Source organism: Euleptes europaea, chromosome 8 (genome assembly GCF_029931775.1).
Source record: "Euleptes europaea isolate rEulEur1 chromosome 8, rEulEur1.hap1, whole genome shotgun sequence".
In the NCBI taxonomy this organism is placed as follows: domain Eukaryota; kingdom Metazoa; phylum Chordata; class Lepidosauria; order Squamata; family Sphaerodactylidae; genus Euleptes; species Euleptes europaea.
Genome location: NC_079319.1, coordinates 79,263,472 through 79,840,187, shown reverse-complemented (window position 1 = coordinate 79,840,187; position 576,716 = coordinate 79,263,472). Strand labels below are relative to the sequence as shown.

At 42.9% G+C, this 576,716-nt stretch overlaps 2 protein-coding genes across 2 annotated transcripts; one reads left to right on the top strand and one right to left on the bottom strand.

Moving 5' to 3' along the window:
- The first annotated feature begins 158,757 nt into the window (after positions 1 to 158,757).
- Positions 158,758 to 394,521, top strand: JARID2 (jumonji and AT-rich interaction domain containing 2). Its single transcript, XM_056854075.1, has 18 exons — positions 158,758 to 158,872; positions 278,101 to 278,236; positions 305,656 to 305,797; positions 338,524 to 338,693; positions 349,610 to 349,786; positions 352,539 to 352,768; positions 362,037 to 363,066; positions 370,183 to 370,679; positions 376,166 to 376,258; positions 377,578 to 377,696; positions 378,679 to 378,749; positions 380,345 to 380,459; positions 384,657 to 384,762; positions 386,305 to 386,487; positions 389,018 to 389,148; positions 390,662 to 390,842; positions 393,041 to 393,148; positions 394,294 to 394,521. The coding sequence occupies exons 1-18, from the start codon at positions 158,828 to 158,830 to the stop codon at positions 394,468 to 394,470; spliced, it is 3,711 nt and encodes a 1,236-aa protein (XP_056710053.1). The 5' UTR covers positions 158,758 to 158,827; the 3' UTR covers positions 394,471 to 394,521.
- A 3,105-nt stretch (positions 394,522 to 397,626) lies between these two features.
- DTNBP1 (dystrobrevin binding protein 1) lies at positions 397,627 to 464,844 on the bottom strand. The gene is made up of 10 exons (XM_056854363.1): positions 464,775 to 464,844; positions 460,665 to 460,715; positions 460,177 to 460,227; positions 453,975 to 454,035; positions 452,028 to 452,160; positions 447,778 to 447,910; positions 439,719 to 439,741; positions 400,031 to 400,186; positions 399,192 to 399,335; positions 397,627 to 397,914 (listed from the first exon to the last, which is right to left on the bottom strand). The coding sequence occupies exons 1-10, from the start codon at positions 464,828 to 464,830 to the stop codon at positions 397,667 to 397,669; spliced, it is 1,056 nt and encodes a 351-aa protein (XP_056710341.1). The 5' UTR covers positions 464,831 to 464,844; the 3' UTR covers positions 397,627 to 397,666.
- Between the last annotated feature and the right edge of the window lie 111,872 nt (positions 464,845 to 576,716).

Here is a 576,716-nt window from a genome sequence, read left to right as displayed (position 1 = left end):
CTTCGCCAATGGACTTCAAAGGGTGTAGCTCTGCTTAGGAGCCTACACTGAGAGCGATGCAGTAGGAATATACTCTTGAGGAGCTACTAAGAAAGTATGCACTGGATATTCTGGACCTTGTGGATCAAGTAACTGAAGAAGCTCATAGAGCAAATGGAGCTTAATTTTTATCCGGAAAGCGCATCTTCTTGATCTGCCTCTTGCCATGGGTCGTTGAAGATTGTTGGACTATTACACTTTCCTGACCTACTTGGCACTCTGTGCCAGAGAAAGAAGAAAAGTTACATGGTTATTTAAAATTACAGACTCATCCACTTACCTGTTGAACTCTCGGGTTCACTGTTACCTCCATTGGGGGTTGGGTTTTATGCTATTGTGAATGTTATATGGAATGAATACTTTATATTCTATGTTATGTAGTCATGTTTGAGAGAAATGTTTGTGAATATAGCATATAATATTATAAGAGCCTAGTGTTGTTGTTTTTTATTACATATACCGGTAAGGTTTGTACAACGCTGATTCTTTTTTTCCCCTTTTTTCAGGTCTGCTTAGGATGGCATCATAAGACATCTAGTGCACCTGTTTGAACAATTTCTGTACTAATAAAGTTCACAGTATGAAATACTGCTGTGAGATGTTATGCACTGGATAATGAGTTTCTGAACATTTCTATGAATATCATTTCTTTAAAATTTCAACCCCACAGCAAGCAAAAACATTCAGACTGAGCCAGCAGTCTGTTTGCACAGTGACTACTATGAAGTACCAATGTAACCTGTCTTGGGCAGGTATCTTATAAATAGTATCAGGCACAAGTACAAATATAAGTGATGCATTACCACACTGCACACTTAAATCAGAAACCAATGCAGAATTAAGCCCACTACAATCCATTTATTTTAATGGGGCAAAACAGACTGAAGCTTTAAAGTTGCTAACAGTCAATGAAATAGCATTATAATCTAAGATTATAGTCAGGTTGCTGGAAAACATTACTCCACAGCAACAAAAGAGTATACAGATATAGTGGGCTGTATCCTGCCAGCTTTCTTGTTCGATTTTACCCAATTCCTCTCATCACAGCCCCTGTCCCATATGGCTTTTGTCCACACCAGTTACTTAATCCCAAACATAGCCTTTCTGGTGGTCAAAGGCACCAAATACACCATGCTCCAGCTGAGATGCCAAATTGGAGTATGACCTCTATGTGGAAACAACCTATATATCCAGTAGAAGGAGAGTTATGAAATCTTTTATTTAGCACTATTTAAAACAGTGGTCTTTCTTTAATCGTGATTCAGAATGCTCACATTAACCTAGAAATTTAAAACCACCAGACTGTCAAATGAAAACTGGAGTTATCACAGATATAGGTCAACCTCACTCTCATTAATGCACACAGAACTGTCTAGTTTAATTTGCCAAATACTGTAAAGTACATTTTTATGCACTACTTTAGAAATATACTAGAAATTTTACATACCTATGTACTGGATGCATCCAGCTTCTTAACTCAGTCTCACCTAATACAGCTCCTTACCACAGCCCCTGTCCCACATAGTCACTACATGCCCAGCACAGGGCATGTAGTCCCATGATGCCCAGCACAGGGTTTTTGGCAGTCAAAGGGGACCTCTCTCCCTTTGTCACCAGTGAAAAAGTTGGTTGGATCCAACCCTATATCTAGAATTTTACATAAACTAAGTCCTCCTGTTTAAACAGAGGTGTTTGAAACTATGTAGTATCTTCTTGATCTTAAGTAGTACATTAAAGCTTTTATGTTCACATGTAATAATTTTAGTATTAATCACAGTACGATATAAAAGATCAATAGACTGAGGTCACTATCTTGTGCACTATTAGCTGGGAGCAACTGCTATTGAACTCAATGGGATATACTCTTGAGTAGGCTTAAGACTGCTCCTTAATTCTCTTACCGTCACAAAAACTAAAGTCTACGTCTAATGAAACGATAGCTACTGAAGCCAAAATGTAATTTGAACTAGTAGTCCCATTAAATTTATTGCCTATCTCTGATTTTTGTTGCTTTTAATTAGAAATGCATTACACTGTTCCTTGGGAAATATTACTGTGTCCACCCATTGTGACTTCCAAGCCAATCCCAGAAACAAAATGTTGTTTTAAAATTATTTGTTAAGGTTATTATTATATCACCTATTTAGGAGTAAATCTGCTTGAGTAAACATGTGCAAGATTGGGCTGCCCAAAGAATATTTTGCCTTTTTCAATTATCAGCTCATAGCATCAAAGAATCATAAAATCATAGAGTTAGAAGGGATCACCAGGGTCATCTTGCAGACAACTTCATACTCCAGAAAGCGGACAGGGAAACAAGGGGATCTGCTATCTTAGGCTTGATTCTCACCAACAAAGAAAACAAGCTTAAACTGATGCTGGGTAGAATCCCATGGTCAGAAATACTTAAGGAGAAGGGAGTTAAAGAAGGGTGGGAGTTTCTTAAAAATGAAATACTGAAGGTACAATCACAAACCATTCCTATGAGAAGGAAAAATGGGAGGAGCCTAAAGAGGCCAGGGTGGCTCCAAAAACAGCTTTTAAAGAGTTACTGAAATCAAAATAAACTATGTCTACAGTATTTCCCTGATCCAGCAAGATAGTAACTTTCTCAAAAAAGGGGATAAGATTAGTCTGACATGACTTCTTCTTTAGAAACCTATGCTGGCTCGTAGTAATCAGATGCACGGGTTCCCGCCTTTTCGGGAGCCTTTGTTGCTGCCCCGGGGAAGGAGGAATGGCTGCAGGCAAAGGGGTGGGGGATCAGGGCCAGCCAACCGACGCGTGCGTGCGGAGCCTGGCCCGCTCTGCCCGGTTACAGCCCCCTCATTGGTCAGATCTGGGAGGATCTTGACCAATGAGGGCGGAGGGCGGGAGCTGGGTGGAGGCGTGGCTAGCCCCCCCCCAGTGTATATAAAGGGGGAAGGGGCCCACCCACAGCTCACTCCGTTTTCTTGCGAACCCACCCTCCCTCCCTATAAGTTTAATTTATTCACTGTCACAACTTGGGGCGGTTTGGCATGGGGATGTGTCACGTTGGGGGAAGCGAATGGTAATGGGGTCGCTTCCCAGGTTTTGGGAACCCCAGTTATGGGGTTTTGGGAGAGGCTTCAGGGACATGTCCTGATGGCAGGGCAGGTTGTCCGCCTCTTCCCATGAGGTGGGGGATAACACCTAGTGGCGTTCGTCCTGGTGTCATCCTGGTACTGCCATCCCAGTTGCCCACAGCGGCGGCGCTGTGGGCAGATGCTATTATGGCCGTGATGGCACGGCCTGGGAACCTGACACATCACACATGTTGCGCCACAAGGGTCGCAGCTGTTGCCAATTCAAGTTGTGGCCCAATTTATTCCAACTTATTCCAATTCTTATTAGTTAAATGTTAATAATGTTAAATATTAATAATTTTGTTGTTTAATAATGTTTGTTGTAATAAAACTGTTAACTTTAAAGTGTGTCTGTTACTGAGCATCGGCGTTCCTTTTAATTAACCCTGGGTCAGCAACCATCCTTTCTAAATGCTCATGGACTGACTATTTGATGATTTGTTTGAAAACTTTTCCAGGTATAGATGTCAAGCGAATGGATCGGTAGTTACCCAGATCCTTTTTTTCCCCTTCTTGAAGATGGGGACAACATTTGCCCACCACCAATCTTCTGGCATCTCACCTCTTCTACAAGAATTCTCAAAAATAATGGACAGAGGCTCAGAAATTACATCTGATGGTTCTTGGATGCAATACATCTGGCGCTGAGGACTTTGTTTCATTTAAAGAATCCCGAGGGGTTACCGCACTTTGTATTCCCAGCGATGTATTAAGAGTTTGAAAATGTAAAAAACATCGCTTTAAGGTTTTTTTTTGGATACCACGGCTTATAAATGGTTGGAAGACGTCTTCACAGCTGAAGGGGCCAAACAAAGTGCAAACAGTATGTTTTATAACGTTTTCAAACTCTTAATACATTGGTGGGAAAACATAGAAAGTGCGAACAGTATTTTTTATAACATTTTCAAACTCTTAATACATCGCTCGGAATACAAGTGCGGTAACCCCCTAGGTGTTTGTGCGCTATCCCAATGCCAATCCTACGCTGCAACTCCCTTCCCTCATTATGTGTTCTGTTTAAGCCATGTCGAGCACCGTTTCCCTCACAAGAGAAGACCGAGGAAAAGTAGGAATTGGGCAGTTCTGCCCTCTCTTCATCTCCAGTTACAATTTCACTTTCCTGTCCCCGCAATCGACGTATCCTGTCCTTGTCCTTATTCTTACTCTGAACATAGGAAAAGAACCCTTTTTTGTTGTATTTAGCATCTCTCTCTAGCGCTCATACTAAGCTTTAGCTTGCCTCTCTTTCCAAGCACTGGTTATTTGTTTGTATTCCTCTTGGTTATAAGGCCCTCCTTCCACTTCCTAAATGAGTCTTTTTTATTTCTCAGATCTTTAAAAAGCTGTTTATGGAGCCACCTTGGCCTCTTTAGGCTCCTCCCATTTTTCCTTTTCATAGGAATGGTTGGTGATTGAGCCTTCAGTACTTCATTTTTAAGAAACTCCCACCCCTCTTGAACTCCCTTCTCCTTAAGTATTTCTGACCATGGGATTCTACCCGGTATAAATTTAAGTTTGTTAAAATTTGCTCTCCTAAAGTCCAACCTATGTGTCTGAATATGTACATGTTTTCCTTTCCCCAAGATTGTAAATTCCAAGATGACATGGTCACTACTATCCAGGGTGCCTACTACTTTAACCTCATCAACTAGTTCTTCCCTGTCCACTTTCTGGAATATGAAGTTATCAGCAAAACAAGTCAGGAATTTATTGGACCTTGCATTTTTAGTACAGTTGGACTTCCAACAGATATCTGGGTAATTTATATCTCCCATGACCACCGTGTCCCGTCTCTTTGAGGACTTTGTAATCTGGTCCAAGAACGTCTCATGCAAGTCCTCTGCCTGGTTTCGTGGTTGATAGCAGACCCCCACCATAATATCACTATTATTTCTTACTCCTTTTATTTTTACCCATAGACTCTCGACTGAACTTCCATGATCAGATTCATGATTTTCTTCACAAGTATACATCCTTGACATATAATGCTACTCCTCCTCCTTCCTTATCTGTCTATCCACTTTAAACAAGTTGTACTCCTCAATCCTAATATTCCAAGTAACATCGCACCAAGTTTCAGTAATGCCTATAAATCAAAATCCCCTTCCTGTATTAGGGCTTCAAGTTCCTCCTGCTTGTTTCCCATACTCTGTGCATTAGTATACAGACATTGGAATCCATGGTTTATGTGCCCTGAGATTTTCGTTTCTGTACTTACATTTCCTCACATATGTGCCACTCCCCACAATTTTTTATTGTTCTCATCTCCAGTTACTGTCATCATACTAGGCTTTAAGTTTTTGTCTCACTCCCCCATAGGATTTAGTTTAAAGCACTCCTTATCAGGTTTGCAAGGCTCTCGCCAAACACATTTTCTCCTACCCCATTGAGGTGCACTGCAAACCATCTCCTGATAAAATTAATTAATATAATTATTGTTACCCTCAGGTAAGAATACAAACATGCCACAAACATTGCATTTCACGCCTCAGCTCCCTCACTAGCCACACTGCTGCGATCCATTGCTGAGATGGTTCGGTTTCTTTCCTGCACTCCTCCTCCTCTTCCACTTTCCCAGCCCCACTCAGAGCCCAGCTAACTGTGGTCTGCTCATTTGATTACCTGTTTCTTAATGAAACATAGCAGAGATTGCTAAAAGGCAAACTAATTCACGGGCTCCCAAATGAACATAGTAATGGGTTATTCATCGATCATCATCAACTCCCAACACCCCCACACCTGCTGTGGAAAAGCTCACACACCCCCAAAGGCCTAGGGGGCCGCCACTTCTCACTGGTGGCCAAGACCACAAAGAAAAACTAGACCAAGGCTCCACGTGGGAGGCAGAATGAGAGGAAATTATAAATCTGTAGAAAATGAATTCAGTATTGAGACTGCCAAACATGTTAAATACATTAAGTTATCTTGAGGTAAATGTCTGCAAGTTTGTGTTTCAGGATGTGCATTGGGGAAGGAAGGAAGCGACAGGATTCTGGGCAGTTCCTGGCAATCTTGGGCATGCCAAAGCAACCCAGACTATGAATCAGTTAACAGAATGCAAAAATAAAGAATTAATTGCAGCTTTCAGAGAAGAGTGTGTCACATGCAAACAGCCATATGAGTTATCAGTACAGGGGCAGTAATTTTTTGGGGGTTTGGATCATAAATGAAGAAAGGAAAGAAAGAAGTGCCCAGTTGCTTCTCGTCAGCTACGATTTTAGGATCCAGCAATGAAACTGCTGTATGCTTGACTTCATTACTGAGCATGAGAGACAGTAAGGTCTGGTTCTTCCTGACTTTCCTGTGATGCAGCATTCCCTGGAGTGGTGTTAGTGTGACGTGGGGTTATCGTACAGAAACAGCACAGAGCAGCAAGCAGTGGTTCTGCAACTTCAGCAGCTGGAAATTGCCGCCAGCTGTTGCTTACTGTACCCTAAGCAAGAGAAAAAGAGTGTCCAGCTTGCTTGTGTGGCCTACTCCTCAGGCATATGAGCAGATAGCAAATAATCCAGAACAAGATACTGAGCACCCATCCTGTTCATTTGGGGGGGCTTCCTCCCCCCCCTTGAAACAGTACATAATGCACACATGTGCTCTACCATTTACCCGAATTGCACCCGACAGCTCAAGGGGGCAGGGGAGAAGGACTCAGAAATAAACTCATTAAAAGGAGGCTCTCAGCATAATCTGTGCAAAAGGGAGAATGCCTAAACATGTTTGTGCCCACTCTACCAGTCTACACTGCTGAGAAACAAGGCTGTGAAATACAGACCCACCTTCGGCAGAGGCGATCCCCTTGTTCAAACATGCCTCCTCCCAGTCACAGCTTGGCCAAATCTACTTCATGAACCTTTCAGACCTTTTCAGTGTCAGCTTGGGGACACTGGTAGCTGAAAAGTGCCACGCCAATTGTCCAATCCTTCCCCACAGCAAAAGCTTTGAGAGCCTCCCCAGAGTACCCTCATTTTATAATACTTATGGGATTAAGAAATTCCAGACACATTTCCCCTCAGGGCAGGTCCCCTTTCAATTTGGCACAGAGAGTTAGCAGCTGCAGTACTGCTCTACTTGAAGGAGAGGGTTAACCCTCTCCCTACCATGAACTGAAAAATATTGACAGGCAATAGGATTTCCTCTGTTAAGCACCCCTATGGAGCAGACTGGCCATTAATTAGATCTGAGGGGGGAAAGAACAAGGTGCAAGGTAGAGCAGTTTATGAGACCTTTTAGATCTTTGGGATCTAAAAGGTCTCATAAACTGCTCAACCTTGCACCTTGTTCTTTTTTTCTCCTACCTACTGTCTCAGCCTTATTTTCTTCCTCATTAATTAGAACTTGTCAGCCAGAATGCCACTGGATAGCCACCTGGTAATACTTCATAGCCACCTGGGGTTACAAAGGTAAATGTTTTAGAATTTGCAGGGGCAAGCTTATGCACCAATGGACCTGCATATCTGCTTTCCACAAGTTAAAAGAAGCGAACCTGCAACTCTTTGCCTTAGAGATCCTGAGTTGGGTGGAAATGCGGCATAGAAATGTTTTAAATAAACATATGCTGGAACCTATGCATTCTGGCTAAGAAGCAGGGATCCACTTCTGCTTCTACTAGTTCTGCACCAAGCAGTCCCAATCCTGCTCCTGGACAAAAATGCTCTCTGACACACCATAATCACATCATGTATTGCTACAGAAGAGATACTTAACTTTGATTCTTGATCCAAATTGAAGACATGCTCACCATGGCAACTTCTCCCCTCTGCAAGGTTAAAGCAAGGAAGAAACCACTGTTAGCGAAACAAATATGTGAGATTCAACCCATGATACCAGGAATGCAAATGACAAAAACATCAGTTTATAAAGAGATCATGGGTCAAATAACAGGTATTGGTAGAGGTCGGTGAATTTCATGATCAGCAAAAACAGCCTAAATTTGGAGGGGCTGTGGTTCAGTAGTACAGCATCTGCTGGGCATGCAGAAGGTCCCAGGTTCAATCCTGGCATCTCCAGTTAAAGGGACTAGGCAAGTAGGTGATGTGAAAGACCTCTGCCTGAGACTGTAGAGAGCCACTGGCGGTCTGAGTAGACAATACTGACCTTGATGGACCAAGGGTCTGATTCAGTATAAGGCAGCTTCATGTATTCATGTAAACGTTTGCAAGTCATAATTACTACACTTGCACTTCTCTGATTTTGAAAATTAGGTTGCACATTTATATAGAAGATAAAAGAATATATAAGATGATCTTACATTAACCTTTTGGTGACACATTCAATTTAGCTCTGAAGTACAAATTACTTCATCAAGGAGACACCCACAGAACATGAATACGAAAGAGGCAAATTAGAAAATGTTCCTTGTACATTCTGAACTCAATAGCCAACTAGGGAGGTGAGTGAATATTAATAGCTCACTTCCATTCCATTGTGGGAGTTCTGATCTATTTGGATCTCTCTCTCTGTGATTGGTTTAATTGGGGGGGGCTGTCTCTAGCAGTCAGATGTTATTTCGTATATTTCTGGAGTAAAAAAAAAAATCTCCTCACTTGGAAGTTGTGCTGTGGAAGAAGGAAAGCTTTAAACGAAAACGTTTGTGTTAAAATCCAAGGTACTTTCTTTGGCTACCCTATGATTTCAGGAACAAGTGCCTGAAGCTAGCCACGAAAATGTTTTGTAGCAAAACAAGGAATCTTGTGATGTTGTAAAGACCAACACGTTCATTGTAATACAAGCTTTTGTGGGCGACGGTCCACTTCCTCTGATGCGTGATTTTAAGGCTGCTTCCACTGGGGGCTCAGTCCCATGACGCCTGAACCTTCCAGGATCCTTTGTATCAAATCCAGCTCATTATTTTCTTCTTCCTTGAGCCATTAGTAAGGGTTTAGGTATGGTCTAGAAGCAGAAATTTGCTGCTTTAATGCACCACTGACTTAGATCTATAGCCAGCTCGCCCTTCTCAACTTCCTAATAGCTAACTGGGATAGCTCGCAGTCAATCCAGCCTACACATGTTTTCTGAGGAAATCTGGGAAGAAGCAGCAGATGCTCTCTCAAAAGGGAGGCTTAGTGACTGAGCTTCCTCCTCAACAGCAGATGGTTGAAGAGAAAGAGAGCCAGGGTGGTGTGGTGGTTAGCATGTGAGACTAGGACAGGTAGGGTTGCCAACCTCCAGGTAATAGCTAGAGATCTCCTGCTATTACAACTGATCTCCAGCTGACAGAGATCAGTTCCACCTGACGAAAATGACCGCTTTGGCAATTGGATTCTATGGCACTGAAGTCCCTCCCCTCCCCAAACCCTCCCCTCCTCAGGTTCCACCCCAAAATTCTCCTGCCGGTGATAAAGAGGGACCTGGCAACCCTAAGGACTGGGGAGACCTGGATTCAAATTCCCATTCTGCCCAGCAGTTCACAGGATGACCTTGGGCCTGTCACTCTCCCTTTCTACCTAAGCTTCCTCACATTATTGTTATGATGAAGCAGACAGCCAAATATGCTGCTCTGAGCTTCTTCAAGAGTGGGACAAAAATATGATAAATATGCATATTTTGCATATCTTGTGCTGTGCCTTGTGCAAACCAACCTGCAACTTATGCAATGCTTTGAGGAGGCACTTGCAAAATAAAAGAAGTTTTGTCATGAACTTAGCAAAGCAGAGCTGCTACAATTGTTGTCCTTCTACCTAAATGCTTTTGCTAACATCACATCTTGCTGGATATTTCCCGACTGAAAAACAGTAGAAAACAACCATTGCTGTATGTTACAGCTCAAGGTGAAATACGTTATCATGTTGGGTAAGCTGTAATATCCACATAGTGAACATAATACACAGGTAAGCCTCAGTTGCAATTGAGTGATAAGACCCTGGTAGTGCAATTGTAATCCTTTTTCCTTTTATCCCTTAGAAGCTCCTTGATCAGTTGATCTTGAGCAGCATATATCTAGTGTTGGAGGGATATAAGGACCGAAACAAATCTTGCCACTGACAATGTAGCCTTGGGGTCCCTATCGCTTAGTAAAAAAGGCATTATGTCAGTCACAGAGGCATTGGATTTGTATATTAAAAGGGGGGAAATATAGTGCGATCGAAGTTCCTCGTCAAAGCGGCCTTCCAAAAGGGCATGGGCTCATGAGTCAATAGAGCCAGAAGAGCAAGGGCAGATCCTGTCTGAGTATGGTATATTCAGAATTCTGCCCTGCATTACCATAGAAGGGTTAGCATTCAATCTAGCCAAGCAAAAAGCTCTACAGAGAGAAATTGTAATCAGAGTTACACCCTACTATGCCTGCTGACTTCAATAGACTTAGAAGGGTGTAACTCTGCTCACGATGACGCTTTGAGTAAGGGATATGTTCTGTGAATCAGACCTTTAGTGGCAAGGAGGGAAAAAATAATGATAGTGAATGACATGGTGGACTGAGGACCAAGAAACTAGTGGCAGCATGAACTGGTGATGAGAAGGCATATATATCTGCACTGTAAGATACCTGACAGAGACTGCCTAGAAACTATACGTGAACAACTTGTCACTGCTATGAAGAAAGAGTGAACACGCAAAGCTGCTTTTTACTGAGTCAGATGATTGGTCTATCAAGATTGGTACTGGCCATTTCCACACCATTCACTTGCATCAAATTATCCTCACGGTCGATCCAAGAGGTTTGGCACTGCATTCTACATTTCTGTCCACATGTTGCCTCTTCATTTCCACCCAAGAATGTTTCATCCTGTCTGCTCCTTCCTGAAAAAACAACGATGTGTTCTCCCAGGGGAGCGCAATGTCATTCATGATTCTGGACAGAAGATTCCCTTTGCCTCGCTATGCAGGTTCGGGTCTTACGGGGACAGTTAACATGCACTTTGGCTGCGCTCCTGGAGGCTGTGGTTTTCAACTCCAGATTTGCTCCTTTCGGCTGCAGCTCCCCCCCCCCCTTTGCTATAACTGAAACAGGAGCTGTGTGTGTGTGTGAAAAGAGGAATAACCATTCGCTGCAGAAGCAGCAGCTGCTCGGACGAAAAGAAAACCCGATCGCCTCCCCCCCCAAAAAAAATCGGCGCCACTCAGAATATCGGGGGTGGGAGGCGGAAAGAAGCGCAGCTGTTTACAGCCACAGCTTCCCCTCCCCACACCCTTTTCCCCTCCCCTCTTGCAGGGGCCACCTAATCTAGACCCCAAGCAGCTTCCTTTGAATTAAGTCCTCCTTGCAGACCATAACTAAAAAATAACAACCAAAAGCCAAAGAGCAGCATTTCCTGCATAGTGCAACTCAGTGCAACTCCCATGACCTCATGGCTCAGTTACAGAAAATAAAGTATAAAAAGGAGAACCGTGACCGTGTGCAAATCGGGAGAGGGGGGGGTGCAACACTCCTATGTTCCTTCACTAGTAAAAATGCAAATAAATAAATAAATAGATTTTTAAAAGCACAGGAAACAGTAAGTGAAAGGAGAGTGGAGCAGAGGGGATGGGGAAAGGGGAGGGAAATGGGCAATGCAGTGGGAGTGTTCAGTGGAGAGGGTGGAGAAATGAACAGCATCTCCCTCTAGGGAAGTCGTCCTAGAAACAGCGAAAAGGAAAACATCCTCTTAACATTAAACAATTGCAAAACGTTTCCAGTGCCAAACAGAGGGAAAATAGTGCGGTCATGAGGAAATGAAACATTTCATTAAACATTGTAAAAACTCAGTGCAGAAGCAACCATTGTCTACTCAGACTGGCAGCAGCTGTCCAGAGTCTCATGTTGAGGTCTTTCACATCACCCTACTACCTGATCTTTTACATTCGAGATGCCAGGGATTGAACTTGCTCCACCACTGACCCACGGCCCCTTCCCAAAGCAAACATAGTGAAACAGAAACCACAGAAAGCAAATTTGGTGAAAGCAAATAAAAAGAAGGAGCAGTAAGTAAAAAGAAAAGGTAGCACTACAAGACTAATATGGGGTGGGGAGTGATAATCCCAAGAGATATTTCTAACCCCAACCCAAAAATCTTCCTTTCAAGGCTAATTGCAGAAAATGTCACAGGTCACACGAAAGCTATCCAGTTGTTTATCTGAGTAGTGACATGTACTCACTGAGTACACACTGAGTAGTTACATGTACTGCAGTCTAGGGCCACCAAAATTAATACTGTCTCTTTATGCCAGACTCATGTGCTGTGATAAATTTCTAGATATGAGAAATTGCTCGCTATAGCCATTCATCCATAAGTGGATAGAAAACAACTGGAGGCCACATCTAAATGTGGATTGATCAGATTCATAGGTCTTTTATCTTTAGACCTGGCAACCTGCCAGGAAAGACCCACACAATCAGACCCTCCTATGAGGTCCAGTCCTTCAGGCACAGCACTCAATTTCCTGGGATATACCTACAATAATGTGGCATCCAAACTGTGGATACATCTAAAGGGTATGTGTCTGCTAACACCCTTGTGGTACTTGCTTTCCACTAGCATCTCTGGGTACACCAAGAAGGCTGTAGCAAAGAGCCAAGTGCATCTCTCTAGGACTTTGAAGAATGTATGGAACAAGGTAAAAGAGCAGTCAAACACCAAACTTCCCAGTAGCAGTTCGAATTCATCAGGTACTGGATGGCAACCACTATGGCTTCTCTACAGCAATAGGCTTATGCATGGTGATGCTCCATTGCAGTATCAGCACTTTTAAGGTCAATATAATTTCCAAAAACACTTGGCAGTTCATCTGGAAATTATAAAGCCACTGCTCATAGCTCCAGACTCCAACATTAAATTCTCCCACCAGTCCTTTCTCCTAGGGTACGCCCAATAACGACAAGCTTGCCAGCTAGAGCAAACCAATGTAATCTGTCTCATAAGAACCTAAGAAAAGCCATGCAGGATCAGACCAAGGCCCATCAAGTCCAGCGGTCTGTTCACACAGTGGCCAACCGGGTGCTTTGTCCATCGCTTTGTCCACCATTCCCAAAATCAGAATCCAAATGGAGACTTTCTGGTCTCGAAATGGCTGTACATTCAAACTCAGTAGGGCAGGAAGAACTCTGTCCAATCATGTAATCACAGGGGGGAGGAGAGGGGATGTCCTTTAGTGTTACGTCTCTATATCACTATTGCACATGTGTAAAAAAAAAATTAAAAGTGGGTTGGTGCTGTGATGTCACCAGTGACTCCACCAGTGATGACAGCATCCTTGCTGGATATTCCTCATTATTTTGGTATGTCTAGAAAAATTAAACTGATTCCACACCCCAAACAATGCAGACAGAGAGTAGACGTGAGGAACTGTCATGGCCCAGCCGATTCTGATGCTTGAGGATCGACTGCTAAGAAAAGGAGTAACAGGTTCTAAATGCGGAAAAGTTCATGTTGTCCCAAAATTCTGGGATGTTGGTGTGTATGTCCCACACACACAATTTTTCCTGCTACATCCTTTCCCCTTTAGTCTATGCATTCTTCATAAAATAGGGAGAGGAGCCCCAGCCAGGAATTTTTTTGAAAACACAGCCCAAGATTACAAACCAGTGACTAAATGTAATTTTCATATATGTCAGCAAATTGGTTGAGCCAGCCCTGCATTTCCACCCTCCCGATGAGTGTAAGGAGTGGAAATATGTGAGATCTCACACATCTATACTTCAATTTAGTTGTTTTTAAAGTAGTTCATATTAAATGCCATTGGCTGAGGATGTGTTCCTATGTAGCCAAAGCCTACATAAGCAAACAACTGCATCAGCTCAGTGGGATTTTTGTTACTTTTCCTAAATAGTAGTGATTCAAAACCAAGAAGAGGAAATCCAGCTATTCAAACAAAAACAGAGCATATATAGTTCATCCTTCTGGGTTTTGTAATGCAGCTTGAATTGGCCCATCTTTGCTCAGTTCAGTTCCTTCAGGGACACTGCATCAGTTATGCTTGTGTTGCAGCAAAATTATCCGATCATGAAAAAACTCTTAAAAATTCAGTAACAACTTTAAATGAAAAAATATGCCATTTTGTACTTAGACTGGCTCGAGAAAATGCTGCCCCATTCATAATGAAAACCCATTAATAGTAACAACCTTGTTGGAAAATTGAGGCTGCAGCAAATTGGATTACTGTGGTCCCCTGTTACCAGACGACTTGAAGAGACAAGAACATTCCCTAACCAATTTAGCCTGTAAAGGCAGATTAAGATGAAGACTTAATGGTGAAACTGTGTCTATGAAGAAACTTCCACAGATGCTTATTGTACTCTTTCATTAGTTCTTTTATTTCCCTGCCAAAAAGCCACTCTGTAGCAGTGCTTGAGATGTTCGTTATTGCAGAATTTCTATTTAGGTGAGAAGTTTTTTTTTCCCCCCCTTCTTTACTTTCTTTTGGGAAACTAGTAATTAGTTCAGTGATGTTAAAAAGCATTGCTGCTAATTAAATCCTGCAAACACTGACGTGGACCTTTTAAGTCCCAGGAATACAAAAATGACCTGAAACACAAGGAATCCATCTGTCAGTCTGTTACTGATGAGTGGGGATTTTAAGAATTATTCATTAGTGGTGTTGAACTGACAGTCCTGGGAACACAAGCCAAGCTTCTGCTCACTCATTCTCTTCTTTATGCGTGTGTGTGTGTGGGGGGGGGGTGTTACTTTATTTGGGGTTTGTTACTTTATTCTGGTTTTAACTGGAATTTTAAAAACTATTCTAAATGATATTATTAATTTGGTGTTAATTATTATTTTGAGAATTGTGCCTTCTCACAGGGACCTGTGTTTTGTGAGTAGCATCAGTATCACTGCGTAAGGATTTTCTGTTCCCCGTCCATGGTAGTCCATTTCATTTTCACCTCACTTTTTTCTGAAGAACGCGGAAAAGCTTCCATGGTTCTCCCATCCTTCATTTCCTCCTCACGACGGCCAAACTACACATTACAATTCCAAAATTCACCTGCAGCCACACAGCCGTTGTGGCGAATGGGATTGTGTGAGGCGCCCCTCCTGGCGTACTGGGTCCCATGCCCTCCGCCGTTACCCTGCGAGCTGCCCAGGCACTTCTTCAGCCTCAGGTCCTTCCTCCCAAAGAGGATTCCAGCTCTAGGTAGCTAGCCGCTGCCAGATCGCCCCAGGGGCAACCCCCATGCAACACACCCTCTCTTCAGCCTCCACGCTCATGGGCGTGGAGAAGCCTTGGATCTGTCGCCACCCCTTCCCCTCCGAACCCCACCCTCAAACCCATATAGAGATGCCTCTCTCAGCCGGCGTCCGTCACATGGACCCGCTGCCACCCAGTTTCTTCCTCCCCCCTGCGCAGCTGCTCGTCGGCTCTACATCTGGCCACGCTCTTCAGCCCCGCTTGGGTGTCACCGCTGCCAGGCACCAAGCCCAGGCTCAGCTCGGCAGGCCCTTGCCGCCTGACCTCCTGCATCTCTCCCACCGCCCCAGGGCTTGGAACTTCTCACCACAGGGCCGGTGGGGAGAGGAGCGGCCCCAGGTGTTTCTGTGGTGGTGTGTTGCCCCGCCCGTCACCTCCACCTGCCTCCTCGGCTTCCTCCTTCCCAGTAAGTGCCAGGGTCGGAAGTCCTGAGGCTGCGGGTGACAACCGCAACCCAGGACAGATTGTGTAAGTTCACAGGGGCCCAATTCTGTTCAGTATCATGACACGAGGTAGGGTTGCCACTTTGGAAGGTGAATCCGATGGCATTATACCACATTGAAGTCCCTCCCCCAAACCCCACCCTTCTCAGGCTCCACCCCAAAATCTCCAGGTATTTCCCAACCCAGAGCTGGCAACCCTAATATGAGGGCAGGAGGAGCTCCTGCCTTCCTCCTTGAGCCATTTTCCTGAGCCTAGGAAACAGGTAGGAGGTGTTATTTACCCCAAGGCAATTTCAGCTCAGCAAAACAGCACAAGACGGAAGGCAGAAGCCATTCCTGCCCCAAGCCATAGGCCTGAGCTGCATTGGGCCCCTAATGTTAATATATTTATCTATCTACATCACTGGTTCCCAACCAGGGGTCCATGGACCCCCAGGGGTCCGCGAGAACTAAATTAAGGTCCTCGAAACAAAGTTACAAACCCATAATAAATTAATATTTTCAATTAAAAGTTTTCTATTATAAAAATATATTCAAATATTATTCTAAGTTTAATGTTTAACTAACAGTTATGATTAAAGTTTATTTTCAAATTCTCTGAATTTTTATTTTGAACCTTGGGGTCCCTGCACCGAACTTGCCCTTCTTCCCTTCTGTATCCCATTTATTATTAAAAATCAATAAAAAATATTTATATATAAAAAAACCCATGGATGTTTACAATCCTGTTCTCTGCAGGTACTGTATGGCTGCGGGGAAAGCAAGTCAGGCCCATGGAAATCAGAACCCAGCTCCTCCGAAATCATTACTTTCCTATTGTCCCTCAGCATGCTTCTTAACACAGGGATGGATCTGAGTCAGTGGTTCTCTGGTCCTAGTCAAACATCCTAACTACTACAGTGCATTGGCAACCTACAGCATTAAAACAGCACCACACCATAAAATAAGCCAGAGGCCAAGGACAAATAGAAGTTCCCTTCACCAATAACCCAGAGGAATAAAAATGTCTTCATCTGTCACTTAAAGCCAGGGAGTTCCAGAGACAGAAAGCCACCACAGAAAACATCCAAGCAGTCACCAAAGTTTAAAGGCTGAGGACGCGCAGAGCACAAAGCTGAGTGGGTTCATACAGGTCCTTCAACTGCCCTGGACTGCCGACTGTTTATAGTTTTAAAGGTTTTTATTACCTAGAATGAGCGCTTTGGAGAAAAACTGCAAAATCCTTTCACTACTCATGAGAGGTTTCCCCAAAATTTGTCCTAGTCAGATATACTGCCGCTGCATTCTGGGCCAAATGGCTAGATATTGCCCCCTCCCTTGTCTCTTTGATTGACTGAACATCCTGTGCTTTAATATTTGTTGTACTGCAGATATTTATTGTTCACTGGTTTTATGGTTTATGGATTGTCATGTATCGCAACATTTAATAAGGCAATTTGAGAATCATGTTACAAGGCGGTATAGGATACATCAACAATTGTGCTCATGAAATTAGTAGAGAACGTATTTCACCCTATTGTCTTCTAGCAATATGATAACATGAAAATATCAGGAACTTTGCACAGAACAAAAAATCCCAAAATCTGAATTGATGTGACCAGTTAAAACTAGTTTTTATGGCACTGTAGACATAAACCAAGTTCTTCATCATTATTGTAACAATCTGAATTACACAAAACATATAATTACTCAGTCAGGTAAATACATTCTACCACAAATTTCTACCTATTGTTTGTATGAATGCTCATTGGTATATTGTTAGGTACTCACTGACACATTGTGAATTTAAAATAGGGCCAGTCTCCATATCTCTTTAATCCCTATTTTTGTTGATGGATATTACGTAAGTGTGGTGATCATGACCTGTGACATTAATCGTTGTGAAAACTGTTCTCTATTTTTAACTGGATGCAGGCCAACGGTTGACGTCTTGCAAATCAGTGATTACCAGTCACTGAGGCTAACATGTAAAATATTACTTATCTGGCATGGAAAACAAAGGGTGACCTACAAATAAAAGTTATTACCTATATTCCTTTAGAAATTGCTTATACCAAAATACTATGGAACAAGATTTTAGTTAAGGCTATTTTTTTCATCTTCAGTGGTATGCAGAATATACTCTACATCCATACTGTAAAAAACACAACCCCAGAGGCAAGTCGGGTAAATATTTCACACAGAAAAATGTCCCAAGCTGCATGCTCTTAGAATTTCATATGGGGAGGGGCCATGGCTCAGTGTTAGAGCATTTGCTTTGCATGCAGAAGGTCCCAGGTTCAATCCCCGATATCTTCAGTTAAAGGGACTAGACAAGTGTGTGTGTGTGTAAGTGCCGCCAAGTCGCTTCCGACTCATGGCGACCCTATGAATGAAAGTCCTCCAAAATGTCCTATCTTTGACAGCCTTGCTAAGATCTTGCAAATTGAAGGCTGTGGCTTCCTTTATTGAGTCAATCCATCTCTTGTTGGGTCTTCCTCTTTTCCTGCTGCCCTCAACTTTTCCTAGCATGACTGTCTTTTCCAGTGACAAGTAGGTGATGTGAAAGACCTCAGCATGAGACCCTGGAGGGCAGCTGCCAGTCTGAATAGACAATACTGACTTTGATGGACCCAGGGTCTGTTTCAGTAGAAGGCAACTTCATATTTTTTTTTTTAATGTCAATTGGTAGGTATGTCAGCAGACACACAGCAATCTGATAGACTAAAATATTAGATGGCGGGGGAAAACCTATCTAGACATAGGTCAGTCTGCCTGGCTCTCCCCTCCTCCATTTCCTCACCACAACAGCCCAATAAAGTAGATTGGGCTGAAAGAGTATGACAGACCAAATCAACCCAGCAACCTTCATAACTAAGTGAGGATTTGAACTTTGGGTCTCTGCCATCTTAGTCTAATGCTCAAACCAGCGTACACACCAATTCGTTTTTCAACATTTTGATCCCAAATATGTTCATTTATTAAGTATGATTAGGGTTGCCAGCTCCGGGTTGGGAAATACCTGGAAACTTTGGGAATGGAACCTGAGGAGGGCAGGGTTTGGGGAGGGGAGGGACTTCAGTGGAGTATTATGCCAGAGTCCACCTTACAAAGCAGCCATTTTCTACAGGATAACTGATCTCTATGGGTGGGAGGTCAGCTATAATCCCAGGAGATCTCCAGTCACCACCTGGAGGTTGGCAACCCTAAGTATGACATAGTTCAGAAAACCGATTTAATTTAATTTGTGTACTAAGAATACTCTCTAGCTCCCGTAATTTTATAAATGCTCTCTTTTAAATGAAGGAAAATAAGTGTCCAGACCAGGGTGAATGATGAGACGCTGGCTTTCAGTGGAACCTTTGTGAGCCCTGAGAAAGCAGAATGAATCTCTGTGATGTGTTTCAACACGTGTTGCCTTAATCCTGGCTGAAGAACAGCTCTGCATCTGCCAGCAGAGTCAGACTGCAAGAGCAGGCGTTCTCTTATCTTTGCCAAAAACGCAAACTCATTTCTCTCCATGTGACAGCCTGAAGAGAGATGCAAGCTTCCAGCCAGCTTCGTGATGCTAGGGAATAACAAGCTTGCTTGTTTATGGTGAAGCAGCAGGTGTTGTCTGTGGGAGTCCTTCTTTAGCCATATTGCTCCGATTTAATTTTGGAGGGGAGAGCAGTGTCCTCTTCTCACCCTTATATAGAAAGTGAGAATGTAACCATGTTTACTCACCGAGAGGATTCATTCTGCTCTGAGGAAGGGCATCTTGCAGTGTTGGGTTATTTCCATCCATTGTCAGGAAAGGCAGGATCTAATCTTTCACTTCCTGTCTCCTGGGTGGAAATGACCTTGGTTTCCAGTTTTCTAACTGAGCTAAGTACATTGACAGGAATAGTGTAAAAAACCAACAGATATGAAAAGTGACAGTAACATGCTGTAAGAAGCAGGAAAAGTGATAGAACCATAAGTAAGGCATAACACCTTGCTCGTAACTTGTTGTAAGAAAAAACAGAAACTTAGTAACAGGCTTATCCCATTCAGGCTTAATGACCTTGGCACAAAATATTTGGGCAATGGTATCTTTTTTGAGACTGCCCCCAAATTAGGGAAGTACTCCTTGGCTCTCCTCCGTCCCAACTTAGGTTTGGGCTCCTCTGAGGGTTCAGGATCATTGGACAGATCTACAGCGATCAGAGCCTTTGAGAGAAGAGCCTGGTAGTCCTCTGGGGAGAAAAACCTAGGCTGCTGAGTTACAGTCCCTTTCATCCCTTTGGTCTGCCTCAGAGTCTGAGTCAGGTTGTTTCTAAGATTGTGAAAAAACAGTTTTCATGGCTGCTTTGGTGAGACATGACTGAGCCGTGGATTGAGGGGGAAGACTCTGACTGCAACAGGGCTCCTCTGAGAGGGGTGACTGGGAAGGAGCAGGAAACCCCCCATAGTAAGCCATATGGTTGCCTGGGAACGGGAAGGGAAAAGGAGGCTGCCACGATTGTAAGGCAGATCTGATCATCAGGGAGACTTCCTCGTGAGTAGGGGCCCTTATGCCACTGCCTTCTGTCGAAGGGGGGGGGACATTACCCTCCAAAGACTTCTCAGGGGGGATGGTAGGAGCAGCAGGCACCACTGATTTGGGGCACTTGGAAACAGCTCCGGAGGCTTTAAAGGTCTTCTTGTCGTTTTCAGCTTTTTCGTGCCTTTTTTAAGACGCGGCTGCAGCCGGTGTTTCTTAGTCGCATCTGCCTGCTCTTGGTCTGCTGGCTCCTTCCACTCCAAAAGAATGCAGTAGCAGCTACCAGAGGGATCTGCTGCAGTTTGCTGTGTCTGGGGATGCAAGGACAGATTGTGGTCCCCTTCCAACATTAAACCCCCCTCCTCTAATCTCCCGCTGTTGGCAATGGCCATTTTAGGCAGCTGGGTCTTCTCTGCGGTTAGCAGAGAATAGCAGAAAAAGAGCGGGGGGAAATAAAAGGCACCTAAAGGAAGAAGCTTTTTAGAGATATAAGTTGTTGGATAATAGTTTAGGATTAGAGTAAGAATAGGACAGAAAAGTTAGAATAATAGCAAGACATCTAGAAAAAACCCTATCTAAGCGTAGCAGCTCTGCTGCAAGACTGCTTTCCCCGACAAAGGCAGGAGGAAAACTGGAAACCAAGGTCATTTCCACCCAGGAGACAGGAAGTGAAAGATTAGATCCTGCCTCCCCTGGCAATGGATGGAAATAACCCAACGTTGCAAGATGCCCGATCCTCAGGGCAAGAATGTGTATTCTTTCACCCCCACTCCCTTCCCATCCCCAGTGTAATTTCTGCCTCCTCACAGTCCAAAGCAGCCTTAGCCAGACATGTGTGAGGGCTCAGGGATAATAACGATCAGACATGTGAGGAGTTACCGTGCTAGATATATTGCCATTACAGTCCGCATACTCAAAATATGACTGTTAATGTAGAGAGGTGGAACAATGAGTATGAGCTATAGCAAATGGAAACAAATATGTACATATGCTGGCATCTTATAAATATCCCAGATAAGAACACAATCTAGGAATAATAACAAGTAAGCTGAAGTCACTGCTACAGAATATATTGTGGAAGAATCTGGGGATTTCCTTAAAGCAGCAAAGCCATCTGTCTTTGTGGTTGCAGCAACCTCAAATAGGAAGGATTTTTTTTTTAATTTTCTGAGGCAGCGTTCAAAATGAATTCACTTCAAGATTGTCATGGCCTTCAGCTTGGGCTCCCTGTTCAGAGGTTCTACCAGTTTGTACACAAGTGAGGCAGCAATTCTCCAGCAACTCGCAGGAAGCGGGCCACTACAACACTCTAACCTGCCCTAGGGAATTTTAAGATAATATCAGAACCCATGGGACAGGGCTTGTTTTATTTTAATGAAAAAAATTCCGTGCCACCTCTCCAAAGAACCTGCTCAAGGCAGCACTACATACTGGGGGAGCGGGTGGTCTGTCTCTCTTTTGGGTTCTGGGTCCCAAAGGCAGAGTACCATAAGTAGTTTTGCTAGGCCTATTTGTAGACCAGTTTTCTGTATGTGTAGGACATCCTGCATAATACAGCTCTTCAGGAACATTATCATATATTCCTATATCTGGGTTAGGAGAGAAAGATTTTTGGGTTTAGGGATGAGAAAACAGTTGAAGAAGAAGAAGAGTTGGTTTTTATATGCCGACTTTCTCTACCACTTAAGGGAGACTCAAAGCGGCTTACAATCACCTTCCCTTCCCCTCCCCACAACAGACACCCTGTGAGGTAGGTGAGGCTGAGAGAGCTCAAACAGAGCAGTAACTCTGCCGCTCATGTGGAGGAGTGGGGAATCAAACACGGTTCTCCAGATCAGAGTCCATCCCAGTTGGGATTACATTTTTATTTTATTTTTTTATTTTTACCCTGCCCTTTCATGGCACAAGCCATATCTCATATCTAGAGTTAGGGTAGCCATCATGTTTCTGACAGTCACAGTGATCATATTTTAAGGAACATACACTGAGGCAGGACTGCCAGATCTCCCACTCTAGCTAGAGACTTTCCACCCAGCAAGCTCAGTCCCTGGCTGCCATTTGGTACAGCAGTGGGGGGAAATAGGCATTGCAACACCACAACATCACTTCTGGCATGGACCCAGAAGTTATGTCATTGCATTGGTACGATACCTGTTTGCAGGTCTCCGCTGCTAAATCTCCCACTGGCTGCCAGTACTGGGCTGGCAACTGTACACCAAGACCAGACAGAACATGGGATCCTGACGTGCAGCAATTCCTTACACACATGAGATCAACTGGATGTAGTTGATTCTGGATGTAAAAGATTCTGATGAACAGGGTATTAAAAAGCAGTTCTCATATTCTGCTAGGCTTCCAAGTGAATAGGACAACGTGCCGCGATAGGCAGACTTATCTCAGTCTGATCTGTGTCTAATCCATTTACAGCAGCCTAATTATACAGCTGGCTGCAGTCCAAGTTATAATTTCAAAACCCGTTTCCTGTCTGGAATGTTGGCACAAGTTACATATGCTCAGATCATGCCATAGGAATTGTAATACACTTGTTCTTGTGCAAATACATGAACATCATGATAGCACTGGATTCTGTTCTCATGTCATGTTGATCTCAAACATAGTGGGGATAAAAAGCAAGAGATCGACTGCCCTCAAACTAGCATTTGCATGAAGTCTCAGGAACCTTGGAAGGCAACACAGAAGTAAGCGCATAGCTACAGAGCACTATTCCACTAAACCCTGCTGAAGGCTAAACTTCACCTCTGTTAAATCATGCAGGAGGATACCCCAGGTGTAAATTTGGCATTTTACAACTTGAACACAAAAGGGAAACTATTCTGAATAGCACCAGTGCTTTTCTTTTTCATGGATGTTTAGAGTACTGTTTTCTTCCACCTCAGCATAAATAGTCTTGGAGTGGAATCCAGATGCAAAAAGGCACATCTTTAATACTGATGAGGCATCCATTTCAGTAAATTCACATGGGAGCAAATTAGGAATAATTCTGCTGCCAGTGCAGATACTTCACCCATTTGTAAAACTAAGCTTGAGCATCCGGGAATGTGGTTGCTAAAAGACGTAGGTAAACTGTAATTAATAACAGACTCACATGAGTAAATTTTGCCAGCTTCGTCCCTGAGATTACACAAATGTGGAATGATAAAGTAGTAGGCACAATCCACCAGGAATTCATTCTGCATCAGCCCTACTGTAAGCACATGCAACATTAACAAATGGCATGATCTTCAGGGCACTTGCAGCCACAACTCTTGAAAAACATTTTTTAAGCATAGTTGCAGTCCTGATGCAACAGGATCTTATTGTACTGATCCAACAGGATATTATTGTAGAGGACCTTATTGTACTTGGTTTTAAGTGAGCAAAGCATGACCCTTGGAAGCAAACTCCTAGAGATTTGGGGATGGAGCCTGGGGAAGACAGGGACCTCAGTGGGGTATAATGCCATGCCATAGAGTCCACCCTCCAAAGCATCCATTTTCTCCAGGGGAGCTGATCTCTGTAGTCTGCAGATGAGCTGTAATTCCGGGGGGTCCCCAGGTCCCACCTGGAGGCTGGCATCCCTATCCTTCATGCATTTACACTAGTTTGCCCGTGTTCCCTGCAGCCCCACAGTAGCTAAGGGGAACTGCTTCTTTTTAAAAAGGAGAGGCCTAACAAGCTCAGAACAGTGCCATGGAGGGAAAAGGCTCCTGCCTCTCCCAAAACCAGTCTTCTTATGTGAAAACCACGATGGGCGGAGTTATTTCACTGATTTTGCTGTTCCATGTGCACAGATATATCACGTGGAGCAGCAAAATTAACACACCCACATGCAAATGAGATTTTCACATGGAAAAACTATTGGGGGGAAGGTAGGAGCCCTTCCTCCCCCTGTGATGCAGTTCCAAGCCTATTTGGGCTCTCCTATTTTTTATATTTTTTTTAAGAAGCAGTTCCCCATAGCTGCTGTGTGTCTGCAGGAAACACAGGCAAACTAGTATAAACTAGTGAAGAAATGTATTGTATAGCTTGCCTCTAAGGAAGTGTGCTTAAATAGCTAAACAGGCAAAACTCAGCATGATCTAGTGCAGAGCTGCAGAAATGGAGAAAGCTTCCTTTATTGCATTTCTGTCTGCTCAAGGAACCTGTTTGAAAATCTGCAATCCTAGTGTCTCTTTTCTGTCATCGTCATAGAAGAAGCAAGGAGTTCAGTTTAATCAGGCTTTCGTTGATGGAAAAGCATAGGGCATTAGAAGCAAGATCTAATCTTCCTGTATATAGACAAGAAGGTTTGTAATTCTTTCTCTCCTCTGCCTCCCTTGTACTTCCTACACCACCACCACCCCCGGCACCTTTTCTTCCTATGAAATTAATCCATATCACAAGCAGGCAGCTGTATTCTGCAGCAGCCAACTTTTACTGGTAATTTGAAAGTTTCCACTCAGGGACATCCTTGGCTCTGAAATACTGGCTGATGCAAATATTAGCACATTCCCTAAAGAAGCAGCCTACAGTTGATTAAGGAAACCTCACAAGAATCCTGACATCACTAAGCAAAATGCTTGCATCCCTTTCTCAGATAAAGGGGCAAGCAAAGGTGTAGATTCAACTAAAGAAATTGGGGACAACTCCCCAGAAACTGTCTAATAAGGACTAAATACACTACAGGAACCCCTAATGTTGAAAGGAGATGCAAGTTGGTTGAAGATTAAAAATAAATACAAACAGAAAGAGAAATCATCTTGCCCAAGTCCTTGAGGGGTTAGAGAATCATAGAGGGGGAGATCTGGGGGTGGGATGGGATTTCAAAATTGTTCCTCCTGCAATTTTTAGTGGGCTTCCATCTCTACAACACGTACTAATCTTGTATAGATTTCCTATGAATTAAGTAAGACTGATTGGTTTCAATGCAACTTAGCGATAAATCAATGCCCTCAAAGAACTGTTTGATTAAAATCACCATGAAATGGTAGAATCACTATGAATAGCTGAATCACTGGACTTAGGTCATTGAGCTGTCACTCACACACTACTTGGCAGTTTGTAACCAAATAGTAGAATTTTGAGGTTCTAAATAGACATGACAGCAGCAGATTGGTTTGTTTAAACTTGGTTGCCTCATGGTAGTGGAATACGGTTTACGAATGGGAAAGAGTTGTGTGGTTACATGTAATCGGAACCCTCTCTGCTTCCACCAGTGTCTTTTGCACAGTCTCTTCCTCCAAGCATTTTTCTTTCAGCCAAAATAAGGTCTGGTGTCAAAACCTGCCAGACCAGAAAAGTATCTGAGGGGAACAGATGGCATTCACACACACTTCTTTCTATTAAAGTAGATCCCACCCTCCTCTGCTGCCTATATGACTTGGGCAGACCCAGGTTTAACCCTTTCTGCTGTCCCATCTACTTTGGACCTAATCCTTTATCGATCCAAAATAATGCGAGTGAATGATCTCCATCTATACAGGGCAGTTATAGCTACAACCTCTGGACAGTACATTCTTTCAAAAATAGTACAGTGACAGATTTGAAATTTTAAAATAACACCCATACACCCACACACAAACCAACTAATCAAAATTCAGTCCACGATTAACACTTAGGGTTTGCAGGATAATAATGTGGAATTAAAACAGACTGGTCAGGCCTAGGCCTTATTAAAACGTTGGTCAGCCTGTTTGAAAGTTTGGTCAACAAAGAATGTGCAAGTAGATAAAAAGTACGATGCAATGAAGTAACAGCACAGGGCAGAGTTTGTAAGAAATCACAAGGGACAGTCACACAAAGGTTGCTTGCTATAACGCTGAGGTCTAGAGTTATCTTGCTGAAACAAAAAAGAGCCATTTTGTTAACCTCTGCAAAACCATGATGCTCTAAGAGTCATATAATATGGCCAAAAAGAGGAAGTATTTCTTGTTTGTACAAGGGTATAAAAATGAAATGTGTTTTCAGGAGTCTTCCCTGATGCTCTTTGAGTGACAGCACTTGACTCCTAACAGCTGTTAGCTTCAATAAAGATTCTCTTTCTCCAGATTCCAAGTCCAAATTGTTCTATTGCAGGTTTATTCCCCATCAATAGCCAACAATCTAGGACCATGACAATACAAACATCTCCGGAAGCTTAATGATAAGTGTCAAGAAACTGGCCTTTCTCCAGCTATTTCTTCGCCTTTCAAAATATTTGTTTCAGGCCCTCTTGGGGAAACTAGTGTCATAATGACTTGCAGCTCAGAGAGAAAGATCAAGGATAGGATGGACACAGGAGCAAATGAGATCAACAGATGATCTCTGTAGACAGTTGGATTGGGGCGGGTCTGTGCTGCTGGTATTACTCGATCTCTCAGCAGCATTTACTGTGGTTGACCATGAGTTGTTGGCCAACCGCCTCACCGGCTGCCATGGCCCAGCCTGGCCTTAGTGCCAACGAGGACTCCAAGGAGGAGGAGGCCTGTGGAAGCAGACTACAGCCGACACCAGACACCCAGTCTGAAGAACAAGTACAGGCATTCCCAGAGACACAGCAGCCTGCGAGCTAGGAGGCAAAGCCAGAAGTACAAACGCAGGCAATCTCAGATACACAGCAGCCTTCTAGCTCAGAAGTACCCCCTGACCTCAGGGCAGCGGATCAGCCTCCGAGCCCCAAGTCCTCAACACCCCTGGAAGCACGCAGGAAGTCTCAAGATGTTTTTGCTCATTTATTCTCAAGTCACTAGAATGGTTTTACTAATGTTACAAGAGCAGTAACAAAGCAATTGCTTTTGCTCTTGTAACTTATAAGCCAAAGGCAGCAGAAAGAACAATGCAACTAATTGTCAGTTACAAGGAAGGACAAAGGCACAAGGTGTCTGGCTTTTTATGGCCACATCATTCTTCATGTGCTATTTGAGGCAGCCCTTGTAAAGTGTAGCCCTGGGTCTGTTTTACCATCTGTCCATCCAACTTCTAGCCAGAGATCCCAACTAGTCATTCGTGAATGGAAAATTCCGCAAGGATCACTTGCTCTAAACAAACACAGCAGAAAGAAAAAAGCCATGTAAAGAGGGCTGCTATTTAGACAGCACCTGCTATCAGTGCACAACCCTTATTGTTTAAAACAAGACAAACACAATAGCCTGGATAGTAAATCAGACATCCTGTGGAATTAAACGATTCATCAGAGAAATTCCCCATTAAGTGTCCTACTTTCCAAAAGACATCTTCCGTCCAAATCACCACGGAGAATGTAAATAAAACGGAATCGCTCTTACTCTTTCACCCTCTAAACCTTGTCAAAATGCCTGTCAAGAGTTTCATCTCTATCCTGTCATTTGTGTCATATGACTGATCCTCATTTATGCCTTTGGACCAGCCCCTAATCTACTTCACAGAGTACTCATGAGGATACAGTGAGGTGGATTTTAAACGCAGCCATGATTTTCTTGGAGGAAAGGCCGCTTAAGTAATATAAATAATATCTCTCTACACAAACAAAAAAAAATCTTCCAAAAATGTACAGAGGAAGTAAATCCCAATTTGACTGTGGGAACAAAGGTGAGCAGGAGAACATCCAACCACAAACAAACATGGGTGTATATTTTCCTCTCTTCTCACCAATTTTTCTCTCTCTTTTTTTTTCACATTTGCACACATTAGAACACAGATGTTGTTTTGACAAAAGCATTACAATCAAGTCAATTCACCCATTTATCTGTCATCAACTGCAAGATAATCAAGCCATGTTAGTCTGTTGCACCAAAACCAAAGGTTTTAAAGTTTAATGTTTAGTGAACTTTAAAGTTCACTAAACAAATTTAGTGAAACATACAGTCAACTTCCACTGGCCCAATTAAAATGTACAAAAATCCAAGATATCCATGCATATGCATGTGTGAGTTTCCTATTTCGAAATATTGGGACATCAGGTGGTAGCACGTTCTGCCTGTGACGCTATGCCTATTCGATCCTGTAAAGCCAGTTCACACATGACTTTTGGTATTTTAAAGGTAAACAGCTTTCCTTGGGGACATGCTTGCATGGGAAAACGTATCATGTGAAACAGAAAGATCATGCATATGGCTCAGAAGTTTTTACAGATGCCACAGTCATGGGCATAGCTCTATCCTTGACCACTTAGTACATACACTATATCATCTATGAAAATACATGCCTAGCGATAGTCAGGACTGTACAAATACTGGGGGGGGGAACCTTTCATGAATCAGCTAATAAGTGTACCTTTGTGGGCCACTTTAATAGGCGAGATTCTTGATGCTATTCTGCATAGGTTTCTAAGAAAGTTACTGGGTGCTCCTTCCTGTGCGACAGGGATTGCTGTTAGAGCCAAGTTGGGGATTCATTCCCTGGAGGCAAAAGCGTGGGTTTTAATTTTCAGCTATCGATTAAACAGCAGTTCCCAGACTTTTTGAGTCATGGAGCACTTTTCAGGAATCTGTCACGGAGCACTAATTTTCACCTAGCACCTATATACTAAACCGAATTATGGTAGCATTTTTCTTTCCAATCTCTTCACGGAGCACTAGGAGATGTTTTGCAGAGCATCAAGTGCTCCATGGAGCACAGTTTGGGAACCGCTGGATTAAAATTTCTCTTTGCTCTTCCTGAGGGTAGCCTTCTAAGTTTCTTATCCAAGGATTCATATCTGAATCCCTGGTTTGGGTATGTAGATGCTAAACTTCAGAGGCTAGGATCGAAAATACCCTTTTGTCAACTATGCCTTTTTCTACAGCCTGGTCTCTGGTGAAAAAAAGATTGTTCCGGTGGGACCTAAACAGCACTGTTCCCTGTACCCACTGTGTGTGCTCTCCTGCTTCTTTTGGGTTTACGTATTCAAATTCTCGTTGTCCGTATATTGATTTCTTAACCATCCCTGTTTACAGAAGAGCTTTCTTTTTAGCACGGTTACCCATAGCCGTTTTGAGTGGGCATTAGTCTAAAAAGCCCTACTCTGAGCATCTATGTGGATGTGGATCTGGTTCTATCGAAACCATGGAGCATGTCTTATTTTTTTGTAAATGATATAAGCACTTAAGAACACAGCAGATCAATCCATTAATTCCTGATATACACATGTCTGTAGCTAATAAGCTACGATTTCTGCTGGGTGTTTGTGATCCAGCTATCACAGTTCTACTAGTGGAATTTCTTTTGGGTTTATTTGAATTTAGGAGAGTTGAGAATAATTTAAAGAACATACATACAATTGAATAAATTATATAAAATAAAATTTAAAAATTCTGCCCAGCAGTACAGTGTGGTTAGCTCACAACCTATTGGCTAGGAGCTGTACCATTAAAGGAAGGAAATAAGTGTGAAACACAGAAAAAACCCAGACCGCTTAGTTTCAATGTGTAATTACTAGCTCTATGGTATGTCCAGATGACTCTCATTTTAAAGGATTATCCCTGATTTGAGAACATTACAATTCCACAGAATACAACAGATGTTCCCATACATTTCAGTTCTAATATTTTCTTTATTCCTGAGAGCTTGATCAGGCAACATTCTTTCTGTTACTCTGCAAAAATAAGCCAGGCAACTCAAGGATAAATGTTCTCTTGCTATTGGGAGCCAAGTCTGGAGGAAAAGCAAGTATGATGAGTAAATACAGTTGTAAAGAACATTGTCACCATGTGGGGAAGACCAGCTACTGTCTTGCCCCTCTTTTCCTTCTCACTGCCACCACCCTGGGTAAATTTCAGCCCCTCTCTCTCATGGGATCGCCTGAGGTCAATGCCACAGGGGAGTATTACTTCAGCATGCCAAGTAGCCAAGGCATGTTTTTAAGACTCTCTTAATTAAACAACCTTATTTCAACAAAGCACAAACTCAGGGTACTACAAGACAGATCTAGGTACACTAACCAAGTTACTAACTAGGTACTTACAATCCATGGCATATCTGCAAATTCCTTTAGCATCATTCTCATCAGTTGTCCTTCATGACCAGCACACGTAGGCGAGTCAGCCTCAAAAAGACCACCCAATAGCTCCACCAACGAATTCCCAAACAAACTAAGCCCCCTCCCAATGTGGACTCCCAGGGCCTTAGTAAATCCAGGTGCCAGGTCCTGGGGCTCAAGTCTGCCAGAACATGGACACTCCATCAAGAGGTGTTAACACATCAAAGCATGTTGTCTCTGTCAGTTATAAAGGATATTCTCTATCCAGAGAACAGCATCTTTCCCACTTCTTCCAGTCACAGAGATGCCAGTGTGCCCTTCCATCATCACAATGGTCATAGCATCTCTTGCCCCTTTGCCCCATCTACAACAAGAGTAAATACTACCATTCATGAGCCATGTGTCAATGTACAGTTACAACAAAATTACAGAGGTCTGACTTTGAGCCAGTCATTATCTCAAACCCTACCCTGAGCCCCACATGTACCAATACATTGAAACTGGATCCAGACAAGATGGAGGTGCTGTTGGTAGGAAATCTGCTGGACCATGGGCAGGGTATTTAGCTGATACTGGATGGAGCTGCATTCCTACCTTAAAGTGCAGGTTTGCAGACTTGGCGTGCAGTTAGACCCCACACTGCATATCAACATATAAGTGGCATCCATAGCTAGAAGCATCTTCTAGCAACCTCTGTTGGTTTTCTGGTTGCAGACCCTTCCTGGAAAACGATTATCCATGCTTCAGTAACATCCAGGCTAAACTACTCTAATGCACAGCATGTGAACCTGCCTCTGGAGAATCTTTGAAAAGTTCAACTGGCGCAGAATATGGAGAGACCAATTGCTAACTGGAATTTGCCACTCGTCCCTAGCACCAGCTGCCCTGCGTCTGCCTCTGTGGGAGTGGGAGTGGACTGTGGCATCTTGGGGAAGTCCAGGGCCAGCCCTGGTCCCAGTCAGATCTTTTAAAACTGTTTTTACAGTCTGCTTCTAGACTGAGCTCCGTTTTACAAGGATCGTTTTAGACTGCTCAGTATTCTATGCTGGGGCGGGGTATTTAATTTCTGGAGGTTTAATAGTTTGTTTTTATGCTATTATAATGTTTTATTTAATGCCACTTTGAGCAAGTCTCAGGAGAGGCAGCGTGTACATTTTTTTAAAAATATATATATTTAAAAAAAATGCCTTTAGAAACTAGCTAGAAGATTTTTTTCTGAGGAGGCCACCAACCTTATGAATTCCGCCCCAAGGGGTGTTCACCTGATAGGCATCTTGCAAAGTTTGTCCCTCATTTCCTGATTTTATGTTAACTATGCTGGCCAACTGAATTATATTTTAAATGATTGTGTTGTTGTACTGATTTAGCAATTATGACTTGTTATTGACATTTTAGCAATTTCTTGCAATGTTGCTGTTGATGCCCACAATGGTAGCACACATTTGTTTCAAATAAATCAATAATATTTTCTCAGTTTGCACTAACCACTGATAGCTAACTTTTCTGGACATAGAATTGGGGCTTGTTCATGTAGAATACACAACTTCAATCTTATGTATCTACAGACACTACAAAGGCTCTGGGATACACCTGGGGAGTACAATTCTTTCGTGCTTATTGCATCATCTCCTGTTGTATATACTTTCGTGTTGTTCAAGATAGTTCTACTACTAATCTATTAATACGTTAGGACAGGTTGCCCCAAAGTTCCCCATTAGGATTCTGTTAATGCCAGAAAGGGAAAGACACGTAAGATACTAGAATGATGCAACACTGAGAACTATTGTACAGAGTGTTGGCTCAAATCCTCTGAGACATACAATTATACCCACAGAGCTTAGGGGCATTGGAAAGATGACTCCTTAGAGCTCTGCCCTCAGATGAAAAGCAAAGCACAAGCTCAGCCTCCTCTCCATTGTCTACAAAGCCCTGAAAAGGCTGAGGTTCTTTGTTGCTCATCATCACCGTCACTTCACAGGCAGGCATCCAAACACATAAAACGATGCCCATTATAGCATCTCTTCGGTGCTAATTGGAAAAAGATGCACAGCCACTTCCTTAAATGTGTGGAATAAATCTCAAAATTTTACACTTCTTTTTTCCCATAGCTGAAACAGTTTTTAGCAGCAGGCATTTACAGCCGCAACCGAGACTCGCTCTTACCAATCTTGCTTAGTTGAGCACCTCCATCACATATGAACAAGGCTGCCATCCATCAGTCAACAAATCTGTTTTGCTTGCAGTCTTAATTCCTGAGGCTGGTATGAATGCCTATAAAAATGCACATCCGTAATCAGATAGTTAAGCACAACCATCCAGATTTCTCAGGTAACTGGTGCTGAAATTTAAGAGGATTTATGTAATTAAAAATTTTCAAATCTCGATTCTTTCTCAATTCAGTTGCAAAGGCTTCAACTGATATTTGTGGACACAATTCAGATTTAGGACAGTGAGTGCCAGATTAACAAGACACTGAAAATTTGTTCTGAAATTGTTTTCTAAGAGGAGGAGTAATTTTTTTCTTTAATTTTTTGCAAAATGCTTCTTTGTTCAGGTTACATTCACAATTTTGAAAACAAACATGTTAAATGTGTTTCTGTTTTAAAAAATTTAAGAACCCATATGATTGCTAACAACTCTTACGTTGGGAAAGGTTTGTGCCCAGTCTCAAATAGGGGAATTGAAACCTAGCTCTCTATAGAACCATCTTGCAAAGGGGGAAAATTGTCTTACTAACACCAACCACACCCACCAAATATCTTATCCTTGGTTTTAAGAGACTCAGAGGAAGACCTGTTTCTCAGATTCTAAATGTATCAGTGTAGGAATAATAAGCATAATAACCACCTTCATTATTTTATACCACTCCATTTTGAAACTCATCTTTGCTTCCACATTTGTTCTAGGGTGGAGCCCATATCTCGAGACCCCCTGACCCAATGTTTACAAAACTTGGCGGGTATCTTAAGAAGGCTCATCTGAAGCTCCACTGAAAGTTTGGGGTCTGTACCCCAAAAAATGCGCCCCCTGCAACCATGGAAAGAAAAAAGGGGGGAGCCCATATCTCAGGACCCCCTGACCCAATGTTTACAAAACTTGGCGGGTCTCTTAAGAAGGCTTGTCTGAATCTCTGCTGAAAGTTTGGGGTCTGTAACCCAAAAAACACACCCCCTGCAGCCACAGAAAGGAGCGAATGTGCACAAGCACCCCCCCACACACACACACACACGAGGATTTCCCTCTCTCTCTCTCCCCGGCCGGGCCACACATCAGCTGATTCCTCCAGTACTCAATCCTGACTGATTGGCCAGAAGAAGACCCAGCTTGGCCACCAATTGGCCAGGGGAGGAGAATGCTGCTTACTGACGGTTATGCTGCTTACTGAAGCCCCAAATTGGCCGAATTTATTCGTGAACTCCCAAACTCGCTGAATTCGGCTCCCCCGGTTGCCCTCCCCCGGTTGCCCTCCCCCGGTTGCCCTCCATTTTGCCCTCCCGAACTAAAAACCACCGAATCAGGGGAAATTCGGCTGTTTTTCAGTTCGGGCCGAACCGAATCAACAGCCCTACAATTTATCCCCAGTTCCCTTTTTGGCGAATCCTTATAGCATTATTTGGCAACCTCCTCAGTTATATCAGAAGTATCTTTCAATATATGATGTTCTTTAGCTTGATCAGATAGGCCCATCAGATTTGTGAAGATGGAATCAATATATTTAAGCCGTATATCTGAATAAAATGGGCAGTGAAAAAGTATATGCCAAATTGATTCAACGTTTTTCAGTTCACATGGGCAGAGTCTGTCATCATAGGCCGCTATATATAGGCCGCTATCATCTGCCATATATATAAGACCCCTGATGGGATAACATTAAACCTAGCCAGGGAAAAAGCTCTACACAGTTGTGGATTTTTTAAAAGGTAAATATACGACGCTATACCACCAACATTAAGTAAAGGCCCTAGCCTTAAGGGGGTACAACTTTTATCAGCTGCGCTACCAAGATCTTGTGCTTGAATATCCAAAATTCTACTTTTGTTTGAAATGCTTCCTTTTGAGGAAGCATAGACAGCGCGTCTAAAGATAGACTCAATGTACTTATTTTTCCCTCTACATAGGTCAACCAGTTGGATGATCTGGATTCCAGAAGCAATTGGCAAATGAGGCTAGGCTGAAACTCTAAGTGAACTGGCAAGCATTGTCCTTCCAGAGTAGAGAAGGCACATTTTGGATATCCAGCCGGATCACTCGCACTTTCCATGTAAAGGCACATTTTGGATATCCAGCCGGATCACTCGCACTTTCCATGTAAAAATAAGATCTCCTCTAAATAGCGTTTGCTCAGTGAGAGCAATGTGGCTAGGCGATCTATCTTACATTTATTATGCTCTCAAGCTTTTAAAGCCAGGAAATGAATAGCTAATGCCCCCCATAAATCTCACACTGCCCAAATACTCCCGCTGACCCTTGGCCAAGTGATTCCTTTTATTTCCTGACACTTCCTGTGCCTCTGCTTCTCTTCCATCTTTAAGCTCAGCCAATATTTTCGATCCTGGCTGAATCCTGGCTGAAACAGGAATTAAAGGAGGATAAAGTGACCATGCATTTTCACCCTGAGTTCCTTTGAGAAAAGGCAGAATAAAAATGTACTAAATAGAAGAAGGAGGAGGAGGAGGAGTTGGTTTTTATATGCCAACTTTCTCTGCCACTTAAGGAAGAATCAAACCAGCTTACAGTCGCCTTCCCTTCCCCTCCCCACCCCACAACAGACACCCTGTGAGGTAGGTGGGGCTGAGAGAGTGTGACTAGCCCAAGGTCACCCAGCTGGAGTAGGAGTAGGGAAAGCAACCCGGTTCACCAGAGTAGCCTCCGCCGCTCATGTGGAGGAGTTGGGAATCAAACCCAGTTCTCCAGATCAGAGTCCACCGCTCCAAACCACTGCTCTTAGCCACTACACCATGCTGGCTCATTACAATTTCCCCAGATCTACCCTGGGTCCTGTCAAACCAGATGTACATTGGGAGTATAGTTTTTCAAGCTCCCAGCAATTTTTGAAACTCAGCTCTCCGGCACGTGGAGGCCCACTTCAGATTGGGACTGCAGCAGGCAGTATGGTTGCCAGATCACAGCTGGTAGTATGGTTGCCAGACCCCAGAAGCAATTAGGTAGCAGGGACTGGTGTACCGGTGTCACGCCAGCATGTTGGTGTTGCTTAAAACCATAGAGTTATTGCAAATCCTTGAGTGTTTCAGTTTTCACTGGAAGTGACATGGTGTGCCGCCGTAATGCTGCCATGCGCATTTCCTGGCAATGAACCAGGTGGCCTGGAGGGTGAGACCTGGTCATGCTCGCATGCAGGGAGAAAGGACTTAAGGCTCCCCCTCACCATTTTCTCAACTTGAATCAGTCCTGTGGAAGTGATCATTTCCTTGTTGGGGAATCTTACATGTAGCCCATCAGTGCTGTATTTAAATATTTAATTAGATAACTTTACATAGAGTAGACTATTTGTATTTGCTCTTTTGTATTAAATTATTATTTCCCCCAGTAAATTTTACAACATATCTGGCTTTAGGGGTGTAAACAAGCCATAACAAGCCATTAAACCTTACTCTTCATAGGGTTGCTAACCGCCAGGGGTTGGCTGGAGATTTCCTGGGATTACAACATCTCCAGGCAAAAGAGATCAGATCCCCTGGAGAAAATGGCCACTTCGGAAGGCCAGCAATGGTTCTCCCTACAAATACTGGCCTCCCTAATCCCTCCTCTTCCCCCACTCCTGAGCCCCTTCCCCCATTGGGGGAGGGGGTCAGATCCATCTGCCCAGCTGCAGATCACTATTTTGTGATTTTAGCATAATCAGGGGGATATTATTTCCCCCTATTTATCAGAATTGATTTCGGCTATTTTTAAAGGGTATTTTAAATTATATTTAAGGTTTTAGTGATTTTTATTATATTCTGGATTTTGTAAGCCGCCCTGAGCCCGGACTTCGGGCTAGAGAGGGCAGGGCAAAAATGCAATAAAATAAAATAAATAAGGTAGACTCTACAGCTTTATACCACATTGAAGTCCCTTCACTCCCCAAATCCCACTCTCCTCAGGCTCCATCCCCAAAATCTCCAGGTTTTTCCCAAAGCAGAGTTGGCACCCCTACTCTTTTAGGAGTCAAGTAAGAACCTTATGATTTGATGTTAATTTGGGGGGGGGGGTTACCTAAAATTGTACAATTAACAATATTCTTTAAAAAATAGCAATTCTAATTTTGTTCGAAGGCAGAGAAAAAAAGACATACGACTGAATGGGAAGCATGGAAAACAGGAAAACAGATAAATAAATGGTGAGGGTCTTTGGGGTCAACAGAGGAGAGAAGCAGGTGGTGGAGCAGATTGGGGGTTTAATGAACTGCACCACTTACCCCTAACAATAGAGGGGGGACCTAATCTTATCCCTGAATCTGTACACATATGGACTTACAATAACAAATAAGAGCCACAATGGAAATCAATCCATCAGAGTCATCTTACAGGATGGACAGAAAGGAAAAGAACAGGCCATACAATTCCTCCGCAAACCTCAATTAAAAGTAAATCTGTTTGCATGTCTCTTTTTCAATACTGTGATCACTTAGCATCTGACAGGCTTTTCAACATGCTTGTCATCATAGGCCCAACTTATGGCTTCAATAGCATGTCTCACTGGGCAATAAGGTTGCCAGCTTTTTCTGGAAAGATTTTTGCTTGTTGACTTTTTGCTTGTCAGTAAGCTGTTAAAAGCACAAGAGCCCTGCCAGGAAAAAAAGCTGGCAACTCAATTGGACACTTCCTCCAAAATATTGGAATACTAGAAAGAATTATTCTAATTATTTTATGGAGCGAAAGCAACTTATTATAACAACAACCCATGCATACATTCTTTCTTACTCAGAACGTACTGCATTTAAACTGAGCTTGTCAGAAATAACTGGTTCTGAGTAGCAAAACCAGAAAATAAAGGATGCACAGAAGATGACAGACCTGTTGCTTTAAATGCTTAACTACTCAGGTGAACACCCAAAGCCAGCCCTCTTCCAGTTACAACACCTAGACGATCATGTCAAGAAACACACTGCAAATTTGTCACATATTTGCTTTGATTGTGGGTTTGGGCAGGGTACTTATACAAGCTCCCAAGCCCCAATCAGCCCAGCTCTTACAGTAGCACTCAACATAGGTCATTTATGCATGGTCGCTTTAACCTCCTTTATTCCCTGTTTCAGCCAGGATCAAAGTAACCCAGGTTGGGGAAAACTGTATGCATTGGCTTGAATGATCAGGGATGAAACTGTGTGCTAATGGAGGCATGAATACCGAAAAGCAGTCTCCCAAGTTCAAATCAAGCCCTACCTCTTTAAATGCTGCTCTGTAATTGGCTTACTTCGCAACTCACCCTGAGAGAAGACTTCCTTCCCCCCCAGACCCAACTGCCGCATAAAAAAGCATTTAAGAACAAAAAATAATAATAATAACGGAGCAATCTAAAAGAAGGGAAGGGGAGAAATCCAAGCCTCATTTTTAAAAAAGTCTTTATTTGGTCAGAAAGAGCTCCGAGGAAGCAGAAAGCATTTGAATCCCTGCCTCTTTACACACTGCTTCGTGATTGGCTGTGAGAGAAGCCAATCTTCTGTGCTTCCCCTGTTTGGCTGCCTTGAAGAAGGGTTCGGAAAAGGGTGGGGCGAAGCTCAACCCGAGAAAGGTATGCGCTCGCTCTGTGGCTTTGGAATGAGCCAGGGAGAACGGTTTGACTCGGTCCAGAAGAGGAATGGGAAAAGCCGGGTTCATTTTGCATTGAAGCAGCGTTGATCTTCCAAGGAATGAGGTGACATGCATTCCCAAAAATTTGATCCTGGCTGAAACAGGGAATAAAGGAGGGTTAAGCGACCATGCATAAAACACCATAGAGACCCAAGCTCATAGCAACTTCTTTTTATTGAAAACAGGACATAAACCCGATCACTTACATGCAAATCCGGGCCTCTCAAACCCTTCTTCATAGGGTTGCCAACCTCCAAGTCCTGCAATTACAACTGTTCTCCAGCCAACAGAGATCAGTTCACCTGCAGAAAATGACCACTTACGCAATTGGACTCTATGGCATTGAAGTCTCTTCCCTCTCCAAACCCTGCCCTTCTCAGGCTCCGCCCCAAAAATCTCCAGGTATTTCCCAACCCAGAGGTGGCGACCCTACTTCTTCAGAGTAGCACACATTTCTTGCCTAGATCCAAACAAAGAAAAGCTACATCCAATAAGATTAAACCACACCATTCAAATATCAAAGGTTTCTACCAGACTATTTGTACCCCAAACCAGCTGATTACACATAGGGTTGCTGCCCCCCCCCTCACGTTATGCCTAAGTCCCACCGTCTTTGGCCAACTGATGTATGTGGTCTTCTGCAAGATGTTTTCTCCCAGGCTGAGTAGCCATGATTTTTTTTAACAAGTCAGGTCAGCATCCCCCTCCCAGTCACATGGAGCCCCCCAACGGGGCAAATACCACTCCAGTCATTTTGAGTTGGGAAAACTGTGTGCAGAGGAATGCTGGGGGAAAAAAACCCTGCAGTTCTGATCCAAATCAGGCCCCTGGAGCACTTGGGAAATTAGTTCCTGGCATCTGCCATCTGACTGTGGTGTTTTATGCATGGTCGCTTTAACCTCCTTTATTCCCCATTTCAGCCAGGATCAAATTTTTCAGTATGCACGCCATCTCATTCCTTGGAAGCTCAACGCTGTTTCGACGCAAAACAAACCCGGCTTTTCCCATTCCTCTTCTGACCCGAATTAAACCATTCATCCTGGCTTATTCCGGAGTCACACAGTGTGCATACTCCGTTCTCGGGTTGAGCTTCCCCGCGCCATCACGCCCCACCCTATTCCAACCCCCTTCTCAAAGCAGCATGCAGGGGAAAACAGAAGATTAGCTTCTCTCACAGCCAGTCACGAAGCAGTGCGTAAAGAGGTAGGGATTCAAGTGCTTCCTGCTATCTCAGAACTCTTTCTGAGCTAAAGAAAGGCTTTTTTAAAACGAGGCCTGGATTTCTCCCCCGCCCTTCTTTCAGATTGCTCAGTTTTTTGTTTTTTGTTCTTAAAATGCTTTTTTATGCGGCAGTTGAGTTTGGGGGGAAGGGAATCTTCTCTCATGGGGAGCACTGCAAAGTAAGCCAATTACAGAGCATCATTTAAAGGGGTGGGACTTGATTTGAGCTTGGGAGACTGCTTTTCTGTATTCATGGCTCGATTGGCACACAGTTTCATCCCTGATCATTCAAGCCAATGCATACAGTTTCCCCCAACCTGGGTTACTTTAAAGTGAGATGAACCTAGGTCCAAGCAGGGAGATCCAACCCATGCATAAAAGACCTATGAGGAATGATATACTGGTGAGTGAAGAAGGGGAATGAGAGAGGACCAGACCCATTAATAGGGTTGCCAACCTCCAGGTGGTACCTGGAGATCTCCCATTATTACAATTGATCTCCAGATGACCAAGATCAGTTACCCTGGAGAAAACAGCTGCTTTGCAGGGTGGTCTCTATGGCATTATACCCGGCTGGGGTTCCTCCACTCCCCAAACCCTGCCCTTCCTATGCTCCAACCCCCCCTAATCTCCAGGTATTTCCCAACCCAGAGCTGGCAACCCTACTCATTTAAAAAAAGTTCTGTCTAGGACATGTCCGGAAACCTTCCAGGATTCTGACTCATCTGCCAACTACAAAGATCAGTTTCCCAGGAAAAAATGGCAGCTTTGGAGAGTGGTCTCTATGATATCACATCCTTACTGAGATCTTGTCCTTCACAAAATTCCACCCTCCCCAGGCTGCACCCCCATTTCCAGGAATTTCTCAACCAGAGCTGGCAACCCTAACCCTGTCTAGTTGAGCCTTCCCTATCTGTAAAATGCAAGTAAAGGTGTCTTGCCTGCTTGAGAAGTTATCTCTGGGTTTATGAGAACGACTACGATTCAAAATTCCATAAATCCTCTGTCAGCAAGACAGCAGCAGCAGCTCAAGCTACATAAGTGCAAGAGACAGCTTTATTTGTATATAAGCACAACAGTACTTCTGCCCATAGCTGATGGCTATGATTATGTTTGAACAAGCACTTGCCAATTAAAGTACTTCAAACAAATCTCTTGTTCCTTCTAGAAAGAGGAGAGGAAGGGCGCATGCAAAAGTACACTGTGTAGGCCCCAACACATCAAATCAAATAAGCTGAGAACTTCACATTTGTAAATTTAAACAAACATTAGTATAAATAAACATTTTCCTTTTGGTTCAGAAGATTTAAAATGTTTAGTAAGTAAATTGTTAAAGTTCAGGCAATGCAGTGCAGTACTTTTCATACTCAATACCAGCATTTCAACCAACACAACCAAAAAACAAACCATCACTATTACGGGGTTCAATCCAGAGACCTTTGAGGAGGCTCCTAGACCTTTGTCTCTGTGTGCAATGCTCTCTCCTACCAAACAGGTACCTAATCAGTACTGATCCCGTCTTCAGGAAGGGGGAAAAGTATGTCTGGATTCCTACTGCTGGTAGGGGCAACGTTCCAGGCACATATTACTCCCATTTTGCTCAATCTATACTTCTTGCCAGTGAGTTTCCAGGCTCAATTCAAAATGCTACTTTAAAGTCCTTCCATGCTAATTCCAGAGGATTGCAAAATTACTCCATTATAGCAAAGTCCAGTGGAGTCTTAAAGGCTAACAACATTGATTTCACTAAGCGCTTTCGTGAGTTAGCGTTCACGTTTTCAGATGCAATGGAAACGAAGAAAATCATTTTCCACATATTTATCCAGAACATTACAGAAGTAAAGGGGGAAAGGAGAGAAAATATGAGGAAATTTGTTTTCTTTCTTTCCATTAGATCTGAAGAAGTGAGCTCTAATTCGCAAAGCTCATGTTGGAGTAAATGTTGTTTACAAGAATTGTCAAATCAACACTCGGCAAGGTCAGAAATTCAATTTTGGTTTCCTGATGCCATGTGGTCTATTCTGGTGCAAACTGGAAATGATGTCAATGTGCTGGAGTAATGCTCCAGCATACATCTGAAACTCTATTGTTTTACCATAGATTTTTGGATGAATGCTAGAATATCACCCAATCACAACACTGCTTCCAGCTCACATAGGGATGCCAGCCTCCAGGTGGGACCTGGGGATCCCCTGGAATTACAGCTCATCTCCTGACTACAGAGATCAGTCCCCCTGGAGAAAATGGATGCTTTGGAGGGTGGACTCTATGGCTTGTACCCCACAGAGGTCCCTGTCCTCCCCAGGCTCCATCCCCAAATCTCCAGGAGTTTCCCAACCTGGATCTGGCAACTCTACCCCCATTCCCCGCTGGCAGCCCTAAGCACACTGGAACTGACGCTGCAGTGCCAATTCCCCTTATCTTTTCTGGAACTATGGGATACACAGTCTTTACATCCAGAACTACTACATTCTGAACCACAGGGTATCCATCATATTCTAAAGGGATTAAATAGACTAACATAAATCATAACCCTTTAAAATATGGAAACCCCAAGCCCTGGTCTCTTTTGCAAACTGCAGGGGCTTCAATCTAGCCTCTTTCAAGTTTTCAGACTTAAAACTTCCCATTAGCTCTTCAGGTTACAATTTAGTTTTAAGTGGTATCTAGAGGTGGAATCTTTTTTAAAGATTCAGCAAATGAGAGAATAACTTGAATAACTTTCAAGGGATGAGCATAAGATGTTTGAGTGAATCTGGGCATTAAATATGTCTCCTCTTTTCCTCTAAAAAAATCTGACTCTACATTACAGAAAAAGGGAAAGAGAGCTAATGGGGAGGGAGGCTTAACTTTTATTTATTTTAGTGTGATCATTTGGATTACGTTGGGAGGGGGTGGGGGGAAGTATTAATGTATAATCTTTCCCCTGTGCTATACAACACTGCCTGCTTTTAATTTGGTATTAAATTGAAACACTCATTTTGAGTGGGTTTGAATGGCAGCCAAAGCCTCCGCTTGCATTGTGTTGGCAGCTGGGTAGCCTTCTCGGGGTTTTTTTATCCCCCCCCCTTCTTCCTCTACCATGGCTTTTTCAGACAACTGAATGCACTTGTCACACTTCCAGAGTTTTAAGCCGGGCCTTGTCTTCAAGTTGACACACCGACTGACTGACAATACAGGTGAACGGGAGGGCTGCCCTGACTGCTGAAGTTTGCACACTCTTTATACAAATGCCACACTAATTCCTAACAAAATGCCAAAGCCAGGAGTATCTTGGCTCACTTGTCAAGACAGCACCCAAAAAAAAAAAAAAAAAGTAGAATCCTGAATATATAAATAACAGAAGCACAATTTGGGGTGGGGAAAAATACCCTCTTCAATCATTACATTGACAGCAAGAAGAATTTTACCTACTTTAATGCAACTTCAGATCAGGGGAATGCAATTAAAAAACTGGGCAAACTAGGCTGTGTAGGGGGAATTTTTTTAAAAAAACCAGCCAGAATTAATGGGTTGTTCCCTTTTCTCCCACATGCTACTCACAAAACTTTTTAGGAAAGTGCTTTCAGTTTTTCTGCCTTTCATTTGAGACTATCCAAACCCAAAGTTTTGTGAAGCCAAAGAATCCAGGGCAGCCTCAACTCTTTTTTTCTCTTAATTATTAGCATTCACAAAAGGGGAGGGGGGATTCCCTTTTCAGCAGGGTTCTGAAGGGGGGCTTTGCTTATCCCAACAGGTGCACCAGCCACTTACAAAACCCAAAGCAGCCCAACACTGAAATGCTAAGAAATTACTTGTTCTCTTTGTCAGCCACTCACACAAGCAGTGCAAAGCCTACTTGGAAGGGGATATTGTGTCCTTGCAAAGGATGGGGATGGGGGGGGGGTGGATAGGGGGAGGTTAAGATTGAAAGGATGGGGAGGAAGCCCAGAGGAAAGGAGGACATGTACAATTTAACAGCCAGTTCCCAGAGACCATTCCAAATAGGAAAGGTGATTGCTTGAAAGGAGACAAAATTGATGTGGGAATTGCAAAACTTTTCATTTGCACCAAATTCTCTTTAACCTAATATAGGGTGCTGTATAATTCAAAAGCTTACTTATTACTCCAAGGTATGGGAAAGAGACAACTTTTTCTATTTTATATATCTTCACGAACACAATCACTGCTGTCTACTACAAAAAAAAGAAACTACAAAAGCCTACCTTTAAAAAATGAACAATGGATACACCTATTGAAAGCATTTAAAACAACCAGAGTTATTAGGGCAACGGTTTGTAAATTAACAACACATTGCCTAGTTTGAACCATTACTAGAAATATAATTGGTTAAATTTTAAAATTCCACCACAATGCCTGTGAATATAGCAAGTGTATGCACAAATACCCCTTCTAATAGATTTCTCAGATGCAACTTTTACTTCCACATAGAACATATATACAGCCAAATCCAGTGACCAGAGACGAGGAGCAGGGGTTCCTGGGTCCCATGACTATTCAGGGAAAGGCCACCCGCCCCAATAAAGAAGAATGCTAGCGCCGACATGGCCTTTCGTGTCCATCGCTTCCCTTGCCCCAGGTTACAGCGGTGCTCGTGGGGGGGGGGAAGGGTCAAGGTGAGCAGCCAGAGGTGGTTAGGCGGTTCTCTGTGATGGTTTGCATCCTGTTCTGCCACAAACATTCGATGGCCACGGCCACCAAGAGCGGTCATGCGAGGGGACCTCTGTTGGGGCAGCAGTGGTATGGTGCCCTGAAACTCCACCCACCCAGCACATTCCAGGCCAAGGAAGCCCTGCTGCTGAGCACAGGTGATCTGCGTTTCATGGGATGGGCAGCCCCACTGGGAGACTAGAGATTTCCCCCCCAAAGGCTTGGGGGAGGGGTTAGAGCTTGGCCGTATCATGCACTTCAACAGCAAATATTTGGGTTCTGCAGCCCCATGTGCATTGTGCTTCCCTAGCATGGAGAAGGCATTTGGTTCTACACCTGCACTTCGAAACTGGTGCCCTCGGCCCCTTTGGCCGTGGCTATGGGCATAGCCCTCCTGATTGCATGGGCATTCCCATGGCCATGCATGGGCCAGAGCCGGGCTGTGATGCAAGTGGAAAGCCCCGATGGCCTCTTTCCAGGCCCCCCCGCCCAGGTAGCATGGGCGAAGGCAACGGCATGTTTAGTGTGGCCTGGGTGGTGGCACCACCGGGGTGTCATTGGGTGGGAGAGTGCCTGTCCCATATACACCCGCCATCTCCCTGTTGTTGGGTGCCACTGGAGGCCGTGGGGATGCTCCAAAGCTCCGCTGTGAACACATGCAAATTGAGAGGCGACTCCATTGTCTGTGAGTTCCACGGGGTGGGGGGAGTCTGCGGCATCACTCTCATGCAAGTGGTGGTGTGCTGGCCTTGGTCGTTGGCAATCGCGGCCCCCAGGTTTCCGATCAATGGCCAGCACCCCCAGGGGAAGCTGCCGTTGGACCCCGAACACTACCAGAGGGGCCAATGCCTGACTGTCCCTCTGCCCAGCCTCTCTCCAGTAGCCTGTCCTGTCTTTCAACAAGTGATGGTTGAGGCCCCCTAAAGAGGGGTCCAGGGTCCGCCGTCATCCAAGCTTGGACGTGCACTGCTGTTGCAAATGCAGCCCGGCTCGACGCAGGAGGGGCTGATGGCGGGATGGTGACTGGTGTTTGGTTAAAAGCATCTCACCACCAGGGCAGGACACAGGAACAACTCATCTGATCATATGGCTGTTCCAGTGCCTGTGAATACCCTGGGGATTCCATCTGCAACAGCATGGGATGTCCAAGCTTGGATGACAGCCAGACCCCTTGAGAGTCCTCAGCATGGCACTCAGCTGGCTGGGGTGGCCAGGATGGCCTGGCCGGTGATGGGTAGTGGTGATCTCCCCAGGAAGGTGGACTTGTCAGACAGGGGTGATAGGGCGACTCCCGGCCCACCCCTCCTGGGCCGGTTGGCTGGCTGACAGAGCGGCTGCCTGCTGCAGACAGCTGTTCTGGCCAGCATGCAAATTTCCACAAGGGTTGCTGGGTCTGGGCCAGAGCTGTTCTGATGCCAGGGGGCGGGGTTTTGCAAGATGTCTGCTGAACCCTGCCAGTTGGTGTGGGACGCTGATGGGCCACTGTTTGGCGACACACTGCCCAGGCAGCCAGATGTGACTTGGCAGTTTGGCACGTCGCAGCCCCCCACCAGTGGTTCCATGAGCCTCCACGTAAGGCTCCATGTTTCGAGGCTGCACCGTGGTTCCCAAGCCTCCAGGTTCCCAGCCCCCCAACCCATAGAGACAAGGAGCAGAGCTAAGGAGTAAGTGAGCTTTATTAAGGGGGGGCAGCCCTGGCGGGAGACAGCCCTGGCAGGAGACAGGGCTGCCCAGTGGGGCCACCAAGTTGGCCCTCAATGTGGCAGTTGGGGTTGAATCCATGGAGGGTGCATCTGTCTCAGCCTGGCAGATGGTGGTTGCCGCCTAGGCATCCTCTTGCACAGGTGGTTCTGGCATTGGGTTGATGGCCAGGGAGGCAATGTTGGGCTCACAATGGTCTTGCCAGAAGGCCACCTCTCCAGGAGCCATGAAATGGGTTAGGGCACAGGGCTCTTTCGGTGGGTCCCCGGAGACTATGGTCCTTGCCATGTCAAGGATGATATCATCTCCAGCATGGGATAGCGGTGCACCAGTGGACCAATGGGACTGGTGTCCATGCCAGTGGTGGCATGGGCACCACACCCTCTGGCCTCTGGATTGTTCCAGCTGCATCTGAAAAGTGAAGTCTGCCCAGCACAACCGGTGGGGCAAGGGAAAAGCTGTGGCGCTGAGCCCTCTCCAAGGCGAGACCGTCAACCTGCAACGACAGCAGAGGCTCGGGTTGTGGACCCAGGCTCACTGTCCCATGCAGTCTCACCTCAGACAGGGCACACTTGACCATCTCCACTGACCCCAGGGCTGCCGTTGTCTCCCCAGCAAGCTCTGCAGGCCGGCTCTGGGGATGCAGAGGACTAGGTGTCGTGGCAGGAATGAGCAGCTAGTGGGCAGTGTGTCCACATATCAGGGGTGATCTCGGCTTCCTCAAGGAGCTGTCCCGGCCCAGGTGTGGAGGGCATGACAGCTGAGAGAGAGTCGGATATGCTATGTCAACCACTCCCTGCAAGGGGTCACCTTCTAAATGGAAGCACCTGCCGGTGGCGGAGAGGCACAAAAGCTCTAAGTCCGCAAGACAACTCAGGAATTTATTGGATCTGGCATTTTTAGCAGAGTTGGACTTCCAACAGATATCCAGGTAATTGAAATCTCCCATGACCATGTATCCCGTCACTTTGAGAACTTTGTAATCTGGTCTAGGAGTGTCTCAAGCAAGTCCTCTGCCTGGTTTGGTGGTTGATAGCAGACCCCCACCATAATATCACAATTACTTCTTACTCAGTTTATTTTTACCCATAGACTCTCGAATAAACTTCCATGCTCAGATTCATGTATTTCATTACAACTATACACATCCTTGACACATAATGCTACTTCCCCCCTTCCTTTATCTGTCTATCTCTTTTAAACAAGTTGTACTCCTCAATCCTAATATTCCAATTGTGAGTGTCATCCCACCAAGTTTCAGTAATACCTATTCGGTCAAAATCCCCTTCCTGTATTAGGACTTCGAGTTCCTCTTGTTTGTTTCCCATACTCTGTGCATTAGTGTAGAGACATCAGAATCCACGGTTTATGTGCCCCGAGGTTTTCGTTTCTGCACTTACCCGCAGTTAATGTTTCCTTGTATATGTGCCACTTCCCGCAAATTTTTATTGTTCTCATCTCCTGTTATTGTTATCATACTAGGCTTTAAGTTTTTGTCTCGCTCCTCCACAGGATTTAGTTCAAAGCCGTCCTGATCACGATTGCAAGGCTCTCACCAAACACATTTTTCCTACCCTTATGAGGTGCAAACCATCTTCCAATAGAAGAGTTTCATCTTGAAAGCGTAAGACATGGTCCAAAAATCCAAAACTTTCCTGACAACACCATCTATGCAGCCAGTTATTAATTTGCAGTATTCTTCTTCCCCTTCCTAAACCATGACCATCGACAGGAAGAACTGATGAAAACACAACCTGCACCCTGAGATCCTTCACCTTCTTACCCAGAGCCACATAGGGGAAAAACGCATGGTCGCTTTATCCTCCTTTAATCCCTGTTTCAGCTAGGATTCCGCCAGGATCGAATGCATGCGTTTCACCTAATGTGCGTTCGATCCTGGCTAAAACAGGGATTAAAGGAGGATAAAGCAACTATGCGTTTTCGCCCATAGTCTCTTTTAATATGTTCTGGGCTGTGTGGGGCAATATCATTTGTTCCCACATGAATGAGCAAGAAGGGATAATAATCTGTGGGCTTGATGAATCTTCCTACCATTTCTGTCACAATCTGGATGTGTGCATCTGGTAGACAGCAGACCTCTTGAGATGACAAGTCCAGTTGGCACGCTTTAGACACTACCCCTCTCAGTAGGGAATCCCCAATTACCAGAATACTCCTCTTCCTAAATTGGGGAGTGGAAGCTAGAGTCCTCTCATCCACAGGGGCCTGAGGAATTTCCTTAAAGCTTTGCAGAGGTTGGAGGGGTAGCCCTTGTTCCAGTGGTCCAGAATCAATATCTATGGGGAGATCCTGGAACCGATTCTTTAGCAACAGAGGATCCAAATGATTCCTAATTTTCCTGCTCCTGTGGATCACATTCTTCCATGCACCCTCCTCCTGTGTTGGTTGCTCCTCCATTTGTTGAGATACCCTTTTCTCCTCCTCCTGTTGCACCCTCAAGAGTGCTTCATGTGTTCTGTCCATGAACTCTTCACCTTCCCTTATAAAATGGAGTGTGGACAAGAGTGCCTCAAGTCCCTGTATCTTCTCCTCCAGTAGGGCTACCAATTTACATTTGCCGCAAGTGTAATTGATGTTACTCTCAGGTAAGAATTCAAACATACCAGAGACATTGCATGTCACTGCCTCAGCTCCCTCACTAGCCAAGCTGCTGCGATTCATTGCTGAAGTAGTTCAGGGTTGTTTTTTCCTTGCACTTCCCTGATAACTCCCCTGAAAAACTGCCTCTCAAGAGTCCCTTGAAGAAGCAAAAACACTCAACACATATAAAATGTACAAACTTATCAACTGCTTACAGTGCCCCCAGGCCAAGAGCCACAGAGCGAGAGCCCTTGAGCTCTCACCCTTCAGCTTGTGCCTCTGGTGAGGAGGAGCCCAACAATGTCCTCCCACACAGTAACCTCAGCTAAAGCTCCCCAGCGGTTGAGGAAAGGAAGAAAAGGGTGAAGAACACTCACCAGTCCAGCAGCTCTCTTCCTTACTACTACGCAGAGCCCAGCTAACCGTGGTATTGTTTTTCTTGAATCCCTCCCTTTAAGAACAAACATCAGAAGTGACTTCTAAGCAATGTTCTCAAGTTGAAACACCCTTCTCCTGATCCCTGGATCTCTCTTGAGTGCCATATAAATTTTGCTCTGTCTTCACTGAGCCTGCCGTTGGTTTACATCTCGCGTGTCTCATTCTCTAAGGAGGATGGTTCTATTTTAACCAGCTGTGGAATGATGTACAAACCAGTCATCCTCTCAGATATTGATTGTTCCCAGAACCATATGGTCAAGCCCTCCACTCACAGAAGGCATAAAAAGAAAGCTACGCAATTAAAACAACTAGCATCAGCATTATCCAAAAAAACACCATGGTGGTTTTAAAAAATGCTCTTTTGCTGGCATTATGGGAAAGGAAACTTCAGTGAAATCTTCCTGGGCCTCTCTTAACTGGAGACAGAATGTGTAATGGAGAGACTCTCTCCAACAAGAGACTCCTAACAGCTGTAAATAATTGTAAGGACTTTCTTATCTTAAACATTGATTACAGTCATCAGTTTCAAAATAAACAAAATGTACTCTGGATATATGCAGCAAATCTCTCATATGCAAAATTAGTAGAGTACATTCAGGCAAGAAAAATAATATTTCAATACTATTCTGTTAGTAGAGGCCGTTTCCAAATGTGGATTTTCTAATAGTTGACTTGGGCCTCTTAATTAACGTCGGTCTTAATAAACAACAACCCACTTTAATTACATGAGCAGAGGTTTCCTTAGTTCCGTGTAATCTAGCAGAACTCTGGCTATGTAAAGCCCTCTTCTGACTTCTTCCAAATGGAGAATTGGAGATGGTTCAAGTCAAGAAATGGCTTGGCAGGCAAGCATGAAGTGGCTTCAAAGAAAAAATACATATCCAACATACTATGCTTTTTCAAGGTAACATAATTTATCACAAACCTGAAATGTAACAGCTTACAACCACTGGAGTAATGGAAACACAAGTGCTATGAACACAGATCCCATCACAAAGGTTGACTTGAAGAGAGGCAAATCCTAATAGGTGATACCCAGAAAAACAAAGTAAAGGTATTCCAAAGCATTTACTTAAGGACAGGCAGAGCATCTTCTTCTCCTGTATTATCTGCATTGACTGCTGCTGCTAAGGGCCTGATACTTCATCTTCGGCTTGGGAGTGCAAAGAAATTAGCAGTTCCCTCAAATCAGGCTCTACGCCTTCTCCTTCCTGCTGCTGGATGGCTGGACAAATCAACAGCTGGGCCCTTGTAGTTAGGGTTGCCAGCTCCAGGTTAGGAAATACCTGGAGATTTTTAGGAAGGAGCCTAAGCATTGCGGGATTTGGAGGGGGGAGGGACTTCAGGTGGTTTGCCATTACTTGCCTCCATGTCTCGCTCCTGGTATTCCTTGGAGGTCTTCCATCCAAATACTTTCCAGGGTCAAGGGTGAGAGTGTGACTGGCCCAAGGTCACCCATCAAGTTTCAATGGTAGAGTGAGGATTCGAACTGGGTTTCCCAGATCCTAGTCCAGCATCTTAACTATTACACCATGGTGTCTCTTTAATAGAGGTTTACAGCTCTGGGTCAGGAAATTCCTGGAGATTTTAGGGTGCAGCTTATGTGTGGAAATGAACTGTGGAAGTTTTTAATGGCATAGAGGTAAACAAGAATCTATTAAGCCTCTATTAAAGGGACAAAACTGTTGTGTATGTATTTAGTAGGATAGTAAGCAAGGGGAGACTTAGGAGCTTGAGTTCCGCACGAAGGATCCTAAACCCTGCTCGCCCTATTGGCTAAGCAAACGGATCCTATTGGCCCTAAGCCAGCATGTCCCATTGGTCACCGAGAGGGTATTCCCCCTCATCACGGATCAGGGGGGGAGTGGCCGCAGGCGGCCAGGGGGCATATAAGCAGGGCACGTTCAGTGTGTAAGTTAGTTCTGTGCTGAAATCAAATAAAGCTGTGTTGTTGCACTCGGTCTCTGATCTCGTGAATCCTTCCCACGCAGACTTAACAGAAACATTTTTGTCCAGGCAGTTGGCAACCATAACCAGGATCTACCCAGTCCTAGTCTGACATGCTAAGCACTACCACCCCACACTTCCCCACCCTCATTTAATACATAGATACATACAGGGATTTCTGGGTTTTAAATGATTGCACACTGGTAGGGTTGCCAGGTCCCTCTTTGCTACCGGTGGAATATTTTTGGGCGGAGCCTGAGGAGGGCAGGGTTTGGGGAGGGGAGGGACCTCACTGCTATAGAGTCCAATTGCCAAAGCAGCCATTTTCTCCTGGTGAACTGATCTCTATCAGCTGGAGATCAGTTGTAATAGCAGGAGATCTCCAGTTAGTACCTAGAGGTTGGCAACCCTACGCACCGGGTAGAAATTCAACATACAAAAATAATAGGTTACGGTTTCTTTATACTGATATTTTATAGCTTTTGAAGGGCAAAATGGTTGTGTTCCTGATCATATTATAGTCTCTAGGGGACACGTAATAAAATGTTAATGTATATTGGTGTTGCATATGTTTTGCCATAGTTATAGTCAATTTCTTTCAAACTTTCAGCTTGCCCCCACCCCAGGTTTATTCGATCTCCAGGAGGCATAACACAGCACCAGCCATCTGAGCAGAGATCTTTGCACATAGCATGCGTGGAAAACTAGCATGCTAGTGAAAAGACTAAGCTGGCTCCCTTTTGCCTGACATCTAGTTTTCTATGCACAGAAGAATGTGTTTTGTTTTGTTTACTTACCTCCTGCAGCAGCAGTTCCAGATGCTTTTGAGCAGGATATTTCACCATCCAGATCACGCTAATGAGAGCCGGTGCTATGGATGGCATTGAGCTCTTTCTGTCCCACAGTGCCACAGAGTGCCATACAGAATGATATTTGTTGTCAGTTATGGCAATCAAACGCTTTTCCATTAATCTACATTACATATTTATAGCCTTCTTATGTCAGTTTAGCCACTGTGTCTTCTGCTAACAAATCCTGGGAACTGTAATTTGATGAGGATACTGAAAATTGTTTTCATTCCTAGTCTGCTTCACTGAAACACAATCCCTTGAAGAAAATGAAAATGTTAAAAAGTTTAAAGCTATTGGGGTGATAAACTCTTAATCTTGGGTGGGGGGGAGAACGCAGCCCAGTGGGATTATGCAACATTTTTGCTGGATTGTAGCCAAAATAATTCCATGGAAACAATTGGTGAGGTGACGTGTGTGTGTAAAAAATCAACGAAGTGCTCCAAAACAATTGAATTTATTCCTTAGTAGTGATTAGAATCATCTGTGACATGAAAAAGGTACAAGAGAAGATGTCAAGAACTGAAATACCCATCCTGAGCCAACTTTCTGCAGCTCAAAGTTTCGTCACTGTATCTTACTTACATTTTTCTTCTCTGAAGGCAGGAAGATTTCTAAGGACCTGAATCGCTTTCAGTACACGGCCAATAATCTGAATAAAATGAACCAGTATCTTTATTGCTTTTATAGGTAGATCTGAAAAACCAGTTTAGAATCACACCTCCTTCATCTTTGTATGGGTGATGCATGTTCTAAAACAAGACTGACAGTTAAGCAACAAAACTGCGCTTTTATTGTTGAACATCAAAGCAAAATAAAAACATTGTTTGATAGTTCCCTTATGTTATATAAAAAGAGCTATGGGAATTCCACTTTTCCTTATTCCACATTTCGCTTGGTTTCCGTACTGGAATAATCAAGCCACAACTTTTCTATTTATTCTGGGGAGGAAACACCTTAGAAGTAAACTAAATTCTGGAAATCATTATCGACCCTGTGCTGCAGTTCTTCCAGTCTTTCAAGAAAGCATCCGACCCGCAGTCATTTTGTAAAGTCCATTGACAAGCTGCAGAAGTGACTGCTACCTTTTCTAAAGGAGAAACACCACACCTCTGATGGAAATCCAGACTTTTCAATGTAAACACTCGTGCCTTTTAGAATCCATTTTAATGGTAAAGGCTCATGTTTCCACTTAATTTAGAAAGATTTTGTTAAGGCCAGCCTTGGTGATAGCAAGGAAGTAGGGTTGCCAGCCTCCAGGTGGGAGCTGGAGATCTCCCAGAATTACAACTGATCTCCAGACTACATCAATCACTTATTTATTTATTATTTGTTTTCAGATTTGTATCCTTCCCTTTCCTGACTAGGTCAGGCTCTGAGCAGCTCACATCAAAAATACAATACAATAAAAATACCATATATACATATGATTAAAATTTAATTTACATCAGTTAAAACAGGAGCTATTGAACTATAAGCAGTAAGAAGCAGTTTAAAGCATTTATTCCACTTCTGGAGAAAATGGCTGCTTCGTAAGGTGGATTGCATGGCATTATGCCCTACTAGGGTCCCTCCCCTCCCTAAACCCCACTCTCCCAGAATCTACCCTGAAATCTCCAGGTGTTTCTGAACCTAGAGTTGGCAACCCTACCAGTAAGAAAGGAGCCACTGCAAAGAAAGAGGTGCAAGAGTCCCACTGCCAAACCACTGGGAACTTTACAGTGTAATCCTAAACAGGTCTACACAGAACCCTACTCCCAAGAAAGTGTTCTTAGGATGGCACTGATAATCAGCCTTCCTTCTGTCTTTTGAGCCATTAGGAGATAATTTTCACATTTCACATTATTACATTTGAGTCATCTCCTTTCACCACTCAGACTAACATAAATGAAGTTTACTAATTTTGTCCTCACAGTACTCTTGTGAGACAGGTTAGATAAGAGACAGAATTCAGAGACACCAAAGTCCTACACAGCTGACCCTAACATGTGTTGACTGATCATGTGGCTAGGGAGAGTGGGCATGAGCACGCTGGCCCCTCCTCCACATAGGGTTGCCAGGTCCCCACTGGCCATCAGCAGGGGATGGGGGGGTGTTAGGGTTGCCAGATCCAGGTTGGGAAACTCTTGAAGATTTGGGGTGGACCCTGGGGAGGACAGGGACCTCTGTGGGCTACAATGCCATAGAGTCCACCCTCCAGGGGAACTGATCTGTGTAGTATGGAAATGAGCTGTAATTCTCGGGGATCCCCAGGTCCCAGTTAGATGTTGACAGCCCTACTTCCACACAGTTTGCAGGTTGTCTGCACGGTGCAAATGCACAAAATGTCTTTGTGTATGCTCCCTCTCCATGATCAGGAATATTGCTTTCTGAATGCTGCTGATCATGGGTAGGGAGCATACAAGCGTATATTTCCTCTGCACGTTTGCACCATGTCCATGCACATGACCCAGCAATCACCTGGAGGCAGGGGTGGGGCCAGCTCATCCCCATCTCCCTCTCTGCACATTCAGTCAATGCTCAGACAGTCTAGTCTCCCAAATCCATTCCGTCCACTGTCCTTCACTGGAAATAGTGTGTTTGATTCACAACCACGAGGACCAGAAATTTACATTGTCAAAAGAGTAGACATTTTATATTATCATGCAAACATACATTCACCTTTGCAAATCATCAGGTAGACACACTTAAATACAGTTTAAATGTTGACCCGACATCCAGTAAAGCACAGTTGCTCCAGCACAACTTGACGCCAAGACAGATTGTTACATTAATGAAAAATCCAGGAAGGAAAACATCACTGCGATCATGAATATCCTTAATTTGCACCAAAGCTAAGGGAAAAAAAACAAACAAAAAATAAGAAGACAAAGTATTAGTTTGCAATACTTTGTATTTAAAAGTAATTAACCCGTGCGCTGCTGAAACACCCTTTGATTTTTAAGTTAATAATTAATGTGCTTATGGAGAACGTATACTTTCAGGATTCTCTTCCCTGTGGAGAACTGGGTTATCAGTCTAAAGAACTGCCAGTTCTTTTGCATATGCTAAATGACAATACTCAGTTAATTTCTACAGCACTAAGAAGATTTATACCCCATACTGCAAACTAGTCTGGTTATCTCACATTCTGGCATTTGTAGATCTCCCCCTTTTTAGTTGGACATTTCATGTGTCTTTACAGTTATGCACGTATACAGTTTGGTAGCAGGAGCTGTCTTCATAAATCCCTCCATTTCCTTGCACAGCTGATTTTACTGAGCAGAGTAATGACTTTCCCTTTTAAATACGATGCAGCAGCTGCAGATGACATCAGATCTTTTTCTGCCATATTGGGCAAGACAAACACACGGGATGCATCAAGGGCAGGCAGAACACCATTTGAGTCTTCCATGAAAGGGATGGATGGAGGTATCAAAATAATGATGTCATGGGAAGCTTTCCCTTCATCTGGTTGTGCTTAAAAAGTAATTATTTTAAGAGTTCATTATAGAACAGTAACCGAAGGACATACTTGGCAGATGTCCAAAAAAACCAACTTTCACCTAGAGCATACCAAATCTGCAAGCCCTCTTGGCAAAAAACTTCCAAGTATATATTTGTTACACATGTTTCAACCTAACACAGGGTGAATCCAAGAGGGTTCCAGCCATATGGGGTTAGATTTTTAGGTGTTTCTCTTAGGTCATTTATGCATGGGTATTTGGACTCATGTTCACCCCATCGGATTCAGTTGTTCCTGGGAATTATGCATGAGTTTTCCGTCCATTAGAAATGACCTCGCTGCCAGCCCTTGCAGTGTCCGGGTCTTCCCATTCCTCTGTTAACCCAACTCTTCCCTCTCCCCTGAGCTCAGCCCGGCTGATATCAACGTGCAGAAGGCAAAGCAGAGGAAACAGAAGCTGGCTTTCGCTCACAGCCAGTCACAAAGCAGTATGCAAGGAGGTGGGGATTCAAATACTTCCTGCTTCCCCGGAGCTCTTTCTGAGCAAAAGAAAGGCTTTTTAAAACTGAGGCTTGGATTCCCCCGCCCCCTTTCTTTCAGATTGCTCCTTTTTTTTTTTCCTTCCTTAAAATGCTTTTTTATGCAGCAATTGGGTTTTGGGGTGGGAATCTTCTCTCACAGTGAACACTGCAAAGTGAGCCAATTACAAAGCAGCATTTAAAGGGGCTGGACTTGATTTGAGTTTGGAGACTGCTGGTGCAGATTCCCAACTGGAAAGTGTGGGTCCAGCCAGCAACGAACCTCAGGTAAAACTCCCTTCCATAAATGACCTTAGTTAGCCAAGAAACCACTGGCTGAGTTATTCATTCTACATGTAGCACTGTTAAGGAGTTGGTATGATTAGTTTGCACTATCAGAAAAACTGACAAAGAAACCAACTACCACGCACTAATTTGTAGTGCTTTGATAATTAAAATCTCACATATCCTAGGATGTCCCTGAGACACAAAAGGTGCCATCTTTTTGTTCTGGAAGGGCTTCTATGACTTTAGCAACTGCATGTCAAACAGAGATCCAGAGGTGAATATTCTTCCATCACTTTACCGCCATGCTTCAGCTGAGATTTTCCATCTATCCTCCCATTATTAACAGTACAGTTCTAGGTAGGGTTGCCAACTGGCCTGGAGAAAAATGGCCTGTCCATTTAATAGAGGCTAATGGGATGTTATACTGTGAAAAGCTTCAACTGCTTATTTCCACACATTAAGCTGCTACTAAAGGGACAGAACATTAGAGGCTTGCTACTTAAACCCAAAGTACATATTAGTGTTTTTAAAGAGTTGGGTCTGGTTTCCCCTTATCTCTATCCCTACAGCCACATAGCAGTTGCATGGAACGGCTTCTAAAAGAGAGAGAGAAAGAGAGAACCCGAATGACCTCAGAACAGTGCCACGGGAGAGCTGTTTTCTCACCCGCAAACTGCACCGCAGGGGAAGTCTTTCCCTGATTTTGCTGCTCCACGTGCACAGATACTCCATGTATCTGTGGATAATCCACGGAACCCGGAGCCAACTCTTTAAAAATGGTAACATATAGTTTGGCCCTAATATGTCCCAGCAATGCACAGATGGTACAATTCCTGTGAAGATTTTCTCTCTGGCCAGTGATAGAATAGTTACCACTACCTCATATTTACTGCCAGTATCGTGTGATTATGTGAGTTGATTACTTTGTTTGTAGCCCCCCTCTCTCACTGAGATTCAAGGAGGATTACAAAATATAGAAAACAGTTCAATCAGACGTAAGGCATCCAATTAACAATTTAATAGTACTAGGGTTGCAGAATCAGAAAATCAGAAAACAAAATGTGGAGACCCGTACGGGGTGGGGTGGGGAATCCTGGTGACAGCAGCACCACTCACTCAGTCTCCCACCCCCTCAGCAACTATACCCACCTGCCTTCCCTGTCACCCCACCCACCCATCCAGCCCCATGCCCCCCTGCTTCTCTAGGCACCCTCTCAGCTGTCTGGTGGTAGGTCCAGCGGTTTGGTGGTAGGTCCAGCGGTTTGGCAACAAAGGCGAGACAGTGGGTGGGGCGGGGCAGTTGTGGAGGCTCCAGTTCCTCCTTGCCCCACCTGTTGCTGAGACATCAGCGGTGGAGATGCATGGGTGAGAAGGCTCTGGCTCCTCCTTGCCCACCTGGCCTCCTTGCCCAACTGCTTCCCACTGCACCCATGAGAGTCAGCAGAAGAGGGGAAAGGTTGGGGAGAGCTGCAGAGGCTCCTGCTCCTCGTCCCCCTGGCCATGGCTAAGGCTGCAGCGTTGGAGATGGGCAGATGGATGGAAAGGCTCCAGAAATCCTCCTTGCCCACCCAGCCACCTCCAGTACTGCCACCTTGGTGACCAGGAGTAAAAGGAAGAAGGTTGGGGGAGTGGTGGAGGCTCTCGCTCACCTGCCGGCTTCATCGCTGCTGCCTCAGTGCACGCAGGGAGTAGGGGGCTCCCACTCCTTCTCCCACCAGCCTCAGTGGTGGTCTGTTTTGTTTTTTAAAAAACACACACCGTTTAAGTGAAGGCTTGGGATTTTCTGCAAACCTAGGGGATTCCATGCCTGAACGGGGGTTTCAACATGGGTCTCCCAGATCTTAGTCCAACACTCTAACCACTACACCATGCAATATATATATATATATATATATATATATATATATATATATATATATATATATATATATATATATATATATTCCACTACCAAACAACCTTTCATATGAATCTGCCTCCCCAGAGAAAAGTAATCTCCAAATGGATTTATTTTCACCTGCTTACAATCTGGGATCCAACTGACTACCTTGTTAAGTTCATAATAGTATATAGTCCTTGATCCAGAAGTACTATTCTACAGAAGGTGCTTTTTTGTGGGGGTTGTTCCCTTTGCAAGCATAAAATGCCAAAGGACATTTTAAAAAGTAATACCATTTTGATCTGCAACTACCTTCCATCCAGACTATACTTTACTAAGCCTCAAGGGGAATGATGCAAATTCCCCTTTCTGTTTGCATCACAGGCTCCTGAAGTGGTTAACTGTGGCAGATTCAACACAGCAATAATAAGCAGGCTTCTTTGTTAAACAACCTCCGTCCCTCCCCCAAGCACTGTCCCTTAAGGGAAGAGAAATCAACATAATCAAGAACTTCAAATCCCAGGCAAGATTGCAGAGAAACAGAATGCAGATGCAGGCAACTGAGCAGAGTTTTTTGGGCAGTTTTGCCATTCATTATCAATTGAAAAAGAATACCGATTTACATGTCTACTAAAAGGAAGCTGAGGAAAGGGTGGGAGGGTGTCCCACAAGAAACTGATCATAAACTTTTAGCAGCTGTCAAATTATGTGTGGTAAAGTACTAGAAATGTCTAGATTCCCCATACATTTCACCATGCAGACATAATGTAGGAGATGTGATGATGGTGCAAAAAGGTCTGGAAAGGTCTGAACAGCAAAAGGCCCAAAATAGATTAATAACTTTGGGATACATTGGGGACATGGGGGCCAAACTGAGTGTTCATTGTGTAAACCGGAACACATAAATGTGTTTGTATGCTTTAAGATAGTAAAAACAAAGAAATTATAATGGTTTTTAAAAACTACATCCACCATTTACAGTGCAATCTTATGCAGTTACTCCAGTCTAAGCCCACTGACATGGAGTAACTCTCTTTAGGATGTAAATGGTGGATGTAGGGATTAAGAGCGGCAAACTCTAATCTGGAGAACCAGGTTCGATTTCCCACTCCCCCACGTGAAGCCTGCTGGGTGACCTTGGGCCAGTCACAGTTCTCTCTGAACTCTCTCAGCCCACACTGAGGCAGGCAATGGCAAACCATCTCCAAATGTTTCTTGCCATGAAAGCCCTACGGCAGGGATGGGGAATGTCCGGCCCGGGGGCCGTATGCGGGCCCAGAGGACATTTTCAGTGGCCCTCGGGAGCTCCAGGGCCCAGCCACGGAGGAGCAGCACAGCGCGGCCCTCCCCAAGGGTGTTCCTGGGGCCGCAGCGCCCTTTGGACCTCCTCTCGTGGACTGTTGGTCGGCGAGAGGAGGGGGAGGTGGAGGGGGCTTCCCCCAAGGCTGCCCCCTACAGTTGCGGCATGCAGGAACGCTGCGGCACACTGTAAGCCCCTCTCGCCGCCTGTCAAGTGGCGGGGGGGAGAGGCTGATGGCTCCCGGTGGCAGAACATGCGTGTGGGATTGGGCTTGGAGGGCCTTCTGTGGACTCAGGGTGGGGGGTGGGGCCTGGTTGCGCAGGGCTGCGTGTGCTGCTGTGTGTGTTGGGGGAGGCAGGGAGCCTGGGGCCCGGTTGCGTGGGGCCGGCGTGTGCAGGTGTGAGTGTGGGGGGAAGGCTTTTCTCTCTTCCTCTTTTTCTGTCACTCTTTCTCCCTTCTCCCCCTCATCTCTTTCTTTGCCTGTCTCCTTTCATCCTTTTCTCCCCCTCCATTTCTCTGTTTTCCTTCCTTCCTCCCTTCCTTCCCTGGGGATCGGCTGCAGGCTGTGCCCCCCTGGCGCCTCGTTTGCTTGGGGCCCACCGCTGGCTGCCCTCCTGCCTGGGAGGGGGGGAGCGGTGGTGCCCTCCAGGCCTTCTCTGCATGGCCTCCCCTGTGGTTGCCAACCTCCAGGTTGTATGGTAAACTAAAGTTAGCGTGCTGTAAGATAATTAGCAAACGAGAAACAGTCACACACTGCAAAATCACAAAGCTTTATGGTAATAAAGCATAACGTAACGCAAAGATACGCCCAGTATCTGTTGCAAATATAGACAGTGTCCAAAATCATACAAATACACATAAACAGTGAGCACAGTGTATGCAGTCCTAGAACAATGACTAGGAAAACGTCCTTCTCCCACGGAGGTTAGACGACCATTCAAGAGGTAAGGTGATGCAAAATTCAATTGTCCATTCAAGAGGTAAGGTGATGCAAAATTCAATTGTCAACAGAATTCCGGTTCCTTTTCTCTTTCGGCTTAACCACAGCCTTCCTCAGGGGCCACTATATTTATAACATAAGAACAACAATGCAGTACAGCGGCATAAAAGAATAATCAAGGACAGCATACTTGAAAAAGGAATACAGTAAATGCAATGAAGACAAGATAAATCTAATGTAGTATTTAAACCTTTAGGATGTCCTAAATGTTTAAATACTACATTAGATTTATCTTGTTATCTATAAATTTATGCTGTACATCCAGTGCGTTGTAATTTATCTACTTTTTGCCTTGTACCTTTAAGACTATTGTAACTTGATGCACCACGTGGTTATCTTGTATTTAACTGGGGCGGTAACATGGCTACTTTGCCAACGCGGAAGCTTAACAATTAACAGCAAGCGTGTAAGTAATTCATTGCATTTACTGTATTCCTTTTTCAAGTAAGCTGTCCTTGATTATTCTTTTATGCCGCTGTACTGCATTGTTGTTCTTATGTTATAAATATAGTGGCCCCTGAGGAAGGCTGTGGTTAAGCCGAAACAGAAAAGGAACCGGAATTCTGTTGACAATTGAATTTTGCATCACCTTACCTCTTGAATGGACAATTGAATTTTGCATCACCTTACCTCTTGAATGGTCGTCTAACCTCCGTGGGAGAAGGACGTTTTCCTAGTCATTGTTCTAGGACTGCATACACTGTGCTCACTGTTTATGTGTATTTGTATGATTTTGGACACTGTCCATGTTTGCAACAGATACTGGGCGTATCTTTGCATTGTGTTATGCTTTATTACCATAAAGCTTTGTGATTTTGCAGTTTGTGACTGTTTCTCGTTTGCTAACCTCCAGGTGGTGGCTGGAGACCTGGCAACCCTAGCCTCTCCTCCCCCCCCCGCACCGGGAGATCTACACCTGGTTATGGCCCCTGGATGATGTTATAAATGAGCAAATGGCCCTTGGCAGGAAAAAGGATCCCCACCCCTGCCCCATGGGGTCACCATAAGTCAGCTGTGACTTGATGGCACACACACACAAACAAACAGCAATATGCGTGCCAGCAGTGGCACACCAAGCCATTTTTGAGAGCCAATGTGGTGTAGTGGTTAAAGTGTCGGACTAGGATCTGTGAAAACCAGGTTTGAAGCCCCCACTCTACCATGGAAGCTTGCTGGGTGACTTTGGGCCAGTCACATACTCTCAGCCCTCAACCTGGCTAGTATTTGGATGGGTAGGGTTGCCAACCTCCAGGTAATAGCAGAAGATCTCCTGCTATTACAGCTGATCTCCAGCCAATCGAGATCGGTTCACCTGGAGAAAATAACCGCTTTGGCGATTGGACTCTATGGCATTGAAGTCCCTCCCCTCCCCAAACCCCACCCTCATCAGGCTTCGCCCCAAAAAACTCTCGCCAATGGCAAAGAGGGACCTAGCAATCCTACTGAGGCCCCTTCTGGTCCAAGGAGTTTTCCAAACTTTTTAAAAAAAAATCAGGTGACAAACACTCACTCACATGAACACATGAAGCTGCCTTATGCTGAGTCAGACCCTTGGTCCATCAAAGTCAGTATTGTCTACTCAGACTGGCAGCAGCTCTCCAGGGTCTCAGGAAGGGGTTTTTCACATCACCTACTTGCCTAGTCCCTTTAACTGGAGATGCCGGGGATTGAACCTGGGACCTTCTGCATGCCAAGCAGATGCTCTGCCACTGAGCCACAGCCCCTCCCACTCAATTGAAGGAATATTTGTTCTTCTGTTTAAACAAATAAAGATGGTAGATAGCCAAATAGGGTTGCCAGCTCCAAGTTGGGAAATATTTGGGGTTTGAGGAGGGCAGGGTTTGGGAAGAGGAAGGAGTATAATGCCATAGAGTCCACCTTCCAAAGAGGCCGTTTTCTCCAGGTGAACTGATCTTGGTCACCTGGAGATTAATTGTAAGAGTGGGAGATCTCCAGCTACCACCTGGAGGTTGGCAACCCTAGCCATGAGGGCAAGAGACAGTTGTTCATTTGTATGGCAGAAAGAGCAGCCAGGCAGATGGGGAGGTGGTGGCATAGTCACCTCTATTTTCAGGTGTGTCTGTATGTATCTGGTCTAAATCTAATTTTGTATTCACAGCATGAGCACGCTGTGCTCTTCCCATTAGTTCCTCTTCAAAAATAAAGGCGCAAAACTGAGAAATAAACAGAGACAAGCAAACAAAATCAGTCACGGCAGGTTTTCCATGCAAAGAAAAGATGAAAGGTTAGCACTTGAGATTATAAATATAACTTGGCCAGAGATAAAATGGCACCATGTAGAAGTTAGGTAACTACTGTAACATCTCCATGGATTGGTCCTTCTCCACCTTATCGCATAAGGTTAGGGTTCAGTGAAAAAAAGCTGCAGCTCATTTGCAAAGGTGGGTGTCAGGGTGGGAGTATGTGTGTTCTTACTCCAGCTTTCACATAACATGTACTAAGTTTCTAACATTTACTTCTGGGTCTTCAAAGACTTGGCTAGAGGTTTTATCATGTGCTTCCTATTAACATCAGAAGGAGGGAATCACATGTTAAACCTTTCAGCTATTTTTGAAAATGTCACTACTACTCTGTGGGGGGGGGGTTCAATAATCTTTGCAAATCCACTTCAATTATAGCAACATTTTATGCATTTCCAGTATAAATTCAACATTTGCTTACAACATTTTGGGTTTTTTCCAATCTCAAAGACAGCCCGGAGACATACATAAAGATTTTTTAAAAAATCTCCACAGGCTAGTTTAACAAGGCTTCTTGTATTGAACTCGGTGAACTTTCAATCACTTAAATCAGTGGTCTTCAACATTTCCAGAACTGGGACCCACCATTAATCCCCATGTGGCAATATGGGACCCACTAAGTTCCAAGCATGTGACAGGAACTCACATGACATCAGAGTCATAGGAGGAGGACCAGGGCCGGATTTAGGTTTGATGAGGCCCTAAGTTACGAGCCCCGTGGCGCAGAGTGTTAAGCTGCAGTACTGCAGTCAAAAGCTCTGCTCACGACCTGAGTTCGATCCCAACGGAAGTTGGTTTCAGGTAGCCGGCTCAAGGTTGACTCAGCCTTCCATCCTTCCGAGGTCGGTGAAATGAGTACCCAGCTTGCTGGGGGTAAAGGGAAGATGACTGGGGAAGGCACTGGCAAACCACCCCGCAAACAAAGTCTGCCTTGGAAACGTTGGGATGTGACGTCACCCCATGGGTCAGGAATGACCCGGTGCTTGCACAGGGGACCTTTACCTTTAAGTTATTGAAGGTAATGGGGCCCTTTATATGTCCAGATAACAGGTACAACAGCTTGACCTACATTCAACTGTGCTGCACTGTAGTCTGCAGCTGCATGCTACATGTTGCCATGCAACCAGTCCATGCAGAATGTAGGCACCCTATATATAGAAATGAGCAAACCAGTGATATTTTAGGGAGCAGGCTAGCAGGCGGGGCCCATTACTTACATCATAGGAGCCTACACAACACAAAACACTGTTGCTGTATGTAGGTTTTATTTTATTTGTTTTTTATCTTATATTTTAAAAATGTACACCCAGGTTTTTTTCCTTTTAATTTTTTGGGGGGCCCAAAGAGAGTGGGGCCCTAAGCTATAGCTTGTTTAGGTTATATGTAAATCTGGCACTGAAGAGGGTGAGACAGAGTTATGATCTGAACAATGAGTGCTCTGTGCCATAAGTTCATGCCAAGCAAAAAAGAAGAACATTTGCTCATTTACAGACAGAGCACAGGAACACTGAGTGGTAGAGGTGAGCAAGGCTTTTCCAGATGAGGGGAAGAGAGAGAAGGCAAGAGGGAGCTTTTGTGGGGACGGGGAGGCTCTTAAGCGGCCTGTGCTAAAAAAAAAAGACACTCTCCACAACTGAATTATTTCACCTCAACAGCCAGCTGTTCTCAGCATTCATGCAAAGTGGGGTTGCCATCCTCCAGGAGGAGCCTAGAGTTCTCCCAAAATTAAAACTGATATCCAAGTGCCAGAGATCAGTTCCCCGGGAGGAAACAGCAGCTTCAGAGTGTAGACTATATGGAATCACATCCCTGCTGAACTCCCTCCTCTCCCCAAATTTCACCCTCTCCAGGGTTCTCCCCCAAACCTTCAGGAATTTTCCAAGCCAGAGTCTACAACCCTAATTTGTGAAAACTGTGAGGAGTCTTAGCACCCTTGCCCTCTATGCATACCCACTACGCAAAAGGTCCTTCCCAAAAGCACCTAAAAATATGGCAGCTCTATATGGGTTCACAATCCAGCAGGCGGGGCTCTGTGGTCCATCCGGGGGGGGGGGGCTTACAAACTATTAGCTGAAGACCACTGAGTGAGGATACCTCTGCACAGGGCCTTCTCCTTGTTGATGCTTTAGCACTAAACCAGAAATTCAGGACCTTTAATTTCCCCCCTCAAAAACTTAGGTACAAAGTAGACCTAACTTAGCACTTTCAGCCCTGGGGCAAAGAAGGTTAGCTTGAAAAGGCTTCCTTATTCTGGTGTGGTTCTTCAGACAGTAAGCTTGCTAGGCAATTTGCTATGTGGTACTGTTTCAGATATGCTCTTTCTGCAGAATTTGTATTGGTGCTAACATCCATACTCAGGGATGGCTGTGAACATTCCCCATAGACATGAAAGGATTATACTGAGTTAGGTCTAGTCCTCATAAACAGCAGATAGGAAGTAGAGGTCCTCTGAGCAAAACTCTATACATAGAAAACTAGATGTCAAGAAGAAGGGTTCTAATTTAGCTTCTTCCCTAACATGAACGTTACAAGGATTTATTTTCTTTTAGTATGGAGGAACGTTCAATCACAAAACCTTCCCTGCAGAGTCAAAACCTTCCCTTCCTGTGGCAAAGTCAACTTCGTTTATTGTTCTGAGAACTAGACAAAGTCTACATGTGGAGTGCTGATATTTTTAATAGCTATGTGTAAAAATAAATGTCCTTGGTTTCTTCTCCTTTTCTTAGTAAGCAGGGCACCGAAAGTATAAGAATAGTTAAACTGTGTATGCCCAACCACCAAACCCGTACATTTCTTGGTGAAAATTAGAACGACAGTCCAATCTCTTTTTTTCCCTGAGCTCACAAGAGTTTTTTTGGCTCCATGTATACTTTTTTTCTCCGAGAAAAGTTAACAATATAATGATGGATTTCAAAAGGATGTGGCCTTGAACATGATTTTGCAGTCATGAAGCTGAAAGACTCTGAGACGTTTGTTTCATGTTCAAATAGCCACTTAGGAAAGCCCAACCCGATCTGTAATTACTGCTGATTAATTTTGGAGGGGTACAGTTCATCACAGTCAAGTTCTGATCTAGCTGCTATGATTCATCCATTAGATTTGCCAGTGAAGGCAACCAGTTCCTTTGTTTTTCCTTACAGAGAAAACTGGAGAACATGCAGTTAGCTTCGGTTGAGACTCATCTGCAGTCTAGATTCATGGTAAGAAAGAAATTTACATGAATCGATTCACCTTTTGCTGCATGGCTGATGTACAGGGTTGCCTCCTTAGGCATGCCACTTTTCCCGCCCCTGTGGTACCTACAGATGCCTGCTTGTAACATCTGAGTCATTTGCCATGCACCAAAATTAATCATTCATATCTTAGTTATCATCCAGACATGACTTGAAGACAATTTGGAAGCTGCGATTGATTCCAAATGTGTCAGTGAGGGTCTTAACTGGGATACACCACTGTGATCATATGAAGCCACCTATGTCATGTGCACCAGCTTCTAGTTTGCTTCCAGGACCAATTTCAGTTTTAGTTTTTGGTTTTTTGCCATTAAGTCACAGCTGAGTTATGGTGACCTCCTAGGGTTTTAAAGGCAAAAGACTTTTAGAGGTAGTTTTCCATTGCCTGCCTCCACATCATAACCCTGTCCTTGAAGGTCTCCCATCCAAATACTAGCCGGGGTCAGGGTTGAGAGTGTAGGACTGGCCCAAGGACACCCAGCAAGCTTCCTGTCAGGGCTTTGGCCTGTTTTCACTTCCCAGGGATTCTTTAGTGTTTGTACTTTCGGTTTAGGCCGGCCAAGCACCTAGACTGTGTTGAGTCTTCAGTCGTGGGAATCCTTTAGGGCTGTTGATTCGGTTCGGCCCGAACTGAAAATTAGCCGAATTTCCCTTGATTCGGCGGTTTTTAGTTCGGGAGGAACTGAACTCAAAACTGGCGGGCAACCGGGGGGGCCGAATTCAGCGAGTTCGGGAGTTCACAAATAAATCCGGCAAATTTGGCCGTCAGTAAGCAGCATAACCTTCAGTAAGCAGCATTCTCCTCCCCCGGCCAATCAGTGGCCAAGCTGGGTCTTCTTCTAGCCAATCAGTCAGGATTGAGTACTGGAGGAATCAGCTGATGTGCGGCCCCGCCGGGGAAAGAGAGAGAGAGGCAAATCCTCTTGTGTGTGTGCAGGGGTGCTTGTGCACATTCTCTCCTTTCCGTGGCTGCAGGGGTGCATTTTTTGGGGTACAGACCCCAAACTTTCAGGGGATATTCAGACAAGCCTTCTTAAGAGACCACCCAAGTTTTGTAAACATTGGGTCAGGGGGTCCCGAGATATGGGCTCCCCCCTTTTCTTTCCATGGCTGCAGGGGGCGCATTTTTGGGTGTGCCGACCCCAAACTTTCAGCGGAGCATCAGACAAGGCTTCTTAAGAGACCCCCCAAGTTTTGTAAACATTGGGTCAGGGGGTCCTGAGATATGGGCTCCACCCCTTTTTCCTCTCCCCCCTTTTCCATTTCTGTGGCTGCAGGGGGCGCTTTTTGGGGGGTGCAGCCCCCAAACTTTTATCATAGCTTCAGACAATCCTTCTTAAGAGACCACCCAAGTTTTGTAAAGATGGGTTCAGTGGGGGCAGAAATATCGCCCCCCCCTTTTCTCTTTCCGTGGCTGCAGGGGGCGCATTTTTGGGTGTGCCGACCCCAAACTTTCAGCGGAGCTTCAGACAAGGCTTCTTAAGAGACCACCCAAGTTTTGTAAACATTGGGTCAGGGCCCCCCGAGATACGGGCTTTCCCCGTTTCCCTATTGGGATGAATGGATCACCCTCGAGAGATGCATACATATGGATCTCATATTGGATACAAATGGAATCATGTTGGATTACCCAGCCTCCCAGCCCCTCCTGATGGAAAAGAAGACAGCCACAGTAAGACCCCTTTGGGGGCTTTAATCTGTAATTTTTCTTTTCTGTGTGTGTGTGGGGGGGAAAGCAGAGTCTGTGTGTGTGTGGGGAGGGAGCAGTTTCTGTGGGTGGGGGGGAAGCCAAAGGGGGCTTTTGCCGGTTCTGCCTGGGGTGTGTGTTCCCCCTCCAGTCTCTCTCTCCCTGGTTTGAGGGGGGGGGCTTCATTTTTATGTCTTTAGGTTTTCCCTCATTCATAAGATCAGTTAGGTTATTTTGATGCTTGCTCAAAACTGGTTTTCAAATGGTGTAAAGAATGCATCTGCCTGGTCCCAAGTCCAATGCAAAAGTCCTGCTCATTATGCATAGCTAGCTGCCTCTGTCCCTTTCCATGGTTTGCAAACTCCCAGGTGTCAGGTGTTACTTTGCACTGTTGCAAAGGTGTTGCATTGCGTGCTTGTGTTACTTTGCAGTTGTATTGTTTTGCAAAATTCTTCACACCTGCCTCGCCCTTTGCATGTTTGAAAAGGTGTTGCTTTGCAGTTGTGTTGCTTTGCAAAGTTCTTAGCACCTGCCCCACCCTTGCTCTCATCAGCTGTTTGTCGGGGCTGGGAGCTTTGTGCGTGGGCGGCAAGCTCTGCTCAGAGATGCACATTAAGGGTGGGGGGACCCCTTTCGGGGCCCATATCTCAGCCCCCCCTGACCCAATCTTTACAAAACTTGGGGGTCTGGCAAGAAGGGTCCTTTGAAGCTCCTCTGAAAGTTTGGGACCTCTACCCCCAAAAATGTCCCCCCAGAGCCGCGGAAAGGCACGGTTGTGTTTGTAATGGCTTTATTCGGCCGAATTTTTTCCCCGAACTTTGAATTCCCGCAGAATTACACAGACCCGAAGTGGGGGAGTTTGGACTTCGGCATATCCCGAATCTAAACGGGCCGAATTCAGCCGAATCCGAACTATACCGAATGTTTTAAATTCAACAGCCCTAGAATCCTTATCTTCGGGTTGCCTGGACAACTCCGGCCCGGGGACATCAGCAAATTCCCTGTACTCGTGGGATAAGTTGGGCGAGGACGGATTCTAGGCTAGGGAAGCCATCGCCTCGCATGACTGTACGGCCACCTCCTTGCGGTGGTGGTCACATTGTGGCTGGACAAAAATTACCCTTCTGGTTGTCCAGTCTATAGTGGCATTGTGACTCTGAAGCCAATTTACACCAAGCACTGCTGGGTATTGGATGCCTGGAACTATGGTAAGGTGGATTTGTTCCCAGTGGTGCACAATTCCTAAGGCAATGCGGCGCGTACGGCTGCGCACGGGCCCTCCCTTAATTTTGCTTCCATCCATTTGGGTAAAGTGGACAGGTTGTGGTAGGTCCACTGACTTAACCTCCAAATGTTTAAAAGTGGCTTCGTCAATCAGGGTGTGGGCACAGCCCGAGTCTATCAGAGCCACCACAGAAAACTGGGGTCCCCCCCCTGGGATTTTGTAAAGTCACATTTAATAGCAGAGTATCGGCCGCTCCGCTTACCATCTCTGGAGAGCCTGATTGTAACTCACTCGAGGTCTGCTGCAGAGCTCCCCTTACAGCAGACCTGGGTTGTTTTTTGGCAACTGCCAATCTTCTTCATCCCTGTCAGAGGCGGAAGTGCTGTCCAGGTCTGAGACCATCTCTTTTGTAATCCGAGATCCGGGGGGGGGGGAATCCCTGGTCCTGATGCCTTGAGATTGAGTGTGGAGGTGCTTTTCCTCGCGCCGGGCGCCGCACTCTTCCTGCCAACTGGATCCAACCCTCCAGATCCGGGGGGGGGGGTCACCTTGCATAAATGCCCAACGCAGGATCTCCGGATTGAGACCCTCATGGAAATATTGCACACTGGTAGCCTCGCTCCAGTCCACCACTTTACTGGAGAGCAACTGGAACTCACTCGCATACTGCGCTACCGACCTGGACCCCTGCCAGAGTTGCAGGAGAGTTGTCTTCGCTCTTTCGCTCTGATGTGGATCCCCAAATCGCCATTGGAGCACGTGCATAAAATCATTGAACGTCAGCAGCGCCTGGGACCTTAGGTCATAAAGCTGGACCAGCCAGCTAGCCGCCTCTCCGTCCAGCAGCGACCCCACATAGCACACGCAGCTCTCCTCGGAGGGGAACGTACCTTCCTGCTCCCTCATGAAGCCATCCACTTGGATCAAAAAATAGGGCAGCTTTTCCCTGGAGCTGTCAAAGGTTGCCCTCCAGTCCTGTTGGAACGCCAGCGGTGGTGGGGGCGGAGGCTGGGGAAACGGCACCGGTCGCAGCGGTGGTGGTAGCGGAAGCGGCTGCTGCGGCAGCAGCGGAGGTGGCACCGGCTGTGCCGGTTCAGGAGGCCTCGGGGCATCAACCAGAGGATGCACCCGCCATTTCTCCTCCAACTCCTGCCACAACCCCTCAACCATAGCCCGCAAGCCCTCCACCTGCTCCGCAAGGTCTTGGTTTTGCTGTTGGAGACAGGAGTAATCCTCATCCCCTGCACACCTCCACTGCGTTTGGCGCCCCCGGCGCCCCAGTACAGGGTTTCTCCTTGGCTCTTCGAGCTCCCCATCCGGGGTTCGAGGTGAGAGTCAGAGAAGGGGAAGCTTCCCCAGTTCCCTTCCAGCAGCACTGACCCTTCTCCATGCCAGCGTCGGGTGGTCACATGCGTAGGATTCTACGGTTTGGGAGACTCATGGGGAATTTTCAGGCAGACGTCAGGTTGCTCTGGCAGCGGCTCCTCGAGCGGCTTCCGCAGGACCATCCCTACCCCGTCAGGCTTCTCCCTGTCTGCTTTAGCCAGGATGGTTCCGTCAGGTTGCTCCGGCAGCGGCTCCTCGAGCAGCTTCCGAGCGTCTTCCTCGTCACTCATGGTTACAAGGAAAAAGGATTGCCTGCTTAATGTCAAGCTCAGGTGTCTGCCTATTGATCTATATAAAGGACTCACTCAGACAGGTGTGGCCTGAAGTAAAATGCTTTATTCAAAGACAAGCAGGCTAAGACTAAAGACGTGACCGCTCACAATTTTTGCTCAAAAATTGGCGTGCCTGTTTGTTTCTCATAGTTTTAGGCTACATTCTTTTTCGTGCAAAATAATCACAGACCGCGGAAACCAGTTTGTAGCCAAGTTCTGGAAGGCATTCTTGAAACTGGTGGGGGTTGAACAGGGAATGTCCAGTGCTTATCACCCCCAAATGGATGGACAAACTGAACGTGTCAACTCGGTCCTAGAATGTTATTTACGCTGTTATGTGAATTATCACCAGGATAATTGGGTAGACCTCCTCCCATTTGCTGAGTACGCATACAATAACGCCTCTCACATGTCTAACTGATTTAGTCCTTTCCATGTGGTGTATGGCAAGGAATTTGGCCCGTTGGGTGCTGTTAATTTCTCGGGAGGGGGGGCGGTACCAAGGTTGCAGACTGGGCAGAGGTTGTGCAAAGCACCTGGCCCTGGTTACAAAAAAATCTGGAATGGGCTAAACGGAACTATAAAAAGCAGGCTTACAAACATCGATCCCCGGGGTGGGAAATGAAAGTGGGGGACAAGGTGTATCTGTCTACCAAGAACCTTCGTTCACTCCGCCCTTGGAAAAAAGTCAGTGACAAGTATGTGGGACCTTTTAGGATCTCTCGTTTGATCTTCCAAAGTCCTTAAAGGGGATCCATCCTGTTTTTCATGTCAGCCTGCTGAAGAAATATGTTGCTGCTCCTGAATGGCACCCGGAGACTGCCCCAGCATCTCCTGTTTTGGTCCAGGGAGAAGAACATTTCAAAATCTCCACGGTTTTGGACTCTCGAGTTTGTAAGGGAGTCCTGTATTACCTGGTGTGATGGAAACATTTGGATCCTGACCAAGATGAGTGGATTGCAGAACAGCATGTGGCCGCCCCACATTTAGTACGGTCATTCCATGAAGCCTACCCCAGCAAGCCTCGACCGTTGGTGAGGAAGGGGGGCAGAATGTCAGGGCTTTGGCCTGTTCTCCCTTCCCAGGGATTCTTTAGTGTGCTTTCGGTTTAGGCTGGCCAAGCACCTGGACTGTGTTGAGTCTTCAGTCATGGGAATCCTTATCTTCGGGTTGCCTGGGCAACGCTGGCCCGGGACCCCAGAAGAAGTGCTTTTAGTCTAGTAAACTTTCCTAGGAAAGTATTGCCTGCTTTGCTACGCCTGTGAACGGTGAAGTCTTTAGTCTTATCCTGCTTGTCTTTGAATAAAGTGTTTTACTTCAGACCACACCTGTCTGAGTGAGACCTTTACATAGATGGAGAGGCAGACACCTGAGCTTGACACTTCCATGGCATGAGTGGGGATTCGAACCTGGATTTCATGGGTTCTAGTCCAACACCTTAACCACTGCACTTCACTGGCTCTCTCCAGGCCCAATAGAGGTCCTTTTAAAAAAACCTTTAAAGTCCAAGCACCAAAGGGACTGTCTCCTAGGGATGCCAGCCTCCAGGTGGGACCTGGGGATCCCCCAGAATTACAGGTCATCTTCTGACTACAGAGATCAATTATCCTGGAGAAAGTGGATGCTTTGGAGAGTAGACACTATGACATTGTATCCCACTGAGGTCCCTGTCCTCCCTAGGCTGGCTCCATCCCCAAATCTCCAGGAATTTCCCAACCTGGATCTGGCCAGGGGGCAATCCTACTGTCTCCACCAGTATTGTATGCTCCAGGACTTGAGATCTTCACACTGCCTTCTTTGTGGAATCAACCTTGTCTTGGGTACAGCTTGCTAGATCGTTCTCTGCTATTAACACCCCACCTATGGTATATTCTCCACAAGGAGCTTAGAGTGCCCACATCTGCAATGGCCTTCCAGGGGGCCGTGGGTTTTGCTTAAGGGCTTTTTATGGTGGGGAAATGACTTTGCCTTTGGATATTTTAGAACAGCAACATTCACATTCTTAATAGTCTTCAAGGAAATACAAAATGGAAGTTCAAACACAATATAACACAGATTACTTTGGTAGAACACTGAATGTCCTTATCTTCCAACTTTTCTGCTTTGTAGTTGCTGCAGTAACGAAGCATGTGGGATCTTAATCATAAAGTGCCTCTTAATTTGTCTGCAATAACCTTAAAAGCATTAATTTGAGGGGGGATTGGAGGAAATCCTAGATCAATGGGCATGATCCAGGTATTAGAAAGTTAAGCACCATTCCAACTTCCAATTGGATTTTGGTTTTTTGGTTTTGTTTTGGGTGGATTATAGCTAATGTTTTCCTATGGAGGAAGAGGAAGAGGAGGAAGAAGAAGACCCGTGTGATATTTTTGATACCCCAAAGAAGATGTTTGCTTAACTTTTTCACAGCAATGTGATTCTGTGTACTAGAGCTTAGGATATTGATAGAATATAACCAAAACTTGGATAATAAGTCCAGTAAGGTGATTTTCATTACTTAGACAAAAGACAGCAAAAAATCACACAGTTGTAACTGAAACAAAATTTGAAAAGGAGGACAGAAAGATTTATGCCTTCCTCCCTCAATGCAATTTCCCTGATTGAGAATAGCCCCGTAGGACTGCATTTGGTCCTGATAGGGGGGGAAAGGAATCCATATTATCCGGGTCTACCACCACCCCCGACAGAAAAGAGGAATAATCAAAACATTAATGGACCGTGCAATACGGATCTGTGAACCACAGTTTCTCAAGGAAGAAACTAATCATTTAAATCATGCACTGCTAGCAAACGGCTATTCCAAGAATGAAATCAGAAGGGCCATTAAACCAAACAAAAATCAGAAAACTCAGGAAAAACAGTCTCCCATAGGAAAGGTATTCTTGTCATTTATTAAAGGAGTCACTGATAGGATGGAGAAACTTTTGAAAAAACATAACCTACAAACGGTGTTTAAACCCACCAAGAAAATACAACAAATGCTACAAACAGCAAAAGACAAAAGAGACCCCCTCACCTCTGCAGGAGTATATCGTATACCTTGCAGCTGTGGAGTTTACATCGGGACCACAAAACGCAGCATACAAACAAGGATAAAAGAACATGAAAGATACTGCAGACTTGGCCAGCCTGAGAAATCAGCAGTGGCTGAACATGAACTGACACAAACAGGACACAGGGTCTTATTCCAAGACACTGAAAGACTGGACAATTCTACCAACTATTTTGTCAGATTGCACAGAGAAGCCATTGAAATTCATAAACATCAGCACAACTTTAACAGAAAAGAAGAGAGTTTAAGAATGAATAAGGCTTGGCTTCCTGCCCTGAAAAACCTCCAGACTAACAAAGGCTACAGTCAACAATAGCCATGCAGATTAGCTTTGGATTTCACACATTAACAGATCACTTCAGGATACAATGGTTCCATATTAACATACCACACCCTCATTAGTACATTATCTTGATACTTACAGGACAATGATTAGCACATTACTTCTGCAGGACAGTACTCAGCTCAAACCCAACCCCTCTCTGACTCTTCCTACACACTTGACACTGAGAGACACTGTCCTTCAGTGTTACTACTCTGAAGATGCCTGCCACAGCTGCTGGCGAAACGTAAGGAAAGAAAATTCCAAGACCACGGTCACACAGCCCGGATAACCTACAAGAACCAAAGACTGGGCTGACTCTAACTTCTGGACAATCCAATAGACAATGGAGCAAGGTGTCAAGGCTCCCTGTGTCACAGCTACGAAGTCTATCTGCAAATGGAATCCTCCCATAGCAGCCAAACAGTTCTGCCACTGGGATTGAATTAAGGCAAGCCAACATAAAGGCTCGTCGGTATTTGGCAACTGTCAAATAGTCAGTCAGTCAGTTTATTAATGTTTTGGTCATGGATCTTAACAATAGCAAAATTACAACTGTACACAATAATTACAATAACTGTATCTCTACTATACAATTTAAAAACATGACAAATCACCTAACTTTTACCTTACTGTGATTTAATCTGTGCAGTGGCATTTACAAAACACTTTTTAAATTTGGATGATAATAAAATAAAAGAAGCCACACTATGCGTAATATTTGAGTTAACATCTGCCATGTCAAGTAGTCAAGATAGACTGGGCTGGAGTTTATTTATCCCAAATAAAGAGGAGAACAAACTCTACGGGCTTAGATACTGGTACTGAACTCATCTAAAGCATAGAGGCATTTCAAAATCAGATTTCTAATAGAGGTCAGGCAATCGAGATCATTAGGAGAGATCCCCAAACTGTCCAGGTGAGAGGTTACTAGTTCCTGCTAGGTTGTTCTAAAAGCATCCATCCTCAGTAAAAAAAAGAGCCCACCCAAAGTTAGCTTCTGCCAAAATCTAAAAGCAGATGCCCAGGCCCTTGCCTCTAGGGAGCGCTTGCCTAGTTCATTTCTCAATACAATTCCTGCCACAGAACGTGGAGCTGCCATGATTCTTCAAAAGAATCTAGCAGAAAAGGTATTGAGATGATTGTGGCAACCAGATATCAAAATCAGGGCACCGTATAACAGCTGGGCTATGAAAGAACTCTAAATATGTTTGAGATATGTTACCAATTATAATTATAGAGTGGCTACATTCAAGCTGTGTCAACTACAATTACATTGGCCTGGTCTGAAACTAGTGGCAATACATGAGTAAGTGGAAAACCTGTGGAAAACTAAATGCTGTATTCTTGCAGGCATAGGGACTACCTGGCCTGTTTCCCCACCCTCATAACTCTTCTTCCTTCCTGTTTTCCTCTACTTTGTTTTTTGAATTAAATACATGGCTCTTTGATAGTGCTTGTGTCTGGATAACAGAAGGAATACTAGCAAAGTGTCTTACAAATTATAAAGAATATTTAACCTATTGGGTTGTATGTTTGCAATAAAACATGGACATTGCTTGTATCTGATAAACATCAATCCATAGACTGAGATGACTGAAATTATTATTAGGTACCAAAATATGTAATGTGCATATGACTACAACGTTTACTGGTGCACCGGCAGTGATTTATGCAGGAGCTGTTTACTGAAAAAATGAGCATGAGAAATGCCAGTGCACCAGCATGATAAAAAGACAAACACCTACGAGAGTAATGTGCAGCATGGATTCTCTTCATTGTATTTGGATTTAACTATTGACCTTTTTGGCATATGTTAGTTATATTGTTTTATTCCATCTCTGAATATTAAGGAGGAGAAGTCTCTTAAGTAGTAGCTAAAAACATCTGGGGTGATATCAACCAGGAAAAAGCACAGTTGGTGGGTACCCAGTGAATGTCATGGAAGTCAGACTCAGGAGCAAGAGACTAATTGTGCATTCCTGAAATTTCACACCAAACCACCAACCATGTTCTTTCAGCACAAGCCTGGTTCTCAGCCATTAAGCATCAAATGCTGAGGCCTCCTTTTAGAAATAAAACAAAGAAGAGGTCAAACTGAGCTGTCTGCTGTAACAGCCCAAGTTAGAGAGAACCTATCATTTACTTAAGGGTACTAAAGTTCTTTAGATGGTACATAGTTAACATCAAGGGGAAACCACACTTCCTTTATGTTAGTGTCTATGACACATTATAACCAGCAAACCCCCCCTGCCCCACCCATCCATTGCAGTGAGAAAATGATAGGAAACTGATTTGGGCCGGGGCGGGAGGTGGGGCAGGGGGGGATGTCAGAAATTGGTTTCAAGTCTGAGTCATGAAAACAAAGCTCAGTTATCTAATCTTTGGTCACCTTAGTTGTTGGTGTTGAGTGGGATGAAAAAAATTGCATCATGCTTTACAACTTTGGAAAATCTGGGCTATTTCCATGTCACTAGGGTAAGGGGAAGATAACTAGTAGATTTAGGAAAGCAAGCACCAGAAGTAAATACAACCTGCATGGGTCAAAAAATTATTTTTAAAGAAGTTAAACAAAAAGGGGGAAACCTCAAGTATAGAATCCCCATTTTGGGGGTTCAGCTTTCACTACAATTTTCCTTTTAGGCTCCAAGAACCAGATGGGAAAAACAAACATCCTCAAAATGCAACTTGATGGTTGGTTGTTAAGTGGCATTTAAGTAAACATAAAAGAGGCTCTCTCACCTATTTACAGGTGAATAGCTTAAGCAGGAAAGAGGGCAGGTTTTAATTGTCTATGGCCCTTTGGTATTTCAATAACAACACACTTATTGTAGTGAAGCATGTTCCAATGAAATCAGTGCAGAAAGCTAAGGGATCTGCATTTGCATTATCATTTGAATTCACTGTATGCTTTGTCATTTGGTTTGACATTCTTCTGTAAATTATATTCCTGTCTGAAAGTTGCTGAAGAATTCCCTCAAGTAAAAATTCTGCCTCTCCCCCACTAACTGGCTGAACTGTGGTCAAGCTACTGAAATCTAGGAGAAATGGAAAGCTATAAACAATTTTAAGCAGTGAGCATTTCTTTTGAGCCAGATATGTCCTCCAAAGTGTATTTGTGAATAATATAGCTTTGTTAAGCTCTAACGATACTGAATGGGGTCAGACATTTTAAAAATATGCAACATCCTTATTACATATTCAAAGAGGAAAAAACCCAAAGTGCTGTTTTTTGTTTGTTTGTTTGTTTGTTTGGGGTAATGCAGATTAAGAGCCCCATGGCGCAGAGTGGTAAGCTGCAGTACTACAGTCCCAGCTCTGCTCACAACCTGAGTTCAATCCCAACAGAATGGGTTTCAGGTAGCCAGCTCAAGGTTGACTCAGCCTTCCATCCTTCCAAGGTCGGTAAAATGAGTACCCAGCTTGCTGGGGGTAAAGGGAAGATGACTGGGGAAGGCACTGGCAAACCACCCCATAAACAAAGTCTGCCTAGTAAACGTTGGGATGTGACATTAACGCAGATTAATTTTCTTTGAACATCAGATTTATTTTTATTTACATTATTTATACTGTATTATTTACATTATTCTACTGTGTCACACCCGATATAGATCAATCAAGATCTGTATTATCCTGACTAGCAGCAGCATACCAGATACTCAGGCTCTTTCATATCACTGGCTAGCTGATTGCTAGCTGATTGCTGGAGATGGTGGGGATTGAACCTGGGACCTTCTGTGTAGCAAGCAGATGCTCTACCGTTGACCCACAGCCCTTCATTGCAGCCCTTTCTAAAACAAGCTCCTACTGTGTATGATTACAACTATCCATGTACATGGTTTTCATCTTATATATTTAAACAGATTCTGCTTTTTAATTTTTTAAAAAAAGATGTTATTACATATGCACATATGAGTGCATTACTTCCACAAAGTGAAAAAAGGAGGTAATCTCCCTAAAACACTGTACTTTATGCATTAGAATTAAAAAATATGGGTTGGATCATGCTACCTCCGGGATTTGCTCATAACATTCCATGCTGTTTCCCATGCTGATTAATTTATACATGAAATATCTGGAAGAGGGTTGTCTTGAGGTTTCCCCTTTCCATCTCAGTCAGATGAGACAGTGCATGACCTGAGCTGGAATCTGGGATGGATGAGAATCACTGAACTGAAGTTTAACCTAAGAGTGAGGTGCTGTTGTTCACTGGGAACGGAAGACTCAGCTTGTACTGGACGGAGTGCACTCCCCCAAAACAGCAGATTCATAGTTTGTTAATACTACTAGTATGTATTGGCAATAGGGACCCCAGCCTTCAGGTGGGGCCTGGAGATCTCTCACTATTACAAGTCATCCCCAGACTACAGAGGTCAGTTCCCCTGGAGAAAATGGCTGTTTGGAGGGTGGGCTCTATCGCATTGTACTCCACTGAGGTCCCTGCCCTCCCCAGGCTCCATCCCTAAATCTCCAAGAGTTTCCCAGCCTGGATCTGGCAACTCAACCCCCCATCCCCCTCCAGGGGCCAGGGGGGGACTGGCAACCCTAACTGGCAGATGGAGGAGGCCTTGCTCTTGCCCAATAATCCCCCTTCCCAGTCTTGCCCAACTTTACCAGTTATCCACACTCTGATTACTGAAATGCACTCTATGTGGAATTGTTTTTGAAGACCATTCAGAAGCCTCACTTGGTACAACACACTGTGGAAAGATTACTGATGGTAGCTACCGGGAACCCATCTGCCCACTTAAAAAAATTATTACAGTGGCTGCCCCTCCCCTTTCAGTACCACACTTCATTCAGCCTCCAACCCGTGACTTCTGACACATGCATACCATTTACAACATCTTCAGCAACTATGCATTTTTCCCAAAGCTCCATTTCTTGTTTTGATAAAGATCTTCTTTAACTGCCTATTTGCTTCAGTTTGCCTCTGATTATTTCATTTGTTTTGTGCTCCTGTGTCTGTTGAGGAGATGTATTGCTGAAATGAAGGGTTTATCAAGAGGCCTGTCCCAGTAAATTGGCAGCTGTAGCAGCTCGTTTCTACTATGTATGGGTAAACAGATACAAAGAAGGAAAGGAAACATGGAATTCAATGGGAAAGGGAGCATTAGTCTGAAATCAGCTTTCTCTCCCACATTACTATACATGGGATTTAATGGTACCATTTTAAACAGACTTACATCCTGAGAAGTTCATTGAGGTCTTGCACTGTAAGTTACATACAGAGTGCCATACTACTTCATCTGCAAAAAGCATAGAACCTGAATTAGGAATGATTTCCAAGGTGAATCTTTGCCATAACAACTACAGAGAGCAACCCTAAGCAAGTCTATTGAACAATGTAAGCCATTTTGGGGAGAAAAGCGGGGTACAAATGACTTAAATAAATAATAAATACATAAATATTTAATGGGGCTTGCTCCCAAGAAAGTATTCTTAGGATACCACTGTTAACACATAACTTCCAAAATCAAAACATAGGGGCAGGCTATGAAAAAGGAAAAAATAGTTCACTCCATTGGCTGCTCATTAGTTGGGTGGTGGAAAGTGAAGTCAAGTCACAGTTTATGGCGACCCCATACGGTTTTCAAGGCAAGAGATTAAAAGAGGTGGTTTGCCATTGCCTGTCTCTGCCTGGAGTTCCTTGGTGGTTTCTCATCCAAGTACTAACCAGGGCCGACCCTCCTTAGCTTCCAAGAACTGATGAGATTAGGCTAAGTTACCAGGTTCGATTCAAGGTACTGGCTGTAATATACAAAGCCCTTCATGGGTAGGGTTGCCAGTTCTGGGTTGAGAAATACCTGGAGATTTTGGGGGTGGAGCCTGTGGAGGGCAGGGTTTGGAGAGGAGATGGACTTCAATGCCATAGAGTCCAATTGCCAAAGCGGCCATTTTCTCCAGGGGAACTGATTTATTTCATCTGGAGATCAGTTGTAATAGCGAGAGATCTCCAGCCACCACCTGGAGGTTGGCAACCCTATTTGTGGCCCTGGACCTCCATATTTGCAGGACTGCCGCTTCTTTTATGCCCCACCATGAAAACTTTGCTCATCTGAAGAGGGCCTTCTACAGGTGCTATGCTGCAAATGGGCAAGATCAACAACTGCATTCTCTGCAGTGGCTCCACCTTATGGAACGGCCTACCCGAGTAGGTCAGGAAGGCTCCCAAACATTTGGCTTTCTGCAAACTGTGTAAAACAAAACTGTTCAGAAGGGCAGTTTTATGAAGGAATAGGACTGCATAAAAGAATGACTCAGGAAGATGTTTCAACAGAGAAAATGGAATTGGCTACTCCACTACTAATATGTATCATCTCTTGCTGTATGTTTTTATCTTGCTCACACTGCATTACATTTCTCTTATGTAATACCATGTTCAATACTTATACATTGTTTCAGATTTTTGCAATCCTAGTCCTATTTCATTGTTTATTAGGTGTCTCCTCATCCTATTGATTATGTAATCTCCCTTGAGTCTTAGGGCGAAAACGCATGGTCGCTTTATCCTCCTTTAATCCCTGTTTCAGCCAGGATTCAACCAGGATCAAACACATGTGTTTTGCCTAATGTGCATTTGATCGTGGCTTAAACAGGGATTAAAGGAGGATAAAGTGACCATGCGTTTTCGCCCTTAGTGAGAAAGGCGGACTATAAATAACATAAATGGATAAATAAAATCAAGTTTATTGAATTCAGACATTGTATTTTCTTTAATCCACTGATTCTTGACTTTGCAACCCAAGCCCTCTCTGCACAAATCTCAACAAGAATCCTAAAAGCCCTAGTTCCTCAGCCTGAGACACTAGATGCTCGTGCAAAGACTGAGCTTGTCTTGCTAGCTTGATTGCGTGCTCCTCTTTCAGCTCACTTGCATATCACCAGCCCTGGCATTCTGTTTCAGTGCACAAAAGGTAGCTGAGGTCTCCCCAGTCCAAAGCTTTATCTGTGACATCACACTGGCTTGTCATAGAGGAATTCACTAAATGAGTCCATCAATTCCTGACAAGTTTGTTCCACAGTTGCCATCTACGTGTACAGTCAATACATTTTATTTTCCATCTGAATACTTCTGCTTGCTGCATAATCTTGCATCATAACCTCTGTTCTATGGAGAAGTGGGAAGATGGGTTACTAATGTAACCTGTTCAACCATAGCTAGTTTCTGCAGCAAATATACTGAATATGCTCTCCCAAGCTCAATCCTGAACAGAAGATAGTACATTTGAACAAAATGTGATATGTGCAGTTCCACAGCAGTCTCACTGTTCAAATTATGTACGTCTATATGCACCTTTCAAGTACTTTTCTTGCTTTGGGAAGGAAAGTTAACTCCCATTCCTAAGTCATTTATCTACACTAAAAATAATTGATCCAGCAAATGGCAAATTTTCACATTACTACATAAGGATCTCATCAGGAAAAGAGAGACAGAATGAGCCTACTCTCTTATTGTAATAAATAATAATAATAATTTAAAAAGACATCCAGTTTGCTATAATAATCAAGGCATAACATTTCTATGAGAACATAAAATACAAAACAGCTGTAAGTATAATACAATGTGTGTTCCTGAAAAATAGCAAAAGAGCTTGCCAATAAGAATATATTTTACCCAAGTGAAAGGTGACCTGAAATTGACTCTGGAATTACAATCTGATTACTAATAGAAGAGAACAAAACAGGAGAAACGGGAAGGGGGGGGAAAGCAATGATTATATGGCATCTTGATGCCTTTGCGCTGGCAAGTTTATCTTTTGGTGACTAATGAAAACTGCACAGGAACTGCTTTTACTGCACAAGAATAGACTGTTTCGGGACCTTATGTCTAACATTGCTCCACCAGTTCTCTCAGCATTTGCAAAATAACATTTTAAGCCCACAAAAGTAAAGCAAAATTTCAGTGAAAGAGACAAGAACTGTGATGCTGAAAAATAAGTCCACATGTACAGTGCAATGCATGATTACAAGCTCTGCAACATTCACAAACATGGCTGATAGCAACGTTAAGTCAGTGTAGGGAATTAGGATCGTATCACTTCTTGGCAGAGCATTCCCATTTTGGTTTTTTCAGTCAGGTCTCTTAATTTTGAAACCTTATGGTCATGACCGCAGAGTAGCTTATAGGCAAGGATCACAGTCGCCGCAAAGCAGCCATGCATTTGAACTTTGGCTACTCCAAGAAAGTCTTCCATGTATTACAATAAAGATCAGGCCCTAGCTGGCAATCCCTTTCTGCACTTTCTTCGGACTTTACAGCCGCATGGAGGCAAACAATGGAGTGAGGGCTGATCTGTTAGAAATGGGGACCATGCAGTGAGGGCCAGCACTAGCCTTTCTAATGATAAGTGATTGTTTCCCTGGCAGTTTGTTAATTTTAATTATTTTCATGGTGTTTGATGCTTTATCATTCTTTCATTTGTAAGACACCTCAAGCAGATTCTCAGGAGAGGCAGCATATATATTTTTGAAGTAACTAGTTCTATACCCTCCATGACTACTGCTCTAAACAATTCAATGGGCCTATCAATTAGGTATGCACAAGAGGGGACCTGCAAGCACTTGCATGGGACATCTCATTTCTCCCTCCGTCACTGTTTCCTCTTTACCTTCCCTGAAAGCCCCACATCGTCTCTCCTTTTCCAGTTTCCTTCTCTCCTTCCAACCCATCAGCCAACCTAACTTTATCTAACTTTATTAAAACACTGTTAAATGACCAATAATAAACCAGATGTGTTTTGGCCTGTATGGCCTTCTCAGTGGTCATATATACAATTACAATTATTATAAATGCGCATCCAGAAATACATGTAAAAGGTGTGCTATAAAGCAATAACCTGATATATTGTGGGACCCGTTGTCACTTATTGTTGTATACCATGGATGTTTCACCATTGGAATTGGCTCACACAAAAGTCTTGTAATGAATTTCTAAGGTTGTACGGACGTGTATACCATCAACTGGTGATAAAGCATATGACCACTGAAGAAGGCCATACAGGACAAAACACATCTCGTTTATTATTGGTCATTAACAATGTTTTTATCATCAACAATGTTGTAAAGTTAGTAACTATACACATCTATTCTTTTTACTGATTAGGCTATATATAAGGCCAAGTGTTTTTATTTCTGTGTACACCGTATAATAATATTTTGTTATAATTTGTAGCTCAGCTTTAAGTTTCTGAGTTTAGTTCTGGTTGAGTTTTTTCACCTCCCCCCCTTTTTTTTTACGCCCATAGCCTTACCTTTCCCTACTCTCCTTCCTACCCACCAGCCAGCCTGCCTACATTTTACCTGCCTCTCCATTTTCAGCTCTTTCTATATATTCCCATCAAGTCACAGTTGACTTATGGCGACCCCATAGGGTTTTCAAAACAAGAAACATTTGGAGGTGGCTTGCACTAGCAAGTGGCCAGTCCTGGGTGAGTCATGCAGGTCATATGGTATAAAGTTGCTGAGTAGTTAATGATGGACCCATCCCTCATGAGTCCTCTTTCAACGTCCAAAAATAACCCTGGAAAGGGCCCTGCTCCTCTCCCTGCTTTTTACTGCAGAAACTAAGACTTGAAGGCTGGCAATAATAGTTGTGGTTGCCTAGCAACAGCCACTGTGGGCATTTGTTTCTTAAAGCCACTGGTACTGCTTTTATTATTTTGGGGAGTTTCCCATGTATTTTTTTTAAAGTTTTTTAAAGGTTTCTGCTAACTAGGCCATTTTTAAGGTTTGTAAAAAGATATATCTTGTCTATGCATGGCTCCAGTCCCTGGACACATTTGTCCGTGCTAAGAATTAGATAATATTGATGCCAAAGGCACAGATCCATTCACTTCAAAAGCAGGGGTGATTGTTTGATGGGCATTGATAATTTTTCAGGATATATGGGGTATTTATTTATTTACTATTTATATTTCTTGCTGAGTCTCAAGGCAGACTACAGGATATAAAGCATACAATTAGACAGTATTAGGCAATCAATGGACAATGCAACAGGACTGGGACGATGGATTTAGATTACTGTGAACAACAAACTATCTAAAACAAGGCATACTTAAAACAACAAAAAGTAAACAACAAGGTAAAGACAATGCAGTAAAACAGGTGATACCTACAACAATCACTGCAGCAGACTACAGTCGTATTCCATTATAAAGGTGCCCTTTATTTAGCACTCCAATCTCTTTTTTTAAATGCCCTCTTGAACATTATTGTTTTGCAAAATGCCCATCATAAATTGTATTTATTTTATTAATTTTTGGATTTATATCCTGCTCTACCCTGGCTCTATCTTTCAAATGTATCTCTGACTGTATCCAACAGTGGGATGTGGACTTGGCTTAATATCACACCATACCCTGCAACTGGTTCCTATCCACATTCAAATCAGAAATGGCACCTTGTAATTGACCATTAAAAAGTCTATCTTTAATCTCACACTACTCAGGAATAGGGATGCCAGCCCACAGGTGGGACCAGGGGTTCCCCTGGAATTACAACTCATCTCCAGAGTAGAGATCAGTTCCCCTGGAGAAAATGGATGCTTTGGAGGGTGGACTCTACAGCATTGTACCTTACTGAGGTCCCTGTTTTCCCCAGGCTTCATCCCCAAATTTCCAGAAATTTCCCAACCTGGATCTGGCAACCCTACCCTCCATCCCCACCCAAGGGCTGGGGAGACCATGCAACCCTACTCAAGAGGGGTTGGAAACAATATAACAGGGTGAACCTGTTTAAAAATGTACCAAAGAACAGCCTTCACAATTTCTTCAGTGTCTTGTTATTAACTGGCACCCATCTAGGACACAGCCTTGTAGTAGTACTATGAGAATGCAAAGATCCTGGCCTCTTACAGTTTTTGGAAGGAATGCCAGCCTCAGGTGGGACCTGGGGATCCCCTGGAAATCCACCTGATCAGTTCCCCAGGAGAAAATGGATGGTTTGAAGGGTGGACTCTGTGAAATTGTACCCCCTTGAGGTCCCTGTCTTCCTCAGGCTCTATCCTCAAATCTCCAGGAGTTTCCCAACCTAGGTCAGATTTAGATTTATTAATATGGCAAAGCCATTAAAATATTCATATTAATTACAATGTAGAATTAATAAATAAATTAGCTAAAAACCTCAGATTAATATAACATTTTCCATTTTAGGTTAGATTGCCAAGCCCCCTCTTTGTCTGACAAATCTTCTATATTGTAGCACAGATTTTAGCTACTCATATCATCGTCTGGGCTGACCCTTCCCGTAGGAGATTCCTCAACCTCCCTTCCTCAGAGCTGTCCTTTGTTGGATTAGGGAGAGGGGAAATTAGCTTAAGTCTTGCTTCCTCATAAAAAGAGCATCTGAAAAAAACATGCGTAATAGACTCGACTTCACCTGACTTAAAGGGACACTCCCATTCTGATCTTGATAACCTCTTGAATCTGGCTTCTAGAATTGCTGAAGATAGGGCAGATCCCAACCTAGATCAAGCAAAAAAAGCCCATCTCCCAACGGTGGCCGGGGAGATCTGGCAACCCTAGTTTTCCGTTATACCGTGGATGTCAGCGTAGGACCCCAGTGGGTTTCTGTACCATAATGCATGAATCTGAACAACATCCCACACCTAGAGAAACAATGTTTGTGTTTTCAGCTGTATTTTCTGTTTTAATATTTTTAAATCATGTCATGTTTGTAATGGCATCCTGACAGCTCATGTCCATGTTGCGGCTTCATTCGCATAGCAGGAATGCTTCACATGAAATTGAGGGGCCAAGGTTTAGCAGAACTTGAAACAGCGGTTTGTCATTTTGTTTCCCTTTGACTAAGTCAGTTAAGTCTAGGAGGGAGACGTACAAGAAGCAAATACAGAAACTATATACAGAATTAAGCCATACTGTCTGGCTTACCTGGGAAAAATTAAAGATCCTTAGGGGAGTGCTGCTTTTCTTGGGGAAAGAAATGCTGTTTTTTCAGCTAAGATGAAGCCTGATGGGAAAAGGAAAATGATGTATCTTCTTTAACAAAATGTTTTCAACAGAAAACTATGTCAGGTTGTTGCATTGCAGGTGAGTCTTCATCGCATTCCTGTCAAATGATTGACCTCTAAAATGATTAACCATGGTGTTCTCACCACTCCCCCATCCATATCTGTAAGTCAATCTTCACCAGCTATTTTTTTCATACTCAGATACATTCCATTCCTATAACTTATTCAGCAAACAATTATGTTTAGGATGTAATGGACACAACAGCACCTTTTTTGTAAAGGACTACGTAAAGTATCTAATTGCTGGCATTGTGACTTGCAAGACACATCTCTTAAACATATGCATTGGGCCTGGCCAATTATTTGATCATTTTAGGAGAAAGTAATTACTCATATCAATTTTGTATTAGAATAATCATTGATCTTGGAGGCTGCTTATATACTTTTAAACTATTTACCTGTCTCCTGGAGGCTAATTGGTGGTCAACAAAAATGGTCCCTCCATGCCCTTGTTGTTGCTAAAAGATTTCTATTACAACATTGGAGAGTTAAATGCCCACCTCCCATAAACAAACGGACTGAGGACTGTACAACCTTATCAACCTTTGAACATATGGTATATAGACAACAGTTGTGCATGGACACATTTTTAGATATTTGGAAACATTTTATAGGTGCTTATCCGTTGACCTGCCACCATTGTTACTATTTTTTTTATATTTTTTGTCTATTTTGGGGTTACAATAAAAAAAATTAAAATTAGAAATATTCACCAGCTAGTCTTTTCTTACTCATATATGCGGCATTCTTCATCATGAAGAATGAATCTTCCACTTGTAATGAATCATCACTGGAATATAGCATCATTCCCCACCTTTGGGATGATACAGGTTTTGCATATCCTCTTGTGTTCCATCTTATTCCTAGAATAACTGGAATGCAGTTGATGGACAAAGAGACAGAAAGGAAATGGATGCTGAATAGCAGACACAGCTCTTGTTATGTCACCCAGACACAACAGAGTTGGTGGTGGGGGGTCGTGCTCACCAGAAGTCAAGCAATGGGCCTGGGTGGTAAAGATATTTCTCCAGCACAAGTACCAGGCCCTTTCTGTACCATGGAGCATTTCAAGTTGACTTTCTTGTATCAGCAGTGGTTGTAACTCCAAAAGCAGTCCCAAGTCATGAATAATAGAATCATAGAGTTGGGAGGAGCCATACAGGCCATCTAGTCCAACACCTTGCTTAATGCAGGATCAGCCTAGAGCATTCCTGACAAGTGCTTGTCCAGCCTCTGCTTAAAGATTGCCAGTGAGGCGGAGCTCACCACCTCCCTTGGTAGCCGATTCCACTGTTGAACAACTCTTACTGTAAAAAAAATCCTAATATCCAGCCAGTAACTTTCCACCTGCACTTTAAACCCGCCTGCAATTTAAACCCATTATTGTGAGTCCTATCCTTTGCTGCCAACAGGAACAGCTCCCTGCCCTCCTCTAAGTGACAGCCCTTCAAATACTAAAAGAGAGTTATCATGTCCCCCCTCAATCTCCTCTTTTCCAGACTAAACATTCCCAAGTCCCTCAGCCTTTCCTCATACGGCTTGGTCTCCAGGCCCCTGATCACTCTCGTCACTCTCCTCTGGACCCACTCCATTCTGTCCACATCCAGAAAAAAATAACAACAGTTAACAATAACAAAAGATATACATAAATTAAAGAAAAAAATAACAACAGTGGCAGCAGATCGGCACATAAGATTCTATAAATGGTTTCCAAATATCTAAAAATAAGTCTATGTGCAATTTCCGTCTATATACCATGCATTCATATATTTATGGAGTTCTAAGGTCCTCAATCAATTGATTTCCCGGAGGTGGGCTTTTATCTTTCCAGTGTTGTAATATGAGTCTTTGAGCTGTAGTAAGGGCATGGAGGGTCCATTTACATCCAAGAAACAGGCAAATAGTTTTAAAAGTACATGTGTGTGTGTTAAGTGCCGTCAAGTCGCTTCCGACTCATGGCGACCCTATGAAAGTCCTCCAAAATGTCCTATCTTTGACAGCCTTGCTCAGATCTTGCAAATTGAAGGCTGTGGCTTCCTTTATTGAGTCAATCCATCTCTTGTTGGGTCTTCCTCTTTTCCTGCTGTTAAAAGTACATAGACATCCTCAAATATCAGTGAACATTCTAATACAAAATTGATACGAGTAATAACTTCTTCCAAAAAAACCAAATGACTGGATATGTCTAAAGCATATGTTTAAGGGACACGGCCGATATGAAACTTGAAGAAAATATACTTGAAAATTAAACTTGAAGAAAATATACACTTACTTACTTAATTTATACCCCACCTTTCTCCCCAATGGGAACTCCAAGTAGCTTTCATTTTCGCTCCTCCATTTTATCCTCACAACAACCCTGTGAGGAAAGTTATGCAAACAGTGTGTGACTGGCCATGGTGATCCAGAAAGCTTGAATAGTAGATTGGGGATTGCATCCTAATCAAAATGGGATAAAATACGTTTATTCCTGGTTCCCTATAAATGCTCAGACACACACACAGAAGACTGATTGCAGACTTCATTGATGATACTTCAAACACAAGAAGGGGCATCTACTGTACAAATATGCTATGTAAGTATGCTAACTTGGACCATAAAATGGTATTGTTAATGAAGCATATGGGAAACACAATTACCTACACAGCATTCTCAAGTATCTCCTCATCCAAGAAAAAACAATACCCAGTCCATCTGGTTTTCCTAAGGTGGCTAGGTACCTTTAACAGGGCAGACAGTTGTTAGCTGTGATCCTAAGTACACTTACATAAGTAAGTTGCAATCAACAGAGGACTGAGTTATGCATGCATTTATCTTGAAGTGCAAGATGCTCATCTCATAGATCACATGAGAGAGCAATAAGGGTTGCTTTCTCAAGTTTTAAGATTGCCTTGACCTTAAACAGAGAACTCGCCATACTTATTCCATGAGGAATGATCAGGCATAAGAAGAATGGTTGAATTTATTCATCTGCTGCATGCCAATCCACACCATCCATCATCATAAATTTCCCTTTACTGAATTTAAACCTTACAAAACTGGTCTATGCAGTGCCATGTTTAGCCACTCTGAACCAGATGTTAGTAGGTGAAATTACCCACTGAAAATAAGACAGCTGCCTCTAAGACACAGAAAATAATTGATTGTACACTAAGATTTCCCTGGATACAACACAGAGCCCACCTATTCAAAACGTTTGGACTGATTTTATTTTTATACTGATTTTGGAAGAAATTAAATTCCCTTGTAATATATTCCAGAAGGGGCATCTGCAGCAGGCCTGCTGGCAGTGGAAGAGACCACGGAGCCCAACAAATCTTCTCCCAGCAGTTCTCTCTCGATGTCATGTGAGGCTCCACTAGAACAAACCTCTTTGGATTAAAAATCCATTTTTCCTTGTCCAACCCCATGGTGTGCCAGCTGTCCTCACATAGGAAAATCTGGTTTTAGAAAAGCAGCACAGGGATTTTCAGTCCTCTGATCCAACTAAGCAGGCACATTGCAATCGTTTTTGTCTCTAGTTGCTGGAGACCGGCACTTTTAAACTGTTAAATCTAAAATGGAATTCCAAACAGAATTGAGGAGCTTTACTTTGAGAGGCAATGGTCCATATTAATGGTGTTACTATTAAGTCACAAAATTTCTTCTAAGAATCCTTCCCCTAAAGTATCTAGAGAATCCTTAAAGAATTTGTATTGCTCTTCTATTACATGGTGTGTGTGTGTTAAGTGCCGTCAAGTCGCTTCCGACTCATGGCGACCCTATGAATGAAAGTCCTCCAAAATGTCCTATCTTTGACAGCCTTGCTCAGATCTTGCAAATTGAAGGCTGTGGCTTCCTTTATTGAGTCAATCCATCTCTTGTTGGGTCTTCCTTTTTTCCTGCTGCCCTCAACTTTTCCTATCATGACAGTCTTTTCCAGTGACTCTTGTCGTCTCATGACGTGACCAAAATACGATAGCCTCAGTTTAGTCATTTTAGCTTCTAGGGTCAGTTCAGGCCTGATTTGATCTATAACCCACTGATTTGTTTTTTGGGCAGTCCACGGAATCCGTAACCCTCTCCTCTAACACCATTTCAAAGGAATCTATTTTCTTCCTATCAGCTTTCTTCACTGTCCAGCTTTCACACCCATACATAGTAATAGGGAATATGATGGCATGAATTAATCTAGTCTTGGTGGCCAGAGTCACATCTTTACACTGCAAAATCTTTTCTAGCTCCTTCATGGCTGCCCTTTCCATTCTCAATCTCCTTCTAATTTCTTGGCTGCAGTCTCCCTTTTGGTTGATGGTGGAGCCAAGGAATAGAAAGTCTTCAACAATTTCAATTTCCTCATTGTCAACCTTAAAGTTGTGTAATTCTCCTGTAGTCATTACTTTTGTTTTCTTGATGTTCAGCTGTAGTCCTGCTTTGGCACTTTCTCTTTTAACTTTCAGCAGTAGTTGTTTCAAATCTTCACTATTTTCTGCCAATAATGTAGTGTCATCAGCATATCTCAAATTATTAATGTTCCTCCCTCCAATTTCCACTCCACCTTCATCTAAATCTAATCCAGCTTTCCTAATTATATGTTCTGCATATAGATTGAAGAGATAAGGAGATAAAATACATCCTTGTCTGACACCTTTGCCAATTGGAAACCATTCCGTTTCTCCATATTCTGTTCTAACTGTGGCCTCTTGTCCAGAGTACAGGTTGCGCATCAAAACGATCAGATGTAGTGGCACACCCATTTCCTTTAAAACCAGCCAAAGCTTTTCATGATCCACACAGTCAAAAGCTTTGCTGTAATCTATGAAACACAAGCTGATTTTCTTCTGAAATTCTCTCGTACGCTCCAGTAACCAGCGTATATTTGCAATATGATCTCTAGTGCCTCTTCCTTTTCTGAAACCAGCTTGAACATCAGGCATTTCTCGTTCCATATATGGTAACAGCTTTTGCTGTAAGATTTTGAGCATCACTTTACTTGCATGAGAAATTAATGCAATGGTCCGATAGTTTTTGCAATCTTTGATGTCTCCTTTCTTGGGAATTGGAATGTAAATGGATCGTTTCCAGTCTGTGGGCCATTCCATATCTGTTGGCATATTCTTGTCAAGATTTTGATGGACTCCGTTTCTGTGGCTTGGAATAGCTCTATTGATATCCCATCTGCTCCTGGTGATTTGTTTCTCCCGATTGCTCTCAATGCAGCTTTCACTTCACTTTCTAAAACTGTAGGTTCTTCTTCAAAAGATTCTTCTTGGAAAGAATCTTTTATCCTTTCATCTCTTCTGTATAGTTCTTCAGTGTATTGTTCCCACATTTTCTTTATTTTGTCCTGTTCAGTTAATGTATTTCCATGCTGATCTTTCAGCATGCCTAACCGTGCTTTAAATTTCCCTTTGATTTCTTGGATCTTGTGGAACAGATCTCTTGTTCTTCCTTTTTTGTTGTTCTCTTCTATTTCTTTACACTGGTTATTATAATAGGTCTCTTTGTCTCTACGTGCTAGTCGCTGCAACGTTGCACTTAGACTTTTGATTCTATTTCTGTCACCTTCTACTTTTGCTTCTCGTCTATTACATGGTAACTTCCAAATAATTGGTGAACCAAAAATGTTCTCCAAAAACTGTTTTCTGTCTAGATTATTCCAGGGTATATGAACTCTGGGGTCAGCCCTGGTTAGTATTTGGATGGGAGACCACCAAGGAATACCAGGGTTGCTGTGCAGAGGAAGGCACTGGCAGCCACCTCTGTTCGTCTCTTGCCATGAAAACCCCAAAAGGGGTCGCCATAGGTCGGCTGCGACTTGACGGCACTTTACACACACACACACACATATGAACTCTGTGGAATGGTATAGTATAGCCCAGTCTCGTCAGACCTTGGAAGCTAAGCTGGATCAGAACTTGGAAGGGAGACCTTCAAGGAAGACTCTGCAGAGGAAGGCAATGGCAAACCACCTCTACTTAATCACTTGCCTTGAAAACCCCACTAGGGGGTCACTATAAGTTAGCTGCAACTTAAATCAACAATTCACACAATCATTAAACTTCAAAACTACTGCAAGTAGCCATCTCTTTGACCTCTTTGACATACATAGCCATGATGTAAGAAACAATACTGAAGTACAAAAGATTTATTAGTATCTGTGGGTACATCACAAAAAATAAGGAAAGGGAGGGACCATTTCTGAATGTTATAAGGGTTCCTTGATTTTGAAAATTCTGGTCTCAGCCCTAGCACATCTATTGTGAAATAGCTGCATAATGTATGGATATAATGTGAATAAAAGACTAACAGCCCATTCCTGAGAATGCGGCGTGTGGAATCGGTGGGGAAGAGGAGCAGCGACGCCTCTTCCTAAGCCAATTCACGCAGGCCGGGGAAACAAAAAAAGCCATTTCATGGCTTTATTTGTTTTCAACAGGGCCAAAAGCCCCATTGAAAACAGCGAGGCTGCGCTTGCTAAATAGCAGGCGTAGCACCGCCATTCCGGCCGCCGGCACAAGTGGCCGAAAGGGGACAGGAAGCCGCCTAGCCGGTGGCTCCTCCCCCTGGAACACCACCGGAATGCCCCCCCCTGCGCCGACGTGGCCTATCCACGCTGTTGCTGGCACCACGGAGAGGCCGCGCCGGCGGAAGGGTGAGGCGCGGTCCCGCAGCGCTCGCCCGCCGGCAGGACTGGCCTTGCCCCAGCGTAAGTACGTTTAATCTCGTGATTACACGTACTTATGCTGGCAGCGAGGTCACGCCGCCTCCTATTGAGCTTCAGCCCATTTTTCAGGAATGGGCTGTAACACTCAGTGTAAACACACAAGACGTACAGCGAAATCCCATACAAAATTACTCCAGTCTAAACTCCCTGAAATCCATGTGTTGGTTCCAGCCAGATTTTTGTTCAATCTCAGTCTGCTCTCCTTCTTACTACAACCCCCATCCCATATGGCATATGACTGATCACTACCATAACCTTTTTGGTGGTTGAAGGGAACACCCTCCTGTTTTTTCACCAGCAAAAAAGCTAATTGGATCTAAACTAATGTTTTAGACTGAAGCAACTCTACTTAGAATTGCACTATGAGTCTCAGTGTGCAGTCCAAAAGCAAATTATGCAGCAACCTTGCCTGGGTTTGAAACTGCCTAGAAACTCTATATATGCACCATATTGAGTTCCATTATAGAAGAATGGCAGGATAATATAAATGCAGTATTGACTTATCTATTTAGGTTACAAAACTAAGCTTCTATCCCATCTTGTGAATACAGGTTCCCGTCTCTCTCCCCATTGCAATGATTGTCCAAGCTACACTGAACCAGCTGGACATCTTTTTCAGTGGGAGCAGGAAACAGTGCCACTTTTAAAGATAAGTCAGGTAAGAAAAAGGTTAAATTATAATATTTCCTTCGTAACTTTGTGTTTATGCAAAAATAAAACTCTCATGTCTATTTTCAGAGCCTGTCCATTAAGAACAACAATACTATTTTTATTGTATGGAGCTTTTAAAACTGACATAGCTTAGGGACCTTCCACATGTCATTATCTGGCCCTCATTAGGGATTCCATATCTAGGACTACCAGGTGTTGCACATGATTAGTTGTGCATAACCGCATCTGGATCAAACTCAAAGATTTTGGGTGTACACATGCACACAAGCAAATTTGTAAGCTAAAGTACACTTACAGCCCAAGGCTAGGAAAGTTTATATCAAAGTAAGGTTCAGTAAGCTCAACAGAATTTACTTCTCAGTAAGTTCTGGAACTGAAGCCTCAAATTTTCAAGCAATTATCTTTCATTTTTTAAAAAAAGTTAACTCTTGGGTCTCTGAACAAGAGAGGAGGTACAGTGGTTTGTATCCATCAATTTTATTCAGGCAACGTTGAATCCTTCCTCTGTCCTCTTTAAACTTGGCTGAACAGAGTAGCACAATACACACCTGGACAGAGATAAGGAGGAAGACACAAAGAGGACATAAGCCTTCTCTTTGATTTTGTGGTCTGTGTTCCTGACGTGCTTTACATCTTCCCCTTCAATGTCTTAACCTCAATACTCATTACAGGGTTAGATAATTTATGTTTACAAACCTTAAATTTTCTGAATGGTATAAGGAATTATCCTTTCATACTGAATAGAAGAATAAGACTGCACATTGTTCATGAATTTCTGAAGACTTCTATGGTTGCTAATTCCAGTTTGGGAAATTCCTGGAGATTTTGTGGTAGTGCCCAGGGAGGGGATGGAGCTCAGCGAGGATGTGATGTCACCCTAGGACTAATATTTCATAGAATCATAGAGTTGGAAGGGGCCACCAGGGTCATCACCTACTGCACAATGCAGGAAATTCACAACTACCTCCCTCCCACACCCCCAGTGACCACTACTCCATGCCCAGAAGATGGCCAAAAAATATTATCCAGGATCCCTGGCCGATCTGGCCTGAGGGAAAATTGCTTCCTGACCCCAAAGTGGTGATCGGCATTTCCCTGGGCACGTAAGGAAGTACCACGAGAGCCAAACACTGATGCAACCCTTCCTGCCCTCCCTCTCATGTTCACAGAATCAGCATTGTGGACAGATCGTCATCTAGCCTCTGCTTTAAAACCTCCAAAGAGTTTTGCCTAGACTTTATGGTATACCACAGAAAACATCCTCTGAAGCTGCTATTTCCTTCAGGGGGACTGATTTCTGGAGATCAGCTGTACTTCCAGGAGAACTTCAGCCCCCCCACCCCCGAGGCCGGTAAACCTTCCTCTCACCCAACCCATCATGTACTTATTTCCTCTCCTAATCAATATTCTGACTTCAGGCTAGTGGGTTAGTGCTCCCTTTGACATCACCAATTCAGGGTGAGAGTTACTGCAAAATAGCTCCTTGCTGCATTGCAAAAGTAAAAACCAGAAGTCCCAAGTATTGATTTCTTAATTTTGGGTTCAAAAAAATAGGGGTCGTCTTATACATGGGGGCATCTTATACACGGAAAAATACGGTACCCAGATATCTGTTGGAAGTCCAACTCTGCTAAAAATGCAAGGTCCAATAAATTCCTGACTTGTCTTGGTGACAACTTCCCATTCCAGAAAGTGGACGGGGAAACAAGGGGATCTGCTATCTTAGACTTGATTCTCACCAACAGGGAAGAACTGGTCATTGAGGTTAAAGTAGTAGGCACCCTGGGTAGCAGTGACCATGTCATCTTTGAATTTACAATCTTGGGGAAAGGAAAAACTGTACAAAGTCAGACATATAGGTTGGACTTTAGGAAAGCAACTTTTAACAAACTTAAACTTATGCCGGGTAGAAAATCCCATGGTCAGAAATACTTAAGGAGAAGGGAATTCAAGAAGGGTAGGAGTTTCTTAAAAATGAAATACTGAAAGTGTAATCACAAACCCTTCCTATGAGAAGGAAAATTTTTATGGGGTCCCATAGGGGTAGCCCCCATTTCCCATAGAAAAACATTGTAAACTTTACCATGCATGTCTATGAAGGAGGGGTGTGATCCCTTCCAGACCCCATAAAATTGGATTTCCTGACCCAATCTTCACCAAATTTTGGGGTTCATGCAAGGAGAGTCTCTTCAAGCTACCTTGAAAATTTGGGAAATCTACCTCCAAAAATGCCCCCACAGGAGCTTTGAAATCCCCCCATCGACTATAATGGGCCTGAATTTTTTTGGTAAACCTGGAAATAAGCCGAATACCCATATTTACCAGTATGTGTATTTTGCTTATTTCGGGTTTACAAAAAAACCTCAGGCCCAATAAACCTGAAACCAAACTTTAACTGTTGTTGTTGTTGTTGTTGATGATGTTTGCACAATCCTAGTCCCAAATTGTAAGGGAGGTGGGGCATATCCTCCCCACACTAGCATTACCCTGGTTTCTGGGAGAGGTGACACTAAGATGGAGAAGAGGTGCAGTGAATGCTCCTCACATATGATCTGGGGCTTCTGACACTACCCTTACAGTGTGTGTGGGGGGGGAAACATACCCATTATTGAGCTGGTAACATTAAAATAGGTCCTGTGGTTGCAATCTTATGCATACTTTCTTGAGAGCAAGTCCCACTGAATTCAGTTGGAATTATTTCTAAGTAAATATGAATAGTGTTGGGCTTTTCAAGAGCAAGTCTAGCCCCATTTACTCAAACATATATCATAAGAACACAAGAAGAGACCTGCTGGATCTGTCAGACAAGCGGTCCTGGAAGGCTAACGAACAGGGCACAGGAATCAAAGCATTCCCCAGTGTTGCCTCCTAGCACTGGTGTACTGCCTAGAAAACGGTTTCCTTTAGTCACTATGGCTAGTAGCCACTGATGGACCTCTCCACCATGAAAGCCATCTATGCTTCTGACCCCTACATTTACTGGCAGTGAGTTCTACAGTTTAATTACTCACTGAATCTATTGCCCATCAAGGTTTAGTATTATCGGATAAGGAGAAAAAGTTCTCCCTATCTACTTCTCCAACCTATGCATGATTTTATAAACCTCTATCATGTCCTCCTTCAGTTGTCTTTTTTCTAAACACACAAAAAAAAATCCCGAACTCTCCAGCCTTTACTCATAAGAAAGGTAGTCCAACCCTTCTTGGTTGCCCTCTTCTGCACTCCCCCACCCCCAGCTCTGCAACATCCTTTTTCAGATACATCTACCAGAATTAAGGTTTAAGATTTATATAGGATCGCAGCCTCCTTTGAATCCATTAACCGGATCACAATAACCTCTTTCAGTTTTCAAAAACAAAAATGAAGACTTGGCATCTTTAATGAATGAAGAACACAAAATGTGGAGCAGACTGGGGCGGGCTTCGAGTCATCTCAGGAAATGAGGCCAAGCAGCTACATCACTGAAAAGCCACTGAACACTTTGATATGATAATTGATTATTGTGCATTGATTAAAGCTGGCAAAAGAGCAGACACTATCCAGATGACGTTTGAATTACAAAGCCACAGACTTCAAAGCCTGCTGTAGGCTTTGGGTTCACACAACAAACTAAGTTTCACTATTTACAATGTAAAACAGACAACCCCAGTGAGTTGGGCAGGGACACTCAGCAGCAATCTCCCCTGCCCTGCAATGGCACAACTCAGAAGTAAGGAACTAATTAATCCTATAAAAATGGTTTCATTCTAACCCGAGGGCTATGATCATTTCCAGATGATAATGCAGGGCTGATTGGGTAGGCCTGGCTGCAGCTCTTATCAAGCCTGATTAAAACATCTACATCATCAGAAGAAAAAAATGTCTATGACAAGATGGACAAAACATGTCTGTTCAACTCAGAGACTGCTTTGGGGGGGACGACAGCTGAACGTGCTGGGAAAATAACCCTGCATCTCATCCAGGAAGGCATACTAATGGGCCCATTATCTCCTGGAGTGATAAGCCTTTTAGAAGGGCAAAGTATTCCCCAAAGGAGCCCATCCCAGCCTACACATGGAACACCACTTTGTCCTTGTTCAGAGCAATATGTGCTACCTTCTACAGAGCAACACATTATGACAACTTGTAAGGAACTCGACATCCATTCACAAACAGCTATGGCAATGCCCACTCTGTTTGTATAACATGACCAACACCATGTTGGACTAGGATCTGGGAAACCTAGGTCCCAAACCCCATTCTGCCATGGAAGCTTGCTGGATAACCTTAGACCAGTCACACAGACACACTCTTTCAGCCTAACCTACCTCACAGGGTTGTTGCAAGGATAAAATCGAGGAGGGCAGGATGTTGTAAGCTACTTTGGGTCTCCACTGGGAGGAATACCTTTCAGAAGTATGTATCACACATGGGGTATATCACCATCATGTTACAAATCTGGTGTCCACATATATCCCTGTGCACTAGAGCAGTTAGAATGTCAGATTAGGAAACCTGGGTTCAGATCTCAGCCATCAAACTATTAAAGTCAAAGGGTTTAACTTTGCTTAGATGGCACCTCCAGTGACCCTGGTCTAGTTATGCTCTCAGCCAGCCAGCCTAGCCTATCTCACAGAAACCCAGTACAAATGACCACCTCCACTCACTGAATAGTGTTGCCATTCCAGGTTGGGAAACTCCTGGAGATTTGGGGCAGTACCTGCAGAGGACAGGGACCTCAGTGGGGTACAATGCCATAGAGCCTACCCTCCCAAACATCCATTTTTTTCTAGGGGAACTGATCTCTGTAGTAGGGTTGACAGGACTCCCCTGCCCACCGGCAAGGGGTGGAAGGGGGTAGGGCTGCCTGTTCCAGGTTGGGAAACTCTTGGAGATTTGGGGATGGAGCCTGGGGTGGACAGGGGCCTCCTTGGGGTACAATGCCATAGAGTCCACCCTCCAAAGCATCCATTTTCACCGGGAGAACTGATCTCTGTAGTCTGGAAAGGAGCTGTAATTCCAGGGGATCCCCAGGCCCCCCTGGGGGCTGGCACTCCTATCGCTGACTCACCACACAGGGAGGGAGAGCAAACAGGAGCACACTGGCCCCTGCTGCCTCCATGCAATTGCCTGGTTGTCTGCAGAGTGTGACTGTGCAGAGGAAGTGATCAGTAGAACAAATGAGCTGTTCTCCCACCCCGGGTGGTGCCTCATAAGGAAGGTGAAGGGATCCAGCTTGAGCTCCTTGTAGGAAGGGTGTGATAAAAAAATGTGTTGCAGAAAACTGGGGTTCAAGGGGGGGGGGAGAAAGAGACCCAAGACCGTTATCAAGAAAAACAGTTTTATTCCAGCTGCGGCTCAGCTGCTCTAAATAAGCAAAAATCTCTGAGCCCCGATTGTACTGGGGAAGGAACATTTATCCCAAATCCATGCTCTGACGAGGCACGTCTGCATTCCGTGCCTATCTGGTTGTTTTACATAGTCTGGAGCCTAAGAGCTCAGCGGTTTCATCCAGTTCCCGTTATCGTTCACCATGACTCTTCCATGACATTTCCCCTACTAACTTAACAAACAGAGCTAGCTTGTACTGAAGCAGACATTTCCCCCCTCCTGCCACAAATGCAACAGACACATTTCCATGAAAAGTTGTGTGGTAGGAGTAATAGAATACGTAACAGAGAAGGGAATTGGGAAGTAACCAGGCGAAATAAACAGCTTCCATTCTACTCATAGTGTCCTCCCATTCTCCATGAGCTTTTTATTGCAGCAGAACACTTTGGTTTATTCCAGAGATAGATTGCCAAGGGAAGGTGCCCAAACTAGAATTAGGGTAGTATAAGAAGGAGTGGTAAGATGAACATATGATCTGAAAGGAACATGATGGTTGAAAGGGAGAGAGAAATCAAACATAGTGCCTAAGAGGTGTATCTGTATGGGCATGTCAACTTGATATCTGTATGAATGAGAAAATAGCCCTGCAGAGTTCTCAGGAGGAAGACAGCATTTTATATTCCCATTACAAACAGTGCAAAAATCATAGGAATTATTAATGCAGGTACACTGTCGTTGTGTACTGTTGGGCTGATGTGATTTCCATCTTCATCTTAGGAGGAAAATTCCAAGCTAATGAGCCTCGTAATTGTCCTTTACAGATGATGAAGCGGTAAATGTTTCATGCCATCACTTTAGACTTCCCATACGATTTCTCTGGGTCATTATCAAAATGGACTCTGAAGTAATCCCGGATTGTACACATGCGCAGACACAGAGTGTTGCCCAAACTGGATGGAAGCACAGCTCTGCTGCCTAAAAGATTCTTCCTTGCCTTACTGTAAAACCTTGCCTAAAAGGTCAAGTAGGCCATTTTTGGTCCTCTAGGTCTGATTCTACACAGTGACAGAATGAGTTTCTGCATGCCAGGTTTCCCTTCACTTTTCCTACCCCACACCCAACCAGAGAGCTTTTTCGGGGTGGGGACCTTAATCAATAATCAGCATATTGTGGTTTTTCTGGTTTTGGTTTTGTTGTCAAGTCACAACTGATTTGGGGCAACCCTGTAGGATTTTCAAGGCACGAGATGATTCGGAGGTGGTTTGCTATTGCCTGCCTCCGCGTCACAACCGTGGTGTTCCATGAAGGTCTCGCATCCAAATACTAGGGTCAGGGCTGAAAGTATGTGACTGGCCCAAGGTCACCCAGCAAACTTCCATGGCGTGAGAGGGGATTTGAACCTGGGTTTCCCAGGTCAGCCCTCTGTTGTGTGTGTGGGGGGGTAGGGGAAACGATGCTAAGGTGGGCAGGGCAGGGGAAAGATCTGCAGTTTCTCATCCACATGGCAACCACCCTGCTTTGACTGCAATCTTTCCAGAAACGTTGCAGTAAGTAGGTTTAAGAAAGATCACGCTGAAGCCTGGGAAAAGCTAGAAAGTGCATGAATGAACCATGATGCTCTATGGAAGCTGGGGGGGGGGGGGAACCTGCTGCACACGAACAGCCAAGCTGCAGCAAAACCATGATGTGGAAGCAAACTAGGGCCATTAACGCATGGCCATTTTGTAACTCCATTCTCCTGGGAATGTAGCGAATTGGGGAGGTCTACATGCACATGCTTCGCCCAAGCGCATGTTGACCCTTCCCCCTTTCACCCTATCCCTGGGTGTTCCCATTCCTCTGTTGTCGTGATTTTTATAGAAGGAGTGCAGCAGAGGAAGGAGTTTTTCCGTGCATGCTTGGAGCCTGGGTCGAGACCCCGCAGAGGGATTTCTGGGCCCCGACAGCAGCAGGGGCAGCTCCTTTCCCCGCAGAAGCTACTGCCCAGCCCTGGCGGGGGCAGCAGCAACAGCGGCGGCAGGATCTTTTCCTCCTTCCCACACCACGCCTCTCTCTCCCCCTCCCCCACTGGCTGGAAGTGTGCAGCAGCAGCAGCCGCTTTCCCCAGACGCCGCAGCCTTGAACACATGAAGCTGCCTTATACTGACTCAGACCCTTGGTCCATCAAAGTCAGTATTGTCTACTCAGACCGGCAGCGACTCTCCAGGGTCTCAGGCAGAGCTCTTTCACATCACTTACTTGCCTAGTCCCTTTAACTGGAGATGCCGGGGGTTGAACCTGGGACCTTCTGCATACCAAGCAGATGCTCTACCTTCACTCGCCTCCACCTGTGGAGGGCGGGGAAAGCAGCTGCCGCTGCTCTGCGCTCCCCCTTGCCACTGCGAGAGGAGAAGGCAGAGGGGCGAGAGACTGGGCACCGCTGCACAGGGTGCTAAGGAGGAGAAGGCGGCTGGGCCGATAGACCGGCTGCCGCCTCCACCCCCCCTGCCAGCTACCCCTTGCCTCTGCCCAGGGATGGCGGAGTGGAGGCGTGCAGAGCAGCCACAGCAGCCTCCACTCCCCGCAGGCTTCCCCTCTCCTCTGCCCTGAGACAGCGGGGTGGAGGAGAGCAGAGTGGCGGCGGCTCTGGCCAGGCGCTCCTTTCCCCCCATGCGTGTAGTTCTTTAGGGGAAATGTGCGATATTAGAGGGGGGGAGAGAAATCTGCACACGCCTATGCATTAACGGCCTAGGTTGCAAAATCATATCAATGCCACTACCCATCCCAAAATATCAGTGGCAAATTATCAAGCACGATTGATCCATAGACGAATGCTTCCCCCCAACTTCATATGAAGCAAAATTAAGTGGCTTCACACCCATATCTAAGCTTGTTGGTTACTTCACCCTCATCCAGTGAAATTTTGTCATGGTAGGTGTACAGAAGATGGATCTGTCATTTTCCCACATGCGTACACAGTGTGTGCAACCACACATACAGAACCACAATTCTGCACACATGGAACCTTCATTATGTGAGCAAAACACTAGCTGGAACCGGGCACATATGTTTTACAGCTAGCCGACTTTCTTTCTCCAAAATATTTTCTTAGTAGTACAAGTAAAATACAGTAGTACAAAATAAAATGGCAACATATTAATGTAAAATACGCAAATCTATATAAAATGTTTATCTGAAACAGTTTTGCTATGAACGGCAAAAGAAATAAATTAGTTTTGAAATAGGTCATAAATAGGTCCCTCAAAAAGATGAAAAAATGTAAAGTGCTTATTTTTTAAGAACAGATTTTGGAATGAAATATGTAAGGTGACAGATACTGAAGTAGAATGACAGTAAAGTCAGAACGTATGTACTACAGAGTGCTTTAAGAAACCATTTAAAAATACTAATTAGAGACAGATCAATGAACATAGATCATAGCAGGACATCAATTTCCTTTGTCCTTCCAAATATAGTTGCATTAATTAACTCTCTCTTTGGCCTTCATCCGGTTGTACAGTTAGTTACATTCAAAATGGTAGTCAGTTTCTGCTGGGGAATCTGGAGCAGGCGGGGGAGAATTTTGCAGCAGCTTTTACCCTAGAGTTCCCACAGATTCATTAGCACATTAACTCAAAGCCTGACATATTTTAAAACCAAATATTCTTCATGCACTTCAGAAAAATCCTTATGTGCTTACTTTCTTGGCTCTTTTCAGAGAGATGCAAGGAATACAAGGTACTTTTTAAGTTTTAAGCTCTTTTCAACTGTTGATAACAAAGACAATGACATTTAACAGCACAATCCAGGGAGGGTAGCTATGCCATGGTCAGGGATGGCGCAACCGAGCTGCCTTCCAAGCAGCTTGCTGCGCTGCAGCCAGCAACCCAGCAGGGGCATTCCCCCAACCCCCAACACACACACCCCGGAACCGCTTTATGAAGCTCAATGGGCTGTACCTATGTTTTTGCCAGCATACGTTTGTGCTGGCAAATGTGGGCGTTCTCATGCCAAAAGGGCTCAGGGAGCTGATTACAACCAGCCCCACCCCTTTGGCACCAGTGCAAACCCTTGCACCATAGGTGCACCGGTATGCATGGCAAGTGACATTTACACTGCACCAAGGTCATGCCGTCTCCTCAGTGCTTTTGGCCCCCCTTGTGGATTGTGCTGTCAATCCCTAATTTTATAGGCGTTAAATACATTCTCAAAATGTCTTGGGTCTACCATCTGCAACTGATAAAACTCCGATTTTTATATGGTTAGTTTTTAATATGCTGGTTGGTACATGAACATTAAATTATTTTTACACTGTCTTATGCTTTTGATCTTGGCTCAATTACATTTTTTCGCCTTTGGTTTCTGATTCCATAGCCACTCACTGAAGCCTTAATTATAATAGATTCAAGGCAGCAGCCATTCTCCGGCAGATTTTGCTTCATCCCCTCTTTGGGGTAGCCCCTCTTACAACCTGATCGCCAGATCTGAACCCTTAATTCTTTTGTTGAAGCTGTAACTTCTCCCACCCATGCCCTACCCAGACCTATAATGCTTCCCATTTCTCTCTTCCTAAGGCTCCTTTCCATAGGGTTGCCAGGTACCCCCTGGCCACTGGTTGGGGGAGTAGGGTTGCCAGATACAGGTTGGATGATGTGTAGTTCTGGGGGATTCCCAGGTCCCACCTGGAGGCTGGCATTCCAACCTCTCCAGCTATGCCAACCTGAGAGTCAGTGTGATGTAGCAATTAGGATCCCGTACTCGTACTGGGGACTAGCACATCCAAAGGCCCACTGTACCATGAAGCTCATTGAATGAGCCCTACCTACATCACGGTGGTTGTTGTTAGGATAATATGGGGTGGGGGCATGTATGCTATCCTGAGCTCCTTGGAGACAGGCCAGGACAAAGATGAAATAGATCACACAACAGAGAGGGAAGTTGACAAGGAAGGGATATGAAGAAGCAGCAATATTCTGGAAGATGTCAGCATTCATGTCTGATGTCTGAATTCAAGGTGGCAACCACAAACTGTCAAATGGATGCTTGCTTTTCAATTTTAAGCCAGGATAGACAATATTGGATTACTGGATTGCCATCTGACATTCAAAACTAAATGTTAACAGACTCACTTAAAAAAAAACACACCCTTCCCATTAAAAAAAAATCAGCAAGGGCAAACTGTGACTCAAAGTGGAAGAAGCAGCAGACAGAGCTTGCTTAATCCAAAAGTCTTCTATTTGTGAAAATGATACAGATTTAAAATATTGCCCTAACAATAGGGGAGAAATTCTCCTAAGACACAGGTGTTCCTTTCATGGGCCATGGTAAAGCAGGTATTCCTGTGGTGTGTGAGTATGTGAATATTAATATTTTCCAGCTTTTTATGCTTTGAGAGAAGGTAAAGATTGGAGCTGATAAGAAATCTCTGGTCTATTTTTTAATTTATTATCTGAACTGATTAAATGAATTTTGGCCTGTCATGTGACTTCAGCCCTGAACCATATAAAGGGAACACCTAGCCTGATTCATGCAGTGAGGATAAGATGAAAAGAGATCGCAGCTTGAGAGCAGGATGGAGAACAGCAAGGGGTAAAGCTCTTAATATCTAGACTGTATAATTAAACCTGGTAATATCATGTATTTTATTAGGATGATTTTCATTTTCCTTTTGCATGCTTAGAAAGAACTGTGATGATGTATGTAAGGGCTGTGCCTATCTTTTACGTCTCTGGACTCAGCAAAAGCCTACTCTTAGCAAAGCAGTTCCCTGTACTACAGCCGTTAAATTAAAAGATGAAAAGTAGGGGTCTGCTTTCAGCCATTCTCTCGCTCTCTCCTCCAATCACATTCAAGGCTAACAAGGTACTAAAAAGAAATATTAATGTTAAATATAAAGAGAGAAGATCCAGTAACTGAAGGGAGGGACTCCAGCCAAACTTAAGAGCATGTTCTATAGAAGTATGAGCTTCCTTTTTCCAGGAGAAAGTGCAAACCTGTCTAAAAGTTTCCATTCACAAGCTGTGTTTATGGCAACGTTGGGGAAGGCTGCTTCAGAGGAAATGGAGCCATTACAGGTGAATCTATGGCTGTTTATGCTTGGTAATTAGCAGCGTGTTCCAGGCTGAAGTGCCCTGCATAAATTTTTTTAGTTTTTCACACTGAACCGTCATTCAGGAAGTGACTGCGAATCCAGAATATTACCTGCTTCGCATTTCTTAAGAGCCCCTTTTAAATCGACCTTTTGTGTTTGCTCCGCCCCCGCATCAAAGAATCCCCTCAAGGAAGCATGCAAAATCACAGCCATGAGTAAGCTATGCAAATGGCTATGGGAACAAAGGAATGAAGGAGCAGGCGAGTAGGAGGCTGGAATTTTTCCTTTTGCATCGGGACCATGAATAGGCATTTTAAAGGTCGCATTAAAAAAAGGGCTTTGAGCGAGCATCTAAATTGACCCTGCATAAATGGCCTTGGCTGCTTTTGGAAGAAGCAAAATTATGGAATCCTGCCATTCATTTACTTTTGCTTCAGATATCTTTTAGTTCTGTGATCACTATGATCATCCATCACGGATTACATAATACACCATAATTCTCAGATTATTTTTATGCAGAAGTCAATTGAAGTAGATTAATTCTTTTCTCCATGATCAAACAGATTGTGTCAAACATTCAGGCTTATACCCTCTGTCACCAGCGCCTGACAGTGGTTTCTGTTGGGTAGAGATAACGTGGAGAAAATCCATGGATCTTTTTACTGGCATATTTTCTGAAATAAAGTGGTAATAAAAAGATTATAATTTGGTTCAAGGAGTAATTTATAATGGTGACCATCAGGACTAAATTAAATGAATTAGCTAGCCACCCCACTTCTTCTGTTAGGTAAGGGGTAGGCAAACTCATTAGTCAAAAGAGCCAAATATCAACAATACAACAATTGAGATTTCTTTTGAGAGCCAAATTTCTTAAACTTAAACTATATAGGTAGGTACACTGTTTATTAACTTAATAAACTTTAATTAAAGTTTTAAGTCTTAATTAAACTATAGATACACTGAATAAAACTTGATATCATACTTAATAGTGATCTTATTTATTGATAAAAATTAAATTGTTAAAAATTAAATTGTAAGTCCCTGCCATTTCCCCCTCCCCGTCCGTAGTCCTCGTCTGGAGGCCTGGTCTACCGCCATAAAAGCCTATTGGTAGACCTGGCCTCCGGTTGAGTCCCATTGGGAGGCCAGGTCTACCCATTGGCTTTCTTGGCAGTAGACCTGGCCTCCGGAGGCCCTTAGAAGCCAATGGGTAGACCTGGCCTCTAAAGGGGGACTTTTTCCCCTCCTTGGAGTCCAGGTCTACCGCCAAGAAAGCCAGTGGGTAGACATGGCCTCCCAATGGGACTCAGCCGGAGGCCAGGTCTACCAAAGGAAGCCCGCCCAGCCCAACAGCTGATAGGCAGGGGGGGCAGGAACCACCGAACAGCCCGCCCAGCAATCACGCGGCTAGAGGGGAGGGAAGGTTTAGCCTCCCAACCATTGAGGGCAAGGGAAAGGGGGACCCGGCCATTCTCCACGGCGGGGGGGGGGGGGGAGACAGTGCACCCGCTTGCCCGCTCTCTCGCTCTCAGGCGCGCCATCTCCGCAGCCCGGCTGCCGGCACGAGCGGGTGCAAGAGCAGGGGCTCCGAACCAAGTTCGGAGAGCCGCACTCAGCGGGCCAAAGAGCCGCATGCGGCTCTGGAGCCGCAGTTTTGAGACCCCTGTGTTAGGTGGTGCAAGCATGCTTCCATCCCATGCCACATCTTCAGAGCAAAGAGTCAATTATTCTTGTTCATATGGACAACTTTGGAAATTCTTCCAAAGCCCCCAAAGGAAGAAACCCCTTCCCCGAAGCAGGATGATTAATTATAACTTGAATTAATTAATTATATTAACTCGAACAGTGCCTTTTCACCTAAAGCTGGATGTAGCTCTATCCTTTCTGTACCTAGCTTTCTGAAAGTACAAGGGTTAAATCCTGCTTGTGCATCCAACGAAAATTAGTATAGCATAGCCATCATCATACCCCTTTTAACACATTTGTCCGCCTGAAGATCAGAGCACGTCTCTGCACAGAACTGCACGCAGAGGAGACTACCACCACCTGTGCGAGGTCTGGCTGTAGCGGCTGATAACAGCCGCTCGCTCTCAAGAGAACCTAATGTATTTTTAAAGAGCACTTTAACGCAGCGTAACAACATTACCACACATCTTGCTCAAGCAAAGAATTTTCCCAATCTATATTCAGTGCCAGATAGAGCGTCTGCAGAAATGAGTTAGTGACTGTACCTGAGCCCTATGCCTTGGCTGCCAGTGACAGGAAGTTAATGAGACAAACTTGAGCAGTCTCTTCCAGTCTTTGGTTCACATTACTTGAAAGCAAGAAAATTATCTTATATGTAGGAGTTATTGCTCCTGGACCTAGACAGATGCAAATAAATGAGGAAAGAAGCAGAGATCAGAGTTGAGGGAAAGGACCTCAAATCAAGGAAAGGAACAACAGGTCTACGGTAGTTCAACCTAACTTCACATAATTTGCCTAGTGGTGGATAGTGCAGGCAGATGTCATGCTACTAACAAAAGATGTGCGTATATTATAATATGCTTAGAGTTACTGTAATCCAAGATGGATTCAGGGAACCCAGATCCTACACTAGCAATTAGGAATTCATTACATGAGCTTATGCAAGTCATAGCCTATCTTCCTTGGTTTCCCAACTATAAAACAGAATAATAGTGGCCAGTGTCACACAATTTTTATGACAGTAGACATAGTTAAAATAATAATAGCCCTGTAAATCACTTAGAAATTTAAAAGGGCTATAAAGCTAGGTTGGTGCACTACAACGAAAGAGTTGATTCAAAATGCATCCTGTCAATCCCCTTGACCTCTAATTTCAAGGGACTTTGTTGCTCAGAATATGATTAGCTAAACTCTATCCAGCTTAACCTTTGGTTAACTTTAGTCTACTAAATTCAGAGCTTGTTGCAAATGATGAGACAGAATAAAATCTTGAGAAGGTGGACGTCTACACAAGACTTTATCTCTATGTTGCCCTGCTAGGTTAATATGGTGCTAAATGCATGTGATGCCTGAAACCCTCTTCCTCCCTCCCTCCTTCTCTGAGGTCAGAAGAAGAGGAAACAGAGGTGTGCTCAGTGTCAGGGCCAGGAGCAAATGGTGTATGGAAGCAAGAAACTGTGGCAGAAGGCATTAGTGGAGAAGAAAATGCATAACCAGCCTTGAAACAATTGTTTTGGTGATGCTAAAATATATGCCTTCTTTCCACAGCCATGAACAACCTGCTCAGAGTAAAAAACATTGACATCAGTAATGGAGAATCAGGTGTTAACTTTGAAGTACTGCATTATAAATCCATGGATGGGCCACCAGGAATCATGCTGCGTATACGCTTTCCATGGGCACATCACGGAGAGCATTTCCATGAGGCCTACTTTCCATTTGCTATACAGACGGGAATGAGATGGAAAGACGTGAAAGTACAGACAGCTCTCTAAGTCAGGACAAGCACCTTGAAATGTGCCCTAAAGCATCAGTTTAGGTATACTTAGAAGTCCACCTCAGCCAGATGATAGGTCACCACATTGTGCTTCAGCTGAAATAGCTCTTTGATAAAAGGAGGATGTTAGCCCTATACTATCTGAGGAGGGAAGATAAACACAATAAGGCAAATGAATGGAACGATTCATTTCAGTTTCTCCTCTGGGTTACATCAACCTGTCCAGTTTTTAGCTTCAAGAGTTAAGACACTATTCTCAGTTGGATTGTAAACGTCAGGCTTGACCTGAAGAGACTGGATGTGTATACAAAGAAAGAATTCAAAGGCCAGTAATGTCGCTCTATTTACCTCCTCTTAAGAGTACAGCCAGTGCTCCAAACAGACGTATGCCATCTTTCTGAGCCCATCTCAGGGTGCTCGGTGCTACAATTCCATTGCCCTTTTTTGCTGCTGAAAGTAGAAGGAGAGGGAACCTTTTTTTACAGTTCGCCAGTCAAGAGCAGAAGCTATTTGGACCGGAGAAATAATTCAAGGAGTTCTATCAAAGACAATGTGCATGGCTCATGGCTCATGTTCTTGGGGGAGTGGTTTTGCCCACCATTCTGTAAAGGCTTAAAAATCACATGCCTAGGATTACAAACCCACTTAAAGTAACAAGCTGGCAAAGCTTCTGTGCATATACACATTCTCATTTATATTGTGATAAAAAGTTAGCTGCTTATTTTAAAAATGCACGTTTGACATTGTTGCTTGTAATTGGCAATTCAATTATGAGAATTCCGTGGCTATCACTAATTCATACAACCACTTCTAGTAATGAGATGTGTGATAATTTAATACAGTCTTTCTTTTCTTTCAAGTGTCTCTTGAAGTCACATATACCCCATGTTATCCTGAAAAGCCATGTTTCACCCTATTCTGTGTACAAACTACTTTCTGATGTGGCCTAATGCAGTAAAATCAGAATAGGAGTATGTTAGGAAGCACCCTTACAAACACTATAGCATGTGAAAAGGAGGAAAAGAAATACAACCTTAATTCACACAATCCACATATTTTTATGGCTTTTAATGAGGCATAAACTCCAGGTATCTCCTGGGTGGAGGGGGTTATTTGGTTTTAAATTGTGCATTTTTTATTATGACTGGACAGCCACGGTCAAACGTCATAGTTTCTTAAGGGGTGACAGGCTGGTCAAGAACAAAACAACTAAGTGCTGGAGTGTGAATCCTTACAACCCCAGGAGTAAAGTGCTACCACCAGTACCCTTAACTAACCTGCCTGAGTTGCTAGCCCTCCTGGGTCTAAGATAAAGAAGTCACCCCTGCAAGGTAGGTCACGTGCAAGTTGTGGTCCAAAAACCAATTATTCTGGTAGATGTAGCCAATGGGGCTAAAGTACTGGATTCAGACTGAAGCCAGAAAACCCAACAACACCACAAAACATAATTAATAGGATTTATTAAAGGAATGTGCATAGATATACAATATAAGAGCAGTGAACTGCAAGGATAAAATAATAAAAGGTAAATAATTAATATAAGCACTTTTACAAGCATTGGTTCTCTAATTCCAGATGTTACCTGACAAGACTGAGTCTGAACAAAGGTTCAAAGTCTGAGGCAGGGGTCCAGCCAGCACAGTTCACCTGGTCAAGAATCAAGAGGTGACCCAATGACAGACAAAGGGCTAAGACTTGAAGGAAAGATCTTCCTTTATGCCAAACGGCTCATGTTAGCTTGATCCTAGTTGACCAATCAAATGTATGGCTAATGATGTAACTTGACAAAGGGGGTATGTTGCTAACAGAGATTCTAACCTATCAGGTGTGTTGCCATCATGAGACCATGTACTCTGCAGCTGTACATGGCCTAATCAAACAAGGCACTTCTCCCACCCATGGATCTTTGCACTAGCGAGATGGAATGTGTAGGCAAAACTCCCGAAGCCTCTAGGCCCAGCAACTATGTCAACTCCTTTTTTCCATACCTTGCTCTCCAAAACTGCAGTCAGCATGACCTCAAATTCTCAGAGATTTCTGTGCAGGCCTCCAGCCTGAACCAATGTTTCTGAAAAGACAAGAAACTGGTGGGCAAGCCAGTCTTTTGACGGCTACCTTGAGCCAAGAGGAAAGGCAGCATACAACTATTTAAATAAGAAAATAACATCTCGGCAGACTTAAAAACGCTTGCATGATGAATCTGCACAAAATTCTTGGAAGAAACTGAGAACATCTAAAAAAACTTCAGCAACAGGCAGCATGGAAACAAATGATATGTTGTAGGAGTCAACTGGGAGTCAGTCAAGTTCCTTTTCCAGGTCAGGAGTCTTCTCCAAGCAGCAGATGAGGAAGCTATGGGGTCTCTGTCCTCTTTCCTCCCCTGCTACAATATAGCGTGCAATTCCTCAACAAAAGGGGGATCTACTCCTCACCTGCCAGCCCTATGCTGTACAGTGCTTCTATGTACCTCCCTCGTGTGTGTTGACCACCCCTCTGCACTGGCTCAGCCTCATCTGCTCTTTTGTCCTCTGACTCCAGGCTCTGACCCCCAAGGTGTTAACCAGGTGGTACTCCCCATGCTAACCAGACCCACCCTCACCAACCCATATATGGTCAGACTCACCCAGCTGGCTTCTTGGTGGTGGAGCCTGTCCTCCTCCTTTCTGGGGCTTCCCGATCACCACCTCTCCCTGCATGACCTTAGCCAGACAGGCACTCACTAGAGGAATGAGCCCCTGTTTCCCCTGATTAGGTGGTCCAAGATGCCACTGCCACTGTCTCTGGACCCGGCCAATTAGAAGGATGAGAGCAGCCACTAGCTATTGCAATCTGGATGCCGCATCAAACCCCAGAGTCTGGAGTAGGTCTCTAGTTGCCAGGATTCTGTGGTCACATTTGGGTTCCATCTCCTCTTCCTGCATCCAATTAATTGTCTGTGGTGGGTTGAGTAGAGGCTCAATTCACAGATGGAAAAACCCGAAGTTCAACACTATCATTTAGATATATTGAGGGAGGCAGGAGCCAACAGACGCTATCAGAACCAGTTGAGCTTTTACTTCAAAAGCAGATAGAACAAGACGCACATTAAGGAATCACCCTCATCTGGCAGACTATGTTTTGGTCAGAGCTGTCTTCTTAAAATTAAATTCTTCCTTCCATTGTAACTAAAGGCAAAGCCAAAAATTAGTACCACAGTCATGAAAGAAGATAACCATTTCCCTTTAAATAGTCATTCAAACGTAGCAGAACGCCTTTGGATGAGCAAGACTATATCGAGTCTATATGCATTCCAGTTTCTTTTCATCAAATGCCAGTTCTACATCTCTGAGGTTCTAAGAAGTCATATACTCTAAGGTCCAGCTCCAGTCTACAGGCATGTCTTTCTCTCAAAAGAAGCTAAAATGGAGTTGCTCAGACCTATAGCTGATCCCCCTTCAACATGCTGTTCAAAGCCATTGTACAGATACAGCTGAAACGCATTACATTCAATTGAGCCCAAATGAGCCATAAGTCATGTGGAAACTTGTTTTCCTTTGGGATAGTTAACTACAAAACCTTTCTTGAGCTTCCAAATTCTTTTTTGTGTTTTTTTAAATGATTCTATTTCATGTTCATGACAAAAGTTACAACGATTAAGAACTAAAAAGAACATTTATACAAAATAAAATGTGATTGCAAATCAGGTTGTTGTGTGTTTGGGGTACTTTATGTTACATTCTAAATGCTAGTCTGTAATAACTCGGGGCTTTTCTGATGCCTTGAATGAAAGAGACATTCCAGGGTGTAATAGGACACATAAAATTCCTACCACTGATCCTAGCTAAAAATAAAGAAATATAACTCTTACAATTGACATGAGTTATGGACATAGAGACAATTAAGTTCGTACTCAGTTGTTCCATCTCATTTGTAGTCCCCCCCCCCCCCAAGAGGATAATTTAAATGTTGACAGCTCTAAATCTATAGTCTTTGGGATAATTTGACTCCCAAACTGTCGATAATTATACATTAGGCCAATATGAAAACAAACTTTAAAAACTGGTCTGACAGAAAAGATCTGAATTAAGAAATCACTACATAGAATTGTTGGAGTTCATAGCTAACACAGCAGCATTTGTAGGGACGGTATCAGCAGCTGTAAATGCAACACATGATCATAGGACTTGGCTTACTGGACCAAACCACCTAAACCAATAACAGCCAACCAGATTGGAAACTCATAATCAAGGGATAAAAATGGTGGCCTTCCTTGGTTGCCAACTGCCTGGAGAAAAAAAATGTCCCACCCTTTAACAGAAGCTTTAAATGATACTATTTACCTCCATGCCATGAAAAGCTGCAGTTGCCCATCTCAACATATTAAGTCTTTATTAAAGGGACAGGGCATTTTTCTTCTGGGCTGGTGGCAACCCTACATATATCCCAGCATGTGGTACCAGACAGCTATTACTTTTGACCTTGGGGATTCCATTTATGTTGGTTAATATTACTTGATAGATCTATGAATTGGTCTAATCTATTTTCCGTCCATTGTAAATTAGCAGCCATTATGTTATCTTGAAGTGATGAATTTCATAGGTCAATGTGACAATGCCTGAAGAAGTAAATACTTCATCAGCCTTGAACTTTTTGCCAGTCAGTCTCAATAAGTGATCCTGAATCCAGCATTATAAAAAGGAGAATAATTTCCCTCCATTTATTCTTGCTATACTTTTCATAAATTTCTCTCTCTGTCTTTGTACTTCTTCTAATGATTATGGTATGAGCTTTCATAGAACACCACCCACTTCATCAAATGCATGCAGTGTTGTTATCCTAGAACTCTCCAAGATAGTAGCTATAAAGTGTGTGTGTGTGTGTGTGTGTGTGTAAAGTGCTGTCAAGTAACTCTACAATATTCAGACAACAGTCATGTTGTCTGAATACTGTAAGGGAGTGTTGTAAGGGAGTAAACAGAAGGAAAATGTAGTACTTATATCAACGTTTCGATTTAATTTTAAATGATGCAATAGTCTAGGTAAAAGGTAAAGGTGCAAGCACCAGGTTATTACTGACCCATGGGGTGACATCACATCCCAAAATTTACTAGGCAGACTCTGTTTATGGGGTGGTTTGCCATGGCCTTCCCCAGTCGTCTACACCCCCAGCAAACTGGGTACTCATTTTATCGACCTCGGAAGGATGGAAGGCTGATTCAACCTTGAGCCGGCTAACTGAAGCCGACTTCCATTGGGATTGAACTCAGGTCATGAGCAGAGCTTTGACTGCAGTACTGCAGTTTACCACAATAGTCTAGACCAGGGGTCTGCAAACTGCGGCTCTTGAGCCGCATGCGGCTCTTTGGCCCGTTGAGTGCGGCTCTCCGAACTTGGTTCGGAGCCCCTGCTCTCGCGCCCTCTCGCGCCGGCAGCGAGCAAGCGAGAGAGAGCAGGCGAGAGGGCGCGCTGTCTCTCCCCCCCCCCCCCCCGCCGTAGAGAATGGCCAGGTCCCCTTTCCCTTGCCCTCAATGGTTGGGAGGCTAAAGCCTCCCCTCCCCTCTAGCCGCGCGATTGCTGGGCGGGGTGGGGTGGGGCAGGAACCGCCAAGCCGCCCTATCAGCTGTTGAGCGGGGCGGGCTTCCTTTGGTAGACCTGGCCTCCAGCTGAGTCCCATTGGGAGGCCAGGTCTACCAATAGGCTTTTATGGCGGTAGACCAGGCCTCCAGACGAGGACTCTAGATGGGGAGGGGGAAATGGCAGGGACTTACAATTTAATTTTTATCAATAAATAAGATCACTATTAAGTATGATATCAAGTTTTATTCAGTGTACCTAGAGTTTAATTAAGACTTAAAACTTTAATTAAAGTTTATTAAGTTAATAAACAGTGTACCTACCTATATAGTTTTCTGAAGAAGCGAGCTGTGGCTCACGAAAGCTCCTACCCTACCAGAAAATATTTTTGTTAGTCTTTAAGGTACTACTGGACTCTTGCCCTTTTCTCCTACTGCAGACAGACTAACACGGCTACCCACTGTGAATTATATAGTTTAAGTTTAAGAAATTTGGCTCTCAAAAGAAATCTCAATTGTTGTACTGTTGATATTTGGCTCTTTTGACTAATGAGTTTGCCGACCCCTGGTCTAGACAGAGGTATAAAGTCAAATAGGGTAATTTATGATAATTTCTAGTGTTTCCACAAATGTGCACTTCAAAGAATGTTAAAGTTTTTTGCATTATATAGGTATCTATTGTATTGATTGCATAAGGCATATACATATCAGTATAAATGCCAAACTCTATTGCTCAGATGATACAGGTTTTGAGGGGGGTACTTTCAAAGAGTTTTAACCAGGGGGCACATTTGACCCTGACTTGGACCTTGTCAGATCTCGGAAGCTAAGCAGGGTCAGCCCTCATTAATACTTGGATGGAGACCACAGGGGGACAGCCCAATGCTAAGGGGGGGAGTTGCGCAGCAGCCGGTGACAGCCCAGCAATGGTGCAGCTGAGCCACCTCCTAAGCATTTTTCTGCGTGGTGGTCAGCTCCAGTGTGGCAGCATAAAAAAATATCGGGAGCCAGACACCGGCACCACCACGCCAGGGGCAGAGGGGGCAGAGCCAGGGACCCGGCAGTCAGGGCTGAAGGCAGCCACTAGGGAGCAGAGGGAGCAACGGGGAGGGTTAGAGAGGGGCAGAACTAGGCAAAGGAGGACAGAGGCTGGCCTTGCCCCCACCTGGCTCTGAAGGACTGCAGCAGAGGCTGGGAGAGGGCCAGGGGTGCCTGGCCCCACCGGCCAATCACCAGGGGACCACCGTGGTCCAACAGCTTGAAGTGGTACAGCATCTTGAAGTGGTACAGTCCTTGCTACCGCCTCTGGACTATACCACCTTCTCCTGCTATTTCTGTAGACTAGCCCTGCACCAGTCTTGTGGCCTTCCCTCTTCCCTTACATGCTTCGGCCAGTGGGACTCTAATGCTGCTCCACAGTCGGCGACGGATGAAGCTGGGTGCAAAGGACTAAAAGGGACATCTGCTACAGAAGCGCTTACTGCATTGGAACACATTACTTCTTTGGAATTGTCCAAGTCAATTTCAATAAACTTTCTTGTCATTTTTAAAGCAGCCACTGCAAACACGGCTTCACAGTGCCACGATAAATCCCCACTCAGCCATGGAAACTTGCTTGGTAACCTTGGGCCAGACACACACTCTAAGCCTCACCTACCTCACAGGGTTGTTGTAAGGATAAAATGGAGGAGAGGAGCATTATGTAAGCAGCTTTGGGGCCTCACTGGGGAGAAAGGCAGGGCATAAACAAAGCAAGTAAATAATAAATAAATGTACACAATAATCTTGCTACCTAGATGAACATGTATCTCTGTACATCTCAATACATCTTTAGAGCTCTTACCTTAAAAAGCAAAAAAAACACTGGGGGGAAATCAGTCAGGAAAATAAAATCATAACCCTTAAACTCTTTCAGTTCCGTGAATCACAACCCCCCATTGTTTAACTTAGTGTTGCTCCACAAACTGGAATTTATTTTTCTCTGCATACAAACTCTTTGCTCAGCCTTGTCTCCCCAAAGCACTTTCCATCATATCAGACTAGTAGGCAGGGAGTTTAAAATTTCCCTAGACCCCAGCTGCCCTCCTCTATCAGACTGTGACAGGGCCTCCAGGTATCAGAAGCCACTTGGGCTGTCCAGCCTCAAATATGTTCAAGCAGGACCTTTTCGTAGGTGTGACGGACAAAGACTTAATCTTTGAGAGCAGCTCAGAGGAAGGGAGCGGCCGGCGCTAAGGAACTCTCTTTGTTCGGAAAGAAAGGAATTGATTCTGATTTTGGTAACCTGTGTGTTCGGTAGCTGTGTTTGATGCTGGGAACCGGAGGGTTCAGATTTGCCTAAGCTGGTGTAAAACAAAATCATGCGGAGTGACAGGCAGAGACTGGGTGGAAAAGGGCCACTAAAAGGACCACTCAGGTCACTAAAAGGGAATTGGCCCTGGGAAGGAGCTATTCCAAATACAGGGTGTTGTTTAGGGATTACTGTCACAGAGGTGAGAACTGGAAGAGAGATTTGAGGAGAAATCTCCATACTTCTGTGTTTCTCTGGGGAAGAGAGATTGAATGGTCTCCAACTTCCCTGTTAGCTAGGTAGCAGAGTCTGAATAGAAACATCTATAAGACGTTCTGGGGACTTGAACTGAAATTGTGAACTGAATTTAAGAATTGTAATACTGTACTATCTAAGCCATCTAAGATCTATGCCTTCTCTGAAGTGAAACTTCATTTCTGTGCTTTTCCTTACTACAGTTTTCCCTCCAGATCCATCCCTTGTATAGTGTTTAATAAACCTCTGTTCTCTGTTAACTTGAAAAAGCCTCTGGGTCTCATTTCTTTTGAGGTAAAATACGTAAAGGGGACTAAGAAGGAGAAAAATTAAAACTCCAAATGAACATTCAGGCAAACAAGCAAAGCTCTCTTTCCCCCTCAGCACGCACACTAGAGGGATTGTGATAACAGATACGCTCTTTCAAGACATATCAGTGTAAATTTTTGCAGTGTATAGGCCAGATGGATACCAGAGAAGTGTCATTAATGGTGATTCTCAGTTTCAAATAAACATGGACTGATAAGAGAACCATGCCATTTTTGAACTTAAAGAAAAAAAGCCTTTAGACATAAGTTTTTCACTTACAAAAATGCAGGCTAAATTTTACTGTGAACTTCTTGAGACAGGTTTTCAGTTCATAATTGTAATGATTTCTATACATATATATACAATTAAAGCCGTAGAAGCTAATTTTCTCTTTCTGAAATCAATGGAACCCACTAGTAGCCAGCTTTGCATGAATTGGGCCCGATATCCTTGGCTTCTAATCTGTGTTGGCAATGTTTTTGGATCATTTTGGAGAGGAAATAGACTTCCTCTGAATATATACCCAAGCCATCCGTTTTAATTTCTCTCTCACTTATTCACAGACACTGTCTCACACATTCCTTACGATATCACAAAAATACATCCCTTACTGCTTGCACAGATGCTCTGACATGTTTATAGTCTCATCGTGCTATAGAAATATTATTTCTGATTACATATGGTTGAGAAAAAACTACCAGCCTTTAACAACTCATGTAAACTTGAAGAAGTAACCATGCGCTTTAAACCACTAAGCTGAGGAAAATTAGGTGGGAAATAGGAAAAATATATTAAAAAGTCATGCAATCCTAAGCGGGGAAGGGGAAGGGCCATAGGAGCCAGCATGACCCTGTGCTGACGTTCGTGCCACTTTGTGCCATGATAAGTGGCATCTATGCTGACATGGGGGCACATACACCAGCCCCAGGGAGCCATGCAGCAGCATGGGCCTCGGCTGCCAGCACTGCCTCCCTGTTGGCATAGTCCCAGCATAACTCCCTACACCAGTGTCCAGGGGGACATTCCTGGGGGCAGAGCTGCCTTTATGCAGCTTCCAAGCCCCTTTCGGCCCAGGAATGCCCCTCTATGCTGCAGCATTGCTACGCCAGCCAAATAGCTGCTGTAGCCCCGTGAAGCTCCATGGAGGAGTTCCATGGTTTTTTGTATTTTATCTTATTTATTGCATCTATTTTCCAGTTGGGAAGCTTCAGAGGAGGTGGTGCGGTAGTGCCTTTCCTGGCAGCCTCATATCTATTCCTCCCCCTTAGGATTGGGCTGCCCACCTTCTAAAATCAAAACTTTTTTAAAAAAAGTTAGTTCATATGTATTCAACATCTGGACACTTCCTTTCAAGTCATGCCCACTGCAATAAAGGGGATCGTCATAATGGCAGCAGTGATCATTACTACATATAACCTGAGACAAAAGATACATTTCTTTGGCTTCATTCTGTGATGATTCCTGGAGATTACATTGCTAGCTACTACATTGATTATTTTTGGTGAAGTATCACAGAATGATAGTAATAAGAGCTAGAAAAGAGCAACTAAATTGCTTGTCCTTCCACCTGCAAATGGAAGATAACTCCTCTCAGTAAATTTCCCAAGATTTTGCCCTGTCTCTCTTTCAGTGATTCAGAAGATGATGCTCCACCTCTTCTCTTGGATGATTATTTTGCAGTTTAATAGTTCTTGCTAGCAAGACTCCCCGCCACCCCCAGGTTCAGTTTTCCTCCAGCGCTTGTGTTTTCTATTTGTTGGTTCCTGATGTAAATGTTGCCATGCACATATGGTGCCTAAATTAACACTTCTATGTAATAAAAATAAAATTGCAATGTCTGGTGAACGAGGAGACACTGGATAAAATAGCTGTCGTAATTTGCATGTTTAGATTTGTGACTCTGTGGTGCATTTTACAGCTGTCTCTTGACAGGCAGGTTTTCCTGGCTTGCCTTATCTCTGTTGTACCATGATACCCTTGCTTAGCTGTGTTTTATGCTTTTGTCTACCAACTGGAAAGGGGCAGCAAAACCGGCATATACTTCTCACTGGGCTACATAAGAATGTTCTTAGAGAACTGGGACTGGCCTGAATCATTTAAGCCCCTGAAGCAAATACTCCACTGGGCCCTATTTGTACTCCCCTTTCAAAATATGGCACAATTTACTGGACAGCTCTTCTTCACAAGCCTCGTGAAAATGAACCATACTCATTGGGGCTGTTAATAACCACACATTACCACCACTTCCAGAGCCCTGTTCACTTGTTATAGTGAACCCGCACACAATCCCCATATGGCATGCACTTGATTTTTCTTTCTTTTTTTGGGGAGGGGAGAGTTTTTAATGATAGTGGAATACTCACTGCCAGCTTCAAAAATCTGTTCTTGGCAGATATATTCAAGATTCAACAGCAAGACAGCATTTGCTGTGGATGCTTAAAAAAAATCTAGCAAATTCTTATGAGTTGTAAGAACCAGAAACACAAGGTCTCCTGACGAATAACTGTATGAGGTCTGAAACATGGGGAAAGGAAGAAATTGTCCACCTGGCTTGACCAAATGGCATCTCTGCTGAGTGGGGAAAGCAGCTGACATTTGTGTCACTATGAGAGCAAGACCACAGGTGTCCACGCACCACTTGCAATGCCATCCTAAACAGAGTCACGCCCTTCCAAGCCCATTCACTTAGGAGGTCTTAGAAGGACGAAACTCTGCCCATGAGGGCACTAAGGCAGCTAGGAGATCTCCTGCCCTTGAGCCCCGCGGGGGCTGCTGCTGCTTGGTGGAGCAGCCGGAGAAAAATCAGGGAAAGTGGTGATACTGTGATGCCACAACAGCACTTCTGGTTACATACCTGGAAGAGACATCACAGTGTTGAAGTAACACACAGGAATCCCTAGAGCTACCCATTGATGTCACTTCTGGGTATGTGACAGGAAGTGACATCATGGCATTGCATGCTGCACCATCACCATGTCCCACCCTCAAATGTTCCTGGGGTTCTAGAGGGTTCTGTCAGTCACTCACCGCTGATTCCCTTTCATGTGAGGGTGGGTGTAACAGACATTCGGTACATTTTATAAAAAGAGAACCAGCTGTAAGGGTAGATAATTTAGGGCCAGACGGAGGGGCTCCGGCTCACAGGTGGGACAGATGGCTTGCACGCAGGAGGTCCCAGTTCTAGTCAGGAGTATCTCCAGTTAAAGGATCCCAGGAGCTGTCCAAGACCCTTTTCTGCTGGAGAGCCCAGCCGTGCTCCGTCTAAGGCAGCTTCATAGGCTTTTCCTACAATTAGAATCTCCCATCGCTGCGGTGTAGCCTTTTCTTTCCAAACTGTGTCACATTCGTTGAAGAAGCTCCTGTTAGCTCTATGGGGAAGACAGCTACAGCTCTATATACACAAGGATGACAAAAAGATAACGAATGCAAAGTACTTCGAATTCTTGGCAGTACTATAATAAAAGCTAAGTTGTTAAAAATTATTATTGTTATTGTTGTTGTTATTATTGTAACCCTTCTAGTCGTAAAAAGGCTAGGTTAGTGACCACCGGATGGTGGATGCCCCATTCGAAACCTGAAACACTTAAACAAGTAACATTTATTGAAAAGGGAGGGAAACAATAAAGTCAGACTGGGAGTTTGAAACAAAACAGCGTGAACAAAAGTTATATTAATCCGTCCCAAAGTCAGTGTGAAAAGAGAAAGGGATTCCTTCCCCTCGCAGTCCCAGTATCGGCACTCCGGAAGGTGGGGGGCGGGGGGGGCTCCCTGCAGGCGAGGGTCGTTCTTCCGCCAGCTGCCTTTGTCTCCCCTGCGCTTGATTTTTCTTTATTCATGCATTGAATAATTTTCATGTTGCACTTCACACATGTACAGCTGAGCATGTGATTTAAAACCCACATTTATCCAGGTGCTAGTATATGGTTTCATTTATGTAGTGCACACGTGTTGGCTTTTGCTTGCAAATGGGTGTACCCATGTCTCAGGTCTGCCCCAGATAGGGATGCCAGCCTCCAAGATCCCCCGGAATTACAGCTCATCTCCAGACTACAGAGGTCAGTTCCCCTGGAGAAAATGGCTGCTTTGGAGGGTGGACTCTATGGCATTGTACCCCACTGAGGTCCCTGTCCTCCCCAGGCTCCATCCCCAAATCTCCAGGAGTTCCCCAAACTGAAACTGGCAACCCTACCACCACCACCACCCACATCTTGCCAGCAGCCAGGGGGACCCAGCAACTCTAACCCCAGAAATGTGTGGGGAGTTCCTTGTTTGAAGCTCCTGGCAACATTTGAAACTTAACTCACAGGTGTATGGGGGCCCCAGTTGGGATCAGGACTGCAGCGAGAGGAAACTTGAGCCTCTGTGCCGCATCCCTGACCTGAAACAGCCCTGAGGGGCCACTGTTTCCCAAGTGGGGGAAACCTACTTTCAGTCCAACACTAAACTGCTATACAGGCCGAATAAGTGGAATCACAACAGGAGTCAGGAAAACACTTAACCCTACAGAGCTACAAAACAAAAATGCTCTCCTCGACAGAGTGTAGTTATAGCAGAAGACAGACTCTTGCCAAGTGGAAAGGAACTGGTTTTCCTGAAGGAACAGCCCAGTTAGCCTAGGCCTGACTATGCCCATTCACTCAGCCTAGGCATCAGCATGCTTGGCCAATTGCAAAGGCATGTTGCAGTTGACTGGTGTAGTGCCTGTGATCATTATTATTATTTGAATGTATGCTTTTGTGTTCAGTTTGCATAAATGCTCTTATGGAAAGGCTAGGCCTAAAGTATAGGAGCTGGTATTCATACGCACACACATGGAAGCTTTGGGAAGTTGGCATCCGGGAGCCATGAACCAACAAATCATGGCCTCTGTGTCTGGCACCGCCTCGCACCAGCAGAGAGCTCTGGGTTACGTTCATCTTCAGGAATGTGGTCTCTGCTTACCAAGCTCACAAGATCAGGCACTGACTAAGTTCAGCCTATTCAGCCAATATCTATAGGTTGTGCTGGTTGGAGTGGGGTGGACACTTAATGTGCATTGGTGCTTTTGTGTATCAATCTACTTGTCAGCAGCCATGGGCCTGCCCCATGCAAATGCATAAATAATACTGACTTTCCTTTGTTTCTCGGGTGAGTAACTCTGCATCTTATTTGTGGGTTATTTCACCCCAGGGTCTTTACTTAGCTAAATAAAGAACTGGTCCGTTAACCTCCTCCTAGTTGTCTTCATTGGACTCTATGAGACCACTAGGCATTTCACTGGCCAATGCAAAGGCATGTTGCCCTTCTAAGTCCCTAATTGGTCAATGTATTTCACAAGCTCCTTTGAGGGCTTCTTCTCCTCTACTGCCCTCTTCTAGGACTGTCCATATGGCTAGGGTTGCCAGGTGTTTTGGGCAGAGCCTGAGGAGGGTGGGGTTTGGTGAGGGGCTTCAATGCCAGAGTCCAATTGCCAAAGCGGCCATTTTCTCCAGGTGAACTGATGCCTATCGGCTGGAGATCAGTTGTAATAGCGGGAGATCTCCAGCTACTACCTGGGGGTTGGCAACCCTACATATGGCTATCACATGATCACGGGCCTTTCCTGTGGTGGGCCCAATCCTTTTGAGCAGCCTGTCAGAGTCAATTGAGGAAAGTGCCTTTGCTTGCTGTTCTTTAGGAAGGTATGTAAGGCAGAGAGTGTTCGTTGGAGGATGAGTTTTTCCAGCTGATTTGGCTAGTCCTGTGTGTTTTAGTTCTGGTGTTTAAAACTGAATGCTTTTGTACTGGTAACTTGTACACTTTCATATGTTTTAATTTTGTTAATAGAACTGTTAACTATTATTTATTTATTTAATTTATTTTACAAAATGTATACCCCGCCTTTCTGCCCTCACAAGGACCACAAAGGTGGCTAAACATGTCCTTGCAACTTGGTTGCTATATTGCTTGCTTCTTTGATTCCCAAGAGATGAGGTGGGAGAGAAATGTTTAAAATAAAGAAATAAACATAATTTTTTAAAAATTATTGTGGCTTATGAAGAGGCTTCATGCGAAAACACATGGTCGCTTTAGCCTCCTTTATTCCCTGTTTCAGCCAGGATTCAGCCAGGATCGAACGCACATTTGGCGAAAACCATGCGTCCGATACTGGCTGAATCCTGGCTGAAACAGGGAATAAAGGAGGCTAAAGCGGCCATGCATTTTCACCCTTCCTTTCCTCTGCCTGCCCCTATACCTTTAAGAAAAATAAAAAGGCTGTGCATGTGAGTCTTTGTAGAGAGAGAGGTTTGCTGAAGAATTCCACTAAGACAAGATCCTACTCAGGGTTACCAGCCCTCCTGGTTGGGGCAGGGGGATCAAAAATGGACATCAGGCCAACGGCGTGACATTACTTCTAGGGAAAACCTGGAAGTGATGTCAGTTCTCTCCAGGAATTGCTGGAAACTCTCCTAGATAGGTGTGATGTGACTTCCAGGTTTTCCTGGAAATAACATCATGCCATAGCTGATGGCTGCTTCCCATGCCTGGCAACCCTATACCCTTGGACTAGAAGGAAGGAAGGAAGCAGTAGGGTTGCTAACCTTGAAATGAGGCTTAGAGTTCTCCCAGAATTACAACTGATCTCCAGACAACAAAGGACAATGATCAGTTCCCATGGAGAAAAAGGCAGATTCCGAAGATAGACTCTATGGCATCACATCTCTGCTGGGCTCCCTCCCCAAACTTCAACCTTCCAACAAATCTCCAGTAATTTTGCACACCAGAATTGGCAACCCTAGGAAGCAGGCGAGAGGGGGCTGGGGACAGCTGAACCATTTGCCCTGACAGGCCAGTCTCCCCTGTTTAATATAAAAATTTTTTAAAGCAGAAATAATACAAATAACATGAGCGGAACCACTATGATTTTTTTTAAATCAGCAAAAACTCAAAGTAAAAGGAGTAAAATTATCATAACTCACAAAAGAAGGGGGAATAATAATAAGAGAAGTCCTGGGAAAAAGAAAACGTTTTACCTAATGGCAAAAACTCACCCTTCTGTTCACCCCTATGCCTTTATCTCAGGAATCGAGGGCACACAGAGCAGAATATAGGACTTAATAAACCATGGCTTTAATTAGAATCATAGAGTTGGAAGGGGCCATACAGGCCATCTAGTCCAACCCCCTGCTTAATGCAGGATCAGCCTAGAGCATCCCTGGCAAGTGCTTGTCCAGCCTCTGCTTAAAGATGGCTAGTGAGGAGGCACTCACCACCTCCCTAGGTAGCTGATTCCACTGTCAAACAACTCTTACTGTAAAAAACCTTTTCCTAATATCCAGCTAGGAGCCCCGTGGCGCAGAGTGTTAAGCTGCAGTACTGCAGTCAAAAACTCTGCTCACAACCTGAGTTCGATCCCGACAGAAGTCAGTTTCAGGTAGCTGGCTCAAGGTTGACTCAGCCTTCCATCCTTCCGAGGTCGGTGAAATGAGTACCCAGCTTGCTGGGGGTAAAGGGAAGATGACTGGGGAAGGCACTGGCAAACCACCCAGCAAACAAAGTCTGCCTTGGAAACATTGGGATGTGACGTCACCCCATGGGTCAGGAATGACCCGGTGTTTGCACAGGGGACCTTTACCTTTTTAATATCCAGCTGGTACCTTTCCTCCCGCAATTTAAATCCATTATTGGAAGTCCTATCTTCTGTTGCCAACAGGAACAGCTCCCTGCCCTCCTCTGAGTGACAGCCCTTCAAATACTTACAGAGAGCAGTCATATCCCCCCTCAACCTTCTCTTCTCTTGACTAAACATTCCCAGCTCTCTCAGTCTTTCTTCATAGGGCTTGATCTCCAGGCCCCTGATCATCCTTATTGCTCTCCTGTGCACCTGCTCGAGTCTGTCCACATCCTTTTTGAAGCTAGGCCTCCAGAACTGCACACAATACTCCAGGTGCGACCTGACCAATGCAGTGTGCAGCGGAAAAATGACACCTTGCGATTTGGATGTTGATGCACCCCAAGATCGCATTAGCTTTTTTTTGTTGTTGCTGCGTCACACTGGCTGCTCATATTTAACTTATGGTCAACCCGTACCCCAAGATCTTGTTCACACACACAGCTGCCCAGAAGTGTATCCCCCATCCAGTATGCATGTCCCTCATTTCTGTTACCCAGTTGTAGAACTCGGCACTTATCTTTGTTGAATTGCATCTTGTTCACATCCAACCACTTTTCCAGTGTATTCAGATCTCACTGAAGTCTATCTCTATCTTCTGGTGTGTCTGTTGCTCCTCCCAATTTGGTGTCATCTGCAACTTTAATGAGTAGTCCCTCCGCCCCCTCATCCAGATCATTTATAAAAATATTGAAAAGTACCGGAACCGAACCCTGTGGCACCCCACTGGACACCTCTCTCCATTCAGATGAAATGCCATTGACAAGTACTCTTTGAGTGCCGTTCTGCAACCAGTTCTCTATCCACCTAACTATCCTAGGGTCCAGCCCCCAGTCCTCTAGTTTACCCATCAGAACATCATGGGAAACCCTGTCAAAAGTCTTACTGAAATCCAGGTAAACAGCATCAACCACATTCCCTTGATCCAGTGAGTTGGTCACTCAATCAAAGAAGGAAACAAGGTTGGTCGGGCAGGACCTGTTGGGGACAAATCCCTGCTGACTTCCCCGGATCACCAAGTTGTCCTTCAGATGCTTGCCTATTTGATCTCTTTAATATCTGCTCCAGTATCTTCCCTGGGACAGAGGTCAAACTGACTGGCCTGTAGTTTCCTGGGTCATCCTTCCTCCCTTTTTTTGAAAATTGGGATAATGTTTGATAATTGAGAGTGTGTGATTTAGTCATAATATATAAAAGTTTCCTGAGACAACACTGAAAGACGGACTCTTGCCCAGATCTGAAATGTTGCCTCGGAATCGCTTGAGCAGTGGTCTCTTCTTGCCCTTTCTAACTTCAAAGCTCCATCCATGCCAGATTTCTGGAATAGAAGAGTTAGCGGGGAGATGCCAAATCTGGAGGGGGTATTCTTTTTATCCTCTTTCTGTTAATTGGACACAACCATTAGAGGAAGGAATTGTACTTATGAGCTTCAGTCACCTCTGGTATACAGGACACAGCCTGTTTTCATGGCACTGTAATCATAGTAATTTGTATGCTCAGAGTTTTAGATTGACTCCCTGCTTCAATCACAGGCCAAGCGTTGCAACTTTTTCGTCATATGCTATCTCTTCGTTTTTAAATACCGCATTGGGCAGCTCAGTCCTGAGGGCCATTGCAAAGGTGGTAGGCCTGCGTAATAGTGGCGTCGCTGGATGGCTTCCTATGGCTATTATGCAGGGGGATGCCAACAGGTACTGACATTGGGATTGAAACTGGCATTGTGGCTCACGCATCCTTTCACAACTCCTTTTTACCATATGCAAGGGTCCATTGCTATACTTCAGCTCCTCCTCCACCTAGGAAACCCATGCTTGTGAGGGCACACACTACAGGCAACTATAAGAGGGAATGTCTCATCGTCAGTACTTTGCTCATAACTTTCTAAAGAGGCTAATTTTTGTGCATTAATTAGAATGTCAGACTGGGAAGATCCATGTTTAAATTCTCAGGGTGGTTGTTAAGACAAAATGGGGAAGAGAACTATGTATGCTACCCTGAGCTCCCTGGAAGAAGGACAGGGCTAAAATTTGATAAATAAATGATTATAGATGTCTTCAGTTCTTAATGTAAAATATGTCTGATTTTTTTCTCAATAACCAAGAAAGTTAGGCATTTTCAAAGAGGCAGTTCTTTACTCCTCCTGGAATAGTTTCAAATAATTAAAAATAACACATTAGGGCTGGTATAAACTGGGCCAATCCAGTATCAGTAGTGTTATTCCTGAACAAGACAAAGGGCGAAAACACATGGTCGCTTTAGCCTCCTTTATTCCCTGTTTCAGCCAGGATTCAGCCAGGATCAAATGCATGCGTTTTGCCAAACGTTTGTTCGATCCTGGCTGAATCCTGGCTGAAACAGGGAATAAAGGAGGCTAAAGCGACCATGCATTTTCGCCCAAAAGTCTCCCTCCACAACAGTCCTTGCAAGAAAGTTTTCATAAATGTCTAGACTCTGCCTACACTATGCTTTTGGTTTTGTTACCAAAAAAAGAATTTAATATAAGAAAAACCCCAGAAGATAAAGATTCTGCACAGCTGATTAACCCGACTTTGCTGTCACACAGCGACATGTGATAGATGGCATGTTTACATTTAGACCACTTACTCCCACCAGAGAGTCTGATTGCTCAGAACATGTAGCCAGCAGGACTAAATGCTATGTTATGCAGGTCTTTTAATGACCCATCAGGTGGGTCTATTCAGAAAAGAGCCTGGGGAAGCAAAATAGCATTAGGAGTCTAAATCCCAGCCTACCACATCTGCTTTCAATTCTAGATTCCACCCCACCCCGCAGTTCTCTCTGAAGAAAGGCTAATTCAATCCCTTATGAAAAAGGAGCTAAAGAGAAATGGGTGAAGAAAATGCTTCCAATAAATGGATTGCATCAGTTGCCTGGACTATATCTGGTATACATGTTCCATGGCTTTTGCTCCATGGCCCCTTTCCCTCCCAGTCATTAAAGCATCTAAGGGCCAAACTAGACTTGACGGCATCTGTGTGGCTTCCATGAAGACTCCAGCGTCATTGTAAAGTCATTTAAAAATGCCATAAGGGCCGGATCCTAATTTGGCTCGCAATTAGGTGCTCTTGTACCCCCCCACACACCTTTCCAAGTGCCAAAACAGCTGTATCATGGGTGAGGGGCACCTGATAAAGTGCAGGGGGGGGGCAAGAGTGCCTCATGAGCCAGCATGGTGTAGTGGTTAAGAGTGGTGGTTTGGAGCGGTGGATTCTGATCTGGAGAACCGGGTTTGATTCCCCACTCCTCTGCATGAGCGACGGAGGCTAATCTGGTGAACTGGATTTGTTTCCCCACTCCTACACATGAAGCCAGCTGGGTGACCTGGGGCAAGTAACAGCTCTGTTAGAGCTCTCTCAGCCCCACCTACCTCACAGGGTGTCTGCTATAGGGAGAGGAAAGGAAGGTGATTGTAAGTCGGTTTGAGTCTCCCTTAAGTGGCATATAAAGTCGGCATATAAAAACCAACTCTTCTTCATCATCATCCTGCTGCACTGTGGGGCTGATTGGGATCAGGGCCTTGGGACATTTTTCAATTATTTTTAAAATGGCAGTGGCGTCCTTGTGGTGGCCATGGGGACACCATTATGTCCAGTGTGGCCCTGAGGCCGATAGCTTTGCTCTTGGCGACTCTGCTTAGTTATGCAACTCGCATTTATACCCTAGAATGCAGATTCTTACCAGAAATTTAGGACTGGGGTGATCTCCATGGCCTAGGTGACAATAACTCGGTGACAAAAACTGATTTTAATGCTTAGATATGGGATTTGTTTTTTCCTCAGGCCCCTCAGGCAGAGAGGACAGAAGCACTGTAGGCTCATATTTCCCTCAGGGGTTCTGCAGCACTTCCACAGTGTCTTTCCACTCCAGACTATCCCTAGGCTACTGGGTAATGCAGTCTTCTGAATCCTGCATTGCCGTAATGTCCCCTCCATTGTGAGCAGAGAAATACTTCCAATGTATCGCCCCATTTCTGCTTATGTCAGTGCATGTAAATTGTCAGTAGCTTTAAGGATGTCCTTGATTGTAGGACGTTTAATAGACTGTGGGCTAATAGTGCTTCTTTAGATGGCTCAGGAATTGTTACCAGCATCTCCCACAAATCCTTAGCTCAACGCACTTCCAACTGTTCTCCTTTACAATCGAAATATCTTTATCATAAATGTTTTTCCCCTTGCTTATTATCCATGTTGTCTGAAGACTTCTCAGGATGTGAATTTATGTTCATCTCTTCTCTTCCTCAATTGTGTTCTCACCACAACGCTGTGAGGTATAGGGTTGCCAGGTCCTCCCTGGCTGCCAGTGGGGGATGAGGGGTTGGGTTGCTATCTCCAGGTTGGGGTGCTCCTGGAGATTTGGGGGTGGAGCCTGGGCAGGACAGGGACCTCAGTGGGGCACAATGCCTCAGAGTCCACCCTCCAAAGCATCCATTTTCTCTAATTATAGATTACAATGGAAGGGTTAGAATCCTTTTTTACAAAAGAGCAAATAATTTAACAATCAGATGGAAGGAGAGGAAGTAATTATATTTGATTTTAAGTTAATAAGGTATTTTTAACAGTTTATAATGAATTATGTTGGTCGACAATTTATCGAATGTTGAAACTTTGAATTATATGATTTTGAAAAATAATAATAATTTTTTTTTAAAAAACAAAGCATCCATTTTCTCTAGGGGAACTGATCTCTGTAGTTTGGAGATGAGCTGTAATTCCGGGAGCTCCCCAGGTCCCACCTGGAGGCTGGCATCCCTAGTGAGATAGGTTAGGCTGAGAGTGTGTGACTGGCCCAAGGTCACCCAGCAAGCTTCCGTGGCAGAGTAGATATTTGAACCTGTGTCTCTCAGATCCTAGTCTGACACTCAGATTACTATACTGCACTGGGAAAATGTTGCTAAGGAGAAGATGAGAAGATACAGGAACTATTTAAATTACCAATTATCTGTGATCAACTGATAATATTTGGAGGGTCTGACTGCAGCCACAAAGGTATGTCTAAGAGAATAATACAGTTCTCAAGTCTCTTAAGTGAAAGCTAATATCTTATAGGCCAAGGAAAGCTCAGGACTACTAAACTAATACAGGAACAATAAGTAAATAAATAAAAACAGGCAATTAAAAATCTAGGATTGTACCACATTAATCATACAAAAGTAAACAGGGAAATACACAACATACAGAAATGTCATCAAAACAGAAGTTCTTCTAAAAACAGCTAAATTCAAGGAACTTGATTTTATTCATGATGATACTTTATGCTGATACATTTTAAGCAGTGCAAAGTATTTTTTTTTTTTTAAAAGGGACACTGAAAGAGGAAAAGAACCAAACGATTATAAAGCCCAGGAACTCCTTAAAAAGAAATTGGATGTGACATTTACTCAGATGATGTTTGGATTTTTGTTCAGGATTAGAGTGGTTTAACTGGAGGCAGAACAGTTGGTAAATCTCCTTGATGAGTTAGAGGGATTTTCTATCTTCCCTTTTGCCTCTTGCCCATTTCCCCTCCCCACCCGCTGTAAATAGTCCACCAGACTCTTATCTATATAAACTGCATGCTTTGATTACAAAAAAAAAACTGATTTTTTTTTAACAGCCAAAGGTAAGCTAAGAGCGAAAGAACGGTGCATATTTCTGCCCCCAATCCGCACTACAAATCTAATTTGTGTACTATGGAATCCACTTTATCATGACGGGTGATGATGAGGACACTGCTGCTACCACTACGGGCCAAATTTGATATGACAGTAGCAGGTCTGTTGGTTTAAACTGGGCTCTGCCTCACTTATGCATCAAGTGGAGGATGAAGAACTTATTTTTAAAACAACAGAAAGTACAGGCTGGAAAGCTTCAGCCTCTCTTTCACTGCAGCTTGGCTTTTTACAGTCTGTCCACAGTAGGCACTTCTGAGAGGATTGGCTATGAAGACATAAGCGGCAGGCATGGGGGAAAGTTCATCCCTGTCTCCTGTGTATTCTGTGTTGTGTGACCAATGAAAATATTTCCACGCTTAACTAGTAGGGTTGCCAACCTCCAGGTACTGAGGGAGAAAACAGACACCTCTGTACATATATCAAAAGGATGAGAAAATCAGTACAGGAAAATAGCTGTTAACATTGCCAAATATATTGTAGCTATGCAATTCACAGTATGTGGTAAAAAAATCCACCAATCACCCTATATACTGCAAAGAAAGGATGTACAATTTTTAATAATCCTAACAGGTAAGTCTAAATACATCCCTCTAACAGGTAAGTAGTAGTTCAAAGTTCATAGTAAAAATTCATTGGGTGCAATTCTTCATTATATCAGCTGCAAGAAGTTCAAGGAGAATACGATCGTTTCGGAGCATGGAGCCCGATCCTTCTTCAGTTCTTCAAAAATACAGTGTGGAGTTATATATTCAGCATCTTACCCCTTATGGGGAAGCATAACGCACTTTACTCCGGAAAAGGTTATTCGTTTGAAACCAGTTAGTATGGATGGTGATATATAACTCCACACTGTATTTTTGAAGAACTGAAGAAGGATCGGGCTTCATGCTCCGAAACGATCGTATTCTCCTTGAACTTCTTGCAGCTGATATAATGAAGAATTGCACCCAATGAATTTTTACTATGAACTTTGAACTACTACTTACCTGTTAGAGGGATGTATTTAGACTTACCTGTTAGGATTATTAAAAATTGTACATCCTTTCTTTGCAGTATATAGGGTGATTGGTGGATTTTTTATCACATACTGTGAATTGCATAGCTACAATATATTTGGCAATGTTAACAACCTCCAGGTACTAGCTGGAGATCTCCTGCTATTACAACTGATCTCCAGCCGATAGAGATCAGTTCACCTGAAATTGGCCGCTTTCGTGATTGGACTCTATGGCATTGAAGTCCCCTCCCCAAACCCCGCCCTCCTCAGGCTCCACCCCAAAAACCTCCTGCCGGGAGCGAAGAGAGACCTGGCAACCCTATTAACTAGGAAACATTTTTTCTAAAAAAGTCTCCGGCAGGCCCAAGGCAGAGCTTAGAATGTGTCATGACATAACAAAATATTTATTTCCAGTTTTGTCTTTGAGCCTAGTTAATTAATGTATTTATGTGTATGTGTTTGTTTATCTATCTATCTATCTATCTATCTATCTATCTATCTATCTATCTCTACCAGCTGACTGACAGGCAATGCATTGAGCTTTTGGGGTGGGGGGTGCAGGTGTCTCTTAAAATTCCAAAAGTGTCCATAAGCTCAACAAGGTGGGGAATCCTTGTTTCACTGGAAAAGCAAATGGCCATTTACGGAAATGGCATTTGTGTGTGTGTGGTGGGGGGGGGGGGGGTCTGAATCAACGCTCAGTTCGACTGTTTGCTGCTACAATCTCCAGAAGGACAAGATACAAGATATTTCAAAGTCACACCGGACCTACTCTTTCATATGTCATCTTCCTTGTGGGCCCTCTTCCTACTGTGTCAGAATTGGCAGAGAGTAAGCTACAGGAAGGTGAGTAAGGGTGGTCAGGGCTGTATGTTTCTTAACTAGCAATCATACAATAAAAGCAAAAAGCCCTGCTCCTTGTATGCATAACAAAAAGCAAGCAAAATTACAGTGAAGGGAGGGGGGTATTGCATTTTCATTTCTATGGGAGCTCTTCCAGCCACACAGGATTGTTTTTTAATTGCATTTAATCTGTTTTTGCAAACTACCTGGAGGATCGCTTGATGGAAAGGCATCAATCTTCAAAATAAAAAGGTAGATAGCTGGTACTTAAGCCAAAGTTGATCCATAAAACTTAGTCGGGGGCATCTGGAATACTTCTAGCTTGGGGTTAAATCAGACCCTCCCTGTCTTTTTAATGCAGTTTTCGGTGAATTATTTATTAAGCTGATACTATCATTGATGATACCAGGCAACTCCCACAGAAGTCAGTGGAGGGTTTTTCTGAGTGCAAATCAATGGCTGCATTTAAAGGTACTTAACAACCTGTGATGCATTCCATGTAAATCAATTCAAAACTAATTCAGACCTAATGTAGGTAATACTGCCTTTAAAGCTTGTATAAAATAGATATTTTTATAAAAACTTGCAATATACTAAAGTTTAGTGCTTAACAATACGGTTCATAACTAAGTAGTTTGAGGAATAAAGCTAGAGAAATATTTTCTGTCAATGGAGAAATGAGATATCTTTATAATCTCCTAAAGAAGCAGTTGGCATTATTTTCCATCTTCCATTAACTATAAGGAAGGTTTTATTTTATTTTGTTATGAAAGTATACAAGAGAACCACATTTTACACAGAGCAAATTTATAGAACTACATTCCGTGAGTTGTAAATTAACAAATGGCACTGCATGAACTGAATCCCATCTTGAAGGTTTTCTGCTCCTTGGTAAATCAGTTGCTAAATTATTTTCTGCAGCAAAACAAAAAGTAGCTAAAAATGACTGCTAACCACGAATTAACAGAATTCATGCATTTAGATTATGTATTTAGGCCAAACAAGTACTAGCGTCTGTCTGATACCCATTTGCCCAGTGCACCATGGTTCTGTATATGCTCCCTCTTAATTTTCTTTCTTTCTGCTAATCTGGTGAAGCATGGGGGAGGGGGTGAAAAATGTCATGGCATTATTTTTCTATGGTATTCTTTTTCTACTTCATCCAAGCTGGAATTTAGTGTACTTGTGCTTAAAAAAAATCTAGTGGGTTTTAGCTAGTGGGAAATCAGACCTGAAACCAAAAATCTGTATTTCTGTGCTTCTAATTACAACTGATGTTACCCACTGCATGTAGCTCCTGCTGTATTGATACTATTCCCAAAGGGGGAGGGGAACCAGCCACTGCTGTTTTCCGCAAGCTGATTAATTCAAACACATGGAAGCATGCATGGGAGCTGCAGTTCCCTTAACTTCCTCTCTCCATATTTATTCTAGGCCATATTGCTTTAAATAAAGATCTCTTTTGGCCATATTGCTTTAAATAAAGATCTCTTTTGGAGCTAGAGATATCTTTGCAACTCAACATCAAAGAAATCAGAGTGCTTTATAAAAAGAAGTTCAATATGGAAACAATCCTAAAATGTATCAAGAATCATTCAGAATTCCGCACATATTCTAATCATGTAAAGGATGTAATATTTGACCAGATCTTTGAATCAATACCGTGATTATGCACCTTTTCTATCCACCATCATCATTGAATTGGCTGTAAGTGGTACCTGTGTATGGACTGGATCAAACGTGAAACCTATGTGATTGTGGCACTGCACTCAATTTATCATTGATGCAGTTGAGTTCACTCTACCGTTTATTTATGCAACCTTGCACAATGCACAGGAGTATTTACATGAAGGAAAATAGTGCTTGGTTTGCATCTAGAAACTGTGTACCTTAAATATTACTCATCGCATGCACATTGAAATTGGGTTGTACCTCGGGTTGCCAACTGCCAAGTAGTAGCAGGAGATCTCCTGCTAATTCAACTGATCTTCAGCCGATAGAGATCAGATCACCTGAAGAAAAATGGCTGCTTTGGCAATTGAACTCTATGGCATTGAAGTCCCTCCCCTCCCCAAACCCCACCCTCCTCAGGTTCAGCCCCAAAAATCTCCTGCCAGTGGCGAAGAGGGCCTGGCAACCCTAGTTGTACTAGACACAATGGATAAGAAGTGGGACACGTAGAATAAGTCTGGAAATCTGACTTCTGAATTTGATGAACTGGAGGAAGAGCCACTTAAGTTTTAGAGAGGTGGAAGGCTTCAAACCTTTCTTGTGTTTGTGTGTGTAAAGTGCCGTCAAGTCACAGCCGACTTATGGCGACCCCTTTTGAGGTTTCCATGGCAAGAGATTAACAGTGGTGGTTTGCCAGTGCCTTCCTCTGCACAGCAACCCTGGTATTCGTTGGTGGTCTCCCATCCAAATACTAACCAAGGCTGACCCTGCTTAGCTTCTGAGATCTGACGAGATCAGGCTAGCCTGGGGCTATCCAGGTCAGGGTCAAACTTTTCTTAGTGTTGTAAAATACAGGCAAAATAACTGTAGCTGTCAAGACCTTTATATTTATATCCATCGGACAGCCTAAATGTTTTCTTGTAGACAAGCTGACCTTTACGAAAGCCCCCCAAAAAAGAAACTTCATATATTGATAAAATATGTCTCAAATCTCCCTTACTCATTTACAGTGTTTCCTGAGTACTGTGAGTTATATTTCAATAATCAATTTGAAATGCCTGAAAATGAAAACATGAACCTTTTAACATGCATGAAAGAGGTAAAGAAGGGCTGTTCAAGTTTATGCTATCTTTGATACGGTGCAATACCTTATAAAAATAGCTTGGAGCATCAGAAAACAGTAAAACCTTATCAGCCTCGTAAAAACTAGAATGGTTATTATAAGAAGTTTGGCATATTTATGCCTTTGAGGTCTAAGCAGTGTCCAAGTAGCTTCATATTCAGTTATTCTCATTAAATGAATAAAATAATGTTACATCAGTCGCGAGTCCAAGAGATCAAAAATAAAAGATAAGGTAAAAAAGGTCAAACAGCCACTTCATATTTACCCTGCACCTAGAATGCAAGGTGAGATAACAATATAAGCCCTCCACTTACTTCCCCAAACCATAGGGTGCTTTCTTGTTTCTTTGTAAGAGTCATAGAGAAAGTCTAAAAAGCAAAAATGGAATATATTTCCTGGTGTCAAATCCTGAAAACAATAGATCACAGAGAAGCTGATGTAGTTCTTCATTGTTCAGGTAACTGACCTTAACAGCTTATTTTACAATAGACATTTTAAACCAAATAGGTGCCAGCATAAAGGAAGACACTGGTTTCTGTGTGTTTCCCTTTTTAAAACCTGATTTGTGTCCATTTATTCTTTTGTGTAGAGACAGTCCAATTTGGCCAATGGCGAAGGGCCGTTGTTTCCCTGGAACAGCATGTATCACATTAGACTAGGGGAATGAGCCCTTGATGTTGTGGCTAATGTTACTGGATCCAGTGAAAGTGTCACTTGGGTGGATATGAAGACAGTGTTGACACCAGGGTTTATTGCAGGGATAAACCCTGTGCTTGTATTTCTGTTGGGTAGTCCAGTGTGGCGGGTAACTATTTGCTTCAGGTTGGGCTGCCTGTAAGCAAAGACTGGTAGACTCTCAAGGCCTGTGAGAGGGAAGGGCATCTTGCAGGAGATGCTATAGATCCCTGATCATGTGTTGGAAAGGTTTTAGCTGTGATCAGTACATGACAACCAGTGACATTCTATTGTTTTCCCTGGTGAGTCTGTCCTCTGGAAGGTAACTCCTGGGTACCTATTTAGTCCTGTCAACAGAACAAGCTTAGTGGGGAAAACAACAGAATGCCATTGGATATCACCCACCTAAAACATCTCCAGAATATCATCAAGTAGAAGAAGAAGAGTTGGTTTTTATACCCACTTTTCTTTAACTTTAAGGAGTCTCAAGGCGGCTTACAATCGCCTTCCCTTCCCCTCCTCACAACAAACATCTTGTGAGGTAGGTGAGGCTGAAAGAGCCCTAAGAGATCTGTGACTAGACTAGGCACATTGGCATAACCAAAGCCTCTCCTTGGGTTCCACTTTCCCTTCCCTCCCAGTTCTCCTCCCTCCTCCATAGCTCCTGATGTCTGTCCCCCTTCCTCTCTTCTATCTCAAGCTGCCGCTTTCTACAATCCATCACCTCTTTTTTTTGTCAGTGGTGATCTTCTAAGTTGTTCCCACAAGATCTTGGTCAGCAAGAAGCTTTGTAGTTCCTTTTTTTTAACTTTTGGGTTTTCTTTAACCTCCTCCCAGTTATTTGTAAAAGTGGCATTTAGGATATTTCTGCAATGATTTCCCTGGCTTTGCAGAAATCTCTTGTTTATCCCTGTTGCAGATTTTTTTGATCCAATGGGGGCGGGGGCATTTGGTCCATTCTTTGCTATTAGATACATGATTAATAAATGAAATGGTAGTTGAAAACATCATGGTGGTAATCTGTCCATGCATTTTATCACCAGATGGATTCCCAAGCTTATTTTTCAGACAGGTAAAATGAGGACACAATAAAATAGAATTACGAGTCACCCAAGCTGTCCTACTCCCAACAGCAACCAGGACAGTGGCAGCTTATGAGATCAGCCCTACCTGGCCAAATGCCCAAAAATGTCATGACCCTTCTGGCCTCTGCAATGGAAGAGAATCTTGCGCATCTGCCATTAAGTGGGGGAGAAAAGAGGGCAACAGACTGACAGCTTTCCTTTTGAACTATAATTGTTTCATTATAACTGTTCAACATCTTCCCTATGACAAATTAAATTGCTGCATGAAACACTGCCAATCAGCATAAGTAAATTACATTTTCAATTATTATGCTCTGATTGTTACACTACACAGAAGAGATTAATCTTCCCCTTTGTGCCTGGTCGTGCCAAAAGGACCGTATCAGCAGCGTCAGCTCGCAATGGCAACAAGGGACCCTTCTGTTTTCTGCCGTCCGCCCCACCTGTGGAAGTTTGTCATGTAAAGTTCCAAAGACCAATATAATATAGTAGACTTGCTGGAGAAGAGTCAGATGGATTATTAGGATGTCAGATGCCTGGTGGCAGTTGAATCGACACAATGGTGTCTCTGGAAGGAGTGCTCTCTGAAGTAAGAGAATGGAGAAAAAAAGCTAAAGGCACTCTGCCATTCTGTTCACAGTCCTGTAGCCATACGATCATCTTTCTGAGCTATTGAAACCTGCACGGTATATTCCCTATGAATGCAGAAGCTGATAAAACCAATGTAAGTGAAAAGGCCTCCCTAGCTAAACCAGAGGATTCTTATTGCCTGCCACTTCCAAGGACTGACTTATAGTGCCCTTCATGGTCTAGAACTCACGTATCCAAAGGACCACCTCTCCCAGTGGGCTGGGCTGTAGTGTGGCCACACTTATCTGAACTTCTGAAAGTACCACAATGCAAATAGGTAAGATCAACGGCAGTCTGTATCGGAGCATCCTCTGTGGTGGCTCCCACTTTTGGAAAGGCCTGCCTGAGGAGGTCAGGGAGGCTCCCACGCTGCTATCATTCCACAGAATGTGTAAAATGTTATTGTTCAGGAGGGCATTTTTATAAAGAGAATAGGTTGTTGCTTTTTTGTAGTTTATTGTACTGTTTGTGCGTGTTATTTTGTTTGCACTGCATTGCTTTCTAATTTTTGTACTCTGGTAGGTGCTTTGTTGATGGTATATCTATACTGTTTTTCCTTTGTTGCACAGTTGTTCTAATTTTGCAATCCGTCTTGAGTCTCAGCAAGAAAGGCAGACCATAAAAAAGTTAAAAAATATGAAATAAATAGTTCTTTATACCCTTATTCTAGTGTTATTCTAGTCTGAAAAGGACCTTGAGTGCTAAACACCTAAGCTTGTAGATGAGTAGGCTCATGCCTGCTACAAGCCACAAAGTTCCCGGTTCAAACTCGAGACCCCTGACACCAAATTTGCACAAGAAGTTCTAACTGCTCATTAAGTAGCCACTCCTACTAATTATGTTTTTGCTAATGATTCAGCTTTCTGGGACTGCTACTATTATTGTAGAAACTCTGCCTGGCTGTAATGAGTACTAATGGCGGTGCTGACTGTATCACAGTGCATTCCTGAGGCTGGGGCTGAATCGCCTTAGGAGGTGATATGGCGCCTACGCTGGCATCTGTGCCACTTTCGCCGTGCAAACTGGCACAGATGCCAGCATAGTGCCGCTTACGCCAGCCCCCCTGGATCACGGCAGCAGAGTGGCCTTTGGATGCTGGTGGTCTCCCAGCGCAAGTCCCTGCACCGACGTCCCAGGAGGTGTTCCTGGGGCATTCTGGGGGGCGGAGCTGCCTTTAGGCAGCTTCCAAACTCCTTTCAGCCTGGGAATGCCCCCTGAAGCAACGGTGGTGCCGCACCACCTTTTTGTTGGTGTAGCATTGCTGTTTTCAGTGGGGCTTCCCCCCTCCCTTTTTCGATTTTTTATTTTTAAAATGCCCTTTTTCCTCTTATTGTAGTGACCGAACCTCTTTGGAGGTGCCGTGGCAGCACCTTGACCACACCATCCCCAGCTGCTGCAGCTCTCAGGAATGGGCTGTTAATGACCATAACATTTTTGTAATACCTTACGTAATTACAAAATAGGCAACATACACTCACACTAGAATCTTTAGTAGAGGAGTACAGCCTACTTTTCTGTTTGCCTCCCACTTGTGGAATTTTTCCATGTGAATGTGTGTACACGTGCATAATGCTCTATTTTCCTGGGTTGTCATATGAATAAGCTGATGTTAAACTCCTAAGGAATGTGAAATCCCAGACCTACAGCCCATTGTCCCAGTGTTTCAGCATTCCAGTGAAAGCAAAGCTGCTCCTGTGACATGCTGCCCTGCTTCAGAGGCCCACCGAGGCCTTGTCCCTTTGGAATACGTTCTGTGCTCTCCTGACAAGGGCTAGATCCATCCATTTTTTCCACTCACTCTTGCCCTGTTTCCCACCTTATTACAACCCCCCATCCCACATGGCTTTGGTACATAGAATCATAGAGTTGGAAGGGACCACCAGGGTCATCTAGTCCAACCCCCTGCACAATGCAGGAAATTCACAACTACCTCCCCCCCCCACTCCTCCAATAGCCCCTACTCCATGCCAAGAAGACGGTCAAGATGCCCTCCCTCTCATCATCTGCTTAAGGTTACAGAATCAACATTGCTGACAGATGGCCATCTAGCCTCCAGGGAAGGAGAGCTTATCACCTCCTGAGGAAGCCTGTTCCACTGAGGAACCACTCTAACTGTTAGAAAATTCTTCCTAATGTCTAGACGGAAACTCTTTTGATTTAATTTCAACCCGTTGGTTCTGGTACGACCTTCTGGGGCAACAGAAAACAACTCGGCACCCTCCTCTACATGTTCCCATGATCCCCAGTGGAGTCAGATGGAACCACTCATGCCTTTTTCACCAGTAGAAAAATTAGTGGCTCCAGTCCCAGTTTTTTTTTTTTTTAATCCCTTGATACGAATGCTTGCAACCCACAACCCTGCTTAACAACTGCTTCCACTGAAGAATTGCTCTTATTGTCCAAACAACAGTTAGGGGAAAAAACTGCCATCTCTTCCTTCCTGGAATGTAAGAACTCCTGTTCTAATATCTTTGGAAATGATCAGCAACTGTTCTCTTTTTTAATTTTGGAACTTCCATAATTTCCTGCTTGTGATTCTCCGCAAATAACTAAACATACTGAGTGCTTTCAACTTTTCCTCACATGACTTCCTTCTTGTCCTAGTGCCATAATTGGGGGGTTTCCTCTGAATCTTTTCCACTATGTTAACATTAGCAGGTCTCCCCTAAACACTGTATTTCAAAAGGTATTTTGCTAACGTTGCTTGTTTTTGTTACAATGGGTCTATTTGTAATGCTCCCGTTAATAAAGCCTAAAGTACTATGGCCTTCTGTGCTGCCCCATCCCAATGAACTGGTTCACACACACGTTTTCGTTTTAATCAACTTCATCAGTTCCTTAGGATGCAACTGTGCATGACAGCCAGGCTTCCTTTTGTCTCTGAAAATGAGTTCTCACTAAACAGCAATGCACCAAGGAGTGGGTACAAGTTCCAAAAGAAAAGCAGCAGATTGTGATTGGTCTTTTTTTATCAACTGAGGGGACACACACAGCCTCCTATGATTTTTGGGGATCAAGGTTGGTTTTTAACTATAATCCTTCCCCTCAGTTATCAGGTGTTCTAAAGGTAGCAAGCGTATAGGCTTTGGGTTCGCTGCCACGAGGTTAGTTTTGTCATGCACAAGGAGATCATTGAGATCACTGAGGCAGGATTAGTATATCAACAACTAAGGAAATGTATTTATTTAGAGGTTGGTTTCAAGGAACAGATCAGCAGCACAGGTCTCCGGGTAGACCAAGGAGAAATCTGGCTGAGGCACATAAATGCAAACTTGTTATGGCTTCAGAGAGTAGTTAGACGTTTTCGTAAAGCTTTCAGGCACAAACCGGCTTTCGCGACTAGGAACTCGGTTGAATCCTCTCTCGCACACAGGATCCCACCCACACCAGCCTGCTCTTTCCCATGAGTCAGACTAAATTGTACAAGGTCTGCTCATCCCTAGAGGCAGGACTAACAACTGGGTACTCTATTCTCTCCCGGAGACTGAGCTCAACAACACTACCAGGCAGAGCTACCTTTCACTCTGTCTGCTCTTTTCCCTGAGCCAGGCCTGAGCTCTCCCTGCTCTCTCCCTGTCAGGTCTCAGCCACACGTTGCGTGCCTGGTGATAAAGACTTTCCTACAGACGGTGCAGCGAGTTAAAAGTTTTATTTCAGCAAGACAGCGAGTTCAGCAGATCATAGAAACATAAGGCTAGAATACAGACATGGGGGGGTATCGGTACATTTATAGGGTAAATACAATGGGGTTGATTAGATTATAGAAACAAAGAAACAATACAGAAATGAACTACCGGTAACGACTTAAGGCAACGCATACAGGAAATAAATGCGTGCGTTAACTGGCTGATCCTCCCGGGCTCCCGGCATTGTTTTGCGGGACCCGGTATCAGATCAGCGATTACTCGGGCGGGTCTCCATTGAGGTGCAGATCTTGGTCAGGAGACCGGGTGCAAAAGGGGGAGGAATGGAGTGCACAAAAACTCCATTTTGTCCGTGGGGGGGGAATCATCTTGTTTCTTATCCGGGGCCAGCAGAGAGCCTATCTGACATCCCCTGAGGCTGATCTCAACTCTCTTCTCCTGTCCTTCCCTTCAACATTCCCTCCCCCTTCTCAAAGGTGGTTGGATGCAGAAGCAGCACTCCCGTGGGCTCATCTGAGTGGCTGTTTTCCCCTTTGTGGCCAGGACAGCCTCTTGTCCGGCACATAGATGGTTCTGGTGTGGTGGTAGAGGAGAATGGTAGATAGGGGAAAGGTTCAGCATCTTTTCTTGCCACTTCTCCATTTCAAATCCCACTCCTAGCCCTCTTCTTACTGCTGCTTGGCAGCAGCCCACAATAAAATAGACCAGTCTGCTGTCATCATATGTAATTCTGTTCTTGGCACTTGATTGGCAGTTGAATGTGTGAATTGATAGAGCTGAAACAAATGACATCTGTGATGACCTTGTGTTACATAGAAGTTTTGTCTGTGGTGTTGCATCTATGATGGGTCATTCATACCTATAAGCAATCGCTCTATATTTTAGCCATCAAGTGATAAACAGGCAAGTGTGAACTGGCATATTAAGGACACGTGCAATGTGGTGTCTGCTTTGACTCTCGAAAGCTCATACCCCAAAAATCTTGTTGGTCTCTAAGGTGCTACTGGATTTAAATGTTCTACTGCAGACCAACACAGCTACTCTCTGAAACTGTATTACCTGCTGTAATCCTTATCCAGTCTAAGTTGCCATTTCTGGAAGGTTATAGATTGTGGTGGCAGAGTAGTTCTAGGCTTTCCTAGATGACATATCTGCCCTTGGTCCTTTTCAGTCTGGCTTCAAGCCTGGGATTGAAACTGAGACAGTTTTAGTTGCATTGGTAGACAATCATCTTAAAGTAGCACAGGGGACAGTCATCCCTGTTGATACTGTCAGTGGCCTTTGACACAGTAGACCACTCCATTCTGATCCACTAGTTGAAATGTGGAGTTGGTACTGAAGTAGCCCTTTGTCTGATTATTCACAGAGAATTTCCATCACAGGAGCAGTCTCAACCGGCTAGGATTTATCTTGGTGGCACTCCAGGGCTCTGACACTTATGCTCACCAGTATTTCTATGAGGCTGCGTAATCATCTGGAACTTGGGGGTTGGATGTCATCAATACGTGAATGTTACCCAGCTCTATATTTCCTTATCTAAGCCTTTGGTTCTGAAACAATGCTTTGAGGCTATAGTCAAGTGGCTAAGGGAGAATAAGGTGGAACTGAATCCAGAGAAGGCAGACATGATGCTTTTGAGGGATGATGATGATTATTATTATCCCACCCTCCCCCTACCTAGGTAGAGCTCAGGGAACGTATAACATAAGAATAAAAAAAGTTCATGACAGTTTACAATATAAATATAAATTAAACCCACTTGTAATGGATGGAGTGGAGTTGGTATTTGCAGAGGAGGTTAAGAGTCTGGGAGTGCTGATGGAACCTTTGCTGTCTGAAAAGCAGGATGGCCAAGAATGTTATCAACTACATCTGGTTTGCTGACCCTCCCCGTTCTTAGCCCACCTGGCCACGCTGAGCCATGCTTTTATGATCTTGCAATTGGACTACTGTAACACACTCTACATGGGGCTTCCCTTTAAAGACCCCCTGGAATCAGCAACTGGTTTGGAATGCAGTAGTTTAAATATTTTCAGGGGCTTGCTAACATGAGCACATCTTGCCTATTTTAAAAACAGCTGCATTGCCTGTCAGTTTGTTGCTGGATTCCAAGTGCTGGTTTTAACCTTTAAATTAAAGCCCTTCATAACTTAGAACCCATATGTCTGAAGGACCCCATGTACCAATTGCAGTCCTTTATGTGCCCCTTCCTGCCTGTTCCCTCTCCCCAAGTTTTCTTTCCTGCCATCTACCAGAGCTTGTTTGTTTTCAATAGCTTCAGGTGGGAAGTATGTTGGCCTGCAGTAGAAGCAAGATTTGAGTCCCATAGCTCCTTAAATACCAACAAAATTTCTAGGGTATAATCTTTCGAGCGTCAAAGCTCCATTCAAAGAGAGTGGTTCCAGCCTTGTGGAACAGGCTCCCAGAGGAAGCGAGGAATGTGTTGTCCTAAGAAGTTTTTAGGAGGTGCTATCAAGCTGTTTTATTTGTGAGACCTTTGAGCTGCAGGCATTTTCTTGAGGGGGTGGGTTTAATGGGTTTTTATTACATATGGTTTTTACTGAGCATTGTAAGCAACGTTGAGCCACTAAGAAAATAAGAGATCCAAATAAGAGATCCCAGCAATTCTACTGTGTAGCCACCATCAGGGTCAGTTCCATGTGTTTCCTCCATAGTAACAAATAGTAACAAATAGTAACAAATCTCCAATGGCCAATTATAAACCTTGCTGGGCAAAAGCCCTACCTGGCCCCACCCACTTTCTAAAAACACTTGGTGGGCATTAGGAAATGTGTCAGCAGGCACCATGGTATCCACAGACTCCATATTGGGGACCCCGATCTATGATATTCATGGATAAGATCCATAATGTTAATCTGACTTTTTGAAGAAGCAACAGCTCTTTGCCCCCAAGACGTTCTTCCCCTTTCCCAATGCATCCCCCCCCCAAAAAAAAGTCATTAAAGGCCTTTCTCAGCAAGTTACAGATTTTTTTCCCTGAGGCATTATTAATCGTGATTCATTTAAAAGGAGCCATAGGCTAGTCATACCCCCCAAAGGCAAGTTCTCACATTTTCTGTGATGATAAAGCATCTCATGAGTTTGGGGGGGGAAAGAAAACGCTGCCCACAGAATTGCAACATCATTTCATCTGTGCCCTGTGGAACAGTCAAAATCCCACATCGTCCCTATTCGTGATGTGTTACACAAAACAACATTAAAAGTCACTGAAGTGTCAGTTGGTGATTTCATCATGCGTCAGGCCTCCTACTAATAAATGATTCATCTCTCTAGGGCTGACACCTCAAAGGCCTGGTGGGAGGGGGAGGAAGTGAAATCAGAAACTTTACATTGATTAGCTTTGTTCTGATATCTTACTTCCAAAACAAAGAGCACACAGAACCAGGGGATTTTTTTAAACATGCAATTAACCACTTTTGGGTGGGCAAGGACGATAAAAACAACCACCGCTGCTCAGTGCAGATTCACGTTTGTGCGAATTTTAAAAGCATTCTTAATCGGAAAGTTAAGAAAAATTAAGATTTTACCAGCTGCAAACATTGCAGAAGCAAGAGCCTATTTACATAACGGCTGTGTCTACTGTAGCCACATGTATGCTTGCCATTTGCACTTCTGGGAAATCCCCAGTGTTACCCAGAGAAAGACGATCATGCAGATAAACTCCACTGAAGTCTATGGCACAAAAGAATTTCCCTTGAAAGGCACAATCACCTAATGTGTTTAGGATCAGGGTGCTGTCCTATTTACCTAATCCCTGGGACAGAATGTGTTTAAAACTTAACTGGTTTGTGGATTGAGTTTTTGAGCCTCTCTCAAATAGACAATAATCTACAGCAATGTGCATATGGTATACCCTAGGGCTGCCAACTCTAGCTTGGGAAATTCCTGGTAATTTGGGGACAGTGCCTAGGGAGGCTGGTGTTTGGGGAGGGGAAGGAGCTCAGCAGGGATGTGATGCCCTACAGTCTGCCCTCCAAAGCTGCCACTTCTTCGGAAATAATCTCTGAAGTCTGGAGCAATTCTGGGATAACTCCAAGCCCCCTCCTGAAGGTTGCCAACCCCACTATACCCTCACCTGGTTTAGCCGATTTACCCATATTGGATCTGCATACTTATAGGGTTTCAGTGGAATTGCACAGGCCAATGATGTCCGTGAAATCAATTAAATATGTCTTCATCCTGAACCTCAATCTTTCTAGTTTATAAACTCACTTTATCACAACTAAAGGCAAAGGTAAAGGTCCCCTGTGCAAGCACCGGGTCATTCCTGACCCATGGGGTGACGTCACATCCTGACATTTCCTAGGCAGACTTTGTTTACTGGGGGGTTTGCCAGTGCCTTCCCCAGTCATCTTCCCTTTACCCCCAGCAAGCTGGGTCCTCATTTGACCGACCTCGGAAGGATGGAAGGCTGAGTCAACCTGGAGCCGGCTACCTGAAACCGACTTCCCTCGGGATCGAACTCAGGTCGTGAGCAGAGCTTTTGACTGCAGTACTGCAGCTTACCTCTCTGCACCACAGTTGTTGTTATCACAACTAGGTGAGAATAAAGAGCCACAGATAAGCACATTAAAAGCTCACAACGTTTGCATTTTCCATTGCTTTAAGTTACTTTAATGCTTTAAGTTACTTTAACATCAACTGTAACATTAGCCCTTGAGGTCTGTGAAACTGTAATAAAAGGGAGACAAATAACAGGAACAATGAAACCATGCGCTTTGTCCCTTTGCTCCAAATTTGGTTTTGTCAGATGAAGCAATGGCTTGGCCTTGGAACTGCTAGTACTTGGATTGCCTTGGTGATACTTTAATACTGAATTGTGTTTATGCCTGATGAAAATATAGTGGCAGACTGATTGAGCACATAAAATTGTGAAGCAACAATCAGAGCAGCCTTAATACTAAGCATTGGCTTGAGAATACCAGTGTAAACTTCATCAGTGAGGACAATCACTGCACAGTACTCACAATATCCCATATTAAGTCCCTGTTTGTGAGCACAGGTGGAACCAGATCCTAAGCATGTTCTTAAAGACTGACGTAACCTCACTGATTTCAGTGGGATTCATTCCAAAGTAAGCAAGCATATGATTGCAACTTTAATCTACAGCCCTAAACTAGGCTTACCAGGTCCCCCTTCTCCTTCGGCGGGAGTTTTTTGGGGTGGGGTGGGGGTCGTGCATGCCCGGAAATGCTGCATCACTTTTGGTTTACACCCAGAAATGCTGCATCGCAAGGGGCCTTTACCACTCAAACTGGGAGTTTGAGTGGTAATAGGCCCCTTGCGATTCGGCGCTTCCGGGCGTAAACCGGAAGTGACATGTCGCCGTGGGCAGGCGCGCGTGCACACGTTGCCCACCGACCCTCAGATGGTTGGCGGGCAGCCAGGTGGATTGGCGGGGGTTTGCCCACCACCACCTGGCACTTGGCAACCCTACCCTAAACCCACTTATTTGGACGTATGCTCTATTGATAGGGTTGCCAGGTCCCTCTTCGCAACCGGTGGGACATTTTTGGGGCGGAGCCTGAGGAGGGTGGGGTTTTGGGAGGGGAGGGACTTCAATGCCATAGAGTTCAATTGCCAAAGCAGCCATTTTTCTCCAGGTGATCTCTATCGGCTGGAGATCAGTTGAATTAGCAGATCTCCAGCTACTACCTGGCAGTTGGCAACCCTATCCATTGAATTCAGTAGATCTTAATTCTTAGATCTTACATGCTTAGAATTGCACTGCAAATGTTGCCAGCTTCCAGGTAGGGCCTAAAGATCTCTTGGAATTAAAAGTGATCTCCACACTACAGAGATCAGTTCCCCTGGAGAAAATGGCTGCTTTGGAAGGTAGACTCTATGACATTATACCCTGCTGAGGGCCCTCCTCTCCTCAAACTCTACCCTCCCCAGGCTCCACCCCCAATCTCCAAGCATTTCCCAAACCATAGTTGGCTAACCTAACTTCAAAGGTGTAATCTCATGCAAATTTACTTGGAAGTAAGTTCTGTTGAAATCCATAGGGCCTGCTTCTCAGTAAATGTCCCTGAAATCTGGCTGCATGTCTAAGGATTTCTTTCTTTCTTTCTTTCTTTCTTTCTTTCTTTCTTTCTTTCTTTCTTTCTTTCTTTCTTTCTTTCTTTCTTTCTTTCTTTCTTTCTTTCTTTCTTTCTTTCTTTCTTTCTTTCTTTCTTTCTTTCTTTCTTGTCCCAGGTTCAATCCCCTGCATCTCCATTTAAAGGGACTAGTCAAGTAGGTGATGTGAAAGACCCCTGCCTGAGACCCTGGAGAGTCACTGCCGGTCTGAGTAGACAATACTGACTTTGATGGTGTAATGCCTGTGTTATAGTATTAATTTCGAATTAATATAACACAGTGGGAGGTTGATAGTTCAAAGCAGTAGTTTTATTGAGCTCAATATACATACCGGATGAAACTGCCCTAATGCGCAGGACAGTCTTCATACAGAACAAAGGATTGCTACCCCAGTTATAACTTCTGGTTAGGGATGTTCCAATTACGTCGACTTACTAAACATTGGTTGTCTGCCTTTCTTTAATTAACATAGTATATAGAGATTGGTAGAAGCTGTCTGTAAGCAAGCACTTGGTCGTGTGATTCACATTCCTAACAGTGAAGGTAAGACACTGTTTTTCTCTACAGGGGAAAGGCTGTACCAGGCAATGTGTTCTGTTGGCCTCTTATAGTTATGGATGCCAACGTTCCCAAAGTTTTCATGTGTGGGTAGAATATATCTGCCTGATGCTATGCTCTATTCTTGAGCATAGCACCTCATGAACCTATGAATGTTTATACATATGAAAGAATATATGTTTTCCTATAAATGAAGTTTATAGGCACTTCAATGGACCCAGGGTCTGATTCAGCAGAAGGCAGCTTCATGTCTTCACTATATTCTAAGCTAGCAAGCAGTGATTTGTCAGCTAGGATGAACCAATGAGGATATAAAGTAGGGGACACTTGCATAGCTGCAGGACAGAAAACGAGATTATAAAAAAATAAGATAATTGATTAAAAGGGTTAAAACCCAATTTACCATCAAATATTTTTCTGTTTTCCATTATTAATCCATAATGTCTGTTTTAAGTATTTATTTAAAACATTTGCATCATTCATCGCGGACTGCCTGCCTCTTCCATTTTCTATCCTAATTTAATTTCTGTTATGAACGAATTAGAAAAACATCTATGCATGTTTGTTTCCTCAGTTGTCACAGGGATCTGTTCTATTTCCAGGATTGTTTGGGCTTTCAAGTGGGACTCCAATAGGCAGGATATGTAAATCAGAATTCACTCATGTTGTCTTCTAACTTTTTAGAGCTCCCATTTAAAGTGAGACTGGTGATCAAACAGGGCCTTTTGCTGCTTTGGGAAAAATGGAAAAAGCTGGAGCCTTGCTGCCTGGCCACTATGTGACTTAACATGAAAATATTTTCAAAATCTAAAAACTACTAACATTCTACTTTGAGCCAGCGTGGTGTAGTGGTTAAGAGCAGTGGAGTCTGATCTGAAGAACCGGGTTTGATGTCCCAGTCCTCCACTTGAGCGGCAGAGGCTAATCTGCTGATACGGGTTGGTTTCCCCACTCCTCCACATGAAGCCAGCTGGGTGACCTTGGGCTAGTCACAGCTCTCTTAGAGCTCTCTCAGCCTCACCTACCTCACAGGGTGTCTGATGTGGGGAGGGGAAGGGAAGGTGATTCTTCCTTAAGTGGTAGAGAAAGTCAGCTTATAAAAACCAACTCCTCTTCTTCTTCTTCTTCTTCTTCTTCTTCTTCTTCTTCTTCTTCTTCTTCTTCTTCTTCTTCTTCTTCTTCTTCTTCTATGACCTTTTCCACATAGCTTATTTGCTTCAGTTCCGATGCTGTAGGGAAGCATCCCTCCGCTCCCAACAGCGTTTTGGTACATCTGTGCACTTCCAGGGTTTTCCCCCAGCTTTTCTCTAACCTATCCCAAAACTGCTTTGTTGCAAAGTTTTAGGAACGATCATAGCAAAGTGTGGATGGATATCACATGGCAGGAAAGGTGAGATTTTTCCAATTATACCCACATGGTAGCCATTTTCCCTATCTTTGACTCTTCTGCCACTGCGGTTCTAAAAAAATATTAGTCGGCAAATGAATATTGTTATATCGTTATAACAATCTGTGTGTCAGGTTTTCTGAATCCCCAGCTTTCATTTTAAAAAGTAAGTCTCTAGCCTGTTTCATTTCAAAGATATGCTTTTCCTCTTGTATTTCCACATGGAAAGAAGCTAGAGATTTTAAAAATGAAAACTGGGAATTCAGAAAATTTTATATACAGATTGTTATAATATTATGATGATATGATATGCAATTGCTAATTTTTTTTAACAATGAAAATGCCCAAGTGGTGCTGGGGAATGGCTGCTGATTGGGTGAATGGCACAGGGAAACTGTGGGGAAACCTGTCATATAGAAACCCCACTGTCAGTGCAGTGTATCAGCAACTGCAGCAACAGTGGGAAAACCACAAAAGCCTTTCCCATGTAGAAAGCACCACCATGTCTTAGCTCCTCCATATTTTATGTTTTGGAGGGCTGGAAAAAATCAATGGGTCTTGATTAGTTAGGTAGGTAGACTTTTCTGATCATTTCCATTGCTTCTGTGGAAGAAAATCTCATATTGGGGAGCTGGATGGAGCAGAACAGCCAACTGATGCAATGGAAACTGAAAGTACAAATGTTAACTGGTGCTGGAGGAAACTTCCTTGATGCAGGGGATCAGGAACAGGAGTTCAGAGAAACCTGAGTCACCATGGGAGAAATGAGATGTGACCTGTGGATGCTGCTGCCATCTTAATGAGATTTAAAAATGCTATGAGGGCCTCATTCTGATCAGGCCGGCAGCACAGTGGGCAGAGGTGCTCTGTTCCCACCCACCCCAACATTTTAAAGTGCTAAAACAGCCACATCTACCCCCCCCCGGGTTTTGATACTTGAAAAGGTAGTGATGGGGACAACAGTGAACCTCCGTGCACTGCACTCGAGGCATTATTAAATCCATTTAAAGTGGCAGTGCCCAAGGGTTGGACCCACGGACACTATCATGTCTAGGGCCTAAGGGCAACAGTGATTTATATGCCTTGTAGAGTGGAGAATCCCATCCTTGAAGTAAGGTTTGAGACTGAAGTTTAATATCCTGTCCTACAAGTCTACATAGTATTTTTTTAGAACATTCATATTTCAAATAATTTTTTACAATCTTCTTTTTTTTGAAACAATGTAATTAAAAGAGGGGATCCTCTAGCCAAGAGGATTGCAGTAAAATGTTGTTCTGAGAGTATTCACTGCTTGTAAATATACACTGATATAGAGTTAATCCAAGAGTTCAAATTTAGTCCATGTTCCCATTTAAAACAATTATATAATTAGTGGTTTTTACAAAGTGTATCCTTGTTTTATGTAAGAATATAAGAGCACTGGGGCATAGCCAATGAATTTAGAATTCAGTATATTCAAATAATTACGTTTTGGTTATAATACAACCCATTTCCACAGTATTTATGCCCTCTTGTATCCATCCCTTCCATCAAAATGATGGGCATTTCTCTAGAGCGATAGACAAAGAAATGGAGGATTAGTGGTGGGAGAAGAAACAAACAGTGACAAAATGTGGAAGAGGAGTCCAGTGGCACCTTGAAAGTTTTATTTTGCTGTAAAAGACTTAACATGGTTGCCCATCTGAAGCTGGAGGAGGGAGGATGACCTATGTATTCAACAAAAACAGATAAAGTTATAGACGGTATGCCTCAGGATCTCTTTTGGTTAGTACTCTGGGCTCCTCTATATGAGGTGCCCTGATGGATCAGCCCAATAGTCCAAATGTCCTGTTTCACACAGTGGCTGATCGGCTGTGCTGGTGAGGCAACAAGCAGGGGCCAGGGGCCTAGATAGCTAACACATATCGATAACTCCATGCTGGTCTAGTTTTTAACATGCAGGGATTTTTATTACATCTGTGCGTGGAGGGGGATTTAAAAATGTGATTCAACACCTACAGTCCGAAGAAGTCGAATCCAGGAAGGACTTTACCACTTAATTTTTCTTACCATGTACAGTGGAGGATATAGAAGCATAGAAACAAAGCTGGAAGGGATCTCAAGGGTCAAGTCCAACCCCTGCACAATGCAGGAAATTCACTACTACCCCTCCGCTCCCCAGTAACCCCTGCTCTGTGCCCAGAGGAAGGCAAAAACCTCCATGATCCCTGGCCAATCTGGCCTGGAGGAAAATTCCTTCCTGACCCCAAAGTGGCGATCGACATTGCCCTGGGCATGTAAGAAAGAGCTGAGCACTGACTCATCCTTTCCTTCTCTCCCTGTCATGATCTGCCTGTGTTCACAGAATCAGCATTGCTGACGGATGGCCATCTGCTTAAACATCTCCAAAGAAGGAGAGCGCACCACCTCCCAAGTAAGTCGGTTACACTGAGGAACTGCTCTGCCAGGAAGTTCTTCCTGATGTTCAGCCAAATTTGAAGGATTAGTGATTCACACCGTTTAAAAGTAAGAAGACATCTGAGGCACAAATGGAACAGCGAGTTAATGGACTCAACACCTTGGAACAGGAGGCTAGCCAACTTGTGCCATGCCTTTTGCTGTCCAATAGAGGAACATAGTTATCTTTCAAACAAGGGCATTTGCCTCCATTCAAGATCACATGAATGGGTCGCCTTCCTAGCAGCAAGTACAAGTTCTGTTCCTTCTCTATACTTTGCTCATTAGAATAAACTTGCTAACTCACTTTTGAGGCCTACCACAATTAGCCTCTCTAATTGGCTTACGAAGAGTGCTGCATGTGTGTGGGGCTTTTTTACTTAAATTGTTTGTTTTATTAAAGCATTCATATGGATGACTGGTCACATTTCTCAGTCTGCTTATTAGGAAGAAAGAGCTGTAGAATACTGATCAGATCATTCCTCCAACAGAGAGCTAGTGTTTCTCCTTTCTACACCATAAGCCAGATTCAAGAAGGGAGAAAACGGAGGAGAAAAGAATGATGAAAGCCGCTTTGCATCCCCATTAGGGAGAAAGGCAGGGTATAAATAAATTAATTAAATAAATAATACATAAACAGGCGGTTGCACATTAAAACTGATAATTCTTGTATAACTGAGAAAAAAGTTACCAAACGTTACCAATCAAGTAACTGTGAGATGCACCTCAATTAAGCCACAGCTGGGGGAAAAAGAGAGATACATTTGATAATGACATTTTAGTTAGTGTTTATCTGTGCAGGGTATTTAGGGCATAATGACGGGCAGCCCGATATTGAAGGGAGGGGCAGATCTGCGGCGGCTGGGAGCCCCCTCAGAGGCTTCCTAGCTGCAGCGGAGGCAATAAAAAAAGTTTAGAAAATTAAAAAGGGGGGGGGAATCCCCTATTGTCTCCAAAGGGGCTTCGCCACCGTGCGAGGGGGCATTCCCAGGGCAAAAGGGGTGAGGAAGTTGCCTAATGGCAGATCCTTCCCCAAGAACGTCCTGGGAACCTACTTTTCTCCTTGAAAGGACTTACTTTAATTTACTTTAATGATATTGTTCACACGGCCAATTCGGCCATGAACAATGTGCCCTTGAAGGGACTTAAGTTTCAGCCTTCAGTGGTTTATTTCCCTTCACCCATTTTACATGGGATTTCACCATCCTCAATACCCTTTGTTAGATATAATCTAAAGCAAAGTTACACCCTTTGATGTCCATGGAACTCAACTTGTGTACATTTGTCCACTAAAAGATATAAACTTAGAGGGTTCCTTTCCATTCCCTGGAAGCAACAAGGAAAAAACCAACAATGTTAACTGCGCAATGCTAAGGGGGAGATAGTTGAGAAGTGCCTGGGGGATGGTGCAGCCACACCGCCTCCCGAGTGGCTTGCTGCCAAGCGCAACAAGCCGAAAATGACTTCCTCCAGAAAACTTTGCGAAACTCTCCATTTGAGTGCCACGGGGCTATGCCTGCCTCGGCGATGGCAAAAAGGGGTGTTCCCGGGTTCCACTCCCAGGAAAGCCCCTTTTGATGCCCTGAAAACGCTGCTAGCAAGGCTTAACCGGAGCCTGCAGCTCCCCAGAGCCAGTGTAAGTGGCCCAGCACCGGCGTTAGTGGCAGTTTAACCAGTGCAAGCGGCACTCACACCGGCACTGGGGTCACGCCAGCTCCGATCCCCTTTTCCCCCCACCCCCCTTAGGATTGGGTTGTAAGAAGACTAATCCGCTATTTTTAACAATTACTGGTTAGAAATCTCTACACAGCCCTCTTTATCTCAGGACATAGACCCATTGTGAGGGAGCGGGGAAGGAGTTTCTGTCCTTGTTTCCCCACCTTTATGGACCCTCACAAATTTCTCCCTGTCACCAGTAGCTGAGAGGAGGATTTAATAGTCTTTCTACCCCACAGACAGCCACCCTTGCTTTTGTGAGGAGAGTTTCTCTACCTTCCCTCCAGGAGAAATAGATAAGACTTAGAGGCTGGATTCAAAAGGTGAATTTAAAGATGTTTATTCAGTTTTATTAGGTCTATGACTGCAGTCTTGGACCAAGAAAGGAGGGAGGGATAGGGAAACAGGGAAGGGATAAAAACATAGAGGAACATAAAAGGCAAAGATGTTTATTAAAAGGTTTTTAGATTGTAGATCGTTCTTTCAGAGAGGCACAGAGCTTAAATGGCTACAGGCCTTTCGAAATCTTAGTTGGTTTCAAGGCGCATTGCTTAGTTCTCAGTTCAGCTACTTCAGATTACTCAGTAATATACTTCGATGTTGTTCAAAATGTTCTTCGTCTCAAAATACTTAGTGTGGTCTCAAACCTAGCACACACAAAAATACCGGTGAGTGGAGGTTCATCCACAACCTTTCCCACTCCTTAGATTTGCCCACCGCCTGTGGAAACAAATCACTGTGCCCCAAAACACTTGAGTCAGGAGTCTCCCTGTTTCAGAAGCCACCTCCCACCAAGGGATTGAAGAAAGGGCTTATCACACACCGCCACAATCTTCCCCTGGTCACTGCTCAGGTTTTGGTTTTGACACAAGCTAGGTAGTATGTGAACATCCATTCACAGAGTCTCTCCACGCCACACACAGATCAGGAGCTCAGAGCTATCTCCTTCCCAAGAGCTAACTGCCCCAGATCTCCTCTCTCCCTCCAAAAAGAACCTTATCAGCTCTCCGGACTCTACCCACTGCTTGCTGGCATTGGCTGACGGTTACCAAGTCTCTCTGTTGAACCCTCAATCCATCACACCCATCTTTCAAGATTATATCCTGTCCCTTGATAAACGATAGCAAATATTTTCAGTTTGATTCTTTGCAAAGTGATGTATACCTAAAACTAAAACTACTGATTTTAATGGGCACACCAACTTTGCATAAGATTGGACTTTTTATTTACCTAATGTTCACTCCACTGTGGCATCCATTTCTCTGTGTGTGTAAAGTGCCGTCAAGTCGCAGCCGACTTATGGCGACCCCTTTTGGGGTTTTCATGGCAAGAGACTAACAGAGGTGGTTTGCCAGTGCCTTCCTTTGCACAGCAACCCTGGCCTTCCTTGGTGGTCTCCCATCCAAATGCTAACCAGGGCTAACGCTGCTTAGCTTCTGAGATCTGATGAGATCAGGCTAGCCTGGGCCATCCATTTCTACCCATCAAGTTTATCCTCACAAGAGCTCATAAGGTGGGTTTGCTGTGAGAAGATACTGGCCCAAGGTCACCCATTGAGCTTTAATGCAGAATAGAGATTTGAACTGGATCTCCATAGACTCTAACTACTACACTACACTGGCTCATTAAAGTAAATTTAGCCCTGTCTACATATATATTTTACAGTTAATAGCTATTTTAGTAGAGTTACATCTTTCTACATTCTGTTCTTCCTTGACACAAACCAGATAAAGTAGGATATCAGTAAGGAAAATTTAAACACATGCTTAATATTCACCTTGAAACCAATGGAATTTTAAAAGTGCTTAATTTTTGACTGGATCATGTCCTGATAAGTAGGCCTATGACAGTTCTTGTGTGTTAAAAAAAAAAGAAGTCATGGAAGTGCCAGGATGAGATTATAACATTCTATTAATTAATTTATGTTGAACTGTGATGCTTTACTTAAAGGTGCATTTTGTATCAAAGAAACATTTTATTACGATCAGAAATTGCTATGATGCAACAGGTTCAAATTGGCAAGGGGGGGTGAGAAATAGGTACAGTACAGGAATTTTGCACAACCAGCCTGCCTGTTGCTGTATACAAAATAATCTAGTACATCACGGTTTTCTTACAGTATTAAGAAAAGGGAGGGAAATGACCTTAGAATACCTTGGAGACATGTTGAGCAAGTTTTCTATAAACCTCCCTGTCCTGAAGTGACACTGGCTGGAAAGCAAAGTTCTGGACTCCCACAACTACTTAGCCATCGGCTCTGTCCACCTTGTTATTTAGAGAAATGCTCTTTTTATTGCTGGGTTTCTTTTTTAAAACCCAACTAAGGTGCTTTAATCCCTACTTTTGCAATAGAACGCCTGCCTCTAGAAAGTGGTATTTCTGCTTAATAAAGTAGATCCCTGTTAGGCCATTTCTACCTCTCTTTCTTTACAATTGCATAACATCGATCGCAGTCCAGTTTATTTGTTCACTGGATTTCTTCAGGTGGTTGCCAAGATCCTGATAATTATCTGTGCACCCATGGCCAACCTCTTCTACAAATCCATCTAAGGTGACTAACAGTACCATCCTAAGCAGGTAGGCTTGCCAGAACCAGGTTGGATAACTCCTGGAGATTTGGGAATGGAGCCTGGGAAGGACAGGGGTCTCAGTAGGGTATAGTGTCATACAGTCCATCCAGGCATGGAGCTGGGGGAAGGAGTACCTGGGGAAGGGGGGGGAAGGGGAGGGAGGGGGAGTGCCATACATGTGTGCACTGGGGCCAGGTGCTGGTGGCCCCAGAGGGTGGAGAGAAACGTGCTGGGGGTGGTGTGCGGCGGCCACCCTGCAGAAAGAAAGAGAGGGAGAGCAGCAGCCAGTATGAGCTGAGGGTGGGCGGCGACCGGTTTCAACGCCAGACGCTGGCCTGCCAGAGCGACAGGACTCTTCCGCTTGCTCTCTTTCCCCACCCAACAGCTGACGGGCGGAGAAGAGAGCGAGCGGGGAAAGAGGCTGGTGGCCCTGGCCGGCCAGCTTCCTGTGTCTAAACTGGTTGCTGCCGCCACCCCGCCCGTCAGCTGTCGGGCGGGGTGGGCGGCACCCGGTTTGAAAGCCAGATGCCGGCCAGCCAGGGCAACAGGATTCTTTCGCCCTATAAGACGCCCCCATGTATAAGATGACCCCTATCTTTACACAGTATTCCAAGTATGGTCTCACCATAGATTTGTACAAGGGCAGTATGATAGCAGCAGATTTATCCTCTATTCCCTAATTATGGCCAGCATGGAATTTGCCTTTTTCACAGCAGCTGCACACTGGGTTGACATCTTCCTCAAGTAATCACTACTGCCCCAAGATCCCTTTTTTGGTCAGTCACTGCCAGCAGTGCATATGTGAAGTTGAGATTTTTTGCCCCAATATGCATCACTTTACACTTCCTCACATTGAATCTCATTTGCCATTTTAATGCCCGTTCCTACAATTTGAAGAGATCCTTTTGGAGCTCTTCACAGCCTGATTTTGTTTTAACCACCTTAAATAATTTGGTGTCATCTGCAAACTTGGCCACCTCACTGTTCACCCCCAACTCCAGGTAATTGATGAACAGGTTGAAAAGGTGTTCTATTGTTATTTTCTTTGGGTTTGTCTTGTAGCAAGTTGTGCCTGGGTGTCATTTTGCCCTTTACAATCATCTTTTTTTTTTTTTTTTTACCATATCAGCAGGATATTGTAGTGGCAAAAATGCTCACTGTAGCTCCTTCAAGTGAGTATCTCTGTCTGAGGGGTTGGAGCAGATGCGATTATAGCGTAGGGCTTGGCTATAGACAATGGACTGTTTGCTATGGGGTGGTGTGTGTGTGTGTTAAGTGCCATCAAGTCATGGCGACCCTATGAATCAATGTCCTCCAAAGTGTCCTATCCTTAACAGCCTTGCTCAGATCTTGCAAATTGAGGGCGGTGGCTTCCTTTGTAGTCAATCCATCTCTTGTTGGGTCTTCCTCTTTTCCTGCTGCCTTCTCTTTTGGGGTGGTTAGGGTGGTACCTGGAGGCATGTAGATGTTTGCTGATCTGTTGGCTTCCAGTATAGTGTGGTGCTTGTGCGTCCCTCGTGTATCTGTACTGTGGTGTCTAGGAAGTTTATTTATTGTTCAGAGAAATTCATACTTAGATTGATTGTGGGGTGGAAGCTGTTGAAAGCCTGGTGAAATCTTTTGAAGGCTTCTTTGCCATGAGTCGAGACAAAGAAAATGTCATCAATGAATCACAAGTAAAGGAGAGATGCCAATGGGTAGGAGTTCAGAAAACAGTGTTCTAGATCTGCCATGAAAATGTCGGCATACTGTGGAGCCATGTGGGTGCCCATGGCTGTGCCACTGATTTGAAGGTATAACTCCTCACTAAACCTGAAGTAGTTGTGGGTGAGAACAAACCTGCAGAGTTCAGTGGCAAGATCCTTTGTCTGGGCCATAGGAAGAGGTCTTTTAAGGCAGTGTATAAATGTTTAATAAACACATACTAGCAAACAGGAACAAACCCCCAAAGAATCATGGAAATTGTAATATGATACAACTGGAAGGTAGGACAGTACTGTGCTTCAGCTGCCATTGTAACTGAGCCCCTCATGTGGACACTGGTTGCAGGGTGGGGCCAAGTTCCGGCCAAGTTTGGGGGGGGGGCTCAAGCCCCTCAGCCCCCCCCATAGTTTACGCCTATGCGCCAGACCCCGCCAAGATTCACCCTCCAAAGCATCCATTTTCTCCAGGGGAATTGACCTCCTTAGTATGGAGATGAGCTGTAATTCCAGGGGATCCCCAAATCCCACCTGGAGGCTGGCATCCGTAAGTCCCAGAAACCTACTCTTGCCCATTCATTCCCAGAAAAGTATTTTTAGGATTGCCCTCTAAGAGGCTCGGCTCCATCTCCTCCACCCGCCAAACTTCTTTCTCAAATCGCACTTGCAAACGTGTGTGTGTGTAAAGTGCCGTCAAGTCGCAGCCGACTTATGGCGACCCCTTTTGGGGTTTTCATGGCAAGAGACTAACAGAGGTGGTTTGCCAGCGCCTTCCTCTGCACAGCAACCCTGGTCTTCCTTGGTGGTCTCCCATCCAAGTAGTAACCAGGGCTGACCCTGCTTAGCTTCTGAGATCTGACGAGATCAGGCTAGCCTGGGCCATCCAGGTCAGGGCACTTGCAAACATGCAGGGAATGTATTGTCGAAGGCTTTCACGGCCAGAGTGCATTGGTTCTCGTAGGTTATCCGGGCTGTGCATACCAAGACCACGGTTATGCAGGGAATTTATTTATTTTTGGTCAAGACTATTAAAAACGCCTTCCAACATCAAGCTATGAGCAACAACAAACTGCAAGCGCGCATGATGCGCGCGAGAATCCCCCCTCCACCCGCGCGCACGCGCACACACCCCCCCCCGCTCGCGCCCAGGACGGCACAGAAAAAAGGGGCGGGGCGGGCGGCGAAAGAAAGGTGCCTCGAGGACAATCCCTTCTTGCGGCGCCCCAATCACCGGCGCCGCTGCCCGCCGCTGCGCGCGCGGCGCACCCTGGGAGTTGTAGTCCCCCTTCCCACTATTGTAGCCATTTTGTGGTGGAGGGGGAGGGGGAGGAGGAAAGACTACAACTTTCCCAGGGGCCGAGGGCGATTTCGAGGCACCCCGGGGCCGCCGGAGCTCGCTGGCCGGCTTCCCCTTCCCTCGCCCCCCGCGCGAGAGGCGCAGCGCCCGGCCTCCCCTTGGGCCCCTGCGGAGCGGGAGATGCGGCAGGACGAGGCCGGCGCGGGGCTGGCGAGGCGAGGCGACGGGGAGGGCAGCGGGGACAATTAAAGCGGCTCGCGCAGACACAGGCAGGCGCGCGTGCGCGGGAGGGGGGGGAGTTGGCGACAGAGCGCGTCGCGGCCGCAGGGACCGTCCTCAAATTCCTGGCTGGGGCGGCATCCGCAGCCCCGGGGTCTTGGGCCGGAGGAGCCGCCGCCGCGCGAGGCCGAGAGGGGACCGCGGCTGTGAATCTGGACTTGGCCGCTCGGGCTGCAGCGGCGGAGAGGCGTGCGGAGTGATCCATTATTATTATTTTTTGCGGCTGCTGGCACGCTCAGCAATTGAGGCTTCAGCCCTAATCCTCCTCTCCCTTCCTTCCCCCCCCTCTCTTTCTGTCTGTCGTTCTGTCTATATATATTTATATATTATATATATATATATATATATATTATATATATATAGACACACACACACATACTGTAATATTAAAAAAAAATCGGGCCATTTAAAGTTGCTGCTGGAGAGCTGCTCTCATTGGTTGGGGGGGACTGAAGAAGCAGTGTGTGTGCGTGTGTGTGTGTGTGTGTGTGTGCAAGGCTCCAGCGCTGCTTGAGTTGTCTGTGCTGCAGCGGCAGAAACGTGACTTCCAGCATTTTTTTGGGGGGGGGGGAAACCCAGAAAATATCTTCCCCTTTTTAATCATTTTTCCCCCTTTTGCAAGATGTAAACGGCAGCTCGGACACGACGGGCCTACAGATCGCTTCGGTGGCTTGGGGAAGAGAAATAAAACGGGGACATCCAAGGGCGTCTTTTTGTGTGTGTGTGTGTGTTTAGGGCGTAAAATTTCCATTATGAGTGTTTCTCTCTAAAGTGATTTTTTTTTTTTTTGGCTTTGCATTCGTCTTTTCTTCATTTTTTTTTTCCGACCCCGCCACCCAACCTATTTTGGATTTATTGCAAGGAGGATTGCATTGTGTGCGAAGAAAATCGGATTACAAGAAACCACTACAAACAAGAAACAACAACAACAACAACAAAAGGATTTCCCCCCTTCCAAATTGGTTGCGGCTTTTAATTCATGAAGCAATTCCCCCCCTTTGCAATCACAATCTGGATATCAGAATGAGCAAAGAAAGACCCAAGAGGAATATAATTCAAAAGAAATACGTAAGTAGGGTTACACCGTATCGTTGATTTGTTCGGGTTTTTTTCTTTCTCTAAATGCTCGTGAATGTCAAGTTTATCGCTAGCGGTGGGTTGAAAGAATATCCAGAAATCTTGGGTTTTCGTCCGCTGGGAATGGGGGGCGAGTCTGAAAAGCCTTTTTTTAAATTGCAGCTCTAGTTGCTTTTCGTTTTTTAAAGATTCGTGTAGCGATGCCTGGCGTGAACAAATGTATTGACCTCAAATGACACAATCATAATCTAGTTTTAGAAGATGAAAGATCTGCAGCTCCGGGGGGCTGCTGCCAGAATGCAACGAAACGGCTCTCTCGCACGGATTTGCTAATATTTCACTTTGCATGCAAATGGCCACGCTCTTCTAACATATATTTTCGGGATTTGGGAAGGCACCGGGGTTGGTTCGGTGGGGATCTTCACTTGCAGCCTGATGGCTGGTTATGGCGAGCTTTGCTGTCTGTAAGGCCCCCCCCCCTCCCCCAATCAAATCCAGTGCATGCAGACCGTTTTGCTTATCTGGCTTGCAGGAGAACCAAACCAGTTGGGGATCGTGTTACAAGGAATGTAGATGCTGGGCTTGACTTTAATGTTAGGGAAATGGCTCGGGGTTTCGCTCCCCCCCCCCTTCCCCGATGGAGAAATAGCTTTAACATTCACTATAATGCTTTGCAATTGGAAGGGAATACCGTGTAGTTAGTGGTGTATGCCCGCTTCTGTTAGATCCAAGCACTTAATCTGTAGTCATTTGTATGAATGTATAGAATCGTGCCTTTCTTTGGCCTGGCTGCGTTTTGGCTGGGATGGGGCAGTTTTAAGTTTGCAAAAGCTGCATGGATGAGTCAAATATGCGGTAGACCTAATGGCGACTGCCCCCAACCCAACATTTTTAAACCTGTTTTATTGTGGGTTGTTGGTTTTTTTGGGACTGGTAATAGGTATTTTAGATAAGTTTCCTTTTGGTGACGCAAAAGTTATGTGCATTATGGTGTGACTGTCGGGTTGGAGAAGGGAATTTTCTTGCGAGGCCTCTTGTGTCTTATACGTGCGGGGGAAATATCTTCCAAATCTTTCTCCGTTCTTTTAAATAAAGTTGTTATAAAGCCATGGTTGATTCTAGTTTTCTGCTAGTTTGGCTGTCTGAAAATGCATTTCGGGGAAATGTGAGATCAAACAATAATGGGGAAACTTGAAGCAATTCTCCGACAGATTTACTTATTAAAAATACATCCGCATTGCAGAGGAATCGAGAGTCTAAGCAGGCCACTTTGAAGTATTTTATTAAAAAGAGAAAGGGCTGTTATAGGAAGTCTTTTCTGACGAAGCGTGCGAGGTGTGCACGTTAGCCGTGGAGCAAGACAAAGCAGAAAGGGGTGGGGAATATTTTGCTTTCCCCCCCACCCCGGTTTGCTTTTCTTTTTAATCGCCAAAAATTTGTTCCAAGCCATTCCACGGGTGAACAATGCAACTCTGCTCAGCCCCCGTGCAGCTGGCTGGAAAAACTAGAAGTAATGCCACTCCTTTCCTCGGGCCTCCTTTGGAAGGGTACCGCGACGCCGGCGAAGGGGACACGGTGCATATTCGGGGTGTCCCCTAAATGCGTCCGCTTGGGGGGGAAAAATCGCTGTGGTGGGGAGGTCGCGTGGGATGGAGGTGGGAATTGCTCTGTCGTTGCAGTGAATCGCGAGCACAGCCAACAAGCATGGCTGCTGCCTTGGCCCTTCCTGACATTGGCGGCTGTATGCTTCTCCCTCCCTTCACCCCCCTCCTTCTCCTCTGTAGCGGCAGCAACAGGTTAAGCGACGTGTCAACGCGAGCCTCCCTCCCCCCCCCCCGGGGTTCTCGGCCGCCGAGCCCAGCCGGGGCCCGGTTCTTGTTGTTCTTGTGACGTCACAAAGCCAAGGGCCTGGGCTCGCTGGAATCTTCGTCTCCTCGACGTTCCGAATCCTCCTCCCACCCCTCTGTGACGTCAAACCCGAGGCGGGCTGTGCAGAATGGCGTTTGTGTACGTCTGTAGCCCTGCGAGGGCTACTGCGAGAGAGGAAACGGCTCTGGCGCCTGGCAGCGATTAAGCCTCTCTCTCTCTCTCTCTCTTGACGAGCAGGTGTAGCAGGTTTTTGCACAACTCTGAAGCTTCTCCTCCTCCGCCCCTTGGTGTGCCCTCGTCCTTACCATTAGGGAAGGCCTAAGCCCTCTTAGCTCTGTGACCTGATTCATCGGCTTCCTCTCTTGAGTGGATGCTGGCGTTGTGGAAACTAACTTGGGGGAAGGGAAGGGAAAGGCCGATCACGATTCCGGTGTGCACAGATCCGTTGAGTTCGACGTATTACGATATAGTCTCCTGCGGCGCAAAGAGTATTCTTGTTCTTTTGAGTGGCTTCTGCCATCCCATAGTGCCACACTGTAGAAGTTATGTTGTCGAAGGCTTTCACGGTCAGAGTTCATTGGTTCTTGTAGGTTATCCGGGCTGTGTAACCGTGGTCTTGGAATTTTCTTTCCTGATGTTTCGCCAGCAGCTGTGGCAGGCATCTTCAGATGCCTGCCACAGCTGCTGGCGAAACGTCAGGAAAGAAAATTCCAAGACCACGGTTACACAGCCCGGATAACCTACAAGAACCAATGTAGAAGTTATCCTTGTGGATGCCCCAAGCAAGATCTTAATACTCCCTTAAGATCCGGTGATGACTGTCTGAAGTCATCTCTTCTTGTGTGTGGCTTGATAAAGTATGTTAGATTCTCCCCACTGTTAATGGTCTTCTTGTTCTTTTGGTGGCTTCTGCCATCCCATAGTGCCACACTGTAGAGGTTTTCCTTGTGGATGCCCCAAGTAAGATCTTAATACTCCCTTAAGATCCGGTGATGACTGTCTGAAGTCATCTCTTCTTGTGTGTGGCTTGATAAAGTATGTTAGATTCTCCCCACTGTTAATGGTCTTCTTGTTCTTTTGAGTGGCTTCTGCCATCCCTTAGTGCCACACTGTAGAAGTTTTCCTTGTGGGTGCCCCAAGCAAGATCTTAATACTCCCTTAAGATCCGGTGATGACTGTCTGAAGCCATCTCTTCTTGTGTGTGGCTTGATAAAGTATGTTAGATTCTCCCTACTGTTAATGGTCTTCTATGGCTTTCCTATACATTTCCCAAATATTCAATATTTTGTGCCAAACTGCTGAACTACAACTGGTTTTGAGAGTCTTGCTATTTCACATAGAACAGAAGCATGACTGGAGAGTGCTATAGATTCTTTCACCATCTGCTTACCCTATGAGAGTTACAGTGGAATATTTGGATGTAAGAATATTTATATCCAGGAACTGGTGAGGAAAATCTCGGTTGGATCAAATCAAGCTTTTTCCCCAGAGAAATAGAGAAAAAAAACTACCCAAAAGGTATAATTGGGGGTGGGGGGTCATGGGGCCTGGATGGACAAAAGCCATGTGAGGTGGGGGTTGTTGTAAGGAGGAGAATTAGAAGAGATACAAGGGAAAAAACTGGCTGGATCCAATCCATTCTGAGATTCTGACAGAACATTCCAGATTCTTCATTGAGCTTAGAGTACCAGCAAAATGTGTGACTTGCAATACTTCCTCAGATTATCCTAGTATTCCATTCAGGTGGAAGTGGTTTGTAGACGGGGCCTGTGCGGTTATCCGCTTTCCTTTCTCAGTGGAAGCTTATTGTTGGACAATTCCTGTCTAGAATGGAGATGTTATACTGAGTACCCCATGATGCTTCTCTTGTTGGCTGGCTTGAGATACTTGAACTGTAGATTTTAAGTTGAACATTTATGTATTGGTGACTAATAGGTGGTAAGAAGATTCTGTAGTGCACCTAGCTGTTTTGTCAAATGAATACCATAACATTTCTTGCTGATGCAGATATTAGAAAACACAGCTGTGTAGAGTGCCACCATTCATCCAAAGCCTGCTGAAAAGTACTGTCAAGTGATTCTTTTTCTTCCAATTTTAGTACACATTTTAATTGGCGATAAAGTTATGAATACAGGAACAGGAACAATTGTCTTCATGCATGAATTGTTGTCTTACAGATGGTGAATAAAAGGTTGTTTCGGTTTATCGTGCAATAATACATAGTTGAAAGGTGTAACCCAAAGATGGAGAACCCATAGATGGAGAATCTGTGTGTGCTCTTTCTTTCTGTACTTTTAATAACCTATAACTAATTCCTGTAACTGCTCCCCACTGCTCTGTTTCCAAAACATTTCTCCATACTGTGTAGTTTTGGGGTTTAGACTTTCAAAACTAACAACTGAATGCTGAAAATAGGTGCATTGTACCTTTAAAGACAAAATGGTCATCTCACATATCTTGTATATTGGGAGGACTGTGTGTACTGCATTCTCCCAAGATGTATGGCAAAACGTAACTACTGAAGAAGCCGGTAGTTGAGTGGAATACTAGATTTTGACCAGGGAGACTTGAGTTCAAATACCCACTCTGTAATGAAGGTCACTGCACGACCCTGGATAAGTCTACTCATTCAGCCATACTTGTTCACAGGGTTGTGGGGGGAGGGGATGATGCTGTGAAAAATAAATGTACCTTGTAGCCTGATTGTATAAGCCATTGTTAGCATGTAAATGCTGGTACAGTGACTCATAGAGGTTGGCCATTTGTAAGCAAAATACTTCAGAGTTGCCCATTCCAAGTCCGTTTTCAGTAGATGTTGCAGTGCTGCTACAGTTTGCACTTGCAATGTAGTTGTTGAAAAACATTTGCAGAATTTGAACCTGGTTCTGAGACTGATAAGTTTCTGTTAGACAAAGCTAGATCTTAGTATTTTCTTGCATCTCTCCTGCCTGTGAGACTGAACGTTTTGTTTTAATTATTCTTTTTATTTCTTTTATTTGTATTGTTTATAATCTGCCTTTCTTACTGCAACTCATGATGGATGATGGCCAGGCTCTAAATTGCTGGGTTTATAGATCTGATGGGTAGTGGTCCAATGGAGTTTTTACATTTTATAAATCTTATTTTAATGTGCTGTGTTATACCTACAATAAGACTCTGGGATAGGATAGGTAATCATGATTGAACAAATAATACTGCTTGGAGAAATTGTCTCCTCACCAGAATCCAGATTTCAGGAGCACTTAATAGCAAATCATTATGTTGAAACTCTCAAGAGGATTGGGTGTGGACAGAATGGCTAGTCAAACTAGACAGCTTTTTTTTTTTTTTGCTTGTTTGGCTGGAGGCCCCCTTGCTCATTTTTGAGTTGGGCATCAGTGAACTAGACTTGATACCTGTCAATTTAATGAAAGATCAATTATTTTTCCTCTGCATGGAAAAGATAGGAAGCCCGACCTTTGGTAGAATGTAAAAGCAGACAATAAATGTATTGGAATGTACACGGACTTTGACATTCACCCTGATCTGTGGACAATGATTTATCTTCCCCTATCTCTTAGGCTGCTTCTCCTAGGTGATATCAGGTCTTAGAGCAACGGCTTAGATTGGAGAGAGGGAATTGTGTAACTATTCTTGATTCTTATAACTTATATAATGTTCAAAAGTGAGGACAAAGAATTGCCTTTGTTGTAAACTGCGAACACTGCAGTGGATACTGAGCAGATCTGAACTTTTGGTAACATACTGTATTTGTGCTCCATAGCATTTGCCGGGTTCCCATAACATTCCTGGCACAAGGTGGTGTGCCGGTTATAACCTGCAAAGCCCTTAATAGCATGGGCCATCAAGAATTTCTAGCTGTTCTTTATAATTTGAATTTTGAGTCACTTCAGAGTTATTGCTAGCATTCGCTGGGGTATGTCCAAAAAGTGGAAAAATTGATTTTGCAAATGTCCCAAAATAATTGTATACTTCTTCAATTTGGGCAGCAAACATAGTGGAAATACATCTGGGGTTTGGCAAAACTGATTTCTCAGCTTTTTGAGTATGCACTAGAGCAAAGCTTTGCTCTAGTGCATACTCAAAAAGCTGAGAAATGTGGGGGTCACAAAAATAACTAAATGTGGGGGTTTTGAAAAATTTGGCAACAGTATAAATTTCTTTATGAATTATTATCAGTAAATGTTTGATTTGTATACCTATATACTCGGGGTCGCATAAAAATTTATCCAGCGAAAAGGGGTCGTGAGTGGAAAAAAGTTTAAGCCCTGCACTAGAGAATGCTTGTAGTTGCACTGAGATTCATCAGTGGCTCTCGTTTGGTACTTTTGCAAAATATGCTTGGGCATGTCAGCCTTCACATGGGAGTGGTAGTGTTCGTCCAATTTTGTTTATTTACTTTAGCATAGAGAACAGGCAACAAATCCGTTTGACACCAGGACCAAAACAGACATGAAAAATAAGCAGACTAATGGAAAATAAGTATTTATACACAAATTAGATGTACTAAAATTGACCACTGCAAGGCTAACCCAATTTCAAGATGCTCATCCCGGACTCAGGAAACAAATGTGGAGTGAAACTGTGGATTGTGAGGACCTGATAAGATATGTGAGCTCATCCAGTCCCTGAATTGATCAAATCCTGCCTGCCTGTTTCTATAGAAGGCAGAAGAAACATATCTGGTACAGATCGCTGGCACCTCTACACAGGATGCTGCTGAAAAAGGCTGGTAGTGGATGAAGATTGATGCTGCAGTTGGCCCAGTTCTTCCTAGTGTTTACTGCTCTGCCTGTTGGAATAGGGGCTGGTTTTGCACCTGACCTGAAAATGAAGCCATATTTGGGCTCCCTTATTTTCCCAAGAGGTCATTGCCTTTAATTTATATCATGTTCAAGACAAGCTAGGGGACTGCTTTGGTGAGAGATCGGGGCTCTGGAATTGTTGATGACTCGTACACGCTGTAATGAAAGAGATTTTATGTCCTAGCTGAGCAACATGTTTTACATAAAAGGCGGCCTTAATTGCTTTCATCTAAACTCAGTTTAGGGACAAGAAACAAGTTTATTTCCCTTGCAGTTTATGGTTGCAGCTGGAGAGAAGAGGCAAATCATGTTCTGACATTTTCTTTCTGACAGCTCTTATGATAACAACATGCAGTCAGTCTTTGTTTCTCTACAGAGAGAAACTTTGCAGATGATGGGCATAGAAAAATCTAGTTTCTGATCTTGGTGTAGTTGGGCTCATTGTGCCATTTTTGGGGAAAGTGACTGTTACTCTGCTGTACAGAACAGTTTTATTATTTCTATATGTTTTGCTGTGATGTATGTTTGTTGTGATGGAGAATTGGGGGACTGTAAAACAGCTGCATAACCAGATTTGAATTTATAATTCTGTACTTCATGTGTAACTTTATAAGTTTTCTAACTGTTCCTTAGGGCATGCAGCAAATTTGCAGTCCATAAAATCGTTCCACAATTAATGGCAAGAGTACTGCAAGATAGACATAATTGTTAGTGTTCACTTTGCTGCTTTTGTTGGTGATGATCAACTAGAGATTTGTTTAAAGGCAAGAGATGAACAGAAGTGGTTTGCCATTGCCAACCTCTGCCTAGCAACTTTGGACTTCCTTGGGGGTCTCCCATCTTAGTACAAGCCAGGGCTGACCTTGCTTTACTTCCAAGATCTGAGAATATCAGGCTAGCCTGGGCCATCCAGGTCAGGGCCCAGCAGAGATTACATATATTCAAAAGCATCGAAATCAAGGGGTTTAAGCATGCCTATACATCTTTGCACTGGAACATGTCATTGCATTGGGCAGCCTTCTGACTTAATGCTTTAAGTGTTACTTGGCATTCTCCTAGCAGGTTTCCAGAGAAAAATCTCGCTTATTTTGAAATGCATTAAACATGTACTTAGTTGCATCTCTGATCCAGTGTCGTGGTGATGGTGGTACATGCTTATATGGTACATCATTGTCGTAAGTTTTAGAGATGGATTTTTCTTGCATGATATAGGTGTATGTGTGTTAAGTGCCATCAAGTGGCTTTCCATTTAGGTGACCCTATGAATTAATGCCCTCCAAAACATCCTGTCCTTACCATGGTCAGATCTTGAAAACTGAGGGCCGTGGCTTCAATTACATCTCATCTTGGGTCTTCCTCTTTTCTTGGTACTTTTGACTTTTCCTAGCATTATTATCTTTTCCAGTGACTGTTGCCTTCTCATAATGTGACCAAAGTACGGTAGTCTCAGTTTAGTCATTTTAGCCTCTAGGGAGAGTTCAGGCTTGATTTGATCTAGATCCACTGATTTGTCTTTCTGGCAGTACAAGGTATCAATAAAACTCTCCTCCAACATCACATTTCAAAGGAATCGACTTTCTGCCTGTTAGCTTTCCTCATCATCCAGTTTTCACACCCATACATAGTAATAGGGAATACTATGGCATGAATGATATTTCTCTTGGTCGCCTTACACTTAATCTTTTCTAGCTCCTTCAGGGCTGCCCGTCTCAGTCTCCTGATTTCTTGGTTGTAGTATCCCTTATGGTTGATGATGGAGCCAAGGAATAGATTTTTTTTTTAACAATTGCAGTTTCTTCATCGTCAACCGTAAAATTGTGTCATTCCCCAGTAGTCATTACTTTTGTCTCCTTGCTGTTGAGCTGTAATCCTGCTTTAACCTTTATCAGTAGTCATTTCAAGCCTTCACTATTTATAATGTAACAGTAACATAAGAAGTATATAATTCTCCATATATATCTATATCTATGTCTTTTATATATCTTTTCATGATACACACAGTCAAAAGCTTTGCTGTAATCTATGAAACACACTGATTTTCTTCTGAAAGTCTCTCGTATATTCCAGTAACCATAAATTTGTAATATGAACTCTAGTGCCTCTTGCTTTTCTAAATCCAGCTTTAACATTTCTCTTTCCATATATGGTAACAATATTTGTTATAAGACTTTGAGTATCACTTTACTCCTGTGAGAAATTAATATGATGGTCTGATAGTTGCTGCAGTCTTTGACGTCTCCCTTTCTGGAATTGGAATGCAAATCATCCTTTTCCAATCTGTGAGCCATTGTTTTGTTTTCCATATTTGTTGGCATACTGTTAAGATTTTGATGTACTCCGTTTCTGTGGCTTGGAATAGCTCTATTGATGTCCCATCTACTCCTGATGATTTGTTTCTCCCAATTGCTCTCAGTGCAGCTTTCACTTCCATTTCTAAAACTAGGTTCTTTTTCAAAAGTTTCTTCTTTGAAGGCATCTGTCATCCTTTCATCTATTCTGTATAGTTCTTTAGTGTATTGTTCTCATCTTTTCTTTATTTTGGTCCTGTTCAGTTAATGTATTTCCATGTTGATCTTTCAGTATGCCTATGCGTGCTTTAAATTTCCCTTTGATTTCTTGCATCTTGTGGAAAAGATCTCTTGTTTGTTCTTCCTTTTTGTTGTTAGTGTTCTCTTCTGTTGCTTTACACTGGTTATTATAAGAATTCTCTTTGTCTCTACGTGCAAATAGCTGGAACGCTGCATTTAGACTTCTGATTCTATTTCTGTCACCTTTTGCGTCTTGTATTTGAAGCAGCTGTCTTTAAACAAATTAACTTTTTACAAAGTTTAATCCTAGTCCTTTAAAATTGGTGAGAACGCTAGCATTGTAGATACAGATCTGCCTGACAGGGGAAGGGGCTTATGGTTAGCTCTTCTTCCGTTTCCTTGACTAGCCATCTACTAGGTGCTGCAGAACTGCTGGATTGTATATATGCCCCTAATTTTATTGCCTTACCTTCTGGTGGCCTCTGAAAATATGAGTCAAAATTTCAGGCGCAGCTGTGGTGTACAGCTGTGTTTTTGAGGAGGACGAATTCACCATTGTTTGAGATTTGTAACACACATCTCTTTTAGAAATGTTTTATGGTCAGAATAAGGGTTTTTATATATTTCAGTCTTCAAACTGCAAAACGTATTGAGCTTGGCATTGGAAGCTGGGGTTTTCAGCTATGGACAGAAGTAGGCTTAACTGTTCAGCTCAGTGTGTGTGCCAAGACAATTAACTTTGTTGAACTAGAGCTAAAGGGGAAAAAAGTTAGGACTGCTTATATTTCTGTGTGAGATATGCCCTGCTCAAGCCAAGTTTCAGCTCACAAAATTCCTACTCTAATTAGGACAAACTAGTCTGTGATGGTTGTTAGAGTGGTTTAGCAGCTAGACCCATAACTTTCAAGTGCCCCCTTACCTTGGTTGAATAATTTTGTGTAAATTCGTAAAAATGAGATTCTTTTGGTATTTTGGTATTTGTGTAGCTTAAAGACATGGCTGTCTGGAGAATGATCCTCATTCCCGCTCTGAGGGAAGGGCATCTTGAATCTTGGGTGATTTTCGTCCAATGCTAGGGGAGGCAGGAACTAAATTTTTACTTCCTGTCTCCTGGGCAGGAATTGCTTCAAGTTTCTGGTTTGCTATTTGTGTAGTTTAAAGACATGGTTGTCTGGGGAATGATACTCATTTTCTTTCCATTTGGCTAAATCACCATGATGAATTTTTAATGGCTTGTAGGATGTGTCTTGAATGACTGATGGATCCAATTGGCAAACTTTTATTTTAAAAATTATAGCTGATACTTGATTATTTACATTTTTAGAAGAAACTGCAACACCTGAGCCTTAGTGGTTAACACAGCTTGTGAGATCACCAAGGTCAATGGGACTAATGCAAGTGTGTGCTCGGTTAGCCAGTTCAATGGGCTGTATTTGCCTAGAGGACTAGGGCCCCGGCGCAAACTTTTGATACTTAGCATAGGGGACAGTTGCCAGATCTGGTGGCAAAAATCTGATTTCTTCAAAGCTCCACAGCGTCAGTGTTGGCAATGGTCCTCCTTATTTCCGAAGACTTATGTATGTGTTCTAGGACTTACTAGATCCTTTGGAATCTGCAATGGTGTTTTACAAATTCAGGGGTCTCTCCAGAGTGGCCCCTCATGCAGCAGAAGGGGAAATCCAGTTTGTCTTTTGCGTGCATGCAGAAGCATTTGGCTGCATGTCTTTGGATCCAGTCTATATCTTTACTTAAACTTATCCCCCTATATTTGAGTACAAAAAAAATGAAAGCAAATAAAATGTAATAATCAAAAAAGGATAGCTAACATTTAATTTGAAGAGTTTCTTAAATCTATATTTAAAGTACTACACAGGCTAGTGGGTATTTTGTTGCTGTATTGTTGCTTCAAGTATTGGGAAGAGGTGGGGATTTGTGAGCTTTTGTGACTGGGGAACACTGGTGGCTGCTTTATTTCCCCCTCCTTCAACATTTCAGCCATTGTAGTAACTTTTTTAAAATGGATGTTTCTTTGTATTCAAATTCTATTTATACATTGCTTTGAGTGCTTACATATGCTGGCAAATCAACTTTCATTTTATAAATAAGATAATTTCATTAGGACATCGGGATCCAGCTGCAAGCTAGTAGGTCAGCACTTGCTGAATGATGCTGAAGATTTAAACTGACAATAAGAACAGAAGGAAGGCTTTGGTTGTTTATGCATGGGAGTTTTACCTGGGGCTTGAAGGTCACTCGACCCACACTTTTCTGTTGCAAATCTATGCACCAGTAGTCACCAAGCTCAAATCAGGAAGCATTTGAGTCCCCGCCCCTTGAAACACTGCTTTGTAATTGACTGTAATGCTTTCTGTGAGAGAAACGTCCATTTCCCCTCTCCCCCTGGTGGAAACCCAAGTGCTTTTTAGAAACCTTTTCAAAAAACAGAGCTCTCTACAAGGAATGGGGAGGGGAGGAGAAACTCAAGCGTCTTTTAAAAAACCCTTTCTTGTGTGAGTCTGCTCAGAAAGAGCTCTTGAGAAATAAGGAAGCATTTGAGTCCCTGCCCTTTGAAACACTGCTTTGTAATTGGCTGTAGTGCTTTATGTGAGAGAAACGTCACCCCCCCCCCAGCTCCCCTTTTGCATGCTTTGGTTTATGCATGGAGATTTCACCTGGGCTGATCTCAGGGGAGATCGAAGAATTGTGTGGCCTGTGATAGTTGAACTGTTTTTGTCGTTGCATAGACCTTTGTGGCCAAGAGCCTTTGTTATGACACAACTTAAAGCGGGCAGTGATGCAGCCACACGTAAAGAAACCTGCTCTGGAGCCAGGAAAGTTGAATAACCCAGGAAAGTCTCAAATGTACCATTCTTGAGCAAGACAACTGAACGTGTGGTAGCTGGAGAACTTCAGAAATTCCTGAATAAAGCAGATTGTTTGGTTCCATTCCGATCTGGTTTCAGGCCTGGTTATGGTACTGAAATAGCCTTGGTTGCCCTGGTGGGTGACATACATTCTCCTGGACCTTTCAGGGGCTTTTGATACCTTTGATCATGGTATCCTTCTGTATTGCCTTTTGGGACTGGGAGGCACTGTCCTGTGATCGTTCTGTCCAGTCCTACCTTTAGGGTAGGTTTCAGAGAGTGGTGCTGGGGGACTGCTGCTCTGCCCCTTGGTCTTTGGCCTAAGGGATTCCCCAAGGTTCCATCTTGCTTCCCATGCTTTGCAACATCTATGTAAAGCCACTGGGACAGGTCACCTGAAGATTTGGGCTGAGTTGCCACCAGTATGCAGATGGCATTCAGATCTTTCTTGTGCTACCAGCAGATCTCAAGGAGGCTGTGGAAACTTTGAACAGGTGCCTGGAAGCAGTTTTGGGATGGATGAGGGCTGACAAGCTGAAACTTAATCCTGACAAAACAGAGGGGCTACTAGAGGAGTGCGGGTCTGACCCAGGAAATGGGTTATCCCTTGTTCTTGATGGGGTTGCATTCCCCCTAAAGGAGAAGGTTTGTAGTTTGGGGGTGCTCTTGGGCCTTATGTTGGATAAACAGGTGGTAGCAGTGGCCAGGCCCTGACCTGGATGGCCCAGGCTAGCCTGATCTCGTCAGATCTCAGAATGCTTAGCATAAATCTCAGTGAGTCAGGCGGATTATAAATAAATACAGAGCAAAGCTTTTTCTAAATTCAACAAAGAAAGCGGCTGCAGAAAATCATATATCCTACATATTCAAAAATATCATTTAATTCGCACCGAATTCAGTATTCCTGTTTTCACTAACTCCTGTGGTTTAATTAAACTCCAGTACCTAATAAATGGGGGACCAAATTTGAAGAAAACTATTTTGTGGATGTTCATCCCCTTCCCAAAATTTTCAGTATGCAAAAATCTTCCCCATATTTTCCTTAACCATTTATCAACGTCAGGAGCCTTTTCTTGTTTCCATGCTTATGCAATTAGCATTCTAGCAACTGTAAATAAATTCCCCAGTAAGTAAGTCTTATTGATTGCAATACCTTTTAGCATAATATTTGCCAGGATCTAATTTTAGTTTTATGTGAAGAATTTTTCTTACTAATTCAAATGCCATACTTCAGAAGGCTTTTATGATTAGGCATCGCCATCAAATATGCATAAGAGACCAAACATATCTTTTACACCTCCAGCATTGGTTTGATGTCGAAGGAAATGTTTTCTTAACTTATCTGGTGTCAAATATCATCAATACAGGAGCTTAAGAAAGTTCTTCTGTATTGCTATATTCATTGAGGTTTTTTAAATACATCTATTGACTTTGATATTTCTGTTAGCAGATCCCTTTCCCATCTTTCTTTATATATAGTCGTTTTTTAATTCTGCATCAGCAAGTATATCATAAATAGTTGCTATTAACTGTCTCCATTGATCAGGATATATTAATATTGACTCAAACTGACTGGGAGATCTAGATACATTTATTTGTGCTTGTATGCTCTGTATAAACTTTATATAATATAAAGCTTCTGATTTGTAGATACGTCACACTGGTCTTGTTCCATCTACACTGGCTTCTACTTTACTTCCTGGTTCAATTTAAGATGCTGGTATTTACCTTTAAATCTTTGTATGGCCAGGGACCAACATATCTTAAGGACCACCTTCTCCCATAGGAACCTACCTGTACACTCAGGTCATCTTTGGAACTAGATGGGTGGCGGCAACCTGAGAAAAGGGCCTTCTTTGTCATGGCCTCAAAACTTTGGAACTCCCTCCCTTGGAATTTTTTGCCAGTAGATTAAGACCTTTTTATTTTATCTTGCATACCCCAACAACAGCTACTGGGGCCTCCTTCTAGTGTTGTTTATGTGTTTTAAATTGAACGATTATATAATTTTAACTGTATTTTTCAATGCTCGAATCTCTTAATGTTGCTTATGTTTGCCACTTTGGTAACCCTTATTGGGTAGAAAGGCGCCATAAAAATGTTTTAAATAAATGATGTAGGTAATAGTTTTAAGATGACACAGGACACGTTTGCTGAAACTGATTAATTCAGATACTCCTCTGTGACTTGGTTTCTGCTACTCATTACACTCAGTTGTCTAGATCTGTGGCTCCCAACCTTCATGGCAGGGTGATCTACAACTCCAAAATTATTAAAAACAAACAAACAAAAACAGAGCATGCACAAAACTGCAAATGCCTGGGGCCACTTTTTGGTTGGAACCCACAAGTTGGGAAATGCTGGTCTTGATCATAATTTTTTTTGTTTTTTTGCCATCAAGTCACAACTGACGTCTGGTGATCCCTGGTGGGGTTTTCACGGCAAGAGAAATTCAGAGGTGGTTTGCCATTGCTTGCCTCCATGTCACGACCCTGGTATTCCTTGGAGGTTGCCCATCCAAATACTAACCAGGGCTGACCCTGCTTAGCTTCTGAGATCTGATGACGGGACTATCCAGGTCAGGGCTCATGCTGGTTACCTTGCCTTTTTAAAAAATGCCATCTGCTGTCACCTTTCCAAATGTTTTGTTAAAAAAGATGTTTGCAGATACAATCTTGTTTTGCCCTCTCTCTTTAATAATTGTTAAAGGTTTCAGTGTTCACATCTCCCGTCCTCTTTGCTTGCTGTAGAAGAAGGATCAACCAGAATAACAGTTTTGTTCCCCAAGTAGGAAATGTAAATGGGCAAAAGGACTGGTGGATGACAGAATGGGAGGGGCCATGACGACATCATTTTCCTGATGCCTCAGAATGAATGGAATGGATTTGTGATCTGGCAACCCTATATGACCTTACCTCAAACAACATTTTCAGCAGAAGCCATTCATATGCATTCAGCTGTCAATTTCAGTAGTGGATTGACCCCCTTCCCAGTATTTTTGGAATCTTATAGTGTACCCTTTTTTAAAAGTTGTTTTTCCCCCCCATCAATAGTACTTCAGTGGGGTAGTTTGGATCATCATCATTCCCTCTCATTGCTTAGTGTCGTGAGACTGGAAGTGGACCTCTTCTCTCCCATGTCTAGATACTAGGCTCAAACTACAGTGGAAGGCTATTGTTATCATGCTTTCCCCAAGAGCTTGTAGAGGCAGTTGGCCACTGTCAGGGTGCTGCTCGACAGGGATTTGGGTTTGGTCTCCCAAGGCCATTCTTATGGGGGGGGGGAGCGGAGGAAGGGACCCTTGTTTGGTGTAGTATTCTGTTTCACCCACCAGTAGGCTCCTCCCTCAGTAGTAGTCCATATTTGCATAATTTTATTTCAGTCTCTCTCTCTCTCTCTCTCTCTCTCTGTATTTCACTTAAATGTATGTCCAGACAAGGAAAATCCTGACCACAATCCCTGCTTTATTCATTGTCTTTAACTTCCTCCCGTCTGTGCAGGCCTCCCTAGTTTGTGGCTCTTTGCTCTTCCCCTTCCCCCCATTCATAGGAAAAAAAACAAAACCTTGTTGAACAAAATCTGGAAGATAGAGGAGGTTTTGGTAGTCTGATAATTTAAATGCTAACATTTTAATTAATAATTCAATTTATTTAGAACATCTCTATGCCACTTCTTCAAAGCCCTGCACACTATGTTCATGTGTTTCGAAACATGCTTTTAATGTTGTTAATAATGGAGAGTCTGTTTACCCCATAGCACCAAAGAATTGCAGTAGACCAAGACTTAAGCCCTGCTTGTGGAAAACTGGAGGCTGGACTAGATAGACCTTTTTCTAGATAGGCATCTTCTTATGACCCATTGCATAACCCTGTGCTGTTAGCTCCCCCACACACACACATACATGCATCCATACCTACTCAGACATTTCAGATAAGGTTTTAATTATTTCCCTGTCTTTGATGTCTTAGATGATCCCAGTGCATTTCCCTGGGTTCACCTAGTATTCATGTTGAGTCAGAAGTAATGATCATACATCATTAAAATCAGCCTACAGGTAAGGTCCATGTTCAATTGTATACATAATCAATTGCTTAACAACCCAACTCTGTATAGAATAGAATCAATTATTGCACTGTAAGCTATGTATATTGCCTCCTTCTTACCTCAGGCAAATGCTTAAAAATGAGATCCAAGCTGAGATAAGTTGAGAGGCAATCATTTTGAGTTTCTTATTGTGCTGGACCAGTGTTTCCAGTTTGATCATTTGAACTTTCCCTAAGCTCCTTATTGTTTTACGAAATACAAGTGGGTAAACTGAGCCATTGTGCCATGATTTTTCTAAGAGCGCAGTCCCATCAGACTTGGATACTTGGTCCAGGGCACTTCTGAGTTTAATGAAGGAATATCTTATTTCAGCTGATCTTCTGGGTCATTCGAACTGGTGGTTGTTAACCATGGTGTGACTTAACCTTTTCTGACATCACATTGGGCAATGCTCTAGCACAACGAACACTAGAGCGTTGCCCAATACAGTGATGTCACTTCCAGGTTGCGTTAGACATCATGGTTAAAGTGGGAGACCTGGCATCCCTACTCGCTTCAAGCAGCTTACAGCGAAGATAATAAAACAAATTCATGAAATGGCAACTATTAAAAACACAATAATTAAAAGACAACCCTGGGGGAGGGGGAGAGGCCAATGCCATTCAACGCAACTATTAGAAGAATAGGCCAATGCCATTAAAGTAAGCCAGGGCATAACAGCCCCCCAGCAGCTGCTCGAAGATCAGAGAAGCAGAGTGGGGTGACAGCCAGTGTGGTATAGTGGTTAAGAGCAGGGGACTCTAATCTGGAGAACCAGGTTTAATTCCCCACTCCACCTGAAGCCTGCTGGGTGATTGTAAACCTCTTTGTGGCGTAGTGGTTCAGAGTGGTGGTTTGGAGCAGTGGACTCCTTTCTTTTTGCGGCGAGCCTAGACATTCACCTCTTGGAGAATGCACAAAATGAAGGTCTGCCTTGCTGGATGCTGCTTACTTGTTAGCTAACCTAGCTTTTGTGCCAAAATAATCTTGGAAAATTGTGTTTGCATAGATACGACCTTTTGCAAGAGTCCTCCTCCTGGCCTGCTTCTTTATGAGGCTAATATTAAAAGTACTTTTATATTTTAGACTTGTATGGCAGCTATGACTTCAGTGAATTTGGGTAAAAAAAGATTCTTGGCTTTTAAAATCTCTTGTTCTGACTAATGGTTACAACAGAGATGGCCTGCTTTACCCCTCGCTTGCTTGCAGCATAAAAACCTGTAACCAATTAATGCCCAGCACCATAAAACCTTTTAAATATACATTAAAAATGCTTACAAAAGCTAATTTTGTCAGCTCTCTGTCTCTCTCCCCCCCTCTCTCTGACACACACACACACACACAGAGTCATCTGGAATATTTTGAAATGATGCCTAGGTTAACAATGATAGTCTTGCTGTATTGTAGAGAAAAAGTAGGCTTCTGTTCAAACCCAGCTGGATTTCGGGTTTAATTCATTGCTGTATGGTGGGATCACCACAGCTGCTATGGGGTCCTTTACAAATGCAAAAAAGCTGTCGGTGTTTGTTTTATCTGAGGCATAAGTGATGAGGCCATGTTGAGGAATCCATTCCAACATACAGTGTGCATGCTGTAGTAGGCATTGTTTTATAGCGTTGCTGTTTCATTTTGAACTTTAAAATTACTTGACGCACAGTGTGTCACAGTTGGAGGGGGAGAAGGGAACAGTCTTGGGACAGGAATACGACCACTTTTAACAACTTCCATCCCGTGGACTGCTTTCCTGAACATCTGTCAGCTGTCCGGAACGCTTGTGTTTCGACTCCATTCTCACCCACAACTGGCATAAAACTTCCTGGGAAAATATTGAAATTAGTAGCTGGGTTACATGTATACAGTTACCTTCAATCATATATCGCCTCGTTCATTTGCATTAGTCCTTTTTCCTTTTGATGGGAACATTAAGCGTGGGTGCTCACTTTGGATAGTAACTGGTTAAAACTGTGCAAAGGCTGTTTTTCTTCCTTCTCAAAAGGATCCTGGGAATCGTAGTTCCAGGGCACAGGCTGACAATCTTAAACAACAATGGCAACAAACTACTTGTTTTGCATTTAATTGACTTCAGCAGTGCCTCTCAATGAAACGTTCCTGAGGTGGTGTACAATACAAACAAGAGCAATAGTTTATAGTAAAATAGTCCCAGCAGTTAAAATAGACTCTGAACAATGATCTAACCATTAAAAAATCTAAAACAGCAGCCAGCAGCAAACGCTAGAAACAGTCAAATAATTAAAGGGCAATCCGAAGGCAAGGGACCGAAAAAGAAGGAAAAGTGAATCCAACACATTCCAGCCCCAAAGCCCAGGAGAATAAAATCTTCCTTACTTGGTGCTTACCATTCAAGAACCCAGGTGTGTAGAAGTAGGGATGAATAGAACAGGAGTCCACAGAGCATTGCCTCTTGAGAAGCAGTGGTAATGAAACTACTTTAAAAGGAGACCATATTTCTAGCATGGGCAGACTTTGTGATCCAGAGGGGCATTTTTATGTTTGATTTTGTACTTATGTGTATACATTTAAAGAAAAGCAAATGCAGAGAGACAACGTGCAACCCCATTAATGTTGGTGGCTTTGTTGTTTCCATAGAAAAAACACTGCTTCTTTTTCTACTCTCTCTACTGGGTAGCTAGAGGCCAAACAGAGTTCCTTCCAGATAGGAAAGGAGCAACATTGATTCATTTCACAGGTTGCTGCTTAACTAAGCAAGTCATGGCATTTCACTAGGGACTGAGATTTTTGCCTCTGCATGACTTCCAGTTCCTTTTGCTCCAAAAATACTGGGACCGTTGCCTGGAGTTCTCTGCACTGTGTGCCAGGCGAACATGTCATATATTTACAATATTGTTCCCTTGCCCATTTTTCAATCCCCTAGACTTTCTTTAGCTGTTGCTTCATGAAATTTAATTCTGATTTGCATTTGAAATAGTGGCCGCAGCCCAGGTGTGGGGCCATCCCTGGGTATTTTAACATCCAGTGTGCAAAGGAGGATTGTTCTGGAGGGCTTTCATGAACAAGGCACAAAGCTGCAGTGGAATGGTTCAGCTCAGGAGGAGACTTTCCTACCTTGATTGTCCTGTTGCCTTATACGGAGACATTTGCATACATTTTTTAGGTTATTTCCTCCTGTTTCACAATTCCAGCCCAACTGCCCTTTTTGTCTAGGAATCTTTGCTGTTAGATTCAAATGTTACTATATTTTGTAATCTGCTTACTGATTGACTGATAAGGTCCCCTCCTTTATCATACTTGTAATCCTCCTGTGGTCCTAGTGAGAAAGGCAGACTATAAATGAAAATAATAACCATTTATCAGTGTTTTGTATTTTATTACCTATAACCTGATCTTTAAAGCTGTATAGTAATTTTGTCTTAGTATGTCAGCCTTAAAATAGAAGATAATCCTCCCAGATGTTCATATGGCCCTGGTATGCAATCCAATTAAAAAAACAACAACCAAGGTATTGCTAAAGCTGTAGTCCTGTACACACAATTAAACTGCTTAAATCCCTTTGGATTTTGGATGAGAGGGAGAATTTAATCTTTAATTTGGGATGGCAATTGCATAGTTTGGATTTAAAATTTTAAAAAATCATTAGCAGCCATAAAGGAAATATAACTGTGCTTTGAGCTTCTGCAGGGTGACGAGGATGATGTGAACTGACCAATAATAAGTGCTGCTTCTTGTAAAAGGGTCACTGATAAGAATCTGACTGCACAGGGACATCATGTGTGATGCTTCTTGGGATTAACTCAGGGAGAATGAATCCAAGGCTGTCACATTAGTCTCTTTTGCTTGGATGCAGAGACCATGCAGATTAACATTGAGAATTCTGTTTATTTTTATTTTGGTTTCTCTCTCTTCTTAACATTTTTTGCACCAGGGTAAGGATAGGCAACATCTCTGGGCCACATGACCCCAGAATGCAGCACCTACGTGTGAAAGTATTGGTGTGCCAGCAAACCAAAGAGAGAAGAGAGTTGAGAGCTATACTTGGCTTGGCATGCTCTGATAAACCTGAGCCCCAGTGACACTGCCAGCACCTGAAGGACTTACCTGGTCTTGGCTGGTGACTGTGCCGGGCAGGAAGACAGTGAAGAGAGTAGCTCATGTCTGCTGCCGCCTCCTAAAAGTTTTATTTTCTGTTAAGTTCAGGTATTTTCTGCCCTAACCTGGATGGCCGAGGCTAGCCCGATCTCATCAGATCTCGGCAGCTAAGCAAGGTCGTCCCTAGAAGACCACCAAGGTCATGATGCAGAGGCAGGCAATGGCAAACCGTCTTGGTTAGTCTCTTGCCTTGCAGACCCTATGGAGTCCCCATGAGTCAATCAGCTGCTGTTTGATAGCACTTTCAACCAGTGCTTTCTGCAATGCTAACACACTTGTAAACTAAGTCAGTTGGTACATGGATATTAATTGAACACATCTTTTTGTTGATATTTTTGGGGTAGAGTTTTGTCATTAATTGGAAGGCAGGATTTCTTACAAGAGTATTTAGACAGATGGAGCTGGTTTCAGAGTTTCATTTAAAAACTGGTGGCCTTTGGGGTAGCCCCTCAGAACTGCAGAATAATTAAAACAAAGATTTTATATGTCTGGACAGTGAGGCTGGACATCTGGTACCATTTGTGTATTACAGTTGCTAGACTAGATGAATATTTGTTTTAGAGCAGCTGGTAGCTGTAATTAAATCTCAGAGCAGTTTTGATTTTATTGGAAAAATTGGTGGCTGAAATTTTAACGTGTTGCAGAGATGAGTCGGTCAGCATGGGGGGTGGATGGGGAAACAGCTATGTCTGACCTGGCAAGTGGTATGACCTTGATGCTGAAGTTGTGCTGCTGTCAAGACTGGGAAATCCAAGTAGAGCACCCAGAAGAAGGAGGAGGAGAAAAGAGTTTATTATTATTATTATTAGTTTTATACCCTGCTTTTTCTCTACCTTTAAGGAGTCTCAAAGTGGCTTACAATCTCCTTCCCTTCCGCTCCCCACAACAGGCACCTTGTGAGGTAGGTGGGGCTGCGAGAGTTCTGAGAGAACTGTGACTGGCCCAAAGTCACCCAGTTGGCTTCTTGTGGAGGAACTGTGAATCAAACCTAGAGTCCACCGCTCCTAACCACTACACCACGTTGGCACAATCCATTTTTTCCAGGCTCCATTGAAAAGACTAGGGCTTGTATAGGAGGCTGTATCCCAGTGGGAGAGCTTCCATCTGTCTGCCACCCAGTATCTCTCTGCCGTCCAAAATTTGCTGTCTGAGCTGTTTCCTCAGTCTGTCTCATGGCTTTTACTACGTATCCAGATTTCTTGTGTAAAAGAAGGTCTTCTCCACACACTAGGAGGAAGAAGAAACCTCTTAATACCGGGAAGGATGTGAACACACCCTGCTTTATACTTGCGTGTATCAAGGTGTGTCAGCAGATACTAGTGGTGTTCTGGTTTGTGGGCAGGTGAAATGAAAGGTAAGGGAGGAGGAATAAGGCAGGTCCTGGCAAGACTTGTTTTATTTGTGCTCCAAATACTAAGATGTATTGCAGTGCAGTTATGTGAGCAAAATACCCATGAATGTGGGCTGTTGTGGTGGGATTTTTGTGCGTCTTAGTTTTTTATAAATGTGTGGAAGGTTGCAGTGGTGCAGTCATCGTGCTGTACATTGTAGCAAAAACACAGCATTTCTCTTCATTATCTATTTCCAGTAAGCTAGAAGCGAGTAAAATAATAAGCAGCCTCTAAATTCTGATAGTCTTGACAACTAACAGCTTTTCAGTAGAGTTTGTGTCTGATTGTAGTTTTGTCTTTTATGCTTTTAAGCACTGGATGAAAAAAGTAATTTTGTTTTTTATGGCATTTAAGTGCCACAAACGTTGTTGATTCCAAATCAGGATGAAAAATATTTAATTGATAAAGAGTCAAAGCACTACATCTGGAAACGATTGTTTAGAGTTCTTTTTTTCCCTTTCAATATTCAATTCCTGACTCTTGTCTTGGCACGGTAGCCCCTTGACCCCATTTTCCCATATAAACCTTTTTCTGATAGCAGAAATATGTTCCTAACCATCTCAGTTAGTCAATTATGTCCTTCAGCATTTTGAACAGTGTCCATGTGTCCATTTCTAGTGTGGTGTGGTGGTTAGTGTTGCACTAAGATCTGGAAAACTCCCAGTTTGAATCCCATTTTTAACTTTAAGTCTCCCTAGTTCAACTGTTGCATCAAGATGTATAGGTGCTGGATGTTTTAAGGAAATAATCCTCGAAGTTACAAGATAAAGTGAGAGGGAGATTATCGCTTTCCAGCCTTGACTTGATTTCAAAATTTACTACCCTGAGAGTAAGATCATGTGAAACCATCAAATAGTCTATGGTGGAGAGTTTAGACCCTGACCAAAAGGAGAATAGTCCAGGCCTATCTCCTGGGGCAGTTCCATTCAAAATAGTTAAATTTAGTTTATTAGCTGATTGAGCCAGACAAAGTCCAGCTAGGTTACCCACTGGATCTAGTGAAACTTGCAAGGGGAAAAGCTGTTCTCCCTCTTTGTCCAGAGGCCAATAGGAGAACTTATCTGCCAGTGTTGTATCGTTATATCCCATCCTTGCATTAACATCACCACCCGCAATCAACTTGGCAGGTGGATATTTTAGAGCTAATTGGGTGCCATAACGCTTGACTTCCTCCCATAGTAGTTTGATTTGAGCATGCAAATGTTGTGGGGATAAATACAAATTAATGCAAAGTATCTTAAGTTTGTTAAAACATATCAATGTCGCAACCCATCTGGCATAAAATGGAATTTTTGCAACTTGCACTTTCCGTCATGTAGAAACAAAAATTCCTAAACCACTCAGTGGTCTTCCACCCTTTAGGCTTGGAATCGCTGCTGTCAAAATTGGATAATAATTAGGAATTTCAAAATCAGCAGACATCTATGTTTCCTGTAAAAATAGTACATCAAACTGAGAAATAAATGTAATAAAAGCACAAACTGAGCTTTTTGAAGGCCAACCAGCCACGTTCCAGCTGATTAAGCTGAATTGCGCAGTGCTAATTACTAGTCAATTGTCATTAGTGACTGGAATAGAATTTTCACAATTAGAAGTTATCATGTCCAATCAGGGCCTGTGCTACCATTAGGCGAACTAGACGGTCGCCTAGGGCCTAGACCTCAGAGGGGCACAGAACTTGGCCTGAGCGGCACAGTTTTAAACAGATTAATTGCCTGGAAAAAAATGCAACTGACAATTTATATTTTTTAATTTTAAGATAAGTACCACAACAGTAGGAGCCCCATGAAGCAGAGTGGTAAGCTGCAGTACTGCAGTCCAAAGCTCTGCTCACGACCTGAGTTCGATCCCGACGGAAGTGGGTTTCAGGAAGCCGGCTCAAGGTTGACTCAGCCTTCCATCCTCCCGAGGTCGGTGAAATGAGTACCCAGCTTGCTGGGGGTAAAGGGAAGATGACTGGGGAAGGCACTGGCAAACCACCCCATAAACAAAGTCTGCCTAGGAAACGTCGGGATGTGACGTCACCCCATCGGTCAGAAATGACCCGGTGCTTGCACAGGGGACCTTTACCTTCTTACCACAACAGTGCTATGGAATATAATTAATTATAATGTCTTATAAAAGGTTTTGTTCTTTTATTTTTTTCTACAAGGCATCTGTTTTTGAAAATTAGTTAGCAATGGGGGGGGGGGACAAGTAGCTAGCCTTACCTAGGGCACAAAAATGACTGGCACCGGCCCTGTGTCCAATTCTCCCCTTGAATGTAGGAAAATACAACCATTTTTCGACAAAGATCCTTGGACCTTGATATTTGGACCTTGGGGTAGTGAGCCGTGAATCTCCTATTCTTGAATCGCCAAGTGACAGCTACGTGTTCCATCTGTATGACTCTTTGAATTATCAGTAATTGCTATGAAAGCTTGCTATGTGACCTTGGGCCAGTCACACACTTTTGACTTAACCTACTTCACAGGATTGTTGTGAAGATAACACGGAAGAGTGGAAAACAATGTAAGCTACTTTGGGTCCTTGTTGGGGAGAAAAGGGGTATAAATGAAGTTAAGTAAATAAGAATTAGAAGGGCTAAATCTCCACTCTGCACAACCCTGACCCAAACTGAGGCAACATGTGGCTATAATTCAATTTTCAAAGATGCTGAGAAGTCCTGACCGTGTCTTGTTTGTTTTGAGCCTGAAGGGTTTTAGATTGGCCACTTAAGAACAAAACCATCAATGTTGTTCCCTTGCCACCCAGAGCCAGCTTGCTGAATGGGCAAGTGAGTCAGCTGGCCCAGAGACCAACCTGCTGTCTTCTCTTGCTGGCTCTAGTTCAGTAATCGGTAAGAGTGGGGCACAATTTATCTTTCTACTCTTACTCCCACCCCCACCCACAATCTGGCAAAATGGCTGGGTTGAATTTCAAGCATAGCTCCATTGTGGCTGCTGCAGCAGGAAAAAGAGGAGTCGGGGGAAGCAGGAGGGAGAGGAAGAATCAGAGAGAAAGTTGAGGAGGGACATAAATGTTAGGAAGGAGCCTCGGAATCAGAGATCATGATTCCAAACTCAAATGTGTGTTTGGCGAGTTATATGGCGTTCTTCTAGTGATGAACGCCATATTTCCCCCTCCATCGTTGCCCTGTAAATTGGCTAAAATTAATGGATTTAAAAGTAGCCGGATACTGCCTTACATCCAGATTAAAGTAAAACTGAACCCAAGCTATAGAGCAAGAATTAGGGTTGCCAGTCCCCCTTGGCCACCAGCAGGGATGGGGGGGAGGGATAGAGTGGCCAGATCCAGGCTGGGAAACTCCTGGGGATTTGGGGATGGAGCCTGGGGAAAGCAGGGACCTCAGTGGGGTACACAAAACCATAGAACCCACCCTCCAAAGCATCCAGTTTCTCTAGGGGGTCTGATCTCTGTAGTCTGGAGATGAGCTGTTTTCCAGGAGATCTCCAAATCCTACCTGGAGGCTGCCATTCCTAGCAAGGATGAATATAGTGGATTAGTCTTTCTTGTTTTGTGGCTGTAGAGGGACAGACTAGAATAATTGGTGGCTTAGAATAATTGTTGGCCTGGAAAAGAACTTTTGGGTTTTTATCTAAGATATATTTTTGTGTGTGCATGTTCCTTATTGTATTAACTTCCCTTTCTTTCCCCCCTTTCCCTTTGTTTCCTTAAATTACCACTTGTTAGCAGAGGCAATCTTCTTCTTCTGTATTTTAGTTGGCAGAAACCTCATTTGTGTGCAGCTGCAAAGCTTACATCCTTTTCCACAGCTTTTTCTTAACTTTTAAAGACATTAATAGAACCTCAGAATGGCAATGGGAAGGTAGGGACTTTCAGAACTTGGAGCCAAGTGTAATTAAAAGCCAAGGAAGTTCTGGTTATGGCAGCATTTTTTTTTTTTGAACATCCCTTTCCAACCTTGTAATTTAGCTACTTAGACATGGAGATTAAAAATGCAAGCGAATGTATACCTGCATTAAGACGTCTTTAATTTTGGTGTTTCATCTATATCACTTTTGGCGAGTCGATCCACAGGCTGGTTTAATTAGTTCAAGTTTGGAGGGGTGCCTGTCTCTTGGGTTGATGGTTAACAAGATGGCATGCTGGGAGACTTTTACTATAGCTGCTTGTGTGCCCAGTTGACTGATGGGGTAAAATATGGACCTGCTGGAGTTCATGGGGATTCATCTCTGCAAAGCTCCAGAATAATAATAAAGCTGATCTGTTTAATGAAAACCAAATTGAAGTTGGTGATCACAGGTGGATCAGGATCAAAAGATTCACCAATTAATTGTACATGGACCACAGAATTTCTGCTTGCATCAGTTCAACAAAGGGCCAAACTAGTTGTTATTTTAAAAGTCTGTGAGGGCCAACCGGGCCCACAGCATAGTGGGGCAGGTGATATTGGTTCCCCACCACACCTTTTCAAGTGTTGAAACACCCCTAGTTTCGGCATTTGAAAAGGTGTGGGGGGAGGTTCAGGATTGCCTGCTCTCGCCATGTGAACAGGCCCCTGTGGCATTTTCTGATGGCTGAATTCATTTCTAAAATGGTGTTTGCTTCCATGGGTTGGACCTGTGGATGTTGTAACATAGAGTTTGGCCCACAGTCAATCCTTTGCCTAGCCCACAGTGCCCCAACATAATAACAAAGTTAAAAAAAACATTCGTGCATGAACAATGACTATGACTTCCTCCTAAGTGTAGGCACTGTGCTGCTACACAGAACTGCTTTAGTTGTTATGTTTCTCTGGGCTTAGTAAGCAGTTACACCAGCAGAATAAGCCCTGGCATTGTTGCACTGGGTGACTGCATGGTGTCTGGGTACCAGATACTGATGTTGTTGAATCATCTTGCAGTCCAGTTTTAGATTACGTTCAGACAACAAAATAGACAAAATATAGTGGTTATAAGTTATTATTTGAGCCCTTCCTAATAAATGGTGAAATCTGAAGGCAGACGGTCCATAAAATTGCCATTTCACGGTAAGAATTGTAGTTGCTCTGTTAATCATATTTTGTCGTGAAGTTGGGATTTGCGAACTATTGGTTGTTGACTAGTATTATCCCTTGTGACCCCATGGTCACAGACGTCAATGCAGGGATGAATGCTTCCTGTCTGGGAGAGCAGAAAGGAAATAAGAAGCTGATGAACTGGGTTTATGCACTAACCAGGATTTATTGTTCGTGTCATCTTGACCAACAACAACTTGGAGCAAAGGTACTTCAAGAAGCAACTCCTCCCATATTGTCCATATTGTCAGTTAAAGATCAGCTTTGGAAACCCTGCTCTGTGCGGTCCCACCTTCCGAGGTGAGGCAGGTTGCAACCAGAGACAGGGCTGTTTCAGTAGTGGCTCCTTGCCAATGGAAAGCTATTCCCCATGTGGCTCGCCTGGAGCCTATATTCTATTTATTCAGGTTTTCAATTAAGGAGTTGCTCTTTTAAAATGATACTTTAATTAAGGAGTTGATCTTTTAACACCACCTTTATAATGGGTTTTAGTTTGAAAACTTATTTGTTTTAACCTAGTAGAAAAGAGCAAGAGTCCAGTAGCACCTTAAAGACTAACAAAAATATTTTCTGGCAGGGTAGGAGCTTTCGTGAGCCACAGCTCACTTCTTCAGATACATCTGAAGAAGTGAGCTGTATCTGAAGAAGTGAGCTATGGCTCACGAAAGCTCATACCCTGCCAGAAAATATTTTTGTTAGTCTTTAAGGTGCTACTGGACTCTTGCTCTTTTCTACTACTGCAGACAGACTAACACGGCTACCCACTGTGAATTGTTTTAACCTAATCAGTGATCTATGTATTTATCCTGTGGATGGGTTTTTAATGTTTGATTTTAATAAACAACTTCTAATGTTTTATGTTCTGTTTTGCAAATATCTCCGGCAGGTTTCTTTTTCTAAATAAAAAAGAGTTTTGGGGTTGTTTTTCCCGTTCTGACGGAAGGGCATCTTGAGCTTTGGCGAGAAACACCAAAGGACCTTCTCGGTGTACCCTTTTTACTTGAAGCCAAGTGCATTGAGTTCAGCGGAAAGGACCTTCTCGGTGTACCTTTTTACTTGAAACCAAGTGTACCTTTTTACTTGAAGCCAAGTGCATTCAGTTCAGTGGAACTTTGTGGGCCTAGGATTACAGTCTTAGTTCTTAAATGCAGCCTTACACCAGTTGAAGTGTGGAAGGAAATTCTTGGAAGGAGGGTAGGAATACTTGCTAACTTAATCACTCTCCATCTCTCTGTTATGCTGTGCAATTGTTGATGAGCAATACAAGATTCTCGCTCTGAGGAGGAAGGAATCTTGAGCATTGGGTGATTCCCATAGGTTGCTTAGGGATCAAACTTCCTCTTCCTGTCTCTTGGGCAGGAATCGCCTGCTGAGTTTTCCTCCTGCGTCACTAGGGAGAAGCAGCAGCAGAAGTAGCTCTGCAGCGGCTACTATCTTGAGCTTAGGAAAAGCTTCCTTTCTTCAGCTATTAACTTATTCCATCCTAACGATCTCCTGCCTCGTTCCTGCCTAGTTTCTATTCTTGCCATGTTGTCTCTGTCCTCTTCCTCTCCGTCTTCTGTGATCTTAATCTTGATCAAAGAAGACAAGATGGTGACCTGGGAGGAGTTCAGAGCCAATGGGTTCCTCTCTGAATAAGAACACGTTGCTGTGCTCCTTTCATCTATGCCTCTACAAAACACAACAGCACGCTGGCTAATCTCTAAATCAGGGGTCCTCAAACTTTTTAAGCAGGGGGCCAGTTCACTGTCCCTCAAACACTGTTGGGGGCCGGACTATAGTTTGAAAAAAATATGAACAAATTCCTATTCACACTGCACATATTTTATTTGTAGTGCACAAAAAATAAGAGAAACAATGTAATATTTAAAATGAAGAACCATTTTAATCAACATAAACTTATAATATTTCAATGGGAAGTATGGGCCTGCTTTTGGATAATGAGATGGTCAATATCCGGTTCCATATTTGTCACTGCTAGTCATAGCAAGTGATACAAGTCCATTCTAACTAATAGCCATGAATACCCCTCTCCTCCATGAATATGTCCACTCCCCTCTTAAAGCCCTCCAAGCTGGCAGCCATCATCACATCCTGGGGCAGGGAGTTCCACCATTTAACTATGCGTTGTGCGAAAAAATACTTCCTTTTATCTGTTTTGAATCTTTGAATGTGGAATCTTTGAATGTGTTTTGAATCTTTGATGTGGAAGACCTCTGCCCAAGACCCTGGAGAGCCACCGCCAGCCTGAGTAGGCAGTACTGAGGGGGACCAGGGGCGCCACCCTGAAATCTCTGTAGCCCTATAAAAGAGCAAAAATCCAGCAGTACCTGAGAGACCAACAGAATTTCTGGCAGGGAATGAGCTTTCGTGAGTCACAGCTCCCTTCTTCAGATACCAATCTCTGAAATCTCCGCAGAGGCTTAGCAGAGGAGTTTCGGCTGGGCGTGCTGAGGGTCCCAGGGCTAACCCCTGGCAGCATCTTTGGCTAAAAGGGCAGGGAGGAGGTGACAAGAAAGACCTCTGAGGCCTGAGACCCCAGAGAGCAGCTGCCAGTCTGAGTGGACGAGGCTGACTCTGACGGACCATCCCAGAGAAGGCGGCGTAACGCGACCCTCCGGCTTGCTCTACCCCTGCTCCAGGAGGGCAACCCCCAGGCCCAGCATGGCGGTCAGAGCGGTTATCCAAGGGGTCAGTCCAAGACACCAGCTGCCCCCCCCATCCTGCTTTCCCAGAAAGAAGGCAGGGAGTTCCTGAGGACCGCGAGAAGTCAGTTAACAACAAGCTGCTCATGGTGGCCCCTTTGCCCTGGCACCGATCCTGGAGTAGGAGGAGGGGGCGAGGTCGCTCTTTCTGGCACAAGGGGCCTGGGGCAGGACTGGCACAGAAAGGAGTTCCTTCAGATGCCTCCCATGGCATGGCATGGGACAAGCAGGAAGCGGGCACACAGGCTGCCCTCTGAGGTTCGCATCTGAAGATGGGTGTGAACTCAGACCAAGGGGAGGAGGTGAATTCCACCTCAGGATTCTGGGCAAGTCGGTCTTCCCCTGCAACTTCAGCTCCCTTTTCAGAAACCATATAACCAACCCTGCAAGGCAGTTGTGAAGGCACGCCAGGAAGCATCGTCAAAACACAGTCCGCATGCATGCGCACGAACACAACTCTCCCTCCCTCTCCTCAAAGATCCGAATGCTCCAGCCCACCCCACCCCCTCGCAAAACCGCTCCCCAGGCACGTTGAGGGCTGGAAACGGGAGTCTGAAAAGTGTTTCCCCCCCCCAACAGGCCGAGAGGGGGAAAGCTCCGCAGGGCGAGGCCTTTCCTGACCTGAAAAGTGGTTTCCCCCCTGGGGGGGAGCGCTCGGCGGGCTTCGCGGGGCTCGGCAAGGACGAAGGCCTTGGGCGAGGTGCGCTCCTGGCGCCGGAGCCGGCTGGCCAGCAGTCACTAGAGGCCACCCTGCCGCTGGGGCCCGGCGTCCGGGCCATCGGGCAGAGCAGGTCGCGCTTGCTGGGGAAGGCGTGCAGGCAGGCGGTGGCAGCAGCGGCTCCCTCGCTGCAGGTGCGGCAATGCGCAGGAACCCCGAGCCCAAGCGTGGCAGCTCCTGGCCCTGCTGCAGGCGGAAGCTGAAGCTCTTGTGCAGCGCACCCCAGCCCGCCCGGCCCTCTGCCGCCGTGCTCGCCCACGCCCATCAGCAGCCGCTGCTGGCATGCCCTAACCTGGCGCCGCAGCACCTGGCAAGCGCCCGCCTGCATCCCGCCCACCGGGAGTGGCTGCCCAGCAGCCCCGGGGCGGCACAGAGCAGGGGGGTGGCTGGACCTGCATCCTCGCGGCTTGTCTCTCTTCCCTCTTCCCTCCCGTGTGTAGGGTGGTCACTTCCTCCCAGCATTACCTTGCGGCTGCACTCTTTTAAAGGGGCCGGGTTCAGGACCCTGACGGGCCGGATCCGGCCCGCGGGCCGGATCCGGCCCGCGGGCCGTAGTTTGAGGACCCCTGCTCTAAATGATGTAATAGTAGCAGATTCAAATATGTCACAGAATAGAAAACTAATAACAATATAACACTAAAACAAACAATTGCAAACCAGCTCGATTGCCCTCAGTGGGCCAAAACCATCCCAATTCCAAAATCCAAACGAACAACAGGAATAGAGTCAGTCACTGTGAAGATTCTTTCTTCTTCAAATGAAATACCTTTTCTTTTCATCCACTGGTATATAGTCCTGGGAGATCAGCTTGGAATCACCGGTAAGTATGGATAACAAAAATCAGGAGACGGAATTTCCAGATATTAATTCCTCCGTTTGCACATAAAGGTTCATCAGTCAATGGTGTCCAAACAAGTTTAACACATCGCCTCAGTGTAAGGATTTTTAGCTGATGCCTCCCTGGATGCCCTCTCTTTCTCAGCCAGGTCTGTTGCTTCTGATGCTGCCATCTGCAGGGCCTTGTGGCTAAGGGCTTGGCCGGCTGACATTAAATCTAAATCTCTCCTACTAGCCTATCCCGTGCAGGGTGGAAAACTATTCAGAGACCGTCTAGATAGAATGTTAACAGAGACAAAGGATAAAAAATGTATTATGCCCAGGACTTATAGGAAGGAGACCAGGAGTTTCCAGCAGCCCTTTCGTACCAACCATGACCTGCCGCGATTCAGGCAGGACCAAAAATGATCTTTATGGTCAGGCAACTGTCAACCCTTTCGTTGCCCAGGCCAGTTCTCACGTCCCTTCCAACACCAACAATTCTGAGGGGATAAATGGGACAAATTTCCCCAAACTGGAAAACAGTGACGCCATCTCTGCACCTGTGAGAGGAAGGTTGCAGCTCTTTCTCGCACGCTGGAAACTGTCCCAAATCAAGCTGAGGGCCAATCCACGAGATCGTTTTGTACCATCCCCAAGGTCTTGCTCCACTGCCAAACACGCAAGAACCTTGGATGCCATTTCTCACCTGTTGCAGATCAGAGCCATCGAGGTCATTCCTCCAGTAGAACATTGCTCTGCCATGTATTGAATATTTTTCACCGTCCCCCAAAAGAAGGGGGACTGGAGGGCCATTCTAGACCTGAAATATCTCAACAGGTTCGTCCAGTCCAGGCACTGCAGAATGGAGACCCTCTCATCCATTGTGGAGGCACTGCAACACGGGTCCTACATGACATCCATAGATCTGCAAGAGGCCTATCTACACATTCTGATCCATCCCTCAGAGCGGGAACGGAGCCTTATTTACTCACGGAGAGGGTTCCTTCTGCTCTGAAGTAGAAGGGCATCTTGCCCACCTGCAGAAAATTACAACCAGGGTGGCACTCATCAACTGGAACATAGATAGATAGATAATTTATTTGCGGCACTTAGTCAGTCAAAACATGATAAAACGGAAAGCAAACTGGAACACAGGAAGGTCAAATTTCGTAGTCTACCAAGACATCTGAAATAACGATTGTTACCTTAAGTTACAGAGAAAAGGACGTAAAGAATTACTTCATCTCCTTTTCCCACTCTGTTTAGATGTAAAAAAAAAAGCTTAATTGGTGTTCTTGGGCCAGTCACACATTCTGAGCCTAACCTACTTCACAGGGTTATTGTGTTGATAAAATGGAGGAGAGGAGAGCTGTATCCTGTGATGCTTGGAGGAAGGGCAGAACAAAAATAATTGAAAACCTTTTCTTGTCTATTATTCTTCACGTGCACCACCTGTTCTATTTTACTGAGAGACTCCAAAAGTGATCAAGCAGTCTGTACCAGCAAAATACATTTGAAATTCCTGATATTGAGGCTCTGTTTATGTGGTTTAACTTAATGTTGCTTATAGTTTTCTGACTTCTGAGCTCCCCAAATTTTCCTTTAGCACATAACTCCCTGGCTTAAGGCTGTACAGGCCCTAGTGTGACATCAGAGTAAGTAAGCTAGAAAGACAGATGCAGTAGGCAGAGAAAACTGAAAGGTATTGTAAGAGAGAATAGTTCACATGATGCGGAGAAGAGTATATAGGCAAAGGCTTCTTAGATGGTATATTAAAAATTGGTTCTGGCTGCTCACATTTTATTTTTAAGCCAAAAATTAGGGTTTAACCATTAGCACTTTAAAAATAATAATAAAAGTTTTTCTGAGAGAATGCCTGAATTGATTCCAAGAAGGTGAAGTGTACACATTTCAGAAATTAATCACCATGCCAAAATTGTCTGAACATGGTTATACACTGAATGCCTAGTCATCCTTCCCAGTTTCTAAACAGTCACATCACCCGTATTTTCTTCTCCATGTGATGCAAAGTGATACGTACAACTATAAATGTACTTTCTTAATCAACAGCTTTTTCTATTTATTTTTTGACCGTTGACTTCTATGAACCCTTGTGCATCCGGTGTATTGCATAGTCTGTTTCATTCTGCAGTTGCATTTGGGACTGGCATTCTCTGGCCAGCCTTTCTAAGTAGGCGTCATTCACCAAATGTGATGGGGTTTGCTCTAATCACAGTTTAGAACCCAAATCATGGCTTTAACTTACATATAAAAAGCGAGCTGTGGATTAAACTTGCTCACCTGTTTTTATTCTGATCAGTATCCCAGCCTCTAGACATCACACCACGGCCCTCAGTTTACAAGACCAGAGCAAGGCTGTTAATGATAGGATGCTTTGGAGGTTATTAATTCAGAGGGCTGCTATAAGTCTGAAGCTACTTGATGGCACTTCTCACACACACACACACACACACACACACACACACACACACACACACACACACACCCCTCTTGACTTAACTGATCAGAGGGGAAGGGGAAAGAACATAAATTCTCGCTCTGAGAGGGGAGGGCACCTGAAGAGTGGGTGTTTACCTTCACTTGCTTCGGGAGGCAGGAACCAAAAACTTTAACTTTGTTGAAGCAGCAGAGCCTAGCTCACACAGAGATCGTCCTGCAAATGCTTTCGGATCATAGATTTTTGGTGAACTATAGAAAGAGCCACCTCTCCCTCCCAAAGCATGCGCCACCTAGGGGTAATCATCAATACTGTCTCGCTGCCTAATTCTTCCGGAGGACAAAGTTCTCAAGGTCTGTTCCCTCTCCAAGAAGGTGATGATAGCCAGATTTTCCCAACTCATGTCCCTGGCCAAGCTACAGGGCCTCATGATTTCATGCTTGCAAGTGGTACAGTGGGCAAGGCTCCACGTGAGGCCTCTTCAAGAACTCCTCTAGACCTACCAAAAGGACATTGTTTTGAAACTCGACAAAAGACTGATACAGCCAATGTGTGCATCAGCCTCAAATGGTGGTCCCAACCCCATAATCTCTCCAGGGGTCTACACTTCATCAAACCCAGTCCAGTTCAGATATTCACGGACGGCTGCCTCTCAGGGTGGGGAGCCACTCTCCACGGTCAACTGGCTCAGGGCGTCTGGGACTCCCAGGAGAGAAAGATGAACATCAGTGCTCTCGAAATCCGAGCAATTCTCAAAACGTTGAAATACTTCCAAGCTCAACTCCAGGGAGTCAACCTCCTAGAAAGAACAGACAGTGTGGCCGCAAAGGCGCATATAAACAAACAGGGCGGCTCTCGCTTCCCAACCTTAAACAGAGAAGCCAAGCTGGTGATGTGCTGGGCTGAGATCAGCCTGTCATCTATTTCGGCGGAACACATTCAGGGGTCCCCGAATGTGCAGGTGGACTGGCTAAGCAGGGAGAGCCTGAGCGAAGCTGAGTGGTCCATCCATCCCGAGGTTTTCCATCTAATCACCCTCCAATTTGGATGGCCGATAGTGGACCTGTTTGCATCACACGACAATCACCAGCTGCCCAGGTTTTACACCCGGTACCACCAACCCGAAGCAGAATAGACGGACGCGATGGTGGCGCCCTGGCCAGAGGAGCTACTGTATGCATTTCCCCCTCTTCCTCTTCTTCCAAGAGTCCTACAGCAGATCTGATTACTGGAGGTTCAAGTCATTCTGGTGGCTCCATTTTGGCTGCGGCGCCCCTGGTTTTCAACACTAATAGAACTGTCCATCCAGGAGCCTTGGAGCCTACCAAAAAGACACGACCTCCTATATCAAAGCCCCATACTGCACCCGGACCCAAGCTTGTACCAGCTGACCGCCTGGGCATTGAAAGGAACAGGTTCATAGCCTTAGGCTACACACCGGAGATCACAGATACCATCCTTGCATCAGAATATATAACTCCACCTGGAAAGCGTTCACCAGATGGGGTCATCGCAAAAAGGTCAACCCTCTGAGACCAGGAGTAGCGGACATTCTTTCCTGTCTCCAAGATGGCCACAAGCAGGGTCTGAAGCCCGCCACCCTCTGTAGACAGCTAGCGGCCATAGCCACCATAGTGCTCCTCTGGCCAGGGCACCACCATCGCGTCCGTCTGTTCTCTTACCAAGCACTCTCACGTTAGGGCCTTCCTGAAAGGCGTGACACTTACGTCGCTGCCTGTTTCACATAATTTCCCACCTGGAAGTTGCACATGGTCCTGAAAGCACTAACTAAGGCACCATTCGAGCCCCTTCGTCAGGTAGAACTAAAGTGGCTGAGAATGATGACCCTGCTTTTGACAGCGGTGACGTCAACTCGCAGGGTTTCAGAGCTAGGCGCCCTATCCATTAGACAGGGTCTTTGCACCTTCCATAAGGATAAGGTAGTGCTCAGGCTAAACCATCCTTTTGCTCAAAAATAAACTCCAAGTTCCACAGAGACCAGGAAATCGTGCTGCCTTCCTTTTGCCCAAACCCAAAGACCCTCAAGGAAAAGGAGTGGCACTCCCTAGACTTAAGGAGGGCTCTACACATTTACATTAAATGTGCGGAGGCCATTAGGGCCTCAGATTCCCTCTGCATTAATTTGACCCCCCCTAACAAGGGAAATACCATGTCGCGCGCAGCCATCAGCAGTGCCATCAGAAATTGCATATCCCAGGCATATAGGTCCAATAACCTCCCAGTGCCATCAGGGATCACGGCCCACTCCATCAGGAGCGCAGTCACTTCCACTGCCTTTGACTGCAGGGCTCCATTAGCCGAGATATGTAGGGCCACCACGAGGTCCTCTATTTCCACGTTCGTCAGACATTATAAGTTGAATCTTTACGCCTCGGTGTATGCCGCCTTTGGCAGGCAGGTTTTTCAAAGTATATTACACCCAGACAAGGGACAGCTCTTATATGTCCCACTCTTCAGATGCCCTACTCTCTCAGAGTGAGAACGAGCCTTGGATACTCACCGTGAAGGCTCCTTCTGCTCTGAGATATGGAGGGCATCTAGGCTGCCCAGTTATAAGTCTAGTAAGTTACATTTAGGGGTCAGATCCTAACTATGCAGAGTTTAAGCTAAGAAGTTAGTAGAAGTTCTTCGTTAACACTGGTTTATGTGTTCTAATGTTTCTGTGGTTTACCTTTATGTTACTGGTGGTTGTCTCCACCTGTCCTCCTTTGCAATGTTCTTTACATACTATTATGTGCATTTACTTCCTTCCTGTCTAACGTTTAAGTCCTGTTGCTCGGAAAGTCTTGGAACTGAAGAAGGAGAGGGGCGTTTCCCTCAGGAGACAGGAAGTCGAAGTTTTTGGTTCCTGCCTCCTGAAGCAAGTGAAGGTAAACACTCACTCTTCAGATGCCCTCCGTATCTCAGAGCAGAAGGAGCCTTCACGGTGAGTATCCAAGGCTCGTTCACTGCATGGTTTAAGATACTGTAGCAAAACCTTTGTTTAAAAAGATTGCCCCATTCTCCAACACTGGCATGTTGATGCATTGCTTGTGTGTGTGTGTGTGTGTGTGTGTGTGTGTGTGTGTGTGTGTGTATCTAGGGATGTAACAGTAAGGAAGATGAATACCTATGTCAAAACAGAGAGCTTTCCCCTCCTACTTTCACTTATATATGGTTTTAAGCCTATGGTTTCTAATTTATTCTCAGTTAATTTACTCTTCCTTCTAAATTTGAGGTAACCATGCCAAAAGGTGGAACGGCCTGTATCCTGTTGCTCTGCTCTCAGCACAGTTTGGGGACTTCCTTCAGCCTGCAGAGCCTTTGCAGGATGTGGGAAGGCTTCAGACTGAGAGGATGTATAGGCCAGTAATTGTCAGTACTTGATCAGAGCTTGCATATGAAAGCTGAAGGAGCTGAGTCTCCTTGGCAACTACTCCAGGACCACAAAATCCATTCCCATTGTTCTGTTAATGGCTGACTGACCAACAGCTGTTCCTGAATAATGGACTTGTAATGGGCCTGGGGGCCAGTGTGGTATAGTGGGATCTGGGAGACCCAGGTTTGAATCCCCACACTGCCATGAAAACTGGCTGGATGAATATTGGGCCAGTCACACACTCTCAGCCTAAGCTACCTTGCAAGGTTGTTGTGACGATAAAGTGGTTGAGAGAAGAACAATGTAAGTCGCTTTAGATCCCTATTGGGGAGAAAGGAAGAGTATAAATGAAGGAAATAAATATTTTTATATTAAAGGACAGAGAGATGTTTGTGCCCTGATTTTCAGATTTTTTTGAGATGGTGGCCAAGGTCCTTGGATACTCGGTTCATCCAGAGTTGAGCCTGCCTCTGTAGAAATCCAGTTGCATTCTTCATTTGCAATATTGCTGCAATTTAGAGTAAATTATTGTACAACTGGGACCCAGAGGGATAGTTTGAATTACTATTTTTTAATGTGCTGAGATGCTAGAAATCTAAAGACACGATGCAGTCCGTTCCTATATTTCTTTTCTTGGCTTCAGAGAGTAAATGAAAAGTCTGTTGCGCTGCATCTATTACAATGCGGGAGTTTTAATTTTGTGTCTTGGCGATTAATGAAGATTTAATGATAATGAGACAGCAGTGTGCTATTTTTTTCTGACTTCACTTTGTTTAATGCCACTCACAAATAAAAGCACTGAATGGAGAAATTTCTAATAACAGGCAAGATACGGTTTTGAAGTAGGTTTGTGTGCAAATTGGTATCTTTTGTATCTGCAACCTTAAGTAATACAGAATGTTGACAGCTACATAGAGGGGAGGAAAGAAGTGATTAAAAGAGTGTCTTGGGGATTTTTTCCCCTTTCCTTTTCTTTCGATTATGATACAGAATACTTTATAAGTACTTCTGCTCATTTCCCCAGGGAAATTGTTTTTGCTGCTAGGGCCTTTGTGTGGTCCCCCCATTGTCTGTCTATCTGTCTATCGCTGTCTCGCCTGTTTCTTCCTTTTCAAGACTGACAAGGAAACTGGGAGGGGCTCTTGTTGCTTTTATTTGAAATGTATATACATCCAAACTGGATTATTTTCATAGTGCCAGTGGAACTTCTCTAGGGTAGTCTTGTCCATGATGCTTGGAGGATTGATTTAAAGACTATTTGCACAGGTGTATTGTCAGCGGAAGTCAGTGTTACTTAAGTCAGTATAAATAGTCATTGAGATGTCCACTATTATTCAGTTTATCCAAGAATTTAATTTATAACCTCTGTGCCACTTCAGCTTTGTGACTTGATGGGAATGCATGAAGCTTGACTGTGTACCTTTGGTGTCCAGAGGTGCACATCTGAAGATCTGTCTGCGTGGATTTATCCAAGAGATTTAACTGTTGTGGTCTGCTAAATGGGGTTCCATTTTGAGCTGTAAGTTTAGAAAACACAGCACAGTGTGTGTACCTTCAAGTTTATAAATCATATAAATGTTTGCTATGCATTATTAGAGGCATGTCACTGAAATAAAGGACAGTACAAAACTAATCTGATGGAATAGTTTGGCAGAAAACATTTTCATAGGCAGCTTTTTGTATTTCTGTTTTTATTGTGTATCACCACCCTTCATAAAAACACATATTTTCTATCCTCAGAATTGTTTCTTTGTTCTAGTACTAGGCATAAGGCCAACCTGAAGATTTTGGGGAGGATTTAGTGAGATAATGATTGATTTATATCCACCGTAAGTGTGACTGGCTTGCTTTCATTTCATAATTTACCACACCCTGATTAGCACCTTTTGGCTTTCTGTATTTGCTTATAAATTCCTGTTGCAAGCACTGACAGCTTGCTTTGGTGTTGTAGTCTACACTGGAAATGTGCCGAGGGGCAACAGCTAATATTATCTGTGCATGTAGTCAGGGGGCCAGAGAGCCATGGCCAACTGTTTGTTATAGAGGTATGTAATGAATATAATGGTTTATTACTTTTATGAAATTGCATGTGCCAAACTGTGGTTGGTGAACATATTGCACTTATTGTAAGTGTTCTAAATCTGAGACTGTTCACCTTAAATACAAGCTGCTTGAGTTACTATAGAGTATACGGCTTTTTAGAAATTATGCAGGCTTTTAATGGAGAATTGTGGTTCTTGAAAGTTGGGTGATGGGAGTGGACTTTTCCTTTGTCATGCTGGCTGTGATTGTTGAAGGTGGCAGGACAAGGAATTCATGGATATACAGGACAGAATCTGTTGCTTATTTTGAAATCTACAACTGCAATTCTCAGCCAGTGTGGTGTAGTGGTTAAGGTGTTGGACTAGTATCTGGGAAAGCTAGGTTTGAATCTCCACTGTGCCATGGAAACTTGCTGTGTGTCCTTGGGCCAGTCACACACTCTCAGCCTTGACCCTGGCAAGTATTTGGATGGGAGACCTACTCCAAGAAATACTGTGGGTGTGACGTGGAGGCAGGTAATGGCAAACCATCTCTGAAGTCCCTTGCCTTGAAAAACCCCTAAGTCAGCATTGACAATAGCAAGGAAAAAATATCCTCAGAACACTTCCTTGAAAGCAAACCCCACTTACTAAAATGGTACAGTGATAAGTCTGCTCATGACTTGAGTTCGATCCTGACAGAAGTCAGTTTCAGGTAGCCGGCTCAAGGTTGACTCAGCCTTCCGTCCTTTCCCAGATCAGTAAAATGATTATCCGGCTTGCTGGGGGTAAAGTGTAGACGACTGGGGAAGGCAATGGCAAACCACCCTGTAAACAAAGTCTGCCTAGTATATATTGTGATATGATGTCACCCCTTGGGTCAGTAATGACCTGGTGCTTGCACAGGGGACTACTTTTACCTTTCTTACTTTTCAGTAGACCTGTCAAGATTGTTCTCTCTAGCTAGTAATACATCCCTATAGTAGTTCTCCACTTTGTTAAGTGGAGAGCTGCTATTGGGATGTGTTACTTGCTTGTGAAAATAGAAGGCAACAACAGGGCCCCTGCTAAATTCGCGGGGGGGGGGGATCCTATTCCCCCCCATTGCTGAGCTTACCAAGGTTGCCCCTTAGTCCTGATCAAGTCTCGAGGCAGCCATCCTCTCCCTCCCCCATCCTGATCAAGGCTGGCAAGCTCCCTGCAAGCTCGCCAGCCTAGGCAGCCCCCCCCCCCCCAACCATTTACCTTAAAATCTGGAACAGTCTGCAGAAAAACCTTTTTGGGGTAAGTGTGCCCCATCTGCGGATGTAAGTATCTGCAGGCGGGGGGGGGGGAATGTGTGAATTAAATATATAGATTGTGTTGTGATCTCTGTATATAATTTTATATATAATTATATGTACTATATATATAAAATATAATTTTAAATCAGAAGACAAAATTTTCTATTAGTGAGTAATAAAATAATTGGAGTTGCTTCTAGTGGTTTAGTTGTAATAAAGGGGGGCGGGAATCAATAATTTGAGTCTGAACTGCCAGAATTAATATTAGCATCATATCAACATTGATGATGTAGCTGTTCACTAGATTTGTTTGCATTTAAGGTAAAGCTGGGCCAAGCTTCAGAGATTGATTTCTCATAACTGCTGACTCCACTTCCAAAATGCTATTTCCTTTCCCTTTCCTGCCATTTTAATAATGTATTGAGTTCAAAGAGTCTGAGAGAACTGAAAATCTAAAGAACTCAGCAAGCTGCCCTTTGGGGCTGTTAGTAAAATTTTGGATTCTTTTCAGCTGCATAAGAGTTTTTTTTGGGGGGGGTGAGTAAGCTAGGAGTCTTTTGACCTGAGGTTGTGCACTGGCTTGAGCTGTAATGCAGGAAGTCAGGCAAGACGCTTGATACACTTTAGTGGGACAGATGTGGGCAACTTGGTGGGCCAAGAAGTCCAACTTGACCGTGAGACAGACTTACCTTCGCCAAGAACTGACACAATTATTCACAGATGCTTGCCTGGAAGGTTGGGGTGCGACGGTCATTTTGGCCAAGGCACTTGGAGCTCAGAAGAGAAACTTTTACACATCACCCTTCTGGAGCTTCGAGCACTTTGACTGGCTCTTCTGAAATTCTAACCCTTTCTAGTAAACAAACATGTCCTAATCCATACGGACAACGTTGCGACCAAGACCCACATCAACAAGCAGGGTGAGTCCAGGTCATTGGCGCTCCATCACGAGACAGAATGAATCATCATGTAAGTGGAAACATCTAAAATCCCTCCGGGCCCAGCACATTCAGGGCATACACAAGATACAGGCAGATTGGCTGAGCAATCGAACCATCGAGGAAGCAGAGTGGTCGCTCAGCTCCCAAGTCTTCCAGATCCTAATGGACAGGTACGGTGTACCGCAAGTGGACCTCGTTGCCTCCGTCTGAACCGTCAACTTTCAAGATTCTTCTCCTGCTTCTTCCATCCCAACGCTGAGAAGGTAGTCACCTTTCTGTCTCCTTAGCCACCGGGACTACTATATGCCTTCCCTCCTCATCAGGAAGATTTGGAGCGAGCAGGCGGATGTAATTTTGATAGCTCCAGACTGGCTACACAGACCATGGTATCTAGCCGTATTGGAGATGTCCCAATTTCAACCTTGGCCTCTTCAACCATCTCGGGATCTCCACCAGCAGGCTGGTTCCAGCTGACCGCCTGGAGATTGAAAAGGACAGGCTTCTAGCTCTGGGACTTTATGACAATGTGGTCAATACTATATTGGAAGCTAAGCAACCTTCCATTAGAAGGATCTACAACTACACGTGGAAAACATTTGCATGCTGGTGCAACCAGAAGTTGGTAATCCCTACCTCTCCAACGCTTCCCCAACTGTTGGCCTTCCTCCAAGATGGGTTGCGCCAAAACCTCAGAACCTCCATTCTTCGCAAGCAGGTTGCCACCATTTCTACAGTCTGCCCATCAGCAAATGGCCTCTGAGCAGAGCATCATAGACAGGTGGCGTTAACTGCTGAGAGATCTGCCTATAATATATTAAAAAAATTTAGGACGAAAGGAGCTTTTTGCATTCCAGCAGCTCTAAAACTCTTTCAGGCTAAGTCAATCAGCCAAATGCTATATGGCACAATCTTAGGCTCAGCTAAATCCAGTTATACTCCTCTGGAGAAGGTACAATCCAAATTCCTTCGGGCGATTCTACAAGTCCCCCGCCTTGTTTCGAATTCGTGGGTCCGCTTGGAAACAGGTATGTTAAAAATCGAGGCAAAAATTACTCTAGCCTCAATCTCCCTTTGGTTAAAAGCCCATGAGGCATCAGAGGGATTCTTACCACTGCTTAGTTTGGACAATTATAGATCCAGATGGTGGATACAGTCTGAAAAAAAAAAGGAGAGTCTTGGGTTTGCACCTCAATTCCTCTTAGAACAAAAAAAAAAAGATCAATCAAAGCTCCTGATTAGACAAAGGATCTTTGATATAGAAAGACAAACAGAGCTTATGAGTTCACCAGTGTACCTGGCTCCTATTAGAACACGCTTTCGTTTAGCGCCAGCCGAATATTTATCTGCTATCGAGCTAAATAACCAAAGGAGAGCATTAACCCTGGCTAGAGGGTCAGCCTTGCCTTCAGCAATTCTGGAGGGAAAGTACAAGAAGTTAGCAAGATCTGAGTGGGCATGTCCTTGTGGATCAGGTGAAATGGAAAGCACTAGTCATGTTCTATTTAGATGTATTTTTTATGAGGGAATTCGTCAGACACTAATTCTACCTCTTATTGAGATGATGGAGACTAGTTCAGAGGAAGAGAAAATTAAATTCCTCTTATGGGAGGGAGACTCTCAACGATCCTTGCAAGCAGCCAAGTATTGCTCTGCAGCTATTAAAATTCATTCAGAGAAGGGTATTATTGATTTTAATTGATTTTAATCGTTATATGCCTTGTGAATATGGTGATTTTTATTTGACACAACTTTATCTGTATTTTGTATAGAGAGATTTTAATTTAATTATCTAATAATGTAATCGATTTTAACTGATAAGGTTTGTAGTTTATCTGGCTATCGCCGTAATAATAAAATCATCAGTCTGCCCATCACTGGATAGTGTTCCTGTTTCCACACATCCCCAGGTGAGGGCCTTCTTAAAAGGCATCTCTCAATCGATTCAACCAGTTATCCATCACTTCCCACCTGGCGCCTTAACACCGTTCTCTCTGCAGTCTCTAAGCCACCATTTGAGCCCCTGAGAGAAGTCTCCTTGTGTTTTCTGAGAATAAAAACATTATTCCTAACGGCCATCACCTCTGCAAGGTGAGTTTCGGAGCTGTGGGCCCTTTCAATCAGGAAGGGCCTCTGCGTCTTCCACAAAGACAAGGTGGTACTACGACCTGATTCCACCTTTGTCCCCAAGGTCAATACCCTGTTTCGCATACAACAGGAGCTACATTTCCCATCGTTTTGTCCCAATCCTGCCAACTCGAAAGTACGAGAATGGCACTCCCTTGACTTACACAGAGCACTTCAGATATACCTAAAAAGGACAGCTTCCATTAGAAAATCGGACTTTCTGTTTATTTCATTTCTACGCCCAATAAAGGGCTAAGAATGTCCCAGGCAGCGCAGAGTATCACCATATGCCTATGCATCATTGAAGCTTATAGGACAAGCGGGCTTCCCATCCCAGAGGGAAGTACTGCCCATTCCATGCGCAGTGCCATGACCACAGCAGCATTTAACAAGCAGGCATGGTTCGAGGAAATTTTTAAGGCTGCCATGTGGTTGACCATCTCTGCATTCATCAGACACTATCGAATAAACAGACGCGGCCTTCAGTAGGTGTATTCTACAACATGTGGTGGCAGATGATGAAGACTGAATCCCACCTGAGGACACATAGCTCTTAGACATCCCAAAGCTTCAAGATGCCCTTCCTTCAGCACAGGAAAGCATACTATTTGGTTATTGTTTGCAAACTGCTGACCATCTATTTGGCCCCATCATTAGTCAGAATGTGCTTATAATAAACCCTAGAACATGTGCAACATCTTCCTGCATGCGCACATTAGAGAGAAGGATAAGAGGGAGCTGTCGTTCAAATCTTTTGAATGAGGAACCCCTGATATATTTTTGAGAAAGCTCAAGATCAAAACAGAGGAGATACCTGGGTGTGATTGGATTTCCCAAGGTCATTTTAAACTCAGTTACAGTTGTATGCAGCTGTGAATTGGATTGGGGGCTGTATGGGGAGGGGAAAGACCTTGCACAGTTCACAAATCAAAACTGGACTTCCTGTGCTTCTACTAAAGAAAAAAGACAGGTAAAGCCTCATCTTTCCCCCCCTTGAAATGGCTAATTGCCCCAAGGGGACAGTTTTGATTATCAGAACCATGCAAGGCTGAAAGAGTTGGCCTCTTGTTTTGCCCTGTGCAGCCCCAAATCTGAATTGGAGCCGTCCGTGGTTGCAGTTTGCCTTTTAAAGACCGAGATCGGAAATCATTGACCAGTGAATTCATGATTTAGTTGTAACCAAGTTTGAGTCCTTTCCTATGTCTAATCCACAGAACTAATTTGAGAAATAGTCACATGTATATGTGCGTAGTACCACCTTAAGCCACGGATGTGTGTGTGCGGGGAGGGATTATGAAAGCTTGTATGTTGGAAATCAAACACAGTATAAGTAATGTAACTTTTAACAATTAAAACACCAACAAAACCTGGTTATAACACTATATGGGAATACTTATTTTGTGGACTAGATCCTTGCCCATAAACCCTGTCAATAATAGAAACTTGCCTGTAAAGCAAATAATGAGTTTGCTTCTGGCATAAAGTAGGATAATTTGCTGCACAACAAATCGGCCCTTTCCCCCTCCTCTTGCTTTCTGTTGCTTCCAAGAAGCAAAGCTTTCACATCTCTTTCAAACTTGGCACCTAAATGAAGGTGCTTCATTCGAGAGGAATTGGCTACAGGAAGATTGCACACGGCAGTGGGTGAGGATCTTCCAAGGGTAACCTGGCTGTATTGCTTTTTTCAGATTAATTGATGCATTTAGTTGGAGCCTGCATTTTAATTAAAGGCTAAAGGTATATTTAATGGTCATTAAAGCGGCCTTTAAAATGCCAGTTCTGTGCTTACGTAATGGGGAATGGTGGTGGGGAGAGAAAGATATGTAGCCAACTAACCATTACTTCTGTTTTTTGTTTAAAAGAAAATCTGGAGTGTGTGGAACACCTTTGGCTTTGTTCTTTTTGAGGATTTAATTTATACTTTGAGTAAGTTGGCTGTGTTATTACAGTCCACTTACCTCATTAGTTTAGCTCCTGAATTTCTTATAGGTGGAGCTTGCATGGGGCATTCACCTAGGAGCAAAAATGTCCTAGCAAAGATCTATAAATATGATAATCCAAACTAGGGAAATAAACAGATGCTGGCATCAAATTTAGGATAGCTAAGTGCTGTGGCAAAGATACCACATGTTTTTGTGCCTGTATTTATTTATTTTCATACCTTATTTCTCCCCAGCTGTGCCTGTAAATCTATCTGGGCTGTTCAGTGTCTTCATGCGTGCTTTTATCCTCTGGTGGCTTTCATTCTGGTCCCATTAATTGGCTTTGTCTGTGTCTTCTATAAAGTTTGTTTCTCTGGTACCTGGCATTACATTTTATGGTACACGTGGCCTTGCGTTCTCAGCATTGACGATTATAAAATCAAAATATTGATCAACTCTGAAAAACATTGAAGATGCTCTACATCCTGCAGTATCAAATATCCTGCCAAGATTTATTTCTTTATGTAAAAATAAACAAGCACTTCTATCTCATTAGTATGCAAATTTACTTTAGTATTTATTAAATGGTAAAATTATATGCATACCAAAGAACTGTTTTAAAATAAAATTCTTTATGATTTATTATCAGTAAATGTTTGATTTGTATACCTATGTTGTATACCTATATACCTGGGGTCCCATAAACATTTCTCAGGCGAAAAGGGCTCGCGAGTGGAAAAAGTTTAAGAAGCCCTGCAGAAGAGACCAAGAACCTTTTGTAACCTGCAGGAGTTTTTAGCAGATGAATCAGCATAGAAGTGGTTCCTTAAAGGTTGCACATTTTAAAAACCACTAGATCAGAGCATTAGGAAGGGCTCCAAAATGAGAAGGAAAAATACAAGATTTACTGAAAATAAATCATAAAGACTTTTATCTTCTGCAGGGCTACTTAAACTTTTTCCACTCGCGAGCCCTTTTTGCCTGAGAAATGTTTATGGGACCCCAGGTATATAGGTATATAACATAGGTATACAAATCAAACATTTTTTTTAAAAAAAAGTGTTAGCAAATATTATGTGACTGCTCATTACTGTACTTTGTACCCCTCTGTTGTCCTTCTTAGATTACAAAATGTTTGTGTGTTTGGTGCTCAGCAAACATTCTTATGCCTTCTAACATGAGGATACACAGTGCAAAGAATACACAGTAACACTGTTTAAAAGTGCCTGTTTTTTTAAAAAAAGTAAGTTTAAAAAATGCCATTAACAGCTTAAGTACATAAATAAGCAGTAAGCTGGTCTGTCTGTCTGGCAGATGACGCTATTCATAGTATCCTAATGCTCCTTAATGAAGTAGTATGCTTTCAATAAAATCCTGATAAGCTCCCTTTCTCAGGGGAACCAAATGCCTTTGAGGGAAAGAATTGAAAAGCAACAGTGATTTGGAAAGGGGTGAACACTAGTAAAGCTGACTGACTGACTGGCAGTAAAGCTTGATCACCTTAGATCGGGGTGTCAAACTCAATTGTTACAAGTGCCAAATATCCCATAAATTTCACTTGGTCAGGCTGGGCCATGCCTTGGCAGCTCAGATCAAGGATTGGGGGCTAGATCTGGTCCGTGGGCCTTATGTTTGACACCCCTGCCTTAGAAGAATCACGAAACAAAAACCAATCAGTCTTTCCTTTAAAATAATGTAACTAAACAGCTTAAATTGTGTTCAGAGAATCACTTGTCCTGAATATATTGGCGTTTGCACTGTCGATACTGGTTCAATAGCCCACACAATGTCACAGTTCCATGAAGCTATGCATGAAGCTATGCATGAAGCTATGCATTCAGGGGGATTTAAAAACCCAACAAAGTATTGTGGGAGGATCACTTGCTTGAGCCATCTGTGCTTTACACTGTTGACCTCTTCATATGGTACTTGAAACAAGGCCTAATGGATTTCCTGGAAAAATTAATAGCCTTGACAATTTTTTAAAAACTGCTTTCAGATGCTAGCTGGGGGCTAATCAGATGTTTTACCTCCTGATATAACAGTGGCTTAAAAGAAAAGGAAAATCCTAAGTATTACAACGGCAGTAGCAGAGTCGTTCAGATGGTCTTTGGAGCAAGAGCGACATTGCAACAATTAGTCAAAAAGGGCAAGAGTCCAGTAGCACCTTAGAGACTAACAAAAATATTTTCTGGTAGGGTATGAGCTTTCGTGAGCCTTAGCTCACTTCTTCAGATACAGCTAGAATGTGAATCCATCTCAGGTTCATATTCCTGCTCATCTTCTAATGTGATTTATGCCATCACATGCCAGCAATGCCCTTCCACAATCTACATTGGACAAACAGGTCAGTCTCTTAGACAAAGATTAAATGGACATAAGTCTGACATCAGAAACCACAATTTTCAAAAACCAGTGGGAGAACATTTCAACCTTCCAGGACATTCTGTTGCAGATTTAAGAGTAGCAGTTCTCTTACAAAGGAATTTTACAGGGAGATTGGAAAGAGAAACTGCTGAATTACAGTTGATATTAAAACTAAAGTCAATGCATTTACCTGGGCTGAATAAAGACCTTGCATTCATGGCCCATTACCAATGCTGATTTCTCCACACCCATCTCTCCCCTGGACATCACAGACTCTTCTGCATATCACACCTAATCCCATCAAGCCTGCTATTCACATTTACATACTGTTCCTCTACTTAAAGGCCGATGGATTCACATTCTAGCTGTATCTGAAGAAGTGAGCTGTGGCTCACGAAAGCTCATACCCTACCAGAAAATATTTTTGTTAGTCTCTAAGGTGCTACTGGACTCTTGCCCTTTTTGACTACTGCAAACAGACTAACACGGCTACCCACTGTGAATTGCAACAATTGTTTCTGCTGGCGGATTCCTGAAAATTATCCCCGAATTCACTACACTAGCTTTCTGCACAGTGATTTCTTGGTGGTGGCACTTTTTAGGGAGGCCGTATGTTTTCTTCTTCACTGCAGCGTTCAGTAGGATCAAACTTAAAACTTGCTTGTTACCCCGAGAAAGAGAATGTTTTGTCCCTGGCCCTGAAGTTGCTATGAAGATTGTAAACATGTAGATTCCAATGTTATTGAAGGAGCTGTCGTTTATTAATGGCTGTTCATTGTATCTTTATCCACAAAGTCAGTGTAGAAACTATTCTGCTTAGTGTTTATGATATTCATGTCCTACTTTTCAGGCAGTTGTCTCCCAGTGAGCCACATCTATTGAGATAAGCCCAGTCTTATGAAGTAAACATTTTAGCTGGTGAATGAAGTTAACTACATTTACCCAGATAACCAGATATTAACAAAGCACTTGAAGACAGGTGTCAGATTAGGTAACCCTTTTAACCACCATTAAAAGAGCAGTCCTAAGTAGGTGGTCTCAGAATTGTACTTGGGTCTATTTAATAGGGAAATGCTGTTAGGATTGCCCGGTAAGGGTCTGTTATTTGTTCTATTTGATTGCTCATAATGAAAGATATTATGCTTCTTTTGTTTCTGGGTTTTGTCTTGGATTTACTTGGCTACCTGCAATCTCTCATGGATTCTTCTATATTTGGTGCATGCCTGTAGCGGTAGGGATTATTTTCTGAACCGATTCTGAATCTGGAATTTACAACTAAATACCTGTATTTCTTGTTATCAGAAAGTTTCTTAAAGGCCTGTTGTTTTTGTAAAAAGTGTAAGATTTGTTTTCTATATGCTTGTCTTTGATGCTGGTGTTCTTGCTGGTCTGTTTTGTTCCTCCTTTTCTTAAAAAACAAAACCCAGTAATTTTTAGGGCACAAAATGTTGACAGGAATGCGACAGTGGAATGAAATGTTTCTGATCATGATGTACAGTTCCTTTTAAGAATGATCTCCTGCCTTGCTTCCATAACAAATTCCGGCGTCTCCATTTGCAAATGTAGTTGCAAATAAGACTTCATAAAAATGTATTTTTCAAGTTTTCATAAATTTTTTGGCTGATTTCTGTAGTAGCTAACAGCCATCCAAAGACTTTGCCGTTTAATCATCATATTTCCCCCCGTCCTATTTTAGTTCCAAAAGAATATGACAAAGAGTGTCCAGAAATCATTGTAAGATATTAATGCACAACAACAGTGAAAGAAATGCTCAAATATATGAACTATTATATATTTACTTTCACTTCGTTATGTATTAATGGATGGCTTTCAAATACAAGGATTAATTTATATTTCAATTACTGTTTTGTGAACGCATTGCCTCATCTATCTTCCACCCCCACACCTTTTACCTTCCACTAATTTGCCTCTGCATAACTAAAGTGTCTCTTTCAAGTTCTTCAGAAGTTCCAAGATGAGCTGAAGGAAAGTCACGCCTAGAATTCCTTTTAAGAATAATGCTGTGCCTATAAGATAGTTTTGATCCCTGCTTACTGAGCAAGAATTGGAAGGAGGCAGAGCATGGCTTGGCACAGTCGCCTGAAAATCCTGGTCTGCATGCATAGGGTGACACTTTGATTAACTGACCCTTGTGGATGGAGAGTTCTGGATTCAGCTATCATCTTTGGTGCGGTCCAGGCTGTAGTTGAGTCTTGCAGGCCTGGAAAATAAATATACCAATGCTTCAGGCACTGTACAAGGCTGCTCCCCCCCCCCCTCAAGCACTTGCTGGCAGGAGAGAAATGACAAACATTTTAAAACACAGATCGCTCGTTCTGACCCCATTCAATTTCCAAGTTATGAATTAAATTTATGAGCCAATTATGGGACGGTGGAGTCTGCTAGAAAGACTAATCAGCCACATGTTCTCCTCATTGTACCATTGTACTAGACTCCCCTCCTCCCCTTTTAAACTCTGGAAAGCAGACCTTCTTACAGTCCCCCTTGTTCAAAGGTTACGTAGGATCATATAACCACATGGGAGTCTAGCAGTGCGTTCTGTAATTAACAGCACAAGGTCCACATTCTGAGCCTGGAGACTGCTTTAACGAAAGGTTAATGTTGCCCGAGGATACTAGGAACCAATAGCTTAATAAACTATTCTACAAATGGGCTGAAACGTGTAGGCGAAACAAATCCAGCAGTGATTTATAAAGCTAGTATTTTGTATGTTGTACACGGCCCCAAATCTGGCAGCATCCACTCAGTTGGCTTATGAGCTGTCTTTAGCAGTTTACTTGATTGTAATGAGAATTACATTTTTAAGAGGTGGAGTGGGGGGAAAGTGGGGCAGGGTGTGAAATCGGATTAAAGTTAATAAACATAGATTGCATTTTGAATACTGCCTGTCTTGCACAAACACCCCCTCCTCTCAGTTACACACTGAGCTCTACTTGCAAAGAACAAGAACATAAAAGTTTTGTAAATGCCGGCATGGCAGATCTCTGTTCCACCGGTTCCTGAAGAAGATAATTTTTAATTGTCCCATTCCAGTTCCTACTGCAAGGCTATCACTTTCAAAATGAGCTTTTATATGCAGAGGAAAGTATCACCTCCAACCTCTTAAACTAATGCAACCCTAGATTGCTCGTGTTTGGTTGTTCAAGAGCATGAAGTTTGGTTTCAGTCTTTCCAGGCTCCTGTCCTCCCCCATATTTTGTGTGCGTGCTAGAATGCTTTTTGATAGTATGCCAAGTTACAGACACTTTAATCTTTGCACTAAAAGATTCTACTGCACAGCACATTACAGGCTCTTAAGGGCAGAGTTAAGGCTGCTTTAGGGAAGTTCAGCAGAAGTTTTCGGACTCCTGTAATGGATAAAAATTATACCAACTAGCTATTTCTTTCACTTTCCCCCATCATTGCCACAATATGAATACAGTAACGTCAAGAAACAAAATTTCCATATGTGCCTGCGTTGGGAGCAAATGGAAGCTAACTCGGCTCGGACAGACAATTAAATGTTCTAGTTATTTATTTATTTTTGCCATCAAGTCACATCTGACTTATGGCGACCCATGGTGGGGTTTTCAAGGCAAGAGACGTTCAGAGGTAGTTTGCCATTGCCTGCCTCTGCATCATGACCCTGGTGTTCCTTGGAGGAGGTCTCCCATCCCAATACTTGTCAGGGTTGGCCCTGCTTAGCTTCTGTGATCTGACGATTTTATGCAACTGTTGGGAGAAAGCATCACGGTTTTTGTCCCAAGTTCTCTTTTCCCTCCCTTTCTTTAAGCCTTTCCTCTGTATTCTTTTCTTCTTTTTATACTATTGTGCTTGTGTGAATCTCTTCTCACAGAAATGATGAGTCTGGTTGTGCTAGGTCAGAGGTTATTTCTTCCACATGGTAGTGTTGGCCGACGACCAGGTGAGCCGGCTCATAAAAGAATCTGAACTTGTAAAGGGAGCAGAAGGGTTGGTTGTCAGATTGCCTTTGCATAAAGATTTATGAGGTTGATAGTATGCGACTGGCAAGCAAACAGGTTTGTGTTGGGCAGAAATCTGGCTTGCTGTCATGGCTGCATCCTCCACTTCTCAAGTGTTGTGTTCCGATGGGTCATTGTGACAGGCCTTATTGGCTGGAGGAACAAGCATGATATTTAGTTTATTTTTACCCTAGCTGCACTTCAAAGAAATCAGAACAAGGTACACACATCACCCCTTTATCCGTGCTACTACTTGTGAGGTTATGCTGAGACTTAATGACTGACCCAAGGTCATAGCAGTATGGGGCTTTGAACCCAGTTATCCCCCGTTCTGTTATTTGAATCTGTTGGTCAACCTTTTTTCTATTTTTTGAGGACATGAGCCCTAAAAAAGAGAACAAATTTGTAGATGCTAATCTGCATTCATAGATGGAAATGTATCTGTAGGTACTATAATGTAAATAGAAGTTGAGTTCGCCATAGTGTCAGCTCTGTCTGCTATCCAGTTGCTAACTGATGATGGGAAACTTTCAGCCTCCCTGTGCTCCATTCTTAAGGATTGTTATTTTTAATTCATCCCAGGTAACCTGGTTCATTTTAGCAGCCCTTCTTCCAGTTGTAGGTTGCTATGGATTCCCTGTGGTTGTTTTGGCATCTAGTCTCCACAACAACTTCAGCCAGTTTTACCAGGCAGAAGTAGGACCCAGAAATTTCAGTGGACCGGCCTTTTTTTTAAAAAAGAAGACATCTGGATGCTCTAAGTGCTGCCCACATCTGCTTTTTGAGATATTGGTTCACATTAGTAGTTTTCTCTCTGGCACACATCTTGATGCACATTTGTAGTCAGTGGCTAGTCTTGATTGTAAATACATTGATTTCCGGAGGCCGTTGATGCTCCTTTACACATATATAGCTATCCTGAGGAAGCCTGAGGGAAATCCAGCTTTGAATTTGTTTATGCTGTTAGTTAGTATATGTGGAGCAAGGGATATGTTTGGAAGTTTTATAGAGTTAAAGAATAATAATGTAGTTTCGAAATTGGGGATTCTTTCCAAGTCTCTTGGTAAGGTTGAAGATTACTTGCTAATACCACAGTGAACAATTTAAGTCCTCTGCCATGTCTGTGTGGGATACATTTGAGACTGATTAATGTTGATGAATTGCTCCCTTAATACCCTATTCAAATACTACCAGGGTGTGTAGGTAATACAGAAGTAAGACTTGGGTTCACATCCACTGGATGTGTACGTCCTTTAACAAGAACCAGGGCTTGTTCATGTAACCATCGATGTTGGGCCTCATTTGTGCTTGTGAAAGAGGATGAGGTTGAATAAGTGGACCCTGCCTACAAAGTAGGGAACAGACAATGGTTCCACATTAAAAAGGTAAAGGTAGTCCCCTGTGCAAGCGCTGGGTCATTACTGACCCACTGGGTGACGTCACATCACAGTGTTTACTAAGCAGACTCTGTTTACCGGGTGGTTTGCTGTTGCCTTCCCCAGTTGTTTACATGTTACTCCTAGCAAGCTGAGTATTCATTTTACCGACCTCAGATAGAAGGCTGAGTCAACCTTGAGCCGGCTACCTGAAACCGACTTCCGTCGGGATTGAAGTCAGGTCGTGAGCAGAGCTTGGGGGAGGTCGAAAGCCTTCTGGAAACAGCATGGCCCCAGTGCGGCGTAGATGCTACTTGCAGCATGAAAATGGGCATCTATGCTGGCAGTGGGACACTTACACCGGTGCCGGGGAGCAGCGCAGTAGCGCCGTGCTTGGCCACCAAAGCAGCTGCCGCCGCAGCATTTCACCGGCGCAAGGGTTCTTGCCAGCACCAAAGTAAGCTCCCAGATCCCTTTCACCCTGGGAACACTCCCTTTTGCAGGCGTGAACTTGGGGCAGTTACACGGCGTTTCGGGGGGAAAATACATTTTCCCCTTCTGTTCCGGGCCACCAAGCTGCTCAGGAGGCAGTGTGGCTGTGCCATCCCCAAGCCCTTAGGATTGCGCTCTGTGTTTCTTTTGGTGTTAACAGATCTGGAAGCTATACTATATCAACATAGTGCTTTCTTTAATTTATAAACATGGTTCATCTTGAAATATTAGGTTACAGCAGGGGTTGGAGGGAATACCTCACCCAACACTGAAAATTCTTTGAGTGCATGTACAAATTAAAAAGCATGAAAGGCATTTCACCAAACACCACCTGCCACTGAATGCCATTTTAGTGTTTGTTGCAATTTTTAAAAAAATTGGCTTTATTTTTGTCTATGTTCGTTTTTTAAAGATTTTAAAGAGAAAGGCAGATCAGAAGTCAGCTTTAAATACTATCTCTCTGCAGAAACAGGTGTATAAGTTTTGCAACAATGTGTAGATCATTTAATTGTTTTCTTGGTTACATTTTTATATCATAAGGTGCCTGCCTGATTTTTAGCAGTTGTAGAAAGCTGGGTGTAGAAAGCTTCTGGGGCATTCATATATCTGACTGTTGGTGAACAACCGGCTTTTAATTTGACTCAGTATTTGGCCCTGTGGCGCAGAGTGGTAAGCTGCAGTACTGCAGTCAAAAGCTCTGCTCACGACCTGAGTTCGATCCCGACGGAAGTAGGTTTCAGGTAGCCGGCTCAAGGTTGACTCAGCCTGCTATGCCTCTGAGGTCGGTGAAATGAGTACCCGGCTTGCTGGGGGTAACGGGAAGATGACTGGGGAAGGCAATGGCAAACCATCCCATAAAGACACTCTGCCTAGCAAACGTCATGATGTGACATCACCTCATGGGTCAGTAAGGACCAGGTGCTTGCACAGGGGGATTACCTTTACCTGGCCCCAGCAACATTTTGAAGCACTCTGAGCATGAGCTGAGTGCTTATCTCTTAGAGCCATCAATACATGTCTAGAGTTCATGAACTGGTCTTCTAGATACAAGGTAGGTTGCCAGCTCCGGGTTGGGAAAAACCTGGATATTTTGGGGGTGGAGCCCGAAGAGGGTGGGTTTGGAGAAGGGAGGGACTTCAGTGCCATAGAGTCCAATTGCCAGAGTGACCATTTTCTCTGTTGCCTGGAGATCAGTTGTAATAGCAGGAGATCTCCTGCTAGACCCTGGAGGCTGGCAACCCTAATCCAACATCCCTCATTTGGGAGATAAGTGAAACCATTTTAGAGGAATTATGTGGGCAGGAATAGGTTTTTAATATAGCATGTGAGCAAATGATAAATATTCTTGTGACAAAAATCTCCCCCCTCCCCGGGTTTAATCCCCAAATCCCAGCAGAAGAATGGCAAGAAACTCAGGTAGGTGATGACTTTCAGCTAACTGAGGCATCAGAAAATGTTGAAACTGTCTGTTTTGATTTTTTTTTTTTAATGTATCCATTATGGTCAAGATTCCTAGCTTTGAAACTTCCCCCTCCCCCCCTCCAAATAAACATCTAGAAATTGGGTGACATTTGTATTTCTCATATAATTTACAGGAAAAAAAATCTCATTTCTGAGCTGCATAATTCTTTAATACAGATAGGCATCCTGCTAAAAACCATCAGATCTAGACAGGGTTTTTTGCGGCAGTCTCACGTGTGTTGCGCATCCCAGCCTCTAGGTTGTGGTTCCCCTGCTTTGCAAACATTAATAGCCATTTGATAAGGTCAGTGCAGATTAAAGTGGCTATTTGCTGTGTTTGTTTTTTAAAGCTTCAGAATTAGCCCAGTGTTGAAAGGTCAAATGTAACAAACAAAAGTAGTCCCTGGTGGTATGAGTGAATTGTGTAACCGCTTCTTCGCCTTTGTGGAAATGTTTCCTCGGGTGTTCCTAAGCCTAGATATTCCTCCTTTTATGCGGATATTTGATTAAAAATTGTCCCAAGTATCATTTTGCTGTGTGCTGACTTCAGGGTTTAACAGCACTGCCAAATGCTGCCTGTCTAACTCTGTACAGAAAGGTTTAGGGGTATGGGGTGCCCTGTTCCATTGATCAAACAGCCTGTCTAAACTAGTCCACTTTTCAAGTAACCAAAAACAGTAGTGACATTCTGCTCATTAGAGCTTCAGACTTGATATGGGTCATCTGACTGTGTTGAAAATGAGTTTAGAGATATTAAATTAATAATTTATATTAATTTACACTTTTAATAAAATAGGTTGTGATAAAAAGCGGCTTTAAGCAGTCTAAGGGGCTTGCTTGGACCTTGCCAGTAAAGTTCGTTGGTCCTAAAACAGCAGACACCCTCCACCCTCCAGTGTCAAATTTATTAATGCGGTTGACTGACCAATCACATGCCAACACATCCATCCATCCATCCATCGAGAGAGCGCGCGCGCGCGCACAATGGGTTTCAACAGTGATTGCTTTAAAGCATACATGGTTTCTGAGCGTTGTTATTTTGTACTACTCACTTCCAAAGGAGACATGATTGTGTTGGGGCGCCGGTGTGACTGTTTGGATTTAGAAACCTCTGAATAGCACATGGGCCGAAATGCCCAAATATTTATTTTCATCTGATCAGTAATTGCTTTATCAATATAATCAGATATTCTTAATAAACATAATGAGAGTTGCAACATCCAGCCACATATTTCAATCCTCAACTCAATTTATGGAGATAAACGTGGAGCAGGTGGCCTTAATGAAATCCACAAGTCCCACCCCCTAGTTTTAACCCCTTCTATTGGTCCTTATAAACCACATCTCCAGCTTTTTTCCTTCATGGTGTGGTACAAATTATCGATATAATTCCGGGGTCACTGTGAGCCAGGTTGATGAGGGCATGCTCTCAAGATGCCCTTTTCAGAGAAGGCTGCAAACTGTTCAAGACCAAAAACTTTCTACTGCTTAAAAGGAGAACTAAGTGTATGTTCAAGAGTGGGTTTTGTTGTTGTTCCTGTCACTTAAAAAAAGCAGGAAACCCCAAAACCTGAAGAAATAACTCGCTTCCCTTTTGTTCTTACTATGCTTGTGTGCATTGAAGTCGAGAAAGGGAAATCCTACCCAAAGTAGAGCTCTCCCAACAGAGACGGCTGGAGGGAATGTGTATTAACTGAGAGAAGGTATTCCATTTGCAAAGCAAACTCTCTGTACCAGCCTGTTTCCTCCCTGCACCCTGGCAAAATAACATCCTATTTTGTTCCGGGATGGAATCGGTTCCCTGTCACCATCTTAATACCAGAAGGGAATTTTCAGGAATTTGTAGGTTGTTTTCACTTCCCGTTCTGGATATCCCCAAAACCAAGTGAGCAGATCCGCCTCAAGATTTCTTCTGGAGCAGATATTCTGCTCCTCCCTCCCCAGCAGGGCCTCCAGACCAAATACATAGAATTCCATCCTCTGCCACTGGAGTTGGACTCCCCTCAACTCTCTCCTGCTCATTTTCTTGCTGGAGCTCAGTAATGAGAGATCGTTTTAGGACCAGAGTTGTTTTGGATCCTGATAGGGTCTGAGATAGAATGGAAGTTTTAAAGCAACTAGGCACTTTCCACTTGATGGGAAAAGTTCTCTCAGCCAGTGTATGTGGCAAACTCCAGAGGGGCTCTGGCAGGAGGGAGTATCTGAGTTGACCAAGTACGCAGGGGCAGAGGGGTAGGTAAAAGAGCTATCTAAAGAGAAAGCCTACTTGGGCTCATAAGCTTGGGGAATCTGAAGAGAGTGAACGAAGCAGTGCAGAGAGCAGGAGACCATACTGGTTCCTTAGCCAGTAACAATGCCAAGAGAGACACCATGAAGAGATTCAGGCTGGGGAGGGGGCTCTCATAAAGGGCTCCCAGGGGTTTAAAGCTAAAGGGCACCGCTACAAAGTGGTAGGGGCTGAAACCCCCACACCTATAACTCGAGCACTGCTATATTCTTAAAATGTAATGTATTTCCTAAAGGTAGGCCTCTGTGTGGGACACAGAATATCTTTAATTGTAAGTCAACAGTCAGTCATAAAATAATTGTGAAGCTAATGTCTGTTGTCTCCCCACCCCATTATCAGGAGCAGAATAGTTGAACCAGATGGCATATCTCACACTTCCTACAGGTAAGGCTGTATGGTAAACAGCTAAGAGACCATGCAGGGTGCATGATATACTTCCAGGCCTCTAAAAACAGCTGGAATTTGTTGTTGATTCCCCTTGGGCATCTGGACTGCTCCTTCTTGCTTTTCTTGCTTGCTGGCTCTCTTGGTGACCAGGTGTACCACGTTCAGCCTATGAGGTGGGAGAGCCCCAACTAACAGTGTGTTGAGTTTCCGGCTAGCTGCGACTTGACGGCACTTAACACACACACACACAAGAACATAAGAACATAAGAAAGGTCTGGATCAGACCAAGGCCCATCAAGTCTAGCAGTCTGTTCACACAGTAACCAACCAGGTGCCTCTAGGAAGCCACTAACAAGACAAGTGCAGCAGCACCATCCTGCCTGTGTTCCACCGCACCTAAGATAATAGGCTTACTCCTCTGATACTAGAGAGAATAGGTATGCAGCATGACTAATATCCATTCTAACTAACAGCCATGAATACCCCTCTCCTCCATGAATATGTCCACTCCCCTCTTAAAGCCCTCCAAGCTGGCAGCCATCACCACATCCTGGGGCAGGGAGCTCCACAATTTAACTATGCGTTGTGTGAAAAAATACTTCCTTTTATCTGTTTTGAATCTCTCACCCTCCAGCTTGAGCAGATGACCCCGTGTTCTAGTATTATGGGAGAGGGAGAAAAACTTCTCCCTGTCCACTCTCTCCAAACCATGCATAATTTTATAGACCTCTATCATGTCTCGCCTCAGCCGCCTTCTTTCCAAGCTAAACAGCCCCAAGCGTCTTAACTGCTCCCCATAGGACAGTTTCTCTAGTCCCCTAATCATCTTGGTTGCTCTTTTCTGCATCTTCTCAATCTCTGTAATATCCTTTTTTAGGTGTGGTGACCAGAACTGTACACAGTATTCCAAGTGTGATCTCACCATAGATTTGTACAAGGGCAGTATGATATCAGCAGTTTTATTCTCTAGGATAGTAGGAAGGTATGGGGCCCACTGGCATTGTGGGGAACCCTTGTTTTTTGTTTAATTGATTTCAGTGGATTTGAACTGTTAAGTTTTTTTCCGTTCTGCACTTTGAGAACCGTATGACTTTAAATTAACATATAAACTGGAGCTAGCCCTGCCTGTAAAATCCCTGCCACTGCTGCCTCCTTAGGATCCCCAACCCAGCCATCACTGATGCTTCTTCCCCACTGACCCCTCCCATATAAAGCTTGGCAGGCAACATTATAAATAAGAAGACCCACGTGTAAATTTTAGCTGCTCTTCCACACTTTCCCCTAACATTTGTGTGTAGTGGATTGGGTGATTTCTTCCTGAATATATGTTCCATCATGGCTCACAATGTGCTAATGATTGTGCAATCCTAGCCCTTGTTAAGGTTAGCAAGTTGTGCTTCTCCATATTTTCCAAAATGGGTTATCCCCACACTGTGTAAAATCAGCATGGAACAGAAAGGATAGGAAAAGCAATGGAAAACAGGCCAGTCTTTCTATGGTTTTTCATGTAGATCAGTGCATGTTTTGCACAGAGCAATATTCTCATATTTTTTTAAAAAATGAACAAACCTAAAACAAAGCCAAAGCCAAAATGAAAAATACCACTCAGACCTCACACTCCTCACTACCACAAAATCATTAAAGCAATATAGGTTACCCTCAGTGTGTGGTCTGTGGAGTTATGGTGGATTTTGTTGAATGTAATTGTGTGTGTGTAAATATAATAAATTAATATTGATAAATAACTATAAATAAAATAATTATACTGCATGCATACTATGCAGAACAGTGTTTTAAAAATGCCCTGTTGAAAGAAGATTGGAAGCAAACTGACAGGCTGTTTATTACACAGACTGTAACATACTCAAACAACTTCACTTTTATTTCTCTGTGGTTGTGACTTGTCATTTCTATTTGGCTAATCCTAGTAATGACAAAAGAGAAAGTGGCTGTTATTGGTGTCCCCCCCCCCCCAGCCCTATCAACTGTTACATACATTAGATGGTCAGATCTTTATATGTGCACAGCAGGTACTTTCTCCGTTAACTGGGGAATGACTGTATTGGTGCGTCTTCAAAAATGTTGGCTATATATATTTGGGTAATCTTTGCGTAAAATGTTCTTGTGAACTGTAAAGCCTTAGTTGTTTTTTGTACCATTTTACAGGTTGAGTGTGCTACAGAAACAACGGTATTTTCAAAATTTGCATCCATAAAAACCTAATTAGAAGTCTTTGGCACACAACAATGAGCTAAGATAAGGTGAACACCTAAAAAGCATAGCAGATTATAAGAGCGTATTGATTCTGGACACAAACCATTATAGCCTGGAATCCTCTTATGGGCAATGGCCATTATTGCATGCTGCTGAGGGAAAAGAACAGCAGCAAAGCGCAGTCATGGTAGGACCCCGTTTCCTAGTTGGCTACTGGAAGATAAAAAGAATAATAAGTTACAAACACTCATGTCGAGAAGATATGTGCCCTTCATCCAGTTTATTTTGTAAATTTGACTTAGATTCAGCTATGCTAGTAGGCGTTTTTGCTGAATTTGTTCTGTAGGTGTTTATTTATTTAGAAACTGCATGCACCTCTTCAGAGAGCTGCTTGAGATGGCTCACAAAGTAAAAACAATATAATAGAATAATAAAACATGCGAATTATCAAGTCAGGGCCATAAAACAGGTTAAAATAGGGTTGCCAGCTAAATGCTTTGGCACACAACATATGCTGGCAACCAGCAGGAGCCTTTGGTGAGGACGGAGCGATGACATGCCATGACGTGTGATGTCGATTCTGGCTTGTACCTGGAAGTGACATCATGGTACTCTAGGAATTTGCTCAACTCCATGGATTTTTACCATAGAGACGTGCAATTCTTAAGAGAGTTCTGATGTCATTTGCAGGTACAAACCAGAAGTGATGCTCCCTGTTCCTGAGAGGATGGCCACTCTAGGCTGGAAACAGGCCACGGAAACAACTTTAAAATTTGAGGTGCCACTGTTCCTGAAGGTAGGGGCACAAAGAACAGGGATTGAGAAGAGGATCTTGCTCTGTTTAAATAAATTTTCATTCGATGGTATGCTTTTAGACGTTAATTGCTTAAGTCATGTTTAATTTGTATACTGGGTGGTAGAGGAGGAACTGGGGAAGGTCCTATTAGTTAGCAGCAGCTGAGTAACATCTTGATGAGGTTGTTCTCCTCTGTGCACAAAAGGCCTTAAGGCTTGGGCATGTCCAGAGGCCCAAGCCTTTGGAGCCTAAAGCTGGACAAAGATTACCGGAGAGAGAAGGCCTGCTTGGCCATCAGAAGCCTCCCATCCCGTTTTGTTTGTTCGGTTTGGTTTTTTCCTCTGCGTATTGTTAGCCACGTTGAGTCTCCATTGGGGAGAAAGTGGAATATAAATATACGAACATAAATAAATACGAATAGAGAGCATTCAGACGAAAAGGTTATCTGTTTTTCAGGATTCAGAGAGCTTCAAATGGAGTTCGGCATACAGAAGAGACATTTCCCCCTTTGTGTGTGACAGAAGGGAGGAAGCCTCTTTTCAGATGAAAGCTTCTTCCTGTTTTTTTACGCTGTGTTAAAAATATTTTTGAAGCAATTGCTGCTTGATTAATCGGGGACACTTTATAATGGATGAATTGCCTATTGAGTGGCTTCTTTCACTAGTGGCGAAAGGGAAAGGCTTCCTTCCCTAGTGGCAAAGCAGCTCAGTAGATTGCACAGATGATCACCAGTCATTCTGATAGTAAAATGACTGATTGTGAATGCGGCACGATGCGGCCGCCCACTAGGTGAGGGTTTCTCCATACACATTGGACTTCCATAGTATAATGTAGAAAAAAATATGACCTTTTAAATTAGCCAAAAGAGAGGGCTGATGAGGACTAATTGAGCTCCATGTTGACAGAATGTTGACAGCAGTTAAGAATAAGTGGAAAAGGAGGGGAAATTATGGCTGTTACCGCACTAGGTATTCCCAGCGATGTATTAAGAGTTTGAAAACGTTATAAAAAATACTGTTCGCACTTTCTATGTATTCCCACCGATGTATTAAGAGTTGGAAACGGTTATAAAACTACTGTTCGCACTTTGATTGGCCCCTTTAGCTGTGAAGACGTCTTCCAACCATTTTTTAGCCGTGGTATCCAAAAACCCTTTTAAAGTGATGTTTTTTATAACATTTTCAAACTCTTAATACATCGCTGGGAATACCTAGTGTGGTAACAGCCCCTATATCAAGCCTGTCGGAACATGTACTGAATCTTGTAGAGAGAGATTTGGGGTGAGGTGATTTTTAAATTGTTTTCTCACTGCTGTAATTCCTCTAGAGCAGTGGTTCCCAACCTTTTTTTGACCAGGGACCACTAGGACTTTTTTGTTCGGTGCAGGGACCCCAAGGTTCAAAATAAAAATTCAGAGAATTTGAAAATAAACTTTAATCATAACTGTTAGTTAAACATTAAACTTAGAATAATATTTGAATATATATTTTTATAATAGAGAACTTTTAATTGAAAATATTAATTTATTATGGGTTTATAACTTTGTTTCGCGGACCCCTGGGGGTCCGTGGACCCCCGGTTGGGAACCACTGCTCTAGAGCATCTAGCCAAATATGTTATTATGTATAGCAGCAAAACAGGATGGCTTATGAAAGCAGCATGAACCAGGTCTTCCAAAGACAAAAGGAAGGGAATTCTGCAGGCTTGGGGGACTCCCATGTTTGCAGAAAAATATAACTGTAAAATAAACAAAAGAAAAAAAAACCCTTTCCCACAGAGAAGACTGATAAGGACTGTGCTTCAGGAGGCACCATATGTTGAGAGTTGTACAAAGTCAGTTAAAAGGAAATAGGGAAGCTGGCCTGTTCAAGCTCTTAAGAACAAAGGAGCCCTGTTGGATCAGACAAGCGGTCCATCACGTTGCGCATCCTGTCTCACACAGTGACCAGCGCTTCAAAGGCTGAGCTACAAACTATACAATATAACAAAATAATTACATTTATTGCAAAATAATTACATTTATTGTGAAACTGTGTACACCTTGCAATAAATACAATTATTGTGTTATATTGTATAGTTTGCAGCTCAACTTTTGAAGCTTTGTCTACCTGTTTGGTTGAGTCCCCCCTTTTTTATTGTTGTTCTATCACACAGTGACCAGCTAGTTATTCTGGAGGGCCAGCAACCGGGAACAGAGGCCAACCCTGATGCTGCTTTCTTACTTTGGTATTCAGAGGTATTACTGCCTCTGAATGTGGAGGTTTCCTTTAATTACCATGGCTAGTAGCTAGGGTTGCCAGGTCCCTCTTTGCCACTGGCGGGAGGTTTTTGGAGCTGACCCTGAGGAGGGCAGGGTTTGGGGGGGAAGGGGCTTCAATGCCATAGAGTCCAGTGGTCAAAGCAGCCATTTTCTGCAGGTGAACTGATCTCTATCGGCTGAAGATCAGTTGTAATAGTGGGAGACCTCCACTACTACCTGGAGGTTGGCATTCCTACTAGTAACGAATGATAGACCTCTCCTCCATGAATCGATCTTGTCTCCTTTTAAAGCCATCTATGCCTGTGGCCATCACTACCTACTCCAGCGAATTCCACATTTTAATGAATTATTGACGGCAGTGTTTATAGAATTCTGGAAATGTGTGTGGGTGTGGGTGAGATTTTCAAATTATTTATCCTCCCCCCTGCCAATCACAATTCCTTGTGGGTTTCCAGTTTGTTTTCCTCATTATTAGAGTTCTTGTTTGAGTCCCTGTCAAACACTGCTGAGAGGACTTCCCAAATATGCAGAAAAACATTGCTTTTTTTAAAACAAAAAGCACTCCCCCATGACAAGAAGAGGACTGAGCATATTAGTTGCTCTCTAGGAGATACTGATGTTGAAGGCAGTTGAGCGTAATTAAAAGGAAGGACAGGAGAAATCGGGTTTTTTTGGGGGGTTTTTTTTTTTTTTTGGAACTCTTAAGAGCTTAAATTATCTTGGAGGGGGGAAATTGGGGTTGGAAGAGATTTTCTACTTGTTCATTTCTTCCTGCCCCATTCTGATTTTTCACAGGCCCCAATTTGTTTAGATCAGTGGTTCCCAACCTTTTTTTGACCAGGGACCACTAGGACTTTTTTGTTCGGTGCAGGGACCCCAAGGTTCAAAATAAAAATTCAGAGAATTTGAAAATAAACTTTAATCATAACTGTTAGTTAAACATTAAACTTAGAATAATATTTGAATATATATATTTTTATAATAGAGAACTTTTAATTGAAAATATTAATTTATTATGGGTTTATAACTTTGTTTCGCGGATCTTAATTTAGTTCTCGTGGACCCCTGGGGGTCCACGGACCCCTGGTTGGGAACCAGTGGTTTAGATTATCTGGCCTGTCAGGTCTAAAATAAATAAGATGTGTGCTGTCAGTCTTAACAGTTACACTTTTAAGAAAATACAATTGTACTAATTAAAAAGACATAGCTATGCAAAGTTTCCTTTTTGCAGCATGCCAAACGCTCATGATTATGTATTTTTCCATGCTTTGTCCTGTATAAAGAGTGGCAGCCTGAGGAATTTTGTTGCTTTCCTGCTGTACCGCAAGAGTTGACATTGATTGCAGTTTTTGGCTGCTAGCACTCTTTTGCCTTTATTTCCAGTCAGCTATACTATACCATAGTTTGAACTGTTGAGAATATTCTAGCCCTGATACTTCAGCCTAGATACCTTTATAAATATACTGTGTTTGAAGGAGTCTGGCAAATTGTTTTTGGGCTTTTTGTTAGACTAATGCTGTCCAGCTGGCAGCCCTTGGGTTGGATGCAGCCCAGTTTAATCCAGACATTTATTGGTCCTACCAAATTTTACTCGAGGCATTCTAGAAAGTTTCTCTCACTTTCAATTATAATGAAAATGGAAGTATTTTCCATTTTGTAACAAATAAAGCTATCCTACACCATGCTTTAAAAACGCGATACTTAAAATGTAATGATGTATGTAATAAGTAAATATCTGTATGTAATATTATGCCTGACCATATGTATCCATAACTGTGGAATCCTTACTGCCATAAAGTACCAGCTTTAAAGCATCCACTTGTGGGGAGGGAAGGCAGTATGATATAGCCCAATCTCATCAGATCTCGTAAGGTAAGCAGGGCAACTACTTGGAAGGGAGACCACCAAGGAAGGCTCTGCAGAGAAAGGCAATTCCCGCTCTGAGGAGAGGGCATCTTGAAAGCTCAGGTGATTCTCATCCATTGCTTGGGGAGCCAGGATGTAAAACTGTGAATTTTCTGTCTGGTGATGTGAATCCCCGATGCTTCCAGTTTACTTCAACGAGCTAACAGGAGCATTACACGATTTTTTGTCCTTGGAATCCATTAGCATGTGATCTAATCTTTCTCCAAAGAGCTTGTCTCCTTGACAAGGATAAGCCAATAACATAGCCTTAGGTCTGAAACTTGCCTGCCAAGACCTTAACCAGAGGGCTCTTCTGATGACAGTGTTTGAGGCTGCGGAGTGCAGAGAACACTTTTCCCACTCTGAAGGAAGGGCATCTTGATCTTGGGTGTTTCTCATTCAATTGCTAAGGGAAGGCAGGACTTAACTAAGAACTTCCTGTCTCCTAATCGAGGCACGCCCTCACTTCCAGTTCTTCTCCTGCCTTCGCTGGGGACAGGCAAGCCAGCCATAGCTGTGCTAGGACAGTCAGGGAAATAGGTTTAGAGCAGCAGTTCTCCTCTTATTTCCCCCCCCCTCTGTTCTCCCCCTCCCTCCTCTTGTTTCGGAGTGAGTGAGTGAGTGGTTTCCAATTATGGGCGAATTGCTGAGCCGCGGGGGCTGCATCCAGCCGTGATATACGACGCGGCAATAAAAATGTCCTCCAGAGCAGAAGCATCGGAGAACTCTTATCTGATGCGGATCAAGAACTTGCTCTGAAATCGGCCTTCCTTTAGCCGCCCCGGCGGTCTATCGGACAGGGAGAGCGACAAGCCTCTCTGCCTTCCAAAACAACCGGGAAAGCTTCTAAGAAAGTGAAACTAAATGGCGGGGGGGAAGGCGGCAGCCGCAAGCGCCATCTTAAACAGGGTTCTGCTTCGACCTGCCAGGTCCCCGAAGGATACCCTGTAGCTCAAATGGTGTCAGATACTTCCAAGCCTCCAGAGAGTAAAGTACCCCCCCTTTGCAAGAAGCCCCCCCCCCCAAGCATCCCACCTTTGAACAAGTATCAGAAATGATAGACCATTCTTTTAATAGGGGTTTTCAGAGGCTGCAGGCACTTTTTCTTCCGTACCAGGAGGGTTGCCAACCTCCAGGTTGTTTTCAATCTTTTGTTCAGGGGTGCCCACATAGCCTGCAGTCTTCCCCTGGGTCTACTAATGCCTCACATATTGTCCAGGAGGAGCCCTGCTGCAGTCAGGCTACCACACCCTGTCCAGGTTTAGACAGGATCAGCGACGCCCCCAGTGGTCCTCTCAGAGAGGATCATTTTGCCGCTTTAGCAGATTTAGCCGTTCTCACCAGGCACAACCATTCAGGGGGGACAAACCAGACAAGTTTACCAAGGGAAATAAGCAGTGACGCCAGGACATCTGTGGTGCGGGGAAGGTTGCAAATTTTCCTCCCACAGTGGCGCCACTCCCAGGCAGATGCTTGGGTTCTACAACTGATTCAACAAGGCTACTTGTTAGAGTTTCAGCGCAAGCCTCCAGATCACCTTGTTGCATCTCCTTGCTACCACAGCTTGGTGAAGCACCAAAGGACCATGGAGGCCATTTCCCATCTTCTCCAAATAGGGGCGATAGAGGAAGTGCCGGTTCAGGAGCGTCTCCAGGGAGTCTACTCCTTTTTCTTTATGGTACCCAAGAAAATGGGAACTGGAGCGCAATCCTGGACCTCAAATTTGTCAACTGCTTCATCCAGGCCAAGCATTTCCGCATGGAGACCTTGAGAACCATTGTGGAGAATCTCCATAGATCTAACTGAGGCATACATGCACATCCCCATTCATCCGTCCCATCGACATTTCCTCAGATTCAGTTACACGGACCTCCATCTTCAATTCAAGGCACTGCCATTTGGTCTAACATCTGCCCTAAGCGTCTTTTCCAAAGTGATGGTAGCCATTGTGGCAATGCTAAGAAAGGAAGGAATTCAACTACATCCTTATTTGGACGACATACTCATCTGTGCCCATCTGTTAGCCATTCAACACACCGACCGAGTCATCGCTGCACTGGAGGCACATGGCTTCCTCATAAACAAAACCAAAAACTTGCTACTTCCAACTCAAAGAATTATACATCTGGGACTGATAATAGATTCTACCACCAGCAAAGTGTACCTTCCACTTGACAAAGAGCGCAAGATTGCTGCTCTGGCCAAGTCCACATCAAAGTCTTCCCGTCATCAACTCATGACTTGATCAAGATTGCTAGGCCTAATGATATCTTACTTAGGTTTTATCCAGTGGGCTCGTTTTCACTCCCGCCCGCTTCAGGCAGCTCTGCATCCTTTCCAGCTGTTCATCACACACAAAATAAACAAGACCATCGTCATGAATCCGTCTACCAGGGACAGCCTTTCCTGGTGGACCAATGTGATCAACTTGACATCCGGACAATCGTTCATTCACGAACAGCCCATTCAGGTGTTAACCGATGCCAGTCTCGAGGGATGGGGAGCCACGGTGGCAAGTTCATTCACACAGGGTGTTTGGAGCCACTCAGAGTTCTCTCTCCACATCAACATCCTCGAACTCAGGGCTGACCATCTAGCCCTTCTCAAATTCTCCAAAATTATACAGAACAAACACGTACTAATCCGCACAGACAAAGTGGCGACCAAGGCCCACATCAACAAACAGGGTGGGTCCCGCTCACCCCATTTGCATCAAGAGGCATCGAACATCATGAGATGGGCGGAGAAACATCGCATCTCCATCACAGCGGAGCATGTCCGGGGTGTCCACAATACCCAGGCAGATTGGCTAAGTTGTCAATCCATCCAGGAAGGGGAATGGACCCTGAGTGCTCAGATCTTCCAAGCCATCACCAGTTGCTTCGGGGTACCCACGGTGGACCTTTTTGCCTCGTCTCGGAATCAACAGGTGGAAAGGTTCTTCTTCCAGTTCTATCACCCAGAAGCCAAACAAGTAGACGCTCTCCTGAGCCAGTGGCCTCCAGGTCTCATGTATGCCTTTCTTCCGCTCCCGATCCTCCCCAAAGTGATCAGGAAAATAAGATCAGAAAGGGCGGAAGTAATCCTCATTGTGTCCAATTGGCCACGCCGGCCGTGGTTTCCGGCTCTCATGGAATTGTGTACCCAGACTCCGTGGCAGCTCACAGTATTTGGGAATCTTCTCCAGCAGGGACCCATGAGCCATCCAGACCCGAGCTGGTTTCAGCTGACCGCGTGGAGGCTGAAAGGTTGAGGCTCCTAAAATTAGGCCTATCGGAGGAAGTGATGGGAACCATTCTGAAAGCCAGACGCCCCTCCACCACAAGAATTTATTAATATACCTGGAAGACTTTCTATCGATGGTGCCTCAGGAAGACATTTAATCCGGTCTCTCCTAAACTCTTTCAGTTACTGGACTTCCTGCAACAGGGAGCATGGCAGGGTCTCAGAGCAGCCACGTTAAGCAAACAGGTTTCTGCTATTGCGTCGGTGTGTCCAGAGTTGGATGAGATCTTCTTATCATCTCACCCCTAGATCAAAGCCTTCATCAAGGGAGTTGCTCAGTCCACCCCCCCGGTGGTCCATCGTTTTCCCACTTGGAGGCTTAACACGGTGCTGTCCGCTCTGACCAAAAGTCCCTTTGAACCTCTGAGAGAGGTACCGCTAAGGTTCGTGAGGATGAAAACCTTATTATTAGTTGCTATCGCTGCGGCCAGAAGAGTATCAGAATTGGGTGCTCTCTCCTTACATAGAGATCTTTGCCTATTCCATAAAGATAAAGTCATCTTACACATTGACCCCTCCTTCACTACCAAAGTGGGGTCCCATTTCCATCAGGCTCAGGAACTTCATCTCACTTTATTTTGTTCCAATTTTGTTGGCACTCTCTGGACTTGCGAAGAGCCCTTCGCATATACATATCATGGACCGCCACCATCAGAAAAACAGAGTTCATGTTTATATGCATCCGCACCCAACAAGGGTTTGCCCATGTCCCGTCAGTCCATCAGTTCCACTATTCGACTATGCATAAGAGAAGCCTTTCTGGCCAGTGGCCTTCAAGTACCATCCGGCATCACGGCCCATTCTCTGTGGAACGCAGCCACGTCAGCCGCCTTTTTCAAACAAGCCTCCACTGAGGAGATTTGCAAAGCAGCCACTTGGTCCAATGTCTCCACCTTCATTAGGCATTATCGGATCAACTCTATGGCTTCCGCTGAAGCGGCATTTGGAAGGTGCATCCTGCAGCACGTGGTGGAAGATGATGATGACTGAGTTCCCCACCCGTTACTTCACTGCTCTTGGACATCCCAAGATCAAGATGCCCTTCCTTCAGAGCTGGAAAGGTACATTGTTTACTCACCGAGAAGGTCCTTTCCACTCTGAAGTAGAAGGGCATCTTGCCCGCCCAGAGATGTTAGCATCATCTTCCATGGGTGGACTTAAGCTCACCAAATACGCACTTACAAGCAGGATGCCTCTATAATACACTTACACTTAGTTGTTGAATTATCGCAAGTTATAACTCAGTTGGCTGTTTGTTCTTGTAATCCATGTTGAAAGTTTGTTCCCTGTCTCAAGTAGCTATAGAATAACTGGAAGTGAGGGTGTTCCTCGATCAGGAGACAGGAAGTTCTTAGTTAAGTCCTGCCTTCCCCTAGCAATGGAATGAGAAACACCCAAGATCAAGATGCCCTTCTACTTCAGAGCGGAAAGGACCTTCTCAGCAAGTAAACAATGTACCTTTTTGTGGGTTCTTTTTCTAAAATTACCTTATAACTCCAGCACTGTCAGCAGCATAGGTCAAACAATTGGTTTCCTTCACATCTCCTTTAAGCGGTTTTATAGAAAAACCTTTCCCGTACACCAGACCTTGAGTTGCTGGTGCCTTACTTTGTTTTATACATTTTTAACAACATCTAGTTTTAAGCCTTTGGAGCCCTTGCTATTTACGCATTTTTCTTCATGGCCATTACTGTGGCCAGAGGTGTGTCCTTTCTTTTAAAGCTCTTCAAGTTCAATTATTTCTGCTTCCAAGTAAATAATTGCTTTCTGCCCCTGTTTCACTTGTGCATCTTCCCATCTTTCTTCCTCAGCTGCAAATGTTCTGCCTGTTTTATGGAAGGCTTTACATAATTTGTATGTTAAAAATGGCTGCTCAGTTTAATTTTTACTCATCGGAGAATGGAGAGACATTATTTGCACAGTAACTTTATAGTTTTCAATAAATCCTCCTCCTCCTCAGCAAAATACTCCTTCAGCAGATCTGCATGCTAACTAGATTTGTTCTAAAGACATTAAAGTATATTTGTCTCTTTGTAAGCAAGAGGGAACATCTGTATATATAAAACAATCTGTATAACTATGACTTTGCTTTCTCATTTCACTCATCAACTGATTGCTGTACAGAGGAGATACTTTGCTGAGCCAACACACTGTCTGGTCCTTCAGGTTTATCTGATCAGAAGTGAATTTAAAGAGGTACATGCCCTATAAAATTGTTGCTCTATATTGTTTAAAATTCTGTATCATTATACTGATTACCTGGTTAGCTTGCCAGCTGTTTTATTGGTCCTCCCAGTTCTGGAAGAAAAAGACAAGTTGCCAGGTCAAAATGATTAAAAATAAAGGAAATGCTAAAGCTCTGGTTTCTTTTTGTTCAAGTATTTAGAAATGTGAAACTTGTTATGAATGTTCCTGAGATAATTCAAATCTTCCCTCCCCTATAAGCAACACTGAATATAATCCAGGAAATTTTGTAGTGTGAAACTCATTAAAGTGAATAGGGACTGTTCAAAATTAGATTTTTCTTTCCATGGATTAGATCTGTCATGTTTCCTATATTGCTACTCTAGATAGTACTCAAAATATGTTTCTTTGAGGTAGTTGCATCATTTTACCACATAATAAGATGGCCTGTGCTAATCTGATTTTTTTGCAACCCAATGTGTATAAAAGCATGACTATCTAAAAGTCACAACTGTCTAGTAGCCATAAAATGTAGACTTTCTTGACTGGGTTGAATTTGCAATTAGCCCTTAATACTTTTAACATATAAGAGTGCACAAGCAAATAGCTAGAGTTAAAACATATTGTATTTATAATATGAAATACATGGAAGTATGCGTAAGCTAGGAAAGTATAAAATATATTAGGGCACAGTCCCATCTAATGTGGAGCACTTTGGGTATTCCTTTGATTTCAGTGGGACAAGTCTAAGCACATTCCTACCCTTCTGTTAAAATCAGTGGGTCTTAAACACTGGGATGGATTGTACTCAAGAGTGTAACTTGTTATCTCTCTGCTGCTCATGCTAGACAGAGAATCAGAAAATAATTGTGCTAGCAAATTTAGTTTTTCTGAAGAGCCGACAGTTCTAATCGTAAATGGGCACGGGAGAAGAAAAAGAGGTAGAAAACAATTGTGACATTTCCGGTGGCAACAATAAGTCTAGATTTTGTGACTCATCACAATAATTGCTAACCAAACCTACAATTTTGCAGTGATTGCTGATTTAGCTGTGACCACTCTGCAGTCTTCAAAGCAGGTATTTCTGAATAATGTTTGCATGAATATAATATACAAACCTGTACTCAGGCAAATGACTGACTAGCCAGTGTTTGAGACGGAGAAACTTAGAGAAGTATAAGCACGTGAAGGGAGCAGGATCCAGTAACATATCCAGTGTGTATCTGAACCAGTGTCGGACTGTATTCAAATCTCCGCTGCTTCTAGGCCCTTTTTGCTTAGCAAACCTATTCTTAAGGAGGAGGAGGAGTTGGTTTTTAAATGCCGACTTTCTCTACCACTTAAGGGAGACTCAAACCGGCTTAAAAGCACCTTCCCCTTCCCCTCCCCACAATAGACACCCTGTGAGGTAGGTGAGGCTGAGAGAGCTCTAACAGAGCTGTAACTTGCCCAAGGTCACCCAGCTGGCTTGATGTGGAAGACTGAGGAAACAAATCCAGTTTACCAGATTAGCCTCCGCCACTCATGTGGAAGAGTGGGGAATCAGACCCGGTTCTCCAGATCAGAGTCCACTGCTCCAAACCACTGCTCTTAACCACTACACCACGCTGGCTCACTTGACTCTACCCTACCGTCTACTAAACGTTCCAGTTTTTTTTCTTCAGAGCCCTGTCCCTCCTCTTTTTTCTCTGATGTGTCCGTTTGTTCTTATCTACCCGTTTTTTTTCTATTCCGTTTTTCGCCACCAAAACAAAATGGTGGATCAAAAGAACAATGGATATATTTCTGAAGAGGATTTGGACCTGGGACTGTTCACAGCCCTACTGAGACCGAGCAACCAGCCCTCCTGCAGCCACTTTCATGGACTAACAGAGGAGGGGAGTGGGGGTGAGCCAATCATGTCTAAACAGAGGAAGACAGACACAGCGCCAAAAAAAGGCCCAGAAAAGGCTCCCCCTGGAAGGAATGGTTGCCAGGGCTCCCAATCTGAGTTCCAATGGCCAGGAGTGCATGCCCAGCAACCCAGAAAGGTCATCTTCGGCATCGGCTACCTTGATGAGCCTCTCTGTGGGTGATAATGTACCATCCCCCCTTTGTCTCAGACGGCGGGGTTTCTAATCTACAATTGGAGCTGGCGGAAATAGTTAAAAATGCCTTAAAGATGGGGTTGCAAACCCTTCAACTGCCTTCTCCTGCCTCATCCTCCCGGGGATTGAAGGATTCTGCCCCATGCTCAATAGAGAGCAGCCTCAACATCAATGTCCTGGAGCTCTGGGACATCCTGAGAGCACTTAGGGAGCTTGATCCCCTTCTCATGGGCAGGTGCATCCTAGTCAGGACAGACAGCATCTCTGTCAAGGCCCGCACCAACAAGCAGGGTGGCTCTAGGTCTTCCGCTCTTCATAAGGAAGCCAAAGGCGTTCTAGCATGGTCCAAGACCAATCTATTGTTCATTGCCACAGAACATATACAGTGAACTCTCAATGTTCAAGTGGATTGGCTGCGCCATCAGGTTCTGGACGAGAATGAATTGTCTCTCAAACAAGAAATCTGCCTACAGATAGCGGAAACTTTCGGAACACCGATGGTAGACTTATTCACGTCACCTTCAAACAACCGGTTCTTCTCCCGATTTCAGCATCAGAGAGTGAAGTAGACAAATGCCCTCCTGTCACCTTGGCCTCCAGGCCTACTTTATGTCTTTCCTCCTCTACCAATAATACAAAGGTGTTGAGAAGGATAGGACAGGAGCATGCCACAGTCATTTTCATTGCCCAGAGTGCAGTGGTTTCCAACATTGATGGAATTCTCCATTCAAGATCCGTGGAGACTACCAGTGTGTCAGGACCTACACAAGATAGGTATGAAATCAGAATAGAAAATCCACCATGGTAATTTTACTTTTGTTCTAGATTCTGGTTAGGTATATATCTGTAATTGAAAGCATTGATTTAATCCTAGCATGTTAGTCACTCACAAGATATATGGAGATACAATATCATTTTATATTTTAAGCTGTAGTTATCTATATAAGCCAGTAGGGAGCACTACTTCTGTTGAACAGGTGTATTCTTAAGATGAGGTCATATACTGATACAGGCTTGTACGAGAAAAACAAAGGTGAGCTAATTGTATATTGAGCTCAGGGATATGAACACATCATGGGGCGTATACAATGTACGTCAGAATGAAATTTGATCAAAGAACTCTAAATCTATAAAAGTGAAAAGGAGGCGTGACATCTTCAGAAGAGTTTCATTTCCTGGTCATAAGACAAGCTCTTCTCTTTTGCTGCAAAATAAATATTTTTTTCCCTCTTGCTTCTTAACCTGAAGTCATCCTTGTTCCTAGTGAGTCTGCTATTGAACAGATGTGCATCCAACACAAGTGTGTGTGTTTGGGGACTTTGCCCCATCTTTGTGCTTGGAGGAAGCTCGACAACATAGAAAAATCAATTTGTCACCCCAGTATTTAGACCAACGTCTCTGTCTGCAGCATCAAAATTAACACCCTTGCAGTAGAAGTGTAATGTTATGTTTTGTGGTGCTGTGCTGCCACAGCAGTTGGTCTGCCCTGTCCGAACCATCCATTTACTAGCACAGCAGGTTTGAAGAGCAAGCCTTTAGTATGTTGTATTAGAATTTGCTTTTGCTCTATGCTGTCCTGCTGCTTGGATAATAGCTTAAATGTCAGAAGAGGAAATAAAACCATGCGGATGCATGTAATCTATAGGAAATGGTTGATGAAAACTGTTAACGTTGAGTAGGACAGTATAAACCTGAAAGCTTTCACGCTGGTTACTTTGAACATTGGTAGAGCCAATGAAAAGATTGCCTCATTTCTTCTTTTTGTTCTACATGATTAACAAAGCTGCTATGATTTTAAATTTGTGATGTGTGTGGTCACTTGCTCTCTCTGAATGTTCAAAAGATCACTTCTAAAAAGAATCTGGATTTATAAACAGTTGTTTATCACTGTGAAATTGTCACTCCAAGAAGTATCATGTACTTAAAAAAAAAAAACACCTTGTCCCATTGCTTCTGTCATGTCTGAATGTGGTTTGCAGAATTGCCAAACTTCTGCATCTGCCATAAATATGGTTATATTTTTACATTCGCGGGAACAATTTTCTGTAATTGCATTTTCTTTTACTAAAAGCAAAATAAAAGCAGGTAGTTCTGTGACATAAATGAAAGTGAATGCAAACGTCTTTTGTAGTTTCAGGGCTGAAGAGTGAGAGGGAAATGACATGTAAACCGTATTCCTGCAACATCCTTTTTGCTACTTGTGTTTTGACTTCTCTTCTTCCACCCAAAGTGACATAAAACTAGACTTCAGATATTTTGTCCCGCATTTCTGGGAAGTGGAAATTGGGTGTAGAAGTGACAGCGTTTGCAAGTTAGCTGCAACTTAAAAGAAAGAAAGAAAAGAAAAAAGTTTTCTTTTCCACATGAGGGTTTTTGGAGAGATACATGAAGAATGGGTTAAGTGGAAGATCTTTTTCTTGTTTTTAAATCCCCCTTCTGCAGCAAGCCTTGACTCACAGTGATTATAAACTCATAAACTTGTAGTAGCTTCATTAGAAGCAATGCCCTTTAAAAGGGGAGACGGGGAGGAAGCAGCGTCTGCTGGGATTCCTAAATTGCTCAGGATGTTGTAAACACAAATGCCTTTGTTTGATCTTGTGCTGGGTTATGGAGTGAGAGATGCAGCCATTTGACCAAAGGATGTTAAGAGGCAAGTAGCTAAAATCACCAGGCCTCCATCTCTTCCTCCAGTCCCAAACTCCCTCTTCCCCTCCACACACCTACCTCCTGTTTCTCCTTTTTTTTCTTTGTCTTTTTTATGTGCAGCTGGGCTCATTAAGAAGGTGTAAGGAAGCAACTTAGACAGGGCTTTCTTTTAGCTTTTATTAATGTTTGTGCAGCTTTTTAAAAAAAGTTTGTAGCATCACATATCGAAGCTGTAGGGTTGCCAAAGGACCTGGAGAAACAGGTCCTGTCCCTTTAATAGAGGTTTAATGTGTGAAAATGGGCAGCTGAAGTATATAACATCACGTGGCAAATAGCATCCTATTAAGCCTTTCTTAAAGGACAGGGACATTTTCCTCCTGCCAGTTGGCAATCCTACTAAGCTACCATAGTCTTGTAGACAGTTGGCCTAATTAGTCAAGGAGAACTTCAAAAATTCTGTGTCTGCCTTGTAAGTAGCACTTCTCTTTTTTGGGGTATATGTGTCTGTTTCAGTTACTCCTAGAAGCAGGAGTTTTTTGGTACATATAAACTCTAATAATATACATTCTAAAAATTATGGAGGTCTAAGCATACTAGAAGTAATGTCTATTGAAACTGGTGGGCACTTCCTCAAGCCTTAATATATTTATTCATATTTGCTCACAGTTGCTACAGGTTTGTGATAGATGAGCCTTTTGGTGTTGAATAAACTTGGAATGTTTAATATGCAAAATCTTTAAAAAGCTAACAGGTCTCTTTCTAACATTAAATGATTGTTATACATCTGTAACTCTGATCAATGGAAATTTATACCAGCTTTGAGCATTTGCATGTCCAGAGCGGTATGCCCAGCCAGGTCTGAATGCAACAGGCACAAACCTATTGCATAGCTAGCGGTGGGAAAATCAGGCCAGCATTCATGCTCCTCACTTGGTAACCCTAGCCAGGACCATTAAGCAACTGCTGGTCTGCGAGCCAAATTCAGAATCTTGAGGGGCGCTTGTGGCCTGACAGCTGCCTCCATCATTCATCCTATTCCTTCTGAAGGGAAAGCAGGGGAAGGATGGTATGTATGAAATTGGAGATATGCCTCATAGACCTCTGTGCCACTGCACTGGTGTGCACCTTCTCACAGCACAGGGCAGCACAATGTCAAGACACATGAAACTTGCAAAAGATTTATATGATGCTTCTGACCCCACCGGAAAGTGGGTATGTACCCAGAGCCCTCTGTGACCATGCAGAAGACTCTCAGATGCATTCCACATTTGCCCACCATGTCTCCTCTCCGCTCCCGCAGACTAGGAAGTAATAGTTGCGGTCAGACAATTCTGTGTGTTCATGGAACACAATTTCCTGTTCTTTCCACCACTGTAGAGTGGGCCAGGGCCACAGTTAATTTCTAGCTGGAGGAAATTTTCCACTGCCCTTCCCTTACCTCCTCTTATCCATAGTCCTGTGCTACATCTGCACTGATGTTAACCATGATTTGCTCCTTACTCATCTGAAGCTGGTTTCAGATCTTGAGTTTGAAACAAACCCTGGTTAGCATTAATAACGGTTAATGTTTTGTTTTTGGTTTTTGCATACATGACACAGGGCAAAAACGCATGGTCGCTTTATCCTCCTTTAATCCCTGTTTCAGCCAGGATTCAGCCTGGATCGAATGCATGCGTTTCGCCTAATGTGCGTTCGATCCTGGCTAAAACAGGGATTAAAGGAGGATAAAGCGACCATGCGTTTTTTGCCCTGAATCTCTTGTTTGTTCTGCAGTTCTGTCTTAGCTGATAATCTATGGGTTGGACCCAAACCTCATTTCCACTCAACTGAAGGGTTCTTCCACCAGGTGAAAGGGGGGCAGTTTTTGCTGATTCTCTCCCCTCCATTATTCCCAGCCCTATTTCTGGGGCTCTGTGACCCCCTCAGAAGCACCATTTTGGGAAGTATATTGGGCTGCAATGGGAGAGGAGGGCTGGGAAACTTCCAGTCTTCAGGCTGGATTCTGCTTACAGTACTCTGAATCCATCTCAGTATTTTCTGCTCAACATTATGCAAGCTTATCAATTCTAATGAAGGTCTTTTTAAAGATGAGTCTAAAAATTCTTACTAAACTGGTAGTCCTGTTGTAAAAGCCTGACAATGGGGGAAGGAGGAGCTGATACAAGTGTAGCCAGAGTATCTTCAGGATATGCTGACATAGAGTTTAGTTGCCATCCTAAATCCTTTGAGCTGAGATTGAGGTTAGGGCTCAAGGTCTTCTTCTCAACAGTGACTTATTAAGCTGTAAAAGTTAACTTTTTTTGTTTTGCTATCATGTTGCAGCAAAACATGGTTTATGGTGATCCTGTAGATTTTTCAAGGCAAGAGACTTTCAGAGGGGGTTTATAATGCCTGCCTCTGTGTCGCGACTCTGGTATTCCTTGATGGTCTCCCATCCAAATGCTGACTGATCCTGCTTAGCTTCCGACATCTGACGAAATCATGCTGGACTGGCCTATCCATGTCAGGGCAACTAGATTATAATAAAACTGAGTGCTGGAAAAATTCATTTTTCTCGCTTTTGTCCCATGAAAAGTTTATGATATCTGTAAATGTAGAAAAATTTATGGATTCTAGCTTAAATTGGGCATATTCAGGGATGTGTGAAAGAATAAGGGAGAATATTAATTGTTCAGTAGAAAATGTATATAGTCTATTTTAAAATAGTGGGACTTGTTTTTAATGCTGCTGAATTTTCTCCGTCTGGCATGCATTATGGTGTGGTTGCTAAACAAGATACCATCGTATAGCTAATGTTTCCTGCTTTGATCTAATCAAAATTCTGTCTTGAGTTTCTGGATTTGATCTCCCTCAGAAGAAAATGTTGGAAACGGCTACTGAAAATGTTTTTCTTTTTGGCAGTCAGCCATGTGAGTTCTGTCATTTCCTTTTTGTATGGATAAGACTCCTAATGGTTAATGTGTTTTGGTTGTGAACCTGTAATGAAAAAGTAAGCATAACATATCCACTAGAAAGTATGTACATGTACATCTATTGTACACAGTTGGATCCTTCTCCTGTCTTCTGCGGTTTCCCATGCATCTGAAAAGCTGTGGGGTGCAGTGTTTGGGTATGTGTGTTGCTGCTCAAATCTGCAGAAATTACTGACAACCCCCCCACCCCCAACATGGGTTGAAATACCTTCTTCTCCCACAAGGCATTTTTTTGGATCCGGCCATAAACTACATTCCCACACACAGTTAGCTCTTAAATCATACTGATTTGATTGGGATTCAAGCAGCTTGTTTGTAGGATTACAGTCACACAGAACAGTATTAATGCTCAGAGCAGGGACAAAAGAAATCTGGGGGATATGAACTGTGTAATTCTGGAAAAGTACAAAGATTAAAAATAATTTATTTCTCTATTTGATGTCAGTAGTTAGATATTTTGGACAAATTGAATTAATAGAATGGAATGAATTGAAATCATGTTGATTTCAATATTCTGCATTTTGTAGCTGAAAGGGGAAGAAAACCTATGCTAGTTTATGCATGCGAAGGAGTGTTGTTATTATCCTCAGTATGCTTTTCTGCCTATGTAGTTGATTAAAATGTAGTAAAGAAAGATGGTTTTGTCCTTTTTTAAAATAAAAAGGACGAGGATCTTCTAGACAGCGTGTGATACTGAAAGAATTCATTAATCTCAAATTAGGGCACCCCAGTTAAGAAACAGCATGCACCAAACGTAGGTTTTGGGGGCCCTTCTGTGATACAGATACTGGCTCCTCATCCCTCTTGATTGTATTAAGAGCAAGCTGTGAATTGTTGAGAACGAGCTTAAGGAAACTGTCACGAAGTATGGAGGTTAGTGATCTTAATTTGTGTTCTGTGGCTATTACATATAGAATTAGTTACAGTGTTTAATTTGGAGTAAAAGAGAGTGTTGTTTCAGTCTCCCAAGAAAGGCTCAGAAGAACTCCTGTAGATTTCCTTTAATCTGATCAAAAGGGTAGGATGTTAAATGAATGCCATGTGATGGAATTACGTTCATTTCCACTGCATGTATGGTTTGCTTTTATAATGTACATTTGCCTGTGCTGGAATTGTGAGTTGGGAGGGAGAGGGACGGTCATAGTAGGAATTGGGCAGCCATTTACCATGGTGTACATATATCCCTTTGGTCAGCTGGGTCAGCAGTATCATCCTGCCAAGTGGTGAAGACATTTTTTATGGCCTAACCATGTCTGATTGGAAATCCTGTGGAAGCAGCAGTGGTGAAAAAGAATCACTTCACTACTTGGCAGGACATTTCCAAGTGCAAGCAAATGCTATTTTTCAGAGCTTGTTTGCTGATTCCTTCCCTTTCCTGTCTTATCTGGCTCCAAACTGATTTATGTGCTTGGGTATGTGTAGTTAGTGCTGAGAGAAGTCTCTGTAGGGCACCCTCAGTTCAGGCTGAAGACTATGCAAGTCGCAGCAAACTGTAATGTGGGAAACTCTCTGGACCCCCAATGATGGTAGTAGCGATGGTTTATGCTTTAAAGAGAGACTTAACTGCAGGACTGATTCAGTGAAAAAGCAGAATACTTGAGCATGATGTGAATCTTATTTCAATAATGACTGTGCATTCCTGCCAGACTTGACTGCAGTTATGTGTATGCATCTACACCCCCGCCCCCCCACCACCCTTTTTGTATAAGGAGATTAGTTAAAGGCTGCTTTTGCCCAGAAGAATCTTTTCATCCTTTTAAATACTGGGGCTCAACTGAATTTAATCTGTTTATATTCTGTGCAGGTCATAGTACATGATTTTAACTTGCTATTGCATTCTGAAAACCAGCCTGACCTTGCAGAATAGCGATGTTGTTAAGATCATCTTTTGCGGAGAACTGTTCCCTATTATTCTTTTGCCTCCGAGGTTTATTGTGCCACATCAAGTCTTGCACTTAGAGCTTGGCTCCCTCCTCCTCACCCTACCGCCCACCTTCCATTTGACAATATTAGCGCTTTTATGCACCTCATTAAATATTCAAGTTTGAAAGCGGCAGTGGGGAGGGGAAGTCGGATATAGGCACTTTCTGTTCCCAGTTAAGATACCGTGGAGCGTTTTAAGTGGGCAATAAAATCCCTCCCCTGCCAGACCTTAGTGAAATGGGACGCAGTGAAATTTAATCTCAATGCTCTCTTACTCCAGGCCCACACTATAAATGAGAATTTTAACAAGATCTTCCCCCTTTTCCTCTCAAGTATTAGATTAATTGTGTTTGTTAGTGAATAATCTTTTTCTGCCCCTTTTTGCTTCATCTCTTAGCCGTTTCAAAATTCACAAGTAATGTTGTTCCATATGCTAAACTGAATCTTTTCTGGCTGCTGCTTCTTTTTTAAATTCACCATCTGGTTTTGAACCCAATTTATACTGGAGCATTGTTTCAATTATTTTCCGCTTGTGTGGTCAGAAGGTAATTTGGTCTAGCAAGGGGGTACATTTTGAAGGGCTTTTCCCCCTTAAAGCCACTTTGTACAAAGTAGGCATGAGGATGAGAATAATTCGTTGATCCACTTGTGTGGCCATTTCTTGATAAGGCACCAGATTATGGTGATGCACTGTGTATCAGGCTTGTGCTGTATTCCAGTCTTCCAGTAATGTGTGATGCCTTTGTGTTTTTATTGAAAATATAATATTTTCTGAATATATTAAAAGACGGTAATGGTCACTGGAGTTCCTTCATCACATTAAGGATTTTTGGATATTCTTAAAATGCTTCCCTTCTGAAAAACTAACAAGGAGAGACTGCTTACTTTGTATTTTTTATTTTGTCTGAGGGTTGTTTAGAAAATATATATACCATATCTCCAGAATCCCAGAGTTTTGATAGGTTTCCAGTATAATGGAAGTGCCTTACCCTAAACAAACAATAATACTTAGCATTTGTATAGTGCTTATGGTTGCCAACCTCCAGGTCATAACTGGAGAATTACAACTAGTCTCCAGGCGATCAAGATAGGTTCTCCTGGAGAAGATGGCTGCTTTGGAAGTTGCACTGCATGGCATTATACCCCGCTGAGGTCCATCCCCTCCCTAAACCCCACCTTCCCCAGGCTCCATCCCCAAATCTCCAGGTATTTCTCAACCCAGAGCTGGCAACACTAGGCTGTCTGTGTTCAAAATACTTCACATGAACATACTTTTTGAAAACGGAGACTTGTACCAATCAGGAATCACTGGAAACAGTGTGGCTTTACCATAGAATTTCTGGCAATTTTACAGAAACTTGAGTTGGACACCCCCCCCCCTTTTAAAAGCCAACAAAGATTAAAGGCATCATTTAGTTTCTAACAGTACAAATTAATACACTTGTTCCTTTTAAATAGATTTATTTATTTGCTTTATTTATAGACCGCCTTTTAGTCATAATGGCTCTCAAGATGGTTTTACAATAGAAACAAATTAAAACAATTCATAATTAATCCGTTGTGGTGGAAAGATGTAGCACTAGGGTGTGTGATGTTCAGTCCCTCTCCCCAACCTTCTGGATGCTCCAGTCATTGCTGTTTCTTCCTTCACTAGCCCAATGGCAAGGCCAGGGGAAACAGCGTCACCCCCCATCCCAGAAGCATGCTGCAGAGCAGAGTTCTGCAGCACCAGCTGTTGTTTTTCCCTGAGGGCCAGATTCTCTCCTTACCTGGTCATCCGTGAAAGCATGGCCCAGATGCTGTGACACTGGGAAGAATAACGTCCATTCCTTCCTCGCCATCCCTCTAGATGGTTTGACAGCTGCTCCTTCCCTCTTCACAGGGCCAAAGAGATAGCTAGAGGCTCAGCTGAGGCAGTGCAAAAATTGACGTTTTCTCTAATCATGATTTAGAACCAAAACCATGGTTTGATGTTCCAAGCTCTACAAGGCGAGCATGGCTTAGAGCTACTTGTAGATTTCTTTCTGGCAGTCCTGTTCTATGGGGAACAGCCTACAGAGGTGAACCTATGACCTTAAATATGGTTTGTCAATTCAGACATCGAATACACTTCAAATCCGTGATTTGGATTTTGGTTCTCATTTGCTAATTAGTTGCAAATCATGGTTTGTTAGTTCAGATATCACACCAAACCACAGTTAAACTACCTTAACTATGTTTTGGTGTGAGGGGCAAATTTGCACACATGGTCTCTGGTACAATTTTATGCAAGATGATGCATGGCTAAACCTGAGACTTGACCTGGATTAACTCAGTTTAAATTCATTTTACTCTATATATCATCAGTAGTAAAGAAAGAGTACCATAGCCAGTTTCTCCTGGGGTTAAAAGTACTAAAGTATACATGCTTGCCACCAGGGTTTCATCACCAACTATACAATTAACTCTCCATGTTAGGAAGAGTTCTAGTTCTCCTGGTTTTTCTCTAGGAAAAATATATGTAATGGAAGAACCCCCACCCCCCGGGTGGTGTTCTCTTATCTCTAAATGTTAGTTGTTGAAGTCTAGGGGACTCTAGAAAAACAGCCTGTGATACTTTCTTGCTCTGAGGAGGAGGGCATCTTGGAAGCTTGGGTGATTCCCTTCGCATGCTCAGGGAGGCAGGACTAACTTTCCACTTCCTGTCTCCCAAGGTGGGACTGTCCTTAGCCCCAGTTTCCCAGTGTCCAGGGCGGCCATCAGTTATAACATTAGACAGTGCATCTTCCAGTCATACAAGGCAAGTGACATTCTAGTACCTGAGGGCGTCATTGCTCACAAGGTTTGGAGCAGTGTTACATCAGCCACTTTCAACAGACAAGCTTCAGTGGAAGAGATATGCAAGGTGGCAACATGGTCTTCCATCTCAACCTTTGTCAGACACTACAAGATTAACTCATTTTCTTCAGACTTACTGAAATCAAGATAAACTATGACTACTGCATTCCCCTGATCCAGCAAGGTAGTAACTTTCTCAAAAAAGGAGATAAGATTAGTCTGACATGACTTGTTCTTGAGAAACCTGTGCTGGCTCTTAGTAATCAGATCCATCCTTTCTAAATGCTCGAGGACTGACTGTTTGATGATTTGTTCAAAAACCTTTCTCAGTATAGACGTCAAGTTGATGTGGTGTTAGTTACCCAGGTCCTCCTTTTTCCCCTTCTTGAAAATGGGGACAACATTTGCCCACCTCCAGTCTTCTGGCACCTCACCTGTTCTTCAAGAATTCTCAAAAATAATGGACAGAGGTTCAGAAATTACATCTGCAAGTTCTTTAAATACCCTTGGATGCAATTCATCTGGCCCTGAGGACTTTGTTTCATTTAGGTGTTTTTGCACTACCCCAATCCAATCATAGGCTGCAACTCCCTTCCCTCATCATGTGTTCCATTTATGCCATGTTGAGCACCATTTCCCTCGCAAGAAAAGGCTGAGAAAAAGCAGGAATTGAGCAGTTCTGCCCTCTCTTCATCTCCTGAGCTTCATCATACTGAACTTTAGCTTTCCTAACACTTTCCCTATAAGCACTAGTTATTTGTTTATATTCATCTTTGTTTATAAGGCCCTCAAATCTTTAAAAAGGTGTTTCTGGAGCCACCCTGGCCTTCTTAGGCTCCTCCCATTTTTTCCTTTTCATAGGAATGGTTGGTGATTGCGCCTTCAGTATTTCATTTTTAAGAAACTCCCACCCTTCTTTTTTATTATTATTATTTTTTAAAATAATTTTTATTTTTATATATAAGGGTACAGAAAAAGAAAACAAGGGGAAAAAAGAATGGGGGATAATCGGAAAAAAGAATACGTCTGTGCCCAAGCTTCTGTGCCCAAGCTTCAGTGTGATCGTACAAGCCTACATCCATCATCAACTTTAAACTTAAATTAATTTCTAACACAAGTTATTAATTTATCATTCTTCTATATTATGCAGTAAAAAGCAAAGAAGAAAAAGAAAAAAATTGGAAGCACTTATATACCCATGTATAAGCCGACTTGCGTATAAGCCGAGGTGCCTAATTTCTCCCCAAAAATGGGGAAAAATTAGGCACCCGCGTATAAGCCGAGGGTCGGCTTATAACCCCTCCCCCCCCCCCGCAGGCTTACCTGACAGGGCTCTCCAGCGGCGAGGGTCCGGCGGCGGCGCGCCCGGGGGGGGGGCCTGGGCAGCCTTCCTGCGGCTGCAGGAGGCTGCCCAAGGCCCCTCCCACCCGGGAAAAATGGCGGCGGGGAGCGGGGGGGCCTTGGGCAGCCTCCTGCAGCCGCAGGATGGCTGCCCAAGGCCCCTCCCGCCCAAAAAAAATGGCGGGGGGGGCGGGCGGGAAGGGCCAGGGCAGCCATCCTGCGGCTGCAGGAGGCTGCCCAAGGCCCCTCCCACCCGGGAAAAATGGCGGCGGGGAGCAGGGGGGCCTTGGGCAGCCTCCTGCAGCCGCAGGATGGCTGCCCAAGGCCCCTCCCGCCCAAAAAAAATGGCGGGGGGGCGGGCGGGAAGGGCCAGGGCAGCCATCCTGCGGCTGCAGGAGGCTGCCCAAGGCCCCTCCCACCCAGGAAAAATGGCGGCGGGGAGCAGGGGGGCCTTGGGCAGCCTCCTGCAGCCGCAGGATGGCTGCCCAAGGCCCCTCCCGCCCGAAAAAAATGGCGTGGGGGGGGCGGGAAGGGCCGGGGCAGCCTTCCTGCAGCCGCAGGATGGCTGCCCAAGGCCCCTCCCGCCCGAAAAAAATGGCGGCGGGGGCGGGGTGGCCTTGGGCAGCCATCCTGCGGCTGCAGGAGGCTGCCCAAGGCCCCTCCCGCCCGGGAAAAATGGCAGGGGGGGGCGGGAAGGGCCAGGGCAGCCATCCTGCGGCTGCAGGAGGCTGCCCAAGGCCCCTCCCACCCGGGAAAAATGGCGGGGGGGGGGGCGGGAAGGGCCAGGGCAGCCTTCCTGCAGCCGCAGGATGGCTGCCCATGGCCCCTCCCGCCTGGGAAAAATGGCGGCGGGGGCCGGGGGGGCCGGGGCAGCCATCCTGCAGCTGCAGGAAGGCTGCCCCAGGCCGCACCCGGCGGCAGGAAGCGGCACGGGCCCGGCGGCGGCGGCGACGGCGGTAAGTTTCCCCCCTCCCTCCTCCCTCCCTCCCCCGTATTGACTCGCGTATAAGCCGAGGCCGGCTTTTTCAGCCCATTTTTGGGGCTGAAAAACTTGGCTTATACGCGAGTATATACGGTATTTGGTAATTAATAATTAATAATAAGGTATTAACTTTTACGATAAAGTACGTGCTTAGGCGTTTCTATATCGATTGAGATGAAACTACAGACTTCAAATGCTAAATTCTAATTTGACTTGCTGCCTGTTTACATACTAAAAAGCAGAAACGTTTAACACACACGAGTATTTATCATATAATGGCTGCCATTTCAACTTAAACTCATCTATTGAATTCATTTTCACCAAGTGCGTTAGTTTTGACATCAGTGGAAAATCAAATAGTTTACTGATCCATTCACCCATTTCTGGAATCATAGAAGTTTTCCAGTGAGGTGCATATAGAGTTCTTGTGGCAGTAGTTGTGTATTGAGAAAGTTCTTTGTGGATTGAGCTCAATTGTGGGGGAATTATGCCGAGCAACATATATTTGGGATTTAATTCAAAGTTCACGTGTAACATATCCTGAATTTCTTTATGTATTGCCTTCCAATATTGTTGACTTTTTTATATGACCACCATTGATGATAAAAGGTTCCCTCTATTTCTGAACATTTCCAGCAGTTAGCTTTATTGTTCTCATCTCCAGTTATTGTCATCATACTAGACTTTAAGTTTTTGTCTTGCTCCCGCATAGGATTTAGTTTAAAGCCCTCCTTATCAGGTTTGCAAGGCTCTCACCAAACACATTTTTTTTACCCTCATGAGGTGCAAACCATCTTCCGATAGAAAGACTTCATCTCAAAAGCGTAAGCCATGGTCCAAAAATCCAAACCTTTCTTGACAACACCATCTATGCATCCGGTCATTAATTTTTAGTATTCTTTTCCTTCCTAAGCCACAACCTTTGACAGGCAGAACTGATGAAAACACAACCTGTGCCCCCAGGTCCTTCACCTTCTTACCCAAAGCCGCATAGTCTCTTTTAATAAGTTCTGGGCTATGTGGGGCAATATTATTTGTTCCCACATGAATGAGCAAGAAAGGGTAATAATCTGTGGGCTTGATGAGTCTTCCTACCCTTTCTGTCACATCCTGGATGCGTGCAACTGGTTGACAGCATACCTCTTGAGGCAACAAGTCCAGTCAGCACACTGGAGACTCTACCCCTCTCAGTAGGGAATCCCCAATTGCCAGAACACTCCTCTTCTTAAATTGGGGAGCGGAAGCTCCAGTCCTCTCATTCACAGGAGCCTAAGAAATTTCTTTCAAGCTTGTTCCAGTGGTCCAGAATCGACATCTATGGTGAGATCGTGGAACCGATTGCTGAGCAACAGAGGATCAGAATGAGTCCTGATTTTCCTGCTCCTGTGGGTCACATTCTTCCACATTCCCCATGTGTTGGTTGCGCCTCCATTTGTTGAGATACTTTTCTCTCCTCCTCCTGTTGTCCCCTAAAGAGTGCTTCATGCTTTATGTCCATGAACTCTTCACACTCCTTTATAAAATGAAGTGTGGACAAGCGTGCCTCAGGTCCCTGTATCTTCTCCTCCAGCAGGGCTTCCAACTTACACTTGCTGCAAGTGTAATTATTGTTACCCTCAGGTAAGAATACAAACATGCCACAGACCTTGCATGTTACTGCCTCAGATCCCTCACTAGCCACGCTGCTGCGATCCATTGCTGAAGTGTTTCAATTTCCTTCCCTCACTTCCCTGATAGCTCCCCTGACCAACTGCCTCTAAAGACTCCCTGCTTGAAGAAGCACAGTTTATATTAAAATTGTGGCTATATGAGCGTTGACTGTGAGTTGTCATAAAGTAGGTTTCACGTTGCATAATGGTCCAGATGTAGTAGGGAGATGGTGATGGTTCTCAGATTGTACAATTTAAAATCTGGTGGGATCCCTTGTGGTGGCATGTTATTGCTTTGTATGGCTTTAAGAGGCCAACTAATGTTACTACTCTGTTCATTTTAAGCAACAAGTAGTTTTTCAGGAGAGCTGCAAATGAAATCTTGGCATTACAGGATTAAAAAAATAATAATTCTTGTTTATCCATTAGGTAGCAGATGTTCCTCAGTGTTACTGCTGGTTTTGCTATGTTTGACAGAAATATAATCTGCTTAACATCAGAGGTTTAGATTAATGTACATTGATCTTGGCAGGAGCAATGTAAAGTCCATGTGCTTACTAATGCAATAGAATGACAAATTGTTGTATTAACAAAGCAATTAATTAATAAGTCAGAAATCAATGTAACTCCTGAGGCAATTTGCCGCAATACTATAGTCTCATGTGCAGGAAACGGATGCTCCTTTCATATCTAACACAAAGATACTTTTATTTGGATATTTAGAAGTGTCATTTTTTCATCTTCAGGCATTTGATCCAATGTGACAGTTGTCAGTTTTCGAAGGCATAAAACCTTTTCCTCACATTTTGACCATGATGCTTCTTTCGTAACGATGGCAGGATTTTTAGAGGTGGTTTAAGTCTTGTTTGTGCTGGAAAACTTCCGTAGGCTAGTGCGAAGGTGAAGCAGGCCATGAGGCGGTTGTGACCTCAGCGTTCTGCTGTGAAGATGCCTGAGAATTAATTGGTGTAAGTGTGCTTTGTAACCTGAACTGGCACTTTTGAGGGACCGGCTTTTCTTTCTTTCTTGCTGCAACAAAAACAGAAAATACCAAAAAAAAAAAACCCAAACCCCAATAGCGAGTGGTATAGGAGTGGGTAGCCAATGCAAAATCTGCAAATACATGGTGTTGTAACTAAACACAGCAACTTTCAGTGCAACTAACTGAAGTAACAGAATTTTTAAAAGATTCATATGATTAGACACAACAATGTGTGTATGTGAAGTGCCGTCAAGTCGTAGCCGACTTATGGCGACCCCTTTTGGGGTTTTCATGGCAAGAGACGAACAGAGGTGGTTTGCCAGTGCCTTCCTCTGCACAGCAACCCTGGACTTCCTTGGTGGTCTCCCATCCAAATACTAACCAGGGCTGACCCTGCTTAGCTTCTGAGATCTGACGAGATCAGGCTAGCCTGTGCCATCCAGGTCAGGGCAGACATAACAATAGTTCCTGCTCATTTTAAAAAGTCAACTTGACAAATAATTGATTCCTCAAAGATCATAGATTATAATTTTTTTTAATACAGAAAAAGTGGCTGCATTGCAGAACGAGGAACTATTAAGCAAAAGAACTTTCTAGCTATCAAGGACGTGGTAATTGATTAGAAGGTGCTGTGTTTTGACCTTGCTCATTTAATCAGGATTAGGGGACTAGGGCAAACGGTTATCTGATAACTTCATAAGGCCTCCCTCTTCCTTTTTCCTCACCTCCTAGCTTCGCTTTTAGTGGAACTATATCTTTGTGTCTTCTTGCTTCAGACCTCTATGACATCTAGAGATACACGGTGACAGAACTGAGCTTGGGTTTACATTTGTTCTGATGGTTGGAATGAAAGGTCAGAGGGGGGTAATCCTTTTATGTGTGTTCTTTCTAAATTGAAAAATAACTCGAAAAATGATGGAGATTTATTTATTTTATTTGTTGGGTTTGTATGCCGCCCATTCCTGACTAGGTCAGGCCCTGAGCAACTCACAACAAAAATGCAATACAATGAAAGTACCATAATTAAATACAATTTACCAATTAATTTGTACCAAATTAATTTGTACCATCAATTAAAACAGGTGTTGCCGGACTATCAGTAGTAAAACAATGTCGGGCAGCCATCCAGGGGAGAGCTCCACCATCAAGCAACCCTTAAACAAGAGAAGCCCCTCAATCACTGGGATCCCCAGCCCCAAGCTGGCCTCCCCTAAATGGGTTACATTCATTTCCAGCCCCCTGCAAGTTTTGCACCCACATTAATACAGCACCCCAAATTTAACCTAATCTATCCACTGAGTAACAAATCAACAGTAGTCCTCCTGTACACACACCCCCAAAAGCTAACGTAGCAGCTGTGCTGCATCTCCTCCTTCATTTAACAATAAAATCATGGGAAGGAGGTATCACAACTAGAAGCTGTCCTTTCCAGCCAGTTTAAACTCTACAAAAAGGTAGAGGTGGACAGATTTAACAATTTATAATCTGAGTGGATGAAGAAGATCTCACTGAATACCACCACGCCTAAAAACTCTCCAGTCCGTGGGGTCAGTCCACATAAGCAGCCATTGAGCCTAATGCCAGGAACATTCAAGAGATTTGTCGTGCTTGGGTTCATAGCTGGTTCCAATCCTCAAACACTAAGCCAGGCCAGAGATAGTACAGCCTGCATAGTTTCCAGCATTCACAGTCGCTTGAACCTATCCCAACCATCAAACCGCCTCTTTATGATCAACACCCGGCCCTCCAGGTTCTTGATGCCATTCTTGTCGCGGAAACAAAGGGTCCAGCCGCCTCCCGAGGCTCTGCCATGAAGTTCTCTGAGGTACCTCTGCCGTTTCTGACTCTCAACGTCCCAAAATGTGCCCAAAATCCTCCCAAGGGTGCCTGAGAGATGCCGAACTCCAGCGCGCAGTCCACGCAGGCAGCTCCGAGCCAACAGCGGGTCCCTAGCCCTCCTGGTCGGCAGCAGAGTAACGGAAGAGCAGGTCCTCTGCCATCAACCGGGCCCTGGATGAGCAATAGCAGCCCACTTCAGGCAGTGAAGCAACCAAGATACCACAGGGTCGGGTCAGAGGCGGGCGTTTTCGAATTCACCTGAGGCAGGCAGTCTTGGCCGATTCCATCTTCAAATGGTTTGAGTCTGTTGATTTGGTCTTTGTTACAGGTGAGAGGAATCCATGGCAGCTGCTCCTGTATGCCATAAATGGACATTTTCACAAGACATAGATGAATTGTTGTAGGCTCATCCTGCCCCCAGCCCACCGCTTGTCCACTGACCTCTGCTCATCCGCTCTCTGAGGAGGATCAGCTACAACAGGGGTCCCCAGCGTGGTGCCCATGGGTGCCATGGTGCCCACCAACACCTTTTCAGGTGCCTGCCAAGTGTCTTTTAGGAAGTGGGCAGGGCCAGGTTCTGATGGACTACTGGAGATTTGATTGGCTGTGCAGATTTTTTTAAAAGCTGCCACCACAGCACAAGGATCTGCACTGGTTTACTGAAGTTAAGCTGTGGTAATCATTTTGTGGCTGGCTACGCCTCCTGTGGCAGCCATTTTGTGGCAGCCCACCATGTGGTATCAGAATTCCAAATGTGCCCACAGGCTCAAAAAGGTTGGGGACCCCTGGGCTACAACATATCTGACCTGCTTCTGGGCCCTCTGTAAATACCCAGTGGGATGCCATGTCCTCTTGCTGTTTCTAACCTACCCATGAGACCTAGAAGTCCTGGGGATTGGAGGAAAGCTCTCTTTGGCTTGGGAAGGTCCCTCCCACCCTCATCCATCTGACGTTATACCAGATGCCCTTCCCCACCACCTGTCTGCAGGGTCTTACTTGAGAGGCCAGTCCCTCCTGCCACTTACAACCCTGCCCCCACCAGATGCCTGCTAGGTTGCTTCTTTCCTTAGGAGCCATCCCTGCAGTCTGCCTGCAGACCTATCCCCCCACGAGCCCACCCTGGTTGTGCCATGGCTTGGGCAGGTGGCGCCAGGCCAGCCTCACTCCTGACCAAGCAAGCACAGGCTGGTGCCATCCCAACAGAGCGTGGTATGGCCGGTGATTCAAGAGGGCCCTGGCTGTCTGCTGTCATCATGGAAGAGAAGGGAGGGGCTTGCATTGCTGCAACTGGTAAGGCTAGGTGGGATCCAGCCGCCTGACAGTTGACTTCTCAAAATGTGATTCTAACTTTGAATCTCTTTGAACTTTCCTAAGTGATTTATCACTTGAAGAAAAGTAGGGTCTTACTTGAGAGTTGTGCAGGCGCATTGTCTCTCATTCAGAGGCCGTGTTTCCCAACTTCCAATATCATATTTTATTGATTGGGAATGTGCTGCGAGCTTCCGCACTCCATCCTCCTCTCTCACCTCTTGGCTTCTCTAATCATAGTTTGCTGTAGGTTTGCCAGCTCTGGGTTGGGAAGTACCTGGAGATTTGGGGGTAGAGCCTGGGGGAGATGGGGTTTGGGGAGAGGATGGACCTCAGCAGGGTACAAAGCCATGCGAACCACCATCCAAAGCAGCCATTGTCTCCAGGGGAACTGATCTCTGTAGTCTGGAGATCAATTGTAAAAGTGGGAGATCTCCAGGCCCCACTGAAGGTTGGCAACCATAGTTTGCTGTGACCTCCCTCATTCAGATGAGCCTACCAGAGGGAGCGAGAAAGATTCCTTCTCTGGTTCAGTTTTGAAGGCGCTGTAAAGCCTCCAGGAGTCTTTTGAGGACAACTGAACTGAATGTAATTAAAGTTTGTGCAGCTAAGTGCTTGTGGCAGAGATGGTTTTAGGACTATTTTCTGTTTTTTTGAGGGGATTTGGGTTTTGTATGAATGTGTCTGTGATGTGGCATTTGTAAGCCACCATGAACCATCCTTTGATGAGGAAGAAAGGTAACATATAAACATTTTAATCAATATATTAGGGCTAATTATGGTTAGAGCTAACCAAGGTTGCCTAGTACAACCATGGTTTGCAAAGCTATTCAAAAAACCAAGCGGCTTGCACTCTTAAGTGCTTTCTTGTTCTTAATTAACTCATTGTTGGTATCTGAACCTATATGCAGAAATGTGGGGATAGCGACGGAGAGAAACACCTCATGAAGAACATAAGTGAAGTTCTGTGATATTTAATGTTTTTAATGTTTGAGACTTATTAGACTCCCTACCCTTGCAGATGAATAAGGTGGGGGTCAGAGTGTCTTGCCAGCTCCCACCAACTCCCAAACTGGTAGGGGGTGAGGGATGATCCCTGCCTTCATGCAACTTCAATCTTCCAGCACAGTTTTTACCCACAAGGATCGTTTCAATTGAATGGAAATTGAATAGGAAACTATTGGGGTTGCAAGAAGAAGGAGAATTGGAAATTTATTTTGAGGTGAAGGAGGCAGTGCGCGACCCCCCCCCCCCCAGCAAATCATTATACTCCTCATGCAAGCTGTTGTGAATTCCTTCTTGTACTACAAGTATTCCATACTAGCTATGGGCCTCTCTCTATGATGGGTTGTATTGTGAAAATGTCTTTGGGTTTAGATGCTCTGTTTGGGGGTGTTCTGCTGTGATGTCACAGCAGGATTTTGGCTAGACATTTGAGTACTATGAAGGACTGTGATATCAGAGTAGATCATCCATTGACATTGGCATTTGAATTTTAAGCACCATGAATAACTAGAATTCAGCACCCTTATGGCATAAGAGGTCTTTTACACCAGGGATTTTTAATTTAACTTTTTGAGTATGCTTTTAGAGCCTTTCAGTTGTGAAAGGTAGAAAGTTGTCACCTGCTACTTTAACCGATCCCACACTTAATATCAGGATTGGCCACCTCATATTTTCTTGCAGGAGATAAGGAAACCAGCAAGAAGCTCTGTTTAGTAACAATTCTCTTGGGAGGCAGAGGTAAAAAAGCAGAATCCTGGATCTGTCTGACTGGTTTAACCAATGGGTATGAAGTGACTCTTCTGGATCTTTCTATTGGTAACAAAATTTAATGCCCAATTACCTATATATGAGCCATAGAGCATTTCCATTGCTTGGCAGTTCATCATATTATCATCACTGTCACTTCTAGTGCTTTTTCAGTTTTCTAAAATCAATCTGTTATTTCGTAATCTGATATAATTCCAGCAGTAATTCATGTGTAAAACACTAGTAGAAATACGCACATGTTCTGAGGCTATTGAAAACAGGATTGCCAATACTTAATGTAAATGTATTTTGTAATTATTTATTTCCTCCGAGTCATAAGTGTAGTCCATGGAAATCTTAACTTTTTAAAAATGCTTTTGCAAATAACAAAATGTAACCTAATCTGTTATAGACAGGAAATGTTTGAACCAGAGTATTTAGAATGCTATCTATCTATCTATCTATCTATCTATCTATCTATCTATCTATCTATCTATCTATCTATCTATCTATCTATCTATCTATCTATCTATCTATCTATCTATAATGTTTGCAGGTACATTGCCATACCCAAACCAGCAGTATAAAACAATACATTTTGGTTGAAACACTATACAAAATATTACTCTCTTAAAAAACTGGTCAGCAATATAAAAACAAACAGTCTACAATCCACTCTACAACTTCTCATTTCTATTTCTATTTAGATTTCCTATAATTAAATACTATTCTACAAAACTTGGCCACTAACTTTGTTACCTGAAAAAATTCATCCTTAAGAAGGATGTTAACATCCTTAAGAAGGATGTTAACGAATTCAGGATGACCAGTGCTCTTTCTTAAAATAGGGCCAAGAATCTTCTCCCTGTCCTCCTTATAGTAACTACCGTACACCTAAGAAGGACATGTTCCAGTGTTTCTGGTTTACCACTGTTTCAGGGACAGAGCCTTTGTGAGAGGGGAGTCTTTTTGAATTTTCCTTCTAATACTGCAGAGGGCATAGCTGAACATTGAGCTAAAGTAAATGCTCTCCTGGTAGTATTTCCTTCTAATATTGAAAGGTATGTCCCTGGGCAAGGGATTTACCTGGTTTTGGCAGATGCCCTAAAAAAATGCGCTCTAGCTAGATCACATTGCCTTTCAATGTCTTTTATTCTTTGATTTACTGCTTGTCTTTCTCTGTCATAACCTAAAGCCCTCACATTCTCTGGGGGGAAACCAAGATGTTCTATTTTGTTTCTAATGGCCTTAAGCCAGCTTGATGGGTAGTTATCCTCTAGAATCAGTGGCAGAAGTCCACAGGGTCTAAAGTTCTACTTTAAGCCATAAGTAGATCGACAGTAAGATAACCCTAGCCTCTACTTTTATTTGGCCAGTCTCCATGGAGTTAGAAACACAGTTAGGCACCTGTAGCAATGCTCTTAAGAATTTTGTTTGAGTTCGCTCTAAGGGAGCAAAACAAGAAGAAACTGCTGCTTAAAAAAGCTATATAATAGCTGTGCCATAGTTTTTGCATGGTACATTTAGCTCCTGATTCTTACAGTAAACGGCAAATTTGGCCAGTGCCCTTCTAAGCCCCACCGGTGATCTTGAGATAATAATGGCATCGTCTGCATATAATAATATTGAAACCTGGCGATGGGCAAATTTAGGTGGATGGAAATTAAGCTCCTTTAGCTCGTTTACCATATTATTGATGTAAGATATAAATAACACTGGGGCTAATAAACTGCCCTGCCTGACACACCTGGATGTACTAATAGCTTCAGTTAGTTGTCCCTTTCTGTTCCATCTGACTCTGAGGGATGTGCCTTCATGAAGGGCACAGATAAGCAGGTAGAGCCTTCTATCGATGGATAGAATCTATCTAATTTTTCCTACAATTTGGGATGTGATATAGAGTCAAATGCTGATTTTAGGTCAATGGAATGCAACATACAGAGAGGAAGCCCCCCTGGAACTATATTTTTCTATCAGATGCTGCAGTGTTAAACAATGGTCTAAAGTTGACCTTCCTTCCCTAAAACCTGCCTATTCTTCAGCTATTATATTCTCTAGTCCCAGCCAGGTTTTGAACTTTTCTAACAGATGCCTGGCATAGAGTTTAGCAATAATGTTTATCAGGCTAATGGGTCTAAAGTTCGAAGGCTCTTTCCTACTGCCTTTTTTGAAAATGGGGACAACTACAGCTGTGCTCCAATCTTCCGGAAACTGTCCATTCCTGTCTAAGTAAGCAAATAGGGAGGCCAGAAAAGGTACCCACCAGTCTATATTCTCCTTAATGAATTCCGGAAGAATTCCATCAATTCCAGGGGCCTTTCTACCTTTCAACCGATCAATGTGAGTTTTTACTTCTAAAGGAGAAACTGGGAGTAAGAATGCTCAAAAAGAGGCTTGAAATTATAAAGCCATGATTTGATGGCTGGTTGTTTATGTCTCTGAACACTTTATTTAAACATTTACATGCCTTTCTTCTGTTTGACAGACATCTGAGAAGACTTACAATAAAACAAAACTGCAGCAATTAAAATTAATAGTTAAAATAGCAGTAGATGTAACACCCTCAGGAGATGTCAGCATAAAATACATGTACTAGATTATATTAGATTAAGAAATGGTATGTTAATGTTATACCACACACACACATACACACTAGTATTTTAATAAATTAAGAAACACAACCCCTCATAGATAAAGGTAGTCCCCTGTGCAAGCACCAAGTCATTACTGACCCATTGGGTGATGTCACATCACGATATTTGCTAGGCAGACTATGTTTATGGGATGGTTTGTCATTACCTTCCCCGGTCGTCTACACTTTACCCCCAGCAGCCAGCTGGGTACTCATTTTACTGACCTCAGAAGGATGGAAGACTGAGTCATCCTTGAGCCGGCTACCTGAAACCAACTTCCGTTGGGATTGAATTTAGGTTGTGAGCAGAGCTTTTGACTGCAGTACTGCAGTTTACCGCTCTGCCCCATGAGGCTCTAACCCCTCATACATTACTAATAAATTACAGTCTGCAAAGTACTCTGGGTTTACAGCTCTCACCTGTGAGTACTCTAGCCAAGCTCTGTCCAGCATTACAGGACTCAAATTTGAAGATCAAGATTACAAGATAAGAAGTTATGCCAACAATGTGGCATTGATTTCCCAAGGCTCAAAAAGTTCATTGTAAGCAATTAAACTTCAAATTGACCAATTCAGCTATTTTTCTGGATACAAACTTAAACAGAAAACCAAAATGATTTTATATAACGTTCCAAAAGAAAATAAACAAGAATTGGCAGAGATATCACAACGTTCAATAGAAAAAATAAGTGTGAAGTATCTTGGAATCCAAATTCCGACTGAACACTGAATGTTATATGACTTGAATTACAAAGCTCTGTGGAACAAAATAGAAAAAGACCTGGAAAGATGGGACAGATTTCATTTATCATTATTAAGCCAAATTGCAGTCATTAAGATGGATGTATTGCCTAAACTAAACTTTCCTTTTTTTGACATTACCAATATATTTGAAACCTGGTGTTATTAGAAAATGGCAACAGAGAATAAATAAATTTGTATGGAATGGGAAGAAACCTAGAATATGATTCACAATTTTACAAGACATTTACTAGAAATGGCAACATAAAAACATTACAAGAATGTCAAAGTGAGAATCTAAAGACCTCCTGGTTCACGTACCATAGAATAGTTCACAGTTTGAAGACTGATTGTTATGAAGAGGCATAATGAGAAAATTGACGGATTTCGAACAAATAATAACTAAGACACCACATTTGCTGTCTAAAATATACCAGCTTTTATTGGCAACAGAAATGGCGTCAGAACAAGTCAAGGTGTGCACGATCAAATGGATACAAAATTTTGGTGAAATGATTCCAATGGAAACTTGGGAACGATTGTGGACGACAGAAATCAAATTTTCTTCTTCTCTAGCAGTTAGAGAAAATTGGTATAAAATGTTTTGTAGATGGTATTTCTCTCTGAAAGACCTTCAAAAGATATTCAAGACGAATCAAGCAAATTGCTGGAAATCTTTGGAAACAGAGGGGACTTTCTTTCACCAGTGGTGGACTTGCAAAAAGAGCCAACAGTTCTGGAGGAAGATACATAAAAGAATTCAAGATATCTTGCAAGTGCAGTTTGAACTAAATCCTAAATTCATGTTATTGGGAAGTATTCCTTCACAAGGGAGCCCAATCTATAAAGAATTCTTTCAATATGCAACTACAGCGGCCAGAATTCTGTATACTTCATATTGGAAAGACTCTAAGATCCCTTCAGTGAATGAGTGGATTTACAAATTATTTGATTTTGCTTCGATGTCAAAACTAACCTGTTTGATAAAAAGACAACCAGTAGATGACTTCAAGCGCAAATGGCAACCACTATATGACAAATACGCTTCAACAATGAATCTTGCCAACTGCCTCTAACATACCAACTTGCTATATATAATCTGAGGTTGACATATTTAGTGCTAGCTTTTAATAAAGATATTTATATTATTATTAGAGAAGATATTAGCATGTGTTCAAGATTGGTTTATAAAAGGATATGCTGCATATTTTATTGATAAGAAACGAAAGGGTGTATTCTAAACTAAACCAACTTATAAGACATGGCTATAGCGTACTGGAAATGTTTGGACTCAGAAATTTAATGCTTTCCCGTTTTCCTTTCCCATACCCCTTTTTATTTTTGTACCCTAAATAACTTTCAATAAAATACTTTATAAAAAAAAGAAAGAAAATTAATAGAGATTTTAGACTGGATAATCATTTCCATATTAACTCACTAGGCCTGCATGCTTCCTTATTGCTTTACAATGTAATGTTGAATGGTCATTAAAGCATTGCTTATATCTGTACAGCATACCGCAGACTGCACTCCTGGTAACTTAACAGAAACAAAAACACGTTACTCTTCTTATTTGTCCCTAAATCAAGCTAAATAATTCTGGCCTGGCAGACTGGAGACTCGTGTCATGTCAAATCTGGTTTAAAGAAATTAGTTTAAAGAGTCAATATTTCAAAAATCCATTATATGGATTATATGTAATCAACTTATTGCTGCAGTGATTAACGCAATAATAAAAAAGATGGAAGATACAACTGTAACTACCAGACTAAAGGAGGCATCTGGTTTACTGCTGAGAGGGGGGGAGTAACCCCAAGGAACCATTTACGTCAGCTAAGATGTTTCAGCGTAACACAGACAGAGACCTTGTAAGAATTATCTAACAACCACTAAAAGAAAAAAAAATGTTTACCCACCAGACTAAAACAGGACAACAGAAAATAAGAAGCATCACAGATTGCTTCATAAAAAGAGGGTTTCAGACTGCCTAACTCTGGCTTCTAAAAATGCCAATGTTGTTGCTTACAATTTGCACAGAGCTGCTGTCAAACACTAATGTTATCTCTGTGTGCATCTCAGAGTATGTGATGCTGTTTAATTATTTTCTCATTAAATAGCTTCCTTCCTCACCCTACATTGGCTTGGATCCAGTGGACAAGGGAACCCCAGGAACAGCATTGCGGGGGGGGGGGATTTGGGGCTGCAGAGGGAGAGGGAGAAGAGAATTTCATGGATGGGAATCCTTCCACCCACAGAAAAGCTCCAGGGCATCTTTCGAACTACTCCCATTAATTTGTCAACAAACTGGAGAAGGACACTTGGGGGAAGGCGTGAAGAACTTGTAGTGGGTGACTGGAAGCAGGAACAGACCACACAGGGAGGGAACTGGAGCCTCTTTAAGAGACGTACCTTTCATGCCAGCATGCTATTAAAGTGCGCAGGACTATTGGTGGTGGCCCAAGCGCAAATTTCCATTTGCCGTGAAACTCAGCAGGTCGACATGGGCCTATCATTCTCTCCCAGCCTACGGCAGGAGTGTTGTGAATTAAAAATGGGGAAGGCGAGGCACATGCATCTCACCCTATGCATTGGAGACAGGGTGAGATAAAAATGTACTAACTAAACAGATAAAAACAAAATAAATTTCTGGCCTTTTGCAGATTGAACACTAAAGCTGGGATGAGAGGAACTGGATAAAACTTGACATGCAGTATAATGAGGTGTAATCCTAAAGACAGAATGGACTGTACCACTGTAGGCAGCACTTGTTGTTTCTGAATGTTCCCTTGCACACATTAAAAACTCTCTGCCAGTCAATAACTCATCAGGTAGAAAGGTAGTAGTCTAGACCTTGCTATTTTAATGTTCTATTTATACTCCCACCTACAGTCTGAATTGGTATAATCCAAAATCTTCTACTCAGAACTGTATCACCTTAATCTGAGCCTGTGCGTGTCTAATACAAAACCGAAAAGGTCACCTGTGACATACAGTTGTGTAAAAGGGATCATTCTGACAGGAAAAGATTTATCACATTGCTCTCGGACTCCATTATAAAAATGTGAATATAGCAGGGAGAAAAATCTGTCTAGATATGCATAGAATGTACTTCCCACCTGATTAAGAAACCGCAAACAGCATCTATTTTTCTGCAATTAGGGAAGAAGGGCATCCAGTTTGATTTGGGTTTGATTTACAATCTCTCCTTAGAAACTGAGACCTGGGAACTAAAAGAAAACCTTGGAATGCAGGTGAAGTCGATGGGTAAGGCCTGAAGTAGAGAACAGGAGAAAACCTCATGGGTTATAGGGCATGGGTTACGGATCTGCAAAACAGAGAAACAGAGCAAGAGGTGGTTATGGCGAGAAATGGGCATTTGGACAGACAGGTGAGAGCAGACCTCCATGTTTATATGGACTTGAGGGGTAACAAGACATGTTTGCAGAAGAAAGGAGATGGAATTTTGTAATTTGGCTGAGCAAGAAAGGAATTTGGGGAGAGAGACGGAGGGCAGTGGAAGTCTGAAAGAACGTTCGGCTCTGTACAAGACTGCAGTCACCTTTGACCTGTACTCACCAATCCTTAGCCTGGAATACAAATCCCCTAATCCTATTGATACAGAAGCCCTTGCTGCTGCTTTGGCAGGCAACACAAAGGAAGCTGGCCTACTAGCTAACCTCCAATCAGCAGCAATCATGCATATACCCTCGTCTATACTGCCCCCTACAGACGCAGATGCTTCTCTAATGAGCAGGGTGTTCACAGCTCTGCCAGTTACAGGTTGAGTATCCCTTCTCTGGAATGCTTGGGACCAGAAGTGGTCCGTATAGCGGATCTTTCCGTATTTTGGAATATTTTGGAATTTTTGCATATACATAATGAGATACCTTAGGGATGGCACCCAAATCTAAACACAAAATTCATTCATGTTTTATATATGTTTTAAGTATACTTCATACACATCGCCTGAATGTAATTTTAAACAAAAAATGTGTACATTAAGCTGAGGGCCTGTGAGTAATGCCTGAATGCCGACTTCAAAAGGTCCGGTTTTTGGATCAGTCTGGTTATCGGATGTCCAGATAAGGGATACTCAACCTGTACCATCAAGTAAAGACATTGATTTTGTTTTGGCAGCATTTCCACCTTGTTCTGTATTGTTGCTATGGCTTTTTTTTTTTTTTTGCTATTGCAATAAAGACTTGATGATGATGATGATGAAGTAAAGGCAGAGGCTGTTGGAAGCATGACAGAACCTTCCACTGCAAACATTACTCTCTGAGCATGCGCAAGCATCTACAGATCATCTACACTGCTAATTTCCTCCCTGAAAACATGTTCTGGTTTGGTTGCTGGGCAGGACTTTGTTTACACATGTGCACTATGAAAGAGACACTTCTTTTTCAGACATGCAAAACATGGAGAGAAGTGTGATAAGATCCTTCACGGGCAAAGGCTGAGCATCCAGGGTCTAACAGTATTCATTCTTCCACTGCTGAGATTTCTGGCTCAGTTTGCTTTCTAGAAAGCAAAGGGCCACCATCAGAACACAAAAGCACAGGCTAGGTGAAGTCAAAACAACTTATTTTTCACAATAGGAAAATCTTTAGTTTATTAAGCCCATTTGTGTGCATCAGATTGTATTATTTAGGCCTTTTTAAACATTAATCCCAGCAATGCTTAAAAGCAAATTTTTAACTTTTATTTCTCCAAATGCATGGAACTACATACACTTATGTGCTCTATAAATAAAATGCGTGCATTTATTTCCAATTAAAATCTTGTGTAAATTTATATGCAAATGCAAGGAATGCCTGAGGCTCCTGGCAATCTGCCAATCCAGCCTTTTAGTGCTGGGAAAGTTATGTATGCAGGGCTGCCATAAGAATTAGCATGTTGGAATTTGAATTGGAACAAATAGAGAATTTTTGGCAAATTAAGTAATAATATTATTCATCACTGTAATGGTTTTAAAGAAGCAGAGCAAGACAAACACACTTCCATCACACACCTCCCGTAAACTGACAGCTGAAATTGGCATTTTGACAGTGGGTGAGACAGACCTAGCCCGTCCTTCCAAAACAACAAGAGTTCTTCTTTAAATATCCATCACCATTAAAATAATCTAAATATAACAAGCATTCTGTAAACATTGAATATGATTCTCTAACATTGGATGAAACTTTAGGTGATGGCAAAGCAAAGGCTTTGATCTAGCTAGACTCCATGGCGCATGCGGACCACAACAGGACTGGGGGCGTTTTGGGCTGCCCCAGGAAGTCTGACAGGGATAGCCCGCAGGAATGCAATAGCTCAGTAATCCTTAAAACAGCCCTGAATGGCAATGCTTCAGACAAGGGATGGGACTAAGGGGCAGTGATGTGCCTCAGGCTACCTACTGAATTCATGCTGAGGCAGATTTGAAGGAGGGAACTTTTAATTCAGAGCTGATGTTCAGTTTATTTAATTATATCCTGCCTTTCTGCCTGGTGCTTACATTGGTCCCCTTTCCTCCATTTTATCCTCACAACAATCTGGTATGGTAGGTTAGACTGAGAATGTGTGACTGGCCAAGGTCACCCAGCAGATTCACACCTGGCTCTCCCAGATCCTAGTCTGACACTCTAACTAACCACTACACCACGTAGCCGCTGCACTAGCTCTTCAACTCCGCAAACTCCTAAAAGGCGCCTGCTATTTTTACTAACATTACATCAAAGGAGGATTATACTGCTTCAAAGACAATTATACTGTACCTCCATAATGGGGTCATAAAAATATTAAGTCATAACATTCTTAGGAAGCACCTGACCAAGTCATAATCAAACATCACTGACAAGGGAAAGCAACTGTTGAATTCCTCCTTTTGCTGTGAAGGATTGGCCTCTTCTCCATTCTCTATGGAATTTCTCTATAGAGCTTCATGAAATTACAGTACTTCATATTGTACTGCTCTTGTGATTCTTGCATGTTGCCAGGACTTGTTTTGTTTTGGCAAAATATTTAGCATGCCTGGCGCTCAACATTTTGGTGTGTGGCTTTCCAGTATTGTGTTTGTTCCACTGGGCGCAGGCACAACTCATGCTTGGAAGAGTTTCACGTCTGCCTTAGGGAGGCCTCCTTTTCTTTTTCTCCTTGATTTCACGTGAAAGTGTGTGTGTAGGTAGTGTGGCTTCCCTTAATGTTGCCATTTATTGAACAATTGTATGTACAGTTCAGATCTGTGTTCTGCGTATTTGTTTAAAAAACGTAATTTGTTCCATAAGGAAAGAAATACATTAAAGTATTCTTTCCTCAAGGGGTTTTAATAGCTGTTGATGTAATTATTTCTCTGTTTGGCCTCCCTGTTACATGTATCCGTTGTCACATGGCAGATTGCTTCTATTATGTACCAGATTCCTTAAATGTTTTTTGTCCTTTTTCTTTACTCTAAAATGATCTAATGTTTCTCTAACCTCACACATTGTTATTTTCAAGGGCTATTTATAGCTTCTTGGTATTGGACTTTACAAGATTACCCTAACTAGCTATATTTTGATAGCCTAGTAAAGAAAGTAGTGTGTTCCTGAGTCTGACTTTCCCCTTTTTTAAAGGTTACAGCTAAATCTTAGCTGAATTACTTAGCTAAATCTTAGCTGAAACTGCTGAAGTACAGTTGATATTCAAACTAAAGTCAATGCATTTACCTGGGCTGAATAAAGACCTTGCATTCATGGCTCATTACCAATGCTGATTTCTCCACACCCATCTCTCCCCTGGACATCACAGACGCTTCTGCATACCACACCTAATCCCATCACACCTGCTATTCACATGTACATACTGTTAACATTTACATACTAATGCTTGTCTGAATTCACTCTCCTCTACTTAAAGACAGATGGATTCACATTCTAGCTGTATCTGAAGAAGTGAGCTGTGGCTCACGGAAACTCATACCCTACCAGAAAATATTTTTGTTAGTCTTTAAGGTGCTACTGGACTCTTGCCCTTTTCTACTACTGCAGACAGACTAACACGGCTGCCCACTGGGAATTAGCTAAATCTTAGAAATGCCTAGTAGTGTTAAGCCTTACGGTATAGAGAGTGGTTAAAGAAAATGGTTGTAAGGATTAAAATTCCATGGCCCAGGCTTTGGCAGAGGGCAAACTTAATTTTTTTCCCCTCAAAAGCCTTTTATTTTAATATCTTTGTTGATGGAAATAAAATCTTGAGGTCTTTAAATCCTTTGAGATGCTGAAGAAATTGCAGCTGCAGAAGGATGAGAAGCAGCTGTTGATGGAAGGAAAAACAGACTTGAAAGTCTAAAGTAGTTAATCAGATTGCTTTCCATATTTGAATTTCTGCTTTCAGGAAATTACCCTCTAGTACATTCTCCCCCTTTCGGGTGACTGCATAGCAATATAAATATTATACAAATCAACATCAGCTCCATCTCTGGAGAGAGCTCTATGAAAGTATAGTTCTCACAAAGCAGAATGTCACAGTTTTTTGTTTTTTTTTAAAGAAACCTGTAGTGAAGCCCTTACAAGTTATGCAGCGTCCTTTGAGAAGGTCTCTGTCAGACAGGTTCCTGTTTGGCATTTTAATGGAATATTAGCTAAAATGGAATGTTAGCTAAAATGCTGTTATGTTATTACAGCCAAAGTTAAACCATTCCTGAGAAAGGGCCAGTGTCTACATATGCTTAAAATAGTATATAGTCCAGGTGAAGAGGATACTCGGAAGTATAGATTATTGCATAGCTTCTTCTGTGTTGCTGAAGTCGCACAAGACTATTTGGAAGGCACAGCAGAAGGGGCATGTTTCTTCCTCTTTTTCTCTGCAAGAGTTGGTTTTTATACCCTGCTTTTCTCTAAGTAGTCTCAGAGCAGCTAACAATCGCCTTCCCTTCCCCTCCTCACAACAAAAACCTTGTGAGATAGGTGGGGCTGAGAGAGTTCAGAGAGAACTGTGACTTGCCCAAAGTCACCGAGCACGCTTCATGTGTAGGAGTGGGGAAACCAACCCAGTTCACCAGATTAGAATCTGCCATTCTTAACCACTGCACCACACTGGCTCTCGAGCAATCTTAAGACTTTGCGTATACAGGTCCACAAATACTTGAAGTTTAAAAAATAATAATAATATATATATATGTGTGTGTGTGTATGTGTGTGTGTGTGTGTGTGTGTGTGTGTGTGTGTATATATGGTTGGGTTTTTTTTGGGGTGTGTGTGTGTTAGTGTAAGGGTGTTACCGCACTAGGTATTTCCAGCGATGTATTAAGAGTTTGAAACTCTTATAAAAAATACTGTTCGCACTTTTGTTTGGCCCCTTTAGCTGTGAAGACGTTTTCCAACCATTTTTTTGCTGTGGCATCCCAAAACCCTTTTAAAGCAATGTTTTTTATAACATTTCCAAACTCTTGATACGTCGCTGGGAATACCTAGTGCGGTAGCAGCCTAAGTCTTGAAATAAGAACCTCTGTGATGATAAAAGGAAAGGATAATAAATGAAGTTCTAGGGTATGCTTTTAAACCCTCTTTTGCAAAGCATAGCTTGTGTTTCTCTCTCTTGTTCCTTGTAAAAACAGCATGATTGGGAGAGTCAAGAGATTTAAAACTGCACTGTTTTGGACAGGAACCAGTTTACTGATAAGAAAAGAGTTCTTTTCTATTTATAGCAAAGCAAGCAAATCCAGGATTTGGCATTGCGTGCTCTTGAAGATGTAGTTTTGCCAAAAATTCATGTATTGCTTTTGGCTTCTCCTCCTGGAGAATAACTGAATGAGAGGAAGGTTACGGTGAAGAGAGGGATTTTATTTTTTGCCTCTTCTCTAAATATTTGTATAAAGTACACAGAGGAAGAAAATAAACCAAAGGATTTTTAGAAAGTGTCAACTTCCATTGCAGTCTTTAATCTCTTATTTCCACTATCCACCCTGAGCCTCAGCAGCCTTTTGTTTATCTACCAACTAATTCAAATTTCTGAAGTATACTGAAAGGGATGCAGTTAGTGCAGCAGATAATAGGAAATATTGTTCAAATAAATGATATGAGCATCAACTTCTTAAGGACTGTTCAGGTTCATTTTAAGAATAAAATGTTGGCCACAGGGAAATCCAAAATGGTGACTTTTTCTTCAAGATGGCAGCTAGATAGGGTTGCCAACCTCCAGGTACTATAGCAATCAAACAATTATCGAGTGCTCACAAATGTAGTTATGCAATCACAAAAGCACTACTGGCAAGAAAAACACTCACACTAGCATACATATGCCAAGTGAATATATTCCAAGTAACAATAAAGCATTCCAAATTTTTGTTACACATGTGCAAATAGCAAGTTACAGGAGTTGTGAATTCTATAGAATTGCCTATATTGAATAAGCTGCTGCGAAATGGGAGGACATACCGGAGGCCCATTATATTGGCAACTATGAACTTTGCACTTTTTTGCTAGCAGTGATATATAGGAATTCACAACTACTGTAACTTGCTATTTGCACATGTGTAACAAAACTTTGGAATGCTTTATTGTTACTTGGAATATATTCACTTGGCATATGTATGCTAGTGTGAGTGTTTTTCTTGCCAGTAGTGCTTTTGTGATTGTATAACCTCAAGGTACTAGCTGTAGATCACCTGCTATTACAGCTGACCTCCAGCCGATAGAGATCAGTTCGCCAGGAGAAAATGGGCAGTTTGGCAATTGGACTCTTTAGCATTGAAGTCCCTCCCCTCTCCAGACCCCACCCTCCTCAGGCTCCGCTCCAATAACCTCCTGTCGATGGTGAAGAGGGACCTGCAACCCTACAGGTAGATGTTGATTGAAGTGTGCCAAACGGACTACTCCAACTTGTAAATCACTGATTACAACCAGTGGGAAAGTTCATTTCAAGATGGAAAATGATTTATTTAACAAAAACAAACACACAAAACACTCTGGCAAATTTTTACTACATGCTAATCTCAAATAATATCAGAAAATGAAATGCTATAATTTTTGATCCAGGCATATTCATCATTGCAACACTGTGCATTTGAAACCTCCGTGGTAGTGCTTGTATCTCTCCTTGCCACATTGTGTAAAGTCCCGTCCCCCCAGCTTTCTAGTACAAGTGGAAGTCCACCTGATTTGCTATGTTTCATTTTGCTTCGTACATTCCAAGGCAGCAGGATTTGGCTGACATGTTGTTGACTGGGACAACATTATTCCTGCCTGATAATGTTGCAAGCCTTGAGCACTCTGTAACATGGTGTCCCCTGTTGGTGGAGCATCACTATATGATTTCTGCTTACAGGAAAACTGATGCTAGCCCTGCATCATCAGTTGTGCTGCTCCTGTCATACCCAATGGCTGCAAACCTTCCCAAGAGCTTCATTTTCAGTTATTGCTGGGTTCTAACTGAGCTTTGTGAACATATCTGATGTTTCATCCATGTGTGATCTGTGAATGCCATGCAAACTTGTCCTTGCTCATGAATTGAAGACACAAATAATAAACACTGGAAGCATGAAAGGAGAATGTACTTTCTCAGAAGAATGTACTTTGTAGAAATTATGCTATGGAATTTTGTGTCTGCTATAAATTCCAGGTCTATAAGTCACATATGATTTGTGTCCTTCCCCTTGGTTATAAGCACCCTGCTGCATGTCTGCTGTGTACAAATCTGTGGGTATCAATTTCTTCATGTATTCAAGAAGCTTCATTGTATAGGTAGATTTCTGTGTTGCTTAAGGCATTTTCTCCCTTTGTTACAATAAGAGTTGTGGCAGAGTGTATTGCAGCCATCTGGTCTGCTTGGGAGGGGAAAACCTCTTATTGTTGGAGTCTCATAGGAACGTTCTCGAGTCTTTTGCTGTGACTAAAGAATTAGGATTGCCATTAAAGGGTTAAGATATAGACAGCATCTTGGATTTTTGAGTGACTAGTGTTATTTTAAAAAACTGTACCACGGTGAAAATCTCTGCCAATTGTAATATTTGTATAAGAATTTTTGTATTTATTTGCCTTATTAGATCATATGTAGCATTGTCATCTCAATAAGATGTCCTTTCTGTTCACAGATTTATTTTCTAAAGGACCCAGAAACTGCTTTTACTTGCATCTAAAGTCTCGAGGTTAAATATCAGACAGTATTTTGTGGAATAGGTTTATTGGGGGGGGGGGTATATGAATATTTGCTATGATGGGCATGAGGTATATCAAACAACTGCCAGAGGTATAGAATGATACTATGCCTTCTAGCTTAAGAAACATGTTTTAAAAATGTTCCTGTATTGGAATTGCCAAATACAGAATATTCTTGGACTTGTGGGTGCCATTAGTGCGGCTGTATAGGTTCCCAAAACTCAGGAAACATTTCCAAAATTCTAATCTGTACTCAAGTAATTTGATCATTTTATGAATGCTGTCCACATTCATGCATTTTCAAAGTTAAAAAAAACATTCAAATTAATATAGAATCATAGAGTTGGAAGGGACCACCAAGGTCATCCAGTCCAACCAACGGCACAATGCAGGAAATTCACAATTGCCTCGCCCCACCCACCCACCCCAGTGACCCCTACTCTGGATCTTAAAAGATTTAAAGTTCTTTTTGTGTATAAATGTGATTAAAAACAATTCCAATAACTTTCTAGTTGTGTGTGCATCCATTCTAACAATAACTTTAGCTGTAAAATGGACAAGATGTGTTGCAAGGAAAAGCTGCCTTCTTTTGAGTCGGCTGAAATTCTCCTGTGGTGTCCAAATATGCATACCAGTTTGATCATGCCTGCATTATACGTCATATTTTAATTATCTGGAGAACAGTTATATGTGGAACTTTTTTGTGTATCAGGTTGTGTAATGGTAAAAGGTAAAGGTACATTCATTACATAACCGATGTAGAGTACGTTATTGGGATAATTATTGCAAATTACTACAGAATGGGCAGAACATCAGAGGCAGCTCTTTCCCTCCCCAGTTATCATGCACAGCTTCTAGGATTTTATACGTGAAGCTGTGACTCTTAAAATGTTTTAAAGCACTATTATGAAGAGTGCTTTTAGGCTGAAGGAAACTCAAAAGCTCAGCTGCACGTGGTTTTTAAGAAGACTTTGGGAATAACACTGTCCAGGAATAGAAAAGGGCAAGAGTCCAGTAGCACCTTAAAGACTAACAAAAATATTTTCTGGTAGGGTATGAGCTTTCGTGAGCTCACTTCTTCAGATACACTGTGAACTGTCCAGGAAATTTGTTATTGACTTAAAAAGCCTTCTTCGCAGGGGTGCATAGAGCATACTTTGATGGCTAGTGCTCCAAGACACCTACTCAAAGCATCCAGAGATTCCATACTGTTGTTCTGGTACTTCAGATTCTTTATTTCAGATCTTGTTAGCCTAGCCTAGAGGAGTGTATTAAAAATCTAACTCCTTCCATGAGTCCTCATACGGTTGACGTTCTAATGTTCTTTTAGGGCAAACAAGCAGATACAGGCATAGTAGAATCCCAGCTGAGATGCAAACGTGTGGCTCCTTCAGAATTAAACTAGATATTTTATGCCAAAATTATTAGGGCATAAAATCAGGAATAAACTTGAGTAGATTTGGGTGGCTGGATCATTGTGCAAGACTCTTCTAAGCTTACTTAGTAGCGTATCTGTGTATGGGAAGCACAGAGTTCACGTGAAGGGCATACTGGTTAAAACAGGAGTTGAAGGAAGGGAAGAAACTATAACTCATGCTAGTCATGGGTGTGTGCATTATATAACTATGCTTTAAAAGGGGGGCAGGAACTAAGTATGGATCTTGTGTTCAGGAAAAAAAAATCTACACTCCTAGAAACCTGAGATGCACACAGAATAAGTGTTGCTCATACTGAATGATCTCTGTCCTTAAGAAGCTTTGTTTGGTCTTCAGGGTATTCAAGCCGCAATTTTCCCTCAAGGATTTCCTGCCGTATAAACCCCTCCCCCTATTTTAAAGAAAGGTGCCAGTCCAAAACAGAATTTAAAGACAGCCAGGAGGATCTTGTACACTATGATCTGGCTGCATTGCCAGAGCATTCAGATTCCGAAGAGCATTGTTGTGTCTGTATTTCTCTTGCAAAAGAAGATGGCATGGTAATTCTCAGCCTGCAAATGACGACATTTTTTAAAAAATCCTATTCTTAAAACATCAAGGCTTTATTGTGTGTGCATGTGTGTCTAAATACATGCACACACACAAGCATTTTTGTTCAGAGTGGCATACGTGGATCCCCTCCTTTCCTACACAGACCAATCCTGTGAGAAAGGCTTTGGGCTAAGTAGCATAATGGCTGTCTTCAGGCACCTTCCCAGGTCTGGGGGATTATTATAATAACAGAAGAATGCTGTCTGCGTATTGACTTCTTGCCTAATTGGATTTGGGTTGCCAGCCATTGGGAGGGGGGTAATAACAGTGCAATGTCACTTCCAGCAAATATCCAGAAGTGACATCATGTCAATGTGACATCAGTGCAACACTCTAGGGTTTGGACGAAATGCTATGGTAAAACGGTACAGTTTTGTCAGAATCCTAGAATGTCTTGCTGGCATCACACCAGCAACATGGCATTACTTTGTTGACAGTGATGTCACGCCATTGGTGCAGCAACACTCACGAAAAAATTTCCCTGCGCTGGCCCTAAGGGGGCTGACAGGCAATAGACAAGGAGAGCAAGAGGTCTTCTTCTAAAGGGGGGCACCTGGTCTCCCTGGTTGGGTCTTTGGTCTGATGTAATGCAGCAGTTGTCAGCTTCTTTTAAGTCTCTCCCCCCCACCACCACCAATATAGTTTGAGCATATGCAATTGTGGCTTGTATTGCGGCCCATGCTGTTGCTCTGTAAAGTTCGATTTGTGACCTGATTTTGACCTGCCAGCCATTTTAAGTTGCAAGACAATTCAGTGAGATGTACTTCTGAACTTAGGTCTAGCTTAGCCATGGAATGGGGGTAATTTTAGATGAGTCTCTCATGCATAGTTTTAGTTCCCAAGCTAATAAAAAGGCACTAAGAGCAATTACTTTGAATATTGTGAGATCAAACAAGATAAAAAAGAATAGCAGAAGAGTGCTTTATTAATTACTATGGTGAAAGAAAGCCAGTTACTGTGCCTTGTGGTAGGGCCAGCCTTTCTAGTGTTGAAAGGTAAAAAGTAGATTCTGGAATGCTGAAGAACTACGATGATTAGTCTGCACTTATTTGGTATCTTTGTATGACTGATGCATGCCTTTATTATGTAAATTATCAGTATATGCCCATAATTTCTATATAGTGTATTTTTCTCACAAGTTATGTACATGACCAACTCAAAAAGACAGGAGTGTAAATGTTCAACATAGTGTCATTAACCATCAGATTTTAAAAAACAGAATCTAGCATACTAAAATCAACATTGTAAGGAAATGGTGTGTTCCTTAGCAGCTGGGTAAAATGTTAAGGTGCTTCTTGTTCCAGCTTCAGATCTGGAATGAGAAATTTTGGCAGTTCTCCTGAACACTCTAATATTAGTAAGCCTATAACTTTGAATTACGTTTTTTAAAAAGCTTATTAATATGTGGGAGAACCTATGAACACTCAACATGTTATCATATCTCCTAAAAAATTACAATAAACATGAGGTTCAATGAATTCCCATGCATCATCTTACATTTGCTCTCTCCTCACGTACAGAGTAGACAATTGATGGCATGTTTCCAGCTGGCAATGTTCTTGAAAAGTAGCATACACCTTCAGCTCCGTTCTTTTCTTTTCAAATATGATTGTGCACGTCTACCTAAATTCATCAGATAGTAAATATTCCTTTGCTATACAGAGCAAGCTGGCAAGAGGAATTCTGTAGGTAATGTGTATTGTTATGCATCCTTCTTTTAAATAATAGTTGGCTGAGGCTTTAGCAGAAAAAGATATTCAATGCTGAAGTGATCAGCTTCTGAGTATTAACTATCTGATATCTGGGAGTGCATTTTCAGCTATCATATTTGTGCCCCAATAGATTATCCTTGAGTTCTTTGACAGCTAGTCAAGTCCACTTCCCACACCACTTTTTCCTGATAAGTGACGTGTTGTCTGGACGCAACTGAAAAAATGTATGATTTTGTATCTTGTGACTTACCAGGGATTCACAAATGTTGATTGGCTTTGGTAACCAGCCATTATTTATGGTTGCTGCTTCCCCTGCCAAGTTGCCAGAAACATGAGCAGAGCAATCCTGGGGGGGGGGGGGCAGTTGGGATGTGGCCAGAGGCGATGCAACTACATTGCCTCCAATGCTGCTTGCTGCCAGCGCAGCAAGCCAAAATTGAAAAAATAAAATTGCCCAAATTTTTTGTGCCATGAATTTTGCAGGCATATCTTGACGCCTGCAAAATGGCACTTTTGAAGCCCGAAAGGGGTTAGGAAGCTGCCTACAGGCAGCTCCATCCTTTGGCATGCCCCCAGAACGCTCCCCCAGGATGCCAGCGCGGGGAGAAATGCCAGGGAAATGCCACCGGCGTCCTGGGGGCCAGCATTATTGCCCCCGCACCGGCATTCATACCACTTTATCCTATGATAAAGTGGCATGTACGCCGGCACAGGATTATGCCAGCTCCTATGGAGCTTCACCTCCCCCTTTTAGGAATGCACTGGTTAGGCATCTGCGCATTCATTATTGATGTTTGAATTGCTAATACACCAAAGTCACCTGTAGTAAAATCACGTATTTGGGACATGCATTTGAATGTTGGTGGTATTGGTGATTCACACATTACTCTAGGTAATGCAGAGGCATAAATGTTTATTCCATGTGCTAAAGTGTCACATCAGAATCAGGCTACATTGGGGAAAGCGTTTTTGCCAGATGAGTTTAGGAGCGCATGAACAGTGGCTGCCAGTTCATTTGTTTAATCTGTCTGTTGCTTCCCGATGCCGGAATATGTGGCAAGAAATCTCCTGCATGAGATGAGTCACAAAGGTAGAAGGGAGGGTGAAAGAATGTATGCTGTATTAGAGGCATAAAATGTTATTTTTGAATTCATTTTTTTAAGTGGAATTTTGGGGAAAATTGAAATATATACAATACTTTCCTATCACAAACTTTTTTACTGATTGAACAACATAAAATGCATAATTTATAACAGCATGTAAAATTATACTATTTGGCATATTTATGGAATTTAGAAGTGTGACTTTTTCTGTAAGAAAATGTTTTCTGTAGGGAAAGTTGCAAGTATACCCAAATGCTTGAGAAAGAGTTGCAAACGTCTGCACCCTGTGCTACCACAGTACAAATAACTGCAATTTTTGAAGTAGGGAAAAAATAAAAGTTGAAGGTAGAAAAAATCTGTAATAAAGCAAAGTGTAATTTTGGTCAGAAACTCTCTCATGGAGTCACCATAGGTAGGACTACTAGCATGTTTGGATATTAAGCCAAACTTTATGGCAGGGGTGGGGAACCTTTTTTCCTCCAAGGGCCAGTTGGATATTAATAACATCATTTGTGGGCCATAAAAAAATATCAACTTAAAAATTGGCTTACCAAGCCCCAAGCAGGCAGCTTCCCCAGATGACCCCCCCACAGGCAGGCAGGCATCCAACCTGAGGAAGAGTTCCAGATAACTCAGAAGCTGGCTACAGTGTGAGATTTTGGTTGAGTCTCTTACAGTGCAATCCTATGCAGAGCTACACCTGTCTAAGCCCTTTGATTTCAATGGACAGACTGGGGTAACTCTGCATAGGATTGTACTGTCAAGCACCTTACGAATTCCAAGTTAATATACCAAGGCTGGGTCAAGGGTTCTGCATTTGTGATTAAAAATTTGAACAAAAACTGTACTGTGCCAAACCAGTTGTTGCTCCATATTTACCATGATCATTAAAAAAAAAAAAGATACACAAGTTTCATACAACAGTGATGGGGAAGTAAAATGAGCAGTGGTCCTTTCTTCAGTGTGGAGTGAATTATGCTGAGATGTATCTATTGAAGAGCTTAAATGTTAGAAGGGATTTAGAAACATGACATTTTCCATTTCTATACCGTAGTTTGTAGTACAAAGGAGAGGAAGGCTTTCCCTACTGTGGCAGCTTTTTTTGACAGAGCAGTGTTAACATTCTTTCCAGATGCAAAGAAAGGAAATGATAGAGGAACTTGGGTCTTCCTCACTATAATAAAAACATCTTTGAATCAACAGCCTCTGTGTTTCACCATAAACATGGATGTCACGCAGTACATGTGGCTGCAATGACTACTGTTTCAGATGTCTGACATGCTTATACTCAAAGAGCTGACTTGGCAGCTGTCCAGTAGATTTTTATAAAGGCTCGGTTGGTGGCTGGATACCCAAGCTGTCAGAACTGTACTTTGCAGTAATTGTTTTGCAGCAGAAGCCCCTAATCCTATCTCAGGTGCAGTTTAAAACGAAACAAGTCTGTTGTTAAAGGTGAATTAGCATTATTTAATCTTATGGTATAGGAACAAAGATGATGTATGTGACAGGGTCTGCTTGATTTTTCCTTAGGAGAGTGGATCAGCCAGTGGACAGAACACCCTAGGTGTGAGTGTGTGCTCATTCACAATTTTGTTGTTCAGCTTTCGGGAAAGTTATCTTTTGGACTATGTAATATGAGAATGTTGAAGCTGTGCCTTTCAGAGAACAAATTAAGATAAAGATTTTGTGCTCCAGTATTTTTTCTCTGAAAAATTAATTTTTTGCTTGCAGCCCTTCAAAATGGATTAAGTTTGCCAGAATAATGTGTGTTGAAGCAGTACACTTAATGCATGCATCATGGAGAACAATGTAAGCTGCTTTGGGTTCCCATGGGGGGCGGGGAGAAAGGCCGGGTATAAATAAAATAAGTAAAGAAAGAAAACATTTCCTCTTCTGGGCATGGAGTAGGGGTCACTGGGGATGTGGGGGGAAGGTAGTTGTGATTTCCCTGCATTGTGCAGGGGATTGGACTAGATGACCCTGGTGGTACCTTCCAGCTCTATGATTCTGTGCCAGTCCCCAGGCGGAGTACTGGTTGTTTAAATGTAGTACAGAAATGGAGATGATCCTGGCATCTTCCAATCCACTCTGTTGGTATCTCTTCCTGGAAGTACTTTCCCATTCTCCCATCCCATATCTGAGAAGACAGCTGCTTGGACAGGACCTTGCAATATGTAGCAGTTAGAACATAGATTGAACTTGGCATTTCCAACAGCATTCTACCATGGAGTTACTGCTTTTGCTAAGTGTGACTTTATGTGCATCCATCCATGTGGACCTCGACTCTTCTGTTAATTCAGTGTCCAGGGTAGAGGCCTCAAGGTTCCACTTCTATCTAAAATTGGATAATTTTCAATTTTTGACACCCAAGGTATGGACGTGGTCCTTGACAGGTACCCTGTCACAACCATCCTCTTGCTCAAAGCCAATTTGGCTTGTATGACCAATTGAGGAGAAACGGATGGCCTGGCTTTGTAACACAGTAAACACTTCGCTGGTAAAAGAAGAATCACCAGCCACAATAGATGCTATAAGGCCTCTTCTGAAAAAAAACAACAACACTTCTTTAATTTGTGGGATCTGCGGAATAGTAGAACTGTTTCAAATAATTCTTGGGTCTGTGTATTTAAATAAATTGCCAGGGTCTTTTAGATGAGCACTGGTTCAACAGTACCCTTATGCATTTGGTAAATCGGTGGTGAAGATGAGTAGATGGGAAACTGCTAAAAGCATAGGAAGGATTTGTGGGCCATATGTGAATGTTCAATCTAAAGATCACACACAACTGTGCATGTGTATTGGAACATCAGCCAGAGCCAAAGAGCCACACCACAAGTTATGCAAGGGCTTTGAATGTTGGAATGTTTCAACAACTACAGCTCCTCCCACACACTATACGGCAACTATTTTAAATGTGTTGTAGTAGCTGAGCTGTGAATTGGGAAGTTGTGGGTCTAAATCTTGCTCAACCACAGACTGTCTGGGTGGTCTTGTGCAATATGAACTTACCTTACAGCATCGCTGTTGTATTACCAAAACGTCACTTTAGAGTGCTCAAAATTAGTTCCAGGAATTGTTCTTAGTTGCAGTATTACTGGTATCCATGTATGGCATGAGGCTCTGCTGATTTTTCCATGGACTTTTGTATGCTCAGAGAAATCTGGATCTCGATCATATCGTTTCTATTAAGGTAAAGTGTGCTGTTGAGTTGCAACTGATTCATGGCGATCCTGTGAAGTTCCACCTCATGGGGTTTTCAGGGCAAGAGATGAGAAGAGATAGTTTGCTGCTGCCTTGCTCTGCATAGCAGCCCCAGTCTTCCTTGATGGTCTCCCATCCAAGTACCAACCCTGCTTAGCTTTAAAGCACTGATGAGATCAGGCTAGTTAGGGCTGCTTTACATTTTCATTACTTTAAGAAAAGTTCACATTAAAAACCTAAGAGGATGGAGGATGGCTCTCATTCTTCCAGCTATGTCATCCACAGGTATTCCAAATATATCCAGTGCTGGCTTTGGGGAGCACAGCCTCGGGTTCTTGCTCTGAGGAGGAGGGCATCTTGCAGATTAGGTGATTTCCACTGGTTGCTCACGGAGGCAGGAACAAGACTTCCACTTCCTGTCTCCTATGTGGGAAATTGCCCACTCCTCCTCACTTCAAAACTTTCTGAGCTATAAGAAGACAGGAAGGAACCAGAGAAAAATAGAACATCAACCAGAAATGTATCTTAACGTGGTTAAAAGTAAACGTAGAACAAGACAATGGTGTATGAAAGGACTGTAGTCCTCAAGGAATTTCTCTTCACTCTCTTTCTTTTTTCTTTAACTTTAGCCATTTTATCCTGTGTGATGGACATCATAGCTTAAATCAGTTCTACAGAAAGTTTAAAGAAACATACACACAGCATGTAGGTGAGAGCAAGATGACACCATTCATCACCTTCTCTTCTGCAGATGCTGGAGCAGTCTTTGGGCTAACTTAGAACTCAATGAGCAGTGGTAGCTTAATCCAAATGCCCATTGTTACCTGGTTCCTGCTAACAATACTCAAAATGGGCCACGGACTAACAGCCAAACACCAAGAGCGCTTAACAACGAATATCTTTCAGCATCTAGGGAAGGGAACCAGGAAACGAGACACTGAGTTGTCTTTTAGTTCAGCTTTTGAAGCACAACATGTCCAAAACCAAAGAAACAATATGTCAAAAATGCCTTTCTCTTTAGTCTCCTTTTCAGTATCCTTTGGACTCTTGACTGTGATATTGCAGAAGATGGATCGTACCTTTGGTAGGTCACTAAGTTGGCTGATCAGTGTGTGCCAGGAATAATTCAAAACTTAATCTTATCAGCAGATTTTACTCTGCTAGTGAAACAATGCAAACGGTTGCATTTTCTCTGTTCACGTCCTAATTAATTAGATTTTAGGCTGGTTAATTAGATTGTAGGGGTTTTGTTTTCAAATACAATTGAACATGCATAGCATTTTGGATAAGCAGGTGTTCTTCATGTACTAGAAGGCCAAATCAGCCTCCATTGATTTTTAATCATGATTGTAAATTTCTATGAAGGTGCAGTTTTAATAAAATTTGTTCTGTTCTTTATATCGTTCTTTTCCTTCCCTGTGAGTTATGTCTATATTTAGATTATAAACCTTTGAACAGGGACGGATGTCATTTAATTACATTTTTGGCGAAGCATTTATTATGTTTTTAGGCACTGCACAATTTTCATGAAAACAAATTAATTTGGGGAGTCCGGAATACTGCTTCCCCAGCTTTTTTTCACGTCAGGAGTGGTAATGTTCTATGCTCTTGCAATAGGGTAGCAGAAATAAACACATCTGAGTCATGTACATTTTGGTGCTTTTCTGTTCTTTTAATTTTGCATGTGGCATAAATAAGAATCTTGGAACAGAGTTGTAACTTCTTTGACCCTTCCGTTTAATTAGCACATTTATGCTTCTTCACCCTTAACCTTGGTAATCTAAGGAGGCTTCCTCTGCCCACCTATTCCCTTGGCAGGAATTCCATCTTTGCTTCTATAGGCCTTAACCATGGTTAAGGCTTGTGCTGGTGTCATCTTTAGTAACTATTAATACTAACCAGAATTACCTAAGGTTTAGAAACTGGTTTCAAATCCTAGTTAACAGTAACTCTGTCTAGTGTAAACCATGATTAATGTTGGGACTGATGCAATCATTGCTGTGTATCCAATCATCCATGGACTTTGAGGAATGGGAGTTCCCCAGTTCCCCTTCCTGCTGCAGCCCACTGTGGCCCTAACATTTTTGTTCCTGGGGAGCAACTTAGGGGGTGAAGTGGGGAACTGCAGTGGGAATTGTTAGAAATTGCCACTCCTCTTCCCACAAATAGGAATGCCATTCCATCAGAGGAACTGCATTGTTTGTTATAAGCCGTTAATCATAGTTAAGGCTTATGGAAAACGATTGGGAAGGAACTCACAGTCCGTTCCTGAATCCTTGACCACAGTTATGGGACTGGAAACTTTACAGTGTGGGCTGTTTCTTAGTTTAACCCTGAGCATTAAAAGAGTATTTATTTAATGTAATATTATGGAAATGTCTCTTATCAGATAGCATTTGTGATTACTTATGGTATATGGATTGAACTGCCTCCTGTGTAATGTTCTTCTAAGTTTCTAAATTGCTTGTAGGATATTTTGTGCTTTGTACAAATGTTCCGTGTGGAAAATCAGTTTTCATATGGACATGAGTATGTAGTGACTACAAGATTGCCATTATATTCTGAACATAACAAAATCTTTGACATGGTACTTTGTAACATGGGACATATAGTAGTCCTTCCCCTTCCTTCACATAGGAGTAATCTGTTCTGCTACTCCTCCCCAAATCCTCATTCCTACTTTCTTAAGGATTGACGCTCTTGTGAGAAGGAGGTGAAGCTTTTTCCTTTCTCATGGCATGAGGCTGCTGGAATAATTTGGGAAGGAATGGTGGTGCTGTAGACTTCTCTGCCACTGGGGTAACGATGCATATTAGAATTTAGTAGTTTCAAAACTATGCATCAATATTAAGGGTATTTATTGTTGCGAATTGGGGGTGGGTGGGACTCTTAGGCACTGGTCATCATTATTTCCTCCGTTTTTCATGTGCAGCTTACTGGCGGGGCTGACTTTAGGTTTCAGGAAACAATAAGTTTTAGTAGAACATTCTGGTTTCAGAAAGGCTTTCTCAGATGCTGTCATTGTGGCTCAAACCTGCATATGCTTCATATTCAAAGCAGTCTTCATGTTCAAGGCATTTTTTAGTTGTAGTTGCACTGCAGTAGTGTGTCCCCAGTGCACTATGATTGTCTTCTGCCAAATTGCTAGCTTGCTTTGCTGTCACAACTGTTGTTCTGCCTGTTTTCCTTTTCCCGAAGCAAGTAATCTGTCATAGAATTGAAAGCACATATTGGTTCTCAGTGTTCAGCAGCTTGCTTTCAGCTTCAAATACCCAGGATGTCTCTGGGTTGCCCCAAATAAGCTTGTTCATTTTTTTAATGTAATAATCTCATTGACCATATTTGTCATGCATTACGTAAACACACTTGCCCTCTGGAACGGATCACTGACCCTGGTGTTTTGGTTTTTCACTGATGTATGGCGGCGAATTGGGTTATGCTTTTGGAAATGAAGGTCACCCAAAAACCTATAGTGTTCTGAGTTGGCAATGGTGCTGCCCTTGAAAAACTCTAGTCAGTGAAACAGAGAAACTGGAACATAAGAAACCAGATAAAATAAACTGATAATTTGCTGGCTAGGCACTGTCTCTTTTTGGTTGAGAACCATTTTACTGATGGCATTTTATCTGCGTATGTGGGGGATATGTATGCTCTTGCACAGCGTTATGTGTACGTGTTCGTTTTGCCACATGCTGGAGTGGGAGGTCAACTGCTATTTGTGCTTGGCAGGGTGACAGTATCAAACATGTGTGCACGCTAGACTTACAGAAGAAATGGGTTTCAGGATGAGAGGCTGTTTCAAACATAAAGGAGAATAATAGTAAGAAGGGGGGATTAAAAAGAGAGCGGGTAGATTAGTTTGAAGCGACAGAGAGGGAGTGGGGCAGAATCCCACAATAGAAGGTCATAGACCTTGAAAGCATTACAGAAAGCAACAGGGAATCAGTAAAGAGATGAGTGACTTGATCTTTCCCTCAAAAATGTAACCTTAAACTGTGTGTGTTAAAATTAATATGTTTGTTTGTATGTTTAGGATTAAATCCACTGACTTCCTTCCACTAGCTGGGTCCAGTGATTCTTTTCTGTTAAAACTTCTGAAAGAGAACAGTTTCCTCCAATCTGTATCCATCAAAGAAAGATGTAATGGAAAGGAATTATTAGATACCTATTACTTTTCTCCAGGAATTTTCACACTGGTATTTTATCCCCCCAGCTAGTGGGAGATTTGTTTGCTTGAGATCTCCTTGGCAGTTGGATAAAAAATGTTTTTTTAAAAAAAATCAAACATTAAAATACTTAAGTAAACACCACCTTTACTTTCTTTTTTCTCCCCTAATAGGATGATAGTGATGGGATTCCATGGTCGGAGGAGAGGGTGGTACGAAAAGTCCTTTACTTATCTCTAAAGGAATTCAAGAATTCACAGAAGAGGCAGCATGGTGATGGCATTAATGGGAGCCTCAAGAGTGTGAATGGTAAGTTTCTTTTTGACAGATTGGCTTTGCTTCAAATCAGAGACAGTTATGCTGGGGAGTCAGGACGGAAGGTCCTTGACGCCTCCTGTTTTTGTCTCCTCCGTTTCCCTGTTGTGTATAGCCTATCATAGCAGAGTAATCTGAGTGGTTCCCCCCTCCCCCCACCATTCTAAATACCTGTTCCTAAATACCTTTTTCACCACCCCTTTGAATAAGTAGAAGCATTTTTTTCCCCTGAAGCAGGTCAGGAATACATTTAGTTTAGAGGAGGCAAAAGGTATCACATTCCAAGCTCAGTGGAGAATAAGTGTGCTCTGAATAAGAAGGGACTATTTCCTTCATACCCATTTCAGGGAAAGCTTTACTTGTACCACTCAACATGGGAAGGGGGATGCTACTTCATATGTGTATCCAGGTGAAGATCCAAGAGGAATTTTAATGGTAAAATCCTCTTAATCACATTTCGAGACGCAATCACTCGAGTTAGTTGTCACTTGTTAAATGGCTATCTGAATTCACCTATACTGCTGTGACGGACAAGGGGTTGAAAGCTCAGAGACCAAGAGTTGGCGGAGCCAGAAAGCTGACACTCTGAGCTCTGGGAGACAGAAAGCACTCTGAGCTGGGTACCCTGAGAACCTGAGGGGTTCTGTATTGGCCTATGCTGGTGGAGAACAAATCCTGTGTAGTGACAAGCGGAGACAGGGAGGGGAAAGGGCCCTTTCTCCAGTCACTAGGGGGGAATAGGCTTGAAAGGAGCCATTCCAAACACAGGGTGTTGTTGGAGATATAACTGCCACAGAGGTGGGGTTTGTCTTAGGGAGAACGGGAAGAGTGATTCAAGGGAGAATCACCATACTTCTGCATTTCTCTGGGGAATAGAGGCTGAGAAGTCTCTCCCTTCCCTGCTAGCTAGAGGTGTCTCTCCCTTCCCTGATAGAACCTAAAGGAGTTCTGGGGATCAGAACGGCGAGTGTGAAATTGAATTTGTGTGGGTTCTGAGGAACAGAACTAAGCCTGTAACCTAAGTACTGATGAAACCTAATTTGAGTAAACATCTAAGCTAAAGGCAACTTGAGTGACATCTAAACTAAGCTCTCTCTCTGAAGGAATCTTGTGTATATATATATATGTATGCGTGTTTTGGTGTTTCGATCCAATTCTGCCTCCCCCCCCCCCGAAATCCATCTTGTGAATACTGTTCAATAAACTTCCCTGTTCTGTTTGTTAACATTAAGAAGCCTCTTGTGTCAAATTTCTCTCTGAGGTAAAAATAAGGTGTGGGACTAGAGGAGGAGAAAAATAATCTCACAGTTCACTCAGGCTAACACTTTCCCTGAGCATACACAGACAGGCTGAGAGTGGTTACTAAAGGAGGTAAAAGTGGGTTCGTCATAACTGCACATTGTGTATTCAGTCTTAACTATTTTGTCCTTCTGAAATGGTCTGAACCTCATGTAGAATACTTGTGGTGTCCAAGAACATTTTGCTTCAACATAAAAATGGGAAGATTCCCCGTACGGTTACTGATTCTGAACTATCTTCCTGCTCTTCTTTAATAACCACAGTGGTTCCTTTGAATGTGTCTAGAGCACTTTGAATGTCTTCATAAATGTACATTTGCTAACACCTCAACATACCACCTGTCTGTTTGCACAGATTATTTCTTTATGCATGTGGCATTAGTTTTTGATAAGGACGGTCAAATTTCACTGCTTGCTTCCATTAAGACACCCTGTGCTTATTCAAACAGAAACAAATGTGTGGGCTGTGCAGCTACCACCGTCGCATCACACAGTCAATTTACAGCGTCTCAGATCTGATAAGGAAACTCCCTCTGACTTTTCAGTCTGGTAGAAACATGAAATTCCAAATTGGAAAGTATTTGTGTTTTAGTAGCTGAAGAACTATACAAAACAGTTTTAGCTTTCCATCTGAATTGAGGCGGGTGTCCAGTGGGGTGCTACAGGGTTCGGTTCTGAGCCCGGTACTTTTCAGTATTTTTATAAATGATCTGGAATAGGGTGTGGAAGGACTACTCATTAAATTTGCAGATGACACCAAATTGGGAGGAGCAGCGAACACACCAGAAGACAGAGATAGAATTCAACGAGGTCTGAACACACTGGAAAAGCAGGCGGATGTCAACAGGATGCAATTCAACAAGGATAAGTGCGAGTTCTGCATCTGGGTAACAAAAATTAGGGACATGCATACTGGATGGGGGTACACACAGTGTGTGTGAACAAGATCTTGGGGTACAGATGGACTGTAAGTTAAATATGAGCAGCCAGTGTGATGCAGTGACAAAAAAAACCCAGAGGCATAACATCCAAATTGGAAGATGTCATAGTTCTGCTGTACACTGCATTGCACCTGGAGTACAGTGTGCCGTTCTGGAGGCCTCGCTTCAAAAAAGGATGTGGATAGAATTGAGCGGGTGCAGAGGAGAGCGACGAGGATGATCGGGGGCCTGGAGACCAAGCCCTATGAGGAAAGACTGAGGGAGTTGGGAATGTTTAGTTGAGGTTGAGGGCGGACATGATTTCTCTCTTTAAATATTTGAAGGTCTGTCATTAGAAGAGGGCAGGGAGCTGTTCCTGTTAGCAGCAGAGGATAGGACTCACAATAATGGGTTTAAATGGTGGGCGGAGAGGTACTGGCTTGATATTGGGGGGGGGAAATTTACAGTAAGAGTTGATCAACAGTGAAATCGGCTACCTAGGGAGGTGGTGAGCTCCCCCTCACTGGCAGTCTTTAAGCAGAGACTGTACAAACACTTGTCAAGGATGCTCTAGGCCAGTGGTTCCCAAAGTGGGCAGTACCACTCCCTGGGGGCAGTAGGATTACCTAGGGGGCCACTAAGAGGCAACAGGGCAGCAGTGGGGTGCTAGAGGTGGGCCCCTTCAACTGTGTTGTTGAATAGGGTAGGGGGCTCTGGGGTTTAGTTTGTGGAACCAAGGGGGGAGTGGCCCGAAAAGCTTGGGAACCACTGCTTTAGGCTGATCCTGCATTGAGCAGGGGGTTGGAGTAGAAGGCCTGTATGGCCTCTTCCAACTCTATGATTCTGTGATTCCCAACAAGTCCATGTTCTGAGCTTCTGTGGCATCTCTGACACACAACTTTAAAAGCATTTTTATTACGGTTACCAGCACTGCCTCCACGGGGAGATTTTGAGGGTGGTGCCTGGAAAAGGTGGAGGTTGCAAAGGGTGTGACATCACTTCCAGGTGACACTGTAGAGACATGGGGAAATGCCTAGAGCGTCACTATGTAGTCCATTGTCTGGACATTTTTCTTGAGGGTGGAAGACTGAGGCTGGGGGCAAGGATTTGTCTTTAGAGATTTGTGTGGAGAGAGGAAATGGTAGTGTTTCTCATTGGCCAAAGCAGTACAAATCTAGACTATACTTTTTTGCATCCATTTAGATTGTTTTGCACAGGCAGTGTCGTTCATATGGAAGTGTTCATTCAGCACCCACATGCTTTCTACTGTCATTTTTCTTGATGTAGTGTAATAGCAAAGCTGCTTTCCGTCTTTTTAATTTTTTTTTTACAGTTCGGGTTTTAGTATCTTGTTAAGAGCCAGTATCATGTAGTGGTTAAGAGCGGTGGTTTGGAGCGGTGGACTCTAATCTGGAGAACCGGGTTGGTTTCCCCACTCCTCCACACGAAGCCAGTGGGTGACCTTGGGCTAGTCATAGCTCTTAGAGCTCTCTCAGCCTCACCTACCTCACAGGGTGTCTGTTGTGGGGAGGGGAAGGAAAGGTGATTGTAAGCCGATTTGATTCTTCCTTAAGTGGTAGAGAAAGTCAACATATAAAAACCAACTCTTCTTGTTCTTGTTCTTCTTGTTCTTGTTGTTGTTGTTGTTCTTCTTCTTCTTCTTCTTGTGTTCACCACCTTGAGGGCCTGAATTATGCAGAAAAGTGAGATACAAATGTTATAAATAAATAAAATAAATTGTAAAAGATGGGACTTAGTCAACAGATAAACTAATTTAGCTACATTTACTTTATTAGATCTTTGCTGTGTTGGCTCTAGATATTCTAGATATATAGAATGACTGCTAGTCTGTTGCTACAGTGTTCCTTTGTTCAGTTTTTGTTTCTCTTCCACTATGTGGGAACATTAAAATCAAAAGGGGATATTTCCGTGTGCTGTCAGGAAACCCCGTGTAGCATTCAGTGGGAGCTGCTCTTATTCTGAGGATAACACATCAGCAAGCTCAAGGGAACCTGTTCTGTAATTTTGAATGTTACTATCTGCTATTTTCCACTAAGATTTTAATAAACCCAGAGTTTTGGATAGCAGTAATCAGTTTTTCCGAGGTCTCTTTGTAAGAAAAAGAGTTGACTCTTATGGGAAATAGCTTTCTTTTCAGTGTTGCTTTAGACATGAAATATGGCAGCAAAATTGAAGGGTAATATGCAAGTATCCTTGGACTGTATTCATGAGGCTGTATTTAGCATTTTTTTCTCTGGAGAACAGCTCATAAAACAAGAAGCCTGAAACAAAACAAACAAAAATTATTAAAACATTTTAATGCCACCTTGGTTAGATAACAGACATACGTATAATTTTCATTGTAGATGTTATTAAATCATGCTTGTCCATGTTCTTGTGCTCTGAGCATGCATCTTAGGGAGAGCTCAGCTGAGACATTCCAAGCTACAGTTTGAACATACCATAGTTTTATCACCTAAACCTGCAGCTTGAGTTTTCAGTCAGGCAAATAATGATTTAGAGTTACTTGTCCATGTTTATTGTTCTGCTCAGCACTTCCCAGGGGCAGACTGAACATTTCACTTAACAGGGGGAAGTTCCTGATGGGCCACTGGCAAGCAGAGTCAAATCCCATAGTGTAGCTCTAAGCAGAGTTAGGATTAACTTCAGTGGACTTTGATGGGTGTCATTCTGTTTAGGACTGCACTGCCAGTAACTTTGCCAGCACTGCAGGGGCCCCTCAGCTGAGCAGAAGGAGACAATGAATGAACTGACAGCCAGCCATTGCTGGCCAGGTCTGAGCTCCTGGCTCCTGGAGTGCTGGCTTATTGTGCCACAGGAGCCCGTAGGCCAAGCTTTCTTGTGGGCTGTTTCCACTTCTGTTTTCTTCAAAGGAATTGGTCTGTGTAGTCATCTCCAGGCAATGTAATTCCAGGCGACCTCCAGGCCTCACCTGAAAGTTGGAAACCCTATTTTGTTCCACCTTGCTGTTGATAAATTAGGAACTCCTCTTCAACATATGTATGTGCCATCAAGTCACAAGCAACATATGGCGCTTTCAAGGCCAGTGAGAAGCAGAGGTGTTTTGCCACTGCCTTCTTCTGCGTGGCCTTCTTTGGCAAGTCTCCCATCCAAGTACCGACCCCACATAGCTTCCAAGATCTAACGAGACTGGGTTATTCCTTGCCACCTTCTCTCCCAAGTTCCTCTTTAAACTTAGGAGAGCTAATTTTTCCGTCTGTGCCAGGATAAGCAGCTTGCACCCTACCTGTCCAGACATGTCTTTGCCACAGTAATCCATTCAATGGTCACCTCCAGACTAGACTGCTGTAACTCGCTCTACGCAGGGCTACCCTTAGGCCTGCTCCGGAAGCTTCCACTGGTCCAGAATGTAGTGGAAAGAGTCCTTACAGGGGCTCCTTGGAGAGCCCATAGCCAACCGGTGCGCCGCCATCTGCACTGGATCAATACCGGATCAGGTTTAAGGTTTTGGTATTGACCTTTAAGGCCCTGAATGGTCTGGGACCATTGTACCTGTGGGACAGAGATGTTCCACCAGGCTTATGGTTGAGGGCAGCAACGGTTTCCATCAAAACTGGCCTCCCTATTCCTGCTTACTGTGTAGTTAGCCTGGTTCATCTCACCCACCTGTCTATCTCTCCTGACTGAGGGTTTATATATGCTTCATTGTTGCCTGTGGACCTGATACTGTGTAACTTATGTTTTTGATTAGAATTTTAAATGGTAATGTGATGTTTCGCCTTGTCAGACTCCGCCCCCGGCGGGGAAGTAGCACTGGGAGGCAGGGGCAGTGGGGCCTCCTCGGCCTCAGACCACTCTGAGGGGGACTCAGAGCTTGTCTCTCCCTTGGAGGAAGCCATGGTCTTAGTCTGCCAAACACTGGACAAACATCCTCTGGCTCTCTCCTCCCTGGCCTCAGCCCACACAGCCCCTTTTATACCCTTCCTCCCAGACTCCACCCCTTCCTTCCCCTCCAAGTCCTACCCCACCCCCCAGTCCATATAAGGACGGAGACAGGCTTGCCTCAGCCTTCTCCTGTCCCACCCCAACTGCCAGCTCTTCCTCCCTGGCCCTGCTTGCCCGACTCTCAGCTGAGAGTCGGGTCTTTGAAGAAGTGGTGGCAAAGTCCCTGCTGCTAGCCAGCTCATTTCCGGCTCTCGGGAGGCTCTTTCAGAGCGGGCTCCTGATCGACCCGACTCTTGGGCCCCTCTTCCTGCGGCTTCGGAGAATCCTGTGGGGGAGAAGCAGCGTGTGGGCAGTGGTCCCCCGTCTTCCACGTTGCTGCCGATTGTTCCCCTCTCCCTCCCCAGCACGCAGGTAAGGGCAATAGGACGCTCCCCACCATGGTTCTCTCGCCCTTCCTCCATCCCAACCTCTCTCGCCTTGGGCTTCCCTGCTTCTCCCGGGGGGCATTTGTATTCCTGCTTTGGGGCAAAAAGGCCCGAGACATCCTGGTGGGTTCCGGTCTCAGGACAGGTAATTTATGTGTATTAATATGATTATTAGTTGACTGACCAAGATTTTGTTTATATTGGTTGTAAGCTGCCCCGAGCCCGACCTTGCACAGTTAACACCATTCTGAGTTAGTGGGTTTATAGGAGTCAGCACTCTATTACTGGTATCACTGTTTGCAGTTTGGTCTTATGAACTACAATGTTCTGCTCCCCTTGTTGGTAGCTGGGGGTAGAAAAGCAATCAGTAGATTGAAATAATTTTTTAAAAAAAAATAATTTATCTAGTGAGACACTTTTATTTGGATGGTGGGCCAAGTTTTCCTTCCCCTCCTAGAGAAAGTCTACTACTTAATTTCCTCTCAGAAAGAGCAGCAACAGTAAAACAGTGTAATGTGAGATGTATAGCATATTAACTTGTAGCTTCATTGAATCTCCCGTGCAGAAAATTAAGCAGGAGGTAGAATGCATCATAGAGTGTTATGTCTGGATAGCCACCGTTCTAATAACAAAAGGACCTTGGAGGTATGCATAGGGGGATTCTTAAAAGTCTGCTAGCTACGTGGAAACATTCCAAGGTGCTGTGCTGAAGCCCACACTACAATCTGTGGAGCTTTGAAAGCTTCCAGTTAAATATTACCTGTGTTTTTAAAGCCAACATGCATTCAGAGAATCTTTGTTCCTGAAAGGATATTAAAATGTAATTTTTCATAGAGTGTTTATTTTAAGATGAGCTAGAGTGATATAAAAATACCCTAAGGCTTTAGCAATAAGAGTGCTCTCTTTTCAAACCTTCATTCTCAAGTTTAGGCTATAAACCCCAGGATAACGTTTTAGGAAGCGTGCTCACTTTTTATTAAATGAGCCTAAACACAGGATATTTCAGCTTTGCAAGAAAAGCTTATAACCCTGTAGAATTGTAACAGAAGTCTCATTTATTTGAGGTTTCAGTTATTATATGCTGCAAACACAGGACTAAGAAATAGGAATTTAGAATGTGAGTGTTGTACCAAGCTCCAAATGCATTTTGTCCTACGTTTTCTGGTTTGCTGTATTTTGTATTGGACTGAGATAGGCAATATATTGTAGGTTGCCTGCAAATCTCAAAGGCTTTTCTGAGAGAATGTCCACCCCCACCCCCCAAGGCAGGACTCTTTGGGTCCAGGAAAAATAGTATTCGAGGAAGTATTTCACATAACAGAAGCAAGCGTATTGAAGTGAAGACTGAAGTAAGATAGACTGCAGTAAGATAGAAGGATGAAGACCAAAGTGGGAGGAGGGAATAAAGTGAGCTGGCAGATGAACTTACTATAGTTGTATCCCAGCTTTCTTTGAAGGAGTGTATATTGTGCAAATGTGACAAGTCCTTTTCCACAAAAAAGTGCTTTCTCGCTCTGAAGGAAGGGCATCTTGAGCTTTGGGTGTTTCTCGCCCACTGCTAGGAGAGGCAGGACTTAACTAAACGACTTCCTGTCTCCTCTGTGAGGAATGCCTCCACTTCCAATTCTTAAGGGACCTAACATAGTTAGCGTAGACTAGGCTGTAAGTTTTTCTTTCCCCTTTTTGTGTCTAATTCCTTCCCTTTTCCCTCCCTTACCTCACTCTTGTTTGTGAAGCATTTTTTTGTCAATTCAAACCTCCCGGACTTTCAGCCGACTATCAGCTGAGCCGCGGGAGGATCAAAGGGGGCGCAGGAAGCAAGAACACAACAATTAAAATGGCGACTGCTGCAATTGCATCGGAGGAGATAAGAGTTCCTTTCCGATGCAGATCTTGATCTGGCATTGAAATCAGCTCCCCCTGATAGCCGCCCAGGTGGACTATCAGAAAGGGAGCCAGGAAAGACCTCTCCACCTTCCAATGCGACTGAAAAAGTGATTAGGAAACCGGCTGCAAATGGCATGGGGAAAGGCGCCAAACGGAAGCGCCATTCTAAACAGAGTGCTGCTTCGACATCAAAGGTCCTCGTCTGTTCCTCTGCTTTGCCAGCAACGGTGGATCCTCAGAAACCTACAGAGGGTAAAGGACCCCCCTCCTGGAGGGAGGTATAGCTCCCAAGACCCCCCCACCTTTGAGCAGGTTAATGCCATGATTGATAGCTCCTTTGAAAGTCATTTTCAGAAGCTGCAGGCTTTAGTGTTTCCCTTTCAGCAGGGTTTCCAACCTCAAGGGTTCTTTCATCCTTTCCCTCGGGGGTGCACACATAGTCTGGCATCGTCTCCTGACTCTTGTGCTATTTCGGAACCCCCCCCCCCCAAGGAGGAGCCTTGTGGCAGCCAAAGCGCCCCCTCTAGGCAGTGGCTTACCAAAGCTGCTGTGAAAGTGGCCCCTATTGCCCAGGAACAGCTCAATAGGGATGACTGCTCCTCTGTAGATCTGGCCTCTGAGGGCGAGGATAAGGAAGAGGGTGAGTTCATATCTGATGAAGAACTCCCGGTGATTCAAGAACAGCAGCTGTTCTGTTCAGATGATTTCCAATCCCTTTTGGCTAAGGCCCTGTTTGCTTTAGACCTATCTGATGAACCGGAGGTTTCGGAGGAATACAAACCTAAATCTAGACGTAAAGGATCTAAGGAATACTTTCCGCAATGTGACACCCAAACCATTAAGGTTCCCTTGCCAGAATACTTTGAAAAGGTTATCAGAGCAGAATGCGACAAACCCATTCATAATAAGCAGTTCTCTGACACGCCAAAAAGCTGTATGAGATGGCATCATATGCAATGGGTATGTTGGAGCTACCAGTAGTGGATGCTCCAGTCACCGCCCTGCAGTCCTCTGATCCTTTGTCCAAGGAGGGGGTAGGTTTTATTAAGGATCAGCTAGATGGGAAAATTGAGTTCCTCTCTAGAAAGGTACATGAGGCTTCTGCCCTGGCTATCCAGGCCAATACTACCATTGCCCTTATGGCTAGGGCCTCTTAATGCCTGGATCAAGAAGCTTACCCAGCTCCTTCCCACAGCTGACAGGAGAGTAGCCGAAGGACTGTCTAGGGTGCTAAAGGCGTCCTCCTTCATGGTGGACGTTTCTTTAGACACCCTGATCTTCGCCACCAGATCGGTAGCCTCTAATACTGCCATCCACAGGGCCCTGTGGATAAGGCCATGGTCAGCTGATTACAGGGCCAAGACCACCCTAATGGCACACCCCAGTGAGTCCAGTAGCACCTTAACCAACAAGATTTTTGGTTATGGTTGAAACTATCACATTCTACTATGGATAGGAGGTTACTATGGCTTATTCAGCAATTTCATACCGACCTCACAGCTCAGGTTCGCTGTGGCAACCAAGGAGAACTAACCGAGCCCTTTGAGCTGGTCAAGGGAGTTAGACAAGGTTGCCTCCTTGCTCCTCTCTTGTTTAATCTATACCTGAATGATATGGCAACCAATTTCTCAGTTTTGCCACCCCCCAAAGTCCTTCAGTGTTACTCCTCTGAAGATGCCTGCCACAGCTGCTGGCGAAACGTCAGGAAAGAAAATACCAAGACCACGGTCACACAGCCCGGGTAGCCTACAAGAATATTTCAGGGCATGGTTGAAAGGTCCCAAGTTTGCAGCTTTAGCTTTAAAATAGAATACAGACAGCCTCGCCCTGTATTTCATTTACTCCACCTGCTGACTGGGAAATATCCAGCATAGTGCTTCAGCAAGTTACTGAGCATGCTGATGGGTCACACTGACAGAGAGTGCTCAGCAATTGTTCCCTTCTATTTAAGGTTCGCATTTCCTAGCTGAGCAAGAATTATAATGATACTTTATACCACCTGCAGATCTTTATGGTTCTGTTTACTTGCTTGTACTCACCAACACGTACACTTACATTGCTTGCTTATTGCAAATGGAGTCCAGAGGTAGCATTGATTCAAAATAATGGGTTGGGGAATTGGGATTAGGAAAATAGGAAGCCTAGCATCGAAATGCAGATTGTTTTAACTTTTTTAATTGGCTCTTTTTTATAAGCTTGTCTGGTCTTGGAACTGCATGGTATATATTAGAAACAGTTGCTTTTATTGCATGATGTAGGGAGCACATACAAGATCTTCCACAGATTCCTCCCCCCCATTATTTTTTCCAGTTTAGTTTTTCTTATAATTGATACACACTGTAATCACAAGCAGAGTTACAGCCTTCTAATCCCAATGAACTCAATATGTTCAGAATATGACTCTGAATAGTATGACTCTGTTTAGGATTGCTCTGATGGCCTGCTTATTTTACACATGGGTCCCGTGTGCTATGACTTGCTGACATGAGGAAACTGGATCCTAATGTTCAGGTATGTTGAGTAGAGGAAGAATAACAAGTTACTCTGCTTGCTCAGAGTCCAGCTAAATCCCAGATCTTCAGAGAGATTTGACACCAAGGTTGAGCCAGATTTGCTGATCTGCATTTGGGACTCCAGTTGGGGAGTCCTGACTCACACTGTTGCTGACATTTGATCGGCTCCTCTCGTAGGGAATGTTGCACTTTGTAGGCTGAAATCAATGAGAGCCAGCGTGGTGTAGTGGTTAAGAGTAGTGGACTCTAATCTGGAGAACTGGGTTTGATTCCCTACTCCTCCACGTGAAGCCTACTGGGTGACCTTGGGCCAGTCACAGTTCTCTCAGAACTCTCTCAGCCCACACTGAGGCAGGCAATGGCAAACCACCTCTGAACCTCTCTTGCCTTGAAAACTCTACGGGGTTGCCATAAGTCAGCTGTGACGTGACGGCACTTCCCACTACCACCAGACTGAAACCAGGGGGCTCTTCTTTTAATTTAAATGCTGAAGGGAATAGAAGCAAATTTTCATCCTGCTCTGGAAGTCTTTGTGAATACAGATCCCCAGTGGGAAGGTTTCTTGTCCCCTGTATTTTTTATTCCACTAACATTTATTAAAACTGTCCTTCATCACTGTATTTCACATACGATGAGGACATACAGGCAAGATCAGGTGTCATTCTTGATTACGTACTCATCAGGGTTCAGATTTGTTGTGAAGTCCATACCCCTTTCTTCCTTGTGAAATGCACGATTATCATTCCTAATTATTAGACTTCTTCCACCTTCAGTTATTCTTGTAGTGCTTTGCTACCTAAAATTTGACACATTGTGCGAAAATGGTTGATCCTATGTCGCTGAAGTATATTCTCTGGTAGTAGGGGGGAAATGACATCTTTCCCATGCTGTAGAAAGTACCATTTTCAGGTTGTTCATTACTTTTGGAATTAGAAGTTGTGAACTAAATATAAGGAAGTAAACAAAAATAAGTGTATAATCTGTGTATTTAATAGATCACACTTTAAAATCAAAGATTTCCCTTGTCGCTCTTTATTGTCAGACATGTTTCTGTTTTATTGAAAGAAACTGCAAACTGCAGCCTGAGATTAATGGAGAAAGTGGGATCATTGGGATCTTCTCTTAAATTCTGTATGTTTTTTTGTGTGTTGTATGTGAATGTAATAGTAAATAACTCACTTGCACTGTTTCACGAACTACTGGCATCTCTTTCAGTAATTTCTGGACTATGTTTTTACATCCTTGTCAGATTATCCTACAGTTATACAAGCATAGGTTTTTGTTTGTTTTTTTAAGAGATGCACATTTTCTAATCGAATTATTAGAACAGATCTCAGTTTCGTGAGCAGTTACTAAGGTGATTTGGTATAAGCCGAGCAGAGCCTCTGTAGAAGTTGAATTTATTCGGATAAGACGGTGGGTGGTTGGGGGAGAGTTTTTGTTTTGAATTGCTGTGTTTAGCAGGGGATTAAATCTGTTGTCAGATAATGCTTGCACTGGAGGGTCAGCACCCCATTACTGGGTCATGTGTTACTGCTGTAAGAGGGCTCTTCAGAGCATGTGTCACATTGGAAAAAAATATTTCTTGAGTCTGTCTGGAGGGCTGCCTGTGCTTCAGGCAAAAACCATGAAAGGCTGTTCTGAATGACATGCATTACAATATCAAATGGAGTTGCACGATTGGAAATCTGCCACAGCTTTTGCTTTTCATAGTCAGATTTGAGAGTTCTCTGCGTAGACATTCATGCACGCATGAAGAAAGCTGCAAACTGAAGAGCAGCTTCTTTTAACAGTTTCCCTCCTATTTGGATTAATTTCAGACTCTCCTTCATCGTGCTTGCAGTCATTTTTCTCTGTTTCCAAGGCAGTTTTTTTTTTTTTGGTGTTTTTAAAAAATTATTACTATTTCTTTCTTTAATGCTGCAGTTCTCAAAGGCACTTATTCTAAAATAGCCCCCTGGACTTCAAAGCAGACAAGGAGAGGCATATGGGCAAAATGAGAAGTGCAGTCCTGATTGTTTTGCTGCAGGGTTTCCACGTTCTGTAAAATGTGACTGGGTGTTCTTTTCATGTATCAGATGCATGCTATCTGCCTGTTTGCTGCCTGTGATTATTGTCTATTTTGAAAGCCACATGCCATCTTTTCTTGAACTGGTCCTGTGTGCTTTGCCTGCTGTGCTAAATCTGCATTTCTTGATACTCACCAGTATTCTCCATGGTCCGGGCAGAGAACTATATCCGGCACTATATATTTAACCGCTGCCTAGATCTAGCTCTGAAGATCTCAATTTCTATTCCAGAGGTCTTTTAGTTGATATCTTTGGCGGCCTGCTTCAAGGGTGCAGAGGATATAATATTTCTGACCCTTCATGAACAGAGGTTTATTGACGATATCACCCACATAAGATTTCTGCCTCTCCTGTAAAAAAATCCTCTATTGACAATGGCATATTTAAGGTTTATAGGCCATTCATGTTGCTTGAGAGAGCATACTGTGTAATTATTACTTAGACATTTTGTGGTTCCCCAGCTGATGTGGGGGGGTGGGGGGGTGGGAAACGGACCTGCAAATATTCCCAAGCTGCCAATTCCAACACAAATATTGGAACCCTAGCCCTTGCTATTCTTTTGTGCATTGTATCTTATCAGAAATAATGATCCTTTTGTTTTTATTTCTATAGTTTTAGGAAGCAAACTTTTCTTACTGCAGTCTTTTTCACCTGGTATATGCATGGGGAATTAATGCTGTGGACACCTCTGAAGGTTTGTTTTCACATAGTAACTGTTTCATGAAAGAACCATGTGGAAGTGGTTCCTTAATACATAAATTATCAAAGTGGTATGGGAAAAAAGCATAGGGAAATGGATTCCACCACACTGCAGTAATGTACAACGCAGCCTCTTGCATTTGAGGGATCGCCCTTTTTACACAACTGCCATTTAGTGCTGAGGATGAAAGGCTAGGTTAATCTATTTAATTCAGAACTCTTTTGAGTTCTGATACGTTTAGAACCATTGAATGCATTTCATATCCCTACTAGTCAGTAGTGATGTGTACTTTTTCTACTTGTGTTAATGTACTTGAACAGTTACACTTTACTTTTCTTCCCATTGGATTGGATTGGTTGGGTTGGGTTCTCTCCTCCTCCATTTTATCATCACAGCAACAACCCTGTGAGGTAGGTTATCCTGAATGTGTGATGGGCCCAAGGTTACCCAGAGAGCTTCCATGGCAGAGTGGGGATTCAAACTGGGGTCTCCCAGATCTTAGTCCAACATTCTAACCACTGCACCACACTTGTTCTCATTCCTAGGATTACATATGTGGTTGTATCTCAAGGGAAACTATCACAGGTGGGTGCCTGATTAACAACATTATACAGCAGTCAGTAGAAGCACATTCCTATGTCCATACAGCCAGAAGAGGAAGGACTGCAAATCCCAAATACCTACTTACAAGACTCTGAAGGTCCTACTTACTTATGAGAAGCAAAGTCCTTGATGGACCTATTCTTAAAAAGAGGCTCCTACTCAGTTTATCCCTTCACTGTCTTCCTTTTCCAGATGCATGTTTGTGAGACTATTATCTTTTAAATGGCTATTACTCAAGCTAGCTGTCACTTTACCAACTCATCCTTTTCAGAAGTTAATGCAAGCACCATCACTCGGGGTGTCAGCTCCGGGTTGGGAAATATCTGGAGATCTGGGGGATGGAACCTGAGGCAAGTGAGGTTTGGGGAGGGGAGGGACTTCAATGAGGTATAATGCCATAGAGTCCACCTTCCAAAGTGGCCATTTTCTCCAGGTGAAGTAATCTCTGTTGCCTGGAGATCAGTTGTAATCTCAGTAGATCTCCAGCCATCACCTGGAGATTGGCAACTATAACCATTGGTCAGGTTTGAGGTTTGCCATTCTGGGCTAGTGATCAAAGTAATGGTCAAACAGCAAAATATGGTTTTCCTGAACTAATAACTGATTTCATGGGAACACAAGGCTTGTACCCAATCTTCTGTTCTGTGGTTCTGAGAGGCGGAAACATTACTTGTGACCCAACCCAGAGTCTTTTAGGAACATCTGAAGGGCATTACTGGATACAAAAATAAGTGATAAAAGTTCATTGGTTTTCAAGTTCAGAAGTTCAGTGTTGCCGAGGACTGGTGGAAAGAGCCGATTGACAGGCTGGTGCCTCAAAGTCTGGGGGATCTGTTTGTATCTGGGGTACAAAGCATGATGTCCATGCAAATTCGCTTCCAAACTGAGGAAAAAGGCTTAAATGCAAGGCACAGAAAACATTTCTTTTGGTGGCAAATTGCATCCTATGAACAGTCCTTTATTATGGTCTTAAGAAGTCTGATTTAAAGAGATGGTCACAGTGCGGGGAAACGAAGGCAGACATAATCTTGATAGCACCGGACTAGCCACGCAGATTTTGGTATCCAGCCCTGCTGGAGATGTCTCAGCCTAAGTGTCTTCCACCCTCCCCAGACCTACACCAGGGTCCTATCCTTCACCCCGACCCAGGTTGGTTCAGGCTGATAGCTCTCGGACTTTCCAACGACGTGGTCAATACCATCTCGGTGGTTAGATGACCCTCCACAAGGATGATCTACAACTATACATGGAAGACATTCGTACACTGGTGTAGACTGAAATCGGTAAGCCCTATCACTCCCACAATTTCTGGCCTTACAGGACGGGACTCACCAAAACCTCAGAGCATCCACTCTCCGCAAGCAAGTCGCTGCTATTTCTTCAGTCTGCCCAGCCTCAGAAGGGGTCCCCCTATCCAGCCATCCCCATGTGAGAGCAGTCCTGAAAGGGGTACCTCAATCCACTCATCCTGTTATTCATCGTTTTCCCACCTGGCGTCTGAACACAGTCCTCACAGTTCTCACCAAGCCACCATTTGAGCCTCTGAGAGAAAGCTACTTACGATTCCTCAGGATGAAAACCCTATTTCTACTGGCCATATCTCCCTCCCTCCCTCTCTCTCTGACAGCCTGGCAAAACCAGCTTGTGTTGTGATATCGTGCTTTCATAGTAATAATGTATATCTACATATATAAGACCACTCTTCTGTTCATGTACAAAGGCTGTAAAAGCTCTTTGGTGTGACAGCAGCAGAAGAGCATATACATGTTCTGGCATTATCAATTTAATGTCCAGCAGCTTGTCAATGAGAAGGGCAACAATTACTCATGTGATGGCCACAAAGAAGCCTGTGTGACATAGTTATTGGAGTTCATTTAAAAAAAAAATCCAGACCTAATTTAATTGTCATAGTCCAGTGCACTAGAGTGAAATTGTCAACATGTTTATCCCCCCAACTAGAGGATAATGCAAGATAGTGTAACAATAAACAGATAAAAAGTGTGGGCAAAGAAAATACCAGACCATGCTCAAATGTAGTTAATTTTTTACTGTAAACTTCCCAAAGCAGTGGAAATGTTCACAGTTTCATTTCACATAACAGCATGTGTCCTGTCACTGCACCAAGCCAACCATGAAGCCTTCTTCCAAATTAAGGGGATCTTCCTGTAATGGAACAGCCACTTAAGCTGGAGGAAAGCTCTTTAGGCTATTATCAACCCCCCCCCCCCCAAGAAAATATCCACAATGCTTATGATGCTCAAAAAAACCAGGCAATAATAGTTTGGGAAGGTGCTATTTTATCTGTCTTAAAAATTCATCTGTGTGTTTTGTATGTACACACACTAATCTAATATTCTTAGAGTTTTTGACTCCTTAGATTATGTTGGTGTCTAAATTGCATTTGAAATTTAATTTCTGTCATTTGTGATGTTCAGTGTTTTGACACCTGACTTATCTTGATATTTGGTTTAAATGTTATTTTTATTTGTTACATTCTAATCTCACTTTTCCAACAGTGAACTCACAATGGTGGATATGTGGGTTTTTCTTCTACAATTTTCTCCCCACAAAAGGCCCATGAGGTGGCTTAAGGCTGGGAAGTGAAAGGAGCTGTGGCTGGAAGGGAAGGAAGCTTAGCTAAAGTATGCAGCGGGACAGCTCTAGCTTTGTGATGTCTGCTTGGAACAACTAGTCTTTCCAGCTGATTTTACTCACACTTTACTACAAATAATATCCCACATGGAGAAGCAAAAATGAGGAAATAGCTCCCCCTCTTTTTTGCCATAAGTGGTTTAGCATTGCCTGCCTCTGAGTCACGACCCAGGCATTCCTTGGAGGTCTCCCATCCAAATACTTTTCAGGGTCGAGGCTGAGAGTGTGTAACTGGCCCAAGGTCATCCAGGAAGTTTCCATGGCAGAGTGGGGATTCGAACTTGGGTTTTCTGATCCTAGTCCGACACCTTAACCACCACACCATGCTGGCTCTCTATAATTCCCCCTGCCAACTGCTATTTCCACGTGGAAAAATGGCTGGGGCAAAGGCAGGAGCCCTTCCCCTCCGTGGTTGTGTTCTTTTTTTTTAAATAAATTTTTTAAATTGTTTTTTCATACATTCAATACAATCAATTAACATTACCTTTCAATCTTTTCTAATTCTCAATTAAGACTAACATATATATAACAATTATCTTCCCCTACTTTGACTTCCCCTCTTCCTTCTTCTATCTCTAACTTATCTTCGTAATCCTCTTAGCAATTATTTTCTAAATCTTTATAAAAAAAATTTTTTTTGTAAAACCTTCTAGTTATTAAAAAAGAAAGAAAAATAGAAACAAGAAAATTAACCTAGTCTAAGTTATAACCTTTAACATTTTGCAATTAAGTTCATTTTTGCAATAAATAATCCACGCCTCCCACTCCTTAACAAATTCATCATTATCTTTTTAATTTATTAACCCAGTCAGTTTTGCCATTTCTGCTAGTTCAAACATTTTATGAATCCAATCAGTTCTGTCCGGTATTCCAGACATTTTCCATTTAGCTGCATATACCATTCTCGCAGCTGTGGTGGCATAGAGTAAAAAAGTCCGTTGTGTTATAATGTGGTCCGGTATAGTGCTTAACAACATCATCTCAGGAGTTTTAGGGATGTTTTGTTGTAAAATTAACCTTAGCTCATTGTATATCATATCCCAAAAGTTTTTAGCTTTATCACAAAGCCACCAAACATGATGAAATGAACCAACTTTATCCTGACATTTCCAGCAGTTTGGTGACATTGTACTGTACATTGCAGACAATCCCTCCGTGGTTGTGTTTAAAGCTTGACTCTCCTTTGTTTTTTAACACATTCCCCACAGCTGCTGTGTGACTGTGGGGGAATAGAGTTGGGTGTGTATTTTCCAGACCCAGGTCTTTAAAACAGAACATGCCTAGTTTGTCCCTGAGGCCTAATAGGTTAGCAGAGAGTGGTTGTGGGGAGCTCTGACTTTTCAAAGTGGCCTTCTGGCAAAACCAACTACTGACTCAAGTTCTAGGGGAATTGTTGCACTGCTGTTATATTTAACCTCCCTTCTTTCTTATAAACATCATGTAACGTGTTACTAAACCAACATATAAGACCCAAGTACAAGTCCCTGTTAGGTTCAGGTGTTGGATAAGAATATATACAGAAAAGATTCTTAAATAGCTACAGTTCAGAAATATATGTTTGGGAAGAACAATGGAATGCTTAATTTACTGCTGCAGTACAGTTCTACAGAGGAGCTGTAGTTTTGCCTGGCCAACATTAGACCAATTGATATATTCATGCATGTTGAAGACTGTAATATGATTATGGCCAAGATTTTTCTGGGACGTGATTGTTTAAGTACCGTAATTTAATATACATTACCACTTTTGACTGTATATGCTGCACACTATTATTGTTCTGTAGCTGTAGCTCTTGTCTGCTCCTTGAGACTGTAGATAACGGATGTGAAACATTGGTGCATCTGTTTCCCTCTTCCTATCTCATCTCCGTGTGATAAATTGAAGTGTGCAGAAATCGTTACCGTGTTTCTTCCATTCTCTAAGAGAAAATAGGAATCCTGCATTGTCAGAACCATCTGATGGATATATGTAGTGATTTTCTGTAAGCGTTTATTGTGGGGGGGAAATCCTTTCTCAAAGGATCTTCTTTTAGCAATTACTTGGAATACTTCCCCACTGTCAAATTCTTATGCAGATGAGAGGGCCTTTTACTATGTAGAGATCATTCTCCCTCCACTTATTTTTAAAAAATCTACTACACCCCAAGTCATATAGTTATTTCTTATTATTTTTGGTATGCGATTACTGCCGAAATCTTGTCCTTCTGTGTACTGCAAAGTGCACCATTTTTAACTAAAGTAATTGTAAATGTTGCTTCGTAATGTAGACATACTTTTTCTTACATTGGATTTTTTTTGTGGGGGAGAGGGAGGAAATGAAGCATTAGTTGGTACATTATTTATAAAATACATTAAAATAATCCTTTAACTTCCTTTATTTAACATGTTGCACTTTGGTAGTTCACAATGACCGAGGAGCTGTTTATTTTATGAAAGCAAGTGATAATGCTAATTCTAGAATGTGTTCGTTTGGGCTGCAGGGGGGAAGGAATTAGGATGATTCATTGTGGCTTATCCTTTGCTGCCACTCTGTGATAGGGCAGGCTACCCCTGTTAAAACCTTCTTTTCATCAGGAACTGACAACCCACTTAATTCATTTCCATGGAGGCCAGCTAGAGCCCTATCTTGTATCCTTTTAGGAAGGAATGCGAATGCTTAGTTGTCTAATCAAACTTTGTGTTTGATGCAATTTTCAGTGGTTGGCAATGCAATCCTAAATAGTTACAGTGCATTCCTGAGCTTTCAGTGTGGGGGAATGGTGGGGCGGAGGCGCCACTGCGGCACCTCCTAACCCATGTCCCTGGCACCAAAAACTCAAAAAAAGCCTTTTAAAGGTTTTTTAAATTTCTCTATGGGGCGAAAAACCCCATTTAAAAATTTAGAAACCTTTAAAAGGCTTTTTTTGAGTTTTTTAGCAGGTGCAGCCTCATTCTTCTCGCCGCCGGCGTACCCAGGGCGAAAGCAGTAAAGGAGGCTGCCTAATGGCAGCTGCACATCATTTGTGGTTTATGTTAGTACCAGAAGTAGACGCAAGTGCAGTGAATGAAGAGGTGGGAAATACCTGCAAGATGAAGCAGCTGAAAGCACCTAGACATTTCAGCTTGACTTCGAATGCTGCCAATGACCGGTCATGCTGCATACAGGAAGATGCCTAACTTGAGGCGATGGGCTGGATCCAGCGCAGTGCTTCTGCAGGCACGAGGACTTCCACTGCTTTTGCTGCTTCCTCTCCCGCCTGTGTCAGCCTGCAGTGCCCCTGAAACCCTGCTTCTGAAAAGGAGACACCCCCCCCCGAAGCAGAATTGGGATTGGGTGGGACTGTTACAGGAGAGAGGAGCCACAAAAGCTGCCTCCTGCAGGCAGAAGCACTTAACGGCTTCAGAAAGGCTGTGCTGACTCCACCCAAGATTTTTAAATGTTGGAGGAAGTCTTCGTTTTAATTTGTCAGCTTCTGATCAGAAAAGTTATAAGATAATTGTCTTACCGTCGTTATGGTTATGTCATAAAGCTGGAAATGTGATGATAACATCTTTTTAAATATGGGAGCACACAGAGTTGTGAATAAGAGGATCTGGACAGTTGTCGGGGGCCAGAGCAGTAAGAATAACCACAGAAACATCTGAAGAGCATCCTGTCTGTAGTGGAGCAAGAGAGAGAGAGATTGTGATCCTTTGCACATAGATAAAACCTTATGTTTATGAAGTGCATGTTTTAATATAAAAGTGTGAAAGGCAACTCAGCCATGCCTATGAGGAAGAGTGAGATAGTGGTTCAACTTCCTTCCTTTCCCAGTTGTGTTAATGTTGGCTAGGTCACATGTTGTTAGGGTTGCCAGGCCTCCTGCTATGGCGGGAGGCCTCATACTGTCAGCCCATGTTGCCTGCTGCTGCTCAGAGCAGTGGTGGGAGAGAAAAAGCTGGCATCATGTGCAGTGTTAACATCACTTCTGGGGGAAACCCAGAAGTGACATTAGATAAGTCTAGGAATTGCTGGAATATCTATGGTTTTACCATAGAGTTTTTGGCAATTCCTAGAGTGACGTGATGTCACCTCTGGTTTTTCCCAGAAGTGATGCAGTGGTGCATGCAATGCCACATTCCCCCATGCCCCTGCATCCCAAACTCCCAGTGGCTGCCAGGTGTAGCTCTTCGGATGTTTCTGTGGTTATCCTTACTGCTCTGACAACCCTATATGTGCTTTTTTAAACCTTCCTCTTGACTTTTAGAATAAATACAAGTTTATTGATATCTTCACTGGAAATTAGGAGGTCAGGATAAAAAACGCAGAGCAGGTGTAGCAATACAGCTTTAAAAGACTATCTTGTCTTTGATATTGGAAGTAAGTGTCTGGAATTACATAGCACTAGGGTTACTAGGCCCAGCAGCCAGTGGGAGACCAGGTGGAGTGAGAACATGGGGTGGGGGCCACAGTCAGTGACAGCATGATGTCACTTCCAGGAAAATCTGAAAATGATGTTACACCTCTGTTGGAATAACGGGAAGTTCTATGGTTTTACCATAGAGTTTCTGGTGATTCCTAGAGAGGCATGACATCACTTTTAGATTTTTCAGGGAATGACACCATGCTGTTGCTGAAGGACATTTTTTTATATTTTCTTTCTCCCACCAGCTATAGAAGTACAGGAGTGCATAAGACAACCCTATGTAGCATGCACCGTCCTTAGGGGTTGGACAAGAGTTTCTCCAGAGACAGAGTAGTAGATGAGAAGCCTGTGCTGCTTTTGGGGGTAAAGCAACCAAAAAATAAGACATTTACCATTTGATTCTCAGTGCATATTAAGGAGGCATGGAACAGAGTGATCAAAACACAGTAATGATAATAATTCACATCTGGGTTGGATATTCATTCTCAGCTCTTTTCAAAAGACAAATAACATACGGTAGCTTAGCATGGGTAAAAATGTGGTAGAGAGAGAACATTGTTTTTCAAATGCAAGTCAGTTGACAGCCAACAGGACTGTTTTCTTGACTTCATATACTTCAGATGCCTTCATATACTTCATTGTGGCAGTTCTCCAGAACAAATATATATGAAAAATAAGTGCAGTTTTGTCATAATGGTTACCTAACTAAATTATATGCTTGATTTAGACTTCCCTGAAGCTTGTATACTGTAAATTTAATCAACAGCATTTTAAAAAGCTGTAATACAAAGGTAATTAGAAACTAAATTGGAAGTTATGTGTCCAGCAAATACAAAAATGATTCTTGCAAATCGTGTATTATTTTGTTCCACAAAAATGTGTATTGGTTAAAGAGGCTGCAATTAAACTTTTGGTGATTGTGATGTAATTTTTTAAACAGGTTTATCAAATTAGGAGGGAAATGAAGGGGCTCACTGGCACTTCACCAACATGTGATGTCACTACCAGTGCAAAACTGGGAATGATGTCATTGTATTGGGACAAAGCTCTAGGATTCACCCCAAACTCTATGGTTTCACCATAGAGTTCTGGGCAAACCCTAGAGTGTTGTACTGACATATCACTTCTGGCTTTGCACCATAGGTAATGGCATATGCTGCTGGTGAGCCTATCCTTGCCCCAAACCTCTCCTGTAACTATGTAGAGTTGCTCCAGTCTCAGCTTGTTGTGAGTTTATATAGGAATAACTCTGCACAGGATTGCATATGGTAATTTGATTGACTTGTGCACTGAATGCACCTCATGGACTGATTAATGGGAACAAATCAAAACATTTAAAATGTTTTTTCAGTACAACTCCTTACTGGGGGAAGGGGAACCACTGACCCAGAGAATCAGTCTTCTATTATTGTTGTTGTTGTTGTTGTTGTTGTTATTAGAGGGAAATTTGTGCTTCTATTTTTAGAAGAGATTTTTTAAAAGGGGTTTAAAAAACACACTGACACTGTAGCTGATATTCATGAGCTTTTGATTCCAGAAGAATTTAACTGTAATGGCATATAAAATGAAGATTTTATAGACTTTAAGGGAAAGGAAAGTTTTGGAATGGGGCTCTTAATTCAGGCTGCCTGCTGAACTGGAGTCATTTCTAAATATTTGACTTGAATAAGAAAGTGTCTCCTATTGTTTCGTGTTTAGAATTGAATTGGCACAGAATTAATCAGATGTGACAAAGTGGGGGGCCTCCATCCTTTTCCTAGCCTCTTTGCGCAGCATACTTTTTATTTATGTGTCTGTTTAAAGTTGCTCAGAGTTTACACTGCAGTTTCTTGTTAAATACTACTTTGCAAAACCCAGCAAAATAAGTTACTAATCCACCCACCACTGCAAGAAAGCTCTTGCACTGGCAGAATGCTGCCTGCCTGTCGAGTGGACTGGTAGGATTTAACCTAATTTAAGTGAATTGAATCTCAGCAAAATGTGGACTGTATTATCACCAGGCAGCCATGTCGTAATTTTTACTGCCTTCCCAATGCCACTTGCAAAATATAGTTAACTAATATTACAATCCTTTGCTGAGTTATTCTAGTCAAAGCCCTTTAAAATCAATGGGTTTAGACTGGAGTAAGAACATAAGAAAGTCCCTGCTGGATCAGACCAAGGCCCATCAAGTCCAGCAGTCTGTTCACACAGTGGCCACCCATGTGCCTCTAGGAAGCCACAAACAAGACGACTGCAGCAGAACCATCCTGCCTGTGTTCCACCGCACCCAATGCAGTAACTCTGCATAGGATTGCATTGAAAGTGCGTTGAAGGTTTTTACTGCTATCTAACTATGTCTGTATACTACAAAAGACTGCAGAAATTTAACTATAAATAGCTACTGGATGCTACCACAGGTTTGAACTGTGAGCACTGGTTTGAGGCTACAGTGATTGATTTTGAAAATTAATTAATCATTATGAAGTCGTCATATTGGGTGTGGACACACAATTTTGCCACCGACGGATGTGTGGAAATCCCTCCTTTTGACAAGACTGTACAATTTAGCTATGCCACAATAGCTTTCTTTTATTAACAATAAGCTCCTTCTACTGGAGGTCTTGAGCCATACAATAAAATCACAATTCGAATATCAATAACAATTACAGAATAATTGATAAAGAGAATTATGCCACTAGTAAACTTGCGAGATTGTCATGTTAATACATGACAGGAGAATGACACAATAGCCTTAGTTTTACAGAGCAGCTTGTGGTCCCACTGTTGCTATTTTCTGATATCTTGGAGTGGCAAATGCTGGAGGGGGGGCACAGATGGACAGCAAAAAGAGAGAGAGAGAGAGAACAGTTAACATTTCAGTTGGTGAGAGAATATCTCTGATAAGTTAGATTTTAAGACACATATTAAATAATATTTTTAAAGTATGGAGCAGTTAGTTCAACTATACCACTATACTTTTACCCTGCACTACATCTGTTTTATGTTTATTCAATAGTAGATTGATTACTCTTTTGGTTGTATATTGTTTTAAATTGGCCTCTCTTTGCAACATCTTCTCCCACCCCAGACCTTTTTATTGTCTACCGCTTTGAGCATTGATACATCTGAACATTAGTTACAAACACATCTGATCATTTCATGCATCTGTCAGTGAGCTCTGACACTGGAATAAGTTTTGTTATTCTTGGAGTTACCGCTGGACTGGAGAGACTAGGAGTGGGAGAACTCCTGCCCTTCAACCGCTCTGCTCACCACTAAGTTTGGCAAAGAGGGAGATCTCAGGGAAATGGTGGGGACCGGCCACGCGCCAGTGCCATGACGTCACTTCCGACATGACCTGGAAGTGCTCTCATCTCATCAAGTGACGCTCTAGCATTCTCCCAAAACAACACTGAAAAGCTAAGTCCCCACCCCTGCAAACCCTACACAGGTGTTCTGTTTATTTTGCTGGTGCAGACTAACATGGCTACCCATGTGGAATACAGCGTTTTTTCCTCCAAGGCATAGTTGAAATGCTTACATGAGATTAGATTTGCACAGATTCTTAGTTAAATATTAAACGTGTAATATATTGCCATTTTTAAATGATAACTTGGTGCAGTATCTGCTATAGATTTAACAGGACTGTAAATGTTTAATAATTTTAGAGTGGCTTAGTGAACTGGTATTTAACTGCTGTTTGCTAGAAGCATTTCTTCAGTCAAATCTTGCCCAAGACAAAAAAGAGGATTTTATTTTAACCTTGTGTTGAAATATTTTGTTCATACCATAGCCAAGGTTGTCACTCAGCTGCTGTGCTTCATGCCCAGGCCCTATTTATTTTTAATAGTCTATTATTTGGTAGCTTGGTAAAAAAAAATAAACATTGGATACAGAGGGGTTACCTTAATATGTACTTACAGATTAATCCTTACAAGTAAATACTTTACTTAGCTCTCCTGTGTCTAGGTGAACCCCAAGCAGTTTAGAAAGGGGTATAATAGACCTAATTGTGCTATTTTAAAAATCCATGTATGAATTTTTCAGCAACTCCAGTATAATGTAAACTGTGACATTTTATGAAGAACTGTTGTTTTATAATAAAAGTGTAACTATAAAGAAATTTTTATCTGTTATCTGCAATAGGAAATTACACTACTTTCTTTGTCGAGTAGTGGATACCTTAATTTGATTGCATTGATTTACACTGTGGAATCCACCTTGAGTCTCAGTGAGAAAGGCAGATGGGTAGCCTATTCCTGAAGGGGGGGGGTAGATCCGCAGCAGCCGCGGAGGAAATAAAGGTATTTTTAAAAAATAAGTAAAATGGAAACAGGCAAAATGCCCCATTGTGAATAGTGAGGCTACACCACCAAAAAGGTGGCGCAGCCATGCCAGTGGCTCGAGGGAGTGTCCCCAGGGTGAAAAGGGTTTGAAAGCTGATTTATGTAAACTCCCATCCCCTGGAATTCCCTGGGAATGCCTCCCCCCAAGCCGACGCATGCTCCCACTTCTGGAATTCCACTCCCAGCATGGCTGCGCTGGCAGTGGAGTCCCGCACAGCAGCATGACTTACCGCTACCTACGTGAATGTCTCCCATGCCACCATAAGTGCCCCTTATCCCGGGATAAAAGGGCACTCATGCCAGCACGGGGTCACGCCAGCTCCTAGGCCAATTTGCCTCTCCTACAGGATTGCGCTCTGTACATACATAAATAAGTGTACATACTTTTTTTCAACTCTCCTGGATGCATGGACCCCCCCACTATTGGAAAGTTAAAATTTTCTTGTCTGAGTTATCAGCTATGCCATTGTTAAAGGAGAGTTTTGACCATGTCAGCCCCCACCAGTACTTCCGAGATGAAAATGTTTCATTTGATCCCTGTCACTTTAGTATTAGTTTTAGTTTAGTGAAATGCTAAGCAGTAAACATAGAGATACAGAATGGAAACAGTACAGAACAGTATATGCCTGTGCTTGAAATGGCACAGAATAGAAGAACAAAATTACTTTTTGGCACTGCTGTCAGGTTAGCTGTGATCTTCAATATGTAGGAAGATGGGGGGGGGGAATCTAGTCCTCATGTTGCATCTGAAAGCAGAATGAGGATTTCTCAACAGCTCAGTCTCTCAGACTGGTATAGGTATTAAAAGGTCAAACTAGTCAGGTAAAACTATGTTTATTTGCCCTTCTTACATCTATATAAAGGGTGTGGGGGAGAGTCTTAGTTTACCATGAGAAGGGCTACATAGCTGAGGGGAAGGGAACCCCATTGCTCAGTGCTGAAGCTGGGCTTAGAGAAAACTGCTTGAAGTGATGGGGCACAGGGAAAGAAAGTAATGGGATGGTTCAGCTGTCTTCATCTGGGCACCCTTTGTCAGGGTAAAAATAAGACCACCCTACACATGAAAAGGCAGCCCTGGAGATCTCCTACTATTATAGTTGATCTCCTGATGATCAAGAACAGTTGCCCTGGAGAAAATTGTTGCTTTCTAGGGTGAATTCTATGGCATTATACCCTGTTGAGGTCCCTCCCCTCCCCAAACCCCACCCTCCCCAGACACCCCCCCCCCCAAAATCTCTAGGTCTTTCCTAACCGCGAGCTGGCAACCATAACTACATGTGGCTGCTCCTGTAATATCTAATTTGACCCTAGGAGAGTGAGGTGCAAGCCAGAGAGTCTCAAAATCTCCTCTCAGCTGTGAACTCACTGGGCACTGAGGTCTCAGTTTCCACACCATATGCAAAATGGAGATACTAATTCTGACTTCAGTTGAAGGATTGAGAAAAAGACTGCCAAGGTATTGCTCATAAAATGCTTTAAGCACCTAGAGAAAGCAAACAAATGCTAAATATGTTTACTGCTCTATTAAATAAAGTTGGACCACTTTTATGTGTTATTTGAATTGTAATATAACATTAAAAGAATTCTGAATTACACTGCAAGCACTTTTTTTGTTTTGTGTATCTTGGAACAAATTTACTGCGACTATGTTTACTGGCTCCTAGTTTTGTTGTTTACAATAATCTATCTTATCTTTCTTAACTACAGGACTCCTTAGTAATGGCCCGTCGAAAGGATTAGGACTGGGGTCGGAACAGCTAGAGAATGAGAAGGACGATGCGTCGCAAGTGTCCTCCACTAGCAATGATATTAGTTCTTCAGATTTTGAAGAGGGGCCATCAAGGAAAAGGTCAGATTCCAATATAAATCTAATAAAAATGCATTCCATATTGAAAGAGCTGAATAGTGCAGTCTGTTTATACGTAGTTTTATTAGTTAATGACGCTTAGAAGATACACCAAAAGTTATAATCAAGTTACCCCTAAATGCTCATTTGCATACAGGTGCTCTATATGCACTGGAACAGGAATAGTGCAGTGTGGTCCAGCAGATAATGTGTGTGTGGACTAAGGCCTCTGATTGATATGAGCTTAAATCTCTATGTAGTTTGGGCTCTGTACATGGGAAAGCTGCTACATCTTAGCCTTACCAGAGGCTACAAAGGATAACAGTGATAATGAAAAACCAGCTGAAGACCAAAAAGCACTTTGCTTGTTAAAATAGCTATATGTGTGTTGGTTAATAAACAACATCAGTACATACTTGACAATGGCTAAATGAATGGGTACCATCTTTTATGTCGGGTGGGGAACCTATTTTCCTCCAAGGGCCATTTGGATATTTATAATATCATTCGCGGGCCATACAAAATTATCAACTTAAAAATTAGCCTACCAAGCCCCAAGCAGGCAGCTGCCCCAGATGACCCCCCTCGCGGGCAAGCGGGCAGGCATCCAACCGGTGGCGCACTCACCCAACCTGGTGGCACAGGATGGTCTGTTGCACCAGCCAGATGTAGCCGTCCAGCCATATGCCGGAGTTGCTCCTGCTCCGCATGGTTGGGACCGGATTCTACAACTGGCTCCTGCTATCTCCGCCTGCAGGGGTGAAATGAGAACACACTGGCTAAGAACTCCCCCCCCCTCCACGCACATTCTGGCCCTGCCCCCTTTAACCCCTCAATTGTTGCCACTTCCGCCGCCAGCCCTCTTGTAGTACAAAGGGAATACGTTTCTCCACGGCCCGGGTGGGAAAGTGTTAACACAGTTTCTTGGGTGGTCCTAGCAGCTCCATAGCTAACGACTCTTCTGCAAGGGGGGAAAAAGCAAAACAAACTCGCATTCGCCTTGAATAGAGGCTATTCCTGTCCACGGAGGGGGCAGATTGCCAGTCTTCGATCCTTGTGAGCTAGAGATCTGCCAGGACCCACGAAGGGCCAGACCAAATGATTTCGCGGGCCTTAAATGGCCCCCAGGCCTGACGTTCCCCACCCCTGTTTTATGTAAACTTTTCACTTGGAAGTAAAGCTGTTCCCATGTCCTTATCTCATCATTTTAGATTTGTCTGAAGTGAATGGCCTTGTAAGGCTTTCTTTGGGTCTACTAAAACATGTGCTTTCCTTTTTACAGTGGTTGACTTGTTAAATGAAACATGGAGTCATACTATTTATTCAAATACCTGAAGAGTAATTGTGCTTGTCATTGTATAGCTTACATACAAATAGTGTAATTTCATAAGAAAGATATGTTAGTGTCATTTCGTTTGATTTACTTGGAATGGAACTAAAGGGCAGTAGCTTAAAAGGCATAGATAATCAGCAAGTGCTGTCTGTATGGGGGAACCTCATTATAAAGATGCTGGCTATTGTCAGTAGGGGGGCTACTCTGAGATAATACAGTAACAATCTAGCTCCCATCTCTGAGAAGTCAGTAATGACATCCTTGTTGAACTCATTGTGTTACAATCTGGGCTACTTCCTAAATGTGCAAAATATGAACTAAAATTGAGATGCTCCAGCCAGCCTCTTTCAGAAAAAATACACTTAGAAGATGAGAACAAGCTATGGGGATTTTCTCCCTTCTCTAGTTCAGACAGAAAATTGGCTGCCTCAGAAAAAGGGGGCTTACTAAAAAGGCTATGCCATGGCTCCAAAGGCTATGCCATGGCTCAAAAGATTACTTGAAACACAAAGTACAGTTACCTAAAAGAGTTTATTTTGTTTTCCAGATATGTTGAATAGTAGAAGGCGAGTGTCTAAACTAGTTATGGGGAAGCCAAATCTATTTTAATTATATAATTTGTGTATATGTGTGCTCATGCACGCATGAGAGGGAGGGAGGGAGAGAAAGAGAAATTACTAAAAGGGTTCAAACAAAACAAAAAAACATTTGAAGTCGGTTTCAGGTCGCTGGCTCAAGATTGACTCAGCCTTCCATCCTTCCGAGGTCGGTAAAATGAGTACCCAGCTTGCTGGGGGTAAAGGGAAGATTGACTGGGGAAGGTACTGGCAAACCACTCCATAAACAAAGTCTGCCTACAAAATGTCAGGATGTGACATCACCCCATGGGTCAAGAATGACCCGATGCTTGCACAGCGGACCTTTACCTTTTTTAAAGTAAACTTTAAAAACATTAAATTAAAATACTGTTTATTTTAATTCAAAATACTCTTTGGAATAGTAGTTCTTTCTCTCTATGATTCTGGACTGTACCTTCTGAATATCTGCTCTGTCCATTTCTCCATTTCATATATTTTCTTCTGCAGTTCTATTATGTACTTTTCCTTCCCCAAGGCTTGTTGACACAATCAGTTTGCTGAGATGAATGGCTCCTCACTAGTTTCCATTTCCCATTAAATAATCCCTTAAAGATATAAACAAAAGCTCAAGAAAGTTGAAAGCCAAGAAAAGAGACCCAGTTTAATTTGGAATATTGATTTGCTTCTATTCCTAATAAGAGTAGCTGAATAAGTTTTTTAAAAAGGCGCATGGGTATATATGGACAGTGAAGCAATTCTGTCTTGAGTCTACCTTGAATCCAAGTAAGACAAAAACTTTATTCCCTAAGGAACAAAACATTTTTGAGAGATTGTCAGTTTTATTGAAAACATAGTTAAATTGTCAGTTATTGTTCCTGTTCATAAATGTATTCCCCCCCCCCCATGTTTTGCGATTTTTACAGTCTCTTTGAGGTCATTTCTACAAAGCAGTGCAATAAATTGCAAATATTATTTTAACATCTTTCTTTTGTGTTTTGTGTACAAAATCTTGGCAAGACTAATGTTATGTGCTTGATCACAATGAAGTCTTTATTATTGGGTAGTGCAGGTTTTAGTGTGGAGTGTAAGCACGCTCAAGAAAGGATTTGGCTGTGGAACCAAAAATATGTTTCTGTGCTCCAGACAGTGGTCAGGAGAATAGACCTGGTGATAGAAGAGCTGTCTCTTCTGATGTCAAGCTGTGCAGAATTCAGAACATGTGATAAGTACTCTTTATAGGGTTGACTGAAGATTATGTTTTTGCAACTCTCTGGAATTTCTTGTCAAACTCTTACATACCAACTAATAGCATTTCTGATCACATATAAGATTAACTTTCATGCATTCTCCTTTCTTTCGGCTGTCATTGTATCTCCTATTTCTGCTGGACTCGCAGGCACGTAAATGATGATTATGTCGTTTTTGTAATGTAAAATACAAATAATTTGGCTTGTTTCATCTCTTAATTTTTTTAAATTTGCATTTTAGGAAGGTTTGCCCCCTAGTGGTTAAATTGTTCCTAGGAGGTTCTGAACAAGGCTTCATCACATGGCTTGCTGTCCATTGAAATGTGGGTTTTAATCTAGGAGCATTCCATGTTTAGGCTACAATTCTCTCATTCCCTTAACTAGCGTATGCACTGGTTTTGGTTTGTGTATGCGTATCTGTGTTTTAAAGTAATGTCACAAGTGCTGTGTGTCTGTTGTTGCTGTGCACACTGGAAAAAATAATCAGCCAGATAATGAAGCAAGGACCTTTGGGGTCATTGCTCAGTAATAAATCAGGTTTAGGAGATGATGGAATATTGTTCCTAATTAAATCAGCACCTATGTTCTCCTACTGAAGAATAGATGCTACAGTGTTCACCCATAGGAGTTCCCCTGCTGCAAATGAGTCCTCTGAAGAAAATATTTCTTGTTAGGAAGAGTTACACCCATGTCTACTCAGACGTCTGACATGAGCATCTAAAGTTGTATACGAGTGTTCAGCACTAACTTAGGTAATAAATTCTATCCACAGTGTTGTTCTCACAAAAGAATAATTGTATCGTGTATAATTGTGTGCTGGTCTTGAGTAGCAAACATAATGATAGCAGCATCGTAACAGGGACAATAATGCAAACTTGCTTTACAGGATTGTTAGAAACATTACTGAGATAACATTTGTTAAATGTACTGCACACATGGGGGGGGGGGGAAGGGTTAAGGTCCCCTGTGCAAGCACTGGGTCATTCCTGACCCATGGGTGACATCACATCCCGACATTTCCAAAGCAGACACATAGGAAAAGCAGTTCACAAATTCTAAGAATTTTTTAAAATTATGTAGACAGCATCAAGAGCCTTAATTTGTGTGTGTGTGTGTGTGTGTTAAGTGCCGTCAAGTTGCTTCCAACTCATGGCGACCCTATGAATGGAAGTCCTCCAAAATGTCTTATCTTTGACAGCCTTGGTTAGATCTTGCAAATTGAGGGCGGTGGCTTCCTTTATTGAGTCAATCCATCTCTTGTTGGGTCTTCCTCTTTTCCTCAACTTTTCCTATCATGATTGTCTTCTCCAGTGACTCTTGTCTTCTCGTAATGTGACCAAAATACGATAGCCTCAGTTTAGTCATTTTAGCTTCTAGGGTCAGTTCAGGCTTGATTTGATCTATAACCCACTGATTTGTTTTTTTGGCAGTCCACGGTATCCGTAACACTCTCCTCTAACACCACATTTCAAAAGAATCTACTTTCTTCCTATCAGCTTTCTTCAATGTCCAGCTTTCACACCCATACATAGTAATAGGGAATACAATGGCATGAATTGACTTGATCTTGGTGACCAATGACACATCCTTACACTTTAGAATCTTTTCTAGCTCTTTCATGGCTGCCCTTCCCAATCTCAATCTCCTTCTGATTTCTTGGCTGCAGTCTCCCTTTTGGTTGATGATGGAGCCAAGGAATATAAAGTCTTCAACAATTTCAATTTCCTCATTGTCAATCTTAAAGTTGTGTAATTCTCCTGTAGTCATTACTTTTGTCTTCTTGATGTTCAGCTGCAGTTCTGCTTTGGCACTTTTTCTTTTAACTTTCAGAAGTAGTCTTTTTAAGTCTTTGCTATTTTCTGCCAGTAATGTAGTATCATCGGCGTATCTCAAATTGTTAATGTTCCTCCCTCCAATTTTCACTCCACCTTCATCTAAATCTAATCCAGCTTTCCTAATTATATGTTTTGCATATAGATTGAAGAGATAGACAAGGATGTATTTTATCTCCCTAACACCTTTGCCAATTGGAAACCATTCTGTTTCTCCATATTCTGTTCAAACTGTGGCCTCTTGTCCAGAGTACAGGTTGCGCATCAGAACGATCAGATGTAGTGGCACACCCATTTCCTTTAAAACCAGCCATAGCTTTTTGTGATCCACACAGTCAAAAGCTTTGCTGTAATCTATGAAACACAAGCTGATTTTCTTCTGAACTTCTTTGGTATGCTCCAGTAACCAATGTATATTTGCTATATGATCTCTAGTGCCTCTTCATTTCTGAATCCAGCTTGAACATCAGGCATTTCTCATTCCATATATGGTAACAGCCTTTGCTGTAAGATTTTGAGCATCACTTTAATTGCGTAAGAAATTAATGTGATGGTCCGATAGTTGCTGCAATCTTTGACTTCTCCTTTCTTAGGAATTGGAATGTAAATGGATCGTTTCCAGTCTGTGGGCCGTTGTTTTGTTTTCCATATCTGTTGGCCTATTCTTGTCAAGATTTTGATGGACTCAGTTTCTGTAGCTTGGAATAGCTCTGTTGATATCCCATCTGCTCCTGGTGATTTGTTTCTCTCAATTGCTCTCAGTGCAGCTTTCACTTCACTTTCTAAAACTGTCGGTTCTTCTTCAAAAGATTCTTCTAGGAAGAAATCTGTCATCCTTTCATCTCTTCTGTATAGTCCTTCAGTGTATTGTTCCCACCTTTTCTTTATTTTGTCCTGTTCAGTTAAAGTATTTCCATGTTCATCATTCAGCATGCCTAACTGTGCTTTAAATTTCCCTTTGATTTCTTGGATCTTGTGGAACAGATCTCTTGTTCTTCCTTTTTTGTTCTCTTCTATTTCTTTACATGGGTTATTATAATAGTTCTCTTTGTCTCTATGTACGAGTCGCTGGAACGTTGCGCTTAGACTTTTGATTCTGTTTCTGTCACCTATCTGGGTGTGGACCCTGGGGAGGTTGGGGTTTGGGGGTGGGAGGGACGTCTGTGGAGTATAATGCCATAGAGTACACCCTCCAAAGCAGCCATTTTCTCCTGGGAGACTGATCTCTTGTTTGGAGAGCCGTTGTTATTCCAGGAGATCGTCATGCCCCACCTTGCCCCCACAACATGGTTTTCTCCCCTGTCCCCTCCTGCTCCAGCCCAAAGTGCCCTCCAAAATGCTGCCTCCAGCATCCAGGAACAACATTCCAGGGTTATTTTGGGCTGCAGCGAGTAAAGGGAGGTAAGAAAGTCCAGTTCCATGGGTACAAATCCTTCCACCAAGCCATCTCCTTATTTAGAAGTCCTTATTATAAAACTAAGTGTCTAATGCAGAACATTTTTCAAAGTGACTTCTTTAACCAGCAACCCATTTATTTATGTAAGGCATTTTTAAACCACCTCTCTAGTGTCTAGAGATGAACATGCACTTTAGCACTTTTCAGAATATATTGGGAATGATATCCCATTATGTTCATCTAGGTTGACTTAGGAAAGTCCATTCAGGTGGCAAAGCAGATGTAAAGAGGTAGTGACAGCCTTGTAGATAAGTGCTACAAAGTTTTTTAATCCTTCCAGCTACATGTTTCCTTTTATCCCGTGGCAGCATATTGCCCAGAAGGAGTTATTACTAACCCCAGGTAAATGGATGAATCAGGTTGGGGCAAGCCACTTGTGCTGAATTTCATTTTCTTCATTTCCTTGTGGCTTAATGTTATCCATTGGTAGAGTATCTTTTTTCTTCTCCAGATATCAAAGGACTTTATGAGCTTTTAGAGTTCACTAAAAATATTTTGGGGATTAGATAGGCAACAGAAGGATTGTTCTATCAAAACTTCTAACACTATTTTCTTCAGCAGTGATAGTATGGTTTTTAATAAATATTTTGTCTATTTGTTAAATTATGAACCTTCCTTAGGGACAAATTGTCTGTGTAACTTAATAAAGAACACTCTCCATAATTCTTTGAGCACCTACTGCATAAGCTATAAAGAGGTTTAATCCTGTTCAAGTGTGCATCTATAACCCTTGACTTGGAAGGGAGAGGCTCATAAATAAATAAGTGCTTACATTTGTTCCTTTTGGAGTACACCGTGAATAAGTAAAACTAATGGTATGTGTGGGTAACACCCCCCTCCAACAACTGATAACTTAATAGTCAAATTTAAAACTTGCCTTAAAAAATTAATAACTGTAGGACACGAACTGGCACTCATTTCAGATTATCTAATATTAGTTCGTAATGAGCCTTTCTCATCAGAAGATGAAAAAAAAAATGCCAGTGCAGGCATCAATGCAATGCAGATGTCATGAAGAATACTTCTCAAGGTCTTCCCTATTTCATTAAAGCAACTAAACTTAAAAAAAAAAGAGATGGTCATATTTTGTTGTGACAACTATATTAACGCTTCTACAATATATTTTAATATATTAATATTTCGTAAATACGTGGTTGTTTAAATCAGCACTGAGGCATTTTTCAGAAGCATTATGATTTCATTAATACTATGTTAATTTCCAAATAGCAAAACTTTTCAAGACAAATCCCAACTGATTTGTAAATGTGGATATACCGTGCAATCCTGAAGGGGGGGGTAGCACCTTAGGAACTGGTGTGACCCCGTGCTGGCATCCATGCCACTTTGCGCCATGATAAAGTGGCACAGACACCGGTGCAGGGGCGTTCTCTCTCTGAGGCAGGAGAGCATCTTCTAGCTTGGGTGTTTTCCGCTCCCTGCTCAGGGAGGCAGGCTCAACTATTCACTTCCTGTCTCCCGGGCAGAATACCCCCTCCTTTCTTCTGTTTAGAATCCTGCCTCGCTGGGGAGAGCATCAGAGACTGTTGGCTCTGTAGCCTAATTGTAAATTAGAGAAATATTCTCTCTCTGTCTTTTATCCTTCCTTGTTATTTGTGTACTTTTACTTTGTTTAATTTCTATCTGTGAAGGAATGCGAAATGGCCTCTAATAACGATAAAAATGACGATGGCTTTATGTCTGAGGACGATCGGCCCACTGGTCTTTTAATATTCAAGGCAGTAATAGATCAGCCCTGGTTAGTATTTGGATGGGGGACCACCAAGGAAGTCCAGGGTTGCTGTGCGGAGGAAGGGACTGGCAAACCACCTCTGTTAGTCTCTTGCCATGAAAACCCCAAAAGGGGTCGCCATAAGTCCGCTGCGACTTGACCGCACTTTACGCACACACACACACATACAACAGATCAAAATGCCAAAGACCAGACTGCCTCCTCTAGCCACAGTGGTTGAGAAAATGAGGGAAAGAAAGAGGGAGAACTTTTACCTCAGAAAAGGAAGAGGCAAAAAGCGACCGTTAAAAAAGACGCAAAAGCAGCACCAGAAATGGAAACGGCTGCCGCAAATACCGGATCGACCCCAAGCAGTCACGATGGTAATTTTCAACCCCCCTCCAAGAGATCAATACAATAACAGCACAAGAAGAAGCCTTTGTGAGGGGTAATTCAACTAATCCCTCCCTTACTCAGGCTGCGCTATTGCTGCCAGCCTTTAGGTCGGAACTTGCTATGCTTTTCAGTAATGGATCCGCGACGGTTTGCAACTGTTATAAGCTCAATCTCCAGCACAGTCCGTGGCTGGCGACTATGTAAGTCAACCCCGTTTCCCATGTTACGCGGAAAATCAACCCTGCCTTCCATGCCAGGCGTTTAGTGGGCAAATACAAGTTGGGAGACAATGGCCCACCAAAGCAGCAAGAAAGACAGTACTGTTAGCTGCAGGCAGTCAAAACCAGCAAGACTCTTTCCCTCAAGGCTCCCAATTTTTTATCCTTCCAGGTACATGTTTCCTTTTATCCAGTGGCAGACACAGAGGAAGGAGAATTTTCCTCCGAGAAGGAATGTGAGGAACCTACCCCAGAAGAACACCAGAATAGGTTGTTCAGAAGGGAAGATTTTCAGTCTTTCCTAGCTAAAGCAATTATGGCTCTGGATCTCTCTGAGGATCAGGAAACAGCACAAGAGCCTAGTGGAAAGAGACCAAGACCAAAAGGGGCTAAAGAATGTTTTCCAAGTTGTAATCCATCTGATAAGACAGTGCCATTCCCAAAGTTTTTCGAGAATGTAGTCAAGGAAGAGTGGGAAAAGCCTACGTCAAATAGACAGTTTGAAGGCTCTATCAAAAAACTATATGATTTAGCCCCTCATGCCACTCATTACAACTGCCACTCATAGATGCACCAATAGCTGCACTCCAATCGTCTGGGCTTGTCTCAGAAGATGGTATGGGATCACTTAGGGATCCTCTAGATAGGAAAGCAGACTTTGCTACAAAAAGAGTTCATGAAGCTTCTGCATTGGCAGTCAGGGCTACAGCCACAGCTTCACTTATTTCTAGAGCATCAGTAGCTTGGGGTCGCAAGATGATACAGCTTATCCCACCAGAAAATAGGAGATTACTAGAAGGAGCAAATAGGATGCTAAAGGCTGCTACCTCCATGGATATTATGGCGTTTGCAGCCAGAGCCATTGCCACCAAAGTAGCTACCAGAAGAGCATTATGGTTAAGGGTCTGGCCAGCAGACTCACGTTCAAAATCGGTTTTAATGTTTTACCCTTTTCAGGGAAATCTGCTTTTGGGGGGGGGGGGAATAGATAGTATACTAGTTGAATCTAAGGATAAAAAGAAATCTATGCCCAAACATTTACGGAGGGATTTCAGAGGGTCAAATTCCAATGGATCCTTTCGTTCCTTTCACACACTACCAAGTTACAGAAATGACCAAAGAAGGTCTCAGTGGTTCAGTAGCAATAGCAGTTCCTTTTGTAGAGGGGGGAGATTTTCTAGACCATTGCCATTCCAGCAGCAACAGTCAGAAAGAAATAGCAAACCCTTTAAACCTAACAAACAGTGACTCCAAGTCACAAGCAGTGGGGGGAAGATTGCAAAAAAATTTTTTTTTAGAACTCCTGGGTTCTAAAAATAATTTGATCTGGATAGAGAATAGAATTTTTAAGTCTTCCCCCAGACAAATTTGTTCTATCCCCCAGGTCACAAAAGAAGGAAAAGCATTCGATCACCTCTACCATGTTTATCTCTGTTGTTCTGGTCTGTATATGGTTCCTTCCTGTCCATTCCTAGCTTGGGAAGTCTCGAACTGAGGAGGAGGAGGGGCCTATTCCCTCAAGAGGAGACAGGAAGTTGAAGGTTTTTGTTCCTACCTCCCTGAGCAACCAATGGGAATAACCCAATGTTTCAAGATGCCCTCCTTACCTCAGAGCAGAAGGAACCTTCACGCCAAGTAATCCAAGGTTCATTAAGTATTGTACTCAGGAAGGCTTGTCAGTGAATTACAGATTTTTCTCAAAAAGCTTGTGTTTTAAATATAGGGCCTGGACCATCACTGAAGAGAAAATAGAACAAGTGACCCACTTTAAACATTTAAGAGTAACATTTAGTTATAAACTTGCTTGGAAAGTGAATATAAATGCTTTCTTTTTTTCTTTTTCTTGTCTTTTTCTGTTTATCTTCTGCTTCTTCCTTTGTTTAGTCTAAAGATGGGCAGTATGTACCTGCAGCTATTGAGGCTTTTAATGCCAAGGTGATCCCACAGGTTTTATTCAGGCCAGGTGTTTGTGTTAATGGAACTTTATTTTCTCCTTCAGATTGCAGATGTACCCAGTTGTATTGCATGAACTGCACTTACAGCAGAGTTTGCTCAGCACTCATTGGAGGCTAAAGCTTGGTGCTTTTAAACAGAGGCTGAAGGCTCTTATTCATTGCCCAATTCCCTGAAGGGTTCTCTGGTGTCTATTGAGGGAAAGCTGTTTTAGAAGTGTTTGGGAGAAGTCTGCGGACAATAAACTAGTAACATGGGCTATGAAGCACTGAGGATGGCTAGGAAGAGGGTAATTGCTCTTGATCATGTTAGTACACTGATTTGTGCAAGGTGTGTATGTCCTATCCTTGCACTGGGAATTCTTCCCTCTTTAACCCTTCTCTCATATTTACATTTTCTTACTACCCTAGCCAAAGCTGCAACTTTATGCTAGGCCCACTGAATGTCTTGCTCACTGCAGAATTTGGGGACTGCTTTACTAAAACGTGCTTCGCTAAAACTCCCATTTTCAGATCATTTCTGCTGTTGTGCTTCAGGTGCAGTAGAGACCATAGATCATCTTATTTTATATTGAGATTACTGGTTTTTATTTTGACATTTCTGGATTATGCCTGTTAGGAACAAATACCAATTTACTTGAACACATGAAGCTGCCTTATACTGACTCAGACCCTTGGTCCATCAAAGTCAGTATTGTCTGCTCAGATCAGCAGCGGCCCTCCAGGGTCTCAGGCAGAGGTCTATTCACATCACCTACTTGCCTAGTCCCTTTAACTGGAGATGCCGGGGATTAAACCTGGGACCTTCCGCATGCCAAGCAGAGGCTCTACCACTGAGCCACAGCCCCTCCCCCCTTCTGCTGAACCTTGGGTGGCCTCCCTTTGGCTAGCAGAAGTTGATCCGTTAATAAATCACCTGTTGACTTATAACAATAGTGGTTTCCTTAAGGTAGTGTTATGGTGGGTTTTTATTTACTTTATTCTTGGTAAAATTTTGTACAGTTATTTAATGTTTAATTTTGTGTATAGTATTTTATTAATTTTGTTCAAGACCATTGGTTAAAGGAGCTTGTTAATAAAGGAAAGGATCTGTCATGCTTTAGTTTAGATGTCTAGTCTTCTGCCAGATCATTATATAAACCTCAACTTGTAGAATCAGTATGTCTTCATATTCTTTTTGCAGTATTGTTGAAAACTAGAAACTCTTGATGAGGGCAATAACAGCTTAAATTCACAGAAAATTTGAAATATTGACTTAATTTCTGTACCTAGGTGACTTGTATGTATTTAGTCCATATATCAACTCATAGAATCATAGCGTTGGAAGGGACCACCAGGATCATGTAGTCCAACCTCCTGCACAATGCAGGAAATTCACAACTACCTCCCCCCATACCCCCAGTGACCCCTACTCCATGCCCAGAAGATGGCAAAAAAAATAAAAAATAAGCCAGGCTCTCTGGCCAATCTGGCCTGGAGGAAAATTGCTTCCTGACCCTAGAGTGGTGATCAGCACTACCCTGGGCATGCAAGAAAGGGCCACGAGAGCTAAACACTGATGCAAACCTTCCCGCCTGCCCTCTCATGAGCTGCCTAAGATCATAGAATCAGCATTGCTGACAGATGGCCATCTAGCCTCTGCTTAAAAAGCTCCAGTGAAGGAGATTCACTGGAAAGAGTGGTCTAGATCCAGTTCAGGAAATTATTTGTTAATGAAAATATTTATATTACTTCCTTTTCCACGGTCCACAGTGGCTCAAGGTAGCTTACAAATTTTCAGGCGTGAACCAACTCTGAATGTAGAATTAAAACCTCCTCAACATCAATGACAAAACAGGCCTCAATACAACTTAGTCACAGTTTCCCAGCCTCAGAATAATTAATTCATTTGCTCTTTGAAGCCTCTTTAAACCAAATGGCTTTATCTGTGTCAAGGAGGTTGCCCTCCTAGGGAAGGCTTACATAGAAGTGGAACCACAGCTGAGAAAGGGCCTGGCTTGTGCCACGGAGGATCTCATGGACTTCAGGGATGGGACATTCTGGAAAAGTTTCAGAGAAAGCCTACGGTGACCCCCAGAGAAAGCGCTTAAATGTGGGACTCCACTTCAGAACCAAGCTAGGAACTATCAAAACCGGGTTCTGACAGCGGATGTTCTTTTCAACTGATGATTTAAACAGTAATAGAGTGATATAATGTTAATGAATCTAAATGCAGTCAGGGTAAATGTCAGTGTTTCAGACAGACCCTTCACTGTTTTTAGGACCTCTTAGTTTTTGTAACTTTAGACTACTGTTAAGCTACAATTGGGCAAGTCTGAAATTGAAGAAAAAAGGAAGCGTAGTGGGCATGGCTTACATGGAAAGTATATCTCTATGCAAAAGCAATAATTTTAATAAGTGTTTAGAGTGTACCGAGGTTGTGTCTAATGACTACATGCACATCTGCCACCCGATACAGATGTACCAGCACCTCAGCTCCTACTGTGATTATGCAATTAGGAGGAACTTGTGGGCTTCTGCTTCTTGTGTCTCACTCCTTACACTAGAGTTCCTTTTCGTTTTGAACAATTACATCTGCACTGTTGTTTTAGTTAGTGCCAAACTACAGTGTGGGATTTCCAGTTGCAGTTTTGGCTTAATTATTGTTGCAGATGTAACTCTGATGCTGAAGCAGAGGGAAGAATGGCTACATGAAAGGAGGCAGGAGGAGCCAACACAGCATTCCCAATTGCTTTACGGTGGTTGGGAAATCAATATTCTATTTGTACCATGGTTCTAAATAGGCGTGTTGGAAAGTTCGATTGGTTTCTCAGTGGACACACATGAAATAAAGTAGCAATAACTATACGACAGTTGCCAAATGGCACATTCTACAGGTACGCTTTCTTTTCTTGTGTGTGAACAATTCAGGGGCAAAATGCATCCTTCAAGGGTGACTCATAACTGTATCTTACCTTAGCATAAAAACTCCCTTGCTGTACAATCCAGCATCCTGTATACATGGCATGGAGATAAAAATGCAAGACTATGGTCAGCTTTTCACAAACATATCGAATTGTGAGTGAGATTGAAGAATAATTCAGATTAACGTCACATGTTTTGAACGGTACCTTTACATTGCTCTGGAGAATGCTGACTGTGGCTTTTCAAAAGCAAGCCAGTTCGGTTAAAATGTACAATAGATTCTTTGGGTTGAGTCCTTAATTGTACTATAATTTGGCCAGATGCAAATGTGAAACCAAGTGGGAAAAGGGGTTTGCTTTCTATGCCCCACCCCCACTTTTTCTGTTGCTGGCAAGAAACAGTTCTCCGTATTACAGAAATTAAAGTGGAATTGGCAATAAATATAATTTTACTACCAACAGAGAGTCATTGTTTTGAGGGAAGTGTTTATCATGGCATTTGAGTACTAAAAGATAATTCTAAACTAAAAAAAACCAAAGGTGGCAATATTTTTATCTTACTTTTTTGGAGAGCGGCATTATTGCCACAAATTAACTGTAAATGCAATTTTCCTGAAGCAGCACAGGTGTTACTTCATTAGGGCTGCCAGTTTCCTGTTGGGGGTGGGGGATCCCTGCCTCCAGCTCCTATTTCCCAGGGCCATTCCTGCAGCTGGGGGGGGGGGGACAATAACTGGAGGGGAAAAAACACTGTCAGCGAAGGCAGGAATGTCTCAAGTTTTGTGGAAAACCTGGAAGTGCTGTCAGTCCTTTCTAAGAATCGGCAAAATTGCTAAGCAATTCCTAGAGAGGCATGGTGGTCCCCCATATTCCCCCCTGGACTCCTGTACCCTCATACATTTAATATAGTGCTCATTTGAAGATGTCCAAATTTGGATCTGATTCAGGAAACCAGGTTGTTGTTGTGAACTTGTTTTTTATGTGGTTGATTTCGAAGCTGCTTGAACAAGCTGTTTATGGCCAGCATGTGCTTTTGCATTGAAAGAGAAGACATGAACTGAAGCTGAAGGGAAAAAGCACACACTTCCGTAATGTTTTGTGCCTCTGTATATTTAAGTGCATTTGAACACAAATCCTGTGGAAGCTTTTAATAAAAGTTTGTTGAACCTATGGAGTTGAATAATGTAAAAAGTGGGGTGCTGATTTTTGCCCATTTTTGAAGGCTTCACACAAACATGTAGCTATAACTTTTTGAACATTCATGCTTTCAAACCAGTTTACAATCCAGAATTATGATGAAGTTAATTGTTGGCACCATGCTTTAAATTCCACATTTCTGATACCGGAATAAAGATCATTTGGAAATTTAAAATTAACTGCAGCTGATATAATACTTCAGTTTGTAATTCAGTGTGGCTAATGGTTTTAAAACCAGAAATGGGATTGGTACTTTTGCTTTAAATATAGTCTCTGGATTGGAACATTTCAATTAAATATTTGAAGTCTGTTCTTGTTTCCTTGTGAACTGCAGTATTTCCTCTGTTAATTGCTTTGCCAATATTTCCTAGTATACGTCCCTTCAGTGACTAATGATTTACATTACTGTGGCTCTGTATATTTTTACTTAATTAACTTTAACCTTTCCCACTCTTTTTTTGCTGTGATTATAGAAGGTGAGACTTTGTGACTCATTGATCTTATGACCTACCTGTTTACAACTGACTGTAGCACTACGGATCAATATGCACTGGTAGCATCCTTATTTCTTTCTCCCATGTATCAGCACTGTTGTTCTGTTGGAAGCTGCTTGTTGCTGATTTTACACATTATCTGGTTTTGCTTTGTTAGTATAATGTATAACTCTGAATGCCAACTGTTTCATTTGATGAAAGAGAACAAGATGACTAGCATGTTCTGAATAGCAAATCAGCCCATTTAGGATAAGAAAATACCTTGTACTTTCAGATGTATGCATGAAAGGATAATGAAAGCATTTGAACCCTTAGAGCCCAGGTATGTTTCTGGTGTCTTTTTTTTTTTTTAAAGGCACGTTAAACCCCCAAATGAATTTTGATTGTATATGCTCACCACCGTGCAGAATGTTTTGTGTTGTAGGGATGAAGAGTAGATTATATCAATGGATAGTGCGTATGATAGACATTTTAGTATGTGAGAGAGTTCCTTATATATCTAATAGCACCATCAATGTGCACGGCTCTTTGCAGAATGAAAGAAGATAGCTGTGTAAAAGGCAATTATTGGGTGGAGCTATTTCTTTTACAGTGTCAAATCTATTACTTGTTGAAATTATCCCATAGCACAATAGGTGAGGCACCTAAGAAACAGAGTCACTAACAGCATTTGTTGTATTGGCTTCTATATTGCCTCAGTCCAATTTTTTAAAAAACACATTTCTTATTCGTGATCTGGAGACAGGGATGGGCAGTGAGGTGTCCAGGTTTGCAATTGTTTCTGGGTTGTTTAGAACAGTGAGAGCCCAAATCGACAGTGAGGAACTCCAAAGGGAGAACAAAAATAGATTTAATTTAAGTAAAAGAAAAGTGATATACACTGGCAAAAAAATCCTAGCTTCACTTATATGCTGATGGTATCTGAACTTGCTGAGATTACCCAGAGGGGGGATTTTTGAGTCATAGTTGAAAGCTCATTTAGAATTACATCTCCAGTGTCCTCCGGAATTCTGCTTGCTGAAGGGCAGGCGTTGGAGAAAGACTGTTGCCGATCACATTGGCTAGCTGGCCACTGTGGAAAAGCAGCATGCTGGAGTTGTCCTGGTCTAGCAGGGCTCTTTGTATGTTCCTGTGCCCTACAACTGTGGGCACTCTCTTCTGCATATTATCTGATGTCTGTACATTATTTGGAAAAGATACAAGGTCTGTTTATTTAGGTTGGCTTTCAGTTGTTTAGCGTTATCTGGGGAAACAGATACAGCTTGAGATGTTGTTTAATCGAACTGTGTAAGTTACCGTTACTCATTACAGGCCTTTAGGATATGGCAACCTAGATCGCTTTACTGTGCTCTGGTTAGACATCACCTAGAGCACTGTGTTCAGTTTTGGGCACCGCAATTTAAGAAGGATGTAGACAAACTGGAACGTGTCCAGAGGGAGGCAAGAAAGATAGGGAGGGGTCTGGAGACCAAGTCCTATGAGGAAAGGTTGAAGGAGCTGGATACGTTTAGCCTTAAGAGGAGAAGACTGAGAGGGGATATGATAACCCTCTTCAAGTACTTGAAGGGCTGTCCTGTAGAGGATGGTGCCAAGTTGTTCTCTTCTCTGAGACTCAGAGGACATCTTATGAGCGGATGTTTCTCTTCCTATGCTCAGGGATAGGCAGGATCTTAAAACTTTCACTTCCTGCCCTGTGCTTGAAACGCCCCCCGACTTCCAGATCTAATCCTGTCTCAGAGGGATAAGCATCATCAAAGCGAGCTCCATAGCTAAGCTTTGAGCTGAACACTACCCTTTCAACCTACAGTTTTCTACCTCTACTAAAACCCCAGGTCTGTCCTTTTGTGTCCTCCTTTTGCGTCTGTGCTTCGTTGTCCCGTTTGTGCCCTTGTCGCCTTCCCGACCCAAGCCTGCTTCATTTTTTTCCCCTCACGGAGGAAAATGGCAGCAATGGAAGAGTGTTCCGGAGATGAACTCCTCTCCAGGGACGAGGCCGTGGACACGGGACTCCTACCCCCCCCCCCGCCGGCAAAAACCGACGGAAACGGGTGGGGGAAAGAGTAAGCGGTGCAACTAGCCGGCGGCTGCCGCCGGGAAACCGAAACAAAGGCAGCCGGCCAAAGACGCGAAGGCGGCCCGGGAAGCAAAAAATGGCGCCAAAAAAGGCGCGCTCTGAAGAAACGGCCACCGAACCTCCCCGTTTGTCCCTGCAAGGTGATGAGGGTGAGAGTGCTCAACCAGCCCGTAATGCCGACCCTGCGGGAGACTCTGCTACGGGCGACGGACCGGGTACAGTAAGAACCTCTCTTTCCCAACTTATGGCGTGGGGGGGGGGGCGAGCGAACAAAGTATGATTAATTTAATGCCAAGGGCCCTCAGGGAAGAGTTTGCGCTGTTTGTGGAGTCGTCCTCTAGGGGGCCAGTGAGCTCCAAGGCCCCTTCTCCCTCTAGAAGCTCAGTAAGGTCAGAGCGCTTAATGATTTCTGAGCCTGCAGCCCAAGGACCCACTGCCTGGCCGACTAAGGCAGCCCAAAAGGCCCACCCAGCCAATCCTCCCAGGCAATCCCATGATGTGCAATCTCAAGGAAATCTTTATTCTGAAGAAGTGAGGGAAGAAGGGGAGTTCTCCTCAGAAGAGGAGCAAGAAGTGGGAACCCAGGGCCAAGACCCCCACCCACATTTATTCGCAGGGGAGGACTATCAGTCCTTCCTCTGCAAAGTCATGGCAGCCCTTGACCTTCATGAGGATGAGGACACGGAGGCCATCAAGAGCACGGCAAAATTTAGGGGGTTCAAGGAGTTCTTCACTAGACTCCAAACCAAAACAAGATCAGTGCCCTTCCCAGAGTATTTCGAGGACCTGGTTAAGGCTGAATGGCAAAAAACCATGTCTAATAAGCAAATACCAGCCTCCATAAAAAAGCTCTATACCCTGGAGCCTAGAGCCATGACTCTGCTGCAGGTACCATTGGTAGAGGCACCAGTGACAGACCTCCAATCCTCGGGCCTAATCTCGGATGGGGCAGGCAATATAAAGGATCCCCTGGATAGGAAAATTGATTATGCAGCCAAGAAGGCGCACGAGGCCGCAGCACTGTCTATCCAAGCGTCAGCCACCGCCGCCCTGGTGGCAAGGAGCTAGCATAATGTGGATTCGAAAAATCATTGATTTGCTTCCACAGGTCAACAAAAGAGTCTTGGACGGTCTCTCAAGTCTCTTAAAGGCCTCCAACTTCATAGCCGATGCAACATTGGACTCTATGTCCTTCACCGCTAGATCATTGGTGGTGTCCTGTGCAGGTAGGCGAGCCGCCTGGATTAGATCTTGGTCGACCAATTGCAGCTCAAAGTCCATCCTACTGGGGTACCCGTTCGAAGGTGGAAGATTATTCGGCCAAAGCTAGAAGGTGGAAGATTATTCGGCCAAAGGTTTCTTGTGGAAACCAAGGATAAGAAGAAAGCCTTGCCAAAATACCTCAAAAAAGATGGGAAACCATCCTTCTCTCATTCCTTTCGTCCTTTCAGGACATCACACTACATGGCATGCCCCAGATCAGATGGAAGGCGAAACTCTTGGAATTCCGGAAGGGGAACCTTCAGGAGAGGACCAGATTTGGAAAAGGCCCCCAGTTCAACAGCCAGGGGGCAGACAAAGCGGGCAGATTTGCTGACAAACAGACCAAACAATTACTCCAATCTGGCACCGGTGGGGGGAAGGTTACAATTCTTTTCAGAAACCTGGACCTCCTCAACAACAGACGCCTGGGTACATTGGCTGATATCCCAAGGCTACACCATCGACTTTCTGAAGTTTCCCCCAAATCGTTACTTGGTCTCTCCAGTCTCTCGAAATCCAGACAAGGCCCTCAGAATGCAAGGAGCCATTCAACACCTTCTGGAAATTCGGGCGATAGAACACGTTCCAGTCTCAGAACAGCGCACCGGGGTTTACTCCTTTTTCTTTACGGTGCCAAAAAGGAACGGAGACTGGAGGGCCATTCTAGATTTAAAATTCCTCAACCGGTTTGTTCGCCAAAAGCACTTCAGAATGGAAACACTCAGGTCCATAGTGGAGGCGCTGCGACCTCAAGCTTATTTGACATCAATAGACCTAATCGAGGCGTATCTGCACGTCATGATACACCCATCACATCACAGATTCCTACAATTCACGCACGGGCATCTACACCTGCAGTTCCGAGGCCTACCCTTCAGCCTTACATTTGCCCCAAGGGTCTTCACCAAAGTCCTGGTCAACATCGTGGCGGTCTTACGAGAGCAGGGAATCCACATCTTCCCCTATCTCGACGACATTCTGGTGAGCGCCCCTTCGGAACGAACATTGATACTCCACACAGAGACTGTCATTCGGACCCTACAACAACATGGATTCCTGGTCAACATGTCCAAGAGCCTCCTGTCGCCGACACAATCAATAGATCACCTGGGGGCCATCTTAGACACAATTCAGAACAAAATGTTCCTACCTCAAGACAAAATATCTACATTACAGACTCTAGCCAGAGCCACCATGACTTCGACTTCAACCGGGCTATCGTCCCTAGCGAGGCTCCAAGGACTCATGGTAGCATGCATTGATGCAGTACCGTGGGCACGACTTCACATGAGGACACTTCAGTGGTTCCTAAAACCATATCAAATCCAGATATCTCAGAAGAGGAACCCTCGCCTCACCTTAACGACGCAAGTCAGAGCCAGCCTGCAGTGGTGGACCAAGAAATCCAACCTAGCCAAAGGCCTCTCATACATTCAAGAGGCCACAACTCAGATCTTCACAGATGCGAGTCTACAAGGATGGGGAGCTACTCTACAACATCACATTGCCCAGGGTCAGTGGAACACACCAGAAACCCGTCTGCACATCAACAAATTAGAGTTGAAGAGTAATATTACTCTTCCTACACACTTGACACTGAGAGACACTGTCCTTCAGTGTTACTCCTCTGAAGATGCCTGCCACAGCTGCTGGCGAAACGTCAGGAAAGAAAATACCAAGACCACGGTTGCACAGCCTGGATAACCTACAAGAACCAATGCCAGCAGACTTTGAGGGATTTCTAAGGAGGCTTTGTGCTGATACAGTAAACTTCAGCTTTCACTTGTATGACAGTCTCTTGACAGAGCAGCATATGTAACAGATGGTTTGTCCTGCATATTATGGGTCAACATAAATATCCAGACAGCAGATTGTAAACGCATGACACATGGAAGTGAGCAGGTGCTGAACAGATAAGAAGTGCCAGATTCCTCCCCCCCATCCTTTCCCCTACAAATATAGCCACAGTGAACACAGTTTGGCCTTATATATGGCCTCCATGAAAGAGGCATTTGAGTAGGCAAGGGGAGTTTGGATGCTATCATTGCAATGCAGAGAACCAGTGTGGTGTAAGGGGTAGAGTGTTAGAGTAGGATCTGAGTGACCCAGGTTTGAATCCTCACTCTGCTGTGACATCTTGATGAGTGACCTTGGGCCAGTCAACTTAACCTACTTCACAGGGTTGTTGTGAGGATGAAATGGGGGAGAGGAGACCAATGTAAGCCACTTTGGGCCTCCATTGGAAAGAAAGGTAGGGTATAAATCAAGTAAAATATTTAAAAATCTACCAGTTATCTGAAAAATAGTATAAAGTACAGCTTGGCATGTGAAATCCAGGGGAGTATGAACTTTATGTTGGGGTGTAGCGCCAAACTGAGAGTTGCAGAATCTTGGAATTGGAAAGCTGTTTGTGACTGTGTTGTCTAACCTCCTGCCTGAAGACTTTGTATTCCGTACCTAAAACACCTGCCAAAGATGGTTGCCTGGCATTTTCTTGAAGACATAAAGGAAGTTATATATGCTGAGGTAGCTTATATAAAATAAAAGACGAAGGGTGGTTTTCGAAACATTTTAAACGTTTTTAGTTGAAACTTGTTGCTTATTGTCCTGTTCTTTTTTTATATACTATTCAGTGTTTGAGATCTAGGTTTCAAACACAAAGATTCACAAACGGGTAGAACCAGTTTCCTTGGATAGAAGGCATCTTAGGTCCAGATATTTTGTTTGAACATCGGTTAATCATTACCTTTTGGAGACCAATTTTTTTTTTTCTACTCTTCCTTAAAAGGCATAACAGTGACTCTCAGAAGCTAGTAAAACCATATTTGGGTTTAAATTGCAGGCAGAAAGGTACCAGCTGGATATTAGGAAAAATGTTTTACAGTAAGAGTTGTTCGACAGTGGAATCAGCTTCCTAGGGAGGTGGTGAGCTCCCCCTCACTGGCAGTCTTTAAGTAGAGGATGGACAAACACTTTTCAGAGATGCTCTAGGCTGATCCTGCATTAAGCAGGGGGTTGGACTAGATGGCCTGTATGGCCCCTTCCAACTCTATTATTCTATGTTGACCTTTATTTCCTTCCGAGAAAAGAAATCTGCCCATAGTTACCCATATGTTGTTAACATTCGGGCTTAAGTACTGCAGTGTGTTATGCATAGGGCAGCCAGGACAAAAAACTTTTCATTGGCTTCTACTTTGTTCTCAGGCATAATGTGAAGTTCTTGTTTCTAACTACAAAGTGCCAGTATCTGGAGGAGTTTCTTCTCCCACATGGCGTGCGTTGGGGAGGTAGTTGTGAATTCCCTGCATTGCGCAGGGGGTTGGACTAGGTGACACTGGAAGTCCGTTCCAACTCTTATGTTTCTATGATCCAATGATTCTATGCACCTGCCCATGAATTAGGATCATTTTCTGAAGCCCTTTGGCAGGTTCCCTTGGCCCACAAGTTGGAGAATAGACAGGGCACTGTGATTGAGAGGGCTGTTCCTGAGGATGTACTTGTGCTTTAAAATTCCCCAGGGAAAGTCACCTGCCACCATCATGGTTATCTTCTAAGTCCTGATTTAAATCTGTCCTGTCCCGTTTCTGTTGATTGTTGTGGTTTGAACTTAAAGACTTTGTAAAAAAAAAATTTTTTTTTTCTTTAGGGAGTAAAAGCAAAAAAGCGACATTTCTGCACAGTTTCCTAGTCTGGCTTAGTAGTTTTCATGCGTCCTCCACAAAATGGGCATGGAGAGATGCCATGCAGCAGCTCAGTCCAAACATTCTATTGTTTTGATGGCTTTTTCCAACATGACAATTGATACCTCATATGAGAAGCTTGTCTAGGAAAAAACAAGCCAGTTATGTTTAGATAGTAACGTATCTGGCTGTATGCATATGTACTCGAAAGCTGTGATTTCTTAATTAGGTGCCTCCCTTTCCCTGTATACCATTATGTGGGACGGCTTCACACATGGCCATTTGCTGCCAAGTCAAGTCTTCTATTTTTGCTTAACAAGAGCAATCGCTGAGACAGAGAAGAATTTGATCATGAACCATGCGTAGTGTGCGTGTTGAACTGTTATGCAAATCTTCCTTGCAAAGCCTCATTTGTAGCTTAGTGCATCTATATATCTTAAATTATTGGAACATGTAACAGGATATGGATGCATACTTGAAAGATTTCAGCTACCAGATGGAAACATTTGTTGCTTTGAAATTAAGATGGCAGGGCAGTACTGCTTTTTTAACTGTGGAATTCTGTCTGCAGTCGGAATTGGTTTATTACCAGTTTCTGAAACTCTGGGGTAGAGAACACTAGCAAATCAAATGGGAAAAAAAGTTATGTGTCTTATCTATAATAGGCCTATAAACGGGCAAATGTCAGGGTTTCCCAGCGTGTGGGTTGTGACGCTACTGAGATAGCTGAAAGGGAGGAGTCCTTAACTACTGCGGAGGAGTCCTTAACTACTGTAGAGTCAACTAGTTGAGACTGGAGATTATTTATAACATGCCTAGATTAATTCTAAGTGCTGAATAAAAACTAAAAATTAGTATGTGGTACAGGGAGAACGGGAGTCATTGGTGAAGAACTCCACCAATGCGTGTAGTAGTTAGTAGGGATAAGAAATTCTTGTCTTGGGATACGTGGAACCAAAACAGGGAATACCCAGTGAAATTTCTAGACTGCTTGGGTGCAAAAGACCTGATGGATGGGAAGGGGGCAGCACTCTGTTGCAATGTCTTTTAGCTGTTGAAGCCATCCTGAGAATATTCAGTGAATTGCAAACAAAAGCAGTATATTTTGAAAGCATTTCCTGTGGTTATTTTTAATACCTCATAATAAGCATAGCAATGTTATCATCAAAGCTCAGTCACCCCCCACTTAATTGGTTCTAACAGTGGGCACCCAGTTTCTAAAGCTAGAATATTGGCCAGTCGCCACAAATGCGGGTGCTCCTGAGGTGCTTTTCATGAGTAATCTCATGTCTGAAACACCTGAGGGTAGCGGCAGTACCCCCTGGCTCTTCCTAAAAGATACACTGATTAAAGCTTCCTTATTGTAGAGGGCCCCTGACCTGGTTGGCCCAGGCTAGCCTGATCTCGTCAGATCTCAAAAGCTAAGCTGGGTCGGCCCTGGTTAGTACTTGGATGGGAGACCACCAAGAAATACTAGGGTCGCTATGCAGAGGCAGGCAATGACAAACCATCTCTGAATGTCTCTTGCCTTAAAAACTCTACTGGGTTGCCATAAGTCAGATGCGACTTGATGGCACTTTACACACACATTGTAGAGGGGCTAAAGAGAGCCAGCGTGGTGTAGTGGTGAAGAACGGTGGTTTGGAGCGGTGGACTCTGATCTGGAGAGCTGGGTTTGATTCCCCACTCCTCCACATGAGCGGCGGAGGCTAATCTGATAAACTAGATTTGTTTCCCCACTCCTACACAGCTGGGTGACCTTGGGCTAGTCACACTCTCTCAGCCTCACCTACCTCACAGGGTGTCTGTTGTGGGGAGGGGAAGGGAAGTTGATTGTAAGCTGGTTTGATTCTCCCTTAAGTGGCAGAGAAAGTCGGCATATAAAAACCAACTCTTCTTCTTCTAAAGGTGACTTCATAAATTTGCATGACACTAATTAATCTATATATGTACTACCTCTGTCATGCTGCAGGCAGAGAGCGAGGGCTGGAGGCTTGAAGTGTAATCTGGGAAGCAGTCCAAGGTCATTCACAGTTCAGGTAGAGTCCAAGATACCAATACAGGCAAGGGCAGTCCAAGGCATGAGTCAGGGTCAGTCCACGGAGTCAGGATAGCAGGAATCCAAAGTATAGCAAGGAGCCATGGCCAATACACAGGGAGGTTGGTGACAAGTTGCTTGCACAACAGCCAAGCCTGACTGATGGCTTAAATACCTTCTCCTGCTGCTGTAGCAGAACCAGCTGTTGCCAGGTAGGCTGATCTCACAGGGGGTGCTTCAGCCCTGCTCTTCCTCGTCGCTGCTGCCAAGGAGGCCTCTACATTGGGCCTTCAATCTCACACTTTGCCGTCACTGCAGCGTAGCCAGTCAAACCCGTCTCCTTCTCTGATCCAGTGGCCTTGGCGAGGCCTCTGGAAACGCTGCTTGTTGTGAGGTGTCAGGCCCGGCTAGAGTCCTTGAGCTGGCAAGCTGCAGGCATGGTGAGTTGTCTCCTGTCTGTGGTCGTTCCTGTGTGAGTTCTGCCTGCAGATGTTCCTCTGTTCTGGCTTCAGTTTCCTCTTCGTCAGAGGAGGTCTCCACAGGCTGACTCCTGACAATCCCTTTCTGTGTGATTCCCAATGGTAGCATCGGGGTTTTTTTACGTGTTGGGAAGACACCACAGATATTTGATGCCAGGTTTAATATCCATTTTGGGGGGAAAGTCAAGAAGAGAAACTGCCTTTGGCTTCAGTGCAGTTCAGTGCCGTCCACAATGTTTTGTACTGTAGCAACTTAAAACCATTTTCAATTTCTGATGGAATGCTGAGAAACTATTGGGACCCAGATGGTGGGAACCTATTAAAAGGCCCAATGAGCTGCAGCAGGTATCTGGTTTCTAGTATGCTGAAAATGCAGACAGTAACCTTCATGAAAGGTTAAGCTGCCCTGAAGCAAACTGACCTTGTGACTTTTATCACTTCCTGTTGGCAGGCAGGAAAAATTTACTCAAAGGGATAAGGGTTAATGAAGGAATTAATTGAACAGGAAGTCTTTCAGCCTTGGAGAAAATGGATGAAATAGTCCGCCCATGGCACTGCTGCTGTTTATTTCTGGTTTATGTGTGTGGATTTGAGGGAGAGTGGTAAATGGCAAGAGTGTTCTTAGAATTTATTTGTGCTTGTTGAGGTCACTGAGCCCCATCAGAGGATGGGTTGAAAAGCTTCTTGTGGATTCAAAGTCCTGACAATTACCCTGCGCTTTTAGTGGTGCTGTCTGCATTGGGCAAACCCATTTGGGAATGGCAAAGGGGGTACATATGGCAGGATCCTCTCTTGTACCTTGCGTGTGATCCCTCAGGTGGACAATTAGATTGCAGATTTAACATGAAGGAGCACCAGAACATACGAAACATGTCTCTGGTCTTCTGAGAGTTATGCTTTTATTGCATGATGCTGGTTTATATGTAGCACAAAACACAAACATATTGAATGCCTGTAGCTGCCTTATAATGAATCAGACCACTGGACTGCCAAGGTCAGAACTGTCAACTCCGACTGGCAGAGATTCTCCAGAGTTTCAGGCAGAGGACCTGCTGCCCAGTCCATTTAACTGGAGATGCCGGGGATTGAACATGAGACTTTCTATACACGAAAAAGGCGCTCCATCTCTGAGCCATGGCCCCACATCAGTTATGGTATTTTGAGGGGGAGTTTGAGCTATGAACAAGGAAGCTCCCAGTCAAATCTTATCTCATGAATTCACTAGGCTGTCTTAGGCAAGCTTCTGGCCCACAACCTCCACCCATTCTTCCATATAGGGGTAATAATACTGACTTACCTTGCGGAGACTGTTTTAAAGATTGTAGATGTATGGGATATGCTGTGGACACTCCTAACATGCTAGATAAATGCTAATAGGTATTATAATGTGGAGTTTATTTTGTACATATTAGTTACTTAAGAGTTCTCTGTCCAGAGAGGCAATTCAGAAATAAATAGAGCTACTCTGCCAATAACAGTCTGCACCAAAGGGCAAGGTAGAAAGCAGGCACTCTCCAGTGGATTGCTGCATGATGGGCCCCACTTTTCTGAGCAGTGAGAAGTTCCAGGGTCTAGCCCTTACCTGGTAGGTTCCCTTCAGAGGAGAGAGCACTGGAGGCCTATGCATTTCTTTGTAATATTTGTTTTATTTACAGGTAGAGCGCAGGTGGAAGCAAAGAGTTACTAATACAGGGGCAGCAGATGTGTTCTCCCACATTAGATCCCAAGAGAGAGAGAGAGAGAGCGCCTACACTCCCAAATCATACAACCTTTTGTGCTCCACCTTCAACCAAGAGGAGTCAATTCAAGCCCTGATGGGCTGCTTGTGTAGAGTATTAAGGCCCGTTGCAGGGGGGTATCTATAGCTGTTAAGAAAGTTTATCATTCCCTGTACCATATAGACTGAGCCAGGGTGATCTCTGTTACAATATGGTTGTTTTTTTTAACAGTTTCTGCTCCTGTAAAGATTTTCTCTTTGTTGAGTACTTCTTTTATGGGCTAGGGATAAGGATCCTTCAGGGATGTGTGCCTGTGCATTGTTTCTCTGTCCACAGAGTACATTTGTACCTGCTACATACACATTCCTCCTGTCACAATGACAAGTGTTCGGTTAATTTTAAATCAAAATGTAAATCAACATACTTGAAGGAGCAGATCAGGAATGTTTTTTTTGTCTTGCTTGTAAAAGTTCAACAAATTGGCCTTCTCCCATTTCTGAGCTTCCCAGCTGTTTTCTGCAATTGGGAGAGGCTGTGTGTGCGCTGTCCAACGGGATTCTAAGCCAAAAATTTGGCAGAAGAACCCCTATGTAGCCACCTGGTCTTGTTCTGGTCAGCCTGGGTGGAGGATGCTGCTAGGGTCAACAGGCTGGGAAGGGGATGCCCCTCCATGCCCCTCACCAGAAGTCATATTCACTCCGGTAGGCTCAGCCGAAAGGTTCCCTATGTGAACTTAGGCAGATCATGAGAGGGAGGGTGGGAAGGGTTGCATCAGTGTTTGGCTCTCGTGGCCCTTTCTTACATGCCCACAGTAATGCTGATCGTCACTTTGGGGTCAGGACGTAATTTTCCTCCAGGCCAAATTGGCCAGGGATCCTAGAGGGTTTTTTTTTTTTTTTTTTTTGCCGTCTTCTGGGCATGAAGCAGGGGTAGGCAGTTGTGAATTTCTTGCATTGTGCAGGGGGTTGGACTAGATGACCCTGGTGGTCCCTTCCAACTCTATGATTCTAAGGGAGTTCCCTCACTCCTTGTAGCCGGCTGCCTGATTCCCTTACCTAGCCATGCGCTGTTGGGTCTGCCTAGAACACTTCAGTCTTCTGGCTCATTTTTCTCCTCCTCCCAATTCCCAGCTGTGGACATCCATAAATCTGCTCCCAGGAGCTGCCTTCCACCTGGAAGCTGAGGGAGGGGTCCAAACCAGCTCCTCTCTCCTTGCCTTTGCCAACCCAAAGGAATGCCTTCCCCAGAGAGGGGAAGCTCCTGCGCTCCAGATAGCTGACCTCCTGTGCCATGTCCTATCTGCACCTAACAGCCAACCCCGACCCAGTTGGTGATCTTCTGGCTAGACTCATGCAGTGGGCTTGGTCCGTCCTTCTGCGATATCTGGCTTCCCCCTTCCATGGTCAGGCCGCTCCAGCTGACCTCCTGTGCCATACCCTATCTGCCAAAATTTGGTGGAAGGAGGTGTTAATGAGAACATATGCTTTCCCGCTCTGAAGGAAGGTCATCTTGGAACTTTGGGTGTTTCTCGTCCCATTGCTTGGAGAGGCAGGACTAAATTTTAAACAACTTCCTGTCTTGGGGCGAGGAACGCCCACACTCCCAGTTTATCTCCTGCCTTTGCGGAGAGAGGACGACCCAGCCTTAGCTGGGACTTAACTTTAGCAGAGATAGCCTTTGATTCCTGTGTTTTTTCTGTCCAACGCTCCCTACCTTCCCTCCCCTCCTTTCGTTCTTGTCCGTGTCTTGTCGTGTCTTACCGACCAGACCCTGCTATTCATTACCATATTCTGACATCGTATGCTTGGGGTGGAATATGGGGCAGTTCGTAAAATCGTGACTCTTGTGTATGAATGTGAAAGGGTAGCAAAGTCATGATAAGGAGAACATTGGTTAAAATGAGCCAAAAGTGGACAGGAGGTTAAATGGCCTTTAAAATGTTACATAGGTTGGAAAGAATGTGTAAATTGTACTGAAACACGCATAGATATTCTGTAATGTCTCAGCTTTCTGCATTTATTCATTTATTCAAATGTTACCTACTGAACATTTTAGTTTTAACTTGCCCTGGTAGTCAAAAATAAATTTGGCTGAGCTTAGCAATTATAGAATGCTTTTTATAGCAACTAAACAATTATTGAGGGGGGGGAGCCTTGCTGGGAGGTGTGCAGTTCAGCTGTTGTGTCTCATAGCTAAAGCTTAGTTACTTAATCACTTGCTTCCTGACCTCTTGCTCTGCCAGATGAGCATCACCTTTCTCCATGACTCTGGGTGTGTCACCACACTGTAGTCAGGAGAAGCTTTTGCTATTCCGCTTGAAGGGTGCACATTAGTGACTATGCGCTATAAATATCTCTGGAGTGAGAGAGCTCTGATCTTGCAGCCTGATTTAACTTGATAGTTTGAAGGCCAACAAAGAGGCCATTTTAATCATGCAAGCTATCCTCTTGTGTAGAATATATCTTGGCTGAATTAGATCATTTATTTTAAATCATATAGCCTTGCCTTGATTATTCCGTGCAGTTGCAAAGGCTGCTCTTTCTGCCCAGGATCTTGAGTCTGGCATTGGATTTCTCTCCTTGTGCATATTGGCATACATTTCTCACCTGTTTCTAGCCTTCATCAAGACTTGTTCGAAAATGCCTGACAAAGATTCAGAACCTAGAGAGGGAAAGAGCTTTGGAAAGAGGTTTACACGGTCAGGATTTTGTGGCTACAGAACAACTGCTCTAGAGCTGGTGTCGTGGTTCATGTCAGATTAGGATCTACGGGACCCAGGTTTGCATCCCCACTCTCTGCCATGGAATCTTGCTGGCTGACCTTGGGCCAGTCAAATAAAACAAAAGCCTACTTCTAAAATGGCGGCGGCACCTGAGGGTCAAACCTGTGGATGCTGAAATGTCTAGTTTGGCCCTGAGTTAGAGGGCTTACTCAAACTTGGTCAGACATGATCAGGGACTGCATAGTTTCTTTGCTCCCAAGGTTCAGGAACTTCCCTGAACTTTGCTGTGAGTCACCTCAGGGACTTGGTAGTTCCCCGTAGCCTTAAAAAATATCTTTTGGAGAGAGAGATCAGTGTTCTTCCTTATAGTATAAAGGCCATGCACAATAAACATGACTGACTTATAGCATCTGGGCTTGGACAAAAAAAAAGATGAAATGTTGAGACTTTAACAATATCAAACCAAAAAAGCTTGCTGGATGACCTTGGGGCCAGTCATTCTCTCTCATCCTAACCTAACTCACAGGGTGGTTCTTGTTAGGAGAAAATGGAGGAGAAAATGGTGCTGTTGGCTGCTTTGTGTCCCCACTGGGGAGAAAGGCAGGGCATAAATATCTAAATAAACAAGTAAAAGACTTTTGGCTCAGTTTCTAGCTCCATCCTACAGGAGATCACAAACTTCCAATTCTATGTGGGTGTTAAATTCTGAAATATACATTGGATTCCGAATTTCTGTAGCATACATTTTTCAAATTAGGACTGACAATTCTTGAAGCCAACAAGTAAATGTCAACTTGGAAAAGTGTTTCTGTTTTCAAAAACTAAGGTAATCTTTAAACATTTCAATACATGTAACGATCCTCCCTTCCTACTGTCCCAATCATTGTCTGCTGTTGCTAGCACACCAAAGTTTGTGTTACTACCAATGTTTCTAACACTCTTTGCCAGGTGAGAGGGGGGAGTTGATGTTGTTCTGTGATAAGTTAAGGTAAAGCATCAGGTCATTACTGACCCATGCGGTAACATCACATCACAATGTTTACTAGGCAGACTCTGTTTACAGGGTGGTTTGCCATTGCCTTCCCCAGTTGTCTATATTTTACCCCCAGCAAGCTGGGTACTCATTTTACCCATCTTGGAAGGATGGAGGGATGAGTCAACCTTGAGCCGGCTACCTGAAACCTGCTTCCCTCGGTATTGAACTCAGGTTGTGAGCAGAGCTTTGACTGCAGTGCTGCATCTTACCACTCTGTGTCACAGGGCTCCTCATGATAAGTTAGTAATGCACAATTTGGACAGTTCAGTGGTTGTATTTATTGGCTACGGAAGGGGCAGATGTTATAGATTATCGATTCTTCCCCCCCCCCCATGCTAATTGATTATTGGTCACCTTCCAAAATGGCTGTAACAACAAGTATTGAACATATGCTTGCCCAAGTAACAATTCTGATAACATCTGTGCTGTTACAAATACATTTTATTTAGCAATATATACTCAGGGCCTCTGAGATAGAGGAGGAGGCTAGGGGACAACAATTGAGGTGCCCTTATCATCGTCATAATCATCATCTGAGCTGAGTAAGACATCAGGTTGTTTTCATGCAATGTTTAGGCTGGGTGGTGTGAGAAGAGGCAAAAAGAGTCTTTGGGGGACTGTAGTGGCTCTCGGAGGCCCTGTTGTATTTGTTTGAAGTTATTATTAAGCAATGTGTTACTGCAACACATTATTAGTGTTGATTTTCATGTGAGCTCTGATTCTGCTGAATTCCCCATGGGATTGAAGCATCTAATCTTCTCTCCATTCTGCCTCCTCTCACATTTGCTCACATGTTTCCTTCTCACAAAATGCAGCATTATATCCGGCACCTACTATGTTCCTTCAGAGCATGACAAATATACCAGGGGAGCCTTACATGTGCACCCATGAGTATATTTGTCATGCTCTGAAGAAACATAGTAGGTGCCGGATATAATGCTGCATTTTGTGAGAAGGAAACATGTGAGCAGATGTAGGGATTTTCACTAGGGACACAGGAATCTGGAATCACAGAGTGTTTACACAAATTACTGCAGCTTAGAGGCAAGTCGACAAGAGTGTTCATTTTCGGCTGGTGAAATGACATGAACTTGGCACGGCTTTTAGAACCGCTGCAACTTTTCCAAAAACTTAAAAGGCATTAGCCAATCAAGAATTTTGGCGCTGTAGTCATCCTGCAGCCATGCAAAGATTCCTCTAGATAATACATAATCAGATTGTGGAGGAAATCTAATTTGAAAGGTCTTCTGCAGGCCACAGGTAGGCCAGAGGTGGCACAGAGGACATCAGCAGATAACTTGAACTTCTGCTAAGATCATTACTAATATTCTGTATCATATTGCAGGTTGAGTGCTTGAGCAGTACTTGTCTGCCATTAATAAACTGCCTGATAATTTAACAAGATGTACCATTGGCAGGGGTTTTGCGTTTTTGTTGCAGAAAGTGCTAATCCTTGAGTTACCTGAACCATCTAGTTTCTGCTTCCATGTGTTCCCGTCCTTTGCTGTTCAAGTAACATTGAAATGGGGAGAAGACATGGTAAGGCTGGATGAATGGTTGCAAGCAGTACTGGTACTATCTTCTCCCAGGGAGAGAACAATGTTGCTGTGGGTGGTAACATGCCATATGGCCCTCCCAATTCAGCAGTGAAAGATGCAAACACATGGAACTTGCAGCTGGCTCTTTTAAGTCGAATTTGAGTGTGGGGGTGTGTTCCTTCTCATTACTCAAAACTATGCATGTACAGAGTTAAGGCACTGTAATGAGTGTTGTCAGTGCTTGAAGTGGGAGGAAAAAAGGAAGTGTTATGTCGGGGCTCAAATATACTTGTTGAAAGGAACCCTCACAAGCATTTGAAAACCAATTCACTATTTAGTGCAAGGAAGTGGTGTTACTCTAGCAAAACAGAAAAGGCTAGGCGTTCACATATCATTCAGTTAATTATCACCAAATAAAAATGTTGCTTGTGAGTGCATGTAACAAGTGCAGGTGCCGTGTTCTGGCCTAAACATTTCCTATCAACTGCTCCTCTCTCATTTTGGAGGAGAGCTTGTTTCCATATCTTTTAACATTTATGGAAGTTGGTACATCTACAAAAACTATTGCGTTAAAAATTGAAATCTGTTTGTAAATCTACTTGTGCATTGGTATATCCTACTCTTGGTCTGTTGAACAATCTGCTTAATAGTTTAAAAATCACTCTGGTATATTTGCCAGATCTAATAACTAAGGGCTATGTTCAGGAATATACAGGATAGCTGTCAGTTTTATGGGAAGACCTGACAGGCGTTTGTTTAAGATCTTGACCTTCATCTTGCTTCGTAGCCAGTTTCTCCTGCCTTCTGTTCTGCTGCCTAATTGCATTCGTCTCCTGTTTTTCTTAGGCCAAGGCTGCAAGCACAAAGGAAGTTTGCTCAGTCTCAGCCAAACAGTCCCAGCACAACTCCCATAAAGTTAGTGGAACCGTTATTGCCCCCTCCAGCTACGCAGATTTCTGACCTCTCCAAAAGGAAGCCCAAGACAGAAGATTTCCTTACATTTCTCTGCCTTCGAGGTAAGTATTTTTTTTCTGCCTATTGCATCAAACTAGGGTAACTAACTTGAAATTCCAGGAGCTGTGGTCTGTATGCCCATTCCTTGCCATGATATATTTATCCTCTGAAGTCTGAGAGTACCTGTGGTAATAAAGAACAGTAAATGAAATTTTCATTTGTTTAGCTCTTGTTCACTGAAAAAGGCTTTACTTTCTCTGTCATTCCATCTCTCACCTTGTCTTCCCATGTAAGCTGTGTTTGTGCTTAAAGCTTATGAAACCGATGGCACAAGTCCAATTGACTTGATAAAGTTCCACTTCACTATATTGTCGAAGGCTTTCACAGTCAGAGTTCATTGGTTCTCGTAGGTTATCCGGGCTGTGTAACCGTGGTCTTGGTATTTTCTTTCCTGACGTTTCGCCAGCAGCTGTGGCCGGCATCTTCAGAGGAGTAACACTGAAGGACTGTCCTTCAGTGTTACTCCTCTGAAGATGCCGGCCACAGCTGCTGGCGAAACGTCAGGAAAGAAAATACCAAGACCACGGTTACACAGCCTGGATAACCTACGAGAACCAATTCCACTTCACTCTCTGGTACTGATTTGTTTCTGCTAGGCTGCTCTGCAATAAAATGCATGTGGGTCGCTTTCAGCATCACATTTGGGAATCCGGCTCTCTGATCTATATCCCAGGCTATATAGAAGACCTGATTATCATTCTTATCTAGAACTTCCATCCCAAATTGGAATTGCTGCTTATTCTGCTGTCATATGATCCAACAGTAGTGGCCATGTTTTTGGCTTTTTTACAACATTTCTGTAGCACTGGATATTATAAGGAGTACAAGGAGCGGTATAGTTATACTGGCCCTATTCTCAAGAATTTAAAAATACATTTAATGTTGAATTATTTTTTTAAAAAACTAATATTTAATTGCTACCATCTTGTCATACTAATGCACCTTGTATCTGGCTGTGTGGTTTTGTCAGGTCTGTGCTATATGAGACATTAAAGATTTGTGAGTGGATCTCCTGACACTTCAAGCCTTTATAGGTAGCCGTCGCTTGGGAGTGAGTGAGATGTGGACGGCTACTCTGCCACAAGCCAAGGGTGGGGTGGGGGATGAAAAATACCTTTTTTCCTACCAGAACAAGTAGCAACTCCTGGAGAAGGGTTGAACCGCTGTCGCTTATCATGTCGGTCCTGATCCAAATATCACCCATGTAACAGTTGCTGTTCATAGAGGTTTAAAGATCTGATCAGTGTTTGCAATATCTTGTTAAGCTTGGCCCAGAGGGAAAGCTATTTGGGTAATAAATTCCTTAGTGATCGCTTCAGAACATTTTTTCCCTTCACATTAAAAAAAAAAATCAACCCTTTTAAATGAAAGGAAAAATTCATTTCACGTACAATGCAATCCTGAGTAGTTAAAACTGTCAGCAATGCTGATTCTATCACCTTAGACAGATCATGATATTGAGGACATCTTGGCCATCTTCTGGGCATGGAGTCACTGGGGGTGGGGTGGGGGAGGTAGTTGTGAATTTCCTGCATTGTGCAGGGGGTTGGGCTAGATGACCCTGGTGGTCTCTTCCAACTCTATGACTCTATGATTCTAAGTCCATTGATTTCAGAAAGTTATGCTCAGGATTGCACTGTGAATTACATTTTATAAATTTTACAAAATTTAGTGATTTTACAAATAATGTTTTTCATTTCTGCAGAGCCTCTGATATCTAAGCACCATAGGTCTCTAAACTCAGGAAATAAGGGGTAGAGTTGGCAAATCTGGCCAAGGAAATTCCTGGAGATTTAGGGGCAGTGCCTGTAAAGGGGGAGGGAAGATTGGGGAGGGATTTTACCTGGAATCTGTGGCATGCTGTAGAGTCTGCCCTCTGATACTGCCATTTTCTCTGGGGGAACTGACACCTGCCATCTGGAGGTCGATTATAATTCCAGGAGAACTCCAGAGCCCACCTGGAGTTTGGCAACCTTAGAAGGGAGAAAGGTTAACGCTTTCTTACTTTCCCTCCTTCTTTTGTTTCCCACCTTCTCAAGTTGGGAAAGAAAGAGTGGGGAAAATATGGATGTCAGAGGGGAAAGTTTGGGACCTTAGCAGGGATGTGTGCCACAGAGTTCTCCATCCTAAGCTGCCATTTCCTTCAGGGATCTCTGAAGTCTGAAGATCAGTTGTAATTCCAAGAGAACTTCAGCTGCCTCTTGGGAGGTGGGCAACAGTGTTAAAGCTCCACTCTCCGTGCTGCATCTCCACTCCAAATCTTCTTTCTCAAGCTGCTTTTCCCTAGAAAAACCAGTTACTCAAATGTTGATGTATATTTTTCAGGCTAGCTGTCATCTAGATGAAGAGCCACTTACTGTACTAAAGTATACTTTGCTTAGCAGTTAACTTTCACCATTGTAGCTATCCATACATGTTAAATAAATAAAATAAACGGTATCCCTCTTTTTGCTTTCCAGATATCGCTGAGCTGAAAAATAATCAGTATTCCTGGTTTTCCAGATTCCAAATACCGGCTTGGTATTCGGATCTGGGTTTTTTACAGGATTACAATAATATTCAGCTCCATTATTCTCCATAGAAAATCATTCCGGAGGGCTGGAGGGGTTGTTTTTTGAGCAAATGGCACTAAAGTTGCAGTAGAGATGCTGGTGCCTGCCCATTAAATAACTCCCAAGTTTCAAGTGAATTGGACCAAGAGGTCCAGTTCTGTGGGCCCTGAACAAAGATCCCGCAGCCATCCTTTGGGGGATGGGACTCAAGCTTTCTCCTGTGCAAACAATAACCAAACATTCAAGAGCAAGCAAAGATCCCTTTTCAAGAACGTATGTGCATCTGCCAGGATGGTAGTGTAGAGACAACAGAACATGTGATATTTGGTGTTTTTACAAACTGATATATTGTTATATTTTACCTCTTTAAGTAATGTTAATCCTTTTGAATATTTGCTTTGCTGGTCAATGAGCATAATACATGGAATTGAATTGAATTGAATTGATTGAGCAAGCAAATCAACCACTGGCCAAAAGCCTCTGAAAGCAGGCAGAACCAACAAGCCCTAAGAACCAATGCAGAACCAGGGAATCCCAGCAGAAACTCAGAACAGTGTGGCAAGCCTAAAAAAACAAATGTAGAACCCAAGAATCTAAGCAAATGTCAAACCAGATAATCCTCCAGGTGAAACTGAATAGGAATGCTGTTGCAAGCCCAGCAAACATAAAACCAGCCTGCCCAGCCAGTGTACAATGTGAGAATCTAAGGCAATGTCATACTCAAGAATCCACTGCAAACCCAACGGCATCCGATGAAATAACACAATGTTGCAAGACCAACAAAACAATGTTCAGAGGACACAATCAAAGCCAAAGCAACATGACAAGCCAGTACCAAGGCCTGGTAAGACACAGAAAAACAGTAAAATTAAAGGGAAAGGAGAACAGTCCTGAGAGCCTTACCATGCATTCCTGAGATTCGGCGTATGGGAACGGCCGGGGAGAAGGCGCAGGCGAGCCACCTCCTAAGGCCATTCCCTGTACGCTAAAAAACAAAAACAAAAAAGCCGTTTTGTGGCTTTTTTTGGTTAAATGGGGCCTTTCGCCCCATAGAGAACAGCAGGGCTGTGGCTGCTAAAAAGCAGGCGCAGCAGCGCTGTTCTCGGTGCCAGCGTAATGGGGCGAACGGGGACAGGAAGCTGCCTACTGGCAGCTCCTCCCTCCCACCCCACCCCAGGAATGCCCCGGGAACACCTCCCCCCACGCTGGCACGGCAATTCTCCACCATGGCGTGCACCACAGAGAGACCACACTACTGGAGGGCCGAGGCACAGCTCTGCGGTGCTCAGGCGCCAACGGATCTGCCCCTTCCGCCAGCATAAGTGCGTCTTATTGCGTGATTAGATGCACTTACGCTGGTGGCGAGGTCATGCCACCTCCTAAGAGGACTCTCACACACACACACACACCCCGGACTGCACGGTTAAAACGCTGGCTCCCAATATTCCTGGTTACTTACGAATATTTCCAGGATATTTTGGGACCAGTATCCCGAAAAATCCTGGATACCATTTGGAGACATGAATGTATCCAGAAAATACCGATAAAAGTATTTTTCAGATATATATTCGGACTGGATCTATCAGAACGCCTCTAGGAGCAGAATTTCAGTTAGCACAACAGTCTGCAGATGGGCAGATGAAGGGAGAGAGTAGGAAGATTCTGCTATGTGAGCATTGCTACTACAATATTTAGGATCTAGATCACATTAAAGATAATCAGTTCCTTTTTCCTAGTTATTGGGCAAACATATATATCATAGTGGTATGCAGCTGAAATACCAGGAGTTCAATTTTATTTCCAAGGATACCAGCAGTTTAATTCTGTGCTTATTTGACACCTCACTGCCTTAAAACTCGATTGCCCCCTGCCTTGCTTAACCTCTGAAAGGTTTTCAGCTTAAAGCATTGTATCCAAAAGAACTGTACACAAAGAATTCCTCAAGCGTCCCCCATCCATAATAGCCTCCTTAGTAACACTGGGGTCTCTTTGAGCTCTATTCATATTGGGTTCAGGTTAAACAAAGCTGAATAAGCACATTCCAAAGCAAGCTACAAGTTTGCTGATGCGGTTATGAAAGGGCTTGAAGAAAATGCGGTCATGGGGGAGGGGAATAGCTTTTTATTTGCTTCATGTCTGTATGATTCTAAAGTGGGGGTGGGTGGGAACCCAAGCATTCAATCCTGCACAGTCAGAATTTTATCCCCTGTCCCCTGAAAATCAGAACTGGACACGATTTACCGTTCTAAATCCTTCAGATTTTACCATTTCCATATGTGAAGTTGCATATGTTTGAAAGCGTGAAGCTGTTTCTCTTTATTAGTGATTATAAACCTCAATTTTAAATTTTAACAGCTTTCAGCTCAAAGAATCTGCAAATATGCAGTCATGTCTACAACGTTTTAACCAGGATTTGTATTTTACATTTTTTTACTGCAATAAAAGATCAGTCTGTGGTGGGTACAGAGGGAAAATGTTGTTCGTTAAAAAGCTTCAAACAATAATCTGTATGAAAATGCTGTAATAATTACCTAATTATTTAGTCAAACAACAGAGCTGATTGACTCAAAACACTTCTAAGTATTTTAATAGCATGAGGATTTAATTGAACCCAGTGCTTAGTCCCTTCAACTTTTTAGAAGGCAAGAGTTGAGATCCAGAGCATATGAAGTTCTTTTTGAGCATCACCAGAGTGACTATTGTAGTCTGGTGATTATTATAGCAGAGCTTCCAGGTTGCCGTGCCTTTATCTCTCTGAATGCCCACTGCTGGGGTGAAAAAGCAGGTGCAAACTCTGGCTTCTGTGCCCCACGTATGGGTCTTCCCGGACATCTGATTGGCCACTGTCTGGAAACAGGATGCTGTACTAGAAGAACGATTGGTTTTGATCCAGCAGGGCACTTGTTACGTTCACTTTCTCTGCCCCATGCTGATAATGGCAAAGAAAACCAGTCCCTCCTTTTAGCTTTATTTCACACAAATTTGGTGTCTGTGGTCAAAGATTCTCGGGGATCTCCAGCTCTCCCCCTCTGCTTCCTATTCTCCCTCCAAGAAAAAAAATATGTAAGTCCCCCCCCGCCGTTTTTCTCCCCCAGAGGATAAACAGTTGTCCTATGCTCTGCTGCTTTCAGTACTTGCTTTGAAGGAGGGTGGGGGGGAGAAGAAATTGGGCTGTATGTCATAGCCATAATGCCAGACTGTTCATGGTCCACGGGTGATGGAGGGCACATGCTTTGAAGGGCAGTCTCTCTCTCTCTGCTTCTTGCCTTGCGCACAGGCTTTAAACTGACCCTCCCAAGCCGTTCTGCTGGTCATTGTCCTCTGTGATTACTCCTCCAAGAGCAGCAGCGTATGCACAGTTGCTCGTTTTCCCCTTGGAGGCTACAGTGCTGATTCTCATTTACACTGTGGTTCCTTTTACATCATGATAGCAAATATAAAAGTGGCTTTTGAATGGGTTAGATTACATTTATGTTGGCACCGCGGCCTGCACGTAAATAGAAGTCAGGCCTTATATTCTCAGTACCGAGACAGAAGCCAGGCAGCCTAAGCAGGATTTTCCACCTATATGTAGTCCTGAAATGGGGCCTCCTGTCAAATGTGGGAGGGGGAGACTCTTAATCCTTCAGAAATGTAGCATTTGGCAAGCCGCATATTGACTAGGCCAGGCTTAAGGCCCACATACCTTGACCTGGCTTCATCCTTAAATCATTGTGACAGCTTAAATTGTTTTAGTGTTTCTGAGGCCCAGCTGGGCTAATTGTGAGAAGAAAGACCGGATCAAGAAAAGGGAAAAGGGGGGGGGGGCTGGGCAAATAATTCACAGAAAAGAATCCGATTTTTCAGAAACCAAAGCCCAAAATTACACAGAAGGCCCTCGAAGTGAAATGGTTTATGTCATGGCGGTAATGTAACAGTTTGATTTCTGTCCAGATGAAAACAGTTAATTTGCCCCTCAGTAAATACTGCAGAAATTCTGCCAGCTATTCCTGAAGAGCAGTGAAATGCTGCTTTTGGCACAACAGATGCTGTCTATACTCTTGATTCCACTGGTTTTGAGGCATAACTCTTTTAAAAATAAAATTTGCTGAATTCAAGCCAATAGGAAGCAGAATTCTCATCATAGAAAGAAAAGAATGGCACAGAGAATCGATTACCGATATCTTTTATTTTCTGCCAAAATTGGCAGAGAGAGCAGTACTTCTACTGAAATTTCTCCTTCATTCTGATTGATATTTCTTTTTATTAACTGGTCTTTCCATACATTTCTGAATAATATGTAACTTGAAAGCTTGCATAATGATGTATGGCAATGAGGGTCAGCAGAACATACACTGCTGTGGTGGTTTCCTGCCTCTTGTTCTCTGCAAATGTGTGTGGCTGAAATTTTTATATTTGTTCAGTCTCTAATGCCAGTGCAGTTTCAGGTGGGTAGCCATGCTGGTCTGCAGTAGAGGAGCAAGATTTGAGTCTGGTAGCATCTTAGAGACCAACATGATTTTCAGGGCATAAGCTTTCAATAGTCAAAGCTTCCTTTGTCAGATACAGCCATAATGCCAGCTCAACAGATCTATAGCTCTAGTCCCAAATTTTATTGGTTTCTTAATTGCCGTTTTAAAAAAGCTAACGTCTATAAACAGCCTCCCTCCCTCCCTCCCTCCCTCCCTCTTTCTTTCTTTCTTTCTTTCTTTCTTTCTTTCTTTCTTTCTTTCTTTCTTTCTTTCTTTCTTTCTTTCTTTCTTTCTTTCTTTCTTTCTTTCTTTCTTTCTTTCTTTCTTTCTTAGTATATAATAACAGCAACGGCAAAAAATAAAAGCACAACAACAATAGGTTAAACGTACTAGTACAGTTGAGATATGTTCCAATACTTGGTCTATTATACATTAGTGTTTTATACAGAGATCATACCATTTGTTGTGTGCACTTAGCAGAACTTAGCAGATGCAAATCATATGATGGTTTCGTGGGCATTGTTTACTTCATGGTGTCCCCTTCTCCACATATTCTAGAAAAGGCAGCCATCTATTTAAAAAAAATTGTAGAGTAAGATAAGTTATTTACTACTTGATTGTGAAGTTGTGAAGATACCTTATCTAAAATTTAAAAGGTTCCACATCTTCTCATACCACGGCCCAGTGGAAGGCATCTTAGTTTTTTTCCAGTATGAGGCAATCAGAAATTTCGCTGCCAGCAGCAGTATTGGAATCAGTTCCCTTTTTTGGGTAGAGAGTTTTTGTATATCAATTTTTTCTAATAAGACAAGGCATCATAAGGGACTTCATATTGTGTGATTAATCTCTTTCAAGATCTTTTCTCAAAATCAACTGACTTTTGGTGATGTCCACCATCAGTGCAGAAAATTAGCTAGGTTGCCTCAGCCTTTCCTGCATATACCTGAGTGCCCTGGTGTGTTATGAAGATGAGAAGACATGAGACCACTGGCATAATTTTATAAGCTAGTTCTTCAATGTTGGTAGAAGCTGATTTAAGAGAGTACATCTTTCAAATAGATGTCCACTCATCTTCAGAAATACTAGATTTGATTTCTCTTTGGCACTTCTTAGTATATAAGGGAAAAGGAGGGTTATCTTTAAAGGTTTTGTATAAAGTTGAAATAATGCCTTTATAATAGGTATGTTTAATCAGTATCTCAAATTTTGTCAACAGTCTAGTCATACTTTGTTGGATAGCTGGTGTCTGGAATAAATGCAATAATTGCAGATATTGAAACTAATAAACGTTACTTTCACCCATAATATCTTGTAGCAATGACCTACTTTTTAATGTACCTTGTTTAGACAAGTCTTTTAATCTATAGATGTTTTTTCCCCCTACTATTATAGAGACCTATGTCCTGTCCAGGTTGGAAGAAGGCTTGGCCAGTTATTGTAGAAGCCAGTGAAATGTCTAAAGCCAAGACTTTCCTTCTGTTATTCCCAAATTTGCAGTGTAGTTATTAGAAAGGGGTTCTGCTTTATTCCTTTTGGTCTTGCCGAGGCTATTTGCCACTCCAAGTCTTCTAGGGGGACTTTGGGGCTATAGCTGTGTTCTATGTGAAGCCATGGTGAACTATCGCTAGGTCCTAAATAATGTAGCTACCTCATAATAAAGATTAAGATTAGGTACATTTAGCCTCCTTTGTTTTCTGACAGCATGAGAGTATGAGAAGGGTTTCTAGTTTTCTTATTATTCCAAATAAATTTATGTAACAACTGTTGCCATATATTCAACTGTTTTCTATAAATAAACATAGGGAGTGTTTGAAACAGAAATAAGAGTTTAGGAAATATCATTTTAATTAGATGAATTCACATCATCCATGTTAGATTAAGTTTTGTCCATTCAGTCATTGTTTGTTTAAGTTTTTTAATGAGAATATAATAGTTTATCTGGTTAAGATGTTGTAAGTTTGGGGAAACATTAACCCCTAGATATTTCCAGAATATAGGATTCCATTTAAATCAGTATTTTGCTTTAATATGGTCTTCTATTTTCTGTGTTCCCTTGAGTGGTATGAATTCTGATTTGGCATAATTTATTTGGAAGCCTGATAATTCCCTGTATGTTTGTAACATGTTCATTCTAATTGGAATAGTAGATGCACAATGGGATATGTAAAGGATTATATCATCTGCAAATAGACTAATTTTGTGGTGTAATCCATTGATTTTTATGCTAGTAATATCTCCGTTGGAGCATATGGCTTCTGCTAGTGGTTCTATTCTTAAAGCAAATAGCAAGGAAGATACAGGACAGTCTTGTCAAGTTCCTCTCTGTATTTCTATTTCTCTAGATCTGAAATTGTTTACTTTAACTTGAGCTGTTGGTGAGTTGTACATAGCAGAAATTGTGGTCATTTTGCTTACCTTTCACAAAATATATATCTACCCCTGCGTATAAAACATCCTGAAGAAAATTAAAGAAGAAGAATTACCAACATAACCCCCCTCCCCGTCCCCACCACTTTATGTGTAGCTTAACTTTAAAACTTGCATATTTACCAGTGGGTTGAAATTAAATCAAAAGAGTTTTCGACTAAACATCAGGAAGAACTTTCTGACAGAATGGTTCATTAGTGGAGCAGGCTTCCTTGGGAGGTGGTGGGCTCTTCTTCTTTGGAGGTTTTTAAGCAGAGGCTGGATAGCCATCTGACAGCAATGCTGATTCTGTGAACTTAGGCAGATCATGAGAGGGAGGGCAGGAAGGGTTACATAGGTGCTTGGCTCTCATGGCCCCTTCTTCCATTCACAGGATAATGCCAATCACCACTTCGGGGTCAGGAAGCAATTTTCCTCCAGGCCAGATTGGCCAGGGATTCTGGAGGGTTTTTTCCCCATCTTCTGGGCATGGAGTAGGGGTCAGTGGGGGGGTATGTGGGGGGGAAGGTAGTGTGAATTTCCTGCATTGTGCAGGGAGTTGGACTAGATGATCCTGGTGGTCCCTTCTGATTCTATGAAGTGTCCAGAAGACAAAAATGAGTTTAGTAACTATACCCAAGTTTTGTCGAAGGATTTCACGGTCAGAGTTCATTGGTTCTTGTAGGTTATCCGGGCTGTGTGACCGGATAAAAAATACCAAGACCATGGTCACACAGCCCGGATAACCTACAAGAACCAATATACCCAAGTTTGTTCATGAGAACAAACCCATGTTCCATGGGAAGTATCTTCCCAGCTTAAAGAGTCATCACCCCCTTTTTTCTGTCCCTGATCCTGTCTCTTTAACAGGTGCTTGCCACGTGGAAATTAACCAGGTATGGATAGTTATATCACTAACTGAGCAATCATGAAGGTGAAGCTGCTGAGGAGGTGACTTGACCCCTACATCAGCGTAAGTGCAACTTGCTCTGGCTAAGTGGTCATGGACACCATCGCAAGGGCACTTGTACTGGTGTTGGGGCGATTTTCGCTTGGAAGCGTTTTTCCAGCTCAATTCCAGGGGAATGTTCCTGGGGCGTTCCCCGGGGGCGGAGCTAACGTTACTTAGCTCCCAAAGCCCTTTTGGCCAAGGAGTGCCTCTTTTTGCAGGCATTGAGTTACTCCTGCAAAAATGGTCACATACCCCATGAAACTTTATGGGCAAGTTTCACAGGACTTGGGAGGAAATTGGCTACCCCTCCCCACCCCGGGCACCTCATAAGTACTCCCATTCAGGATTGGGCTGCCTGAACCACATTATGGAAACTTTGCTTGCTGATTTTTTTGTGGTCGACGTTGCTATTAAAGGTATAGGAGCAGTTTAGAGCATAGCGATCCTGAACCAAAATGTACTAACTGGTTTTCCTGCGTCTTCATCCTGAGTCACTGAGAGGATTAATATTTTTTGTGTGTAATTGCATGATAGTTAGGCACTTGCTTTATTACCAGGTTCTCCAGCCCTACCTAGCAACATGGTATATTTTGGAAGCTCTCAGGATGAGGAGGAGGAAGAAGAAGAAGATGAGGAAATAGAGGATGCTAAGGTAGCTTCAAACAATGCTTCATCTTCATGCCAGTCGACCCCCAGGAAAGGGAAAACGCAGAAGCAAGTTCCAAATGGGCATGGTAGGTCATTGGACATGAAAACGTATTTGCCTTTACTAAAGCTGGAGTAGGGGGTATTGGTAAATTGATTTTTGAAGCTATCAGATTACTGAACTGAGTTCTTTGCCCTGCAGTAGCTTGAGATTATCACTACTTTTTATAGTATGAAAATGAAATGGTAGCATCCTTGATTGTAGCTACCATATTTACTTGAAAGGAAAACAACTCTTTAATCAAAGATGGCCCTCCCAAAAAAGAGAAGGTTGTATGTAAAAGCAGATGACCCTGAATTTAAAATGACCTATCCTTAAGAAGGGTAGCCGTATAAACCATATACCATAAACAATAAACGATCTAGACTAGAAAAGAAAATAATTACTTCACTTTTTACCCCTGTTTGCATTGTAACTCTTCACAAGCAGAATTGGATCACACTGATTCAAATTTTAAAGGGCAAGAGGCTGGCTTTTTTAATGCCTCCCACCCCCCGCCCAAAGAGCCAAACTACTAGGCAAAGGCTGAGAGTACGACTGACCCAACTAGCAGGGCAATCCTAAACAGAATTACCTTTCTAAATCCATTGAAATTAGTGGGCTTTCCTTGGTTAAACTGTGTTTCAACCCAAAGTTCCTAGTCTTTGTCCAACCACTACACCATTCTGGCTCTCAGGAGGACAGAGCAATTGTTGGTTTATTTTAAAGCCTTGTCTTAATTAAGTTATTCCATAATCATATTCCATAATTATTATTCCAATACAAATAATTAGACTTCATAGTAATTATATTCTAGCTGTCTAGGCACATCTTCTAGCATTTCTCTATGTCTCTTCTCCTTTCTGAACCAGCATCAGCAAATCGTATGTATTGCAAACAGCATTATTTTCATTTCTGATTTGATACTCTGTTTTCCTAGTTGCTAGGTTAATATGTTAGCACTGTCACTAATGCAACATTTTTGTTCCTGTAGTATCACATCAATTACTTTCTTGCAAATCAGCAGAGCTGCCTTAGTCACAGCATATTTTCTTCACATGGCCTTTGTGTCATATCCAGATAAATTGATCAGTACTTTGTTGCTAGGGCTTGAAAAACGTATTAGGCGCTGAGTAGCTTGAAGCCCTAAGCTTGAGCAGCCAGAATGAAAAAATACCACCCCCCTCTGCCTCTGCAAAGTCATACATATTCTGTTGACATTGGCAGCACCTTCACAGTAAATCAGTTCTGTGTTCTTTCCCTAGGACCCAGTGATAAACTCTTGCCTTTCCTGCCTTCCCTTGCTTGGCTATGTCCTGTCAGGTATGCTTGCCCAGCTTCTCCCAGCACAGAGGAGTGTTTCTTTTGCATGGAGAAGGAGACACCTGCAGTGGGTGTTCGCTTGCCCTGGGTCCTCTGCTCCTTACGCCAGCTGAAGTTATGAAACCATTTTTCTTCCCAAAATTTCAGTTCCATTGTGCAAAGGAGGTTTTGTTTTGTTATTGGCAGAACTGCTGGCAATAAATAATGCTTCAGAAAGAAACTATTTCCATCACCCATCCTTTTGCCAAAGTCCTTTTTCCTCCTCACAAGTTATAGGAAATATACCTGCAGAAAATATACCTTCCCTGGTTATGAGATTATTGGAGTGGAGTGGGCAGTTCCTTCTGAAACTTGCATTCTTAGTAGTTCTTTAATCTTTACACCAGGAAATATACATAAAATCCCCTCAAACTAGTCAATTAGAGGGGGGGGAAATGGATTAGACCTTTGACTAGTTTGAGGACAGATATATATTTCCTCTTCTAAGAGGAGCAAACAAGTTAGCTGCTGAATTGCTACTGACTTATTATCATTCAACAGGAAGTATAGTTTTTGGGTGCAAAACCAGTGGCACAATTGATAGTGATTGCAACATGGCTAGGACCCAAATGCAGGGTGTGATAAATTTTAGTGGTTAGACTGTTTTCTAAGATAATGCTATGGTTACCATGTGAGAATATGGTAGAGCCGGTTTGTTTTTTTAAATAGTCAGTGACATTGCTTTGTAACAGTTGACTAGCTCATAGTTGATGCACCCTAAGCTAATAACAGTACTGGAATTCTTATCATTTGTGTGAGTGTGTTTAGATCTTAAGAGCAAAGAAACCATAGAGCAAACAGAATGAACTGGAAATGTCTTGTGTGGGTGTGGGTTGAGGCAGTTCGTCATTTCATTGACACTTGCATGTGTGTGGTATTGTGTTTTGACTTTTGTTTGCCTAGCATTAATCCAACGTGGGAAAGGGTGTGTTAGTCTCCTATCTGATTGCTGAGGATAGGATGCCTACTTTTTACATCCTCCAGATCCCCTCCCAAATCTTTGCTCTTGTTAGGCCCCTATGATGAGAGCAATCCTGTTCAGGTCTATTCAATGGGGCTTATTCCCAGGAAAGTGTTCTGAGGATTGCAATGTATATGCCTCTTACAATGCATCTGAATCACTGCAGCTTTGCCATTGTGTCTGTGAAGTGTAACTTCCAATCATGTAGGTACAGCACTGAGACTACCAGTACTGTAAGCAGTGTTTATGGATGACCCTATCTTTCTTGTCTGATATTTAGGCTCCAGCTAATTTACAATAAATTTGTCTTCTATTTTGATATCACTATTTTTTTTATGACAAGGTAGACTTGCCGTATTTTACCTAGTGCCTGTTGGTTTTTTTAAAGAAAAGGCTGAACAAGAATTAATTTTCCGTCTTGTTCCTCTCTTCTTCTCACCCATCGTTTTCCTCCTGAATCTGTGTTCTCTGCTCCCAGTCTTCAACGGATCTAACAAGTCAACAAGAGAAAGAGAGCCTGTTCAGAAACACAAAATCAAAGAGACGACGCCAGCAAAGGAGAGAAACAACGAACACAGATCTGAGAGCCGAAAAGACCAGGCTGCTGCTAATCACCATCCTACAACAAACATGAGCTTCTCCACAAAAGGGCTCACTGCTAACCACCACCACACCCTTCATCGATCGGCTCAGGACTTAAGGAAACAGGTAACCTGTGGGATGCCATTGTGTATGTTTAGGTTCAGATGCTTTGCATGTTGCCCTTTTCTGTACGAAGGACAATACTGATAGGCTTGTAACGGTTGGTATGAAGGGGAAATGTTTTTAATAAATAAAATAAATAGGGTTGACTTTCTGTGAGTAAGTGAATGGCAGGCACATGCTGATAGAGATCTCTGGGGCTTTGCACTTTACTGTCACGCCTCTATTGCCTAAGAGATTCTACGTAATATACACTAGGAAATCTGTGTGATTGGGAGTGAGGATGGTTTCACACAACCTTTTCCCTTAACCTGGTTTTTAGTCATTTCTGTCAGTGGGAAAGATTTTTTAAAATACACTTAAGTTATATTAGAGGGAAGGCGTCACCCTAATGAACTTACCATGGAGAATCTCCTGAGTTACTCTTTTGATATGTAGTACACACTGGTGATTCAAGTTAATAAACACGTCTTTTTTGCAGTGGCCTTGCCTCAGCTTACTTTGAATGTTCTGAGAAAGTTCTGACTTCTGTGGGCAGAATACCAGACAGCTAACAAACACCACAAAATTTAGAGGTCCACATCTGTACACGTTCTGCCCCCTCTCTTTGTTCTGATCTAACATCACTAATTTTCTTCTCTCTGTGGTAATGATTCTTAGATAAGTTACCAGAATTTTCTGGTACCTCCATGAATCAACAGAACCTAAAGCCAGGCTTTGTTTGGGCTGATGTTTGTTCAGCTGGAAGAGACTTGTAAAGACCTGAATGTTTTTTGGCTGTTTGCCCAGTTGGCACTCCTTGAGGTAACTTCCCCAACCATATTTGGTGTTTAGGTCAGGAGCCCCAAGCCATCATTGGCCAATAATTATTTTTTCTGTTTAGAACTTTGTACATTTTCACCAGTAGGCCATTCTTAGGGCTCATATACAAAAACATTGGGGCAAACACTGCTTATATTGTTCATATAATATGCATTTTGTTTGCTCATGTGGATAAGTAGACTGAGCAGACTATGAAGATTCCTTGCAATCCCAGAATATAACCGAGAGAGCAGAGAATCTCACTCTTTGCAATATCACTGGTGCAGAAATACATTATATACTCCACATTAATAGTATACCCCCTGAATGGTCCAGGAGAGCTGGGAAGAAGACAATACAAGAGGTATCACACAACCCAGAGAGGTTTGCATACAAATTTTCAAAAATCAGTAGAGCCACAGTGGAAAAAAATCATATAAATCAGAAGATGCAAGAAACTTGGTGCTCAGACTTGCTGTAGATAACCTGGAAAGTGATTTTGAGGGAGTGGTTTAGGTTTTTATCCTGAGATCAAAGCAGTCAAGGGATTTTGTTTTTGGCTCCATAGATTCTGTAGACTGGCAGGAGGGGAAGGGGTTAAGACCCTGAATGGAGCATAAGACATTAGTATCTGTAGGAAGAGAATAAATGACAGGCAAAATAGAGGAAGGAAGTATGGTATTCGCAGCATGGCGACAGGGCTTCTGAGAAGCCACCAGGAATGTTTTTGGTGGCTGTGATATCTAGACATTCTTTAGCATCTTACTCTTTTTCCACCCTTGAATCCAAAAATTGGCTTTTCATAACATATGTTGCCTTCGCAGATAGGAGCATCAATATGCACTAAATACTCATAATGAAACTTGGAGTGGGGGGAATCTATAAAGTCTCTTTTAAAATATTAGGCAACTTTCAGTGCAGCCCTAAGCAGAGTCATACCCTTCTGAGGGTCAACTGAAATCAATAATGTAACTCTGCTAGTAGGATTACACTGTTAGATTAGTATTTCTGAATTAAAGGAATACTTTGTTTAATTTTCCAAAGTGGTCATTAGAAGTAACCACAACCACAATTGTTTCATGCCTCTCTGGCTAAATTTACTGTAGGACTGTGACCCTGTAATGGGTTAAAACCTGTTTTCACAGTATTGTTAACAAGGGAAGATATGAAGTTTACAGCCTAGCATTAAATCGCAGCATTCTCCTTTTATGATTAGTGTCAAATTGTAGGTCATGCTCAAAAGGAGGAAATTTGCTTCATTTTGGATCTGAGTTCTAAAACTCTTTTTGTTTTTCTGTAATACTTTTCTTTGCTGTAGGTCTATTTGCTTTTCTCTCTTTCCTATGTTTTTTGTTGTTCACATGCTTTCTCTCCCATATTGTCTACCCCATGGTTTTAATCCCCCAAGGGGTTGAAGGGAAAGGAAATGTAATTCAACGAGGCCCTCTATTGGTTATGCAAGTGAATTGGCAAAATGTTTCATCCATCAGAGGAATATTTGGTCATAAAGATATTGCACGTCTTCTGTAACATCAGTCGAGTTTCCTACCCTTGGAAATACAAGGTTTTCCTTTTTTTTTTAAATCCTCTTTTCTTTTTTCTCAGCCTATAAAGTCCAGAAGGCTGTTCTTGTAGTACAGGCATCCAGTGGTCTTAGAATAATGCTTAATTTCAAGTTGGAGGGTAAAAATGAAGTTTATCTGTTTGAGAGAACAGTTGGTTTTTAGTACTGAGTGAAAGAGAAATATGAAGATAAAATGGGTCTGAATCAATATGTGTGATGGGGCAAACAAGCATAAGAAGTGACTGATTTTGGGGGGGTGTTTACGGATTAGTTCGTGCAGTGTAACGAGTGATGAAGACTAATGATCGATCACTGTTACTTCTTTTTACATTAAAATTGACTTCTTTCTTATGCGCTCAGTGTAAGCACTGCCTCGGGATGGAACTGATCCCTATGGAGATCCTGCGCAGCCAACAGTGCAGCCATTTTATTAGGCTGGTTCTCAAAGGTTGTGTGTTTTTGGTTAATGGGGGGAGACATATCATCAGTAGAAAGGTAAGAAACTGCCTACCATAATTACTTTTGCTTTCTTTAGTACGTAAAGTAAGTAAAAGAGATAGCCTTTTCACAATGTAAAATCCAAAATCTATTTAACATGACCATGCAATCTTTTTCCCCATGATTTTTTTCTGGTTTGAAAAAGGTCGAAGTAGCCTAATATATACTGTGATGTGGTTTATTTTGTCCTGTGCATATTTTTATATCTGGGGTGTATTGTTGTTTATATGATTTGTATATCAGCCTCTTTTGGGGGTGGGTGGGAAGGAGTAATGAAGTATCTGAAGAATATTACAAGTGAAGCAGATCTGGCAAAGTTGTCTGCGCTTGGAGAATGTTCCATTTGGAATCAGAAATGGAAATGTAGGGATATACAACCCTATCCCAAATATCGATAGGCACTGTTTTAGAAGACTGGGATGGTGTATAGTCAGGGCTGCCAATGCTGTGTCGGAAAATTCCTGGAGATTTAAGGGTGAAGTTTGGAGAATGGAGGGATGTCAGAAGGGATGTGATGCCATAGTATCCACCCACTGAAGCTGCCATTTTCTCCAGGGGAACTTATCTGGAGATCAGTTGTGATTCTGGGAGAATTCCAGGTCCTACCTGGAGGTTGGCTTCCTATTTATTTATTAATTGTGTTGCAGGTTAGATTTGTGAAGTAATATGTACCTGTATAGCTAGCTCAGAAGGATCTAGATTAAAATTATTATTGAGGTACCTTTTACGTACCTAATTATGTTTGGTTGCAGTTTTAATTTCCCAGTTTCTGTCCTGGCAGTTTTTATTCTGGTTTAAAACTGCCGGAGGATTAAAGTATGTGTGTGTGTTTGGTTGTTGTTGAGAAGTGGTTTGTTTTCCATACATCCAAACGTATTAACAGAATTTTTGTTATATAATCTTACTCTCTTCTGTAGCCTCTTCTGAGGCTGTGGCTATTGCCTAGAGTGGCAAGAGATTTCTTCTGAGACTGTTACTGCCATACAGCATTCATTTCAGCCACTGGCCAAATTAAAACTATGGCAAGATTTTTAAAAAAGGAACCTGTATCTAGGCTTCCATGCTAGCAATTCTAGCAGGTGCTCTGCTACTATGGTTTCACCTCTCTTAAAATGTTGCTGGACTAGGGTTTAGATCCCTCCTTCACCCCAATAAGAGCCCCATGGCGCAGAGTGGTAAGCTGCAGTACTTCAGTCCAAGCTCTGCTCATGACCTGAGTTCGATCCTGACGGAAGCTGGTTTCAGGTAGCCAGCTCGAGGTTGACTCAGCCTTCCATCCTTCCGAGGTCAGTAAAATGAGTACCCAGCTTGCTGGGGGTAAAGGGAAGATGACTGGGGAAGGCAATTGGCAAACCATCCAGTAAACAAAGTCTGCCTAGTAAACGTTGGGATGTGACGTCACCCCATGGGTCAGGAATGACCTGGTGCTTGCACAGGGGACCTTTACCTTTTTCACCCCAATATCTGTCTGTCTATTCTTGGAATCCTCCAGGATAGGAACAGTAGCACCTCTATGTTCTTCACAACACCTGACTCTAAATAAATGGCTAAATGTTTGTATGTTTGTTTGCATTTCAATTGTTTGTTTTTGTGGCTACATTACAAAATCCATTTATGTGTAAAGATATCAAGGAAATATCTGGAAATGTTTTATTAGGAACAAATTTCTCTTCTACAAAAGCTGGATAGTTTAAAGCTAGGCAAAAGCTAATAGTTTAAAAATAATATCACTCAAGATGAAGGCTGTTGCATATAGTGAGAAAAATTTAGAGACTGTGTATATTGGTATGCATAGAAGTGAAAGTATATCTTTTTTAGGTGTTAAGAATCTGGTGATCGGGAGTGTTTGGCTGTGTCTTGAGTTCTGGCTTTGATCGCTGTGTTGTGATATCTGGCCAAGTTTCTCCATGCCTTATTATCATGCACCTCACATGTATGTGCTTAGTATGGACAGCAAAGCAGGTCACCTTTTTTTGAATGAGAGCAGAAGCTACTGCTTAAAGCACCTTTAGTAAAATAAAACTGGCTGCAGAGTATCTAGCATGAAGGAAGTGACTATCCAATGGAAATGAGGATGAAGTAGAAATGCAAAACGGCACCAAACGAGAGAATTAAAAAGCAGTATTGACATAATATATTTTCCGTTGGTTTGGCATACCTCCCCTCCCTCTTCCTGAGTTGCATTGTATCATACTGTGTGCTTGTGTGCTAATGATTCTCATTACATGCAAGTAGGTGAACTGAACAACTGTTTTTAAGAGTGATTTGACAGCATGGTTCAATTGCTGCTAACACCGAAGGATATTTCAGGTGCTAATGTCGTAATATGCAGTTTCTTACCAGCTGCCAGGAATGATTTTTATGCACTTAACATTTTGCTGTACATTTGTGTATTTTGTATGTTGTATTTTGTTGTATCAAGTCTATATCCCAGTTAATGTTTTTGTTTGTTTTCAACATGTGGAGTGTCTGTCTAGTTGCTCCTTTTTTTTGTAACATACTAAATCTGCATATGTGCGATTATGTGATAGCTGACATTAAGGAAGCAGCAAAAGGGAGTGGAACTTTACTTCTAACAGAAAGTTACACTGAGAAAAATAAAGTATTTACCAGGATCCAAAATATCGTTTCCCATGGGCTGAACTTGAAAGTGGCTGTTTGGATGCACTTCTCTTAGACAAACAACATCTTTTTTTCCAGAGAAAAATAAGTGATGTGCATAATTAGGGTCATAAACTCCCTGAAAGAGAGCTTCTCTGTATTCACAGCAGAGACAAATTTGACACACCCTGCAGAGTCACAGCAGCAGGTTAAAGCAATATCTGGAGCACATTTACTCCCCTTAATTCACATAGATCGTCACATACTCATTTGCATGAAGCCTGGTACTCTACCATCCGACAAGCACGATGGAGAATGTGCACTGTGTGATGACCGAGTTCTTATTATTCTGCCAAGCTGCTTTTTAATCTCTGTGTTGCCTTTTTAGCAGTTGTTGAGCTTGTGTGTTAAAAAAGTATTGTATTGATATACTGAAACCGGCTACCTGAAGATGGTGGGTCTTGGGGTTTTGTACCATTAAAAACTGAGGTGCTGCCATTTGTTGCTTGGCTTTATTTTGTAAGTACCTGTGGAGAAGCAACTATGGCTAGAGATGCCATTAAGAAATAGAAAAGGATAGTGGGGTCCCCTTGGCCTTTCTGCGTAGCTACTAGGGATGTAAATGTTATTGAATGAAGTAGCCATTTAAACTATCTAACATTTTACCCAGTAGCATTACCAAGCCCACAATCTGACTAAGCTACATTCATACCATATTTCTAATTCTGTGCCTACCCTTTGCGAATTGAAAAACCCAGAAAATGAGGCCAGCTACACACAGAAGAGCCCCGTGGCGCAGAGTGGTAAGCTGCAGTACTTCAGTCAAAAGCTCTGCTCACGACCTGAGTTTGATCCAGAGGGAAGTCGGTTTCAGGTAGCCGGCTCCAGGTTGACTCAGCCTTCCATCCTTCCGAGGTCGGTGAAATGAGTACCCAGCTTGCTGGGGGTAAAGGGAAGATGACTGGGGAACCACCCCATAAACAAAGTCTGCCTAGTAAACGTCGGGATGTGACATTACCCCATGGGTCAGAAATGACCCGGTGCTTGTACAGGGGACCTTTACCTTTTTACACACAGAAGACCTTTTACTACAAACCCTGAGGTTTTTAGAAAAACCATAAACTAAACTGGGGGAGTTACAAGAACCCCCAAATCAGAGAAGCGCTTTCTGTGCAAGCTGAGACAACAGCCAGTGTGAGCAGCTGATGGAAGAAGGAAGCCGCAGTGCTACCTCTTCTCTCTCCAGGCACCGTCCCAGCCAGGGAGAGGAAGTGGACAAACAGCAGCAGCCAGCAGGAGGCGGAGGCACCTTTCCCAAACTCCTAGCCCTGTGCAGGAGAGAAAGCTGGCAAGCAGCAGCTGGGAAAGGGGGTGCCACTGCTGCTTTCTCCTTTATTTCTCCCCCACCTGCCGCCCCCTCTCGCCAGAGAGAGAAGGTGGGCAAGTGGCAGAGAGGAGGAGGAGGAGGTTTTTGCCGGTCTCCACTCATTTTGTGCATAGTATCAGCTCCATTACTGATTTTTTTTTAAGAAACATTAACACGTTAACGTGCTGTGGTGTCGGTCCTGTGGGCAGGCAATTAGCAGTAAGCCAGCATTGGAAAATGCATGATCCGCAGACACAGATGATCCTGAAATGCACAGGTAACCCTTTGCCAGTTGTCCATAACCTGGCCAGTGTTTAAATATTTACAAAAACATGTGAACAGTAAATCAATATTATATAATCATTTAAATATATGTCATCCCTTGTAGCAACTGGCTTTTCCAGCTCTGCTTGCAAGTATCAGACTCATTGTTTCCAATGTTCCTTTAAGTTAGGCAAGGTCTTTTCCCCTGTAGAGATTATTCTCGCCTTGCCTTTGACAGAGTGTCATTGCTTTTGTCTAATATTGGCCAATTCATTAAGGGAATTTATATGCTGCCTCTTGAGGCAGCTTACAAGTAAAAAAAAAAAGTAACATAATGAATCATCAGTATAAAACAAAACACTAAGAACAAGCCATTAAACACCATAAAACCTCTAGTGAGCACCCTAATAAGTGTTAGAGAGTTGGTAACTAAATAAATATTGGAACAACCCAGCAAAAGCTGCATTCAGACCTCTTGTTGAGCATTCAACCATTGTGTCAAGAAGGCCAAATTTGCACAACTCCAGTTTATTGCTACGTTCACATGAGCACTTGACTTTGCCCTTCTTGTGTAAAGTGCTACAAAGGAGTCATGGGTTAAAACTAGCTTCAGTTATGTGTGATCTACAAATGCAGACACACAGCTTAACTGGTTTGTGTGTTTTTTTACCTGCTGCAAACCATGATTCTAAATCTGCATTGAATCCTAGATTTTAGAATCTATGCTTGTGGAGGGGACAATTAACTCTGGTTAAATGGCGTGCCATTAGTCATATATCACAGGTAACCATGGTTAATTTTAAACCAGGATTTCTTTATCACCATTCACACAAGAAGGAAGGGGAAAGGAAGAAGAGGCAAGGCATGAACACAAGCCCAGATACAAGAAGCCAGTGTTGTGTACATTCAGGTTTAATTTTGGCTTGACACAATGTTTGAATATAGCTAAAGACTATAGTTACAACTAACTCTGGTAGAAATCAATTAAATTAAATTTGGTTGTGCTTAAGACCTGTTCTATGACTTTGTTGCAACTAACTTTTTTGCTAAATTGGGTGCACTGTATGTAGGTGAAACTGACTGGATAGAAACTGGATTAAAATTTATAAAAATCAAAGGGCAATTATCATAATTATTGGATGAATATTTAAATTCTTAAACATTTAGTGCCTCCTGACTGAAATTATTCTAAACTCTGGATCCTTCTGATCTAGGCTGGCCTTTTGGGAAACGTTGTATACAATTATGGGTGCATGTGTTATTCTGCTTATTACATGGTGGTTGGATTTTAAATGGGAATAGAAGGCAGAAAAGGAGCGGAAAGAGATTCTGGCAGCTTTTCATTACTTAACATTAGCTGGGCCACATTTAGATTCTGATCAATTGACGACTACAGTTGTTTAGCAGGGTACAGAACCTTTATCTTGGAACTAGTTCAAAAAGGTGGATCATCTGAGTCACTCTTCCTCACATCCTTACTTTTGCTCCTACTAGTATTTTAGAATCCTTTATCTGTGGAAATGTAAAATTGGGTGATTCCTAATTTTGTTGACCTTGGTTGTAAACATATACTCTGCATGGTCAGTTTCTGTTTTACCTGTTTTATCTGGCATACTGGCTGCAAATAAAATTTATTTATTTATTTAGAATTTTAGAACAGCGAAAGTCCACTCAGTGTTTTTGAATAGTAGCCATTTGAAGTGCATCCGCATACATGTGCAATCCTTTTATAGTGCTAAAGGTTCAGAAGTGGTGGCAGTTTGGAGCAGGTGGTGTCAGAGTTGTTCGGAGGTCCAGGACCATGGGGAGGGGCACCAAGCAGCTTCTTTAGCCTTTCTACCAATATTGGTGCCAAAGGCAGATGAGAAAGCTACAGACCAGTTTAAAAGCAAAAGAGATGGGGAAGAGATTTTATTTTGTAGAGAATGTCAGCTGACTAAAGCAAAGACAAGCACATCATACACTGAGCGAGCAGGTTTAGGTTTTTGTGTGTGTGTGTGACAAATTTGGTTTTCTTTATTTTTTTAAGAAGTGACCAAGGTTGCTTTCTATAATGTGAAGACTGTAATCTAGAGATGGCATGTAAGATCTAACTGGGCCACAGTTAATTTTTATTAATTGATTTTTCTGGTTTTTTCCCTCTTCCTCCTCCTGCTTTGTGATGCTCGTGGATTTCCCAGGTCTCAAAGGTCAACGGTATCACTCGACTGTCATCTCCGAGTGCAAACTCAGCCAGTGCCAAAAAGATGAGAGAAGTCAGACCTTCACCGTCCAAAACTGTGAAGTACACTGCAACAGTGACAAAGGGAACTGTGACATACACCAAAGCCAAGAAAGAACTGGTCAAGGAAACCAAACTAAATCACCACAAACCCAGTTCACCCGTCAACCACACAATCTCAGGGAAAACGGAAAGTAGCAATGCAAAAACCCGCAAACAGGTGCTATCCCTTGGAGCGGCCAAGCCCAACAATACCGCTGTTAACGGTGTCAAGGTCAATGGCAAGTTGAACCAAAAGACATGCACTAAGGAGGCAGGGAGGCAATTGAGGGAGGGGCTACGCAATTCAAAAAGAAGGCTGGAAGAGGCCAACCACATAGACAAAACGCAGTCGCCGACCAAGAAGTTAAAGGGCACAGCCGGTGTGACGGAAGCCCCGAGCAAAAAGGCCCCCGTGGAGAAGCCTTTGCTGAACGGCCATGTGAAAAAGCCTGGAAGTCAGGAAGTGCCACAGAAAAGTCTGGAAAGAAATAGGCCGAAGAGAGCCGCTGCTGGGAAGAATACGCCAGGGAAACAAGCACATAACAAAACTGAAAATGCCTCCTGTGAAAATCATTCTACCTCTCAAACGGAGTCCTTGCACAAGCCACATGACTCAACGGGGAAGCACGAGAAGGTGAGCGTCAAGTCTGGGTGGGCTACAATGGAGGAGATTCCCATCCTCAGGCCTTCCGCAAAGGAGTTCCATGACCCGGTGATATACATTGAGTCAGTTCGTGCTCAGGTAGAGAAGTATGGGATGTGCACGGTGATCCCTCCTCCTGACTGGAGACCTGAGTGCAAGCTAAATGAAGAAATGCGGTTTGTGACCCAGATTCAGCACATTCACAAGCTGGGCAGGCGCTGGGGGCCCAATGTGCAGCGGCTGGCCTGCATCAAGAAGCACCTCAAATCTCAGGGCATTACTATGGATGAGCTTCCACTCATAGGTGAGTGCTTTGACTCCTTTGCTGTTTGCAACTAAGGGCAATTTTGAAAGTTGTTCTTCAGGATCTTGTTCAGTTGCTGCCTCGTGAAAGCTGAAAGACACTCAGTTTCTCTGTTGATTTGTGAGCCACAGGCATGCAGAGATGCTTTCCTGTAATACAGCCAGCATGGTGCAGTGGTTAAGAGCAGTGGACTCTAATCTGGAGAACCAGGTTTGATTCTCTACTCCTCCACATGAAGCCAGCCAGGTGACCCTGGGCTAGTCACAGTTCTCTCTGAATTCTCTCAGCCCCACCTACCTCACAAGGTGTCTGTTGTGGGGAGAGGAAGGGAAGGCAATTGTAAGCCGGTTTGAGTCTCCTTAAAAGTAGAGAAAATTGCAGTATAAAAACAAACTCTTCTTCTTCTAATATGATTCACATTAATCTTTCCTCACTAGTTATTGAGTAATTTTGTTAGAGCAAAAAAGTAATCTGTACTCAGATTGCAAGTATGTCATTCTCTCAAATCTAGAAAAACGAAGTCATCAGATATACAAGAACTTCATTAGTCTTCATTATACAGTGTTAGTATGTTAAATGTGCATAAGTAATTTGCTTAACACTATAAATAAATCAACAAATTTATTTTCCTTTCTGCCAGTCCCTTCTCCTTAAACATTGTGCCAGCACATGCACACTACTACATTGATAATATCTTTAAAGTGATTTCCATGAACAGATGAAATAAAAAAATTAATCTGCAAGCATTTCATGTCTTCACAATAAAAAGCATTAAGGGGCATTTTGGCACAAAATGGTGGTTTCATTCTCTTTCTCAGTAGGGGGCCACAAGAGCTAGTATCTGTGTGAGGTTTGATTTAAGTGAATTGGTAGTTTGCTGTCTCCCATGTGTGTTAAGAGCATTTTTTTAAAAGCAGTTTGGCAAAAGAACTCTTCCATTAAAGGCACCCTTTGGAAGAATGCCTTCTTGTCCCATGCACTTTTAAAAATTAATAGATTTGTTTAGCCATGATCGGTTTGGATGGCCAATTTTAACTGGTAATGTGAAATTCTTACTAAAGCTGAGAGCTGAGAGTTAAGGACATGTCTGTTTTATTTTTTAAGCTATTTTCATTCTAGGAATGAAAATATTAAAGGCAACCAGTGGTAGCTTCTGTTTATGAAATTCTAATTGGCTGCTTTTGACTTCAGTGGAAATTCGGAAGCCTAAAGTTATGCAAGGTTCTAACCTTTGTTTTAGTATCTCATCAAGAGATACTTACATAAAGGTGTTGATGATATGCTTTGTATTTATTTTTAATCCATTAACTGAGTGGTTAAAAGACAGGAGGTGATCAACTCAGAATTCTTTAGTTGATGAGCAGCTCTAGTTATTGTTCTAAATCAAAACCTAAGTTACCCCCACGAAGGCTGCTTTCAGATGTTCAGTTTAATCTCAGTTAAATGTGCACAAACCTGGCTTGTGCCAGACTTGCATGAACACCTGCTTTTCGATCTTTCTCTGTTCCTTCTTGCATAGAGCACAATGAAGAAACTGTGAGTTAAAGTTAACTTGGATTATTCATGACATATGTATGCAGAGGCATGGCTTAACCAAAGTTAACTTTCATTCTGGCTTAGGATCCAAGTTAGTGTTAAGGAAAACCAGTCCAGTAAAGGTGGCCACCTGTATTCGTATGTTGTGGCTGCTTGAAGTTTTTCTTAACTACCATTCCTTCATCATGCTTGAGTACATCATGCATTGAGGGGGGGAAGTGGAGGAGACAGGTGTGTGCACAGGCTAGTCTGTCTACATTTTTATTTATCTGCAGCTAAATTGGACCTGATTGGACTTCTATCTGAATTTGCAACTTACTGTCATTCATTTTAGGGATTGTATTTGCATATGTAGATTTAAGAGCAAATCATTTTTTATGATACAGAGTTGTACTCAGAATGTCCTTTTGCTCTGATTCAAGCATAATGTGCATGATAAGAAAGAAATCCATTCTTGCAAATCATGGCTTTTTAATAATATGCCAAACATACTTGTATCAGATACATATGAACTTTAAGTTAAAAAGCTCCATGGTGCTTTTATCCTATGAGTAGGGCTGCCAGCTCCAATTTGAAAAATACCTGGAGATTTGGGGGATGGAGCCTGAGGATGGCAGGGTTTGGGGAGGTAGGGACTTCAATTGGGATATAATGCCATAGAATCCACCTTCCAAAATGGCCATTTTCTCCAGGGGAAACTGATCTCTGTTACCTGGTGATCAGTTGTAATCCCAGGAGATCTCCAGCCACCACCTGGAGGATAACAACCTAACTAGGAGCCTGATCTATAAAAAGGTTCAGCCTGCTTCATGGCAAGAACCTACTGAAATCAATTAAAATCAGCAGCAGTGAAATGTCGGTTTAAGCCCTCCTATGCAAAATAATCCCGGTTTCACCCAATGTAACTAGTGACAGCCCTTCAACATAGTCACTTTCAGTGGATTCTGAATGGGTGAATTGAGTTTTCGATTTTTAATGTAAAGTAAACATAAAAGCAATTGTTAGAGACTAACCCTCCTCACTCTTCCACCTTACCCTGTGTGGCTCTTCTCTTGTTTGGAGAGAAGTTTGCAGTAAGAAATTGTGTGTGCCTTCCCTTGTGTGCAACATACATACTACTTACATTTTATTATTAATGTCTTACAAACCAGCCACTTAGCCAACATCCACAGACACTTTAGTGGCCATTTTTAGTAATATTAGTAATTTAGTAAGATTAAATTGATGCCATGTATTTCAGTTTTCAGTTTTTTCAGATCCAAGACAGTATACATACATTGGCATAATTATAATGCTTTCGAGACAGTATACACTATCACTGAAGCTGATGCATTCATTCACCCATTACAAAACCCATTACATTTCTAGCAAATGTCTTTTAACCACTAAAACCTTACTGGGTTGATAGGTGTTTGAATTACCCTATTTGCCTGAAAGTAAGGCTGGATATTTTCCCCTAAGAGTGATGTAAAAAAAGAAGAAGAAAAAGGGAGGGTTAAAGTTTCATACAAATTATAGTTATGAATGATAATAAGTCATTTTGTTTATAACATCTTAGAGGGATTGTCTTGCATTCTGGGTTTGCTTCCTCTTGGATAAACTCAGTATAAACTTTACCCAGATCTACCACATAAATAACATGGGAATATTTCAGACAAACAACAGGGTTCAACTGGAGATGACTCGTAACATTCACCCCTTGTGACTGCTGCAATGATCCTCTCCATCTGTCCAACCAAATCCAGTACGTCCTTTCTGTTTGTCAAAGTGCCCAATTAGAAAAGAGATAAACCAAAAGAAGTAATCCAGTAACTGTCCTTTTAACAAGCTATGGAGCATAATGTCTACTTTTTGTAAAACTAAAGATCACAACGGAAGTGGTTCATGTTTGCTTTTTATCCAGGTCTTTGCCTTAACCTTTCATCTTGCTTTAGGGTACAAAGGTGTTCCTCTCTAATTAGGAATAATTATTAGGCAGCACAAGTTTTCCTGATCCATAACATACCTCAAATCTTTGTAAAAGTGCTACCTGTTTTTCATTAGAACTGCATACATAAGTGTGAACAAAGGACTTTGCAGTTTTCCGCTGTAGCATGTAGCCAGTGAAATAGTGTTGGAATTTTTTTTAAAGTTATCTCTCTCTTACTTCCCTATACCCCAACCAGCCCAACAAACTGCAGATATTTTTCACTCTTTCCTACTGCATGCAAGCAAACCTGACCTAAGCTATTGCTTTTTTAAAATTCCCAACATAACTGTATGCAACTTGAGAACTTAGAAAACAGCATGGCTCAAATTAAAATTACAAGAGCTTCCTCCATTGCCAAATTAAGATGCAAGTAATATTCAGACAAGGGCTTAACATCACATTCTCACTCAACATAGTCTATTTTCCCTTTTCTGTATACATACCTTTTCAAAATCTATTCTAAGGAAGAATTCTGTGTGCCTCAAACATAGCATTTTGCATTCTGAATGTTGCTGGGTCCAAGTAGAAGTGTTATTTTACTGGCCCTCTTTGTTAGGACTCAACCATTTGCAGAAATGTTTGGTAGACGTTTATGTCTGTTATTCTGTTCATAGTGAGTGTGAGCCGTTGCTGCCTTTAGCTCATACCATCACAAATACTGTTCAGAGAGTCAGTCAAAAATTTTCTTTAACCTTTATGGCAGGTAATACAGTTTATGTAGCACACGTTTCCCCCCCTTGGCTGTTTCCTCTGGGAAAGAGACTTAGAATTTCGCTGGTCTTACATGTTTTACAGCTAACAACAAATGGGTAGCAAAGACTGGTTTTACTTAAGGGGCAGACATCATAATGTTGCTCAGAAAAACTACCAGGCCTCATTAAATTCTGAGGCGCTACTTACTCGTTTTTGAAAGCACGGCCCTGACCAATTCCATCTTTTTTCTTTTTAATGGTGTGACTGGTTGAAACAATATAGTTGAACATTCCCTTAGAGGTGAGAGATTTTGTCTTCCTTCTACCCCACCCTAAGGTATTTTGACAGCAGATAATCAGCAGATAATTAATTATCTTACTAAACATGATAGATTTTGGGCTGACATTTGTTTCACATTGCTGCTTGATCAGCGTGGATTGGTCCAGTAGTTTCTCCAGGAAGAGAGAAAAAAAAGTAGGCCATTTGATTACATAAAACCTGATCAGAGAGCTGCTCTGTATTTATATCAAGAAAACCAGTGCATTATATGAGATATAGGTGTCACAAAGTATGTTCTGTACAGTGTCTAGCACAATGTTAATGATTAGTAGTGACAATCAAACCAATTTGGAGCAGATCTGTGTTGTGTAGCAGAGGAGCTAATTTGGCTGCTGACATTCATAATGGTATTGGCCAAACAAGCACGAGGTTGCCCCGAGTCTTGAAAATAAGGTGGAATGTTTAATTTTGTACCAGTCACTCTCTATAATGTAACATGGAAAGGTTGTTGGCTTGTTTTGTGGGGAAAGGGAAGGTGGCACATTGTTTCTAAGACTGTAGAAAAAAGGCACATGAAAAGAATTTGTGTGGAGCATCATTGTTCGAGAGAGACCCTGAAAACAAAGCACTTGCTAGCATAAAGTATAAAGATAAATTAATCCACTTAAGTGGGTTCAAATGTTAACACTTCTGCAGAACGGCTGGTGGAAATTGACCCCTTTGGCACATTTCATAAAAGTCCCCAGATAGGAGTGGCATCATGTTCAGCAGCCCCCAAAGAAGTTTAGTGCTGAAACGGGGCACTACGGTGAATGCTTGTGAGAAGTAGCATTAGATATTAACTTGAGAAATCCTGCTACAATCAAGAAGTTTTCCAGTCATCTTGACAGTGTGATATATGCAGTTATGTTCAAACATAAAAAAAGGCTCTAGAACTCAGAGGCCAAAGACCAAAACTTGAAATTAAACATTCAAATGGAATCATGCAAATAATTATTTAGATTCAACCCACTCTCCCCTTCTGTGCCGTGATTGTACTCACCCTCATCACTATTGTGACATTTCAGGGAGCCAGCATGGAGCAGTGGTTAAGAGCGGCGGACTCTAATCTGGAGAACCGGATTTGATTCCCCATTCCTCCATATGCAGCCTGCTGCTCAGAACTCTCTCAGCCCCACCTACTTCACAAGGTGCCTGTTGTAGGGGGGAGGAAGGGAAGGCTCCTTAAAGTAGAGAAAAGCGGGGTATAAAAACCAACTCCTCCTCCTCTTCTCCTTCTCCTCCTCCTCCTCTCTTTAAACTTCAATAGGCTTTTAGCCCTTTTTAGAGGGATAATCCCCTGTGGGACAGATTCCATTTGCTGATGGTTGCCCAATGCCATTGTGGCCTTGCTTGATGAACAAAACAATCATACCAGCCCCTTTGGAAAGCATTGGAGAAGTAGGGTTGATTTACTTTTTTTTAGATTGCCTTATTCCAGAGTATGTGACAAAAGTAAGTACTGTTGATTGCTTCCTAGGTCTCAGGGTCAAGCCAGGCAAGGTTCTGGAAATTTTGTGATTGACGTTTCCAGCATTTTTAGTGCAATTATCGGGCTAGCGAGAGCTTGATTCTGATTGGGACTACAGTGCAAGGAAAGGATGGAAGGAGGGTAGGACTGGCCCGCCACCATTTTCCTGATCTGAAATGGCCCTGGGGAGCTGATACTTGCTCTATGGGAGCAACATATGGGTACTGGTTTGGGTATTCATGTACCAACAGGGCAAATAACAGGCTCATTACAAACTGGGACAATGCCTTGGGAGAAGACTCAAAATCCACTTTCCTTTGCACCATGATCACTATCAGAATCAGGTCGCTGTGCACCTGATAACTGCATTATAAAAAGATGGGAGCTTCGATCATGAAACTTCGAGTGCATGGTCTGGTTTGTCCCTCACTGGAGTGATAAACTTGTACCTGGGCTGCACCACTTCAGGTTTGCATGATGGAATATTCCTCTTTTTTTAAAAAAAAAAAAAGTCGCTGCCCATAGAAATGTAGAATGTCATGGAGAATGGGTTGAAATTAAATCAAAAGAGTTTCCTTCTAGACATTAGGAAAAAAATTCTAACAGTTAGAGCGGTTCCCCGGTGGAACAGGCTTCCTCTGGAGGTGGTAAGTTCTCCTTCCCTGGAGGTTTTTAAGCAGAGGCTAGATGGCCGTCTGTCAACAATGCTGATTCTATGACCTTAGGCAGATCATGAGAGGGAAGGCATCTTGGTCATCTTCTGGGCATGGAGTAAGGGTCACTGGGTGTGTGTGGGGGAGGTAGTCGTGAATTTCCTACATTGTGCAGGGGGATGGACTAGATGACCCTGGTGGTCCCTTCCAACTCTATGATTCTAATACTAAAGTTAAAGTCTTCTCCCTGTTGTCTGCCTTGCTAAGTGGAGGGTCGTAGTAGTAGTAGTTGTTGTTTTTAAAACATGGAGCCTGAAGAGGTTTTATCAGCCTGAAGAACTTTATTAGATAGATGTCTATCACTTGCATGAGAACTAGGCCTTTAGTAAATATAGCCTGTTAGTAAATGGGTCCTAACCATTTTGCCTCTTTCCTTCTTTCACTTGCTGCTGCGTACGGCTTTTGCGGACATCCAGGAGGCTGCGAGCTAGATTTGGCCTGCTTTTTCCAGCTGATCAATGAAATGGGGGGCATGCAGCAAGTGACTGACCTCAAGAAATGGAACAAACTGGCAGACATGCTGCGTATCCCTAAAACTGCACAGGACAGGTTAGCAAAGCTTCAGGAGGCCTACTGCCAATACTTGCTCTCCTATGACTCCCTCTCTGCTGAGGAGCACAAGAGACTGGAGAAGGAAGTTCTCTTTGAAAAAGAGATCCTAGAAAAGCGGAAAGGTCCTCTGGAGGTCCATTTGGATGACAACTATGAATTCCAGTCTCTGCCCCGATACGAGCCCAAAAACGGACTCATCAATGGCGTGGTTCATAAAAATGGCTTCCGGAACAAGGCGAAAGAAATTGAAGTCTCACAGAAAACAGGCAGGCGGCGACTCTTCTCTCAGGAAAAAGAGACCGTGAAGGAAGAAGAGGAAGAGAAAGGTGTTCTCAGTGACCTCCACAAATGTGTATATAAGGTAAGCAGAAGCCTTACCTTACGGTCCTTGCTTAGAAAAGGAAATGCAAACTGTTTTCCATCGCAGTGCCAGGTCTGATTTAGTGCAAACGGTGGTTTGGAACGTTAATTCCTCCTGACACTGAGCACATCCATCTGCAAAGGAATGTTGCCTTCCCCACTCGATTTGATTTGGCAGCCTTCACCACTATTAAGCAGGAATTGGCACCGCTGCTTGCTGTGTAATTGTTAGCAAAGATTAGCAAGTGGGGCTGAAATACAGGGCGGGGGGAGGGAGAAGTACAGTGTTTATTACTCTGGGGCCTGTGTGCAGCATACAGTGCTTTTTCCATCGCACCTCTTTCTCCCATGACATTGAAATTATTACAATAACGACAATAAATCAGATATTATTTTTGGAAAGCTTTTCCCTCTAAAATTAGGTGATTTGTTAGGCCTTTGCAGAATCTTTGAGAACGGAGGTCCACATGCCACAGCTCCGATGCCAGCTTTTACTTATTTATGTGTTTGTGTCCTTCCCTTTCTCCATGGAAGAGAGTCTAGGCTGTGTGTGTGGGGTGCTCATCATTAATCTTCATTACAGTTGTAGGATGCAGGTTAACAACAGTGATTGTGGAGTGTGGCTTGGTTCCGGGGCCACCCAGGGAACTTCAATCCTGACGGGATTTGTTTTTGGCTTTTCCTTCTCCAGCCTGAGTAGCTGTAGCCATTATATTGCACTGGCTCTCACGTTAATTGTGAATTATCAACCCAAGCAGTGTTTTTGGCTTGGGTGTGCATTGTGGAATTGTGGCTGAGCATTGTTTTTAAAACTCACAAGATTCCAGAGTGGGGGATCCAGCACCACCCTTTCTCACAAACTAACTTCTTTAACTCTTCTTTTTCTTTTATTAAACGATGCGTTAAAATATACACTCTATTACAGCTTCAAATGTATCCATTTTGGGGGCTTTCATTAAATCTTAATGCAGAACCAACTGTCCTGTTTTCTGGTACCTTCTTATTTACATTTTCTTCCTAACAGTACAGGTAACTTAGTCTTAGGTGATGTAGGATATGGTACTGGAGACTTTGTGCTGCCTCATAATGGGCCACCCAGTTTCCAAAGGGTTTGTACCTTCATTGAGGAGAGGTTAGGAGGAGAGCAGTTAAGAGGTAAATAGAGTACTCTTGTAAAACCACACCCTGTTACGGGATCATCATAATTCAGTATTTGTACAGCCATTTGCAATATACTTTGGAATGATTTGCAAAAGTCATCCTGCAGGTCAAAGAGAGCAATGGGGAAAAGATCCCCAAAATGCCTGCAATGATTGTGACTTTTGTAATTGTGTGTGACTATTATCTGGTTCTTTAAACTGTGAAATCTGTTTATACAAAACATATTGAAATTGGCAGGGGGAGGGACTTTTAGTCTGTAGCAATCAAAATATCCAAGAATTTTGCAATAACTTAAGCAAAGCTGTGATGTTCCCCTCTCTCTGCTTCAGTTGGCCAGCCCTTTTCCATCTTGCTGGGCTCCCCATGGGCTCCCCAGGCTTCAGAACAGGAAGAGGAGGCGGGACATCTGCTCTCCCAACCTCAGAGCAGGGGCCGTCTCTTTCGTCCCTGACCTGTTGTGGAGCCCACCTTTTATGGGCTGTGTAAACCCTGCTCCCTCACCCAGACCACCAGCCACCCTACCCTCCTGGCTACCCTCCAGACAACCATGCCTGCCATGATAAATTCCTCCCCACCTCTTACGGTTGGCTGCTCAACCTGCTACTTGCTGGCCTCCTGCTGGCTGTCCCAGGAGGTCGACGGAACCTGGCCAACCTTCTTCCTGGCTAGGCCCCACTTTCCCTGAACCCACCCTTGCAAGGTGGTTGCGGCCTCAACTGATGATACCAATGAACCCTGGGCTGTCGCTCATTCTCCTGGCTGGGCTCCTGGAACCACTGAAGGTGCCAGGGCATGCCCATGTCCAGTTCTGCCTTGGCTGCTGCTGCCTCCTCTTCTGCTGGGCAGGGCTCTCGGGGCTGCTGGGGCACTCCTTTGACTGCCCTGCCCCCTCCTCCTCTTGACCAGGCTCCTGGGGCTGTTGGGGGGGGGCAAACCACAAACCCGGGACTGGGGCTGCCACTGGACAAAGGCTTTGTAGCTCACCCTTGTAGCTTGAGATAAAATCATTTGTATCATAAATAGCGATCAGGTTTGAGTGAGAATATGGAGGTAGCTCCATTTCATTAAGATGGTTGGGCTCATGTCCATGCCATTATTTAGACTCCTGGACAGCAGCTAGTTTTGCGAGTTATCTGACAATAAGTCAAGGCTACTGGATTAGAACAGTGGTCCATCTAGTCCAGCATACTATTTCATACAATGGCTAACTCCAGGGGTCCCCAGCTTGGTGCCCATGGGTGCCATGGCACCCACCAGCAATTTTTCTGGCGCCCACCAAGTGTTTTTAGGAAGTGGGTGGGGCCAGGTTGGGCTTTTGCCCAGCAAGGCTTCTGATCGACTGTGGGCTGCACAGATGTTGCCTTGGCAGCAGCTGCCACCACAGCACAAAAATCTATACTGTGTTACTGAAGCTAAGCTGTGGCAATCATTTTGTGGCTGGCTCCACCTCGTGCAGTAGCCATTTCGTTGCTGTGCTCACCATGCCATGTCAGAATTCCAGATGTGCCCGCAGGCTTTAAAAAAAGGTTGAGAACCTCTGGGCTGACCAGTTGCCCAGAAGGGCCAAACAAACAGGGCATAGAGGCCGAGGCCCTCCCCTGCGGCTGCCTCCCAGCAGTGCTTTTGTTTCCTCCAGTCCCTATGGCTAGTAGTCATGAATGGACATCTCCATGAATTTGGCTAAGCCTGCTTTAAAGCTGTCGATGCTCATGGCCATTGCTACATGCACTAACAGTGAATTCCAGTTGAATTGAGTAATTGTTTTGCAAAAGGAATGCCAGGGTGGTGGGCCAAGACCCCAAACTAGGTCCTCTACAGGCGTTTGCGGCAACTCCTACAGCTGCAGCTATCAGTCTCTCTCTGCTCATCTTTTGCCTCTGAGGGTGCAATTGGTTAGTGAAGCATCACCCTTTGCAGAGCTGTACTTGGCCCTGCTAAGATGGCATTGCTATGGGGAAATTGCCTGGGAGTAGATTTGGGTTTTCTCTTAGGGAATTCTTTAATTCTCTAAATAGCTACAGATTTTTAAATTGGTACTTTTTGTACTGAAGTGGTGATTAATGCAAACTCATTTTGCCACTTTTTAAACCACAGGCAGCTTGCATAAGGTAAAATTTTCATATCAGATCCAGCCAAGAAACTCATCCCTTCAGTATGTTATTTCAGACTAAGACTGAAATTTTAGAGCAAAAGCTGTGACTGAAATGCATGAGGGAAAACTTGAGAATTTATTTCTAATAAACCTGATCAATAATATTTTAAAATGCCGTGAAGGCTTCAGCCCCACTGTCAGGTCTAAAAATGACCTGTTTTTGAGGAATCGTTTCTGCCTTGATCCGTCTGACTGAAATCCAGATGGTTGTTTCTTGGTGTTTGTTAGTTCTTTGTTAGCTCTGAATTACAGACACAAGTTTGACAGCAGTTGAATAACACTTTTCAAGGATGTTTTTTGTTAGACTGCCCCAATAAACGGATCACATGAGCAATAAAAGATGAAGGAAATGGCTCATTTCATTTAAAGCAAGCAACTCTGACATTTAAGAGAGTCTACACCTCCCTCCTGCATTGGGCATTTTGATGTGTTGTAATAGCTTAATTGCCGTGTATTCTTTTTTTTTTAACAAGACAACTCCACTCTTTTGTGTTCATTTAGTAGGCCAAGCCAGGAATTTGACTGGGTACAAATATTCATTTACATCTAGTTTTCTTCTAGGCATGGTTTGCTCATAAAGTAAGCCAAAAAAAAAAATCCCATGTTGTCAGCTCTATAGCTGGTAGTAATCAAGTTTCAGACCTTTGGTAGGATGACCATTCTTCCTTTACTTGTGTGTGACTCATTTTCGATCCAGTAATGTGTATCTCTAACAAGCTGAGAGATACAGAATAAAGCAGGAACCCAGTAGTACCTTAAAGACTAACAAATTTATTCCAGCCTAAGAGCATGAGTCAGAGCTCACTTCATCAGATGCATTGGAGTATAAATCCATCAGGGCAATGTTTATACACAATGGAAAAGGTGTGTGTATGTGGATGTTACAATGGGATAAAGCCAATCCAAAGAGTAATCAGTTCACTCTGTGTATGTATGATGCTTCCAACCGTTGTAAACTTCCAAACCCAGTGTAGGATGAAGTGAGATAAGCAGATACAACAGGAAGTTACAGAGATATAAATGAAGTAATTAACAACTTTAAGGAGAATTGCAATCTAGGCACTGGGTGGAAAATCAGGTTCACATATTACAGAGGTATATGATTTACAAGCATCTTGGTTTGGTCTGTATGCTCGCATTAGAATCTTGAAACTGTGTTTCACGTAAAACAAACAAAAACATTCTGGTCCTATGTTTGCAGAATAAAGGTGGAAGTTGTCATAATGGAGCCTTGAAGATTAAAGAATCTGAAGTCAAATTATAAATATCTATTTATATGATTTCACTTACTATCAGTGGAGCTGTATGTGTTGGGCTACAGTTTGTATGTTTCCTAACTGATATTCCTTTTATGGAGTTGAAAATCATATTGCAGGCAGCCATTCACCCTCTGTGATAGCCAATAGGCTTGGAATGGCCAATATGCTGTAATGTGATTGGCAGCCAATTTATGCAGTAGCAGCAGTCAAAAGAGGAAAAAAGCACAGCTGAGTAATCTTGACGTTGATCACAACTCTCCCTACATTTCCATTTCTAATGTGAATACTTATATTTTTGCAGCATTCTGGTGGACTGTGGCTAAACATCAAATCAAATATTTTGACTTTTGGAACTCCTGCTGTTGGCATAAACAAGGCTGTTGGTCATCTTATTTGGTTTGGAAATTCACTCAGTGAGAGGAAATTTTTCTGACCTTTCTAACATGCCTTCAGCTGTTTCATGAAATCTTTGAGTATAAACGTCATAATTGCTGACTTTGTATAACAGACATAAATTGACATCTTATTATGATTTCTGTTCCCACCCTTGAAAATAGTATACAAGGGGGGAGGGTTCTACCTTTCCATGACAAAACAAAGTCAAACCCCAGTGTGTCTGGGGGAAGCGCATATCAAGCATTTTCACACGCTGTAATCTGCATCTTTTGTACAAAGTCATTCAGAATACCCAGTTTCCGGAGCCTACAATCCGCTAGCTGCTCCTACAGCAGACAACAGGGATTACAGAAGAGGCAGAGAATGTGCAGAACAAGGAGCCACCGGCACAGAGGCGTCTGTCAGCATAACCTCCTTTTTCTAGGCACTCAATCCCAATATTCTGTATTTTTATCAGTTAGGGGAATGTGTAAAAATAGGAGTTACAATGTTTTGTCCCCTTTTCTTTTTGGCTCGCAGGGAAGGTCTGTTTCTTTAACAGCCTTTTATCGAACAGCAAGGAACGTCATGAACATGTGCTTCAGCAAGGAGCCCACAGCAGCTGAAATAGAGGTGAGGGATCCCCTAATATTAGGGAAGGTATTTAAACAGGCTACATATAGCTGTTTCCTTCTGCAAGTGAACAGATACAATCATCTGTAGGAATGTCGTTGCTCTGAATAACATCAGGAGTGTCCTAAAGACTGCACCTTTTCCCAAATCTAGAGTACCTTTTTTGATACGGAGTAACCAGAACTATATGCAGTATTCCAAATGCAGCAGCCCCATATATGTGGTTTCAATCCTTGTCCTAATAATCTTTAGTCTAGAATGGGTTTTTTCCACTGCTGTACACTTTCCTAGATGGTGTTTGGATTTTATTATATTTATTTTAAAATGTTTCAACCCCACCTTTCAAATATGGCAAGTCTCAGGCAGGACAAGTCTGAACCGTTTCCCCAGGTCACGGACGAGGGTGGGGCTGAGCGGTCCTGGGTGGGACACTTTCCCCCGGAGGCAGCAGCAGACGGCAAGGCGCAATGTCTTCTCGTAACTCAGGCATAAGGAACAGAAGGCTGAGCAGCTGGAAGTTTCTGTCAATATGTAAAAAATTAGGATTGTTTTTACCTTGAAGTATATCACTTACTTCAGAGCCCCATGGCGGAGAGTGCTAAACTGCAATACTGCAGTCCAAGCTCGGCTCACCTCTGCCTCCTGTTTTTCAACCCAGTGTTCCCCAACTTGTGGGTCCCGACCCCAAAAGTGGGTTGTGAAGCCTGTGAAATTGGTCCCCAGACTTCTGCAGTATTATTGTATTTGTGCACGCGGTGTGATTTATGGATTAAGTGGGTCACCATACCAAGTAAATTGGGACTTGTAGATCATAATACTATAAAGGCTGGGAACCACTGTTTTAAGCCATAATTTTATCATGTGACTGCGAAGTTTACTCAGGAGGCTTTGGTGAGGAACTGTCAAAAGCTTTTTGGAGGTCCAAGAATATAACTTTTCCCCCATCTACAAGTTTGTTGATACTCTTAAATAATTTTAAATGCTGGAGTTGGTTTTTAGTAATGTGATCCTGCACATTTTCCCCAAGACCTCGTAATAATAGTACCAGTGCCAGATGGAAACAAACAACTTATTATATGTCAAAGAAACTGGGTTATAAAAATAAAAGCAGACCCTAGTTACTTTTCTAAACTAATTTTGTTACATTCCTTTATTATGGTTTTTGAAGTACCGGTTACCCAGTTTTGAAAGAAAGGGCTAAGCACAGAGTTAAGGAAATTATATTTGGATGGGGAATGGAGGAAATATTTGAGAAACTATATTCATCTCTAATAAAAAATGGTTAACCCACTCTCCTTTTTTTCCTTTTTTCACTATAGCAAGAGTACTGGAGGGTAGTAGAACAGAAGGATTGCCATGTAGCAGTGCACTGTGGGAAAGTGGATACCAACACCCATGGGAGTGGCTTTCCTGTGGGGAAATCAGAACCATTCTCAAGGTAATACTTGGTAATGCTAATTGGATTTGTGTTGAATGTTTATATCTGCTCTAGTCAGTAGAGCAATAAGTTGGATTTTTTGGTCTGCTGTGGAAGCAAGGGCACTTTTGTCAGTGTGTGTGTGTGTTTGACTTTATTTTTTGTGCCCAGCAGTGCTCCTGGGAGTCCTCTGAACCCATGGGGCTGCCTTCAGGGGTGTGTGGGGCTGCAGTAGTAGGATGGAGAGGGAGCAGTTCTGCAAGCAGAGCTCCCTTCCCAGATCATTTTGTTGCTCATTGATTTACTAAGGTGCGGTTTTGGTGACCTGGTCACAACCTAGTTTGGATGGAAACCATGCTAATAACCATGTGGTGGCTGCTTAAAGGCTTAATCCCTGGCAGCTGGGGCCCTGCGAAGACCATCGGCACCTGCCAAAATTTCTCCTCCTCACAGGTATTGGAGAGCCAGACTTACCATCAGAGGGGCTACTGAATTATTGCTTCTATTTATTTTGCAAGAACCCATATACACATACACAGTTAATGGAGTGAGGAATTGTACAGATTTTTATACTGTATCAATACAAAATACCAAACTCTCAATATGTTGATGCATATTTTAAGCATAATTTAAACACTAATGAAACTGAATAGAAGTCCGAGTGTTGGGTGATCATCTGTCCCTTTCTTGCAAATCCTCTGCACATCAGCAAGGTGATTGGAAGATGGGAACAGGACTACTGAGGAACTGGGTAGATTATGCCTGTGCATTTTTCTCTATTCAGGAAGAGCTAGGGGAGAATACTACTAGTTTTTGAATGAGAGCTGGAAAATTTGGGGAAGAAGCCTGAAATATTCCTAAGGAGGGCTAGCTCCCCTTTCCTCTGCTTTGGCTGTAGCCCAGGTCAGCAATCTGGAATCCCCGACAAGACGATATATAAGTGGCAGCTGATTTGGTGTTTTAATGTTTGCTTGTTATGATTTGTATCCCCGAATTTGAACAGGCATGGGTGGAACCTGACGGTCCTTCCTAATAACACAGGATCCATCCTGCGACATCTTGGTGCTGTGCCTGGTAAGGCAAACTATTTCCTCCCCATTTTCACAGACCCCCTCTCAGTTGTGGAATCCAAACAGTGTGTTGAATAAATCATAGTTTTGCTGCTTCCCTGGAGCCAGGCATATATCTATATCTGCTGTTTAAAAATGAATTGTCAGATCTCAGAAGCTAAGCAGGGTCGGCCCTGGTTAGTATTTGGATGGGAGATCACCAAGGAATACCAGGGTTGCTGTGCAGAGGAAGGCACTGGCAAACCACCTCTGTTAGTCTCTTGCCATGAAAACCCCAAAAGGGGTCGCCATAAGTCGGCTGCGACTTGAAGGCACTTCACACACACACACACAAGCCTCACATCACGGCGGTATTTATTATAATCCTTTTTGTGACTCTGTTGCCCATTGACCTTTCAATATGTTCAGCACATCTGGGCACCCTTCATCCTGAGAGAGGCTCAGAAAGGTGCAGTTTTGCTTGTCACAGCCAAAATATAAATCCATAGCTCAGTCCTGTTGTATTACAATAAAAATGAAAGGGAATACAGAGGCAGAGGCTAAAGCACAGAGTCCGGCCGTGTTCATCAGGGCATTTATTTCTCCCAGTTGTCACATGTTTGTTCATCATAATTCAATATGCTAATGTTTAGTGTCAATATGTTGAATGATCAGCATGTGTAACTTCATTATTCGTGGACTCTAGAGAGCAAAAACATGCCGATACATGTGTAGAATTTCCTGCAGTTCTTCATTAAGGCTCTTTGGCAATTAGTCAATGACTGGGGAAGACAAAATTTTTTTAAAGATAATTGACAGTTCTATGATAGAACTATTGTTGTCCGTGGTGTATATAGTCATTCCTCTTGTCACACTGTCAAATTGGTTTTGTAGACTTTTTTTCCAATCATTAAAGAGACAGTACTTAAGATGTGTATTCATACCATAGGGCACCAAAGCCGCATCAAACTCTCTGGGTCAAAAAAGGCCCCTAACCCACCTCCAGCCTGTATTCATGACCTAAGTTTCTGGTGTTCAGTGAACATGCATATACGCACAGAGACACGTTCATACAAAAAGGCTCCAAAAAGATAAATTCCTCTTCATAGGTGTATGCTGACTTGTCAAAATGCAATGAAAGAATATTAAAGGGTAACTAGATCTAACACCCTGACTTGGATGGCCCAGGCTAGCCTGATCTCATCAGATCTCGGAAGCTAAGCAGGGGTCAGCCCTGGTTAGGACTTAGATGGGGGACCACCAAGGAATAAATAACGGGTTGCTATGTAGGGAAGGCAATAGCAAGCCATCTCTGTTAGTATTTTGCTTTGAAAACCCCATGAAAGGTCTCCATAGGTCGGCTGCAACTTGGCGGCACTTTACACACACACACACACACGTAGATCTGAATGACCAGTCAAAGTGAAGTTCGGCTCATTTCTATGAAGGGCATTATTCTTATTTCTGATGGAAACTGAAAGATTTCAACTTTCAAGTATCAGCTCAGCTGATGTGTGCGGTTTTCAATGGGCCTTTAAAAAAAACCCTCTTTATTTTATTTTTTTAAAAACCGAATGTGTGTTTTATTAACTATGTTTGTTTCCACTCTTACTGCTTTAGGAGTGACAATTCCTTGGCTAAATATTGGCATGGTCTTTTCTACCTCATGCTGGTCTCGAGACCAAAATCACCTTCCATATATTGACTACTTACACACTGGTGCTGATTGCATTTGGTAAGTTGGCCTCTGGCTTGCCTGCCTGCTCTCTTGCGCTGGTATTTTCAGTCTGGCGTGAGTTTTGTTTCGAATGTGAAACCAGCACAGCAAAAGCACTATTTAATATTGTTGTTTTTATCTTACATGAAGAAGGATGACCTAGGTGGACAAGGGCACAATACTTTGGTACAATAAAACAATTATTATGAAATCTCATTTATCTCTCAGTCAGGGTTATATATCACAATCCACTTTTCTGGAATTGTAAAAAGGAATCTGAAAAAAAATTGCAAACTTCATTGTTTCCAACATTTAAGAGCCTTTGCTCTGTTATAGGTAAGATTAAGAAAATGTGTAAGCTTAACTGACTTCCAAGGTATATCTTTTGGAAACCATTTTGTGGTCATTAGTAACTTAGCAGAAGTCCATAAATGGAAATAAGCAGCTTCTGAGAATACTTGGATAGGATTTAACTGCACAGGACTCAACCAGGCTCCTGTTCTGTCATTTCTCTTCTCTTCTGGGGCTGCCATCATGAGAACTAGCCCGGGTAACTGTGGCCCAGGGGAACAAGAGCTGGAGCTGTCAAGGAGCAGGGTAAAAAAATCCTCCCTCAACAAGCTGGCCTCATTATAAGATCATTAGCTGGGGCTGTGCTGTCTGCCCAGGGCGAGCCGGAGGTCAGGCAGAAAGAACCAAGGAGAGCATGCACGGAAAGTGAGTGCATCTCCCATGGAGCCCCCTCAACCCTGGGTCTTGTAGGCCAGTCACAGTTTCTCTCTTGCTGTAGACACAGCATCTTTCGGGTCCAAGAGCCCTGTTGCCTTAAATAAGCATCTGCTAGGGTTGGGGCGTAGACTGTTTGGAGCTCTTAAGAAGAGCCCTGCTGAATCAGACCAGTGATACATCTAGTCCAGCATCCTGTTTCACACAGCATCCAGTCAGTTGCCTTGAAGGGCCAACAAACAGGGCTTAGTGGCCAAGACCCCGATGTTGCCTCTTAGCAGTGGCTTTCAGAGGTTTACAACCTCTGAAATGGAGGTTACCTTTAGTCACCGTGGCTACTTGCTAGCGATGGGCCTGTCCTCTGTGGATCTGCCTAATCCCCTTTTAAAGTTCTGTGGCCATTACTACATCGACTGACAGTGAATTTCATGATTTAATTGCTTGTTGAATACATTAAAACTCTTGGGGGGTGTACAGAAATCTAGTTTGCTTGTGGCTGGTGGAGGGCAGGAGTTGGCCAGTTTAATGCAAGAGTGAAAGAAAGGAGATTGGAAAGCAAATAGACACCTGTAAGGCATGATTGGAATGCAAAAGTAGGAAACAAAGCAGAATCAAATGTTGTTGGCAGATTTGGGCTAGGAGCACGGAATGAAGCAGAAGAACGCCTCGTAGAATTCTGTGAAGACGACAATCTGTTCATTGCAAACACATGTTTCAGGCAACCAAATAGACGATTGTATACATGGACATCACCAGACGGCCAGTATAGAAATCAAATAGATTACATAATTGGAAGCAGAAGATGGAGAAGCTCTATTCTCTCGGCCAAAACAAGACCAGGAGCCGATTGCGGTACAGATCGTGAATTGTTAATATCGAAAATCAAGATAAAGCTTAAGAAAAACACCAAAACATTCATAGCATCAAAATACAATCTAAGCAATATTCCTGAAGAGTTTAAAGACCATGTAACGAACAGATTTGCATTACTGAGTTCAAGTGAATGTAAACCTGAAGAACTATGGGTGGAAACTAGAGATATTATCAAGGAAGAATGTGCAAAGACTATTCCTGTAGCCAAAAGAAATGAAAAACCTCGATAGATGTTTGAGGAAACTCTTAAAATTGCCAAAGATAGAGAAGCAAAGTAGAAGGTGACAGAAACAGAATCAAAAGTCTAAGTGCAACATTCCAGCGACTTGCACGTAGAGACAAAGAGACCTATTATAATAACCATTGTAAAGAAATAGAAGAGAACAACAAAAAAGGAAGAACAAGAGATCTGTTCCACAAGATCCAAGAAATCAAAGGGAAATTTAAAGCACGGTTAGGCCTGCTGAATGATTAGCATTGAAATACATTAACTGAACAGGACAAAATAAAGAAAAGGTGGGAACAATACACTGAAGAACTATACAGAAGAGATGAAAGGATAACAGATTCTTTCCAAGAAGAATCTTTTGAAGAAGAACCTACAGTTTTAGAAAGTGAAGTGAAAGCTGCACTGAGAGCAATTGGGAGAAACAAATCACCAGGAGCAGATGGGATATCAACAGAGCTATTCCAAGCTACAGAAACTGAGTCCATCAAAATCTTGACAAGAATATGCCAACAGATATGGAAAACAAAACAATGGCCCACAGACTGGAAACGATCCACTTACATTCCAATTCCCAAGAAAGGAGACATCAAAGATTGCAGCAACTATCAGACCATTGCATTAATTTCTCACACAAGTAAAGTGATGCTCAAAATCTTACAGCAAAGGCTGTTACCATATATAGAACAAGAAATGCCTGATGTTCAAGCTGGTTTCAGAAAAGGAAGAAGCACTAGAGATCATATTGCAAATATACGCTGGTTAATGGAGAATACGAGAGAATTTCAGAAGAAAACCAGCTTGTGTTTCATAGATTACAGCAAAGCTTTTGACTGTGTGGATCACGAAAAGCGATGGCTGGTTTTAAAGGAAATGGGTGTGCCTCTACATCTGATCGGTTTGATGCGCAACCTGTACTCTGGACAAGAGGCCACAGTTAGAACAAAATACAGAGAAACGGAATGGTTTCCAATTGGCAAAGGTGTCAGACAAGGATGTATTTTATCTCCCTATCTCTTCGATTTATGTGCAGAACATATAATTAGGAAAGCTGGATTAGATTTAGATGAAGGTGGAGTGAAAATTGGAGGGAGGAACATTAATAATTTGAGATATGCCGATGAGACTACATTATTGGCAGAAAATAGTGAAGATTTGAAACGACTACTGCTGAAAGGTAAAAGAGAAAGTGCCAAAGCAGGACTACAGCTGAACATCAAGAAAACAAAAGTAATGACTACAGGAGAATTACACAACTTTAAGATTGACAATGAGGAAATTGAAATTGTTCAAGACTTTCTGTTCCTTGGCTCCACCATCAACCAAAAGGGAGACTGTAGCCAAGAAATCAGAAGGCGCTTGAGACTAGGAAGGGCAGCCATGAAGGAGCTACAAAAGATTTTGAAGTGTAAGGATGTGTCACTGGCCACCAAGACTAGATTAATTCATGCCATCGTATTTCCTATTACTATGTATGGGTGTGAAAGCTGGACAGTGAAGAAAGCTGATAGGAAGAAAATAGATTCCTTTGAAATGTGGTGTTGGAGGAGAGTGTTACGGATACCATGGACTGCCAAAAAAACAAATCAGTGGGTTATAAATCAAATCAAGCCTGAACTGACTCTAGAAGTGAAAATGACTAAACTGAGGCTATCGTATTTTGGTCACATCATGAGACGACAAGAGTCACTGGAAAAGACAGTCATGCTAGGAAAAGTTGAGGGCAGCAGGAAAAGAGGAAGACCCAACAAGAGATGGACTGACTCAATAAAGGAAGCCACAGCCTTCAATTTGCAAGATCTGAGCAAGGCTGTCAAAGAAAGGACATTTTGGAGGACTTCCATTCATAGGGTCGCCATGAGTCAGACCCTATGAATGGAAGCGATTTGACGGCACTTAACACACACACGCAAGGCATGTTAGGTCCAAGAAAAAAATGACTGCAGATTTATAGACAGACAGCTTCAGAATGGTCTTCCTTCAGACATAATTAAAAGAATCTGTATTTTAGGTTCATTCTGTGCCCTGTGTGGGTGTAACAATCTTTATTGCTTAGATCTTCGGTAAAATATTAGTTGCTTCCTGATTTTTGTGCTGTGTTTTGCATATATTGACATTGAGAATTGACATTGTGTTATTGTGTTATTGTAAAGTTTGGATGTGTTTTAAAATACCACTTGAAGCCTACAAATGTGTCATGTCTGACTCTAAACAAATTGCTGTTTGCAAGCCGAAGCATTCTTTCCCAGTACAGTATGGGAGTTAATTTTTAACATATTAATGTTTGCTCTAGGCTTTGGAGGCATAGATCTGGGCACCCGTCATAGTGTTGCACCTGATGACATTCTGCATGTGATAAATACTCCTTTTGTTTTGTCATAAATAAACAGGTATTGCATTCCTGCTGCAGAGGAGAAAAAACTTGACAAAGTGGTACATACCCTGCTGCAAGCCAATGGCACTCCAGGGCTGGAAATGCTTGAAAGTAATGTCATGGTGAGTTGCTTTATGGTTTGTGTCTAGGGGAGTCCGAGGTAGCCACTTTGTGATTTTGTGAACTGCAACAAATTATATTATCTGAGAAAATAAAGCAATGGCTATTAAAATTCAAATGCTGGCATTAGCATTCAGCCCCACAATATGCATGCTCATAAAGACCATGCTTGTTTCAATAAACGGAACGTTATAATGCAGCAGCTGCCCTTTTAATTAATAGCCATAGATAAACATTGTAAAATGCACACACATTTTTAATAAACAAAGCACTGGTCATTATTTTTCATGTTAGTGTTTGGGTAGGATTCCATGGATCTTTTCTGCTAGAGGAAGCGCTTCCCTCCAGCGTGAGAAGGCTTTCCATGGGGCAAGGTGATCGTGCTTCATCAAACCTCCTTGTGCCAGAGAAAATGCTCCTCCGCTAGCAGAATGGAGTTATGGGATCTAATGCTTTGTCACCACTAGCATGAAAAAAGAGATTCAGCTTGAAGGATTTTTAATTTCTGTACCCAGTTGATTTGTCACATCCACGTTTCCAGACTTCATATGTATACTCTTGAAATTTAGACGTTTGCTCTCTGGGTTGCTGCCACTTCTGAACCCAGCCGGTCAGCTGCCACTATTTTTTGTATCTGTGTGAGCAGGAGCCAAAATGCTCCAGAAGCAGCAGAAACCATCGATCCCAGTTCTACCTATATTTATTGGAAATATTTATAAGCAGAAACATGGCCTTTCTCTTGGAGAAATCAGGACCCAAACAGATATCAATCATATAGCAATATACAATGAATATAAAATGCATTAATATAACCAATTGAGGAGCACCCAATTCACAGCCGAAAATGGTTCCTTTTTCACCTGGACTCAAACTGGCCCCAAAGCTGTATGGAATAATTCCATTGTAGAGCCTTGCTGAAATGGCAGGAGGGTGAAAGTGCCCTCCAGACCTCTTACCAGTGGCCACTCCACAAGTATGGTCCCAGTTCCCCAGGCTGCAGCAGGGGGGACAACCCATTGATGACCTGGCCAAACAATTTGCACAGGTTGCCATGCTCCACAGTTTCTGCAATGCTGGTGGAGATCCAGTTTGTTAGCTTTTAAACCAAATGTTTAAGGTAGCTTGCTGTTCGTAATGGCAATACAACTTGTCATCTTTGGGCTTTGGAGGAATTTCTGTTTGATTTTGGTGTCACACTTAGGGTTGATTGAATACAGCTTGTTTCTCCACAGTGGTGTAGTAGTTAAGGTGTTGGACTAGGACCGGGGAAACCCAGGTTCAAATCCCCACTCACGCCATGGAAGCTTGCTGGGCGACCTTGGGCCAGTCACACCCTCTCAGCCCTGACCCTGGCTAATATTTGGATGGGAGACCTCCAAGGAATACCAGGGTCGAACATCTTTTTGCCTTGAAAACCAGGGTTGCCGTAAATCCGCTGTGACTTGACGGCAAAAAAAAAAAGTGCCAACTGGCAGAGCACCTGGGAGTTGACTACAAGAAGAGTTCCCACTGTGAGTTTCCCCCCCCCCCTTGTCTCTCCTTAGATCTCCCCCGAGGTGTTGTGCAAAGAGGGGATCAAGGTGCACCGTACTGTACAACAGAGCGGGCAGTTCGTTGTCTGCTTTCCAGGATCTTTTGTGTCTAAAGTATGCTGCGGCTACAACGTCTCAGAAACTGTGCACTTTGCTACCACCCAGTGGACAAGCATGGGTTTTAAAACTGCCAAGGTAGGGACTGTTTTGTTTTTGTGAAAATAAACTAAATCCTTCCAGGCGCATTGTGTGCTGTTGGGGCCGGGGTAGGAGCAATTCGTTTTCTGGAAAATGAACCAACCTAAGGAATAGATGATGGGGCTTCAAGACTTTTTCCTTCAGAACATTAGGATGCATCTGGCTATGAAAATGACAAGGGAGTTACTTACAAATGCCTGGATTTACATGAATTACATGCAGTCTGCTGGGAATTGCTCCCATGCAGTTTCCATTTAAATGAATGGGAGTTGTATAAGCTCCATTTCTGCTATGGTCCTTGAGCTGTGTTTGTTGCTCGGACAGCAGCAATTGGCCATGTTTAGCCCTTAGGTTCTCCCTCTGAGGAAAGGGCATCTTGATTGGGTGATTCTCGCTGCTTGCCCAGGGAGGCAGGAACTAACTTCCACTTCCTGTCCTTCTGGCGGGAATCTCCCACTCACTCTTCAGTTTCCAGTTTCTCTTCCTGCCTCACCAAGGAAGACTGCTTGGAGAGTTCTCTCCAAGGCATTCTTAGGTTTAGGGAGGAAAGCCTTGTTCTTCTCTTCGCTTCTTAACTAGATGCCTATCTACTCAATTTTCTTACTTCTTTCTAAATCCCCGCTTTTCTTTAGCTAATTCCCTCTTTCTGAGCTTCACTTGTCTGTCCCCCCCACCCACCTTTCCATCTTCTGCTTGTGAGCAGGGTAGAGGGGAAAACAAAATGGCTGACAACAAATAGCCAGGCCGAAGATCTGCTATCCAAAGAGGACTTTGACAATGGCAGGCTTACATCTTAGGAGCAGGAGCTCCATAACTTTACTGGCGGCCGCAGACGCACCCCCCCCACACACACACACACACAAAGCAGGAACATCTCTGTGAGGAGGAGAGCCTGCGGAAGAAAAAATGGTCTGATGTGCCTCAGCAAATGGCAAAATCGCTCACCATCAACTTCCGTTTGGCCCCTAGTGGGAACGAGGGAGTAAATCCGGGCACAGAGACATCGGGAGATCCTGAGGCGGTGTAGTGGAAACTTTGTGTTGAATCCAACCCAATGACTTCTACACAAAGGACAGCCTTCAACAAACCATGTCACTAACCTTCACTCAAACTCAGTTGCCCATTTGTTCAGGGTAAAAAAATACTGGCCTAATTCATTATCGCCACCATCATCTAGTTAATATTTCTTTAGCACCAACACTGTAATAGGGGCCTAGGCACAACAGGGGCTATGCAGATATAGTTCCTTCTCAGAGGGATTTTTACAATTACGTTTTTACTTTATTATGTTGTGAACTGTGAATGCAGAGGCAGTACGTTATTTTAAATAATTTATAATGGCAACATAATAAATGGAGGGCATTTACAGGGCTTGAGAAGGAAGTTGATGTGAGGATAAATGGGAGATTGCTTGGGGACAGGGGCTGCACAATTTGTTGTCTCATAATCAGGGTCATCCAATTAAATTGATGGGCAGTCAGTTCAAGACTCTCAAAAGGGAGTATTGGTGTGGAGATGGAATATGGCTCAGTTGCTGAACAATCTGCTTGGCAAGCAGAAGTTCCCAGGTCCAATTCCTGGCATCTCCTGTTTAAAAAAATTGGTCAGGTGATATGAAAGACCTGTATCTGAGATGGTGGAGAGCTGCTGCCAGTAAGCATAGACAATAATGCTATTAATAGGCTGAATCGGTAAAAAGCAGCTTCATATGCAATTACTAGTTCTTCACAAGGCACACAACTTGAAACCTTCACAAGATGGGGTGGTGTTTTTTTCAAAAGGGTTTGACAAGCCCATGGAGAACAGGCTCTCAGTGTCTATTGGGCATGATATCTAAATGGAACATGTTCTGGGACAATCTGTGAACAAAGAACAGGTGATAGCCATAATTTTTGTGCCTTGCTTGCAAAGTTGCTAAAGCATCTGGTGGAAACACTCTAATAACCAGGGTGTGATGTAATGGTTATAGAGTTAGACTGGGAAACCTAGGTTCAAATCCCTTCTGCCATGAAACTTGCTTGGTGATCTTGGGCCAATCTCTCCCTCCCTCTCAGGCTGACCTACCTTATAGGATTGTTTGAATATAAGAACATAAGAAGAGCCCTGCTGGATCAGGCCAAGGCCCATCAAGTCCAGCAGTCTGTTCACAAAGCGGCCAACTAGGGAATAAAATGTTGTGAGAATAAAAGGGGGAGGGACTGAATTGCCATGTAGCTCCACGTATGCCTGAGCTCCATGTAGGAAGGACAGGATAAAGACTTATAGAGGCAAGGGAACAAAATGCTGGACAAAATGGATCTTTGGTCTGATCTAGCTATCAGCACAACAACTTCCTGGGCCTGTTCCCACTCAAGCTCTCTTTGGTGTCCCTGTACAACTCAGCAAATCTTCATATACCTGTGTTTCTCACATACTTTTTTTGATGGGAAAGAATTTTCCCCAGGGATGCTGTCTTAAATTTTTTTTTCAAGGGAGTTGTTTTGTTGTACGTTACAGAGGACTAACACTCTGGAATTTGTCAATGCAGGAAATGAAGCAGCGACATATACCCAAGCCATTTTCAATGGAGAAGCTGCTTTACCAGATAGCTACGGCGGAAGCGAAAAAAGAAAATGGATCGGCTCTGAGTACAATATCGGCACTTCTCGGAGAGCTCAGGTAACTGGCCCAGTCTATGTTGTTCTGCTCTGCTTTTTCACAGAGAAGCGCTCATGGCAGATCTAGGGAGAGTGCTGCCAGAAATCCAAGATCAGTGTTGCATGCACTGAGCCAGCCATTGTTCGTGAACAGAGCCACGCTCAAGAGCAGGAGATTCCATGGCTGACTTGCTCTGACCGTGCCTGTGGTCAGAACATAGAATTCCACACTTTTTGCACTGACAAGATATGACTTTTTTAAAACCTTCTTCCACGTTTCCCAGTGTGCTCAGTCATCTCCAAGATTAAAAACACACACTTAAGAGCATGATTTCTGTATTGCAGCATGGCCATTGGTTAAGCAGGATAAGCCTATGGCTGGGTGCTGTATTTGTAAGCACTGGGTATGCCAGGAGCTTCTGCTTTTGTGGAATCTGACTTTTCAGTAACATGTAAAGATGTGTATCACAAGGTGTATCAAACCGACTCCCCTCTGGAGATGCTGAAGGACCTGTTTTAAAATGTCTCCCCCAGAAGGCAGGTTTTGAAAGGGGGGAGGGGAAGATACTGTTTCTTATGTAATACGCTTCTCTTTTGTTCCCTTACCATGTAGCATCGCTACCCACAATTCAAGTGCTGGTCGCTAGCAGATTGAATAGAGCAAGAAATCTGATGGCTGGAATCTACAAATTGTATTTAACAAGCTAATGTGTTAATATGCGAAGAAGGGTTAAAGTCTTTTCCACTGTGTGTATGCGCTCAGAGTGGAAGACTTTTCAGACACACTGAGGAAGAACTCCAACTGGAGCTACTTCCTCTGTGGAGAATTGCTACATCCACATGCATTCTTTTTTTCCTGGAAGGGAGGAAATTTTGCAAGTGTGAAGTTGGATGTTTTTTCCCCCCTGTTCAGCCATCTGAGTTGTTTTCAAACTTGTTCACATTTAAATTGTTGCCCCCAGAGATCCTTTGTAGGGATTCTGTCCTGAATTCTGATTTTTGCTGATTGGAATAACAGTGTCTTGTAACCAAAAATGTCAGCTGCTTTTTCTTGCTATGGCTTTCTTCTTTCCCGTTTCTGAATGTGATTCCCATTCACTCGCTATTTTGGTAGCTGTCCCTACTATCTGTTGAATGTGCTCCCTATGCTTTTTCTTTGTCACGGGGCCTACCAACAAAGTCAGTCTTGACAACTGTTGGACCTCTAAGGAGAATCCACCATAGGACATGAATTGATCTGCTTCCTCATATTTTCCTTGGGAATACCCTGTTGTTGGTACAGTCAGTGAACCTGTTTTCTCGCCTGGTTAAATGGATTTTGCTCCCTCCAAATGGTAATCTCGCTTGGTAGTTCACAAATGGCAGGCCACGTTCTCCCCGTGGTTTTGGTCTCTGTTCTGGTCCAGTTGCACGACAGTGGCTTCCAAGAGCAACCCTGCACTCTGAAGTCTTCTGTCCAGACTGAAGAAATTAGGCCTGATGAGTGTGGTGTCCATGAGGGAATGCTGGTTTCTAATTGTTCCTCATGTTTACAGGGACACAGAGCTGAGGCAGCGGCAGCAGCTGTTCGAGACAGGCCTCCATTCTTCAGCCCGCTACGGGAGCCACGACAGCAGCAGCTTGGGAGCAGACGGGAAGAAAAAGCCTCGAAAGTGGCAATTAGAAACATCTGAGAGGAGGTGTCAGATTTGCCAGCACCTGTGTTACCTGTCCATGGTGAGGGTCATTCCAAAAATCCAGGCGCCTGTTGTACTCACCAAAATGTCATTTAATCACTTGTCTTTTGCAGTGTTACAAAACATTCCACAACCCACATAGTGCCCATATTTCAGTACAATATTGTTTTGAAATATCCTGGAATGCATTCATGAACAGGACGCTCAGGATTGTATGGCAGTGGCCATTGCAACTGAATATAATTGAGACCAGAGTTGATTTCCTGACAGTTCTGTTTCAAGTGCCTGCTGGGCCAACCATGAACTAAAACAGGAAACACTAACCCTAAAACCTTGATAAGTTGTTAAATTGTACTAACAGTTGCCTTCCAACTTTATTCATTGATGATCAACATGACCCCCAACTAAGCCTAGAGTATGACTGCTTATGGGGATCTAGGATGCATACTGTGTTCACGAGGCACTGGCTGAACCTCACTGCTGGCCTCTTCTGAAGTGTGTGAATGACTTGGAACCCAGTTTGGTTGGTGTTATGCTTTTCTTGTAGTTTATTGTGGGAAACTGCACCAAGTAAATTTTATCGGACACTATGATATATATACATGTTTTGAACAAATACCCAACAGTCCTCTGAAGCTGCACATTTCCTTGGACGATTGGTGCAAGTGCTCTGTTAACTCGTCTGCCATTATTGATCCTGTCTTTGAGGATATTCAGAGTTACCTGGAACATAGTCTGGAAACCACTGTTGTAGTACATGGTATCAGTTTTAGTAGAAGGCGTCTTTTTTGTTTAAAATAAAGGTGTTTAATATGCTTTGCAACTTCTAGTTTTTTTCGGGAGCATGTCAGTAAAGGAAAGCTATGAGAAAGAAACCAATTATCTAAAGTACTTATTGGTTTCTTTCTCATAGCTTTCCCTTACTATCTAGAGAGATGCTGTGAACACAGCAATAAACCCATACTAAGAACAGTCACAATGTGAAGGATATAGGTCCACTCTTGGTACCCTGGATCCAGGCTCTTAGAGCCAGAGAGAATTACAGAGGCCAGTGTAACTACTACAGTGTAACCATGTAATCATAAAAGGAATGTAAGTCTCTAGCTAGTCATTATTGGGTGCATTATAGCATAACTAAAAATATGTTGTTCCCTGCATACACAATACGTCACAAAGCACAAGCCCTGTAAACATATGAAGGCCCCTTGAAATGTTTCCATGTTGCTGTTGTCAGAGTATGTACCACAGATAATTTCCAGAGAGGGTAGCTTTCTCCATACCATTGCCAAGTGCTAACGAAACTGTAATGGGAGAAAATGGGTTATAGCCAACCATCTTTTCCCCCGGAGAAAAAGGGAAGAGCAGGTCCCCTTTGACCACCAAAACTGCTGTGCTGGGGATCATGAGACCTGTGTGTGCAATGTAAGAGGAGTAATTAGGTAAGAGGAAGCTGGCTGGATTCAACCCAATCCTCCATTCTTTATGATGAAACCTTGCACACACAAAGTTTACTAAGTTGTCAGCTGCCATGTGGAAGTTTAAAGCTGCCTTAATGGCTACTAGTAAAAAAGGATACTGGTCATGATGCATACCTATTCTCTCCAGGATCAGAGGAGCATGCCTGTTACATTAGGTGCTGTGGAACACGGGGAGGATAATGCTGCTGCAGTTGTCTTGCTTGTGGGCTTCCTAGAGGCACCTAGTTGGTCACTGTGTGAACAGACTGCTGGACTTGATGGGCCTTGGTCTGATCCAGCATGGCTTTTCTTAATGGTTACTCAAGTGCTTAGTCTTATGGAGGAAGAAAAGGTTGCCCTGGCTCAGTTTTTCCTGGAAAGATAGTTCAAAAATTATACTTGTTGCACATTGGGATTTGATTCCAAAGCTACCTGCCTATACATGAAAATAATTGCTAGCCTGATGACAGACATGTACAGCGAATCCTAAGCACAGTTACACCCTTTTAAGCCCATTGACTGCACTTGACCCAGAAAGATCTGCAGTGTTAATGACTCACTATGATACACCAACAACAATAGCCAGTCAGCGTGTTTATAAAATAACACTGAACATCATGGGACTGATCTGTTACAAGCCATGAAAGTGAATTCACAAGGTCATACATACATTAGCAAGCCAGGGGCCAAACGTCATCCACACAATCACAGGAATACAGAATACCGTTTAGAAAAAGTGATCTGTACTTCACTAATGTTCTGGACCTGTTTATTTTGTCAGGTTGTACAGGAGAATGAAAATGTTGTCTTCTGCCTGGAATGTGCCCTGCGGCATGTAGAAAAACAGAAGTCTTGTCGGGGATTGAAACTAATGTATCGCTATGATGAGGTCTGTACATAGTGCATTTTTTGCTCTTACTATTGTTAAGTGCCAGACAGCTTTGTAAGATGGAAAGAATTGCATTTGTGATTTGTAGGACTGAAAATTGTATTTTCTCCTTAGAATTTTCAGTTGGAAAATTTGGTCTTGATTTCCATCTACATTTTATGGATTAATAATAAAAACAGTTTACTGGACATGGGTTAAGAGACAAGAACTACATAGTTTAGTAAACACAGAAACCCCTATCTCATGTTATAAAGGGACTCCTCAACATGGTGTCCATGGGTGCCGAGGTGCCTGCTGATACTTTTTCTGGCACCTGCCATTTGTTCTTAGGAAAGGGGTGGGGCCAAGTAGGGCTTTTGCCCAGTAAGGCTTCTGATTGACTACTGGAGATTTGATTGGATATGCAGATTTTTAAAAATGTTGCTTTGGCAGCAGAACAAGGATCTGCATTGTGTTACTGAAGTGAAGCGGTGGCAGTCATTGTGTGGCTGGCTCCACCTCCTGCAGCAGCCATTTTGTGGCAGCCATTTTGTTGCTGCACCCACCATGCCGTGTCAGAATTCCAGAAGTGCCCACAGGCTCAAGAAGGCTGGGGGTCCCTGTGTTATATCCTGCACGTGCATGCCATACATCTGTCTGCTACAGCCAAAATGCTTTCACTTTACAAATGAAAGGAGGAGCCAGTACCTGGATAAATGTGGAGTTTAAATCACATGTTGGGCTGTGTATGCATTGAACATAGCATGAGAATGAGCCATGCTGGTCTGCAGTAGAAAAATCTAGATTTCCGTCGTAGGAGACAAGATTTTGGGGGTATACGTTTTTGAGTCAAAGTCCCTGTGGTAAGATACCATGCAGATTGTATGTGTGTTCACTGTAACAAGAACAGGGCTAGAGAAGTTTTGGGAGCAGTACAGCCTTCCTCAGGTGGCATACACGCACCTCTCTTTTGCCAAAGGAAGCGTCCTTGTCCTGGAGGAAAATGCTGCCATTAGCTCAAAAAAAAAAGTACATTGGTAAAGCAGTTAAGCCTTGTTCACAGCCACTTTGATCATTTGAAAACAACTTTTAGACACCAGGTGACTGAAAAGAACATGTTAGTTGAGATCAAAGTGCTAAGTTTGCTGTTTTGCTTTCTCCAATAGGAACAAATAATTAGTTTAGTCAATCAAATCTGTGGAAAAGTATCTGGCAAAAACGGCACCATTGAGAACTGTATCAGCAAGCCTACACCAAAAAGAGGACCTCGAAAGAGAGCAACAGTCGACGTGCCGTCCTCGAGACTTTCATCCTCCGGTTCATCCAAAAGTGCTTCAAGTTAATCATGAAGATGCCAACACACTCTCCTTTTTTGTCAATTTTATATATATTTTTTGTAATTATTATATCATAGTTTGGAGTACTTGCTGTAGAATACAAGCTGTCTTTGCACTAGCTCTAAAGAAGATTTTCTTCTGGTTTTAGAGAACTAATTTTGTTTTAGCATTAAACTGTTGAATTTTTTTAAAATTTAGAATAGATCAATACAGCAGTCAGGTCCCGCCCCCCCCTTCAACTGCTGTGCATTCACTGTTTTAAAACTGGCAAGAGGCAAATGACATTAATATGTATTTGTCCCTCTGGCTGAATTTTTTTTTAAAAAAGCCTTTTTTTCCCTTCAGTAACTGTGAAAAAGGCTTTTAACCTCCCCCCCCCCTTTTTTCCTTTTTTTGATAGGTTGAAGTTCGGCGTGTGTGATGATTTGTTCTCCAGTCATGTCAGCAATTTTTTTTTTCAAGCAAGGAAAGGGATAGGAGACAAAACTTGAAAGAAAATGCTATACTTTGGGCTTGTATTCTGTAACAGGCATGAGTTTTGTACCTTTTAAAATTGGAGAATACACACTTTTCTTTGAGAGGTTCTGGCAGCTGAAGATGGACTTAGTTTTCTAACTATAGGCAAAATGGGAGATTTGGAGAAACTGTTCTCTGTTACCAGCACTTCACTATGCATCTGTTCGAGGAGGAGAAGAAAGAGAAGACTGCCTGCCTTGAGGAGTCATGTGAGCGAAAATTGTGCCTGATTTCATTAGGAAATCCATTCTGCTATTTTTTTTGGTGCTGTTGGCTACTTTTGTCAAAAAAAAAAAACCCTTCAATAGCATCCTTTAAAAATGATTGAAGCCATAAGTGCTTCTTGTCATAGACGTGCAATCTTTAACATTCCATTTCCATTCCACTGCTGTTTTTCCATACCTTTTCACAGTCAGCATTAATTTTGTTTTGTTATATGATCACATTTAGAGCCACTAGCAGGTTTGCATCTTTCTTTTGAATGTGAAAATGCATTTGCTTTCCATCTTGTCTATTTTTTCTTCTTCATGTTGTAACAAAAAAGAAATCATACCTTTTGTACATAAGTCTGTAAATTGTTTTAAATACTTGAGCCTTTTTCTTGGGAGGGCGGGGGAAGGGTGGCAAAGAGACAAGATGAAGAAAAGCCTTACGTTTCACTTTCTTCATCAGTTGGATTGGATGCTTACAGGGTTTTTCTTGTAACATTTATAAGTGCTGCTTACATCACTGAACAACAACAAAAAATAATAATGGAGTAGTTGTTGCCCTTTTCCAGTTGTGTGTACAGTATGGTGTGGAATAAAAAAGGGAAAATGTTTTCACAAACTCTTTGTTTCATAATTGAATTCAACAAGACCGTAGAGCTACCCATATTGCACTGAGCTTGCCAGTGGTGACTGTCAGGAAAGTCTTATAAAATACATATTGTTGGTTGTTGCAGAAGACTGAACTGTTTTGAAAATATTTAACAATAACATACAGAGTCGAGTGTTTTCCAATGTGGTTGTCCGGTTTTTATGGCCTTGCTGTGTACTTTTTCCTTCTTGACAGTAAACTTCTGACTATGGCTTACAGTTTGACATTTAATTTATTAGCGCTGCTCTGCTCTCTTTCCTTGTAAGGAAAGACTTCATGTTTATTGCCAGTTTTTGTTTACTTTTCAGGTTTGTAATACAAGGTTTAATAAAAAAACACTTTTGGACACTTTGTCTTTCTTCTGAGAGAGTAGTTGAGTTAAAATTGGGTATTTTTTTTTTAAAGAACCATTCTAATAGGTTAGTGAAAACTAGTAACGCAGTTATATCTAGTGTTTATTTTATTGAACTACGTTATTCTACCAGATGAGAAATAAACCCTTATATCCTTATATCATATTCAGACATTCTCTATCAAACCACTTATTGGTATTATTGGTATTCTGTCCCCCTCCGTTGGATAATCTGACATTCTTAACCACAGGCAGCCTCAGAGATCTAATTAATTCATTGTATAATGCCAAAGACCCTTATATAAACTCAGTACTAAAGGGATGGGATTGAGAGATCAATAATTGGTGAATAGGATGATTAATGCAGGTGGGGGACCAGTCATAATTATCCTCCTTTGCCAATTTCCTTAGTTCCATCTACACGAGCACCTCCTTATATCATGCTTTGTGATAAGCATCTGGATCAGTATTGTTTAATGGTCGGTGTTGCTAAGGGATGGAAAGGGATGGAAATTAACAGTGCAATCCTAAAGAGTTACTCCATTCGCTTAGGTGGGCTTAGACTAGATTAACTCCATTCAGGATTGCACTGCAAAGGTGGCTGTTCTCATGTAACGAGCAAGAAGTTCAGACATGCATCTGGGCATCACAAGGGGACAGCAAGCTGGGGAGGGTCCCTGCGCACTAGTAACTGTGCCTAAGGCCAGCGACAGTCTCAAACATCGCACCAGACTCTTCAACCCTTTCTGCACCATAAAATACTTTGATTTTCAGACCGTGAAGGTGGAAGACAGCACAAGGAGAAAACCAAGATTTACCCTGTGCCTCTTTTACCCCTTTCATTTGAGCTTCCCTTGAAGAAACAAGTAAAAGGTAAAGCAGAAACTTCTTTCATTATAGAACTAGTTTAAAATACTTTGCATTCAAGGTATAGACTTTACAATTTATTATCCCAGCATGGACCCTTTCGCAAGTAATTGTGTGTGTGATACCCACTACTTCAGTAAGAAAATGAACTCCACCACACCCTTTGAAAGTTCAATGCGACCTCTCACCTGGCTTTGTTTTCCTTTCTCCTCTTGTAGACCTTAGAGGTGGTTTTTCTGCAGTTAACAGTTGGAATATAAGAACTATCAGCTTTTAACCACAGCAATTGAGACAGGCACACTAACAACAACCACACACACAAACCTTATGTATAGTTAACACTCCTATTGAGGACTTTTACAATAAACGCTTTCAAAATGTATGCCTTGGACAACCCTCTATATAGAAGGTTTTGTGTTCAAAAAGGCAAGGCTTTATTGCTAAAAGGTGTGCTTTTCAGAAATTTTATAAAAATCAATATTTTACATGACTGAAACTCATTTTGTATGTGCTAATTTTTCCATGATAAATCATTATAGTGACACGGGCTCCTTCAACTGTTACTTCACTCATTCCGTGGTCATAATTCCTATGGAGCACTGATTAGATTCAGCCTGTCTGTGAGTCACTCTCATCGCTCAGATCAGACGGGCCCTTCGCTTCTGCACTGTTGGCCACAAGAGCAGTGTCCACTTGCACTTCTTCCTCATCTGACTGGATCACAGGCGATTCTCCTTCACTGGCATCCTGGCTAGTAGAATCAATGCAGCCGGTTGTTGAAGACCACTTCTCTCTCAATTCTGGCGGAGTAGGGACTTGAAGACTGATTTCGTTTTGACAGGTGGTAGAGTCTGGCCCTTCAAAGAATAATGAGAAAAGTAATTAAGCCCACAATCTTTATCCTGATCATGTTTATTACAATATTAATGTAGTAAAACCACACTAAAAGATCTAATTGGATGGACAAAATACATGGGAACATGTTCAAGTGGAACAAAAGCAACAATACAACATCTCACCCCACACCTCTGGAGGCACAGTGTTACAACCATTTAACTAGGCCAAGAGGCAGATGCCGGAACAGTAGTTATATTAGGAAATAACAGCTGTTGGACATTAGCCTTGAGCTAGGATTCTAGCTTGCTTTATATATAATCTCAACAAACAAATGAAATCTCCAGATGTTTCTACAGTGAGAATTGGGCTTGTGAACTTCCATTCCATTCAATGACAACGAGACTTGGGATGTTCCACTCCTCAAACCTGAGCAGCAGCACTTCCGCAGAGGCTTGAGGAGGGGGGGGCCTTCATCTTCCAGGTCCACTGCCTTAAAAAAAAACACTCAGAATTGCAGCTGGAAAAAAGGTCTTTAAAAAAACCAAAAGAACAGAACAATTTTCTGCCAACACAAATCAGAAAAGAATTTGGGCAGTGCAGACCCTTCATGAGAACCGCTTTCTGATTATTGGACAGCTGTGCCTCAAGAATACAGAGCTGGTTTGTTTAAACCTGACAAATATTACAAAAATATATTTGCCAGTTCAAGTTTAGTTTGCTCAATACTGCCTTAACTAGACAGAGAGGGAGAGCAAAATCAGAAAAGAATTCCACAAAAAGAGATGGTCTTTGTATGGGAGCACAAGAGCCTTTAAAATAAATGGATGACTAATTCTGAAACAAGATGGGTTTGGGAAATTAGCATCTTTCCCTTTTTCATTCTTCATGCCCTACTTCCTGGGTCAGAGAGGCAAATCACCCCAAGCCAGACTGTCCTCTCTTTGCTCTCTGAGAATCTGAACTATTTTTTCAAACTCCTTGGGGCAGGAATCTGAACACTGGATCTCTTACAACTGGAATCCATTATCAAACATACTGAGTCTGTTTTTTCTATACAAAAGTAAAAAACTTGGGGAAAAATACTTGACTTTTATGGTCAAGCATTATAAATATGACACAATAAGCATCTCATCAGACACTAATTCCCAAGAAACTCTCATTACGATCGCTGAAACCTCCTGTATAGTATGTACAGTTCAGAAACCATCACAACCCGCTCTTCCATCATGCCTCAATAGGAGTAGCGCCACTTCTATTTTTTTGTGCCGGTGCAACTAGCAGCCCAACCATTTTCTACCTATCATAGGGGATGGCATAGTACTGTCCTCTCCTCCGGAATTAAGAAAGACATCTAAGGCTTCTTGGTCAGACATATCCACAAGGTCCATTTGCTCCAACATGTCCACGTTCACTTCCATAGAAGACATGCTTCCTATTGGCTCTGCAACCAGAAAAAGATGAATTAATAAAAGACAATTCAAAGCAAAGACTACCAACTTTATCCATACAAGCTTTCGTTGTCACAATCATGGGCTGCATCCAGAGTTGTTAAAATAAGTATATGAATGACTATATTGGAGTGTGGATGGAAGTGCTTTGTGAACACACAGCTTTTAATTTTGTTTGTTTGCCTGGTATGAGTTACCCCAACAGTTTGGCCCAGAACTTCTACATATAAATTTCAGAAAGTACAGTTATACTTTAGCAGCCTATATTGATGACCCCTTTTCCCCTGACACATTTTCCTTTCTGCTTTATATCCACATGAGTTAGGAAAGTAAATGAAAGTGATTGTGCAAATAAAAGTAGTTTTTATTCCAACTACTGGACCACCACTGGTGGTCTGCTGGACCACCACTGAATATACCAGCAGCTGCAATAACCCCCATGGATGTGAGCACAAACATGGTTAAAAGTAAGCAGGACTAGCAGCTCATAGCATGGATGGGAAAATGCCTGGACACAGAAATCACCCCAAAGCAGGGATACAAGGGTGATGGATACGAATAAAAATAGCCCCACAGGGAGCTAGGGCAGCAGCAGGCTAGCTCTCCTGCATCTGGGCAAGTTTCCTCTTGCAATCCAGCTCGAAAATTGTGAGCCTACAGAATTAGGTGAGCAGCTTTTAGCACTTGCCTCGCCTTTCAGCTATCTGGAGATAGCCGGTGGAGAGATATTGTTCCATGTCCTGCTGGAAAGCTTCTTCAAAGAACTTTTGCCGCTCCTTGAGCTTCAGCTGTTGGGTGTGCTCCATATCCAACACCTTCTGTGCATGCTCTGCATCTAGTTCAGCTACAAACAGGAAAACCACATTCAGACCTTAAGGTTAAAATGTTCTAATTTCCTTGCTTTCAATCATTTATGCTTTATGTGCGTCTCCTTCCCACTCCACCCCTAAATAAACCCTGGTTGAAATTAATGAAAATCACTACTAAGCTAACACATCATAAAGAGAAGAATCAATTGGCAGCTGACGTGGTGTACTGGTTCAGAGTGGTGGTTTGGATCACATGAGTGGTGGACTCTAATCTGGTGAACTGGGTTGGTTTGCCCACTCCTACACATGAAGCCAGCTGGGTGACCTTGGACTAGCCACAGCTCTCTCAGAGCTCTCTTAGCCCCACCTACCTCACAGAGTGTCTGTTGTGGGGAGGGGAAGGGAAGTTGTAAACCAGTTTGATTCATCCTTAAGTGGTAGAGACCACCAAGGCTAATAATTTGGTTCGATGAAGAGGAGCTATTAAAGAACAGGTCCTTGGTGAGCAACCTCTTAAGAACATGAGTTTATGTATCACAGCATGCTATCTGTCAGTGGTGAGGAGAACAAATGATTATAAAGACAAACAATTAGGGAAAATTGGTTCTCGTAGGTTATCCAGGCTGTGTAACCGTGGTCTTGGTATTTTCTTTCCTGACGTTTCGCCAGCAGCTGTGGCCGGCATCTTCAGAGGAGTAACACTGAAGGACAGATCTTTGATGCCTCGGGTCTGAACAGGTACAGCTGAGAAACAAACATCCACACTTGTTTTTGGGTGTGGTGGCTGTTGAGTCATTTAAGCCTAGCCCACTGTACTCTGCTGTCCAGAACAAATCCTCATAGTGAGGAATTTACTACTTCCATATGATGGAGAAATGCAATTCAATTGGCATACAAAAATGGCCAGCAGCTGTTACTAAGCACAGAAGTCTCATGACTTCCCCCTAATCGCTCTTGACAGTTTTGAATTCTAATGGCCACACAGGTTTTCTTGTATTCCCCAAATAGGCGCAGCAGCCAAGCAACAAATGGTGTTTTATGTAAGCTTTTATCAAGCTTCTACCCATTCCCAGTTAGCCTTTTATGCTTAAACGAGGAGCACACTTTAAAAATGATCATTCTAATGCCATATCGGAATGGCGAGATTATCATTTTCATTAAGTATTAAGTATTATAAAGTTTAAATTGTATGGAAAAGGTGTGTTGGGGAACATTTCCATTTAAATTAATAACAAAAAAATCAGTACTTCCCATATCGAGTGAAAATGATAACGATTCCCTTTCCAAAATTACAAAACAAAATCAAAATGTAATGTTAGGCCACAGGAGAAGGGAGACAAAGCATGCCTCGTGGGTCCACGGCACACTGGCCCTGTAACCTTTAAAGGGCCACAGTGTGACTGGGCAGCAAAACTGGCTTCCAACGCGCTGCCTGCAGAACAGTAGAAAGGACTTCCAACCTGATTCCAGATATTTTTGATATTTATCCAGAGTAGAATACTGGAATCTGGAGGTATTGGGAGTGCTTTTCTCAGTATTGGATATTGCTGATCCAAGATCGGAAATATGGAGCATTTTATTGCAACAGCAATATCCAACTGCACACCTCTAGTTTACACTGTTCAACAAGGCAGAACTAAGGTCCAACTACAAACACAGGTACTTTTTCATGGTCATAGTTTTTCCCTCCAAGGAAGCCAAAAAGTTACACTTTGGTTGCCTACAGCCAGCCTGTATTAAATGAGAGATCATTATCTTCCCTTTCCATCTGCCTAGATAAAATACCCCTCTTCATATTGTAGAACTGCAGTGTAATAAGAATGAGCCATAACCTAAATACCTATTTTACAGCCCATTTCTGAGGCCACAGCGGCAGGGCGAGGCACAGCAATAGCGCAGCTGGGAGGCCTCCTAAGGACCTCCTAAGCACGCCACCAAGAAAAAGGGAAGTTTAAAAAGGAACCGCCACTTCTATAGCATCAACGTTTAGGCCTCCTGCGACCACAGAAGCCTCTTCACCAACCTGGTCGCCAAATTCCCGGACTGTGTGCACTACGCCCAGATCTTTGACGCCTCGGGTCTGCGTTTCCTCCTGGCCGGAGGGCAAAGGGTGGCTTCTCAGTGAGTGGGTGAAAGGGTCGCCACCACTGACAACGAGGGTGGCGAGGGGAGGGCTGTGCTCATGCGCTCATCTCCCCCCCCTCCTATTGCAGGCGACCATGGATACCCCTTGAGGCCCTATCTCATGACACTGTACCCGGTGGATGACCCGCCCGACCATGCCCACTTCAACCGCTCTAATTGCAAGACACGCATGCTCATCAAGAGAGCCTTTGGCCAACTCAAGATGCGTTTCTGCTGCCTTCACCATACGGGGGGCCATCAGGCAATGCAGCCGGGGGGCAAGCTGTTTTGCTTGTGCGCCATGCTTTACAACATCGCCATCCGCCAGGGCCTTCCTGTCCTCCCAGCCGACCCCACCGAGGGGCCCTGGAAGGCAATGGCCGAGGACCCCGAGGAGGAGGCGGGTGACGCCAGCCATGACCTCCCCGGCCACCTAGCCAGGGAGCGGATTCGAGCGGCTTTGTGGCAGGAGGTGGAGGAGGCAAGGGCTTACTCATCATGGCTGCATATTGCAATTCCCTGACAGACAAGGTACCTTATTGATGCTAAAATTGTCAGCAGTGCCTTTCTAGCATCTTGCATTTGCTTCTGCTGGCCTTCTGAAAACTTGCTCTGTACATTTACTCCTGCTATAACAGAGGCTATAGCTTGGACAGCTGCACAATGCAAGTTAGAATGCTGATGGGTCTGAAATCTAAACAGTGAGTTCTTCCAGTTTGAGAAGCCATTCTGAACAAGTTTCATGTGCATCCTTGTCTCTTGATGTGTTTGGAAGAGGAGCATTCATGTCATTTGCTGCTAAGTGACAGATGTCACAATATGCTTTTTCCATTGCCACATCATAAGAGCCATTCATAGGTTCTTTTCCAAGTATCTTGGTACTGTTGGCTTGGCTTTTGCTTCACATTAGAAAATCTCTTCTCTGAAGAGGGAAGTGTCACAATCCAGCCTTGGTTGTACGTCATTAATAATACGTTGGACTGGTTTGAGTTGCATGTAACCACCAGAGGTTTTCTATTGTCATTTTCTTTGGGTTTGTCTTGTAACAAGGTGTGCCTGGGTATCATTCTGGCCTTTCCAATCATCTTTTTTACCATATGGGCAGGATATTTTAGTTGCAAAAATGCTTGCTGTAGCTCCTTCAAGTGAGTATCTCTGTCTGAGGGAGATACTCAGATGCGACTATAGCGTAGGAGTTGGAGCAGATGTGACTATAGCATAGGGCTTGGCTATAGACAATGGCTGGGGTGGTACCTGGAGGCATGTAGGTATGTTTGCTGATCTGTCGATTTCCAGTATAATGTGGTGCTTGTGCGTCCCTTGTGTATCCATACCGTGGTGTCCAGGAAGATTATTTCTTGTTCAGAGAAATTCATAGTTAGATTGATGGTGGGGTGGAAGTTGTTGAAAGCCTGGTGAAATCTTTTGAGGGCTTATTTGCCATGAGTCCAGACTGGCTGATGGGAGAAAGGGGGTGGGATGGCCACACAGGGATAAAAGGCTGGGCTGAGCAGAGGCCGAGGAGGAGAATTATGGGCCAAGGCTGACTCTGTAGCGTCACAAGAGTCAAGCTGGCTACTACCGACGGGGAAGATGGCTCAGATTCCCCGTCGGACTGGTCTGAGGCCGAAGAAGCTCTCTTATATCAACAAGGGGTGGGGCAAACGGGCCCCAGACAAGGCTCCTCCAAGTCCCCGCATGACAAACATCCTTGAATCTTAGCAAAGGATTCCAAATGGTATCATTTAAAGAGGAATTGGCTGTAATGTAATTGCATATCAAGGAGGAACAAGGTGGGAGCCTTGCACCTTCTGCTGAGTTTAATAGCATTTTAACTGGCATTTTATTCTCTCCTTGGCTCTGATTCCATTTCCAAAGGGCCACCAGAAAGCGGAGCCCGAGTTGGTGGCTTGCCTGATCGTATTAAGAGACAAATGTAGACATAGCTTAGCTGTAGTCTGAAGTGTGCACACTTAAAAGTTTTGTAAATATTTATCCTGAGACTCCTGTACTTCCTTTATATCCTGCCTTTCTCTCCAATTTGGACCCAAAGCAGCTGACATTATTTTCCTTTTCTCCATATTATCCTCCAATAACCCTGTGAGGCAGTTCAGGCTGAGAGCATGTGACTGGCTCAAGATCACCCAGTTAGTTTCCATGGCAGAATGGCAATTCAAACATGGGTCTCCCAGATCCAAGTCTGACACTCTTAGCAACTACAGCACATTGTAATAAAGCTGTGATCCCTTTAAGGCATAATTTTGCTGGGGAATGAGCCTTGCAGAACTTGGCCAGGAGTTACTTCTCAGTGTAATTATTCATTAGATAATAGATAGGTAAGATAACATAGAAGTGTAATTATTCTTTAACAATTCATACAGGTCAACACAATTTATTCTATTGTTTAAAAGAGTTGTTGATTATATATGTATATTATCTACATTTATTATATATGTATATATAAAGCAAAATATGTGTGTAATATATGGGAGGCACCATTTGGTACTTTTGCCCTCCTTAAAAAAACGTAGATCCTGCCCTGACCCCCCGCCCCCAATCTGGGCTGGCGAGGCATGGCCTGGCCCAACCAAGTGACATTTATGTCATATTCAGCCCTCATAACAAGTGAGTTTGACACCCCTGGTCTAGTGTAATAGTTTTTTACATGTTGTCTGTTCCCATTCACCAAGTATACAACATTGCCTTGGATCCAGCAATGTGCAACTGGAAACATAAATGGACTTAGCACAACTGCACACACCTAGCACTTTCTTCCCTATATATTACAATGCCCAGAAATGGACTGCCCAAGCAGAAACACAAGCAGAAACACAAGTGAGGATACAATGAGTGACTTAGCGCAAGCGACTACTGTAGTCTTTTTCTTGTGTTTCCGCTTGCATAAGAGCTCCAGCGCAAGCAGCAATTTCGCACTGGATCCAACCCACTATCCTTGAACACCCATCCCCACGCCATAAGTAAAAAATTGGAACATAAAAACAGTACTCCAGACAAGACAACATTATGTATACAGGTATTTTGATGACATATGCATATGATATACAGATCACAGGCATGTATTTAGTGATACACTTGGCTTGACAGCCATCAGCCTACTCCTTAATCTCAGGTTCGATTCTTATTGGCTGAGTAACACATTTTAAGGGCGTAGGGAAGAAATCTAGATCTGGAATTTTATCTTCAGGGTGGGGTAAGCAGTAAATAACACTACCATCTCTTCCCTGGCTGTCAAAAGCAAGTGGGGAGTAGGGCCTAAAATCCTACATCCCTCCCAATTCTCCCAAATATTTCTCCATGCTTCCCAATATTTCTAGATTGGCCCCTTGGGAGACATAATGGTGTCCATGAAGAATCACTGCTCTAGTGACATAACAGTTTAGGTGGCTGTCTAGTGATGAAGTACAATATCTTCCGTCAGCCAGCAACCTGGTCTCATTAGTGCCCTGCAAGGTCCGTATCTCCAAGTTATAACCTGGAAACCTTTGTCATCATCCAACAACACCTATTTTTCCTCTTCCATCTATATGTTCAGATCTCTGCAATGATTTCATGCCCCTCCAAACAATCAACATAATTCAATCATGCATTTTCCATATGTTTATCAAAGAGTAATATCTTAAAAGCTTGACTTAGACTGATATGGGGACACAGGAAACCTCTCCAAGATAACTTACTTTAGGTATTGAATTTTCTTAAGTTAGCGATGTATACGGAAATGTGGCACATTAACCACTATGCCCAGAGAGTAAAACTTAACACTGTTGCCTTCCTAACTATGAATTATATATACCTTTCCAAGGGGGAGAGTGACAGTAACACGTATAAAGGGATCCAGACCAATCCTAGTTTGAATTAGACATCAAAAGAATTATACCGGCCTTAAATTTTAATCACTTTATTGATCTGGAATAGAGTCAAAATGCATAATTGCAAATAATTACAGAACAGTTGTGCTGGACAGCTCCTGTATAAAAAAGAATAAGTGAAATGGTCTCCCAAATACTTATAGCAGTACAGTTTCTTGCAAACCAAAGAAGATGCACAGAGAAAATAAATACAATTTTAAAAAATTAAAGCATCTTGCAGTGCACTTTCCCCATGTCATTAGTTATAACCAAAGAGCAGGCACGCATCCTTTCTAGCAGCAGTTTATACTTCTGAGAAACTAGCACCCTACAACATAACTCTTCAGCTATGAAACAAAAGTGACCCCCTTCTGTTACTAGAAATCAGTTCCACTGGAATATATTAAACCATTTCCTTGCTCGTCTCTTTTACTTACTTAAATCAGTAACTTGAAAACGTTTTTTCAAGGTTGCTGCAGATCACCAGAACGAGTAACACCAAAACACACACCTACACACTTTACAACTCCAGCATTTAATTTGTAAAAGCAGCTGGAGGAAAGACAATTCTCCAAATATAGTACCGGAAATATTACTAAGGAATCCAGTGGAAACCTTTTTCATTTAACTCTTCAGAGCACAGGCCAGAACTAAAGATGCTAAAAATAAGCATGATATTGAATTCAATATCATGCTTATTTTTAGCATCTTTAGTTCTGGCCTGTGCTCTGAAGAGTTAAATACAAAATATTCCATAATCCGAAAAGCATCCAAGATTTTATACACAGTTCTTGCCATACTGACAGATTAATAATCCACTGCTATAGTTAATCAGAGAAGTTTCCATTATTTTTCCTCCCTTTGTGTTTGCAGGATGGATACCCAAAAAACACAACAACATCACTAAGAGTCTCTATGAAGGAAACAGCTGGGCTACAACAAGCAGCCTCAGCAGCTGGTTACCTGCGCCTATGACCTAACATGTTTTTCATTGTTGATAATTATTCTTTTACTGGTCTTTGACCGTAATAAATCATTCATTCATTGTTGATATAAATGACAAAAGACATTCTTTAATACTAAACAAGCCTGCAGTTCTCAGGAACTGCAGTTCTCAGGAACTGTTGCTTCCTTCCGCTATACTAAAGCCATTCTATGTGCAGCTCAAAAGTAACAGAACTGACTTTCTAGAAGTCTGAGCAGGACTTGAAGTAAGATGCTCTTTTGTTAGAAGAGGTGTGTTAAGAGGCGAGAAGGGGCCTCACAATGATGACTCCTTTGTGCTGCACCCATGGAAAGGGCCAGTCCACTTTAACAGTGCCACGGTGGCATCAACTGGAACGGGCGGGCACTACATAAGAGGGGCAAATGGGCATGGGAACAGCTTCATTCAGAGCCACTCTAAGGATCTTCTGCCCACTCCCCTTTCTCTCCCCTGCATGGGGACAGATGTTTATTTATTTAAAATATTTCTATGCCACCTTTCCACCTAGAGTTTCAAAGGTGGCAAACATCAAAACATTTCAACTTAAAAAACATTTGACACATTAAAGCAGCATTTAAAATAAAGTATAAGCCACATGTAGAATGGAAAAAAGGAAAGGACAGAAAATAAAATAAAATTTAGAAACATACTCTTTGTCAACATATTGCTAATCTAAAACTGTGTTTATGAATTAGATGTCATAAGTGGAGGTTGCAGACGTGTACATTCCAAATTGCATCTATGCACCTGTTTTGCCTTAGGACAGGGATGGGGAACCTCAGGCCCGGACATTTTCTGTGGACCTCGGTAGCTCCGGGGCCGGGTGTGTGGGTGGGTGGGAGGCGTGGAGGCTGGGGCCTGGTCGCGTGGGGCCGGCATGCGTGTGTGTGTGGGGGGGGGGAAGGCTTTTCTTGTTTTTCTTCCTCTTTTTCTGTCACTCTCCTTTCTCTCCCTCTCTCCCCTTTTCTGTCTCTTTGTCTGTCTCCCTCTGTCCTTTTCTTTCTTTCTTCCCCTCCCTCCATTTCTTTCTCCCTTTCTCCCTCTTTTTCCCTCCCTCCCTTTTCCTCTTTCTCTGTTTTTTTTCCTTCCTCCCTTCCTTCCCTGCGGATCGGCTGCTCGGGCCCACCGCTGGCTGCCCTCCCGCCTGGGGGGGGGGAGGACGATGGGAGCGGCGGTGCCCTCCAGGCCTTCTCTGCGTGGCCTCCCCTGGTGTTGCCAACCTCCAGGTGGTAACCCAAAATCAAAGCACTTCCGTGCCAATACCGCAAGGTTTGGAAAACAGCACAGGAACAGTATAGTACAAAATGACAACTATATTGTGTTTAAACATGCAAAAACAAGCAAGTGGGAATACACACAAGTAGAACTTATAACAAATATATACAAAATATGCAATCAATGTTTGATGCAGTCTCAATGCAATATAGTTTTCTTAATATATTTGTAGGAATTCTCATTTAAAAAGTCCATCAGGTACATGTATGAATAATCATTGGATCTTCATAATAGAAGGTGTAGATGGGGGACGGCCGTTTCAAGGATATTTCTTCAGCCCCAATTCTATTCAAGTTTCCAAAGTAATAAAGTATCATGCAACCTATAGTCATTTCACTGGTTCCCGTAGGATACTCCCAAGTGTAGCCAACAGCTATGCTCGTCCCGTAGGATACTCCCAAGTGTAGCCAACAGCTATGGTCCAGGTGGTGGCTGGAGACCTGGCAGTCCTAGCCTCCGCCACCCCCGCCGGGAGATCTACACCTGGTTATGGCCCCCGAATGATGTTATAAATGTGCAAATGGCCCTTGGCAGGAAAAAGGTTCCCCACCCCTGCCTTAGGATGTACAGCACACCATATGGCCTGACATACAGAATACATGATCACAGCAGCTTCTCAGTGATAATAAGCCCTTTCAACACTTCTCGCTGAACTCGGTCAAGAGCACCATGTCTGTCTAGTCACTTAACACGCAGACATCAGCCACACTTCCCATATATCAGCAATTTGTTCTGGAATCCTCTGGAAATCGCTTAAATAGACTTGGTAGCTTCTGATATCACATGCAGTGACATTTGACACACAATTTGCAACAATGATAATAATCACAACAACTAGGCTTCACACTTCACTGTGATAAACTATTTAATGAAAGCTTTAAAGATATACAGGAGGTCCAAATTTACACTAATATGAGTTTTAAATACCTTCAAAAAGTGTACAAAAACTGCTGATTTAAGAAGATAAGTTGGTTTTATACCCCCTTTAAGGAAGTCTCAAAGTGGCTTACAATAGCCTTCCCTTTCCCCCTCAGAACAGGCACCTTGTGAGTAGGTGGGGCTGAGAGGGTTCTGAGAGAACTGTGACTAGCCCAAGGTCACCCAGCAGGCTTCATGGGGAGGAGTGGGGAAACAAACCCGGTTCACCAGACTAGAGCCCACCACTTATGTGGAGGAGTGGGGAATCAAAACCGGTTCTCCAGATTAGAGCCCACAGCTCTTAACCACTACACCATGCTGGATTTATATTACCTACTTCACTTCTGGTTAACATTTAAATTTGAGTTCGATCTTTCTTTGCCTAAGACTCTGGACACCTGTTGCTGGTCAGAGTAGACCACACTAACATGGTATAAGCATCACATGTTCAATGTTTATGCCACATAATGCTTAATAGAGAAACTGGCAAAGATAATTCATAGTCACTTGTAGCAGAGACTCTTTGATCTTGGCCACGGTATTAAATCTCAAAATACTGTCTAACAGATGCCTAAGGCGACAGAGAACACAAGCATACACATATAAAACTTCCAGAAATTTTAAGCAATTGTTAAATACCCCCCTCCCCAGTCTCTTTTTGAGGGGGAATTAAAAATCCAGGGAAAAACTGAAATATAAGCAATACCTACTTTTCCTATCAAGCTTAAACTTATCATGCTTAAACTATCAAGCTTAAACTTATGTAACTACTCGACAACATATAATTTTTTTAAAAAAAAAAATCTCCCTCAGATCTGTCTGCTTTTCCCACAGGCTTTCACATCTCTACACAAGTGTCATAATTCTTATCAGGCCCCAAAGTACTGACAATATCTAATAGTTCGAAGACTGATAAGAGTTATGATACTTGAATTGGACAGGATTTCACAGGAATAATGTACAAGTAGATTGAGGTAGTTATAGCAGTTACTGGGAGAAACCCCCAGTGGGAAAGATAAGATCCAAGACAACCCAGGTGTACACTGCTTGACATTATAAATATTTGGGATTTAGGGAACTGACCAGCTCATGAACGTGGGTAAAAGTTATTCTATCTGTAACGCTTTTGACATTTCAGTGTGTTCTTGTTAAAGTGCGTGATTTTATTTTGGAGGCAGCTTCAGGCAAGTCTTTCTATGTTATTTATGCACTGCACTCTTCAAAACAAACGAATGCTTTCAGGCTTCAGTTTCTCTCTCCAGCTGTACGTAAACTTAAGGAAGCTGAAAGAAATGATTCCTGGATGCTCTCTTGTCAAAGGCAGCAGCTTGCAACCGAATCAGCCACCCATGAGAGTCAAATGCTTTACTTACTGACTCATGACAAACGCATTCATCCAACCGCTATACAGCCACAGTCTGAGCTGTCAAAGAGCTGCGCATTCGTTTGTAATCAATATAAGCACGCCTGGCAATCTTGTTAAGAGGCAGTTTTCTCCACAGCCCATCGGAGAACACAATCTGCCTGGAAAATCTTCCTACGGTAATTATGAAAGCCAACAACACAATATCCGTCTACACTTGCCTCATTCTTTCAATTGGTTGCCTGTTTCACAGAAACACTTCTCAGGTGCCATTTAAGAACACTTTGGTGAGGAGTCCGAGAGTTAGCAGCATGGTAGTTTACCTGACTTAACATGTTCTCAACCCTTTTTTCTACTCTAATTATCATGCGTTAATATACAACGTGAATTTCTTATGGTAACCAGATAACTCTGGTCAATGTTTTTCATTTTTACTGACATAGAGTTAAAACAGGGAACAAAGTTACGTGAGCATTTTTCACCTGCATTTTCCTACAGTCATTGAAGAGAACAAAATAATACCCACTGACACAGCATGTAAAATCAACTGGTTATCTTAAGCCAATGGAAACCTCCAATGCAACTGATCTATGAATCCCCATATAAAGACAAGAGAAGGCACATAACCTTACTTCTATGCCCTTTAAAACAGCAGATCCCACTCTTTCATATCTCACATTCCACCAATCACTCTCGCAAAAAAACCTGGGTCCCACTGTGATATACAAAAAGCCCACTTTTCCCAACATGGACTTATGCTTACAAGCAAAAATAAATAAAACAATGGATAATCCCTGGCAGATACGGTCAGCAGGAGGCAAAGACACTTGCTGGTGGGCAGCAGGAATGGAGGACTCGGAGAGACACCAAGTTTCTAAGGTTACTACGAGCATGCCAAAATGGGACTTTGGTTACTTACCGAGAAGGTTCCTTCTACTCTGGAGTCACGAGGGCATCTTGGAATGGAAGGGTGATTCCTCTTTCTGGTGCTCGGGTAGGCAAGAAATAATTAATTTTCACCTTCCTGTTCCTGGCCGGAATCGCCCTCTGGCTCCAGTTTTTCCTCCTGCCTCACTAAGGGTAGGTAGCATCGCAGATTGCTCCGCGCCTTATCAGCTCAAGGAGACACACACTACCTCCAAGGACACCGACCTTCAGATCCTCTCCCCAGCTGCAGTATGAGAGAGAGAGAGAGAGTATGAGAAAGAGGGACTTGCTGGTGCCAGGCTCTACCGTTTCCGTGGGAGCCCAATCAGGGGGTGCGGGGCCGCTCCGATGGTTGCGCTGCCGAGAGGAACTTAGCCACGTGGTCCTTCTTGTCAAGGTACCCGTCAGCTCCACACTCCACTGCTGCCACTGATTCTCATACCGCGGCTGGGGAGAGGATCTGAAGGTCGGTGTCCTTGGAGGTAGGTGTGTGTCTCCTTGAGCTGATAAGGCGCGGAGCAATCTGCGATGCTACCTACCCTTAGTGAGGCAGGAGGAAAAACTGGAGCCAGAGGGCAATTCCGGCCAGGAACAGGGAAGGTGAAAATTAATTACTTCCTGCCTACCCGAGCACCGGAAAGAGGAATCACCCGTCCATTCCAAGATGCCCTCTGACCCAGAGTGAGAAGGCCACAGATGGATAATCTGTGGCAGGTCGGGGTTGGCAGGAGATGGCCCATCACACTTGCAGGCAGACATGGAGATTGAGGGAGAGCCAGTTACAGTTATGAACTGTGTCCCACCTAATCACTTATCTGCTTCAAAATGTGTTTGTGTGTATAAAGTGCCATCATGTCGCAGCCAACTTATGGTGACTGCAGCAAGGGGCTTTCAAGGTACGTGAGAAGCAGAGGTGGTTTGCCATTGCCTTCCTCTGCAAAGTCTTCCTTGGTGGTCTCCCTTCCAACTACTGACCCTGCTCAGCTTCTGAGATCTGATGAGATTGGGCTATATCATGCAGCCTTCCCTCCTACTTTAAAATGTAGGGATAACTAGTACATTTTCTAGTCAGTAAACAGTGATGCTAAGTTATCCTATGTTTACTTAGCTCTGTCGTGGTAGTGTTATGCAACTAGTTGGCAACTGTGTAAAATAGCATGCTAGACTAGATGGACCATTGGTCTGATCCACCAGGGCTTTTATGTTTTTACACTAAACGGTTTACCCCTCCACAATGTGCACAGCCCCTCACCTTGTTGAACCTAATCCTGCTCCTATTGGCATATCAGAGAAATATGGTAGTCACCACCCCACCAGAAGAACAAAAGCGAGCTATTATTGAACTGACCAAAAATAAAATGACAAAAGCTACCCAGAGATGCTAGTGGTACAAAAGATACTGATGTGGGCATCATTATTTATCAACATAAATAAATACAGAGATTCTCCTACCTGAAAATCCACTTCCCTGTTTTAATTATCACACACCTGGTGCTCTGCATTCATTCACTGTTAACCAAAGCAACACCTCTGCTCTTTGTAACAGAGCATGTGCACAGCTTCATCAGTCTGTATAATTAACTTCCCCATAAAAGCAATCCGAGCACGGGTCCTCAAGTACAGAACTAATTTGCTTCTTCTCAGCCCAAATTGGGTGACCTACAGAGCAGGCAGAAAACTGCACGTTTTCCCAGGCTTTTCATGAGGGTCAGTAGAATTAATTGGTTCTCAGAGGTGGATGGAAAAAAGGGGCAGTTTTGCTATCCCATTTATAAATATGTATATTGTATCTGACACATAGAGCATTTTTGAATTGAAGTACAGTGTATGTACTGTGGTTTAACATTGAGTGTTATTGGTTAATAATGGAATACTTGCAAACAGAAAAAACAAAGAGAAACTTTAGACTGATGCAAAACGAAATGGCTCCATATATGAACTGAGAGCAGCTCAAGACAGTTCTTGGTAATGTGTTTCCTTGAACTCTAAAACACACACATATAGTTATCAGCCAGGAGGGAAGTTATTAATTACCTTCAATTTTTATAACAAACTACCAAAAAAAATCTAATGGCAATCAGTTTCCCAGTAAATTCACACAGCAAATTTTAACAAAACTTAAGACTTATGCTGGGTAGAATCCCATGGTCAGAAATACTTAAGGAGAAGGGGGTTCAAGAAGGGTGGGAGTTCCTTAAAAATGAAATCCTGAAGGCGCAATCACAAACCATTCTTATGAGAAGGAAAAATGGAAGGAGCCTAAAGAGGCCAGGGTGGCTCCATAAACAGCTTTTTAAAGAGTTGAGAAATAAAAAGACTCCTTTAGGAAGTGGAAGGAGGGCCTTATAACCAAAGAGGAATATAAACAACTAGTGCTTGTAGGGTGTTGGAAAGCTAAAGCTCAGTATGAGCTTAGCCTAGCGAGGGATGCTAAACACAACAAAAAAGGGTTCTTTTCCTATGTACAGAGTAAGAATAAGAACAAGGACAAGATAAACCCATTGTGGGGACTGGAAAGTGAAATTGTACCAGGAGATGAAGAGAGGGCAGAACTCCTCAATTCCTATTTGCCTCAGTCTTTTCTTGTGAGGGTAGCAATGCTCAACATGGCATAAACAGAACCCATGATGAGGGAAGGGAGTTGCAGTCTAGGATTGGCCTTGGGGTAGTGCACAATCACCTAGTTTCTTTAAATGAAACAAAGTCATCAGGGCCAGATGAATTGCATCCAAGGGTACTTAAAGAACTTGCAGATGTAATTTCTGAGCCTCTGTCCATTATTTTTGAGAATTCTTGGAGAACAGGTGAGGTGCCAGAAGACTGGAGGCGGGCAAATGTTGTCCCCATCTTCAAGGAGGAGAAAAAGGAGGATCTGGGTAACTACCAACCCATCAGTTGACTTCTATACCGGGAAAGGTTTTTGAACAAATCATCAAACAGTCGGTCCTTGAGCATTTAGAAAGGATGGATCTGATTACTAAGAGCCAGCACGGGTTTCTCAAGAACAAGTCATGTCAGTCTAATCTTATCTCCTTTTTTTTTTACTACTTTGCTGGATCAGGGGAATGCTGTAGACATCGTTTATCTAGATTTCATAAGGCTTTTGATAAGGTTCCCCATAATATTCTTGTTGACAATATGGGAAAATGTGATTTACATCTTGTTACTGTTAGGTGGATCTGTAATTGGTTGACAGATCGCACCCAAAGAGTGCTTGTTAATGGTTCCTCATCCACTTGGAGAGGAGTGACTAGTGGAGTGCCTCAGGGATCTGTCCTGGGCCCTGTGTTGTTCAATATCTTTATAAATGATTTGGATGAAGGAATAGAGGGGATGCTTATTAAATTTGCAGATGATACTAATTGGGACGGGTAGCAAATACGTTAGAAGACAGAGCCAGGATACAGGATGATCTTGACAGGCTGGAGAATTGGGCTAAAACCAATAAAATACATTTCAACAGAGATAAATGTAAAGTTCTGCATTTACGAAGGGAAAATCAAATGCATAATTACAGGATGGGGGAGACTTGTCTGAGCAGTAGTGTGTGCGGAAAGGCTCTTGGGGTCTTAGTAGACCAAACACTGAACATGAGTCAGCAGTGTGATGCGGTAGCTAAAAAGGCAAATGTGATCTTGGGCTGCATCAACAGAAGTATAGTGTCCAGATCACGCGAAGTGATGGTATCGCTTTACTCTGCTCTGGTTAGACCTCACCTAGAGTATTGTGTTCAGTTTTGGGCACCACAATTTAAGAAAGATGTAGTCAAGCTGGAACTTGTCCAGAGGAGGGCAACAAAGATGGTGAGGGGTCTGGAGACCAAGTCCTATGAGGAAAGGCTGAAGGAGCTGGGTATGTCTAGCTTGAATAGGAGAAGACTGAGAGGGGATATGATAACCATCTTCAAGTACTTGAGGGGCTGTCATATAGAGGAGGGTGATGAGTGTTTTCTGTTGCCCCAGAACAGTGGTCGGCAAACTCATTAGTCAAGACAGCCAAATATCAACAGTACAACCATTGAGATTTCTTTTGAGAGCCAAATTTCTTAAACTTAAACTATATAGGTAGGTACACTGTTTATTAACTTAATAAACTTTAATTAAAGTTTTAAGTCTTAATTAAACTATAGGTACACTGAATAAAACTTGATATAATACTTAATAATGATCTTATTTATTGATAAAAATTAAATTGTAAGTAAGGTATCCATAAAATTAAATCATGACAATGACTGACAAACACTTAATGTGAACAATGGCCTTGCAACTCCTTGGAAAGTTTGGGTAAATCAGGTTTGTATGTTGTTGTTTTTAATTTTAGGCATGATTCCAGGTTCTCATCAATAAGACGACTTCTCAATTTACTCATGATAAGGTTCATGCTTGAAAAAGATTGTTTGCATGAATATGTAGAACCGAAAAGGGAAAGAACAGCAAACGCTAGTAGAGGAAGGGAGGGGGGAGGAATCGAGAAAGGAAGGAAGGAACTGGGAAAGGAAAGAAGGAAGAAAGAAAGGGGGAAGGATGGGAAGGAAGGAAGGAAGGAAGGAAGGAAGGAAGGAAGGAAGGAAGGAAGGAAGGAAGGAAGGAAGGAAGGAAGGAAGGAAGGAAGGAAGGAAGGAAGGAAGGAAGGAAGGAAGGAAGGAAGGAAGGAAGGAACTGGGAAAGGAAAGAAGGAAGGAACTGGGGAAGAAAGGATGAAAGGGAGGAAGGATGGAAGGAAGAGTGGGGGAGGGACAGAAAGAAAGGAAGGAACTTGGAAAGGAAAGAGAAGGAAGGAACTGGGGAAGAAAGGATGAAAGGGAGGAAGGATGGAAGGAAGGAAGAGTGGGGGGAGGGACAGAGAGAAAGGAAGGAAGAGTGGGGGGAAGGACAGAGAAAGAAAGGAAGGAAGGGGGAAAGGAAAGAGAAGGAAGGACCTGGGGAAGAAAGGATGAAAGGGAGAGAGGGAGGGAGGGAGGGAGGGAGGGAGGGAGGGAGGAAGGAAGGAAGGAAGGAAGGAAGGAAGAGTGGGGGAGGGACAGAAAGAAAGGAAGGAACTGGGAAAGGAAAGAGAAGGAACTGGGGAAGAAAGGCAGCCTGGAGCTGGACTTTTGGGAGCCGCCTGAGGGGGACGAGGAGGAGGAAGGCGGCGAGGAGGAGAGTTTACCCCTTCCAAGTGGGCCGGTGATTAAGGCGCGAAATCTGCCCCCCGCCCTGGAAGTTCCCCCGCAAGATCCCGGCGGGGAAAACGCGGCCTGTGCGGGGGGCAGGAAGGCGATGCGCCGGACTGGCTCCAAACTCTCAGTCTGAGGCGCGGGGAGGGCGAAGCGAGCTCGGTCCTGGCCCAGGAAGCGTCGTCGCCTTCCCCGCCTGGGGCCAGGCGGAGCCAACAGGAGGAGGAGGAGGACGAGGTGGGGGTGAGAGGTTGCCCAGCTCCGCTCGCCCATAAAGACAGAGGAGGGAAGGCGGTGGTGGCCGAAACGAGGACCGGACAGCCACGCCTCACTCCTCACGGTGGAGAGAAGGAAGGGAGGAGGGAGGGAGGGAGGGAGGGAGGAGCCCCCTCTCTGCCAAACCAATGTGCGGCAAGAAAAGACGGGGGGATGGCAGCTGAGGGGCTCTTGTCGTTCTCCGGCCGCCGCCGCAATGGTGGGAGGCGGGGACGGCGCTGGGGCGAGAAGGAGGAAGGGCAACTCCTTCCTCTCTCGGAGACCCTCCCGCTGCTTCGGCCAGCCTAGGGCGCTGCTTCCGCACATGGGAAGAGCTGCACTCAGGGGCTCAAAGAGCCACTTGCGGCTTGGGAGCCACGCTTTTGCGACCCCTGCCCCAGAAGGTTGGACCAGAACCAACGGGTTAAAATTAAATCAAAGGAGTTTCCATCTAGACATTAGGAAGAATTTTCTAACAGTTAGAGCTGTTCCTCAGTGGAACAAGCTTCCTCGGGAGGTGGTAAGTGCTCTTCCCTGGAGGTTTTTAAGCAGAGGCTAGATGGCCATCTGTCAGTGATGCTGATTCTGTGACCTTGGGCAGTTCATGAGAGGGAGGGCATCTTGGCCATCTTCTCGGCATGGAATAGGGGTCACTGGGTGTGTGTGGGGGAGGTGGTTGTGAGGTTCCTACATTGTGCAGGAGGTTGGACTAGATGACCCTGGTGGTCCCTTCCGACTGATTCTATGAACTTATTGTTGGCTACTCTCCACAAATGATGTTGACTGTTATGCAGACATAGTGCCAGTTTTTAGAACAAATTTTAACTATTCAAGTTAACAGATTAGAACATTTATATCCTCGTCTTGAATTTATAAGATACTTTCAGGCAAGGTACCAAATCTTTTTTTAAAAATGAAGTACAGAACACAGCAATCCCCAAAACTAATTGTACAGTCAGATAGAATTCCCAACCCACCCTATGGGCTTGTGGGGAAGGAAGGAGAGATGGTAAGTGAATACTTAGATCTGTTACTGAAAAGGTTGAACTGGTGAATTAAATATGCCCTTATTATTCTGGATTTCACCAGTCAAAGATTAAAGCTCCAAACAAGGCAGCCTGATTAGCTCAGAGAATGGCTATGCATAGATCACACCTGTCTAAAGTTACAGTAATGCATTTCTAGAAGTCAAGGGCCAGGTTTCAACATCTGGAAATAGATCACTTTAGAACAAAGTAATTATGAAAATTACTATGAAGAGAGCCATCTCTGTTAATAATGACAAACCTGAAAATCACTGAGGAAGCAACAGTAGTTATGAAATTATTGTATGACTGTGTGGGAGGGGGAAGAAAGACAGAAAAGGAACTGGGGGAGTTACCATACAGCTACAACGAGGGAGGGGAAGACAGGAGGCATAAGGATAAGACATACTGAGTGTCTGCTAATGAGCGTACTTTGTTGTGAAAGGAACTGACTGCAAAGGGTTATGATGCAGCCACTATCAGGGGCATGAAACATTTTGTGATTCAAAGCCAATATGAGAGATAAATGCTGATAGAAATTCCAAAATCTGAGAACATGAACCTGGAAGCAGTCTCTATTCTGATTTCTTATTTGCAGTTTACTCAAAGGTATACAGTTTATCAATGGCTAAGCAGTAGTTAAGCTATCTGTTGCTGCTGTCACTAGCCCATCCGTAGGCTTTACAGAAGCCCTTTGCAGAGAATCATCCTGATTCAGAAACTAACTAGCCAGGTCAAGGCTCTAAATCTTTATTCTGGCTCAAATAGCCACTTAACTATTTGCCGTGATGGCGTACAAAGAAACAGGCAAAATTTTATGGGAAATGTGAATGCCTCTTTAAAAGAGCATATGTATGTTTTTCTTTTGAAAATCACTTACAAGCCATTTTCATTAAACATAGCATGTCTACATTATGTATCCAAATCAGCTTATGTACCAGAGTGTCAATATTCTGCAACAAACGGAATGTTATAGCCTTTATTAATAATACAAATACCCAGAATTATTTATTATATTCCGCTTCCACAACTCATGGAGAGAGACTGTAAGCGAGATAGGGTACTTAAAAGTATCTAGACATTTTATTCAGACACCCTCTGCCTTCTGAACTTTCACCAAGAATGACCCATTAGGCTTTTAAGCTAGAAACTTATAGGAAAGGGGGAAAGGGGGATTCTCCAGCTGTCCATTTCTTCATCCAATACCATATTTGTGCAGAATACACATGTCTCTACTTAGCAATCCAACATTACTACATCCTAAAATTTCTAGGGAGAAATTGATAAGCACATTTCAAAAAGGAAGCTGGGCACACGTTTTTATGATTGCTTCCAAATATGTAAGCGTCGTTTGGGGGGGGTCTATTTTAAAGATGAAACATATGTGCATTAATGTCTCCATTTCTGAACATCTGAACTGGATGTAATTAACAAATGTAAAGACAACATGCAAACATGTAAACTCACGTCACATAAATTTGATTAAGCCTAATCAAATTATAATGTAAGGAGGCATATTTAAAATGCTTCTAGAAGCAGAAGAAGAGTAGGCTTTTATACTACACTTTTCTCTACCTTTAAGGAGTCTCAAAGCAGCTTACAATCGCCTTCCCTCCCCCCCTCCCCCCGAACAGGCACCTTGTGAGGTAGGTGAGGCTGAGAGAGTTCGGAGAGAACTGTGACTGGCCCAAGGTCACCCAGCAAGCTTCATGTGGAGGCTTGAGGAATCAAACTATATTCAGAGATGCAACTTTTCAGAGCTAGTTATCACGTGTGCCCTCGCAACAGCTTGGACAATTTCCAAACATTTTTAGCACCCTGCTACACTTTTAGAGTCCCTTCATGTGCTTAGGCTGGTTTATAGGATAAATACTTTTAAACATTATGGGTGGAGCCAGGCAATTTTTTCACTCAACCTGACCTAACTTCCAGCCAACTTTTTCAGTCAACCTCACCTAATTTCCCTCCTTACTAAAGCCCCCATACCACATGACATTGGTCCATCTTTTTTGGTGATCAAGGAGGACCCCTTCCTCCCTTTTTCACAGGTGGCTAGGGCCAAACCTACACTTTTGGAAATTACTGAAACACAGAAGCACTCCCCCCATAGTGTCTAAATGCAGGGGCTCTATGATGTGACTCACATCCATGCTACATGACATTTAAGCATGTGATCTGCATGAAGAAGGTGGGTGTCACATCACCATTGTATCAAGTAATCTGTGATACTAGTTCCGAGCTACAGATATTGGGAAAAGCATGAACATTAAAGTACTCCCAAATATAACAAGTTCTTGAAACTATTACACTGCTTTTCAGTTCCAGTCACATATGTCGATTTTATTGATTAGAAGTACACTTCAATACCATATTAATATCCTCTGTATGTGTTCTCCAATGCCATAAGAATATTCTGTGTGCATGTTCTGTGTGTCATGGATGATTATTATCAATGCTAATTCATCTGTACTACATCTACCTCTTCTAGGGAAATTCTAACATACAGTTTAACAGCACACTTGGACAAGGGGGAACGACCTCATCCAATTACCCTCCTCACTGTAGCCCACCAACGCACATGATCAGAAAGATCCCCCAATGCCTTTTTGTGGGTCACAGGAGGCTGCTGTGGAATAGAAAGGGAAGAAAAGGTCTTATGCCAACACAAAATCCATAGGATACAATCTTTGTAACCTGCAAAATATGGTGATTCAGGAGAGCTATGCACAATTGTTTGCTCAGAGCTGTCAGTTTTGGTAAATATTTGCAAATACAGTCACCGGATATCACTGGCATTGTATGTTACGTACTATAAAAAGGCCACTAGCGTTTTTTCAATTATTCTCAAATCCTGGATGCATGCCAGAACAGTGTGTTGAAAGCCTTCTAACAGTGGCTTTTACATTTTCCCTGTGTGTGAGAGAGAATATTATGTATAGGTCATTGTTCTAACTTGTAGTTCAAACAGGAAAATGTACAAAACTCAAATAAACATCAAGACCTATATACACGTTGGTTCCTTTCGCTGCAATCAGAACAGGGGAATTTATGTTTTAATAATTTTTGAGTGATACATTCAGTAGAAGAATGTTTAAAATTAGTAATCTAAACACTGTCCAAAATAAGCAGTTACCTTAGTCTGCTTATACCTTTTTTGGGCTCCAGTTGCAAAGACATTGCTTTCTGCAATTTACGCTTTAAAAATATATCGTTCTACAGAAGTACTACATAAAATAGGTTGCTTTTTAAAGGATAGCAACCTTTAGAATTGCCACATTAAAATTATAATCTTCTTTTGAATGGCGAACTGGAGTGCTTGAAAGTCCATTTGGCGAAGATGGGGGCTGCTAGAAAAATGGTTTGGTTTTTACTGTATGGTTTTGGAAATGGCGTACTGTCTAGACCCTCTTCTAAAAGGTAGCAATAAATTATAGATGCTTTATAGGTTTTTTAAAAACACACTTCTAATATAGGAAGTAATAGTCATTTGTTCTACTTATGAATTATTCAAATACTAGAGTAATTGCTTATGTATGCAAAACTTTTCTTCCTTTAATTAAAGCCTGAGGGTCCACTTTCCATTGCCCACTAGGCATTTGGATGCCCTCTTATGTTTCATAGAAGATCTTTATGTATTGACAATATACCTTGTCCCCATGACTTCATTTGACTTTTACAAGCTAAATAAACTCAGACAAAAAGAAAATAATTTCTATTTGGCTCTTAATGTTTTCTTTTTAAAGGGCTTCCTTCTAAACAAATAATCATATCAGCTAACTGTGTAGGTCAAATGAGCCTCAGAATACCTGTGTTGAATGTTAATCAGAAGATGCTAAACAGAGATAGAATCATAGAGTTGGAAGGGGCCATAAAGGCCATCTAGTCCAACTCCAGAAGTGCACACAATTCTCCAGGTGTGGTCTGATCAATGCTGTGTGCAGCGAAACTATGACAACTTCCAATTTTGATGTTATGCCTCTGTTGACGCACCCCAAGATTGCATTTGCTTTTGGTTTGGTCGCTGTATCACACTGGCTGCTCATATTTAACTTACGGTCCACCCATATCCCAAGATCTTGTTCACGCACACTGCTGCCCAGAAGTATATCCCCCATCCAGTATACATGTCCTTCATTTTTGTTACCCAGATGTAGAACTCGGCACTTATCCTTGCTGAATTGCATCTTGTTCATATCCACCTACTTTTCCAGTGTGTTCAGATCTCGCTGACTTCTATCTCTGTCTTCTGGTGTGTCTGCTGCTCCTCCCAATTTGGTGCCATCTGCAAATTTAAGAAGCAGTCCTTCCACACCCTCATCCAGATCATTTATAATACTGAAAAATACCGGGCTCAGAACACAACCCTGTGGCACCCCACTGGACACCTCCCTCCATTCAGATGAAATGCCATTGACAACTACTCTTTGAGTGGGGTTCTGCAACCAGTTCTCTATCCACCTAACTATCCTAGGGTCCAGCCCCCAGTCCTCTAGTTTACACATAAGAACATCATGGAGAACCCTGTCAAAAGCCTTACTGAAATCTAGGTAAACAACATCAACCGCATTCCCTCGATCCAGTAAGCTTGTCAGTTGATCAAAGAAGGAAACAAAGATGGCCTGGCAGGACCTGTTGGGGACAAATCCATGCTGACTTCCCCGGATCATCAAGTTGTTCTTCAGATGCTTACAGATTTATATCTTCAATACCTGCTCCAGTATCTTCCCTGGGACAGAGGTCAAACTGACTGGCCTGCAGTTTCCTGGGTCATCCCTCCCTTTTTTGAAAATGGGGATAATGGTCGCCCTTCTCCAGTCTTGTGGCACATCTCCCATCCTCCAAGAGGCCTGGAAGATGGCAAAGGCTCTGCAAGCTCTCTTGAAAGTTATTTGATCACTCTCAGGTGCATACTGTCTGGCCCGGGGGATTTTTACTCATCTAGTGCAGCCAGGTGCTTAACTACCTCTCTGTTAATGTCAACCAGCAGCCTGAACGCCACACCCTGCCTACTATCATCTTTAGATGAGCCTGTTCTCTTTTTCAGGGGGAAATCTGAGGGAAAATAGGCATTGAGGCTTTCTGCTCTATTGTCCCACCAAGTTTCTGTAATGCCTACGAAATCATACCCCTCTGACTGCATTAGAAGCTCAAGCTCTTCCTTATGGCCCATGCTTTGGGCATTGGTACATAGACACCTGAAGCACCATACCCTTGTCTCCTTTAGACCCATCACTCCCAGGTGGGCCTCTGCTATTTGCTCTCCTTCATTTAAATCCCTACTTTGGTTGTCTCCTTCCACTTGTGGTATTAGTTTAAAGCCCTCTTGATGAATCTCTCCAGGTTTCTTCCAAAAACATTCTTCCCCAACCTTGAAAGGTGAATTCTATCACATGCTAGTAAGTTGTCATCCAGAAAAACTAGCCCACAGTCCCAGAATCCAAATCACTCCGGCCTGCACCACCAAAGCAGCTAGTGGTTCACCTCCCGTCATAATGCCCCTCCTTTGACAGGAAGGAATGAAGAGAACACCACCTGTGCCCCCATTCCTTTCAGGTTCCTCCTGAGAGCTTTATAGTCAGCCTTAATGTTTTCAATGGTGTTCACAGCCATGCCGTTGGTTCCCATATGGACCATCACAAATGGGTAATGATCTTTAGGTTTGACCAGTTTTGGTATCTAATCTACAATATCTTTAATTTTCGCCCCTGGCAAGCAACACACCTCTCGGGCCATGGGGTCAGGCCTGGACACATGACGTTCCAGCTTAAAAATTACATCTGAACGCAACCCAGAGTGTATTCCCCCATCGTAATGGATACAAATGGATATCTAGTCAGATAATATATTGAGCCAATACTTTCCCATGAATAATCTAGCACCAACTCCAGTTCTGCTCCACACTCACACTACTTTGTTTGCTCCCCCCCCCCCCAATTCCTTACAGAATTTCTGGCAGTGGATGAAACTAATTTATCCTTTCTATGAAGTGCTGTGGGAAAAACAACTCCTAGTACTAAATTTTCCAAACAAGTTTAGAAGGCTTTTAACATCCATTTAGAATGGACACAGGCAAATTCCCACAAGCCTTTCCTAACCCAAACATAGGACTAAAAGTTCAAATGGAACACATCCCAAATACTCATGCTATTAATCTTTCTGATGAAAGATGAACTGTACACTCATCATCTAGCTTTGCAGCCACATCTATGGAGATGTGCTCTTTTATAAAGCCTTTTGCAGGCACAGAGTACAAGGGCCATAAAAAAAGAGGGTGGCTTTCTATATAGACTTTCTTTTTTACAGAAAGCAAACACCCTCCCCCTGCGGCTTTCTTATTGACATGAAGGGCAACACGACCCTTCCTCAGCAATATGTTCTTTGACTCCAATTTGGATTTCAGTCTACTGAGGCTTCTTGAAGCTTTATTTTCTATTTCACTCTCTTCTTATCTGAAGTAGTCACAGAAGCACTTCAAGACTAAATTACAAACAGAGTTCTCAAGAGGCCAAGCCCTGTTATCCGCGTTCTTTAAAAATTATTTTTACAAATCTAACTTCAGCCGAGATACCATATATAGAGGTAACGTAGACCTAACTTACAGAACCGTAAAAGTCAGTGAAGTACTTTGAACATTCAAAAAGCACAACATCAGGAAGGAGTCAGAGATTAGCAAGCAGGTCTGTTTGCAGAATTGGACTTTTCTGTCTTCTCTTTCCTACTCTTCATAAAAAATCCAATGCTGAAGATTAGTGAAAATTCAGGAACCGTATGCATTAATGCTCAGAGGGATATAACCAGAGGGGGAAACTGCAGAACGTCCCTTCTCTCTTTAAGGGAAAAACGAGCTTACCACTCTTGCAAGGCCCACTAAATGAGACTGTGGTTTTTTTTACCTTTGATAGTCAAAGACTAACAACATCAAGCTGAGTTAGTAAAGAAAGCAGCTTTCAAAATGAAAACTATAAATAATACAAATGGATTTCACAATACTTATTTTGGCCTTGAGGTGGAAGAAGCAAGCTACTGCTACAATTCTAGACACTTTCACATGTAAACTATAGTGACGTTTTCCCATTAGGGCCACTTTCCAATCAGCTTTACCTATTTGTGCTGTAGAAGACCAAGTACAAGATATGTCCAAAGAGGCAAATCTTGGTAATATACAAGTGATCAGATGTTCATCTGAGAAGTTCTTTGGCAAAATGCTTCCATGAATTCACTTTGCGTATCTTGCACTCAACATTTGTTGTTGCTGGACACACAAACACAAGAATGCTCAGCCACATTCCACTTTTAAGAGCATAAACAGGGAAAGTAACATGAATATACACAACATATAGAACCAGTATTAGCTAGCTTGAGAATATATTAATGCAGCGCGTTACTGCCACCTATAGATTAAACAGAATAATGCAACTGCTTTTCACGTTATTTAATTTGGTCTGCAGATGGCAGAGGCAAGCTACTGCAACAATTTCAGATGCTTTTACAACTAAGTGGCTGTAACTCTTCTCAACAACAAAAGGAAGCTTAAACAGGGTTTACCTGCTTGGCATCTTTCACTGTGCAGCATCATCTAGATTCAATCCACAATGACAACGATGAAGTAGAGTGTAAGGGTTCTTTTCAGTTCACCTGGGTTGTTGTTCTGTAATTCACACAACTCACACAAGCATTGCCATCTATATTCTTCTACTTGGGCACTCCCAAGAAGCATGGATGTCTACCCATATATAACTGGTTCACACCACTCCTTTCAAGAGCATAGCCAAGTTTATCAGCTCAGTGGACTGTATTTATGACAGTGGGAATGTATGGAACTAAAACTCAGTAACCTTAGCATGTGTTCAAAGGGTTGAATGCTGTCTTCCACAGACCCAAAGTCTACAGATCTTTCCTGTTTCACCCCCACCCCACCCCTGGCAGTCTTTCCAAGCCCGGGAAAGTAACAGCCAGGCAAGTCAGAAGACTACAGCAGGAAGAAACAGGGCAAAACTGCCATCTCTCCTACTAACAGAGCTGCACAAATGAAGGAGGCAGAAAGGGCAATTTTGTCTGCCCTCTTGCAGCCTCTGGACCCGAGGAGCTTAGTTCACAAGGATGCTGAAACCCCAGGAACAAGCTTTCCCGGGGTCAGAAAAGACAACTGGAAGGGAACACAGGAAAAATCCACACATCAGTGCCTTCTTCCATTGGTGGATCTCAGCATCCAACCCAAAACCTTCGCTCTGATAAAACCTAAAAATTGCAAGAAATACAAAACATTAAAAGCTCAGCTAATTAAAAAAAAACTGAATAAGTTCACCGACAAAACTTCAATAATTAAATGCTACAAGTAACCTTTCCAGCAAAGCTCTCTCCGGGTTTTACAAGCTTTTTAGAAAGTTAGGTGGGAAAGGGATATTACACACAGTATCAGGAAGGCTTTGCCCAGTCTTCCTTCTAGCCCATAAACAGCCAGCCTGATTCTGGTGTTCCTTCTTAAAGAGCTTCTGGCAGTCAGTTCATGAATCAAATGTATATTGCTCTCCTATCAACGGAGTCTCTTTTCTACTGTACTACTAGGACCTAAGCACCATCACCGCGGGAAAATATATGGAAATATATTCCTCACAGCTACACTGTGAGGAGTTTTATGCCCCCCTGATATACACAGTGCTTGAAACAGCTTCCTGTTCTACAGGTACCTCAGCACCATGACCAAGAGGGGCAAAAAAACAGAAACAAACTATATTAAGAGGAGCCCCCCCCCCATAGCAGCACTTGAGAGTAGTTTGCTGTGCCATAGCCACCTCAGCACTGACACTGTAGGGAAAACAATATAAGAAAATAACCCAACTATGCTGAGTCTTTAAAAAAAAAAAACTGCCAACAGTTCTTGAAGATGGGGTTCAGCGCTATCGTTGGAGAGCTGAAATAGCTTAACAACAAACACCCCAGCTCCAAGAAAAAAAATCTCATAGAAAAAGTTCCCAGTCAATGCTGAGCAGGAAGGCACAGCACCTCCTCCTCTGGGCATGCTCAGGCTCAGCTGTGACCCTGGGGGAAGGAGATCTCTGCATCTCAGAATTAGTTCCCCATGTTTCCGGATCATAGGTCTGCACAGGTGCAAAGACAATAAGTGTGATGCACAAAGACCCCAAAGTAGGAAAGGTATATAACCAAATATGTGGGCTTTAAGGTTGCAAGAGGGTGTTAATGATAATAACCAGCACCTTTATTGAACATGAAGCCGAAATTGGTAACCAGTGCATTTACTACAATATTTGTGTCATGTGATCATATTGACCTACCTAATAAGCAAGTTGTGTATTGCACTACTGATGTGTTCAAGTTGTCTTCAAGGGCATACACTGCATTACAGTAATTCAGCCTAGAACAATTCACCCTGTAAAATGGGATATTCTGCCAGGCCTATAGCTGAGGGCAGCAATGGTCTTTCATCAGAGCTGGCCCCCCCTACCCCCTCCATGCTGCTATTAACTTCAATTTGGAGGCCCCGACTGTTCCTCCAGGTCCACTGTGGCCCTGTGCTCTAGTGATGAGTGCCACTGATTATCTAACTAAGTAATAATCGGGAATTGGTTTAAACATTTTAAGGTTTATTGTACATATGGCTTTATTATAGTGTATGTTGTTTTGAGAATGTTAGCCACCCTGAGCCCAGCCTAGGCCAGGGATAGAGGGCGGGATAAAAATCAGAAAATAAATTAATAAAAATCTGGCCATAATAATCCACGCTAAATCTAGAAGGGAAGATAACTTCAGAATATTCCACGCCATCACTATTTAGGCATCTTTCCCTTAACAAAGAATTTGCCTAAAATTGTATGGCTGAGCAATTAAAATATGTAACTGCTTTTAGTTATTTCCCACACCTGACTATGGCTGCCGGAGTGAAATATGATTTGGAAATTTGGATAACGTGAAGTATTACATTCAGATTGATATGCTCTTCATATGCAACAGCCTAGTCACTCGCACTGCTATTATGTTTGGTCTATTGCAATATGAATTTAATTAGAAAATGTATTTTAAACATTCTAATAAAGAGTTTTCTTCACTGGTTCTTTTCATTTCATCATGTAAAACTGCTAATTTTGTTTATTTATGACAGAATTCACATCAAACATCTCTGCCTCTACCCCCCACCCGTAATCTTCCCCATAAGAAGAGCTCCTCCCTATGATATCTGCTTCATGTATCTGAAGAAGTGAGCTGTGACTCATAAAAGCTCATACTGAAATCAATGTTGTTAGTCTTTCAGGTGCCTCCGGACTTCTGGTCTCTTTTTCTTTACATCCCAGCCTTCTCATCAGGACATCATTCAATGCCTCTTTCAATGTAATTTCCCTTTGCGTGCCACCGGAAAAATTCCTAAAAGGGCACTTTCCTACCTAACCGGTAAGGTTTCAAAATGAAAGATTACTGATTAACCATCAATTTAATTTTAACCTCTGAAGTACACTTAAGCAGTTAGGATTCCACAAATCAGGCAAGTGGCTTGTCACTAAAATTAGACTGTCCTGCTATACTGCTGACAGATAGTTCAAATCATTCCAATATTATGATCAAGATGGGAAAACAAGAAGACAGTCTTATCATGGTAGCAACTCCATTTCTACAACATCAGGATTTCATATTTTAGACCTCAGAAGACCTCCCTGTCAGCATCTTATTGGCTTGACCATACATACAAATAAGGTAAGATGTCATTATGTAACCGAGGACAGATCAGAAATTTAAAGGGAAGGAAAGAATAAAAACAACTTGTAGAACAAGCCACAGAAGTGTGTGTTGTGACATGCTAAAAAGACAGCAACTGTATGTCTAAAAGCTCTAGTGTAGTATCTTATGAAATTACGTAAACAGTTAATTTTTGCTATTTGGAAATGAGCATGATGTCAACTACCATCTTCAAAAACAGAGGAAAGCAACAACGTCTTGTTCTTAAGAATGTTAGCCTGAAGACATTTCTCACCAGGGTCAATTGAATTCATCCTTCTAGCATTATGGACAACATCTAGCTCATTAGTATGGTATTCCATAAAAATGTGATCCTTTTACTCAGATTTTTTTACAGCCACTTCAGTTCTGAGATGTGTGAGGAAATGCTCTTTTACAAAACAAACCTTTGCAATGGCTGTTTTAAAAACAAAGCACTACAACAGAAGCAAGCCTCTCATGGGTTCATCTGACATGCATAAAGTGGTACTATTCTTCTAATGGCTTGTTCATATCTTCCAAATCTCCCTGCTTCATATTACAGCATGCTTGAACTACAGGATGCCAATAGCCAGTGTTACAGAAATGGATTCCGTACCTGAAGCCTCACAGTCTTTTTTTTAATAAATCTGTTTTTGCTGATACTGAGTCATTAGAAAATGCTGGATGAATTCTATCCCACATTTGGCAATACAAATTTGACAGTGAACATCATTCTGTAATTACAGATCCTGATCACCATGAGCTTTGATTCATGCCTGTTTCACCACCGAATTCTAGTTTGTCATTAAGGCAAAAGAGCAATCACTCTTGCTATAAATCTGCATTTTCCCATTTTATTCTGCTTTGCGACATAAGCCAGAGATCTAGCAGTTCTAGTAACAGAACATACATTACCAGTTAAGCAGTGCTTAAAATGCTTTGCAATTTACTCTGTGTTCAAACAGCCTTTTAATCATTAGCTTGACAGACCACAGACGTAATAAACTTTCACCTACAAGAATTCTTCCGATTATTCTCGATGGTTCCTGGAGAGGACATGGCAGAGAAAAACAGGCAAGTAAACAGAAGCACAGTGCTGGTCAAGTGAAACCTCCAATTACGAAGCAGCTCCAATGATGCGCATCTTCCTCGATACAGAAAAGACGGATGATCCCAGCCACTCACTCCCCCAGCAGAGGATGCACTACTTTTCGAATGATCATTCACATAACATTTAGATACACAGCACTTCCTTCTACTGCTTCTGCATAAGCTGAATGCAAGCTCTCAGAGGTGGCGTACCAGAATGCACGCCTGTATCTGGGAGCATACCACATGCTGTTCAAGAAAGGGGTGGAAAAATATGCTGCTAAAAAATGTACTAACAGCTAACATTTGACAGTCCAACATTCAGTGAATTATTATATTGCTTAAACCACTATTAAAGAGATTACAATTCTGATAACTACTGTTAATTTGGCTTCCCCTTTGGCAAAATTACCGGTTGTTATGGCTCTGCTTAATAACCCTACAAGACAAATTATTGTCTTACTAGAAATACATGTCATTTTTGCAAAACATACATAAAATATATGAGCCTGCACTGTGCTAAAATGTTGGTTTGTATACAATATGCATTCATTAATATTATTAATTAATAATAATGTTAAAGTTTTTAAAAATATTTTTTCCTACTCAAATGACCAAAAGTAAAATCCTTGTTTCTGATAAGAGCAATGCAAGCTTTCAGGTTTTTTTTTTTTTAATGCATGCCTTCTGTAAATGGACTCATAAAACTGCATTTTTGGCACAAAATTACTTACTTATATACAAGTATGCAGTGATTGCTTGGTTTTCTGGAAGCCCCACGTTTCTCTCAGGAGTCTATTCCTACAGTATTTAACAACTGAAAATTGCTGTCCTACAAACAATACCTTGCAAGTCAGCAGCTAAAGCAGCATCCTACAAAAAGCAATGGATGAGTGTCTGCACCCAGGGCTGGAACAAAGGGTCACAAGCTTATTTGTGCATTGTAAATACAAACATGAAAGGGGGTAGGAATAGCATGCAATTGGGAAGTTCAGCTAAGGCATGCTGAATGGAAACCACTCACCATTTCTTCTTACCCAACCCCATCTCCGCGCCATGGTTCTGTCTCCCCCATTAATTCTATCCTCCTATCAACTCTCTAAGGCTGGTTAGGCTGAGAGGCAGTGATTGGCCCAAGATCACTCGGTGATCTTCACACCAAAGGGAGCATTTGAACCCAAGTCTCATGGGCCTTAATCTAGGAACAGCTACTACATTACACTGGGACTGCCTGTTCCAGCTATTGACCTTCACACACCAGCATGTGTGGAGTCTTCACAGGCAGCCATCCAGCACTCCAAGAGGCAAGGACATTCCCAACCAGATATCATGCCATGCACAGGGAGGTCTCCTGCAGCAAAGAGGGAACTACTTCCTTTGCAGATACTTGTAATTTGGCTTGGCCAGAGATGCAAACAGGAGAGGGATCTGGCAACATCTGAGCCAGCTGAATCTGACCTCCGTAGAGCATCTGTTCCTCTGCTTTTCTGCAGGCATTGCAAGCCTGAGCTTGGCCAGAAGCACATGCCAAATGGCTCTTTGCTGGCGGATGTGAGGCATGGCACCAGCCTGGGACCTTGCAGCTTATCTCCCGCTTCAAGAATGCACCAGGGGCCTATTGGGATTTATGTCTTCATTTAAACAATATTTTTTAAAAACTTCACTTCTTAAACCACTTTGAGTGAAGAGTTGAAAAAATTTAAATAAATATACATAAATTAGGGTAGCCAACATGTTACATACCTGGGTACATTACAATAATATGCAGTTTTATAAACATAGAGATGCACTGATAGGTAGATACACCTCTTTAAGATGAGCAGCTTTCAAAGGCAAACAGAATATGCTGGCAACTCCATTATGATGTGATCTGTCACAACTCTCCCTTTATGATCAATAAAAGCTGTTCTGATCGTTCACATGATGGCCCCCTATATCTCTACTGGGACTGGCAAGTATTGTCCTGATAAGGAGGCACATGGGAAAGGTAAGAATTGGCTTCCTCTTCTAATGCAAGGGCTGGGGGTCTATTTTGGCCTTGGTCAGTAACTGTATCTCCATCAAGGGTGACCATGCCTGCCCACTTCCCCCAGAACTGCAAAGCAGTGGTGCTGACACTGGAGAAGGGACATCTGGAAGTGCCTTCTAGAGAAATGGCCCACAAGTACAGGCAAGCAGCTAAACAAACATGGAAGAGAATGAGACTGGATAAGACAGAAAAAGACGAGCACAGTGACAAGGCATCCAGCGGCATGAATTGATCCAAGTTACCTGAGCAAGGCCACGGATTCCAGTGCTAACCACTGTAATAGGCTATCACACTGCCCCATCTCCAGTCTGTCTTGCTTCCCCCCACCCCCAATACTGGGATTGCGCTTCCAGCTTCGCTGCTGGATTTTAGCTGAACCTCCTTCTAAACATGTTTAGTCTCCACACATATCTGAAAATGTTTCACCCCAACGTGCAGTAACTTTAGTATTTTGTATCTGAATGTGGGCATCATTGAAACATGCATGCTCCCAGATGCCATCTAAACAGGTTGGCATACCATCATCATCCTTTAAATAATACCCATCTTGTATTCTGTGCAGAAAGGAAGCAAAAGGACAGTTCTTACAGTCTCTCTCATAACAGCCAGTTAAGGCTCCAGCTGCAGGATCACTCTTCCCTTAAATAGCTAGAACAGCAGTTCCAAATGGATTTTGCTCAATCACCAGCACCACTTCCCTTGGTGGTAGAGAAAAAAACAACATTGTAAAGTCTTTACAACCTAAACAAAATCTATAGGAAAGCTCTATTCAGGCTACCGAATGAATTCAAAGGGGACTTCCAGGAAGATGGAGGGTCGCTAGGAGTAATTATATTTGCTCCTTGTCGTGCCTTTCTCCTTTGGGGCTCCAGTTTGCATGAATCAGTGCCAGGAGGACAGAAACTTGCATTTTTTCCCATCAAGACGGAGGGAAAAAAGGTGCTTAATCAAAGTATATCGATACAAGAAATTACACAAGCAATTGCAAGTTTGAAATTAGAGAAGGCACCAGGACCAGATGGTCTTACATTATTACAAATGCTTTCAAGAAGAAATTGCATTAAATCTTCAAAAAGTAATATATAACCAGAGAAGAAAATATTCCCACATCTTGGCAGGAAGCATATATTTCATTGATATTTAAGGAAGGAAATTATTCTCTATTACTGCAATCTTATAGACATAGCTCACTCCTGAATGTGGATTATAAACTTTTTGCAGCCATTATGGCTGAAAGACTTAAGACGACAATAACTAAGGTGATACACCCAGATCAAACAGGATTTATACCAAAAAGACAAATAAAAGACAATGTTTGTTTTGTACTGAATGCAATAGAATTTGTCAAAAAGAGGGGCAAGTAAGCTGCAATTATATTTCTGGATGCAGAAAAAGCTTTTGATAATATTTCATGGTTGTTTTTACTAAAAACATTAAAATCACTTAACTGCGGTGAAAGATTTTTAAAGTGGATTCAAAGTACTTATACGAAACAAAATGCAAGAATTTTGATAAATGGAAAATTAACAGAAAGGTTACAGATTGACAAAGATACAAAGCAAGGATGTCCACTGTCATCTCTGCTGTTCAATGTTGTCATGGAAGTGTTGGCAAATATAAGACAAGATCCAAGTATTCAAGGTCTGCAGCTAGAAGGAGATGAATTTAAAACGAAATGTTATGCTGATGATGTGGTGTTAAGTATTCTTAATCCCCAGGAATCAATGAGACATTTAATAATATGATGAAATCAAATGTTGTATGCTCAACCATCTAATGTATGTTTTGGTATATTGCAGTTTTAAGGTTGATATTGTGTTTTGTTTGTTTTGGTTATGTATTGTATGTCCTGTTTGTATTTGAAAATAAAAATTTTAAGAAAAAAAAGCAAATGAGTACAAAGGGAGAGAGGAATCTAGTTATTTTAGCAAATTTGTTCCATTTTTATCTCACCCTTCCTGTGAAGAATTGAAGAGTGGTTTCCTTGGATTTTGCCTACCCGGGTACTTTCTAAGGCAGCCTGGTTATACTGATAGACCGGGGGTGTCAAACATAAGGCCCGAGGTCCGGATCCGGCCCTTTGAGAGCTCTTATGCGGCCCAGGAGTCATCTGAGACAGCCACCCCACCCAACCAAGTGACATTTATGTAATATCCGGCCCTCGTAACAATTGAGTTCTACACCCCTGTGATAGACTGTTTATCCCACATTCCTTTCAACACAAATGTGAAATGGATCAGCAGGAAACAACCCTGAGAGACACAAAACAGAGATGATAAATACTGCCATACAAAACGACATGGATACTTTAATAAAGTCTCTAAGAAATATGCAATTATCACCTATTTATTATCTTCTAGTGCCAAGATACAATCAACGAATATCAGACTATAGTGCTGTTAAATGAGGCAAAAAGCCACTGAACATAATACATGTAAAAGTTGCCATCTGAAACAGTGGTTATTTTCTTTACACTGCCCCAGTTATTAACAGGAACAAGCCATTTTCAGTGCAGAACAGCAATCACAGCAAAGAAGCGACAGAAATTTTATACTGGCAAAAATGGTTGCAACGCATCAACTAAAATCTATTCTGCATGGTGCTCTTGCCCTTTTTGGCAAGGGAAGTCTACCCTGGATCACTGTGCTACCGTCATCCATCTAGTCAATAAATACAGTGGGAGACGTGGCTCCAAGTAATATGTTGCCTTTCTAGATCTTTTTTATATATAATTTTTACTTTTATATATTGGGGTACAGAAAAGGAAAAAAGAGGGGAGAAAGTCAAATCAAAACAATATGTCAGTGTCCAAGCTCCCATATATTAGTGAATACATCTGTCATCAACTTTGGACTTACACTGTTAAAATCTTATGTTAATTATTCTTCTAAATTACATATTCAAAAGCAAAACAATTGGGAGCACTTAATTGGTTGCTAATGATCAAATAAGGTCTATTACAGTGCTATTAGCACATACCCTTTTTTGTCAATAATCTAAGATTACAAACTTCAAGCCTATCTAGATATTAAAGGAGCTTTTGACTCTATCCCCAGAGATCTTCTGTGGGATAAGTTACTCAAAATGAATATGGATAAGAGGTTGCTATATTAAAAAGTTATACTCCCATACAAGCTGCCAGGTTAAAACCACCTTGTCTGGGAATCTAACACCAAAAATGTTGATCAGTAAAGGTGTTAAACAAGGCTGTATATTAGTACCCTTCTTATTCAACCTTTTCCTTAATGATCTCACTCCATCACTGTCTGGTATAGATGGCCACTGCCCTAAAATTGGCCCATTACACATTCCACTCCTCCTGTATGTAGACAATGCTATCATTTTGTCTTGTTCTCGAATTGATCTGAAACATCTACTCCATCAGTGCTTAACATATTGTGAGTCTAACAGGCTCTCACTGAACTATGAGAAGTCCAAAGGAATGGTCTTTTCAAAAATGTAGAAACCCTTAAAATGGAACATCAACAGGAATAACAGAGCAGGTTAGGCAGTTCAAGTATTTGGGATTATGTTTTCAATACAATGCAAATTGGGTCACACATCGCAAACATCTAATAAACCTAGCAAAAAATAGCACTTGGGCTGTGGCTCACTTTTTTTATACAAGGGGTAGCCAATTATGTGCCCGCAGCGCTCAAAGTTTTTAATGCTAAATCGTGTTCCTAACTGTTTTATGGCATCCTGACATGGATCAATGCTTTCAATCAAGTAGTTGAAAGTCTTCAATCCTCCTTTTTATGTGGGATTCTTGGAATCCCAAACTGTGTACCATATGCTGCAATCTGTATAGAAACCAATCAAACGCTGCTGGAAACCACAGCATGGCTGATAACAATCAAATTCTGGCTGCATTTACTTTTTAGCCCTGATTCTACTAGTCTTACCTATTTAATGCCCACTCAATATCAGTCTTCCAAATGGTTAGGCCATTTTGAGCAAAAGATCAAAACTTTAGGAATCTCTTTACCCTCGCTTGCACTGGCTTCTGAAGCATCTGCATATAAAATCATAAAATGCCGAATCTTAGATATAGAACTCCAAGAACTTAATTATGCAGCTAGGAAAACTTGTTCCCCTTTATATCTGGGGATTTCACCACCCCAGGCTGGCCCAGCGTTCGATTTCTATCACCTGACAAACCCACAGCAACACAGAGCGTTTGTGCTTGCAAGGTTTAAAGTTCTACTTTCAGCTGTGTAAACTTGGAGGTTTCAGAAAATCCCATACATAAACAGACTCTGCCCTTGTAGACTAAAATGTGTACAATCACTACAAAATGTTTTCCTGTATTGCCCTTTTTATGCTGACATTCGGTCCAAATTCCCCAACTCACTCCTAGTTAAATGGAATGGAGCTTCAGATAAGTGTAAGGTTCAGCTCCTCCTTTCCAGTCAAAATCTTGCCACAACAGGCAGGGTAGTAAAATTTTTGCAACAGGTTATGAGGCTTTGAGAATTTAAATCCTGATTTTGTTTAGTCCTAGTTTTTGTGCTCTCTAGTCTTTGCACTTATTGTGAACATATGCCAATAAAGGTGTTGTTGTTGTTGTTGAAACAATAAATGCAAACAATTTTCCCTGTAAAAATTTTCAGGGTAGCAGCCCCAAGAGCTGTTTGATGGAACTTCTTCCAGTCAGACTCAGAAATATTGAACAGATTAATCCTCTCATATTTTAACTTCTTGTCCTAAGTATGACCAAATACAGAAAAGGAAGGTTCTAGTAGAACTTAAGAAAAACATCCCCAGCCAAAGTAGCAGAAACAATACTACTACATTCATGGTAATTTTTCATCCAGTGTGCAGTTGTACTTCTGCATGCCGGCTGTGACATTTGAGGAAGGTACTATTATCCTGAGAGACACCCGACAGCTATTAGTGGCTCTTAAACCAGTATAATCAATATAATCCCACCCTTTCTCAAGGGCCAAGATGCGCTTTGGAATTCTTGTGGCAGTTAGAAGCTTTCTATTTTATTTTCTGTAGGAAATGGTAGCAATGTGTTGCACTAAGAGCTATTTGTTGATTTGAACCATTAAATTCTGACCAGTCAGTTTTTTTGTGTGTGTGTAAAGTGCCGTCAAGTCGCAGCCGACTTATGGCAACCCCTTTTGGGGTTTTCATGGCAAGAGACTAACAGAGGTGGTTTTGCCAGTGCCTTCCTTTGCACAGCAACCCTGGACTTCCTTGGTGGTCTCCCATCCAAATACTAACCAGGGCTGACCCTGCTTATCTTCTGAGATCTGACGAGATCAGGCTAGCCTGGGCCATCCAGATCAGGGCTTTTGTCAGATTTTTAAAACTGGGTAATTAAATGGACAAATAATCTTTCAAGTATCAGCAAGTGTTGTAAGGAAGGTTACAGCTGGACATGTAAACAAGCAAATTAGATGTTCACAGGCTACCTTTTTCAATGCAGATTGAATCTGTATGTGGTAATAAGGGCACAGCCTAATGCTGTCTGTGGCCACACAAACAGACCTCACACTATCTGTGCAGTATGGACAAAGCTACAAAACTGCCCCAATACCGGATCCCACAATGCAACTGTAATGTAAAGAAATATTGCTAAAGTGGGTACAAATATTTTGGTTTATATAATTATTTGTATTATTTCTCACTTGCCTATCTGTTTAGAAGTCCTTATTTTGTTTCTTTCTTCCCAAATGAAAACATGTATGTTAAATCCGAGCTTCTACAGAATGTGTCTGCGGACTAAACCTACTGGTCCAAACTATTCAACATCACACTACTATTTTTGAGCCAATTTACAAAATCAGTTCTCATCTCTACATCATTATGGAAAACATAATATTTCTGACACTTATGTTGAAGGTTGAAATGGGTTTTCATGCAGTAAACCTTGACTCTTTAGTCACTGTGTTGGACTCCACAAAAGATTTCCACAGACAGAAGGGAGGGTGATTTTTGCCAGTTCCCCACTCTCTGCAGACCTTCAATTCTCCCTTTCTTGGAGGGCTCTTATGCCCCAGGAGCAGCAGTCCAGGGGCATTATGGGCTGTACCACAAAGGGACAGAAAAGGAAGTCATGCTCCAGTGGATGGAAATCCCTTTCGTCCCCAGAACTTTCCACTGCATGCAAGCCACAATGAACATATAGTATAATTTCTTTTGCCCATTCAACTAGAGGAACAGAACCTGGTGTATCTTACAGTTGACACAAGTTCTCATTTGGTTACAAAATTAGGAAATTATTGACATTTGATGCAAGTCCAGGTTAGTTTAAGAACTGCAGTAACTGCTTAACAAGAAAAAGAAAGTTCTGTCATATGAAAAAAGAAGTCTAAAAATATCCATTTTTTGCTCTCAGTTAAAACTTGTACAGAGACATGCCCAAATACTTAAGATAACAAGCACAACCACAACCTGAACATATGATTACTACAGACTTCACATAGCAGAAGACAACCTATTATAATATAGGATCTTCCACTTAAAAGATACCCAACACATAGGTCTATTGTTTTAGTTGTTAATAGTGATCATTTTATACATACAAAGTTCGTTACTCAGTGGCACCGAGTTAGATTTACCTTCTCTTTGACCAGTTACCAGTATCATCAGCCACAGCAAACAAGATATTTTCAATACTGAGTTGAAAGAAAGTGACACTTTATATAATCTGTGCCACTTGTTATCTGTTGAAGTTGACACATAGGATAACACAACAAAATATTCCTTTTGGAAGTGATAACAATTTATGTTACAGAAGATACGTTAACATTCTCAGTCATATCTTGTGCATGCCCAAGACCCAATGCAACAACACACAGATTACAACACTGAGATCAATCATCTCCACCATAAGCACGGTGTCTGTACATGGTAAGAGTACTATATGGCATAGCTTGCTTAATAGCCATGTTTGCATACCAGGTCATTACGGTGAATTACGGAAGTTTGTGTATTCCTCTAACGGAACTGGCCCCAACTGGAGTATCAGATCAGGTTCAAGGTGCTGGTTTTGACCTTTAAAGCCTTAAACGGTCTGAGACCCTCGTATCTGCAGGACCGCCTCTCCTGGTATACCCCCCAAAGGACATTAAGATCGTCCGATGAGAACTTGCTGATGGTCCCTGGCCCTAAGCGTGTGCAGCTGACCTCGACAAAAGCCAGGGCCTTTTTGGCCCTGGCTCTGGTGGAATGCTCTGCCAAGGAACATCAGGGCCCTGCGGGACCTAAGGGAGTTCTGCAGGGCTTGTAAGACAGAGCTTTTCCACCAGGTCTAACATTGAGGGCATCCACAAATACCATCTGTACAAGCCTCCCCATCCCTCCCCCTTCAAGTATTTGAAATGGTTTGGTTGAGGGGCAGCTGCCTATGTGGGCTCTTGCAGTAGAGCAGGATTTATACGCCATCTCTGATTATTGTTTTAAGGTTTGATTTTATTGATAGTTTTATTGTTATTATTATATGTTTGTAAAGTTTTTTAAATGATGTCATCCACCCTGAGCCAGCTTGCTGGGTGGGAAGGGTGGACAACAAATATGAAAAAAAAAATTCTTCCTTCTCTGCTTAGTCAAGAGTAAAGAAAGATTCAAGCTCGTAAAATTGCCTTTCCAATTAGGAACAGCAGCACAACGGTACAGTGCTCTTCGAATGAATAAAAATACATAGCTAATGAAGCAGGACAAGAGCTCTGTCTCCACAATGACAACTAAATTCAATTCATAAAACTGGAGTGTCCAGAGGCATTGGGTTTGATGCTGAAACAAACATTACACCAAAAGTGAAAAAGTCATCATACATAGTTAAGCGTAATTCCTTCAAAAAAAGATTTTATTAGATGTTCTTCAAAACTGAACTTACCTTTGAAGATCTCAAGTTCTCTTCTGTAAAAGAACAAAGCAAAAGGACAGTTAACAGATTCTAGCTGTGTCAAGCATTTTGAAGGCAAACAGGGAAAGGATTGTAAGATATGGCAATATTTTGTAAATATGTTACTAAAAACACTTGCTTCCGTAGTGTTTGAACAATAGCTTATTTGGAGCAAAATCAATAAATGCCCTCTAATTCAACTTATATTGTTGTATATATAGGCGATCAAAGGTTATATTAGTTCTCCTTTGGGAAGTGGTTATGCACAATTGCTTCCACAACAGGATAAGTAAAATTGGGCAGTGGAAGCCAACTGAAGCGAAGTGAGCCAGACATTAAGGCCTATCTTGGGCACTCACTCATCTAAGGTTAGCCATGAGAAGAACATAAGAAAAGCTATGCTAGATCAGACCAAAGCCTATCAAGTCCAGCAGTCTAGTCTCACAGTGACCAACCAGGTGCCTCTAGGAAGCCCACAAACAAGATGACTGCAGCAGCATTGTCCTTCCTGTGTTTCATAGCACCTTATATTGTAGGCATGCTCCTCCAATACTGGAGAGAATAGGCATGCATCATGACTAGTATTAATTTTGACTAGGAGCCATGGATAGCCCTCTCCTCCATGAACATGTCCACTCCCCTCTTAAAGCCTTCCAAGATGGCAGCCATCACACATCCTGGGGCAGGGAGTTCCACAATTTACCTATGCATTGTATGAAGAAATACTTCATACAAGTATTTCTGTTTTGAATCTCTCACCCTATGACCCCGCATTCTAGTATTATGAGGGAGAAAACCTTCTCCCTGTCCACTCTCTCCACACCATGCATAATTTTACAGACCTCTATCATGTCTCTCCTTACCTGACTTTTTTCTAACGTAAACAGTCCTAAGCCAGGTAACCATGCCAACACAGCACGGAGTCTTCAGAGACAGGTGCAGTTACTGATCCCAGATCAGTTTGTGAGAAGAGTCACAATCTTGAGTCACAATTGTGTTGTTTGATTGACTCATCCCATCTGGGGGGTAGGAATCTATACTGAACAGAATGTTAAGTTGGTTCTTGTAGGTTATCCGGGCTGTGTAACCGTGGTCTTGGTATTTTCTTTCCTGACGTTTCACCAACAGCTGTGGCAGGCATCTTCAGAGGAGTAACACTGAAGGACAGTGTCTCTCTGCCCTCAACATCAAATATTTCCGAGTGGGTTACCACCCTATCCCCAGCCACATTCCCTAGGGAAGGTGTGGGTATGTTACCACTCGCTGCCAGGGACATTCCACATGAGTCCGAGCTCAGAATAACTCCCTCGTTGCCACCAGGGGCCGAATGGGAGGTGCTGGCAAGCGAGTCGGCTGACAGCTGCATTTGTGCGCCAAAAACCTGAGGCGCGTCTGGCCGACTCCTCTTTCATGCGCTTTCCCTGCTGCGATGGCCTGCTTGCGAGGGAGTGCATCTGCGACCTCCTGCAGCTGACTGGAGCTGATTTTCAAATGCGAAGGTAAGCCCACCATCATCCGAGTCTCCCTCAGACAGGAGATTGTCGGCCCGCACGTCCTCTCTGTCGTCCGTATTAAGGCTTACCTTCCCGCTCCCAATCGTGTGTGTGTGTGGGGAAATCGGGTGGAAGGGAAAAGATGAAAAGAGGAGAAATAACAACAAAGAACGGGGTTCCCAAGAATAGGTAGAAGGTAGTGAAGAATAATAAGAGAGGGGATAAAAAAAATGAGGAAAAAACCACTAGCCTACTCTATGTGTGTTGGAGAACACTCTCCAACCAGCCTTCCCCGGTTAGGCAGGAAGAGAAACTGAAGAGTAAAGGGAGATTCCCACCAAAAGGGACAGGAAATGAAGTTACTTCCTGCCTCCCCGGGCAAGCTGCGAGAATCACCCAATCAAGATGACCTTTCCTCAGAGGGAGAAAGGATGAGGGGATAAACAGCAAAAGTTGCTGCTCCTCCTGACCTCCACAGGATCCACCTCCTACCTTCAGCAGGAGAGCACAGTTACTTCTATACCTTTAATCATGGAACTACAACATATCAAACAAACCAGCTTTATGCAAACAAGACCATGTATGAACACTTAAGTTTCAAGCTGAATTTTAAAACGGGTAACTGATCCTCAATTTACTGTGATAAATCAAGTTATTGATTTAGAATTAAAGTAAGCGAACTCCAGCTGTTTGAGCAACAGCTCCCACCTTCAAGGGAATTCTCGACTTCAGAAATGTTTGGAAGCTGAAGCTACTACAAGATATGGAGAGACGCTTGTAAAAAAAAAAAGAAGCCCAAAATTTTCAAATTATCCAAAGCTATCTTGAAACTTTCATTGGTGATTCAAAAATTGGAGGTACTGTGTTACACACTGTATCCTGGAGAACACATATTTGAATAGACACTTATTTAAAATGTTTTCAGGGAAGTCTTTAAAGAATACTGCATAAATGCAAGCTGTTCTTTTCAATAAATATGCATAGTCTCTCAGGCAAATTATCAATCATTTTACTCGAGCTGAGAAGGAGAAGAAAACATATGACTGAATGGAAATCGGACAAAAATTTGTGAACTATGGCTGGGTGCATTTTAGTACACTTAGAGCCAAACTACAGGAGACATTTTCCATGCACATGAGGCTGCAAAATGGGGCAAATATCTTTTTACAGGGCTTGCAGCTTGGGAAAATGGCATGTGTGGGCAGGAGGAGGTAGGAGACCTTCCTTCCCCCACGCCTTGATCCCAAGCCCAACTGGGCCCCTGCGGTCCTTTAAAGTACAGCTCTTCTGTGGTTGCAGGGGAAAGTGAGTCGGTTCATGGAACTTGGAACCACTCATTAAAAAATGTAACCTGCAATTCTCAAGGGAAGCTAAATCTTTAAGGATAAAGACTACTATATGGGAAGTCATTAGCACTTTCTCTCCCTCTATCAGTCTTTAATTAGCTAAACCTAACTAAGGAGATGGCATCATCATCAATTTCAGATGTTGAGACTGGCCACTGTGCTCACCTTGTGTTCTTTTTAGTTTTTATAATTTATTGTTTATTTATTATTACAACATATAGGTACAATTAGTAAATTTGATATCTATATATAAAACATATTACATAAATTTCTACCCTAGGTTTAGCAGTACTGTCAAGCAGCCGCGCTAGTTTGGTTGACGGACTGGATTATTGAGCCCAATCGAAGGACAGTAAAATTGGAAACAACAGACTCAAAAGAAGGTATGCATAATTATCTATGGATTAGGGACAATTAAGAATAATTTAAATCCAAGACAGGAAACATATTTTGAGAGACAGCCCACTAAGAATATGGTATCAGTGCAGAAGTAAAATAAGTCCTCCGATATCACTATAAATATTTCCAGTTGATGCTTACTGTGAAAGAAGCATAAGAAGGATAACTGATCTTATAACCTATCAGAACATGATAGATAATCAAGGAAAAATTAAAAATTAAAAAATTAAAGGAAAGAAAGAATATCCAATGGCTCCTATACTGTCAAATGGTGACAAGATTAAAGGAACATATAGCTGCAGAGAGATGCCAACGAAGAAGGAAAAAAGACTTGAACAATTAATAGCCACATACAGGACATTTGTTAGGTAAATTTATAAAATTCTATTGCAATATGATACCGAAACAGAGCAGGTAAAAGACTGTATGATAAATGAATGCAAAACTTTGAAGAAAACATATATGAAGCAATGGGAAGGTTTGTGGACTGAAGAAATTGTTTACAGAATATCAAATACTAAGAGAGAATTGGTATAAAATGTTTTATAGATGGTATATTTTACCCAAATATATAGCAAAAACCAATAGCAAATATAGTGGGAATTGTTGGAAATGCCAAAATATGGATGCATCTTTCTATCACATGGGATTGCCCAAAAGAGGCAAACAAAAGCAAACACAAACTTGCACAAAGGAAATGCAAGCAAACAATTAGAGATGCAATAAAAGATTTTGAGGGACATATCGCTAAACACATCAAGACCAACAATAAAAAATTATTTAAGTACATTAGGAGTAGGAAACCAGCTAGGGAAGCAGTTGGACCATTGGATGAAATGGGAGTAAAGGAACATTAAGGGAGGATAAAGCGATTATTGAGAAACTAAATGAATTCTTCTCATCTGTCTTCACTGTTGAAGATATAGGGGAGATACCTTCTCCTGAACAGAGGTTTTGGGGAGGGGAGAATGAGGAACTGGGGCAAATAGTGGTAACAAGGCAGGAAGTTCTAGAACGTCTAGACAAACTGCAAACTAACAAGTCACAGGGACCCAACGGTATTCAATCTAGAGTTCTTCAAGAACTCAAATGGGAAATTGCTGAACTCCTAACGAAGATATGTAACATGTCCCTTAGATCAGCCTCTGTACCAGAGAATGGCCAATATAACACTCATTCATAAAAAAGGTTCCAGGAGAGACCCAGGAAATTACAGGCCAGTAAGCTTAACGTCTGTTCCAGGTAAATTAATGGAAACCATTATTAAAGATAGAATTGTCAAGCATATAGAACGGCAAGCCCTGAGGAGCAAAACCCAACATGGCTTCTGTAAAGATAGGTCCTGTCTCACTAACATTTTTGAGTTTTTTGAAAGTGTCAATAAGCATGTGGACAGGAATGAGCCTGTGGATATTGTGTATTTGGATTTCCAAAAGCCTTTTGACAAAGTCCCCCGCCAAAGACTGCTAAGCAAACTTCATAGTCATGGGATAAGAGGACAAGTCCTCTTATGGATGGAGAGCTGGCTGAAAAATAGGAAGCAGAGAGTAAGAATCAATGGTCAGTTCTCACAATGGTGGGATGTGAGCAGTGGGGTGCCTCAGGGATCTGTGTTGGGACCGGTGCTTTTCAACCTGTTCATCAATGAGCTGGGGGTGAACAGCGAGGTGGCCAAGTTTGCAGATGAAAGCAAATTATTTAGGGTGGTTAAAACAAAATCAGACTGTGAAGAGCTCCAAAAGGATCTCTTCAGACTGGAGGAATGGGCATTGAAATGGCAAATGAGATTCAATGTGAGCAAGTGTAAAGTGGGCAAAAAATCCCAACTTCACATATACACTGATAGGATCTGGGCTGGCAGCGTCAGATCAAGAAAGGGATCTTGGGATGGTAGCGGATCGCTCAATGAAGATGTCAACCCAGTGTGCGGCTGCCCTTGTACAAATCTACGGTGAGACCACACTTGGAATACTGTGTACATTTCTGGTCACCACACCTAAAAAAGGATATTGCAGAGCTTGAGAAGGTGCAGAAAACAGCAACCAAAATGATCAGGGGACTAGAGCAACTGCCCTATGAGGAGCGGTTAAAACGCTTAAGGCTGTTTAGCTTGGAAAGAAGGCGGTTAAGGGGAGACATGATAGAGGTCTATAAAATTATGCATGGTATGGAGAGAATGGACAGGAAGAAGCTTTTCTCCCTCTCTCATAATACTAGAATGCAAGGTCATCTGAAGCTGGAGGGTAAGAGATTCAAAATAGATAAAAGGAAGTATTTCTTCACACAACGCATAGTTAAGTTGTGGAATTCCCTGCCCCAGGATGTGGTGATGGCTGCCAACTTGGAAGGCTTTAAGAGGGGAGTGAACATGTTCATGGAGGAGAGGGCTATTCATGGCTACTAGTAAAAATAGATACTAGTCATGATGCAAGCCTATTCTCTCCAGGATCACAGGAGCATGACTATTATATTAGGTGCTTTGGAACACAGGCAGGATAATGCTGCTGCAGTCGTCTTGTTTGTGGGCTTCCTAGAGGCACCTGGTTGGCCACTGTGTGAACAGACTGCTGGACTTGATGGATCCTGGCCTGATCCAGCATGGCCTTTCTTATGTTCTCATGACATGCAAGAAAATACTGGATGGTTAAATGCAAAAGTTTTTTAAAATTAAGCTTGTGATGGACCCTTAAAGTATGTTATTAAATATATTACCAAGCAATATGCCAAAAATGTATAATGATTTAAATATATTCTACCAGCGGCAAGAATATTTGCAGCAAAGTGGAAAGCAGATAAATGCCCAACTCTGGAAGAATGGAAAAACAAATTGGCAGAACATTGCAACATGGCAAGTCTAACATCCTATACACACAACAGACCAACATTTGAATTTCAGGAAAAATGGAATGCCTTTTACACATATATGGCGGGAGGCTGAGATGAGAATTAAAGTAAAAAGGGAAAGATTTAAGAAATAAATGTTTTAAAAGAAGGCTTTTTGATAAGCAAATGTAGATGAAAATAAAAGCTATTGTGAAAGCACTGTAATGAAACCTAGAGTTCTTTTCAGTCTTACGCAGGTGTGCCACACTGTGCATTTCGCATTTCATGGCCTTTTAACACCACTGTTCAATTATTTCCCTTCTATATCCATGTATTCCTATATATCTGCTGACTAAGGAGCCATTTTCTACATCTGATGAAATGAACTCTAGCTCACAAAGATTTAAGTTGTGATAAATCAGTTAGCTTTTTGTTTTCTCTGCAATATAGCTCGCCCCTCTGGTGTTTATGCCACAAGAAAAATAACACTCTAGAATCTGAGGAAAGGGTCTAAGAGCAACACAAGTTCCCTTTCTTTGGCTTTGCAGAAGTTTATGGTCAGTAAGTACTCTGAAAATATACTTCATGTTGCTGTAACTTAGATTTCTGTTTCTTTCGGCTAGTATTATATACCAGCCTGAGAATGACCACTGCCTCCTAACAATGGAGATTTATTGGTGAACAGACAGCCCTTGCCAACAAAAGCCCTTTGCTATTCTTCTAGAGGCGAGTTTTTTTGCCATGAAATCCTGGGGTTTTATTTATCCAGCTGAACCTTAGAGGCTTTTCCTGTCCAGTTTTGCCATCTCGCTTGGTGTGAATATTGCAACCTTTGTGCATGAAATGCCAGCCCACTTCAATGGTGTAAGCTCTGAAATTTAACTGACCTCACTAATTAGTCTCCAAAGCGTCTTTAAAAGATGCCTTTAAAAAACCAAATAACTTAGCTTCAATTGTACTTCCCACTGACTTTCCAATTAAGTCAAACTGAACTACCTCATTACTACTTGATCCAAGTTTATCCCTCATAGCCATTTATCGCATTCTCTTTAGACGCCAGCAGTAAACCAAACACTGTAATTTCTCCTGAGGGCTGACTGACAACTTGATGAACAAATTTATCACTTAGCTCATCCAGAAATAGCTGGACCCAACTGTTGTTAGCAGTATTTATTTTCTCATCTGTGCCAAACAAATCAAGCCTGCCATAATTATGCAGGGCTCTTTACTATGAATCAGAGCAATGTTGACAGAAAATGACTAATATGACAAATCCAGAAGTTGCCATTCTTCAAAGGCTGAATGTCTAACAGTGCAATCTACACAAAGTGACTCCTGTCTAAGACCCCTGAAATCAACGGACTTTGACTGAAGGAACTGCAAAGGACCACACTGTAAGGAACATAAAAAGAAGCAGCTTCTTTTAGTACAATATAGGAAATGGTATGAAAATAAGCGTATGGTTCAATCAGAATTCAGATCAGCTTAGGAGTTTTATTGCAATAGTTTGGAGGAGATTCTAGCCCTATTGCTAGTAATGAATATACACTAAGGTTTATTTAGATTTAAACCTATTGCCAAACAAGCTGTATATGCTATCACCATACTAAACTGAACTGCAGCATTAAGATAAAGACCTCCTGAGCCTGTTCTCATTTTCACTGCTACTGGACTCCAATCCTGCTTTCACTGACTTTTTCAGCTCTTCCTGACCTACATCCAGCTTCTCCATTTTACCGTGATAGGTGTAAGAAGCTGGATTGCCACAGAATGGATCTTTAAATCCCTTCACCAGTGGGGGCCAGAATGAGTTATAACAGGAAAAAGACTAATCCCTTTTCTTGAAAGATGTGCAAATTTGCAAGAAGGCACAACTCCTGTCACAGAGTGAGAAATTAACATCAGCCTTTGCTTACATATAAAACTTAAGGCTTAGTAGTCAGTTAAATCAAATATAAAATGTTAAGAGAGCAATACACTCAGAATTACCGTTTAGTCTTCTTGTAGTTTTCCAGCTGAAGTGCCTGTATATGCTTGTATCTTTCCAATTCAGACTGTCCACAGAGATCCTCAAGATTCAGTAAATGGTCCTCCATTTCCTTAAAATTTGCTTCCAACTGGACTGTAACAAAATATTGGTATCAGAATAGGCCAAATAGCATGATGATTCTCAGCTACTAACTACTGCGGTTATCCCCATCTATTCACAGTGGTTAAAGAGAGGGCCAACCGATAAAACGGGGGGAGCAGGGAATCAAACTCGGTTCTCCAGATTAGAGTCCGCCACTGTTAACCACTACACTATGCTGGTGTATTGGTACGTCCGCTAATGTCTAGGCTCCCATCCCTTCAGTTTCCCACTCTGGGTTCTTCTCAGTGTCCCAGCCCTCAGTTTTCTGCCTAGCAAAAGTCTAGGGTTCCGCCCTCCCTACTTGCCTCAACAACAGAGGCCTACCTGTTCTTACAGCATGTGTGAAGCTTTTGTTGAACACCTATAGCCATTCAATATGAACAATTGGCCATATGGAAGATTATCATTATTTGAGGAACTGCCACAGGAAGGAGCTTTAGAAACAGTTTGTCTCTAAAAATGTGCTTGCAATATCCAGTTAACAGTTTACTATTAACGTAAACTAATATTTAAAGGCCAAAATATATGATACCGTGTTCACCGCTAAATATTATACAAATACACAGACGCAAACTCTCTCTTCTGATAGCAATGCTGTGAATTTAGGCATATCATGAGAGGGAGGGCAGGAAGGGTTGTGTCAGTGCTTAGCTCTCTTACATGTCCAAGGAAATGCTGATTGCCACTTTGGGGTCAGGAAGCAATTTTCCTCCAGGCCAGTTAGGCCAGGGATCCTGGATATTTTTTTGCCATCTTTTGGGCATGGAGCAGGGGCCAATGGGGGATGTGGGGGAGAGGTAATTGTGAATTTCCTGCATTGTGCAGTGGGTTGGACTAGATGACCCTGGAGATCCCTTCCAACTCTATGATTCCAGACTAGTTATCCAATTCCAAGAATTTAAAGCCATTGCTCAATTTCCTTATTAACAGTCTACTTACTTAAAAGCATTTTTAAAATGTATGCACACATAGCAGCTTCTTGCTTCTAAGTATATGGATTCCCAAGCTACAACACACGCCCAGAGACGCACCATATTACATGCTGCCATTTACAGGAATAGCAGAACAAAAGCCTTTGCCCAAGTACTCAGTTTCATTAAAATTTACACAACTGCTTATACCCTTAACATTTAATATGTTAAGGATCAATTGGTTTGCTTTCTAAATATGCACGCTTATTCTTTTGCAAAATTTAAATATATACAAAAGATCTAGCAAAGTGACACTACATGAAGTTGTTCCTGTTTTAAAAGAAGCCCTGCAATTCACAATAGAGACAGGAGTAACAGAGCCAGGCAATTAAACTGAAATCTAGTCTAACCAGAGAATGATTTGTGAAAGAACAGTTATTGAGCATCCTCTAGTGGGAACTCACAAAAACACAGTTTACATGATTGGGATGCTTTTCACAGTAATAAATTACATAATTTTAAAAGCAACCATCTCCTTACATTACAAAGCATTTCCCAGATGTTAGTATCTTGGCAGTAGATTAAAGGGTTATTTTTTTTAATTTAAAAACTTTATTACATACATAAAAATTATATACATGCATAAAATTGGGGAAAAGAAAAAGAAACAAAGTATCAATCAAAAGTATATACTGTTACAGATAAAATTAATAATAATAATAAAAGGTAACAAACTCAGCTATGCATATTAAAAGCAGCAAAAACATTAATCGTCCTCCTCTCCATGTTCTAGATTTTTGGAAGTTTTTTTTTCCATTCTGGAGATTATTGGGATCCAGACAGCATCTAGATCTTCCACATCTTTATCATTTTTAAAATAAATCAGCCTAATTAATAGATACGTTTGTTTAACCTTATCTATCCAATAGTTTATATCTGGGAATTTGTTTCCTTTCCAATATCTCGCAAAGTTAATTCTAGCTGTTGTTAACATATGAAGGAATATGTCTTGTAAATCCTTTTGTATATCTGGTATATAATTTAGTAAAATGGTCTCAGGATTTGCCAGAATATTTATTTCGAGACTGTTAGCTATTATTTGGATCACTTTCTTCCAGTTTGTCTTAGCTCTTCTACAACCCCGCCACATGTGTAGAAAATTGGCTTTGGCAAGGTTACAATACCAACAATTACTAGCATCTTTGTCAAGGTTCAGCATTTTTTGTATTCTGTTGGGAGAAAGATGCCACATATGTATCATTTTAAATAAGTTTTCCTTAAGTATAAGGCTTATAGTAAAATTAGAACCCTTTGTGAGAATAAATGCCCATTTCTTTTCATCTAGTTCATATCCCAATTTATTACTCCTTTACTGTTGTACAGGTGGTTTATTTGACCTATTTTTTGTAATAAAATAGCATAAATTGTACTCACAGAAATTTTGCTTGAAATCAATAATTGTTCAAATTCGTTTAGGGCTCTAGGAATTAATTTACTCTCTTTAACCAGAGATACTAAATAATTTCTTATTTGAAGATATCTGAAAGGGGACAATACTTTTCTGCTTTCCTCAGGGAGTTCTATGTAAGAGATGATTTGTTGGCCTTATGAGAGGGTTATTTTTTGTTTGTTTGCAAAACATTATTAGAACTATCAGCAATTCATATCAAAGGTAATATTATCCTAGAAACTGGCTAGAAAGCAGTTTCGGTGAAAGGATTGTCACAGAGTAAAATACAATATTGAAACACCGCATAAACTAGCCTGAATTTGCAGCCACAAATGATATACTTTGAGCTTATCCTCTCTGAATAAGTGCCAAGATCTACCAGGATAATAAAAGGAGTGCCACTTCTACTTTGAAAGTGGTGAATAAAGGACGAAAGGGTTTAGTTGCAGACTTTTAAAAGATAAGCTTACGTTGATTGAATGCACCAGGACAGAACACCAGACTCTTATCACAGCCTAATCTTACACATTTACTCAAAAGTAGCTTTCTGTTTAGTGGAACTTATTTCCCATGCATATATGTAAGAATGCTGCCTCAAAAATACTGAGATATAAATTGTCAAGTGTGGTGCAGGTAATACTGCTCTGACTTGGATCAAGACATGGAAATGAACCCCTACTCAGTTATGAATAGGGTTCCCAAGCCGAGTTTGGCAACTGGTGAGAGGTTTGGGGCGGGGACATGGGTGAGCGACATCAGGGACATACAAGATAAGAAGTGGAAAAGGACAGCTCTCGGAATTGCCAGAAACTCTACCCACTATGGTACCCAATGATTCCTAGAGCTACCCTTTGTCGCTTCCAGGTTGTATCCAGAAGAGACATAGTGACATCAGTGACGTCACTGGTTTTGGTTTTTCCCGGTGCTGCTGGGAGCAGTGGTGGGCAACAGAACTTGCCAGTGGATGCAGGGCTTGCACGGCTAGTTACGAAGGTCACTATGAGACCCTCAGACCACTCAATCCATCTCAGCTTCTCTCCAGCAAGAGAAGGGGGGCATGAAGGACCATACAGAGGCCATCACCTCCTTAGAGGAAAGATGAGATGTCAATTTAAAGACATAGACAATAGGAAGGTTTCTGAACAAAATAGTAACATTTAGAATATAATAGAATCACAGTGAACCAGACATCCTAGAACTGTCAGGGTCTTCACTGAACGCAAAATCCTGACAGGCTCTTGACATGAGTTCAGGCCAAGTTCTGGCCACAAGTCAAGTCCTTGGTTCCCAGGGCTTGGAAGCTCCTGTGTATACTTCATTAGTGCCTGTTAACACAGCTGTGGCATGTTGTGTCTTCATTCATGGGAAATGCGTATCTCGCTGTTGCCTAGCAATGTTTATCTTACTCCTAATGTTTTTAAGCAGGTAGCCTGCACTTGCTCTCCATTGCTAACTTCGCCTGCCTGCGAGCAGTTAGTTCTTTTAATTTGCTTTTTAGTTCCTAATAAAGTTTTACTGCTTAGGTCTACCTGTCTGGATGAGTATGCTTGAGGGATGCTAGAGGCAAACGCCTGAGACTGACAGTCAGGAAGGCAAGACATTGTCAGCCTTCAAGCCTGATCTTATTATAGCAAGAAATTTAAAAATCCTCAGGAAGAGTTATTTTTAATAATCCATTCTATGCTGTTTCAACTCCAAATTATTAAAATTCCTGCTAAAACTGTTTTAAACATGCAAACAAGATTACCTAGGCTAGCTGTTGTCGATTCCAAATCTGCTAAAAAAACAGGAATTTGCTGGAGCTGCTCCTGAAGGTCTAGGAGACTGCTTCTTTTCTTCTCCCAGTGTGCAGAAAGCATCACAACTTCACTATCCACCAACTGCAATATTTAAAGCCAAGCATAAGACCAATGTTACGTAATTCGTAACCATGCATTTTACAAAACAGGAAGTAACAATGCTGATTCTATGGATTTAGGCAGTTCATGAGAGGGAGGGCATCTTGGCCATCTTCTGGGCACTGGGGGTGTGTGAGGGAGGTAGTTGTGAATTTCCTGCATTGTGCAGGGGGTTGGACTAGATGACCCTCGTGGTCCCTTCCAACTCTATGATTCTATGAACAGTAACTATTAAAAACGGAAATCCATTTTTAAAGGCATTGGCTTAAGAGGCAGCAGGACAGCTCTTCTTTTCTGGAGTTGTTGGCAGGTAGCCAGTAGGACAAACTTTGCTATGCCGCTAGGTCTTCCCCAGTTGTTCTAGGACTAAGAAGACACAGCTCACACTCTTGCCCTTACTAACCAATGACACCACTAAGGTAAGCTGCTGTCCACATAGCAGCATTATGGAATATCTGACAATTGTCCAACAATGGGTGGTCAACTGCTAGTCAACTGACAATATCTGACCAATCAATTAACCAGCATGCCAACCCTAATTACTTCTGCACATCCAAATAAAGTGCCAAAATGTACAGCTGTGTAATGCAAGCCTGTCTTTCTAGTGAAGACTGGTTACAAGGACCAGTACAACCTCTGTTAAAGCAACACTTCCATTTAAGTGCCACATGCGTTTCACTGAACTTGGCCAGTCACTTCAGTGCAATACTTACAGCCCATTCCTGAAAATACGGAGTACGGAGTCGGCAGGGAAGAGGCGCAGCGGCACCCCTTCCTATGCCAAATCGCGCATGCCGTTAAACCAAAAAGAGTCATTTCGCAGCTTTTTTTGTTTAACTCGGGCCTTTTGCCCCATAGGGAAAAGTGAGGCTGCATGCAGCGCCGCCGTTCCTGCCGCTGGCGTAACTGGCCGAACGGGGATAGGAGGCTGCCTAACCGGCGGCTCCTCCCCCTGGCCCGCCCCCAGAACACCCCCCACGCCGGTGGAGGGGCGCCGTGAGGCGGAGCCACCCTCCCTGCCAGCGTAAGTGCGTGTAATCGCGCCATTACACACACTTATGCTGGTAGCGAGGTCAAGTCGCTTCCTAAGGACTTTTGGTCCATTTTTTCAGGAATGGGCTTTAAGAGCACAATCCTATGCATGGTACCCAGAAATGTATACCACTGTGCCCCTCTGTAAGTGTACATGGGATTGCAGCTTTTCAGGTTTTGCAGGCTGGTAGTTATCTGCTTGCTGGTGTTAAAGATGAATTATTCCCTGGCACATATAGGAACTGGCACATATAGAAACACAGTGGAAGACACTGCATTATGTCTCTGTCCCTACTTTCCCTTCAGTGAATAAAGAGCTGGGTACATTTGTCCACCTTTGTCTTGTGGCAATGGAATCACACTTCTAACCCATAGCTAATGTTCCCCAAGTTATTCCTGTTTTTGAATCTAACTGTGATTAAGATCCACATTACAGGCACCACAGTAAAACAGACTTGCCCACTAAATGGTCTTCTGATTTTACTTCTTTTAATCCATGTGATTCAATGCCTTTAAAAATGTTCTAACAATCATCTTGTGATACAACATGCTAAATTGATTAATTTTTGATTCACAACTATACTCAAGATACACAAGAAAGGTAAAACTATGCAAAGGTCATCAAATTTATTTCAAACAGATGCTCCCTGATGAATATGCATTTTAGATGGAAGATGTGCAACCTAACTTCCTCAAATCAAAGTACATAAATACTAAGCAGCTTTTAGCAAAGCTTCTACATATTATTTCTATGAGGGTTTTACCTCTCCCATTTTGGCACATTCTTTCGTTCCTCTGTGAAGGGCTGCCCAAATATCTTCATACCTTTGCAAAAGAAAACAGCAATAAAATTATAAATTGAACTTAGAAACAATAGGCAACAATCCAGCATGGTTAGATGTCCTTTAATTACACCAAAATTAGTGCATATGCACTATTTTGGAGTGTTTCTAGTATTTATCAATAGGACTAAAAATCAGATATTTGGGAAACAGGTTTAATTAGAATCTTTTCTTCAATTGTGAATGTTTACTGAAAGAAGACAACCTTCCAATACCTAATAGATTCTGTAATATCATAAAACAGTCTCATGTTTTTAACACAGTGATACAAAACTACAATGCATAACACAGACACGTTCCTCCACCTCTAATCTGAAGTGGAACCATCCACTCTATCTCTTAAATCTGCTGCATGTGTAGGTCTAAGTGGCGCAGATGTAACACAGATCACTACTTGAAATGCAGTACAAGGGGGAAAGCCTTGAAGATTTACCAGGTATATTCCCTATGTGTTTCTCAGAAACCATGAGATAAAAACCAGAGCCAAAAATTATGTGTTTTAATTGAAAGCAGAGATTTTTTTAGGTCAGCTATCAAAGACTGCAGTCCAAGCTCTGCTCACGATCTGAGTTCGATCCCAAAGGAAGCTGGTTTCAGGTAGCCAGCTCAAGGTTGACTCAGCCTTTCATCCTTCCGAGGTTGGTAAAAAAGCTTGCTGGGGGTAAATGGAAGATAACTGGGGAAGGCACTGGCAAACCACCCCATAAACAAATTCTGCCTAGTAAACGTCGGGATGTGACGTCACCCCATGGGTTAGGAATGATCGGGTGCTTGCACAGGGGACCTTTACCTTTTTTAAAAAAATCAAAGACAATAATAAACTTGCAGATTTAGACAGTTCACAAACTTACAACTATACAGAACAATTCCAAAAAGCAAACCACATTTTTACAAATGTAAACAAAACAGAAAAGCTTTCTAAAACATGCCTTCCTTAAAAACAAAATATTCTTCTCAATCTTTTTTTTTTTTTAATATAAATTTTATTGGGTTTTATGATAGAAATTTTCCATTGCATTAAACAACATCTATAACAATATCGAATTTCAATTCTAACCTAAAGTTGTTATAATTCCATATCATATAATAATAAAGAGAAAAGAAAAAAGAAAAAAAGAAATGGAAAATTTTTGACTTCCCCATCACCTCTATCTGCCTCTTAATAAAAAGTTCCTCCCGTCATAGGTAATCTAATCTTGATAAAATATCAATACCATATATAAAAACCCATAATCTGTTAGTAAATATAATTATGCTTATTCAATATAAAAAAAAAATCAAAAATAATCCTCTGGATCAGATTAGAAAATATTCTTCCATTCTTCCCAATTTTAACTCATATTCACAATAATGCATCCACGCCCCCCATTCCCCCAAAAACCGAACGTCATTTTCTTCATTTAGAATAGCTGTGAGTTTTGCCATTTCTGCCACTTCAAACATTTTAACAATCCAGTCTTTTTTCTCTGGAGTTTCTAGCCCTTTCCATTTCGCTGCAAAAAGCAGTCTCGCAGCTGTTGTGGCATATATCAGAAAAGTTCTTTGTGTTGCTAAGTCGTCTGGAATCATACTCAATAACATCATTTCTGGTGTTTTGGATATATTCTTTTGTAGTATTAATCTCAGTTCGTTATAAATCATGTCCCAGAAGTCTTTGGCTTTGTCACAGGTCCACCACATGTGATAAAAGGAACCAATTTCTTTGTAACATTTCCAACAAGTAGGGGACATCGTTTTATAAATCTTTGCAATTTTCTTGGGTGTTAGATACCATCTATACATCATTTTATAGATGTTTTCTCGCACTGACTGTGCTTTTATTCCTTTTAAATCTTTAGACCATAATCTTTCCCATTTATTTAAAACAATATCATGTCCCACATTTTGAGCCCAATCGATCATAGTTGGTTTAATCGTGTCCTGCTCACAGTATATTGTTAAAAGGAGATTATACATTTTAGAAATCAGCTTTGTATTATTATCTAGTAGAATCCTTTGAAAAGGAGATTTTTCTTTAGAGAAACCTTTTTTTGCATCTTGTACAAAAACTGATTTGATTTGGTAGTATTGAAGCCATTGTAAATCATCCTTGAGCAGTTGAAAGTCTTTTAGTGAGCATTTCTTTCCTTCCCAATTAGTTAGATCTTGATAAGTAATAAATTTGTCTGGTCTAAGTGGGCGCAAAGTTAGCATTTCTTGGGGCGATATCCACATCGGTATTTCTGGTTCCAAAATGTGTTTATATCTCATCCAAATACGAAGTAGAGAGGACCTGATTATATGATTACGGAATATTGCTTGTAATTTAATTTTATCATACCACAAATAACCATGCCATCCACTTAAGTTATTATAACCTTCCAAGTCTAGCAAACGTACATTTGACAAATTCATCCAGTCTTTTAGCCATACTAAAGCTACCGCTTCAGCATAGAGTTGAAAGTTAGGCAGTGCTAAACCTCCTCTAGTTTTTAAATCCACCAAGTATTTATAAGCAGTCCTTGGTTTTTTTCCTTGCCAGATGAAGTTTGAAATGTCTTTCCTCCAAGTTTCAAAATATTTTGTTTGTGATATTATTGGTAAATTTTGGAATAAGAAGAGCATCCTCGGTAAGACATTCATTTGGATCGTTGAGATACGTCCCATTAATGACAATTTTTTGTTTGACCATATAATCATATCAGTTTTAATCTTACCCCATAACTTGAGGTAATTGTTGGTTAACAGATCTTTATTCTTTGCAGTGATCCAAATTCCCAGGTATTTAACTTTGTTAGCTTTCTCCCAGCCAGTATATGATATAAATTCCTGTTGTTGTATTTCCGATAAATTTTTAAATATTATCTTTGTTTTTTCTTGATTCACTTTAAAGCCAGATACTTTTCCAAAATCATCCAAAGTCTCCTGAAGTATATTCATTGACTGTGTTGGGTTTTCCAAAATTAGCAGTAGGTCATCCGCGAATGCTCTCAACTTAAATTCATGTTTTTTAATTCTTAGCCCGCGGATGTCCTCCATACTTCTTAGTTTCACACATAGCGGTTCCAACACCAACAAAACCTGACTAACCAACTTGAATCTCAGGAAGGAGCTGCAGTTAAGTGCTAGAACATCCACACTGTGTGAGCCTTATATTCAACCCCTGGCATTTCCAGTTAAAGGAGCAGGTGTTGAGGAAAATCTCTTTGCCTGTCAACCTGAAAGTTGCTGCTAGTCAAAACAGACAATACTAAACTAAATGAACCAGTGGTCTATCTCTCTATGAATAGTTCATATAAGTTCAATATGCTTACGGTAAATAATCACCGATGCACTGCAGATACTGAGTGTGTTCTTTTTTCCCCCAACTTGCCCATGAGCACCAACCAAATTTATGTTGTAATCCTACAATAAGTAGGAAGAGCTTGAGCTTCTAATGCAGTCAGAGTGATATGATTCAGTAGGCATTACAGAGACCTGGTAGAACAATTCCCATGACTTAAGTGTAGTAGTGGATGGATATGAGTTGTCCACAGTCATACAAGTTCCTCACCTGCCTGGCCAACAACTCCCTTCATCAAATGGTGGAGGTAACGAGGGGCTCAGCCATACTCGACTTAATATTGCCCAACAGGCAAGTGGTTGTAGATGAGGTGAAGGTGGTGAGGACCACAGGGGGAAGCGACCTTGTCCTCCTAGAATTCCTTTTGCTGTGGGGGATCAAGAAAGTTCCTAGCCACACCTGTCTGTTAGATTTTGGTAGGGCAGATTTTAATAAACTCAAGAGGCATGATGAGAATCATTCCATGGGCAAGACTGCTGGAAGGGAAAGGAGCAAATGAAGGGTGGGCTCTCCTAAAATCAAGAGCTCTTGCAAGCTCAAGCCCTCAGTATTCCAACAAGAAGGAAACATGGTATAGAATCCAAGAAGCCAGTGCGGATGAACAAAGAACTCCATGATGAGCTACGGGAGAAAAAGGAAACGTTCAAGAAATGGAGGCAAGGACATAACTCTAAAGAAGTGTCTGTGGGTTGTAGGCACTGTAGGTCAGCCATCAGAGAGGCTAAAGCTCACAGTGAGCTGATGCTGGCCAGGGAGGTTCACTACAACAAGAAAAGCTTCTTCAGATAAGAGGCCATAGGCCCACTGTTGGGTAAAAATGGAGGAACTCTGACAGAGGACAGAGAGAAAGCAGAAAGGCTCAATGCCTATTCTGCCTCAGGGTTTTTCCGTGAAAAAGAGAATGTGCTCATCTAGAGATGATAGTAGGCAAGGCAAGGCATCCGGGCAGCTGGGTGACATGAACAGAGAGGTAGTTGAGAAGCACCTGCACTGGATGAGTACAAATCCCCCAGGCCAGACGGTATGCACCCGAGAGTGCTCAATGAACTTTCTAGAGAGCTTGCAGAGCCTTTGTCCATCATCGTCCAGACCTCTTGGAGGACAGGAGACGTGCCACAAGACTGGAGGAGGGTGAACGTTATCCCAATTTTCAAAAAAGGGAGGAGGTATTACCCAGGAAACTACAAGCCAGTCAGTTTGACCTCGTCCCAGGGAAGATACTGGAACAGATATTAAAGAGCTCAATCTGCAAACATCTGAAGGGCAACTTGGTGATCCGGGGAAGTCAGCATGGATTTGTCTCCAACAGGTCCTGTCACACTAACCTCGTTTCCTTCTTTGATCAAGTGACGAGCTTACTGGATCAAGGGAATGCGGTCAATGTTGTTTATCTGGATTTCAGTAAAGCTTTTGACAGGGTTTCCAATGATGTTCTCATGGGTAAACTAGAGGACTGTGGACTGACCCCTAGGTTAATTAGAGGGATAGGGAACTGGTTGGAGAAAAGTACTCAAAGAGTAGTTGTCAATGGTGTTTCATCTGAATGGAGAGATGTGTCCAGTGGGATTTGGTTCTGGGCCCGGTGCTTTTCAATATTTTAATATAAATGATCTGGAAGAGGGTGTGGAGGAACTATTCATTAAATTTGTAGATGACACCAAATTGGGAGGAGCACTGAATACAGCAGAATATATAGACTTCAACAAGATCTGAACACACTGGGAAAGTGGGCAGATGTGAACAAGATGCAATTTAACAAGGATAAGTGTCGGGTTTTACATCTGGGTAACAAAAATGAGGGACATGCATACTGGATGGGGGATACACTTCTGGGTAGCAGTGTGTTTGAACAAGATCTTGTGGTACGGCTTGTCCGTAAATTAAATATGATCAGCCAGTGTGTTGTAGCGACAAAAAAATCTAATGCGAACTTGGGGTGCATCAACAGAGGCATAATATCCAAATCACAAGATATCATAGTTCCTCCGTACACAGCATTGGTCAGGCCACACCTGGAGAATTGTGTGCAGCTCAGGAGGCCTCACTTCAAAAAGGATGTGGACAGAATCGAGCGGGTGCAGAGGAGAGCGACGAGGATGATCAGGGGCCTGGAAACCAATCGCTATGAGGAAAGGCTGAGGGAGTTGGGAATGTTCAGTCTGGAGAAGAGGAGGTTGAGGGGGGACATGCGTTGCTCTCTTTAAGTATTTGAAGGGCTTCCACTTAGAGGAGGGCAGGGAGTTGTTCCTGTCAGCAGCAGATAGGACTCACAATAATGGGTTTAAATTGCGGGAGGAAAGGTACTGGCTGGATCTTAGGAATAAGATCTTTACAGTATTGTTTTGACAGTGGAATCAGCTACCTAGGTAGGTGGTGAGCTCCCTTTCACTGGCAGTCTTTAAGCAGAGGCTGGACAAGCACTTGTCAGGGATGCTCTAGGCTGATCCTGCATTAAGCAGGGGGCTGGACTAGATGGCCTGTATGGCCCCTTCCAACCCTAAAACCTGAGTTTTAGTGAATCCACTAGCACTCGCCCAAAGAAGCATAGTACTCGTCCTTTAAAAGTGCTAACTTGCTGGAGCATGCCTACTTTAAATACAGTTTACAGCTGTCGGGATATACATTAAAAGCTAGAACCACATTTTTAGAAATACACACAATGAATTATCTAAGGGCTACTTAAAAGGATGTACAGAAAAGCAATCTCTTCCCTTCTCACCTCCAAGCCTTCAGAAAAATAAATAGGCAGACTTATAACTACATGTGAAACTCAGTAGTACACACTTACAAAAAATAACTTACCTGCTCAGCAGATCTAATCCAGCAGAGAACTCTGGCAAACACTGAACACTCCTGTAATAAAAATTGCAAAATGTTGATAGTAAATAAAGATGTTGCACGGTGACAGACCTAGGCCCCTCTAGCTAAACCTCATTAAATTGCAGTAAATCTACTTGCTTAAGGATTCTCAGGATTGCTGTTACAGCAAATCTAGGTACTGCTGCGACCAACCCCAGCTCAGGGTTTAGGCAGCTCCCAGAGGGTTTATGGTGCCCCATGCAATGCTTATAGCAGCACAGCACATGATCCTATGCTGTTACTACTGCAAAACAAGTGAATGAAAAGCAAGCTATAATATAATCTAGTAATATTAAAACAAAGAAATTTCGACATTAGCGTTCATTAAAACATTAGGCAATGTCATGAAAATGCCATGTAACTATTTTCAATGAATAAATGTAATTCTGCTTCCAAAACAATTGTCACAAGTTTTAAATTTCCAACAGTACCTTTGCTTGCTTATTTTGGTTTCTCTTGATTTCTCACCCAAAGTCTTCAGCCTGTAATGCAACACATACACAAAATCAGTAAGGCAGTTTATCAAGTTTTATGAGATTCCCTCCTCCTAAATGTATTAGTTTTTGTATTCCCCCTCTTGCACGTGTGTACACACAACACACACTGCTAGCACTATATCATCCTCTTCCTGCACCACTTAGACCTACACATGCAGCAGATTGAAGAGATAGTCAGAGTGGACAGTTCCACTTCAGACTTCAGATGGAGGAATGCTATTTTTGAATAGTTTCCTTTATAAATAATTCCCTGAAAATAAAGATGCAAGAAAGGCTGTAGGTCAGTCCTTTCACTGCTATATTCTGCTATTTGCAAATAATATTTTATATAGCAGAGATTCAAAAATATAAAAATATATAATTTCCCCCATCTGAAATAATTCTATCACTTTAGCCACATGCCACACGTTCCAAACAAATAGCATTCAGCACAAGGAAAGTGAACTGAAAGCACTCAGGAAGCCATCCTCCTATAAGAGACTGCATGACATAGTTGTATAGTGGTTGGAGAGTCAGACTGGATCTGGGAGACCCAGTTCAAATGCCTGCTCTGCCTTGGAAGCTCACTGGGTGAACTTGGGCCAGTCACACTCAATCTAACCTACCTCACAGGGCTGTGATTGTGACGAAAAAAGGAAGGAGGGGATAACAATGCTGTAAGCCAGCGATTCCCAAACTGTGCTCCACGGAGCACCTGGTGCTCCATGAAACATCTCCTAGTGCTCCGTGAAGAGATTGGAAAGAAAAATAAATAAATGTGACAAGATCTCAAAACTGCTAATTTTTGTGGCCATGAACTGTAAGTATCAAGTAGAAATTATTTAGCTCCTGCAGTGTGCTGTGAAGCAGTAACTGTAAAGGGCTAGTCAGCGTTCATTGTGCCAAACTCAAAGTTTGCCGTCTGTCGCCCATCATATTGGCCCTGTAATAGGATAGTAAGTATAAGTCAAAGCGCATGTCATGTGTCACCTCCGTCACCGGTACCTTCCTAGAACCACACGAAACATCGAGAACCTCGGCCGGAAGCACAAAGCACACAGACTGCACGCGGAGAAACCATAAAGAGAGACTCAACAGTACATGATGCCACGCTAACCTCCCCCCTTCTGTGAACTTCGCTGCACTTCCAGATCTGATTATTAGCTTTGACACCTTTCCTTCGACACCTTTCCAGAATTATCTGGAAAGTTTCTATTGCATATTAAAACCTCGTTTCTTCGTCCCTTCAGTCAGTTGCAGTTCACTCAGCATTCAGTCGAGAATCGAAACAAACCAAGTAGCAGTCCAGGGCTATTGATTTATGAGTGCTTTTAGTGTGTGATTTTCAATTTAAGGTTTTTTATTATTAACATTTACATCTTGAGGATGAAACACCTGCCTCTTGCAGGTTTTTTGGAGCACCTACATAGTGTTTCAGAAAATATTGTTGATTTTCTTTTAATAGATCACTGGCTGAGGACTGGGTCCTTTAAAAAAAAACTGTCAAAACCTCCACCACAGTACCTCCAATAGCTGTGGAAGCATCAACAGCTAACAGGTATGTCCCAATGTTACGTTAGATGCATTTTTTAATTCATTTTTTATTATTTACCCAACCATTATTGTTGTTATTATTTTACCCAGCTGATACAAATACTATTTTTCAATTGTAGCATGGAAGAAGATGGAGCAGTTGCTGGTGCTAGAATTGCTGGACAGGATGAAGGGTTTTTGGACAAATCACCAACAGCGGGTGTGACAGAACCTCCTGAAGTGTTGAACCAACTGCCTAGTTCTTTGGGGACTAGTGCCACAGGGAAAAGAACAGTAAAAAGGAAGTTCCACAATTCCTCCTTGGATATTGGGTTCCTTCAGACCAGTGACAACAAACTACAGTGCATAATTTGCACCAAAGTGTTGCCAAACAGTGCAAATGTTCCCAGAAAAAAATGTGCCGTCATTTTGAGGAGGTTCATCCAGAATGCAAGGGCAAACCGACTGATTTTTCCAGAAGGAAGTATGGTGAACTTATACAAGCTCAGAAAACTATATTGTATCACTCAAAAAGTGATAATTTCAGGTAGGTAGCCATGCTGGTCTGTAGTAGAAAAGCAAGATTCTAGTCCAGTACCACCGTAAAGACCAAAAAATAATAATACAAGCTTTCGAGAGTCAAAGCTCCCTTCGTCAGATACAAGCAGGAATGGAGATCCCTGAGCCCTTACATTCCAGTCAAAAGGTGGGAAGGGTGTCAAAAATTTAATTCAGAAGGGAGTCAAATTGTGGAACTCCCTGCCCCAGGATGTGGTGATGGCTGCCAGCTTGGAGGGCTTTAAGAGGGGAGTGGACATATTCATGGAGGAGAGGGGTATTCATGGCTGTTAGTTAGAATGGATACTAGTCATGCTGCATACCTATTCTCTCTAGTATCAGAGGAGCATGCCTATTATTTTGGGTGCGGTGGAACACAGGCAGGATGGTGTGTTCCTGGGGAGTGACCAAGTGAGTCATGTACAAAGGGAGGTGGTGATTTATTGTGAAAAGGGCACACAAATATATTTGTCCACATAAAACTTTCCCCCTCAGTGTCAACTTCAGTAAGAGTTCAGGAGAGAGAGAGAAAGCCCACCTTCTTCAGGAGCCTTCTTGACCTACAGGCATCCCAGGCTCTTGCCTACGAAAACCCTACGCTCCCTGCAACCTATGGGTGGTCAGAAGTTGTGTGTGTGTGTGTGTTAAGTGCCGTCAAGTCGCTTCCGACTCATGGCGACCCTATGAATGAAAGTCCTCCAAAATGTCCTATCTTTGACAGCCTTGTTCAGATCTTGCAAATTGAAGGCTGTGGCTTCCTTTATTGAGTCAATCCATCTCTTGTTGGGTCTTCCTCTTTTCCTGCTGCCCTCAACTTTTCCTAGCATGACTGTCTTTTCCAGCGACCATATGATTCGCCCACGAACCATTGCCCTGACCTGGATGGCCCAGGCTAGCCTGATCTCGTCAGATCTCAGAAGCTAAGCAGGGTCAGCCCTGGTTGGTATTTGGATGGGAGCCCGCCAAGGAAGACCAGGATGGCTGTGCAGAGGAAGGCACTGGCAAACCACCTCTGTTCGCCTCTTGCCATGAAAACCCCAAAAGGGGTCGCTGTAAGTCGGCTGTGACTTGACGGCACTTGACACACACACACGAACCATTCCCACGAAACTTGGGGAAGCTGGCATCCTTACCCAGGAGGAAGCTCCTCTGAAGGCAGTAAGGCTTTGCTTCCAAGTAAACGTGCCTTGGGTTCGAGCTGTGCGTCTTCAACATGCCTCGGAGCTCGCTTGCTATTTTTTGCAGTAGTAGAAAAGGGCAAGAGTCCAGCAGCACCTTAAATAAGACGAACAAAAATATTTTCTGGTAGGGTAGGAGCTTTCGTGAGCCACAGCCAGTGAGCTGTGGCTCACGAAAGCTCCTACCCTACCAGAAAATATTTTTGTTCATCTTTAAGGTTATTATTGTTAGTCTTTAAGCTCATACCCTACCAGAATATATTCTTGTTTGTCTTTTTTTTAATATAATTTTTTTTATTTTTCAATAATAACCAACATTTCATTTAGACATACATCCTCTGTATCAATAAAAATAATCATTAACAATTCAGATTCTTGTTCGTCTTGAAGGTGCTACTGGACTCCTGCCCTTTTCTACTACTGCAGACAGACGAACACGGCGACCCGCTGGGAATTAAAGACAGATGGATTCACATTCAAGCAGTATCTGAAGAAGAGAGCTGTGGCTCACGAAAGCTCCCACCCTGCCAGGAAATATTCTTGTTCGTCTTTAAGGTTATTTTTGTTAGTCTTTAAGCTCCTACCCTACCAGAAAATATTCTTGTTAGTCTTTAAGGTGCTAGTGGACTCTCGCCCTTTTCTACTACTGCAGACAGACGGACACGGCGACCCACTGCGAATTGTTTTCTGCAACTTCTTCACGCCAACCCCCCCCCCCGCGCACGCGCAAAGCAGCGCTCCCCGCAGCGTCTCCCTCCCCACGGCCAACTTTCTCTCCGCAGCGGCCGTTACTCACCCCGAGGTCAAGTCCTGCTGGACGCTCAGGAGCCGGCCGCGCAGGCTCTCGAACATCTTCCGCCCCGCGCGCAAAAGCAGGCGCCGAGAGGAGGGGCCGCGGGCTCCCAACCAGCTGGAAGACTCAAGTTCACTGCGGAAGCCGAAGGCGCGGGACGGGCATGACGGGCGGGGGGGGGAGGAGGAAGGGGCGGGGCTCGCAACCGCCCAACTGCCCAACCGCCGACCCCAACCGCCGCCGGCTCTTCCCCGAGCGACGCCTGTCAATCCGAGCCCCGCCTCCCGAGCCGTTCAACGCAGGACAGCAAAGGAGGGGCAAGACGCGGAGCGCGCGCGCTGGCCGCGAGGTGACGTCAACACGCAGCGTCTTCCCCCCCACACTCCCTCCCTTCCAAGCCTGCCCTATCGGATCTGAGTCCGCCAGCGCCTCGCAGCCCCAGCCTAAAGAGAGCTGCTCCGGTCTAAACCCATTCATTTTAATGGGTTTAGACTAGAGTAACTCACTTTAGGATTGCGCATGAAACGAGGCTGTTTCCGCACTAGGTCTTCCCAGCGATGTTTTAAGAGTTTGGAAACGTTATAAAAAATACTGTTCGCACTTCTTATGTATTCCCAGCGATGTATTAAGAGTTTGGAAACGTTATAAAAAATACTGTTCGCACTTTCTATGTATTCCCAGCGATGTTTTAAGAGTTTGGAAACGTTATAAAAAATCCTGTTCGCACTTTCTATGTATTCCCAGCGATGTTTTAAGAGTTTGGAAACGTTATAAAAAATCCTGTTCGCACTTTCTATGTATTCCCAGCGATGTATTAAGAGTTTGGAAACGTTATAAAAAATACTGTTCGCACTTCTTATGTATTCCCAGCGATGTATTAAGAGTTTGGAAACGTTATAAAAAATGCTGTTCGCACTTCTTATGTATTCCCAGCGATGTATTAAGAGTTTGGAAACGTTATAAAAAATCCTGTTCGCACTTTCTATGTATTCCCAGCGATATATTAAGAGTTTGGAAACGTTATAAAAAATCCTGTTCGCACTTTCTATGTATTCCCAGCGATATATTAAGAGTTTGGAAACGTTATAAAAAATCCTGTTCGCACTTTCTATGTATTCCCAGTGATGTTTTAAGAGTTTGGGAGACCACCAAGGAAGATTCTGCAGAGAAAGGCAATGGCAAATGAGCTCTGCTTCTCACTTGCCTTGAAAGCCCGTTGCTGGGTTCGCCATAAGTCGATTGCGACTTAACGGCATGTACACACATATATTCCAAAATTTCAACATTACTTCAGTAGACAGATGGCAGTATTTTATTTAAAATGTGTATTGCATGCTTTTCCGTATAATGTTTAAAGCAATTTAACGAAGAAATCATAAACAAATCAAAACATCTTCAACTGATCCATCAGCAGGAAGAGATAAACACTAGCATTCATTTCGAAGTCTTTTAGCCTTAATGTGGTCTATGCATGCAGCAGGATGAGCTGTTAGCATCCTGAGGTAGAAGAATAGACGGACCCTTAGCTGTCATTCAGGTTGCAGCAAGGGGTGGCATCTTCGAATGCTCATCCAAGTTTAAAATAAAACAGCAGCAACTCTGAGTTGTTTTTTAAGCACAACAGGGATAAAGGTTTTAGTCCATCCTTCTGTGCTTGCTTTCTACCTGCATGGTGTTCTAATGTTAGGGGATGCCATGGACAACCCTGCTTTAGTGTAGGAAGATGAGTCCTCATTGGAGGAGCAGAAGGAAAAGGACAACCTGTCCCCAAGCCCTGCTTTTGCAGACCCTCCCTGTGAGTCTAGTGTCTCAGGGCCTCCCCAAAGGGACCCTGATGCCCATCATCCTGGGCACCAGTGATGCCCTTTGAACCAGTAGGGCTCTCCAGCCAAGAACATGGATCCGCCCACTGCCAGACCCACCATGGTCTCCTGAAGGACCCTGGGAGTAGGGAAGGCAAATGCCAAGGACTGAGGCTTTGGCCAGGTGCAGGAGTGTGTGCTTGGTGGCTCAAGGCCTCCCCTCTGCTGAGGGAATGCCACTACCCCTCATGTGTAAAGGAGCTGACTCAGCTTGAGAGGAGCTTGAGATGGGAGTTCAACTGACTCTTGCTGACTCAGTCAAAGGCCATACTGGATCCAGCTTTATTACAGGAGAAGCAAGTTAATGCAGCTGCAAAAAGGGCTTTCTGCCAACACAGCCTAACCTGCAAGATGGCCCCTTATCTTGATACAGCTGACCTGGCCACCTGAATCCACGCCACAGAAACATTGAGACTAGACTACTGCAATGCACTGGACACTGGTCTCCCCTCAAAATCAACAAGGAACCTCCAACTGGTCTAGAGTGCTGCGGCTTGGCTATTAGTGGGAGCTAGACAGAGCATTAATATTACTCCCATTCTGCAGATGCTCCATTGGCTGTCTTTCTGTTACCGGGTTCAGTTTTAGGTATTGGCTATCTCATGCAAAGCCCTTTGTGCCTTGGTCCCTCTTATTTGCAAGACTGCCTCTCTCCTTATGCTTTGCCACAACAACTTCGCTCATGTCAGCAGGGGCTTGTGCAGGTGCCAACCTGCAAATGGGCAAAATCAACAACTGCCCAGACATGTGCTTTCTCCGTTGTGGCCCCCGCCTTGTGGAATGGCCTGCCTGAGGAGATCAGGAAGGCTCCCACTCTCCTGGCTTTCCACAAACTATGAAAAACTAAACTATTCTTAGGTCAGAAACAGGATCAGGAGCTGTTGGGAGGTGTAGTCTCTTAGAATGTCATTTTATGCATGGACAATAAGCCGAATTAGGTCATCTGCTAAACATAAAATGCTAGCTCTGGCCAACTTTTTAATCACGCAGAAAGATTCTGGAAACATTATGTAATGGCTGTGATCACTAGAGGGCAGAGCAGAGTCAGAAAAAAAAACCCTGCTCTTAAAGAAAACAAGCTCAATCAATGTAAACGTCTAGAAAGGCAGTATTAAATAGATTGCTTTTTCTTCTTAGTTAAAATGGTTACACTTCAGAACCATCCATAGGCCTGAGTGAAATAAAAAGGGAACATCCATTCGTAATTATCGTTGTATTCCAAATGAAACTGCTGGGTTTTCAGTTATAGAAACTGTTATACGGTTGCATCTGTGTGGTCTACAAAATTCCCTGGTCAACTCTTATACCAAAGAAGTGGGGACCTGCAAGAAACTTGCTGGGAGGGTGCATCCCTTCCTCCCGCCTTTGCTTCCTCCCCTCTCTCCCCCTTCTCTAACAATCTTCCCCTTCTCTGTCAATCTTCCCCCCTCTATTTCTCTCCCTCCCTTTCCCTGACAAGTCCCTCTCTTCCTCCCTCCATCTTCTCTGTCAACCCGCCTCTATTCTCCCCCCTCCCTTCTCTGGCAATCTATCCCCTTTCTTTCTCCCCCCTCCCCTACTCTGGCAATGTTCTCCCGTCTCTCTCTCTCCCCCCCCCCTTATTTGACCTCTTGGGCTGCTGGGGCTGCCTTTGCTCAGACAACGGCAGAGCCCCCGACACCTGGCAGCACACCGCTAGGAGCCACCGCATCAGCTGCACATGTGCAAACAATGTTATTTTTAAAAAAATTTTTTATTGATTTTTAATAAAAAATACAAAAAAAAGAAAAGAAAAAAATATGTGTATAATACAAAAAGGAAAAAACAAACAGTACCAAAAATAATATGTACAATGGACTATTACGGCCAAAGCTAGTACATTAATGGTTACTATCTAATCTTTAAAGAAATAGAGGCCCATAGTGCGCCATACCCATGCCCTTCACCGTTGGACTTCCGGCAAAGTGTTATGACAGTAAAAACAACAACAACCTGTTAGTCTATTTCTTAATTAAGAATCACATTAAACTATAATTCGTTAAATATACCTTTAAAATCCGTTTTTGCCAGTTTATCCCAATATGCGGCGGCAAACAATCTTATTATGGGGTGGGTTTAAATCCCCCAATATACTTTTGTAAGTTTTAAATTTTTCTGCAAATCTTTTTTTTTAATAAAATTTTGTATTGCTTTTCCCATAAAGTTGATACAATAATCCCATTCGATATGCCATCTAGCTTATTTTTCCATATATAAACAATAATAATACAATGCTGAATGGATATCTTCATAGTAAAATACATATAACAATTTGAACTCCCCCACCCCACAACTTCCTCTAACCCATTCTTAATCCGGTCACTTCTTTGTATCATTCTTTGTCTATCCTTCTAAAACATTATATATTTATTTTTATTTATCTATTTCTTTCTAATATCCATACAAACTCCATAACTTTGTAACCCTATTTGATATGATTAGTTAACATTAAAAATAATTTAAAATGTTAATGGAATATAAATTATTCCAAAAACTAGGATAGAACTACACATACATAACATTATCATGTAAATTAAAATTTTATTATTATTATTTCCCTACACCTCCCCTTATTCCCATTATTTTAATACCCTCCAACCCTTCATCCCTTCTTTTTAAAAGACTTTTTCTGTCGAGGGTTTCTATTGTTCTTTTCTTGCTTTCTTGGTGTAGTCTCTTGAAGTCCATGGTGTCCAGTTGCTACATCTTGCCCAGTTGAGTCTTCATCCCGTCGCATTTCTTCTTGGTCTCTTCCTTTAATTGGATCTGTCAGTTCTTTGTGGCTTAGTAGAAATCTTTCAGCCTCAACTAGTGAATTGATCGCACATCTGCTTTGTTTATAGATGAATGTGAGTCCTTGTGGTATTAACCAGGCATACTTTATTCCATTTTTCCTCAATATTGTTGTGAAGTCAAATTTTTCTGCAAATCTGAAGGGGTCCCACAAACTTGGAGAAAACTCTTTCAGTGTCGACCCAATCCTTGGATTTAGAGATCTGCAGATTGGCCCACATTGGACTATTAGATATATATATTGTTTACTCAGAACAAATTATACAGGTTAGGTATATTTACATATATTTTGATTAGTTTTATATTATTTATTTTGTTGGTTTCAGCCAGATAGGAAATACAGTTACTGAATTCCTACTCAATGACCTTAGAAGATTCTGGATTTTTCTCTCACACACATTTGGCAATACTTACATTCTTCAGCCGTCACCAGAATGGAAACTCTCTTTTAAAAACATGAAAGTTGCAATTCAGCATCCGCTACCAAGTCAGTTATTGCATGGTGAAATTACTAGGCTACACGCAGTTACATTACATCTATAATTACATTATTACTAGGCTAATTTCATTTCCTGTCCTGCATTTACAATATTATTCACAATTGGCCTATCCCAGACTATAGGGTTTTCTCAGCCTGACTTGTGAAATGGCAAAGGTTTTAGGAGAAAGGGTTCAACAGGAAAAATACTGTGGCTGCTATGAGTGGTTGGGCCAGTCACCAAATGGCTGCCATGCAGTATGGCCAGTCACATTCTTTGGAGGTTCCACAGAACCAAAGAAATGCTAGTTTATTTATAAGGCATTGACTTCATGCCCTTGTAAACCGATAAGCAAATATCTAGCACACCGTGTTATATACAATAAGTGAAGCAAAACCCCAAACAATACAAAAATCGAGAACGAAGGATTGCAATCCTAAACAACACAACTGAGAATCGGGCAAAGCCTTAAGTTTCTTTAGTGTTAATACCCAATAACAACTGTCAAAAACCCACAAGTAGGGTTCAGTACAGCGTGGCTGTTTCTCTGTGGGTGCAGAAAGTCCCGGCAAATCCAGAGGCGAAAGGTTCCAAAAGGAGGGAAAGTTCCAAAAAGAGAATGTGTGACTAGTCCTGTCACGTTTCGAAAAGCTTCATCAGCTCATTTCAAAGTTAGCTGGTTCCGGTGGTAACTGAAGACAAATTGTGTATTGTGCAACTGGTAAGCCACCGTAAAGCTGTAAAAAGAAATATGTTTTTAACAGTTGCGTGCTGCATATAACATTGTAATTAAACAGATACATGATTACTTCATTAAAGTTAATCTTGTGGGTGATTCATTAATGTTAATCTTGTGGGTGATTCTGCTGAAGGAAATATAGCTGTGTTGATACATTCACTAATCTTGCTCTTGTAGAAGAGAATTAAGAAAGATCAGGCATGTCATTTGGTAATCAGGAGTGTGCAATTGACTTCTAAAGTATGGGCAATTTGTTGTTTCAAGGAATGGAAACTTCTGGCCATCCCCTCTCAAAAGGGAAAATGTCAAGGCAAGAAGTAAAGGGCCCATCCTCTCCAACAACCCCCACCCTTCTTTGTAGCCTCTTCACTCATCCCAACACCCTGGTAGCTTCTGGGAGGAGAACAAGATGGCCACAGAGAGTAAAACCACCACCATGGCAGCCACCTGGGAAAAGAGCAAGGTGGCCACACAGTATGGTGGTTTTACTCCTCTTTCTTCACAGCAAGCTGGCCCCTGACAATAACCTGGCCGCTGTATAGTGAATCAAATAAACTTTCCAGACCAAAGGCTGCCCCATGTAGAGTACATTACGGTAACCCTACCTGGATGTAATCAGAGCATAGATCACCGTGGCCAGATGTAAGATATAACTATTAATATTAAATATGTAGTTATATGTTTGATAGTAATATCTGTTTGTATTGTATGTTTGGTGGGGTAGCACATAGGGCATACATTAGTCATGTGGCTGTTTTGGTTGATGGCCATTGTCAGTGTTGCTCTCTGCAAGCCATGGAGTGAATACCATTGCCTTAGCTGATTTTAGAAAGTGTCTACAGTAGAGCAGTCTCCAGATTAAAAGTAAATTGTGTCAATAAATACTATTGATTTCAGCTTGTTTTTTGCCATTCAAAGCAATTAAGACACAGTTTTAATTTTGTTGACTTCCACAAGTAATTAATTACTAGAAATTCTTTCCAAAGCTTTTGGGGGGAAATCTTCCAGAGGTAAAAATGCATAATAATTTCAGTCCAAGGTAGCAACAGATAAGGAAGAGATCATTTGAAACAGAGAGTGGTAGCCAGAAGAGAGGGGCATTTAACCTATTATTCCCACTCATCTCCCCCTGTAAACTCGCAAATGGACACTGTTCTTCTAGTTAGCATTACTATTAAACATATAACTGTATATTTAATATTCATAGGGGCTAAATGGGATGTTATTCACCTCCTCTTTATAAAAAGCATCAGCTGCCAGTTTCCACACATAAAGTGTGTATTAAAAGAACAGGACATATTTCTCCACACCTTTAAGAAATCCTACTTCTAGTTTGGGAATCGCGCTGAAACAAAATCATGATTTACAATAAATAACCTGGGGGCATCTTTCAGAGACAAAGGAGAGAAGGGTTACCCTTAAATTATATCTCTGCCTCTTTTCTAGAGTTTTCTAATTGCCATGACAGCAATTAGTCAACTTTACATAATACTAAACTCAGATTTTGAAGACAAGTCCATTCTATGTCATTTTGATCTCCCCTCCCCCTTTGCATTAATCTCATGCCTTGCTTTGCTGTTCTCTGGTCCTGAAATTTTGTTGGAACCTTTCAATATGAATGTTAAATATTTGGTTTAATAAACCCAGACCTGTAGTAGTACTGGTACAATCTGATGCAGAGTTACTGTAGACTAAGCAATTTGAAATCAATGGGTTTAGTCTGACCTGGATGGCCCAGGCTAGCCTGATCTCAGAAGCTAAGCAGGGTCAACCCTGGTTAGTATTTGGATGGGAGACCACCGAGGAAGCCTAGGATCGCTATGCGGAGGATGGCAATGGCAAACCACCTTTGTTACTCTCGTGCCTTGGAAACCCCTAAAGGGTCTCCATAAATCAGCTGTGACTTGACGGTACTTTACACACACACACACACACACACACACACACACAACTCAGCATAGGATTGCATTGTTAGCCTATTCTGTGGTGCTGACGTTTTATTTTGCTTCCATACTTTAAAAGAAGAATTCTTCTCCATGCAGCGTACTGCTGCTTGATTTGTCCTTTATACCAAAATAGTAATCCATTTACACTCTAAGAAGCTTGGATGCTTCTATTTTTTATAATCATGTTTTATTTATTCAGCATAACTGAGTTGGAATGAAATTGTAGCAGGCTTGGATACAAAGTTACCCTTTATTATTCTAGTGTGTTTCTCGTCAGTTTAATTTATTTTATTTTCCTACTATAGTTTGTTGCCATAAATCGGATTTGTATTTTGAACTCCACTACATGTAACCTTGTCCTCAGGAAAATTGTCATACTTTGTAAAAAATGTACATCAAGAATTGCTGAGAGCGTTACTTAATCCCAAATGTTGTTAGATCTAGGAACTATGGTGGTGGTGGAAAGTGCCGTCAAGTCGCAGTTGAATTATGGTGACCCCCTCATGGGGTTTTCAAGGCAAGAGACATTCAGGGGTGGTTTGTTATTGCCTGTCTCCGCATAGCCAATCTGGACTTCTTTGGTGTCTCCCATCCAAATACTAACCAGGGCTAACCCTGCTTACCTACCGAGATCTGATGAGATTGAAGTAGCCTTGGTTATCCAGGTCAGGGTGGACTTTTGCTAAAGAATGGTATATGAATATTGTTATGAGCCATGATATCCAAGTCATTTGCAATACCTCTCTTTGGCTTTGGTATGACTTGGCCATTAGCAAAGAATGCTTATTAATGAGCAGTCAAAGCCATCTAAGAATGCAGATCACATTCTTCTTTCTGGATGCTAAAAGCAAGGTAGCAGAAACATTTTGCCATTCAGGTATGGAGATAAAACAGCCTGATTTGGGGGGCTTTGTTGGGAAAGGATTGATAAGAGGTTTCTGGTTGGAAAAGCAGCTTTTAGGATATTTAGGAGTAGAAATTATATTTTTTCAGGGACTAGTAGCACTGCATATTTACTTCCTGCCTGATCAGCCTGTCCACTGAATAACAAAAGGCACCCTAAGTCCCAAACTAGATGCAAATATAATAGATGATGCAGGGTTGTGTGTTCCTGGAAGTGTAGTAAAAAGATGACATGTGAAATGAGTCATCATGCACAATTTCCCAATCCCATTCTGTTGACATTTAAAAAATTTAAAGTTCGAGCAGATTTTTCCCCCAGATCAACTAACCACTCTGATTTAAAAACAGAATGTGATTTTCCACTTCTAAATATAAATTTTGAGTTCCCCTTATACATTTTAATTGAGGGAAACTACTTATGGGTAAATTGACATAATTGGGAATCCTGGGAATTGTAGTTCTGTGGAGGGAGGCTAGAGCTCTCCAACACCGAATTCTCAGCATCCTCAGCAAATTTCAGTTTTTAGGGTTCTTTGGGGAAAGTCATTACTGATATAAAAAATAAAAATGTTTAGTATACTGTTCATTAGTTACAATCCAGGAAGAATAGTTACAGTCCAGGAAGAATGTGTAGAAGAAAAGGAAGAGCAAAAGCAATACCTACTAGCATGTTCTCATTCCTATATATGTTTAATATAATTTGTGAACACTCAGGTATGCATGACAAATGAATGCTCATAAGTCCTGAATGTGCAATCAGGGCTCTGCTGTTATCAGGAGTTCTCCATTGTGGTGATAAAGATATATGTGTATCAAGTACGTTTTTGTTCACAAGTTATACTGAATATATGTTGGAGTGGGAGCAGGGCCAGTGGACAAACTCCTGTTCCCTTGAAAATGTCCACTATTCAAATATTATATAATATGAACAGTACTAATATTATTAGTTTTTTAAAATTAATTCTTACTTTATGTTCCGATTTCAGACTATAATCATATTTTAGCTTCTGCTTATCCAGTCTGAAAACCGACACACGGAAACTAGAGTTACTAGCATTTTAGTGGTTCTGCTAACGCGCTTTAAAAGGAAATAACTAAGTGGTGGAGAAAGACTCACAATGTTATAATAAATTGCTAAATACGGGTGTTCCTAATGGTCACGGTGCCTATCTTGCATACATTTGAGCTTTGCACAGAAATGTCACAAGCTGTGCTTCTTGCATTTCATGGCTTTTTGCCTGCACTATATAATTTTTTTTCTATATCTGGCTGTATGTGTGCATGTATAATATATAATCCATCACCTGAATATAACATTTCATGCATGAAATGGGATCTAGTCTACAAAATGTGGTAGTATTTTTTTCCTGCCACAGTTTAGTATGGCTACTCCTTTGGAAGTTGATTTCGGTGTGTCAGTGAGCCATTAAAGGTCCTGGAAAACATTGTCATTGATCTCAAAAACTCCTTTAGCAGGTAGAAGGTCTGCAGGTGCACTACAGGCCTTTTGGCTTTTTCTTCTACACATAATACACCTCCCACACACATTACTGCAACCTACTTTTGAACCTTTTTCAAGCATCTGATTATTGCAATTTAATTAACAGTTTCCCACTTACAATTCAACACCTCTTCCATAAGATTTTTTTTCTTTTAAAAACATCTTTATGTGTTGTTATGGCCTTTAGATAAGGAAAAGTGTAATGATTGTTTATTTTTACCCTGTAACACGTTTTTCTCCAAGAAGCCTCATTGTTACCGTACCATTCCCCCCACTCCAACACACATACCTAAAAGGAAAAAAACTATAGCAGAGGGTGAGAAAGGACCACAGGTAAAGGAAAATGTGAAAATGCTAAAAATTGATATATTCGGAGGAAAGGTGGCATTGTATAGCCCGATCTCATCAGATCTCGGAAGCTAAGCAGGGCCAATACTTGGAAGAGAGACCACCAAGTAAAGCACTTGCCTTGAAAGCCCCTTGCTGGGGTCGCCATAAGTCGGCTGCAACTTAGTGGCACTTTGTACACACAAGGATATGTTTCCTATATTAGTGGAAACATATCTGTATTCTAGCTTACCTCACAGTTTACTGTGAGAATCAAGTGGAATAACCCCCAGGAATGGTATCCTGCACCTTTTGGAGAAAGGACAGTTATAACAGCACTAATAATAGCACCCCTTCTGGAAATCTCTTCGCCATAGCTATGGAGTGCAATCTGAGATGGGACCATTTGGGAACTGAAGGGACAGAAATTCAGAACGCAGGACAGAGATCCTTGCAGCATGTGTGTTTGTAAAGTGCTGTCAAGTCTCAGCTGACTTATGGTGACCCTGTAAGGTTTTCAAGATAAGGGACATGCAGAGGTGGTTTGCCATTGCCTGCCTCTGTGTAGGCTGAGATAGGGTTTTTGTTAATTTTAAATTTTTTATTTCTGCTCCTGAGCTCCCATTGGACAATGGACTTACAACCAGCCAATCATGGACTTGGGGGCATGGCTCTGGGTGGTTGGGAATGGCATATAAACCAGGGTGTTGTGAGGGTTCACTAGAGTTCCTCAGTTACAGTTGAAATCATTTCTGGTTGTTAATAAAGCAGTTGTGTTGGAACTCTGTCTCCGGTCTCGTGCATTGCCCACGCATACATTACACTGGCAATTGCTTCACCCAACCTGATGTTAAGGCCACCCTGCTTCTCCTGCTCCCTCCCTCCCTCAGAAGCACTGTGCCATTCAGCCTTTCAAGCTGTTCAACCTTTTATTCGCCATTGATATTTAACCTGTACTTCACCTTCTTGAACAAATTCAAAGAGGTCTGTAACAAGTACAAATCCATTCTTGGAAAATATAAATTAAACATAGAGGTCAAGAAAGGGAAAGACAGACTGACTGAAGTCTTATTATTCCGAAGGGTTGGGTTGGGAATGCCTATTTAATGGCAACAATATTGCCTCTTTGGTCTGTAATAGCTAGGACCGTCAAATGAAGCCTGCCACCACTTTGGCTGATGCCCAGATAAACCAGCCTGTGTCTGGCATGGTTTCTGAACTTTGATCTAGATAAGGAAGTGGCAACAATTCTGTATGCACAGGTTTCTTGTCTTGTTTTCTGGGCAAAATTCTATCCCTTATGACTAGGGAACAACTAACCTCAATTCTGCAGCAAACTTGGCTCAAACTGCACAGAGAATAAAACGACAAATTGCCTTTGACTGCCAATAGTCTGGCATCATCCTTTTCCTGCATGCATTAACTTTGATCACAGGGGTACCTTGTACAACAACCTCTACACTGAGGCTCCCAATGCAAAACTTACACTGCAGCTTTGGGTTGCCAACTTGCCTGGAGAAAATTGGCAATGATAAATAACATCTAGTAATCTTCTATTAAAGGGACAGGACATTTTTTCCAAGCCAGTTGACAACCTTATCCTGAGCAGAGTGTGACTTCCTTCTAAGTCTACTGAAGACTGGGCTTAGAAGGGTGTTAGTCTGCTGAGAATTGCACTGTTTGCAGTATAGGGGGTTTCCGCACTAATTGTTTGTTTAATGAAATGTCTTATCTTTTTGTGTCAAATATAAATCACATAGATCAGCCACAAGCCTGAAATAATATACACAATCATAGTTCAAATATGCAATAATATAAATATACCTATACATACACTAACGTTACAAAAGATCAGTAACTCATCTCATATACAATAGATCCAAAATATATCACCCATTTCCACATTAAGTCAGCTCAGTCCCAACCTTAGCAACATGATTCCAACCAAAGCTAGTATTATGCAAACCAGTTCAGTTCCAGGCGTGGACACCTTAGTTCCAAACACAAGCACAGTTCCAAGCGAAAAATGGTCTTCTAGAGGCAATCTAGCCATTTCGTAGTCATACTTCATCAGTTTCCTTTACCTTCGGACAGTTTCCTTTACCTTCTGACATGTATGCATTCAATCCTATTGCAATGTAGCCCACAGCTTACATAACCAGAATGATGTATTACCACGTTCCAACCGGATACCATTTTTTCCAAGCCAGTTGACAACCTTATCCTGAGCAGAGTGTGACACCCTTCTAAGTTTTTTCATAATCTAGGGAACCCATATAACAGCGGACATCAGACATTACTGATGCAATTGGAAACAATTTGTGAGGATTCAGCAAGCATGCCCCAAAGTTAACATTTCAGCCAGGCCTAAATGTGATGTAAGTCTCACAGGCCAGACACGAGATTAGTACCAATCTATATTCCTGTTCTGTTACGCAAAACAAAATTCTAGACTGGATCTAGCTCCATTGACAAGACCCAAACCTTCTCACAAATACACACAATTCCCACACTTTTACACCAAGGCCCATCCCAAAAGCTCCCTAGCAATCCACTAAAATTGCCAAGTCCAGTTTCAGAAATCCCTGGAGACTTGGGATGGTGCCTGGGGAGGGTGAAGCATGGGGAGTAGATGGAACTCTGCAGGGATGTGATGCCCATATAGTCTGTCCTCCAAAGCCACCGTTTCCTCCTGGCGGAAGTGATCTCAGTAGTCTGAAGAGCAGTTGTAATTCCAGGAGAACTCCAGGCCCCACCTGGAGGTTGGCAAACCTAAAATCCACAGCAAATGCCCACAGTTTCCACAGGCAGGATGGTGCTGCGGCAGTCGTCTTGTTTGTGGCTTCCTAGAGGCACCTGGTTGGCCACTGTGCGAACAGACTGCTGGACTTGCTGGGCCTTGGTCTGATCCAGCAGGGCCTTTCTTATGTTCGTATGCTTTCCCATGCCCTGGACATTTCCTCCTGAGCTGTCTTTGTCACTTTCCTTTTCAATTCCAGCGTATTTGAGCTAAGCAAGATGGAAATGAGACAAACTAGACAGGAAGAACAAAATACCCTGCATGCTGTAATAAGCCCAGTTTAATCATGCCAATCTAGATAAAAGCCTGGTCGTTTGCCACATGCTATAAAGTTTCTATGGCATGCTAGTAAAGGGAAGATTAACACAGAACATTTAGTACTATAACAGATGTACTCTACTTGGCTCTATCTAGCAAAAGCAGTTGTATTTTTAAATCACAGGTGGTTGATCTTTGAGAAAAGATTTGTGCTACAGGCTACACCAGTGGAAATGTGCACTTAGCAAGCAAAACCACATGACACCAAAATGTCTACTATTCATTATGCAAAAAGCTCACCTCTGGTTTCTCCTTGGTGATAAAGTTTGGCATTCAAACCAATCCAAGTGGTTTCACTCCTCAGGTGTTTCAGATATGCAAGTCTGGACGGAGGTGTTACAGTTTGGTTCACCAGGTTAGAGTCCGTTGCTCATGTGGACGAGTGGGGCATCAAACCCGGTTCTCCAGATTAGAGTCCAATGTTCCTAACCACTACACCACACTGGTGCTGGGGGGGGCACAACAAAAAATGTACATATATGGGCACTTGTTGATCTTGTGCATTTACTACATGGCTCCTGCGGAAGGCCTTGATCAGAAGAGCAAAGCTGTAGATGGTAGATCACAGCGGGAAAGGCAGTACCACAGATATGAGGGTCTAAAGCCATGAAGGGCTTTGTATGTGATAGGCAATACATTGAATTGAACCAAGTAACTTATAGACAGCCAATAGCGTGACTGTAGAATGGGAGTGATATGAATACTCTGCCTAGCTCCTTATAATAGCAGATCTGCAGCATTCTGCACCAACTGGGGTCTCTGAGATAACTTCAAGGAAATAATTATGTAGAGTGTATTACAGCAGTCTTGTATTGCTATCACCAAGGCATGAACTAGGTGGTCAGATCAACCAGGTCGAGGGGGCTCTCTTACAGACTAAACTCAGCTGGAAGAAAGTGTTTTTTACAGCTATGTTTGCTTGCTTCTCCAGTAATGTTGGATGCACTATAACCCCAAGCTTTTAACTGAGTTAGTAATGGTCAGCTGAACCTCATCACAGGTGGGAAGCCCCATATCCTTCGTGATCTCCACCTTCCCAATAGCATTACCTTTGGGGATTTCTGCACAAATGGTTTACAACGTTTCATGCTATCCAAAGCTACGTTACTTCTTTTTATTATGTCCGCACATTTTTTCCTCTGTTTGGTGTTGGAAATGTTTTCCCATCATTTATTCTCCATTGTTTTCCCAAATACTTTTGCCGTGATGTTCTTCCTCTCCGTTTCCAAGCCAGTGTCCTCCAGTGTTTGAACTTTTTCAAACGGTCTTTATTTCTCCGCCCCACCAAACACTCTCCCCTTGTTCACACCCACTGTTTTGCTCATCTCCCCTCCCTTCCCTCCCTCCCTTGCCTGAAAATGGACGTTTCCTCTAAAGACACACACACAAGCAGTCTCCCTCAGCTTTCAAGCCCCCCCCCTCATGTTCTTGCAGAACCACACGAAGCTCCAGCATCCAAGTGGTAGCTGGCCTCTGACTGCCCGGAGAGTGGGGAAGCAACCAGCGCAGCTCCCAGCCTGGCAAATGTCAGTGTAAGGTCTGAGTCCACCTGTCAAATCCCAAACAACAGAACATCCAGACAGAGTCGTCTAAGAAGCAGTTTATTTGGGAAGCATAAGGTGTATAGCAGCAACTTACAGGAAAAGGTACGAGGATGTCATGAGTCAGCCTGCAGAGACCTCCTCTGATGAAGAGGGACATCCTCAGGCAGAAGTCCCACAGGAACAACCACAGGGCCTACAGACTGCCGGAGTGGAGGATCAGCCAAGGTCAGGAGATGACTCACCATGTCTGCAGCCTGCCAACTCAAGGACTCCAGTTGGACCTGACACCTTGCAACATGCAGTGTCTCCAGAGGCCTCGCCAGGGCCACTGGAGCAGAGAAGAAAACAGGTCCGTCTGGCAATGCAGCAGAGACGGCAAAGTGCTAGGCTGAAGGCTTTACAGAGGAACCTCCCCAGTAGCAGTGATGAGGAAGAGCAGGGCTGAAGCATCACCTGTGAACTCAGCCTCATCAGCATCAGCTGGCTGCTACAGCAGCAGGGGAAGGGATTTAAGCCATCAGTTAGGCTTGGCTGTTGTGCAAGCAACTTCTCACCAACCTCCTTGAGTACCTGCCTTGTTTCCCTGCTATCCTGACTTCTTGGACTGGCTCTGACTAACGCTTTGGACTTCCCTTGCCTGTATTGATATCTCGGACTCTGCCTTCACTGTGAATGACCTTGGACTGTTCCCCAGACTATGCTTACAGCCCTCGCTCCTCGCCTGTACCACGAAAGAGGACTCAAGTGGGGGGAAACAGGCAGGTTGAAACATATACATCAGAAAGGCACCGTTGGATACCAGGCTGAGCCTGGTTCCCATGACAGATTACAGTTATCGCGCCGGGGCACAGGCCGTCATAACAAACCTCTGAGCTACTCAACCTTGACTCCAGCTGCGCTCTCAGCCTGGAGCTCACAGACGGCTACACGCCCAGACTGAACTCGTTCCCCCCCCCCATTTATTTATTTTTTGAGGACAAGATTAACAATTTAACACTGGATTGCATGGATGCATGCACGCTGGTATAACCCTCCCCATTTCTGCAGTCCACTAAGCTACAATTCGACTACCCTGAGCTTCTCGTTACACACTGGGAAAGCCAGAGTAAATTCTTAATTCTGAGAAGTGGATTGTGCTTTGGTTGCTGGGCTTGTTGGCTTAAGTTGAGAGTTTTGCAAATTCCCGGACAGAGAGGGAGAGCCACAAGTCGATTTCGGGAGAAACTGACAAAGAAATTCTTAGATTTGTAGACCAGCCAGGGCGAGGGAGATCTGGTCAATTTCACCTCTCCAAAAAGCTCTGTGCTCTGGCTCAGTTTGGGGCATCCAATTTGAGATGAGACACGTGTGTTTTCCATCTAATGGTAGTGCATCGATGCTAGAGCACATGCAAAAAAACAAAAAAGGGGGAGTGAGGGGAACATCCAGTGTGATCATCCATGACATCACTAATCACATGACACCTCCCACATGCAGCAATTCAGAATGTTTAGCAACACCAGGAGAGTTGGATGAGGAATTATAGATATATATCATCAGCATGTTGATGAAAGCTGACCCCGAAATTGCCAATGATTTGACTTATGGGCTTTACATAGAGGTTTAATTGTGTGGGGGATAGGATTGCACCCTGTGGTACTCCATAGGATAGTTCCCATACTGATGATAACTGGTCTCCAGTGGCAACCCATTGAGTACTGTCTGTGAGCAACAATTTGAACCAGTCCAGCACACATCCCCTAATACTTACTTCTGCCTCCAAACACTTCAACAAGGTGGCATGTTCCACTGTATCAAAGGCTTCAGTTAAATCCAGTAAGAGAAAGAAAGAGCCATGACCTTAGTCTACATTCAGATTGTCATCAACTAAAGCTGCCAGAGCTGTCTCTGTCCCATAGCCTAGCCTGAAGTCAGACAGAAAAGGGTCCAGAGCAGAAGAGTTACCTAAGAAAACCTGGAGTTCATCTGTTACTGCTCTCAAATACTTTGTCTAGAAAGGGCAGATTAGGGGCTGGGTAATAATTGGCAGTCATGCTAGGAAAAGTTGAGGGCAGCAGGAAAAGAGGAAGACCCAACAAGAGATGGATGGACTTGATAAAGGAAGCCACAGCCCTCAATTTGCAAGATCTGAGCAAGGCTGTCAAAGATAGGACATTTTGGAGGACTTTCATTCACAGGGTCGCCATGAGTCAGAGGCGACTTGACGGCACTTAACACACACACACACACACACACACACACACAATAATTGGCAACATTATTTTAGTGTAGTTTTTTAAGTAGTGGATGGATAACTCCCTCTTTTAAGTGATTGAGGGAAGGTGCCCTGAGATAGTGACTGATTTATACTAGAGAACAGGCTTTGATGTGGTCCTTACATGATTTTATCAGTCAGGATGGTCAAGGATCCAGGACACAAGTAGTGGCCTTCACAAATCCCAGGATCTTGTCTACATCCATCCACTGAGTTTTAAAAGTCTATAAATAAACCAGATGATGCAGTAGACATTTTTTCCAACTGACCTATGTTACAACTGGCATCCAGATTCCAGTGTATTACTGATATTTTATTGGCAAAATGTTCTGCAAAAGTATCACAATTAATTGTCTGTTCCTCATATAATCAAGGCTCAGATTTAGGAGTCAGCAGAAACAAAACAGAGCAATCCAAAAACTGCAAGTCCATCGCCTCTTAAAACCAAAGCCAGCACAAATTATTAACAAGCCTTAGGACTGGTTCACATACGTTCATGGCTTGACCTCTCTTCATCCCTTGACCATCTGCCAAATGTATGAATAGGCTTGTCTGAAAAGAATGTGAGTTGGTGTTGGGTGTTAAGGAAGTTCTTTATTTATGGCATTTGAATGCTGCCCCAAGGACCAAATTGGCTCACAAAAAATACCAAACCCAATCAATTTCAACGTATACAATAAGGAATAAACCAAGCTAACATATCATGGGCTGCTCCTTGTTGACAATGCTGCCATACATAAGCTCTATAGCAAAAAAACAGCACTTGGCCACAAGTGTGTAAAAAATCACAAAAGGTGCTGAATGCTAAACATATATTGTAACAAGACAGTACAAATAATACATATAACAATCTAACTATCTAACTATCCACCAATGATGCCTATACAATTCCACAATTATACATTTAAATTACAAGGACTGGAACATTACAAAAACACTGTGTTGAAACATGCAATCCAACACAATGTGCCGGTGTTACTTCCTATAGTCTTGTGAAGGGGTGTGATACACTTTTTCTCTCCGCCGCCGCAGCTTGCAAAATTTAAAGACACAGCGCTCCTTGAAGTCCAATGTCAAATGCAGCCAGTCGCAGTTATTGAGATTTATGATCCACGCGATATATTCAGTTGCCAAAAATGCGAAATGGGGAGGGATCCAATCGCCTCATTTCGAACAGTTACTTCTTCAGTCGCAGTTTAATGATTAATAGGATCTTAACAGCAATGGTCACACCGCATGCTTATAGACCTTTAATATCCAGTCTCTTTTAATTCCATGGATTGTGGCATCTGATTTTTAATGGAGGGATGTTTTGAGTCTCCTTCCCAGCAGAGGTTAGATAGCAGAGGCTAGATGTACATGCTTCTCCCCTCTTCCATTTTATCTTTTCAGTAACCCTGTGTGATGAGTTAGGCTGAGAGAAAGTGACTGACCCCAGCTCACCTAGTTAGCTTCATGGTAGACTGGGGATTGGACCTCTAGTTTCCTCATTCCTAGTCTGACACTAATTGTTATACCACTCTGATCCCCTTGATTCCTCACAGGATGCTACACTCATCAACATCAATGTGTAAACAGGCTCATACTTTCTTCTGAAAGATGCTTAAGATAGAACTTCAGGTCTTCAGGGGGAATAGATTTCTATGATGCTTAAAATGCCTTTAAACTAACTTTTCAGGGTATACTGTACTTTTACTCATAAATTTAAAGAGTTTGAGTTTATCCATGTAGGGTACCTGTACATCAGGTGTGTATACAGAGTGCCCCATTTTTAATGTCCCATAGCTGATTAGCTAGATAAAATATACAGAAGCAGAGGCACATTCTTCCTGACAAGAACTTCATGGAGCACTCTAGAGAGGAAGCAATGTCCCTGATTATATAAGGCATAGAAAATTCACAGTGCACGTAGGAAGGCAAAACAAAAAATAAAACAGCACAACTCACAGCAGTCCTTTATCCTTACTGACCAAAAAAACCTGCTAAGAGCGCTAACTTGGTGGGTAGGTTCCACAATAGCATCCCAATCCTTGTGATTCTAGCTTCATCTCTTTCTTCTCAAAGAACTTTGAGAACTGCCACCACCATCACTATTTCAATTTGCCCTGGGTTGGCTATGTTAGTAGGAAGTGGTGTCAACCGAAAAAGGTGATTTTTATATTTAGCATTATGACTGTTTTATTGTTATGTTATAATCCCCACTCTTCCATGGAAACTTGCTGGGTGATCCTGGGCCTGTCACACACTCTCAGCCTCAACCCTGGCAAATATTTGGATGGATACCTTTAAGGAATGCCAGGGGCTTGACGTGGAGGAAGGCAATGGCAAACCAACCCTGAACGTCTCTTGCCCTGAAAACCCTATGGTTCTGCCCTAAGTCAGATGTGACTTAACAGTGTAGTGGTTAAGAGCGATGGACTTGAATCTGGATTACCGTGTTTGATTCCCCACTCCTCCACATGAGCGGCGGAGGCTAATCTGGTGAATTGGATTTGTTTCCCTACTCCTACACATGAAGGCTGCTGGGTGACCTTGGGCTAGTCACTGTTCTCTTAGAACTCTCTCAGCCTCACTTACCTCACAAGGTGTCTGTTGTAGGGATGGGGAGGGAAGGCAATTGTATGCCACTTTGAGTCTCATTAAAGGTAGAGAAAAAGCGGGTTATAAAAACCAACTCTTCTAATATAATCTATCCCTTTGTACCTATTTCTAACTTGTTTGATACACTTGGCTGTTGGGAAAGTCACATGTGTAAAGTATGTTGAATAGGGTTGTGCAAAAAAAAAATTCGGTAAATTTCGGGTTTGGGTTTATTGGGCCCGGATTTTTTTGCTAAACCCGGAATTAGCTGAATACCCATAGCGGTATTCGACTTTCGACTTTATTTCTGGTTTTACCCCCCAAAATTTGGGTTCATTATAGTCTATGTGGATTTTTTTCAAAGCTCCCATGGGGGCATTTTTGGAGGTAGAGTCCCCAAACTTTCAGGGCAGCTTCAAGGGACTCTCCTTGTATGAACCCCAAAGTTTGATAAAGTTTGGGACAGGGGGTCTGATTTTATGGGGTCCCGAAGGGGTCAACCGCTCCTCCATAGAGAAGCATGGTAAAGTTTACAATGCTTCTCTAAGGAGTGGGTCGACCCCTTCAGGACCCCATAAAATCAGACCCCCTGTCCCAAACTTTACCAAACTTTGAGGTTCATGTAAGGAGAGTCCCTTGCAGCTATGCTGCAAATTTGGAGGAGTGGTTGACCTCTTCGAGACCCCATAAAATCGGACCCCCTGTCCCAAACTTTACCAAACTTTGAGGTTCATGTAAGGAGAGTTCCTTGCAGCTATGCTGCAAATTTGATGACTCTGCCTCGAAAAATGCCCCCCCAAGAGAATTTTGAATGTACTTACTTTTTATACTCTGTAATGGCCGCCTGCTTCCTCACCCAAGAATGTGGGAAAACTCAGTTTCCCATGAATTCTTGCAATGGGCCCACCCATTGCTACCCATAGCTTTGGGAGGATATTATTTTAGTTTTCTGATAATTTATACTTAGCTCCTCATTCTTACAATAAGTTGCAAATTTGGCTAATGCCCCCCTAAGACCCACCGATGTTCTCGAAAGGATAACAGCATCGTCTGCATATAGTGACACTGGAACAATTAACTGAGACTATTAGTACATCCAGGGTAGTCAGGCAGGGCTGCTATTAGCCCCTATGTTATTTATATTTTACATCAACAATATAGTAAATGACCTAAAGGAGCAGAATTTCCATCCTTCTAAAATTGCCCATCACCACATTGGTTTCGCCACTCCTACACATGAAGCCAGCTGGGTAACCTTGGGCTAGTCACAGCTCTTAGAGCTCTCTCAGCCCCACCTACCTCACAGGGTGTCTGTTGTGGGGAGGAGAAGGTAAGCTGGTTTGATTCTTCCTGAAGTGGTAGAGCAAGTCGGCATATAAAAACCAACTCTTCTTCTTCTTCCCCATTTTCCCTTACTCCAACCATTTCCCTCACATCACCAGGGGGTTTTAGCCACGTTCCCCCACCCCAGTCAATAATAAATATATTGCTACAGCACTATCGCTATATACCTATTACTACTTTTTTTGGGGGGAAAGCACAGCAAAAAGGCCACTGGGGGTGAAAAAGAGAGAAATGGTGGATTTAAGGGGAAAGCATGAAGAAAATCCCTGTGCTGAATGAACCATTGCTGTGAGTTGGCTGTTGGTCTGTAGCTGTGCCATTTTGACTTCACAGGTGCTCTAGTTGTATATTTGTAAATAAAACAAATACTGCAAAAATGGCATGAGTCCCCAACGTTCCCTCCTCCAAAAGGAGCCAACACAGATAAGTACAACTTCTCACTGCCTCGAGAAGCAGGTAACAATATTTCAGTGGCTCTCAGAGGCACATAATGGGGGCAAGTTCAGACAGGTATCTCTTTAACCAGTTTATGGCAGTTTGGGGGAAAAACCCTCTCCCCCCCCCACACACACACACATTTCTAGACAAGTTTTGTTTGCTTGCTTTTCTCGTCTCTCCCACACAGGACCCAAAGTGGGTATTTGGAATGACTCATACTACATTCCTGACGCAACTCAGCTACTTTCCATTAGCCATTAGTTAGTGCGAAACACAATATGCAATATCAGTGAGGTCAGTGAGGACAAAGCTCTCTTCCGGTGCCAAACTGATTCTGCTAGCATTCTCAGGACCTTTCATTTCTGTCAGCTTACATATGTCAATCGTGCCGTTCCATATGGTGGCAGCGAGAACTCTGAACGAAGCGCTTGTATTTTACTAATGTGAATAATTGCCAAAGGGGCAACATTTTGCTTCTTCATGGACAGCACAATATTATCCTACTAGTCAGGACAAGCAGCATTATAGGTGGGAACTATCCCCAGCCCTGCAAGTAACAATGTAGATGAGTCCATAAAATTATATCAAAGATTTGCATTGGGGAGCTATCATTTAAGGAAGATAGGGGATAGTCACCTTCTTTGTGTTTCAGATCATGCTCTGCATCTTTCATTGGTGAATGTATATTTAAAATACTCTTACATTTTCTCTGTGTTCCTTCTGAAATCTTCTTAATTAGTGTTTTATGCAACAAGTTATAAACAGCAAGCCATTGCACACTAAAAGGGAAGCCATCGCACACTAAAGGGAAGCTACCTGAGTTACAATGTGATTTTAGTACAGTCCCCCCCCACAAAGTTACTTCTTTATCTTCATCTCTTATAGTAACCAAGACAGCCTAAAGCAGGGGTGGGGAACCTTTTTCCTGCCAAGGGCCATTTGCACATTTATGACATCATTCAGGGGCCATACCAGGTGTAGATCTCCCGGTGGGGGGGGGAAGAGGCTAGGGTTGCCAGGTCTCCAGCCACCACCTGGAGGTTGGCAACCCCAGGGGAGGCCACACAGAGAAGGCCTGAGGGTGCCCCCCCTCCCCCCTCCCAAGCGGAAGGGCAGCCAGCAGTGTGCCCGAGCAAACGAGGTGCCAGGGGGGCGCAGCCCACAGTCAATCAGCAAGGGAGGAAGGAAAACAGAGAAAGAGAAAAAGGGAGGGAGGGAGAAAGGGAGAGAAAGGGAGAAAGAAATGGAGAGGGAGAAAGAAAGAAAAGGACGGAGGGATCAAAGAAAAGGATGGAGGGAGACAAAGAAAAGGACAGAAAAAGAGGAAGAAAGAGTGACAGAAAAAGAGGAAGAAAAGAGAGAAAAGCCTTCCCCCCCACACACCCCTGCTGGCCCTGCGCGACGGGGCCCCAGCCTCCCCTGCCTACACTCATACCCAGCGGCGCACAGAGCCCCGCGCGACCGGGCCCGTCTCCATGCCCTTTCCTCCCCAGAGTCCACAAAAGGGCCCCCCCGAAGCCCGATCGGCTCCTGAATGCATGCTCTGCCGCCGGGAGCCACCAGCCTCTTTCCCCCTCCCTCTCGCTGCTCAACAGCTGACAGTCGGTGAGAGGAGGTTCAAAGGGCGCCGCAGCGCTGCTGTAAGCCGTTGCACCAGGAACACCCTCTGGGAGGGCCGCCCTGTGCCCCGCCTCTGCAGCAGGGCCCCGGAGCTCCCAAGGGCCACAAAAAATGTCCTCGGGGGCCGCATACGGCCCCCGGGCCTGAGGTTCCCCACCCCTGGCCTAAAGAGATAGAGTCCTGCTTAAGCAAAGGAAGTTTCAGCTCCCAAATCTGAAAATTCAGGGTAATCTAAAAGAATATGATCTATAGAGTCAATTTGATCTATAGAGTCAATCTGCAGAGTCTATTAGAGTATGGAATACTATTTAGATTTTCCTAACAGCACCACTGATGCGCAAGCATAAAGCCCTTTTGAATTCAATTTATACTAATTGCGCGAATGGTACTGGGTTTCTGCTTCCCTGAAACTTCTTCTCAGAAGACCAGAGGTGCAACTTGATACCAACTCGACAAAGCATGCTTTATCTATGCAAATCTGCTGAGTATTTTACACAAGATGCTTACAAAATACCTTAGGATGACAACTTGCATACTGTTTAGTCTTATTTTAGTTGGTTTAGTTTTGCTCTGGATCAATGTGGCTCACTATAACTTCTGCCTAATTCAGAAATGCCCAGACTGACACATAGTGCATTACATTTATTGTAACACAACAAATAAGTAGTAGGATAGAAAAAACCTGAAGATAGAACAAAAGGTGTGAAAAGCAAGTATCCCTCTACATGGATGTAATTGAATGATTGAGGTGGTACTTGCTACTGAAATGGGAGCCCCAAAGAGAAGTCTGGCTGATACATTCTTGCTTATGTTTGCTGAAGTTACCTCAGAGAGGTTCTTGGTGGGCGAGTATTGGGTAGTTCTTGAGAATGTATGCACCTTGGGACCCAATGAAGGCTGACATCTGCCCCAGTGTATAGCCTTTGTGAAAAGTTGGTGCTGACAGACTGCAACATGCCTTGAGCAGCCATACGTTTTGTTAACATGCCCTGGGAATGCCCCCTGGAATGTTGGTGCAGGGATTTGCACTGGTGAGACACCGGCAGAAGGCTCAGCCAGCGTCCCTGGGCGGCGCTGCCACAGCAGCACCGGGAGACTGGCATCCAGGCCTCCCCACCAGCATAAGTAGCCCAGGTGCCCGCACGGGGGGCAGGCAACGCCAGCACAGCCCCTTGCGGCCTCCTGAGGACTTCAGAAGTCAGGAATGGGCTGTAACAGAGGTGGTTTGCCAAAGCCTTCCTCTGCATAGTGACCCTGGCATTTCTTGGTGGTCTCCCATTCAAGTACTAACCAGGGCTGATGCTTCTTAGCTTCTGAGATCTGACAAGATTAGGGTAGCCTGGGCCATCCAGGTCAGGGTGAAGTAACATTTAGGAGGAAATATGTACTAAGCTAAACTATATTATTTTAAAAACACCTTAGTATTTCAAAAGATGTTTGAATTGTGAAGAGAGGAAAACAAAATATCAAAAGAATTATCAAATTAAAGATTGCTCAAGGAAATGGTCATTGACCACAGGGTTATATCAGCGGATTCTGCTTCAGAACATCACAATTCTCCAGCGCATTCAGAAAGTTGGCCCAGCTTAGTACATCATCTCATGCAGCTGATGGATCATAAATCAGTGGTATTTCAACTCTGGCGGCCTGCTGCAAATGGAACAGTTTAATTTACGAGCAAGCAGGGCTGTGCATCATAGAGATACAGGCTAGAGTGAGCCCTATTTTGTGCTTCAGCTCCGGAAATAGCAGCTTTCAGTTTGATACCAAAGTTCATGGCTTTGTGTCACTGATTTTTTTTCTTAACTCTAGTCTATGTACACTTTGCCCTGACCTGGATGGCCCAGGCTAGACTGATCTTGTCAGATCTCAGAAGCTAAGCAAGGTCAGCCCTGGTTAGTATTTGGATGGGAGACCACCAAGGAAGACCAGGGTTGCTGGGCAGAGGAAGGCACTGGCAAACTGTTAGTCTCTTGCCATGAAAACCCCATAAGGGGTCGCCATAAGTCGGCTGCGATTTGAAGGCACTTTACACACATGTACGCTTTGGCATTTTGCCACTAGAAGTTCCATGGAACAAGAACAGCCAGTTCATTGCGGCTCTAACTTTGCAAGGAGGTAATACCATGCTTTTTTTTTAAATCCAGCATATTAATTCATTCTTTCTACTTTACATTGTGTATCCAACCGCCCACAGTTAACTTTCCCCCCAATCACTTCCTCGGCTTAAAAGAAACATTTTAGAGATTGTTACCTGAGTAAATGTGACCTGCTCCAGTCTGGTGCATTGTTAAGATTGTGGCTAAGGAACAGAAATGTAGAGGCTATCATTTAGCCTACTGTGAATCTTTCAAAGAAAGTGGTTAGCACAACAACCTAAAATCTTCAGTGATTATAGCATTCAGAGAAAGCTATTCACACAATAATCAATTCTCTCAAGAAGGAATAACTTCTTTTAAAAAAATATGACCATGCATTGCAGTGGGAATGAAAAATTTCCATCTCTTGCTTTTACCACTAAATATCATCTTATGAAGCTTTTCTACCAAGAGGCAAATAGGCCGAACAAACTATAATTTTTAAAAATGGCCTGTAATTATGTTAGCTTTCATCTAGTGAACAAAATCATAATTGCTTTAGGAAAAAAATACTCTTGAACTTATTTAACCATAAATCAGATTTTGATCCAATTAGTATGTAGCTTTTGGGGGGTCATACATACATGCTTTATTATGTTCTAACATCATCATCTTTCCAGTGTTGCTCCAAGAATAATGATATTTCTTTCAACATAGGTGCTTTGATCACTGTAATTTTCTCCCATTTTCTTTTCAGGCTGATTTGCATACTTTTGATTTTATTTCGTACACACAGAAAACCTACTATCTTTCTCTACCCAATTCATCATCAGAATAGTTCACTGGTTCCTCCAAGGATACTCTGAAGTGCGGTCACTTGATGAATTGGGCAGAGAAAGATAGTAAAATTACGTGATTAATTTGAAAACAAAAAATCTGATTGGCTACGCGGCTGAAGAAAAGACTGTGAAACGGCTGCCCCCCCTTTCCCATTTATCTTACAGATGGGATTATTCTGGATGATACCAATCATTGGATCATTCTGAGAACTGTGCTTATTAATCACCAAGAAGATTATATTGTTGCATAGAGACTGCACCATACATGTTTTGTATACATTGTATATATTGGTAATTAGGATAGTGATTGAGGATTGAGTTGTTTTCTGTTGCCCAAGAAGGTCAGACCAGAACCAACGGGTTGAAATTAAATCAAAAGAGTTTCCATCTCAACATTAGGAAGAATTTTCTAACAGTTAGAGCAGTTCCTCAGTAGAACAGGCTTCCTTGGGAGGTGGTAAGCGCTCTTTCCCTGGAGGTTTTTAAGAAGAGGTTAGATGGCCATCTGTCAGCAATGCTGATTCTGTGACCTTAGGCAAATGATCAGAGGGAGGGCACCTTGGCCATCGTCTGGTCACTAGGTGTGGGGAGGAGGTAGTTGTGAATTTCCTGCATTGTGCAGGGGGTTGGACTTGATGACCTTGGTGGACCCTTCCAACTCTATGATTCTATGATTCCCAATGGTAGTGGTAGTCTACATCTGGCCGGAGGCTCTAGCCAATCATTCAGTACGTTTCTGGTGTGACAATAGGGCTGTGGTCCACATTGTTAATGTTATGTATGTATATAGTTAGGCGATATGCAGGGGGAACTTAGGAGCTTGAGACCTGAACGAAGGATCCTAAGTCCTGCATGCGCCATTGGCCCAAACCGGCATGTGCCATTGGCCCTAAGCCGGCACGCGCCATTGGTGACCCGGGGTTGCGTCCCCCCTATCCTGGATCAGGGGGGGAGTGGCTGCGGGCAGCCAGGGGTGCATATAAGCAGGGCCGTTTGCACTGAGTCTCTAGTTCTGTTCCTGTACTTCAATAAAGCAGTTGCTGTTTGAACTCCATCTCCGACCTCGTGTGTCCTCCCCACACGGACTTAACAGGGACTTAACAGTTAACACACTGTCCTCTCAGTCTCCTAGGGTCATGTCCCTGGTGTGGGCTTTTGTACTCCAGTGCCTCAACTATAACATCCTTTTTTCAGCACGCCATGTTCCTGGAATAACAAATAATTGTGCCGATGCGCTTTCCTGTTTTCAGATAAAGCGCTTTAGGATCCTGGCCCCTCTAGCTCAGGAATCACCAGAGGAGATGCCCGTGGCGCAGTGGAGTCTTGGAGGGGTGAGACCTGGTGAGCCATAGACAACTCTTTGGCCCCGTGTACTCAGAGGGGCTATGCCAGGAGTTTCCGGGCATTTGAGGAATTTAGGGCGAAGGAGCAGCTGCAGCCAGCCTGGCCTATACCAGTGGACCACCTCATGCAGTACTGCGTCCAGCTGCGCACCTCAGGGTACACAGTTTCCACTATTGCCGGCCGCTTGTCAGCCTTGGCATTCTACGCAAAAGCCGCCGGGAGGGCAGACATGACAGGTGACTTTAGGGTGAGGAGGATGCTGGAGGGGTGGGCCAGAGCGGAGCCATGGAAGGTAGATGCCAGGGTCCCGGTGTCCTCTGATTTGCTCGCAGGTTTGTCTCTGGCCTTAGAGTTGCACTGTACCTCAGCATTCAAGGTCAGACTGTATCGCGCTGCAGCCCTGCTGGCCTTCTTTGGGGCCCTGCGGATCAGCGAATTGCTCGTGAGGTCTAAATGGGACCAATCGGGCAGAGCACTGCAGATGCGGGATGTTACCATCACAGCCACAGGGTTGGCAGTCAGGCTACGATCATCTAAGACAGATCAGAAGGGGAGGGGAGAGATACTTCAGCTGTATCCCTGTGCAGCAGTTGCCATTTGCCCCGGGCAGGCCTTGAAGGGCTATGTTGCATTGAGGGGCCAGGGGGCCGGGCCTTTGTTCCAACATGCCGATGGCAGGCTGCTTGCCAGTTCTGGGCGGTGGTGAAGAGAGTGTTAGCTAGTCTGGGAGGGGCCCCCCCTCACCTTTTTGGCACTCACTCGTTTCGTATCGGGGCAGCCTCCACGGCAGCCACCTTAGGACATGGTGATGAAATGGTAAAGTCAGTTGGAAGGTGGCCTTTAGGTCTTATGTCAGGCCCATAATTGCTGTGGCACAGCTGCAGGAAATAGGGTCGGGGCGGGAATCTTCTGCGGCAACACACTGACATTTTGTCTTTACAGGTAGTCAGCACAGGAGGAGGCGGGTTCTCATCTGTGGCCACAGCATTGTCTTTTGGGCTAGCCGCAGGGCAGCCACTGGAGGTTTTGGCTCGCAGCTGGGTGTAAGCGAGTCAGTGCTGATTGCATGGCTGGGCAGAAGGGGCATGCTGTGGGAACAGTTGTTGCCAACTCTCCACGACCACCTGAAGACGTCTCCCCCACCCTATGTAATCGTCATCCACTTGGCTGAGAATGACATGGGAAAGCGGCCTGGGAAATCTATTGTTTTGCAATCCCTGGCGGACTTTGAACACCTGAGGGCCCTGGTGCCAGGCGTACAGTTGGTTTGGTCAGACATGCTCCAGCGGCGGGTCTGGAAGGGCGCATTGATCCTAGGGCTCTTGGAAAGGGCACGAGCGAAAGTGAATGGTGAAATACGGCGTGGGGTAGTTTCCATGGATGGTTTGCATATTGCTCATCCGGAAACCAAGCATTGCTTTCCACACCTGTACAGGCCTGATGGTGTGCACCTTTCAGATGCCGGCTATGACATCTTCTTGGGGGATCTGCAGTGTGGCCTCCTGGCAGCCTTTAAAGGCAAGTGGGGCTGTGGGGCGGACCAAGCATTAAGCTGATCTGCCCACTGTGGCGGGAGCAGTGCGGGAAAAGGTGGCTTCATGATTCATGTTACAACTCCGGTGAGCACTCTGAGGCATCAGTTTGGAAGATGAAGGAGTAACCCTCAGACCAGGCCTGGGGCTTCGGTGCCTGGCAGTGAACTCCTTGAGGGGTGCTGCTATCCTTTACCTATAGACCTCGCGGCTTGGGTGGATCGGACGTGGCACACCTCCCTCAAACACTAAAGAAGGCTTGGCAAGGAAGAGCATGAGCCGTACCACACGTGACGGCTCAGAGCTCCGAGCCAGGGTGGGTCTCGCCCTAAGAGCGGGGATGCACAAAAAGAGGCTTGACTCTTCTGCATCCCGACAATTGCCCACACTGCAGTTAGTTCTGGGGATGTTTTTGGCTTGTGTGTGCTGCAGATCTCTCTTGAACAATAAAATAAAGTTGGTCCTTTGATTATCCCAGCTCTGGTGTCAGCTCTCATTATTATGCATCCGCGGACAAAGAAAGATTTGCCATTCATTCCAGCTGGGTGTGTATTTCACCACTATAAACCTTTATTGCTCTCTTCCAAAGTGTCGCTACATGAAGAAAGGTAGCTGATCCTGTTACGGTTTCTGGGTGTGCTCTGTTCAGGCCATCTATAAATCTGGTTTCCATATCCATATTATTTGTTATAGAAATATAATATGAAGCAAACAGAAAGTACAATTTAATTTACTAGAATGGAATCAGGTTCACCAATGGGCAATACCCACCACATTCTTCAGATTATTGCACAGACAACACTTACAGGTAATGAATGATTTCCTTCTAAAAACAGCAAGATGAGAACAAAAACTCTGTCTCTCTTATAAGGTCATTGTTAGATAAATCAATGAAACAAAACCTTGTAGAATGTTGTTAGAAGAATGTATCAAGACTAATGTAAGAATCAGGACATTTTTTTCCCTTTAAGACTGGTCTTTTAGACATAAGGCTAGAAGAAGTTTTTGCTGATCTTGTATTGAAAATAAATCCACCAGGGCCTTCCAGTCTTCCCGGCCGACCCAACCGAGGGGCCCTGGGAGGCGATGGCCAAGGACCCCGAGGAGGAGGCAGGTGATGCCGGCCATGACCTCCTCGGCCACCTACTAGGTTGATAACTGCTCTACTAGGTTGATAACTGCACACATCGTATATGAGAGACATATACAAACCAGTATTACAACTAGAACCAATCTGACCAGATGTTTGAGTAACTGGTAATAGATATTACAACCTATACACATGCCTGGTTTGATTTGAACTGTTTGTCTAGGTATTTATTTGTTTATTTCTGTAAATGTGTGCAGGCAAAACATGGGTTTTAATTGACCACTGATGAAGGCCCAATTGGCTGAAAAGCGTTTGGTATGTGGTTACAGTTATCAACCCTAGGAAATGCCATCGTGCTATTTTAATGTTTTTAAATAATTTTAAATATTTTTAACCTTTTAACCACAGCGCTTCGAATAAATTATATTTTCAGTATATATTTATTTTCTTTCTACCCATTGACCGCCATGCAAATGCTCCAGAACCTCATCTCTCTGCCGCTTCTGCACTGCTTGCCCATTGTGCTGGCGCGGCAGCGCCATCCCCCTCTGCCGACTACCGCCGCCAGAGTAACTGGCCTTACACCGGCACCCAGGCCATTTGCACTGGCGTAAGTGCCTTTTATGCTGGTACGAGGCCCTTAGTCCTCCTAAGCACTTTCACCACCCAGGCCAAAAATGCATGGTCGCTTTAGCCTCCTTTATTCCCTGTTTATTCCATTTCGGCCAGGATTAAACTGTTTTGAATGAACGTTACCTCGTCCCTTGTCGGCTCAACCCTGTTTTGACACAAAATGAACCCGGCTTTTCCATTCCTCTTCTGGCCCAGATTAAACCGTTCTGCCTGGCTGGTTCTTGCTTTCTTCGCCCCAGCCTTTTCCAAAGCCCTCTTCAAGGCAGCCAGCCAGGGGAAGCACAGAAGATTGGCTTCTCTCACAGCCAATCATGAAGCAGTGTATGAAGAGGCAGGGATTCAAGTGCTTCCTGCTTCCTACTACCTTGGAGCTCTTTCTGAGAAAAAGAAAGGCTTTTTTTAAAACGAGGCTTGGATTTCTCTCCCCCCCCCTTTCAGATTGCTCTGTTTTTTTTGGTTTTTGTTCTTAAAATGTTTTTAAATTACAAGCGGGGCGGGAAAAGCCCTCATTGGTCAATTCGAAAGGACCAATCACCAGAAGCAGGGTCGGAGGGGGGGAGGGCTAACTAAACAGGAACTCCATGGAACCACATTTTCTGTTTACATGGATCCATTTGCGCACAGTTTCGTCCCTGCTCATTCCAGGTAATGTGTACAGTTTCTCCTCCATCCCGGATTACTTTGATCCTGGCTGAAATAGGGAATAAAGGGGGCTAAGCGACCATGCGTTTTCGACCCCAAGCTCAGGAATGGGCTGTGTCTTGAGTATTTCTTTTGGGCTTCGCATAGTAAAATAATACATATTACCATCTAAAAGAGAGGGGGGAGAATAAGACCATTAAGTCCAGATTCTAAAGTTATGTAACTGTACTACTGAAGGGAATATATTTTGAAATGAGTTGTTGCACTTTCAAGATGCAGTATAATAATGTCACAGGCACTGATGCTTTGATTGATGTGGATGAGATCACTGGGAGTTGTGAATTATTCGTGATGATCTTTAACAGCCCCTTAAGTGGTTCCCAAACAATGACATATTTCCTTTCCCAAAGTGGCTCACTGAGTTTGTCTATGGAAAAAAAATGGAAAAGATATTTTGAAGAATGGGAGTGGCACATTGGTTCCCATTTCCAAGTTTTCTTTTACATTATGTATTCTTTTTAAACAATGCCTATCATCAAAATAGCACTGAAGTTGTAATTAATGGTTTGTCAAGGTCCAATGAACAGGGAGGGAAATACCCTCTTTGTGACTCATCCACACTGCCAAGTCTGCTATGCTGTTTTTTACCCTGTTGGAAAGGAGATGACATTCTTAACCAAAAGTAACTTTTGAATGCTGAAAATCACATACAAGGTATATTAAACTCTCAGCAAACTTACTGTTTCTCCAGTCTGAGTCCATTGAAATGAATGAGCTTAGACTGGAGTAACTCTCCTCAGGATTGCATTGTAAGTCATAAAGACGGGTGTCATGGGACAGCGGACATGACCTCCCCAGCCACCTCGCCAGGAAGTGGGTTCAAGCAGCTTTGTGGTGGGAGGTGGAGGAGGCGCGGCCTTACCACGGGCTTGGGTCCACCAACGGGGGGCACGCCTGACAGGGGAGGGATGGCCACCATGTGGCAAGGGGGGCCAGTCTCCCTCATAGGACGCAGACGGCCTGTCGACCCATGTCCACAGCAGCATGGGCCGTGTGGCGCTGATGGGGCAGAGGCTAATAACAGCTGGAGGCGGAGCATCTAATAAAGGCTGGGTCCGGTGTCCACCGCTATAGGAAATTGTGCGCCTCTATGGGGGATTGGCAGGCTCTGTGGGCTGTGCACCTGGCAACCTTAACACACAGCCAATCAGAAGGCCTGTCACAACTTCACCAACTTCCTAACAATGCTTGATGGGTGCCAGGAAAGGTGTTGGCAGGCACCATGGTGCTCATTGGTGCCACTCTGGGCACCCCTGGTATAAGGCAATGCTGCATAAGAACTGGGACAATGCCCTGGGCTGTTGAGATGAGAGAACTAGGGGTACAAAATATCGGTGTGAGAGCCAGCCAATGAGCTACAGGGAAGGAATAGCAGCTTACCTGTTTTAATCAAGTACAGATCAAGATTTTAGGATGGGGGCAGAAGGCATCTTTGTCTGGAGGCCAGTGGGGAGTTTGATTATCGCTGCATGAGAGATCCAAGGAGTGGTGTCTGGACTGAAGACGGTATAGGGCAGGGGTAAGCACATCTCTTGCAGCTCCCTGCAGTTCACTCTGTGTGTGTGTGTGTGTGTGTGCCTGCCATCAAGTCACAGCTGACTTATGGCAATCTTGTAGGGTTTTCAAGGCAAGAGACGTTTGGAGGTGGTTTGCTATTGCCCGCCTCCGTGTTACGCCCCTAGTATTCCTTGGTGGTCTCCCATCCAAATACTAACCAGGGCCGACCCTACTTAGCTTTTAAGAGATCTGACGAGATCTGGCTAGCCTGGGGCTATCCAGATCAGGCTGTAGCTGATGAAAAAACAAACTGTTAAAGGCCGCTTTCCCATCTATTGTGCCTCTGTTGTGGAACCATTTGGCAAATGGTGGTGCTTTCCTCTGAAACAAGGAGTCTGCCCTTGACACGGGAGGTTTGAGCCAGACCAGAGTGCCACTAAAAGCAGAAGGGATCCATGAAATACAAGCCCCTATTATCTCTCACTTTTTAAAAAAAGCATGACCTTCCCTCACCATCTTCAAGGAAGCGTTCTAAACAGAGGTTTGGGCACTATGCAAATTTGGCAGTATGCAAATGTAACGATTTAATTGATTAATCACCTAAAAGCCAAATGACAAGTTGTCTAAAAGTATTTAATCGGTTGACGACCCTGACATTTTAACTCGGGATAAAAATATAATCCTATCTTGTGTCGGTTATTGGTATGTTTAATTATTCCATGGAGCACAATCCGCCTTAAGGGCTCCTTGTTCAGAATATCCGTGCTAATGAGAGAGGAGCAGAATTTTCAATACTATGATTGTTTCTGTTTGCTAGGGGGGGATTAAAATGTATGGAGGGTATGGATACAATGCACATCATTAAATGTGTGCACTTCTTAAAAAAAATTCTGAATAAGAGTGAACACATCTTTCAACTTAATGTAATTGAATTTTCCTATGAATGTTTTGGTGTGTTATCTGAACCCTAGAGGGTCTGTTAATATTTGACCAGAAAATCCAATTGCAGGCACTTTAGAAGGGTATTTAATATCCACGTTTCTGAGCTTGTGATAGAAGAGGTTTTTCAGAGTGTTTATAAGGAATTTATTTTTCTTAAATCACTGGGGCTTAGAACATAAGAAGAGTCATGCTAGAGCAGACCAGTGGTCTATCTACTAAACCCAGCATCCTGTTTCACTTTTTTTTTTATTTTCTACCCCTCACCTTTCTTGGCAAGGCCAGGCTCAGTGTGTCTTCCAACAATAAGCACACACAGTATAAAAGCAATACATAACATTTAAAACCATAATTCCTAACCTATATATTATAAAATTTATAATTTACAGATGGAGAAGATGAAAGACTGTGCTACATAGTCACCTCATGTAGGTGGACTACCTTCTGTAGGGGAGGATTGGTTTAAAGATGATGGAAGGTAGATGGGGGACAACCAACCATTGCGAGCTCGCAGGCTCAAAAATGTACACAGGAAAGTGGAAAGAGGAAATAAAGGAAGGGGGGAGGAGGAGGGAAAGAAAAAGGAAAGGAAAGGGGAAGGGGAAGGAAAAAGGGGGGAGGGCTAGAATAAGGGAAGACAAAGAGAAAGAAGGCCAGCTGATCTATATAGCCATTGCTGTCCTCAATCATATGCCTGGCAGAACATCTCCATCTTACATGCCCTGTGGAATTGAACTAAGTCCCACAGAGCATGGGTCTCATTAGACAGATGGTTAGCATCCAACCAATTGTTCTGAGGGCCAATAAACTGGGCCTAGTGGCCAAGGCCCTCTCCTGATATTACCTCCTAGCATTGGCTTTTAGAGGTTTACTGCTCCTGAATTTGGAGGTTCCGTTTACTCACCATGGCTAGTAGACATTGATGGACCCTTGAGTCTCTCTAAGGTATCACAAGCTACCCAACGTACAAGTTGTGAGGGATATTTCATATATTGCATGTATCCGTATCAGCTGCTACCAGCTGATGGTAACCCTCATGTGAACTGTCACTGGCCACTGTATATAGAATTTCCTTTAATATCAGTTTCCCACATTTTATTTATTGCAATTGCACAGGTATCTTATAAACAACAGGCCGTTCATTTACAATGAATCTTCTGTTGAATTAAGAGGCAGTGAGGGTTAAGGCATTCTGGGAGTTTCATAAATATGCAAATATAAAGCTAGGTCTTTCAACAGTAACGTATAATATTTTATGACAAAATACAACAAAACAGGGGTGAGGCTGTGACCCTGTAGTAGAGCATCTGCTTTGTATACAGAAGGTCCCAGTTTCAATCCCTAGCATCTCCAGCTAAAAGGATCAGGTAGGAGATACTGTGAAAGACGTCTACCCGAGACCACGGAGTACCATTTCCTGTAAGGATAGACCATACTGCCCTTGAGAGACCAATGGCCTGACTCAGTACAAGAAAGCTTCAGATGGTCATGTGTGTTCAATATCATCCTGTGGAGCAGTGCTTACTACCATAAATTCCTGAATCCCCGACCAAGGTTCAAACCTAAAAAAGCACTAGTGTTACTGTAATGGGCTAACTTTCTTGGGTGAACAACACATTGTATTGGAAGCCTCTGCACCAGGAGCAAAACAAATCTGATACCCTGACATGAGCAAAGACTGAGCGTAAAAAGATTGGAAAGGCAAACCACTGTAATTTTTTGTTAACATGTACTATGAAATGAATATTCAGAATTTACAAGGGGTTGAAATGTTATAAGCCAGAAAAAAAGTGTAAATGGGATAAGTTAAGAAAAATGGGAACACAAATATTCCTACACTGACCAGAGCTAGATCTCAAGACCAAATGGTGCTTCAAGCATTATTTTTAGGCCTTAGGCCCAGCAGAAAACCTAGTCTTGCTAGCTGAACTCACCTTCCACTCTTTAACACTCACTAAACAACTGAAGTGCACTCAACTGACGCTATTTTCAAACTTGTGGGCTACTTTCTTGAGGTGGGTTAAAAGGCTGATTATCTATTTAGGGCAGGGGTCTCAAAACTACGGCTCCAGAGCTGCATGTGGCTCTTTGGCCCGTTGAGTGCGGCTCTCCAAACTTGGTTCGGAGCCCCTGCTCTTGCGCTCGCTCGCGCCGGCAGCCGGGCTGCGGAGCCGGCGCGCCTGAGAGAGAGAGAGAGCGGGCAAGCGGGCGCGCTGTCTTCCCCCCCCACCGTGGAGAATGGCCGGGTCCCCCTTTCCCTTGCCCTCAATGGTTGGGAGGCTAAAGCCTCCCCTCCCCTCTAGCCACGCGATTGCTGGGCGGGCGGCTCGTCGGTTCCTGCCCCCCCCGCCTATCAGCTATTGGGCAGGGCGGGCTTCCTTTGGTAGACCTGGCCTCTGGCTGAGTCCCATTGGGAGGCCATGTCTACCCACTGGCTTTCTTGGCAGTGGACCTGGACTCTGAGGAGGGGAAAAAGTCCCCCTTCAGAGGCCAGGTCTACCCATTGGCTTCTATGGGCCTCCGGAGGCCAGGTCTACTGCCAAGAAAGCCAATGGGTAGACCTGGCCTCCCAATGGGACTCAGCCGGAGACCAGGTCTACCAATAGGCTTTTATGGTGGTAGACCAGGCCTCCAGACGAGGACTACGGACGGGGAGGGGGAAATTGCAGGGACTTACAATTTAATTTTTATCAGTAAATAAGATCACTATTAAGTATGATATCACCTATAGTTTAATTAAGACTTGAAACTTTAATTAAAGTTTATTAAGTTAATAAACAGTGTACCTACCTATATAGTTTAAGTTTAAGAAATTCTTAAGTTTAAGAAATTTGGCTCTCAAAAGAAATCTCAATTGTTATACTGTTGATATTTGGCTCTTTTGACTAATGAGTTTGCCGACCCCTGATTTAGGGGATTAATGAAATAGCCAATGAGTAGGGTTGCCAACCTCCAGGTGGTCACTAATGAAAAACAAAACTAACTTGTGCTTGTTTATGACCTCTAGGAAGTAGCTGGAGATCTCCTGCTATTACAATTGATCTCCATCCAGAAGAGATCAGTTCACCTGGAGAAAATGGCTACTTTGGCAATTGGACTCTATGGCATTGACATCCCTCCCCTTTCCAAACCCTGCCCCCAAAATCTCCAGGTATTTTCCAACCCGGAGCTGGTAACCCTACCAATGAGAGAAGAGGTTAAGACAGCTGATGCGTCCCCAACACCATGGGACTGTAACTCAATGGGAAAGAACCTAGTTTGCATGGGGGCTCATTCCCCAGCATCTCCAGGCAAAAGGAAAAGGTGATGTGTAAGACCTCAACCTAAATCCTTGGAGAGCTGCTGCCAGTCAGAGTAGACAATACTTACCTGGGTATAAGGCAGCATCATGTGTTCATGTGCTCCAGAAAACCTTACGCAAATATCTGGCCTGGATGACACCTCTGGAGTAATCTGGCAGGATAGACCCAGGCTACTGGGAGAAATGAGGTCAAATGGACGAAGTATTGTAGGACACTTAGTGCAATACTTAAACCAAGAAGAAATTCAAAGTCTGGCTACATGGTGCTGGACACAGATGACACTCTATGTTTACTTACTAGTAAACAGGTTTATAAGCAAACTTGGATGTGTGGACAATGTTTTTATGAAAGTCAGCTAATAAAAATTGGAGGGTTGTCACAAATGTATCCTCATCTTACCTATCTTACAATTTTGAAGATATCTTAATCTTTTGAAACAAAGAACTTGCAGTTGTCAGTTTTCAAAGTAGCAAATTTGATGTGCAGACCCCCTAGAAATCATAGTGAAACTATAAAATTAGGCACAACATTTTAAATTCCAATATATATATGGCTTATTTTAAAAACACATCTGTATTAGGGATGCCAGCCTCCAGATGGGACCTGTGGATCCCCCAGAATTACAGTTTATCTCCAGACTACTGATGTCAGTTGCCCTGAAGAACATGGATGCTTTCAATCATTTTGTGGCAGAATTCCAAATGTGACTGCAGGCTCCAAAGGGTTGGGGACCCCTGCATCAACAGAAGACACTTGCAGGTAAGGATTGCAAGCAAGGATCCCTCTCCCCAGCAGCCCCCTTCAGCTCCTGGAAAGACTTGGGGAATTTACAGTGCAATCCTATGGAGCGTTACTCCAGTCAAATCCCATTCATTTCAGTGGGTTTAGACTGGAGTAATTGCACTGTAAATTGGACAAACAGCTATGTGTGTTCAAAGGCTGCAGTAAAGGGGGGGGCAAAATGCACTTGAAGAAGAGGAAGGAGTGGATGATTTTGCTCCCTTCCCCCTCCTTGCTGTTTGCTTATACAGGTCATGTAATCCCAGGAATCATCTTTCCAAAGCTTGAAAGATTTCTGAGGGAAGACGAGCATGGTAAAAATCCTCACTTGTTCTGCTGACAGAACAATGGATCTTACCCTTGTCTGCATAAACATTAAACCCCTTGTCTGCATAAAAAAAAAACCTAGACTAACTGCTTTGTATTTTTCTGAACAGATTTTTACACGCAACAAGGATGCTGCTAATATAATCCTTTTTTAATTTCAATCTTAGCAACGCTGAACTAGATGAGAATCTTATGCAATCAACCCAATCATAATTCCAGCGCATGAGGTATTTTGCTTCTATGAGAGCATGAATTGACTAAACCACAGTAATACTTTAGACATTAAGATAAAACACAGTGGGAAATGTTATATGAGCAGTCTTATCTTAAATACCTTACTGCTTTAATTTTAAACACTTAATTCTATGGATCCCCCCTAATGTTTTATTCATAGGAAATGCTATAATGCAGTAATTAAACAATTTCCCAATGTTAGTTTCTAACGATTATGACTTTCTGTGATGGAAAGAAATTGCATATGGGGACTAGCAAAGAAAGAACCAATCTTATATTTTTAAATTTAGGATTCTATCATTAAATGTTTTGCATACAAAAGTTGAAATTGTATGTTATTTCTTACATTTGTTTACACTTGAACCCTGATATGAATGTAGCATGATGTTTCAAGAGCATGATGTTTTACTGGGATAGATTAGTAACAAAGCCTCAGGCCTAAAGGCCCTCGGGTTGCTAGGTCCCCCCGGCCAACAGCGGGGGGGGGGGTAGGATTGTCAGATCCAGGCTGGAAAGCTCCTGGAGATTTGGGGATGGAGCCTGGGAAGACAGGGACTTCAGTGGGGTACAGTGCCACAGAGTCTGCCCTCCAAAGCATCCATTTTCTTTATTGGAACTGATCTCTGTAGTCTGGAGATGAGCTGTAATTCCAGGGGATCCCCAGGTCACACCTGGAGGCTGGCATCCCTAAAAGGCCTTGCCATACTGATACCCCAACAATTCCATCGTACATTACTATCCTGCCATTCATCAAAGATGTGGGGAATGCTATATTGGGGCTTACCAAGCTGTCTTCCCACTCATGTGCCAGACAGAACTTGCTTCAAAGGTTAAATCAAATCTAGCCCATTCAGATCATCTCAAAGGGCCAAACTAGTCATGACCGCATCCTCGTGGCTGCCACTAGGCCACTGACATTGGTTTAAAGTCATTAAAGTCAAGCACACAACATTGCCCCCCCCCCGGATCTTATCAAATGCTGAAATGGCTGCACCCCTCCCCCGTAACTATTTCACTACATGTGTGTGTGGGGTGGGGGGACAAGAGCTTGCACTGTGGGCCCGATCAGGATCCCAGTAGTTATGATGTGACAGGAGAAATGTTGATGATCCTTTGCTACAGAGTGGTCCAACTGGCATCAGAGATGGATAGCAGAGGCTGACAGTGCCAGGGGGTAAAGATTTGGATCAACAGCCAGCTGCTATAAGACCTGGCAGCTCAGCCTCTGCCCCACCCCTTTCATACAGGTAACTTAAAACCTGCAGGCCAAACGGTGCATTACACTGCAGCTGCAGGAAATGGCTTCTAAAAGAGAGCGAGAGCAGTAGAAGAAGAAGATTGCTTTTTATACTCTGCTTTGAGACCTTTAAGCAGAGTTTTTATACTCTGCTTTGAAACCTTTAAGCAGAGTTTTTTTATAACCCCGCAGCCAATCCTTGAGCGGTGACCCAGCGGCCACTCCCCTACTATCCCTCATTATCTGGGTGGATAAAATGCACGTGGAGCACCCAACAGGTTCCTGTTTCGGACTTATAGTGGGATAGACACCACCATGAGTTAAACAATCCATGCTCGAATTAAAATATTATGAGATAGGGGAGGGGCAAGCCGAGAACATTCTGCCAACCTGTTAATCCCCTCAAAGCAACCTTCCCCTCCCCACAACATACACCATGTGAGGCTGAGAGGATTCGGAGAGGACTGAGACCAGCCTAAGGTCACCCATTGGGCTGCATGTGGAGAAGCGGGGAAACAAACCTGATAGGGTTGTGCACACAAAAAAAATTGGTAAATTTTGGGTTCAGGTTTATTGGGCCCAATTTTTTTTGTAAACCTGGAATAAGATGGAATACCCATACTGGTAAAAGGGTATTTCAGCTTTATTTCCAGGTTTACAAAAAAAATTAATCAGGTCCATTATAGTCTATGGGGATTTTTTCTAAAGCTCCTGTGGGGGCATTTTTGATTGCAGAGTCACCAAATTTGCAGTGTGGCTGCAAGGGAATCTCCTTAGATGGTCACCAAAGTTTGGTGAACTTTGGGACGGGGTGGTGTAGAATTTTATTTATTTATTTATTTTATTACATTTCTACCCCGCTCTCCCCAACCCGAAGGTTGGGCTCAGAGCAGCTTACACAGTCTAAAACACAATAAATAATAACCCATTAAAATAGTTTAAAATACAATTTAAAATAGCCCAATAATGCCCCTCAATGGTGCTAAAACTCCAGGGATAGAAATCTGCAGGTGACAGATGAATCTTACCGCTCCCTAAGGTGGTATAGAAGGGATGGTGCTCAGCAGCAAGGAATGGGGGGGGAGGACTAGGGAGAGCAGTAATTATAATGAGGACCGCCGCTGGCCTCAACCATAAGCCCAGTGGAATAGCTCCGTCTTGCAGGCCCTGCAGAATTCCTGAAGGCCCCACAGGGCCCGGATCTTACTAGGGAGGCTATTCCACCAGGCAGGGGCCAGGGCCAAAAAAGCCCTGGCCCTGGTCGAGGCCCATCCTTGGGCCAGGAATCACCAGTAAGTTGGTATTACATGAACGTAAGCTTCTCTGGGGAACATACCAGGAGAGGCGATCCCGTAGATGGGACAGCAAAGGGGTCACCCGCAACCTTCAGGCATTTGCAATCCAAGCTGACCATTGATTTTGCTGCTCAGAAGTTCAGAAGTTCAGCATTGCTGAGGACTGGCAGAAAGAGCCAATTGGTAGGCTGGCACCTCAAAGTCTGGGGCTCCCTTTGTATCTGGGGCACATAGCTTGATGTCCATGCAAATTAGCTTCCAATCTGAGGGGAAAGGCTTAAATGCAACAAAAATAAGGCACAGAAAGCATTTCTTTTGGTGGCAAATGACATCCTGTGAACAGTCCTTTATTATAGTAATCAAAAATATGATTTCAAGAGATGGTCACGGTGCAGGGAAATGAAGCCACTACTCGGGGTGACCTTCTTTTTGAAAGCTGGTTTTCATGGGGAGGAGTTTGTGATATTGGAGCCAGCTGAAGTCTTGACCACGGGTGGTGTTCTGAAGGTGACTGCTCATTCGTGTGGGTGAGGAAGTCTCCTTCGGAAGCCTGGTGGTGTGAGCAGCTGTCAAACCCAGTTCTTTTTAGTTAGAGGGTGTATCCCTGAGGACGGGACTGGGTGAGCCCCATCTTTTAAATAACCCTTATTCTTGATCCAGATTAACCCACTGAATGATGATGGTTGGTCAGACCAAGTTGGCTCCGATTACATTACCCTACCTCAAAAGGGCCCCAACTATGAGGCCTAACAAAACCAGTCAAAAGATAGAAAAATGGGGAAAAGCACAGATCCATGCATCTGAGCAAAGGTGACTAACCGAACCCAAAAAGCCGAAATCTATTCGGCTTTTTTGGGAATTGCCTATTCAGCTTCGGGCAGATTCCCAGGTTTTGGTATTCGGTCTACCCAAAACCCGAATATTGCTGAAACGGCTAATTTCAGGTTTATTTTCAGTTTGGGTATATCAATATGCACAACCCTAGAACCTGGCTCATCAGATTAGAGTCCGCCACTCTTAACCACTACACCATGCTGGCTCTCCTAAACAGGCTTCGAGCAGTGATGCAGGGGAGGTATGGCTCGTGCCGCCACCCCACATGAAGACCTTACTGAAAGGGAATTGTTTTGCTGATTTTGCTGCTCCACATGCATAGATATTCCATGCAGAGCAGCAAAATTGGCAAAATAAGTCCCCCCCCCATGTATAATTTAGCCCTGAGCTGGCCCAGAGGTGTGAGACTGGCAAGAGTCAAAGGGCTCTTGGCCTTTGACTCTTAGCCACTTTAGCTCCCCATTGTGGAGAAAAGTGGCATATTAATGCTTAAATAAATATATTTGGCTAGGGTTAACAAACTTCAGATGTGGCCTGGAGTTCTCCTGTAGTCCAGACTGCAGAGATCTGTTTCCTTGGAGGAAATGGCAGTTTGGGACTCTATGGTCCACCCCCCATGCTTGCTGGGCATGCTTTCTCTAAAGCCATTTTGTACCCTAAGGATCCTTTAAGTAGTGTTCCTTTGAATCTTGCAGTATCCAGGGAGACTGCCATGCCTTTACCGAGGCAATGTAGGCAGCTTCTAGTTCTAATTTCCATAGGAGCAATGAGTCATGCATACCAATTTTGGGTTTGAAGTTCCAGTAAAAACTCTGCAGAAAAGGACTTGGTGGGTATTACGTGCTGTAACTGCAATATACAACTTGGAATAAAGTACTATTGATTGACTGAATTGTTTAATACATCTCTAGTATTATGCTGGCTAAAATATACAGCACCTATAGTAGGTGATACATATAGAAGGCTAGTATAATGTTTGTCATATATATAAATTATTTTTGTAGCTTCAGAAACATTGAAGGCTGTGTGAGAGGGATCTTTACAATAAAGTCATTGCCTAGTACACAACTATTCATGTTGAATTATCCCCTGTATATTTCTGTGCTAAAGCTATAGTAAAATGTAAATGATGTTGGAATCTGTAAGAACTGAAAGATATGTCATGAGAACTGAACAGCGTTTTAGGTTTTCAGTGCACAAAACATTGCATTTGTGCTCTGTCCCAGGATCTAGGAACATGTCCATACACATGTATCTGAACTGCAATTAGAACAGGAAGAACTATAAGTTCCATAAGAACTATATAGTGCAATATCATATAACACACCTGATTGCCTACATTATGGGTTCAAAGGACAACATAATAAATTATCTTGCTATCTTTAGAGCTTAAAATTTAAATACCTTTCCAGATTACATGCAGCAGAGTTCAGATAACCTAAAAGATATCATGTTTGTTTTCCAGGACCAACCTGGCAAGAGACTTCTATACCAAACAGATTGCAGAACAGATTGGTCATGCCCAAATCCTTGTCCCATTGAGCTGGAGACTTCAAATGTATCCAGTCTCATTCATCTAAGTATAAATACAAGCTTATTGAAATGCAAACACATTGCACAGTCTGAGAGGGTAAATCACATTTGATAGAACCTGTAAGGTTGAACATGAATTATTCAGCGTGGCTGTAAATACAGCCAACCCGATCCAAAATAGCAAACCTCTCATTAGCACTCAGATATATTTTGGGCACATTTTAAAGAACACACTGTTTTGGAATGCAGCGCTATCTCTTCATGGGGAAGAGGGAATTAAAGAGAAAAAATACCAGAACATCCTTGTGCAGATGGTCTAGCCCAAAGCCCCATTTCCTTTCCCATCCTACTTCATAGCAACAAATACTCAAGTACAATTTTTAATAATTGCTGCCCACATAATCTCTTTGCCAGAATATTATACATGGGCTTTTTGGCCAGAGGTGATATGCAAATGTACTGGTTTCAAGCAGAACAATAACCTCTACCAAAATCAGTGGTATTGTTTTATGGTCAAATATTTGATTTTCATTGTGTTTGTGTGTGTGTATTAAGTGCCATTAAATCACAGTTGACTTATGATAACCATAGCAAGGGGCTTTCAAGGCAAGTGAGAAGTAAAGACAGGCAGCAAGGAGTATGCTGGAAATGCCAAGAGAAAGACGGTTCTTACTTTCATGTATGGTGGACCTGCCCAATTCTGCAATCATATTGGGGAAAGTGATTCATAATGAACTGCAGAAAATGTTCCGGCAGAAATTAAACCTGAATCCTAAGAACATGTTATTAGGAATAATGCCAACAGAATTGCCCCTACTGAAGAAAGATTTGTTTTGCTATGCTACAACGGCGGCCAGAGTTATCCTAGCCAGAAGGTGGAAGCAAACATCTCTACCAGAAATAGATAAGTGGAGAGACAAAATGATGGAATACGCTACCATGGCCAAAATGACTCATATGATGAATGTCACAGATGAAGAGACCCTTGATCTGTTTAATGACAAATGGAATTTGTTTTGCAGGTATATAGAGGCGTGAGGTTGAGGTTGATGAAACACTAAAAATGCATTGCCAAAAACACTTACAGGCTGATATACACTGCAGAATGGAAAATTAAATGTTTTGCCATAGATTCAAAGCTATGTTAGATTGTTAGAATGTATTCTGTTGAATTAATTAACAAATTAGTTATCGGATTTAAGCTATAATTTTCTCTTTTATTATTCTGATCTGCGGACGGATACATCCAATGTTTACCCTTTCCCTATTCCTTTTCTCCCTTTTGTATCCCTCAAATAAAAAAAAAGTAAAAAAAAAAGGCAACTGAGAAGTAGAGGTGTGGTTTGCCATTGCCTTCCTCAGCCTCCTTGGTGGTCTCCCTTCCAAGTACCAAGTGCTTAGCTTCCAAGATCTGATGAGATCAGGCTGTACTATGAGGCCTTCCCTCCCTGATTTTTTTAAAATTTATTATTTATTCAATAAAATAAATAACAGCAAATTTAAAACAAAAAATACATCAATCTTCATAATTTAAAATACAATATAAATATGTAAACTTAAAATAATATTTAACCAAATTTCTATAGAACAGCTTATTTCAATATTCTCATTCATACTACCACACCAAATATACTACCACATCATTTAATCCTCTATAAAATAGCTAGGCTGTCATCACAGCACATTGTCCTTTCTCACCCTTGATTATAAGATTTTCCATTTTATTTACAGTTTGTAACCATAGCTCATCTAGGCTCATTGTATCACCATTTTTCTGATGTGTTGTTAGTTTAATTAATTAATATATTTCTTTTACTTTAACCAACCATTCTTCTATCTTTGGAGTCGTTTTTTGTTTCCAATGTCTGGCAAAAGTCATTCTAGCAGCAGATCATGTGTAACCCCATACATCGTCTATCTTTAGTTAGGTTAGGGGCTAAATTTAACAGAAGTATCTCAGGTTTACATGGGATATCGATCTCCATTCCAACAGACAGATATTTCACTATTTCAGTCCAGAACGTTATAGCTCTCTCACATTTCCATCACATATGTATGAAGTCTGCTTGTTTTTTTATCGCAGTACCAACAACTACCGTTCACTGATTTGTAGATTTTACTTATTCTAATTGGAGTTAAATACCACATGTATACCATCTTAAATAGATTTTCTCCTATTTGCAAGCTAACTGAGAAATCTAATCCCTTTGAAAAAATATATTCCCATTCTTGGTCACTCAATAGTTTATCTAAGTAAATGTTCTATATGTCCCTATAGCCTAATGTTGAATTTAGATTTTCTTTTACTAAAATTGCATATATTTTTGAAGTTGAAACTTTATCTTGAAGCATTAACTTCTCAAACTCTGACTTTTCTCTAATTTCAGTTAATTCTTTTTCTTTTAAATTATTCCAATATTTTGTCATTTGTAAATATTCTATAAGTGTAATATTAACTTCTTTTTTATCCAAACAAAATTTCTAGAGGTTCTAAATTATTATTATTATTTTTAATCCAATAATGATAATCATTCTGTTTATCTGTCTTTATTCTACAAGGGAGTTGGAATTCTGGATTCTCGGCTAAGATGTTCCAAAGGAAGGAAGACAGTGGGGAAATATTTGGGGCTACTTTCTCTCTTAATACATCCTATTGTTTTAGGATGGTATTAATGCAGTTATTATCTTTCTTATAAAAAATTTTCCTATCAATTTTTTTTTACCCATGGCCATCTATTTAGCGGAAATTTAACAAAATCTTGTTCAATTTTAATATAAGGTTCCTTTTCATTGTTGACTGCCCATGATTTTAACCACTTTACCCTGGCTACCTGATAATATACTAGTAAATTTGGTATTCCTATCCCGCCTTTGCCTTTAGGTTCATATAGATTGCTATTTCTGAATCTGTTTTTTTTATTCTGCCAAATAAATCTATTACAGATCTTTTGCCATTCTTCAATCATTTTCTTTGATATATCTACAAATAAGTTATTGAAAATAAAATTTATTTTTGGTAGGATTATCATTTTAATTGACTTGACCATTCCCTCCCTGATTTTCATTGTACAGTCTTCTAAAGCCCACTAATATCATATGCAGAGTTGCCAACTGCAGCTTGGGAATTCCTGGAGATTTGGGGCAGTGGAATTTGGGAAGGGGAGGGAGCTTAGCAGAGATCTGAGGCCATAGAGTTCACCCTCCCAAGCTGTCATTTTCTCCAGGGTAACTGATCTCTTTAGACTGGAAATCAGTTGTAATTCCTGGAGAACTCCAGGCCCCACTTGAAGGCTTGCAATCCTAACTGTATTTAATTCCTTTGATAAGCCGTGAGGACAATCCAAGCTGCCCATTTGAAGGGGTTTCCAGTTCTGTGCACAGGGGGATTCCTCATTGCCAGGGATCTGGTTCACAAATTGTGGCTGGTTTGGTGTATGTATGTGCATGTTAAGTGCCTTCAAGTTGCTTCCGACTCATGGTGACCCTATGAATTAATGTCTTCCAAAATGTCCTATCATTAACAGCCTTACTCAGGTCTTGCAAACTGAGATTGGGTTGGTAGCCAGCCATTATTTTATACAAGCTAGTTGTACAGTTCAAGGCCACCATAGCTAAGCAACTATATTGTATGCACTTATCAAAACAGATATTGATTTCAACAGTGTGAATTAAGTCAGCTGTTAAGTCAGGCATTATCTACATTAAGGAGCACATTACAATTTTAATCTGTGATTCATTACATAGTTTAAAATGTGATCTTATTGTTCCTTGCAAATATATGATTACTATTAAAATATCAAACGTTAGACAGCATTTATTTGTTTAGGAGGCTTCTCTGCCACTTCTCCATAGTCCTGCTTGAAGTGGGTTACAAATAAAATAATAAACTTTAATATAAAAACAAGCCATTAAAGCAAGACCAAGGACATCAAAATAGAATATAACTGTTGGACTTCCTTTTTTCCCTTTTATCCCTTAGAAGCTCCTTGATCAATTGATCTTGAGCAGCATATATCTAGTGTTGGAGGGATATGACTGAAAAAAATCTTGCCACTGACAATGTAGCCTTGGGGTCCCTATCGCTTAGTAAAAAAAGGCATTATGTCAGTCACAGAGGCATTGGATTTGTATATTAAAAGGGGGAAATATAGCGCGATCGAAGTTCCTCGTAAAAGCAGCATTCCAAAAGGGCATGGGCTAATGAGTCAATAGAGCCAGAAGAGCAAGGGCAGGTCCTGTCTGAGTATGGTATATTCAGAATTCTGCCCTGCATTACCATAGAAGGGTTAGCATTCAATCTAGCCAAACAAAAAGCTCTACAGAGACGAGGAGTTGTCAGATAATATGTATAGGCAGGCAGACCTGTCGGACATCCGGTACAGCGCTGGTTGAAGCAAAATGTCTCTCAGGAGTTCCCTCCCTGAGAGACCCCAAGAAACGTTCGAATAGGGGTGAAAATCAACACCCCAGCCCAGCTCTAATTAGGGAACTGGGAAGCAGGATTTCCTCTGCAGCCACGAAGGGTGGTTTGACTCCCATACCCTCTGAGAGTGCTTATAAGCCTCCCGGAGATATGGACGTTGTCCCACTGGCATTTGAGAGGATTAACATCACCATGAATGGCTTCTTGGCCTGAGGCTTCAACCTCCTTTATCTATCAACACTTAAGGAACAACTTTATTGCAATGAAACCCTCAACATCCAAAACCTGAGTAAGTCACAAGAACTCTTTTGGTTTTACCTTGATTCTGATGATTTGAAAGATTGATATAATCATCACTGCAATCTGCACCTCTTCGCCAGAATACAAGTGACTTTGAAGTTTTAAAAAGACTATAGTTAAACAGCAGGAGCCTTATCTATCTGATCTTTACTTAGACAAAACAAACAGGACGTTTGAAAGACACTCTAGCTACCAATTAGACGCTGAGGTGTTAAAAGGGGTGGGAGCGAACGGGATAAATTCCTTTGGAGCTGACGTCTTTCCAATCTAAGATGTTCTTCCTGCCACGTTTCTACTTGAAAGATTTGTCTTGAGAAACGGAAGACAGCAAGGAAATACTCTCACTGCTCTACCAAGCATAACCATTGAGATTAAGGGGAAAGACTGTCACAGAAATTCATAGGATCAGACTTGCGCCTCCCTTGTGCATCAGTTAAAGCATTCCTATTACTTGGAATCTATCGAGAGGAGACGAAGGAAGGTCTGCAAAAACATCATTATTCTCACTCCCCCTTTCACAGCTAAGCTAGAGTGCCATAAATCTTGATTCTTTAAAATCACACTAATTGTTTTACAATGAAGAAAAGAATCTGCAGTCATTTAACCCCGGGGAAACCATAAAACTGATGAATTGAAAACTGTCACAGGTCTTGGCTCCTGCCAGCACACTTACAACACACCTTTGATACTGGTGATTGTTTGGAATTAATCTCAGAAATAAATATGGAGAAGGTCGACAAGGATATACAGGAAATGCTACTAAAACGCACTGATATCTTTACCAAACAATATGAGAAAGTATCTCAGCAACTGGCTCAGTTAACCAGCATATTGACTAACTTGACTAAAACCACTAACCAATCCAGTCAGAAATTGGACATATTGACTAGTGATGTTAAAAATATGAAATCACAACTTTCTACAATTAAAACCGATATGGGGAAAATGGGCAAATCAATTAAAAAGGCAGTTGAAGAACAGAAAGATATCAAAAATAAACAGATAAATCAAGATAAACAAATCCAAGCTATTCACTCCCAACAGGAAATTGTTACAGACCACCTGGCTATGATGGAGATGAAGCTAAGACAATCAAATGTTCGCCTTCGTAATTTTCCAGAAGAATTGGGAGGTTCCAGAACCACCATTATAAAATCATTGGCTGACCTGATTCAGATAAATGAACAAGATCTGGACTATGCAATAAATAAAATATATAGAATCCCTTTACCTACTACAAAGGCCCGGGACATTATGATTTCCTTCTATGATATCAGGATGAAGGATTATATTATGCAAACTTTCTATGACAACCCTTTGTCCGTGAAAGGAACCCCACTTATAATCCTCAAGGACATTCCGCAACATTTGTTGATAAAGAGAAATATCTACGAAGACTTTACTGGGACATTGAAGAAGAATGGAATAAGATTTTGTTGGATCTTTCCACAGAGACTCATTTTTACCTACAAAATGGTTAAATTTACTATCATTTCACAGGAGGATGTGAAAATTTTTTTTGAACAACCATGAAAAAGATCTAGTTGGCCTTAACCCTGACCAACAACAAGAACAAGAAGAGGAGGGAAAGAAGTTGGCCTTGACACACGAACAAAAAAGACTGGATCGTAAAAATAACAGAAGTGTTGGAAAAACTAAAGCTCATAACAAGAATAAAGTTAAAAGGAAGCATGCAGTTCATGGGTGACAGAGAGATACGTAGGGTTAAATAAGAAATTAAATGATAACTAGTGAATTTTGTTACTACTGATCTAATCCTTTTGCTTAAGGAATATTTTTGGGGGAAATTTTTTTTTACTATATATTAAATTAACAATTAATATGTAACAACTGTAATGATTTAGACAATTCAGAATTAATTTAGTTATTAAGTTTGATGTATATTTTTGGATTAGAATCTCAATACAAAAGAGTACATAAATGTATAGCAAGGTGGAGGAAGTTGAGGGGGAAGTCTTTTATTTTAATATCATTTTATTAATGGATGAAATGATTTTCAACGACGCTGTTAAATTTTTCTTTATTTTATATTTGAAATGAATTTGTTGCTGAAAAGTTACCTACCAGTAAAAAATTGATAAAATAATAAAAAAAATATTTTAAAAAATAGAATATAACTGTCACAGACCTCAAACCAGAAGCATACCATAAAGCAGCTGGAAATATAAAACCCCTAATTAAAAGCATGGGTAAAAAGTAGGGTTGCCAGGCTCTGGGTTGAGGTAGAGCCTGGGGAGGGCGGGGTTTGGAGAAGGGAGGGACTTCAGTGGGGTGTAATGCCATACAGTCCACCTCCCAAAGTGGCCATTTTCTCCAGTAGAACTGATCTCTGTCGCCTGGAGATCAGTTGTAATATTGGGAGATCTCTACCTACCACCTGCAGATTGGCAACCCTAGTAAAAAGATATATTTTGGCCCGGCACCTAAAAGAAGTAAGGTAGCCATCAAACAAGCCTCAAGCAGGAGGGCTTTCCAAAGGCAAGGTGCCACCACAGATGATGCCCTGTCTGTAGCCCCCACCCACCTTGCCTCTGAAGGAGAGGGTACAGATAACAGGACTTGAAATTCAATCCTAATTTATATGTTGTTACAAAACAAAATTCAGTAAATTTTGGGTTCGGGTTTATTGGGCCCGATTTTGGGGGGTAGACCCGGAATAAGCTGAATACCCATAACAGTAAAGGAGTATTTTGGCTTTATTTCCAGGTTTATAAAAAAATCAGGTTCATTATCATCAACACAACACAACACAAGCCTTTATTGGCATATAGTTCATTATAGTCTATGGAGATTTTTCCCCGAAGCTCCTGTGGGGGCATTTTTGGAGTTAGAATCCCCACATTTTCAAGGTAGCTTCAAGGGACTCTCCTTGCATGAACCCCAAAGTTTGGTGAAGATTGGGTCAGGGGGTCCCATTTACAATGCTTCTCTATGGAGGAGGGGCCACCCCTTCAGGACCCTATAAAATTGGACCCCCTGTCCCTTGCAGCTAGACTGCAAATTTGGTGACTCTAACTCGCAAAAATGCCCCCTGGAGAATTTTAAAAGTACTTATTTTTCATAGTCTGTAATGGCTGCCTGCTTCCTCACCCAAGAGTGTGGGAAAACAGTTTCCCATGAATTCTTGCAATAGGCCCACCCATTGCTACCCATAGCTTTGTAAGGGCCCATTGCAAGCATTCATGAGAAACTGAGTTTTCCCAAAATTCTTGGGTGAGGAAGCAGGAGGCCAATACAGGCTATAAAAAGCAAGTACTTTTAAAATTCTCCTGGGGGGGGGGGGCATTTTCTGAGGTATAGTCACCATATTCGCAGCACAGCTGCAAGGGACTCTCCTTGCATGAACAGGGGGTCCGATTTTAACTTTCCAATGCTTCTCTATGGAGGAGGGGTGACCCCTTTGGGACCCCATAAAATCGGACCCCCTGACCCAACCTTCATCAAACTTTGAGGTTCATGCAAGGAGATTCTCTTGAAGCTACCCTGAAAATTTGGGAACTCCAAAAATGCCTCCCCCAGAGCTCATTTTAAAAATTCCCATAGGGAAAAGCCTGGGGAAAGCTGAAGCCAAAAAAAAAAAAAAAAGCCAAATACCTATTTGGCTGATTCGGCAATCACCTGTCTGGCTTCGACTTTATTCCTGGGTTTTGGTATTCGTTAAAACCAAAACCTGAATATTGCCAAAACGGCTAATGTCGGGTTTATTTTTGGATCGGGTTTATCGATATGCAGAATCCTACTTGTTACTATAGGTGGTCAAATATATGTGTTCACATGATACATGCCTGTGTGAAGGTGGCCCCGATTTCCGAATGTAGCCCACATCAAGGAAATTGGCCTTAGCAACTCATTTAGAAGTAGTAGTAGTGTTCGTTTTTGTATGCCGATTTTCTCTACCTTTTATGGAGAATCAAACTGGCTTACAATCTCCTTCCCTTCCTCTCTCCACAACAGGCACCTTGTGAAGTAGGTGGGGCTGAGAGAGAGTTCTGAGAGAACCCAAGGTCTCCCAGCTGGCTTCATATGTAGGAGTGGGGAAACCAACCCGGTTCTCCAGATTAGAGTCCGCTGCTCTTAACCACTACACAACGCTGGCTCTCAGCGGGAAACTACCTCCCTTTTGCAATTAGCACAGTGCTACTTGCCCAGATGCTCAGGCCCGAGTGCAGGCCAGTTCAGAGTAATGACCTAGATATCACTGCTAGGAGTCTAATGAGGTTCTGCTGCAAGCCTGAAGAAGGAACATATGGAGACTCCCAACAGAGTCAAAATCAGAAAGCAAGTTTGTTAAGGGGAAATTGTTCAAAGCACCAAACTGGCAAAACTTTCATACCCAGATAAGATAAAGTAATATCAGGCAGAGCACTGAGTGAACAAATTATTCCACTCACAGGGGAAAAATGAGAGGAGGAAGTGAGAAAAGGGTGAATAAGTGAGACAAAGAGAACAGACAACTTCCAGGGGTAGATAGAGAGGCACTGTGGGTTGTGGTGAGGTAGGGTTGCCAACAGGCATGGAGAAAAGTCCCTTTAACAGTGGCTTAACATGTGGAAACGAGGAGTTGAAGCTTTTATTAATAATAATAAAAGTTGTGTGCCGTAAAGTTGCTACCAAATCATGGCCAACCCCAGGACCATGGGGTTTTCAAGGCAAGAGAGGAGTAGAGGTGGTTTGTCATTGCCTGCCTCTGCACAGCAACCCTGGGTTTCCTTGGTGGTCTCCCAACCAAATGCTGACAGTGGCCAACTCTGCTTAACTTCCAAGCTCTGATGAAATTGGGTTAGTCAGGGCCAACCAGCTTTTATTGGCATGGGATAAATAACATCACCTGGTAAACAACATTCCATTATGCTTCTATTAAAGGGGCAGGGCATTTGTATCCAGAACTGTTGGCAACCTTAGTAATGAGAATAAGGTTACCTACCACACCTGAAATGCAGCGAAAAGGTCATAATAGGGGAGGATGATCCAGGCAGCCACTTTTCACATACAAAATAAGAGAAGGGAACAGAAGAACGGTATGTCATGCTCAAGGCAAATGAGGACTGAGCAGCTTTCAGAAGGACTAGATCAGGGTGTCAAGCATAGGGCCCAGGGGCCGGATTCAGCCCCTTGAGAGCTCTTATCTGGCCCACGAGCCAGCTGAGACAGCCACACACACACACACACACACACACACACACACCAGTCCTGGGCTGATGAGGCACGGCCCAACCAAGTAACATTTTTGTCATATCCGACCCTCATAAAAATTGAGTTAGATACCCCTGGGCTAGATGTTAAAAAACATAAGAAAGTAGCAGAAAGAAGGAAAGAAAAAACATGTTTCACTCTGGATCATAAGGCTCTTGTCTGTGTAGAATGCCAGTTAGGTGTGAATAGAGAAAATAGTTCCTCTTCTCAGGATGGGGAATTGACAACACCTTTGCCAATCTGCAATTCCCAGGTTTCTGCAATTCCCAGGTTTCTTCAGGGGTGAGCCTCGACTGTTAAAGTGGTATAAAACAGATATCGATCTGCGGTACAGATGGGTGTATTGCATTCTCTGAAACTGCAATATCCCTATAAAAGAAACACGATTTTGAAAGAAGGTGTACTGTATGCCAATAACTGAATAATAATTCCCGGGTAACTCTTCTGAACTCTGACTCAGAAAAGCTTATGATACAACACGTGTGATTCTTCAAGAGGGCCACCACACTCTTTGCTAAAGTGTTAGGAAATTGGTTTGTGGACAGAGGGAAATTGAAACACCGGTAGTACTTTAGTATGACCAAGTTGGGGGAAATTGTGTTTGAGCTGTTCTGAAAAAGGCCGGAAAAAATTATGTCACTGTAGCCTAGATGTTATTTGCACAGAAATGGGAGATGGGGGGATCCACAGCAGACCAAGCTCAATGCTTCTCATTTTGCCGGACAATGTGATTTAACCACCCTCTTCTACTTTGCAGCTTGCCACAAGAGGATGTACTTGTTCTGAATGACTGCACACAGGCATTAGGCGCAGTCTGAGGAGACAGGTTCATGCATATGCTTGACTTTCATTCCTTTATCAAAGAGGGAGGAGAATGCTGCCAGTTACACCATGGTATAGTGTTGAACTGATGCCAGCTAAGTAGAGGTGCATAAAATAACCATTTAAAACAATGTGGTGTGAATGTTTCTGAAGCGTGGTTGTACAACAGCAGTTAATGCATACCAGTGTTACACTAGTGGTCTTGGGAAAGCTTATGACACGACACATTTGTTAGTCTTTAAGGTGCCCCAAACTCTTCGTCTTCAGACTGAAGGCTGTTGAGAAATAGAGAAAGGGCAAAACAAACAGGTTTCTCCCACCTCTTTGAGCAGCAAGAAGGAGTTAATGCTTCTCTGGATCAGCTCCCTTTGGAGGAGAGAGCACTGGAGACATAAGGAGTTTTTTCAGGATCTACTTGATTTACAAAGGTACAAGTAGAGCACAGGTGGAGGCAAAGGGACAGCAAGTCTCCCATGTCAAATTCCTAGAGAAAGAGGACAGTCCTACACCCCCAAGGTGTAAGCAGCACTGAGTTCTGTGGATCAGGAGAAAATGTGGGATACAAATATTTTCAATAAATGCAGGTACCTCAGACAACTCACTACAGCATATGCCTTCTTTTCTCTTTCTGCTATACTAAAACCACCCTTTCCTCACACAGAAAGACATGCACTGCCCCTCCCTTCAGGTGAGGGGGGGAATCACCTTCTCTGAGTTCGGATGGGTACTCATCACAGATGTCTCCTAACAATTCCCCAAAAGGAAACATGCCATTGTTAAAGAACAGTAACATTCTTTTGTCCAAGGAACAGCCGACATGGTGACACCATTGCCGGCGACATGGTGACGCTCTGGTATTTGGGTAAAAACCATAGAGTTTTTGCCCAAATACCAGAGCGTCCACGTGTTGCTGGCAACATGATGATGTCACTTCCAGTGAGTGCCAGAAGTGATGTCGATGGGTCACCAGCGACGGAGGCCTAGGCCTGTTTGTTGCTGGTAAGTACCCCCACTGGCTGCCTGACCGATGCCGTGGGGGAGGGCCGCCAAAGTGGGGGATCCCCTGCCCCCAGCAGGGGTCTGGCAACCCTCGGAGCTTCCTTGTAGGATCCTAGCCAGAGCACAGTACAGCGTCTAAAGCTCCAGGACCTGCCAGCAGTGCAGCTGGGACCAATGACTTCCCAGTCTCATTAAACTGAGGCCTTGCTGGATTAACCGGTCTGTTAAGCACATGCCTCGTTTCTCCAGCCCCAAGCCTCTGGGACCAGTCTCCTTGCACATGCAACCTAATTGCAAGGAGCAGGACATCAGGTCCTCTGAATGGGCTCTCATACATGTTTAATGCTGTTCACAGTGGTCTCTATAAATTGGCTAATTAAATTTACATAAGGAAGTAGTCCAATAGAACAGGGAAGTTTTGAGAACTTCTTGGAATAATGGACAAAGGGAAATTGCATGGCTTGGATCCTATAGTCCATTTTGGACAATGGAAGTGCACTGCTGCTGACAAAGGGGGGATTTCTCCCCACGCCTTTCTCAATCTGAAGACCTCCACCTCCATTTGCTCTGTATGAGGCTCATAAGGGTGCACTGACCCCACCCCCAGGATTACAATTTTGGGGTCTCAGTCAGCTGCAATGGGAAAGGAAGGAGGGGAAATTCCTACCGTGAGCTCTAATCCACTTGCAGATCTCATAGGATCCAATGCATGATTAATAAAATGATTAATGTAAAATCCTCAGTATAGTTTTTTGGAATAAGCTCCATGAAACTCAGTGGAACGTACTTATGTATAACTTGTAAAAATAGGGTATCGTAAGTCATATATATTGACTATCATCTACAAATCCTTCATGGCCTAGGACCCAAATATCGAAAGGTCCGTCTCTTCTGATAAGCCCCACTATATCAGCTGCACTCATCTGATCAAAGTCTTCTGAAGGTTCCATCCTGCAAATGGGGAAGATCAGCAGCCCGTACCTGGGGCATTCTGTTGTTGCTCCCTCTTTGTGGCCTGCTTGAGGAGGTCAGAAATGTTCTCAGGAAGGTATAAAATGGAACTGTTCAGGAGAATAGTTTTAAAGAGAACTGGGCTGTAGTCAAATGGAATTGTTCAGGAGGACACTTTTAGAAAGGGACAGATTCTGGAGAATTTAGAAGCTTGCATGCTTTTTGTTATTTTTGTTGGTCTTATTCAAAACTATCATATGGCTTTTGGCTTTGGATTTTGCTTTGGACCAACACAGCTCTCAGTGACCTCTGAGAAGAGGGAGTAACTTAAACCATTTTAAGTAGTGTGCATGTGCTTTATGTGAAATATTTTGTACCTGAAAAAATGCAAATTGGTGTTGTGATTGCTGTGCTCAGTTTGGAGCCATGGGCGCCACTCATACCCAAGCCACTGCAGTACTGGAAGCAGCCAAGGTAACCCAGTGCCAGCATGGAAATTCTCAACATGATTGGGAAGATCCACATGGACAAGCACGAGTAGCTTTTTCAGTAAACCACAGCATGACAACATAGCTGAAATTTGCATCCATCTGAAGAAATGTGCAGACCCAGCTTAGTAATTAACATAAGCAACATTTTGTCAGTAGTATGTACTGCCCATCTCCACCAATGAATGGGCATAATTTTAAAAGCACTTCTATTTAAGAAATCTTCACTGTGGAAGAAGTACTAGGATTTTTTTTCTGTTAAATTGACTTTATTGGAGCCATAACACAGAGCCATCTGTAATAGTCTTTAAAGATGCTTTTCAAAATATGTGGATTTCCTTGGGATGTGGCTATATCTTGTGGGGGGGGGGGCAGTCTGAAAAAGAACCTACACTATTCTAAGAGCTTGTGGACTGGGGGTGGGGAATCAATGTACCAAAACACAGTGTACCCAGTATCAGCCTAATGGGGCTTCTAAAGTCCACAAACATGATTCCCTTATCCCCACAGTAATAACTCTGTCCATTACACTATCTGTAGTAGTAATGATACTACTGAAGTATGAACATAATGGAATCAAATGAGTTTTCAAGATGGGACGTGAGGTACAAAGGAACTTTAAAAGGCCCTTTCTGCTAGAATAGAGCCTTTGTAGTTTAGTAAGAGTGCTATTAAATTACATACAAGCACAATAACCTACTCAACCTCTTTGATATCAGATGGCTTTGAATGAGGACTACTGGCTACATTCTTTCCTGTTTTATCAGCAAAGTCAGCTTTCGGTTTTTGGTTTTCTATTTGTTTTGCTTCAGAGTAAACCAAACTGCCCACACCCATTTTTTAAAGGAAAGGACAAGCCTCTGTAATCTTCACATTCATATTCCAGTGTCAGCCAGTTCTAGAGTTGAAGACCTAGGCCTGAATTAGGGTTGCCAACCTCCAGGTGGTGGCTGGAGATCTCCTGCTATTACAACTGATCTTCAGGCAGCAGAGATCAGTTCACCTGGAGAAAATGGCCGTTTTGGAAGATGGACTCTATGGCATTATACCCCAATGAAGTCCCTCCCCTCCCCAAATCCCACCTTCTCCAGGCTCCACCCCCAAAATCTCCAGGTATTTCCAAACCCAGAGCTGGCAAACCTAGCCTGAGTTCTGGAGCTAGGGTTGCCCAACCTCCAGGTGACATCTGGAGATCTCCCCCTATTACAATTGATCTCCAGATGACCAAGTTCAGTTCCCTTGGAGAAAATGGCTATTTTGGAGGATGGATTCTATGGTGTTATATCCTGCTGTGGTCCCTCCACTCCCCAAACCCTGCCCTCCTCAGGATCCATCCCCACAATCTCCAGGTATTTCCCAATCTGGAGCTGGCAACCCTAAAACTTATGCATATTTACTAGGTATGGGGTAAATATTCTTAGGATTGAAGCCAAACAATACAATCTTAAACAGTTATACCCTTCTAAGCCCATTGACTTTCGGGAATTTACAAGGGTGTAACTCTGTTTAGGACTGAACTGTTAGGTGTCTTTTACCTGGAGGATTTCCTGTGGTTTGGATGCCTAACAGCCTAACCTACTGCACAAACAGAGTGTTCACAGGTAGTGAGGATGAACTTGGAGGAGAGGATCCATACCTGGGTCTCCCAGATCCTAGCTGGACACTTTAACCATTACACCACACTAAGTGCAAGGAATTTACATACACGGTAAGGTGAATTGCATACCCCAGACACCAGTTTACCATGCTAGAGAAAATGAGGCCAAAGAAATAAATGCCACTGTAGACACTGCAGAGGAGTAGCGCTGCAATCCAATCTGGGGGTCTGTTTTTTTAAATGGAAATGCAGAAAATTATAAAGGGCCATTCTTCAACTGATTAGTTTAAATCCTCTGAGCGGGAGGATGATTGTAAAGAGAGCTAGCAGAAGGGCACATGGCATGCAGAATGTCTGCAGAAAATGAAAGCAATATAATAGGCTGCAGTGGACACTAACATTAGCTACCAAAAAGAGAGATACATTTTTGCAACTCAGTACCCTACTTAGCCGATCAAAAAACGAGGCTATTTTGGATGGGGAGAAGGGCTGCTGACAGAATGATTGAATTCCAAACTTGTACCACGAAGCAGTATTCTAAAAGAAAATCATAACTAAGGCAATCAAATCAGGTAATCACAAAGCACATCCCTATTTGCTAGCAAACACAAGGAAGGGCATTCAATTAAAGCACAATTCAAAATCAGCCAGCAAATCCAAACACAGACTGGAAATCTTGGCTATTGTTTATTGTAAAAGGTTAACTCAGTGTTTGCTCAGCACGGCTATTCTGCAGATGTCCTCAGGGGAAACAAATTCTGAGATTTCCCCAGCTGGAAGCAAACAAAAGGGTCAAAGCAATTAACAGATAAAAAGGTTCAGGTCCAATCTGGTTCAGTTTGTACCACAGAAGGTGGGAGCATAAACTGACCAAGGTTGCTTAAAAAAAAACAACCAGAAACTTTCCCCAAGAATTTTACCCAAATAAATAAAAATAGCTGTATTTACTAGAAAACATACAAGCAATATTTGCAACACCTCTGCTTTTTACAGAGGGTCTGCTGAGCTCAACCCCGTTCAACATGCTGTATCCTTTGGCAATATCAGACATTTCTGTGAAAATGCAGAGCAAGATCCCATTTCCTTTCTGGCATTCTACAAAATTTGTTGTTGTGCTTGCTGCATTTATGGAAAGCAAAGATTCGAAGCCAAGGGATACGTTGTCTAAGGCTATAAACATTCCGCAATTTTCCTTTTTTAAAGATCCCTGATAGGATGGCTCTGCATATAATACAAAGAGGAGGCACATCCAGAACCGGATTTATGGCTCCTACCTTTGAAGCTCTGGCTGGGCATACAAGGGTATGAAAAGACTACAATCTTCAAAATGTTGATGAGTTCCTGTAGCTTCCTGCTGAATGCGGGGCTGTATGATATGTGGTGATCCAAACCTTGTTCTGGGATGCCAAACTTATGCAATTATCCTATCATAGAATCATAGAGTTGGAAGGGACCACCAGGGTCATCTAGTCCAACCCCCTGCACAATGTAGGAAATTCACGACTACCTCCCCCACACACACCCAGTGACCCCTACTCCATGCCCAGAAGATGACCAAGATGCCCTCCCTCTCATGATCTGCCTAAGGTCACAGAATCAGCATTGCTGACAGATGGCCATCTAGCCTCTGCTTAAAAACCTCCAGGGAAGGAGCACTTACCACCTCCCGAGGAAGCCTGTTCCACTGAGGAACCGCTCTGTTAGAAATTTTTCCCTAATGTCTAGACGGAAACTTTTTTGATTTAATTTCAACCCATTCTCCTTGACATTCTACATTTCTATGGGCAGTGACTTTTTTTAAAAAAAGAGGAATATTCCATCATGCAAACCTGAAGTGGTACAGCCCAGATACAAGTTTATCACTCCAGTGAGGGACAAACCAGACCATGCACTAGAGGTTTCATGATCGGAGCTCCCATCTTTTTATAATGCAGTTATCAGGTGCACAGGAACCTGATTCTGATAGTGATCATGGTGCAAAGGAAAGTGGATCTTGAGTCTTCTCCCAAGGCACTGTCCCAGTTTGTAATGAGCCTGTTATTTGCCCTGTTGGTACAAGAGTACCCAAACCAGTACCCATACGTTGCTCCCATGGAGCAAGTATCAGCTCCCCAGGGCCATTTCAGATCAGGAAAATGGTGGCGGGCCAATCCTACCCTCCTTCCATCCTTTCCTTGCACTGTAGTCCCAATCAGAATCAAGCTCCTGCTAGCCCGATAATTGCACTAAAAATGCTGGAAACATCAATCACAGAATTTCCAGAACCTTGCCTGGCTTGACCCTGAGACCTAGGAAGAAATCCATGGATGGGCTTGGTGGAATTGCTGAATCAGAGCGGGAGCATGAAGGTTTTCCACCGGTTCCCAAGTCCTGTCTTCTGGCCTGTAACCTTCCCATTCCACTAGGTTCTGGAGGTGCCCTCGACGTCGACGAGAGCCCAGGATTCGGGCCACCTTGTACTCCTCCTGGCCTTCCACTAATACTGGTGGTGGGGGTGCAGCTGGTGTGTGAAGGGGGTGTGAGGGAGCCACTGGTGTGAGGAGGGAGCGATGAAAAACTGGATGAATGTGCATAGTCCTGGGAAGTTCTAGGCAGAATGCCACAGGGTTGATCTGCTCCAAAATCTGGAAGGGGCCAATAAATCGGTTGTCTAACTTCTTGGAGGGCCTTTGGCTGCGGAGTTACCTGGTGGAGAGCCACACTGAGTCCCCCACCTTCAGAGCGGGCCCAATCTGGCGTTTTCTGTCCGCGACCTCTTTATACGCATTTTTGGCTCGTTCCGGTTGTTCCCTGAGTATCTGGTGTAGTGCCTGCAGCTCCTGTACAAAGCGGTTTGCAGCAGGGACGGGTGAAGCTGGCACGGTCTGTGGAAAGTATCGGGGTGGCGCCCATAGGTTGCCAAGAACGGTGTCTGCCGAGTGGAGGTGTGTACCAAGTTATTATAGGCAAATTCTACCATGGGTAGGAGCTCAGACCAGTCATCTTGTTGGTATCCCACATAATAACGCAGATACTGCTCCAATCCCCAACCCTGTTGGGCTTCTATGAACCGGGGCTGCCTGTTTAACGGGCCCTAGCAACATGGGATCCCCTTCGCCCATCTCCCTTGGTGTGGGTGGGCCTGGCTCAGGAACTGGTGCAAGGCAATGGGGGGACTCACTTCTCAGTGGCCTCTCAGCCCTGGCAAGTCTTCGGGCTTCCAGCCGATGGTCTATGCACTGACACAGCACTATCAGATCCCGAAGAGCTGCTGGTCACTCAGTACGGGCTAGCTCATCCAGGATCCCATCCGAGAGCCCTTCCACAAACTGATCCACCAGGGCTACCTCATTCCAAGCCAGATCCTGTGCCAGGGATTGAAATTCAGTGGCATAAGTAGCTACAGTGCCCCGCCCCTGCCGCAGGCGGCGGATTCGTCTATTGGCATTCTCTTCCTTGACTGGATTAACAAATGCCATCTGGAGCTCTTCCCAAAATCCATCTCAATCCTGAAGCAGAGGGGACTGTCTAAGGAGGAGTGGTGTAGACCATTTTGCTGCCTGTCCTTTAAGCAGGCTCAGCGCAAACCCCACTTTAGTACTGGCATCTGGAAAATCTCCTGGCCAGAGCTGAATGTACAGTTGACACTGAGCCAGAAACGTGGGAAACTCGTCCACATTCCCAGCAAATTTCTCTGGTAAAAAGACCGGACATTTAGGTGGTCTGGCTGGGAAAGCAGGTGGTTGGAGCTGCTGCTGCAGCAGCTGCTGTTGAAGAAAGGCAACCACATGTGTAAGTTGGGTAACCTGTCCCTGCAGGGCCTGCGTTTGGTTAGCAAGTGCAGCTGCAGCCTCTCCCTCCATTCTCAGCCAGTAAGTTGGGTGGGAACAACGTGTTGCATACAGGCAGGGACCAGGCTGAGGTGCTTGGCCTCTGACCCCACTCCCAGCAATGGAGGGTACTGGGGGAAGCAGAGCCTGTCATGGTTTACTCTTCCCGGTAGAGTGGGCGAACTGAGTGCGTAACCAAGGCAGCACTCTAAATAAGGAACAGGTTCACTCACCAGCACGTGTTCCTTTTCTTCAAGGTCTAGGCTAGGTCCACTCCGCCACCTTTTCGGTTTTTCTTGAACAACTCATATCTATCTACTACTACATTCCAGTCATGGGGATCATTCCACCAAGTCTCTGTAATGCCTACCAAATCATGTCCTCTGACTGCATTAGAAGGTCAAGCTCTTTTTCCTTATTGCCCAAGTTTTGGGCATTGGTACATAGACCCCTGAAGCCCCGCATCTTTGGCTCCTTTAGACCTGCCCCTCCCAGGTGGGCCTCTGCTGTTTCTCTCTTTCATTTAAATCCCTATGTTGGTTGTCTCCTTTCCCTTGTGGTATTAGTTTAAAGCCCTCCTGATTAATGTCTCCAGGTTTTCCCCAAAAACATTCTTCCCCAACCTCAAAAGGTGAATTCCATTGTGTGCTAGTAGGTCGCCGTCCAGAAAAGCTAACCCATGGTCCCAGAATCCAAATTGCTCCTGCTGGCATTACCAACGCAGCCAGTGGTTCACCTCCATTATCTTCAGTTCCATTTGCATTCCCCTTCCTCTGACAGAAAGGATCAAAGAGAACACCACCTGTGACTCCATTTCCTTCAGCTTCCTCCCGAGAGCTTCATAGTCAACCTTAATGTTTTTGATGGTGTTCACAGCCGTGTCATTGGTTACTACATGGACCATTACAAATGGGTAATGATCTGTAGGTTTGACCAGTCTTGGTATCCAGTCTACAATATCTTTAAATTTCACCCCTAGCAAGCAACACACCTCTGGGCCAGGGGGTAGGGCCTGGTCACATGACGTTCCATACCCCTCAGCAGGGAGTCACCTATGACTAACACTTTCCTTTTCCTTCCAGTGCCATTTCTTCATAACCCCCTGTAGTACATTTGCATAAGGTCTTCCTTCAAGAAACTGTCTTTAAATCAGGAAACTCTTGCTAATTATTTTGAAACTACCAGACCCTTGACCAAGTAGCCCTTTGGTGAACATCAAACATAAAATTCTGAATTTGGCTCCAGAGTGTGGATCAAAAAAATCCACACAATGGGGTCAGTATGGAAAGGCAAAAAAAAAAAAAATCCCCAAAATTTAAAAATAGTGGTTAACCATCATCAAATGGACAAGTGATATATGCACTTAAATACACATCACAACTTTAAAAACGTGACATCTTGTGAGATTATAACCAGTTTTTTCTGATTGCAGAGGCAGGGAAATGGCAACTGGTAAGCAGCACTGGGGAGAAGTGGGAGGAAGAGCAGGAACAGTGTGGGAGAAAACAGCTAGCAGTGATGGGGAAAGGAAATAGTTGGCAAGAGAATTGGGGGGAGGAAATGATAACAGGAGGCCATGGGGAAGGGCAAAAGGAGAGAGGGAGTGGAGGCCTGCAGAGGGCATTTCTTCTTCCCCATGAGTGCTCATGTCCCCCCTCCCCACTTGTGTTCTCTGATTGGGTGACTATTTCTTGCTGATGCCCATCCAGACCTAAAACTGGCTTTTGTTCCTGTGTGTATATTTCTAGGATGATCGTGTGCAATAAAGAACACAATTCCCAGAATGTGACACGAAAAGGAAACTTGGCTACAGTACCATCAATAAATATGCATCAATTTTATCAGCCAGAAGAGAACTCTCAGAAAAAGAGCTTCCAAATCTAGCTGATGAAACATGACCCATCATTAGTGGTAGCCTTTTCTGCTGCAGGATTTGTAAAATTATAGCTCTAGAGACTGAAATGTGAAATGAGTACATTTTACCTTACAGCTTATTGCAATGGAAATTAGCATGGCTGCTATCTTAGGTGTCAAATCTCTGCTCATCTTTCTCAGAATTTTTTCCCTCCATGTATTCTCTCATGGGACATTGTATTAGGGAACAAGAATAACCAGTTTTATTGATTCAGTGTTTTTCCTTTCAGGTTCAGAATATTTGTAGTGAGACAACATGAATGTTATCTCATGTGGGGTTGCTAGCATTTGGGGAGGGCTTTTAACAGCTGCAATATAGACAAAAAATCTATAACCGATGCAGCTTTTCTCTTTTTAAATTTTTTAAAAATGTTCTATTTCAATACCCAAACAAACATTAAACATAAACAATCATATTACTATGATTTATGTGGAGGTTACTTTTTAAATTTACCTTTTAATTGTTCACTTCTTTTGAGTTAAATTACTCTATATTCTCAATATATCTTCATATGTAATAACATAGTTATTGTAAAACATGTATTACCTAAAACTTTCTTTTTCTATTTTAATTTTATTTTATTCTTAATTTCAACTATATATAATTGAAAAAGACATCCTATTTTCCTGAAATTGGTCTATTATGTATAAAAGATATTAATTTTGACATAGTCAGTTAACTTACCAGAGTTGAATGAATGGATGAATATTTCTCTGCCTTCCATTTTGCTGTATATATTACCCTTGCCACCAATATTATTTATTATGGCAATGGAAATATTAGCTATAAAAATTAGACAATATATAAGGTTCTCAGGAATAAAAAAAGATAAAGAAGAGTATAAAATGAAAAGTTATGCAGATGATGCTGTAATATCAGTAATAAAAACAAATATTTATCTGAAATGGACAATGGAACAGATGAATAGATTTGAAACTTCTTCTGGATATAAATCAAGTAAAAAGAAGACAAAGAAAATGTTATTAACGGCAACTAAAAAAGAGGAAGAATAGAAAAAATAACAGAATGCTTTTACTAAAAAAAAGAAAAGAAAAACCAATAAAATATCTGGGAATATATATAACAGGACAAAATGATAATCTCTACAAAGATAATTTTCAAATTATCTTTGGACAAATATCAATGAAGATATACAAAGATCGGAAAAGTTAAGAATGCCGTGGTTAGGAAGAATCTCTGTAATAAAAATGGATATATTATCAAGACTGATCTTCCTGTACCAGATGTTACCAATTCTTAAAGCTGAAAAGACTTGAAAAAATGGCAGAAAATGATAAATAAATTCATATGGAGTAGAAGAAAGCCAAGAGTAAGATCAGCTAGCTTGTATACCGCAGGTCAGGAAAGGTAGTAATAAGTCCAAGAGGTCACCACCATGGCTAACGGGTAAGGTGAAGGAAGCAATTAGAGAAAAAAAGTCTTCCTTCAGAGACTGGAAAGTTTGCCTAAACAAGGCGAACAGAAGCAAACACAAACTTGCACAAAGGAAATGCAAACAGATAATTAGAGATGCAAAAAAAGATTTTGAGGGGCTTATTGCTAAACACATCAAAACAAAAAATAAGAAATTCTTTAAGTATATTAGGAGTAGGAAACCAGCTAGGGAAGCGGTTGGACCATTGGATGACAATGGGAGTAAAAAAACTCTAAGGGAGGATAAAGCGATTGCTGAAAAACTAAATGAATTCTTCTCATCTGTCTTCACTGTTGAAGATACAGGGCAGATTCCTTCTTCTGAACAGATATTTTAGAGAGGGGAAAATGAGGAACTGAGGCAAATAGTGGTAACAAGGCAGGAAGTCCTAGAATGTCTAGACAAACTGCAAACGAACAAGTCACAGGGACCAGACAGTATTCATCCTAGAGTTCTTCAAGAACTCAAATGGGAAATTGCTGCACTTCTAACAAAGATATGTAATATGTCCCTTCGATCAGCCTCTGTACCAGAGGACTGGAGAATGGCCAATGTAACACCCATTTATAAAAAAGGTTCCAGGGGGGACCCAGGAAATTACAGGCCAGTTAGCTTAACGTCTAGTCCGGGTAAATTGGTGGAAAGCATTATTAAAGATAGAATTGTCAAGCATATAGAAGGGCAAGGTCTGCTGGGCAAAACCCAACATGGCTTCTGTAAGGGTAGGTCCTGTCTCACTAACCTATTAGAGTTTTTTTGGAATGAGCCTGTGGATATTGTGTATTTTGGATTTCCAAAAAGCTTTTGACAAAGTCCTCCACCAAAGACTGCTAAGCAAACTTCATAGTCACGGGATAAGAGGGCAAGTCCTCTTATGGATTGAGAGCTGGCTGAAAAATAGGAAGCAGAGAGTAGGAATCAATGGTCAGTTCTCATAATGGCAGGATGTGAGCAGTGGGGTGCCTCAGGGATCTGTGTTGGGACCGGTGCTTTTCAACCTGTTCATCAATGACCTGGAGTTGGGGTTAAACAGTGAAGTAGCCAAGTTTGCAAATGACACCAAATTATTTAGGGTGGTTAAAACAAAATCGGACTGTGAACAGCTCGAGAAGGATCTCTACATACTGGAAGAATGGGCATTAAAATGGCAAATGAGTTTCAATGTAAGTGTAAAGTGATGCATATTGGGGCAAAAAATCCCAACTTCACATATACACTGATGGGATCTGTGCTGGCAGTGACAGACCAAGAAAGGGATCTTGGGGTGGTAGTGGATAGTTCAGTGAAGATGTCAACCCAGTGTGTGGCTGCTGTAAAAAAGTCAAATTCCATGTTGGCCATAATTAGACGAGGAATAGAGAATAAAACTGCTGATATCATACTGCCCTTGTACAAATCTATGGTGAGACCACACTTGGAATACTGTGTACAGTTCTGGTCACCACACCTAAAAAAGGATATTACAGAGCTTGAGAAGGTACAGAAAAGAGCAACCAAAATGATTAGGGGACTAGAGCAACTGTCCTATGAGGAGTGGTTAAGACGCTTAGGGCTGTTTAGCTTGGAAAGAAGGCGGCTGAGGGGAGACAGGATAGAGGTCTATAAAATTATGCATGGTTTGGAGAGAGTGGACAGGGAGACATTTTTCTCCCTCTCCCATAATACTAGAACACGGGGTCATCTGCTAAAGCTGGAGGGTGAGAGATTCCAAAAAGATTTTTAAAAGTATTTTTTCACACAACGCATAGTTAAATTGTGGAACACCCTGTCCCAGGATGTGGTGATGGCTGCCAGCTTGGAGGGCTTTAAGAGGGGAGTGGACATGTTCATGGAGGAAAGGAGTATTCATGGCTTTTAGTTGGAATGGACACTGGTCATGCTGCATACCTGTTCTCTCTAGTATCAGAGGAGCATGCCTATTATTTTGGGTGCAGTGGAACACGGGCAGGATGGTGCTGCTGCAGTCGTCTTGTTTGTGGCTTCCTAGAGGCACCTGGTTGGCCACTGTGTGAGCAGACTGCTGGACTTGATGGGCCTTGGTCTGATCCAGCAGGCCTTTCTTATGTTCTTATGTTAAAGTATTACAAGATGAGAAAAAAGAGGGAGTCTAGCTGTACCAAATATCCAATTGTACTGTCAAACTGCAGCACTAGTCTGGGTGTCCAACTGGGTTATTGATCCAACTCCAAAGAACGTAAAACTGGAAATAATTGATATTAAAGAAGAAATACATAACTATCTATGGATTAAGAAGTCATTACAAAGAATTAAGATGGAAGACATATTCCGAGAGATGGTTTGGTAAGCATATGGTTTCAATTCAGAGGTATAATAAGTCTGTCAACCTCACCATTGACATCTCCGGTCGATGTTTATTGTGACAACAGTACAAGGAAGAAAACTGACTATATAACTTATGAGAATATGATGGACAAGTAAGGAAAAATAAAATCTTGGCAAACAGTCAGAGATCAAGGAAAGAATATTCTATGGTTATTATATCATCAAATGGTATCAAAATTCAGAGAACAAATAGCCGAAGAAGGTGGCCAATTAAGAAAGAAGATGATTTTTGAACAACTAATCACTGGAGACTCAAGACACTTATTAGAAAAAAATTATAAAATGTTATTGCAATATGATACTGAAACAGAGCAAGTAAAAGATTGTATGATAAAATGGATGCAAAATTTTGGAGGAAACATACATATGAGTCAGTGGGAAAATCTTTGGACTAAAGAAATTAAGTTTACAGAATGTCAAATATTAAGAGAGAATTGGTATTAAATGTTCTTTAGATGGTATATTACACCCAAAGATATAGTAAAAGCTAATAAAGACTATAATGGGAAATGTTGGAAATGTCAAAACACAGATGCAACATTTTATCATAAGTGGTGGACATGTAAGGAAGCAAGAAAATATTGCATAGCGATACATGATGAAATGCAAAAGATACTAAAATTTAAGTTTGCAATGGATCTGAAAAGTACGCTACTAAATATCTTACCAAGCAATATCCCAAAAATATATAGCAAATTATTCAAGTACATGGTGACGGCAGCAAGATGCAGCTTTTTTCATTAATATATATGCATGCTTTGTAAATGGAGAACCCAATAAACTCCACCTCAAATTAAACCCTTGTTTTAATAGGAAGGATATGCAAAACTGTATCAACAGAACTCAGCACAAAATGCTTAGCAATTTTCTATATATTACACAGGCCCATAACCAGCCCTTTTTTCATTTCCAATCTTTTCTCCCTTGCCAATTTTTTTTTTGCAGCATTCCATGGTGCCAATATCTCATACGAAATTTGTTGTATGCTGTTTAACGTAGTGTTTCTTCTGTGAAATGCTTCCTAGAGTGTTCTGTTTAGTTGTTTTGTACATGAACCACTACTTACTCGGTGGTAAGCGTGCAGCCAGCATTAATATTGTGCCCAAAACAAAGCAGCTCAGTGTGCTGAGGCACTTGTCGGTGCAAAGAAACCCTTTTAATAAGCTCAAAACATATTCTGCTAGTTGTACTTGAAAAGCTTCTGGTGGAATAATTAGGCTTCTCAGAAACTATGGCAGCAGCGGTGGGGGGGGAGGAATAGATGTAGTCAAGGCATTCCACCTTAGACACTTAATCAAAACAGCTCCTCCGTCTTTATTAAGCTACAATGGCCTGTCAAGATTACAAAACAGCATTTGAAGAGCTATTTATAACTTCTCATCCTCACTAGGAATTGTTGTTATGGAATTGCTCAGAACATACAAGCCGAGAACACCCTGCAGAGGACATACGAGCAGAGCACAGGCTTATATGGTTGTACTGAAAGAACAGTTTGTGCGATGAAAGCCAAGGGCCAAGGGTATCACTGGAAAACATGATGAAAGCTTTCTGGAGCCAGACCTATCTTCAGAAGGGGTTGGTCTGTTACGGACCATTGTTTAGTGCTCTCTCACTTAGCCGAGAAATAATCCTCCCCCCCAAATGGCACCCTTTATGTGGGTTTTATGGATCTTAAGGGAGCCTTTGATGCCATCCCAAGGGAGAGGCTTTAGTTGAAACTATCAAATTCTACTGTGGATAGGAGGTTACTATGGCTCATTCAACAATTTCATACTGACCTCACAGCTCAGGTTTGCTGTGGCGACCAAGGAGAACTAACTGAGCCCTTTGAACTGGCCAAGGGAGTTAGACAAGGTTGCCTCCTTGCTCCTCTCTTGTTTAATCTATATCTGAACGATATGGCAACCAATTTCTCAGAGTCTTGTCATCCCCCAAAGCTTGCAAGTCGTCCCATCCCAATTCTACTCTATGCCGACGATGCAGTTCTCCTGTCCCGCACAAGAATTGGTTTGTAAAGATCCTTACAAACCTTTTCTGAGTACTGCTCTAAGGAAGATCTTAAAATTAACCATCACAAATCTAAGATTATGATCTTCTCGAAGAGGAGAAAAATGCCTCTTTTTCGCTGGGTATTAGACGGCTTTGAGGTTGACCAAGTCAAGGAGTTTATCTTGGCATTCTTTTTCCCCATAACCTAAATTGGAATGCCCATCAAAAAGCAGTCTCCAATAAAATTAAACCTGGGGTTGGTACTATTGTCAACTTTTTCCATACCAAAAATGGCAAATATATTCCAGGGGCTATTCAGGTTTTCAATCTAAAAATTATTCCAATTATTCTTTTAGGTGTTGCCATTTGGATAACTGTTTTCAATGAATCTACAGATTGTCCATTGCTTCAGTTTTTACGAAAACTCTTAAATGCCCTCGATGTGTTGCTGGCGTTACCCTTCGCTCCAAGTTTGGCCAAATGTCACTCGAAGCTAGGGCATGGTTGGCCGCCTTTAAGCTACAACTTAAGCTGCACTTTAGCACTGAGGGGTTCCTAGCTTCTCTGAAGCATGGACCTTTTAAATCCTCATGGCAAAAAATCTTAGATGAGAAATTGTCATTGTTGGGATTCTCGCAGGATATGTCATTAGATCTTGGGAAAATTGAAGCTTTCGCCAAAATTAAAAAGTGCATTAAAGAGCTTGATTATAACAGCACTACTTTTCGTGCTCGCCATGTTTGCTCATCCCAGTTCTTCGGAATACCACCACCATGTGGTTTGCCTGCTTATACTTATTATTTGACAACTCCTTGTCTTTCTAGAGCCTTCTGTTTAGCTAGACTGAATGCTAACCCCTCTATGGTTATGCAGGGCAGAATTTTGAATATACCATACCCAGACAGGACCTGTCCTGTCTCTTCTGGCTCATGCCCTCTTGGAATGCTGCTTTTATGAGAAAATTTGATCACATTATATCTCTCCCCTTTTAACATATAAATCTACTGCCTCTGTGTCTGATATAATCCCTTTTTTTACTGACAGGGATCCCGAGGCTACATTGTCAGTGGCAAGATTTGTTTCAGTCCTTATATCCCTCAAACATTAGATATATGCTGCTCAAGATCAATGGATCAAGGAGCTTCTAAGGGATAAAGGAAAGGAGCCAGACCTATGGCACTCAATATCAAAAAAGCCCGCAGAGCAACTTTTAAAGTAACTCCTGGGAAAAAGCCAACATGAGTTGAGGAAACTCAGGTTTGGGGCAACCTATCCCTAAGGGATGATACGGGTAAATATTCAGGGTTGTCATCATGGGAGCACACTAGAACTTGACAATGAGGAGCTGGGGCCCAAAGGGCCGTAGGAGACAAGAATCCTTGGAGAGGAAAACAAGGTACAGCTACTTCTCAAAAAGCAAGGAAGGATTCAAAACAAATAGTCCTTATGGAAATACTGAGGTTTTCCAAGAATGCAGATAAGTATCATGGGTGGACGAGCAGCTTCCTTGAAAGATGGGAAGAAAATGGGAAGGCCAGTAACTTCAGAGAAGCCATTGGCAAGCAGTGATGTGGAATGAAGGTGGTGAAGATGCATGTCACAAGGCAAGGATGAGGTGAACTTCCATTTTGACTCAAAGAATGGGTGCCAATTTAATTGTTCATCTAAAGACCAAACTGTTTGTGTTTATTTGGAAGTAAGCACTGCTGTAGTAAACAGAGCTTACTCCCATGTAAATGTACACAGAGCACCAAAATCCCTAAAATGGTACTGATCAAGGTTGTTTATTGGACTAACACCATTTTGTAATTTCACAGAGCTCTTCTTGAGAAGAAAACGTGAGGGGAAAATTAAGCATGACTCTTCGGGTGGGTGACTGTGTAGGGAAAATTTGCCATTTTCCAGGCTTGGGGCATTAAAAATGTATGCAGCCCTTATCAATTGAAAGGCTTCATGTTCCCCTCAGAGTTTTATTCTTTGTTAAGTAATTATCACATTGTATTGCTCCTGAGAGGCCCTGGGTGGATTTTAAAAATCAATTTAACAATTTGATTACAGTAAAGGCACATGAAATAAAATGTGGTAAGCCTGTTAAATATGAAGGGGGAAATTATACATTTAAAGTGGGAGGAAAAGCCCTTGGGAGTGCAATGGTCAATTCACTTCAAAGACATATAAATTGGCTTTTTTTTTAAAACGCTTTCACTTCTAAGTAAGCCTTGGAAAATAATCGTACCTGACTGGAATGCAAATTACTACCTGACCAGAACCGAGAGTAACTGAACGAGGATAAGAGTGCTACTTTTTTCTTCAGGCAGGCCTCCACTATGGGTGAAAACGCACGGTCACTTTATCCTCCTTTAATCCCTGTTTTAGCCAGGATCGAACACACATTAGGCGAAACGCATGCATTCGATCCTGGCTGAATCCTGGTTGAAACAGGGATTAAAGGAGGATAAAGCGACCGTGTGTTTTTGCCCTACGTTGGCAGCAGAAATGGGTTAGGGGAAGTATCTCCATCATTATATCAGCATCAGTCAGTGAGGGAGAGTAGCATCATTTCATTTTTTTTTTTAAGGGAGGAAGAGCTACTGGTTGATGTCTTAGCGCAGTCACTTAGCACAGGCTTGTCTGATGAAAACTGATACAGGTCTGTGTGTTAACTCCTTTTTCACATGACTCTTTAGTTATTCTTTGCCTATTCTACTCCCTGCCCCACTTTGCTTTCTTAATTCCCTCGTTGTTTTCTGGACCTATTTGCTTCTCTCTATTCATGGACCTCCCTCTCTAACAAATATCAATACTCTCCCTTCTCACTTAAACACACACCCTGAGGAGAATGCTATCTTTTTAAAAAAAAAATTACCATTAACAACTAGTTTTGTAAAGGGTATTTTTTATTGTTACTCATTTCTATGTCTGTGGATAAGAAGGCATACTAACAAATAAACAGAGTTCTATATTTAATGTACGAAATATGTCTAGTGAATATGCCATGATATGTATGATATGACTTTGGTAGTGGGATCTGTACTAAATTGCAACAAGTGTGTGGGGCAGAGGGGAACCCGCTGGAAGCATCCCGCTAGAAGCATCCAGATGTAACAAGTGTGTGCTTTTTGTAAGTATAACATGCTTTGTAGACAGTGACTTCTCATATGGAGGATGAAGGAAAATTGAAACCTTGCCAGAAGAAAATACTGGGCTTGGGTTTCTCAAGATAGTCCAACGACGGCCTGGCCATTTGACTTACAGGGAAATTTCCTGATGGGCCACTGGGGGTGAAGAGCAAGCCAAGTCTCCCAGTGCCTCAGCAGCCACTTGGTTCAGATCCTTCAGGTTCAAAGGGGGATTAGTAGCTCAGCAATAGCTTTCCTCTGCACAGCCACCAGTTTGTGGGAGGAGGCAATAAGTAGGGTTGCCAACCTCCAGGTGGTGGCTGGAGATCTCCTGCTATTACAAGTGATCTCCAGGTGACAGTTCCCCTGGAGAAAATGGCCCCTTTGGCAATTGGACTCTATGAAATTGAAGTCCCTCCCCTCTCCAAACTCCGCCTTCCTCAGGCTCCACCCCCAAAATCTCCAGGTATTTCCAATCCGGAGCTGGCAACCCTAGCCCAAACAAATATGCACATAGCTTTACAGAGGTTTAGGAAGGGGAGAGACTGCAAGTGGAGTATAATGCCATAGAGTCCACCTTCCAAAGCAGCCATTTTCTCCAGGTGAACTGATCTCTGTAACCTGGAGATCAGTTGTAACTCCAGGAGATCTACCTGGAGATCAGTTGTAATCCCAGGAGATCTCCAGCCACCACCTGGAGACTGGCAACCTTAGTTTGGGCAGGGAGATCTAGAATGAAGGCTTCTGGAACATTTGATCCCTGTCTTTCTCCATTTTCTCCTAAATCCATTTCTGGAGAGGAAACAAGTAAGTGTAGGAAGGACAAAGGTGCGAGGGGCAGGTATTTGCTTGAAAGAGTTCCCAGAAAAGCGATCAGATGAAGGGCCTGAGCAAATTCCACAATTGCCTCCCATCAAGCAGGAGTGAGATAAGCCTGTCCCTGCTGAAATCCCCTCCTTAATACAACTGTCCTCCTTCGCATCTGGTCACTCTGTTTCCTTGGGGGGAAACTGGCTTCCTCATGTTCCTGAGAGCTTACAGATTCCAATAAGGGAAGGACTAGGTATTTCCAAATAAGTGGCCCTCCTGTGATTTGTCCCGAGTTTGTTCCCTCAAGAATGTCTATCACCAGGACAGTGAAATAGGGCCACTCACAAAGTAAGTTTTTCTGAATTGTTGGGGACTCCACTGGTATTCAGCAGTTTACTTTGTAAATAAAAAAAAACAAGCAGAAGAAGCAAAACACCTCCCAAACACATTTGCTGAGGACTGAACATGCTCATTGCTTTCCTGGAGGCAAGGGATGTTGGGGGCAATGGGCTCAGAAGAAGGGTGGGAGAAAACAAGAAGGTTGAAGGAACTGGCCTCCACGTGCCCCTAAGACTTTACAGTATTGAGTATGGCGTAGGGGTTGGAGTGTTAGACTAGGACCTGGGAGACCCAGGTTTAAATCCCCGCTCTGCCATGGAAATTTGCTGGGGACCTTGGGCCAGTTGTACACGGTCGGCCTAACCTACCTCACAGGCTTGTTGTGGGGATAAAATAGACATGAGGAGACTGCTGTAAGTAAAATGGAAGAGAGAAGATTGATGTAAGCTGCTTTGGGTCCCCATTGGGGAGGAAGGAGGGGTATAAATTAAATAATTAAATAAAATCTATGTGGGCACCGAGGGCACCCATTTTCCCCTCATGCACCTTTCTACATGGCAATATGGAGGCAAAGCTATATCTGTTTAAAGTGGATGGAGTACACCAAGCACAAAATACTGTGTGTGTGGACAGAAAAATACTTTGAGCGGATAAAATGTATGAGAGAGCCAATTCTCTAAATCGCATCTGGAGACCCACTGTGCTGACATGGTAACAAGAATCTTGCATGTAGATAGGCTCTTAGGTTTCTGTAAACATTTACCCCAGCTTTTGCTGTTACAAAGGTCAGATTTATGACAAAAGCTACTTGATCAGCCTTTCACTTTTGCAAAATAGAGAGCTCTCCATCTTTGCTTCCTTCATGGTTCCTGCTGAAATTTCAAGTGTGAATAATTCCACTTCTTTTTCTGAGTGATAAAGTTTATTGTCTGTGGCCGACGGCCATCACAATCCACCATACAAAACATTAAAATAACATAAAAATATCATAAAATAACATTAAAATAACTTTAAAACAGTCTTACCCACAAGAAACTAGTATTTAAATATGAGAGAGAGATGTTTATTCTTACAGCCATAGGCCAAAATAAAATACACAGTACAAAAGTTTTTAAATATGTTCAGTTCCCTGATTAAAAAAACAGCTTTCACTCAGATTTTCTTCTTTTTACCAGCCCTTTGAAACAAAGTACTGATTCTGCTGTGCAAATGTTTGTGAAGTCCATATGATGTCATCAAGGCGTATGGCACTTTACAGCATAACATAAGCAAAGAAGATCATCTACTATAATACTATGCAATGTGTATTTTATTTGTATTCACAACAATATTACTTAATGAAGAGGACACATGATGCAGGGGGGAAATGACTGCTTGTATCACATGTTCCCAAGGACTGTCACGATTACCCGGGTTCAAATCCCCGCTTGTGCCATGGAAGCTCGCTGAATGACCTTGGGCCAGTCACATGCTCTCAGTCTAACCTACCTGACAGGGCTGTCATGAGAATGAAATGGAGGAGAGGAGAATGATGTAAGCTGCTTTGGGTCCCCATTGGGGAGAAACCACAGATAATAAACAACCAAATAGAGTTATCTCTGTCCTCAGCACCACACCAGACTCTTGCCATTTGGATTTTTTTAAAAATTCAAGGGGAGGATATGAAAACTGAAAAAGATTCTCTGAGCTTAATGTTTCCTGACAGACTGTGCACATCTGCCACCCTGGATAACACAAAATAAAAATCAAATGGGAAAATAATAAATAAAACAAGGGATGAAGAGAAACACATACAATCTCCAAGGGTAGAAGAGAACAGGGAAAGGCATGCAAAGGCATGTCTCTAGTGCAAATGATTTTACTGTGGCAGGTGCATGGGGGGAAATTGAGCGCTCAGCAAATTTAAGTCAGACAAACCTGGCAGGTTAAAAGCGAGAGGCCCAACTAATTAAATCTGCCATGTAATGCCAAAAGTACCTAAAACTCTGCATAGCATCTAGTTTCGTAGGACAGCATCTGCTTCTCTAGAAGGCAGATGAGATATTTCAGCTGATAGAAAGTCTAAAATACACAATGAAAACACTTCACAAAACAGGGGAAACAAATGGGGAACCCACAAGGACTTGCAGGGATGCACCTCATGTCCTTCTGTAAAGCCTCCCTATTTCCTCTGTCCCTCCTCCAGGCAGCCCCCATATCCTCTTCCCTTTCTCTGCTTCCTTTTCTCTTTCCCACCCACCAGTCTTCCCTGCCCTCTAGGCTTCAGCTTTGTGTGAGTGTATGTGTGTGTGTGTGTGTGCTAAGTGCCATCAAGTCACTTCTGACTTATGGCGACCCCATGAATAAATGACCTCCCAAACGGGTATCATTTACAGACTTGCTCAGGTCTTGCAAACGGAGGGCTCTGGCTTCCTTGATTGAGTCAATCCATCTCATGTTGGGTCTTCCTCTTTCCCTGCTGCCTTCAATTTTTCCTAGCATTAGTGCCTTTTCTAGTGACTCTTGTCTTCTCGTAATGTGACCAAAGTACGATAGCCTCAGTTTGGCCATTTTAACTGCAAGGGAGAGTTCAGGCTTGATTTGATCTAGAACCCACTTATTTGTCTTTTTGGCAGTCCATGGTATCTGTAATACTCTCTTCCGACACCACATTTCAAATAATAACGATAACAACAACAACAATTTATACCCCACCCTCCTCCAGCAGAGTTGGGCTCATAGCCGCTAACATCATATAAATACATCAGTTTCCACAGTTTGTAATACATTTCAATAAACACTCTAAAAATTTATACTTTAAATCCTACCTCAATGGTGCTGATAGGGAGGATGTTTATTTCGAGGTGGCCAGGCATCTGTGCCCCTTCATTGATGTCCCGCTATCCTGAGGGGGTGGTGGGTGATGGAGCAGAACTAATACCCCTGTGAGCAACCTTTGAATAATGATGTTCTGTCTTATGGCTGTTGTATTTACAGTGCCATCGTAAGCAGAGCTGTACTCTTCAAAGCCCACTGACTTCCATGGACAGAAGGGTATAACTTTGTTTAGGATTGCCCTGTTAATCTTCTTACTCGCACTTTGTACCTTCTGTTCTGCAAAATGTTCCAGTAAAGTCTTCCAGATTATAGCAGGGTGCCCTAAGGTAAGAACTGGCACACCTCTGGAGCAGTGGACTCTGTTCTGGAGAACTGGGATTGATTCCCCTCTCCTCCACATGAGCTGCAGAGGCTAATCTGGTGAACTGGATTTATTTCCCCATTCCTACACACAAAGCCAGCTGGGTGACCTTGGGCAAGTTACTGCTCTGTTAGGGCTCTCTCAGCCCCATCTACCTCACAGGGTGTCTGTTGTGGGGAGGGGAAGGGAAGGGGATTGTAAGCCGGTTTGAGTCTCCCTTAAGTGGTAGAGAAAGTCGGCATATAAAAACCAACTCTTCTTCGCCTTCTCCTTCTGCTCCTGTGAATGCTGACACAGAGACATTCTACATCTCGCTGATGACCTACTAAAAGACCCGCAAAATTACCTCCTATGCAACTCAAGTGGGATCATCATCATGCTGTCTACCTAAGTTGAGCCACAATAAAGAAATGCTTTCTTTGTCTCAGAACCATTCATATTTTCAAGCTGTCCCAAATGTAATATAAAAACACTCATTCATTATTAAATTCAAGCCATATGGGGCAGGCTCTGGGTTTGTTATCTCAAAATCCAATCAGGCACAAACATGCATTGATTTTTCTATGAAGGCTCAATATCTCAGAACTGGACATCTGTGTATTACATTCAGATTTCCTATCCATGGTAATGGTTTTTGATTGTTATGAGGAATGTGAAGGTTGCAGATTCAGTTTGTTATTGCATTCTTAATCTCTCCTCACTTGCTTCAGCCTTAGACATCTTTTTGTAAATCCTCCAGTGATCAGATCCTTCCTTCTTTCCTTCCTTCCTTCCTTCCCTCCTTTAATGGTGCAGCTCCTAGCCAAAAGGCTGTGAGCTAACCACACTGAACTGCTAGTGACCAGTTCCCTAGCACTGTTAACTTTAAGGGAATGTCAGGAGGCTGAAGTTGGTTCCCAATTCCCAGTTGGTTCCCAGTTCCTTATTCACATTTGTCCTCAATATCATTCAGAAACTAGGAAATGAAAATGTTCAGTAAATCCACATTATCAAGGAGTAAATCCACATTATTACCTTAGGTCCTGCGGGGGGGATGGGGGGGGCTTTGGTTGACTCGGCCAGATATAGCTTTCACATGATTAATGGAGGAGCTCTCTTCACATTCCTTACACACCTTCAACGTGACTCGCTGTCATTTTGATATCGGTTTGATCCAGACTCCATTTTTCATTGCTCGGCCCATGCTAAGAGGTGCATGTGTACAGGGTGCAAAGGGGAGGGGTCCCCAGTGAGGGCAAATCCCAAGGGATCACTAGTTTAATCTATAACAGTTTTCTGAAATATGACAAACTATAGTCGTGGTACAGGTCTGGGAAGTATTGGGGCACTCACAAGACCATGTCAACAAAGTAAATGAGAGCTATACTACTTCACCACCACCTAAACATTACTGTGTGAATCAGCCTTATCTCTGTGCATTTATAGAGCAATCTTAAGCATTGACTTCAACGAACTTAGAAGGGTGTCACTATGCTTAGGAGGACACTGTTAGTAACTTCAATTCTAATTCACATTGCAAATAGCAGTCCAAACCTTTTCCACACTGTCTTGCAATGTGCTTCCTTCTTTTTCTTTTCTGGTGGGTTTTATTTTTAGAAGAAATGTTTAACCTATTTGATCACCAGTAAGTAGTGATGTTGCTTATGCTGGATGGACGGGAACCCCCCGGAACGCCCCCTGCGCCGGCGCGGCCTCTCTACACCGGGGCCTGCGCCACGGAGAGGCCGCACTGGTGGAGGGGGGAGGCGCAGTCCCGCGGCACTCTGCTGCCGGTGGGACTGGCCTCACCGCCAGTGAAAGTGCATTTAAACACTTACACGCACTTACGCTGGTGGCGAGGTCCTAAATTTAAGCCCAATTTTCTTCTTAAGCCTAAGAAGTTTAAGCCCAATTTTCAGGAATGGGCTGTTAGATAATCTAACACTGCCTTTATAAACAAGGTACAAACAATGGTCCCAATCTTTGCGTCTGAAAATAAATAGAGAAGAGCAGCTGAAACAGACCCTCAGCATACTTGTGCTTCAAAGAGAAGAGTGTGGTATTTCATTCCAACCCTCACCCTTAGGGTTGGCTTTTTAGCATGGTGTTTGCCAATAAACTGTTGTGTGTTGTTACTGAAGCAATTATGTTGTTAAAGTTACCTTGGAATATAATCTGGCTTTTTTCATGTTGCCAAATTATCTAGAGATTTTTTTTAAAAAAAGAACAATTCGTGTAGGGTTTAGATTAATTTTGTGGCTTCTTGTCACAAACAATTTTCCTTCTAATGTATGCAGTCAAGCTGAGATACTTGCCTCTAATATCTGCTGACGCTTCCTCCCCCAGCAAACACATACACACATGATCATCTAGCCAGCATTTTGAAGTGAAGATGTAGGGTCTGTTAACACTTAGGGATACTGCTTAGCTGCATGCAATTAACAAGTAACCCTGTGGTGTAAATTCAAAACCAGACACATCTTTAGTTGGTGTTCATAATTGCTTTGTTCCCCCCCCCCCGACATTTTCATGCTAATTTTTGTAGTACTGAAGTACCTGGTATAAAATATATTGTCCCAATCCCCCATCACACACATATCTCCATGCAGTGCTTGAATTGTTCACTCTGAAGGAGTCCCATTGACTCTAGAGCACTGGTTCCCAACCAGGGGTCCGTGGACCCCCAGGGGTCCACAAGAACTAAATTAAGGCCCGCGAAACAAAGTTATAAACCCATAATAAATTAATATTTTCAATTAAAAGTTCTCTATTATAAAATATATATATTCAAATATTATTCTAAGTTTAATGTTTAACTAACAGTTATGATTAAAGTTTATGTTCAAATTCTCAGAATTTTTATTTTGAACCTTGGGGTCCCTGAACCGAACAAAAAAGTCCTAGTGGTCCCTGGTCAAAAAAAGGTTGGGAACCACTGCTCTAGAGACTGCCTTGCAGTGCAAACTTTACAGCTATCCATTGCTGTCAACTCGGAGCTGCTTTTCCCGTGTTAAGATTACAGCAGATGGTAAAAACAACAACCACAACAATCTATAAAATAAAATAAAACTCCACTATGGTGGCACTCATAGATCAGATGCTAGGTTAGGAATATTCTGCCCCAAAAGTAATTCCACACAGGTCCAAAAATAACTGAACTGAGTGCACCAACAGCTGCAAAGATGGATGAAATTTCTAAAACAATAGGTAACATTGAAAACCATCTCTTATGTCTTCTAGCCTTTCCCCTTATATCGCCACAATGAAAAGGACTAGAGACAGTTTAAAAATTAATGGGCTTTCAGAGGAGCTGGGAGGGGTGCTAGAAGGGAGGGAGCCTGATCCAAAAATGTGGTGGACCTCGGGGGTAGGAGCAGCAGTTGGAAAAGAAAGACCACAATTGAGGCCTGCTTGAAGTCTCTGTGAGGATTCCTGTATAGCATAACAGGGGAAGTAGAGGGGGTCAACCTACTACAAAGTCTGGGATCTGAGGCTATGTTATACCATTCAGGGGGTTCTGATGCTGAACATTCCTCTTTGATGGGAATTAAATTCAGAAAGGAAAACAAATTATATTGAAGCCATTTTGTGTGATGTCAAAACCAGAGGGAAAACATGAGGGAGAAATAAAAATCTCATCCTAGAAGACTGATACGTTTACATATCAGTGTTCAGGCAGATTCTTTCGTGCATTTAAAGGAGTTAGGTTTCCTAATAATAAAAGGGCTCAAAGTTAGCAGATGAAGATCTGGGCCAGACAGCATGGCAGGTGTGTGTGTGGGGGGGTGTAATTGAGAGGTTTCTCATTTGGTTGAGAGTAACTGTAGATACCACTGCATCCTGATTGATATGCAGGAGCACCTCACAGATATGGAATTTTCCCAGGGACCCCATCTTGAAGGTGACGCATGCATGCCAGGCCTTTGGGGAGACTAAAGTCTGGGGTGAACTTATGCACCTTGCTTTGGGGGTACCCTTTTCTGGGCCCAATTAAAGTAAGCTACAATAGAATACTGAGAATTTTGATCAGACATCCCTTTTGAGTTCCATACTGAAAACTCAGGGGGTTACCGCATTATGTACTCCCAGGGGTGTATTAAGAGTTTGAAAACATTATAAAAAATACTGTTTGCACTTTGTTTGGCCCCTTTAGCTGTGAAGATGTCTTCCAACCATTTTTTAGCCGTGGTATCCAAAAACCCTTTTAAAGCGATGTTTTTTATAACGTTTTCAAACTCTTAATACATCGCTGGGAATAGATAATGCGGTAACCCCCTCAGTTTCCAGGTACATGATGGGACCCCATTCAGATCAAGATCATAGCACCTAGGGAAAAGGAGCTTCAGCCTTCCTCCCATGCCACTTTCCCAGCCTGAAATGGCCCCAGGAGGCACTATTCACCCCACCGGAAAAATTACATACAGAAAGCTACATATATGTTTCCCCAATAGAGCAAATGATGGCTCCCTAGGGCTGTTTCAGATCAGGAAAATGAATGGGGAAATAGCGGAAGACCCTTTCTCTTCATGTGCTGACTTGATCCTAACTGGGCTTCCGTGCATCTAGGAACAGTATTCAGTACATGTAAGGCACATCTGATCAAAAGTCCTCATGGCAGATCTGGAGAGAATGTGAGAGTAACATAAGGGTCATTTATGCATGGGTACTGTCACTCACATTCACCCCCAGTCTGTCTCGGTTGTTCCTTGGAGTTATGCATGAGTTTTCCCTCCATTAGAGATTACCTCGCTGCCGGCCCTCACAAATCCCAGGACTTCACATCCCTCTATTAACCCAATTCTTCTCTGTCCCCTGAGCTTGTAATGCCTGATTATATAAAGGCATGTAGTAATTATATTATATACATACACACATGTACACTCACATAGAGAGTTTGAATAAGCTGGCAATCCCTATTATGAATTGCCAGCAGAGTGCACTGCTTAGAGGTCGGTACGACCTTGAAAATTTCAGGTCTGAGTTAATGCACCTGCAAGAAAGTAAAGTTTCATTTCCTAATGAGAAAAACAAGACATTATCCTATGCTACGCCCTTGGGCCATTCTCATGGGGTATGTTAATTTATTAGAAGATGCTACTAATGTTTATTGGTTCTTTATTATACGAAATACTACCATGTAAGGCAAATGCCATCCCCCGATCCTGTGGTATAAAGACTCAATCCTATGCTTTGTTCTCTGGTTTTTATCTGTGGTTATTTCACCCCAGGTCTGTGTTTAGCTAAATAAAGAACTGTTGCTTAACCTTCTCCTGGTTGTCTATCATTGGACTATAAGACAAACAGGCATTTCAAGCTCAGCCCACTTGAAATCCCCATGCATGAGGCAAAGCGCAGGACACAGAAGTTTGATTTATTTCACAGCAAACAGACAGCCAATTACAAAGCAGCATGTTAAGGGGCGGGGATTCAAATACTTCCTGCTTCCTCTGAGTTCTTTCTGAACAGAAGGCTTTTAAAAATGAGGCTTTGGTTCCCCCCCACCCCCGTTCCTTTCAAATAATTCCGTTTTTTGTTTATGTTCTTAAAATGCTCTTAAAATGCTTTTTTATGCAGCAATTGGGTTTCAGGGGTGGGGCATTTCTCTCACTACAGCCAATTACAAAGCAGCATTTCAAGGGGTGGGGATTCAGATACTTCCTGATTTGAGCATGGAGACTGCTGGCACATAGACTCCCAACAGGAAAGGGTGGGTCCAGCGAGCAATGAACTTCAAGTAAAAATTCCCATGCATAAACGACCACCGTATATTTACACATCTCTTAAACTTTATTCTGAATTCAAGATATAGATTTTGTAGGCCTTGGAAGTCACTGGATGGGAAATAATAGACGAGAAATAATGTGGCATGTGGACAGAGATCTTCTTAGGCAATCTATGCACTTTTTCAAATGTATCAAAAACCACCACAGCTGGATGCTATTTGTTAAAACACTGGGCTTACCAGGAAACCAAATTTTCCATTGGAAACTCATTCTGCCTGGAATGAATTATGTGAAGAAAATCCAGACTCTTCTTACTGCGCTCAGACTGATTCCTCAGTCCTGGATGGTACCAATCTACTTTCCAAAATGTCTATGGGAAAACAGGCCGTCTCCTTTTCCTGCTATTTGCTCATCTTTCACTGTGTTGTACATTACACTGTGTTGTAAAATCCATTAACATTAACTGGGCTGAAGAAATCAGTTGTGCAAACAAGAACATTTCTTAGCCAAATAGGCTGCCATCAAGCTTTACAAACTTCTCCAGCCTGGCCTTTGCTAGAAGCAAACTCATGCAATCTTTGATGGGACATAGCTTTTTTATTTCCCTGTTTCTTTTTGCAGGAATACAAAGAAACCTAGTGTTATGTTCAGAGCAAACTGGGCCATGTTCCATGGAGGGTGTTTTTTTTTGGGGGGGGGGGTTACATCCAAGCCTCTAATGATTAAATAAACAAGTCGAGCAAATAATGCCAAATGCTTTCACTGTTTCCGGAATGCAAAGAAACATTGATAGTTTATGCTGTTAGTCCATTTGACTGGCTTGGCAGGAGCTGGAGGCTAAAACACGTTAGTGTAAACTGTAAAGCAAGCACTCAAAGGGCAGTGCAGATTAAAACAGTGTCAGTGCAAATGGGGGCCACCACCGATAACACTGTCAGCTCATTTCACCAGTTTACACTTAGCCTTTTCCCTCTTCTGTAAGGACCCAAGACCCTCTGCAGCCGTAGCCTGTCAAAACAGCTCAGCTTCACGCAAAGCAAGCAAGTGCCCACCTCCCCACTCCAAGGCTCCCATGAAAGAGACAGGGAACCCTTGCTCTGCTTGGAGACAGCTCCAGGAATAGCAACCCCCCCCCTCGCTGTCCAACAGCATTTTACATTGAAATGCAACAGAGATGTCCACATTGCCTTCCAGTGCCCGTCTGAGCAGCTGACTGTGGCTGCCAGAGAAAGAGCCATATGCTAGCAAGATGTGCTCAGTGGGGGCGGAAGAGAAACACTAACATTTTTAAGAGAGGTCAGCTCTATTGACAGTGATTCACTAGGCTAAAAGCAGTCGACCTAGACTTAAGAATGTACTCTTCCTTCAAAAGAGAATATAAACCTGCTTTGGAGGGGAGGACACACATACCATTTGCCCTATATTGCCACCTTTTTCTTTCCACTTGGTACAATTTATGACATTAAAGCAGGCCTACAATATTTCAGACCAAGAGAAAGCCTATAGGTAGGCATAGATCCTTTATCCTTGTTGTTAAAATGGAGAGCCACCCCTCCAACAAGATACAAAGGATCTTTGCCAGACCTTAGGTGGAAAGGGCTCTCTTAAGCAATGAGCAATTGAATGTGTAGCCCCGGGAGAATGAGATCCCGCCCTGAAAGCGTTGCCTGTAGGATGCCCAATTAAGATGTGGGCTTATTGCAAAGCTTTGTGTAGTGCCTGAGTTGTGCGGGCACTAATAGACCTGAGTTTGTCCTAGAAATTGTTTCTTTTTAAAACTCTGTTGGTGATGATATCACAGAATTAGTGGGACATGGGTAGAAGGTAGGGTTGCCAACATCCAGTAAGTTACAAATCAAAACAATAGGGCACCTCCGTGCTGATACCAAATTGGTTAGGAAAAAAAGCACCGGAGACTATATGTACAAAAGTAGCAAAATTCTTATTAGTGCTTAAACATGTATGACAGTCAAAAAACACAGTGGAATACATAAATAAAAATTGGTGGAAATATATACAAAATGTACAATACAAGTTTGATGCACAGTCTATGCAACAAGACAATATAATCTTCTAGGTATATATTTCTAAATATTTCTTCAAAAAGTCCAATAGCTGGTACACAGATCCCAAAAGCAACACTTTTTGGGAGATGATGGGGGACGGCCGTTTCAAAGTCTTTTCTTCAGCCCCATTCCTACATTAAACATGACATATGCTAAGTAGAAATTATTTTGCTTTGTATATGCTTCTCCCCCTCCGTCCTTCTATTTCTGTGCCTTTTCTTCTCTGTGCTGTCTTTCCCCCCCACTTCTCATATCCCACATTTCTTTTCCCTTTCAGTTTGGAATCTGATATGTTGTGTTTTTGTTTTGTTTTAAACATACCGAGCTGCATTTGTGGACTTTCACATCCATTTCAATGGAGCTATTAGCGCTAAAAGATCTAAAAAACCCATCAGATTATAAATAGGCATCCAACAATGTTGAAGCCTTCCCTTTCAGTACTTTCCCATCTTGCTTGATATGCAAATTCTCAATGGGATCAGCATTACTGAGTGATCCTTATTCTGCTATACTGCAAAAGGTGGTTACTCTGTATAGTTTTAAGAGCTGTCAGGCAAACGTTTAACAATGCTCCCTGAATCCATGCAAAGCCTGGCAGTCTGGGTTCTCTGAGGGCAGCATTCATGTCTATGCATGTACTTTTCTCCCTAGCTTTGGCATATTTTAAACAATTGTTGTTGGATCTTGTTCCCCAATAAATGATTCCTTTAGCCCTCCTGTTCTGCTTCAATTTGGCAACCTCTGACAACATACTCTAGAGATGTGACTGGTTCTCATAGTAAAAGGTGGCATTTCTCTTTCTTTGTGCTCCATCTTCTGTAAAGCTGGCAGATTCCTTTCAAGATAATAATCTCTAAGTAGCTCTGAAGGTTGACTGTTACAGGTTCAGGTTCCTTTAGTGCACAGCAATTTTTAATCAACTTTTTGAGAGCCAGCATGGTGTGGTTAAGAGTGGTGGTTAGGAGTGGTGGACTCTGATCTGGAGACTGGGTTTGATTCCCCACTCCTCCACATAAGCAGCAGAGGCTAATCTGATGAACTGGATTTGTTTCCCCACTCCTACACATGAAGCCAGCTGGGTGACCTTGGGCTAGTCACAGCTCTTAGAGCTCTCTCAGCCCCACCTACTTCACAGGGTATCTGTTGTGAGGAGGGGAGGAGAGGGGAAGGTGATTGTAAGCCAGTTTGATTCTCCCTTAAGTGGTAGAGAAAGTTGGCATATAAAAACCAACTCTTCTTCTTTTTCAGAATGAATCCAGATAACATCTTCCCACACTACAGGTGTGCAGTTAAGGGCCAGATGTCACATTCTGCACAATCAAGAGGTAAAGCTTTTCATGTGGTCAGTTGGGTGTTCATATGGGAATGTGTGCACGTACAGTCGCACACAGGAGCAATCCTTGCACAGAGAGAATTAGCATGTCTGGGAGGCATTTTGTTTAATCCTTCCTTTATTTAGGTATTTATACCCCGCTTTTCTCCCTGATGGGGACCCAAAACCTATAACATCACTGTCCCCTCTCCTGTTATCCTCACAACAGCCCTGTGAGGTTAGTTAGGCTGGGAGAGGGATTGCCTTGTTCAAGGTCACCCAGCAAGCTTCCATGGCAGAGCAAAGATTCTAATCTAATCCAGATTTTAGTCCCACGCTATAACCTCTATGCCCTTTGATGTGCCTGTTTTCTCCAGGCATAGGCTCTTTTGTGTTTGGAGCATTTACACATGCAGCCTTTGAAGTGTTACAATCCAGGAAAAGCTGAACCACTTGATTTTGTTAAGTGAGGAAAGAGGCTCCAACAAAGTGGATGTACAAGAATCTGTTTGAAACCACCACCACCCCCGCCAGCCATTTTAAAATACAAGGTTGCATAGGATTTTGAGTACGCTAATCACTCAATCTAAAACCAGAGTCAGCAGTCTGTTTGGGAGAGATATGTTCTGATTATATGGAATTAGTGCACCTGGTAATGTTCAGTTAAGAACTGAGAGAGTTCATGTCTTTGACAATGTGGTCCCACCTTGTGACACTTGTGTGTGTGTGTGTTAAGTGCCATCAAGTCGCTTCCGACTCATGGCAACCCTATGAATGAAAGTCCTCCAAAATGTCCTATCTTTGACAGCCTTGCTCAGATCTTGCAAACTGAAGGCTGTGGCTTCCTTTATTGAGTCAATCCATCTCTTGTTGGGTCTTCCTCTTTTCCTGCTGCCCTCAACTTTTCCTATCATGGCGGTCTTTTCCAGTGACACTTACATCTATGGAAATAACAAACCTCCAATTTGTTCTTTTTTTCATAAGACATAATATATAGAACAAGAATTAAATATGTAAAACAACAGCTGCGCTCAAGCAGACCAATAGTTGCGCTCAAGCAGACCAAGGTCTCAGTCTTTTCTGACTTCTATCTAGCCAGTCCCTTAAAGATAGACCTGCCGCTCTGCTCTGCCTTGGTGTGTCATCTTTCTTTCTTTTCAGGAGGAGTTCCATGTAGCCCTAGAATATTAATATATAGATTTATAAAAAGGTTGGAGTCCTTCTGAGGTAAGCTACTCGTAAACGTATGTTCCAATCCTACATGCCTCCTTTAGGGTGGTGAGTCAAGTTAATGGATAAACAAGATATGTTCCATCCATGGCGGAGGAAAGGGTCCGCTGCCTCTGTCCAATCCACTGTTAGAACTTTGACCTTCTGATGTCACCGCCTTCCAGATGCTGTTGGCTTGGTTGCTCTGATGCTGCAGCCGTGACCTTGGCTGCTGAAATTGATAAGGAGGATGGGGAAATTTAGGATTTGGATTTTATGTGTTTTCTGTGCCCTGCATGTGTAAAATTAAGCTTTCTTATTTATGTCAATACACCCTGGACCTTCAATGACACCTTTCAGGTACAGAGACCATAACCAGACAGGGCCAGACAATTCTAGCTGTTTATGAAGTAGGATAATAGGTGTGCAAACTTTGCTTTTCTGTTCCTGCAAAAGTAGAAATGTTGTCATCAGTGTGCTCCAGGGGAGCATTTGTTTTTCTTAAGTATGCAAACTAGAGATCTTATTAGGACTCCAGGGACTTTGCTGGTGTTTCATTAGCAAAATGTAAGGCAACGTTTTGTATTCAAAATGTCTTTAGGACCTAATTAAGTAACAGTGAGCAATTTGTGTGTATTCACTTTCCACATAGGTCAGGCCTTCCATGTGGCTTGGCCCAGGGCCACCATGAGCTTCTGCCTAGAATGATCGGTGATCCCATGGAGATAAACCACACCATAGGGGACTGATCTAAGCCTTCAGCCCAAAGGTACAATAGCTGTCTGTAGGGAGCCTTCACTACACAGAGGCTGTTAAAATGGTCTCTCTGTAAACACCCTTGTGAAAAACTGCCTTTAGATCTATGGTCTCGTGTAAACTGAAAGTGTAGGGGCCAGAGGGTGTTAAAGGACTGTTTTATAATCATCCTTATGATTGGTTCAGAACTCACAGCATCACTGTTAGGTTCTAGGCTGAGCCAGGCTTCCACAGAGACAGCATTTGTGTGTGTGCCGCTGTCCCAGTTTTAATGATCATAGAGATCTGAAAATGCCATAGAAACTGGGACAACCTTTAATACTCTGAGACAGATGTTTGCACCAACAGTCTCTGCATATGATCCCAGCCCAGGTGTGGAAGTGGCTCAACATCCCTTCCCAGGCATTAGTGGGTTCTTTGGCCCAAAGTTATTAGAAAACTGAATAGATCACCCTTCTCACATGTGCTATACAAAACTCATCCAGAAATTTTCAGATTACTTCAGCAATTATTTCTGTCTGTGCGGTTTGTTACTGGCTGAAGGATGAATTCTAAATTCTACCGTTGCATGTTTCCACCAAGACAATATTGTGGATAAACAATTCTTGGAGCAAGTGCATCCACATTGCACTTACACATGTTCTGGACTGCAGAGTACCCCAATACATTGATGGTAAAAGGTCTTACATCCCGTGTTTAAGACCCAAGGGCATAGGCAAGGCTTAGCCAGATCAGTGGTTCTTGCTTTCTTCCTGTTTGCCCTTTCCCTGGCTGGAAAACACTTGTTAAGGTGGGAATGGAGTGCTGGCAGAGGGAAACCTCTCAAGGTGCTGCTGAGGAAGGTGAGGAAAGAAAATGGATTGCTTGTCTTTCAGCTCATTTTAATCTATGGTGTACCCCTGAAATGTGTAGAAAAATCAAAGTTTTTTGGTGTGCTAGTTCTAGTGTAGCAGACTTCATAAAGCTGCTCCAAATGTGAGAGACACGGTTCTTTCAAATAAAAGGTGAGGGGATGATCACAGGGAGCCCATGTCTGGACTGTATCACGTCACATAATGAAATGTGGCTCATGGAAAAATATTTCTACATACAGAAAAGCAGATGTCAGGGAGAAGTGCAGAGATCTTTTTTAAAATTTTGGTATGAAGGGATGTTTGCTCAGGTGAGGTCCTCATCTGCAGTCTGAAGTGGTCCAGTTCGATTAACCTCATCTTTGGTTTCTGAGAACTAGGCCATAGTGTCCACATATGTAGCTTTTGGATATCTTATGTCTAAGCCTCATAGCCCTGGACTGTTAGTAGAGACCCATTTATAGCCTAGGATGTTGTGATTCAAACCAACAAGATTAGAAATTATTTAAAGGGAAGACTTGGATCTGCCAGGAGCCTATTTTTAAATTCAGTTTGCTAAGTGCATGGCAGATTGGTTGTTTCAGACTACGAACAAATACACAAAAAGAAAAATGTTGACAGCCCGTACACAGCAGGCTATGTTTCTGTATTTATAATTGGCATCTAGATCAGATAACCTGCCTCACAGTGCTACAGTAAACATTGGTTGGCTAGATTATTCTCTGTATCTCAGTGATTTTCATTGTAGTTCTAAGCCTTTGTAACTGAAAAACAAAAGTGATTGGAGCTGGGGGAGAAAACACAGCCTACCTCTTACAAAGCTCGAAAGGGATAAGATCAACATGAGCTCCATAAATTACAAAGTGTCCCCAAAGACAATCCAGACCTCAGCTGAAGGATTGCTAGGTTACTGTACAACTGTTGCAGTTGCCAACAAGCCCTTGTCCACCAAGCTATGGCAGGAACAGGCTGCCACTGTTGTGAATAAATGAAGCTGCCTTGTACTGAATCAGACCCTTGGTCCATCAAAGTCAGTACTGACTACTCAGACAAGCAGAGGTGCTCCAGGGTCTCCTGTTGGGCTTTCACATCACCTTCTACCTGATCCTTCTAACCTTCTGTGTGCAAAGCAGATGCTCTCCCACGGAGCCACTGCCTCTCCCAACAGGTTGCCGCTGTTGTGCTGCCCATATTTTCTTTTACAAGTTTCTTAGCTTATCATCATTTTCTCATTGCTCTGCCGGTTAATAACAGAAGCCTAGAAGAGATGGGAAAGAAGCCCTGGGAAGATGAGTGATTGCCTGGGGTGATGAATGGATGCCCCTTTGTGCTTCAGTAAGCAGTCTGGACAGCTCTAGGTAGAGAAGAGGTAGCAGTGGGATTTTCTTCAAGGAAGTCAAAGTAAAAGCAGTCACTTAGAAACCTCTTCCTTGCATGCAACTTTCACTGCTCTTTGAGTGGGAGGTAGAGCCTTGGAAGGAGAAGTCCTTGAAGCAGCTACCACTACTGTTTTTCCATTCCTCAGGCTGGGAGAGTGGAAAAAATTACACATAGCTGCCTCCTAGGTCTAGACTGGGGTTGCCAACTCCCTGGTGATTCATGGAGATTTGAGGGTGGAGTCTAGGGAGGTTGTGGTATTAGGAGGGGGGAAAGCAGCTATTTCCTCAAGGGAAACTGATCTCTGTTGCCTGGAGATCAGTTGTAATGCCAGGAGCTCTCCAGGTGCTAACTCGAGGTTGACAACCCTATCCGAGGCTGACAGTGGCCTGCCTACAATGACCTAGCAGGCTTCCTTCTCTAATCAATACCTGCCTTCTCAAAGTCCCTTCTCTTGGGTATTGTGCCTCTCATCATAGTTGTTCCATTTATCCGTCATGGCTAATAACCCATATTAGATGTGCCCTTGGTGGAGTTACCTGATATTTCAAAAATAAAAAGTTGTTTATGAATAAAAGTCCTATGTACAGTCACAAACCTTTAGGTGGGATCTGAAGTTCTCCCACAATTAGAATTGATTTTCAGACCATAGAGAGCAGTTCCCCTGGAGCAAATGGAAGCATCAGAGGGCAGTCTCCTTGGTATACCTTACTTTTCTTAATGATACTGATCACGTGGCCAATTCGGGCCTGAACAGTGTCACACTAAGATCAAAATTAAGAAAGAAGAACCAGATATCTAGATAACCAATAAGAAAAATAATATTTTTTCAATCTTAATTGACTGAGGGAAAACTTGGCAACTGCCAGTGTAGTATTAAAACCCACCCTTGCTAAAAGAACCCTCAAATTTTCCAATTCGCAGACAGATTACCAGATAAAAGGTTTTATCCATCTGTCTCTCATTGAGCAGGTCGCAGCTAAACAAGGAATGCTGAAGAGTGTCTGTTTGGCCAGAACCACACTGACATACTCTCTCACAATACGGTACCTATTACAGTGATCCATTATCTCCCCTGATGGAATGACATTCAGTCTAGCCAACATAAATAATCGTCTGTGTCATGGGATTTTCACAAAATCAAAATATATTGGGAGGGACTGCGACAAGTTTAGACCTAGGTATACAGGTGAACATACTCTGTGCTCTTAAACTCTATGTACTTCTAAAATCCAGTTTTTGCAAGCAGCTCAGGATTGAAGAAAGAGCTGCTGATGACCCGTGATCCTTTAGGTCAGAAAGAGAGATTCCTAAAGACTGGATACAACATTCAACCAGTTTACTCAACGAGGTCTGATAAGAATCAGCTTGAAGTAGATGTAAGTATGACTCCATGGAGAAATAAATCTTGACCCAGAATCTAAAAGTTGCAGCCCAAATCTGAGCTTTAAGGGAGCTAAGGCCAAGTTTGGCACGCAGTGATACCCCAGCAATACAGTTAGAAGCACCAGTAATTTTATGAAAAAAATAGCTGAAGCTTCCTCAGATGAATAGGACCTTGAAGCAGCTGGCAGTGGAAGGGAGGAACAGCAACAAGCTGAACAGGCACAGCTGAATGAATGTTCCCTGTGCCTACAACCACCCAGGGCAGGGGACTCACCTGTGTTCAACAGCAGTCCTCCACAACCACTGGAGCAGCGGTGCCGAAGGTGCAGAACATTCCTACTTGAGCATAGAAGGAGTGCTAGATTACAAGCACTATGAAGAGCTCTGCCAGCTGATAGCAAAGAGAATATGAGCTCCCTCCAGCAGAAAGTGCTGGGTGCTTAAGGCTTATTTTAGCTTCCATCCGTCTGTGTCTGCTCAGCTTGCTGCTGTTCCTCTCTTCCACTGCCTGCTGCTTCAAGGTCCTCTCCATCTGAGGAAGCCTCAGCAGGCTGCCCCATGTCAGTATTCCCCTCCCTCAGGGCTCCCCCCCACACACCGGATAGACCGGGACCTGGTTTCTGGGGGCAGGTGAGGTGAAAACGATTCAAGAGGTTTGGTGTATGGAGGTGCTCATTGGGTTCCCAGGAACTCTCTTCAGGTCCATACCCCTTCCAGTCCACTAGGTATTGCAGGAGTCCTCACGAGCAGTGGTAATCCAGGATGTCCACCACCTCATATTCCTCCTGTCCCTCGATAATGACTGGAGTTGGAGCTGGTGCAGAAGTATGTAATGGGTGCAGGGGAGAAGCTGGGATCAACAGAGACTGGTGGAAGACTGGATAAATACACATTGTAGGGGGCAAGCGCAGGCGGTACCCCACAGGGTTGACTTGCTCCGTGACCTGGAAAGGACCGATGAATTGGGCATCCAGCTTCCATGAGGGTCGTTGGCTTTGGAGATGATGGGTAGACAGCCAGACTTGATCACCAACCTTTAAATCTTCACCCACCCTACGCTTCTGGTCAGCAAGCTCCTTGTATTCTCCCTTGGCTTGCTCCAACTGTTTTCGGAGAACCTGGTGGAGTGCCTGCAGCTCTTGGAGGAACTCATTGGCAGACATGACAGGTGACGCAGGGGCAGTTTGTGGGAAGAATCGTGGGTAAATCCCATAGTTGGGCATGAACAGGTGAGAAGAATCGTGGGTGAATTCCATAGTTGGCCACGTCCCCTGTGCCCTGTACTGGCCGGGCGGGCAGGCAGGGCTGTGGCTGCAGCACGGTGCAGGGAGAGCTGAGGAAGCGTGTGGCAGGTCGCTGAGGGGGAGGAAACTGAAGCTGCTGCTGCTTTTGCAGCCTGCTGGCTGCACCGGGTGGAAGAGATAGCGGGGAAAGCACAAGTCAAGTCCAGTCCAGAAGTCAAGCCGGGGGAGTACTTATCAGGAGCGAGGCAATAGCGTCATTGAGTAGGCAGTCCGTGTTCAAGGTCACTAGCAAGGCAGTCCGTAGTTCTAAGTCCAGGCCGAAGTCAAAAGCAGGCAGGGCAATCCGAAGTGGAGTGTCTGATGCCAGAGATCAGTAAGTTGCTTCCACAAACCACATCTGTCTTCCTGTTCCATAAATCAGGCCAGTTTCCAGAACAAGGCGGGTGTGGCAATTAATCACTGTCCTCTTCTGCAGCTGTTAACTCTCGCCGCCTCGCTTGGAGGCGTGCTGACCTGCGTCGGTCACTCATTAGCTGCCTAATCTTCCTCCGTCTTTGTTCTCCCGGAGAACATTCTTCCGAGGGGACCTGCAACCCCTCTGTCGGCTTTGTTGTTTCCATCGGCTCTTTCTCATCATCTGCTGCTTCAAGAGGTTCGGCTACTGCAGTCTCCAGAGAGACTGCTAATTGTTCTGATTCTTCCTCGGACGTGACGGAGCTTGGGGCTATGACATGCCTATACCCAGGGCAGGGGACTCACCTGTGTCCAACAGCAGCCCTCCACAGCCACTGGAGGGGCGGCATTGAAGGTGCAGAACAATCCTACTCGAGCGTAGAAGGAGTGCTAGGTTACAAGCACCAGGAAGAGCACTGACAGCTGACAGCAAAGAGAATAATGAGCTCCCTCCAGCAGAGAGTGCTGAGTGCTTAGGCTTATTTAAGCAGATGCTTGCATCCAGGCTGATGTGGGAACAACTTGTTACCACTACCCTATGTTCTCTTGGTCCTCTGATCATTCCTGAGACTCTTGTAGCCTTAACATTGGAATGGACTTTGACTTGGCATTTGGACTTTGCTTTTGATAATCACACTTTGGATCCAGATCTAGAACAGCCCGGTATTGACCCTCAGACTGATATCTGACTACCCACTACTGGCCCTCAGGTCTACTGGCATTCAGGACAGAAGCCCTTCAGAGCTACAATGAACCTGGGCAGCTGAATATTCACAAACTTTTTGTATTAGCTACAAGAGTCTCCAGTTGATTGTGGTCCTCCATAATTTTCCCCATAAATGCTTCCTAGGAACTGAACCGAAGGCTGTTTACAGATCAACAAAACCCATAATAGACACCCTTTTGTAACAGCCATATATTTCTTAGCTGGGTGATATAGCAACATGCATTGATTGATAGTTGATTGTCCTTTAATGAAGCCTGCCTGCTCTGGACCAATAATGTTCTCTAGGGAGATCCAATCGAGTAAGCAATGCAACAGGACAGAAGCATAAATTTCCCCCAGTACGGATAGTAGACTATTAGGCCGATAATTTCTTGGATCATTTTTGTCCTCTTTCTTATGGATAGGAACAATTATTGCCTTTTGCCATATATTAGGGATTTGACCTGTCTGGTTAACAGCAGTAAAGATGGGTGCTAATATATCACTCCACCAGTCAAGATTAACCAGGGAAAATTCTAGTGGAACTAGATCCGGCCCGGGTGCTCTACCTGACCTGTTTTCATCCCCCTAATGGCTTTCCTAACTTCTCTTGTTATTTCTGTTCAGTATGGTAAATTCTTAGGTTGTTCCTGAGTAAAGTCTGCTGGACCGCTGGAGGCATATAATGCCAAGAAATATTACTCCCACATCGTTGGAGGAATACAGAAGATGATTAATTTGCCAGTACATTGGAAGAGATTAATGCCCAAAATTGTTTGGAATTACTATTCCTTGAGGCATTTATTAAAGAGTTCCATTCATTATAAATTGCTTCACAATTTCTTCCCACGGATCATAGATTTATATTTCCCTTTTGATTGGAGAAGATCCCAAAGAGATAGAGTTACGGTAATTCCTAAATCTTTGATGTTTGATTTGTATAATTTTTTTCATGGTCCTGCATTCCTTATTGAACCATGAGCTATAGAAATCCTTGGTTCTTGATGATGTGCAGGTAAAGGCTGGCATTAAAAGTTCTAATAATTTGACAAAAATTACAGGGGCACTTTTTATATTCTGCCTGTTTTCCAGTTCATTAACTAGTACCTGGGCATTGGGAGTTTCAAAAAGAGTGGCAACTCTAGCTTCCACATGGGTAGACCAATGATCTGGCTTCAGTAAATTTCCCTCTTGAAAGAGGGAGACCTCATGAGCCATTGGCAGGACACCAAAATTTTCTTCAATTGTTACTGAAAGAGGTAAATGATCACTTCCATGGAAAACTTCAACTTGCAATTTCATATTGCATGGAATTAAATTTGGAAAGACTAAAAAATAGTATATCCGACTTGCACCTCTATTCGAGAAGAAGGTATACTCTCCTATTTCATTGATGCCCACTCATTCATTTAAAACTATCATGTTTGTCTTAAGAACAAAGTCCAGGATTTTCAAACCAACAGGATTAATTTTATCATCCTTGGAGCATCTTTCATAAAAGTAGAAATAACCCAAATCTTTTGCTTCACTTTCAGTGAGTCCCACTCAGGCCAGTCATATTTCATCCTTCTTCCCAATATGGGCATTAAAGTCACCTGCCATCAGAATTTTTTTCCTAGGGTAGAGGTTGGTCAATCTATCTAATAAGTCCTCTAGCTGGGACCAAACCTGGTTTTAGAGTATTGTCAAAGGTTTTAGAGTGTTTTACTTAAAATAGGGTGAATATAAACTGTCACCAGAATAAGGGAACATACTTTAAACTCCAGGTAAACAGATAGCATGGAAGGAGAAGATTCAAGGAGCTCTACTCTGTCATATTGTAGAGTATTTGAGACCAGACATTTAGGGCAACCTCCTTTTCCCCCTCTTGATGCTTTCCCCGTGAAGGATGTATACCCTGGAAGAGACACATCCTCTAATACCCAGGTCTCTTGTAGTAATATTATTGAAAATTGATTTAGAAACTCAACCACATCTGATGACCCAGTCCTGGAAGCCCAACCCACCATATTCCATGAAAGGATTTTAACAGAAGTGGGTGACAATCTTGTGTTGCTGGCAAGATCACATCTACATTTTGTACAATGCAACCATTAGGTTTTCTAACGACAATCTCAGGTTCGAGAGGCACTGGGTCATTATCACCACGTTCCATTTCACAACATCAGGCTTACTGAGAACATCAAATTGAGAGGTTACATGGGCAATTGGAGTGAAGTAGATTTCTACAGGAATTTGCATTTCTGATTTATGATGTTCTTCAAAGGTGACTTGATGCAGTTCTTCCAGTTTCTGTTGCAGAAATTGAAAATGTTTTATCATGTTGCCTTGTTCTTGTAGGTCCAGGTTGGAAAAGGATGAAAACAAATTTAATTATCTTGAGTCTAAAGCTGAAATAGCCTCTAAATCCAGAAATCTATAAGCAAGAGTGTTAGGAGGGTCTGCGGTCAAATTTGTTCCTGTCATTTCTTTAGTTTCTTTTTGGTTTTTAACAGATAACTTTCCCTTCTTTTCCTCCCTTTCAATGAACCCTTGCATGATTCGGTGTTATTACTAAACTTGCCCACATAATTTTTACAGGCCCTCTTTTCAGAGGTATGATTTTTTGATGATATCAACGGTTTAATTACTGGATCACGATAGGGTTTCCAGGTCTCTCTTCACCACCAGCGGGAGGTTTTAGGGGTGGAGCCTGAGGAGGGCAGGGTTTGGGGAGGGGAGGGACTCCAATGCCATAGAGTCCAATTGCCAGAGCGGCCATTCTCTCCAGGTGAACTGATTTCTATCAGCTGGAAATCAGTTGTAATAGCAGGAGATTTCCACCCGGTACCTGGAGGTTGGCAACCCTAGATCACGAAGATACTTCATGGGAATTATCACATATGTTCAAAGAAAATTACTTTTAGTCAGAATAGAATTTGGTAATCTTGGAGGGGGGAAAGTGAGTAAAAGATGATCGTGATATAGTGGTGCCCAGATAATTTTTTCTGTTTTAAAATCAATATTTGATATATTTTTTAAAAAGCTAGATGCTGCTTAGCATGCCATTTCAGAAGCCAATTTCTGTATTGACCCTGGTAGGGATGAACATCCTACACTACCTGAAAAAACTCTTTGTGTGGGCCTGAGAGGTGAGCTGAATCACAGGGATGACTCCTAATTACTCTTCGTTTCATTATATTTGACAAGCAATTTCCAAAAGATGGTTTTCTGTTTGTTTGAACATTTCTGCTAACTCTCGGCTCCCTCTGGCAACATTGAGATATCAATTCAAGTTTTTCATAAATCTTATCAAGTTTCTGGCCAATTAATAGTGTTTGCTTAGCAAGGTCATTCAAAATTCTGCTCTATTTGGCTCTGATCTCTTATTCGCCAGTGACAAGATAGGAAAAAGACACTGAAGTTAGATGATTCCCTCAAAACCTCATCTAATTGTGAGGGTCGTAAAGACTGAGATTAGAGACAGTCATGACTCCTCAGCTAGGCAATGATAACTGTTTATCTGCTTGTTAGGATGTGGGGCTCCCTCTGTGAAAAAGTCTTCCATTTTGCTTTGTTTAGTGCAAGGGGTATGAGCATCTTTAAAAGGATAGCCCCGTTTCTTTCCCATTTGTCTATACGTTTTCTTTCTTTTCTTTTTTTAATAAATTTTTATTGGTTTTTTAAAACTATAAATTCTTCATAATTTTAACAACAATGTAAAAATAATATCACAATCACAATTACATTAATTGTTGTCTTGATTACCATTAAACATAAAAAATAAATCGACTTCCCCATCACCTCCATCTACCTCTTAATGAAGTGTTATTATCCTTCGTTAAGATATTCTGATCCTAGTATTAATCTCATTCTAAAGTTTCATGTTATATAAAATTTTACATTCTGGATCAGAGTAAAAAGTAACCTTCCATTTTTCCCAGATCTTATACATTATCACAATGATTCCTTCAATTCTCCCCTTTTCCCTAGTTTCTCCAACTCCACCAGTTCTAACATTTAAATGATTTAATCCCTTTATTCTGAAACCTTTGTCCCTTTCCATTTGGCTGCATAAGATTGCAGCCAGTATAACATAAATTTAATCATATTAAACAACATCCTCTCCAATATTTTAGGGATATTTGCTGTTTAATCGATCTTATTTCAGTGTAAATCATATCCCAGATCCATATCACAAGTCCACCCCTTATAAAAAAAGGAGAAAAAACCAATATCCTTAGTACATTCCAACATTTTCCTTAAAGTAATAATCACATATTCCAGTATACTTTTATATCAATTGATAGTCTATATAAGGAGGACTTGTTTACATAATCCCAAAATGATGTCTAAATCTTAATTCCACTACATCGTTAATAGCCATGCCACCCATCCACACTGTCAAAGCCTTCCAATCCAGCAATCATATTTAAATCAGTCCTTTAACCATGGTCTAATACTTCCTTCTGCAACTGAAATAAGTCAGTCAGGTATGAAAACAGGATTTCCTTATGCTCTCTCATTTCCTCAGACAGGGTGTGTGTCCAAAAATAATTCTTTCTGGGCTTCATTTCCATCATGGCTTCAATCTGTGTTCCTTGGCCTGCTCTCTTCTTCCTTATATCCACACGTCCTTCCATGACTTTTGTAGATGAAAAGTCCATTTCTTGTATGTCTTTGTCACCAGCTGGTTACCTTCTTGGACTTCTGTCTTCTTCTTTGTATCCTTGTATTCTTCCATGACTTTTTGGACAGAAGAATCCATTACTTGTATGTCTGTGTTTGTGGCCATCATTTGAATTTTCATGACTTTTATATCTTCTGTAACCAGATCCAACTTCTGATTACATACCTGTGATGATTGGTCAAGAGACATCATCACTGAAATCAGTTGAGCCATCTGTGTTGATATCTGTTTTACTTGTTTAATTGTCGCCTCAGAATATTTAGCAAGCATGTCCTGTACTTTTTTTTCCATGGTTAAATTCTGTAAAGTTTCCTTTAATTTCATAAGGGCAGGGCTATGAATTTAGCCAGATCAGGGAGAGGTTCCAGACATTTACATATGTAACTTAGTTAAAAAATTGATGGTCATCTAGCAGGAGTCCATTACATGTAGTTGATAGAGAATATTTCATTGACCAGCTTAATATCTTTTTCGAGTTGAAGAAGTGAGTATTTAAGCTTAAAATAACTTTTTAAAGTTGAAAATACCAACGAGTTTTACCAGACGCTCTAGATCGGCAGAACCAGGAAGTATTCCAGGAGTTGCCTCATCGCGGACCTTCTATTGTCTCTTCTCTATGGTTGTTACCTTCAGGAATGGTTTTGGTGTAACACGAGTAAGACGAATTTCCGGTCCTACGACCTTCTTCCTGTTGATTTGCTTGTAGAACAATAGAGAGGAATATTGAATGAAGCACAGAGTCTTCCGGTCAAGAAATCCTCTTTGTTGTAAAACGTGGCTGGAGGACCTTTTTTACCCCAAGCAAATTCTCAAAGGTTTCTCCCTCCCCTTCCTTTAAGAATGCGTCGGATTGGCAGATCTTACGTCAATCATTCAAGCTCGTTGTTTTAGTTTAAGTTGATCAGTTTGATAAGGCTCCTGCTGCTTTGTCTGATGGATCTCATGCAGCAAAATCATCCAGTTCAATTAAGGGAGGGAAACGGTTACCAGGAATGTTTTCTTCAACCCCCTGTTATTCGATAACGCCAGTGAAAAGCGAAGGATTCTTATCTACTCACTTGGGCGTCTGGAGGTGAGGTTTTAATCTTGATGTAGTCCTTATGATGTTTATAAGGTGCTGGAGGGTAGATTCTAAAGCCGAAGTTGCGCGCTGGCGATTTCAATCCCTTCGTGCCCATGGGATCAAACGTCTGAAACTCCGGGGGACTTAATAAAGCTTCCTCGGAGTATTCAGGAGATCAAACTGCATATATGGCTGCAGGGAATTCCTGCTTCTCAGCCCACTTGCAAGAGCTGGATTGGGGTGCGGTAAAACACCCCAAATTACACGCAAACTTGGATTCTCCCCAGGAGCCCCTGGGAGGACGTGGCAATCAGCCCAGCGTCAGCACCGGAAGTCTCCCATTTGTCTATACGTTTTCAATTCAGTCTATAAATTAAAATAAAGGAGTAAAATTTATTACAGATGCACCCTAATAATGTTAAACTCTCAAATTCCTAATTCATCCTAGGACTGCATAAGCACTGATGTCTGAGTAATTTTACTATGCTTCTGAGTTTTACTTAGCAGATGAATCTTGTTAATAAGGCTAACTGCGCTCCACCTGTTCCATTCCATACTCTTCCTTAATGCTCAATCCAGATCAAATATAAATAAAGATAAAATAAAGAGTGAGAAAGGAAAAGAAAAACTACTCTTATCTTGAGCTAAGGGAGTAACCAAAATACCTTTAGAACAAGATAGATTCAGCGTGGTGGATAATGTCTGTTGCTTCAAATTGAAACAACCAAATTAATGATAGTTTAGTTAAATGCGGGCGGGGGGGAGGGGGGGCGGAAAACACCACAACAGATACTCAAGGTCTCACAAATGATATATAAACTGCTCCCAAGGATATATAAATAAAATAACTTCTTGTAAAATAAAATTACTAAAAATAAACCGAAGCAACACACACTCACACCCCAGCCTGCCAGCCTAGTTAGAAAGGCTAGGCTCAATGTTCCGAGGGTGGGAGGGAAGTGGCTACTAAGCCTCTCAAAATCAGCATTTTCGAAGCTGAAAATAAATATCAACACAAAAGAAGATTAAGAAGTAATGAGACGAACAGAAAGTTGGGGGGGGGGGGACAGCTAGCTAAACCATTAGGAATTAAAACAAAGCTTGTCGGATCTGCACTAACATGCAACTGAATTGCTGCCCAACCCAACTGGAAGTCTCTATGGTATACCATAGATTCTAGGTGAAATCCCTCCCTCCACATGTGCTCCCCCAAACTATAGGAATTTCCCAGGCAGGAGTTGGCAACCCTATGGCACTTCAAACACCAGTAAATTTATTACAGCATAAACTTTTTGTGAACCCCAGAGCCCACTTCATCAGTTGCATGAAGCACTGCTATCTTCAGCTGGCAGAAAGATTAATGCCCAGAGCTACAGACAGAAGAAGGGCCAGGAGGAGGCGTTTTTACCAGATGCATGACATTACATTACACAGCCTGGATAACAAGGTCAATCCAATCAAAAGAGTGAACGAGCCACTCGCAATTGCTGGTGAATTGGTAAATGCAGGACAAATCTCAATAGCATATGTAAGGAAGCTGTAAGGAAGAATAATTACTTTTATAACATGTGAACCATCCTAAAGCTGTGTTGAGCCTGTCACTACCCAAACTGCTTGTGAAACCAGCTCAGCGGCTTTCGACTCCCTCTGAAACTTTTCTGCTGACGTACTGCGATCTTATGTCTGTTCAGGACGGCTGAAATGTTCTGCGTGCTTCCACTCTGAATGTTTTTTGCTCCGTTTTTTGGTTTTTGTTCTTAAAATGCTTTTTTATGCGGCAGTTGGATCTGGTGGGAAGGAAATCTCCTCTCACGTGGAGCAATGCAAAGTAAGCCAATTATAGAGCAGCATTTAAAGGGGTAGGACTTGATTTGAGCTTGGGAGACTGTTTTTCTGTATTCATGGTTCAATTAGCACACATCCCTGATTATTCAAGCCAATGCATACAGTTTCCCCCAACCCAGGTTACTTTAAAGTGCAATGAACCCAGGTCCAAGCAGGGAAATCCAACCCATGCATAAAAGACCTATGAGAGGGAAGCACCATCTTCTAGCAGAGGATCTAGGTTCCTGATGATGATGAAGAAGAGGTGGTTTTTATATGCCAGCTTTCTCTACCACTTATGGAAGAATCAAACTGGCTTACAATCACCTTCCCTTCCCCTCCCCACAACGGACACCCTGTGAGGTAGGTGGGGCTGAGAGAGCTCTAACACTAACCCAAGGTCACCCAGCTGGCTTCATGTGTAGTAGTGGGGAAACAAATTCAGTTCACCAGATTAGCTTCCGCCTCTCATGTGGAGGAATGGGGATTCAAACCTGGTTCTCCAGATTAGAGTCCACCGCTCCAGCCACCCCTCTTAACCACTACACCTGAGGGCCTTCAGCAATGAGTTACAGGAGAAAACTGGGGGAGGTGTTTCACCTGCTGGGCCTGCCATGTATTGTAGAAGATGACTCCTATATTCCTGTCTAGCCGTGTCTCTTCACTTCTGGTTCATTGTAAAGAACATACATCACTGCAAGGATTTGAAAGTACATATACTTGCCTGAGAATTTACATGTAGAGAAGGGCCAAGTCCTGTGCTCTGACAGCAGTAACTATTGTTCGTGGCAAGATTTCTGATGATAGCAGCCAACCAATGGGAACTTAGTCTGAAGAAGGACCATAACATCAAGGAATGAATTATATATAAATTTTATTTTAAATTTTATCCTTCTATATTTTGCAAACTGTTATGCCAATAAAGGTATTTGAATTTGAGTAACTATTGTAACTTTACTTCTGAATAAACCTATATGAGAGCAGGCTCTGTGCCTTCAGAAAAGCTTTGCAAGCCAGATTGGCGCTGTCTAAATTTTAATTGAGAATTTATGAGCATGGCAAGCTTGGTGTTCTGAAACTGGCTAAGAAGGGTGTTTTTTGTTTTGTTTTGACAAGCAAATCCTATAAATATTTATCAGAAGTGTGAATTAGTACTTGTACAGGCAGGTCAACCCAATCTATGGCTCATGAGAAATACTGCAAGGTTTGCTTAAGGCTATCCAGTGTGCTTATGACATTGGAAAGTGGAAGTCTTTGGTATCGGGATATTTGGTTAATATAGCAGAGTTTGCCCAGTCATAAAAGCATGATATTGCATGCAGTAAAATATATCTCCCAAGATGTGTATTGCAAAAGTAAAAGTTACATTTATTGAAGTAGATTCAGCTCACATTGCAGTTGAAAGGAGAGAGGTTGCCACCCTGACCTGGATGGCTCTGTCTAGCCTGATCTCATCAGATCTCAGAAGCTAAGCAGGGTCAGCCCTGGTTAGTCTTTGGATGGGAGACCACCAAGGAAGACCAGGGTTGCTGTGCAGAGGAAGGCACTGGCAAACCACCTCTGTTAGTCTCTTGCCATGAAAACCCCAAAAGGGGTCGCCATAAGTTGGCTGCGACTTGACGGCACTTTACACACGCACAAGCCGGTAGTGGCCCTGACCTGGATGGCCCAGGCTAGCCTGCGTTGGTCAGATCTCGGAAGCGAAGCAGGGGCGGCCCTGGTTAGTATTCGGATGGGAGACCACCAAGGAAGACCAGGGTTGCTGTACAGAGGAAAAAACTGGCAAACCACCTCTGTTAGCCTCTTGCCATGAAAACCCCAAAAGGGGTCGCCATAAGTCGGCTGCGACTTGACGGCACATTACACACACACACACACGGGTTGCCAGGTCTGGAGAAAATGGCCGCTTTGGCAATTGAAGTAATGTTGTGCCTTGTTCCATGAGAGCACGGTCCATTACACTCTGTGATCTCACTATGGAACTGAGTTGTGTTTTTTTTTACTAGAACAATATCACAGAAATCAAATGAAATAACATTTTTAACTCTCTGACTGCCCTGTAAAAAACATATTCCTATTGTATTCTGGGGTATATTAATTCCCCAAGGCCCAATTCCATTGTATTGGGGTACAAAAGTTCCCACAAAAACATGTGTGGTGACAGAAGTCATTGTATTTGACAACATTAAAACATCCAGAACTTGAAAATATACTTGGACTTGAGGCAGAATGTTTCTTTTGCGTAGATCCACCCCTTTACTTTTGCATGTTGAAGAACTCACACCAGTAAATGGTTCCTTTACAAAGCTATAATTGTTTTAAGATTTAAAGCTGGGGTGTCAAACATAAGGCCCACAAGCTGGCTCCAGCCCCTTGAGAGCTCTTATACGGCCCACGAGCTAGCCCGCCCCCCGTCCCAATCTGGGCTGGTGAGGAATGGCCTGGCCCAACCAAGTGACATTTATGTCATATACAGCCCTTGTAACAAATGAGTTCGACACCCCTGCTTTAAAGCAAAAATACTGTTTGGAGGATATTACACAACTAACAAACTTTCATAATTTTTGAGGGAAACATCTAAAATTAATCATTTCTAGCGTTTTTGTATCCACAAATGTATCTCCACAAATGTATCTTTCTGTGGTGAGATAAATATTCTCCAGGTTATCAGGAAGGCTCATCAGGGTGTCATGATGGGATATATCTCTGCAGAGCACTTAAAAATGGCTCCCTGTATCCACGTTTTCTTAATAAATCCATGGGGTATATTTTACTCCAATATGTTAAATGGACTTGAGGTTAAAAACTAATGCCCAGTGGCAAAATGGATAGATTTCTTGCTTTGGACCCAGGTGCTTTTTTGTTTGTTTGCAGAAAGCAAACTAAGTGGTAACTGGCTGTACTTTGGAGACATTGTTTATAACTGTACAGGTGACAATGTCCTAAGAGGACAAATCTGTACAGCCACTTCTGTGTGTATTCTGCCAACAAAAGTGCAACCAGACTAGGATACTCACTCCAAGCTTGGATCCAGGGGATAATACCACATAGAGGAGGCAAATAGCAGTCACTCATGCTCATACTTTGGTGTTAATGTAGACGTTTCACATCAAGTAATCAGTCTTGTTTCAGTTAATAGGTAGTATTGTGTGAGTGCGTGTTTTGTACTCATAACATGTTTGTGTTTCTCACAGTTCACCATTCTTTTTCCTTCCCATAGTCTATTACATAGTACTGGGCAATTCCAAAGCTTTGCACTAGATGCCAAGGATGAACAGGGTTATTATACAGAACAATTGTGACACAAGCCTTGTCTTGCTGCTATGCTGCTTGCTTTCACACCGCACTAATTTGTTTGAGTCTCTTTGATCAAGCAGGCTTTACAAAAAGAACATTTCGTCGGCTTTATCTTCTTGTAAATCCTGTACCTTGTCCAGTCCTGTCTCTTCCTTTACCACTTTTTTGTGGGAGTGGCTTCACACTCCCCCAAGCAACAAATTCCAGGAGATTCTGCTACAGGGTTCCATTTTTTGAGGAAAGAGTACTGGGCCGTGTCCGCACTGCGCGTTTGCAGCTCCAATTTCCGCGGGCTTTCCTTGCATGTTCTCACTTCATCTCACCCGAAGGATTCCGAGGACGTCTCCAGAGCACAATTTCTCCGCGTTAAGCGCATCCGCTTATACGGCGAATTAATAAAATAAAACGTCTTCCACACCCGGTGCCTTAAAGTGGGAACATGCAATGTGTGTTCAATCCACTTCCTGCTGCCAGCCAACCCCCACACTCCCCCCGCCTCCCTTACTAACACTGGACCAATCACCGTCCTTGCTTGGGGCACCGACTGGGCATGCGTGGGAGCGTGCCGGTCTTCGGGCTTATCAAATGCAGCGGAGAAAGGCGGCGCGGTGGGTACAGAAATTTACAGTCGTTTTGGATACTTGTGTACTGGACGCGTGTAAATTGCGAGGTAAGTTGCTAGTGCGTTCACGGGCCTGGAGTCATGACATGTTTTGCAGTCTTTACTTGCAAATACAGACTTTTTTACACTCTGTTTGCAAATATACTGCTTGAGCATGGAGAGCAGGAGAGAACTGGTTCCAACCCCCATTCAGCCGTGAAGTTCATTGGGCCAGTCTTTCTCTTTCTGTCTGACTTTACTTCACAGGGCTTTTGTTAGGATAAAATGAAGGAGGAGAGACCCTCTTGAACTCATTTGAAGAAGAAGAAGAAGAAGAAAAGTTGGTTTTTATACCCCGGTTTTCTCTACCTTTTAAGGAGACTCAAACTAGCTTACAATTGCATTCCCTTCATCTCCCCACAACAGATGCCTTGTGAGTTAGGTAGGGCTGAGAGAGTTCAGAGAGAATTGTGACTAGCCCAAGGTCACCCAGCAGGCTTCATGTGTAGGAGTGGGGAAACCAACCCGGTTCACCAGATTAGAGTTTGCCGCTCATGTGGAGGAGTGGGGAATCAAACTTGGTTCTCTAGTGTAGACTCCCTCGCTCTTAACCACTACACCATGCTGGCTATCTAACTACTTGTTTTTCCCCCATTAAGATTTTTTTTTTTACATTTTTCCACATAGGATAGTATATATAACAATCCCCTTGTAACCATCCAAGCCACCCTCATCCAGCCCTCTCCTCCAACATAGCCTATCAACAAGAGAAGAAAGTAAGAGAAAAAGGGGGGAGGAGGAGAGAAAAAAGATGCACAGATAGGCAGCTGTGAGCAGAGTTCTTTTTTCCCAAAGGAAGGTGAGAATGGAGAAGGTGAGAGACATTAATATGGAAGACTGGAGAAGGTGAAGCATTACTGCTCAAAGAGATAAACGAAATCTTGCCAGATTGTTCTGAGGAGTTTCTCATCTATTGTATGCAGTTCTTTCCAATATACTGAGATCTAACATCTCACTAACCCAATCATCCACAGAAGGAGGAAGCTTTTGAACTACCTGGTATGGTTCAAGAACCCCCTAGGAAGAAATATCTTATTGGTAGGGAGTTAACTGAGATAAACTTTGTGTCTTATGTTTAGGTAACTATTGTGGTGGGTTCCAGCATTGATGCTGTTGACTCTTAAAAGCTCAGGCCCTGAAATTCTTGCTGGTCTCTAAGGTGCTATTGGATTCAAATCTAGCTGTTCTACTGCAGACCAGCGTGGCTATCCTCTGAAGCTATCGTGAGTTAGGAATCCCAGGCCGCTATTATGACCTGTGTGTGTATAAGTAGTCTTGAGCATATTAATCATAATGAATTCCAATTTATCAATTTTACATTGGATTCTCCCATTCAATTTCTGCTGATCAGCAACAACTGGGTCCCTTCAGACAACCTAATTTTTATCCCCTTGTTGACTGTAAATATAAAAAGTGCATACCTTTGATATGTATAAGAAAACGTCTGCACACTTCAAGTAAGTCTTTTTTATGGAAACACCTGTTTTTCTACCAAGGTCAAAGTGTTTGAATTAATTCCGTAGTTCTGAAGAAAAAATGTGTGACCTGGAAGGTTGTACCAGTCTGAAGAAATTGTACCAAACTAGTATAATTTTTTTTAAAAATCTATTGTGCTACAAACATGGTGCAAAATCACAGTGGAATATCTCATCCAGTGAGAAATGCAGCGACTGTTCATTTTGCTCTGTCACAGAACATCTCATGTCTCTGTGTTCACAGTTAAATTAAAGGCCTGGAGGTGTCTGAATTGTATGTAGCTGACATTTGAAATTGACTCAATTTACAAGGGAAAAGATTCTCTTTCTGTCAGTCATCAAGACTCACTTCAGCACCTGGAAGTCAGGTTGTATTATCTGGGGCTTAAACATCCCTGTCAACTGTAAGTAAGTGATATATTGCTTTTGGAATATATACAGCAATCCTATTTATAATCCATGAGACAGAACAAAATCCAATTTCTCATCTCATAGCTATTTTACACCAGCAGAACTGTCACATTTTATCTTCCCTTTTCTTTAAGGAGCTCAGGGTGGTATACATGGTTCTCCCTCCTCTCCCATAAGATAACTTCACCACAACCCTATGAGGTAGGTTAGGCTGAGGGTGAAAGGTAAGCTTCAGGACTGAGGAAGGTCTTTCAGAGCCTAGTCCAACATTACCAGTGTGTTTTGTTTGGGACTTTTGCTGAACAAAGGCAGATATTTCCCATACATGCTTCCTGGGTACACTGACAAGTTTTCAGAACAGCTGATAGGACCAGCATGGGTAAATAGGGTTGCCAGCTCTAGGTTGGGAAATACCTGGAGATTTGGGGGCAGAGCCTGAGAAGGGAGGGACTTCAGTGCCATAGGGTCCAATTGGCAAAGTGGCCATTTTCTCCAGGGGAACTGCTCTCTATCGGCTGGAGATCAGTTGTAATAGCGGGAGATCTCCAGCCACCACCTGGGGGTTGGCACCCCTATGGGTAAATCATGTGAGAATGGTCCAAATTGCCTTCTGAAGGGAATTGAATGGAATGCCTGGGGTGCAGAAGCGAGCAGAAGATTTCGTTTGAATTCACACATTAGTCTTCAGATATTTCTGGGTAAGGAGGGTGTAGATGAGACCTAGGGAATAACCCAGATCTTATTTACACTTCTTCCACAGCAGTCAGCATATAGGCAGGGTACTGGCAGCTTAGACAGAGGACTCTAGAATGGGGAACAAACCCTCTTCCCAAACATCTATCACGTATTGTTTCAGTCAAATGGGAAAGGTGGTCACATCCTAACCATGTGGACAGCCCATCCCTGCTCCTGCCAAATTCATGGTAATGTCCAGCATGGTCAAGACACACTAGACCTGTGGCTGTACCCATCCAGCGATATGGTTCCAAAGACATAACTCACTTTAGGTTTTCTTAAGAGGGAATGATTATATACATGGATTCTCCTCCCCCACCACCACCCCCTGGTTTCAATCCACTGAGCCCCATACCGTTTGGCTCCTAGGGTCAACAGTCCAAAGCATAGGCAAGAAGTGGGAGGGAGAAGCTGGGGGAAGTCATTGACCTTTATTAAGAAAACTGAAGTAACATAAAGTCTTTAGAATGGGAGTGTGGTACTAGGGCCTGTATTTAAAATGTTCTCCCCCCCCCCCCCGGCCAAGAGGCTGGGCATAAAAAAATCCTGTGGGGGAGGGGGGAAAGCCTGTGTATCATATGTGAGTATCTTGAAAAATAAAAGTAGTTTCAGGGCAAGCAACAGCTCATCTTGGGGGAGGATCCCCCATGAATAATGCAAGCAGGTAGGGTTCAGAAAGAAGCGATCTGTTTCCTTACAGACTTGGAAACAAAGGGTAAGGCCTAAAGGCAAGGGCCAGGTGTGCATTCAAATTGTGTCAACAGAATTTGGCTGGCTCTAGAAGGGTGGGGTGGGACCAAATTTGAATGTTGGCTGTTTCAAATATTGGCATGACTTCTGTGTAAGGTGATGGGAATCTTAATGAAAAATTGATCAAAGCGGTAAAGGTGTTAATGATGGCAGGAATGAGTATCTGTGACAGAACAAAAAATTGGGTTGATCATCATCCTGGATTGCAGTTTCTGGGTGAGGAGGCAAAGCTTCCCAGATAAGGTTGCCAGGTTCCTCTTCGCTAACGGTGGGAGGTTTTGGCAGCGGAGCCAGAGGAGGGCGGGGTTTGGAGAGGGGAGCGACTTCAATGCCATAGAGTCCAATTGGCAAAGTGGCCATTTTCTCCAGGTGAACTGATTTCTATCGGCTGATTTCTATCAGTTGTAATAGCAGGAGATCTCCAGCTATTACCTGGATTTTGGCAACCCTACTGTTATCCAAAATGGAGTCGGTGAGATAACACCACAGCAAATGTTGAGGTTCCATTGCCCCTTCCACCATTCTGTATTGTGAAGTTGTCGCAATCAAAATAACAGCAAGATATCTGGAGGTTTCTAGAGAGAAGAGGAGAAGCTCATTTTATTTGCATGAATGTGTGTGTGTTAATTTGACAACAAAATTAAGAATATGTTCTGTTTGTGGAGGTTACAAGCCATTTGGTTGTGTAATGAATGACGATTGACTGCAGTTACTAATAAGTGTAATTTGCCTATTCCTTTCTCTATAGAACCTTTTAATCTAGGGTTGCCAACTTCAAGGTGGCACCTGGAGATCTCCAGACAATGAAGATCAGTTCCCCTGGAGAAAATGGCTGCTTTGGAGGGTGGACTCTGTAGCATTGTACCATGCTGAGGTCCCTCCCCAACCCTGCTCTCCCCTGGCTCCACCCCAAAAATCTCCAGGTATTTCCCAACCCCGAGCAGGCAACCCTATTGTAATCCCACCCTTTCTCCAAGAAACTCAACCTTGCCCTCCTTCCTCATTTTACCCTTGCAACTACCCTGACCAATGAGCTTCTGACAGTGTAGGAACTGCAGGCAGTTATCCCAGATCCTAGTTTGATTTAGGGTTGCCAGCTACGGGTTGGGAAATACCTGGAGATTTTGGGGTTGGAGCCTGAGGAGGGTGGGGTTTGGGGAGGGGAGGGACTCCAATTCCATAGAGTCTAATTGCCAAAGCTGGAGATTGGCTGGAGATCAGTTATAATAGTGGGAGATTGCCAGCTACTACCTGGAGGTTGGCAACCCTAGTCTGACTGTAACCGTTGCTGTGTTCTACCAAAGCCAGCACAGTAGTAGGGGGTAGAAGTAAGACTGTGCTAAGTATGCCACAGATCAAAATAAATTAGCAGCTCTTAAAGATCATCTGATAATACGATGTTAGGGTGGCCCTTCTCTGCAGAAAGCTTATGAAACAGAATGAACATTATAAAGACGGCAAGAAACAAAGCAGCAAGCATTGCATCTGCAGCTAATTAAACCTCCCACATCGTTCTAGAACAAGACTCAGTATCTCGTGATTTAATTAATTGGGAAGCAGAGTGAAGCCTTTTCTGTAGAATATCTTGTTACTCTCTTTATAGAGTAAGCAAGGGAAATTGTTCCATGTGGGCATTTAAAAGATATAAACACATTTAGCAGATGGGTTTCCTACTTTTGTTATTATCAACAAACAACAATGAATCAAGTGCCTTTTTCTTGCAGATTTTTTGTGTATGTTTACACTGCAATAGTTTAGCAACAACCCTGTTGCAATCTTAACACGTGGTTATGTGAGAGTTCGGCATAGGTTCACATAACTTTCTTTGTTGCGACCAAGAGATCAAGTGTGTGTAGGAAGTATCCATCCTTTCTACAACCACCACGCAAAATCATCTTAAAAAAGAAAGAAAAGAAAGTATGCATTCGTGATCAGTTAATATATGTACTGTGAAGCACATTGTCTACTGTTTGTGCCTATGCTGCGCCTATGCTGCTACAGGGTGCATGTACTGGCTTTTGTATCTTATTGCTCTGACATAGCCCCTATACCCAACCTGCAAGTATGTTAAGTGACCACACCTGTACATTAAATCCAAATGTCTACAATTGTGCTCCCCACTTTTGATGGACTTCAGCTGACCTATGCTGACTCATTTAAGAGCCTTCAGGTTATACTGGACCCAACACTATTGCTGGAGAAGCAAGTTAATGCAGCGGCAAAAAAGGCTTTCTTCCAACTCAGCCTAGCCTTGAAGATGACCCATTAAGTCCATACAGCTGGTCTGGCCACCTGGAGCCATGCCACAGTAACATCGAGACTAGACCACTGTAATGCACTGTACATTGGTCTTCCTTTAAAATCAAAACGGAAACTCTATTGGTGCAGGATGCTGCAGCTCACTATTATCAGGAGCTAGATGGAGAATGTGTATTACTTCTGTTCTGCAGTCACTCCATTGGCTGCCCATCAGTTACCGGGCTCAATTTAAGATATTAGCTATCGCATACAGAGTCCTCTGTGGCCTTGGACCGCATCTCCCCCTATGCTCTACCATGACAACTTTGCTCATCTGAGCAGGGCCTTCTGCAGGTGCCACCCTGAA

Excerpts from the sequence above, each read along its gene's own strand:
- JARID2 (XM_056854075.1), top strand. The coding sequence starts at position 158,828 with ATGAGCAAAGAAAGACCCAAGAGGAATATAATTCAAAAGAAATAC. Across the intron at positions 278,237-305,655 it reads GAGCCTCAAGAGTGTGAATG|GACTCCTTAGTAATGGCCCG; the intron begins GTAAGTTTCTTT and ends TCTTAACTACAG. Across the intron at positions 305,798-338,523 it reads GAGGGGCCATCAAGGAAAAG|GCCAAGGCTGCAAGCACAAA; the intron begins GTCAGATTCCAA and ends TGTTTTTCTTAG.
- DTNBP1 (XM_056854363.1), bottom strand. The coding sequence starts at position 464,830 with ATGTTCGAGAGCCTGCGCGGCCGGCTCCTGAGCGTCCAGCAGGACTTG. Across the intron at positions 400,187-439,718 it reads AGAACTTGAGATCTTCAAAG|CTGAACTAGATGCAGAGCAT; the intron begins GTAAGTTCAGTT and ends TCCTGTTTGTAG. Across the intron at positions 399,336-400,030 it reads CCAGATAGCTGAAAGGCGAG|AGCCAATAGGAAGCATGTCT; the intron begins GCAAGTGCTAAA and ends TTCTGGTTGCAG.